The sequence below is a fragment of the Scaptodrosophila lebanonensis genome, unplaced genomic scaffold (assembly GCF_003285725.1).
Source record: "Scaptodrosophila lebanonensis strain 11010-0011.00,11010-0021.00 unplaced genomic scaffold, SlebRS2 tig00001418-arrow-arrow-pilon, whole genome shotgun sequence".
NCBI lineage: Eukaryota > Metazoa > Arthropoda > Insecta > Diptera > Drosophilidae > Scaptodrosophila > Scaptodrosophila lebanonensis.
Genome location: NW_022060744.1, coordinates 699,742 through 1,218,002, shown reverse-complemented (window position 1 = coordinate 1,218,002; position 518,261 = coordinate 699,742). Strand labels below are relative to the sequence as shown.

Genomic DNA, 518,261 nt, shown 5'->3' with positions numbered 1-518,261 from the left:
GATTTGACCCATTTTCTGAAAGCTGCGGCCAGCTATCCGGCAAAGCCATTTATTTTGATTTAGTTTGCTTACCTCTTGCCTTCCGTATCGCCTCACCTTCCCGAAATGTTGCGGCATTTACGATTTTTGCGCTTTTTTACGCACGCCGATTAGTGGATATACTAAAATAAATAGGTCTGTTTCGCACACACACACACACACACATATATACATATATATAAATAAACACACACGTAGTGTATATTGATAAACGAATGTGTGTTTAATTGTCTGTGTGTGCGATTGTTCATAAAAATAATCATTTCGTTGCGTCGTTGGCAGTAAATTCGTTTCTACATAAATACATACAGACATACAGACATACGGACATACAGACATACAGACAGACATACGGACATGGCACACATACATACATAAATGAGTATAGCCCGAGCCGAAAAGGATGAATCGCGCCGAAAACGCCTTACAAGCATGTCTGTTTGTATACCTGCTCGTATGTCCCTCTGTCTGTCTGTAAAGGTAAGACTGTGGACGCCGCCGCAGGTATACCAAGCAATACATATACTATACATATATGTATATATATACATATGTACATATATATTTGTCTGCTTGTAGGTATTTTCGCGTATACCCTTCACTATCTTTCACAAGAAATGTTTAATCACTGAAAAGGTTTCTCGTACGTTTTGTTTTTTATTCGCGTTTTTAATTTTCAACGGCTCTCTGGCTATGGTTATAGCAACTTCTTCTTCTTCGTTAATGCGAAATATGGATCCGATATCTTCTTCATATAAAAAAGAAATGAGTAGAATGCTAAAATTGCGCCAGCCCAGCGCGACTCTTGTACACCCTATTATTATACCCCCAGTCCTACAACTGAAATAAACAATATTGTAGGAATCGGTTCTATGGCAGCTATATATAAGTACGAGTACAGCATATAGTCAACCGATTTTATTGGAAGATGCTGACGCATTCTAGAACACTTACAATTACCAGCTTTGTTGACAATATCTTTATAGGCAGCAGGGATTTTGAGACTAGGAGTTATTAGATACTCCAAACTTTAGAATAATACTTGTACATTGCAGGGCTCAAGATATCTATAGAAACAATAAAGCTCAAGTTCTGCACAGATCGGTCCTACGGCAGCTATATAAATAATGGGGCTTAATATATGATGTGTTAGGAAAATCTACATGCTAAGTTAGTGGTCCCTAGCCATTAATGTTAAAAAGTTCTCGATGTTCATACAAACGGACAATTCTTCAAACGCACCGATCGTTCCTATGGCAGCTATATAACTGAGGCTAATGACAATATACGTGTATGTGGTTTGAAATAAATTTGTTCTGCGTATGGATATGTCAAGTCTACATTTCTAGTTTGGTGTTACTAGCTGTGATGGTTCATACAGTCGAACCGGGGGATGAACGTGCAGGTGGACATAAAATCTCGATCGATTTGTCTCGACCTGCTCCATCAGCTTGAAGATACTCTTCCTAAACGGCATACAAGTATTGCAATGCTTTCTCATGGTTTGCATTTTTGTTGTTGGGACTTTATTTTGTTTTGAAAATAAATGTGCGAGTTCATCGTTTTTTAACGCCGGAAGAGGCGGCTGAAGAGTTCATAAAATTCAGAATTGTAAAGGTCTTTTTTCGGGTTACAAGCACATTTTACTGAAATATAACGCCTGTTTATTGTAATTAAATGCTTTTGAAAATATCCGAATGATGTAATTAGTTGCAAGAACTCTGAGATATGCGTTTTATAATTGAATTAATTTTTGCTGATTTAAATTATGTGGATTGATGAAATAACGTATTAATTCCGCGAAATAGCATTCGAAGTATTTTTTTAAATACCATCCCAACTAGCCATGGTGGAAGTAACTTTAGAAGTCCATTTGTCCATATAAAATAACTATATCTCGAATAGCATGTAAAAAAGGTAAAAAGTTATTTCACACTTGAAAAACTCTTAAAGATGTTTGGCAGAATCTAGGGGCGAACAAATATTAGAAAACTTATATTTCTTGTTAAGAGAATTAGGATTGCTTCTTCTTCTTCTTGAAACAAAAAATTTGACTTTTCCTTATGCTTTATGTGATGGCGAAAAGTATCTTAAAAAATGATTAAACGAATAATATGACGACCAAATGCAATGTGTTGGTTAAGCAAATTAATCCTCAATACCTTTAAATTATTTACAAAGCAAATTATATAAAACTTTATGAAAAAAGGAAGGGCAGGACCTATTTGTCCATAGGGATGTTTGAGTCACGCTATATATTCAGAGACCCGTTTATTTACCAATGATTTGAAAGCCAAGCGCGCGAAGAAAAGAATTTTACAAATTGAAAGAAATTACAAAAATTGTTATAAACGGTAACCCTACTTGTAAGCTAACCCCATATTTTGGAGTTATACTATACTTGTATTTAAATTGAACAACAAAGAAATGTTGTGAAAAATTACAACAATGTGTTGTCATTCGAAATTTGCATGTTTGAACAAAAACTGAGCGAATAAAGAAGGCAGAGGGTATAATTAGATTTGGGTGTGCGATGAGCGCTACGTTCAGATCTGTTTTCTTCCACGCACACACGCGCCAGATGCGACCATGAAAAAGATATTTAAATATTCGTATTAAGCCGTAAATAATTAATTAAATAACGCGCAGACACTAGCGGAATATTCTCAAATAAAATCAATGTGACATTTTTATGGACAGGCGGACAGGCAGGCGGACAGACAGACAGACAGACATACATACAAGTAGTGAGTATATCTTTGCACGTATGTGCGAATGATTGTATTAATGTATTTATTTAAAACGAGAAAAACCGCTCTTTTGTGCGCGCTGAAGCCTCAAACATTTCGATTATTCGGATTATTACGCATAAATGCAAGATATCGACATAATCGGACACATGATATACATACATACATAGTTGGCCGACATCGGCAATTCAAATGCAACAAGAAAGGAATGCTAAAGTCGAGCAGGCTCAACTCTTAAATACCCTGTACCACCCCACAAAAAAGTAATTAAATTAATTTAATTAAATTAATTAATTAATTTAATTAAATTAATTAATTTAATTAATTAATTAAATTAATTAACTAAATTAATTTAATTAATTAACTAAAGTAATTTAATTAATTAACTAAATATTCCATGCATGCATAGATACATTTACATTTACATCAGAATCGTGCCTTATGCGTGTTTGTGTACTTGTACATATGTATGTATGTGTGCATTGGGCCTGGTTATATGGCTATAACTTTCTTTCCGATCATTCTATCATAATGAAACTTGGTATACGGATATACAATTACTAACTGGATGTGTCTACCAAATTTTAGTTCAAAATTCCAAGAATTACGGGAGTTATAGAAAATCGTTAATAGGGGGGGAGTGGGGGGGTGGATCAGAAAAAATGAACAAACTCGTCCTTTCTCGGTCTCAGGAGAATCTGTATACCAAGTTTGGTTATTCTAGCTCTTATACTTTCGGAGATCCTTGCGTTCATACAGACAGACAGACAGACAGACAGACGGACAGACGGACAGACGGACAGACGGACAGACGGACATGGCTATATCGACTCGGCTTGTCATGCTGATCAAGAATATATATACTTTGTGGGGTCTACCAAGCCTCCTTCTGTGTGTTCCATGTGCACTCGCACAAAACTAATATACCCTTGTACCCTTTGGGTACAGGGTATAAATAGTCTCTGCACATTATCGATCGTCACTATCCACGAAGTACAAGCATGCGAGTGTGGAGTATGTGTGGAAACTTATGGCAAATCATGATTTGTGATTTATCCAAGTAGCTAGGAATTTCACTTAATTTTCTCGCAAATCGAACTTCTAGCTGAACTTATATTGAGACAGCTTGTTGTACATACATACAAGTAGTATGGACGTATGTAAGTATTGCTTTAATGTGTAAATGAGAAGGCAAGAAACACAATAAGCTATACTTGTAGTGTCTGAATGCCCACAAGGTTATGCTCTTTAAAATGAGTTAAGCCCCATTCTGATGGCCTGATGACAGTACTACCTTTCTGCTTTGTATAAGACCGTGGGCTAGATAATACCTTTGAACAAATGTTTACGTACTTACAAGTATGTGTGTTTCGTCATCCAATTTAGGGCATTCAAAAAGTAAATGTACTACGTAGAAAACTTGATTGCGATTGTTTTAGAAGCAAAGGCGTTTATCCAGCTTGAGCGGCAAATCGGGAACTGCTCGTAGTTCCTAATTTGATATCAACTAAGAGCTAATACAATATATACTTGTATACATACAAGTATTATAATAACTCAGGCGTTGGTGATAAGAACAACCATTCAATTTACTTTCAAAGGTAGTAGAGTTTTGGACGCTGAACAACTTTTCCGCTATGACATATTCAAGTATGTTAATACTTTTTGCAAATCTTTGATCTTTAATTAAGATCTGTCTTAGGCTGGGCAATTTTTAAATTGTATGATAACCTTGAAATTTTGTCAATCACGCTTCTATCATGATGGTTGCGGCGTGTGCCTCTCCACTCAGGAACAAACTCACATAGCTCGTCGGGCCCCGGAGTATGTTAATATGAAATAATGTTTTCTTATAAACGATATCTGCATAAAGAAAGTTGGTTAAGTGGGTATGACACGGAGAAGGATTTTAATGAGCTCCTTCAGAATTTAAATGCCCTTTTGCTTTTAAAATTGTTTTTGTCAAAGTATAGGAGATACAAGTATATCATCATTTCATTTCGCACCAGGATGATCCAAACAAGCATTATTTCTTAAAGAGGAGAACAACTTGGGAAATACAACAAACTAACATTATACCGAAAAGGTGTGTGAACATCTGAATCTTTTAGGTATGGGAACAGGTGTGTAAGCTTAAACCTCCTAGAAGGGAGAGAGCTTCAGTATCCAAAACAGTACGAGTCTATGCGTTTCAATAATATTCCTCCCACAACAAAGCTTTTTTTCAACGCACACAAATACATGGAGTCCAGCCATGTCAGATCCCTATATCATATAGCTGTCGAACGATATGATTTGAAACTTTGCCATTTCTAATGATTAGGAAACCAAATTACATACATATTGCGAATCTTATCGGTATATCTAATGGATTTACATCGCTAGTGGCTCGTGGCTCGCGAATTGTGACCATGGATGACAAAAATGGCAAAAATAAGTCTAGAAGAGTGCTTTCTCATAAAAGATAAGATAGTGCGGAAACAGTAGAGTATGTAGTGCTTATGATTTTGCATCACTCGGTGACCATGGATGACCGAAATAAGTTACAGTTGCTTTTTAATAAAAGATAAGATAGTATGGAAACATTGTAGCTATAGGATGTAGCTATTAGTTCGCGACCCGTCACCATGGAGGTTTGCCACAGTTTGCCACAGTTTGCCACATGGAGACGATCTTGATGCCCAAGTAGTGGATTCCCGAAGCTCTGTTTTCTTCGCAGCACGCTCTGGTACCAAAATATAAGCCATAGTGGGCAGATAATACACCTTTGTATACTTAAAGGGCCATACCCTATCAAGGAAAATTTCAATTTTATTTATTTCTTAAGCTATCTTAGCGTTACAACTACAAGATTACTTTGAAGTTATTACACTAGTCATTACAAATATATTTCTAAATTAATTTAGCTTAATTTAATTTAGTTACACAAATTTCATTTTTTATATATATTTTTTATTTTTTTTTACGTTGAACATTTCAATTATTTATAATACCCTGTACCCGTAGGGTAAAAAGGGTACAAGGGTATATTAGGTTTGTGCAAAGTATGTAACATGCAGAAGGAAACATCTCCGACCCCATAAAGTATATATATTCTGAATCAGCATGACGAGAGAAATCGATCTAGACATGTCCGTCCGTCCGTCCGTCCGTCTGTCCGTCCGTCTGTCCGTCCGTCCGTCTGTCCGTCTGGATGAACACAAGGATCTCAGAAACTATAAAAGCTAGAATATCCAAAGTTGGCATCCAGATTCTCCTAGGTCCGAGAAAGGACGAGTTTATTTTATTTTTTGGAATTTTCCCCCCCTTCCCCCGCTACAGAATTTCGTCAATAGCGTCCACATTTCAAATGCTACCTAAACCAAACTTTGCACACATAATTTCTATATAATTATCTACTTTGTTTCAAATTTCATCTAAATCGGATGGTTCTGAGAAAAGTTACGAAACAACTTTACTGGGTACAGGGTATTACACTGTCGGGCTTGCTCGACTGTAGCGTTCTCTCTTGTTTTATTTCTGTCTTTGCATCATTTGGTGTGGGGATTTTGGATGAAATCACATTGTGGGGAATAGGATAGGCCTTGCTTCCTCGCTGGTCCGATCTCAGTGGGAAGCCCCATTTGTGGTAGAGAATCAGTCAGAATCAGGCCTTCACTCGCCCAAGGCGACACCGTCTTTATTCCCTTTTAATTGACCTATCAGCACATTTTACAAGAGATATGCAATTATATTTGCCTCAATTACCACTCTCGGCTGTAAGCAGCAGCGGCCTAATCATAATCCCGTTTTGGTGCGACGATTCGAACGCACACTTCGAGTTCGCCTATTACAATGGGCATGGGCATGGGTATGGGTATTGGAGTACTTAAGGCGAATTCCTCGAATAGTCGAACGCATTAATTTCGAAATGTGAATTACTGGTGACAACGGAAACAGAAACAGAAACAAAAACAAAAACAGAAACAGAAGCTGGTCGGCCCGACTATCTATCGATGCTGTTGGCTGTCAAAAGCGACTGTTTCGGCACCTGAGTGATGGTGTAATGGTCTGATGTGATGTGCTGTGCTGTGTGGTGCTGTATGGTGCGATGTGTGGTGCGGTGGTGGGATGGTGGGACGGCTCAACAATTATGTGGCATGACAGCGACAAAACGCTCGGCTCGGCCGGCCGGCCGGCCGGCTCACAGGTAATGTCGTTCCTTAAACAACTATTGTTGTCGGCCGACAAATGCGACAAATACGACGAACTATAAATTTGCTGCCGTTTCCATTTAGCCACGCACCGCACCGCACCGCACCGCACCGATAAGTGACAATTTATCAATCCGTTGAATCAGAGACAAAGTCAATACACGTGAACGATGAAAAATGCTCGGGTTGTTCTTGTTCTTGTTGTTATTGTTATTGTTATTATTATATTATATTTAATGCCTTAAATAAATTTTTCTGTGATACGACAATACGTACAGCAAATAATCAAAAGATGGGACGGGACTGGACTGGACTGGACGGACACGCTAGGCCGGTCGGGCCGGTAAGTGTTTCATTTATTTATGTTAAGTCGGACACCTTGGAGAGTGTATTTGTGTGTATAGCACTCATATGGGCAGCCCTATCGCAGCACTCTGATCCATTAATCAGTAATCGTAGAACTGACAGACAACCCATTTAACAAACGCTCTCGTAAGTGTCGCAAGTACTGCTTGCTATCTGATCCTGACTTTAAACAAATACGTTGGTCAATCGTGCTGTCTCTCTAAAATAGTACTTACATACTATACGTTTCCGAATTCGTTTCAATTAGGCCGATTTGAAAAATGTTGTCTCGGAACTCTCTACTCTCTTCAACGGAAATCCAAAGCGCTTCTAAATGTGTAACGATTTATGATTTCAACATTCCAATTCTTAGAATATCCTTTCAATTCTTGAAGCTCTACGACCGATTCATGCATACGACATTCCAAATTTAGCTATAGCCTTTCACTCTTCGGGTATAGCTTGAAATAAATGTTTCAATCTAGTAAATCTGCTCTCTTTAATGAAAATCCAAAACGCCCCCAAATTTCAACATTCCATTTCAAGATCTACAATTCTTGAAGCTCTACGATCCTTAACAGGAATCGAAACGACCGATGAATGCATATTACATTCCTATTCTAAGTATAGCCTTTCACTCTTCGGTACAGCTTGCAATAAATCTTCCATTCTAGAAGAAGCGCTCCTAAATTTTCTATCGACCACTTTAATGATTTGTTTTACTCGTCGGGTGCGGTTTATAATTAAAAATATATCTGGCCGAGAACTGTCATAACAATTGCCAACATTGTGTTTTACATTTCGTTCGTACTCGAACCACACACGGTCTTAGTGGTCTCTAGGGTTTTAGAAGGCAACGCACGACTTTGTCTTTTCGAATGCGTGGGCGGAATTCACATCGGGAGATACTTAACCACATTCAATTATACGTACATTGGCCCGCGGTCGAATTAAGCAAACGACCAAACACTAGAAGAGAATAATAAGGCCTAGATCGAACCTGCCCGGCTATAGAATACACTTTACATGCAGCCCTACATAATCGCCAAAATTCAAAATAAATCAACGAAATAAAGATAGTTTTGAACATATAGTACAGATAGTGGAGTCGGATAACAGAATTGATAAATAGAACTATGTAGTATACCCTTTTACCCTTTGAAGTATAGGCTATATATATTTTTTTTCGAAAGCAAGGATCTCTTACTTCGCTTGTTTTTCAGGTCGAGAAGACTTATTCAATATACAAGTATGTAAGAAAACAAAACCTTTCCTCTCGTTTACGACTGCGACTCAATTATGCGGTCTTGAAATATTTCAATGTTCTCTTTTTGTTCTTTTTGGGGCTATAGGAGCTTACCATGCGATCGGTGGATCGATCGGGGAAAAGCTAAGCAGCTTACAGATCTAAACAAATACATAAATGAGTGGGTAGCATGCATTCTATAATAGAATTTAAAAGCAAAGGCTTATATAATGTTTAGGTAGATGTTTTCCGTACGTCTTCTGATGAAGCTTTCTTCCCGCGGGTGTTACACACAACTGATGGAATTGATGATACCTTTAACCCGTTGCATTACAGGGCATAATCACAAATCGAATTGAGCGAAATCCCCTTAATCTTTCTAGGCATACTTGTAGTCTAGAAACATTGCCATGGCTTGTGAGGAGCGACCAAAAGGGAAGCACATCTGAATTATTTGAGGATGGGGGCAGCCTTCCCCAAGGTGGAGGCGTCAAATCACAAATCACATTTGCAGTAGCAACACACCTACCACCTACCAAGATATTGGAAGCCATATACATACGCCATACACCAACCAGCAGGGTACAGGTTGTTAAAAGACACCCTACAGTCTCGCATACAAAATAGGCGCTGGAATGCCGGCCGTCCGCCACCGCGCATACAAAGTAGGGGAATGGAATGCCGGCAGCCTAGAAGAGAGCGGTCATGCCTTCTAAATAGAAGAACAAGAACAAGAAGAAGAAGAAGAAGAAGAAGAAGAAGAAAGAAGTTGCAACTGCCAAAGGAAGGTATTGTGTGTTGGTGCTCCCTTTAACGTAATGGGTCGACGGTCAGGTGTGGAAGAACAAAAAATCGCCACTTCTGAAGAGTGAGAATTGAAGCGCAAAGTGGAGTTCTTACTGCTTTGGTGATTCTTGCTACGTCGGCGATTTCTAGAAGCGCATAAGTGTGAATGAGTGCACACACATAGCATTAAAAAAAAGGTAATCTGGTTTGGTTTACCCAGTCGGGACCCATGTAACTCAGAAGTCGGTACTTCGAGGTGATAATTCGAGCGTTCAGCACATTTGGGGCAATTTTATAGCTTGTTAATGAAATGTAAGACCTTATTGTGAACATCTTAAAGGAGAAAAGCGTTTTATTTGCTTTTATTATGGCCTTTACCCGAACCGGACAAACAAGTGTACTAAGAAGTACGAGATGTGTGTGTAATAGGCAGCAGGAGGCGTGATCAGCATGCGTAGATGAATCGCATGTATGAATGTTTTTTTTGTCCACCTATACCCCTGTTCGGGTGTATGAACGGCGAGATCTTTGAAACCATAACCGCTAGAGATACAAAACTTGGCATGTAAACTTATCTTATTCAAATACAGTACATAACAAGATCGTTTCTTATCATATATAGCCAAAATTAGTTACTACATGCCATATCATAAAGCTGCCATAGAAACTACCTAACCTACATTTTACTTTATTTCATCTCTATAGTATAATACCTATAAAGATAGTTCTTTAACTAACAAGAGTCGAACTCAAAAATATACAAAAATATGTGTTCAATGTTCTTAAAATTTGCTACGAATTTCATATTATAGGCAACTGTAAAGACCCTATATGTATCCAATGCTAAGTAATTCTGACAGAAATGTAAACCTCTGGACTGGTTTACATTTTCAGAGGGATCCCCTCATTAAAATTTTCTTTTTTGAGGCCTCGTTCGTTTGAACTCTAATAAGACAGCGAATGAAAGGCCAACCAATTGCATAATAAATTACTCGAAGTCGACAGCAATGATAATGCCATGGAAGAGTTGAAAGTGTTTGGAGTAGAGGTGTGGGCTGAGGTAGGAGCACATGAGCTGGTCAGCTGACTTGCTGGAGGTCTTCATTACACATTTATGTATATACGGTGGCGTACATGCCAGGGCTCAGAAATAGAGATGGAAATGAAAAATATAACTTAGAAACGCACGATGAACATATCTGAAGACCGGAAATGTTTCCGTGTACGAACTTAATGAATTTATGCAGAATTGAAATAGTGAAAAGGATTTTCCCTAGTTTCCATTTAAATCATAATAATTTTAGTATATTTTAAATTATGGGAACATTAGATCGAATTCGGATAAGGAAACAATGTGAATCAGAAGTTAAATGCTAACAAAAATCCACCGGTAAAAAACTGGCTCTGCATATGGATAGCACTAATCCACTTGCCAAGTTCGGTGTCCCTAGCAGTCATAATTTAAGAGTTCCGGCAGTTCATACAGTCGAACAGGAAAGCATTCAGACAGCATTCAAGTGTGCCCTTAAACCGTCCGGGTACAATGCATAATATCGTAAAGCAGAGCCATTTCGCCATCTTTATAGCACTTCCCATTGCAGCTACGCGATACGCTCACGCTGTCCATCTCTAATCGGTAATAGGAACAATTTATATGTACATTTGTGTGTGTGAATTACCATCTAATTAGATACTTGCAAGCTTCGTGACACAGCTAGAGCGCGTCGTCGGACTGCGAGAGCCTTTGGTTTCTTATTCTATCTGTTTTTAGTCACACACTCAGAAAAATGCTGTGTAATACATTTTCTGAAATGAACCTCAAGCTGAACATTGCTTTTAAATATTTAACTCCTATTTAGACAAATCTTATTTAAACATGCAAGACGTTTCTTTCTGCATTTTAAAAAATCATAGAACTCTCTGAGCTCTATAAATAAATAATAAAGTTTGATAATACTCGGTTTTCAGAAAACATTTCAAAATAAAGAAAAGTAATTCTTACACTCTTAAACTCTTAGAAAATACATTTTTATGAATGAACAAGAGACAACGCTACAGTCGAGCAAGCCCGACAGTGTAATACCCTGTACCCAGGTAAACTTCCGTCACTGAGTTATATGCGCCCATAGCAGCAGCAAAAAGAGGAAGAAGAAGAGCGAACTTGTTGCTGCAGTTTGGGGAGGTTGTACTGGCGAGAATTTGTTTCGCTAATAACTTTTCTTAGAATTCTGTCAGAATTGAATAAAATTTTGAACAACAGTAGATAATTATTTATAAATTATGTGTGCAAAGTTTGGTTAAGGTAGCATTTGAAATGTGGACGCTATTGACGAAATTCTGTAGCGGGAGAAGGGGGGGAAAATTAAAAAAAAATAAATAAACTCGTCCTTACTCGGACCTAGGAGAATCTGGATGCCAACTTTGGTTATTCTAGCTTTTATAGTTTCTGAGATCCTCGCGTTCATCCAGACGGACAGACGGATAGACGGACGGACAGACGGACGGACATGTCTAGATCGATTTCTCTCGTCATGCTGATCAAGAATATATATACTTTATGGGGTCGGAGATGCTTCCTTCTGTATGTTACATACTTTGCACAAACCTAATACGGGTACAGGGTATACAAATATGCATATTTGAATGGAGGTTACGCATTTAAGCCTATCTAATGCCCTTATCGGAAGTTAATGTAAATAAACTTGACGGCACTATCGGGCCTCTGCTCCCTGAACACTCATTATCGCCATTCTCGCTACCCAGCTTCTCCCCCCCTTTGGATAGGGCACAGAATGGGAGAAACGATCATTTTCAAAGTCCAAGTTAAGGATCCACAGAAGCCTTTCTATTTGCATGTTGTATTATATCTGATATTGAAGTCTTTAAGTGGCTTTCAATCTGCACAGAAACCTTCAGTCTCGAGTTTTTTTTTCTGAGTGTACTAACCAGACCCATCGGAACTGAGTGTGTGGAATTGAAAGAGCTGCATAAACAGACACGTAAGTCTTAATTAATTTAATGTGCATTATATTTTAAACTTAGTGGCGTTGTATTCTAATCTCTCAATGGACTAATCGGACTCCAATCGGATTCTAATCTGAGACCGCTGCAGCGGGACTGCGAAACTGTGTTCAAACACAGATTCAGGCCATAAAATACACAAACACACCTATGCTCTTTGAGCGTTGATCCCCATTGATCGTTTAGTTGTTTGCGAAATAAGAAGGATACTGACCTGAAACTGACCCCTCTGCGGCGAACAAACGCATAAAATGAATGAAGTGTGGCCGATCTGGAGCGTCCTAACTCAGCCGAGGATTCGGCAATTTTTCAATCAAATAAATTCATTGAAAGGGCTCCGCCGTTGAGAGCTTCCAACTTCACATTAAATATGAATATGCAGGGAGGAAAAAAAACAGAACCTGGTCGATTCTTTGGAAATGAAACTCGAATTAAAATTCGAGGCCAACATGCTTGCGCGCTCGCTCCAACGATTTAGACTCGACACCCAACAAATTGAATGCTCTGACAGAGTCCAATATTGAATAAATGTTTAGGAAATGTTGCCCTTTGGATTGTGACAGAGGAAAAAATAAAGCTGACAGCTTTTTAGCACTTTAAATTCTTAATGTTTGATGCACAGCCTAAGCTATTTTCTTTTAATTTGATAAACCAAACCATTACTGGACATTCCTGATTACGTTTCCAAAATAACCAGAACAGTTTTTATTATGGGACTTCTGCCTCTTACATATTTAGCAATTAGACTTTCTAGTATACCTTTTAGCCCTTCGATACAGTGTATACAAACTATTCGAATTGGATTGCATTTAGTAACTAAATAGACATCGATATTTTGAGAAATGTATATATTTAAATTGATCAGTTTGAATCTCAGATTAATTGCTAATTAATAGCTAACTATCCATTCGAGAACTACAGAAACATAAAGAAATAATCAAATTGTTAGGAAAGTTTTCATAAGAAAAACCGATCTTTACTTGGATGTACCATACATCGTCCACAAGTTAAAATGTACGTTAGGTATTGAATTAATCATTTGGAAATTTGTGGAGTGTGATTCCAAATGTTAAACTTGAACCACACTTGATAATTAAAAATCAATGTGGAAAGAACCAAACTTTGTTAGAAAGGTGGTGTGGTCCAATAAGTAGTAAGTCACCCATAAGATGGGTATTCAATTAATACATACATACATATTTAGCAATTTCAAAACTGTATCGCCGAAGTAATTTTTTATTTCGGCCAGCCTTTCTCAAATCTTGAACTGCTGCTTTCTAACCGTACAAATGTATGTATGTATGTATGTATGTATGTATAGCATGTCTGTAACTTTGTACGCCAAGAAAGTTTGTACATATTTGATTTTTTTACAGTTTCTTTTCAGAAAATCTACCATTATTGTTAAAGGTATTCAATCAAAAAGCGCCTGTAACGGCGAATTGTTATTTACATTGTTTGTGTTTGCCTTTGTTTTCTTAGTGTTGGAGAACGCTCAAATTGACAAAACCCAACAGGATGTGGAGACACTGCAGGCGATTTATCGACGGCTTTGAATTATCAATCGAAGCTTTAGCAGCAAATATGAGCGAGCCGGCTGCCTATGGGAAGAAGGATAATGGTAATACCAGGCGGCTGTAAATTGAAGTGCAGGTTAACAAGCCAATGCTAATTGTTGTTGTTTTTTGTTGTTTTTGCTTTGAAAACGTGAGCAAACTTACGTTGATTAATAGCAATGCCATACCTGTGTTTGTACGTACATATGTATGTATGTTCGTGTGTGTATTTTTTCTGTATATACACACGTACATATGTATGTACATATGTACATGCATACATAAACACTTGAAGATAGACGAAGAGCAGACGCAAGGAAGCAGATAACAACAACACGCAGAGTGGCAAACAAACGGCGCTCAAGAAGGCAGCACACAATACATATATACATACATACATATGTATATGTGTATGTATGTCTGTATGTACAGATGTATGTATGTATGTGTGTTTATACATATGAGAACTTTTCATAATAAGACATACAGCGCAAAAGCGTTTTTGCCAGAAAGGGAAAACCTGAAATGACTACAACAACAACAAAAAACAATTACAAAAGAAACACACAAAGACGCAGAAGAAAGAAGAAGAAGAAGCTAAACAGAAAGCACAGAAACAACAGCAACAACAAACAAATCACATCTTATTTTGGCCTTCAAAATTTTGGCGGGCAATGAACCAACAACAACAGCTCACACACACAAACGCACGTGCGCGCACACACAGGCACAGACACACAACACACACAGAGAGCCGCGGACGCAGCCACAGACACCGACACAGCCGCGGACACAGCGACAGACAGACGCACATTTAGCGAAAGAATGACAGACAGACAGAGCGACGGAACGACGGACAGACAGAAAGCAGCGACCCAACCACAACAACAACAACGCGAGTGTATGTGTTTGTATGTAGATATGTAATGCCGACTAGTGATGGGCATGGGCCGGCAGCGGCGGCTTATTCGGTTGGGATCGACGCATCCACGGCACGAACCAAACAAAAGCAGACACGAAATTTACAGACATAAAGAGGAAGACACATTCATACTTATGGTATGTACATACATACATACATACATACTATGTATTTTTGTATGAGTGTATGAGATGTCATTTAATAAGCATTTTATGCATTTCAAAATTTAAGACGTTTAATGAACAGAATATACATATGAACATATGTACATACGAGTACATACGCATAACCATTTATTTGATTATTCATTTAAGAGTTTCTAAATTTATGCTCGCCGTACCGATTTTTTGAGGGCTTCGAACTATTAATTGGCGTTTTAATGCGTATTTACGGCTAAAAATATTGCCTGATACAAAAAAAATTAACCATTTCTTTATGTTCAATTATTCTTATTATTATTATTAATTGGGATTTCTGCTGCTTATTATTATAATTGTAAGTAGTTAGTAATTGTTAATTAAAAGACATATTCCTACTAATGGTATGGTGTGCATAAATTTAATTTAAACCTTTCACGACTGTATTTTTTTCAAAAACTGGTATACGAAGAAATGTTTGTGTATATATACATACATACATATGAACATAACTCGCACAATTTAATATAGTGTTTAAATTCTGCATTTGTTAATATTTATATAAAATCTACTTTGTCACCCTTAAAGTAATCCCCTCCAATGCCTTTTCCACTCCTCGAAGTAGTCCGAAAAATCCTTTTCTGTAATGACTCTCAATATCTCATTCTTCAATTCAAGTTGAATCTTCTCAATCCCTCAAACGTTGTCCCCGGAATGGTATTTTCAATTCATTAATTGAGCTTAATACTAAATGAGGTTGGTTGTGGAACGATGGAACGATATGCCTCCGTTTTTTTCGCAAAATTCTACAAGAACGAATGCATGGGGAATGCTGTTGACCATGTTGTTCCATTAAAAATAACTTGTTGTTCATCAGTTGATGTATTTGTTCGTCTTCGATGTGGTTATTGGTGGTCTTTAACGCTTTATCGATCCTCTTTGAACATTTTGTACCATTCATAAACTTGTGTTCTTGACATAGCTCGATTATTAAAAGCTTTGGAAAACTTTCTGAGTTTTTTCGGCAACAGATATTCCACTCTTTACACAAAACTTTACTGAACTTCTTTGTTGAATCATTTCTGATATTGTAAAGATCGAAAAAAAAAAAACACTTTTAGACGGTGCAATTTAAAAACAACGATTTGTCCCTATCAACACAACAGCTCCAGCTTCAGGGTCATATTTTTGTACACAGGGGGGCCTCCGTGACCCTTTTACCCTTTGGGTGCAGTGTTTAATTCCTAATCATTTTTTCATATATTCAAATACATTTGAAAGAAATATTTACAGATAATTACATATTATTTTCGTATCAGTATTATCAGCCCTTTCCGAAATCCAGGCGTTCATCCGTTCAAACAAACAGGCCGACGTAACTAGATCGATTTCTCTCGTCGTGCTGAACAAGAATATCTGGGAGTTAATGGGGTAGGAGAGGCTTTCTTCACCATATTACATACATTGCGCAAACCTAATATTCTCTTTCTTCCTTTCGGAAACTGGGTATACCAATTGAAAAAGCGAGTGCAACCGGCCAAGGGCGTAGGCAGCTTTTACCAAAGGTGGGGGCCAAAAAATTAAAATTTTGATTAAATAATGCACGATGCATTTAAAAAATAACTTATGCATATGATCAATGTAAAAACTTCAACAAATCCAACTCAGTTATTTGCGTCATAATAATGAACGTGTGGTCGACTTTATATGGAACAATTTTTTCTAGGGGGGGGCAACGGCCCCCCTGCCTACGCCCTTGCAACCGGCAATTAAAATATAGTAGATATTAACATTTGAAAGGTGTTGCACAATTCAAACATATTCATAACATTTTGCTGAACATATATTTCTTGACAGCCTATTGGCTGGTTTGCTGAAGGTTTGCTTTTAATTTAAATTTAAAGTGCGTAGCAAATGAGGCAAGGGAAGGGAGTTGGTTTCATTAAACCATAACAATTATTTGAGGCCCATTCCCATTTTAGACACCACTTTCGATTGCACGAAACGATGACCATATTTAAAAGCATACCCCAAAATGTTGCCCACATACATACATAAATAAACACACACACGCACATACGGGCATACATACATACATACATACATATGTATATGAAAAAGACATTTTCGGAATTTAAAACAGGCCTGAATATTTGATTCCAATTTGAGTTGAGTTGCCATTTGCGTCGCTCATCAAAAAATTGAAACGCGTGCGGGGAAAAAAGTGACTCCATCGGCAATGAATGAAGCAATTCTGCAATTAAGAAGCGTATTAACAAAGTACTCGATTCATAAATTTGTCCAACTCAACTTTTATAATATGCATAATAAAAGTCAAGTTTAGGGTCGATTGGTTGAGAATACAGATTTTTCATACAAGCTTTAGTGCCCGTTTCCCCCACTTGGAGTTCGAAATTTCCAAAGCCTAGCTCGTTTGGGCTGTGCGTTGATCATTAATCAGTTCCTGAGTACAATTTTTTTATATACTCGTATTATATAATAAATAGTGAAAGGCAACTGAGAGGCCCATTTGAGGTTTTTTTGTGAAATCCTTTTGAATTCTCTGGGACACCACAACTGATAAAAAAAACAGACTTAATAGTCAAAATTTTTACAAGTCTATCAATCACATTATATTTTTGCTCCTTCTGAGCTAATACAAGCATGCCACAGCTAATGCAATATTCCCGAGGCTGGTATGGTCTTTTGTTCCTTCAGTGAATTACTTTTTATGGTCACAATTAGTTATTTGAGTTTCGGAAAGAGAAGGAAGTCAAATCTGGCGAATTTCGTGACCATGGTCAGACTGGAATGTGATCTTGAATTGGCGCCTCATATCCCAAACATCAACCAAAATGTGTTGAGTCGATCCATAAGAGACGTCTCTATAATGCCAACACGACGATTTTTCTTCACAATTGCCGGCACATTTCCGATATTATCGTCGTTAGCAAAGTTGGGTGGATGGACGACTTACATTTGGCAAGTTCTCTTCTTCTTTCCTTTCAAAACTGTTCTCCAACAATATTTTTCGTGATCTAATTTTTTCAATAGTAAAAATCGTCAGAGAAACTTATCAGATCGTAAACAAGTAGAATGCAAAAGAAGGTGTGTTTGTGTTTTTCGATGGTCGTCTCTAAGAAATTTGTCGGTCAAATTTAGATATAACGGCTGTGAATTAAGTCGGGAACTCAGATACTACCATGTCTATATTCCTTTGTGCTACAGAGAAATGTTTAGTTTAATTTTATTTCCATACTTATTTCCATTTTATTTGACAACATATTTAAGTTTACGTTAGTTTTGTGCTTTCTAGGACGCGTCTTAGGGAGTTCTTAGAAATATGTTATCGCAGGATTTGAGTCAGAGTAGTTGCAATATTTTAATGACTGGCAGTTAGTCATGCATATAGTAAATATACAAACGTATGTACATACTATACGTGAGATTATACTAAATAGTGCTTAAGTTAAAAGCTCTTAGGAATAAATACGATAAACGCAACACCCGCAGAATTGCGGCGTTCTGGAACACAGAACTGCGCAGTTTTGGGTATTCGTTGATGAAAATAACATTTTGCCAGAAATGCGAAATTGATGATAAAACAAATTTCATAAGCACGCGAAAATTGGTAATTTTTTTATAATTTATTAAACAAATATTTGTTTTTTCAGTGCCGCAGTCCATTCTGGTAAATACTATATCCATATACATTTATACATACATATGTACATATATGTAATAAGCTTAAACATTTTGATGTGTACGCCTAAATAAACGTGTTTAGTCGACTAAACGCAGATTGAAAAGATACTGCGAACAGTTTAATCACAATTGTCCGAGTCTATTAAGAAGCTATGACTTTTGTCCAATTTGCGCGCGCATTTGTACATAAGCAGTAGTATACTACAAGTATAATGTACATACAAGTATGTAGATTCGACGTGAAAGTAAATTGCCTCTGGCTATATACATACTTACGTATGTATGTACATACTTATGTACATAGTTCACACAAACCAGACTACAGATAGCGCCGGCAGCTGAACAGAAATGTTTCTTGTTCTCCGCACTTACGTCATAAACTTATCACAGCGGCATAAAAAGCTCAACCAACTCCTGAATGCCAATCACAAGTGTTCTAAATAGCGTTATATGTAATATTAATATACATACATACATATGTATGTATGTACAAGTATATCAAATATTCTTATTTCTGTCCAAACTTGTTTGACACTTACATGCGTACATATGTACATACATATGTGTGGAATTGAGCTCTTGAGGGTGACCTCAGAGCACCCACAACAAATCCGAAAGCACATACTTGTATACACCCCCCGCCATTACTATTAAAAAAACAAAACAATGTGTTTTAACCAATTTTATGAAACTTAAAACCTAAAATTTCCGAATTTTATGGGTCATATCTGCATTGCAACAACAAAAATGTAACTGCATGATTTTGTTTAAAATATTTGCAAATAACCAAACAGCCCAGTTACAGTGATGGAAAAAATAATAGAAACGACATTCCACTTTTCACTAAAAACTTCATTCGTTAATTTCTGGACAAGTTATAAGGGTTTCTTCTACTATCCACGATAATTGGTTAAAGGTACTTCATTGTGATTTCGGTTTAACCGGTATTTCGGCAAGGTAACCCCATTTTGGGTTGGAAGAAAAAGTAGAAACGCATATACTTATTGGGAAAATAGTGCATTGTAAACTTAAAAGGCAAACAAAAATTAAACTTATTTAGGTAATATTTTAACATTATAAGTAAAGGGTAAGCTCAAAATAAAAATTCCAGCACAATTTTCCTCTATGTACAAGGATATTGGTATAAGGCTAAAAATGGGTCGCGGATATCATTTCACAGCTACGAAAAGGGAAATCACACTTAAGCTCAAAAATAAAAGCAAACCAATGGCTGTAATTGCAATTTTATTGCATTGATAAAAAAAAGTGTTTTTTGCGGTTCATAAACAAGGTAGAAAGCTAGCCAAGTCTACAAAATTGTACAAACTTCTATTACGACAACCAAAAAAAAAATTAAAAAAAAAAAACGATTTTTGCATCAGGAAAGCAGTTAAATAACACCTGTTTCTAGTCGTACAATAATACTTGGAAATAGGCTAACAGATGCTGAAAGCACATTCTGCAAGAAAAGTACCATGTCTTATAAAAAAAAAAAAAAATCAGAGGTCGCATTACTTTTCCAAAAGGCATTTAGTGCGAGCAAATTGCAAGCCCGTGCTTTGATTACACGAGACTGTGCTAAGTTTGTTGGGATCTGATGGCAAGACGCCCCCAAAATCGGGCTCACGATCCGGAATACACTATAAAAACTATTAACTGGAAGTGTCAACATAATGCTATGGGGATGTTTTCATCGTTTGGGTGTTGGTCCAATATTTTAGGTTAAGGACGAAATCTGCGCTGTGGATTACGTTAATATACTTAACAGCATAATGCTTCCATATTCAGAGGAAGAAATGCCGGTAATGTGGAAGTTTTTTCAAGATAATGGACCCTAAACACACTTCAGTTTGCAGTTTGCAAAAGCAAGGTTTCATGAAATCGAAGGTTCTTTGATGGAACGGATTTCACAATGATCCGACCTAAGTGCCATAGAGGCACCTATGGGGGATATAAATAAAGAATATGTTTGGGCTTAAGTGCAAAAACATAGACGATTTATGTGCAGACCGTACGGCATGCCATTGATCCCCCAACATTTGGTCCATACCGGCGGAATCTATGGGTCGTCCAGGCGCAGAAGCTTTCAAAAATGATGGTGACCTTATTAAATATTAGTAATAACCCGACATTTTTTACATGGTTTATGTCTTGGAATTAAACAATTTTTTTTGTTTAGCTTAAACTATATCGTTTCTATTTTTTTTCTCCAACCCAAAAGGAAAAAAATACGTTATTTCGCAATTTAAATTTTCAAAAAGCTTTTCTTTGTTGCTGCTTTGGTTCAACTTTGTGCTGCATACATACACGCATATAAACACGCATAGACACGATGATGTAAATGTATGCTGTTAAAACTGTACATAAACATGTCTTCTGTGTATGTATTAAATAAATTTTATTTATTAATTTAATTAATTAAGAGTACAGGCTATTTTACTGTCGGGCTTACTCGACTGTAGCGTTCTCTCTTGTTTAAAATTTAAACATGTAATCTGATAAATATTAAGTACAAATAATTACATTCTGAAAGAACAATATAGTATGGGAGAAAATTCGAATAAACGAAGAAAATGTTGTCGTTTCTATTATTGTTTCCACCACTGTATATTGAAGGGTTTTTTGAAATTGTCCCCCAATATGCGTTAACTTTTAAACAGTCACATCACTACGAAACAGTGGCGCCATCTCTTGGTGAACACTGCAACACACACGCTCAACTGTTGAGCAACAGCTACCACGGCCAATGTGACCACATCAAAAACCGAAACAAGTGTTTTATTCAAATTTACATTTAAATTTGCGTTCCTTTAGAGCAAAGCTTCTTTCATTTGATATTCGCAAATAATTGTGTGCGTAATATATTTGCTAACTAAATTAATCGATGGGTAGTACTTGTCAGTTGCCTGGTTAGCTCAGCTCTCTAATTTATTTGCTTTCTAATTGACAGTCTGAAAATCGACGCCTGTCGTGCAGCTTGAAATATTGAAGCATTATTGGAATCGATTGAATACTTTCAAAATGCTTTTAGAGCCTATGGAACAAGAAACGCGTAAGCTGCAAAAAATATACATACATATATATATATATTGTAGTGCTTGTTTTAGCTATGTTTATGTATGGATATTAAAACAGTTTATTTAATGGGCGTGACACGAGAACGCCAAATGGCAAACGGCAAATTGCAAATGAACTTGTTTTAATATGGATTTATCATTCCGTTTCCTCAGTACACAACCCAAACGATCCACGCGAAGTTGAATACATACAGTTCGGTATATTGTCGCCGGAGGAAGTTAAACTGAATTCCGTAACGCCCGGTGGCATCAATTCGCGCACAATTTTAGAAAATAATGTGCCTTTGTATGGCGGTCTTATGGATCCGCGCCAGGGGCCTATCGATCGCAATGCTCATTGCGGTTCGTGCTCGAATGGAATAACAGAGTGTCCCGGACACTTCGGCCACATCGAGTTAGCTCAGCCGATCTACCACACCGGATTCCTACAGAATGTAGTAAAAGTTCTGCGCTGTGTGTGCTTTTATTGCTCTCAGCTTCTGGTGAACCGGGACTCGGATAAGGTGCTGGCCATACAGGACAAGTTTGGACATAATCCGCGCAAGCGATTATCTGAAATGCACAGCATTTGTCATGCCGTCAAATACTGTCCCAACGACTTGAAGGAGAACCGCAAGAATCCACTCAGTCTGCCGCGATTTAAGAGGAAAAAGAGGCTCGAAGACGAAGGCTCTACCGTTTGTTACGGTCCTTGTGGGCCCCTGAATGCAGACCTTTCAGCAGTCGATGTGGAGCCGGAGACACGCTGTGGCCGCCGACAGCCGAACATAACGCGCAAGGGTCTGGATGTGCACGTAGCGATGCAGGGCATGGTGGCGGGCGTACCGCCCGAAGTTATTGTCGTAACACCGTACCAACTGCGTCAGATATTGATGGGAATCTCTGACAGCGATTGCGAGCTGCTGGGCTTGAATCCGCATTTCGCTCGACCCGAATGGATGATCTTAACAATGCTGCCGGTAATGCCACCGCCAGTCCGTCCGGCCGTCCATATTGCCGGACGTGGTCCGCTGGATCGCAGCCACGACGATCTCACCCACAAGCTGGGCGACATAGTTGTGGCAAACAATGCCGTCAAGCAACTCATTCTGCGCGGCAGTCCCGACCACGAGGTCCAGGAGGCCGTCAAGATGCTGCAATACCACGTCGCCACAATGATGGACAATGATCTGCAACAGCTGCCGCAGGCCTTGCAGAAGAGCGGACGTCCCATTAAGAGCTTGAAGGATCGGCTCAAGGGCAAGGAAGGGCGGCTGCGTGGCAACCTCATGGGCAAGCGTGTCGACTTCTCGGGACGTACTGTTATCACACCCGATCCCAATCTGGGCATTAACGAGGTCGGCGTACCAAAATCGGTGGCGAAAATTCTAACCTTTCCCGAAATTGTCGCGCCATATAATTTTGATGTAAGTTATGAAAAACTATTCGTAAGCGAGGAAGTTTCCGTGGGTTTGGCTTTTCTTGTTCTTGGATATTAATAGAGTACATATTGATATATATGCGCCGATTTAAGTGAAAATTGATAAAAAATGTGGCATTATTTAAAACCCAATAATTTGAAATCTTATTAAATATATAGTGTTCGGCTCAATACATTATATATGGTACAGATTTGAATGAAAGTTTAGAATACTGCGGGGCATTATTAAAAACTCCTAACTACCCCATTTGTTCAGATCGTTCCTATGACAGCTATATGATAAAGTGAACCGATTTTGACTTCAAAATATCATAATTATTGCTTCAGAGATCTTCACAAACATACCAGTTATCCAACTAAGAGAGATTTCTGCACCTATTGTTCCTATGGCAGCTATATAAAATAATGCGTCAATATATAAATTTTAATAAACTTTGCCTGCGTATCAAATAGATTAGTCTAGAGCCAAGTTCGGTGTCCATAGCTGTTGTGCCTTAAAAGTTATCAACAGTATGTACCCAAAACATGGGGTTTACCATGCCTTCTGCTGCCTATTATAGACGTTCAACTTTCTAGTATAGTCCGTAAATTATATTTTGTATTTAAAGACGTCTTTAGGTTAAGGTCTTTTAATTTTTACAGCGCCTACAAGCCTTGGTGACACGCGGCGACAACTATCCTGGTGCGCGGGCTGTTATTCGGAATGACGGCATGCGTGTCGACCTTTATAGCCGACTGGCCAATGCTGGGGTTAAGCTAGAGCTGGGCATGAAGGTTGAGAGGCATTTGACAGACCACGACATTGTCGTCTTCAATCGCCAACCCACACTACACAAAATGTCAATGATGGGTCATCGCGTGAGGATATTGCCCTTTTCCACCTTCCGCATGAATCTGTCGTGCACCTCGCCCTACAATGCCGATTTCGATGGCGACGAAATGAATTTGCATGTTCCGCAAAGCCCCGAAGTGTGCGCTGAGATCGATCAATTGGAGCTCGTGTCTCGGCAAGCGATTACGCCGCAGTCGAGTCGGCCTGTGATGGGCATTGTGCAGGACTCGTTGCTGGGTGTCTGTCGGATGACGCGACGGGACACGTTTGTGAATATTCAACGGTTTATGCATCTGATGATGCAGATGCCCTTCTTTGGGGGATTGCTGAAGCGGCCATGCATTCTGAAGCCGGTGGAGCTGTGGAGTGGGAAGCAAATCTTCTCGCAGATTATTCCGGGCCAACTGAATATGATGCGCACCCATTCAACGCATCCGGACGAGGAGGACGACAGCGAACATCATTACATGTCGGTCGGGGATACGCGGGTGAGTGATTCGAAATAATCGCAAAGTAATGGGGACCATTTCATCAATGATTCGGTTTACAGGTGATTGTGGAAAATAGCGTCCTGCTAATGGGTATACTCTGTAAACGAACTTTGGGCGCCTCAATGGGCTCGTTGGTTCACATTGTTGTTAGGGAGCTGGGCCACGAGGTCGCTGCCGAGTTCTACACCACCATTCAGAAGGTGGTTAATGCCTGGTTGGAGGTTGATGGTCACAGCATAGGCATAGCCGATTGTATAGCCGATATAGAAACCTACTCCCACATCGAGGACAACATAGAGAGCGCAAAGAAACGGGTGCTTTCGGTAATTGCAGAGGCCAAGATAATATCCAATAGCTGCACCACCCTGAACGAGACGTTCGAGAATAGAGTCAACCAGCTGCTAAACGAGGCACGCGACAGTACCGGTAATTTGGCGAAGCGTTCGCTTAAGGTGAACAACAATCTGAAGAGCATGGTGATTGCCGGCTCCAAGGGCAGCAACATAAACGTATCTCAGGTGATAGCGTGTGTCGGCCAGCAGAACGTGGAGGGAAAACGAATACCGTGGGGCTTCAAGCGGCGCACTCTACCACATTTCCACAAGGGGGACTTCGAGCCGGAGTCCCGTGGTTTTGTTGAGAACTCTTATCTTACTGGTCTGACACCGGCAGAGTTCTACTTCCATGCGATGGGTGGACGAGAGGGTCTGATTGATACCGCAGTTAAAACCGCCGAGACGGGCTATATACAGCGACGCCTAATTAAGGCTATGGAATCAACAATGGTGCAGTACGATGGCACCGTACGCGACAGCGGTGGCAACATCATTCAGTTCTGTTATGGCGAGGATGGACTCTGCGGCGAGGCGGTTGAGTTCCAACAGTTGCCCACTCAAAAAATATCAGACGAATCAATGACAAAACAATTCAAGATGGATCTATCAGTGCGTCCGAAATTGTTTAAAGTATTCACCGAGGAAACCGTTCAGGAAATCGATCGCAATATCACGACTACCAACAAATATCTAGAAGACGAGTGGACCCAATTGTGCAACGATCGCAAACTGCTACGCGAAATCTTTCCACTCGGAGATTCGAGAGTCGCTATGCCCTGCAATTTGCAGCGCCTGATCGCCAATGTCCAGAAGACCTTCAAGATAAGTCCGCAATCGCAGTCCACACTGCTACCAGTGTATGCGATCGAACGACTTAAGGAGTTCATTGATACCCTCGTTGTTATACCCGGAAAGGGGCAACTCGCCCGAAACACCAACACCAATGCCACCCTGCTGTTTCAATGTTTGTTACGCTCCGCGCTCTGCGCTCGTATGGCCACGGAACGGTACCGCTTCACATCCGAGGCCTTCGACACACTCCTGGCACAAATTCGCATTAACTTCGAGCACGCACAGGTTTATCCCGGCGAAATGGTGGGCGCTCTAGCAGCCCAATGCATTGGCGAACCCGCTACTCAAATGACGCTCAACACCTTTCACTTTGCGGGCGTCTCGGCCAAAAATGTAACACTGGGTGTGCCTCGTCTTAAGGAGATCTTGAATGTTTCGAAATGTCCCCGTTCGCCGTCCATGACAATGTTTTTGGTCGGCGAAGCAGCAAAGAACGGACACCTAGCCAGGGATGTGATTTCCCGATTCGAGCACACAAAACTGAATGATGTTACAAGCAGTACGCGTCTCATCTACGATCCAGACCCAAGGAGGTCTGTGATCGCAGAGGACAACGAATTTCTCGACTGTTACTACGAACTGGATGATGAAGATGATGGTAAGTGGGGAATGGAAATAAAGTTAACTTTTTACAATTGTAATTACAATTTTCTCGATTAACAGTAATCTTTCGATTAAGGTGGCACTAATCCGTTCGTATGTTCGGATCGATAGATCTTTTGTAGAAATACTTTTATTGAGCAATAAGAAGAGCATTTTACTTAAAATAGTACAGCGTAGGATCTAAGAAATTTGATTTCCAATTGACATTTTGGAGAAATAAAGACGCAGCAATGACTTTTCATTTAGACTGCCGCTTAACTAAAGCAGTCTTTTATCCATAAAATTAAATGTTAAAGTTTTCTAGCTGTATTTTCAATATATCTTTGCTATTTTTTCTGCAGAGCACGTTTATAACAACCATATTTGTATACAGCTCATTATATTATATGCATATGTATGTATCTGCTGTAGAACCGAAGGGTGGAGTTGCTTTTGTATTTTTAAAGATCTCTTAAGAGATAATCTGAAGTTAAGCAGTAACTAAGCATGGAAATAGAACAGCGGACCAATGGCAGTATTAATAGTATGTCGAGATTATACCTATGCCCTAGTTTCTTGCTTGAGTATGCCAGTATAGCGCTTTTGTGCAACAATTCAATGATATTACTTCCCGTTCCCTTCCAGATAAATGCTCCCCCTGGGTATTGCGATTGTCCATGAACCGCAAACGTATGACAGACTCTGGGTTGCACATGGAATACATTGCGGAGCGCATCCATGAAACCTTCGGCGAGGATTTGCGCTGTATTTTCAGCGACGATAATGTGGAGCAGCCGGTGATACGACTTTGTACCACGAAGGTGTCACCCACTCCGGGTGAATATCTAAATGAAATGGAAGATTTCAATGATCCGGACCGACGCATCGAGGATCACACCTTTATACGGTCCCTGGAGGCCACAGTGCTGCAAGATATGTCATTGCATGGTGTACCGGAAATCAGAAAGGTTTATCTGCATCTCCCGATAGTGTCGAGCAAGAAACGCGTTTTCATCAACGAGCGCGGCGAATTCCAAGAGGTCTCCGAATGGATACTAGAGACGGAGGGTACAGCCCTCAGCTATGCCTTGAGTGATATCAGCATTTGCCGACGTCGGACCTGCACCAATGACATAAACGAAGTTAATGCTGTGCTGGGCATTGAAGCAGTGCGAAAATCCATCGAGAAAGAGATCAACAATGTGCTACAGTTCTATGGCCTGTATGTCAACTATCGGCACCTGGCGTTGTTGTGCGATGTGATGACGGCTCGCGGTCATTTGATGGCCATTACGCGTCACGGCATCAATCGACAACAGACGGGTACATTGATGCGCGCCTCTTTTGAGGAGACATTTAATGTGCTTCTGGATGCGGCCACCCATGGAGAGCGCGATAACTTGGTTGGTGTATCGGAGAAATTAGTTGTGGGCCAATTTATACCGTATGGAACCGGATGTTTTGACTTGCTCACCGACGTGGGAAAATGTAGGGAGTCGGTGAAGTCCTTTAACAAGCTGTTGCAGAGCGCTTGCGCGGCCAATGCCTGCAAACCACCACCGAATTGGCAGCCTCCAAGCCATGGAACTCCCGATTCACCATTGAGTACGCCGATCGAATGCTACTCACCGGATCCCGTGGTAAGCGGCTCGTTCTCTCCCGAGATATTCGTATCCCCGCTTTACAAATCACCCAAGTACGAGCCCGCATCGTCCGTCACGTCGGCTAGTAAATACGCAGACGATTTGGGCTACCCGAACGCCACATTACCCATGTACCGGCCCGAAACAACCTACACCACGGGCATGCCTATGTATAGTCCGGACTCACCGACATACTACGCTTTCACACCAATCTACAGTCCTGCTGCATCCGCCTACAAGTCGAGCACGCCGTTTTATAACCCCAAAACCCCGCAATATGTTCGGCAAACGCCGATGTACTCGCCAACGGTGCCGACTCTGTCACCGGCCTCGCCAGAATACTCTTCGGTACCCACAGTACCGTTATACACGCCACAAACTCCAGTCTATGTGCCAAGCTCTTCAGCACTGTATTCGCCAATGTCACAGGGGTATTTACCAGTGAAGCCAACTTACGAGCCAGCTAAGCCGAAGTTCATACCGAAATCGGACAGTTTGTACGCCACAAAATCCCATTTACTGCCGCAGTACTCGCCCACTTCGCCTACAATGGTAAACCTATCTACTCTGCTTACACCCGACTCGCCCATTAGTTACACGCCGAGCTCGCCACAAACCAAAATTGGCTACTCGCCCAGCTCGCCGGATTCGAACACTGGCTATTCGCCCACATCGCCGACATCGGTTATGGGCTACTCGCCCACATCGCCGCCTTCGAATATCAGTTATTCGCCTACTTCGCCATCTTCTGCCATTGGCTATTCGCCCACTTCGCCGACATCGAACATGACCTACTCGCCGGCCTCACCACCGCTGAATATTAGCTACTCGCCCACATCGCCACCTTCGATCAATAGCTATTCGACCCTTTCGGCACCTTTAAAGATTGGGTATTCGCCCTCCTCGCCAACGGCAAACATCAGCTACTCGCCCACTTCGCCGAGTCCTAACCTCAGCTACTCGCCCAACCCTCCCTCGAAAATTGGCTACTCGCCCACTTCGCCAAATGTTGTCGTCGGCTACTCTCCCACCTCGCCAGATTCAAATATCGGCTACTCGCCCACCTCGCCGGAATCAAGCACCAACTACTCGCCCATTTCTGTCAGCTCGAAAACAGGCTATTCGCCCGTCTCGCCAAATGCTAGCTACTCGCCAAGCATGCCATTAAGTTACTTGCCAATCGCTCCAAGCCCAGCTTCCATAGCGCCCAGTTATCAGGCAGTAAGTCCGACTTTAGACACTTGCTATTCGCCGTCATCGCCCACCACATCGATAAATGTCGGCTACTCGCCCAATATGTCCGCCTATGAGCCTTCAGTGGTGAAAGCGTATCAAGCAAACGAGAAGGAACTATCCACGAAGCCAACCTTCGAGCGCGCTTATATACCAGCGATATCAAATATCTTCACGAGCCGGTATTTAACCAGCAGCCCGGCCTACTCGCCCACCACGCCCAGCTATATACAACAGAGTCCAGCTACAAAAAGTGATTCCCCAATGTATTTTCCACCTGCCAGTAATTTGGGCGGCTATTCCCCCTCATCTCCCAGCATGCATCCGATATTCGAAAGCCTCAACAAGAGAGTAAACTCCATCCTAAAGCCAAAGTATAGCAGCACCCCAACTGAACCTAAAAACAAGGCCGAATACAGTCCGGCCAGTCCGGCTTTTAGTCAATTCTCATTGAGCACGAGAAGCACAATGTACAGCCCTCAAAGCCCCACTACCTTTAGCCCCATGTCGCCCCCTTTGCCTGGCAAGGATGTCGAGTACAGTCCGGCGAGTCCCGCGTTCAGCGATTTTTCGGTGAGCACTCCAAATTAGAAATATTGGTACCCTTCACCCATCACCCATCAAAACTTTCCAAAAGACGTCCAAGGGTGCGACTTTTAAATAAAAACAAACAAAAGCCAATGAAAAATATGAATTCTATCTGTTAACCGACATCTTTCCCACGCCACGAATCACAAAATTAATAATTAATAAAGTAAAAAAAAAATTGAATTAATAATAAGCCGATTACAAAAAAATAAACTCGTCTAATTTTCGGGGATATTATAGATATAAATTTAATCAAAAAATAAACACAAACTGAAAACTACAAGTAGAATTTAAAAACACACAACTACAATTTCACAAAATGAAATAACTTGAATGATAAAGAAGAGTCTTAAATAACTGGATAGAGTGGCTAATAAGAGCCAAGAAATTCCAAGTTACATTCGAAATCGAAACTAGGCCTATTTCAGAAATAAATGACATGTATTACTGAATTTTTCCTAACATTTTTGAAAATAAAGGGCAGACTGTCGTTGTTTTAATGAAAGTGTTTGCCAACAATGTTGTTGGATTCTTTGTTTCATTCTACTTGTAGTATTTTTGTTGAATTATTTTAAATGTGCAATGGTTTAATAGTAGTAGTTGCTTAAATTTCAAAGAGCTGGCTGCTCTGATTCCAAAGATTGCGTAATGCGGGTCAAGCTGCCCGAAAAAGGCAAAGCCTGTGATTGCCAAGAGGAGGGCCCCGAAAAAATGGACCAACCCAGTTAGCCATCGATCGCAGCTCTCGGGCGGTTAGTTGGCTGGCTGAGATAACCAATTTTTGGTTACGAAATCGCTGCTCGCTCCTCGTTTCGTCTTCCACACACTTTGCGATGCTAATGATAATTTCAAACTGTCATAAATTATAGTATACTTGTATATTATGCACAGAGCGGGGACGGGCGGGGGAAGGGAGATGTCCTTTTTACAATTCGCTCCTTTTGTTTCTGTCCCTCCTTGCTGCTGCACACAAGAACAAATAAATGTTTTATGCATTTGCATAAGTTGCTGCATATCGTGTGAAGCAACCACAACAACAACAGAATATAATTTCATCCATCTAGGACCCGGAGAATACAAGTAGGTAAAAATTCCAGGTCTGGCCACGGTCTCCAAATAACAAAGACAAAGTTGGCGCTTGTGTTCCTCTCCTTTTTTTTGTTTTTTGTTTTTTGTTTGTTTTATTTGTTGTTGCTTTTGGTCGCGTTTCTGGCAACCGCAATATTGTAAATCCTCGTTTTAAAAACACATACACTCAGAAAAAAGTGGCCCCGAAAACGCTTAAAATATGATCTTTTTGGGAAGGACAGTTCCTTTCAGCGAATACGAGTTTTTCTTTAAAACTAGCAACATACCCCATTAGTCATGCATAGAAAATAGTATTAAGTTTATAGTTTTAAGTTTAAAATATTTTTGGTACGTTCTTTGTATTTCTGCTCTGAATAGAAATGTTGACTTATCGACGCCCCTATCGACACTAGTAATTGCGATTTTTATACCCTGTACCCGTAGGGTAAAAAGGGTATATTAGGTTTGTGCAAAGTATGTAACATGCAGAAGGAAGCATCTCCGACCCCATAAAGTATATATATTCTGAATCAGCATGACGAGAGAAATCGATCCAGACATGTCCGTCCGTCCGTCCGTCTGTCCGTCTGTCCGTCTGTCCGTCTGGATGAACGCGAGGATCTCAGAAACTATAAAAGCTAGAATAACCAAAGTTGGCATCCAGATTCTCCTAGGTCCGAGAAAGGACGAGTTTATTTTATTTTTTGGAATTTTCCCCCCCTTCCCCCGCTACAGAATTTCGTCAATAGCGTCCACATTTCAAATGCTACCTAAACCAAACTTTGCACACATAATTTATATATAATTGTCTACTTATCTTAATGTACTTTTAACTTGGTTTGATGAAGGTTTCTTATTTTCAAACAAGAGAGAACGCTACAGTCGAGCAAGCCCGACAGTGTAATACCCTGTACCCAGGTAAACTTCCGTCACTGAGTTATATGCGCCCATAGCAGCAGCAAAAAGAGGAAGAAGAAGAGTGAGCTTGTTGCTGCAGTTTGGGGGTTGTACTGGCGAGAATTTGTTTTGCTAATAACTTTTCTTAGAATTGACCGAATTGAATAAAATTTTATACAACAGTAGACAATTTTATATTAATTATGTGTGCAAAGTTTGGTTTAGGTAGCATTTGAAATGTGGACGCTATTGACGAACTTCTGTAGCGGGGGAAGGGGGGGAAAATTAAAAAAAAAAACATAAACTCGTCCTTACTCGGACCTAGGAGAATCTGGATGCCAACTTTGGTTATTCTAGCTTTTATAGTTTCTGAGATCCTCGCGTTCATCCAGACGGACGGACAGACGGACGGACGGACATGTCTAGATCGATTTCTCTCGTCATGCTGATCAAGAATATATATACTTTATGGGGTCGGAGATGCTTCCTTCTGTATGTTACATACTTTGCACAAACCTAATATACCCTTTTTACCCTACGGGTACAGGGTATAAAAATGAACATGGTATTAATATTGAATATACAGTCTCTCAAAAAGGGAAGTTAGAGGCAACTCGCAAGATAAATACATATATTTTTGGCCTCGTCATTCTCTTTTCATAAAGCAATAGTTTCTGGGTTTCAGGGAATTATAATTCAACGTACTTGTAGTAACGAAAATGGTTCTGAATGTATTTGTAAAACATAATAATGCATTTTTGGTCTCAGAGCAAAAACTCTGGGTTACAGGACAACAATTTCGGACATTTTTTGTTTATAAATTCAACGGATCTAAACCAGAAAACTAGACAAATTTGTTTGTTTGCCGGTTTTTCAAATTTAAGGAAAAGTTAGGCACATTTTTTGCTTCTAGACCGATTTGATTTAAAATTGAGGCAACAATACTTGTGTGTACACATTTTTGAATGCCCTAAATGTAATAAAAAATATTTTTAAAACTTGCACAACAATTTCTGTGAGTGTATTTACTATATAAATGTGTGGACTCCTGGTGGACTCCTTGTAAAGCGGCCCCGCCACCTGCCCCCTGTCTGGCGCCATAAAAGCGAAAGCTGCCATATCTGACATGGTTGGGGACTGAGGCTTCTGTGTCAGCGCATTGCAGACGCTTTCTCTCCGCTTTCTTTCTCCCTTTCCCTGCACCTCTTCACCAGTGCCTGCCTCCTCACCGCCTCCCTACTTCCTCTGTCAGTGTCCGTCAGCATCCACCACGTCTCGGCGATTTTGCTTTTGATGTTGTCAACGTTGTTTGTCCCAACCTACCCCTATCCCCCAAAACCTGCCACCCAACCACAACCCCAATCCCAGTCCCAATCCCAACCTCAACACCAAACCAAACCGCATTCTAAGCTTTATTGTCGCCGCTCCACACTCGTCGTTCGTTTTTCGTTGCTCGTGGCTCGTGGCTCGTTGCTCGACTCGTTGGCTTGCTGTTGTTGTTTTTAGCCAAAAGTCTGTCAGCGAAATTAATAGTGAAATCCATTTTCCATTTGGCACGGCAAACTGCTGTTCCTTTCCCTGGCCCTTGCCAGCCCCTGCGGCGACCGCAGCAAAGAAAAGTCCGCGCCACTCTAAGCGGCGTCAGTTGCATTGCCTAGATATGTCCTAGTCCTCTATTCCTGCACACACACACACACACACACACACACACACACACACACACACACTCGTATATGCATGTGTATGCATGCACATGCATGCATATACTCGTAAATAGTGTGTCGTTTTACCTGTTTGATTTCAAATGTTGTCCCACTTTCGGGGCACACTAATTTGATATGAAACGGATATATCCGATATAACAGCTCGCAGCCGTAATCATAATCGCGATGCGGCCATTACCAAAGCGCCATCGAAATGTACTCACGGAATTGTTGCCCCAAAACTCTCTGGTTATGCAGCTGCGGACTTTCGCTCCATAAGCAATGCATTAACTGTACTGCCACTGTCACGTGATAGTTTTAATGGCGCAGGATAAGATACTATCAAAGTTTACTCGTATTGTTCAATTTTTAATTTTGTAGAGCTTCTTACTATAATTTTCAATAATCTTAACGTTACTGATATCCTAAAAACGAACCAAAAATGTCTTATCTTAATCACACCAATACTATGATTCCTACACACTATACACGCAGGCGACTATACAACGGATACAATTATCCCCTGGCTATTCTTAAGAATCATTCTCACTTTATTTAGTTAGCTCTTTAATAGCGTCCCAAAGCTATTATGCACCAACCTGCGTATAACTATTGGGGGGGTTATATATCTTGTTGGAATGTTCACATTAATAGCACTTTCCCATTAAATTACTATGCAATAGTAGTCCCACACCTCCATAACGGCAACCATTATTCTATTCCATTAAAGTACTTATAAATCCATTTGATTGTATAACATTTTCATTATTCATGTCAAGTCGACAAAATTAGAGTCTTGTTCTATTTCTTAAAACAATGTAACGCAATTTTCCAGCAAGCTTCGACCATAAGTCGTTTAGCAGAGTTTGGGTGGCAACTCTGGCAAGTACCGTTAAGTTGCCATGGCTTGCCATTCAATCTGCGATCATAAGTAATTATTTGGCTGGCTGCTGCACATATCGAACAATTGCAATCTAGGCTAAAAAGGACGACGCGCAACAAGGATGAGTAAAGACTTAAAGGCGTGATCATTCACGTGTAAATTCAATTATCAAAATTTCCAATGCCAGCCGGCAGTCCGACGTCCGACATGTTGGACGGACAAGGCAAGGCATTACACGGCAAGGCAAGCCGAGGCAGACAGGACACCACAAACAGCAGCCAGCAGCAGTCAGTCGAATGACCACTGGCCAGAGTACTGTATCCTCGCTGCGTGTGTGTCTGTGTACATTGGAGAGAGTGTGTGTTCGCCCATGTGGTGATTTATATTTATTTCGAACAACAATTTTGCCTGCAGTTTGGCGTTGGCGTTGAATTTCCACCGCCTGCTGCTCTGCAACGGACAGAGAGCGTAATGAAAAGTGTGTGTGCATTGGGTGCATAGGGCACACACACACACTCACAGACACACGCTCACACACACACACACAATCGCATCAACGCAAAGACACGCTCATACATACACTCTCAACAGTGCTACCAACATTCTAGGTTATTGTATTTAAAATAGAAAAACCGCTGTAAAGAAGCTAAAAATAGCCGAGTTTACGGAAAAATAGCTTTAATTTTTCATCAATTCATAAATGCTGTTGAATTGAGTAGAGCTAGTCACCCGCAGCCTGTTATACTGATTGCCTTGTGTTTATATACATTTTCGTCATACATGCTGATGCGGTTTGTTGCGCCCCAAGATGTTTCAACTGAATTGTTGCTAAGCATTGTATTTGTTGCTTAAGAGTTTGTTGCGGGACATCACAGACCCGCATCATAGTTAGCAATTTTTTTCACTGATCATATGCATAAATTATTTTTTAAATGCACCGTGCATTATTTAAACACAATTTTAATTTTTTTGCCCATGGAATGGCTTTTGCTTAAAAACATGTTAGGTTATGAAATAAATGTTTCGCAGCAAGCTGCATGGTGCGATTGGCAAGCTGTTGCAAATAAATTGTTGCGAAACATTGTCTTATACATATTTTAAAATGAATGTTTCGCAACAAGCAACAAATGCTGACAACATTTGTTGCCAAACATTGTATTTATCGATCATGAATTTGTTGCGCAGCGCCATAAGTATGTTGCAAAGTTATATGAATCGAAATTAAAGAAATGTTTGCCTAAATAAGCAAAGAATTGGTAACATATATACAGATATATACACATTAATCGAATGCCAGTGCAATGTACATAAATACACTCTAGCGTAGTACAGTAACAAAGCTTTAATTCCCAGCAGACGCAATTCTTAACCAATGGGTATTCGAACATTTGGCGATAATTTGGTAAAATGGCCAAACTGGCAACACTGAGACACACACACACACTCACGTACACACACGTACACACGTATGTATGTGCACAGCTGTATCTTTGAAATGACGTTGTTGGCCAAGGGCGGGGTGCGCCTAATAAGCAGGAAATTAAAATGTTATATGCATTGCTGCTGCCTCTGTTGTTGGTCGACTGACTTCGTTGTCGTCCCCATTGTCCCCGCCGGTCCATGCTCCATGCAACCACCCCCCAGCTTCGTCGTCGACCTCAGCGTCCTCGTTGGCCTGACGTTGTCAACTGCAACTTGGCGCTGCTTTTGTGGCACGAGCGCGACTTAAAGTATGCATTATTTTTACGTGTCAGTGCGCATTTTTGGCATAATTGAACCACAAACAAGCGAGACGCCTCTGGCAAGCCCCGCACCGCACCGCACCGCATCCCATCCCGCCCCGTCCAGACCCACTCACTCATGCAGCCTGCTTGAAGGTCGCAGCTTCCCACACAAACAAACGCACACACCCATACATACTCGTATATATATATGTATGTATGTATGTATGTACGAGTGCATGCATATTTCGTAACGCACAATGCGCACTCGGCAGCCGATTTTTACTTAATATTCGTCCTTGCTGCACATTAAGGACTCTTTAAATCTTTGACACATCACAGAACTCATCACGAAGCAAGGTGTGGAAAACAAAAGCATCACTTACCCCACTCCCCATTCGCTTCCCTTCCTCGTGCTCAGATCTGTGGAGCTGTAAAATAAAATGAATTTATTTGAAAATGTACGCGAGGCTAAAATTTCGAAAGTATATCCAACCCATTACGGGCGAAGGAATCATTTTTTGTTCAACTCGTATATTAATAATTTTATGAAAAATATTCATAAATATTTTGTGTGTCCTACTCGTATGTTCAAAAAACTCTCAACCCCTAAACATATGATTTGAACAATTTGAAAGCATTTCAAACTATTATGGCTAAAGTACTCACATATCTACAAGTAGTACGAGTAATAATATTTTTCTGCTACAGAATGAGTTCATTTGAATTTTGTTTAAAGCAATTCAACCCAATATAGAGGGAGTTATCTTTAATCTAGCAATGTTTAAATGGGGTTTGTTTATGAAACGTAACACTGTTACAAGATCTCTCGAAACTGAAAAGAAATCCTTACAAAAATACAAGTACTTGTAGTATAATAATGAGGCTTTATATGGCTTGTCAAAGGCGCAACTTTATTTATTTATTTATTTCTGACAAAGAACTGTCAATTTGAAAGCATGGATTTCAAACAAGCAAAAATAATAATAATAAATATTCATTCAAATAAAAAAGGAAATAAAACAAGTACAACTTTAAAAACAAAAAAAAAAAACAAAAAAAACACTTCAGGTGTAGTGCAGTGAATGCTTTTTTTGTCATTTAAAGTGGATTAATGTTTCGAGGAATGGTCAGGTGTAGACTTTTCAGCTATTTCCACTAAAGGAGGTATGTTTAAAGTAGTTTTCTCATGGATGCCATTGTCAGAACTGGACCGAATTCGACCATTCGGGAAGCACCAGCTTTCAACTGGCAACTGGCAACAAACACAAATAAAACGAATTAATAACCTCCTCCTCTTTCAATTCCCTCACAATATTTTAAATTTAAATTGAAATATATTGAATATTTAGAATATTTCACCAGCTCTACGAGTAATTGAGGAGTATACTCTTTCAGTCCTGGGTACAAATGGGCGATTGGCATTAAGTCCAATGAGGACCGACCCCATTTGAACTAGTATTCAAATGCTGACTGTGTTTTGTTGATTTTCTCTAAAATAAGAACAACCCATTAGAGTTCTCATGAATACTATTTTATTTTCACGCTTCAAGCAGCGCTAATCGCATTCGGAAATTAAGTAATTACTTGAACTACAATTTCGATTTCGAATGCTGCCTTTAACAGGCTTGTCCTTCAAATACGACTCATAAGTAATTCCTTGATATGTCGACGTCTGCTCAGATAAAGCCTTAATCTGCACATATAAATGTACATAAGTATAAACATATAAGGTATGCTATATATTTATGTAATTATCTTTAATGTATTCCAAAAATGAAATCATTTCAACTATTTGCTAAGAAAACAAAGAAAACTTTTCCCCCAGCCCCCACCATTTGCATCGCCAGTCAATCCGTCCATTCTTCCTTTCGTCCGTTTGTCCCTTGTTGGCAGTTTTTAAATGAGTTTTCCCAACATCTATGTGTGTGTGTGTGTGTGTGTGTGTGTGTGTATAGACTGGTGTGTGTGTGTGCGTTCGCTATCTCTGGCATTGCAGTTTCTTTACTACTTTTGAGGTTTATGCTCCGCCCCGCCCCCCCCCCCCTCCCCCACTCCCCCTCGCTCTCAAGTCTGCGACACGCTTTGCCGGACTGGTGGGTGGGTGGTTGGGTGGTTGGGTTCCACCGAATGGCAAAAATCTAATTAAAAGCGCTTTATTATGCAATTAAAGTATAATAGATATTGTGAAAGGTTTACTCTGATTTGCAGGAAATACAAGTATGCTCGCATCGAAGGTCAAAGGACATATCGGCTAATTGAAAGATGGACGCAGCAATGGCGTTTACTTTCTTTTTTCTTATGTCCTTTTCTGCACTTCCTCGCTTCAACTCCTCTCTGCTTAGTTCTGTTTCTTTGCATTCGACTTTCGCTGCCAAATTGTTAAAATGCCATTTTTTGGCTCATCGACTGAGCTTTTCCTCCACTCCCCCCGCCTTGCCTTGCCTTGCCAGTGTGTGTGTGTGTGTGTGTGTGTGTTGGGACCCTTGTCTGGCCCTCCCACCACCCCCCACCCTGATTTATGCGCAACGACTTGCCCCGAAAACAAAAAAAGGCAAATCACTGAACGCGCTAGCTGGGTGTTAGAATGTAAAACATCGTTATTTATTGTTGTTTATTTTTAATAACTTTCCAGGCGACTTCTCTCTTCACTCGAAAGGAAGCCCCAAAGGGGCTCCTATGGATAATGTTGAAATAAAATGCAGCTTCCGTTCCCTAATTTGCAGCTCTGTCGTCCGCTAAAAGCATGGGCCTAAAGCGAGAAGAGCTGGAAAGGCTCTGGACTGTCCAAGGACTGTAAATAAACTAAAATTTGCGAAGAGGTTTCTCTGCGCTCTGTGTGTGCTCTCGAGATTATCTAATACCGCCGCTAAATATGCAAATAATCTGTGTGATAAACGCCCTAGTCCGAGTAAGTAATACTGTAGTGGAGCCACTTGGCAAGGCTTCACTTTAATAAATAAATGCCGCCAAGCCGTCCCCCTCAGATAAACAGGACTAGACTTGGGTTCCAGCTTATAAAAAGCAATAAAAAGTCGTTTGATATTTTTAACTACAGAGGAGGAGTACATCTACTATGGAATTCCACAAGACTCCAATGGTATTTGTAACTCATGCAATGCCCAAAAGGCGAGCTCAACTCTAAGGCCATCCTCTCCATCGATCCGGCTTCCCTTGTTACCACCAGATACCAGATGCCTCCTCAAGCCGACTTCTCTGGCTGTACGGAAACAAGGTCCGAGGTTCGTCGACCCTTGAATAATCCCCGCCTACATACAACCCTCCAGGAGTTCGCTTGACTCTGCCAAAGCTTCGCCGTCTCTCTTCAATCCACGCCATAAATCTAGTCCAATTTTTGTCAATTTTTGAAAGCCAAAAAGAAGCCCAAAAAAGAGAGTTTTGAAAATGTTCATCAAGTTGTACTTAAATTTAGGATTCCCACCATTCAACCCTTTTCCCTGGTTTGAATAATGAACGGCCAGTCCCTTCAACAAGGAGGTGATCCAATGCTCTATTTAAGGGCTTGAGGATCCCGAAAACCAGCTGGCCGTAATCTTGATCGCCACAGCCAATACCACAGAACTTATATTTTTCTCCCGAATATATTATTAATGATGATATATCAAGCATTTTGAAATGAACTATTAATTAGCTTGAAAAAAAAACTAGTTTTCCCTTTGAACATTCACGCACAGGGCATAAGAACTGTTTTTTTATGTATTCCTAGATTTGTTATTTTTCCAATAAAGGGCAGCAATTTTTGTGCTCTACTCAAAAAATATAACGAATCGGAGGAGGAGGGCAGTTCGTTATAGCAGAGCAAGGTTTCGATCCTCGGACCTCTGGGTTATGGGCCCAGCACGCTTCCACTGCGCCACTCTGCTTGTTGCTCGGCTCTCGGCAAAACATTGTATGGCTTAAGGCTGGCGTTTAATGGGCGAACTGAATTTCTTGCGAGTATTTATCTAAGGCTTTTGAAAAAGCAACTCCACGCCAGAGATTTGTGTGTCTTTAAAGTGTTATCTTGCAAGTAATACTCCAGCCCTGGTACAGAAAATAAAGAGCTCCTCTAGGCCCCGATAGACTTAGCTTTTCTGATCTAAGGGGGTCTGGTTGAAAACACAACTCCACTCTACTTGGCTGGAAAGAATCAGCATCCCTTCTAGTGCCAGGATTATATGAGCCGCCTTTAATGACGAGCAGAATTCTAAGAATTCTATGCCATATACAAGTATAGCATACTTATATGCAGTTATAGTTTCCCTTGAAGCGCCATTCGTCAGCTGGCGATGCTAGTTAATTAGCAAGCATTGGAAAACTCATCGACTCCCCTGCGCATCACACACATCAACACTCTGTTCTGTTGTGGCTTTCGACTGTCATTGCAGGCATTCGCTATAATTACATTTATTACGATTCATTAGATGGTTAGATAGTTGTGTCTTTTTTCCTCTGCCGCTGCCCCCTTCCTCGCAATTATTGGCAGTGTCTTTAATTAGACATGGAGATGGGCACGTTGCCAAAGGCAGCCGCCTGGTGGCTGCTGGCTGCTGGCTGGTGGCTGCTGGCTATTTGCGCAAACAGCTTGCACAAATTTCCACTCACTTAAAACTTTGAGGGGCAATGCCAATATTTCTTTTCTTCTTCCTCCTCCTCTGCCATCTCCTCAGCATTTTTTTGCTCAAATAAATAAATTGTTTGCTCATAACTTAACGAACCACCAACTACTATTACCATTGATATGCCACATAATGGCAAGTGGTTGGGAGTGGTTGGGGGTGGTGCCAACTGTTCAAAACTGAATGCAACTTACTGTTTACTATTTGTGTTGCAAAACTTTGCCAGCAAACTACAACCACAAGGCCCTACAAAAATTCAATTGAATTCGAGTTAAAATAATTTGCTATTTAGCATTGTGCTCGCACAAATACATACACACACTCATACATACATGTATACACACATATATATACATGTGTATGTGTATTGTTTGCATAAATCATACATAGCATTATGTATGTATGTACTATACAAGTATATGTGTATATATCTAGATGTGTACCTATGTATTTATTTTATTTAGATTTTGCGGCACAATTTGCACAATTTATTTCCTTTGACTTCTCAACTTTCACACAACGGGCTTTGGCGAAATTACACTGCCCTGCAAGGCATTTATTCCAAGCAAATGAAATGCATTTCAAAGCTAAACAAACAAGCAATTCAGTAGACAATGATTAGCCCTCAAATTGTTTAAACGACAAGATAGTGCTGATACGTTAGGGGTATACAGCTAATTCTGTTTGTACACGGCAGATTGGTTCCAGAAAAGGTCGTGTAAAAAAACCGTGTACAAAAATGACACTAATCATACAATATTTTGAATCCTGCTAAATGGAAATGGTCGTGTAACAAAAACAAAATATATATATATATATAAATTTTTATTTTCAAACCGTGTAAAAACAGAATTAGGTGTACTAGACGTCCAATAGACAGAAGTAGGCGTGGCAGACCTCATGTTATAGCTACAGAAAACATTAGTATGACGAGACAAGTGTAGTGTAGTGTAGTGTAGTGTATACCTATTCTATCTATTCTATCCGTGTGCAAAGCAAGTTTCTGACAAACATGCGTAGCCTCATTATTTTATATAACTTTTCATTTTCTATAGTGCTTCATGATTTTATGGGTTTGATCAAAATCTGTGCTCCATATTAACATATGTCATAGAAACGAGTGATGCAGAAAGCGTCCTTAATAGGATCCTTAATAGGATTTATAAAACTAACTATAAACATTATGCAAATTATGAAAAAACGTATTGAAAATAATAATAAAAAAAAATAATTAATAAGATAAAAAACAATAATAAACTTAATTGAATCTTTTCTAGCTTTGGCAAGCTTCGGCAGTTGGCGAACGATTCTATCGGCACCTTGTAGGACAGTGCTATAAATTTATGTGTTTAGTTTTTCTTTGTTTCAAATTGCAAATTTTCGTTGCACAATTTGCGGCTGTTTTTTCTGCTCCTATTGTGTATGATACCGAGGGCCGAGCTGCGTGCCCTCAAAATGGGTTAAAGGGCGGGGAGGGCGTGGTGGCAAACACCATATTTAAATGCTAATGTGACGAATGTGCGGAATAATCAAATGGCCATCAAAGCGCACGAATGCGTCAGAGCAGCTCCATAGCTTGAATTAAAGTTTAAGGTCGAATTGCTATTACAGGCACTATTTATTTAGCTGCCAACTATGTATGTTTAATCGTTCAATATGCGAACAACTTCAATATAAACTGAAACGTTTTAAAAGTTCTCCTCAAACTTAAGACTGGCGGCAATCAAAAATGTTGCTCCCACAGGGGCGCAAGGATTGCAAAACTAATATAAAACCATTGCCAGCAATCAAAGCAGTGATTTTAATTAAGGCATAAAAGATTGTAAGCTTCCATAATGGCTTTATAAGTATATATATTATATTATTATATATATATATTATATATATATTATATAAGTATATATAATATATAATATAATTTTCGTATATTTAAATAAATGGTTTGGCATTTTATTTCGGTCAATAATTATTTGTTTTAAAGTTCTATCAGAATTTTTTATAAAACAAGAAGGGAATGCGCGATCTCACCTCTTAAATACACAAGTAAGAAATTATAGTTTTTAAAACAAATTAAATTAATTAATAATTTGCAGAATCTTTATAGCAAGTTTTCCGAGATCCTTGCGATCAAGGCTATCTCTTCTATCGTCTTGGCAAGCTGATCAAGAATATACAGAATTGGGGGTCTGTCACGCCTCCTTTTGTGTGTTACATACATTCGCACCAAACTAGTATAACCTTTTTTTAAAAGAAAACTCTGTTCATTTCCCCCCATTTTCTAGTGCTTTCAGCAATATTTTGTTTGCGTGCGCCTTTCAGGTATGCAACAGTTTTGCTTATGCGCGAAAATTGTCTCTGATTTAAATTGAAATTTCAAGAGAAGTTTTTTAATTACAAAAACTAACATTCCTTTTTTTACATTTTCTTGCATAAATAATTTGCAGCTGCAAGCTTTAATCTCTGTAATCCCAGAACTGTTAAAATTCAGTGCCCACTATGTATGTGTGTATGCAGCTGTGTATGTGTGCTAACAGCAGGATGTTGTTGTCATGCAACCCACTCAGCATCCACTGTAAAAGGGCTGTCGAACTAACATCGACAGCGCCCCAACTGTTAAGCAACATAGACCGCCACTTAACAGTGCTGCTGTAGCTTGATTAACAGAGTTCCACACAGCGACTCGCCCCCTACTGTTAAATGTTTACAGATATTCAGGCTTAGAACAGAACCGGCCCAGGACAAAGCTCATTCAGAAGCTTCCGATTGGGCCGAAAACATTTTATAGCACACTGTGTGACAATCCCAGGAAATTTGTGACGCAATTGAAGCTTAGCAGAGACACACAATTTGGTCGAATTAAAGCTAAAGCGCGGCATTAAGCATACGCCAGGTAGGCAAAAAAAGAGAGAGAGAGAGAGAGAGAAAGGATTGAGAAAAAGCTGTTGCAGCTTTTACGGCGCGCGTTTCAAGCTGCCAGAATTGGACCAAAGTTGCTGGCACTGTTGTTCTTGTTGTTGTTGATAGTTGTGCTTCCTTTTTGCGCCTTGCGCTGCGCTCTCAACAGCAGTTGGCCGCGAGATTTGGCACGGCATGGACATGGATACGGCTGTCGCGTGCAGCGCCGACCCGAAATCAGAGTCGAGTTTGTGCAAAAAACGGTTGCGCGACTGCTTCTCTTACCGTAGCTGTTGTTATTGTTGTTCTCATCATTGTTGAAACATATTGTTGTTAAGCATAGTACTTGTTAATTGGTATGTGTCAGAAATTACAAAAACAATTCTAATATTTGCAAGCAGCGAAGCGAATGTGTGTCATTATTATTTCAAAGTCCCTTCTTTTTTTCATCGCCACATTTGGTGTTCATGTTGAAGTCAACAATCAGCGGTCTGCCCAATGACTTCAACACGTTTCATGTGTGTGTGCGTTAAGTTTTGATTTTCTTCTTCTTTTACACACACACAGACACGCAGACACACAGACACACAGACACACATCAGCCAAAACATTAAAGAGTGAGTGAAGTGAAAAAAAGTGAAATTTCCAATTCTCAAAGCCAAAAGTAAAACGGAAACAGAAACAAAAACGAAAAACTATAAACATGAACAGCTTGTTGTTGTCTATATGTATGTATGTATTTGTGTCTGTTTGTGTGTATGTAATTTGTGGGCTAAGCCTGCGAAAGCGCAATAATTACACTTTCGCTAAAAGACTGCAGCGGTTTTTGTCACTATTTTGTTAGCTGCTTCTACGTTTTCTCGAGGCGGTCATTTGGCTCTCTATTTATCTGTGCGATTGCTGTGTGTGAATGTTTGTGTGCATGTGTGTGTGTGTGTGTTCTAACCTATATAGAGAAGACTGTACACACACACATACACAGGCACACACATCGACACACGTTGAAACCGACTCGAACCAAAAAGAGGTCACTAGCCCCGTTCACGTTTATTGGCTTATGTGACGGCACTTGTAGGCCCATGTACCACACACATACTCTATATACAACACACACACACATACACACACACACCGCATGCCATAACTGCATATTGTCGCAGCCTGAAGAACAATAAAAGGCATCTCTCAGTGGAATGAACTCTGAGTAGGTTAATGAAAAGTGCTGCAACAAAATTTGTTTGAAGAACTTTGTCGCTCTGTCGCTGGCAGATATATATTTACACAAACATTTACATACACATGTATATCTATATACATATACATACATAGTGTGTGTGTACATATGTATGTATGTTGTGAATGGCATAAGCACAACCAACAGCAGCAGCAACAGCAGCAGCACCAGCAGCAACCACTGCAGACAACAAGCAGCGCTTGAGCGGGTGTGTGGCCGCAACTAATTAACTGTTTATTTAATATAAATCCATTTATGCGACTCCTGCACCCTCATGTGTGTGTGTGTCTGGGTGTGCGCATAATTAAAATAAATTTAGCGTCGCATAATTATTAATTACAATGCTGATGCGAGCAAAGCAATTGATCTGCATGGGAGGACCAAGCTGCAAAACAATCGATAGTAACTATCGACTGTTTGGGGCATGTGGGGCGAGTTGTGACAACTATCGATAGTGCGAGCAACAAAGCAAATGATCTGCTTGAATGAACAGAGTTGCGAGCCAATTGATGGCACTATCAATATTAACAATAGTAACTATCGATCGATCGATCAACCAGCATTGTAAAACAACCGATGACATTTTTGCTAAAAAGCAAACAATTTATCAATTTAGAAAAGTTAAAGAGCTGGTGACTCTCACCAAACTTGGTGTGCAGGGTTTTGTTTGATTCCAAGAGTCGCACCTGTTTCCATCTCTGGAATATCTCTATTTAATAAAGAGGTTCCAGTTGTGGAACACTATTTGATGTGCTTTTAAAGCGAGTCCGTACAAATAACTCAAACAGAAAATAAAACCTCATTCTAAAACTTGTTTCCTAACTTTTACATGATCTCATGCGACTTCGAGTCAAAAAACATACTTTGAACTCACAAAAGCTTTTCTATTAGCTATATACAATTTTTTAAAGCAAATTAAAGCAGCTTCCATATATGCTTCTCTGCGAAACCCTAAATATGTCACTACTTATGAACAATGCCCTCCTGATGTGCTGGGCAACAAGTTTCCTACGAAAATGATAAAGGGATATAAAACATAAAGTAAATTAAAAGCCAGATATATCACAAAACAGAGAAGACAAAGCCACATACACTCAGAAAAAACATTACAGTGCAGACACGATAGTGTGCACAATGTGTTAGTCGTGATATGTTTTTTGTTCTCTGTGCTAACTCTGTAGGGAAGACATTAGTTTTTTGTCTTGTCACCTCAGATATCCGGCCAATTCATTTGTTTTTCTTGTATCCATTTGGGAAGCCTTAAAAATGTAATTTGTGATTAGAAATCTTTATCAATAAAATAAAATATCGGACATAAAGCCTGCTTTCTTAAATTAAAATGGTCGCAAGAAGAGTCGAAGAGTCGTACGGGAATCTGCCGATTGCGAGGGAAATGTCAAGTAACTCAACTGATTTTGTTGACATTTTTGTCAAAATTTGAATTTATATCTTTTGTAAGCCTGTTTCCAATTGAAAACATTGGAAATTCATTTATAAAAAGTGGTGAATTCTTCGGCTTAGTGGAATATGCTCTACATATGGATAAGACAAGTCTAGATAGCAAGTTTGGTGTACCTAGCTGTTATGGTTTAGAAGATCTCGATGTTCATACAGTCGAACAGCGTCTAGCTTTCACTTTTCCCCTTTCGGGTATAATGACACGAAATATTGAGAGAATAGAAATAAGTAAATTCTCTCAAAACTATTAACACTTTGTTAATTTAGGAACATTTTAGAAAGGAGCTAATGACTTAAACATAACCAAAGGTATAACATTGTTTCAATGTTTTCGTATCCCGTAATTTTTGGTATTTCGGACTCTAATCATCCGGACTCTTGAGACCATACTGTAATAGTAAAGTCGGCAAGTGAGCTGACAATGTCAACGTCAGAGTCGGCATCCATTGATGTGACAATGCTTTGTCTTTGGTTACAAATTCAATCAGAGGAGCTGTCATCTGGGAACTGGCAACTAAAATGGGCCGTTGGACCAAACACCTGATGGCATGGATAGGGAAATACGTGGGTGAGAGAGAGGGAGAGAGGGGGAGAGAGGGGCTGTAAGGCGATGCGAGATGAAAGTGTTGAGTTTTCCAACGAAGCACATTACGTTGCCATTTTCACCAAAAGACAAAATAAAATACATTTCGGTTTTATTTTCGTCTCTCGCACAAAAAAGAAACTGTGCCAAGTGAAATTGTGTGTCTGTGTGTGTGAGTGTGTTGTGCTTGTGTGTGTGTGTGTTTGGGGAAGGCGGCAGGGCAATGACTGTGCTAAAAATGTGGCATGACAATGACCATTGACTCACTTCCTTTTCTTTTCCTTCTGCTTTATATTATTTTCTTTTCTTTTCTTCTCATCTGGCAGGCAGCTGAGAACTGAAAATACTGAAAATTGGAATAGCAAAGCGAAGCCTTAGGGTCCTGGCGAACATGGACAGCACGCCGATGACGTTCACCAGCCTGGCACTGCTGCTGCTCCTCCTCATCATGTGCGTCATGTTCGCCTGCCACTGCCTGGGACCGCGTGCCGCCAGCTGGATGCGCATTCGTTCCAACAAGGAGGAGAAAATCGGACTCTCCAAGCACAAACTATTCCATGCCAATGGCTATATGGCCAGTGTAAGTTACAAGTCCCGTGAAATAATGCCTATTCAGAACCCTAGCTTTTAATCGTATAATTCCCGTTAGTTTCAATTAAAATGCCTTTAAATTTATGGCATACCCGTGGTTTGTGTGCAAATCATTTGCCCGTCTGACCGCAGTTTTATGCTACCATCTTTTTAAGCCCGCAAATTAGTTCGACTGCTGGTTTTAGGTCCCTCCCATTCGTAGGAGGAATTTGGTTGAATTTGATTCCACCAGCTATTTCCCCTTTCCCAGGCGTTGTTGGTAGAATTGAATGTTTAGCTTAAGAGTAGTTTGAGGAAAGATATTATATGAAAATTATACGTACGATGGGTATGTAAATAACGAAATCATCAATTCATCATTTTATTTGAACTGTGAAGAACATATAAAGAGTAAGCGGGCAGAAGGTCTTATCTTGCTGCGATATGGAAAGCTAGGAGTAAATTAGGTTTAACGATTCCGAATTTTTTAAAAGCAAAAATATAGAAAAAGCAAAAGTGTTTAAACGCACTTGAAACTTTGCCTTATTTTTAAGCTTTCTATATAACTTGCTAGTGTTATGAATGCACGGTGTAGAGTAAATAGAGAAAATAACTCTAGATAAGATAATCTGCAGCAAACAAATAAGGGCACAATGGTCAAATAAACGAGCTCTCTATCTGCGAAAAGCGCTCTCAGAGTACTCCCCAAATAGTTGTCCTAAGCACCTAGGTTCTTAGATTGCTTTATTGATATTCAAGCTCAATTCTCCTCCCACTCTGCACACACAATCTGGCTCTCTACGATTATTCTAAGGATATCTATGTATCTATCTATATACAAGTACATATGTATAATGTAATCTTTATCAGCTCATACTCGAATATCAAACGTTGCTTTTTCTACATTTTGTTTTATTTTCCCCACTCTGCAGATACAATCGGGCTCTGAGTTTTTGCTCAGCACCAGCGGCAGTTTCAAACGCTTCGACACCATCGATCGCGAGGATCACAATCGAGCCCAAGCAGCGCAGCAGACGCTGACGGAGGCGCCACAGCAGACGACGACGCCATTGTGGAACCTACCACAAGCCGATGTCAACATACCCCCCCAGCCACTGCGTCCCGCACCGGCACCCAACAGTGCCGGGCCCAGCAGCAAGACTGTGACCTTCTCCTTCAGCCAAATCAATGAGCTCGGCTCGCCGACGACAGCAACGATCGCCAGCGAGAGTGTGGAGCGTACGGAGCGGCGTTCCTGTTTGCGCTCGCCCTTGAAGAGTGGAGTGGTGCCGCAGCCGCTGGAGGCTCCACCGCCACCACGGCTGACCACATCGGCATCGGTGACACTCTCCTCCACCGCCATACCGCGGCCCATTGCCAAGCGACAGTCGCTGCAGCAGGGCATCAATCGAAGCTCGGAGTTGGTGTTGACCGAGAATGAAGCTCAGGTGGTGGCAACAACGACGACTACGACTTCGAATTCGGAAAGACGTGCTCCCGTTTTGACGCGCCGCAACTCGAGCACAAATCCGTTTCTATGCGAGTCCACTGAGAGCCTGCAGTCCCAGTCCCAACCACAACTGCAACCAAAAGCACAACCACAATCTCAGTCGCAAGCACAGCACAATGGCAATCCTTTCGTAGAGCCACCCACACCTGCAACCACTGCCACAGACCTCTCCAGCCGTCTGTTGAAGCTTCAAGGCACCACAAACCCCTTTACGGGTCTCTCGCAACGCGTCAAGGGGCCCCACATGCTGCAGAAGACCATTTCCGAGGACTTTCTCTTCCGCAAACTCGGAGTTAACGGTCACATGAATGGCTTCCTGAACGGCACTACAAATGGCAATACGAATGGCAATAGCACCTGGTGCTTTGGTCGCTCTCTGCTGCGTCAGGACTCGACGAACAGCCTCGGCCTGGGACGACGCAACAGCTCGCAACTCTCTCTGGATTCGACGGCCAGTGGTTTAGGATCCATGGAGAGCATCAATCGGGCCATCTCTTGCGAGTCAGTCAACTCGGACTCGTCCGTATTTCAATGCGAGCTGGATCAGCCCTATACACAAATTACAGGATATCTCTGCATTGGCCTGCAGTACGACAAGTAAGTGAACGACGGGGAACGGGGGACTGAGGACGGGAGAGGGTTGCGACCTGAAGACTCGTCTCTTCTAAATTTGTATGCATGCGTGCGATTTCCGCATGAGATAACCAAACGCACGCATTCTGAGCAATTACGGTCCACAGTGGGCTCCAAGCCGAATTCAGTCTCTCAGGCACCTTTCGAATTGACTTGGGTGAAGGACCCAATCTAACTTCACCCAGGAGAATAATAAATAAATAGTCAGTGCAGAATAATCGACAAAACAGTTTGGCAGCGATAACTAACTCGCACCCATCGGAGAACTGGTTTAAAGGTCCAAGAAAATATGTCTAGAAAAAGTTTATTTGGTTACAAGTTATCGTCAGCTTTCCATTATTCCTACAATGTAGAATATTTATAAAAGAGAAGATAAAAGATCCTTCCTTCAACTTGAGAATGTGAATTAACCAACTTAGCTACTGGCTCTAAATATTCCCACAATTTAAAGAAGACTTCATAAAGTTGAGATTGATTCAGGTCGGGTTATCCATTTAAACGCTTAAGCTAGTCCAACTCTTTTAGCAATACTAAGCAATTATGAACTGTATTCTTTGAGGGAATGGAAATCCCGCTCCGATCATATCAGTACGTAGTATTACATATTTTAACAGAACATTCAAACCTATGGAGGGAGAAATGCATACAATTTATTTTTCGAGAGACTTGGAACCACTGTGCGACCTCGGTTTAGTTGCAAGCTGAGTGCACTTAAAGGCGTTGGACCGCATCAATTGACACCGTCCCCTCCCTACAGCCCTTCCGCCCTTCCGCCCCCTCAGCACCACTCAATTCATAATGTGCATCCGCATTTTTTTGCGCAGGAACAGCATCACCAACGAGGGCATGGAGCTTACTGTCAGCGTGCTGGAGGCCAAAGGCCTAATTTGTCCCTTCAGTGTAGAGTCCTTGGACACATTTGTGCGCATTTATTTGGTGCCCGATCATGCTGGGGCTATGCAAACAAAGGTAAGCGCTCCACTGAGGCCGTCTATAATGTCCGCATGTCAGCTAACAATTGGATTCTTATGAACTTATGAATTCAGGTGGTGAAGTGCTCGCTCACGCCCAGCTACAATGAGAACTTCAACTTCTGGCTGAAGAAGCAGCAGGGTCGGCACTCGCTCTGGTTCCACCTCTACCACAATGGACCGGCCCACACCCTAATCGGCGAGGCCGAAATGGAAATTGGTGAAATGCCGCGCCCCATCACCACCTGGATACCCCTGACGGACTCACGCAAATGCAATGCACGCTGGGGCGAGCTTATGTTCTCCCTCAGCTATCTGCCCACGGCGGAGCGCCTAACCATAGTGGTGGTCAAGGCACGGAACCTCAAACTGGACGTGGAACAGACGCCAGTGCAGCACGTTTTCGTCAAGGTGAGTCGTCAGCACCAAGAGAAGAGAAGAGCTCAGCACACTTGTGCGATGAGAAAAGAAAGCCTCAGCTCTGCCCCCTTTCGACGCGCATTCTGATATCCTGGATGAAAGTGTGTTCTAAATAGTGGAGTTGTAGTCAGAAAGAGACATCGCAGAAAGAAGAAGAAGCTTTATCAACAAACAGAGAGTTTGCCTAAACCAACACGGGTAGCACAAGTACTTTTCAAATATAGCTGTGAAATTTCGAATTTTAAACCCTCTAAAAGATCTTCTAGTGGTTCCTACTTGTAGATGACTATGAAAAGCCTTGGTGTGGCTTTAAGCATCTCTGTCTTCTTGCAGTTTCTCACAATCAGAGTGCATCTATTCATCTTTTGCCCGGTCTTTCGCTTTCTCGGCAAGGATCCTATTTATTGGCGAGTCTCTGATTTTTTTTAGATCTGATGAAGCGCTCTAAAGCTCACGAAATGTATCATCCTCTAGCTACAGAGAACCATAAGTTCTAGGCATATTTCGCAAGCAATGCCTAATCATCTGCACAACCTTTTCCAATTTTATTTATCCCACAATATTAGAGGTGCATTCATATATATATATATATATATATATATATATATATATATATATATATATATATATATATATATATATATATATATATATATGTACGATTTCCATGACGATTAAGACATGCCTGTCTGCCCGGTCGTTCGCTCGAACCACAAACTTGGTGCATGGACTGGTCTTATCCATATGCAGACTAAGTTTGTCACAACTTATATATCTCAGTATTGTATATAGCTGCCATAGGAACATTGGTGGAAAAACGACTCTTAGTACTAAGCACTTGTCTGATTGATGGGTTTTGAAAATACATATATGTAACTTTTAGCTTCATCTACTATAAATCGGCGCATACAAGTATAGCTACCATAGAATAAAATGGGTGCCAAAACTATTAAGAACTTATTTGTGTACAAATATCTCTTAAGCAAATACAATATTTCTTTGAGAGAAAGAAGGATAGGGCGCACTACTTGTACTACAAGTATTTTCTAGAGCGCGGCATTAATGTGGTTGTGGTTCCCATCTAATCCATTCGAACAGGTCTATCTGATGAACAACGAGAAGAAGGTGCTGAAGAAGCGGACGTCGCTGAAGCGTAAGGACCGCTGTCCCATCTTCAATGAGTCGATGATCTTCAGCATACCGCCGCACAGTCTGACTACCGTGCAGCTCCGCCTCACCATTTTCGGCGTCATGGACAGCAATCTGATTGTGCCACTCGGCCATGTCATTGCCGGCAGCTGTGCCGTGGGAAAGGGTCTTCGTCACTGGCACCAAATGCTTTCATCTTTGCGCAAGCCCGTGGCCATGTGGCATGTTCTGCGGCGTGCGGTTAATCAGCCGATATTCACGGGCGGTGCCGAGGCGGTGGTTGCGGCTATGCAGAGCACTTTGCAGCGGGCGGGCGCGAAACGCAACAGCATTGTCTAGGATCTGAGGAAGGTCCTAGCTGCATGCTCCCAATGCTCGTCCTCTTTTTTGAAGAACAAAATTTCGAATTTAGTTGGCATTTCTAACTGCCCTCCCCCCCCCCCATATACTATAGACGTAGTATTCTTTATTCTTCCCCTAATTGAATAGAGAGACCCTCTAAATTGCATTTATTACACTTAGCAATCGATTTTTTATACTTTTCTACTCTTGTTTCGTACTTCCGTGAACCAACTAAGCTAAAACCGAATCGAAATCTATGCACTATCTATATACACGATGTTCAATACACATACTACATACTATATACTATATGCCTACGGGAAGCCAGCACCAATTGACAATTACTTATAGCCTTATGACACTGCACTAAAAACTAGACTGGACTAGAATTGCTGCTTGACTGTGCTGTAGGAGATCTGTTTTCATCTGTGCCATAAAGTCAAGTTTTTAGTCCGGTCTCATGGGGTGGGTCTATTACGCCTATTAACTAGTTCTACAAGCGTACCAGTGTTTGATAATCTACGAATGCCACATCAAGGTATTTCCAAGCACTGCTACCTCAAAAGTTGTGTGAATGCTTACCTACTATATGGAATCATTCGCTTATTGTTACGTACCTAAGATATATCTCATAAAATGACATTTTGAACACAAATTAACTACTAAAGAGGAGGATTATTTATCAAAACTACAAGTAAAACGCCCTTGTGAATTGTTCAAATTGTTTAGCGAATAAAATAGAAAATCTATAAATCGTAATACTCATCCATGCAGTCTAACTTGCCAACTAAGAACTTCCAAACAACGAAACTCTCCTTCTAATCTATATCATTAACCATATATTCTTACCTATCGCTCCACTCTTTATTACGAGTATTAATGAGTGTGTGAGTGCTCCGAAGAGACTTGTGTCATACGATGCTGGAATACCTGTTCCCTAACATATTAAAAATCGTTTTTAATTCGCGATAGTTGGCTTGAAAATGCTGAAATAGTTCCAGGTCTTTAATTTCGGTTAGCCACTATTAGAGGGGTCTGCAAGGTCTTTATTTAACTTGGGAAATCGATTTTTTAATTTTGTCACACAAATATTTATTAGAAGAAATATCTTTTGGTCGACTGCCCTCAAAGTTTAATCGAGATTTATCGTGGGGTTTCAAGCGATTCTAGCTATTAAGTATGATTCTATGAATATGCAAAATTGGATCTTATTAAACAATTTTGAGGGCCAGCAAATGGGTAGAAAGCACAACAAAAAAGGTCTGGCTGTATAGTGTAAGCTAAAAACCTGTTTTTAGCAACAAAATCACTCCTTCAGACCTTCTCCCTCAAGAGGATGAACATTCCAGAAAGCGATATTTGTAGATTCAAGAAACATTGGAGGCTTTCGTAAATACCCCGCATGTACGAGTAGGTTTCTACGGTTCGGCGGCAGAACCCAACTATGGTTGTTCTTGATCCTCTTTTTGGGAAAATTAATTTCTGCTTTAATCAGTTCTGTCAGAGTGCTCTTATCGATCCTCAAGAAGTCCCAATCCCCAGACCAGCAGAATAGGTAAGCCTCTTTCTCGCACATTAATAATGAAAGTGGAGAGGTCGTTTAGCGGTTCAAGCTTATTTACATATCACCTAAAACTAGTTGGAGATTATACTCATTTTTTAAAGCAAAACAAACCGAGTGGCAACTGTAGAGATTGAATCTTCCAATATGTATGACACAAATTTCTGCGTGGGTTCTTCCATAAAACGAGGTCAATCCAAGTTTTTTTTGGAATCAGATTTATATTACGCTCTAATTTTATTTTGCTATGAATAGTTATACTCGTATAATCGCTGAACATTTACATATAAAGTAGTTATTGTTTGTGACAAAATGGTAAACCCTTTAAGAAATGTGATATTTCAAATGCGTATTATTTTAAACTAGATTGTATTAACGATGATATTAATGCAAATGTTATATATACTATATATAGACATTCGAACATACAAGCATACACACTATATACAGACGTATAGGTGACAGAATTTTGAATATGTTTGATACTAGAGTTGTGTTTAGGACTTTGTAGACCCAGTTTGTTTTTGTATTAAGGGTTCTACAATAACAATAAATCAAAATTGTTTACCAATTCCAACACAAAATCAACATAAACCAGCGCACCAGTTGATGGTATTATGATATAACTCCTCATTTGTTAAACAGCAAACGACAATAACAATAACTTTGAACTTCATTTATCAAATATCTAACACTCTGTCGCAGTCAATTTACAGATTACTCTACACTTTTGAATCACACGCTAATTGCGAATACTCTGCACTCACCTACATATACTTGTAAACCAGGTTCGCGCCAATAAAAACCAGACTGACAACTATCTGAGAAATATTTAATATTTAACAAGTCGTCAAATTAAAAAACAACTTAGTGTGAATTCAATGAGCGGCTGAAACTGAAGGCTCTATCTTCACATTTTCAGATATATTTTACAGCCCGCTCCATACTTTCTCAACGAAAATATTATATCGAAAATGTCGCCTTTGAGATTTTTCCAACATTTTCAAATCCGTTGCCCATTCTGCTCATTTCGCTAACTAAATACACAAAGCTTTAAAATATATACAAAACGGGCATCTGAGAATTATAAAAGACGGATTTATAGTATAGTATACCTTCTCAGATAATGCTTTATGTAACTAAAGTGTTTTTCAGAATTCTCTTTAAAAATGTTCAAGCTTTATTTTTCCCATTTCGATCACTAGGTGCTTAATTTTTCGATTTATTATGGGATCTATTTTAAGTCTAAAAACGAATTATCAGAGGACTTATTTGCTCTCAACTATAATACTCGTTTTATATCGAGAAAGTTGCTTTTCAGAATTCCCTTCAAGCCTTATTTTCCCGTTTCGCTGACTAAATATCCTACGCTTTAGCTGCAGCTTTATATCGAGAAAGACGCTTTTCAGAAGTTATGTTTTTATTGGCGACGGCATTGCAATGCACCCACATACATATACATACAAGTATATAATACAATACATATATAAAGCGCTATATAAATACATTATATACACGCACTACACAGCATGCGCATAAATAAGTGACCAAGAAGGAGATGAAAATTAAATATTTGCATTTAAAATATTAGCAGAAGCTTTAAGCCTACAGTTATGCGAAAGGCTTAATATTTAACGAGATATAATAATAATATTTCCCTAAAGGTAAATACATTTTTTTTAAGCTATAAAAACATAATAGAAATACTAAAAGAAAAGCTCAGAAAAACGTATAACTATGTAATACAAATTTTTGTAACTTGAAAAATGTTTGAAGAATTCAAACAAAAAAGAGAAAAATAACAAATACAATCGCCTGAAATAGAAATGTGAAGGAAGTTCAGAAAACTATAAATAATAACTAAATAAAATAACTGAAAATCATTATTATTAACAATTATAGTAATTAATAATAAAAACTGCACAAGAAAACCAAAACAAAAAACGCTTTCCTGCAATGCAAAATTCGAATTAGAAGCCCCTTAACGGAAGGTGTATCTTTAGATGCATTCAACTCAAGCGATTTAAGATAAAGACAAAGACATACAGATAACAATTAATTGTTTGTTAATTACTTGATTAAATAGTTTAAAGACGCGTTGAATTTGTATTTACATTTATATGCATACTATACTCGTATATTCGAATAAAGAACATCAGTTATACAAACCTAACTAACAATAAAGGCTACAACCAGAGAGCCAAATTGTTAAACACAATTCAAAGGAAGTTATGTATAAACATATACACATATAGTATATACATACATATACATACCACAAATAAAACATATACATACATATGCGAAAAACGAACAAGAAAATGCATTTTATTTCAAAGAGAAATCTGTTTGTACCCAAAGGGTTAAAGGGTGTAAGGACCAGTATGAACGCTGGGCCCTAAAATTTAATGAAAAGACACTTGACTATGGTTTTGTTTGAACTTTAATAATAATGATTTTGTGGATAAGTAATTATTGAGAATATGTGATTAAATGACCGTTTTAAATTAAATTCAGATAAATTTCAGTAGGTTTCGGAGAGTTTCCGCGAGTTTCAATTTCGTGTTTTGTCGACGACCAGCTTCTTCATGACACTGTGTGACCATAATTCGATTACAATACAATAACAAAATATTTCATATGACTTAATCGATAACATTAGTATAAATTGGTATTTCGATCTTTACACCCCCCCTCCTGGTGAATCGCTCCGCGATTCACAATTAAGCTTCAGTATAATAAGTTTTGACACCGGACGACGTAAGCTGCTGGTTGCTGTTCTTATGTCCACATTACGAATTTGTCCATCTTTGGCAGGATATAACTTTGTAATTCGTCCTCGCTTCCATTTTTCTCGTGGGGTGGATTCATCCATTATAATGACCAGATCATCTACTTTAATTGCTTCTGGGTTGTCATGCCATTTGCTGCGACATACAAGTTGTGGTAGATATTCATTTATCCACCGTTTCCATAAGCGGTCCTTGATCGATTGCGCAATATGCCACTGTTTTCGCAAACAAGTTATATTTTCTGGTGGGTATGGCGTCTGTGTCGAATTTACGCATCCCAATAGGAAATGATTTGGCGTAAGTGGCTCATCATCCTCGTGATCGACCGGTAAGTCTGTCAATGGGCGGGAGTTCAATATGTTCTCAACTTCGATCAGCGCTGAACGTAGCGTTTCCACACGTGGGGCGACGTCCTTCAATGTTTTTCCAAGCAGTCGTTTCACTATACGTATTAGTCGTTCCCAGCAGCCACCAGCACTCGGGTTTGCAGGCGAATTGAATATCCATTTAATTCTTTTAGCAGAGGTCTCATCTATTAGTGTCTCAATATTCAGCAATCGATCAGTTGCAGTCAATTCCTTTTGCGCGCCAACAAAATTGGTACCATTATCACTTCTGAAGACTACTGGTACTCCACGACGATTAATAAAGTTCCGTAAACTAATAATAAAGGCGTCCGTCGAAAGGTTTTCAACCATTTCCAAATGGGTGGCACGTATAGTGAGACATGTAAATATAGTTACCCAGCGTTTTTCGCATCGACGTCCAATTGTGACATTTATGGGCCCAAACAGGTCTACACCACAGTATGAAAATGGGCGTACATAAGGTGTTAATCGGTCAATTGGGTGTTGACCCATAAGTGGTTGACGTGGTTGACTTCGATCAATAATGCATCTATTGCATGTCTTCTGAACTCGTTTAAGTAGACCTCGAGCATCCGGTATCCAATATTTTTGGCGGCATTCGTTAATTATGACAGCAATGTTCTGATGATGGTACTTGTTATGAAAGTGTTGCATGATTAAAGATGAAAACAAATGACTTCTTGGCAGTATTATGGGTCGTCGTGCACCAAATGGTAGATAGTAAGCTTCATCAATTCGTCCAGACAGGCGTAACAGGCTATCCTCTTCCAAGTACGGTGACAATCTGTATATACTGCTTGTCTTTGGCAGCAGTTGTTTCTGGCGTAAAGTGGAAACTTCATCAGAGTAGACTTCCTGTTGTACAATTTTGCATAACATATTTTCAGCATCTACCAACTCTGTTGATGATAATGGCGGGATCCTCTCACTCTTCTTCATGGAGGTGCGGTAGACCAGGTTGTGTTTTGCACGCAAAACCCAGGCAAAGACTCTTATTAACCTTGATAGAGAAGAAAATTTAATAAATTTTACAATGGGCTCGCTTACTTGACAGCTTAAAACGGTTTTGGTCTCGATTTCTTCCTCAAGTATTCCACTCTGCGGTTCACTAATTGTTTTTGGCCATTGGTTTGAAGACTTCTTTAAGAATTCAGGTCCAGTTAGCCACATACTATTGTGATTAATTTTCGGCACTGCAACTTGACGCGTGGCAGTGTCCGCTGGATTTTCGGCAGACGGCACCCATCTCCATTGATCAGCGTGGGAGATGGATAAAATTTCGGTTACTCTGTGAGCCACATATGGCTTAAACTTTCGATCCTTTGAATGCAGCCATTGCAAAACCGTTTTTGAGTCACTCCAAAAAACTGTCTTATGCAATTTGAATTGCTGATGCTTGACCACCAGCTTATTTAGGCGCACTCCCAGGACTGCGGCTTGCAATTCCAAACGAGGAATTGACAGAAGTTTTGTTGGTGCAAGGCGAGTTTTCCCAATGACAAAGGCAACATCAGTTTGGCTTCCATAGACAATGCGTAGGTACGCGGCGGCGGCAAAGGCGCTTTGACTGGCGTCTACAAATATGTGTAACTCTATGTAGTTACTACGGCTCAAATTCGGTGAATAACAACGTGGTTTTCGAAACTCTTGCATGTTCTGCAGTGCTGTCCACCAATGACCCCATTCGTCCTGCAATTCACCCGGTAATACCTCATCCCATTGAATGCGACGACTCCAAGTTTTTTGTGTGAGGATTTTGGCGAATATGCAGAAATCCGCTATTAGGCCAAACGGATCATAGACTGCCATTACAATACCCAGCAGCTCTCTTTTGGTAGGAATGCGTCTTCCTTGCATTACTTCAGCTGCGATTCGATGAAACTTAGTTTTAAACTCAAAACTGTCAGTTGTCGTGTTCCAGTACATTCCAAGTATTTTGTCGTCAGCACCTTTCCCTTCAACGTTAACCACACTTGTCTCAATCGGTGTTTTATTCAGAACCTCTTGTAGCAGTGTTGAATTGGAAATAAAATTACGCAGTTCAAACCCGCCACGGCGATGGACTTCGACAATGTCATGGCAAATTCTTATGGCTGCTTCCTCTTGGTCAAAACTAATGACTAAATCATCCACGTAGTGTCGTTCCAATATAGCTGCTACAGCTTCTGGCTTCTGTTCTTGGTAGATTTCGGCGTTCTTGTTTTTTATGTATTCAGCACAGTAGGGTGAGCAGACTGCTCCAAAAATTAATGACGTCATGGCGTAATGTTGTATTGGCTGCGATGTAAGTCCGTCGCGCCAAAGGAACCGTTGTGCTTGTTGATCTTCAGGTTGGATTCGAATTTGTGAGAACATCTCTTTAATGTCGGCTGCCACTCCAATGGCACCATTCCTGAACTGTAACAGAATAGCAATGAGTGGATTAGTTACTTCTGGACCTTTTAGCAATGAAGTATTTAAAGATACTCCATCCACTGTTGCAGCGGCGTCGAAAACTATCCGCAACTTTTCTGGTTTGTGCACGGTTTGTACTGAAAAGTGCGGCAAGTACCATACTCTTTTTGACTCGTTCTCTATTTCTTCTGGCATTAATTTTCGAGCATATCCTTTCTCCAAATATTTGTTCATTTCATTTCTGTATTTTTCAGCATAAATTTCATCACGTTGCATTTTCTTCTCAATTCCCAAAAGTCGTCTTTCTGCCATCTTATAGCTGTTTGGCAACTGTACGTTCTCTTTCCAGAGTAATCCTATCTGAAATCGGTTGTCAACTTGAATAGTGGTGTCGCATAAAATTTCTCGAGCGCGAATATTATCTTTAGATTCCAGCAATTGCAAATCGTTAGTTCCAAAATGTTCGGTTGAAAAGTACTGTTTAACCAATTCGTGAAGGCTGTCTGTTTTAATGTGCATAACAAATGACGTGTCTGTCTTATGATTGGTCGGCCCATAAGCCAACCACCCAAGTTTTGTGTAAAGTCCTATTGGCTGTGTCGCACCATTAACAATACATGTTCGTGACAATCCCAAATGTGCGTTATCTAGCCCAATAAGCAGGCTTGGCTTAGCATCTTTGTAATCAACTATTGGCAAATTTCTCAAGTGTTTATATTGATGTCTTTGGAACGATTGTCGCGGCAGGTTCAACTTATGCACTGTCTGTGCTCCCTTTATTGTGTATCTTACTTTGTCCTTACTATCAGCAATCTCAAAACTAGTTTTTACAGACATTTCTGTGATTATATTTTGATCGTACCACTGCAGATTTAAAGCTTGACGTTGACCAGTCAAACCTAAAGTTTTTGCCATATTTTCTTCCAATAATGTAACAGCGCTACCCTCATCAAACATTGCAAATGTTTCGTACCTGCCATTTGGGCCATAAAGTACTACAGGAATAATTTTGAAATATTGGCTAAGCAATCCTGATGTAGTACTGCAAGTGAACATTGGTGTTGTTTTCTCTGTGACTGGACTTGACGTCTTGTTAAAAGTTGGCTGGCTTTTTACCAAAGCACTATGTAGTGTCTTGTGATGTACGCGTGTACATCCTCCAATATCGCATTTCATCTTTGAATCACAGTCTCTCATACTGTGTCCTTTTGACAGACATGAGAAACACAAATGGTTTGCTTTGGCTATGTCCCATCGGGCGGTGATATCGGTGTCATCACACCATGATTTACAATCACTTAATGTGTGATTTTCGTTGCATAACAAACACTTCTTTTCGATGTAATTGGTGTGAAGGATAGTCTTCACGTTTTTCTGTTTAATGGCATTCTCTGCTATGGGCAATCGGCTTATAATTCTAGCAAAGCTGCTTAACCATGTTGAAAACTCCGCAACTGAAGGATTTACAGACAACGAATCCGCATGTCGTATCCAATCTATTTGAGCATCCATTGGGAGCTTGCTGATCAGCTCGTCCAGTAGTATTGGATTTTCCAAGTGCTTAGTACAATTGGCAGATGACAAAAAGGCAACGACCCCACGTACCTTTGTAGACAAGACTATTACTTGATCCAATTTATTAATGGAGATTTTTGGGAACTCCCTTATCATGGCGATCTGGGATCTAACAAGTATTTCCGGGCGTCCAAATCGAAATTTAAGCTCTTCAATGACAGTTGGCACATCGTCGGGATATATTAGCATGGCTGCTACTGTTTCTTTTGCTTCGCCGGTAAGGCATTTCTGAAGTCGGATCAAATTTTGTCGATTGGTGTAATTGAATTCCTCTGTTGTGTCGTTAAAGTTGGCTATGAACAACGGCCATTGTTCAGCGGAACCAGAAAACATCGGTAAATCATATATTTTGACTGTAGATACTGCAGGCATCGCTGTTGTGTTTGTCACTGTATGGGAGACTGAAAGATTAGGATTAGCATTATTACTCCCAACATTTACACATTCTGGATTAAATTGGTTGATACTTAGCGGTGTCAAGTTCTTTTGTTTATCTTCTAAACGGTTCTCTGTGAATCGGTGGTTCATGTTCACAATGTCTTGTTGACCTTGTTTTACCATCGTAGTTAGCTCCTTCAGGCTAACTATAACAGCTGCAAGATCGTCACTTATTTCGTCTCTCTTTTGGACCACTGCCTTACTTGTTGAAGGCTTTTCATTGTCTTCTTTCACATTAGAGTTGTCACGCATTGTAGCGTCTAAAATATCGTCTTCACTTGAACTCATTTTGTTTGGCTTATTTCGCAAATTATATCGGTTCATCAGTACTACAAAGTCACAGTTCACTAATATTACACACCGGCAACCCTGGAGAATTTTATTTGCCTTAGGCGCGCTATGCTCCAACTCACAGCCTTTTTTGGTTCGCTCAGTGTATTCACTATTAGTGATCTAGTTCGGTACCTCAGAATTTAAGTCTAACAACTTTGTCTTTATGTATTTGTCACTCACACATATCACTCGGTATTTTTCTACATACATGCATACATGCACATATTTTAGGTATGTGGCAGATACCGTACGATTTTACCGTTACCGGCGTCACTTAACTCGGCGTCTCGACTAGATTTCAGGGTCACTGTACATTTGGCGATATGTACGTAAATTTTCGTGTGAATCTTGGCTCGTGTATACCAGTTGACATCTGCATAACACTTCGATTCCACACTATATATTCCACTGATCGTCGACTTTAAATTGAAAACACGCTCAACAACAAACGAAATTGAAAGATGTAAGGACCAGTATGAACGCTGGGCCCTAAAATTTAATGAAAAGACACTTGACTATGGTTTTGTTTGAACTTTAATAATAATGATTTTGTGGATAAGTAATTATTGAGAATATGTGATTAAATGACCGTTTTAAATTAAATTCAGATAAATTTCAGTAGGTTTCGGAGAGTTTCCGCGAGTTTCAATTTCGTGTTTTGTCGACGACCAGCTTCTTCATGACACTGTGTGACCATAATTCGATTACAATACAATAACAAAATATTTCATATGACTTAATCGATAACATTAGTATAAATTGGTATTTCGATCTTTACAAAGGGTAAGCCATAAAGTATATACATATGTATATACAAGTATACTATATTCTTGATCAGCATAGCATTTTGAAGTTTCATCAAAATCGGCTCACTACCACCAAAAATCTAACATATATATGTACCATATCTGCAATATCTTTGAATCTATTGAATTTTGAAAATTGGAATTAGCGATCAAAACAAATTGTTATTTAAATAAAAGCCTCAAATAGTTCGCAGAAAACCAAAGACCCGCAATGTCATTTATAGTATGTTGGTTGACAAGAACAAATTGATTTTTGGGCGATTTTCAGTAATTGTGCGATTTCAGAACTGATTAAAACAATACGAGTGTTAAAACAGTCAATGAGTAACGATTCAATATTCTTCCCAATACATGTGTCATTGATGGTAAAAATACAACAATAACAAGAAGAAGAAGAAGAAGAAGAGGAAGAAGAGACATACATATCTGGTATCGATTTCAATTGAATTTTAATTACATTTCGATGTCATATGTGGTGGTTTTCGGTTTTCCCGTCACACCGATCCGCTTCAATGATATACACCAGCTGTGCGTGAGGGAATCGGAATCGGAATGGGAATGGAAATGGGAATCGACACAGACGGGGCCTGCCATTGGACCATCTATTTTTAGACCAAGCGATTAGCAGCCAATGGCAGGCAGAGGCTCTGCAGGCACTTGGAAAACGCCAGATTGTCTAGTCGGTTGGGCCACCACGAATGTAACAATATTTTCAAGTATTTCATTCTCGAGTTCTGGGCGCGCTCGGCCTTTTGTCAGCTCTCAGTTACATTCGCGCATCCTTCAGTTGATAGCAGCAAGTGTTGCTGATAAGACGTGCACCGTGAAACTTTTAAAAATACTCGTAATCGTATTCATATTCAAATATTTGTGGAAGCGTGCCAAATAATAATAATAATAATAATAGTCTCAAATATGCATATAACGCACTGTGAGGAGCCCAGCCATGCCGTCGGCGATACAGTGACGATGAAGGAGCGCCGTTTGCTTCGCACCCCAAAGTGTGCGCGTTGCCGCAATCATGGCGTCATTTCCTGCGTCAAAGGACACAAGAAGCTGTGCCGTTGGCGCGAGTGCTGCTGTCCCAACTGCCAGCTGGTGGTCGATCGCCAGCGTGTGATGGCCGCCCAAGTGGCATTGAGGCGTCAGCAGACAATGGAGGCCCTGGAGGCCACAACGTCCCCTACATCCCAGCGCAGTAGTGATGAGGAGGGTGTCGAAATAATGGATACATCGCCATCAATGCTGGTCACTACTCTGGCCAGCAAATGCAGCACACTGGCGACCAATTCGATGCGCACACGTCAGGCTCTGATTGCCCAGAAACGTATCTACAAACAGCGCCTCCGAACCCTCCAGCAATCCACCCTCCACATAACAGCGGCCATGGAAGGTGAGTCTAACTTCAATTCCTCCACACTGTACCTTCGAGAGAGATCTTTTACTCTCAAAACGGCAAGAATTGATCGCCTTTCAGTTGAAACCCTAATTTAAAACAATAATAGTGCTATCTACAATTTTCGATCTATAAAACTCCATGTACGTTCGCTTTGGGGCCGGAGCTATGCGAATATCCTGATTCTCTTTAACATAAAGTATATTATAATTCGGTTGTTATATAGATGCCATTTGTACTATCTTTTAGTACACCAGGAAAGACCTTTTTTTTGTAATTTCTTTATAAACCAACAAGTTTACGGAAACCTAATCATTCCTACAAGTATATCCGAATAAATACTATAGTAGGCTGACAAAGCTTTGCCGCATTATTCACTTTAATAACCTGCTTTGATTTAATTATTTTTATAAGCAAACAAGTTTTTTAAACAACGCATATTTTGATCGTTCCTATGGCAGCTTTATGCTACACTGATCCGACCTTGCAACTATTTTGTATATCAACAAACTTTCCAATACCCAAATTGTCATATTTTTAAAAACAAGAACGTTTTCCATTAACCCCCTATGGTTCCTTTCAAACTTTGTCATATCCTTGGATATGCCAACAAAATTATCCGTGTCTAATTTGAATGTGATTTCTGTGCACAATATATTATACAACTTTTATACAACAACTTTTTTGCTGCTGATCATTCCTATGACTACTATATGTTATGGTATTTCGTATATATTGTTATTTCGTTTATAATGCCTTAAAAACAAGGAAGCTATTGCAAAATCAGCTATTAGTTCATATGGTAGCTATAGATATGTGTAGTAGCCTGAACTCGAACTCTCCACAATTATCCATTATAATACCCAGCTCTGCAATTTTCTATTTTATTCGGATACCATTACAAACACGAAAGTTGTGCACATAACGATTTTTTCTCTGATCGTTCTATGGCAGCTACTTATGGTTAAAATTTAGGTAAAATGTTTTCAAATTTTATAGAACAACCCGATATCAAATTTGATTCAGGTTTCTTGAAAAATCAAGAATATTCCAGTAGAAAAGGGGACATTATAAAATCTTAAAAGTAGGTAAAAGCCCTATTCAAAGAGAAGCATACAGGTGGACAAAAGGAATGTCATGCGAATAATTTGCTTACCGCACCGTTTTCGGGGTATATAATCTTAAATTCCATCATATCGGACAATATATCTTGCCTAATATAAAAAGCAACAGCTTTCGTATGTACATATACTTATTGGTAGAAAACTGTCTACTTTAAGATTTTCTTATACGAATATATTTTCGAGTGTAGTATTATTTGGCATAGGATATTAGGCCTTGCTTTCAATACTATGATAGAAAAATGATCTTAAAGCTCAATATTGAAGTCAATAGCCAACTAAGTCCACAATATGCAGTTTTAACAAGGACGTCCTCCTTCAAAACACACTATCCTTATTGGTTACAAGATATTGTGTATAAACATTTGGGCTAAAAACAAACTCTTTTGCTACCCGTTTGGCGTCTTGAACTCAACGCTGAAGCGAACAGCATGCGGTGCCAGACTGTCTGGCCTCGACGCAGACAGCATGTCTGGAAAACGTGATAGAGGGCCAGCCCAGCAGGCACTTGAAATGCGAGATTCTGTATATGGCTGGTCGAGCAGATCGGGCAACCAACGAGCCGGGCAGGGCAGCCAGTCAGCCAGTCAGGCAGGCAGGCAGGAAATGTCTGATTCATTGCAATAACAACAACAGCGAACAAATTGTTACAGTCGTCCGAAATTTTAATTTGGAAGGATCGACATCATATGCCCGCACATTTTAAGTGCGCTGCTGAAAGCTGATCCCCGAAAACGGAAAAACCACTTCAGACAATTGGAACGAAATGTGGCAAAAGTAACAAAAACACAATGCTGGCTTATACAAATAATAAACCAAGAGAGGAGAACTCAAACACTCCATCTGGTTTCCATGTAAATCTGATCATTGCCACAGACAATTCGGAGCCATGCTGTCTGAACGATCGGTCAGTCCGGCTCAGGTTACGCCCAAAACTGTGCGACAAGCTGATAAATGCGCTGAACAAATTGAAACAATTGCCAGGCAATTTGTAAAAGAATTTTACGCCGACTTGGCAATAACATCAAAGTCCTGTCATGCTTATGTAACATCCTTACTCTTTCTTTTCGTCCACTTGCAGAGTACAAGCAACGATTTCCCACGTTCAACTCACCAATGCTGGAACGCCTACGCAAGCGTCGCGCCTTTGCCGATCCTGAATTGAATTATGCCATGGATGCTACGCTCCTCGGAGGCGGCGGCAATGGGCCGACCGCGCCCACCACCACGCCGACATCAGCGACGGGCGCGACAATGCTCAGCATTAGCAACGCCTACTTTAATGTCGCCGTGGCTTCCTTGGCCGCTGCCACGCCCACTGCGCAACAACAACAGCAACAACCGCAATATCAATCAATGCCGCGCTTTTCACACACGCCCACGCAATTGACAACAACTACAGTGAAGAAGCCGAAGCTGAGTTTTTCGATCGAGTCGATAATTGGCGTTAGCACGTAATGAATATGTACGACAAAGCGTTTCTGTACATAATACTCTCTATTAATATAAATACGTTTTTTTTTAAACTTAAACGCGCCAAGAAAAACGGTCTATGAGTGTCGCCATTCACTGTCAACTAAACAATCGGCGCGCGATACATCAGCCTATCGAATATTAAACGACTATTTTAATGTTTTACCTCAAAGCCGCCCCTCCTATCATTCTGTAAATATTACATTAAGCCAATTTTCTTTTTGTTGCTTCAACAATATACATATATGTTTTTTTTTTTAATAAAACGTAAGATTATATTTTAAATCAAGATCTGGTATTAATTTATAGTATTGCTCTGCAAGCAACTATTGGGCTTCTCTGTAGAAAATCTTAAGGTGAAATGCGATTTCAATGTACATATAGTACATGCATACATATATTACTTGAGAGAAGACAATTTTAAATTAAACTTGAATGAAATGCTAGAGCCGAGTGCGCTCAACTAACACGCCTCCTCCTGGTGTTATACATTCGCAAAATAAAATTCTCCATTATTTCCAGTACTCAAATTTTTAATCTGTAGCTTAGGAAAAAAGTCTTATTGGCAGATTTGAATTTACCACCCAAAAATAAAAACGTACAAATTAAACTTCACGACATTAGAACAACACTGACTATGTGCTAGTCGGTGTGAACTAAATAATTAACCTGTTGGCACCGATGGCAGCCTATCGATAATTTGCTCTTGCCGGTCTATTCGATGACGACGGTTCATTGATAGGAATTTTTGTAAAACATGGTTACAATATTTTACGCCGAACCCGAATTAGTCATTGGACTTAATCGCAAGATCTTGTTTTTAAATCCAAATGATTTGCAAATTTTCAAGGAAATCGAGCTGTCCAAGGACTTGACTACATGTGGTCTGAAATCAGCCGACGAACCACCGCCTGCCGCCAATGACACAAATGAGACGACCATCACCAGCGATGAGAAAGCAGCAGCTGCTGCTTCTGGTAATGCAGGGGGTGCGGTAGTGGAAGTGAGCATACAGCAAGTGTGTTACTCACCGGACCGACAGTTTCTGGCTTTGACAACAGCCGGACAAAAGGCATTATTACTCTACAAAAGCCGACCAGAACATGCGAAACTGCTCTCGGTGCGATCCTTGGCGCGTGCGTCTAGCGCTCTTGCCTTTGCCAGCGACAGCAGCTCTGTGTTGGTCGCTGACAAGACTGGGGATTGCTATCAGTATGACTGCTGCGATGTAGAGGCAACGCCACGAATGCTATTCGGGCACTTAAGCATTGTGTATGACATTTTGTGGACACCGGATCAAGGACACATCATTACATGCGATCGCGATGATAAGATACGTGTTACTAATTACCCTGCCACCTACGACATACACAGCTATTGCTTGGGCCACAAGGAGTTCGTGTCGAGCCTAGGCCTACTACAAGAGAGGGACCTGATCTCCGTTTCGGGTGACAAGACGCTGCGTGTGTGGAACTACATTGAGGGCAAGCAGCTTCTGGAGCATGAGCTGCCGGCGCCGGCAGTGCGTTTGCAAATGGATGCGCTGGAAGGGGGCAAGCGATACCAATTGGCCATACTCTTCTATGACCATAGCGATGCCTTGGGACTGTACGATCTGGAGCGGTCTGCGGATCAGAGCTGGTCAGTAGTTAGTGAACGATTCGTGCGTGCCGATGCTGGTTCATGGAACTTCAGCAATTTCGCCATCGCCGATAATCGCATTTATGTTGCGGGAGCGACGGATGAACGTCTCTCGCTGCGCGTCTACAACAGAAATGATGGCGAGGCGGCGACCTCTGTGCCCGCTGGCTGGCTGGATATGGTGCATGAACAGTTTTCCGAAGATGTTTGCATTCCCGAGGACCTGTCTGTGTGGTTCAAGAAGCGGTACGACAACATCAGCGAATACATGGAGCGCAAAAAACGCCGTATTGAAGACAAGCAGCAGAAATGTTGACAGAAACACAATTTTCTATCTCTTTCTATTTAGCAACATTTATTTTTATACGATGAAGATATTAAATGTAATTATGTTTGTGTGATTTAACACTTATGTGTCTTAAAACTTAGACTGGTTTGTAATCCAATTTGCTCTCGAGTTTCTTATTATCCGATACCTTGCGCACTGCCTTCATAAAGTCCTCCTGTATCACGTATTCACGTTCGGCTCTGTAAGGAGATTAACGATCAGTTGGCGATAGTGTGGCGATGGGTGTGTGTGTGATTTGGGTGTATCATCCAGTGCAAGCACTATCAGGCATCAACAGAATTGCGTATGTTCTTAAACCTTTCTACAAGAATACTCCCTGAAGCGGTACTCCGAAAGAATGCTCCAAAAATGTATAATTTTGAGTTCCGTTTAGTTCAAAATATAATTGCATTCACAATTCTTAAGAGTTTTTTCAATAATAGTGACTGAGTGTTATTTGGATTGTTCCAATTTTTTGTTTTGTTTGAAACCTAATTATGTGCGTTTCCAATAAACTCCAGAAGAATGCCGTGGGCATGTCGAAAGAATATTCCAAATTATTAACATTTATGAGAATTCTTAAATAAATTATGCCTTAGCTGTTCCATAAGAATGTTCCGACATGCTACAATTTCTACAAGTTTAAATTAAACTTGTTTTAAATTCGCATAAATTTAACATGGATACTGCATGAATCGTTCCGAAATATTGTTCCACTCGTATTGTTACACATTTGAGTTCCGCTTCATTCGAAATCTAATATATTCTGACTTCCGCACAATCTTTGTTTTTAAAAGCGTAACCTCTGAACAGAAACCGAATCAAACAATTGTGCACTGATCGAACAAAAAGTAATTGGGGCATTCGCAAAATATATATACATATATATATATAGCTAAGTATGCTTAAGGTGGGTATTTTTGAAAACATATTGAACATGATTGAACTTTTGATTAAAAACAGCCAAATATACATAATAATTCTTCAAAATAACACAACAAAAAGGTGAAGAGCTTACCTTATGGCAAAGAGGCCCGCCTCTGTGCAGACATTTCGCAAATCCGCCCCATTGAAGTTGTCCGACAGCTTGACAATGGCTTCGTAATCGATTTCTCCGTGCTTCGCAATCTTCAGCGCATGGATTTTTAGAATCTCCAAGCTGCAGAGAGAGTGAGTCCGATATAGAAGGCATTAGTGCTGGGCTATTAGTTGGACGACTGAATAATCAACTTACCGTGCTTGTTCGTTGGGCAGCGGAATCTCAATCTTACGATCCAAGCGACCAGGACGTAGCAATGCAGGATCCAATGTATCTGGGCGATTCGTTGCCATAATCATTTTAACTTGACCCAATGAATCAAAGCCGTCCATTTGATTGAGTAACTCCATCAATGTTCGCTGGATTTCACGATCGGCACTTGTGCCTTCTGAAAATCGCCGGCCACCAATTGCGTCGATTTCATCCATGAATATAATGCAGGGCTGATGATCACGCGCATAATTAAACATTTCACGTATTAAACGCGCACTTTCGCCAATATATTTGTCGACAATGGCCGATGATACAACTTTCAGGAAGTTGGCATCCAGCTGGGAGGCAACGGCGCGTGCCAAGAGCGTTTTTCCCGTGCCTGGTGGACCATAGAGCAGGCAACCCTTTGGCGGTGTTATACCAACGCGCAGGAATAGCTCTGGATTGAGCAACGGCAGCTCAATTACTTCGCGCAATTCGCGAATTTGCTCGGTCAGGCCACCAATGGCCGAATATGTTACATCTCCAGGATCCTCGTGCGACATATTGTACACCAAGGGATCGACTTCTCGCGGCAGATATCGCATTATTGTCAGAGTGGTCATGTCCAAAGCGACACGAGTGCCCGATTTCAACTTTGCCTTGTCCAATTGACGGCGGCAACCAACCACATAGCGTGGGCCGTTGGTAGCCTTCACAATAACTGCATGGAAAAAATAGGGATATAGATGGCAATCTAAAGATGATAGAGAAGCCACTTACACTTATCTTCGGTCAATTGTTTCAGCACTTCTCCCACTATTTGGCCAACACTCTGCAGTGCCTTTAAATCGTTTTCCGACTTGTCATATAGCTTGGTAAGCTCCTTGATTTCCTCGCGTTCTACAACATTCAGAAGAAATTCCGTAATTAGACATACTATGTACACAGACGGCTTTACATACTTTCTTTGAGTCGACCCTCAACTTCTTTGTGTTCCAGGAGTTTCTTTCTGTAATCGGTCAGCGCTTTCTCGCGCACACTCTCGGGGACTGCGGTTACGGTCATTTTAACTCGCTAAATAAGATAAATTTAATTTTTATTAACAACTTGATACTTTTTATTGAGAACGTTGTAGTAATGAGTTTGCAATTTCCTTCTCGCTTATGTTCACTTCTTCTTCTTCGCTAGCGCAAGTCACAGCCGACCGATAGCGATAACGATCAGAGCTGTCGCGCTTCTATGTTATCGGACGTTGCGTAAATGTTTTTAAAACTTTTTCCATATATATATGTACTATACGTTGCAGATTTTTATATTGGGAACACTTCATAATGTAAGACGCAACCTATTCGATTAGTTCCGCGCTCTAATTATTCGATAAGCGCGCCTCCTATTGCTAGTGCATAGTTCTCGGATTCGTCACAATGCCATTGTCTGCACAATTTATCCGCAATTTGCAGCGCTTCCGCTTGGTAACATTCGATGTCACAGACACATTGCTGCAGCTGAAGGATCCGCCCGCCCAATACGTGAGCACGGCGACAGCCTGTGGCGTGCCAAACATAGACAGTAAGAAGCTGCAGCTTTGCTTTCGGCAACACTTCAAGATCATGAGCCAAAATCATCCAAACTTTGGACGCAGCACACCAGACATGGGTTGGCGATCCTGGTGGCTACAGCTGGTGGACAATGTGTTTCGCTGTGGCCATCCAGGCATCGAGGAGGCGAAACTTAAGCAGATTGCCGAGCAATTGTTGCTGGTTTTTCGTACGCGAGCCTGTTGGACACACATTGAATGTGCCGGGAATTTGGTTCAACGAATGCGTGATGCTGGCAAATGTGTGGGCGTCATATCCAATTTTGATCCCTCGCTGACGCAAGTGCTCGAGGAAATGGAGCTTTTGCATAAATTCGACTTTGTTCTCACGTCCTATGAGGCCGGTGTTATGAAACCAGATGTGGGCATTTTCGAAATACCGCTGAAACGCCTCAATATTGCACCAACCGAAGCCCTCCATATTGGCAATAAGTACGACATGGACTATACAGGTGCCCGCAATAGCGGCTGGAGCAGCTTGCTGGTCCAAACTGGCCCCGAGGGTGAAGTTTCAGGCTCAAATTTGGATGCTGAAGCAGTCGGACACACGTTCGCCAGCTTGCGTGAAATGCTTCAGACGCTGGAGACTAAGCAGATTGTCTGGTGACAGGATAATATATGCATAGTTATGTTGCCAAAGATTTCATACTTTTGACGTGATTTTTATAAGCTTTTGTGAATATTATAAGTAGATTTGTTCTTGAGCATAGAACTAAACATTGTACATAGGTGTATAAAATGCAATAATTTAAAATAACACTGTTTTAAACATTAAACTATACCTGAATGTCTTAACCTATGGAGCTACGAATAGTCTATAACTATATACAATGTAATGAAGCGATTCCGTTCGTGGAATCGCAAATGCAATACAAAATACTACATAAAAACATTCCACGCCTATGTTTGGCCCTAAAAATTGCAAAACAAGCTCAATAGTATATGTACGTCTCAGCTATCTCGCTTTTTTGAGCTTTGCATAAACGTAGAAACAGATTAAAAGCGAGAAATAATATTCGGGCGGTCACCTACAATTACGTTGCATTGACTTTCTCCCCCCTCCTTGAGGGACTTACACGATTTTTACGTGGACTTTGTGTTCTTTGTCGTTGTTTTGGCGGGCATTTGTGCCTTTGCTGCCTTCAGTTGCTCCAAATTAAACTGCTTGCGTATTTCGGTCGACACCTGTTGTATCACAGCATCCGTATTGGCCTTTAGATCGCGTTCCAATACATCGATATCCACGTCCTTGCTCTCTAGTCGCATCTGCATGTCCGAGTAAAAATCACAGAACAGTACCGGCTCATCAGAGCCGTTGGGCGTCCGTGTGCTGCAATACTGGCCCCGGCGATGTAGGTCATCGTTGTTGGCTTTTGTGTCGAGAAAACGACGCGCTCCCAATGGCAACTGTTGCTGTATGAGGCGCTCGTGGTTCTGTGATATTTGGTATTTGAGTTTTTTGAACTCCTTCACCTCGTTTTTCATGTACTTCACATAACTATACATTTTCGATGTTTCCATGGTCAGTTTTTCGAGGCAGTTGATGAAGTGGCGCACTTGGCGTGTTCGCGGCAAGGTGCTGGGATCCAGCCGTTCAGCTTCATCGAAGTGTTGGAGAGAACGATTGAATTCATGCTTCATGGCCAGCGCAGAGGCCAGAACAATATGATTTTCAGCAACTGTAGGCGCATGCTCGACAGCTGCTTTGAGTATAATCTCTGCATCGGCGCGTCCCATCCGAAACAGAATCGTGCCGAGGCTGAGTAGCGGTATATCCTTGAAGGGGGGCGGTGCCAGCATTGTGGCCAGACGGGCGCAGGGTAAAGCCTGCAGTGCATTGCCACGCATGCGCCAATAATAGGAGCTAAGCGTGTGAAACTTCCACGACTCTGGCTGACGTTGCAATCCATTGACAGCAAAGCGCCGAATCAGCTCAACTGTGGATGCGCCAATGTTGGTATCCTGTTCTCGCTCCACATACGCAGACTCTGTGACCTCAGGCTGAAAGCTCTCCAGATGATCATAAGTGGCCGGACCCACACTCAGCTCATAGTAATTTTTACAGATGGGCTCAACCATGCGATCAGAAGCGGTTAGACTGCCAGCCGTGCCTGGGCTCGCTCCCGTTTCACCCTGTTCCGGCAAATTGATGCGCTTCAGTTGCTCGGGCGTTATTTTCAAATACGACATGCGTTTCTCAAGCATATAGTAGTCCATGGCGCACTTGGCCTGTTCGACCAAATCCTCGCCAAACCGCATAGAGAAGCGCAAATGATCGACGATTTGCTCACGTTTCCGCAACAAATCCAAATACGAACGCTCCACATACTCATTGTAGCGTATCTGAGCCAGGAAGGCGATCAGATTCTTCGGATCCCGCATGTGAAATGGAGAGTCAAGCTTCTGAACGATCCGAGCATCCTTCAATACCCAATGATTGCTCGCCGACGTCAGGCTAAGCACGTGGAGCGTCGCTAAGCAGCAGGCAACAATGACAAGTTTCCACGGACGCATTACCATCGTTGGAAGCTGTCTTTGTCTGCTAAATGCCACGAACCACAATGACTGACATATCCGACATACCGTTTTCGGTAAAAACAAAACCAAAGCCTCGAACGTAAATCAACTTTTGGTTTGTAAATAAATACCGCCGGCCGCTGCCTAAAAGTATCGATGCTGCGATGCTATAATAGTTTATTATCGATAAAAGCTCACTGGTATTTTCATTACCAGATATTCAGATATTCAATCCAGTTCCGGTGTCAATTTTATAGGAATAAAAGTAGAAATACTAGCAACTAGCTAGTTCCGTGGGTTCTTACATTTTTTTCTTTTACTCTGGAATATAAAATATTGTAATATAGCAAGTAAATACGTTGGCAGAATGTTCGATAGCATCGAAGCACATTGTACCATTTTATTAAAAAAAAGTTTGTAATAGTTAGGAAGGCTGGCAAATGACAAAAAAAACACACTGCTAAGTGAGATTGTGACTATTTGTCATGATATTGATATCGGTAGCCCTGGTGCGCAATGAACAGTGTTGCAAGCCCCGATAACATGTGCCATTTGGTTTGACAGCTGCCACAGCCTGTGTGCAAAAATACATGCAGAAAAGTACACAGCACATACAAATGCTAGGCAAACACACTTTTACAATTTATTAAAACGGGAAGCACTCGCACTCGCAGTGCCGAGCAAAATTAATCAGACGTGATTGAGTTATAATTTAGCGCAAGGCACAGCAGTCAAAACAAAAAGTAATAACATATGTATGTTTTTTCGGTCAATATTCTCCCAGCACACAAAGATACGTGCAAACACAAACACACCAAAAGAGAATACGCCATAGTTTAAAGTGTAGGTTGGAAAGAAAAACATATATTTAAAATACTTAAAGTTTCAAGTAATTAGTGGATATTCGTGAATTTCGATGTCGATATCGTGTTCGTGTTTCGGGTTCCTTAATGATTTAGTTGTTGTTGTCATCCAATAAGCGGTGCACGCGTCGGTGTCGGTCTCGAGTGCAATTAAAAATTTTATCCCTCCTGAAGACGACGAGGTAAGTTATGGGAAGAAAGGCGGTGCGGTGCGTCTGCCCTCTACCTCTTTCACATACAAATGCACATACGCATACACAAACAAACAAAGCACAAAATGCGTAAAAGCGCAAGTAGTTCCTCTCTATGTATGCATGTTACATATGCATACACATACATACATATATATGTGTATAGCTCAAAAAAAAAACTATCATAACTGGCAGAAGAAAAATAAGAAGAAGCGTTCGGTTGTTAATATGTATGTTCGGTGTATTCCGGTACGAAGTGCCGAAGTTTGTTCTGCAAAATGAGGCAACACCATGGACTAAAGACAAATATATGCATAAATGTATATACATACATAGATATATGAAAAGGAAAAGCATAAAAATAAGATGTGCGATGATATAAAACGCGAGTCATTCCAGCAGAAGTAAATGCATACATACATATGCAATACGTACTATATATACATATATATGTATGTATATGTACATATGTATAAATTTGCGAGCTTGTGACCGACCAACACACATTATACATGCATGCTAAATATACATACATACAACATACATACATACATACAGGCAGCAGCTATACATAATAAATAATTGTAGTAAGCGTATGTGTTTTTGTCACAGTCAGTCGGTTCGCCAGTTTGATATTAATGTAAGACATTAAAAATGTTCAGAAACATTCTGTACAGTGCATACATAATCCATATCGATATTTCATTATTTTTAAATCAATTTTGTTTTCCAGCGGATACAGACGCACTCTCACACGCACACGCGCACACAACAAAAACAAATTGTGGCGGCCACGGCAGCAGCAGATACCAGAAAAGCAGCGAAGCAACAACTAATAATAAAGCAGATATAAATTGTACGTAAAAAAATAGCGCTAGGAAAACCAACAACAACAATCAACAAAAGTGGACAAGAATTTGCCACTCTAAGCAGTTTTGTTGGATGAGTAGTGGTGCGGAGAGGAAAGTTTTGTGAAACGAACGAGGAATCACAACAAAAGAGGCTCTTGGTAAATAGTGGCAGTAGTGGCAGCGCTGGAGTGGAGCAGGATTTGGACAGAGCACAGAGAGAACACTGCGCCCGGATTCCAATGAATAGCAAACGGCCAAATAAGATGGAAATTGAAACAGATCAATCAATCGAAGCAATGGACACCCAAGAGGTCGAGATAATTACAAGCGACCTACAGCAACAACCACAACAGCAGCAGCAACAACAGCAACAACAACAGACTAATTCGCCACCACAACTGCCCAAATTTAAGAATCTAATGCATCCACAGTTGCACGCTGTCGGTGGCGTTACCCAACTTCCCAGTGAAAACGGCAATGTGCCGCCACAACAACTTTTAGCCGATAGCAGCTCTTCTTCGTTCATAAACGAGCAAGAGATGCCGATGGATGATGAGACGAAGGAGGATCAGTTCCGTTCCGAAACAACGTTCTCCTATACGGTGGAGAACATTGGCCAGCTGAAGAACCAGCACTTATCACCAGCCGTCTATGTGCGCATGTTGCCATGGAAGATAATGGTTATACCGAATGATCGGGCCCTCGGCTTCTTCCTGCAGTGTAATGGTGAAAATGATTCGCCCACCTGGTCGTGTAATGCAATTGCTGAGCTGCGTCTGAAATGCCACAAACCGGACGCACAGCCGTTTACCCGGGCACGCATCAAACACTTGTTCTACAGCAAGGAGAACGACTACGGATATTCGAATTTCATCACCTGGCAGGAGTTGCAGGATCCGGACAAGTGCTATGTACTAAACAATAGCATTACGTTGGAGGTGCATGTCATAGCGGATGCACCGCACGGCGTACTCTGGGACTCAAAGAAACACACTGGCTATGTGGGCCTGAAGAATCAGGGAGCCACCTGCTATATGAATTCGCTGCTACAGACCTTATATTTTACGAACTCGTTGCGTCTCGCGGTCTATCGCATACCCACTGAGGCCGATGATAGCACCAAATCCGTGGGTCTTTCGCTGCAACGCGTCTTCCATGAGCTGCAGTTTGGCGATCGCCCGGTGGGCACCAAAAAGCTGACCAAATCATTCGGCTGGGAAACCCTCGACTCGTTCATGCAACACGATGTTCAGGAATTTCTGCGCGTCCTTCTCGACAAGCTGGAGTCCAAGATGAAGGGCACCTGCCTGGAGGGCACAATTCCCGGACTCTTCGAAGGAAAGATGTCCTCGTACATTAAATGCAAGAATGTCGACTATAATAGCACACGCTATGAGACTTTTTACGATATTCAGCTAAATATCAAAGACAAGAAGAACATATACGAGTCGTTTCAGGATTATGTCGCATCCGAGACTTTGGAGGGGGACAACAAATACGACGCCGGCGTCCATGGCTTGCAGGTAAGTCAACAACAATTGCTGTTACGTCTATGCTAGGCCCAAAAATCGCCCCAAATTGTAAAATACAACCACCTTTACAGTCCCAGATAAAGTAAGAGACGCTCTATCGGTAACAGTACTTGAAATGATGTTAAATCTTAAATAATATTAGTATTACTCGAGCCTTACATATGTACATGCCATTATATTGAAAGACTATCAATCATTTGAAAAGTTCAAAGGTGGAACTTATGAAAAAGATAACTCAATCAATTAGAAAAATTATAGGTTATAATCAGAGATGAAAAATAGTGAAAAGATTATTGAATTATTAGAAAGGTTTTAATAACCCAAGATGAAAATAAGTAATATTCATTTGAATAAAAAAACTTTCATTTTTACGAGATGAAACGTATTTGAAAATATACTTTAAAAAAATCAAAGGTGACTAATTTTATAAAGATTATTCAATCATTTGACGAAATCATGAATAATTGAAGAATCGTACTACTTTCTTGGATATTACATATATTTAAACACAATTTATGGATTTTTAAGCTTTCCATAGCGTATGAATTATTCGTAATCCTATTTTGTTGTATTTTGTAGGAAGCCAGCAAGGGTGTCATCTTTACCTCATTCCCGCCAGTCTTGCACTTACATTTGATGCGTTTCCAGTACGATCCGATCACAGACAGCTCCATCAAATATAACGATCGGTTTGAGTTCTATGAGCAAATCAATTTGGATCGCTATCTGGCCGAGCGTGAGAAGACGCCAGCGGACTATTTTTTGCATGCCGTACTCGTCCACTCTGGCGATAATCATGGCGGTCATTATGTGGTATTCATAAACCCTAAGGCCGATGGACGTTGGTTTAAATTCGACGATGATGTGGTTTCCAGTTGTCGGAAACAAGAGGCGATTGAACAGAATTACGGCGGCATGGACGATGAAATATCCTTTCATGCCAAATGCAGCAACGCTTACATGCTTGTCTATATACGTCAATCGGAACTGGATCGAGTGCTCAGCGATATACCGGAGAATGAGATCTCGAGCGATCTGGTGGAGCGCTTGGATCTGGAGAAACGGATCGAATTGGTGCGTCGCAAGGAGCGCAACGAGGCCAATCTATATGTCTCGATTCACGTCATACTCGAGGAATATTTCGAGGGCCAACAGAAGCGGCGACTGTTCGACTTGGAGAAGACACATCAGCGACCATTCAAGCTAAAGCAAACCCAAACTGTGGACGAATTGGTCGATATGCTGGTCAAGGCATTCGGCGTGTCACGCGATCGCATGCGCATGTGGAATATGTGCACAGCCCAGAATCAAAAGTTTATCTATTTCGACTTTGAGGCCGAGGCGATGCGCACCATCGAACAGATCCCACCATCGCAAAAGCCCTGGGTAATCTTTTTGGAGCTAGCGTCGGCAGAGAACACCGGTCCGCTGCCGCCCTTTAATCCTAAAACAGACGCATTGCTCTTCTTAAAGTATTACGATGCGCGCAACAAACGCTTGAATTATATTGGTTGCACCCATCAGCCACTGAATCGTCGCATCTCAGAGCTCGTGCCTGAGGTGAATCGGAAGCTAGGCTTTGAACCCGACACTGAACTAACCGTCTTCGATGAATGTGGTGATAAGAAGGTGCCGAACATAAATGACACCATCGACAATGTTCTCTACATATCGCAGGATCATCTGCAGGGTCAGATATTGATCTTTGAACGCGAAAATGTTGACATGAAACTCGATTTGCCCACAGTCGAAGACTACTTTATGGATCTGGTCTATCGAATTGAAATCATATTCAGTGATAAATGTAATCCCAATGAACCAGACTTTACGCTCGAGCTCTCCAATCGCTACAATTATGAACAGCTGACAAATGCAGTCGCCGAGCGTCTAAACACAGATCCACAAAAGTTACAGTTCTTCATGTGCATCAACAACTACAAAGAGACAGCGGGAAATGCTGTGCCCTACACATTTAAGGTACGTAACTTTACTTTAAAAAAGGCAACAATTCTGCAACACAAAGCAAGTTTAAAGAATACCCGACGAAGTTACTCAAAATTGGGCGTTAAATCGAGCTCTTGTAAAAATTTCCGTTATTTTTCAATTTTTTCAATGGTTACGACCAAACAATCTTTTATTAATTTTATTTCTGTGAAATTTTCTATCGTAACAGTTTCATTCAACATGAGAGTGAAGAGAAATTGGGGTAAAAATTAAAATGGAATTTAAGTTCTCAAGAATTCCATACATAGGATCTAATACCCCACAGAACACTCCAGTACAAGTGCAAGTTACTGTAGACAAACGAAGGCTTAGAATAGTATAGGATGCTTATCGGTTTTTCTGACTTGCGGAATTTTTAAGCTAGTTCTACAATCCCTTTAAACAATGGTTTTACAGTTAATTCGAGGAAGTTTCTTATTTGCAACGAATTGAAAAATAAAGTTGAATCGATTTCGGAAATATAAACATTACTACTACGGAAACTTTTCAGCTTCAAATAGCCACACATTGGATTTAATAGAAACCTTTGCTTCTTTTTTTAGGGCACCATCAAGGATCTGGTCTCCTACAACAATAAGAGCACACCGAAGAGAATTTTCTATCAAAGACTGTCGCTGAGCATCCATGAATTGGACAATAAGAAACAATTCAAATGCATTTGGGTTTCGAACGACCTCAAGGAGGAGAAGGAGCTGGTGCTCTATCCCAACAAAAATGACACCGTCAAGGGGCTGTTAGACGAGGCGGTCAAGAAGATACCGCTACCCGAGAATAGTCGCAAGAAATTGCGTCTGATGAAGGTCGGAAATCATAAAATAGTCACCGTTTGCAAGGACGAAGTCCCTCTGGAGACGCTACTTAAGTCGAGCGAATCAATAACCACCACACAGGGTGCACAGAAGACCTATCGGATCGAGGAAATATCCATCGAGGAGGCCCAGCTGGCCGAGAACGAGATGCTCATACCGGTCGCGCATTTCAGCAAGGAGCTATACAATTCATTTGGGGTGCCCTTCCTGACCAAGGCGCGGCATGGCGAGCCCTACAGTGCGCTGAAGCAGCGCATACAGAAGCGCCTAAATGTGCCGGACAAAGAGTGGGAGAACTACAAGTTTGCTGTCATCACGATGGGGCATACTGTGGACGTGAATGACAACACTCCCGTGGATTTGGAGGTCTATCGCACCTGGACTGGCGGCCAGCTGCCATTCTTCGGACTCGATCACATTAACAAGTCTCGCAAACGCAGCTCGCTCAATTTCTCGGAGAAGGCAATCAAGATCTACAACTAATCTGAATTAAACATCCATCTGCGGATCCTATGGTTTGGCTGGCGGCCCCTGGCATTGGCATAATCGCAGAAAAACTCTACAAAAAAAACATACATATATAGTTATTATATGTGAGGTCGAAAGGTCGGGTTGCGCGTGCCATACAGACGACGAAAACTATGGACTTTTGCGGACTTGTGAGCTGTTTTTCTCTTTTTTTTTTTGTAAGGGGGGGGGGGGGGGGGGCGTCATTGAAAACAGGGAGACATTTTTTTTGAGTCCTGCAGAGGTAAAACCTCAGTGATGACGTCCTTTGGGGGAATGAGGGAGGTGGTCGACATGTAAAAGCCAAATGTGTTGCATTCCCCCCGTCCCATAATTTATACATTATATTATTTTATTATGATTATGCGTTTTCTTTTGTTCTATTTGCAAATTTTTAGCATAGGCTAGACATACATATATATATATATATATATATATATATGTTTATTACGTATACATATATATATATATACAAATATATTTCTTTATTTGAGGAATTGCCAAAATTTACAGTTAATAGTTCTACACGCTTAGATTTGCATTAGATGGCAATCTTTCTATTCTTTAGTCCCAACATAAACGATTTATCTCAACAACTATCTCTCAGCGTCTACAAATCCGAGTTCGTCCAAACTACACCCACAGCAGCAACAGTAATTGGGAAGGGCAGGGAACCACACTTCAGTAGGATTGACGAAAAAGGAGGAGCAACAAAACACACGCGCAACCCAACAAAAGAAAGAATGAAAAATTGAAAGTGTATAACGAGAGAGAGAGAGAGAGAAAGAGAGAGTCCTCATTAATAATTTCTAAATTAAAAGTATATAACTTCAATCTAGGCTTAGTCTTTTACATGTGAGTGTGTGTGTGTTTTCTATGCTATTACTACTACTATTATTATTAATTTTATTTTGTTTAAAGAAGAGCTAAAGTGCGACAAATTGTAAATAAGCGTTGTTGTATCATTTGGTTCGCCCGCATCGTCCCTCTAGCCACGCAGCAGAGCATGAGAGTTTAAGAAACCAGCAGAGGAGAAGGAAAGGAGCAGTAAAAGTTGTTTGCCAAAAAAAGAGGAAAAAACAAGAAACTACAAAATATAAGTCAACAATAATTATAATAATAATAACAATATGGTAAAAAGTAAACTTTGTTTCTCAAATAAAACAAAAAATTAACAAAAAACACTACTTATTTCGCTGAGAAACATGAACAGAGGCAGCGAACGAAGGGAATAGAACGACTAAAGAGAGAGAGATGGAGAAAGTCGAGCTATAAATACATATATATATACATATATATGCATATAAAAGTAATAATAAATCGGAAGAGCAAACAGCGTTAAAATAAAGGAAAACATTTGTTTCAAACAACAATTATTTGTGATTTTAAAACATGAAATGATAAATCGACGATGCGATGTAGTAGGACAGCATAATATTAATAATAATGATATAAATCTACTATAATAATACGAATAAAGTTTCATTTAAACACTAAAAGTTAGTGCTTTTTCTTTGTTAATTATAGCAACAACAAAGAGGATATATTTTACAAATTGCTACTCTATATGTACGCTATATTTAGTTATGCAGAAAATAATAATTACAATTATTTATGTGCATTATGTGCAAACAAAACAAAAACCAATAAAATACCAGCAATTACAAACAAAATCAACAAACTCGAATCCATTATTCAAATTTCCCCATCGTTGCTGGGACCGATTTAGATTCAGAATATAGTAAGAGATTAGTAAATGTGTTTAGTTTTTCTTCTACTATATGATATAGCACACCGATGTCAATGAAACTTCGCAATATAGTGTGTAATATTAAAAACGTGTAATTACAAAGTTTATTTATGATACCAAAGTGTTTTCTGTACGAAGACTGATTTTTTCACCAATCGTTCCTATGGCAGCCATAAGAAATAGAAAACCTTTGATGAAACTTCAGAAAATGGAGGCTATTTAAAACCCATGTATACCAATTTAGTTGTGATACGAATATAAACACACAAGTGTTGACTAATTTCTCACCGTTCGTTTCCATATAACATGATATAGCTATATACATATGTATGATTTGAAATAAATTTCATCTGCATATGGATATCTTGTTGCTAAAAAAAATCAATCGCGCCTGGAACATCCCTATCTATATTAATAACTTTTTCTTCCATAGAGAACTTGTTTAATAATTTGTATGTTTGTATATTTATTGGAAATACCTTAAGAAGACTTGGGCGTAGACTTAGAATTTGCGCCTCTTAAGCAGCTCTGGGCGCCAGTTAACGGGATTTGTCTCCTCACTAGCCTCCTCGTCCTCCTTGTAGACCTTGATGGTCTTATCCGCCTCGGCAGTGATCAAACGCGTGCCCGACTGATCGAAACACATGGCAAATATTCCGGCCTCGCTGTCCATGGAGCCGGGCTGCACGGGTGCTTGGAAGCGCTGGAAATTGTATCCCGTGCGCCAGTCCCAGAAGAACATGGTGCCATTGTCTCCGCCCGAGACTAGAACACCATCGGCATTGGCCGCCATGCAGTTGACAATTGCAGTGTGTCCCGAAATGTTTTGGATGAAATTACCCTCCGGACAACGCCACTGTTTGATATTGTCCGGCGAGGCAGAGGCGAACATATATAGTGTGGGGTGGAGGACAATGCTGCGCACGGATTTCTTGTGATTGGTGAGCGTGCAGACGCTCTTGCCGGCAGCCAAGTCCCACAGACGTACTGTTGAGTCGTGGGAACCGGTGATGATTTGTGGATTAGTGGCCTGTGCCACCACACTGGCCACCGTATTGGTGTGCCCCGTCAAGGTATGGACATTGGCTTTGGTGCGCATGTCCCAAATGCGCGCGGTTGAGTCACGACCCGACGTGGCTAACACATCGATGGTCGGATGCAGTGCTAATGAATAGACGGCCGATAAATGGCCATGATAGTGTCTGATGACCTTGTTGTATTCCAAGTCCCAGCATTTAACCTGACGATCCTCACCACAGCTGAACAAATACGGATGCTTTGCACTGACTGCTAGGCCACGCACTGTACTGACATGCCCGGTGAGCGACAGCTTTAGCTTGCCACTGGCCAAATCCCAAATCTTGATGACACGATCGCCGGCGCCGGTGGCAAACCATTCGTTGCCCGGCTCAACGGCAATGCAACGTACCCAGCCCAAATGGCCGGAGATGACACGTGAAAGCTTCCAGGGTGCATGCCACATCGGCTTTGGTATTGTCGGTGCTTTCTTTGGTATCAACTGCAAATTTGTGGCACCGAGGCCACTTGTATTATTGCCACCGCTATTCGGTAACGAGGCACGCACCAATGATGTGTTGGTATTGAATGACATTTTGTCGGCACCGCGGCGCGCATCCCCAGCATTGTGTTTAACCACTGCCCCCGCACCACCCGTCCCCGTTGATGTTGAAGATAAAATTGTTGTTGTGGTGCTGCCGTCTGTGATAGCAAGCGGTTTGTCAGCGGCATGCGCCTTGTCGGACTTCTTCCCATCCAGCGTTTTGACCACGCGATGTGCTACCAGCCCATAACTATCTCGCGTCTTTATTGACCGTCTCAGTTTTTCGCTGTAAACAAAACAAAAGAGTCAAAGGCTGCCGTGAGACACAATCCACTCTTTACTCACAGTTTCTCGTCGATTTCAGGCAAGTTGCCTTGATTGGACACAAATAAATCGTGCGTGCGTTTTAATGAACGAAAAATTAGCGTATGGACGCTATGCTTTTGTACATCTTCCATATTTAATTGGCCAAATAATGCATTAAACTAACACAAAATGCGGCTTTCGACAAGCCGGGAGACATTCACAATAGATACCGATAAGCGCTAACCCCACGCTGTTATCGGCTTATCGTTATCGTTTAATCGTAGCCTGTGTGATGCAAGTAATGTGTATTTTTAAAATGAAAAGCGGAACTGATCTTGCAAAGAGCTAGAAAAATGAAGACCCCATCCACTTATTTCCTCCCCAAACTATCAACTGAAAAAAGTCATATACACAGTTGTCGTTCTTTTCTCAAGCAAATCGTTTTTTGTTTTTTTTTATTAGTTAGCTGGTACCGGCGAACCAGAAGCAGCATTACTCGATGATAAAGATGAGGACGTTGGCGACACAGATGTTGATGACGTGCTAGCCGCAGCGTGCGTATTTTCCGGTACCGGCGACGGCCTCGTGTTGAAGAACTGTTTGATCTACATACGTACACACACACAAGCATGCACGCACACACACAGAGAGAGGGATACATAATCGTAAAGATAATGTCAGATAGGGGCCTATGAGAACAATCGATTTGTATTCTTACAATTCGTTTGATGTAGTTGCACGAGGTTTCGTTGTTCGAACTGGATACAACATTGTCCACACGGTACGGCGGTGAGATGGTTACTTCATTTAAAATCTGTATGTTCGGTCCCTGCCAGGACACCTCATTATACTGCAAAAGATAGTTCGTTTACTAGAGATACGTAAGATACATCGATTACGAACCCCGTATTGTTTAGCTATCGCTCTATAGAGTTCTTGTGCTTCTGGACTGACATCTGCGTTTTTCGACTTCAGAAAGTCCTGTCTTCTCTCAACTGTTTTCCGTAGACGCATTTTCACCTGCAAACCAACAGAGATATATGGCATGAATAGAAACTAGAAAGCTACAGTATTTTTGCGGCTGGCACCTGCTCCAGATTAAGCTTTTGCGGATCATCGATGCAATTTCCATTGCACTCTTTGATTAGTTGAACGTTGCTGCATAGAGAGAGGTTCAGCACATAGACATCACTCAATTCTTCCGCAGATTTCGAGTGGCATTCTAATAAGAGGCAGGGAAAGAAAAAGAAAACGCAAGAAAAGAGACGCAAGTCGATGTAGGGAAACCACTACTAAATGGCTGATTATAGAGTTAAACCAAAAAATATATACATATACATATGAATGTATGTATTTAACCAAATGCTTATCAACACTTTCACTTTGCAAGCTACCGTTACAACGTTACACAAGTAACGGCGTTTTAGGGTTGTATTTGATTTTCGTTTATTATTATTATTGTTATTGTGAAAGTGAGTGGTGAGAGGAATAAAAAGGATACTCAGTATTAGCATTTTTGTATATTGATCGAATGCGAGCACTTCGCCCTCCACTTCCTCATTAAAACAGGTCGTGCACAGAACTGTGGAGCCGATAGTAAAGCAGTCGTTTACTACATTAACAACGGCAGTGCCGACAGCGGCCATTTTTAATTGGTATTACTGCAAATAACTTTATCTTGATCGGTGATGGCTATAGCTAATGTGAGTGCGATCTCTGGCCGATATGGACGTTTATGCTTCAGTATTATGATTGCGATCGTTGTTCAGCCCCCTTTTCCTTGTCTCTGACAAATTGTTTACACAACATGCACACGTATGCGATTGCAATTTTTAAAATGTTTTTTGTGTTTGCTTGTTTGTTTGTTGTTAATGTAATTGAGCGCGCTGCGTTCTTATTGTTTATAACATCTGTTGCTGTTGCTTTTGTTGTTGTATCGGTTGTATGGTACGTTCACTTGCAACGCCAATTCGCTTTCACATTCACACGCTCTTGCCTCTTCTATCGTTTTTGCTGGCTAGCTAGCTGGCTCGCTGACTGGCTGGCTGATGGTCTGTTCGGTCGGCAACCAGGCAGAGGCAGGCAATGGCAGCAGATAGTACACACAATCACAAGCTGATTGCGCTCCGTGTTTTTTTGCTCAAATTGTGATGCGTTTGCTAAATATTTGGGCTCTGGCGGCTGCCGAAGTCGATTGCGCGTCTCGGAGGCGAATTGGATGATTTTGTAATTGAACAGTGGACAATATATAAGTGCTGCGTATGAAAAATTTATTGGTCAACACACGGAACAGCAGCCAAAAAGGAGGCAGAAAAAAACGCAGTGTTGCGTTTTATGCTGCAAGGGCTACACAGTTATGTTTTTATATGCGGCGATAGCGATAGTTATGCAATGTCTCTGATTGGAGTTCGACAATCGGCCAGTCGATTGCGCACATAAATCGATAGATTTACTATCGCACGCACCACACGCATCTGTACTATTTTACAGCATTTTACTGTTTTCATTATGCAGCCACACTTAAATATTCACAGCTTGTGTTTACCCAAAATTTAGAGTTAGCGCCAAAAATCCATTTCTATTTGCAAAGATGGTCGAGCCGAAGACACCGAAAACGCCGACACAGCAGAAACCAGCCCAACGAAAGCCCAGTGCTGACACATTCCTGCCCCTCAGCCGTGTCCGGACAATCATGAAGAGCTCCATGGATACTGGCCTAATAACCAACGAGGTGCTCTTCCTCATGACCAAGTGCACGGAACTGTTTGTACAGCATTTGGCCCATGAGGCGCATGCATTGACAGCCAAACAGAAAACCGGCACCGGGACCAGCGATACCGTCAAATACGAGCATCTGTCGCAGCTGGTAAATAGAAACAAAAACCTGGAATTCCTCCTGCAAATTGTGCCCGAAAAGATTCGCGTGCACGAATTCCAGGAAATGTTGCGGATGAATCGTTCCGGTGTCAGTGATGACGACGATGAGTCCGGCTCGGGCTCCGATTCGGATGAATAGGCCAAAGCGCCCTCTAATCTTCCGCTCTTCTCTCAAACACAAAGTTAGATGCATTTGGCAAACGGTGCACACAGAATGGGGGACAGAGTGAGGAAATGCAACTTTATGGAAATGGTATATTATTCCCGCTATAGCTAATTGTAATTATATTTATGTATGTATATCTCTCTTAAAATATTTTAATAAATTTACACATAACTTATGTATATCCAATAAAAGAGGTCTTTAGCTCTACGATGTCAGAACGGCTGCTCTCCTTTAAAAAGTCTTTTCCCGTTCGAAATCGGTTTGCAAGACTTAGTCTCTTCTGAATGCTAGGAAGTACGATCATAATTCATATTCTTTCTTTTTTGTTCGTATAAGTTAAGTTTCTCTGAGTGTATGTTGTTATCCAGCTGATCTGCCATTTGAATCATTGTCATATAATATCTATTCAAATGGCTATCACATGCATATGTATGTATAAGTTTTTATGTAATAATGTGGAACTACATACGGAACTCTATCTCCTTGAATTGCCTTTCAAATTATTGCCATCAATTCCCATCCATCAGATTCTCTTTAATCAATCCCCACTCGAGTGCTTTGCAAACTAAATTCAAATAGTCGTGATTTCAAGAGTACTTGATCATTTATCAAATATAACGATCAGATAAACATACACATATAATTGCACTTGAAATCTATTACAAATACAGATTTAAAAAAAGAAAAGAAATATAATTGGTCTGCCGATTCAGTTAGATCTTGAGATTAACTCCTGGATAGCCCTTGGCATTGAGTCCGGTCACCTTGTAGGTGGTGCCAGCGGGCGCGGGCTGATCGAATTTGGCCGCTGTTGTCACATAAAGTATATCCAAATCGGGACCACCGAAGGTAGCCGAAGTGATCTGCTTGGTGGGGAACTTGATCTCGAGCAGCACTTTTCCGGTGCTGCAAATAAAAACAAAAAAGTAGATTTATGAACACACATATGAACTAATCAACCGATTTCTGCACATTTTTAAAGATTGTCCTCGGCAGTTGCAATCCTATAACCTTGAAGAGAGTCTATATGATTTCGATCTATAATTCTATAATTATGAAGACAGCTTCTAATCGCCTACTACAGTAATTTCTTAGAATGAACATACATAATTGAAATAGAATGGCATGTCTGATATTTCCTACACAGACCAGCGCTGATACTTTCTGTAGTGTGACTATATCGGATGCTAAAAAGGCGCACGTAAAGCTGAATTGTGGATGTGGGACGTGAGACACTAGGCATAAAGAACCATCACAAATGCGTCAGAAATATCAGAAGGACTTCATCCAATTGAGTTGGCTTTTGAATCATTGTTGGCAATTCATCTTCATCAGTCCCCATTCGAAGGTATTTTTATGGGAAACTTGTTGTTAATAACCAATTCACTCATTCGTCAAACAGTATAATTAATAACCGCACGATTTCTCTACTTCACAAGAATATAGACCTACCGTGGATCCAGCTTGTAAATGGTGTGACCATTAAAGGTGGCCACATAGATGTTGCCGTCAGTATCGATGGTCATGCCGTCGGGCAGGAGATGGTCCTTGGGACTGGTTTTGCGCAAATCATAAATAACTTTGGGATTGCCTGTTGAGAAGTGTGAGAAGGGAATGTTGTAAATACATAGGTAACGATTTTGAGATATCACTACTTACTAGCTACGCCGGTCTCGATGTCGTAATCATAGGACTTCACCTCATAATCGGTGGTATCGATGTAGTAGAACTTCTTGTTCTTCTCATCCCAGGCTAGGCCGTTGGAGATGCCGACATCGGTCTTTACCACCGCCAGCTGCTTGCCCTGCTCCCAGCGATATAGCTCGCCATGGCGATGCTCGAACTCGTCCCCAATGTAGCGCATAGTGCCAGCAAAGAGACGACCTCGGGGATCGGTTTTGGCATCGTTGAAACGATTTGCCTCGAAGGCGGCCTGAACCTCGAAAAGCGTGCGCTCCACTTTCGCCACCGGAGCCACACCATCCCAGTTAACAATAACGACGCGACGGCCACAGCCCACTGCGAACTCCTGGGGCTTACCCTCGATGGGCAGCACAAAGCCGGCCAATTGCTCGCCCTCGATCTGGGCCCGATATGTCTTATTCTGTTTGTAATCGTATCGCAACAGGGCGGGCGCCTCAATGTCCACAAAATACAGACTCTGTCGGGCCGCATCCCAATGGGGACCCTCGCCTAAGCCGGCATAGGAATCGGGCAGCGGTTCGATCTTGTAAGACATCTGTGGGTAATGATACAATGATATATAGGTTAAATATTGACTTGAAGTCTTTTTTAAAATCTTTATTCCTTATTTAAGATAATAATTAATGTAAATTGCAACGAATAGTCCAATTCAAAAAATTTAAAAGCTTTTGTTTGCGAATAAAACTAAAAAAAATATCAAATTATTCGATAACAAATACTCGTATATAGTGAATATATTAGGGTATTCCTGCAACAGACTTTTCAGTCTGCGTTTTTAAAAATCTTTACATATTGAAGTCAAACTTTAGGAGGATGGTTTTGTTCACCAATTAAAGATAACCCTTTTATAAAACCTGCTTAGAATGCAATATTTAGTCGATGTTCATCAATTACGTAATCTTACATAACACTTTTTTACATTAGTTATGATTGATTAATAAAATGATGATTTAGATTTTTTAAGTTTTTCGGAAATTAACAAATAGTTTTAAAAATTTTAAAGCAGCATGCTTAAGAAATAATGTGAACTAAAGACTTTGAAATTTTGATGTGAAGTTTTTTAATCATTTTTGAAACTCTCTAGTTGGTTTATTTCCAAGATTTCTAAAGTTATTAAAAAAAATGGTTAACTCAATTTCCATAAGTTTATTAAATAATAGAAGCATTACATTGTAATGCATTTCTTAAAGTTAAGCAAAGTCATGATAAATCGAATTTCCTAGAAATAACACTTTTCATGTCAGAATGTCTTTCTATTGCCTATCAAAAGTATGCGTGAAGAGGCAAGAGCAACATTTTTGAGAAATTTTCTAAAACTCGAAAGCTGGTACAAATTTGTCATGATTGATTTTAAAATTCATAAACGATTTTTTCTTTCGTTTTTGCTTTCTAGCGCACTCATTTACGGGCTTTAAATGTATGTACATACATACATATGTATGTACATTTGTAAAGGCTAAGAAATAGTGCGCACAACAGTAACATCACACACACACTGACACCACATTACCGTTAGACACAGCGTGCCAATAAACGCGAGTATTCTGAGCACTGTCTGCATTTTACAGTTACTGCTGTTGCTGTTGTTGTTTTTACTAAGTAATGCTGACACGGCGCTCGTCTGATTGAATCTTAAGCTGCGACTGAAGTTGCAGCTCACGGCGCTGGAAGCTTTTATTTGAGGAACAACAACGACGAAGCAACAGCCAAGTTCATGCATCTGTATATGTATGTATGTGTGTGTGTGTGTGTGTGTGTGTGTGTGTGTGTGTGTGTGTGTGTGTTTGTGTGAAGATGTATGTATGTGTGCTTGTTTGTTTATTACAAGCCGCACAGCTGGCCAGCTGCTGTTGTGACGTCATGCCCTTCACTTACTCACTGCCTGCCTGAGCCGCTAATTGTGTGTAAATTGAAACTCTTTGATTTGCATTGTTGTCGCTGTTGTTATTATTATTGTCGCTGTTGAGCGCGTTTAAATATAATTGATATTTGTTATTGAAATGAAATTGCAAACTTGTAACTTCTCGCTTGAATTATGTTCAGTTACCAACTCTTTTAAAGCGGCCCTCAAAGACAAGGGGACTGAAGAATTGTAATTAAGTGCAATTTAGAAAAAAAAAAACTTCAGCAAAACGTCTTCGTCAAAAGTATCTTCCTATAATTTCCTTCACAAAATTTCCTTTCCAAAACCTTCAAAGTCGAACATATTTAACAACAATTACCATCATGTTAGATTTGACTTCTAAAGTTATAATAATCTTCAAGCAAGGGCGTTTGAAAGACTTTCAATATCATGTATGTATGTATGTACGTATGAGGGTATATTGTTCACAAAATATGAAACTTAAAGAAAAAAAAAAAAAAAAAATTCAGTATTGATAATTGAAAAAGATACGAGCATAGCTCAACAGCTAGTTATAAATTTTGTTGAAATACATTTTAAAATTAGCAACTGTGATCGGATCTCCTATTTGATTTGCAGATCCTACTATTCCGAGATAATGCAAGCACATTGAAGTTTATCTTTTCGATTTCGTTAACACATCCTTTTGCGTAGAACATACCTTTGGTATTATTAAGTTTTGGAGATCTCTCACAGAAAACACAGCGCGGACAAGCAACGAGTTAAGACTGAAGCTGAAGCGGGTAGCCAAGAATCTTTATATAGCCGATTCTGGCAGCAGCCGGGCCTATACTTCAATAAAGTCAAATGAATACGAATATATACTTGGGGCCCCACAGTCTCTGTATGTGATAAGCGCTCGTGATAAGGCCTGTTGACATAATACATACAGATATGTATACTCATGTATTCATATGTACATACGTACGTATGTATCCACTCATTGCGGAATATAAAACCAGGCTGGGGATCGCTCGTCTACCATTTTAATCAGTTCAAGTGCTAGTTTGCCCGATGGTGGAATGACAATACATTTATTTTATATTCATTCTTTTTTTGATTGGAGGGTGCGAATTCTCTGCCCAACCAAAAAGCGCGGCGATTATAGACATACAAGTAATGGGAAACTAATGAATACTGAAATCGGAATTGTATTAGCTTTGTCAAGCTGGTGCATTTTGAGAAGGTTTGTTTATTTGTACATAGATCAGAGAAAAAGTTTACAAATGAGTTAGGAGTATTAAATATTTTATTTAGTTATGATAGACACGTGGCGGGGGGATCTATAGAGTCCTCTTCTTATGCTAAGCACTAGATTGAATTTGACTGATTGCTTAGGTAATTAAAATGCCTTAGTTCCAGTTTCAGAACAGTAAGCTCCAACTAAATGCCAGTCGACTCCTACACAATTAACCGAAATGCGGACCCATAAAATATGTTTTACTTTTGAAACAAATTCGATCATTAGTACTTTAATTACCATTATTTACTCAACCTGGTTGTGGTTTGCTATTACTTTTCCGATCAAATTAAATTTATTTATTTTGTTTATTAAGCTAGCTAGTGAGTTATAACCCCAAGTAATATGTTCAACTTATAGTAAAAGCGAAGAAAGCCTACGCATTTTTCTACACTTCTCTGATTTTGCACAACAATTTTGAAGCCCCTATTCCTCCTAAGTGGTTGAAAAGGCTCTAAGAGAAAACGATTGCAAAATTTAAGTTTGAAATTTAAGAATATTTCGCAAATGGTGCATTAAAACTGCGTAGTGTGAAATATGTATCATCATTATACAAACATTATTTTTAATTAATCTTTTTTAATGTCATGGAATTTGTTCCAGGAGGTTAAACTGTCAATGGAGAATACTATTTACAAGTTTATGGTCGAGAGTTGTTTGCTTAAAACCCGAATATTGCACGACAAATTTTAGATGAATTAATAAATTTAAGCCCCCTGATCTATCTTTGTGTGAACGTTTTTTGTTCCCAAAACTAAAAACTGCAATAAAACGGCCTTTTTTAGATGACGTTGCAGCCATTGCAGCAGCAGTATTAAAACTCTATGGATAAATTTGTTGATCGTTCCAAACGTTATATTCAGTTAAATGGATTATATTTTGAATAAATTTTGTATTTTATAACCAAAAATGTCGGTTATTTTTGGAGCATACAAAAAAAGCATTTGATTTTAAGCAACAAGTTTTTGCCGGCAAGTTTTCATATAGGTTTAGATTTCCGGTCTAAAGGGGGTGATAAGTCGCTGTTTGCAAACACTGGGATAAATAATAAGTATTATTTATATTATATTAATTTAATTGCGCTCTTATCTCTCATTTGCATTCCACTGTGGAGGCGGCTAAAGGATGCTGGAATCAGTGGCTCGTGCTTATACTTGTATACATAATCATATGTGTTTATGTACTTTAAGATGCACGAGTATGCGTGTCTGCTCTTTTAGCTCTGCACTTTAAGCTGCTGATAGGCCCAAGAAGAGGGCGTCGAGATCAGCCCCTGACAATAAGCTATTTATATATAGTACAAATCTGTACATACATGTATAATTTGCTTCCTTTGTAAATTATGCGACGGGGCCCATTCTTATCGCGATATTCCACCTTCTGACTTGCAAGACAAATACGACACACAAACATACAAGCCTCGAATAAATAAAATAAATGGTCTTTTAATTAATTTGTCACAAGATTTATGGCCGAATTTGTGTTTGTTAATATTTTATTAGACATGCAAATCTTAATAAATAGCAAGTCATTCAATCGGACTATATTGAAAACAAATCGCTATTATATGTACTGGATGACGGTATAATCCGGCCATCCCGATCGCTTTACAATTCGTCAGTGTGGATTGTTCCACAAAAAGGCAGATGCCTCTGGACAACAGAAGTTCAGAATGGTAATAGATTATAGGAAGCTGAACACAGTAACAATACCAGATTCCATATTCCATATCTGAAATTAATGAAGTTCTAGCCCAACTCGGGAATAACAAGATATTCTCTGTTCTAGATCAAAAGAGTGGATTTCACCCAATCCCTCTGACACCCTCCGATTTCTCCGTTAATAACGGAAAATACGAGCTTACACGATTCCCATTTGGTCTAGAGAATGCTCCAGCAATATTTCGGCTACGCTCAATGCGATCACATCGGAAAAATATGCTACATTACATCGATGAGATTATCATATTCAGTAAAGATAATGAATCGCATATTAAAATCTTGGATATAATTTTTCGAACCTTGAGTTTTTTCAAGATAGAGTAGAATTCCTTGGGTTTGTTATTTCCGACAAAGGCGGGAAAACGAATCCAAAGAAAGTGGTGGCTATTGCCAACTATCCGCGACCTAAAATATTGAAAGACCTGAGAGCATTCCTTGGTTTAGCCGGATCTCATAGACGGTTTATTAGAGATTTCGCTAAGATTCCAAAGCCACTTAACTCTCTTTTAAGGGGGGAAGATGGACGAATGTCCAAAAGTGAATCTTCAATTAGACTCGTTAGAATGTTTAGTTATTCGTGGATAGACTGTTGTCAATTTTCAATGCGCCCAACCCAAGGTGGAAGACAAAGGTAACTCCCATTACTGTTATGACGAATTATGCAGTATAGATGTCGATTTCGGAGAAATATGAACAGAACCAATCAATCAGCATGACGAGAGAAATCGATCTAGACATGTCCGTCCCTCCGTCTGGATGAACGCAAGGATCTCAGAAACTATGAAAGCTAGAATAACCAAAGTTGGCATCCAGATTCTCCTAGGTCCGAGAAAGGACGATTTTTTTTTTTTAATTTTCCCCTCTCTCCCCCGCTACAGAATTTCAATACCGTCCACATTTCAAATGCTACCTAAACCAAACTTTGCACACATAATTTATATATAATTATCTACTGTTATTTAAAATTTAATTCAATTTGTGATTGCGTGATTTGCTCGCTCATGCAACAACAAAGAGGTACAATGTTTTATCAAAAAAAAAAAATAATAATAATAATAAAAAAAAAAATACTGTCAATTTACCTGCTAAAACAATGCTTCTTTGACTACCAAGCTTAGATCAGACAGAGGCCAGGTATCACTGTTTGTTAGTAGTTGGAAAAATTGCAGCTGTATTGTATTCAGAGTGCAACATAAGTGTATTTTTAGGCTTCAAAGAAGTTTATTTCATTAAGCATATGGTTTATTACAGTGTTCACTTGGAATATTTCATTTATGACTGGGACATAGTCCTTGGTTTAATACAACCAGCTTATATAACTTTGCCGTATAGGCCAGAGCGCACAAGCGGTTTAGGTGTATTGGTGTGAGGGAAATAAGGCAGAAAAGGATTAATACAATCAGATTGAGTATCTTTGCCGTATATATGGTTGTTAATACAACTTCTACAGGCCAGAGTTGCTCAAAAAGATCTTTAAGTATTAGTGTAACTGCTAAGGCTCCTTTGCCTCTTTTGTGGTTGTTTAAACTTAAGGGTTAGGGAGCATTAGCAGACGATTTGCACGTGGTAGCACAGGATTTGATTAAAGGTAGCAGGGGGTCTCTATATTGAGCTCTATTATTTATACTGAGAGGATTTTCAGTTGCGGAATAGCTTGGTATTATTGGAGTATGGAGAGGTTAATTATCTGGAGTTTAGTTTTACATGCATGCAACATTCGTGCAATTTTACGCAGACATACACTTACATATTTACACATGCGTGCTTTTACTCTTAATTATATTGTCTGTAAAAGTCAGATTTGACATTTGAAAGGATTGTACTGATAGTTTTGTACTTAGACCTTAAAGCTATTGACAATTTTTGAATAAAAGCGCTGCGTCTCAAAGTGTTCCATATTATGATAAGTCTTGGCTTTAACGTAGGTAGAATGGCGGCGATGAGTTCACGATTCAATACTGCTCATTCTTTTTTCCATGCCACTTCTGCCAGGCTGGTAGTCAGGTATGTACATCTTCTGTTGGCATTGCTAAGGAATAGGAGCATAAGTATAGTTTCAAAATGTCGTTAAGTCTGTGAATAGCATACCATTATAGCGAGTGCAACGGCCGTTACTGTAGCGCAGGCGACCGCATACAAATTACTATGCAGACCTGGCAGGATTCGTGAAAAGAATCTGTTTACTTTTGCGTTCAGCAGTCATCCGCTTTGGTTTGCTTTTTATGGGAACGTTTCAGCCTCTTATGAACGGAATTTGTTTATCCGGGATACTGACATGATCCAACACACAATTAAACGCGGTTGTTAACACACAATTCATTTTATTTACACAATTATTTGTATTGTCCTCTGAAGCAAGCAGAAAGACTTTTGGGATATTTGCCATCTCTGGCGAATGTCTATCGATAGCTTCACATCTGCCAGTGTGCACACAAAGCAAAAATCGTTCATACAAATACGCACGTTACAATACTTTTGAAGTTAAAGTACTTCAATCACACAAATTATGACCTTGCGAAATTTGTCAACCAACAACGTTAGCAAATCCCGTGTCGTTTTAATGCGAACACAGCATTAGTTTTGTAGACGTATTGAATTTGTGTTGACAAAACAATTTTTCAAATTTTTTTTATCAAAAACAAAAAAATTTTTTTACCGCAATTTAAAAGAGTCGCGAATTTTAGTTGCACTATGACAATAAAGTCCAGTTTTAACTCACTACTCATTGCAATCGTACCTAACTGCGAACTCGAAAGTTTATACATTATACTAGTTATTATAGCATTCTTTCATGCCTTTTCAAAGAATGGCATACGCGGCCTGAATAAGTACAGACTGATCACTCGCTTCGGGATTCAAGTGGTTGACAAGTTGGTCCTGCTTTACTTGCATCAGTGGAGTCTTCAAGCGGTGCTTCTCAGCATGCTTCTATTATTCTTGCATCCCACACATTGGATTATACGTCAGCGTTTGATCAGGTACTCCCATTCTCCAGATAAGACATTCTTTTATAATCTGAAGGTTGCAATTGTACTGCTGATGTTGATTGCATGCGATATTTTTGTGACTGTTGGCCCTTTGCTGTTCTGGCCCCTAAATGAGCTGCACTGGATCTTCATGATTGAGGCGGTTATGCTTTTCGCGAATGTGCAACAAACTGTGATGCTATACATCATATCCTGGGGCTCTTGGGACATGTTGAAGGTCCCCGCCGTCTTTCTCGATCTACGCATGCCCGTCTATATGCCACTCGCAATGGACTTCTGCGAGCTTTTGTGCTCGCTAATGATATGTTTCCTCAGTTGGCCAGCTGTGTGCTTGGGAAATTTTCTGGGAAGTTTGAAACGGCTCTGTCTTAGTTGCACACGCGCCAAAAAACTTCACGATCAGCGCCATCGCATCGTCATCTCCTGCCTTAATGTGCAAAAGTTTGAATTGGTGTGCGTTGTCGACAATTGTACAATGTGCTTAGAGAGTGTGAATGACGAACGTTCGAAAGTACTTCGTCTACCATGTGGCCACTTCTTTCACGAGAAATGCATAGTGCCCTGGCTGATGCAGGACCTCTGGTGCCCGAATTGTCGGGATGAAGTGCCTCTAAAGATTAAGCTGAACGAAAATCATGGTTGGAAATGGGAAATATTGCATGCAGTCACTTCGACAGACATTGAAGATTATATGGTTATGGTCAATTATCCGCACCATCCATATGAACGTGATCCACTACCATCCTATTTGCGACGCATGGCGGAGCTAAAACGCAAGAAACTCAATAGCAACATAATTGTAATCGTGTTACGTATTATTTGGCACACAACTCAAAACGTATTTAAGTACTTTTAATGTTTTATAAATTGTTTTATAATTGTTTTTTATTATTATTTTATTATATTTATTACAAGTTCAGTGTTTAAATTAAAAATACGCGCAAGCGCTGGTAGTCTCGATACATATCGATAGCTCGCCACGCCAAAAGCAGTGTTGTGCATGCGTATTATTGTGGATGTTGTGGATTGCTTGTTTCGAGTCAGCTGCGCCTATTGTGGATGTTGTGGTCTGCATTTACGGCTGCTGATTTGTGTCTCCGCTAAGCGCTAACATTGAACTTTTTTTTTTAAATAAAAGCCTACAAATGTAGGAATGAGTCTATTGTGTTTGCCACCAATGCGCTCAAGCCACTACAATTCCAAGGAAAATGACTCAATCGAAATAGGCGAATGCAATGCATCAACATAGCCATTATCATTATCACAAACAGCGACAGCGGCATCGGCATCGGCATTGCCGGCAACAAATCTGTTAACAGTTGGCAATAATTGTGCAGCAAAGCCAGCAGCCCCTCATCGTTGTCGTCATCGTCGTCATAATTTTAGTGGCTGCTTTGTCCCTTTTATGTTGTGGCAGAGCATAATGTTTGTTGCTATTTTTGGCACGCTGCCGTTTTATTGTTTCAGGCCATGTGTATGCTGCGAAGATCGAGACGGACTCTGCGACTGCGACTGCAATGCATCGCATCGCATCGCAGCGCATCGATGTCATCAATAGCATTAATTTTGGTAAGTGCGTGCAGGGCTAGTTGTGGAGGAGGAGGAGAGGAGAGGGGCGAGACTGGGCTTTCAACACACACACTCAGAATCAGACACTGTGTGCCAAACGATTTTTATGGCACGACATTTCCTTGTGGGCACAGTGTACAAGTAGGATACGTACATATGTATGTACATACATGTATGTGTGTATATTTTTTTGAATTACGCGCTCAATTTCCGTTGAATCAACACAAGACCCATTGGCGACGGATGTTCAAACTCTGGCTGCTGCCAGGGTTCATAATTGATGGCCTGTCTCTGTGTGTGTGTGTTGTATAATATTAATTAGACGGGCCCGGCACATCAAAATCAAATTTGTAGCAACAAGTCCTTGAAGACAACTGCTCCTCCTCCTCCTCCCCTTCCTCCTTTGAAGTTATTGCTTATCATTTTTTTTTATTGTTGTTCACGCTTCATAAAGGCAACAACTTTGTTGTGCAGAAAATACTTCAGCTGTCAACGCGTGCCTTTTGCATTTGGTGTTTTATTCCTTTTATTCCTTTCTGCGAGTATACCCTGCAACCGGGAAAGATCGCAAATGAATGCATATTTTCATTACGAATTTGTTATGAACATCAATCTTAAGATTATTATGTAACTTGAATGTTACTTGGCTATGGAAACAAGACGAAGAAGAAAGCTTTTCAGTTCGATTAATTGCTTAAGTCAGCTTACGGCTTTGTTGCAAGATCGAAAAGATCGATGTGCAAAAGCCAGAATCTTATTCAGCTCAGTAGAGTATGTTAAAATCAGATACACGCGACTTTAGGAACAGAATGTTATGTATCTTAAAAGAAACATACTCGGGCAGCACGTGTAGACTTTTGTTTGGGGCGTGTCGCCAATATGTCAATATGTACTTGAGATGCCACGCAGGCGCGCGCTCTCCCCCACAAAAAACAAAAGAAGGGAGGGGGAAGAAACGAACTCAAGGTAGAGAGGAAGGGTTGACAGACTGCCACTTGAACTTGAAAAGGATTCGAATCGAATCAAACGAACCAAACGAAATTGTTAACTGTAACTCACACACACACACACTGACACCAACAGACACACACACACACACGTACGCATGCGCATAAACAAAGGTTCAAGTGTCAGCGAAGAAACGGGCCGGAAAATGGAAAGGAAAGTAAGGGAAAAAAGGCAAAACATAAACATGGTTTCACTTTCAAAGCGATTAGCTATGGACGCGCCCTGAACTTGTGCGGAAAACAAAAAGCAAACAAACAGCGACAACTGAAACAGCAACAGCAACAACGACAACAACAACAACAACAGACGCTGCCTCAAGTGTGATAAGAATAATAACAACAACAACAGCAACAACAATGACAAGAACAGAGACGCGAGCTGCGACAGCGCCACTTGAAAAACCTTCAACTTGGCAGCCATTTGACACCATTAGGCGCGCGAGGATCGGCATTCGGATCGGGCGGGATTGACAATTGAATAGCCAGGCGACACACCACACACCTACACACGCACACTCACACACGCACACGCACACAATTGTCGGGCAGCCAACCTACCGCAGTGCTTATGTCTGCAATAAATATTAAAATTGTTGGTTCACTATTCATTTTACAGTGGCATCCTCATCCTCATCGTCATACGAACATATTTCAATGATCGCCCTACAAATGTGTGTACGTAGATGGATGCACAGATAGGTTATGTTTCTAGCTAGGCATTAGCCTTTCAAGTGGGCCAAACACTATCAGTGGCAGACGGAGCGAGTAGAAACTACTTAGTCATTGATACTCGTTCAATGCATTTATCAGAGCTAAACATTTGAATGCCGTCACATACCAGAAGCAATAAAAAGATTGGGGAAGCACTCACTTATTGCTAATCTATACTTTGTACAACATTGTTTCATATTTTTTCAACATTTTTACATATTTTTATACCATTTTATATAAGTGTTTGTATATCCTTTTCATGTAAATGTATATTTTTAGACAGTTTTACATATTTTACACACAAGGTAGCGATAAAACAACATCGATCTTTTAATCCGAGCCTTAATCCAAACGAGAGCTTGTGGTATCAAGTGTATGTATGTATGTAGCTTTGAAGGGTAAAAGAACAATAAGCAGACACAGTGTACATACACTCTAGTCAATTCCACGGCCTATGCCAAAAATTGTTCGATTCTATGGCACGCCAATGTCTTTCTGCTATTAAAAAAAAACTTTTTTTCTTACCACTGGTTTCATTATTTTCGACCTATTGCCAAAAAGTATAAATATAAGCGCATACTTTCAAAAGTAAACATCAATTTGAAAGCAGAATGATAAGCTAATGGAATGGAATGGAAGTTACAAGTGATAGTGAATGTTTTATAAAGTACGTTTTCAGACAGACAACACATTAGTAAGCTGATCAAGTAAATTGTTTCGTTTAATTACCATTCATACAGTATTTAAGCATTGTGGACAACAAATGTTATTAGAATGGTTGATCAAAAAACGTCTATTAAAGTTATTAATTGCTGGCTAGTTCCATGGTGGGCCTTTGGAAAAGATAAGATACCTTTCATTTAGATATTCCTTAAGTATGAAGTATAAATAAACATGCGGCTGCCTTTGGGTGTTGCTAGGTATGGGTGGATATACTCGTTTGTATGTACGTATAAGTATGTAGTATGTATACATACATAATATATGTACATACGTTTATGTTTGTATGTATGACTGGTTGGACGACCGCACCCAAATGCTTCGCTGGTGCGTATGACATGTGGTGTTATCATTAGTTACGGCACTTTGGCTAATATGACGTACCTGAAGCAGAGTGTGGCTTCTTGGGAAGGGCACTGGATTGGATGGGGATGGGGGTGGGGTAGGGGAGACTAGAATCAATGGCATGGGCAGCAATTTCACACGTTTGTCAAAAAACATAATCTATATACGAGTATTGCAGGAACTGACAAGAAGACATCAAAGCTGCGACATTCATTAGTCACAAAGAAAAAAAAAAAAGAAAAAATGGAAAAATAAAACGAAACAAAATCACAAGAAATGAATGACGTGTAGTCAGTCCGTAATCGCACTCGAGATTAATAGTATCGCCATTGAACTTTGCTCGTGTTTGTCATAGAAAGCGAGAACTCACACCCAACTAGATTTCAGAACGCTATCTATTGGCAATTTCCAATAAGTGAAGTAAAGAAAAGATGAACTGAAGCTGAAGAACTGGACTGAAGAGTTCGAATATAGTACATGTGTTTTTTGTATGCCAAATTAATTATGTATTTCTAACAAACATTGTTAGCTAAAGAGAAGAAATAAAAACTCTTTCTTCTCAGAAATTCTTATAAGGGCCCTTTTTCTACTCAGCAGACTATTTCTCGAACCCTGCGAAGTAAGCAGAGAAGAACTACAGCTAAAGAACTAGGCTGAAGAATTCGAAAAACAAGTGTCACAAATAAGCGTTTTTGTATTCATACTTAAGTATTTTTAACAAAGATATCGCATCATAATAATTTCGAATCAAGATTTTGAATCGAGGAGAATTCTAGTTGTCTAGAATTCTGTAAGAACTTAAGACGTGAATTAAAGTAGATGAAAATAAACGTTGATTTATAAATTTATAAAACAGATAAACTATATTTTTGTTTTTTTCTTCTGTAGCTTGCGGTGCTGCTATTGCTATTGTTTTTGCTGTTGTTGTTGCTGCTGCTGATTCCATAAATAACAACAAATTGGCATTTGCATTGACTCGAGTTGGATGTGCATCTGAGCGAGGATCGCGGCACATAAATTTCTCAACACTTGCATAAAATTTACAAAAACAATAAAAGCGACAGAAACAACAACAACACATGTGTCGCCGACGACCACGACCACGACCCCAGCCCCAACCTCAGGCCGCAGTCAACAAACCATAAAAGTGTTGCATGACACAGTAGAGGGAGTGGAGTGAGCGTGAGTCGAAGCTGGGAGGTGGGGTGAGAAGCCAGAAGGGGTTATGTTGTCAAGCTGTAAGAGTGGTGGAGAACTACGAATGTAGCAATTGGGGCAGGACGGCCAGCTGATCTTGAAATATGGTTTCTGATACAAATTCAAAGTTATAGAACTGTTTTATAACACCAATATGTCCTATTTTCTAATACCGTTCTATAACTAATATTATGATTGCAAAAGTGATTTGTATTTTGGAGCAAAAAATTTTCTATAATTATAATAAATGTAGGAACAACTGCGTTTTGGTTTCGGTGCAAAATTAATGTATTTTTGAAACCGTTTCATTCACTGCCTTACATATGTAACTCGATTGTGGTCTTAGAAATTTCAATTCAATTTCCATCCAAAATCTCTAAATATCTTGGAGTCAAGTATGACTTTTAAAGATAGGCGTTTTCCAAATTTTGAGCAAATGCAAGTAATGTTTAGTAATAGAAAATGTTCCAAAAATCTATGCATTTTCCCATAAAACTAGGTCTGCCACGCCCTATACACTCAAACCTTTGGCATATGTACATTTCAACCATCGGTTGCCAATTGTTTGCCTTGTCTATAGAGAATATATACTCGTACGTATGTATGTAGTTGCCGGCATGCTATCATCGTGTGCTGATTGTATTACCTTTATATTATATACGTGTAGCTTCATATAGCTTTCACAAACACACATTATACACATTATATACAAATATGTGTACATATATAGTCCAACTGATAAGCAATTGATAAGCATGAGCTATAAATGAGAATCGTTTGTGGTGCAAAGACAAACTGTATTATACTTGTCCACCAGTATTTGGTGACTTTGAAGCCTTTGCTCTTTAGATAGTAGTGTTTGTAATGGGGCGCCACTATTCGAATTCTTCCAACACTTAGATGTGAATTACAAATAACTTAACGTTTGTTTTGGGGTAGATATACGTTTTATTAGCCCGTCTGTGAAACAAAACAAACATAGATTATTTAAAGCCCCAATGATTCATTAACGATCTCAGATAAACAGAATTGCATGTTTCTTGAAAATGGAAATCGATCGATGTGAATAAAACTTTTTAAAATACTATATGAGTATCCAGTTCTTAAAGACACTTTTTTCCTTAACTTTCAAAAGAACGAGTTTGTTTAAATATGGAAATGTTAAAAACTTGTTAAATAATCGATTATACTAAAAAAGATAAGATGGTTCTATATATTCCATTCAACCAATTTCAAAGTCGATCGGATGAAAAATTTATTTGGAGTCTCTGTTCCTCCTTTCGAGTTCAAATTTTCCAATTCAATTTCTTAGCTCTTACCATTTGGGCTGTGCATTGATTAGCAATTAGTCAGTCGCGCTTAGAGTCTTCAAGAGACGGGCTCATCAACTTTTAGTTAAACAGCAAAATGTTAAATTTACTTTCCGAGAGTCTGTACTCAAATGAACACCAAGGAACGGCTCGTTAAATGCTATTATTTATGATGTATGATCATTGACCTTTATGGAAACACAGTATAATTTGCTTACTTACCTCCAATACTTTGCAGACTTTTGGGGCAGCTACATAACTTTAATTGTTAAGTAATGTTTATATCCTTCGCGGTTTGTCGACAATATATGAAGTTATTAAATTAATTAATTAATTTTCAATGCTGTTTCAGTAATTAAATTGATATTACATTCAACATGCTTCAACTTGCATTGAAATAGTCTGTAATTTTACCTCCAAACCCAAGATCAATAGCGACCAGTTGCGATATGCATCTAAACTCTATATATATATGTATATGTGTATACTTTGTGGGGTCTGCCACGCCTCCTTCTGTCTGTTACATTTTTCAGCTCGCGCCAACCTAATATGCTCTGGTACATTTCATGTACCTCTGTATCCGAAAAGCGTACATTTATGTATATGCAAGCGTCTATGGGTGTGTATCTGCATAGTATGACTATAACTATTAATCGTAATTTCTTTAATTGTGCAAAAACCGGACAAAAGGAATCGTCTCGAATTGCCAATTATTTATTAAGTATAATTGTGTCTTCCATGCTTACTTCATTACCTTACATTTTTGAAGAGAATTCGTACGCTCTCTTGCGTCTCTGATTAATCTAACTGCGCCCTCTCGGTGCGACAAGTTGGGGCGCTCGACCACCCAAAATTCCAAATCGTTGGTATGTCTTCATACAACAGATTCAACACACAAATGTAGGCCAGTTAGCAATCTGTTATACAACACCTTCGGCAAGTTCTGTAAATTGAGTTTTTTCTTTCTCTTTTTGTGCATCTGTTATGTTATGGTGACGTTTTGTCTGCTAATATAATGGCCACTGAGAGTGCAACCTATTCATACGTGTGTATACATACATACATACATCAAAAAAAAAAATCATTAAAAAAACATACAGATTAATTGCGATCGCCTTGATTAAAAATTATTTTCAAATTGAACCCACATATTAAGAACACTTCACACACATCTTAATACGTACTAATGCTTTTACATAATATTTATAATATTTAAACTATTAATTAAAATTTTATCACACTTTTCGGCCACTCGAAATACAAAGGGCGCGACGCGTTCAGCAGTTCGAGAAACACTAAGCCGTGCTCTGCAGACTGCAGCTGCAAGCAGAATGCTCTCTCTTTAAGAATGTAAAAGTGAAGGCAAGGAATCAAAAATCATAACTGTAAATTCGCTCACGCGCCTGCCATACGTATTTCGTTTCATGCAAATTGTCTCACATGAAATTGTTGGTTGACCATTTGTAATTTTACAAAATGTTTATATAAATCAACAATTAATTAAATTCAAATTATTAAAGGACCAAGCGAAATTCCAAGAATTCCACGAATTACAGGGATTATAGAAAATCGCTAATTGCGTTGGAGAGGGGGAAGGAAGGGAGTATAAGAACATTTCATAGATGGCGCAGCCTTGTTAGTATTCATAGAAAATGGCAAAAAATGAATGCCGATATGAGGCGCTTAAGTGCAAAAGGCTATTAAATAGGATGCACCAAACGTAATTATTTTCATACGAAATCCCGTCTTAATGCTGCCAAAAGCAAATTTCATGCAGCTAAGCAAATTATATTGTAACTGGATTTTCCAACAAGACAACAATGTTTCTTTCGTCCAGATATGTATATTCCAGTTTCCGATTGTAGACCTCTGCGGCCTATAAGACAGTCAAACAACTCAAAGAAGGTTTGGTTGTCGAGTGGTATCAAAACAAATCATTCCATATATGATTTACATAATCAGCTAATCATAAATTTGATACAAATTTACAAATCAAAACCTTTCATGAACAATCTCTAATAACCAATTTGGCATTGATGGACCAATTTGTCAATTTATGTCATCATGCGTTATTTTGGACCATTGGATCGATTTCAGCCATTTTCATTTAATATAATATTATACAGGCGGATCCCACGTTCCAGCAAATCCCAAAGATGTTAAACAATAAAATTGAAAACTTTTCTACTACTCTCTCGAGGAACTGCTTTGTCTTCGAAGTTGCGAAAAAACCATTTAATAGCTCTAATAGCTGGGGGTGTATACATATATGTACATATATAGGAGCATAGTATGTATGTATGTTCATATTTGTTTGCTTAGAATGTGCTCTTTCGTTGGTTTGTCTCAATTAAATGAACGGCACTTTTTGTTTACAGTGAGCAGACAGCCAAATAAAGTGTGCGAGCGAGAGAATAAAACAAACAAACAAACCAAGGAATTCTATAAACAAAAAAAACAGTATAAAGAGTATTTGACTTACCGTTGGCGTTGGTTTGCCGCCGCCAATTGCAATCGATGTGCTGCCCACGCGGCGGCCATTTTGTAGCCAAGAATGGAACGAAGAAGAAGAGCACTCGTAATAAATACCGAAACACACATGCCTTGGATTGTTAATTTATGCGTTTATTGTTTGAACTTAAAGCGCATCTAAGAAGAAAAAAAAGTATGTATATATAATTGGCCGCTGCTCTTATATATACATATATACACGCACAAGTACATAGATAGATACAAATAATTGTAGATCTAAGAGGCTAAAAATAGTTTAAAATTAGTTTAAATAACAAATTAAAAGACAATTGAAACACACACTCAGAGACGAGATATGGATAGAGAGAGAGAGAGAGAGAGAGAGAGAGAAAACACTATGCAGAGTACACACAATATAGGGTATTTACAGTTATCCGATTAGCGATTAGCTGCCTCAATGGTGGAGTTGCAGCGCAATCAGCAATTTGTCAGCATTGTTAGCTTCTCGCCTTTCTAGCTCATTGGCTTTACATGTATGTATGTTATGTGGTATAAATAACTAAGTACAAACATTTGTTTATTACGTATTTAAAATTATATTTTGGTATATTTGACTAAACACAAAAATTGCGCTTAAACCTAAACAAAAATTTAAAAAAAAACTTCCTTTCAAGGGCAGAAAAAAATACTTTTAATACTTCAGTGTAATTGCAATATCTCACAGGCCCTACATTCGAGCAAAAAAAAAAGCGAAGAGAGTCCTGCAGGTGCGGCGAAAGGACATGAATGGCACGCGAATAGGCATGGCGTGTTTTAATGAAAGGCTTTCAAAAGCTTTCCTAATTTAATGAGCTAGTGCTGGCTTTCAATCTAATCTAACTCGAGCTAAACAAAAAATGTTATCGAGACCTGTTCTATTTGAGAAATTATCTCGGGACTACGCGGCAGTTCGTTAAATAGCTTGCCTAGCATTAATGAGTCTAAATTTCGCTTCTTTAATCTTTCAAAAATCAATGGTCTTGTATTGACATTCTATTCAATCTTGTATAATTATGATCCAGACATACTTATCGGACATACGCTATGGTCCAGACATATGTACTTGTCCACACATACACACCGGAGCACTCGAAAGATCTTTATTCTTCTTTAAGCTTTCATAAATGAATATTTTTATATTGTCCTTTGTTTGATCGCACTGCAGATATTAAAATGTGATCGAATAACGTTTCATTCGGGATGACTAGCTATATATATATATGTGAACTTCCCTCTTTTTAGTTCAGTTTCGGTTCAGGGATTTAAACTTGCTCTATATCCGATCATATCATCTACTCCAGATCACTTGGGCACTAGGCAAGCAGTATACTGTTTCATTTATTTGCTCATGCAGGGCTCTACTTCGGACCTCCACTCTAATTCCACACTAATACTTTGCATATTTTCTCAAATTAGGGGAGCAACTCACACCACCCCACCATCCTACTCCTCACCTCCCCATCGGCCATTCAACGGGGCACCAGATCAATGTAGCTGTTTGGGCGCATCATTTGATGTGCCGCCGCAGCCGCTGCAGATCCGTAGAAGCTCTGATAGCTGCTCATCCCATAGGCGGCCGCCGCTGCCTGACGCATATGACCAGTCGATACTTTGAGCTTATCGTAGGGACTGGCATATCCGTGGCCGTGATAGTGGGCCGTGTTGTGGTGATAGATGGCTCCGAAGTTGCTCTGCTCGGCCGCATAGGGTTGGCCGATGCTCGAGTATATGTTGGCTGCGGCCATTACCTGTGAGCTGGCGGCGGCAGTTGCGGGCGGAGAGGTGGAGTTGTGGGAGCCGGAACTGTTTGAGAGGGGCGTGAGTGTGCCGAGCGATGTCGCCGGTCCACTCTGCTGGTAATGGTAGCTCCCATAGCTAGGCGGCATTTGATGAGCTTGCAATGATTGCTGCTGTTGAGGATGTTGTTGGGGATGTAGTTGCTGTGTTTGTTGCTGCTGTTGTTGTTGCTGCTGTTGTTGCTGTTGTATTTGCAACTGCTGCTGAGTTTGTTGCTGTGGCGCTGTTGCTGTTGCTGTCGCATCCAATTTGGGTGACAAGACGCTGCCCAAACATTGATAATTTCCCGCACCCAACAAGTCCGGTGAATTACCGGATGTGGTGCTACTGGAGGGCGTGACCGGCAGATGTGCGCCGCCCAAAAGCGATGCGGTATGCTGCTCCAGTTCGGTGTGTCCTGCCAATCCATAACTACTGCTGCTTCTATCTTTTGCCTTGTGCTGTTGTTGTTGTTGTTGTTGCTGCTGCTGGTGTTGCTGCTGTTGCAGTTGTTGCTGTTGTTGCTGCTGCGCATTGTGTTGCTTCATACGGGCCTGGCTCTCATGACTCATACTGGACATGCCTAAACTGCCACCGGTGCTGACAATGGGAGAGAGAGAGAGAGAAATGAACATGTTGCTGTTTGGATTACTGAAGCAGTGGCTTGGAAAATTCGACCCAAAAATGGGCTAAAATTGTGATGTTTGCTTGTCCTTTACAGATTTCTAAAACGCTTATTCGAACTCGAATTTTGAATTGTAAAATGAAATATGATCAGACTGACTATCTTCAATCAAAATCATGCTCAACCCATTAATCTTGCCTTCTACACTTCCACAATTCCTAAAGCGCATTTATAAATCTCTCCAACAAAAATTTAAGTAAATGAATAACAACAGAAATTTAAAAACTTTCCCTAGAAGCTCGCAACTTTTTGGGAATGAATCGTAAATATTCTGTAAGCTAAAAAAATGTGGCAACGACTTTTAACTTCTAACAACAATCACTGTGATTGACGTAATGATGGAATTGTACGCATGTTGGATTGAAAATAAAAATGTTACTCAAGTCATAAACATTTTGAGTGGCAAAAGGGCGGGCTGGAAACTTTTGATAAAACATTTCTCACAGTCCTTCAGATCGTCATCTTGTAACATAAACAGCAAATACTAGATCTTTTGCGATTGAGATTTGTTTACAACAATTCGAAACAAAAGCCACCGAATGAGAAACTGAAGCAGAAGCCGAAGCAGAAGCAGAAACAGTGCCAAAGCCCCAAGTGGCCCAAAAATTATGAAAAGTTGTTTATGCCGTCTCCGACGGCCTCCACATCTGTCAGCTCCTCCATCAGCGAGCCCGCTACTATATACGCACACATACTTGTACACATACATATGTACATCTACATTTACATATATTTATCAAATATACATTTCGAGCTCTTGTATTTTGAGTTATTGTTGCTGATGTTTTATTTTTGTAGACGCGACGCGTCGGCAATTCCCGGAATGTCTGTTGCCGATAGCCGATCTTTCGCCCCCACCTACACCTACACCTCCCCTTTCCCATTCCCATATCCAATCCGACGTCTTGTCTAGTGGGCCACTTGGTCCGTCGTTTGGCGCTTTGTGTTATAGTTTCTGGTGGCGGTTGTTCCCCCCAATAATTGGGTCAACTTCATAACAATTTGGCAGCCAGCTTTGATTACAATCTTTCCATTGGCGTGCCCTAAACTTGCACTCACAAATTGGATATAGTCGAACAAATATAGTTTGAGGCGAACTTGAATTAAACAGACATTAATTGTAATTAATTAACTGACATAACTGGCATTGGTATCAATATATCTTCGTTTCTAAAAAGGACCTGGGGAGATGCAGACGAGCTATTAATGCCCTGCAACATGCATCAACATTGCTCGTAACTGCATAGCCTCAAAAACAGAGAGATAACTCGAAATCAAATAATATTGCCTGAAAGCGTTCTTAACAACATCTTCCCCTCTGGGATCATCCGAGATGTGGCAGATCTATAGTCGGTGTAGAAGGATTCAGCCACGCCTGCTTCACCTATTTATAGACATCTGGCGTTTGGACTTTCCGGCATACCCTTTCGACTTTCAGGTTTAGGGTATAATCATGTTGAAAATACTTAAGACATACTTGTACTTATTCAATGATCAACAAAATACTTACACATCGTTGGTGCCATCGTCCCGGAAGCCTTTGGCGAAGGGATTACTCGATATTTTCAGCTGTGTCACCTGCAAGAAATCGGACGAGAGATATTTATTTGTCATTCAGTGATTAAAGCTAGGAGTATGCCAAAAATGTTGACCCCAAAAATTCCGAAAATTTATTCATTTTTTCATATTCTATTTTCTGAGCAACTTTTTTTTGTTGAGATTTCATTTTTATTTCTCGATTTGATAAATGCAGCAAATTAGAAAATGTTTACAAAGCATTAGACAAAACAACAACAACAGCGGCAGCAGCAACAAGTAAATTATTTGCAATAAATTGTGGCAACGGAAAGTGTTAACACCCACGTTCGGGGCATAAATAATTTAAATACTTTCGAAAAAATGCCGCCATAAATAAAATGCCAGAAGATTTTCTTGTGCTGCGCTGTGACTGCTCTTTATTCCTCCTCTCAATTCTTCATTCGTTTGTTTTCCTTTTCTGTTTGTGGCTGTTGTGAAAAATAATTATTTATTTTTTATGCCATTGTTTTTATTTAAAGATGCACACATATTTTTGGAGCACTGACTGTGTAAGTTATGGATGGAAACAGAAATAAGGCAAAATAAACATAAACAACAATAACAACACTAACAACAAAAGAGGCTAAAATGGAACAAAATGGCAGCAGTCAGGCGCTCCACAGTTTTCTCCGTTAAAAATATTGAATACATTTATTTCGAATTTCTTGTTATAATGTTTTGTTAAATTAATTTTTAAAATTATTTTTTCTTAATTTTATATAATTTTTCTACAGCGACTTTAACTTTTCCATTTCTTTGTACTGTAGGAATGCCCTAACTGGGTAATAGTGGGAACACCCCCAATCACTAAGAATAATTAAGCAGTGACCAAATAGTGATTGAATAGTTAAGTAGTGATAATGATCAATAACCAATAGTAACCGATAACAGAGAAGTAATCGATTAATTATTAATATTAATATTAATATTGACCACGAAAGGAGGACGCTAAGTGAAATTTGAATTAAATGGAATATATATATATATATATATATATATATATATATATATATATATATATATATATATATATATATATATATATATATATATATATCTATATATATATATATATATATATATATATATATATATATATATATATATATATATATTATAAATAATTATATATAATTATAATAAGTTTACTTAAAAGTCATGCCAAAGGGTATATAATTATTGATCAACAGTCGATATATTCAAATTGTCTATGATGATGTAAATCGACAATGATGTTTACACAAAAGTGGGTCAAGTAAACGACTTCAGACTACGAATATTTCTAGGGACACTTACCCGCTGATTCTGATAGGCAGTCACGGCCGTAAAACTCGTCTCCGGGAAAATGAATGTGCGAAAGTGACTCGAATGATCGTTCTCGTCCAATGACGCATTCTTTGCTGGCAAGTAGACCAAATGGAAGCGTGGCTGGTAGCGATGCATGGAGTTCAGTATTATCTGTGGCAGGAAGGGAGAAAAAGTGATCTTTAGAGTCAGACGACGGCGACGACGACGACGACTGCTACCAGCCGGCTTTGTAAACAAACTTTGGCCAAATGGTTTTCAATAAACAAAAGAGCTTAGAAAGCAATTCGATTGCTTTTCTAATTGCGTGCCATACAAATGGATGGCGCTGGATTATTCATAATTTCCAAAATAAAGTGACCGATCGATCCATCACCCCCCACACATACATATTTATAGAATTTCAATTAATTATTATTCGTTTGAATAAAATCTGTCTGAAAATTTGAGAAACTAGGGATTTAAAATGGTTTCAAATTTAATAATAATGCTTAATTATTTTTGAAGCATTTTTTTAAAGTTATAATCTCTCTATACTTCGAAGTTTCTAAAAAGTATTACCTCATTTTTGGATTAGGCTGCATTTTATTTGCTTCTCCAAACAGATACCATCAAAAAGAATAACATTTCAATTCTAATAATATAATAACATGCTATATTTTTGAACATTTATAATATATTTATATTTTAATATATTTACAAACTTATGTGATCCCCAGCAGTGCTTCATTCCGGTTTTAAAACAACAAATAATTTCTTTCGAAAAGGGCGAGTTGGCTAAAGGCTTAGAACAGTTTCCCGAAAAAAGCAAAGACTCAGAAGTCCGCTGGCAAGATAATTGCTGGTACTATCTTTATAAACAAGAAGGAATCTTACATTGTAGGACTCATTGAATCGTAGTTCATCACAGTGAAATAAAATTAAAAATTAAAAGTAGAAACATTTTTGGCACTCACATGACCATTCTCGTCCAGTTGGTTGTTGGTAAGCTTTAGTTTATCGAAGGAAACGATCTGCTTCATGAAATTGGCGCCGGTGGCTGGCGAATCTGGATGGACGTGAATGCGGGGTGGGGAAATGGCATCGGCCTTGCCGGCGACCACCCAACAGGAGCTGCAAAAGAATTATTTTAAATATATTTCTCTATCATTCTGACGATTTAAGATTTTGATTTTAATAAAAGAGGATGCACAAATATTTTAATCAGCTTAAGTCTTTTTAATCACGGAACTCGATCACGAATCGAGCAATATAATTCAGAATTCTACGCTGTATCTAAGACATCGCGTTTCATAAAATTATCGAGCTTATCTTAAAATATTTTTCAATTTATTTAAAGTTGAGAGTACATTTTCGTTGCTCCAAAAATTAAAAATCTATTTAAGTTTGCTGTAATTTTAGTTTCGATAATTCCTGGATGTCAATATGTATCTTTTTTTTTATAGATATATAGTAGTAATAGCAGCAAACATCTGTTTCTTAAATCCATTAAATTTGTTGCAAATTATTAAATTGATTGGAAGAAATTTGTGATATTTTGATTGAAATGGCAGCCGGAAGGCAGAGAGTACTCACTTGTGGAACGCATAACGGTATCGCTTGTCATCCATGGGCACGAAGTCCATCATGGCGATGTAGGTGGCATGGGGGTCGAGACCGCCGATGCGCACCTGAAATGTGGGGAACATGCGGCGCCCTGTTTTTGTGATTATCATTTCAGTGCCCTGGGCATGGAACTGATCCCAGAGTGCCTTCGTCTCCAGCACCACAATTGCCTGAGCCAGCGAGGGATGGACAGGCTCCGGTTCCTGCAGTGAGCGGCATTGTTAACAATCAGCCGTAGTTGAGAGAGAATTGGTGAGGGAAAGAGAGGAATTGAGAGTGTGAGCACGAGTAGGAAGAATCTTGTTGTTGGTTTATTTGTTGTTTTTTTTTTGAATACTTACGCCTCTGCCGCTGCTGTTATTGTTGTTGTTGTTACTGGCGCTGCTGCTGTTGCTGGCATTATTATTGTTGCTGCTGTTGTTGTTGCCGCTGCTGCTGCTACTAGACACATTACTTGTTGTTATGTTGTTGTCTTTTTTGTGACTGTGTTTGTATTTCTTGGCTGTCGCTGCAGCGCCTGTTACCGATCCCGATCCCGTTGCGGCTCCCGCTACATTGCATGTTAGTTCATTACTGCTGCTGTTGGCGTTGTTGTTATTGTTACTGCCACTCGTGTAATTGGAAGCATCATGGACGCCATTGCTGTTATTGTTGTTGCCGCCTTCCTGGCAGCTTCCGGCACTGCTGCTTTGACTACTGCTGCCACTACCCGTGCTCTGCCTATCGATATCCGCCAGCTTCGCATCGATCTGTTCGAGGGGCTTATAGGAGGTTCGATCTTTGCCCGCCGTCTGTATGCAAGCTGTGTGGAATAATATTTGATAAATACTTGGGCTATACTTGTAGGAAGGAGAAAATTGTGGTATTTAATGTAATTGCTTTTATATTTCCTATTAAATTTCCTATAAAATCTATTGATATAGAAATTGTGATTTTTATCAACAACCTTGCGTGGAAAGAAATAAATGTATGTCCCTATTTATACACATCCTTTAATTAACGAAAAGTTGCACAAAGTACTAGTAAATACTATTATTTTGTAATAACTTACAATAGTTTTTAATCAAAAATGTAGTCAGTTTTTTCTGCTATGGAGTCAAGCACTAAACTCATTCAGAAGTTTATATTTGAGGGAAAAGCTTGCAATAACGTTCAAAATATAGCAAGTTCTTCTCCCTCAATGGTGCGTAATGTTATAAAATTCATTCCGGCGCCTAAAGCACCCTAAATATGTCAGATAAATTGGTTACTAGTGTAATGAGATACTCAAGGCAGAACCCACTTCCGAGCAATACAAATATAAGAGATGAATTAAACTTCTTCTAACAAAAAAATGTCTGATGAAACGAATTGCATTAATTGGCCAGTGCAGAAATGGAGAAGCATTTTATCAGGATCCAAAATGTCAAAGCAGGGGTTTTAGGCCAACATAATAAATGCACTAGAATGGCCGGCATTGTCTCCAGATCTCAACCCAGTTGAGATTTGTGGTACGCTGTTAAGAGGGAAATAATGTTGCACAACTTTCGGAAGCAGTCAGGCATGCTTGGAGCTCTATTTCTCCCAAACGGTGTCCAAATCTTGTTATTGGCCTAATAGTTTTTATTTTTCAGTTTCTACTGACAAGTGACTTACAAATGAAACACTAATAATATTTTGAGCGGCCAAATTAATGAATATTTAGAAAAGAATTTATTTTTTTCAATTGTTATATGACCTGAATTTTTGTTGTTATTTCTTTATGATTTTCTTGCCAAGATAATTACACAAAATAATTACAAGTGCATTAAAAGGCCGATGCAATCTACTGTATATACTCTAGCTTTTCGTAACTAGCAAAATAATTTACAGCTGGGTGTGAGCATAATTGTGAACAAAAATACTTGGGCCAGCAAAGACCTGCTAGTACTAGAATTGTATGTTGTACTTGTATGTATGTATATGTATGTGAGCACTATTGACAATTCATCTATGTATTTAGTTCCATTTCTACATTATATCGGAATAATAGAACATTTTTGCGCCCTAAATTCATATTTTTTGTTACAAATATACATACTCGTATATTCAGAAATCATATACATAAATACGGATAGATAATCATAAGTATAAACTACGGCGTAGTCATTGACATTTTAGGAGTAACATAAACACTTAGTATAAGGATAGATGTTCAATAGAAGAAGCAGAAATTAAGGCCGTACTAATGGCATTTTACCAAGTAAAAGACTTTATATTTTGATGATCCAAAGCACCTAAATAAAGCTGAGGCTTAAATTCAAACTAAATTCAAACGCTTCCAAATATGTATTCATAGTTTTTGAGTTTCATTTTTTAAGGCAAGTGACCCTTTTTACGATTGCACCTATAGTTTATTCTTATCATCGAAAAATATGAAATGCAATTCAAGAATTCCATTCACACATTTTAGCGTTGAACTCGAATCGCATTTTATTTGTTGAGTTCTTAATGAGCCTCCAAACAGGCGACTTTCAAAGTCGAATTGCAATTAATTGTAGGTGAGATATACACATATTCGTACTTATTAGATTGCTCTGAAAAATAAATGCCGACTAGTGTGCATATTTTTGATTTATTTGGTTTTAAGAGAGGCCCTCATCGGGCGACTAACGAAGACATCAAAAGGCAGTGACGACAAAGTCGCGCAGACGCAGTGCGACAAATTGGACACACGGCCCATACTGACATAATTGGCAGTCCGCGATGCACCCAACAAGTGCTGTCGGATTGTGAACAGTAGGCGACGAAAGTATGTGGACAACTTCCGCTATTTCTCACAGGCGCAGTTTTTTAAATTGAAAATACCTCGAAATGGGATGTAAACAATGAAAATGTTATTCTATGCTTTTATGAATAGTCGCTTCTTCCTTTAGCATCCTCTATGTTGTCCCAATTATATAATATTCCAACTGCAAATTCATTTCTTTCTCCATTCTAGTAAAAAATCTTCCCGCACAGTCACTTAATAATTTATTTTTCCTCTTACTTAGCTACTGAAATTTTCCTTGTTATGGATTTGAGGACAATATAAAACTCCTGCACCGCCAGGATCAAAACTGTATAAGCACGAGACCGAGCGTTTTGTAAAGTATTTAACAGCACGACCTATCGAGTTTATCTGATTTGATCCTTCTGTGGGTTTGTCTGTCTGTACGAACGCCTAGATTTCTAAAACGATTTGACCCACAAGCACCAGAAGTGGTACTTAATGGGTAATACGAATTTATGTTATATTCAATGGCGAATAATTTTTAAAATAAACTTTAAAAGATTTCATATTATACTTTTTTTTAGCACAACATATCAACCGCCAATTGTAATTTATAATTAAGAACTTTACAAGCTTTGACTGATAGCTTAGCTGGAGCTATATGAATAGAAGCCAACGAAAGGAGTTGTACAATTTAAGAACTCTTCACACTCTTACAGTCTGGATTTCTGAAATGGTTCGACGCTGCTAAATCAAATAAAAATAATCTTTTATATGATTGGCCTCTTTTTTGAAGCGGGAATTTTCATCAACACGAAAGAACACGTTGTTAAGTTGCTTGAGAAAATATGTATTTAAAAACTTTTCTATATTTAATTAAATCGATTAAATTAGGAACCCTTTTTAAGTATTTAAAACTCTTTCAGACACGAATGTTATTTTTGTATCCGCCTGTGTGGATGAAAACGGTTCGAAACATCAAGATTAAACTATTTAAGTAGACTCTGCTACTTAATAATAAGTTTGATTTTAACTTAAATCTTCAACAACAAATTCAATGACACTTAACTCGAAGCGAACAATTCTTTCAACACAAAGGATTAAAGTAATATTAGATTATATTACCAATAGCCCATATAATTATATTAACAAAAATCTCTCAACTCTATTAGTTACCACACTTTAACTTCAACTATCAGATCACATGGTGAGATCTTATGTCTGATCTTTCTTCAAACTCTTTCAGGCAGTAAAATAAGACTTGTTTTAGATTCAAACTTTAATTTTCAGATTAGAAGCTAATTTCATCTGCGAGGCACTCAATTAAGGTAAGATGTAATTAGTTTTGGATCTTGTGTGTGCCTATATTTTTGCCGACTCCTGTGCCTTTATATATGGACGTATGTATATATGGTTGTGTGGCATCTGTTGGTACATGCATGCAATTATAAAAAGGCGTCAGCGCATCGGTTGCTGATTGAGTTGCCGTTGCGATCTAAATTTAGGGCCCCATTGGAGTTGCCGGCGCTTCGACGGTCCCGGGGGCCCCAGAAATTTTGCAATTAATTGCCGCTTGTAGCGCGTGGCTGCCGCCTGCCGGTTGCCAGCAGTTGCAGTTGCAGTCTCAGTTGCCACCAATGACCCTTGACAGGTCACCGCACGCCGCTCAGCCATCAATTGTGTTTTAATGAGACAACTTTTTGGTGTCTCTCCTCTGGCTGGGCTGGATGGTTAAATGGTTAAATGTTTAAATGGTTGAGTTGCCGACTCAGTGGCTGCTGTGATTTGCGTTTTCCGCTGCCACTTGGCACCCTCTGCCTCTGCCACTGCTTCTGTCTCTGCCACTGCCACTGCCACAAATGAATTCGAAAATCAATTAGCGTTTGGCACAAATAATCGTTTTTCTGTCACGCCAACCACCGAAACAAAAAGGCAAACTACTCTCTGGTACTTGAGAAATGTTTAAAATTGTCGCTAATTACTCGGCCGGCCTCTTCATGCTCTTTTGGCACTGCCTCGGAGTACTCGACGCAGTGCTGGTCGACTAAATGGAGATCAGGGCCAGATTTAGGGCGATCTCTAAGTTTAATTTGGAAAGATCGCTCAAGCGAGCGAATACTATTAATAAGTCGGAAGTATGTAGGACAAACGATGTTATTTGTAAACATTTGAAATATTTTATTGATTTCAGCATTGTTTTCAATAAAAGATTCCAGCATGTTTGCGTTACCGAATCCGATTGGATGGTGCAGTATTGAATTATGGGGTCCAGAACTAGTGGAGTACAAGATCCAATTCACTAATCAGAGAACATTCGACCAATCGAGTTTCCAAAGTACGGGAATACTAGATCCAGTAAACAGTTTTGTAACCAAATCACTTAATAGTTATACTAAATTGAAATCGATGGCATGTAATCGGTTTTATCCAATAATGGTTTACCACTAAGCTTAATTTTTCTCTCTCTGTTATGCCTTTCCTAAGATTAATCCTCTAGCGATCATTGCACACATTTCACACTAGTTTTTGTTTGCTATTCTAGCTCATACACTTTATGGGGTCCGCCTTAACTCCTGTGCATGGACCCTCACCGTTTGAGTACAATATACAAATTTACAAAAGAGATTTCTCGTATTCTTCATGAATCTCTAAATCTCTAAATGAAAGCTAAAACTTATACTAGAATCGTTTTTGAGAAAGTACAAAAATTTCATTTGCCGACAAATATGTAGATATTCTGATCTGGTTTGGATTTAAATTATAGTACTTGAATTCCTACGCTTTAAAAGCATCATCAAACACCTGGAAAAAGCATTCACATTTTTGTAAGGACAACTTTTGTACATTAAATGCTTGTGAACAAAAAATAGCCTTCAAGAAGTTCTCAAAAAACAGGGCCACTAAACATTTTTGGGTTTCACGATCGGATCCATTGACTGGTTTCGAAAAGAAAATTATAGTCTGATGTTTGAACTGATCTAAGGATTCCAAAATAAATGTAACCGTGTTTATACCTACTTGTTCTATAATTTAAGAGATCCGATAATGAACTTTGTAAGAAAGATCATTTTTATATTAATTATAAGAAGAGGGAAATGATATTAGAAATATATTCCAACGTAAATATACTTGTATTTAGAATGGGAATTATTGCTTTTATTGCAATATCATAGGAAAATGATATTAGAAATATATTCCAATCATTACTGATGGAGTTTAAATGTCATATAAAATATCATTTGAAGGATCTTTTTATTTACTCCTATATAGGAGAATGATTGATTTAGCTTCAATACAAAGTCATTATTTTTAAAGAACTTTTTTTCCTATCTAGAGGAACACTATAGTATTTAAGCATTTGAATATATGTATATATTCGTATATATCCAAGTACCTATGATGGCGATATCGCTTCAAAGGAATATGCTTCACTCTGTTTTGAAAGATCTCTTTATTGTTTCGATATAGAGGGTAATTGTGGAAGTCGTGCTTACCTTCGATCTGTTTCATGGGGCTGAGGCCGCCTGTGGAGTAGGGCGTGGCCCAATAATCGCTCGCATAGCAACCGTAATCCGCTAGATTGGCGCAACCGTTATCCAGGAAGGGCATTGTGGCGACCATCGCGCACTCTGTGGGACCCATCATGTGAGTCATTTGGCACAAATTGCGGGGGATTTACTGTCTGGCAGTTTTGTTTTATGGTTTCTGTTGTGCTGCCTTTGATCGATTCAGAATTGTTTTCGATGCAAATGAGCTCAGCACTCAATCAAAAAAAAATAGATCCACAGACACAAAAATGCACTGAATAAAAGAGGAACAGCAACAACAACAATTAGAATGATCCATAAATAAGCTAAAATTGAGAAAATGTATAACTTTGGCACATTTGACTGCTTTGGCCTGCTTTGGCTTCGGATCGATTTGTTTTGATTTCAAACGTTTTTCGCGCAGTTGTCAAATTAAATTATTGCACTTCACTCGCACACATGAGAATATATAGTACACTGCAAAAAAAGCATATATGTATACATATATTTAAAGGATGAAAGCAGCCGGTCGCAGTTTTTTTGTGTATTTTTATAAACAAAACTCAATCGAAAATGTGTTGAAAGGTTGAAAGTCGTACGCGCATCGTTCCGTCTGTCAGTTCCGATCCGATCCCATCAGATCCGATCGGCTCGCAAAAAAAAAAGAAAAAAAAGTTTAGAAAACTTCAACACCTCTCAGTCACGTTTTGAATTTTTCGTATTTTTATTTCCCATTGGCGATCTTTATGGGCCCCGTGCGTTGACGCGCGTTGAAAATTCTTTTGACACTTTTAAGCGATTAAACAGCAACAACAACAAAAGTAGCTTGATTGACCGATTGATGGATTGATTGCTATAATTTTTGTTGTTGTTGCGAATCGTTGTGACGTTAGAAGTCGCCGACGACAACACACCATCTATAACAATGTATATATACATATATATCTGTATCGATCCGATCTGTTTAAATCGTGCGGGAGACGCACCTCTCCGTTTCCGCGTCCGAACCGTTAGCCGTTTGACTGCAGAATGAGCCGATCAGCGATCGCACCATGGTTGTCTGGCACGCCACTGCCACGCTGCACAATCATATGCTGCCTTGCAACGGCCTCAGAAGATCGACATCGAGAGCCAATCGCTGGCGCGCACAGCATCCAAAATTAGCATTCCCTCGTAGCACATGTGTGTGTGCGTGTGTGTGTGGGTGACAGGGGCGTGTGTAGCGCCATCCACCAATCGCAGCATACACACAGCTCTCCTCAGCATACCCTTTGAGGAATGGCTGCAAGGCATTTGAGGCGACACGCTGCTACCCTACAGCAGCAATCTATAGAAGCTATCCGCAGAAAAATTATAAATAAAATAATATAAAATAAAGTAACCAGACTCTTATGCTATATATCAAGATACAATCTTCCCTCCACAAAGTCCATCAAATAAATCATTGTTGCACAAATACATATATGTATGTGTATACATATATGTATGTTATAGCGCACCGATTTTTATAAAACTTTACAGTATAAGCTGTAAACTACATACTTATGTATGTACCAGTGTTGATTATCATATCGTTTGTACTACTTTTATATTCTCCTAGCGAGTGGGCAGCTGGATTTTATTTTATTTTTATTTTACTTTATTTTCATTTTATTTTATTTTTGTTTTACTTTTATTTGATTTTTATTTTAATTTTATTATAATTTTATTTCAATGTCGACAAACACAAGCTGTCGGCAAACTTTATAATGAAGCCTTAAAAACCTAACAGGAAAAATCGAATCCAAGTGCAGTCGACTCTCGTTAATTCAAATCTCGAGGGACTCTTAAAATATTACGAATCATCGAGTGTTTGAAATATCAAATGGTTCGAAATTTGTGCGAGAAAATAAATAAAACTTCGAATTATTAAGTGTTGATCAATAATTATTTATTAACTGCTATTCTATAACAATGTCAATAGAGTAACAGTAACTGAATGATAACTAAGTAATGTGTGTGTCAAATAACCAATCTAATCAAAGACTCGTGTACAGTTACCGGGTCGGATCTTTAGCGGTGACCGTAAGATGCGCAGAAGTCGATTTTTGGGTCTACTTGGCGGTATGAACAATTATGTCTAATAAAAGCCTCCGCCTATATGGGAATTTTATTTGCCAATCGGCTTCACACACACACAATCGCGATTCACATCCAATTGTTTCACACACCCCCTTCCCCCACCACCCCCTTCACCAATCTTCCTCAGCTACAAAATTTGGCCAATACTGTTCACAGTTTCAAAGCTTATAGTATAAACTAAATACACTTAATTTATACGTAGTTCACTACCTCTATATCAAGTTTCGTGCAAATCGGTCAATCCCGAGACAAGTTATTAATGAACAAATTTTACATCCTGAATTGCGCAACAGTTTCGCTCTTCTTCTTCTTATTCTTGCGTGTGCTTCTGCTATAGCAGCAGCTGCTATGGGCGCAGGGCATTTCACAGTTGCTTAACTGTAACATTCTTGTTTTCTGTTGCGAGTGTATAAGAGAGCTCTAGGGTCTAGACAATTGGAAAAATGAGTGAGTATGGCATACAGCTACATACATATCAAGAGTTTGTTTATAGAATTGGTTTTTGAAGATATTCAGAGGCTGTGTGCACTGTCTGATGCATCTGCTCTTTATCTGCTATCTGTGTATGTGCGTGTGTGTGTGTGTGACCCCGCCCCCGCCAATTCGCTCGATTGAACGCTCGCTCGCGCGTTCTCGCTTGATCTCCCAGCCATTGAGCGCTCGTTGAGGTCGTAGTGTGGGCGTTCTGGCCACTGCCTGCTGCTACTGATGCTGCCGCGGACTTCTGGCTTCTGGCTGCGCTACTGACTCATACTCGCAGTTGGCATTTAATTGGACTGGCTGTGGCCAACAACACATGGCAGCATTGGCGGTGGTTATAAAAAACAAATTGCGCCATAACTTTGCCACTAAATAAGCCGTAAAAAGTCAATGACTACGTTTTTTGAGTCTCTCGCTCTCTGGTTTGCCACATGGGGCGGGCAGGCATCTGAAGATCTTTTTATTTTCCTCTCTAAAATGGCGTCTGCCTGGCCAGGCCGGGCAGGACCGGTCGTTCGATCAAAGCGAAACGCTTGAATTTGAATTTAAATTTGAATTTTTCTTGCCGCCGCCGCCGCTACCGCATGTTGCTTTTATTAGGGGCTTGTTGTTGGTATCTGGTTTTCATCACCCACACGCATTCAATTAACAGTTATGCAGCAGCAGCAGCGCAGCCATTGCTATTGCTTCTTCTGCTTTACCTGCTTGGCAAGCATCTTACCTGATCTCGCCATTACCCTCCTCTCCTCCCACTCGTATATTTTCCCCTCTCAAGTCTGTCTGCCTCTACTCCTCTCCTGCGCTCTCGACTCGTTTCATCTGCTCTCCAAGCCCCACTCGTCTCCCCACCTCTCCACTACTCTCCGATCCCCTTCTCGCCACTAGCGCTATTCCGTTGTTTGGCTGTCATTATAATGTACTCGCATTTGTTTATCGGACAGAAACAGAAAAATTCGTCTAGAATAGTCGTTTCTGCGCTTCTGTTTGGTATTTTGGCTTCTGAAAATTTTTGTTATAAATCTTTGCATCCAGTCGCGCCCAGGATCGGTTGTTCTGTTATTTCTCTTCGGACTGTTTACAATTATTTTGAGTTAATTGGTTTGGTTTTGCGCTGCAATTTGTTTGGTCGACCCGGGCAGCTGGCAGTAAATAATTAATAATTCTTTTCCTCATCTTGTATGCTTCATAATTTCACTTTGTTTACTAATTTCATTTTAAATTGCAAATTTCGTTTCATTTCCTATTCAATTCGATCCCACAAATAGTGTAAACGAAACTGTTCAAAGCCCTAGTATAATAACAACAAATCCATAACCGAAACTGCTTCCATTTTTGAATAAAACCGAATTTCGGCGTAAATTCGGGTATAAGTAGTATGCTAATTCGATTGATCTAGGGGGTGCTTCAAAGAGTCTTTACAACAAAATAAATTATTTTTAACATTTATTTTGTTATTTCTTCAAAAGATATGAATATTTCTTATGGTGGAAAAAAAGTGCGACCTTAATTCTTTTATTTCTGCTTTAACTTTTTTTCAAGAACCGAGTAAGTACTACGGTCTTAGACCTTCTGCCCCACTCGAACACAATACGATCTAATACGAGTATCTTTATAAGGAAGAATATTTTCATATACAAAAATCCAGAGTGAAAAAAGACTGGCATATAGAAGGACATGGGATTCATGACATAATAACATACAGTCTTCCATCCCTCTCATTCTTCAGATTCTTTAGCTAACTTTGTCTGTCTTTCATATCAGAACCAGATTACAGGGGATTCAAAGGAAAAATATCTTTGTTCCCTTTCAGTGGTGTTTATAGAGGATAAGCTAAAGAAAAAGTTATACGGCAATTTCGTTATGGTAGTATGGCCTTAAACAAATAATTTTATTTATCTACGAAAATATGGGGGTTAAATTTTCTCAATTTCCTGTTTCCGAAATGCAACAAAATCATTAAATTTAGTTCCTCAAACATTAGTCGTTAAATCGTGGGGTCTGCATCAGATCGTGTCGAGTGCCTTACTTCTTCTTGCGATTCTTCTTAATCTTCTTATTGTTCATCCTCTTGTTGGGGTTCAACTTTTGCTGTCCCTGGCCTGCTGCACTGCCTGGCAGAGGCTGAGTGGTGCTCGAACCGGCTCCATGATACGATCCTGAGAGGGAGCTCGATTGGGAGCACTTGATGGTTGGAAAACTTGGGTCTGAGACGCAGACGGCACCGAAACCTGGAGGCATAGCTGTCACTCTTGGTAGGGACTGACGAAGACACAAATTTTCGGCGCTGTAACGTTTCAGGTCCTGCAATGCCTTCACTCTACGCTCCATCAGCTTCTTAAAGTCCACTTCGTCCTCGGCGCTTAGTTTCGGTTTCATAGCCTCCGGCATGAGTTTGGTTTCTTTCGATATCTCTACATCAGTCTTAGCTCCTGGCAAATCCACTGCCACCTCCATAGCAGGATCTCCTTCCTTGACATCGCTGGACGGACCGCACTGACACACAGATGAGTGCTGCTCCGCGATCAGATTGCTGATATCCGTCTGTTTGCTTTGCTGTGCGCTGCGGGCGCAGCGCCGGTAGGCGGCCAGAAACTCCAGCTCATCGGACGATATGGAGCTGATGTCCTCCTCGACCGGCTCTTCATCCTCCAAGTCCTCGTTCAGCTTGCCGTTGCTAAGCTGCAGCAAATGCTGCAAGCTGCCAGTGGGCCGACCATCGGGGGAACCATTTAAGAGGTCGCCGCCCTCATTCTCTTCACAAACGGTGTCGCAGCTCGGCTCGTCTTCAGCTTCAGTTTCGGTTTCGCAGTCCTCGTCCAGTTGCTCGCCAGCGCGCTCCTTCTCCTCTAGCTTCTCCAGGTGCAGCTCCTTCTCGCGGTACTGCTTCGGCGACCACACCAGTGGCTGCCAATAGAGTTCCAGCGTGGACAAGCGCTTGATGCCGATGTCCTCCAGGATACTGTCATTGGACAGCATGCGACCCTTGTAGGTCAACCGACTGAAGCCCATTGGCACGCACATCTGCCGTCCGATCCGGGCCTTCAGCTCTCCCACAGTGGCGAACCGCTCCGCCTCATAGATGCTCTTCTTACCGTCACGCGTGAGCACGAAAATCTGCATTTTGTGCATACCCTATCGTAGATAACACCGACGATGAAAAACCACTGAATCTGATCCGAAATGTAGCTCTACTTTTGGGCTATTTCGAAATCCTATTTTTATAAAAACAAAATATATATTAATGTCTCTCTCCCTTACTCACTCCCCTCGTTCTTTGCCTTCCAAGTGAGTTTCGGAAATGTTCTGTTTCGCAACACTTTTTGAATTCGCTTTATTTGAGAACTCGAGCTCAACACATCGTGTGTGTGTGTGCGTGTAGAAATAAAACTGATCCAATAAGCACAGATATCTATGTTCTATGTCCTGCTCGACGAACTAAAACATTTCCATCCACTCAGACAAGATTTTCTAAATTTGGAATAATTGGAATAACTGAGCTGACTTCTGAAATATATGTGTACATAATTATTTTGAAAATGTACTTTATTCGATCGAAAAGAGTTTCTAAATTTATAATAATAAATCCCTTTAAAGAGGTGACTTATAAAACCAATTATATACTCGTATATCAACATTTGTATTTGATTCGATCTGCATCATAAGACATTAAAATTAAAACTTAACTTATAGTATCAAATTGTAAGCAGTAGTTCCTTTCCAAGCGGATGGATTATACTCGGTTCCGGTTTCTATCACTAGCATCCATTCTATTCAAATTTGGTTCCTACATAAAACTACATTTGAGCTCAGAAAAACCGATATCGAGATCGAATTCATTTTTGGAAGATTCTCGTGCATTTTCCGACCACATTTTGGAATATGGCACTTGAAAAAATATTATAAAAAAATGTAATTCCTTGAATACAAAAAGTGGTTGTTTTTGGTTCTAAAGGAGATTAAAATCGAATATATTTAACAAATGATTTTTATATTTTACATATATCGTATAATATCGTGTGTATCGATATTTTCTGTTAAAACCAATCAGTTTCTTTAAATACACAATTTTGGGTTTCAATAGAAGATTCTTGATTGCTAACAGAGTACATTTATTTATCAAAACTATGAGACTATGAGAGAAATTATTATTGGAAAAATTATTTTCAATTATGTTATTGTTTGTTCAAAGATTGGAATATAAAGTTCAATTGAAATGAAGAAAATACTTTACTTGAATATACAAATAATTGAAAAATATATATTTTTTTCAATTGTTGCTTAATTAAAGATCTGTCCTAACAAGATTAAGACTAGGCACAAGAAAAAATAAATTGAAATTAATATTTGGGATTATTCTAATGAATATATTGGCTACTTCGTGAAGGCGTGCTTTCTATAGAAATTTTAAATGGTTTTATATGATTCTACCTTGACTAAAAACCCGCCTTAACGAGCTTAGTTTTGAATTCTAAAAAAAACGAAAAAAATATTATTTAAATATTATTTGCTAAAATATGATGGGGAAAACGCCTCTAGACACTATACTTGTATATGTACGAGTATGTATTAATTTCTAATTATTTTTTTAATATAAGTACATCACTCCACAAAGTCTTTTAATATGTTTTTAATTTATTTTCACAACTCGTTCCCCTCTCATGCAGTTTGCCATCAATGGAAGTTCAATTAAAAACTCGCGCACGCAAAATTGACAGCCGATTTTCGGAGGTGTTGAACAATTTATACACTACATTTGCCCAACTTCCGGTTTCAGGCGTAAGCTGCAAGTGTATGAGTGTGTGTGTCAACTCTGCTGCCGCATAAGAAGTAAGGAGACTCCAGCTCCCTCAAGCGAGCTGCGAGAGCGCGTCTGGATGGAGCAAAGAAAATTTAGTCGCACTTCATAAAATCGTTGTTGTTGTTGTTGTTTCTCCAACTGCAGTATCGCTGCATTTCCCAACTAAATTGTTGCATTTTGTTCAGATCAAAGCAGCAGGCAAAGAAATTGTATTTTTACGACCAACCAACCAATGAGGAAATAGGAAATCTTTGTTGTTTCTTGAGATACGAAAAAAAACGCTGTTAGTGTTTAAGCGGCGCAATACGACTTTTGTATACCCTATCCTGCAACATAAACACCTTTTATTGTACTAATCGTTGCTATGGCAGCTATATAATATAGTCCCCCGGTTTATTTACAACTTATAGCATGAATACTGAGCTTTGTTGTGATATTGTAATAAACAAACACCGATCGTTCCTACACAAGATTTGTAATAACTTGATCTGCACATGGATAAGACACGTCGACAAGCCGAGCTTGGTGTACCTAGCGATTATGGTTCAAAAGTATTCGAAGGTCATACAGTCGAACAGTAAACGGACGAACGAGTTGGCGGACGTTCCCATAGTGTTTCGTCTCGTCATGCTAATCATATAACTGTCTGCTTGCTAAGACAGCTATTTGATATAATCCACCGACTTCGATGGAAATTTACAATACATTCAGGCAGTGTATAAAACTTGTAAATGCCAAAATAAGTTGTGATATTGACATATAACTAAAAAGATTGAGGTTCATACATACAGATAGATCTATTGGCTAACGAATCTTGGCTAAACGAATCTTGTCCTGTCTTGCCAACCACATGCACCTTTGGGTTGCAGGGTATAACAATATAGAACCATCATGAATTCACAGCCATTTAGAATATGTTGCCGTTGTTCACTTAAATATGAATAGAGATAGAATTGTAAGTGCTTCGATTTTGAAGCGAAAATACCATTTTTCAATAGGAAGCCCCCCAAATATTAAAAAAAACAATGCGGGGACATTATTAACAATATCATGAAGGATACAAATTTATTAGTTTTCTTGCACAATTTTATTAAAAAATATTCATTCTATAGCCTAGAGCGATGATGGATAGCTTCGATATATTCTAGTAAAAAAATTATTATTATGTTTAAAATAAAAAAAATGTCTTTTATGTGCTCCTTTCCCCATCAACTCGACTCCTAAAATGCCCGACCGAAGAGCATGCAGGCGAGGAGTAGAGCCATGGATGAAACAATGGAGAAGGCACCATCGCGGGCCAGTGGGATTTGGGTGTCGTTCGCTCTCAGGAAATTGCAGCCAGCACCCTCGCAGAGATAGCAGTTCTCCTCCTTGAGACACAGCTTTTGGGCCTTGGCCGAGGACAGACAGCCACGCTGGAAGGAGCCGTCCACGTTAGTCTTGTTGGTGTTTCGGATGAAGCACTTGTCCCCCAATTGATATAGCGGGCATATTGTGGGTTGGGTGAGGACGTAACGGGCACAGGTGGAGCTGGTCGAGTTTCCAGAGCATTGTAAGCACGAGGGACGGTGGGTGGGGAATACCTGATTGTTGCAGTATTCCGTGAAAGTGCACTTCAGGCACTCCATCTCGTTGGTGCACTTCGCTTGGGTGGCATTATCGAGCTCGTTGAGGCAGCCCCGAATCGTGACGCCATCTAAAGAGAGTAATCCTTTATAGTAATGCGGGAGAGCAAAGCTCTTTGGCCGACTTACTTAGCACTCTCATATAGCAGCCTGTGGTATTTCCGGTACATTCCTTGGCCAGATATTTCGTGGGATCGGTGGCGCAACGTTCGTCCGACGAGGAATTGCATTGCACGCAGGAACCTGACAGCCAAACAAACAATCAATATCTTACAATGTATGTACTATATGTACCATATAGTGTATCGATGTATGTGTGTGTGTGTGTGTGTGTGCCGATATGATAAGATTAATATTCGGGTCGTGCGGATGGTTAGATAAGAAGCTACGAGTTATACGAGAATATTTGTAGAGTGACGTCCTAACAATTTGCTTCTACATTTGTGTACGAAGAACTTATTCTCGAAGTGGACTGATTATTCGTTTATTTAGCAACGGCTTTTTTAACTAAAATATCCCTCATTAATCATTAAGCAACTCCGTTTCGAAAGTTCGCAATACTTGTAGTTAAGTAGTTAAGTAGCATTTGAATTGGCCTTTTGTAAATATTCAGGTTTAATATTTATTTAAGTATCGTATTTCTTTTTTTTTTTTTTTAATTCGGGTGTTGTCGGTGGCTGATTAAAGTTTTATGATCATTTCGATCAGCTTTTTGTGGGGAGTATACTTTTGTATATCTGGCAAATATATATATATATATGTTCCAAATTGTTTTCAATAATCCTAGCAATGTACTACTTGTATATGTACAAATATATGCATTTGTCAACGATTCATAAAATTGCTGATTAAAATCCTATACTTAAGCAGTCAGGCATTTTTAAACAGCTCTAACTTTTTCAGGATTCAATCAAGACAGCGCGTCATAACACTAAGTATATAATAGTATTTATTTGTCATCTAATCATATCTTTATCAGATTGTTGTTGATTCTCAGAAGCTGATAAATTTACAATTTAAAAAATGAAACTAATACAATGCATTGTTAGATTAAATAAGCCATTAATCATAGAAAATGATTAATTGCCACTCGTTACAAAAACTAGCAAAAACTAGTCTGAGTTTCAAAAATGTATTTTCGAAAGCTCTCCATTAAATAGGGTTTGTCGTATGTAGCCCTCATTTTGGATTGAAATCCTGAGTTTGAAGAAACTAATTCTTTAAGAAAATGTCTCTCTGTGCCTCCGTTTTTTTAAGTGAGTTTCTAGAAAAAGGGGAAGTTCTTCTTCTTCAGGAATTCTTTTTTTTGAGTATGCGTCTAAAAAAAATAGTTTCCAAATATTTAACAAATTGATTGCAGAGGTATTTTTTTAAACAACTTTAAAAATGAAGAAATCTGCGGAAATTGTTAAAATAGATGTACTTTATATAACATATATATATATATATATATATATATATATATATATATATATATATATATATATATATATATATATATATATATATTCAAAGCCAAAAAAAAAGCCTCGCTTTCAATTGTTGGATAACGTTTCTAATTTCACAGCTGCTCTAGGAATTATTGGCGGATCGATCACTTGACAAATGGAACGCCATTTCCCATGTACATATGTATCTGCATATGTAATGTTCCGAGAAATTCGCTTCGAATATGAGTAATAGATTCCAAATGTTGAATGTAGGCTGCATGCAATCTTTCGAAATACGAGTACACTCACGATTTTACGAACTCGATAGGCGCACAAAACTATTGCATGTATGTGTAATCGGCCCATTGATAAGATAAAGCCACTGGCCGTAAATTTAGGTAATGCCAAGACCCACAAGAAAACTACAAGTTACATAATGCGGGGCACTGGCTCTCAATAAAAATCAAGTATTAACTTATTATTTTCACTCGCAAAAAAAAGTTCGACGATTATGAAAGGGGGAAACATGTCAAATGGACTTTCTATATACTTGTATTTTCTAAAAAAAAATATTTTACCACAACTGACGTAAGCCACACAGGCCACGGCAAAAACAACCAGCACATATAATACTTTCATTCTGAGTATCTGACTTTAATAAACCGTTGGCTTTTGAGGAACGAACCCGAACTACACACGTTGACGGCTAAACTAAAACTGAAATTGTAAAGCTCGGAAACGAAGTTACCGACTTTAGGGGGCGATAACGAGTGCGACGTCGCTGATTAGGTTCCAGGCAGGTGTATGAATACAAATAGCAGCTATGCGTAATAGTCTGCCGAATGGGGATTATTCATAATGCATGATAAAGGTTTTGTTAGGGACAGACGCTACTTACTATACGTACTCGTATATCTTAAAGCAATCTCTATTTCCTTTTAAAAATATTGATGGTTTGCAAATAACCCCAGCATTTCTCTATATTTCAACTAACAGAAAAGCAGGAAATTATTTCACGAATTCTATAGAGACATATATCTAGTACTAGTGGCCCGCCCCTGATTCGCACCGGTATACGTAACATGTTAGTTTTGAGTTCGCATTTAAGTCACTTGAGTGTTCGCTGGAAAATGTCGTGATCCAGGCGATTCTCCACCGAACTTCCATGCAAACGAAAGGATACGAGCTGTAGTGAATTGTGCAATCGTATTGTTAGCTCTGCGATTTCTCCTTTCCAATCTATCCATTTCACGGGCTGCCTCTCTTTGCTCTTGTGTTTTCCATCAGTTAATTGGTTCGCAATGATCCGTAGCCTAACTGCATTGCGGCTCCGTGGGGAGAGATTAGATCTTCTTGGTCGCGGCATTATTAATAATAATATTCACACATCAAAACAAATCACAGAAAACACTTAATTTTTTATATTACACTTTCGCGGCGTAAATATGTTTGTAATATACTAACTTTAACTGGATTGGCAAAATAATCTGGAACGATTCAGTGAGACCAATCATTTGTTCATTTGTCATGGAAATGACGATTTTTTATGCCAACTTTGGAGCCCGTTTTCCCCTCTTTTGAGCTCAAATTCCAATGTTATTCTGCCAAAAAATCAAAAATCATGAAAATTGGTCCAACTCTTAAATTCTATACTTAATCATAGTTTTCTGCTGCAGATTTGGAATTTACTTTTACAAATTTATTACTTCATTGTAATATGAGTTTAATACAAATTTGTCTGCAGACTATTTGCATGTCTGACCATAGCTATACAAACGATAGTAGCGTAGCTGCCAACTTATATTTCATTTGAAGGGTCAGCAAAACGAACTCGTTTTATTTGATTGATTTGCGTTTGAAGACAACAAATAAACGCTACAAATGAATCGGAGAGTAAGCGACAAAGGTTGCTGTACACACTCAATAGGCTTAGCATTGACACAAACCCAGCGCCACCGCAATGCGTTCCACACAATCGATTTACTTATAAGTAGACTATCGATTATTTAAATAAATACCATTCAATGATCAAATCAACTATCTTTTTAAACAAAAAATTTATCCAACAATGCTGATTTTTTTCACGAATCGGTGCTATGGCCAAATAATTAAATAATAACTTAATCTGCGTATGGATTGAACAAGTCTAGAAACCAAGTATGGTGTCCGTTGCTGTTATGGTTCAAGGGTTCTCAGTGTTCATACGGACGGACACATGGACTGATGGACAGCTCGACATGTCTATAACGATTGAACGCCTCGCCCTCCTTTGACTTTCCAGTACTATACCCTTCAATCTTTCTAAATACTTATTACAATTGAACTCTTTAAAGCCGAGAGTCTTCTTGTTTCGGAATATAGATGTATATATCATGATGTGTAGAAGAACATTTGTAAAATGCAATCAATTTGTCATTTCTAACTATGTATAAAAAAGGATCAAAGTCGAATCCGATCGAATGTCTATTAGTCCGCGTCCGAAAAATGCAATCATAGTACCAAAAACTTTACGAGTTATTTCGATTGTTAAATTGTCTGACCATAATCTGAAGTTTAATCAAAATATATGATAATTGGTAGACCAAAAAGATTATTTCAGTTGATTGGTGGGTTTTATTTCCACTTCCGCTTTGCGTCGTCATCAGGTTTTTCCGAGATTGCAACATAACTTCGCAGCAGTTCCAATACTTTAAGTAGTTTTATGGAGTTACCCGTGCACATTTATATTTAATTTGAGTTGTGCCTTTGGGACACAAATAAATGATAATTATTACAGAAATATATAAATATGTATTTATGTTGATATTGTATAAATATGTAATATCAAAGGATGTCTCAACATGATTTGGCTTTGTGTGTGGAGCCCACAATAACAAAGAACTATTTCTTCCTGGAACTCGAACTGACCGGTTGGTCCTCATTGCTGCCTGCTTGGCGGCGTTTGAGCTCCGCACGTGTATCCTGTACCTGAGCGATGACATTACTCATGCTGGCCTGATATATGCAGTAGTCGTAGACATTCAGACGGGTTTTGTTCTTCTCCATGGCACCGTAAAGGAAGGAATACACAATATTTCCGACGGGTATATAAAACTTGAACCAGTTATGTAGGCGGCCGCTGCAGAAAACAACATTAAAAGGGGCAGTCGAAACACATCGAAAAGTGTGGAACTAAAGTAGCGCGCCTCACGCATAATCACGAAACACTCGCTTTTTTGTCACATTCACAAAATTCACAAAATTTGCAAGAACTTCTTCCGTTTTCACATAGCACGCGATATCGGACAAACGATTTTGGAGAGGAAAACTTTCGATGATGGTCTTTTTTTCGTAACATTGAACAATATCGCTAGGTCGCGAATTCTATTAGAGTTCACGACATTCATGGCCTCTTTTGGCACAACTCTAATTTGGAAAAAATATTTGCTTACTTACACCATTTCCGATTTGTCATGCAGAAAGTTAACAAAGCGCGCCAAGTTCTCCACATCCTTGCGCAGGCTGTCGATGGAAAGTTGTTTGTTAAGCGGATTGTGTCAACAAAAAAAAAAAAAAAAAAAAAACGCATTCAATCACAACTCACTTGGCCTCAGACTCTTGAACGGTGGCACCATCGCGGATTAAACGCACCTCCAGATAGAAGCCATGACTGTACTTATAACGCAAGTATTGCATGCTTCCAATCGCCAGCATCTCGCTGTCCTGAAAGAGCAGAATGAAATCGGCCAATATCTTGCACTCGAGCTCATCGCAGCTGGCAAAGATAATCGTCTTGCCACAGTAGCGTATGTAACGCAATATGTTCCAAATTTCGCGCCTCGTCGTCGACGGCATGCCCCGGGTGGGTTCGTCAAGGACCAGAATTTTATTGTAGGCCACCAGGGCGAGGGCCACGTTGAGTTTGCGACGCTTTTCTGGCGTCAAAACGCCAACCTTGCGATGCATCCAGCCGGTCATGTTGAGCATCAGACAGAGATCGTGCATCTTCTCCCCAATCTTCTGTTCGGGCACTCCCCGTATCATGCACAGCAGACGGATGTGCTCCCGAGGGGTCAGCTCGTTCAGCAAACCACTCTCTTGGGGACAATAGCCGACGTACGCCTGAATTTTGGCCAAATCGTATTTGAAGTCTAGACCACGGACATAGATCTCTCCAAAGGCAAAGCCATCGACACCCACCAGTTGGCGCAACAAGTGGCTTTTGCCCGAATTCCGAGGTCCAAAAATTCCCATGCTCATGTATCTAAAAAGAAGGTGAATTCACACTTTATTGTAAGAGTATAAGCTATCCGAATTATATTATATTATAAAGCTGCAATAGAAACATTTCGTATTAGTACCAAAATCAATTTTGTGCACTACGATACCGTAGCCTAAAACCGCCTTACTATATTCTGAAGTTTCATTGAAATCGATGGAATTTATCATATAGCTGTCTTACAAAGGATGGGTGCCATAAAGTTTAGTTAGGGACGTTAAGAGGGGTCGCTTCCACTCACTTGTTTAGCGCGAACGAGACCGTATTTATTTTGGTGCCCTTCTCCGGTATCTTGGCCTCAACCTGATCGACTAGAAAGACCGATTGCTTGCACTTGCTCATATCGGCCTCGGCGATTTTCATCTTAACATCGGCCACATCGGCATCATCGTAGGGATAGCAGGCGGTGCGCATTTTATGCAGACTGTAGTTAAAATGTGAAGTGGAGAATTTGAAAGACTCGACGACTCACTTACTCCTTGGATGAATGAAACATTTTCTCCTTGCGATGCAATTCGATCCAGAATATCAGAATCAGAGCTGTGAGCGCCGCCAGTATCATGAAGGTAAGGGCGGGCAGTACACCCGGATCGGCCCACTTGAAATATGTATCGACTGTAAGTATTTTCTGTCTATTAAGCAGAGGACAACAGCATCAATTCATTTATCGCTACTCACACTGACAATGTGGCACCACTTCGTTCATATTTTCCGGCGTACAAAACTCCTGAGCCGCACACTTAGCCTTACACAGAGCCTCCTCCATGCACTGTGTGTAGATGTTGCTGATGCCGTCGAGAAGTGAGAAGCCCGGCGACATGGAGGCACCATAGAAAAATATTACATTGCTATTGGCCACATCCCAATAGATAATATACAGCACCAGACCTACAGAATGGCGAGCTATTATTACTAGTTTTCAAAAGTCATTATATTCCAGCCTGTGGCTTCATTTATAGAAATGAGCAGGAGGTACAATGTTCATGGCCCTTTTAAATGCAAATCATTTAAAGATTTTTTACCAGCAGAATCAAAGAAATAAAATAAACTCGTGTTTCCTGGATATTAGGAGAGCCTACACACCGAGTTTGATTAATGTGGACTGAACGCTCTCCGAAATCCAGGCGTTCATCCAGACAGACGGACGGCTCTATCAATTCGTCATGCTGATTAAAAAAATAGTATATACTTTAAGGGGTCGGAGATGCTTCCTTCTGCCTATTACCTACTTTGCAAAAACCTAATATACCCGTTTTACCCTACGGGAAAAACGAATAAATAAGTTATCTACATAAACTACATATTATAAAGAAAACTTAAAATCGGACCAGACGATCGTTGATGTATTCGCTGGCTACATTATCAGTAGGAGATAGTGGTAAATAGTATTAAATACCTATCCACAAATTGTGGTTAAGCGTACCTGTCAGTCCCTGCACCAGCACAGAGGAGAGGAAGGCGCGTACCACTGATGTATTAACATACATGGACAGCAAATAGGTCATTGGCAGTGCGGCGAGACCAAACACAGTCATCAACAGCAAAAGTACTGCAAAGATGAACGTAATATATACATTATTTGTTGTGGATTTAAATAAGAGATTAAACAGATCATACAGAAATTTTCGTAGGCCCCAAAACCGCCAATTCCCGCAAAGGCGACAATCATCACAATGATCACCGAATAGATAAAGAACGTAAACAGATCCCAGAACAGGTTGATGCCCCAATAGATTTCCAAACCGATGCCGGCAATCACTTGCAAAATACGCAGCTGATAGATTTGCTCCTCGACCAGCGGAATGATGAACACAGACACGGCCAGAGGCAGGATACAGCCAATGGCCAGTGGGGCATTAATGTGTGCTATCTCGTTGTCCAGCAGGTTGATTTTCATGGAAAGGGGGGTGGGCATCGGATGGTTTTCCACCAAGTAGACAATATCCGTATTATTCGGATACGAAATCCTGTTAGGAGTGAAAGGTAATGACAGCATTAAAAGCATTCAAAGATTAAAAGCTACTGACCTGAGAATTATGTTGTGCAGGAGATTTAAAGTCATCGGTGCTGAATGGAAAGTATCCTGGGATATATACCCGTTGAGCTTCTGATCACCGCTGGGTTCCACAGCACCTAGACTATTCGCCTTGTGTGCATCCTTTAAGTTGTCCCTGTAGCTGCCCTTTTCGCACACAAACGAGTCCTTCTCGAAGGTGCGCGAAACCGCATTCGATTTTTTAAACGACAGCGTCTTCGTCATCGATCGTATATCAATATAGCCGCAATCGTTCAAATTCGGTATGTTGTCCACCGTCTCCTCGGCTGAGGTAAAACCTATCTTAATGGTATTTGAGCGCACATTCGGCACATCGAGCACGATCGCCAAACGCGCTATAATTACGATCAGTAAGAAACTAGTGAAAATCATAATGATTGGCCACACATTGGGGGCCGTATGTATCATTTTCTTATAGAACATCGCCCGCATTTGTTGTTTGCGCAGCTCCTTCTTGGACACCACCGAATACTTGAAAGTTTGCGCTATTTGAAAAGGTAAAGGCAGTTATAGCGATCGCTCTAAGTTTATTTTGAAACGTCAAAAACTTTTAGGCCCTAACATCTAGGCCCATACGCAGATCAAGTTTATCACAAATCATATATACTTAGTATATGTTTTAGCCAATTTTGTACCCAAAGAGTAGAAGGGTATATTAGTGTGGCGAGAATGTATGTAACATACACAAAATTATAAATATTCTTGATTAGTATGACAAGACAAGTCGATATGGCAATGTCTGTCCGTATCAGAGGGATCTCAGAGACTATAATACCTAGGAACACCAAATTTTGCTCCCAAATGCCTTATGTGACTACGCAGTTTAAGTATATTTCAAAATTTTCTTCCTTTCCCCACTCTCCCTCTATAAAGAATTTTTCATAACTCCCGTTATTCTTGGAATTTTTTTATCGCACCTTTACGGGGTACTGAGAAGTTCAAATAATGTCTTAATATATTCTGAAGAGATTTATCGAAATCGGTAGACTATATCTCATAGAACAATCGCTTTAAAAATAGCTTTTAGTACCAACAACTTTTTTGTTTGGCGCGATTCGCAACCAATTTTTGTGTTCATGTCAGTTTTTAATAACGTTCCACTATATTCTGAAGTCACATAGAAATCCGTGCACTAGCATTATATAGGAGAGATTGGTACAATACAGTTTTTTAAAGCCTAGTATGAGACGGGTGCAGTGTATGCCAGAGTCTAATACTCGTTATCATGGTTGGGAAAGAGTACTCACTGACATCCGGAATGATTTGCTGTTGTAGTCGAAACGAGGTGACTAGTTTCATATAAATGTCGGACATTTCGGAGCCGACAACGCGTACATTCTCGATGCCCAACATCTTGCGATCGTTCTCTAAATGTATGAGCATGCGCTGTAGTCGAGGCCGATTTTCCAAATCAATTTTGTAGGTCAGTGTATCGCCGATCTCATTTTCTGGCTCAATATCCGATATGAAGCTCTGTAGAAAATCTGTAATCGGCTGATCGGGCACATGGGGTTTCTTGATTAGAACCAGCTCAATGGTGCTGCTAAATTTAGCGCGCAAAAAAAAGGGTGTTCCACTGGCCTCCAGGACTCCCATGCTTAAAATGGCAATGCGATCGGCAATGCGTTCAGCCTCATCCACACTGTGGGTGGCCACAACAATGGCGCGTTCCTCCTTCTCGTTCATTACGATCGTCCAGAAGGCCTGAGCCTCGCGACCCGTCAAACGCGTTGCCGGCTCTTCGAGCAGCAGCACTTTTGTTTCACCAGCCAGGGCGCAACAGAGGGAGACCAAACGACGTACCCCGTATTTAAGATCGCCAATCGGCGTCGATCGGCTTTCGATGTGCGGATCCAAATAGTCCATCCACTTGCGCACCTCAATGTCGAAACGATCCGCCGATTTGGGACTCAACTTAACCCGCACAAAATACTCAATAATCTGCTCGACGGTGAGAAACGGTGGGAGGCCATTCTCCTTGCAGCGGAAGTCCACCAAATTACGTTTACCACCCATGTGGCTGTGCAGGTCCTCGCCCATGAGAAAAACACTGCCACGTATCGGAAACTTGAGGCCAGCCATCACCCTCAGCAATGTAATCTTTCCGGAGCCAATGTGTCCGAGCAGAACCAGCACCTCACCCTTATAGATGCGCAACGATACGTTCTTCAATATCTTGCGCTCTGATTCGCGATGTGTGGTGCTAACGTGACGAAGTCGCATCATCTCCTGACTGCCCACATCTCCAAACTCAAAATTATGCCAACTGGGCGTGCGCCCAAAATGCAGATAATGTGAATCGATCTCTCGCTCTTTGCGCGGCTTGTTGGACAACACCCGGCGACTAAGCAGGCGTCCCGGCGAACGCCACTGAATTATTATCAACAGCACCAAATAAATTAAAACGCTCGCGAGCACGGATATGTAAAGTATGAGATAGTCAGAGGTTCGCAACTCTTCGGGTACCTCCATCACACGGTGAAAGAGATGCATACTGAATTCTAGTTGATTGTTAAAGAACCACAGCAGTATGAAGATTACATAGAAACCGCGAATATCCCAATAGCGCTGTAGGATGATCCCAAAAACGGCATAATTGAAGACCCAAATCACAATCGAAAAGAGCACAGCGTTTACAGGTGATGGAAACAATTTGGCAAACACCATCGCAGTCAGAATGAGGCCGATGGTGAAAAATGGTATAAAAATTATCATAAGTCCAAGTGCCTTTAAAGAAAGCCCAGCTTCCATGCACCAAAATATCTTGGAAATAAATCAAGTTAAGCTGATTGATAAATACAAAAAGAATTTGCAGAAACCACTCACGAATATAAATAAAATAATGACTAGTCCCAGCAACAAGAGACGCAGAAATAGAACCAGAAATATAGCCAGCCACTGTTTACAGAATGTGTAACCATATTGCCACTGGTGCACCATTGTGTTGTCCTCCAGCTGCCTGGCAATGTTCTGCAGTTAAAGAGAATAACATTATTAGTTAGATTGAGATGCGTTGAGTTGCTTTTTCTTTAGTTTTCGGTAGACTTCTCCTAAATACTAATTATAGTCCATACTCTCTCTAAACGTTTAATTAAACTAAAACAACGGAAAACTGTATAATAGTTGTAGATTCTCTACAAATAAATATTTTTCGATAGAATCCACCCATCTTAAAATTGGCCACTTTCTTTCATCTTCAATATCCCATAATCAAAAGCTTAAATTCAATTTCACAGGATAACTTTTAAGCGTCTGTAGAGACTCCACCCAGCTGAAATTGTTGACACACTTTCTTTTATCATCCACCTTCAATACCACACACTTACTTAAAAGGAAATTGAATTTTCTTTTTGAGGGAAACGTAAAGCATTCCCAAATTCTACTCACCTGTACGATATTCAAAAAGGGCAGCAGGTATAAGAAGTTGATCAAAAATTCCGGCATGCTAGATACCCCAACTTGTGAGCAGGTATCTTCGGTGGCCTTTAGACGTACATTATGGACCTCAACATGTGGCTCAGGATACGATGTGGGGAAATCGGTAATTATTTTGTGAAACCATTGCACAAAGATCTGATGTTGTAGCTGTAGGAATCCCTCTCGTATATAAATGTCCTGATTCACATTATCATCTTTGGCATTGTCGCGCTTGGGATTTACAACTCCCGTACAGCGCGTGACCCACAGACGGTCTTCGGTCAGAAACGAACTGATTGTACGAAACTCACTTGGAAACCGTATGGCGACCGAAAGGGTTTTGGGTGCCTTTTCACCGTTTTCTATATCATAGAAAACGATGCCGGCCAGAGTGGTCCGTTCATCAAATTGATTTTGGAGGGCCTCGGCATTATCGAATCCAATGGTGTCATTTAATTGAAGCTTTGTGGCCACTGCTTCGACCACTTCTTTCACAAATGGAGTCTTTGGTGAGTAGGCTAAATAAAATTTAGTTTTCTCGCGCTTCGAGTCGACAAGGCTCCTAATTTGAAACGGTCATTTTAAAGATTTTATTAGCCTGTTGATTTCTTGAACTTACGTTAATATATTAATGTCCCCCAAACTGTGGGAGACGATGCCCATGTCGCTGGAGAGCTCATTGCGAGCATAAAGCATACGTTTTGAATGTGTTATCGGATTTACTAATATTACAATCAGCATTATAATTATGATGATAGACTCGAATAAGATGCGGCGCCAGAGAGATATCTCCATTTTCCAATTGCGCTTAAACAGCACTCCGAACTCTGCAGGCATTTTGACGTGATATTGTGTTCGAACTGAAGCACCCACTCAGCATAAAGTGTTTTTTTGTGTACAATAAGAAAAAACAATGTTAAAACAGCCGGCTAGACATTTGTATAGTTTCGAAAAGAAACTCCATGTTAATAGTGTTTATAAAATAGAGGCCGCCTTTAATATACAAACATTCTGTATGTGTGTAAATAAATAAGTGGCGCCTTTACAGGTCCCTTGGAAAAATTGTATCATTTGGCGCATTGTAACCAACAAGTATGAATTAGAAAATGCCAACCTACAGAAGTGTAACATTGCAGTACCATTTTTACAAAACGGTCACACGTATTTATTTAAACTATTCATTTCAAAATTATACTTATTTCAGTGCTTCTTGAATTTCCGCAACGAACAAAAATGGGCGCTCGACCAGTGTTGTCCCTTCGATAGTTTTTCGATATAATATCTGTCGCCGGGTAGCTTACCATCGCAAGCGAATTCAAGAATGCCGAGTCATAAGCATAAGTAAAAAGCAATAGTGAGGGAGAAACAAAGTTGTACGTATTTTCAAGCAAATAACTTAATTGCCATTTTCGAAAAGCTATTAACTAGGAACAGGCCACAAGATGACTGTGACCAACAGGGTGAGTGGTTAGCTTGACAATAAAACATGAATAGCTGAAAATAAGTCCATACGTATGTACATATACATATGTATGTATGCACACTTTGCAGATGGAGATTGAGACAGCCTACCAAAAGGGCGAAGGCTTTCGATCGTATTACATTCAAAAGATTGAGGAGCTGCAGCTGATTGTGGCCGAAAAAAGTCAAAACTTACGACGCCTGCAGGCGCAGCGTAACGAACTAAATGCTAAGGGTAAGACCCATACGCGCATATGTACGTATAGATGTTTGTTAATTAACAAAAAATGCACTTTCAGTTCGCATGTTGCGCGAAGAGCTGCAGTTGCTGCAGGAGCAGGGCAGCTATGTTGGCGAAGTAGTCAAACCCATGGATAAGAAGAAGGTATTGGTTAAGGTACACCCCGAAGGAAAATTTGTTGTCGACCTGGACAAGAATATTGACATTAATGATGTGACTCCCAACTGCCGCGTCGCTCTACGCAATGAAAGCTACACTTTGCATAAGATCCTGCCCAACAAAGTCGATCCATTGGTCTCACTTATGATGGTCGAGAAAGTGCCGGATTCGACATATGAAATGGTCGGTGGTCTGGACAAACAAATCAAGGAAATCAAAGAGGTCATCGAATTGCCTGTTAAACATCCGGAGCTCTTCGATGCTCTGGGCATTGCCCAGCCGAAAGGTGTGCTGCTGTATGGTCCTCCCGGAACGGGCAAAACTCTATTGGCGCGTGCCGTCGCTCATCACACCGAATGCACATTCATCCGTGTGTCCGGCTCCGAATTGGTGCAGAAGTTCATTGGCGAAGGGTCACGTATGGTGCGTGAGCTGTTTGTAATGGCTCGTGAGCACGCACCGTCTATTATATTCATGGATGAAATCGACTCTATTGGCTCGTCACGAATTGAGTCCGGATCCGGTGGCGATTCCGAGGTGCAGCGCACCATGTTGGAGTTGCTAAATCAGCTCGATGGCTTTGAGGCCACTAAAAATATCAAAGTGATTATGGCCACAAATCGTATTGATATTCTTGATCCAGCTTTGTTGCGTCCCGGTCGCATTGATCGCAAAATCGAGTTCCCACCACCAAACGAGGAAGCTCGTCTCGACATCCTGAAGATTCATTCGCGCAAAATGAACTTAACGCGTGGCATTAATTTACGCAAAATCGCCGAACTGATGCCTGGCGCATCAGGTGCCGAGGTAAAAGGCGTCTGCACCGAAGCGGGAATGTATGCATTACGCGAGCGTCGCGTCCATGTCACCCAGGAAGACTTCGAGATGGCTGTGGCAAAGGTGATGCAGAAAGACTCGGAGAAGAACATGTCGATTAAGAAACTCTGGAAGTAAGGCACTCTACCTATCTGCCTTGCAGTTGATAATTACTATAACCATTACACTTATATTTTATATTTGCATAAGTTCTGTGAAAATAAAAGCTGAGCATGCCTCATAAGTCGCTGTAGATTTTTGAAATGAATGCAGACTGAGTTTGTCGAATAAGACATTTTAATTTACACCAAACAAAAGCACATAGTATGCAAGTATTAAACGAAAGATTTAGATAAACCAAAGAGTAACTGTAAAGAGTATATCGTACACTAAGTAGAACGGAGCTTGTTGGTGGCCTGTTGCTGCTGGCGCTCCCCCTGCAGCATTCTGCGTATTTCCTCATCATCAGCAACATCGATGCACGTCTGCTCATCGACATCACGCAATTCCATGTCCGCTTCCAGGGAGAGCAACAAACGTACAGCCTCTACATGCCCACAACTGGCTGCATAATGTAATGGTGTCTGCTGCTCGGCATCCCGTTGATTGACACTGACGCCTCGCGCCACCAAATACTCAATGATGGAAATGGCATTGCGATCGGTGGCCCAATGGATTAGACCCATGCCTTGCTCATCGAGTGCTACCAGATCTGACGGCTGCAGTACCTCCTGTAGACGCACCAAATTGTTATCCTTGACATGATCGAAAGCGGTCTTTTCGTGATCCGCCTTCTGATCCTCTAAGGGCTTCGACTCAATGGAATGCACCACCCAGCTGCCAAGACCAAGCTCACCACCGATTCCCTTGATTTTGTTGCTGTTGTTGTTGCCGCTGCTGCCGCCGTTAAACTCGGCCCTCCAATTGGGCTGCAGCTTTTGCAATTTATCGACATAGGCACGTTGCGCCTCCTCATTGGTCATGTCACCCAATTCATGCCAAGCTCCCCATTTACTGCGGGCCCTCATCTGTAACAGTGGTGGACGGGGGGCCCGACAAGGACCCTCCAAAGCCTGTTTGTAAAAGGCATAGAACTGCAACAAATCGGTTGAAGAAAACACTTGCGTTTTGCGTGTCACATGAGCAACGGCCATTGCAAAGTGGTCCTCGAACTCCTCGTACTCGCCGGCCAAGCTTCCTAAATCTGCATCACTGTCTGACATTGTTGTATATGGATTTGTATGTATATATGTAAATATATATATATATATATGTATGTATGTATATGTTTACTTGTCTTGCTTACGTGTGTGTTGTGTATGAATGACTGATTGACTAACTGATTGCCTTAATAATAAACTACAGACTAAACGTTCCAAATGCTATATTTGATGTATTACGTCCGGCGCCTACGATTTTTGTATATTCAAGTAGTTACCCTCCAGTATGTGTTTTTGCTCGTTTTCAATCTTCTCGAGCGCGCCGATACCGTTGAAGCTTACAAATCCGTACCCTTTGGAGCAGCCAGTCTTTTTGTCAAATATAACATTGGCTGACACAACACGTCCGAACTCTTTGAAATAGCCCCGCAATTCCTGATGCCCCACCGTCCAAGGCAAGTTGCCCACGAATATGCGGTGAACTGTTTTTCCGACTTTTGCTACTGCGGTGGCGGCCATGTGGACGAAAATTGTATTATGCACTGTCACACACGTTCTCACTGGCTGAAATTTGAATGATATGCCGAAAGATTGACATTATGTGTTAATATGAAAAGTTTTGTCATAATAAATGCGTCTCCCACCTGCTATTTGTTGCGTAAATAAGTATCTGATTCCAATTTTGCCATGAAACTAACCTCAACTAACTCTGAAAAGTGTGCACACATCTACGATGCGAACAGTTATCTCAAGAACACCTTCAAGTTTTCACTGGTGTGTACACATTTATTGTCAAAGCCCGCGTAATCACATTGAAAAATTTGAAATAGACAATAAAAACAAAGTTTTTTATTTTATGTACTGTGGCATTTTATTTGTTTTGCTTTTTTTCCATTTAAATACAAATTTGTTGCTTGCTCGTTTCTTTCTACACATGTAGCAAATTGTTTTTTGCTTCTCACACAGTCAACAACAACAACATGTACATATATACTATTATATGCATATGTATATTTTACATGCTTGATTGATAGATTCCTCTCTCCTCATTAATTAATTTCCATTAAATCTTTTGGTAAATTGTGTCTTAAAGTACATACGTGTTGCATTTGCGCCTATTTATTTGTATGTAGCATGCTTGATTGTTGTTACTGCTTTATTTTGCTTGTTTTGTTTCTTTGATTTTATTAAGTATTTGTATGGATTTATTTGCAATGTGAAGTTATTGTTTTTTACGTGCTATGATGTCTCAACAAATTTTCTTTAAGCTACAGACTACTTAAGATTAACAACATCGCACACAAACAACAAACAAATTAGTATATATATGTATAATTAAACAAGTAGTTTCATTCTTTTACGTTGTTTGTTTCATGTTTCTTGTTTTTGTTTTATAAAAATACAATATAAATAAATTAGTTGGCGTGAGCTTGGGCTAAAGACATGATTGTTGTTGTTCATAATTTTTGATAAGCATTTGAATAACTAACTATGGAAGCAGTTTTCGTTTAACTCGCAATAATTATAATTACAATAGTAATAATAATAATAATAATAGTTTACAAAATCATACACAATAGTCATTAGGATTGCTGCCAATTTTCTTTGTGTGATGATGTACGTTTGTGTATGTGTGAATAGAAGTTTGTATTTTCTAGGAACGGCGGCATTTACACACATCTATTTATTGATTTATTTGCTTTTATTAAGATACAGATGTGTGTGTCAAGAATTGTTAAATTATGAATTAATTGCTGCGGCTCAGCCGCAGTTTTCGGTCTGATTGGCTTTACTTATAAATCAAATATACCCCTTTTTAAGTTTTTTTTTTTTTTGTTTTGTTTGGTTTAAATAGTTTTTTGTGGTTTTTGTTACATTTAATGCCAGCTTATAAATTTAAATACATATGTACGGGTTTCACTCCTCCTCCTGCATGCAGGACGGACTTAAACAAATAGATTTGAATTTAAATAAAGGTAAGTGTAAATGAATGTGTTTTAGAAATGGTTGACTATTTAGTTGAACGCTTCTTCAACAACGCAAAATTGAAAAAGTTAAAAAACATTAATAAATTATAATAAACATACAGATTTGATTTTAGTGTCCAATGTTAAGTTTTTCTTTTTACAAAATATACAATTCATTAAGGTTGATAGCTGTCTATATTTTACTAATAGTTGGCTGAAAAAGCGTTTCATTGTCTCTCCTACTTTCTGATGTTTGCAAAACGGTTCAAATCAATTGTTTAATAACTCTATAGCTATATAAATATGCATAATGGTGAAAACAGAGTAAATTTAAAGTAATATTACAACAAACTATGCTTAGACATTAGCGTATATAAATATACATATATTTATATATGTATATATATATACATATATATTTATACATATGTATTAATGATTCAATATCTTAATTGTAAACTATATTTCTATATAGATGATATAACTTGTCAGCTAATTGTTTTGCTTTTCTCTTTAAGACTGGCTCTTACTTATGCGAAAACTTGCAGAAAACCTTCTAACATACTCTCGACTTAATCGCATATCTATATATGTATAATTCATATAGAATCCCTAAAACGTACACAACAACTAATCGGAAAAAGGCGTACAAAAAGTATCATAATAATAATTAATATATTTAATTTAAAAAAAAAAAATAGATAAATATACACATACATATATATTTATATTAATAGCGAATTGAAAATATAATTACAACATTTTTATGCACTAAACGTAATAAGAATAGATTTAAGGTGATAAAGAAAAAATTCGTTTATGTGTCACAGCACCAGCATTTTTGTTGTTTGTTTGTTTGTTGTTGTTGTAGTTGTTGTGGTTTGTTGTTGTTGTTGCAGTAGCAGTTTCAATTTGTAAACTGTAAGTTGAAAACGCATTCGCCCATTACGACAAATATACGATAATAGATACGATAAATGGAACCGCACCCGTCCAAGCATCTGGCGAGCATACCGATACGGTGCGGATACGGAGGCGACGAACCTGCTACCATAAACGATGCAAGTGCAGGTTTCGGGATAACACCGAGCGCACATCGTTCGTGAAACGTAGTGCGTCCAGCATAGGCAGAAGCGATAACAGAGCTGTGTCCATCGGATCGGAGAACCAGCTTTTGATGGGTATTGCATTATTGGGAAAACAACGATATGCACCGGGCGAATTGTCAATTATAAATATCTGTATAAAGAATAATTCAAAGTCAATTAGTTAGCACTACTTTTCTTCTTAAGCACAATATATGTATGTATAAACTTGCCAGCACACACAAACACAAACAATATCACAATCGCTATCTTCGATATGCCGAAGTTTCTATAACTTTGCAAAGATGTTGGGATTTTCCATTTGTGTGATCATACTGAAGAATTTCAGAAAACAAATATCATTATATTGCAAACATACCGGCTACACCCTTTCAACTAAAATAGACTTTATAGTACCTATGATTCCTATAGCAGCTCCATATACATATGTATATGTATGATATAGTGCACCCATTTTGATGAAACTTCAGATTATAGTGAGACATTATACAAAACTAATAAATACAAATTTTGGGTACAGCAGCGTAATAAACAAAAAACTGTTCGGTACCAATCGCTATTTCTGCACCGATTGCAGCTATATTATATAGAAACCCGACTTTAATCAAATTTCGGATAATGGTGAGGTACTATCCAATCCACATAAGTATATTTATTCAGATACCTCTATAAACAAAGAAGTTATCCTACATGACTGATTTTTGCACCAATTGGAATCAAATACAACAATAACCATATTATATGTTGTTGGCACATAAGTTATCTGACTTAATATGTAAATTTGAAAAAGAATGGCAATTTAAAGAGCTAAAGGTAAAACTGATCGTTTCAAGTCTATAGTATATGAACATAACATATAATATTAAATATCTGGTTTACAACTTCATATATGAATTAAGCTGATGGTTTGAAATTTAAATAAATTTATATAGTAAATCCATCCATCCATCCAATATAATATCATTTGCAAGGCTATGATAATATCAACTTCAAAACTATTTCACATCACTTGTATGCACTTTGTTTTATATAACCCCTGGATCTTTGACTCACTTCGCAGGGGTTACGAACAAATTTTTTAGCTTTTAAAGAAGCAACTAAAAAAAAAGCAACCAAATAAAATAGCCAACTCGAAAATAAAACAAGAATAAATCGAATGAGTGCCCACAAAAAAAAAATTAAAGTTGAAAAAACTTTAAAAATGAATCAATAAAATTAATAAAATTAAATAAATAAATCACACATATGTACATAAATGTAGACATATGTTTATGTGCGTTTATGTGGGCAGTACAGAATTAAGTCAAAGAACATGGTATAATGGTCAAGAAGAGGAAGACTGTTTGGTTGTAAATATTGGAATATGGAAGAAAATTTGTAACAAAAGAAAGCTTTATTCGGATAAAGAAGTGTTTTATAAACTTGCATACATTGCATTCACCATATGGGTCGTTTCCTGTCTGAAAATTATCTGAGCCACTCACTCTATTCAAATCACTGCATATGGCAGACAAGTCTTTGGTATACGATCCGTAATCGGGCGTACAATGTTGCCGATAATAGCGGCGCCGCAGTATGTTGCGGCCGTTGTCCAGTTTGTCGGCAACCGCTGCTCCATAGATCTCCATACTAGCGGTAAACACAACCAGATCGTACCACTGTGATACCTGTGGAAGATAAGTGTAATGCGTATGAGCAAATTCAGAGTGTTAATCATTGCTATCGGTATGGAACTGGGTCTTTAGTATTAAGATTGATTTTTTGCTTCGAGATCTCCTATCCGATTTTAATACAATATTAGATTACGTTGATCTACGTATTGATTATATAAGTATGTATACCAAGTTTGGCGGCCCTAACTATTAAAGTTCAATTGTTTTCGGGGTTCATACAGACGGACAGTCGGAAGAACTCATGATCATATATGTGATCCTTTTGCCTCTTACATATATTTGGCGTTCAGAACCATTCTAACTCAATCTCTAAATAAGAAGACTTAAGCAAGCTCTTAAAATAGACGATCGATTGATCAAATTTCTCTCAAATTTCCATACCCTTTCCACAACAGCAAAAAACTATTTTAATATAGATACTGAATATCTAAATACTTACCACATTCAGAAAGTAATCGACATGCGGCCTTTTGTGGACAAAAAATCGCACAGGATGTCGATCGATTGTCACTTTTACAGTGAAATCGTGCGGCGTACCAGGTTTCACTGTATTCCTGGGCATCGCATTGTGATGTGAATGTATGAGCGTCTCGTCGAGATCGAGCACCAGCGTTTTACGTGGCACCAGGCTTAGGCGATGCCGCGAGACCGGCGACAGTGGAGATAGTTCATATTTAACCGGCTGATACTGGATAAACTATAGAGTTAATATAGCAGATTTGTATTTTCGCGCACGTATCAACAATTAAAACGCATTTGGAAACAAACAAATAAAAACAACAAAACTGTATACATATGTGTGCATAATATTTAAGGTTTCAAATTCTAACAAACAATAGAAGGTGAGATATGGAATGCGACATTAGGAATGAAATGAATTGAAAGATCGAGTTGGAAGTTGCAAGCTCGATCGGCAATGTACCGTTAATTGGCCTGATCTACCACTCTTAATACTAGATTGGATTATGCTTAAGAGACCCCTATGAAAGCAATGCAATCACGATAGGTAGCATATATGCAAATATTATTATAACAAGGCTATTATTAAAAATATGTAGTACTACTCTACAAATATACGCAAATTAGAAACCCATATCAAATCTCATATCCATGGTTTATAACAGATAAGCCGTTCTATTGTAGTGGAATACAATTGACGGATTTCCGAGTGCATGCGCCTTTTATACAGTCACCATGAAAGACTAAAATACAGCACACACACATAGACCTTGTCCGATCGCTGCGGTTTATTGTTTAATCACATTTCAAAGTTAAAATTGTATTGATAAATGAAAGGTTATGTGCCACTTTTGATAACAGAACACAAGCAAGTGTTTTGTTGATAGATATGAAATAGTTATCTAGCTATTAATAAATAATGGCAAGTATATTGAAAGATGGAAGAGATGCCAAATATATTTTAGAAATCGTTTGATTATTATTCATAGATTTCTCTGTGCTTCCCTTTAAATGATTATATGAGCCTAATGAGTTATATGTGTGTATGTAAGTGTGAGAATTAGTTTATGCCAGGCGTTATAATACGAATGTATGTGTATATATGTATATGATTGTGAGTGTAATACGATTAGTGAAAATAGTATAAGTACACATGTATGTATGTAAGTTATGTAAAATTGTGAGCGTTTTGAGAGAAAATACTACGTGCGCTGGAGGTGTCACAGATATTTCGATACTTTTTCCTTTCTTATGACCGTTAAAGTAAAGCAAAATCAAAACCTAAACATAACACGAAACGATCACTTTTCATTGGATTGAAATGCTCAAAATATTTGTGTATACCTGATATTTAATGAAGCTTAATACAAATTTAATAATTTAAGTTCAAAGATAGCGATGACTGAATTATTAACTGCTAAGAAAATGGTCACCCACTTATGCTGTCACATTTCAACCGACCAACAAAATCAAACATTCAACAGAAATTAGGAATCATGTTTTTTTATAACATTAACGCTAATTAAGGTTACATAACATTTAACACATTGATGCATCGTTTAATATTTTTTAAAACAAATGATGTATGAACTATAACATGAATGTCGCATATACAGATGTATAGTATGTTCATATATTTAGGGCATTTGATGGTTTTAATATTTAAAGGCATCGTTTGAGCCGTGATTCGCATGACAACATACTCATAATTGGATTGTCACGTGCCCATCTCTATTATAGAGTTATGTATTATGAACATACATCCATACATATGTACATAAATATGTGCACAGATACAGAGGCAGAGACAGAGACTATTTGTGATATTAATGCTTAAATATGTTTCTTTACTTACAGCTCGCACTTGGCGATTGAACATGAAACAGATGCATGTCCAAACTTTTGAGAGCAGCACCAGCAACGCATGAAATTTCATTTGCAACACCGAAATCATTGGTAAGAAGTTTTCTTCTTACCAATGCAACAAAAAGCAGCGGCGCTGAACAGCTCTATTTGATATTGTTTCGCAATTATATGAAGTTCGCCCTATACCGGTAACGACTATTGAAAAAAAAAATAATAATAATAATACTGCGACGAAACACACCGATAGCGACACCGACCGTTGCGATTTTGATTTGTATTTGTTTTAAAGAGCTAAACTCACACACACATGTGTATTTTTAAAATACACATACAGTCGCAAACACACAGTCGCAAAAAGTGATCGCAATCTTTTCGGCGCTCCAACAACAAAGCCGGCTGTCAGGCGCTGGTTGGTTGGTTGTTCTTGGCTGGCGGCGACGGTTGGCTTTTGGAGCTTTGATAACGGACAAACACACAGAAGGCACAAAATCGATATTAGCGACTGTGACTAAGCTATGCTTGTTAAACTGTTGCTAACAACCGTTTAGTTTGGCCAAATTATAAAAGAATAAATTAAAAATTTAAGACAATGCCGCGCGCGCTTTTATTTTTTACACATTCGGCGCCTTTTTCTTTCACCTGGCAATGGCAATGTGTGTGATTGCTGCAGTTGTTCGTTTTGGTTGCTGTTGTTTTTATTGGCACGACCACGACGGGCTGCTGTTAATAATTATGCGATGAGAACCGTCCGTCTATTATTTAACATGTACTACGTACATGTAGTTATGTACCTATTAATGTATGTATATACTTTTGCACCTTTTTAATATTATGCTGGCCTTTCGGTTGCGGTTTGGATTTTGTTTTATCTTGCTCTTGTTTTTGTATACTCTTGTTGTTGTTATTATTTTATAGTTAGAGCGCGTCTCTTGGCCTTCTGCAGGGTTGGGGTTGAAGTTTTGCGGCGTGTTCTCGTTGTGGTTGCGCTAATTGTATCGAAAATTGTAAGCACTACAAAGCAGCCGCACAAAAAAAGAAAAAATGCAAAAAAATGAAAATAGAGAACGCTCGCGCTCGCTCTGTATAAAGTACGGGTACGGTAGGTGATATTATACGTTGCGTATGCGGTAAATTGTTATTGCACTTTGATATTCAACACGTAAAACTATGCTATCGACTTGTTGTTTTTGCTTAGCATCATATGTATGTACACACAACCACATACACCGTATTTATATACGCATATATATACCACAGAGTTAGTAAATGCGTGCAATAAATTGTCACTAGAGTTGGCAAAATATCGATGACACTTTCGATAGCTTAGATTACCGCAATTCCAAATATCGATAGGACACTATTGCTTGCTCACCCTATTCACCAACCGTTTTCACCACGACTTTCATCTTACTAAGATAGAGTTTGATTAGTTATGTGCTGACGATTCGATAACACTATCGGCTCAAGATGGTAACAGGGCGAATATGTGTTTATTTAAAAATGCTTTACCAGCCTATCCCTATTACCAAACACGGAAGTAATAATTTAACTGACAAAGAATCGTGAATCTAATCGGTTTTTGATTCCGGCATGATATTAATCACCAATTCAGCAGAAGCTTGGTACTTGAATCTTGTTTGCCGATTCCCGCTGATCGATGTTAACACCGAATGCCATTCCTGTTTCTAGGATCATTAATAAGCATAACAATGAGCTTACTTAAAGCTGCTTACTCCTATTACTTATTCACAATGACTAGCAACTTTGCAGAGATGTCACAACTGCAACTCAAATAATTTAAATTGATTAACATTTAGTATGTTCAATAGCGATTTCCGTTATAGATGCAACACTGGACAACAAGTTATAATTGCATAAACGAGAAGACCTGCATGATGGCACAGATAGTTAACATTTGTTCAATATATATGTACAGAAATGTGCCCGGTTTTGTATTTTAAATAAACGTATTGCGAAATTGCAATGGCAGTGTCCGCACAGAGATCACAACCATATACAATTTAATTGAACAATACGACAATCCAGACGGTTTGCACGAGGGTCAGAGACGGTCTTACCGTGGCGCGCCCACCACTATAATTTTTGCACCGATTACTCGTTTGCCGCTGTAATCGTTTAAGCGTCGTTCTTTTGCAATTTGCAATTGTATTACAATGTTAACTACAATTGTTCAATTGTGGGCTAATTGAACTGCGAGTAGAAATGAGTTCTTGGCATGTGTTGGCTACTATTATGTTATAATTGAAAGTAGTGGACAACAACTTTTAACACTTTGGCCAAACTTTCGTGTACGCGCGTTTGTGTGTGCGTGTGTGTGTACGTGCGGCTGCTGCGGCGCATGTGAAAAAAAGCCGCACAGCTAAGCCTGAGGCGTAGACTTTGCCTGTGTGTTGTTGTAGTAGTAATTGTTGGTGGAATCTCCTCACTTTTTGTGATTTGTGAAAGAGACCACACATCAGTGAAATCTGCGTGTGGAAAACACGAAACAGCGCGCAAAACATTAAATTGCATCCTATTTTTTTTCACCCACGTCGTAATAATAACCGCTAAAATTGTGGAAAAACAGGAGAAAACTCCCAAGCGGAAGAAGAAGGCTGCAGCCAGTAAAATGTCTGCAGTTTATTCGCCGCAAGGGCCGCCGCAGCAGCAGCAGTCGGCGCAGGGTCCACCGGGCTCTGTGCAGCAGCAGCTGCCGCCGCCCCAGGGGCCACCAAATGCAGTTGCCATGCAGCAGCAACAGCAGCAGCAACAACAGCAGCCGCCCGGTCCAGGACCAGGCGGGGTGGGTGTGGTGCATGGTGTCGTCGGCGTCCCACCAGGCGGTGTTGTTCCCATGGGTGCGATGCAACGCGTTGGCCCACCCATGGGCGCTGGCCCGCCAGGCAACGCAGTTGTTGGCGTCGGCGGCATGATGGGCGCTGGACAACCGAATGCGCCACAACGCGGTGGCGCTGGCGGCGGCGGAGGTGGCGTCCCACCCCAAGTCAACTCCGCACAAATCCAAAAGATGCTGGACGAAAATTGTGGCCTCATACAGACCATACAGGACTTTCAGAACATGGGCAAGTCGCAGGAGTGTATGAGCTATCATGTGGCATTGCACAGAAATCTCGTCTATTTGGCACAGTTGGCCGATCCTGCTATGAATATATCCCAAATATTGCCGGTGAGTATTTAAAGAGAAAAATGAGGTAGAAACAGTTTGTAGTGCGACTAATTTTATAAAATTTTCCATTTTATGGCCGAAATTGTGATATTTTTCTTGCATTGCAGCCGCCGCACGTTTTACAAACGCAGGCCATGCAGCAGGGTCAGCCGCCACCTGGGCTGATGGGCGTGCCGCCGCCTCAACCGCAGCAGCAACAACAGCAGCAGCAACAGCCGCCACAGCAGGTGGCACCCCCGCCCGGTGGTGTCATTCAAGCTCAAATGGCGGCTGGTATGCCACCCATGCAACATGGGGGCGATTCTGGCGGTGGCGGCACCGTTGTCCAAATGCCCCCCTATGCCAATCAACAGCAGCAGCAGCAGCAACCGACGCATCCCGGCATGCCGCCCAATGCCCAGCAACAGCAACAACAGCAATCTCAACAACAGCAGCAGCAGCAGCAACAACAACAACAGCAGGCGGCAGCTCAGGTCCAACAGGCGCCGCAGGTCAATCAGGCGGGCAATCAACAGCAACAACAACAGCAGCAGCAGCAACAACAACAGCACCAACAGGGTCCGTATCGCACACAGGGCCAGGGTGGACTTCCCAATGCCCAGCAACCCACAGCGGTCACAAATGCAGCGTCCAGTAAGTGTAATGTATTACCAACTTTACAAGATCAAGATGTTTGCCCCATTGAGATTTTCAAGCCCGGAGATGGTGGCGGTGGCACCATTGATAATGCCGATGCTGGAGATTTCAACTTCATTGAATATTTTGATCAAGAATTTTGCATATCATTTCCCTACATTCCCAATTAGTATCAAACCACACCTACACTAATGGTTTCCCTTTATGTAAACAAAACCACCCAACCCCGCACTTGTAAAAAAAATAATCACCCTTCAATAAACATAATATATTAGTTTTAATTTGAACGGTTCACCCCACTAATCCCTCATAACAAACGTATGTATGTATTCGTAGCTTTACTTTTATTTTGTAGTTAGAAGTAAATCCATAAAGTATTGCAGAAAAAGTTGTCTGCTTAGCAGTAAGTTGCAACGGTTTCTGCACCAACCATTTTACTAATATTGCTTATTCACTAATTTACACTATTGAATCATATAATCGGTCTTAAGATTTATTTATTTAATTACATTTTTGTAGTCATGCAATGCACTGCACTTGCTAAATCGTTTAACATAACTTTTTTTTTAGTTCTGCACCTCCCCATCCTATTTTTTTTTTTTTTTTAATTTAAATAACATTTGTAATTTATTTTTTAACAATTTGAATCGTGAAGTCTAGTGTTGGAATTGCTGCACCACCCAATAACATGCATTGTGCCCACAGTTAATTTTCATAAATTTGGTATAAAAATTTGTTATCTATATATATAAAAATGGAAGTATGTATGTATATATGTATGTATATTCCCTAGAAAGTCAGAAACCGCTCGTTCTGCTTATTTCTGCTCCTTTTTATTTGTTTGGCAGTTTTTTTACTTTTTACTCGGTTTGTCAGTGTTTCATTTGTAAATAAATAAGATTGTAAAATCCAATACAAAAAAAGGCTACCAAAAAAGCTCATCTTTTGAGCTCCAAAAAATGCCGATGAACGCGAATCAGGCTTGCAAGATTTTCACGAAAGGGCATCTACGTCTAGAGCCATAGAAGCGGAACAAGAATGGGACTCGCGGCTTCGGCAAATGCGCAAAAGGGCATCCACATCTGATCCAAGAAACACAAGAAGGCGATGGATATCCTTTGTACAGACGAAGAAAGGTTGACGGCGGTGCGTCTCAACTATAACCAAGGATCTAATCGAAGCTATAAAAAACGAAGGAGGTATTCGGAGAGGTGTGACGTCGGAATACTTAAAAGCACTACAATTCAGTGGCGCAGCAACGCAAGCCGGATACTCTAGTTTTTTTTTTTTAATTTGTTTATTTACTTTATAAAATGTATATATGTATGTGCACGAGTTTCTTAAATTCTCCTCCACCTACTACCATTCAAGATCTTTTTAATGATAATGTGTCTATTCTATAATTTGTGCCTTTTTTAATTATTCACAGATCAGCAGCGTCCCAACAATGGTCCATTGCCGCCTGGCCAGAATCAACCGCAGCAACAACAACAGCAGCCACCACCACCACAGCAGCAACAACAGGCACCCAACCAACAGCAACAACAACAGACGGTGGTGCCACCACCACAGACACAATATCGAGTCAGCTACCAACAACAACAGCACGGTCACTATCCTGGCTATCCGCCGCAGTCACAACCACAATATCAGCCACAGGGCGCTTACCCGTATGGTCCGCCCACTCAGGGATACGGCCCGCCACCGCCGCCTAATGCTCAAACTGGGTACCACCATGCAGGCATGCCACCCACCTCGTCGGCAAGTGGTGCACATGCCTATCAACCGAATGCGGCGGGTGGACAGCAAGCGCCGCCACCTGGTGCGTATGCACCACCGCCGCCCAGTGGTCAGCAGGTGCCGCCTGGTGGCCAGCAGCCGCCGCCACCACCACCGGGACAAATGTACGGTCCACCGCCAACTGGTGCTGGACAAGCGCCACCGCCTGGTGCGCCGCAAAATGTTCTAGCTAATCAGTATGGGCCGCCGCCGCCACCAAATGCGGGTGGTGCACCACCACCACCACCCATGGGCTATGCCAGCTATGCGCCCAACCAGTATGGTCAAGGAGCCGGTGGCGCTGCACCACCCGGCAACTATGGACCACCTCCGCCGCCACCCACAAGCAATGCACAGTCGCCGTATCAGGCATATCAACAGGGTGGTGCAACTGGTGGTTATCCGGGTCAGCCACCACCACCACCAAATGCTCAGCAAGCGACCAGCGTAGCTGGAAACGCAGTTGCTCCACCACCTCCGAGCAGCTACAGCACAGCACCGAGTCAAACGCCACCGCCAGCACAACAGCAGGGTAATCAACAACAACAACAACAACAGCAGCAGCCAGGTGCCAATAATCCGAATGGGCCACAAACACCGCAATCGACACCGCCGCCACCGCCTACATCGGTGGCCAACCAACAGCCACCCAGCGCACAACAGACGCAATATGCACCACCGCCACAACAGCAGCAAGCACAACAATTGGGCGCCGTCGTTTCTGGTGTGGCACCATTGCCGACACAACAACAGCCCACATACTCAACACCGCCGACCACTTTGTCAGGCGGACCATATGGTGCACCACAACCCACACCACAGCAGCAGCAACAAGGAGGACCACCACCAACTGGACCACCGCAGCAACAGCAGCAACAACAACAGCAGCAGCCACCGCCAAGCGGTGGTCCACCCAACACAACAGCACCACCACCACCGCCGAATGGTGCTGCACCGCCGCCCATGCCGCCAAATCAATATCAACCAGCGCCGGGTGGACAACCCTATGGTGCACCACCGCCACCACCACAAGGCTATGGACCGCCGCCACCGGGCAGTACGTACCCGGGCCACGCCTACCATCAGCCACCGCAGGCGGCTGGTTATGCACAATACCCTCCGTCGCAGGGCTATCAGGGCTATAGACCAACTGGAGCACAAATGCCACCACCGGGGGCACCACAGGGCCCACCGCCAGCTGGCGCCTATGCCTATTATAGTAATCAGCCGCCGCAGTGAGACGCGGGTGGCGCCGGCGTACGCAAACCACCGGTGGCTCTGATGGACAACATAACGTACGCCTGGCGTGAAACCACTCCCAAGTAGAAGAATATTTAAAAAAGAGCAAAGGGTATATAAGAGGCGGGTGGGTGTGTTCTCTGTACCCCCCACACTTTTTAATTTTATTTTATTCTGTTTTACATTTTGGCTTCTCATGTTACAGTGCATCCTGAGCCGATCGATGTGGATGTTGCCTCCAAGAACGGTCTTGGGGGGGGCACTTTCCAAGCCTCTAGCACTAGACATGCAATGGGCGAAAGCCTAGCTTAGACGCGTCAGTGTGCTGCTGTCCCTAACACCAAATCCATGGTCTGAATTCTCTTTGTTTTTAAACACACATATAGTATATACATATATATATATATATATATATTCAGCATGTATCGACGCATTAGCTAGTTTTGGTAATATTAGGTATTCCCTATTACTCTAAACTAGGCTTTTTCCCTACCATACTGGGTATATAACTCTAGAAAAAAATATGTGATATTTCCCCATACAAAAATGATTTTGAGACTTCATTTTTGTAAATGGGAAATTTTACAAATTTTTAATTTTATTTAATTCCATATTTTTTATACAACTATTTTTCTGCGTTTTATACCCAGCTTTATATATTTAGCTGTAGTTTGTAAGCGCATAGAGAAACGAGGAAAGTAATAGTAGTAGATGATGAAAGAAACTGCAGGGACAACAAATTTTAACTGTGGGGAAGAGAAAGCAGCTGAAGATGAAGAATTATTGTATTGCATAATGTTTAGGGATATTTTTGATTTTTTTTTATATGCAAACAAAAACGTACTATATATGTTATGTATGTAAATGTAATCTAAGTTAAAAGCACACCTAATGTTCGTATTTTGTTTATACTTTATAATATAATTTAAATGAAATTTATTTTTGTCTTTAGCATTAAAGAACAAATTGTAATTGTCCATGTCCTCCCTCTATTCCCATCCACCCCCTCCTTCTATGTGTTCCCTCCTCCCGTTGACAATGAAAATGTTTTATGTATATATATATATATATATATATATATGTATGTATATTTGTATACATATAAATATATATATATATATATAAATATGTAGTGATTAGCAAGGAGCTGTAATTTTACGCTCAATGTCACATATTTATGCCTAGATCTAGTATACATGCATACGAATTATCAATTACGTCTAACTATAAAGGCGACTCTCTAAAGCTTACTTAAACGCATTACAATTAAATAAAGTAAATGCATATGCTGACTAATAAATTTCACTTAGCGAGCGGCATTATTTCAATAATTAATAAATTAAATAAATCAAGAAAGCAAAACTAAAAACGCATCAGAAATAAGGCAGCAGAGAAAAAGAGAGAGCATCTGCCGCACTCGCTCTCATCATCATCAGACTGTCTCTGCCTGTCTCGCAGCCGACACGCGTTCGCTCTCACATGCATTTTATGTATGTAGTGGTATGTAGTTGTTTAAGTCGAAGGGGGATAGCGATAGCGTCTAGCATTTAAAACGATCTTTAAATAAACTGTATGTTATTGTATTTTAAAAGCGAACTCCATAAACTATTATTAAAATTATTATCTATCTATACGGAAACAAAAATATATTGAACAAAATAGGAGAGCAGCGAGAGCGCAACTCATTGCAAAAGGCATGAAGAAATTAATAAAAATGCAAGCACTAGACTTACTTTAAGCAAAAACTGTTACTTCAATTATAGGTGGGAACTACATGTGTACATATGTATGTGAAGTCTTTAAAAATACAACTTCAGGCCTACAATTAAATCAGTGCTATCTTTGAGAAACTGGACAAATGGCAGATAACAGGCTCTTTCTGATCGGGAGCATCGATTTGGGTAAACTTTTCCGCCATAGTGCAGAATAACGTGTGAAAAATTATTAACAAACGACATCGCCGGGAGTGCCTTCGTCTATTCACTGATTGGAACACAATGTTATAAAACTCTTCACTTCTTCTATTTGACACGATTTATTTGAGTTTGAGAAAAAATTCATCCTTAATGGGGCCCCAATTTGAGTTAAAGTTTTGTGAAAAGAACATCTTTAATTTCTAAATGCAATTTTGATGGCACCTTGATAAACTCAACTGTGGGATGTTTTTACGCCGAAAGCTACATTGGTGAAGAAATGGCCACATAATAGCCATTTGAGTAAACCTGCCAGATATCGGTGAGGTGGTTTTATACTATGTTTTAACGTGTATACATTAGTGTCTGGCTCAAATCGGACTACTATATTGTATCATAGGAACTATCAGCCGATATAGCACGAACTTTTTTGTTTTTGAAGTTGTCTCAACGAAACTTCATATACAATGGTTCTATTCTATGTTTTCACATATGTATATTAAACCAAATTGGACTAAGTATTGTGAATAGTATCGGACTACTATATTATATAGCTACCATGCTTTTTTAAAAGGTACTATATTTGTATAACAAACTCTTATATCGGAACCAATTGAATATTGGAAAGGTTGTTATTATAACAAATGCTCCAAAACTCAATTCGGTTCGGTACATAGTTCCTTTATAAATAATAGCAATATCTTATTTGCTTATGATGCTATATGAACTGCAGTCAATAATGAGATATATTATATAGCTACCATATGAATGATATCGTTATACACATGTATGTTATTTTAAATGAAGAAGAGAAAAATGCGTACAAGTCGCTGTAATTTAAGCAGAGAAGGAACCCCAGGATTCTTTCTGGTAACGCCAAATTCATTCATTAAAGCGTTTAATTTGAATGACAATTCTCGCTTATTATTTTGAATCACATTCAAGGAATTAACATAAAAACTTTACATTAGTGATATCTTTATCTTATTAAATGGCCATTGATGATAATGATGTTGACGATTAGGGGAGGGAAGCTTTGGAACTTGTTGCGGTGACTTTGACTGACTGGAGTTGTTGGTGTTAGTGTTATTGTTGTTGCTATCACATGCTAGCTCGCTGGACACACGCGTCGTCATAATCTGTCGCCGTCCGATCATCATCGTCATTCCTCTCATTAAGATCGGCCACTCGCTGGTGCTCCCTCTCAGGCTCCTCCTGCTCCGTTGGTTCGTTCTTGGAACCAGCACGTCTCTTAATTTTGTGCCAAATCTTGCGCAGAAAATTCCTTGGTATGGTCGTGTTGCGCTCAACAATGATCAGCTTGGTGGCCACACTATGAATGGGTCCGAAGGCCAAGGCGACGACGGTGCAGGCCAAGCAGATGACATTGTAGGGCATACTGAAGTCGGGCGTGGGCAGTCCCACAATCAGAGCCTCGGTACGCAGAGTGAGGACGTAGCCGGGACGGGTGGCATTGAAGGAATGCTTAAAGAGATGCCCCTCCACCGGCAGGGCCGTATAGTTGCGACCCATGGGCAGTTGGCTGCTGATGACAGCAGCTCCAATATAATGCCCGTGATTCGCATCTGGCGGGTATTCAAGCCACTTGAGCAGCAAGTAATCCACTTCGATTGAAATCGACGCTGTGCTCTGTGGTGGCAGCTGAAAACCAATTTCCAGGTGGGTGGGCAGCTCGCGTTGCTTCCCGGGCGCATAGTGGAGCAGCTTGAATGGCAGCACCTGCTCCCGTCTATGTCCGTGTCCGTTCGTCTTGCTGCGTATGCGTAGGGTGTGCAAATAGGTATGCACATACCACGGCACCAGCTCCATAAGCAGTACTGGCAACGGCTCCCAATGGGTGTTGGTAACTTCAGTGACAATGCGGCCACGTTCCTGTCCAGCGCCCAACAGATAGCGATGGGCATAGAGCGGTGGAGCAGAGGTACTTGGTTGCCGGCGTTCCCCTTTGGGTGCCAGCCAGGCAATGTTAAAAAGACGATCACCCAGCTCCGACAATTTCTGCATATCGTAGACGGCATAGACGCTGCCGAAGCCGCCCCTAGTACTGGAAACCTCTTCGAGCGGCGACGGCACCAACTGATAACGCTGGCCTTGCTCGTTGCGCTGCACGTAGATCTTGCTGCTGTCGGCGAGCTCGCAGAAGCCATTGAGACCCATGCCGAATAGGCGACGCAGCGAGAAGTCACGGCTGCTGCTCTGCTCCAGCAATTTCAAATCATAGACGAGGTTAGCTGTTTGGGTCAGCTCCACAACGCAGTTGTCGGGCTGGGCGCATAGAGTCCGCACTTTCAGACTCAACGAATGGTATTTGGTGTTGTGCACATGACCCGAGTTAAGCAAAGAGGCAAATCCCGATGCACTGCCACATGGTAATAATTTCTTCCAGGGTGTCAAATTCTCGGTGCAGACAATTTCCCGGGGCAAGGAGGCGTAACGGACATGTCTAGTCCGACTACTAGCATCCATAAACTGTGGACGGAATGTGTGTTTGGGCGCAATGCTATTGGTGTTGTCCACGAAATTTAATGACGCGCAGAGCACGCCTGAGAAAACATTTGCCAATTTATTCCATTGCGAATTCACCGACGAACTGGTCAAATTTGCACCACTAAACCAGGCCCAGACCTCGGCGCCACCCGTGGCCTCTACAATGGGATACCCCCAGGATTCATAACGCCAAAGACCTTGGGTGAGACTAATGTGCAGCTCCTTGACATCATAAGTTTGCAATATTTCGGCAATGACGCGCGGCGTCAGCTGTGTGTGAAATACTACAAAACGGAAATTGCTTATCTAAGTGATAGATTCTACACACATTGTATCTGCGTACTTACAATTATCGCGAGCACCGTAATGCCAACGGGTGGTGAATTGAAAATATGTGTTGACATGATCGCCGGCAAGCGGTCGGACGACAATCTCCTCATGAAATTTCTCATCGCTGTTGCCGCTGCGGCTGTGTGCGTGTATTTGCAGCCCGCAGAGGCAGAGCAACAACAACAAGGCGGCTGCATGGCGCATCTTTAATGCCAATTTAGAAGATGCCAACGCCAATTGTTGTGCAATAAATATTAATGCTCATTAATTTATAGCTGCCACTTAAATGTAACTACGCCGGAATGAACACAGCTGCTTTGGAGTTGAAGTTTGACAACACTGGCAATAATATCAACAGTGCTGCACATTGGTAGTGTGCTAAAGTATAACAAAGGAAGAAATGCAATGCAAATACAATTACGCAGTTTTTTTGTAGTCAAAGCTTTATTGAGTTCAATTATTAATTTATTTAGCTTAAGTCTACTTGAAACACCAACTTAATATATATCTATATATGTAGTGCCTTAAAAACGTGTTGTTGCGGTTGCGGACAGGGCTGTCGTCATTCTAGAGTCTACTTGAGCACTAATTTTTATTACAGATAAATTTCCATTCCTGTGCCAGTCACTGTATGCATAAATATTTTTCCCACCAAAAATATGTAAATTATTCATTTCGCGCATTACTTATAGTTAAAGTAGGTTGCAATTTGAGCAAGTCGTTAGTCAAATTAATTGAGTACCGAGTACCAGTACCAACACTAGTGCTATTATCAGTATTGCTATACTTGTGGCAACCCAGCTGGGGCTGTGCTATCCGCCAACACTACGTGCAGTGGCAGTGGCAATCAACACTGGCCCAAATGCTCATGTTAGTTGTCAGAGAGCCGAGCGACAGTGAAGACGTACGTGTGTGCTCAGACTGTGCTCTCAGAATACATTTTGGTCATTTTCCTGCTGGTATAAATTAATATAAAATTTCAAAACAACAAATCACGAAAATAAATCAAATTAACGCCGCCATAATTATTGAAAAACAAACATACGATAACGTACAATGCTTGCAAATACAATTTATGCAAATTTCAGGCAGGTTTTTCTCAACTAGCAGAGCAGCAGCGACTCGAGAATTTAAAAAAATGGTTTAAATAAACACACAAAAGGAAAATGGTTATTTTTTGTTTGTACCCCCAGTTTATGTACAAATGGAGAATAATGTGTGTGTGAATTTTTTTTGTTTCATTAGTTAAGGAACACATTTGTTTTGAATTCCAATTCCCCTCTATTAAACATTTTTGCATATAACTAGCAACTGCAGAAATGTTTAATATTTGTAACTGAGAAATGTCAATTTTTCTACACACAACAAACACTGAAAGTCGAAGCCATTAATTTTTCCCACCCGGAAAGAATAAAATATTTAAACGTTTATAACGAGTCATCATACAGCAAGCTCTACGTCTTTTCTAAAAAAAAAAATTCCAAAGAAATTCGCGTGAAGAAAGATTTTTACTCGCGTCGCGGTATATACTTCAACTGTTTTTGAACTTTTATTGCGTTGCTGCAGAGCAAGAGCGGCGAAAATACAACAAGACGGATTCGAAAAAACGTGTGTGGAGTGCAAAGTGCTGCTCTCTCTCTCTCTCTCTCCCCGATGGCGATGATGGTGGAGGGAGAGCACGATTCTCTGTGTGTGTGTGTATTTATGTGTCGCGTCGCCTTGCGATTGCTGTGCGCGTTTTTCGTTCATTCGCCGTCGCCGCAAACTCACACACTGACGGCCATTGTTGCTTGCTCAGTAGCAGCAGGCAGCGGCTGCAGTCATGGTGCAAAGAAGCTACAAGGTATGGCATTGTGCAGGTCCGTTATTTGATCTCTCCGTGTGACGTCGTAATAAACATCATATTGTGATTATTGTCGTCACGTGTAATTTAATGCGCAGTTAAATTATATAAAGTCACTTTGTGTAGCAAAAACTGCTATAAGAGGCCTCAGAAATGAAATGCCAGCCACACAAAGGGGCAAATAGTTTCTTGCGCTATCACTCCATTGTCTACGTGGAGCATATTATGACGTATCGCACAGTGAGAGTAAGCAAGTTGAAGTCGTAAATGCCATACCTTTTCTCTTTTTACCGTGGGCTGCACCAGCACTGCCGACACACATATTTTGTCGCTTCTGCCGCCGTTGTTGTTGCCGTTGTCGTTGTGTAGTCGCAGCCGTCCCGTCTCGTGTGTCGTCGTTGTCGGTTTTCGCCGCCGTAGTTTGCTTGCTGCTGCCCTGCCTGTTACTCCCGACTGCCTGATTGCATTTCTTGAGATCATCATTTCGCTATTAATAACGATTGTTGTTTATATTTTGTTTACTATGCAAATTTTTTTTAGCAAGAACATCTAAAAGTTCTAGCAAAAAAAGAACCCCTATAAAAAATAAGCACATTGACAACCAACCACAACGTCGTACATACACACATACAAGCATACATAGTTAAAATCATTTGTTCAAAAAAAAAATTAAAACTGCGTAAATGTTATTTACAAATAAAAAACAAGAAACAACATAGTAACAAAGAACATCATATTAAACAGCAACAACAACCATACGAAGCAAAGAAAAAGAATAAAAGTAAGAAAAGTGCAAAGCAAAAGTAGCGGAAAGGTGAAGACAAAAGCAGAGCGCGCCTTGCTGTGCTGCTGAGAGACGAGACGACGCAGCGCAGGCAGACCAGCAAGAGAGCGTAAGCAGTAAGCACATTACGACGCGAACGCGACCTACTAAAAAGGTGATTTTTTTCCTAATTTTATTATTTACATTTTATTTGTTTTAGTTTACGCATAGATGTAACTCAATAGGCTAATGATTTTGTAATTTAATTTGTAAGCGTAGTACCAACAAGAACAACTACTATTCGACAACAACAATAAAACGGGCACAAGTGCTTGAGAACATGAATGACTCAATTTACCGTAAGCAAATAGTAAGCCAAAAAAAATACAGAGATGACAAATTTTTGCGCGTTAAGTAAAAATTTAAAAATTGAATTAAGTAAAAATAAACGTAATTTGCATTGCCTATACAACAAAAAACAAGTACACTTTTTCTTCGCTTTTGGACTCGTAACAGACATCTCGCTCTCCGCCGTCGTCGTTGTTCCGAATTTCATAACCACTACATACATACGATGTACTTTAATATACATATGTATGTATGTAAGTGCTACGCGATTGATAAATCATCCGTCGACTCCCTCGCCCCACATACATATGTTATGCATTTAATTATGTATGTACCTCAGCGCTGTTCATGTTTCAACTATATTTATTTCTTTATTTGCCCATCTCCATTAGAAATTATATTTGCGAAAAGTAAAATCTTACTCATGCGATGTTTCACACATGCGCACACCTCATTCTGCTCAATTGTGGCTTTGTCGCGCGCTCTCCTATCTCTTTTTGCCCGTCAGTGTTGCCACACCAACGCCAACGACTTTGCCTTGAACTGTGCGTGTGTGTGTGTGTGCGCGCTGTCATTGGCTGACAAAAACAGCACATTTTTTATATTCATTTTATTTTATCATCTGCTACCTCCTCAACCCTTAAGCACGGGCACAGGAAGCGAAAAATATTCGCCTTCGACAATTTCGACATTCAAAATATACATATGTAAATCTGTATGTATGTAGGCTTTTACGAGTAGTAATACTTCTAAATACCCAATTGTGAGTATCTACAGAGTATGTAATTAAAAAATATTAATCAGTCTTATGCGATTAACTTGCATGTATCTATGTATTTACATATGTATGTATGTACATATGTATGTATGTGCATTGTACGTGTGTGTTTGTGGATGTAAATAATGGTACATAGAAATTTTGTTGCTATTCTGTTTTTGATCAGTTGAGAGGGGGGATGCAAGTATGTATCTAATGCTGTGTAGATGCATATGCATATGTATACATACACATACATACATGTGTATGGTGCACGTAAATAATTGTATATCTTTGTCCTCTTTTTCGATAGGTCTTGAAAGGGGGACATTTGAGGTTTTGGGCATGGACCTGTAACGCAGCTGATGATCCGCTACTTTGATTTTCGTTGTTAATTATCCTTTTGAAAATGACGTCACATTTGCATAACTGCTGTTGACATGTCCGCAAGTTGGCTATTTATAAGAAATTGAAAATAAAAAGTCAAATAAAAGTATGCATGTGTATGTGAGTTGTCGTCGTCGTTGTCGTCGCATTCCTCAAATAATTTCGTATTTTATAATGGGTGGAAAAATAGCCAAACAAGCATTGTCACACACACATGTGTACATGCATGCGCGCATACACAAATGAGCACGCGGCAGACGTTCGCATGGCAACGCCGTTGTCGTCCCTCCCCCCTCTAATCCGTGTCGTCTGTCCCACAGTTGCTTCTGTGGCCTCGCTGTCGCGTTTTCGAGCCAAACGGCTCGGGCCGTGCTGGCGGCAGCGGCAGACTGAACGTTTCCATACATTCGAATTTTCAACGAACTTCGTTGTGTGGCTGTCGTTGTTGCTTTGTAGCGCGCGCGCTCTTTCTCTCTCTCTCTTTATTTCTCTGAGCTACACGGCTACAAATTATTTTCACGACACAAAAAAGTCGCTCGCCGGTATGTCTGCTAGCTTTTGTTCTTGTTGTTGAATGTTGCTGCTGCCATTAGATGTTCTTCGTAGAATTTACTTGGATTATTATATACACACTTACATATATTTTTTTAATTTTAAACAATTTTGCTAAAATTTAACAACATCTTGATTAAAACGTTGCAGGTAGTCAATAGTGAAATTTGCATATGATGAGCATGTTTGTGCGTTTGCATTCTTCCGCTTCCACTCACACATACATGTCTACATTATACATACATATATGTGTGTACATATACCTACACACATACATATGCATATGTATTTTAGTGTGAATGTGTTATTAATGTGTGTCCGATTTTCGTAGTGATGTAATATAGTTTTTTAGGTGCGGTTGCGTTTTTAATTCAATATACTATGTATGTATTTACATACATACATACATACGAGTATGTGTGTATGTGTGTGTATATACATATGATTGTATTTTACTTACTCATCGTTGACGCCAAATGAGGTCGTATACATAATATGTACATATGTATGAAGATAATTCATATGTATGTACATAGTGTCTTACAGCCACCCTCTAAATGGAGAGACTGATTTAAATATCATAACCTCAATTAATGCCGTTATCGGTCCTGTTTTTTCAATTATACACTAATGAGTCTCCTCTGTCTTTAAATTATTACATTAAAAAATTCAATTTGTCAAGCTTGCGATAAGTACTTGGCCTCACCGCCCGATAGAGCCACTATCGCAAGTTTACTATCGTGTAGTACATTCTCCTAGACGGCTATTGTTAAAATTTCAGTTGAATCGAAATTTAAGTTTTACTCCACCCCGGGGGTGTATTTGCGGATTTAAGAAAAATGGAAGAAGAGGAATATCGGTCGGTAATTCGATTGAATCTTCTACATATGGCGACCGTTTAATCACGCCCAGATATGAATATATTAAGCCCCCCTGTTCTATTGCTGACTCGGTTTGTTATATCTATGAACATACATATGTATGTATGTATGCATGTATATAAAACGCGATTGCACTGAATTTACATATGTGTTAATTCAAAAAATATCTTAATTATTTTGTTTATTACGTCACTCAAATAATCAGCATCGAATGATCTAAGAAATGTGTTGTTCTTTAAAATGACAACAAAAACAGCATCATATTCTAAAAGAGTGCTTTTGATGTTCTTGTCGCCTCAAGTGGACTGTGCTTGGATTCTTATACATACATATGTACACACATAAATATGTATGTATGTATGTATTTATATTTGGTTATTTCAACATATTTGCTTATACTAGAATATATAAAAATGACTTCCGTTCGAAAATGTATGCTCACACATACATGTAAATGCGTACATGTACATAAATTGTTGTTTGAGTCGGAATTATCACCACTTCGTTGCACATGTTCGTATCTACATTGTACATTATTATGTATGTATGTATGTACGTACAAACACGAGTCTCGTTTAAGGCAATGTCAATTCAGCATACATATGGATGTATGTTCTTATGTACATATGTAGGTATACATATTAAGATACATACATATGTATGTATGTACACAATTGCACACATGTATGTATGTGTTTATGTACATGCATGCAGGGTTGATGCAGGTGCACTGCCTTCATATGTATGTTAGTTCCGTATTTGTATGTATTGTAGCTTTAATAAATTAAGCACCATTAAAATTATTAAAGATATTGACCTGGTTTATGCGGCGGCCTGAGCAATAAATACATAAATATGTACATATTTACAATAATCGCCAGAAGAACAACAACGGAAAAAATGCGTGTGCGCGTTTTTTACTCTCAGATTGCTTGCAACTGCATTTAACAGTTAATATTAGTGATACGTCATATGAGCAGATAAGCGCAATAGAAAAGAGAATAGGAGGGCGGTAGAGAGAGAGAGAGAGAGCGAGAGAGAGAGAGAGAGAGGGAGATATTAAATGAGAGAAACAACTAAGCAACTGACCGAAGTAGTTTGTTGCTGTCTTAGTGCCATGCTGTTACCTGCCTTCTTGTGGCAACAATAAAAGCAGTAACAACATTATAGCGGTTTCCACCCAATTGATTGCCAAGTTTATTAACTTAAGCTGAAGCTGCTCTACAGCTGTTTTTTCAGCTGCGCCTAACATCATTCAAGAGAGAGTTAGCGGGAGAGAAAGAGAGCAAGTCTGGTGTTCTCTCATTCAGTTAACTTTAATTGCCGATGCCTTTGAACAAACTGATTTATCAGCTCAACAATTTTTATGCCATTTAGAGCTACAAAACTATCGATAGTGGAGCCATTACATGTTTTAATGGGAATACAGTCGATGGTATAGTTCTTGTTTAATTAAATTGTGTATGTAAATTAAGCTTTGACCTGTACTGCTTAGTCAGTATTTAAAAGGGGATGTGCAGATCTTGACTCTGATCCAACGAAAGATTGCTTTTGTAGAAATTCGCATACTTTAACCACTGAATTGTGAAAGTGACAAATAAATGCGTACTGTATCGATAGTGGAAAAATATTCGATGATATCAACAATATTATGACTTCTAATGGCCAACATGAATACAAAAAGAAATAACTATGAATGCCTTAACGAAATCAAGTGCGTTAATTTTAATAAATTGATGCGAAGAATCAGTTGCCGAGTGACCGTGAGAGTCGAGCTGTCATCTCTTATAAATGTATGTGTTAAACATACATACATATGTACATATGTATGTATATGTATGTATTTATTTATATGTATTTATGTACACACTTTTATGTCTAGCAGAGCGTCTTCGTCACTGACAGGGCGGACAGAGCTATTAAAATCGCGAATGCGAAACGATTTCGAATTTTACTACTTATTTCTGCCCTCTTCATTTTTTTATTTGTTTATTTATTTCAATTTCTTCGCGAGACCAGCAAACGGTAAATGGCATATAATTTTGTATGTAAATACATATGTATTGAATAGATTATATATTCGCTGAAAAGGGAAGGGCTCAGTAGGAGTAAAGTAAAAGACAATAGTCGCGGACCGCCGTGCGTCTGTTCGCTTTAGAGTTTTATTGGAGACTGACACTTTTGCTATACATATTCTTTATGCTTACATTCGTATGCAACAGTGACAGATAACTTGTAGATAACATAAGATTATTATCTGCTTATATTAACATGCGTGCATTGGTACTTATGTTTGTATTGATTTTCAACACCCTTCCTCAATGCAAACATGTTTTACAAAAATTTTCAAATCAAATTTAACAGCTTTGTAAAATGAACATGCTTCGCTTTAGGGAGATTTTTCGTTAAAATATCAGCTATCATTTCATTGGTTGATGTATACTGTAAAACAATTTGTTCTTCGTTTACAACCTGTCTTGCAAAATGATATCTAATATCAATATGCTTTGTTCTTTCATGGTGTACAGGATTCTTAGCTAATTGTTGAGCACTTAAATTATCGCCATGAAGAATAGTTGGAGTACTCGAGTCACCGCAGCCAATCTCCACTATAAGACGCCGTAGGTATATGGCCTCCTTACACGCAGTTGAAAGAGCCATATACTCCGCCTCCGTGCTGCTAAGTGCCACGCTGCGTTGCTTTTCAGATCGCCAGGATATGGGTCCTCCAGCCAAGTAGTATACATAGCCAGTATACGACTTGCGATCGATGCGGTCGCCACCCCAGTCTGCATCCACATAGCCGGTAAGGGGTTGTCCACACTCTTTGTAGTGCAACTTCAGGTCCACAGTTGACGCCAGGTATCGAAGCACATGTTTTACACCCACTAGGTGCTCTGCATGCGGATCTTGATTCCGTTGAGCTAACTTGGCAACGGAATGCAATATGTCTGGCCTTGTTGTAAGCGCCAGCCACATTAACTCGCCAATTGAAGACTGGTAGGATGCAATGTCAACCTTTTGACAATGCTCGCTGGTACATATCACTTGGAAACCAGCATCCAGTGGGGTCGCTGTAGGTCTACAGGTCTCGCATCCATGTTCACGCAATATGTCTTTGATGTATTGCGAATTGCTTAGCGAAATTTCGCCAAGCTCACCGTCGCGCTGCACTTCCATGCCAAGGAACAAATGCAGCTCTCCCTTGTCAACACATTCAAACGATGTTGTAATGGCTGACTTGATGTTGGCCAAGTCCTCTTTTGATCGGCATGCTATAATTATATCATCAACATAAACAAGGATTAATGATAAGTCACCTCTTCCGTTCCTTTTGTAAAGACACGGTTCATTTTCACATGCTACAAAATCTATGCCTTGTAGTACACAATCGAGCTTGGAGTTCCACTCGCGCCCCGACTGCTTCAATCCATATATTGCCTTTTTAAGCAATAAAGCCTTACTTGGATTATTGGGATCTGTGTATCCCTGTGGCTGCTTCATATAAACAGTTTCATGCAGGTCGCTATTCAAATAGGCGGTACACACATCTATCTGGTGAAGGTACAGCTTCAATTCCGCTGCTAACGCCAAAATAAACCGCACGGTTTCCAATCTGCAAACGGGTGAGAACGTCTCTACATAGTTCACGCCATACTTCTGGGAGCACCCTTTAGCAACGAGTCGTGCCTTGAAACGTTCGACTTTTCCATCAGAGTCACGTTTCAGGCTGTATACCCACTTGCAACCAACTGCTCGCTGATCTTTTGGTAAATCAGCCATCTGCCAGGTTTCGTTTGATTGTAGTGCCTGATATTCCTTTTGCATCGCCTCTTGCCAGAATACTGCATGTGTGCTACCAACGGCCTGATCATAGGATGTCGGAACCATTACGTCACTAGCAACCAATGCTCCAAGCACATTGTATTGCTTTCTTGGACGACCAGGTTTACCATTTCGAACAATTTTAGGCCGGCCTGGCCCAATCTTCACAGTATCCTCGTCAGAGTCTTCTTTTTCGACTGCACTCTCATATGCGTTGGAGCTGCTGTCGTCAGAACTGTGCTCACTGTCATCGTCGTCGATGCTTCTGTCACCATCCGTGTGAGTGACATGCTCTTGAACCTCGCATGCAGGAAAATCTACCGTAACGGTATCTTCATTGGTATGACCACCACAACGCTCATCAAATAGAATGTCTCGTTTTTCGACAATCGTCCTCGTCTCTGGGTCGTATAACCGATAGCCTTTGGCTGCTACCGAATACCCAACCATACGGTACTCATGCCCTTTGGGTTTGAATTTGCCTTTACGGGGACCCTTTGCAAGTGCAACTGCAATGGAACCAAAAACTTTTAGATGGCTAACACAGGGTTTCTTACCTGTCCACGCTTCCATTGGAGTCAGGTTGTTCAGTGCACTGGTAGGTGATCTGTTTCTTATGTATACTGCTGTGTTGACTGCTTCGGCCCACAAAGACTCGCCTAGGCCCGACTGCACCAATAAGCATCTGGACATCTCCGTTAATGTCCGGTTTGCTCTTTCCGCCACGCCGTTCTGCTGCGGAGTATAAGCCACGGTCAATTGCCTTGCAATACCATGGTGTTTCAGGAAACCGTTGAATGTTGTGTTGACAAACTCGCCTCCATTGTCGGTTCGAATACATTTGAGCTTTTTATCTGTTTGCCGTTCAACCAAGTTTTTAAATTCGACGAACTTACTGAACACTTCATCTTTCTTCCGCAAAAAATAAACAAATATACGCCTGGACTTGTCATCGATGAAGGTCAGAAAGTATTTGGATCCAGCAAGTGACTTCGTGTCGAATGGGCCGCATACATCAGCATGAACCAGTTCCAACAGCTCTTCGGCACGGTTAGTGCTTACCTTTGGGAATGGCTGTACATGTATTTTGCTTAGCATACACGTTTTGCAATTCAAGTTGTCTGGGAAAACAACCTTTCCAATACCACGCACTAGCTCTTTGCTGATCACTTCCTTCAGACTGGTAAAATTTAAATGGCCATAACGCTTATGCCACAATGTACCATCTGATTCAGTTGCGGAATAACACCTATTTTGTTTGCCTTGAAACATATAAAGGTTCCCAACTTTATTCGCTTTCAGTATACACTCGCCGTTTTGTATAACTTTAGCAAAATGTGGCCCAAAATGTATAACATTGTTCTTTTGCACTGACCGGCTGACGGACATAAAGTTGCCATTCATTTTCGGTACATACAGTACATCTGACAACACCAAGGTACAAAGTTCTGTCTGTAACTTCACCTCTCCTCTGCCTTCGGCCTTCAGGAAACCAGCGTCAGCTAAACCGATCATTTCAGTGTGCGCAATAAATTTTGAAAATAACGTCTTATCGCAACACATATGGCTTGTTGCTCCGCTGTCCAGACACCACATGTTGTTCTCTATCTTTCCAACGTCCAACGCATTTAACAAGCTGCTCTGCTTTTCCATCTCTTTCTTTGTCGATTGCTTTTTCCCTTCACCGCGAATTTTCTCACGCTTGCACTGTGCCTTGTAGTGCCCTTTTTCGCCGCAGTTGTAGCAAACGACGATTTTTGAATTCCTTTTTGAATTCGCTTTGGAATGCGCGACGATCTGCTGCGTAGCTATAAATGCTCTTGCATTCTCGCTCTCTCCATCTGCATTGCCTCTGCGCTCTCCCTCTTCCATCAGCTTGATACATAACACATCAAATGACGGTAAATTGTCACGCGTCTCAATGGCGACGACAAAATTTTCGTATGGTTCGGGCAAGCTTGACAACAACACGATTGTTTTTAACTCATCATTTAATTCGATGCCAACTGTACACAAACCATCCAGAATTTCGTTAAATTCGTGTATGTAACTTGAAATGCTTTGGCCTTGAAACATGCGTTTGCCTAGCAATTTCTTGTACAGCGACACTTTCCGTACAGGTCCACTCGGCTGATGAACGTCCTTTAACTTTTTCCATGCCTCGTACGAAGTGTTGCAATTTTTAATGAAGCCCAATTGTGAAGCTTTTACACTTAGCGTTATAATTGCTAATGCCTTTTCATCTTTTGGCCTTGAACTCTCAGTATTACTAGGTTCAGCACCTGATGCCACACTCCACAATTCCGCGTGCACTAAGACAGATCGCATCTGTATGCTCCATGAGTCATAGTTATGCTCTTCCAATTTGTCTATTTGATATAGCGCACTCATTTTTTAAATGTTATATTTCTTGAGTCACCAAACGATTACTATTTCACAATACTTTGAACTTCTCCTATGAGCCTATATGCCCTGGGCCCATAACCTATTGAATAGATTATATATTCGCTGAAAAGGGAAGGGCTCAGTAGGAGTAAAGTAAAAGACAATAGTCGCGGACCGCCGTGCGTCTGTTCGCTTTAGAGTTTTATTGGAGACTGACACTTTTGCTATACATATTCTTTATGCTTACATTCGTATGCAACAGTGACAGATAACTTGTAGATAACATAAGATTATTATCTGCTTATATTAACATGCGTGCATTGGTACTTATGTTTGTATTGATTTTCAACAATATGTATGTGTATGAGTATTTGTTGACCAAAACTGCGTACTTTTTGGGGTTGTAGAGATACAGATGCCCCCATAAAGCTCCCCCTAACATATTATATTACAAAATTTTTGCTTGCTTCGTCAGTGTTATCTTCTAAGTTATAACAATATGCATACATACATACATATGTAGATTTAACTCAACTTTTGTTGATAACCTTTAACTTTTCATATCAAACATTTTACCTTTTAATTAGAATGAGAAATGTATTCCAAAAGGTATGTACATATGTACATACATACATAGATTATTTATAACTGCCACATACATTTTTATTTTTTGTCAGTGTATTAATTAAAACATTTTACAAGATAAACCTTACATTTAATGAGGAAATGAAAAAAGCAGTGCCTGATAATAAAAATAAGTATATACATACATACGCATACATACTTGTATGTATGTATGTATATATATAATTATTTAAAATAATGAAAATAACGGAAAATAACAACATCCTTGCATTTCCTATTAAGAGTCCTATAAAAAAGAATTATTTAAAAAAAAGTTATTTAGTTTAACAAGAAGAGCATATATAGTACATATGTACATACATACTTAACTAGTAGTATATATGTACATACATACTTAACTAGTAGTATATATGTACATAGTTTTGTTTGACTTTTAAAAAAATAGGTATTTTCATTTTATATGCCATGCACAAATGGATCACACACATACATACATATGTACACACACCCATACCTAGTACAATTTCATTGATTTCGACTTTTACTTTCTGCTGAAGCTCGCCATAACTGTTTATTTCCCGTCTTTACTGTTGTTGTTGGTGCTGTTATTATTGTTGGACTTCTTCAGTTGCCTTTTTCTGTTTCTGTTTGCTCGCTTTCTTTGTTGTTATTTTAATTCTCTTCTTTATACATTCATGCGTATGTACATACATACATACATAATATTTGTTGTTTATGCCGTTTGGAATTTTATTTTGCCAAGTTGCCCGTTTTTTTGTCTACCTTCTTTATTTAAGCAGAATTCGCTTACACGCCTTTTTACTACAAAGCTCTCTTTTTACATTTGGCTTGTTTGTGGTTGTTGTTGCTAGAGTGTAGTTGCTTTGTTGTTGCTTGCGCGGAAGTGTGTCATACATTATTCCAATGAGTGAGAGAGTGACGCCGACAGCGCAACGATGACAACAGTTCTCTACCAAATAATGAACGGCACATTTTAAAAATGTGTCAGCTAAGCCAAAGGGCGTCGAAATTTAGGGCAATGAGCGTGGGTGGTGGTAGGCGGGGGGGTTCAACGGAGAGATCTGCAGTGATGAAGAAGAGGAGGAAAGGTTGAAGCACCTGCTCTGTCACTGTCCAGCTCTCAGCAGACTCAGGTTAACTGCCTTCTTGCAACGCTTCCCAAACGATCTCACTGATTCAACAAATCTGGATATTGTAAAATTAACTAAATTCAATAGCGATTTCGGGTGGTCGAGACATAAACTAGAAATCAAAAAAGTATGAATCTAATATAATTTTCAGTATATAAATTTCTAATAATATTAAAAATCAAACGCGCAATGAATATAATAAAATACAAACCTTATTGTATGATGCCCGGAATCGCAGAAAGCCAAATATCAGCAAGCCAAGATCTTCAATACAAAGTAAGAGAGAGAGAAAGAGAAAAAAGGAGAGGTTGAGAGAGGCAAAAACATAGAGATAACATAATCTTATAGGAAAACAAATGAAACATCAATCAGCATTTACATTAATGTTAATTAACAGCAGCTAACTGTTCTGATCCCAATAATAAGTGTGAAATGAAATGTGTTTTTAAAAAAAAAAAAAAAAAAAACTGCAAGCAATGCGGTATTTTTAGGAGTGGCCAGCTGGGTTATTTGTTGCGTAGTCACTCAATACGGGCTATGAAATGTCTTAATTACAAATTTTGTTAATTTTAAAAAAGTTTGTGTTGTATGTTTGGAATTCGCTCGTCACGTGCGCGTGCTTGTGTGTGTGCAGTTTTACTTTTGCAACCATCATCATCATCGAATCATTTAATTGCAGTCTATAATACATACTTGTTTTTCCTGCTGACGTCAACGCAAACACGCGCACTTCAAATTGGCGTTGTTATTGTTGTATTTATGTCTTTTATGTACATATGTACATATATACTATTAACAGATTACTTATGTATGTACATATGTATGTATGCATATGAATTTAGTGAATAATGTCATGTGTATGTAAATATTAGCTTAGTTGATTAGCGCGCTCAAATATGTACATATGTATGTGTATAAATATGTATACATATGTACATGCATATGTACAGATGTTTGTATGAGTGTGTGTGTTCGTGTGTGGAAAACTATTGATAAGAAATTGAAACGTATTGAAGGTTACAAGACATCGCCAACCACAACAGCAGCAACACCCAACGACAATGACTCTCACATTTACATACATACATGTATTTACATACATGAGCAGCCATCACATGGCTATGTTTTTGTGCCTGCGTGTCACATGGCAGTGATGTCGTGTCACGCGCTCATAAACATAATTTGCATCTGCATATGTACACATATGTACATACATATGTATGTACAAGTATACATACATATATGGAATGCTTAAAAGATCGCTCCTACAAGTATAGTACATAGTGCACCGATATTTATGACATTTATCGAGTGTTCTTTCTTCGGGTACAGGTACAAATCACTATGTCTAAAATTTCATATATGTACAAGTATACATAACTATACTATACTTTTAGGAAACAAACCACTTGTATTATTTATTTTTAGTTGAAAAAGTTAAACTCATTTGTGATAATTTGTCTTATTCATTTGAATTGCTGTATCAAGCAAACCAAAGTACTTCGTTGGCAGTCTAAACATACTAGCCATGTTATCGATCAAGTGTGTACTATAAGTATCGAATGGACCTGTTATCGACTACTTTGCAGTTCTATTATAGGCATATCTTTACAAGTAAAGCTGCTAATTTTTTTTGGCCAAACATTGTTTCTATATTTTTTGGCTCTGCTATTGTTGTTGTCCATTCGCGTTAATTAGCAGGTGTTGTTGTTCCTGTTGTTAGGTAGGTTTGTTGAAGAAACACAATCAATTAACGGGTGACATTTTGCAACAAAACGAAACACAGCGATCGCAAATCGAAACACCATAAATATTAAAAAAATATAATTTTAGAATTCGTTTCAAGACAGACACACAGGCATACATACCTATAGTATAAGTATGTATTAGAGTGTGAATTGATTGATCGATGGAAGGAACCGCACAAATTGTAGGACAGTTTTGAAACCCCAAAAGGCAGTTGTGTACATATTTATTGTGACGATATTCCATAATGACAAAGGTGTTTACGACATTGAGGGATATTTTCCGAAGGACACAAATAAGCCAAAAGTTAAAAATGCGTTCCATCTACCAGCCACCCACCCACCTCCTACAACGGCGAACGGTCAAGGTCACAGTCTCTGTCGCAGTCAAGTCTGTTGACCGACCGATGTTTCATTCCATCAGGTAGTTGACAACACATCTCTGCTCTGTGCTCTCTCCTCCTCTCTTTGCTGTCTGTCCGCCAGCCTAAATGTATTTTTGTGTGTATGTATGTATGTATCTGTTTGGTCAGACAGTGTCTGCAGTCGCCAGAGTTGTTGTTGTGGCTGCTTCGTATATTGATTTCATTATCCTGCCAGACATTTGAAGCGCATGAAAATGTTAGCAACCGAATCAAGGATACTCTGACTCTTGAGTCGAAGTTTGAAACTCATCAACTTTTTGTTTACAGTCTTTGGCAATATTGTTTGTTAGATAACATATCTGTGAGATAAAATTCTAACAGATAAGCACTAATATATTAAAATGAGTGTAAATGTGTATAAAAGATGTTAAATAGTATAAATTCATAATATATAAAATATGTTATCCTTTGAGTAGAGTGTATAAAAGTTGATGTCCCCTCTTCATTATTAATTTGAATTCTTGACTGGGTCTGTCTGGGATTTGGCCTCTCTTCGTCCCTTTATAAATATATAACGGTTAATCAAAACAAATGGCAGATGTGTGTTTGTGTATGTGTGTGGGACAGCGACCCGTTGAAATGTCAACGACATGGGCCTCTTGTTAATTTTTTTTTTGGGTTGTTGTACTTAATGATGACGCCGATGCCGACAGAGCAGCTTCAGTGCTTCAGCGCCTCAGTTTCTTTTGTGCGGTTCATTGACATTTGGGAACTACCCGAAGTGCTGACGACGTTGATGATGATGGCAGGCAGCCGCATATTTGGGGTTGTCTTTTATAAACACACAATTATTTTTTTCTTGGGGCATGTATCGGCAGCCTTCCTAGCTGGCATTTCACAACACTGCTCTGCCAGGCACGTTCGAACGTGCCACAATAATTCCAAAATATTTGAATATTTGCGTGCGTCGCACAGAAATTGACTCATGAATGCATTTCTACTTATATACAAAGGAACATTAAAATCGTTGTCTGCTTCTTGCTGGCATGACAAAGCATTTCCACTTCAGAGAATGAACGCTGAAATGCTAGTGTGAGAAAATTAAAGTTGAATTAACAAACTTAAAAGAACGAATTATTTAATGTACATAATCAACGCTTACAAAACATTTGTATAATTTGTACATATAATTTTATATCCAAATACATTTATATATTTATGAGTGCATATATAATTTTTCTTATTCTATCGTTCTTGATTTACTTTCAGACTCCTTTGTCGAGATTTCCAGCAAAAAAAAAAACTAATTAAGGACTATTAAGAGGTGAGTAAACATCTGTTATCGATGAACCTAGGATCAACTGCTATTGCAAAATTGTTGTTGTATTGATAATGGCGATGTTAACTGCTTACTCACTGCTGTTAACTTGATGACGCACTGTAAACGATTGCCGCCGGCTGCAGTTGCCGGTCTCTTGCTCTCCCCTCTGTCTCTCTTTCTGTGTTCTCTTTAGATCGTTACATTGAATTTAGTCATGGTTTGTAAGCAAACCGGTTAACAGTGGTCCCAAATTCCATTCATTGCCAATCAAATGAATGAAATTCTAATTCAAGCTCTATTGAGGATTGAAATTCGCAATTCAAAAACAAATACAACCACATATGTATCTGTAAAATCCAAAAATTTCTTAATTATGTTTTGGGGTAGTCGAATCATTTAACTTGTATCTCAATGCTTATAGTAAACAATAAACAATGAAACATTAAATATGATACCGATAATTTGAATGTAGCCAAACTACAAACCAATATACAATTTGAAACGTGTTTATAAATGTATGTATGTAGAAAAAAATGTGGCTTGAGAACCACTGTCTTGCGGTCTTACAGCTGGATTACTTGATGACGTATGTACATTAAATGTCTCTGCTTACGCTTTACTCTTTCACGCTTACTACTCACCGTATTGCGTTTGCACTTTTTTAGTTGAAGAAACGGACGATGAAGAAGAAATTCTAGTTAGCATTTTGCAACTGACAGCTGACAAAAGTTTGACAGGCTGCTTGCTTGCATACATACATAGATACATACATATATTCGTACATTCTTATACTTATATATAGAGTGTATGTATGGGTGTAGTTATGGCACAGCCGCGTCTCTCGCTGGATAGAAGTGGAACTAAGGTATGAGTGTTGTGGTGCCTTGGAGGGTGTTAGTGGTGTAATAACTGCAGCTGATGTCATCGTCATCGTCTCATCCTGCTTTGTTTTTTTTTTATTATTCTTGTGTGTGTGTGTGCGCGCATGTTGCTGACACATGTTCCTGCCTGTCTGTTGCAGTGCCAAAATGTTGCTCAACTGTGGCGAGCGAGCGGCCCACGCTTCACAAAATACGTAACGTTTAATGGCCATTAAAATCAATAAGTTTAAAACATGTATAGTATACATACATACATACATACAAAAATATGTACAATGTAAATGCAAAATATATATTTAAGTGCTTGCCACGCATCTGACTGATATTGTTGCGCGGACACCTTTTTGGGGCTTATTTTTTTAACAAATCGTGCTCATGCCTATGCCTATTCGGGTGTTAGTGTGGGTACAGGGTCAGTCCGCCGTTACTGTTGTTGCTACCAACCCAATGACCGACCAGCTGTGTGCTTAGTCATAAAAGCAACAAAATTTGGGTCATGTTGTTTGCGCTTTGACAAGGACACTCGCACACGCACACAAATGCATATACACAGCTAAATGTCTACTGTTTAGTTTAGCAGTAAAGCTGTTAACTGACTAAAGGAAACACAAACTAAAACGCTAACACAATGTTGCCACATTTAAGCAAATGTTTAATAGCCACGGCGCATATTTTTAGAACCAATAAAGACTTTCCTCATTCAAAGCTGCAAACAAACTTACGAGTTAACTCGTGAGAAAAAAACCGATAAATATACTTAAAAATCCAAAACATCCAAATTTTCTTAGTGCTGTCATACGCGATGTTCGAACATTTTGTTTTCTGTATGTTTTCCCTTTGTACCGTTATCTACATACGAATTTATGTACATACATATATAGTATGTATTGTGGCATTGGCACGCACTTTGCTCAATGCATGCACCTGTTGTTGTTGTTCTTCTTCTTCTGCTTCACGCTCAATCTAACTGGTTTTTACACGCGTGAATGCATAAAGTTGTGTTTCATTTCCAAAGCGTTCCCCTCTCACGTCGCTCTCCCCAAACTAAACGCGTTATCATCTTTCCTACATATGTATGTACAATATGCACGAGAGAGTGTATGTATTTATGTATGCGTATTAACGATTTACTGTTACACATTTTAAGGGCAATCCCCAATTTCGCAGCTCTGCTGACGTCATCGTTCGTAATAAACTTCAACAATATAAATATGTATGTATGTACGTATGTGTTTGTAGTCTGCTGCTTGCTTATTCTTGATCGCTTAAGTTTGCTTGCCCCTTGTGGCGAAATTAGTGAATGATTCATTTCGTTAACTTGTTTATTTCAATCGGTCCATCGTCGCAGCGGATACTTTGATTATCAGCAATAAATGGAATTGGTGCCATGGGGTGGGTGGGATGTGCAGCCAAGTTTTTTTTAATCGCAAAAGAAGCACTTCCATCGTCTTGGGCTTACTCAAGATATGGTATGGTCCGACAGTCAATGAAGTGGCGTATATACATATGTATGTACATATGCACATATGTATGTACATATGCACATATGTATGTACATATGCACATATGTATGTACAAATGCACATATGTATGTACATATGCACATAAAAATTCGTCAAACAGATTTGAAGTAGGAGGACACTTTTTTATTGCTTGTAATCTGAAAATAACATACACATCATTGTAAAGTTGAAACAATTTATCTACAAACTATTCACACGTCTGGCAATAGCTCTAAGAAGAGTTCTCTTCATAATACCTTCTTATTGTTAATCAATTACAAAATAATAGTTCAAAAATGGAGTCTTCTAATACAAACATATGTATGTACATAGTTCATATGCCGGTATGTGTGTACGCCCAACCCATGCGATATGTTTCCTGTGGTTGTTGCTGTTGCCTTTCAAATCACTTTTCTATGCTTTGCTAATTAATCATGCAGCAATTGTGCTGCGGCCCGGCCTCTGCTGCATTTCCGCCGGATGATGATTATGAAGCTGCTGCTTCACACGTACATACATACTTGTACATACATACTACATGCATACACACTTGTCATACCTACACAAAAAGCTTTTATCACTATTTTAAATACAAATACTCACAACATTCGCGTTTCAGCTGAGCGCGTGCATTAAGCTCAGATGGTAGAAGTTGTTGCGCTCTGTATATTTGAATTGATAACAGAGCTGTTAATGATACCAGGACTGTAAGTATATTTGAATTGATAATAGAGCTGTTACTGATAACAGCAATGATAGGTCACAATGTAATTCTTAACTGATCGCAAGACGGCTTTGAAAAACAAATGCAGATGAAGAGATGGTATTCTAGATTGATCGCATTTTCTCAGAAAATGTCTTTGTGTTTATTAATTCGCGTGAAGTCGCCCTAATCAACGGGAGGGGGTGTGGTGCTTAAAAAAGCATTTCAGAGAACGAAGCAATAATTTAAGGTCTGCCTTTTTTTATATTTTTGTAATCAAATAACACACTTGAATAACAACTGAAAATTTGGAGCGGAAATATGCAAGCACGTCTACATTACCAAACACACTCACACACTTAGAATATTATATAAAGCACAAAACTGAATGCTCGTATTTCTTCAGGCTTCGTTAAGCCCTTCCCTCTGGTCATGAGCATAGAGTGAGGCACACATTTCCACATAAATGTCTATCAGTGGCAAATTCTTAAATCTCCGAATTACAATGCTTACAAATATTACACTTCCTACGGGTACAAACATAATTTGAACTAACAGTTCCATTTTTTTCAAAAACAATCTTTTATTTAAAAAGCAAGATTTAAAACAAAAACAAAAACGAAACCGTACTAAGCGGTACTAAATATTTCGCGATAGAACAAATCGCTTCAAATTTGCTTCTTAAGCGTACTCAAAGTTCTGCTCGTCAGGGCTAGCGTTCTCCTCAACCCAGTATACTACAGATAGTATGTGTTTTTATCCTATATATGTGTGTATATGTAAATGATCTTCAGTTAAAGGCGGGATAAATAAACTGTGGAGCAGTAGCTTATCGCTCGTTACGATGTCGGAGTCGTTTTTATGGCACCGCCGTGCTGCATAAAAATGATTAATAATACCTCGTCATATTTATGTACTATAAGTGTGTACTATGTGTGTGTATTTATTCATTCGAATACATTGTTCATGGTGTTTGTGTGTTTGTTTGTATGTCGAAACGCCAAAATGCTGGCAAACAGTTGCCATTTGGCCTTGAACCTGAATTTTGCAGTTCATTTATTTGTGCGCGGTTTTTTTTTTTTAACTCTTGTTTTCTTGTTGTTGTTGCTGTTGCTGCTATTGTTGCTATTGGTGTTAACGCTGCCGCGTCTTTTTTTTAAATATATGTTCATAAATAAATATACAAATATAGTATATAAAATTTGATCCGATTACGCGTTTTGCGCCACAATGCGACCGTTGATTGGCTTTCTACGGCCATCCGACAAATTGGAAATACTTTTCACAATTTATTCCTTTACCTCTCAGAATATTGGCCACCCTATCAAGTTAATCTATGGCCAGAATTCAATTCAATTAAAATTTAAGCAGTGTCTGAATAGTATAGAAGAGTGTTTGAAAGTATCAATAAGACTTTCGTAAACCAATCACATTGAAATTTCTTAAATTTAAAAGACGGGTTCTGTTATAACAGAATAACAGTGTTGCAAAGTATACAAAATGTTGAAAGCGCAGCGTATAGTTGCTATGAGAATGGTTCATTAAGTTTTTAAGCAATTAAGAAAATTTCGATTTATACCCTGTACCCTAAGGGTAAAAGGGTATACTAGGAAATGTATGTAACACACACAAGTCTTCATACCAAGTTAAGTGTGCCTTGCTATTATAAATAAAGTGCTCTCGCAGTTCATACAGTCGAACGGGACGATGAATGAACGAACGGATAGGTGGACATGTCTACGAGTATATTCCTATATTATCCTATTCTTACTGATGATATACATATGTATGTACCTTTAACATAACCAGGGTTAATTCTCCCATTTGACGTTTGTACCTTTTAGTATGCCTTTTTATCCTCCGGGTAGACGATCTATAAGAATATCATTTTTATAGGTTTCCTTTACTAAAAGTTAGCCTTTCAAAGGTTATTTGATAATTTCCAACACTGTTATTGCATCCATGCTGTAACTTTTTTCTCCCTCTCCTTTTGAACGCATCGACCATAGGTGGCATTAATGTGATTGCACCTGTCGCTATTGTTGTTGTTTGGTTTTTGGGTTAACGAACCTGCACACATGTACGCACATATCTATAAATGTACATATACATATATGTGTATTATCTAGGGGTCGTTAGCGCTACATTTTCGACTTTTTGTTTGTATTGTTTTTTTGCGCGTTTTTGTTAAATTTCAATTCAATTTCAGCTTATATACTTTAGCTTTTATTTATAATTTTTACTCAGATATACCTATCTATGTATGTACATACATACGTATGTATATGCATACTTCTTTTCATAAGAACCTACGCCAGTGCTGCCAATCGCAGTTGCAGTCTGCAGTGCATGGGTTGCACTTTGTGCCATTTGCGCAACTTCTCTATATTCTATAAGTACATATGTATGTATGTATATGACAAATAGGTGTGTGTGCATATTTCGCCAACAAAGTCAAATTCTGACGCACGTATACATACATGCATATATATTTTTCGATATGCTTTGAAATTCAAACAATGAGCCCCACATTCGATTTACATTTATTGTGCATTCGTTTTCGTTTTATTGCTTCCCCCTTTTATTTTATTCTAACTTGACGCTCTGCCCCTGCCTGTCTGCCTGCCTGCCTGCCTGTTGCCGAGCTGGCTAAAAATAGTTGGCCCGCAAGCCAAATCCATACACACATACATACATAGATGTACTATTTACGTCATCCAAGAAGCAGCTCCCAGTACGGAAACGTCACAAATTCGCGCTGGATTAGAAATGAATGGTAATTGCGAGCATTAAATACACAATCGATTCAATCAACAATTTCGAATGTCTTTCCAAAATCCACTAACCCAAAAATTATGGATTAGAGATCTCCAAATGCCTCCGAATCGTATTCAAAACTGATTCACAATCAGAAATCAGTCAGAAATAATTTATAAATAAAGCTTAACTAAACCAACATGGCTTATTTCACTTGATTCCAAAAGTCCTTAATTTCGAACCGGGCAACGTTACTAGCTGTATATAGCATTAAGACAAATCCATATAAATGTTCAAAAAGTTAAAAAAAAAAAAAATGAAGCTCTTTATTGGTTTGGCCTTAAAAAATATTAAAGAGCCCAATATTATGTGGCAAATTGGAAGGAATATACTAACTAATGTATGCAGAAATCAGAAATTTACACTGAAATCGTAATAGCGCCAACAAAGCGTGATATGAAGTGATGAGACGGCATTTCGCGAATCAGCAACGGTTAGAGATCCAAAACCAAACAAACACCAAATCACTTTCGATATAATTCGGCACAAATCGATAGGTTATCGTTCAATATTACACAACACTGGTCGCTTTGATTTCCGTGTGGAAACTGATTGTGAAGTATGAGGTGATTTTCTGATGTTGGTTCATGAAAACAGATTATTTCCGGTATGGTAAGTCTGTCGAAACAGATGGTTGCTACTAAATATTTCTACAGCATTTCTCAAAAGTGTTCAAAGCAGCGAACCAAATTATTTGATTAAATATGTATTTTCTGCAATACTATGCTGTTCATACTATGCTCCTCCTACGAAATTTATGTTAAATAATTATATTAAATATAAAATATAAATTTTAAGGATATCAGGAAATCCCAGCCAATTTAAAGTCTATCTTTATCTTCCACTTTATTTCCCTCCCTCCAACCACTTCCTCTCTGCAACTGCTCACAGCTTCGCTGTTAATGTTAAACGACGATCGTAATGTATGTTATGTGTCTGTTACATACTAGATATGTTAAATACATAACATACACATACATATATATGTATAGTGTTCATACATTTCCATCTCTATATTTAGTTAGGGCATTTGTGCTTGGCTTTGATTTTCTTCTTATACCAATTCCACACCAACAATAACAACTGCAACAGCTGCAAATTAGCGTGAAAAACTATTGCTCTCAAAAAATATCGAAAGAATAATAATACAAATATGTACTTGTATGTATGTAGGCAAGTAGTAATGTGAACGAGTAAGAGAAAAAGGTAGTAATAAGCACATCGCTTTTCAATTCTTCTTCGTTTTCACGCTTATACTCGTATGTGCACTTGATTGTATATATGTACATATGTATCTATACATAGTATATGTGCTTTACTCACAAGCAGGCAATGGTTTGACTTTAAATTTAGGGTGTTCTGCAATCCGCTCTTCTTGATAGAGCAATTCAAGTACCAAATTAAATTTATGAAACGAGAAAAAGATAAAAATTTACATTTATAACAGTCATTCGAAATATTAATTAATAACATTTGTAAAGCAGCTCTCAGATACCATATAAAACGAAATTATATTTGGAAAAGTTGCATTTGAATCATTAACATTATTTAAAAAGAATACTTTAAGTATCTTTAATTCTTGAGTTCTTTTGCTTAACAAATCGCTTTAAAAATAATTCAGAAGTTTAAAGAAACAGCGATTTGCGGAATATCTGATGAAAGCATAGGTTCGTTGTGAAAATGCAGAACACCCCTGAATGTTGTTGTTGTATTTTGGGTTTTCATTTTTTAGGTCAGCACTTGGCAAACTCGCCTACACACACATGCATACAAACGTCATATATTTTCACTTTTTCTTGCGGCGCTATTATGGGGACGGTAGTTGTTTTGTTGTTGTTGCTGCTGCTCTGCTGGTATCGCCCTCTGCTGCGCAATTTTGGACAACTATCAGCTGATTGCAAGTGATTCGTGATAATTTGTAGGCGTATGTATGAACGCCCACAATTTTATATTCGTGTATAATGTGTCTATATACATATGTATGTACATACATTACAGTTCTTAGTTTTATTTCTGTATAAGCATCTCGTAAAATGTTACTGTGCATCTGCTTGCTTCTTTGTTTCAAACCATTTTGCCATACATACATACATACATTCATATGTATGTATGTACATGATGCATTCATTTCGCAGCTCCCATTATATGGCAATTTACTAATTTACAATTACAGCCTTACATTTGCACTTGCTGCGTCAAAAATAGAACAGCTGCTGTAATCAGTGGCAGAGGCAGCGACGTACAATTTCGTTGATGCTAAATGACGTTGCGCTGCTGCTGGTGGTGCGACGTCGACGCTGTGCTCAATTGAAAGCATCGTTGCAAATTGTTGCCGTGTGCTACATTTTTTATTTTTTGGCATGCGTCCTTGACCCAAAAGTTGCCAACCCATACACAACTTATGTACACGAACATATACATATATGTATGTTACTTAACAGCGCACCTACCTCCTTACTTCCCTCTCATAACTGCCATCTTAATAGCAAAATGTCAAGGTCAACTTTACAACTCCTGCCCTATCTACATTTAGCTGTTAATGTTAATTGACGATCCTTATGTACTATGTTATGTGTCTGTTAAATACAAAGTTGTACTGTGCATGTTTCTATAATTTCTTCCTGAGCTGCCGCTGCTCTCAGCTGTTTGTAATTTCGGTTCCCGCATTGACGTTCTTGAATTTTATTTGTGTAATATTTTTCATACGAATTCATGTGTGTGTGGGTACCGACATTTCGCTATATTGCATGTACATATGTGTACATATGCATGTATATACATATGTATATATCTATCTATATACATATGTATGTATGTATATGTATAAAAATGGAAGTATGTATGTATGTATATACATATGTATGTACATATATTCCCTTGACACTCCGGAAGCGCTCAACCGATTTTGATCAAATTTTGTGGCAATATTAAAAATAGTCCAGTCAGTGCAATTGTAAAGTTTCCTGCCGATTGTTCAAAGCGATCATCCGTCGTTTTCAGGCTTTTTTCTGCTCATTTTCATTTGTTTGACAGTGACTTTGTACTTTGTTTGTCAATGTTGTTTGTTAGAAACGGAACAATAATGGCACTCTTCTTGGCTTCCGCAAATCCACATCTCAATACATGAAACACAAACAGACGATGGATATCCTTTGTCCAGACGAAGAAAGGTGGACGACGGTGGGTCTCAACTATAATCAAGGATCTAATCGATATGTACATGTAGAGAAGTAATAATTTGAATAGTGGCCGGTGCTTTCAGTGTATTTCAATTTTCCGTATGTTGTTATAGCACACTGAAGGACATAATCAGAAAATGTGAACAAACAAAAATAAATCGAATTATTTTCTTTAAAAGCAGCAAGTATTTTCATTTTTACACCTTACAAATTTTAATTCCCTGAAGTCCATAGGGTGTCCCAAAATATTTCAAATCAGTCAGATATAAACAGTTGACTGAAGAATACATATACATATGTATGTATGTATGTATGTCAATACACATACATATATGTACATACATATGTATGTATACACACTTAAATACATAGTAGCGAATTAATCGCAGCAGGCATTGCATTTGGAATCGTCCAGAAATTATTTCTTCTTCTGTCAACATAGTTTGTAAATTTTTTAGTGTACTACCTGCCATTGGAACGTAGTGTGCTGAGCTAGCGAGTCTAACAATTTAGAAAACCTTGTCGCGTGTGATTTACTTTTAAGTCGTTCTTTGGCGCTCGCAATTCATATGTTTGTATATTAAATAACGGAAAAGGACAACGGTAAATTCAGCTGTAATTTATTCTTCCATTTCATTTCTGCGCCGTTTCACTCGTCTTGCCTTGCTCTCCTGTCCTTTTAATCTTGTCAGCTGATTGCATTACATTGATTGGTTTTTAAATGCGCCGACGTCGACGTTATCGCTGACGTCGACGTCGACGTCAACAGCAATGCATCGCTACCTGTTGTGCGGGTGCTGCAGTGGCAGCAACGCCGGCAGCGGCAGCAGCTGTTGTCGCTACTGCTGTTTTTCCTCATGCTGTGCTGTTGTTGTAGTTCCTTGCAGCCCACAATATAATTTTGCTCACAACCTAGCTTCCTTTTAACCTTGCCTTTAATGCCAACGAAGTATTTATGTATATGTGTGTATGTGTGTACTTCCATACTATACATACAACACATCCCACGTCCACTTTTCTTGCCTGTTGTCTGTCACTGTCAGTGGAAGGGAATAAAAGTAGAAGTGAAAAATAAGTGCAACGGTAGTCAGGTATAAGGGATTAAAGAGGAGAAGAGAAAATCAGTAAAGGAAAAACAGAATGCAAATAAACGGAACTGAAACTAATCAGCTGTTTTCTTCTTTTATTTCATTTCTTTTGCAGACTGCTTCAAAGGAACAACAACAAAATCTAAAAGCCACAAGGAAAAAATTTATTTTTCATAAAAATAAAAGGAGAAAGGAACGGAAGACTAAAAAGCAATTACAAATAACACAAAATATTTATTATAAACTCAACAAAAATTTAATTAAAAAAGTATTTTTGGCGTAAAACACAAAAATATATTACACCAACATTAACAACAACAAACACACACAACAGTTACAACCAAACTCACTTTAAAGCCTTATATACAAAAAAATCAACAACCACACTAGCGAATAATTTACACAAACAACAAATTGCATAGGAAAGCCAGACGAAAAAGAAGGAGTACATAATAGCAAGTTGACAAGTAAGATCAAGCAAACAAATAGCAAGAAAATTAGAAATAAGAAGAACATGGCCGAGGAACAGTAAGTTTGCTTTTATTAACAACAACACCAACAACAACAGAAAACTTGCAACGCAACACGAACAACACAGCAATTACACACACACCATTTTAGTAGTCAGCTTTTTAAAATACTATATAACTTAATAAGCCTACATATAACACCTACAGTAGTGACCTGCCTAGTGACTTCGAGTTGCAGCAGCTGTTGAAGAAATCGCTGGCCGAATACACCATTAATAACATCGTCACCCGAGACGGGCTCAGTTCGGACTCTGAAAACGACAACGACGACGTCGACGTTGACGCCCTTGCAGAAGCATATTTCCAGTCACATTCGCGGCAGCAGCATCAGACAGAGCAGCGGCAGCAACCACAACCGCAGCAGGCGCAACCACAGTTAACATTTACTGTTAACGACGAAGACATTGAAAATTTGAATCCAAATTTCGCTGTTAGGGCCGAAGACGACCAAAATTTACAGCCAGCATTCACAGTTAAGGCCAACAACGAGAACAGTGACAGCGACAACAACAATAACAATAACAAGAACAACAACAACGCAAAAACTGCAACTGAGTTGGTCGTCGATCAGGACACCACCAACAACAACAACTACACTCAGCCCAAAGATCAAGCTCAACGCAGAGTTGAGGATTTGCAATTTAAGGTTTCCGGATCTATCGTTACCAACGCTACTAAGCATCAACGTAAGAATCCGATAACAATTAATACACTACATCGTCCGCAAATTAAGGGTAATCGTGGCATGGCAACATTGCTGCAACAGCAGCAGGAACAAATACAAAGACAAATAACAGCTGCAGCTAAGAGCGAACCAGAAGTGCCGGCATCGTCAACATATGTCTCACCAAGTGCTCGACTACTTGCCCATATAACCCGTGCTGAGGCAGCCCAATTAGCTTTAAAAGCATCGGCACCGAAACCGCCATCAACTATCCTTACAGTCTCGCCGACAATATTCACCAAAGCTCGTCCCGGATACCCAAATCTGCCGCCGGAACGTATACAGCTCGAGGAGCATCAGCTGAAGCAGCTGCAGCCGTATATTGTGGTTAGACCACCGCTCCGTACCGTCGCTAGCAATCCGCCGGTAGCCAAACCCAATGCCAATGCATCCGCTGCCAACAGTGGCCGCGTTCTCACATTCAGCCAGTATCAGGCCTTAATACAACAGCAGCAACAACTTAAGGTAATATAATCCGATCCGCACGAATATGTGTTTGGGGAAGAGGCAGCTAAACTCGAATTTCCCATTTTGTGGAAATGTTCAAATTTAACCACACAGGAATAGACCTACAATTTTGAAGTCACTTATAAGGATTCTTGAGTTTCAAAACACTATTTCACAGTCAAAAAAAAAAAACACTGTTTGAATATTATAAAGTATAATTGAATTGAATTAAAATTGAAAACATGAACAGACCTATAAGATGTCGGTAATCATTAAGATTTTAGAGTTCCTCAACAATATCGCAGAGTTGAACAGCAAGGCAACAGAAAAGGCATGTTAATTTATTTAACATTTCTCTGTAGTTAACAACAATGCACATACATATATAGATACAAATGCTTATGTGAAAAAAAAAAAAAAACAAACTTAAATGCAAGAGTTATAATATTAATTGACTATAGAGTATTCGAATATGTGGGAATAATTAATAATAATTTATCTTATCTGAAAATTCCTTAATATACTTAAGTTTATCGCATTACCTACTGAAAGAGATATTCCAATGTTGAATAACTAATTCGATTCTTCTTCTTTGTCTTTTATATAAAAATAAATACTTAAATCGCATCTTCCATCTTTTAAAACATATGATCAGCTGTAGGGAGCTGTGAGCTGAGAGTACAGACAATTGTAGAGAAGTTTTTTATCAATCAATTTTTAGAATCAAAAGGAATCGCATAAGCTATTAAGACAGATCTTGCAATGTTGGTTAACTAATTAGTATATTCTTCTTTTCAACAGCAACTACAACAGCAACAACAGCAGCAGCATCATCAAGCAGGATCAGGAAACATAATCAGTACCAGTGGCCTGGCCAGGGCTGGCAATCCGCCGCCTCAATCAACCAGTCTGCTCATGCAAAACGAAATGGTCAGCATTCCAAAGGGAAATTTGAATGGCAGCCTTAAGACGACGACGTCCCAAAGCAGCGCAGTTTTGGCGAATGCGCCGCGAGTCTATTTGGCCCCTTCCTCCAGTTTTATAGCAGCTAAGGGCCTGGGCAATACAGCCGTTGGTGGTACAGCTGGTGGCACCACAGGCGGCATCACCACAGTGACAACGCCAGTACGGCACTTCTCGCAAATAGGCAAACCACAGACCTTGCCGCCGCCCATCCAGCCATTGGGTGGCGGCGGTGGTAGTGGTGGTGCTACTGCTGGAGGTGGTGTTGGAGGAACAGGCGCGACATTTCAATTATTCGCTGCCGGTCAGCGCAAGCTGCTCAATGGCGATGCCATGATGCTATTGAATGGCAACAAGCCGCTGATATTCGCGTCGCATGGCGGGATCGGCGGCATCGGCAATGACAAGACGACAGTTCCTAATGGCAACAAAGCAACAACGTTGGCTGGCGTGGGCTCTAATCTGTTCATGGGCGTGTCAATGCCCGCCGCTCTTCCACGTCCATCCACATCAAAATCTGATTTGTACATCAATGCAGCATCAGTAACAAACCAAAAGCAAGAACAACAGCTGGAGACTGTGATCATAAGTGAGATGTCTGGCGACGCGCCAACAGAAGAAGCAATAAAAAGCCCCACAGATGCTGCTACTCTTGATCCCACAGAGGCAACCACAATAAAGCTGCAAGAGCAACAGGAGCCAATATCCCTTGCTAAGGGCGACGATGAGGCCGAGCCCGAACTGGACATTGTCATCAACAATGTGGTCTGTTCCTTCAGCGTGCGCTGCCACCTCAAGCTGCGCGAGATCGCTCTCCACGGCTCCAATGTCGAATATAGGCGCGAGAACGGCATGGTTACCATGAAGCTCCGTCGCCCCTATACCACGGCCTCCATTTGGTCATCGGGCCGCATTACGTGCACGGGCGCCACCTCAGAGGCGCAGGTAAGCAGCAAACCCCCCTGCACTGGCAGCCCCTAATACCCAGCAGAGAATCATCAGATACAGAAGTTGAAAAAAAAAAAAACGCTATTGTAGTAGGTGGATGGTAAATTTGACGAATTTGCGTGCAAATAATCTGCCTGCGTGACCATACCAGTTACTTTTAGAAAGTTCATTAACAAAACAACTTTAGGATTCACTTACCATAAAAAAGTAACGAATTTTTATGCAAACTATTTGCCTGTCTGACCTTTATTGAACAAACTTTGTAAACTCTGGGGCAACATTATGAGAGTACTCCACTTTCTAAAACGGTATATAACTCAAATGTCTCCGAAAATAATCTGTGTGGCCATAGCTGAGATCTAGATATCAATATTACTTCTGGAATGTTTATTATATACACTTAATGATTACAATTGTAGGAGGTGTATGAACATAATCTCTCTGTGTGACCATAACTGTAGACTAGTCTGACAAAAGCATTTAAGGATTGACTTATCTATTACAATTGAACAAGTTTGTGCGCAAACTATTTGCCGATCTGACCATTAATTATCAAACTTGTAACGACTTACAAAATTTATTTCTAAAACGTATTCTTGTTGTTGTTGTTTTTCAGGCAAAAATTGCAGCTCGTCGGTATGCCCGGTGTCTGGGGAAACTGGGCTTCCCGGTTCGTTTCCAGAACTTCCGGATTGTGAATGTTTTGGGGACCTGCAGCATGCCATGGGCCATAAAAATAGTCAATTTTTCGGAGCGGCATCGCGAGAATGCCAGCTACGAACCAGAACTGCATCCAGGCGTTACCTATAAGATGCGTACGCCCAAAGCGACGCTCAAAATATTCTCCACAGGCAGCATTACAGTGACTGGTGAGTGGCACTTTGAAGCACTTCTTAGAGGGAATCTGTCTCTAATAATTCTAATAATTCCAAATATTGCAGCCGCCAGCGTCAATGATGTGGAATCGGCCATACAGCACATATATCCGTTGGTGCACGAGTTCCGCAAGCAAAGATCGGCGGAGGAGCTGCTTCATTTGCGTCAAAAGCAGGGAAAGTTGGGACTGGCGGGTCCTTCGGTCGCTGACATTGAGGCGGCACTCGCCGACAAGGCCAAGACAGCGGCCGAGAACGATTTGTTTGTCAACATGACCCCTGCCCACACCACTCTGAACAACAACAACAGCAATAGCAACAACAATATTAATAATAACAACAACAATAGTCTGAGCACCTGCGGTTTAACGAACGCGACAATCGCCTCCCCGCAACTATTGGAGCAGTATAAGCAGTATCGCCACCTGGAGGAGCAGACAAATTTGGAGCGTCGCCACATCCCTTTCAACGAGGCCAATGGGCCGAGCACCTCAAGCGGCATCATCAGCGGCGCCACCACCACAACCACCGGTAGCAGCAGCAGCAGCAGCAGTAGCTCCAATATCTGTGCCAATGCGCGTCGTCGCGCCACAGAATGTTGGGCCAGCAAGCTGCAGAATAAGCGACCCCGCTATAACGATCCCAGCTCCACAGCTACGGCGAATGCCAGCGCTTTGGCAAATCGCATGTCGGGTCCCGGTGGTGGTAGTGTTAGTGGTGGTGGTGGAGGAGGAGGAGGAGCAGGCGGAGTAGCAGGAGGCGGAGGCTACGGTGGGTTTAACAGCGGCGGAGTTCGAGGAAATGGGGGCATCGGAATTGCCGGCAATCGTAGACGTCCGCCCGTGGAGTCTGTGCTGAAGCAAAGCAGCTCCCGAGGCCGGAATGCGCCCAATGCAAGACGCCGTTCCTCGTCGCCGCACGGCTTCAAGGTGGACGATCTGATCGAGGAGGACGACGATCTGGGTTGTCAGTATTGAGGAAATCAGCCAGCAAACCAAATCAATTGTCTGAGAATTGTGTTTTGTTGATACGAACGAGTTGCCTATGCCAAATTTTTAGATTTTTAGGAAACACCTAACACTCACACTCAAAAACACCCAACACACACCCAAACACACACACACAAACACGCCAAAAAGAAGAAGGAAAACATGATTTGGGACTTTAAAAATATGTAAATTATGGATGACGGATGGATTATGGTGGCAGTTTTGTGAGCGAAGAAAGCACAGATTATGTTTGCAGTGGGCGCGCATTTATAATTTAAACAAAAGCAGCAGAGGACCCAACAACGACCAACAACACAACACAACACACACAAATCCAGTCCCCTTTGTTTAAAATTATTTTTTTGGACCAAAACCAAGAATCAAAAAAATAACATAAACGGCAGAGTCGCGAAATCTTTTGCTTTCCAAAATCGCATAAAAAGCAAATCAAAAAACCAAACAGAACACAACAAAAACTAATGGAAAGAAGCGGAGAAAACAGACAGCAAACAGCAAAACGGATGCAACAACAAAAATATTAAAATAGTAAAAACGAGAACCAAATATTTACATTTAAGGTAAGAGTTAAGAGTTAAATTGATTTGCACTTGTATTCCAACATTTAAATATTGGAAAGAACGTTAGCTTGTTTTCCATTTGGTTCTCCAAATTTATATTGAAAATGTCAAATTTTTTACTTATTTTCCACCACTCCTATCGTCAAAGCGTTTAAAAATGTTTTCTTAGTTCCAATTTAAATCCATATTGGTTTGAAATTCATTTAAACTTTGAACTTAAAGAAGATGTTTTATAAATTGTGAATTTAAATTTATTTTCTAAGAATGCAAAGTTTTTAAAATTGTTTTCATCAGCTCTATCTATATTCTGACTTAAAAATGTCCAAACAATAAGAAAAGAAAAATACAAAAGAAATAACTATAAGTATTATATTATCTGTTTCTTCATCGTTTCAGGTTACATTTAGAGACAGTTATTTTAAGAAGAAGAAAAAACAAAACAAAAAAATCGCAATAACAATAACGTCGTCGATTTGATGTGAACTGCGGATATAATCAACCGACATATATAACATATATATATATATATGTACATATACGTATGCATCAGTTACGTATTTGGAAGCCGAGAATAGCAACAACAGCAACTACAGCAACAACCACAAGCAAGGAAGAGACGGAAAGCAGCGATTGAATAAAGAAAAAGAAGATGAAGAAAAGATCGATCACGACAGATTACAACAATGCCCCGAGGTTTTTTTTGTTTTTTTTTTTTATTTAGATGTAGATCTATGTGAGCAAACCACCGCCTATGAATACTGTAATCTATAAATAAACTAACTATTACTACTACTACATGCCTAAATACATACATACATAGATACATTCATGCATATGTGTATGAATATGTGGAACACACACACACACGCAATAGGGTTTAGTGTTATTTTCTCGTTTAAACTTAGTTGCTATCGATTAGGATATGAAGTACGTTTAGTTTATTATCGTAACTATCGATCTATCGGTCTATCTTAACTTTGTCAGTTAAATGGTTCGTAAATAAGCTTAATGGTAATGTAATTAATATTTTGTATTGCTAGTTAATTGCAAAAGAAAAACAAAAAACAAAAACATTTCATAGTAACGAATTAGTTGTATAATTAATTATACACACATATATATATATATATATATATGATTAAACTTTTTTTCTTTTTTTTTCTAACGACCTGGAACCAAAAACTAATATGAACATTTTGCTAGACAGCGCAATTAATTAATTAACTAATTTATAAAGCCAGATACATATGTCATACATATAAAGATGATGATTATGATAATTAGCGTACAAGATAGAAACAAAGTGTGTTCTAAATGCTGGAGAGGATGTAAGGAAGATCAAGGTGATCAAACAGCAGCAGCAGCGCGCATTAGTCGTAATAGTTTATTTATATATTATATTCGTTTAAAATGCTATTATTATTATTATGTGAGTCGCTTCTTAAAACATTCAAAACGCATGCCCATATATAGTATGTTTTTTAAATATACATATATTCGCAAATTAATACACTCTCTGGTCATAAACCAATAATAAGCCGGCTAGCCAGCAAGCAACGGCAAACGAAATGCTAAACAAATTAACTTTAATTTATAAATTTGGTCAACCCACACACTTTAACTGTAAGCATATTGCAATAGTTGTATGAACGGAGCAGAATATATACATAAAAGATAACGGGATTTTTTTGTCGCCTTACTTCTAAGCATACGTACATACAACCATACAACATACATACTATGTACATACATACATTATGTATTTTAATTAAGACCTAAAAAAGGTGTGTTTCGATAATAATTACGTCGTGTGTAGCCTGCTATTGGGTATAAGTTGAAAAAGCAAAGTATGTTTTTTTTTTTTTTTTGCCTCACCCATTGCATATTATTATGAAGCTAAGTAGCGATAAAAAAAACTGTTCCTGTGTTGTTAAAATAAAAAGAGAAACTTTATTTTAAGTATAATTACACACACACACATACATACGAACATTTATATACATGTGTTTTAAATTATCCATACATATGCATACAAAAAATCGTATAGCTACAAAGAGCATAAGCAATAAAAAGTTTTTATTTCAATGAAACATTTCACAACAACATAGAAGAATGCAAAAATTAAATTAAATGTACGTACATATGTTCATACAACAACACGAAAAAGGCGGGCTAAATTTTGCGAGAGCGTAAATAGAGAGAGAGAGAGAGAGAGAGAGAGAGGAAAGTCAGCAAAGTCAGCCAAGTCAGCCAAAATAACGCCGTTAATTAAATTATTCCTATATTAAAAATAATAAACGAACCGTTTGTCGTGAATATACACTGGAGAGCAAGTGTGTATTGTATTTGAATTTCTTTGACAATTTTATCTTAGAAAAGTTTCAATTTTATATTTGTTTTTATATTATTACAGTTATTTAATTTTTTTATCATGAAACAATTTGAAATAGTTTTTTCAATAAATTGACATTTTTATCTTTTATAAACTGTTGAATTCTCTTTACAAGAGTGCAGTTGCTCATAGCCAATTTTATTTTATCAGAAAAAGAAAAGTAACCACATATATGTATTACCAGATACTCAACAAAATCAAGTTAAAAACTGTCAGCCAAGCTAAAAAAAATTTTTTTTTTTTTTAAATAATGCCTGCAAATAATGCACATGTTGTGCAAAAAGTTTTATAATAACTTCCATATGTTTGTTACCTCCTTTGCATACATAACTCTGTACTACTTATCTACTAAAGAACAGGATATCTCGCTTCCAGGCCAGGCCCAACAATGATCTGCAGCACATTTGTATACATAACACACATTAAAACACACACACACTACTAACATAATCACACCTTGAGAGACCTTAAACATATGATTAAAAGAAGAACAAAAAAAAAAAAAACGAAAAAAAAGGAAAAATTGAAAAACAACTGTAAAATGTCTTTCATGTCCAATGCTGACTTGCGTTTCTGCTTAAATCGCTTATTATCCACATATCTATATGTATGTAATGCACAAATACAGCTACATATAGAGAGGGAGTCGGAGGAAAGGGAAAGTTGGAGAGAGTGGATGAGAGAGGGAGAGCGTTCGTTCATATCGTTAAATTTATGCATAATCAAAATAACAACAAAATCACGAAACCAAAATATCAACAAAACATTTTCGTTTTATTTTTTTAATCGTATTTATTTTCCTCTGTTCCACAACACCACAATATAATACATAAAAAAACAAAACAAAATTTAATTATTAATAAAATTAAATTTGAAATGCCTTTAGGGAACAAATAAAAGCGTAAATGTAAAGCAACAACATGTGAAGAAGAAAAAAGAAGCATAAGAAAAAATTTAAATCTGTATACATACATGTATTGTATTTTTTATGTGTATGTTGGAAAAGAAAAACAAATAAACGTGAAAAAATGTAAAACTTCTAACGTAATTGCAACTCTAGCTGTTTAGTCTGTAAGTGGAGAGCGGAAGGAGAGACAGAAACAAATATGAATACTAATCTTAAGCCAAACGCAAATAGCAATCTGAATAAAAACCAACCAACAAATTGAACTACGACTAAAATGATAAAAATATAATTAAGCCACATATTTAGCAGCAAACATCCATATTTATATATAAATAAAAATCAATTAAATTGTATTTATGTACAGAGCTGCTAAACAATTAATTGCAATTAAACAACAACCAGAAAAGGGAGAAGAGAGAAAACAAAAACAAGGCCACTTAATTTTAACTAAAATAATGCAAATAAAAACAAGTTGAGATTTTTTCTTGAAAGTGAAATTCACTTCTAACTGCCTTCGAAAAAAACTAAAATTACACACAAAATATAAACGTAAAGACAAAAACAAAGAGAAACACATTAAATGAGCACACACACACACACACATACACACTAAACAACAAAAGCAACAATAACAATTTTGCATTAGTAATATCTAAATTTGTTAAAAACTGATTTCATTTCGAAAGAAACTTTTTTGTTCAATGTAAAAAGCAACAACAAAAACAACAATAACAGCAGAAAGAAAGGCCTAAATAAGTGTATTTGGTTTCATAAACATTTAAAACACACCTAATATATATAATAATATATATACATATATATATTTTTTATTATTATTATTGAAAGAGAAACAAACAAACAAACAAAATGAAAATGAAATAGTATAATTCTGTTTTTGTTTTGCCGTAAAGACTGCATTATACCAACAATTAATTATATATATTTACACGCTATATATATATGTATCTATATGAATGTACATATCTATATATAAATATATATATAAATGAATATATATATATATTCATTTATATATGTATATGTACATTCATATATGTATGTATAACAAAATGATAATGACGAGACGATGAACAGATAATTATGAATTATGACCGAAAATGATTTGTAAAAACTTAAGCGTTACTTTAATAATAAACTTTGAATAAACGACAAAATTATAAAAATATATACTTATATATATATATACTTATATATACATATATTGTATATGAAAAAACATCAACAAAACATTTATTTATTAGCAATTCAGCTGTAAGATATTTTATTTAACGAAAGCTACCGCAATTCGCATTCGCATGCAGGAAATTGCAGGAATTGCTGCGAGTGTGAACGCGCGAAGAGTCTCCTCTTGAGAGTTGAATAAAATGGGGGGTGGGGTGGTGAGTTTCATAGGAGGAAACAAAAAAGGAATAACGCCAAGCCAGCCGGAAAGGCCTGCAATATTGAAATACGAAAAGCAAGATAAAATTACCTTAGCAACAAAATGCAAACAAAAACAGAAACTCTAAAGTGTAAAATAAACAATAAGTGAGCAAGTAACCTACATACGACTATATGGCAAATTTCAAGTTACAAATAATTGCAAAACTGTTCAAACAATATTATTTATAGATTTTGTGTACCTACATAAAAGGCCATTATTCATACATATGGTCCAATCCTTTCTGTTCTATTTATTATTTTCAAATTATTTAACTTTTTTCAAGGGAATCCCCCAAACTAGACTTTAGCAATAAAAAACTATAATATACATATGCATAATGTATCTGATTTATGTATTATACAATTTGATTAGTTAGTTGCCTGCCAGTTGCATTAAACTACATTGGTAAACCATACAATTATCTATATAAACAATATACATACTTACATATATGGAATATATATATATATATAAAAAAAAAAAAACAAACCAAGCAAATATGTTGTAGTCTAAGGTTAGTATATAGTTTCAAGAAAACAAACACACACTATGCAAACTGTTTTGAAAATACAGTGAAAACTCAAAGAAAATACAAACGACAAGGCAAAAGCAAAAACAAAGCGAAATTGTTTGAATAAAAATCAAATTACATAAAAAATACAAATTTCGTCAAAGAGTTTTCTGGGGGGATCGTTTATTTTACAATGCAGAAGTGGATTGTATCCTCATTGACTCTTGAAGCCTTTCTGTTTCTGCTTCAGGACGCGGCGTATTCATGCTCTGAAAGACGGCACAGTTTCTCTAGCCATCAGCTAGGCGATCAGCATTGGTAATCTAATTTTTTACATTTGTTGTGACTTTTTATGTCGAAGCACCTAATATGATAAAAGTTATTTTAAAAAATAATGAAAGCACTGCAAGTGGTAAATTGGCGACAAGGATATGATAACTGACTTACTCAAAACATTTTCATATATATTTCGCAGATTGGCATCACTCTTTGCTAGTTGTCAAGTATCGATATGTCGATTTTAAGTTGCTTGGCATCCCTAGCTTCCTATCGGCAGCAGCTGTAGCAGCTCTGTTAACTGCTAACAGTGTGAAATGACAATCATATTCACAATATAGCCACAATGCTGCTGAACAGTCGAATTGGAAGAGCGCTTTCGACGCCGCTCTCACAACGCAGCAGTGAATAATTTTTTTGGCCATAAAATAACTTGCGAATCGCCAAAGAATATAACATTTTTTGTGTTGTTTTTTTAGTTACTAGCTACTGCCCTACTTTAACTGTTGCACTTGTTTTGTGAAAACTGCAGAAAAACGGTGCATGAAATTGTTTAAAGTGCTAACAGCAAAATGTAAATAACAGCGTAGTGAAAGCCAGCAGAGCAGCAAACAAGCTTGCAAAAGAGCCACAAAAAAAAATCAATTGCAAAAAATAACACACTAAGCAAAAAGCCAACAAAACGCATAGAAGCAGAAAAGACTATCGACATCATCAAGAAAAAAGAAAACCAAAATTCAGTGTCTAGTGCATTTGCGCATAGTTTTGCGAGCGAACAAGTGAATCAGAGTCCAGCTCAGCAGCATTCGTGACAGTTGTATGCAAACCCACTTACGCACACACACGTACGCACGTACACGCGGACAAGAACTCGCATTGTTGGAGACACGCTGCCGGTGCTAATTATTAAACAAAAAAAGAAAAGGAAAATATTTAGCAAGAAACACTTGTCGTATTGTGCGTATCATAGCAAAAGTAATTATTTTTTGCTGTGTGTGTGTCGTGTGTTTTTTGTTTTGTTTGTTTTTGTGTTTTCTGCCAAACATATTGTTGCAACGGCAGCCGCTGCCGCGCGTGTTGACATGGCGTTAAAAAAGGTGAAGGGGAACTTTGAACGTATGTTTGACAAAAATTTAACAGATTTGGTGCGTGGCATACGAAACAACAAGGATAATGAGGTGAGTCTGGTGGACACTGCTTTCCTTTTCATCGACGTTTTTATTTTGTTTTGAGTACGTCTCTCTGCCCAACCTCTGCTCTTCTGTTTCTAATTAGCTGCCAAAATTTAATTTACATTAGCTTAGCAGCCCTGCTGGTGTCAGCATCTGTTACATGTATGCATGTGTGCGTGTGTATGTGTATGCAAAAAGTGTAAGCAATGGGCCTGCTTGAAGGAGACTCAATTAGCGGCATTTCTCGCTGCTCTCTTAATGTCTTTATGTCAATTGGGGAGCCCTAGTCTCCCTCCATGCCTTCCCACTCTTTCTAGCTGTTCTGCCTGCACTGAGAAAAATGTTTCCAATTGGTTTTTAGGAATATTTTAACATATTTAAAAACCGATCTTAACTTAAAAAAAGTCTTTTATCGGATTAAAAAAAGAAAGAAAAACATGAATATTAAATCTTGAAAATAATGTTTATACTAAACATGAAAATGCGTTTCTCTAAATTTTTGCGAGTGTACACTTCGACTTATGAGTTCTCCCTGGTGTTTGTGTGTGTGTGTGTATGAGTTATTTGCTTACTGCGCGCGCAAACACATGACAACAACAACAAACCCAACACCTACTAGAACAAAAAAAAAAGAAAACAATAACAAGAACATCATAAACTTAGGACCAACCCATGCTGCCAATTAAAGGCGCACGTTTTTGCCAAATATTTGCCCAAAGGAGGATCTCCGAAGCACTCACCCACAGAGTTTATACTAGCGGCCTCTGGGGCCCACATTCTCTCATTGAGAATTTGTGCCACATTGCGTGTTGGCTGTTAGCTTCCTTCTAGGATTGGCAACAACAAATAGTAATGCTCGGCTGCGCTGAAACTAAACATCGTAAATTTTTTCATATAAAATGGCCCATGTTATTCTTACAAGGTTGATAATATAATAAGCGGATTAAATTACGCTTGGAAAGAATTAATCCAAAAACTTACTCCCAACTGCGCAAAAATTATAGGTCCTTCATACTCTTTTATGGAACTGGTTTACTCTCGACGACTTATTCCCCGGAGTCTGACAACATTCTTCTCAATAAACAATTCCAATTCGCGTTCAATAAAATTAAAGAGAGTCTTTATGAAAACAAATAGAATAAATGGATTAGAAAAGAAGAAGTGATCTTAAAAGCTATAAAATACTCATACATATATCCAACATTGTGTTTTATAGACTTTCTTAATTTTAATTCTTTCCTGACAATACACATTTCCCAAAAAACACTTCAATTCGCTTTTAAGAAATTAGTCGTTTCGTTGAAAATAATATAGAGGCTTTAACCTGTTCAGATGGAGTGGAGTGCTTTCGGATTATGTGAGCTTTTGGAATCTGTTTTTGAATGTGTAACAAACATGCAAAGCCCATATAGTTGTATTATACCTTGAACAGCATAAAATTAACATCGGACTACTATTTTTCAAGTTAATTTGCATTTTTGGGCATCAATTGTTTTTGCAGTTTCCAATCGCAGACTGCTTTCAGTTCCAAGTCGACGGCAGGCAGCATCATCATCGTCATTATCATCATCATCATCATCATCAATCGTATTTTCTGGGCTGCCTTCAATTTCTATGTAATGCAAGCGTTGATTTATATTTTGTTATTTGTATTCATTTATTTTCTTCTACTGGTGTGCGCGTCTTACGCCTCATAAAACTGATAGCGACAGGCAAATGACGGTCAGCCCCAGCCCTCGGCACCTCCGCCTCTCCGCCCCTCCCTTCTCCCCTATCTTGTTTCGAACACACACACACACACATACAATGCCAGCTCAATTTTGTTTTTAAGGCAAATTTCTGTGCTCTGCTTTGATGTTCATACAAACAAAGATATGTCTGTATATAGTATTTTCAGTGCAGATACATACATATATACGAACGTACAGAGAGCCCCCCATGTGACGAACACGCTATGTAGGGTGTTACTAATAGAGCTGTTTCGGTTCGCCAACTACTTCCAATGACCGGCTTTTTTAAAGGACGGTCTCTGGCTTCCGATTGTTCTTCTGATTATACCATAGAAGTAATGGGTTTTTCTTGAATATTGTACAATACCCAAGCTAAGAGGAGCCAAGGTATTTGAAAAGCTCTTTAAATCTTTTAAACAAGTGGTCGATACACAAAAAAAAAGCTTAACATTTTCACCATCGGAGCCTTGAAATATAGTATGTATGTATAAAATAAGTATATATATATATAACAAGGTATAGTTGGTATATATGGTTGTTTATCTAATAACATGCATGTCTCAGTTTCTACTTTTGATTGAAATAAGCAGCATCGAAATTGTTAAATATTTTCTTATAAAAAAAAAACAACTTTTGAGTTATGGGGCTTCGAAAGTGGCTAATGGGGACTAGATTATAAAAAAGGCTTTTTGTCAATTCATCCTCCACATCAACAAATCGAATTTGTGTGTGGATATCACAGATGTGAAAGCATTTCCGCATTTCCCCCTGGTATTTCACATTTTGGTGTTTATGTGGGGCACAGATTATTCAGGGTCGTCATGGCACGACTTTAACGTTCTGCCCGTTGACTTCTCGTTCTTCTTGAACAATGCTTTCGTTTTATGGAATCCCGAAACCGTATTCTGGTTTGTTTATTTCTGTTCACACTAACGGTTCGCAACTGTATACATTTGTTTTAACATTAATGGGATCATATATTCAATACATATATATTTATTCACGTACATATGTATATCTGCATTGTTTGAGTGGGCGTACAAGTTGGGTAGACACTTGGCAATATTAAATATCACTCCCCACAACCATTCCTTGTGACTTAATTTTGCAGCTGTTGTTCTGTTCTTGTGGTTGTTGTGGCTATTGTTGTTGTGGTTGTTGCATTTGGCGAGCATTAAATCTGTTTTCGATTAGACACGCGTCCCATGAACTATCCAATTGATGAAAGGGTTACTAATTAATCTCCCTTCTCCTCCCTCTCCCGCAGGCCAAATACATATCGCAGTGCATTGAGGAAATCAAACAGGAGCTGCGGCAGGACAATATCAACGTCAAGTGCAATGCGGTGGCAAAGCTGACCTATGTAAGTGCTATGATTTGGTGGGAGCCACCTAAAGATAATACACAAATGTATAACATAAGGTGGAATCGGGCTTTGAGCAATAATTAAATTCACTTCATAGATTCGAGGCAGTCATTAAAACGCCGACATGTGTAGGGCCTTGAGAGAATTTGTAAAAGGTGTGGTCCGACTGGCTAACAATTTGCACACCAATTGATTGAACCCAGATCAAGAATCGAGAATGCTATGTTATTTCAACCAAAACCAAAACATGAATTCTTGCTTGCTATGTAAACAAAGAAGCTCATGCCACAAAAAACCTAATTGCAATTGACTTTAAAGCCTAGCTAGAGTATTACATATGTACATATATAGTACATATATAGATTTCGAGTTGAAAAGCACATGAATTTACAAGAGCTTTGCTTTTGTATGCATATACTAGAATCTATAGATTTAATCGGAACGCTTATTCGTTTCAAAGATGAACTAAATCGCTTCATTTGCGCAAAAGTTTCTCGAAAGGTCTTAGATCTTGGTTGGATTATATAAAACTAGAAATTGTTTTTAGTATAACAAATAGTCAATTACTTCAAAAACAATTACCCGTATAGACCAGGATGGTCCTTAGTGTTTTTGGGGGTGTGGAGATCAGTTGGGAGAGCGATTGATCCATTAGCATCTTGATGTGATGTATGTATTTCATTTATAGCTGGTGTTCCAGCGTTTCTATCACATCCTCGCATTATCTACTGTTGTAGGAGGAATTAGGTAAGCTTAGGGATGTCAGCAGGGATTTCATAGCTTCTGTCTACGTAGGTGTATATGCGCTCTTTTGTGGTGTATAGCTCTAATACACAACAGTCTTTGGACAGCTTGGACGACTGTTTGAGCACAGGATCACGGTGCAGTATATTTTTTATACCCCACTTCCTGTCTCCATCTTCGAGCTTCTGATGAAGTACTTATAGGCAGAGGCGCCTACGTAAGCCCAATCGTAGGGATCATGAAGCTCTAAGCCCGTTTGCTTTGGTAATACTTAGAAGACTCTATGTGTAAATAGAAGGTAATTTTCTGATACCAATAAAATTTTTATTGGACAGAAAAAAAAGTGGGAGAATGTGAGGACCTTTTCCATAAGAGGTAACGCCGCATCCATCATGACAGAACGCATGATTGAACGAATTTCAAGGTAATCATAAAATTTAAGAATTGTCCTACCTAGAATAGGTCTTAAATAAAGATTAAAGAGCGCACAAATTAATAGCGGTTAAGTCTCTAGAAAGAGATGTCGGAGTAGTTCCCGGCTGTTTATGAAGTCGTTAGACAGGCCTTCATGCCATTTTTTGAAGCTTAAAGCCTTCGCACAGCTATGCAGTATAGGCTTTAAGCCGCGTAACACCTGAGGACACACCCACACAATTTATCACACACACCTACACACCTACAGACATATTAGGCCGTGTCACGCCCAGTGCTGCACTTAATGTTAATAGCTGGAGGCGAATGCGTGCCTAAAAGCCTGCCGTATACCATATCCTGCACAGGACCAGACATGTACATACAGATGTGTGTATGTGTGTGTGCGTGCTGCTGACAATAAAAAGCGGCAACAACCATTGCCCCCAGTTAGGTGCCGCTAACAAGCAAAAAAGCCAAAGACGATCCCACAATGGCAAAAACAAAAAAAAAACAAAAAACAAAACGAAAACAACTACTCGCTGGCAACATTAAAAATATACATATGTGTCTATATACACATACACATACATTATGTATACAACATACTTGTATATACATATAAAGACGCTTAGCTGCAGGATGTTGCAACATTGCAAGCGACGGCAGCGTCGAGTCCTTGAAGCCCGCTAACAAAACTTATTATAGAACGAGGCACACACACACACACACACACACACACCCACACATCCATAGACATGCCTGCACCCATAAATATCTATGCACATCTATGTAGAATAATGTGCAAAGAAAAAAGGATATAAAAAATGACTAGCCAGTTGAAATGTGCTGCATAAGCAGGAATATGAAATACCCTACGATTGCAAATATCGGAGTTTATTTATCAACAGCCTTTGTCCATTTTTGGGCCAAGTTTGTCAATAAAATCATTATTCAGTGATACGCCAGAAAGCCTTACCTCATATTAGGGCTTAGTTTATCAAAATAAAAGAATACAAGTACAACATCGTTCAATCACTTATATACAAGAAAGCCTAACCCTATTTATGGGACCAGTATATCAATAAAAGAATAAAAGATCATTTAAACAGTGATATGCCGAAAAGCTTTATCCCATATCGGGACTGAGTTTGTCAATAATAATAATGATAATGATCTGAAATAAAAAAGTGAATGAAATGATCTACAGAAAATTTCAGATATTATGTTGCTTCATAGCCCGTTCATTTGCTATTCATCAACAACTTAATCGTGTCACGTTTTCGGATGTTTGCTGGAGACACTTCGGGATGTGGAAGGAACATCCGAGAAATGTGACGAAATTAGAACACGATCGGATATACATGAGATAAAGTACACTACGAACTTATACAAATAGTCGAGCCTTCCACATATCTAGATATGTTGGATAGTCGATTGAATAAATTATTTTCTAGAAAGCTCAACCTCTGGCTTGACTGCTGAACAAACTGTTTTATGAAACAAATAGGCCTGTACATGCCATACACATATATGGGTGTAGGGCATTAAATATTTTTAAAAGTCTTATTGATTTCTCTCTCATGGCAGATTCAAATGCTTGGCTACGACATTTCCTGGGCCGGATTTAACATCATCGAGGTCATGAGTTCCTCGAGATTCACATGCAAACGGATTGGTTATCTGGCCGCCAGTCAATGCTTTCATCCGGACAGTGAGGTACTTATATATAGACACACTCTCAATAAGTATATAGTATACAGGGATGTCTCTCAACTTGCAGCTGCTTATGCTGACCACGAATATGATACGCAAAGACTTGAACTCACAAAACCAGTACGATGCCGGAGTGGCGTTGAGCGGTCTCAGCTGTTTTATATCGCCCGATTTGTCGCGCGACTTAGCCAATGATATTATGACTTTGGTAAGTATATCATCGAATGCCATATTCCCAGACTCAATAATCATCCATTTTCTGCAGATGAGCTCCACAAAACCGTATTTGCGCATGAAAGCCGTCCTTATGATGTATAAAGTATTTTTACGCTATCCAGAAGCATTGCGACCTGCATTTCCAAAACTCAAAGAGAAACTGGAAGATCCCGATCCAGGTATGAATATCTTTCAATGATTTTTTAATTCTGTTGGGAACTTAGAAATGATAAGAGTGTAAAGATTACTGAAAAGATTAGCCCTTGACTGGCCCAACTGGGAGAAGAATTGGCACCGCCATTATCAACTCTCCATCAACCATCAACCATCATCTCATCATTATTATCTATCATCTCATCACTTATCATCTTACCATCATAATCTATAATCTTTTTATCATCATCGCCATAATCGGTCTTTTAAATCTCTAACAATTCGATTACTGTCCGTTGCTCTCATTTTCCAAATCCAGGTGTACAATCCGCTGCCGTAAATGTTATTTGTGAACTAGCACGTAAGAATCCGAAAAACTATTTACCACTGGCTCCCATATTCTTCAAGTTGATGACCACATCGACCAATAACTGGATGCTGATCAAGATCATAAAGCTGGTGAGTGTTTTGTGCCGATGTTGCTTTTTTGGTTCTCATCCAAATTACAGCACAGACAGCCACAATTGTTTAAAGAAAAATAATGAGCACACACACACAACATAATTCATGCTGTACATGCTTACTATATATATATATTTATAATACAAATCGGAATATCTATATATATATATATATATATATATATATATATATATATAGTACATAGCTATGTGCGAACTCAATTTATGTACTATTTAAGTCCTAGAAAGTAAGAACTAAGAAATGTAAAACAAAGCAGAGACGTTGAATTTAATTAACACGATTCCCCCTCCCTCCTCCAAACTGCCAAATGTTCCAAATGTTTTGAAAAACAGTTCGCGAGCCTCACAACTATCGAACCAGCGTTGGGACGAAAATTGACTCAGCCCCTAATTGAAATTATTTCCAGGTTTTTATCGGCGCGCTTTTATTTAATCAGACACAACAAACACACATACACACACATGCGTACAAATATACGAACAAAAATGAAGAAAATTATTGTTAAAAAAAAAGCACGCGCTTTTCTTCAGTTCGAGCAACTTATTTAGTTTTTTAGTTAGTTTTAAACTTATTTAAATAATTATTAAGAAGCCCCCGATTCAGTTGATTCTTTTATCATTTCCCCACAAAGCTCTCACTTCAAGGCACCGAAGCTAAATACAAAAACAAACCCACACACATAACCATCCACCCACTCTCATTGGATATTTTGTATTGAAAGTGTTCTTGAAAGAAGAAATAACTTATAACCGAAATTTCAATACCGATTTCGTTGTCACACAATCCTCATCACACTTATTTGGCCAACTTGCTTATTTTATTGAAAACGTTTCTGATATTCTATATTCCTGCTCAACAATTTATGTTCGTAACCCTTATGTTGCCAGTGTAAAATGTGCCTTGGAAAGCGGGCGCAAAATAATCAAAGCATTCATACTACAAACTAGAGTTGCAATTTAAAATATCGAAACTATCGACAGTATTGCAAGAGAAAAATGGACCTTACATTATTTAATTATCCAGTACTAAAAGAGATAAATCAGCGCCAAAATAGCCTAGCATGATGAGAAGAATCGACAGAAAAATATCCGTCTGTCCACATGCTCGTTTGCACTCCTGTTCGACTGTATGAACCACGAGAACTCTTTAATTATAACAGCTAGGCACACGAAACTCTTATAACAAGTTAATATTTATAGGTTTTTAATAATTATGTAAAATATTATTGAATCGGCTAACTTTATCATATGGCTGCCATAGGAACGATAGATCTTTCTACTAAAATCTTTTCTGCTTACATATTTCGGTATCGTAACTGAACCTGGTACATAGTTTTGCAAGTGCCTCACCACAACCATAGTACTGTCAAAATCGGTGCACTATATCATATATCTGTGGTAGGAATGACTGCCAAAACAAAGTTTATTTCAGTTATATGGCTGACTGATTTTGGTCTATTTGTTTATTAAATTAGATTAAAAACAATCGTAAGATGTTAAGATCTTCTTTTCTACTTAATTCTGGTGTTACTAATGCCATCTATACTATCGATAGTATCAACAGACTTGCAGCTCTAAATACAGACAGACTCGTACATACATATATAGCGTATAAATCCACCGAAGATGAGCAGACTCGGCCAACTAGCCGGCGTCCAAATGGCCTTGCAAAGATGATTAGATATCCCCCCAATTGAGTATCGTCGTAAAAAGTGAAAATTTCTAAAAATACTACAAGAAAAGATTACCTACCTTCCCAATAGACACTTTATTGTCTGTTTGACTGACTGACTGTCTGTCTGACTAACAATCAAAAAGTGACAATGCCTCGAGGTCATCAGAAATGTGTGAATCGGGTGGAAAAGTTCTTTGCAAGGCCATTTAAAATCCCAACAGTCTACAGTTCTAGCATAAGAGTGTAAGCTACAGGGTAGCGCAGTGAACCCTAAATATCTACATACTATATACAGACGTGTATGTGTCTCCCCATTCCAATATACTCGTACTCTTCCACACTTTATTGTTTAATTTAATTTATTTTCAATTAGAGTTAATTTTTATGTTGTTGTTTGTGTAAATATTTCGTTGTTAGTGGAGTTTTGAGTTTCGATGAGACGTTTCTATGATTATATTGTATAATTTGTTGCTTGTTTCTTTTTCTCTTTGCATTTGCAGTTTGGCGCTTTAACTCCCTTAGAACCCCGGCTAGGAAAGAAATTAATAGAACCACTCACAAATCTAATTCATAGGCAAGTTTTATAATTTTTGAAACTGAAACTGAACTGAATTTGTGCTAAAAACGAAAACAAAACGAGTTGGAAAAACTGCAAAACTGCAACTGAAGCGAATGTTGAAGCTGATCTCTAAGCGCCGGCAACTGCAGCTGCAACTGCAACTGCGATTGATTGATCAATTGATTGATTGACAGGCTGCTGATGGGCTGATCGATTAATTCTATTATTGTTCGATAAGCAATTAAGCGATGGCCTGACGACGAATCACAACATATGTATAATTTCGGTGCCATTGCAATTTGATCTGCCGATCGCTGTTGCGCAATCAATATTGTGCGCTTGAGAGACATTTTGATTGACGTTTTTAAAATGCTGTTTATGCCAATTTCTTCATTTTATGTTGTTCTTATATTTTAGTTTTTGTACAAAGTTTAGGAATTTTTAATAAGTTGCGTTTATTTGTTTGATTGATTGATTGGTTGATTGATGTATCATTTCATTGCCGCTCTCTTGCATCCGCTTCCTTCTCTTCTCTGCTCTCTTCTTTATTTCTCGCTTACTTCTGGCACTTTCTGTTCTCTCTTCTCTACTTTTCTGTTTTCAAATCAATTTTAACGCTAAATGCAAACTTTGCATAGTTGTAGACTTTGTTTTTGTCGTTGTTGCTGTTGTTGCTGTTGTTGTTGCTGCTGCTGCTACTACTGCTGCTGGTGCTGCTACTGTCGTACGGCTCCATTTATTATTATTATTATTTGTATTTTGGTTCTTGTTGTTGTGATTGTTGTTGTTTTTTCACACTATTTGTTTTCGCTTTTGGCAAAAAAAAAAAAAAAAAAAAAAAATTCAAACAGAAAAAAATGAAAAACTTTATTGAATTAAAGTGAAATACAAATACGCGCCTTCAATTCAATTATAATCACATATGCCCCAAACGCTTCCAACCCCCCTGCCCCGCCCCCAACCCCTTCGAACCACCAACAGCACATCAGCGATGAGTCTCCTCTACGAGTGCATCAACACCGTGATCGCCGTCCTCATCAGCATCAGCAGCGGCATGCCGAACCACAGTGCCTCCATCCAGCTGTGCGTCCAGAAGCTGCGCATCCTCATCGAGGACTCGGATCAGAATCGTAAGTAAATCTGCAATGCGCTCAGGAACGGTGCAAAGGTATACTAAATAGCTAGAATATATGTACATATCTATCTAGGTAGCAGGCAGCATGAGGCTGTTGTAGTCAGGCAGATGATCAGCACGAATCTACGTATGTCCGTCTGTCCATCTTAGGCAGACCAAGTTTTTCTTTTTATATACACAGCTGCGATAGAAACGATCCGTGCGAAATTCCATCGTAGTACTAACAGAGTACCTAGCAGAAGCAAAAAGAAGAAGAGCGAAATTGATGCTGCAGTTTGTGGGCGTAGTACTGGAGTGAAATCGTTTCGCTAATAACTTTTCTTAAAATTGACCGATTTGGATGAAACCAAAAGGAGATCATTGTATATAGATTGTATGTGCAAAGTTCGTTTATAAGCTTTTGAAATGAGGGCAGTAATGGGGAGATGACGAGGAAAATCCAAAAATAAATTAAACTCGTGTAGCCTAGGGACTAGGAGCGTGCACATACCATAGTTTGGTTAATGTGCGCTCAGCCGTTTCGGAAATCCAGGCGTTCATTCAGACGAACAGACAGGCGAACATGTCTAGACTAGATCGATTCGTCTTGTCATGCTTGTTACGAATTTATATATTTTATGGGGTCGGAGATGCCACCTTCTGCCTGTTACATACAAGTACTTTGCACAAACCTAATATACTCTTTATACCCTACGGGTACAGGGTATGAAAACCAAACAGTTTTTAATAGTGTCTACCCCTATTCTAAACTTGTATGAAAGTAGATTTCAAAACCTCCTTTAACCACCTCCTTTTCCACCTCTTTTGTATTCGCAGTGAAGTATTTGGGTCTGCTGGCCATGTCAAAGATACTGAAGACGCATCCGAAGAGCGTACAGTCGCACAAGGATCTCATACTAGCCTGTCTGGACGACAAGGATGAGTCGATACGACTGCGTGCTCTCGATCTGCTCTATGGCATGGTATCGAAGAAGAATCTCATGGAGATTGTGAAGCGTCTGCTGGGCCACATGGAGCGCGCCGAGGGCTCGGCCTATCGCGACGAGCTGCTCTACAAAGTCATTGAGATCTGCTCCCAGAGTTCCTATTTGTATGTCACCAATTTCGAATGGTATCTGACCGTGTTAGTCGAGCTGATTCAATTGGAGGCGGGCTCCAAGCATGGTATGTGCTCCTGCAAAATCCGAGCATCAGCTATAATGCACCTCCCATAATTCCATCATCTCATTCTCATTTGTACAGGACGCCTAATTGCTGAACAGCTGCTGGACGTGGCCATTCGTGTGCCTGTCGTGCGTCAATTTGCAGTCAACGAGATGACCAACTTGCTGGACACCTTCGTAGTGTCCGCACAAAGCAATTCCATGTATGAGGTCCTCTATGCGGCTGCCTGGATTGTGGGCGAGTTCTCCAGGTCGGTAGCAAACTTCTTTAAGAGGCATTTAAAAGCGCGACAAATTTGTGTGCAGATTATTTGTCTGTTTGAATGCAGCTTAAAACAATATCAGCTACGACTGACGCAAGCGTTCTTGTGATCCTCTTTTTAGTGAGCTGGAGGATGCTGAAAAGACTTTAAATATCCTGTTGCGTCCGCGACAGCTGCCCGGCCACATACAGGGTGTCTATGTGCAGAATGTCATCAAATTGTTTGCCCGTCTGGCCACCACTTGCTTGGAACTGCAGGATGTGCCCGGCATTTTGCGGGTAAGTTACTTAAGCACAGACCCAGTGAGTCCTTTGATTTGTATATTGGGTGTTCCTTGGCTTGGCTTCCGTGTGGTGTGCAGGTGTGCGACCATGTCCTGGACAAACTGCAGCACTTCAATGGCTCTAGCGACATTGAAGTGCAGGAGCGTGCCAATTCCGCTTGCATTCTGATTGAGATGCTGAGAGCACAGTTCACCTCAGCGAACTCAACGACGACGACGCTGGCGGAGACACTGGAGGCTAATGTGGATATGCTGCATGTCGAGGATGAGAACAAGGGGGAGCAGGAACAGTCCACAGTGGATGGCATTCACACGGCGAACATACCAACGCTGGCCATTGAGATTGTGCAGGAAATGACGCTGCTTTTCGCCGGCGAGCTCATTCCGGTGGCTCCCAAGGCGCAGCGCAAAGTGCCACTGCCCGATGGTCTGGACCTGGATGAGTGGATCAATCCGCCGCCGCCTGAGGATGCGAGCAGCTCATCGTCGGAGCACGACAAGGACGAGCTTTTCGTCAGCTCCACCTACGGACATGTGGATGGCGAAGGAAATGGAAGCGGCACTGGCGCAGGGAAGCGGCGTCAGAGCTTGGAACTGACGCCCGAGCAGCTGGAACGGCAGCGGATGGCGCGTCTCATCGAGCAATCCAATAATCCGCACTATCTGAAGTCTTCGCCAGCCGCCACCGCTGCGGGCAGCAGCAACAACTCCAATGCGGATCAGTATGACAATATCGATGACATCCCCATTACCGAGCTGCCACTAGACATGGAGGGCGTGGCCGCATTACGTGTGGGCGGTGAGTAAATCCTCCCTCACAGATATAGTTATACTTATAATGTATACTTTATAATGTAAATTATTGCAGTCACGAAGCGATCGGACAAGTATCTGCTGCAGGAGCAGGAACATCAGCAGCAGCTGAAGGCGGCTCACAGCAGTCGAGGCAGCAAGGATTCCAAGAAGAAGCATAAAAAGACCAAGAAGAGCAAGAAATCAAAAAATAAAGTAGCCTACAACAGCAGCTCCGAATCGGAGGAAGGTGAGTGGAAATAAGGTTCGCGAGGCCATAAATAAATGGAGAAATTTCCAGACCTTTATTTTTCCATCATCTAATAGATGATAGATTAATCTTTTCAATTCATTTCAACGCTTCAATCTTTTCATCCAAATTATAGAGCCCAAGCCCTTGCATATTGTAAATACAACGCTGGACATGCCTGAAGGTGTAACGATGTCTGACAGCGAGGATAAGGATGGAAAATATGATCCAAATGATCCGCATCGAGCGCTCGATATTGAACTAGATATGTAAGTATAAGCTCTTCCTCTCTCTCTCTCTCGCTCACTCTCCCCCTCTCTTTTGCACCTTTAGTGCCGATTTCGATGGACCAACGACAAAATCAAAAGAGACGTCAAGAAAGAATCTCAAAGCAGCCGAAGACACAGCTACAGCGGCAACAACAACAACAACGGCAGCAGTGACGACGACATCGTCGTCTGGTAAAAAGGAAAAGAAAAAGGATAAGGGCAAGGGGAGGGAAAGGGAGAAGACACGCGAGCATAGAACGCGCAAAGCGCACAAAACGCACGATCTAATCGATACGAATAGTCCCAATAAAACAATAGAAACCACAACAACAACTGCAACAACACCACAGCAAGGCGTCAACAACAACAATAACAACAGTACGAACAACACGTCCACGAATCAACACAAAAAGAAGAAGAAGGAGAAGAGCGAGAAGGGCGATAAGGGGCGAGAAAAAAGCGCGCACAAATCCACAATTGTCGAACCACTGATGGATGTTGATGTGGATATGGATATGCTGCAACAATTGACAGATAATGCCATCGAGTTGCCCGCAACAAAGAAGAAGCATAAAAAGGACAAATCGCAGCACAAGGAGAAGAAGCATGCGAGCAAGAGCCAGCAGCCGAAAGGCGAGAGCTCCTTACTCGACGATTATGAGCAACCGTTGGGCATTTCGACACCCAGCAAAGAGATTTTCTAGGCTTTAATTTCAAAATTGTTTTCCCACCACCACACCACCACCACCACCCACACACTATTATTGAGAAAACGAGATTCGAAAAATTGATTTGAAAAATGTGTTTTGCCGCCAGGGAAAGAAGATCAAGGTGGGCAAAATTTTCCATTTTCTTTTCATTTATAAACGAGCAACAGCAACAAACTAAATGTACCGTTCATTGTTTCCAAATCAATGATTTTAAAAGCAAGCTAGAGACCATAAACACATACATACATATGTCGTTGCTCATACACTAATTCTGAACGGAGGGGACATACATACACACACATATATATATATATATATACAACTATTGTAACTCTATATATATATGTATGTATATATATATAAATACATGTGTATAAAAAGGAACAAGTCTAAAGTAGAAAAAAGAGCTAAGAGAAAGTATACATACTATATTATATATAAACGTTGAATAAACATAAATAACATACATATATGTATATGTATATGCGTAAAGTTTCTACTTACCAACAACAGCAACAACAATCAATAATAATTACACAACAGCATCAACAACACAATTATTGCATAAAATAACTATTTATTTAGAATTTGCTTAGCGTAACTGAGTTTTTTCCATTTGTAAAACGCATGTGTGCTTCTCAAACATTAACAACATTAAAATTGTTCCTTTTGGCTTTTCTTTTTAAAATCGAGCATTCTATATATATTCCGTTTTCCTTTCTACTCGCTCCTCACTTATTTTTATAATAAAATATTATTTTTTAAATATAAGTTCACATGTCATGGCGTTTTAATTCCATTTAATTCCTCTCTTTTTTTGTGCGTGCAATATTGCGTTTTAAATTTAAATAGATTCTACTTTGCGTTAAGAGTATTTAAAAAAAAAAACAGTTAGTGGATAATGGACATGGAACATAATATTAAGTTGAGAAATGCATTTGTGCAATACTTTTTTTTTGTTTTTTGTTAGACGTGGCACATTTGACTGGGGCCGTTGAAGAACTAAAGCTTAGAAGGACGTGACGTGATAGATTAATTCGTGCTCTCATTTTTTAATTCAATATTTTGTGCAACATTTGTAATATACTTCACTGCAATTCTTTGCGTTTGTTTGCTCGTTTGTAAATACTCTTGATTTAATATCTTACACATGTGAAAAAACTTAACAATGTAGCTTGTTGGTTATTTAAGTGCATGCTTACAATCTTTTCTCTGCTTTTCTTATGCTGGAAGCCTTAACAACAACAGCGACTTCGCGACTCAAACTACAAAATCTGACAACAAGCCGAAGTTATGAGTTCCAATTGCTGGTAATGTTGCAAATCCAGCCTTTGTTTCATAATACCATCGCTGCAATTGTGGTTGTTATTTATTAGAGCCTGAAATTTGGTTTGCTGCAGCAACTGTTAGTCGACGATGAGATGTTTGTTCGATTGGGATTGGGTTTCGGATTGAGCTTGGGCCGATTTCGGTGGCAGTGTCTTGTACCCCCGCGTGGTAGAGGCGACGCTCATGCGCATGTGCTCGAAGGTCAGAGGCACGCTGAGGCTGGTGTCCCGCTTCTTGTAATACTCATTGAAGTCCAGACGAGTGCCGAACAACTGCAAGTTTGGATCGTTGCTGGAATTGAGGGCCAGCAGAAAGCCCCGGACTGCCTTCTCGTACGAGGAGGCGATAGTCTCCAGATTGCGACAGGCCGAGTTTACTTTCTGCTGGAAGTTTTTGTATCCCTGGTCTCGATCCATTTGCTGTTCCGCCGTTACACCGAACCGTCCGGCGCGCTCCGAATCGGCAATACGTTTCGCATGCACTTCCCGGGCGTGTAATTCTTTGAAGCACTCCTCATAGAAATGGGACTGCCAATTTTCGAGGCTAATGATGTTGCCATAGACCATCTCCAGATTACGCTCCATATCTGTCATTGTCTTTATGAAGCAACCGACAGTGATGGTGCGCAAAAATTTCTCGTGTGCGTCAAGTATGTCATCCAGTGCGGTGGCTTTCTGCATTTGCTTCTGCAGGTCCACCCAATTACACTCGATGACCTCAAAGAGTACGTAGTATTGCATCTGATGGACAAAGTGCATTATTTCCGATGTAAACAAGTGCAGTCCATAAGAGGCTTTGGCGATTTCACCTTTCATGCTGCGCAGCGCCTGTAACGGGAATAACAATAACGGTTCTGTTAGTTTAAATCATTTGGTATCGCCACCGAAACATATCGAGACTAGAGCTATCGATATCACAAAGCAGATTGGCAGCACTGGACGGAAACATACATCGGACCACTGTTTACATTCGTGATATTGCAGCTTCCTTATCGGCCGTCAGCCGCCTACCGCTTATCAGCAATAAGTCGACGTTATTATAAATTACACAATGTCCCTCTCAATTTTTAAGGATCTACCTGCGGAGCATCCGCGCCATTTGATACCAGAGCTCTGCAGACAATTCTATCACCTTGGCTGGGTCACCGGCACTGGCGGTGGCATGAGCATTAAATACAAGTGCGAAAGCAGTGGATTCTCTACACCGCAAACAATAATATGCATTCATTTCGTAATTCTAGCAATGAAATCTACATAGCGCCGTCGGGAGTTCAAAAGGAACGCATGCAGCCGGAGGACCTATTTGTGCAGGACATGGAGGGCAAGGATCTGCAGTTGCCGCCCGAAATCAAGGGTCTGACCAAAAGCCAATGTACACCACTCTTTATGCTCTCCTACAGACATCGCAATGCCGGCGCCGTCATCCACACACACTCCCAGCACGCTGTAATGGCGACGCTACTCTGGCCCGGTAAAACCTTTCGCTGTACGCATCTGGAGATGATCAAAGGCGTTTACGATGCGGTCAAAGGGCGCTATTTGCGCTATGATGAGGAACTGGTTGTGCCTATCATCGAGAATACACCATTCGAGCGAGACTTAGCTGATAGCATGTATGCAGCTATGATGGAGCATCCAGGATGCAGTGCAGTCCTAGTTCGTCGTCATGGTGTCTATGTGTGGGGTCAGACTTGGGAAAAGGCCAAGACCATGTGAGTAGAATACGCCTAACTAAAGTGGATTCGGACAGATGACCTCCAGAAACATATTTGTTGCTTACAGGTCGGAATGCTATGATTACTTATTCTCCATCGCTGTTGAGATGAAGAAAGCTGGATTGGATCCCGAAAAATTTGAGGCATCGAATTAAGCATTTGTGAAGTACAGAAATAATAAAAAATACTTCGTCCTCGAGACGTGCATCAATTGTTTATACACTATATATTAAGTGATAAATCTATCCCTATAAGGGGGATAGCTTCATTTAAATATGTAGAATATATTTACTAATTTAGTATAATATACTAAATAGCCAGTTTTTTAATACCCCATAATTTAGATTAAGCTCAATAGTTTCATATTTTAATTTACAATGGTCACCCTAAACTATCGCACTTTGCATGTTTAACAGAACACGTTAACAGTTACAGTAACAGCTGTCAACTCAACAGCGCGAGAGTGCGTGAGTGGGAGAGCGTGAGTGACGCATGAAAGCGAAATAAAATCGACGATTTCACGCTATCGGCTCATTATTTGCTGTTATTCCCTCCGAGAGTAAGCAACTTGCGTTCTTTTTTCTTTTGCAAACAATTAAATATACATAAATATATATTAGTTGCGGCATTTAAAACTTACACTATTCCAGTTGACGAACTACAAACAAACAACAACAATATGTCCCTACAATCCGATGCTGTGTTTCAAAAAATTATCGATGGCCTGCAAGACAATCAGGCAAAGGCGAAAGCCGTGAATGGCGTGTTCCTTTACAAGATTACTAAGGATGGCAAGGTGGTAAAGGAGTGGAGTAAGTGAAAAGCAATAATGAACTCAATATGCGCACACTCATACAAAGACAGAACTTATGAGTTCTTTATTTGAACGTGTGTATTTGTGTGGGTGTGCAAAGTTCAAAGTGCGGGCCACAATGTGTGTACTTCGCCCAATAATTTGTCCCTATTACTTACATGGTTTCCCCTTTCCTCCCAGCTCTCGATTGCAAAAACGCCAAGGCCTATGAGGGCCCGGCGCAGGGCATTAAGGTAGACACCACCCTAACCGTTTCGGACGAGGATATGGTTGATATCGCCCTCGGAAAGCTCAATCCCCAGGCTGCCTTCATGAAGGGAAAATTGAAGATTGCCGGCAACATAATGCTGACGCAGAAGTTGGCGCCGCTCCTCAAAACGGACGCCAAGCTTTAAATGGATACAAAATCAGTTTTTAACGCATTCCCGCACCCACAACAACAAAAGCAGCTACAACAAATTCAACTGCAGAACCTTTCCTTATAAATGAGTTTAGATGGAGGCTACTAACAGCTTTTCATAAGTAATGTATGTTTTTCTTTTTTTTTTCTTTTGTACGGGTTACGGCAGTCAAAATGAGAATGTGTGTTTGTATTTTGCATTTTGTACGTACGTATACAAATGTATGTTTATATGTATATGATGAGCACATAACTAGACGATAATACATACATACATATATGTAAAACAATTGCTGTCTTTGCAATGCACAAATCAAAAACGAAAATGGAATCGAGAACGAATAACCAAGCGTCTGTTAAAGGGTTCTATCAAACAACCCATGTATGTACATACATATGCATATATTTATATATGTATGTATGTATGTACATAGGAAGTATCTGAAGTGTGTGCACTTTGAAACGCGAACGGGCTTATCAATTGGCAAAGGGAATTGAAAATATGGGTAACGAGCAGATTGCCCGTTGACCGGTAATCTTCAGGTGGATTAGATTACGCCTTCCCTAATCTTATCCAGATCGTCAGCTTTGCGGAGCAAAAGCTGTATGCTACATGCAAAAGGGTTCAATCTCTTCTCAACATGATTTCCCTTTCATAATTAAACTACACAGCTATGAGGCAATAGAATTGTGTTTTGGAAATAATGTTCGTCTATTTCTGGTCCAATCCCTTCTCTATATGCTTTTCTATTCTGACAAAACTATTTTAATTGTAGGCCCAACTCTGTCTGACTACACATAAGCAGTTTGTCTTTCAATACACACAGACAGACCAATAAAACAAATAGCTTTATCTAATTGTTCAGCATGGATTGGCCCGTAATTCAATTACTTGAGATAAGCAGCCCATTGATTGCCTAACAACTAAAGCCCTCACACAAAGTGCAAGGTCGGATATTAGACTCACCTTGGCATTGCCCATTTGCTCCTTCCATATCTTCATGGAGAGTAAGAACTCCATGTGCTTCATGCGCCAGAGCGGTTTGAAGAGGATCTTGTATGTGGACATTGTGGGCTCCAGCATGGTGGCCAATGGACCCTGGACCGTGTATTGCAATGAGATGACGTCCCAGCCACAATCACCGGGGTACGGTGTTTTGACCACAATATCCAGATGATTTAGTACCTCGGGATCATCGTATTGGGCGTTGGTGCAACGCAAAGCGGCGTCCAACATAGCGGATAGATCGTGTGAGTAAATTTCGCTGCCCTTTTTCTCCAGCTCCTCTCTGTAAAGCAACATAAAATGCATAAGTTAGAGGATAAGCCTTTGAGAGGATAAGTGATGAAAAGACGCACTTCATGTTCTCGATTAGTATGCCAACAAAATCGCCTTGGCCAAGAAGCAAATAGCGTCGCATGCCGTGCAGATGATCAAGCAGTTTGTGTGGTCCCACCATCATGTCTAGAACATGCTTGGAGGTTTGCTGATAGCAGGTCTCCATGGCTGCATGCCATCTGGTGTCTTGAGCGTATGAAAAAATGTCAGCAGCTGTTAGAAAGAAAAGCTTTGGTTAGAGATGCAGGCCCAATAGTTTCTTATTCTTATAGTGCCCACCATTGTTTTCCATAATTTCCTTCAGCTTTTCACGCCCCTTGACCAACTCCTGCATCTCACATATCTCGCGCAAAAAGTTAATACTTTTGCCCGTCTTTAGTATCTTGTCGGCTATGTCGAGTGAGAAAAATTTGGGCAGCATGTTGTGGCGCAGCCGGAATTTGTCATGCCACAAACGATCGGCGCCAACCTCGGGTAATGACTCGACAAAAAACTCGCCATAAGTATCGTCAATATTGCCCTCGAGCATCCAATTGGAGATCATTCGTACCAGTGGTTTACAAATGGCGGCCAGTACCTCTACGGCCACCACATCGACCTCATCTCCACCATGTCCCAAGAAATCATACACCACCGACGCCAGCTCGCCACCTTTTCGCATCTGACAAGCGTCAGCAATCTTGCTTAGCCATTGCATCCGCTTCAGATGTACTCCGTACCAGCCCATCAATCGGACCAGCGTTATATCGTCACGCCTTCGGTTTAGCCAGGTTTTGTCGCGGCTGATATAGTCGCGCATCTGCACAGCACGAAACTGATTCATTTCGTCCTGGAGGCGTGCAACTTTGCCATGAAATAAGGTCAGTTCATCGTTCAGTTTTGAGATGAGAGACTGGCCCATACAGCCCATGGCATTGTAACCGGTGGCTGTGTTGGCGAATTGGACCACCCGATCATAATAATAGCCCAGTTCTGCGAGACGCAACAACATGCTAGACTGGGAAGCTGTCAACGCCTTTTGGTGTAATGGGTTCAACTTGAAACGTCCTGAGATGACATCTTTCTTTAAATATCGTCCCTGTATGCCAATGAAGGCGAACACCGCGTTTTGTGCCAAATCGTGCTCAGCCTCAAAGTCTTTTTGCTTCTTCAGAACCTCCATGTAATTGGGCACACCTTGTTTGCTCAATCCCATGCCAGCCTGAGACGCATCGTAGCTATAGATTTGACCACCAGGGCCTTTTCCATTTATCTCCGGCGGCATATTGCCATTCGTCGTGAATGTGCTAAGTTGGCTATTATTGGTGTTAATGCTCGTATTGCTATTGGCGTTTAGAATCAGGTTGTTGTTCAGGCCATTCGATTTAAGTGCCAGCTTAGCCAATTGTGTTTGAACCAATATGCCGGGCACATTGCAGCTGCTCAATGAATGATATCGTGTGTTAAATTCCTTTTGCAGTGACTCGGTGGAGGGACGTTCTTCCGTAACCGCACCACGTACTGAGCACGTACCAGCAGGAGCTCTGCTCGATGATAGCACGGGCGCTGAGTCACCATCCGCTATACATAGCAAGAAGTTAAGCAAATTTTGGCGCTTTCTCGTATCGATTTGCTATATTATAGATGGAACGACGTAAGCTTAATTAAAAGAATTACACAGTGAATATTTTACTTACCTCATCGGATAATCTCTTGTAGACCTTATAAAACAAATCTCCTGGTTTCTGCGCATCCTGTGTATGTGCTTTGGAATTGAGAGTATCCATTATTTTTTGCAAACACTCCTGCTCGGAGAGTACCGGAAGGTTTTCAAAGGCATTTGGGCTCTTCGATATATACTGTGCAGCATGTGCCACGTACTGAACTGTGGAGGGAACCAGAGGAGACGGAGTGTATAAATTGGGGGATGCGAATTTATGATGCAACTTCAAAATGTCCTTACTTCTCCGCAGCTCGTCTTGGCCGCTGCCCTTGATATGTTCGCATAATTCGCGCAGCAGGTTCATAATCTTTTTGGATATAATCTTAGCCCCAGTTTCGTCATCGTTAGAGCAAACGGCGGCGGCGGCAGCGATAGCAGAGCCTTCGACACCACCTCGGAATTGCCTGCGATGCTGTGACATCTTGATGAATTCTCAATTGACTAAAACTTGGAACTGAGACTGAGTTAATGGTTACCATTAGTGTTAAGTAATTAACATTAATACTATGGGCTGATGGCACACATATATTATTTAGCGCGCGCGCAAATCAAACAATAAACCTAACGGAACATAAATTTGGCTCGAATGCAAACAACTGTGCGTCTATGTAGGGCTATTTCATTCTCACATGCAGCACTTCTTGTTTCCATCAATAGGGCTTACCTTCACATGCATAAACTATGCATTGGCATATAGATATTTTTATTTTATGGATCTATTCCGCGCAATTTCGAGCAAATAAATGTGTACAATTGGCCTCTCCAAAATATATTAGGTACAAAGAATAAAACAAAAAGTGGCAGTGCTGCCAACGTTTTGTTAAAAGTGGCATCGATAAAAGAGCAAAATCGTTTCCTCGTTATCGCTATGGTGATTTAGTGCTGCACACTGCAAAAATATATGTTGATTGAAAGCCAACAATGCAAATAAGCATAATACCGAACAAACAGGGAAATAAACTAAATCGCAACTCCATAGTTGGTCGGTGGTAAATAATTAAGAGTGCAGGTAATGTCAGTAATGGACATTTGTTGGGAGTCAAAACTTTTCAAAGCTACGTGTGCATATTAAAGCAGCCGATAAACAACCATCAGCGTGTGCCGCACCGGCATATTCTTTAGCCAAGACTATGAGCGTAGATGTAGGAAGCGCTGGCGGCGCAACAGCAAAAGCGAAAAGCGTCTTAACATGGGAAAAACAGGAGCATCTTGTCAAATTGGCCATACTTATTTTGGCAGCCGTTCTGTGTGAGTATTTATGTATATTTACATATTTATATAAATTTGTTTGTAACTTGCCGGGGTCTGGCTGACGCGGCGCATATGTATGTGGGCGTGTTTATATACATGTATATGCATATACATATGTACGTATGTTTGTGTGAGTGTGCTTTCATGTGGGAGGAAATATTTGCAAGGTTCAACGTCAACATATGTACATAAGGACATAAAAGGACTTAAACGGCTTGTTGGTTTCATTGTGCATTTCCTAACTTTTATACTTGACACAATAAATTACTATGGTCGATTTTTTAAAACAAGTCATAGAGCAAACCGTCCCTGGATTGTTATCGCATCGAAATTTGTTAGTAATCGTGTCATCGCGCTTAGCTCTCGCGCGCTTCACCATGCTTCACCATCTGACTATCGGTGATCGTCCACTTTCGTTCTGCTTTCAGCATTCGCCACACGTTTATTTTCGGTGCTTCGATTTGAGAGCGTTATCCATGAGTTCGATCCATATTTCAATTACCGCACTACGCGGTTTTTGGCAGAACAAGGCTTTTATAAGTTCCACAATTGGTTCGATGATCGGGCCTGGTATCCGCTGGGCCGCATTATTGGCGGTACCATTTATCCTGGTTTAATGGTAACGTCGGCGGCACTGTATAGAATCATGTGGTTGCTCAACATAACCGTGGATATACGAAATGTGTGTGTATTTCTGGCGCCGTTCTTTTCATCACTCACCACACTAGTCACCTATGCGCTGACCAAGGAGATACACGTGAGTATGCAATCTTGGTGTTCTAGGTTATGGCGAGCACGTGGCGGTCGTTACTAATCAATACCAATTCTTTTAATTTACTTTATTCAGAGCACGGGAGCTGGTCTGGTGGCTGCGGCGCTTATCTCCATTGTGCCCGGCTATATATCCCGCTCCGTGGCCGGTTCCTATGACAATGAAGGCATTGCTATATTCTGCATGCTCTTCACGTACTATTTGTGGATCAAGGCGGTGAAGTCGGGCACTATATTCTGGTCGGCCATGTCGGCGTTGGCCTATTTTTACATGGTGTCTTCGTGGGGCGGCTACGTGTTCCTAATCAATCTTATTCCGTTGCATGTATTAGCATTGATGTTCACGGGGCGTTTCTCGCATCGCATTTACATTGCGTACAGTACGTTATATTGCGTTGGCACCATACTCTCCATGCAAATATCGTTCGTGGGCTTTCAGCCGATACAAAGTTCGGAGCACATGCTGGTGAGTTTGAATGCGACCAAATGGAATTTTCGTTCCTCCAATGATGATTACTTAATGTAATTCTTGATAGGAAGAGTATGATACATAATGAGTACTATACACCTAGCTGATTCTACGTCTATGTTTAACTACCTTGTTGTCGGTTAAGTATCAGTAGATTAATATATTGTCTTTTTTATGTGCACTTTTAGGCCCTGGGCGTCTTTGGACTGTGCCAGATACACGCTTTCGTCGACTATCTGCGCTCCCGCATGCCGAAGGAGCACTTTGATGTGCTCTTTAAGACGCTGGTCTCCAGCGTGCTCACTGTGGTGTTACTTTTGGGCACGGTGCTTACCATTACTGGCAAGGTGTCACCATGGACGGGAAGGTTTTACTCCTTGCTGGATCCCTCATATGCCAAGAATCACATTCCAATAATTGCATCAGTTTCTGAGCATCAACCCACATCTTGGTCGTCCTTCTACTTTGATCTGCAGGTATGTGTCGACAGTCTTTGTCAAATCTATATTGTTTTGTTGCTGATGACGCACTTAAAATGTAATGAGTGCGCCTTAATGTTCGTGGATTGCTTCTGTTGTCCATCACCCAGTGATTACATGCACTTTGATCGCTGAGACAGTTAACAGCGTTAGATCTGATTTGCCGCTAGTTGTATGCTAATTCCAAATTTGTTTTCAGATCTTGGTCTTTCTCTTTCCGGCGGGCTTGTATTTCTGTTTCTCCAAACTAACTGATGCCAATATATTTATCATATTATATGGTGTGACAAGTATTTACTTTGCGGTATGTCTATCGATACTAACATTGAACTCCATTTTATTTTAAGTAATGTGATCATTCTCTTTTGGTGCAGGGCGTGATGGTGCGTCTGATGCTGGTGCTGGCGCCTGTTATGTGCGTGCTTTCGGGCATTGCCATCTCACATCTGTTGGCAAAGTATATCAAGAGTGTGGATGCAGTGGCGCCAAAGCCGACAGAGAGTAAGCGACAGCACAAGAAACTAGAGCTACAGAGTGGTGGGGTGAAGAGTGAAGTGGCCATTGGTTTTGTGACGACCATAACGTTAATGTTGGTGGTTTACACCTTCCACTGCACTTGGGTGACCTCAGAAGCGTATTCCTCGCCAAGCATCGTACTGAGCGCGCGTTCCCATGATGGTGGACGCATTATATTTGATGATTTCCGAGAAGCATATTATTGGCTACAGATGAACACGCCTGAGGTACGTTAATCCTTAACATCGTCCCACCCGATTTATCATTTTGTGATGAATGCAATTTGTAATTCTTGATAGGAAGAGTATGAACATAATGAGTACTAACAATAGAAGCTGACTCGTCTATGTCAGACAATAAGAACAATTGGTTGAACCAAATGCCTTAATTTTGTGCTATTCTCTTTTTTCAGGATGCTCGTATCATGTCCTGGTGGGATTATGGCTATCAGATAACAGCGATGGCCAATCGCACGATATTGGTTGATAATAATACATGGAACAATACTCATATATCACGCGTTGGTCAGGCCATGGCCTCATCAGAGGAGAAGGCATATGAGATAATGCGCGAACTGGACGTGGACTATGTGTTGGTTATTTTTGGTGGTCTCACCGGCTACTCGTCAGATGATATTAACAAGTTCCTTTGGATGGTGCGCATTGGCGGCAGCACCGATCGTGGAGCCCACATCAAGGAGAAGGACTATTATGCGGCCAATGGCGAGTTCCGTGTGGACAAGGAAGGCTCTCCTACTTTGCTTAATTGCTTGATGTACAAAATGTGTTACTATCGCTTTGGACAGATGTACACGGAGGGTGGCAAGGCGCCTGGCTACGATCGGGTGCGTGCTGCAGAGATTGGCAACAAGGACTTCGAGCTGGATGTGCTCGAGGAGGCCTACACCACTGAGCATTGGCTCGTCCGTATTTATAAGGTCAAGGATTTACCAAATCGTGGTGGTTAAATGCAGTTCTAAACTTGCAGACAGAGCTCTCTACTTTCCTAAAATCTAACACACTCAGCCTGCGTTTGCCTGTCGGTTTCGCTTTATTCTTCTCTGTTTAGCTTATTTGTTGACCGCTTTGGGTATTCAATTGTAAATCTCATCGTGTCTCCTTAGCGAACGAATCGTTAAATGTATGTATTTAGATCGTAAAACAACAATAGTATCGTCGCATTTAAAAATCTCCCAAGTCGGCATTTATCGAGGATTTATTACGATTTTGTATTTTATGCTCGCTGACTGCTTGCAAAAATCTCTGCCTCAGTTGAGTGTTTTTTTTTAGTTTGGTGTAAAAAAAAAATCACAACAAAAAAACCATAATCCTAAAATAAGCAACAAAGTGAATCATACGAATAAAAATCTGATTAAAAATTGTAACCGCGACTTCACCGGCTCTTAATCGAAGCAATTGATCGCGCGTTGCTGCCAGTTCTGGAGTGGCGAACAAGTCTAGAGATAGCTGAACTTATTATAATGCTGATAAAAAGTTGACGCTTCATTGTTTTCATTCCCATGAAGAAGGTAAGTGCTTCAACTCCGTAAACTCGTTCGTTTCATTGATCCAAGATAAGTCCGCTCCAATCAGTCTTTGCTGTTCACCGATTCCTATTAAGTATTGCAACAGATTGATGTGGCACGTTATGAAATTTAATATCAATTTTCAGACCACTCTTTAACCCATATATTATTGCAATTACTGTTGTAGTGGTCTGATCTGGTTGGTCCTAAGCCCTCCTGCTTTTCCGTTTCTGTGGTGTGAAAGAAGTCTGTTCCAATAAGCTTCACCTATACTTGACGTACTTGAAAGAAATGTTTTCTACTACTATATCATATCATTCCGATCACTGTTAAATGATATAGACCTGGTCGGTCTTGTTGGGTTTTTGCAATAGGCTACAAATTCAATATGCGGGTATGAAGAAACAATTTTATAAATGAAATCTTATATTAGAAACACTGTACAGGGGTTTGGATATAAAAACCACCACATATTCCACGATGTCTAAAGATTTACTTTTTATTTTTTGCGATACTTATTAAGAAAAAAATACTTCATATAAAAAATTGCATGCAAATATCGTTAAACATAAATCGGTAGGCTTTAAAATTACTGCACTTAGCGGGCATCTATACGATATTACTGGTATGTTTGGGTCACGGAGATATTTGGAAGATTTGGAGAGGGGGCGGCAACTAGTGTACGCCGTTTGTGCCATTTGTGCCGGCAGTAGGACCGGCAGCGATATAAGAAGTCACATCAAGCTTGGTGGCTAACGACTTGATCTCATCCTTGCCGGCGGCGCTCTTGCCAATGATGAGGACACTGGGATCCACCTCCAGAATGCGCGCTAACTTTCCCATAATTTCAGTTTCTGGAAGACGAATAATGCGCTTATTCAACGCCTTTGATGCTGGTTCGTGTTGCTGGCGATTCATGCTAACGATCTGATTGAGGAGCGTCTCCTGGCCGACCACTCCCAAAACGGATCTGCAACGAGATATACATAGATTGCATAATTTCAATAATACTAAGTATATAGAAGGGGCGAGGTACCCACCCATTATCAGCATCGACCATGGGCAGTTGATCGACACGATGTTTCTTCATCAGAGCAATGGCCTCGGAAAAGGTGGCGTTCGACTTGAGCAAAGCTAATGGAGCAGGCAGCTTGACATCCTTCAGCTGGGTATTCCACCACCAGTGCTTGTGCTCGTTGACGATCTCTTTGAAGCCGCGGGCCTCCATCCAGTTGTCCGAGACGAACTTTGTCATGTAATTGCGTATGCCATCCGGCAGGATAATCACACATCGCTGACCTTCCTTTAGCTTGCGAGCATGCTCCAAGGCGCCAAAAACTGCGCCGCCACTGGAGCCGCCACAAAGGAGGCCCTCATCGGCATTCAAGCGACGGCTCATCGGAAAGCAATCGGCGTCCTTAATTTTGATCCAATCATCGACCACAGACGGATCAAATACCGTCGGATTGAAATCATAGCCGATGCCCTCCACCTCATAGAACTGTATGTCGGTCTTGTTGAGTGAGTCGGGACGGGCCAGGACCGAGCCATAGGGATCGACGCCAACCACCTTACAACTGGGCACCTCCTCCTTGATTTTGCGTCCTATTCCACTGATCGTACCCGCCGTCCCTGCCGTGACCACCACCAGGTCGACACGATTGTCCAGTTGCCACAGAATCTCGGCTCCAGTGCCATCGTAATGGGCCAGGGGATTGCCCGCATTACGATACTGATCCAGCACTATGGAATTGGGAATTTCGCGTTGCAGCTGCTGGGCCACATAGATGAGACCTTCGGGCGAGTCGTACGCAGCCTCTGTGGGCGTGCGTATAATCTTGGCACCGAGAGTACGCAAGGCGTAGACCTTCTCATTGGACATCTTCTCGGGCATGACGATGACGCACTTGTAACCCCTCACCGCACAGGCCATGGCCAAGCCAATGCCCGTGTTACCCGATGTCGGCTCTATAATCGTATAACCCGGTTTCAGCAGACCCTGCTCTTCGGCATCCAACACCATGCGATAGCCAATGCGATCCTTGACCGAACCACCGGGATTCAGGAACTCGCACTTGGCATCTGCAAAGGGTAAGATTTAAAAAGTTCACATATCTGTATAAAATAGTTTTGTGTTCAGGGAATGTTCCATTTGATTTGTCCGTCCTGCACCCCATTAAACAAATTCTATATAACTTTTTTGATATACATATGTATGTAAATATATTTATATGCATTTCTAAGTATATGCTTCATCAGCATGACTAGACAGTTTATATGAGTGTTCGGATCAGAACAGGTGGGGCCTGCTCTTATCGGTTCGCAGACCAGGCTATTAATAGACCCCATGCAAGCTGTAAAACACATAGACTGACTTTTTGGGCTTAGAAGATCAATTTTGAACATTAAATCTCTCGATCGTGACTAAATATAAATTGGATGCTTGCTAAAAAATGATTGATAAGAGAAACAAGTCTTAATGCTTTCCGATCTCATAAATGATCCTCTCATATGACTTTATTAACGAGTCTTTTGTAGGAGAACGCGATTCCTTGAACAGTTTTTTCAGAGATATTCGGTTGTGATCATAAAGACTCCCAAACTTCAACATGTATTCCTTGTTTAAATTGTTTTGTAGTGCAAAGAAAAGCAGAATATTTATAATATCCTATAATTGGTTGAACTGATATTTGCAATTCTTTAAATATTGGTTTGAGGAATGGAAAGGTTTGCGTTTTCGAATGCCGAATTTTCGAGTAGCAGGGACAGTTTTCATTTATTGGATTGGTTCCACACTTATAAACATCACATTTGATATTTTGAAGAATATTTTGTGTAGTCCGAACACTTAAAGGATTCTGTAAGAGATCTCTGATAGAAGGGAACAATTCTTAAATCCCTCGAAGCTTTTAATATAGTTGGCACTTTGTTAAACACTTGTGATGTTTGACTTTTGAATTGGTTCATACTTACAAACTTCACATTTGATGCCCTCCTGAAGGGGTATTTTGTTGAGGCGAACGAGGGGCGTACATCCAATGACTTCCAGTATGTTGGGAGTGATCTTCTGGCGATGTGCAATGCCGCGTGGCGTGTGCGGGGACTTCTCCTGGCTATCCAGATGCCATGTGCACTTCGATGGCTTGCCGGGGTCGATGAAGTCGGCGGGTCTCTGATACGTCTTGTTGGCCGACATTTCTGGATGCGTAGACTGTGGGGCTGTAATAAAAAAAGTACAAGGCGGTCACTTAGGCTTGTAATCCGGTCGAGCACGTTCTTCCGGCTCCACTTTCGACAGTAAACTAAACGATCTCCGAGATACTCTCGGCATTATTCGCTGTACGTAGTTGGGGTTGACGTTTACGGGTTCGATGGGGTCAGCTGGCACTAAGCCCGCGCTATCAACAATTTAATTTTTTTTACACAGGCACACTTCGATTGTCTTGGGGTTTTGTTAAATTCGGTTCTAAGATAAGCGTTGGGAGGCATGTGCGCTCGAGGCGCCTCTCTATATATACTGAAGGTTAAGGCAGATGACGTTGTTATAGGTATTATTATTATTCTTACTGTTGTTATTGTCACATGTCATTTCCTCAAGCCTAGGTTATTATTTTCGTTTTCAAGGCCCCACCAACACTTCAAACAGATGTTGCAGCTTCGCACCATCGACCTAAACACCCTAATAATCGGTCGATAGATACTGTAAGCAGCGAATAAACTCTATACTTTGTTCAGCCACAAACTAAAGAGTGAGTTTTCGAAAGGTTCCATTAGTTAGTAAGCCAAAAATCATAATGGAACCATTCTTTTAACTGGCATTTGGAGAACATATTCACTTTTGTGTAAATAGCTTGACAATGTTAAAGCAATATTGGTTAATATACTTGTATTGTACTACTGAGTTTACTTTCTTAAAAGACATCCCCAGAACGAGCATTTCAGAGTTTATTTTAGGATCACTAAGCTTTTCTTTAGATGTTCTTCAGAACATAGTTTTTTCTCTTAATAGGATCTTGAGAGGTCTCATGCTTTTTTTTTTTGGAAGTGCCTTCAAGTTTATAGATTTCTTCTGTTCTAACTATTAATATTTGTATTTTGTATTAGGCCTTTAGTTATTTTCTTCAAAAGAGTTCTATTCAAGACAAACATATACTTTATAATGTGCGAGTATTATATTCTATTACTTAATTCGTTTTTGTGTAGCTATTATAGGTTTTTTATAGTTATCATCAAACCCTCGGGAACTGCTCGTTGACTAGGCCAACACAAAAAATTGCCAAGTCAGCAGTTTTGCAAATAAATATAATTAAGCCGAGCATGTTGGTATGTGCATGTTAAGTCCGATGGGGAGCAACATAATAATATTAATAATAATAATATTAATAGGAGGATGGTGAGAACTTACTGGTTACGTCATAATCTACGTGAACTCTGATGTGAGCATAAGAGGGCTGTGTAAGAGATTCTGTCAAATAGATGCAAACGCAAACTTGGAAGAAATATTTGTAAAATACCGTCAAACTATTCGTTATAGGAATTCAAATCGATGGACGATTTGAATTTTATGATTAGGATAGCCGTTCTACATGCACATTATATTAGAATATTTCCATTTAACAACAAAAGTCTTGTTCAGTATAACTTTTTTTTCGGAGTTCCCTTTTATTGAAGCACTTTTTCGAAAAAGTTCTGCAAGCAAACTTGGTCGTCGGTTATTCCCTCAACTGATTTACATAATAATTAATTAATTAATGTAATAGATGCTTACAGGTGTGTCATAAGTTCTGTAATAGAGAAATTGATCCAACGCTTGACTTAAGTTTTGTTATTACAATGGCCGTCCGTCCTCCCTGAAGGAAACAAAATTGCGGCCTGCTTATTAGTTGGATACTATTTAATAACCGAAGTGTATTTAAAGTTGAAACTTCTATCGAAATTCAATATATATTCTACAATAAAAATAATAAAATATTTTGCCAAAGTGCTGGAAACAAACTTTTCAAGATACGGTCCCATTATTCGTAAGAAGGGAAGTCAGACCGATGCCTGACCTAAATGGTATTATTAGGATCGCTGTTGGCCCTGCAGTAAATAATATTCCGGTTAGAGCAACAAGATATGTATGTTTAATACGAGTATTGATGTCATCTATTACAATTAAAATCAGTTGCTTTGGTAGAGAGACATGCGTCTTTTTAGCAGACACACTCACACTTACACACGCCAATCTATGCAGATTGACAGTTTCGTGAAGTAGTTGCCGTCTATATTGGCATCTAATATGTAGTTGTTTGCACTCGTATATTCAAATACATAGGCACGTGTTATGTATTCGTACTTTTTAAGGTTGTGAGCATCTGGTGGAGTGCGCTATTCACACAGACGGCGACTGGGGCAGGTTCGGACTGAGGTTGAATGCGGACGATGAACCTAATGGCGAATACTCTATTTCGATGCTTTCCTTTCCATATTACTTACGTGGCAAAATGTTCGCGTATTTTAAATCCTTGAATCAAAACACAAAATCCGAAAACATATGTGAGTTTAATTTTCTTTTTTCCACTGTTTTTTTTTAGTTTCGAACAACAACCGCCACGATGCTGCCAACGACAACTAAAATGTGGCGCTGTTGAAGCAAAGCCGGTGATGTCTCGTCGTCCCTGCAGTTCAGGGGCTATCTCTTATCTACTCAGTGCACTGGAGCCAAGGTAAAGAAACTAGTTCCGGTACCTTGAAAAGATTCGCAATGGATTACCACAGTTACTAGTGCTTGTCTGTAGCTAGTGAATGCATCGTTACTAGAATTTAAAACGGATTTATTGCGATTATGTGCTTAAACATTTGGTAAGTTCGTTTGGTTTTTAATATTTATTTGATAAATCCCTTTTGAGAAATTATTCAGAACTATTTAAGTCAATTTTATTCCTGATCTCTTAGTTTGTTACACTCCCATCATCTCTCAAAGTCAATACCCAACTCTCTCTAAAAAATATGTAGGTGGTTTTTGGAGTTTTAAATACAATTGTACAGCAATTGGGACAGACAGGCAGTCATTGCTAAATCGACTCGCCTTGTCGGGCCAGTGAAGTATATACCTTGTGAGGCCTGCCACGCCTCCTTTTGCCTGTTACATTTTTTACTTTGTACAAACAAGTCCTGCAGAGGGTATAAATAGTACATACAATATGTACATATAATCGTCGTAAGCTAAAAAATGTAGCTAGGTTAGGAACCAGTGTAACGAGCAAGCCACCAGTTTATGGCTGCAGGGCGGGCCCGCTTACGTCGTTTTATGGGTGTGCGAGTGGGACATCAATAAGAATGGCAAGTAAGAACCGGTTGTGTGTGAACCGGCAGCAGTCACTCTAAAACTGTACACATCGCATGTTAACATCAAACTGTAGCACCAGATTTAATAAGCCAACAAATATGAAAATATAAATGTTTACCTCTACATAGAAACGTATGTATGTACGTGTATAAAGAGAGTACTAATTGTAAATCTAGAATGCAGCTGCCACCACCTGTAAGGCCATGTAGGCGGTGCTTCCGAGAGCCACAAAGAAAGCGAGGGCGCGAGCCGGCTGTGGCACCACAACAACGGCATAGACCAGAGTGTGGACAATGCGAGAGATGCCCACGGCACGGAATAGATTGACGGCCAGAAAGGTGCTCGGGTTGGTCAGTGTGTAGAGGAGTCCAATGATGAAGAAGGGCAGAATGTTCTCCAGATCGTTGCGATGGGCGCGACGCACACGCTCCACATCGGGATCATCGAATTTGACTTTGAGTTTGGGCGACATCAAGTCCTCGGGGTTGGCGAAGGTCTGCAAATGAATGACATTCCGTTAATCTATTTTCACCTGTACAGTTAACTTTCACCGCACAACTAGCCGGCAGACTTTGACCCGTGCAGTCCCCTCCCTTTTGCCCAAATTGTCACCTTTGTTTTAAAGCGCTTTACTGCGGTCAAGGCGCTCATGGCAAACATTTTCAGCACCAGAACTCCTGTCCAGAACACGTAGGTCCTGAAGACCACATTATTAAGGTTCAATAGTTCCACAACAGCCATGTTTTCTGATTCTATTATGCGGACTTCCAAATGTCAACTATGTGTTCTTCTCTGCTGCGTCGCGCGAGTTCAACTGACGTGAGCGAACACACGATTTTTATACGCCATGCCGCATGTTTATGCTGTGCTCTCTTTCCCGCTCATTGATAAGGCGGCAAGGCAAGGCGGCCCTCTGCAAAGCTTTGGCGCACTCAAAAGCTCAGCCGGCAACCGAACGCCGTGAAACACGGCTTTTTGAACACTCTTCACTAAACGCGTGCATGCGATACGGGAACAGGAAAGTGTGGGCAAATGTTTTATAGCTGATCAGCATGACGGAGCAATTTTTTGAATGCAAAATAACGGGTATTTGCTTAAACGCAGACGTTTTTTTGCGTCTAACATTGGTAGCTAACTCTATTCCGGTATTTGATTAAAAATCGCCTTCTCAAATAGTTAATTCCGCTGCCAAATTCTCACAAAATTCACAAAAATTACTCTTCGAAATTTTAAGAATACTTGTAGTACACCCATAAATGGGTATATTTGAGTGTAGGGCATCCCCTAGTCTTGCGCACGCTGTGTTGTTAGCAGTTAAAAAACTGCCTGGTCAGAATGACTGCGACCTAACGATAATAATTGAAAAGCTTACCGCTTTTATGAAACGCCACAGACCAGTCAAAATGCTCATCGCGAACATTTTTAGGGTCAGCACCCCGCACCACCAAATGTAAGAGCGGAACACTACGTTCTCCATCGAAATGAGTTCTCCGTCTAACATCTCTAGCAGTGGATTGGATTGTCGTCGTACTTGTACTTGTTCTCTGGCGCTTTGTTGTTCGCGGACTGGGAGCTGCAGTCGCTGCACTTTTCTATATGTACTGACTATTCGCTATTATTAAGCTTCCAGACAGGGGGTTGTCAGACCTGATAACCCCCCGACAGCCACAACTAACCCATAACATCTAGTTTTCAAATGCGTTAACAACAGCCAGTTGTTTGATTATATACATACATACATAATATGTATGTATTTATACCCATTAGAGCCATTTATTTTTTACGAGCATATGTATATTGAGAAAGAGAAATACGAGGTTGGAGCTAGAAGTTGTTAGCCCTATTTAATTGGTTTTGTCTTTGAACTAAAACTCCACATGACGTCATTATACACATTGATATTTTTATTTTATTTCCACTACTTATACACAAACTAAGGCAACGTATAATTGTGGAGAATTGGCGAACAATTTATTTCCTTAACGAAATTATCGATTCCGACTTTGCTAATTATTCCAAAAACGTTTAAGCCAGCCCTAGACATCCAAGTTTAAAATTAGATCTGCTGACGGCATTTCTCACTGGGATCGGAAATCTAAACTCCGCTCGATGCAGAAGGCGCGAATAAATTATAAATAACTTTCAAAAAAGCTTTGCCGATCATAAAAAGTAGAATGGAATGCCAGTTACTTTGCTTGAAAGATCAAAGTTTCAATTTGTTATTTATATTACGAGTACGTGCCATGTGGAAAATAATTAAATACAAGTATGTCTTGAAACAACGTGAGAAAAGATGAATATAATCAAGCTTAAAAATCTAGTTATCATTTCGCTCATATACGAGTAATATGTATGGAGATACGTCAGAGATAATGCATATGTCAGAGCCGCTGTTTCCGGCAGACACATTACGACATCTTTAACTTGGCCTGTCGCAAATAGGTAAGACCAGGTTGTTTCAATTCAATTGGATTTAGTTGGTGTTCCATACCCTCCACTCCGTCACTCTCTCCTTGATTCCTTTTTGTTGTTGTTCCAACTTGATTCGCGATTGATACAGAATTTGATCCTTAACGCTTCCTTATTGCCATACCCAAACAATTATAGTTATACTATTGTCACCTACTTTTACCATATTGGGGTCCCGTTTTGTCAGGCGATGAGGAAATTGCACTCTTCTAAGTACATCTAACATAAAGTTATTCCCTAATGGTTTCTTTTCGTTTGACACCACGACAGATATACTAGTTATAGATTGTCTTATCCGTGCTCCTGCCACTGCTTTGAGGCCTAAAGTCTCAACAACTATTCCCAGTGGTTGCGTCTAATTTTCGTAACATTGTTACTATTTTACGATATTGTGGGTCGATTTGGGCAGTTTTGTCATCTCAACTGTGCACTTAAATATAAACAAGAAAGGAATGCTAAAGTCGAGCAGGCTCAACTCTTAAATACCCTGTACCACCCCACAAAAAAGTAATTAAATTAATTAATTAATTAAATTAAATTAATTAACTAAATTAATTTAATTAATTAACTAAATATTAACTAATTATATATAAAATATTCCATGCATGCATACATACATTTACATCAGAATCGTGCCTTATGCGTGTTTGTGTACTTGTACATATGTATGCATGTGTGCATTGGGCCTGGTTATATGGCTATAACTTTCTTTCCGATCATTCTATCATAATGATCAAAATTCCAAGAATTACGGGAGTTATAGAAAATCATTAATAGGGGGGGAGTGGGGGGGTGGATCAGAAAAAATGAACAAACTCGTCCTTTCTCGGTCTCAGGAGAATCTGTATACCAAGTTTGGTTATTCTAGCTCTTATACTTTCGGAGATCCTTGCGTTCATACAGACAGACGGACAGACAGACGACGGACATGGCTATATCGACTCGGCTTGTCATGCTGATCAAGAATATATATACTTTGTGGGGTCTACCAAGCCTCCTTCTGTGTGTTCCATGTGCACTCGCACAAAACTAATATACCCTTGTACCCTTTGGGTACAGGGTATAAAAATAATTTTGATAACTTTAAGGCTTTTCCAGTATCAAATACAGTTTTAATTCCGTTTAGCTGTTTCCGAAATGCAGGCGTTCATCCAGACAGACGGATTCGAATTGCCTGGGTATTAGGAGTCTACTAACCAAGTTTCGTCGAACTGGGCTTAGCCGTTTCGTTTATCCGGACAAACGGAATAAATATGAGCACTTTATGGGGTCGGAGATGCTTTTTTCTGCCAGCTTTTCATTTGCATTTGAATTTTGTGACGAGCAGTTGTTTGTTGTTTACTTGTAAAAACAAGCAATATATGTAGACATTTTTTGTGAAAATGGATAATTGCTTAAGATAAGAAATAATGTCAGTCATTCATTTTCTTTAATCGAATAAAAAATACTTTACATATATACGAATTTAGGAAGTAATGTTATTATTTTTATTCTAATGGATATAGTAAGTATGCATTATCAATTTAAGGAACTTGCCATATATGCAACAATTAAAAGTATTGGGTGCCCTCCTCCGCGTGAGGTACATGCAAAAATTAATTCCAACCGAGTTGGCGGCGGCCATTTCTCGATGCTGAAACCAGCGTTGTCTACCAGGTAACCATAAATGAGGAGTAGGCAAGTGCATTGATTGTTTATTTAATACTGAGCAGCTGATTTTTGTTTACATTTCGGGATGCACCGTAGAGATCGCTTTGTTTACAATTGAAATATAACCAATAGGAGAACTCCAGTTTGTTTACTTTTCAAACTCCAGCTGATTTTTGCTTGTGTTTACAATGCAGCTTGTTTACATTTCGCAATGCACCGCAAGGAATGCTTTGTTTACATTTGAAGTGCGACCAATAGGAGAGCCCCAGTTTGTTTACTTTTCCAAAGGCACCGTTAGGATCGTGCAGCCATTGTGAACTAAAGCTTTTTGCGTTCATTCACAATGTAACTTCCACCCAGCTTTTTTACTTGCTGCTCATTTATGTTCGCCTGGTGTATGAGTACATTTCGTGCACGGAAATTTAATAGAAAAACAGAAATGAAATGAAATTCAACTAAGTCGGTCGGGCCTTTAACGACTCGAATCCAGCCATATCTACCAGGTGAGCATAAATGAGCAGAAGGCAAATGCATTGTTTGCTTATTAAATGTTGAGCAGCTGATTTTTGTTGACATTTCGCAAAGCGCCGTTTCAATAGCTTTTGTTTACACTTGAAATGCAAGTCCATTTTGTTTACATTCACAATTTAAATCCCAGCTAGCTTGTTTACTTGCTGTTCACTTATGCTTGCCTGGTGAATGATTACATCAAATGTGTGGAAATTAATAGAAAAAAAAACGAAAAAGGTGGCCGGACCGGGCCGGCAGTCGTTAAAAATATTGCCATCCAGATGATCTGCCTTCGATATATAACTTTTTATTTAAAAAAAAATTTATTTGGCTCACAAAATAAAGCCAAAATAAGTTGTTTGTTGTGGTTTAAGAAACATTTATTTTAAATCAAATATATTTTTAATGCAATAATATGTATAAGTTATATGTAATGGCTTGTTATAAAAATACACATATCAAATATTTGTGACTTAACATAATAAAAAAAATAATGTTTATGAACTAAAACAAGTCATTACTCGATCCTCGAAAAATATTGACAGAAGCGAACCAACAGATGGACACACTTTAATATCCGAATATTTAACACACTACATATAGCGGTCAAGAATTCAGAATGAGTTACAATTACAATTACGCCCTTGTGGTATACAATTTTTTATATAGACTACCATATAAAAAGCATGCCACATTCAATAAATTATTAACGATAAAAAAAATTAATTCATATCGCTGTCTATATACGATTTTTGAATATTATTTGCACATTTAATTTACATTCTCACAATTATTTTCCATATGCGTAGAAAATAAATGAAATTCAAAATAGAACAAAGGTTATTGATTTTGGGTGCTACAACTTGTAGGTTCTTGGATTTCTTCTGATTCGCATAACCTATTTATACACATATGTATACATACTCAGGAAAAAAAAAAACAAAACAAAAAAAAGAGCACGCGCTTGCTCTTTTAATCGAAAAAATGGCCACTGCTTCGGAAGTAGAAGAAAATTCTTAAACTAAGGGGGCTGCCACTCAAATCTCAGAATATTTTTGCCAAGCTTGGAGTGCGTCTGAAGGGATTCCACGAGCTGGACGAGACGCTGCCCACAAACCGTGTCTTCGTGGAGGTCTTCAGGCGCAGCTTCGGTTTGGTGGTGGTGCCGGTGGGGCTGGAGGAGCCCGACGAAACGCCCGAGGAGCTCGCTGCGGATAGCGTCGAAATAGAGCCCTTTGAGGAGAGTGGCTGTAATAGAATTGAAGGGATAGTTAGATTGTCCTTCTCATTACTCTCTCAAAGCCACTTGAACTTTATCTCACCTTCAAATAATTCCGATCCATAGGAGTTATGACTTTCAGCTCAAGGGCAGTGCCGCAAGATTGAATGAGTCGCACCACCTGTTGATGTGAATACCATTTGACATCCATGCCCGCAATTTCGACAATAAAGTCGCCCTCTTTAATGCCGCCCAGCTACAAAAGAATCACGAATAAGTGATATACGTAATGAGGATATTATGATATACTATAGTATGACTACTCACATCGGCCAATGAATTTATTTCGACATGGGCTATAATCACAGGCGCATCGCCGCGTACATGAAAACCGAAATTTTCCAACTCCTCCTTGTAGAGACTGCAGCCGGCCTCGTGACCCTCATCGGCTGTGGGGCAGTGGCAATGATAGCTGGTGCCATCGTGATACATCGCTGATCCCTTCTGAAGCCGCACGCAGCGCGGTGCGGTCCAGTGGCGACGTGCCGAGAATATAGCAATGGGGCCTAGACGCTTAAAGGGATCCTCCACTTTGTAAGACGTGAAATCGGGTCCAGTCAACGAGAGCGTGAACTTGGAACAGGCTACAAGAGTTTTTGTAATATTAGTTCAAGAGATTGAGACCCTTTTTTCACTCAAAGTTACCTTCGACTGTGCGTTCCACCAGATCGTAACATTCCTCAATATCCTTTGCCGGCGCTTCCATACAAAACTTTTCGTGCTCCTCTTGGGTTTTGAGATGTGCCTCCTTAATGACTTGGGTGAGCGATGTTTTGTTCTGCAACAAAAGTTTATTTCAATTTTAAATTGTCCTTAGTTCGAAGAAAGTCCGAAAGTGTGGTTACTTCGTTATTAGATCTACTTTTATTATTTTTACGTCTCCGTTAGTTGAGTATTCAACACACCCGCACTGTCACAAAATACTCACCTTCAGGTAACGGCACATGCGCTGCAGTCGCTGCGCCTCTTCGTGACTAGCCAATGCCTCTTTCAAATGGGTTCGCTTCACGACAACGATGCTGACGCTCTCCTCCTCGCACTCGCTGTTGGCCGCAGAGGCGCGCAGAGCCTCCCGCGCATTGCCAATGAAAGACTCGTTCGATGACGTGGCCTGACTCTTCTTGGTGCTCAGCGAGATGTTGTCGCCCGCATTGGCATCGATGCTGCGCGCCTCATAGTGATGAGCCAGAGCTGCAACGAGAGTGGGCTGTCAGTAACAGCAGCAACAACAACAACAACAACATCCATCCAAGCTACCAAAAGCGGCAAGCTGCGAGGTCAGTCGCTCAGTCAGTCGGCTGTCAACTCACCTTTGTAGAACTCGGCTTTAAGCGGCACCAGCCCAGCCCAGCATTCCGGCAGATAGGTGTGTGTGTCGTTCGCTTGAATATTTTTGTGCATCTCATTGTATTCGTGCGACAGCTGAGCAGCCTCGCCGGCCAAATCTCTGAAGAGCTATAACAGATACATGAAATGAATTTATGTAACTCATACATACTTGCATAATAACAATCATTGAAAGGGCAAAGGATAACACTAAACAATATTGTAATCTAGTGTACACATACGTATATGACCCGCACCCCTTAACTCTTTTAAAATCTTCATTTAATCATTAAAATTTGTAATCCCCTCTGGATGCAATGCATTTTCGGACTCTAGAGGTGATTTTAAACTGTATTTTTTTAAATTTTAAATCGCATTGCATTTGTCGCCTACACGAGAATTTAAGATAAAATAGGTTCTCACAATCAACTTACATGACTCGACTCCGTCAGCCCCAAGGCCTCGATCTGTAATTGCAGCTTCTCGAATAGACATTCCCGGGCTTGGGACAGCATCAGGGAGACCAAAACATCGAGCACCTGCGGCTTCAGATCCATTGATGGGGCATTGGTGAACGTATCATAGATGTGACGAAAGATTCCCGCAGCCCGTAGAAAACTGTCGACGGCCGCGTCCAGACCCCGCTCCGTGCTGCGATCGTGTCTAGCACCGATCTGTGTATATATGGCGCCCAGATTAAAGAGCGTGCAGGCCTTTTCGAAGGCGATGGTCCGCTGACACGAAGGTACTCCCGTCAACGAATCATACCACTCGAAGTAGACGCCCAGATTGCGATCGGGCGGAAAGAAACGTCGTTCCACGTAGTACAATAGATTGTAATAGCGGAAGAGCAGTGCAACGCCCTGCGCATCGCGCGAGGGTGTTTTCGAGGCCTACATTTGTAAATAATATTGCAGAACATAATAAGTATATTGAAGTTCGAATTCCAAATAACGCCGTCTTACCTGTCTTGTGTCTGTCATATCGGCAATAGCATCCATATATATCGAAGGCTCCTCACTGTAATGTTCCAGAATGAAGTCTGAAAACGGTTCCATGAAATTGATTTCCTTTGTCTCTTTTAGACCCAATGGTATCATTGGCATAACTCCATCGTGACTAGAATTATTGTCAAAAATTAAATCAAATTATTCGAGGAACTCAATTAGTTTATCTTCTATCGATCTATTCTATTCTATATCAATAAAATATAATGGTCGTTTGTCCCAGATGTAAAAATCCAATTCGATTATCAAGGCTAAAAAATCTATGTGTAAATAGAATACTTTGAATAAATATTAGAATTGAAAATTAATACTAGCTTGATTTATTTTAAAACTTGGAGGTTCTGTTATTTTCAGATCACAGATATCTTGACTATGCAATATGATGAATAAACCTTGGCCTTAAATCCATATATACTTTTGTTAGTTGTAGTAGATCTGAAAATAAGTTAACAGCCGAGTTATGGACAATATTGCAACTCGATTTTTTGAAAATATCCATCGAAGTTGTTCAAAAAGCTACCACGAAAATGTGAGCCCGTTCAGAACATTCCAACCTACCAGTATGCGAATGCAAGCTTTTAAAAGATGTTTTGTAATCCTGACATAGGCACATAGGCACCTAAATATATGAGCGTACATATACTATATATGTATAGATCATCGCATAGCTGCGGCTATCGGCAATTTTCGTGTCCGGCGAAGCTTGGACGCACCTTTTATGCGCCCGTCCAGAGTCGCGTAAAGCAAAACAAAGCTCTTTTCATAATTTTTGCTGTTGTTGTTGCTGTTGTTGTATTATAATTATTTTTCTGCTTTTTCAGTTTTTTCAGTTTTTAATTTAATGACTTTTTTCACTTTCTTTTTGTTGGGCGCGCTGTGATTTGCGTTCCACTTGATGGCGGAAAAAGGCGCTTGACCAGAAACTGATGCGCAAAAGTGGGGGTCCGCCCAAAACGTTCGGTTCGGTTCGTTTCCAGTACACGTGTGCACAGCAATGTATGTAAGTGCTTATAAAAAGATAGGTGCTACTACATATTTTTATATTTGCATGAATAAAAAGAAACTAATTTTGTACACGTTGCGAACGTAAAAAAATAACAAAATTAAATTGCCGCTACGGGTGGTCGTAACTCGACTGGCAAATAGTTCCTACTACAATAATATAACTTCGGCCAGCCAGTCAAGCAAAACTTACCTCTCGCTCTGATATATCTCCACTGAAGAATTCAGTTCGGCCAATTGCTCCTTCAGCAGCTGCAGATTTGAGTTTACAAAGCTCAGCTCCAGAGCGACAGTGTCGCGCAATTTTCGATTTGTGGTTGCCTGAAAAGAGGGGTTGATTGGGAGGCGGAAGGGGAGGAGTAATTTAAGGGTTTTGTTGAGATATATGTATTGCTGCTTTGGATAGCTGCTACATACCTTGTATAGATTCTCAGCTCCAGCGCGCAGGCGCAGCTCTTTGTTTATTTCCTGATTTAGTTTGCAACGTCGACTTTGCAGTTTTCCGCGGCAAGTGGCTGCCCTGGGATCGGAGCCCTGCAACGAAATTGGAGAGAAGTATTATGTTGAGTAAAAATTAATTCGATTTCATTAGTTTCAATGCTTCAGAAGAATACGTTGCAGATGAATTGTATTTAAAGTTCCTTCAGCCCTACCATCTACTATATGGGAACTTAACCTACAAATATGTGAGTTTTAAAAACTTATCATTTAAAGAAATACGCATACAAGTACATATACATACATACTCGTATATGTATATAAATAGTATAGGTATGAGCAAGATAACTGAAAATATGGTGGGGCGCTTTTCGCTGGAATTTCTCAAATGGCGGCCAATGCATCTTTTCGACTGCTATAATTAATTTCTTCTTCTTATATGCTAACGTCACATGTTAAAAAGGGCTGACTTAGCCTAGAACTAGTTAACATAGGGAGGGCGGGATGCTAGTACGAGCAGCGCTCTGCCAGTTAACATTACTCGCTAACAGCTATTGGCTTCAGCTGTGCGTTGCCAGATCAACAATAACAGAGTGAGGGAGTTCGGTGTTTCGTCTACGAGACGAAGGAAATGACATATGCATTGTGTTTTGCGAGTAATTGGATTAATAATGATTGGCTAACTGATCAACAAAGCAGCAGTCCGTCATCCTTAGACAAGATAGATAGGGGGGTAAAGAAGACCGATAGAGGACTGGTTTAGTGCGTTTAAATATGATCGATTTAACAATCAACTAAACAAAAATATAGATATAGGGGACGAAAATAAGTCACTTTTCCCAATAAATAAATCGTTTGATATAATTTATTCATTATTAAATATCCTTCTGCATTAACTGCTGCTTATAGGCGTTTCTTTGTGGACGACAGATCCCTAGAAGCTATGATGACCGCAGAGCTTCTGCACAAAAAGTTTATTGACTTTTTGATTTGAAAGAACGAACAAAAAATACAATATACGAGTAAAAAGTAATGTACACACTATGCGGCATACAAATATGTAACTTTGTTTATTTAAATATTATTGTAAGGCAACGAATGGATGCATTACATGATGGGGGCATCAAATGCTTAGAATGCAGCACAGCGTTTCAGGCGCCCGCAAGTTACAAAGTTGTTGCAACTCGAGACTTGCGCAAACAACAGCAGCAGCAACAACAGTACCTGAGGCCAATGTGCCAGACCCGGGCTCATTTAGTGAGCCGTCATCTAGCCGTCTAGTTCGCTTGAACCATCATAGGCATGGCGGGCTTAGCTGTTGGGTCATTATTATGCATCCAACGCCAACGCCAACGCAGCGTGAAAAGAACATAAAAAACGGAAGTAGGAAGTCATTGTACATTTTGTTGTTTTCGTAGCTGTGCTGTTGGTGTTGTTGTTGCTACTTTGTTTCCAACGTCTTGTCACGCCGAACACATCCAGCCAAAGTCAACTTGAAACTGCATTACGATCCAAAGTTCTCGTGCCGTGCTACGACGAACGAACGATACTCGTTCCTACTCGCGCCAAGGGGGTACTTCAAAAATATTGTTTTGTATGCTTCGCTGCTAATTTGCCATTGCAGTCACATGGCATAAGCGAACGATGAAGCCGCATGCGATGGAGACAGACAAACAGACAGACAGCGAGACAGACACACCGTGAAGTGCACAGTGGAACCCGTAATCATGTCATGTAACCCGAAATGGGCCCCACCGACACGAAGGGATGCTTGCAAGAGTCCAGATTTGGGGGAAATTTATATTAAAAAGGTGCTGCAAAATGTATGCGAACATTGTAAAACCATTTACCGAAAAGTTTCAGGGTATATGGTTTGCGGGTGTGCAAGTTTGTACCAATCAGAAAAAAGAATGGTAATGGAGTCGTGATGGCTACAAAGATGATCGGCATGATGAGATGATTTCGATTTAATACCAAACCACATAGTGTTCCTTTTTTACCCCACTTTTAAGCCGAATTTTGCAAAGCTACTAGTTCTATTATTCAGTGTGTAAACAGTTTAGGGATCTATAAAGGTTTATTTAAAAAAATATATAATTAGATATTATAATTTTTGGTTTTTAAGATTATAATCAGAAGGAAAAAGAAAATTCACAGAACACCTGAAATTCGTACAGTTCGATATGAAATTCGGGCCACGGTGTGAAGGCGACGACGACGACGACGGCGCTTATCGGAGTACACTTAACCTTAGCTGGAATTGCGTCGGTTCTATGGCCTTAGGCGGTGGCAATGGGTGCCCAGCCAATGACAGACAGCGTTGGAGCAGAAGCAGTAAAAACAGTCAAGGAGTACACCAGCGACAACTCCAGCTCTAGCTCTAGCACCACCACAAGCAACAACAACAACAACAGAATGATGTCTTAAAGACCACCTAGAAATGATTGCTGGTTGACTGTCTTGGTTAGGTTTTTGCATCAAACACGGCTCAAAGTCCAGAGCCAATGTGAAGAAAAATAAGGCTGAATAAAAAGTTCTCCAATGTTTAGTTCGGCTGCTTCCCACCAACATACCCTTTACTGTCAGAAATAGAAATAATACATATTCCATCATAAACGATTCATCCTATTTGGTTATCTCTAATCTAAAAACTTTTTTAATGAAATTAGAACTGTTTCAAAATCCGTCATTTATGGTCTTAAAGTTATTTTTGAACCAGTTATCCTTAATAGTATTCTGTTGTCAAAAATACATTTATCAATAAAATACAGACAACATATGACTCAAAATCTCAACATCCTTCAACTATAGTCTTATATTGTCTATAAGAACTTTTTCATTTTAATATAAAAAAAAAAAAAAAAAAAACACGGAGTTCATCTGTTCAGATCAAAAACATTATCTGCCTGAGAAGATTTAGCAAAAAGTTTATGGGTTCGACAACTCCTCCTAATAATGCAATTGCTTGGAAAGAAAGTAGCATAATATCTGGCATTCTATGTTTTGCATACTCGCATGGCCAACTCTATGTACCCTCTGACTTGGAAGGAAGGGTATTAAGAAGAGAAGAGCAGTGCAGTCAGTTAAAGGCGTCTTGACTTGACTGGCGTCGCCAGACAGAAATAACCCAGTTTACATGGGCATGGCCAGAGAGCGAGAATCAGACGAGGACGGAGATGGAGTTGGAGACAGAGGCCCAGTCCAAGCCAAAGGCAGAATCATAGCAGGGGAGTTGAGGCTGAGGCCGGGGCCGGGGCTGGATGCAGGCTGATGTTGCCATTAAATTCAGTCTGACATGTGCAAATCATAAATGTGGGCACTGTGCGGTTTGGATGGAACTTAACCTTGAATCGGAAGGTTAGACCAATCATGAGGCTTACACTCTTAATGTTGAGTGGACCGGGCAGGCGGCAGCGATGTGCTGCATAGACAGACTTTTATGTATATATTGATATACTTGTATGTATGTATGCACATAAAGGTAGATACTGTCGTGCTAATTTGTCTTCAACAATCTCTCTAGTTTTCATTGCAGTTTTTGAAATATCTAAGCAACTCAGTGTTATTTTCAGATCAATTGCTTGCTCACAACGTATCCGATTTTCTGCTCATAGCTATGGCAGTTGGAGAAGGAGTGTTGTCCATTATTGGAGCGTACATAGGCTTTGGCTCGCTGCTGCTGCTGCTGCTGTTGTGCTTTGTTTTGTTTTGTTTTGTTTGGAGCGTCGTAGTTGCGTGTTTTGCATAATTAAAAGCGCCACATGACAGACACGGAGTCGGAGTCAGTGGCAGTGGCAGAGGCAGGGCCGTGATCGCGACCACTGCCGAGGGTCGGGGGCAGGAACTTGGCAGCATGTAGCGTGGGTTTGCGGCCAACTATCGTTGGATTGGCAAGGCTTGGCGTTGAATTTAAACATTGGGAATGCCTAATGGCTGAGAAGCAGCTTATTTTTAACCACATACTTATATACTATTTACTCGTACATACTTGTATGTATTCCAACAAATACAAAAAGCTTTTAATATTTTATATATATGACACGCAAGTTGTATTGCTGCGTGTCTATTTTCCTTTAAGAGACACAGCTTAGAATTATTAAATATGTACATATGTATGTCAATCAATAAAATACAAAACCGGAATCAACATTAAAACTTCTGGGTGATATAAAATTAGATCCCCCTCCTCTAGTGACTAGAATAAAATGATGGACCCGCCAGTAACTAAATGTGCGCTCACAGCTCATAAGGAAATTTGTCCGAATCCTGGCATTATCTAAAAAGTGAACATAAATATTGCTAACAAATTACATCCTATTCTTCTATTGAAGTATTTAAACTAAGATAACATTGAATTATAATCCAGATGAAAATGTTAACCGGCAAGTGGCCAAAAGAGCTCAAAGAGCTAATTTGAATGAGGCGATAATTATTGCATAATTGATGAAATTGATGATTGATGTTTCTTCTTATTAACAATGTAATTTTCAAGATGAAGAATATCTTAAAACAAGTGTATGATGTTTCAATTAGGAAATTAGAAAAAGACAGTATGCTCTTGTATCCAAGGAAACTTCCGGCACTGTGCCCATAGCAGAAGCCAAAAGAAGGAGTAGAAAAGGGAACCCCTCTCCTGCACTTTGTGGGGGAAGTATTAGAGTAAAATTGATTCCCTAATAACTATTCTTGCCGATTGGCCGATTTGGATGACATTTGAAATAAAGGTAGAGAAGAATAGATGTGCAGTATTGTCGAAATTGTATCGATTTCTCTTCTCGTGCTGATTAGCTACTATTACAATTCTTTCATATGTATCATATGCTTGTAAAGTGTTAATTCGATCAAGTTTGAATGAATTATATGGTCACTGAGACAATAATAATTAGGGAGAACTTCATTTTATTGGAGGAGGATTAACTAATGTCTTGTTATTAGTTTATTCATACCAAGGGCCTTGCGTACTGGATGGAGTTCATAAATTAGATACCACCTGAGTGTTATTGTTTTTGTTCGTGCCGACAATAATGGACGGCCAATGAACTTGCCCAGGCATTGGACATGGCACAAACAAAATCTTGTTATTACAATTTTTACAATTTTCACTTGTGGCTGCTCATTCGTAGGCACAAAACAATTTGTTGCAGCTATTTCAAATATACAGTGCCAGCTCGGTTGCTGGGACATCCATTCCATTTTAATTACAGCACCCTTTCTTTGTCTTTAAAACAAAAATTCCAATTTTTCTTTGAATACTGAATACCTTCATAATTGGAAATGAAATTTGTAGGAGTCTTCAATCAAGTAAAGGCAGGATGATGCTTTTCTTGCTTCAATCAAACTTTAGATAAAGAAACCCCCAGTAACTGAAGGAATGAAAAGTCACTTTGTGATTTGCAATTGGAATACAATGAACGAGCGTACATATAGAGATGCTTTCCTAGCTCCAAATGCCTCAATCAATCAGATTATAAAATATTTCTCACTTTCTTTCAGTTCTCTTTCTCTCCACTAAATACCTATAAACGGTGAAATCTCTGACCACCTATGTCGGGGCACAGTTTTCCCAACTGGTAAGTAACTCCATGTCTCCGAATAAAGAAGTGCTTTAAAGAAGATTCTAGTTTTTGTTACTGAAAGAACATTTCAAAATTAAGATAGTTTCTGTTTATGGATATTTTGGTTGAACACTATTTGTTCGTGTTATCAAAGTAGTACTGTATGTATCTTTCTTCTTTCCAGCTGCAACTGCACGTGCTTCGAAAGTCTTTAAGTTGCCTATGCACATAGACATAAAGTCGAGGCAAATTGGATGCCTCTGGCGACCAGACCAGTCAAGTGTGGAAAATTGCTGCACATACAAAATGCATTTGCCAAATGCCAACCAAGTGAAAATTATGGGCTATACATAGTTGGGCAGGTAGCTACAAAAAACGAAAAAAAAAAAAGCCAAATAGCTAAGTCCGTGTTTGTCATGCAGCATTAGCGTTCAGCCATGGGATTTGGCACTGCATACAAAAAAATGAAATAAAAAATAAAATCACATCAGCAATGAGGCTAGTCTCGCAATTCGGAATCGGAATCGGTTTCGCTTTCAATGAAACGCTCGTCGTACCCTCCACGCATTACAAATGGGGCACGGCCGATGAGTCGTGCATGCCAAACAATTGTCGAAATTGTCAAAAATGATCGCCTAATTATGCAAGTGACTAAATATCTGGGGACACTATATACGACTACATACCTATGTATGCACCGAAAGAAAAAATGACAGAATATGCCATTAAGGGCAAGTTTTAAATTTAAATCCTTAAGGGACTGTAAAGTGTGAAGGGCAATAAACAATTTGGATAATTTTAAAGAACTGTTAAGAATGTTGCAGAAGACATAAAATGTTCAAAGAGGGCCAAGAACGAACCACCTTCATGACGAAAGGACGAGCACCGAATAACAACAAATCAAACAAATGGTTGCCCCAAACCGTCAATTGGAAACTGGAGACATTGCTGATGCAGTTGGCATTTCTAATGAATCAGTAAACTCCATTTTACGAGAGCTTTTGTGCCTCGTAAATGTGCAGGGCTTTCAGAGGGATTTAAAAAATGTATTTAAAGTCGATAAAAAAAATGTTTATTAAATAGATTAAAGATTGTAAACTGACCTCCCACTCCAGAGATACACTTGTGTTTATAAATCAAAGCCAAAACAAATAGGAGTGTTGTTGAATTTTCTCGATTGCCCAACTGCTTCAAATTCAAATGTCAAATTAAATTTCTTCAGACGCTTTATATTATAGAACTGTTTTCTGATATATTTAAATATTAAAGCAATATTGAAACTGACTCTCACTCAATATAGCATACATTTATAGTTGGAAAACAAAGCTAAACAAATGAAAGTGTTGACCCCAATGGTTTGTCACTCATTGTATTGCAAAATTCGAATGGAACAGCTGAATATTTATTGATCTACACACATACTATACGAGTACTTGTGTATGAGTGTGGCGTGTGTGTGTGTGTGTGTATAACATCTACAAATATGTTGCAAATACAAGCCTACACCCTCTGCCCGCCCCAGCGTGCCCCTCGTACCGCTGCTATGTAACACTTTCTAGAGATGTGTGGCGACTGTGTCGCATTCCACAAAATAAAATAAAAATAAAAACCTGTTGTCGAATCAGTTGCCTGCACCTGCTTGGCCCCTATGGAGCCGCAGGCGAAGCCAGAGAGGGAATGCGTGTGAGCGTTTTGGGTAGTGGGGGCTTTCACCCAATTTAGGTATTTTTTGCGCTTCGTTTAGGTGTTGTTTGTTTGGGTTTATTTTGTTTTACAAATGGGCTTAGAGTCATTAATTAAAATACAGCAGCAGACACTGAGTGGCTGGCTGGCATCTAATTTTTGTTTTGGACTGGCAGGTCGCCTATTGTTAGTCACAGTTGGTCGCAGCAGCGCAACAACAACAAATGGAAACAAAGCATCTCTTTTGTCTCAGCCATGCCATCGGCCGGCCGGCTGACCGTAGCTCGGGCGACCTACTGGCTTAGTTAATCGACCCAAAAGGCAATGAAAACAAAACTTACAAAAAAAAAAAAAAAAGAAACACACAGACAAACAATCCAGCAAAGCGAAGAAACTACACACAGCATAGGCTTCGAGCTTCTTGTGGTGCGTCTCCATTCTTCGAAAGACAATCGTTTATTAGCCACAGCTGCAGATTCTGCCCAAAGCAAGCTCTGTGCCACTAAAACCAACACACAAGACACACTGAAGCAAACCCAGAATTAAGATGGCCAGCATAAACGTTAATCAACAATAATATTATAAAATTGTTGACTTATTTTTACGGGGCAGTCGCTCACCATCCTTTCAATTCTCGGAGATTTATGTCATTAACAACTTCTGTCTTCAGTCAGCCAAACTAACGAGTAGTTCGGTTATCAATTATGTATAGCTATGCGCTTTTTTGTAATTGAAAGACTGCGTGAATGGGTAGATGCATTAGTAGAGCATCTGCCATCTCATAGAATAACACGAAGAAAGGCAAATGTCATCACATTTTTTATTGGCATAATTTGCATTTGGTTTTAATTACATTATGTGATAAGTTTACTTTGAAGTAGACTTAAGCCATTATCTTCAACCAGCTGCGTACAATTGCACGTTAAGCTGGAGATGACAAAATCTATCAACTTGCTTGCTGCTTCCTATAATTAAACTCCAAACGAGAGAGTCATAATAATATTTATGACGTGCACAGCAACCGTTGGTTCACAATTGATTAATAATTTATTTCGCAGCACTTAAGTTCAATTTAGAAAACATTAACCAACACTATTCAGCTCTCCAATGAAAGCCAACACTAGTTTCTCAATATACATAATATGTGATAAGTTTGATTTGAAATTGATTTGAGCCATCATCTTTACACAAGTTGTAAAGGTTGACAATGAAGATTGAAAGAGAGAAAAGAAAAATGTTAATCTACAAGTAATACTATCATTAATTTATAAAGATTACAAAATAAATGCAAAATCAAGAAAAAAAAAAAACGATTAAACAACCATAATAACACTTGATTATTAGTTCAGTAAAATAAACAACTACAAAGTCTGTAAATTTAGCGTAATGTAATAATTTGAAGTTGACTTAAGCCGTCATCTGCACAGAATGGAGGTTAATTTGCAGACGAAAAATTCTACTTAGCTGCAGGATCACTTGAAGCCGTTAATTCTCGTCTAACTTATTGGATGAACTCTTCCTTGTTATCAATGCAATTATATTTATTCATTATTGGTTTACCGGTCAACTGTTTGGATAGGATGGCCGCTCATTTAGCGGGAAACTGGTCGTAGCCGTACCCATCTATTTATAGTCTAGAATATTACTGACACATTGGCCCAGTGTGCTTCGCTGACGCGATTTGGCGCATGCGCAGCTGCCTGAAAGCTACTGGCAAGCTCAACTAGTATTCTAATGAAGACGCCAACTTCAACTTGCACATGCTATATGCAAATACTACAACAACTACAACAACCACAACAACAACCTGTTGTCACACTGGCTAAGTGACCCACATGCTGGTTGGCAGCCACAGCTACAGCTTCAGGCTCAAAACTTGTTCACATTTAATAATGAAAATCGGCTGAGAGAAAGAAAAATGTGCGATAAAATGTAAAACGACGACCACAAAAATGCATTGCTCGCAAATATGCGTGTTAGCGACTTACATACTATATGCAAACAATAATAACAACAACAACAACAACAACAACTACACATCTGATTAACCACACACACACATATTCAACACACCTGCCTGCTTGGCACTTGGCTAGAAGAATGCTGAACACTTGACAAACAAAAACAACAGGGAAATACTCGTATGTGTATGTTAAAGCTGGCATCGAAGTATTGGGCAAAGGCGAAGCTTAAATACCCTTCAGAATCTATCTGAATTCCATTTGAAGTTGTCCATTGAAGACCTAGTTCTATTTCTCAATATATATTTTGTAAAAGGTTTAATTTGAAATTGACTTAAGTCATCATCTTCCCAGAAGCTGTGAAGCTGAAGCTGCCATTTCAATAATGGAGGTTGAAATAGGAATGAACAATTTTACTAGACTGATGTAGATTCTTGGAAATCTTTCTAGATTTAACAAAATTCCAAAGCTTTGAAAACTTTTAATGCTCTCAATGATATACTTGGAATAATTTGCTACAAAAACTTGATCAGACTTTTTCTAAGCTTTAAAGCAATAATAGTTTAATTACAACAATTTAGAAAATGTAAGAGTTATTTAAATTTTTGTGAACTTTAAAGCAATAAAGAAATAACAATTGGGAAACATACATGTTTTGGCACAAGAAATCCAAGATATATAAGATGCTGGTAATTTTTTACTTTAGAAAATATTTTCCAACGTATTAAAAATGTCTGCATATATCTGGTCTGCTTTAACAGAGTTTAATGGACAAGTGATCTGAAAATAATATGAACTTAAAATTCGCGTATATTTATGGCTCAAGAAGAACGCAATAAAAGGTGGTGCCTTTTCAAATATTTTCATCTTGGTTGTAACAGTAAAATATGATTCGGGTAGACGCTCGTGTAGTAATAATAAAACGCTCTAAAATGTGTGGACGTTGACATAAAAAACTGTGTCAAGCTTAGAGGGCGAGCTTGTAATGCCTATTTAGTGTGTTCGTTTTTGCAGGGTACACAAAGCCGCAGCCGCAACAACATCAATAAGAATAATACAAGTGTTGCTGCCGCCACAGGCAACCGCCTAACCACTGAGCCATTGAGCCACCTAGCCGTCTTATTTTAGCCGCCACTCAACTGGGCTCTCTCAACTCGTTTTTTGAGGTCGTTAGGCAGCTAGAAGCGAGCGCACATGTGGAAGCAGCTAACAGAGTCCGTTAGTTTGGTCGGAATGGATCGGAGCGAGCCGGACCAGAGCGAGCGGACAGACTCATTGGCTGCCAACCAACAGGTTGTTGCTGTTGCTTAATTTTTTTTTTTTTTTTTGATAACTGTAAGTGGCCGCACGAACACGGTGCCAAGAAATTAGAACACACATTAAATTCTTATTGATTTCGGCGAGAATAACAAAATTATTTGGTACGACCATTTGGAGGCTGGTCGAGGTCTGGTCTTTGCAGAACTTGCGACAGCCATTAACGGCTTCGAAATGCCACAAAAATGGTGGCAGCCAGCAATGAGGCAATGAACGAACAAATTTGTTAACCGTTGCACACTTGGCTGCTCAAAAATTGTTAACATGCCCACCTGACTGGGTCGGCGGCTTCGCCGCCATCGTCGACTTTGTCGCTTCTCGTTTATTGCTTGTCGTCGCCGTAATAATGATCATCATTACAATCATCAGCAGTATCGTAACTTTCCGTGCATTCGCGAATGCGTTGTTGTTGTTGTACTCGTACTTGGGCGTATTGGCATTGTATCGAAAAAGCAGAAGATAATGCCAATTGTGGGTAAGTAGGTGGGCCATGTGGGTGAGTTGGACAATAAAGCACAGATGCTCCAAATACTTGTACAAAAGGAGATTAAAAAGTGCTGCTGCGAGCGAGCTAGAAAATGAAAACACTCTTCTCATGCCAGCGGCAATATTTATAGAGTAGGTAATGGATACGAGCATTACACATCTAAGTCTCATTTTGTCAGTAATTAACATCTTTCAGAGGGTTTCTTAATATGTTAGAGTTCCTAATTAAAACCCATTTTATTTTGCCGAACTAACGACTTCAGCTTTTTCGAAAGGAAATCGGGAATATGGTTAGCGCTTAATTGGAAAAGGCATAACAGGAAAAATGAAAAACAGTCGAGATTGAGAGCAAAGAGTAAGAACTTCAAAATGTCACGACTAAAAAATAATGGCCATTCTTTACTTCAAAATAAAAGAAGAACTTAAGAAGCTCAATTACAATTAAAAAACGACTCAAGCAGAAGCAGACAAAAGTAGACATTTAAATACACATACAATTTATATACTTGTACATACATATACTTGTATGAGAAAAATATTTGAATAGAAATCATAACAATAGGTGCAAAGGTATTTAAGCATAGAGCTTCCTATTTAGTCTTGGGTTCTAAGAAAAAGAACGATTGGGTCAATAGTTTTTAAAAAATCTCCGAACACTTTACGTCGCTTTAAGAACAGGTTTTTCAATCTCTAACACAATGAAGAGAGACAGTCCTGGCCAACTTTTAACATCAACATACAAGGGCGTAGGCAGGTGGGGGGGGGGGGGGGGGGGGGGGTCGTTTTCCCCTCCTAGAATAAATTTTGCCATATAAAGTCGACCACACTTTCATCATTATTATTTCACCTTAAAATAGATCTGAGTTGGATTTGTTGAAGATTTTTCATTGATCATATGCATAAGTTATTTTTTAAATGCACCGTGCATTATTTAATCTGCCCCCCTGCCTACGCCCTTGTCAAGATAATCATTACATTCCCAAAACTAAAAAGGATTGTAAATTCCACAGTGGTGGAAAGGAGTTGGGCAGACTTATAATCTATTTAATGAATCCTGCAGGAGCATCTGCGCTGCCTGTTTAGCATCTTCTCATTCCTCATTGCTCAAGGATAACCCTTCCTTAATGCTCCCTAGGATACATCGAGATTATTAAACTGCCACAATTCATATGTGGAGATTTAAGAGAGCTTAATGCGCAGCTGCTGCATTATGTTTGGGTCAAAGCTCTCTCAGCTATTTCTTGTGTATGTTTATACAAATGAGTTCGTTGCCTAAGTCTTTCGTTTTATCTCACATGCCTCAATGCCATTCACATCCCTATGGATGAGTTAATAAACAAACTACACATACATACTCGTACATCTGTATGTATGTAATACATATGTATGTGCATATGTGCAATTCCAGTGCGGCAATGAATGCATTAAATAACCATTAAATAATTATCGTGACTGCTAATGGCATGACGTGTTCAAAAATCGGTATTGAATGCAAATCCAAATGGCGCGTTGATGATGGGCAACAATAACAATAATTATAATAACGGAAAATTGGCGAGAACGTGGACAATGACAAATCGGAGTTAGGTACATGACTATATTCAATAATCTGCATACATACATACATACATACACATACTATATGCTTTGGCCTTTCAGAAATCATTCGACAACAACAAAACAAATCATTTCTATGGGTCATGAAAATGCGAACACATGCGACTGCCAATTCAAATTATCTATTGTTGTTGGTATTGTGGTTATTTTTGATTTTTACTGAGCTCGCATGCTAGATAAACACCACCACCAACGACAACAACAACAACAACAAAAAACCAATTTGTGAAGAAAATTTACTGGAAAATTGCGACGAAAGAGACGTACTACATAGACGATTGCTGCGGCATGTTTTCCTGCCGATTATTTTCCCACATAGATATATAAATTGTTTTGACCCCACATTTCGTGTGTTGTCTAATTTTGTTGTTGGTGTTGTTGTTGCTGCTGTGCTATGGTGGGTGCAGCAGACGAACGACCGACCCTGCCAGCAATTTGAGGGTCGCGCATACAGGAACAAAAGAAACAAAGAAAAATTGCTTGGATTCGCTAAAAAAAAAGTAATAACAAATATACGTATGTTAACTTTGAAGTCTCTTCTCTCTCTCTCTCTCTCTTCTCTGCTTTTTAATAACAGAAACAAATATTTTTCCCATGGCTGCGATATGATATTGTTGTCTGATTCGACTGTAAAATACTTAGCATACTTCAATATTCTAATTTGGTTACCAACTCTTTAAAAACAAGAAAAGCTATGCACCTCCAAGACTTACTTTAAAAAATAAAAATAAAATCTGCACGTTCTAAACAGTTTTATATAGTAGTCCCGTTTGTATTCAAATTAAATAGTAGTAGTATGTATATAACCGCCACATAAGAAATTTTGTTGCTATCGCTTTAGAATCGAATCATATATTGCCTTTTAGCCATTAAGTGGGTTATCTGTATAGGCGTTCTATATACATATGTACGACAATATTTATTATAATAAGTAACAATTAGATCACAGTAATTATATATCATGATTTGTTTAGTATGAAAAGTTCTTCATCTACGAAATGGCTACAACATCTTCATAAACATCAACCATTTCCCCACTAAGAGTTGTTTCAAATGGGATCCTACCCATGGCCAGTCATCTGATCTTACCTAAGCTACATTTAACCAATCATTTCTCAATCTACATTTTGCTTGCAATGATGTTATAAGCCAAACAATTGTACATACCAAGACTAATTTCAAACCTAATTAATATTAATAATTCACTGCTTTAATATTCCACTGCTTTAAGATCAAAGCAATGTACTTTTTGTAAGGGTATGATAAGCATTTTGCCTCTGTAGGAAATAAAATTCCATCGCTTAGCTGAGAAGATATGGAATTTAAGTCGTAGCTTCCCAAAATCAATCATTTATCCAATGTTCAGCTTAATGCTACACACCCCATACTTTATAACTATGGGAAACATTTTGTGATGAATCATGCCCCCCATAACCATAACTAATAGTGGATGTGTGTGTGTGTGTCGGAGTGGTGTGCGTAAATATGTGGGCGCGTTCCGCATGCAAAACAAACCGTGAACGTTAACGTTGATCTTAACACAGGCTACAATATATGTATACATACGTATGTATATAATGCTCTATGTAGCTAACTATTCAATTCATAAATCAGCTCGAGCATGTCTACATAATTTGTCGAGACTCTTGGGCATGCCTTAAAGCGCACGTGTTTATCTTTTGCGATGCGTATATATATATATATATTTATGTGTGTATGTGTGTGTTAGCTGTGGGCAGAGTAGAGACATATGTAGATATGTATAGTATATGGCGATATTACAGTATGTTAGACACAGACGCTTACCATTTGCTCCAATTTCAGCAAATAAGACATCGACGCTTTGCAAGTCATTTTGGTCGATGCTCGCAAACAGCAAATGGAACCACTTTGCTTTTGATATTGTTAACCAAACAATAAAATAAATTTCGATAGGGCAGGTAGATAAAGCCGTATTCAAGTATGTGTGTGCTGCGCTCGAAGTGACAGTACGAGATGATGGCATTTGGTGTGCAGAAGAATCGATCGCGTTCAAACGGTCATTAATTGCAATACATCTTCAAGCTATTATCAGGGTATACAGCAACCACTTACTATACGAGTACGTCCATTTGGGTCCGAAACTTAATTGCCTTCACGCGTATTATACACCAATACACACACTTGGCAATTCAAAACCAATAAAACTCAAATCTTGCACTGCGAACAATCGATTTTCTGTGCTCAACAGTTGTTGGTTTTTATTTTTTATTTATTTTACGACCTTCAAGGCCAGCATACGAGTACAGTAAAATCTTTGAAGCATGGCTTGGACACAACAACGTATAACCTTTTCTGAGATATTACTGCACGCTTCAGTTTATTCAAATTTTGATCTTGTAGCCAGATAATCGGCAGAAAGAACTCATCAACTAGCAAGGCATAAGCATTGTTCTATGTTGAGCCAACGGGGTCAGCATTTAATTGGACTTTAAGAAGCGATTTTTCCGTTTAGTTGCCTCATTAATTCAAATAGTTCCGAGTGCTTCTCGATTGATTCTTCATACTTTATTCCCTGCCAACAGCTCTGCAGTTCAATTGTGGAGTGTTGGTTTGCCGCATTCTTGATGCTACTTGCCGCTCAAGAACCCATTTCTGACGAATTCCGAGTGGCCAATGGCTCAACTTCATTTGCTTTTGGGCAAGTCACGCCTTTTCTTTTCGACTGTAGCAGTACGAGTACATGAAATGCTTATTTTTTAGAATGGCACTAATTTGCATATTAGCTTAACACGAAGCACAAATTTGGGGAACGCACTGTCCAGCACAGCTCACAATACGGCTCACAATTGGGCAAACATTTTTCACATGAACAACGAAAAAATAAAGAAAAAAATGAAAAAACAATGGAGTAGGAGTAGGAGAGGGACTGCGACCGACAATTCTTGCCACACGACGACGACGCAGTGACGGCGAACACGTCTGCAGTGCTCGAGAGCTAGAACTGTTCTTTCCGCTAGCGGAGTGCAAAAAGTCGCAGTCCACAGTCCAGTGGACAGCAGTGGAAGATACTAACTAACAATAGTAGCTGGAAGAAACAAGTGGAAGCTAAGAGTTTTAGAACTCTGTGCGCATGCAAGCGTGGCCAGCAGCAGAAGCAGCAACAGCAACCGGGAATCCGAATGCGAATACGAATGCGACAGAGAAATACAGAAGCAATCAGGTGAGTGCGCGAGAGGCAGAGACTGGGACTGGGACTGTGACTGGGAGCGAGAGGAGAAAGGAGTTAGACACAGTTCTAAGCGCGCTCTAAGCGCTCACTTCTTCGTTATACTGCTTCTTTTCTGACTGCTTTTAACTAATCACTTATGCTAATTAAGTAATGTGAAAGCTGCCGAAAATGACCACAAAGCCGGGCGGTTGTGTGAGATACAAAATCTGATGATTAATGCACACTGAGAGGCCCTGCAAACATGTCAAACATATCGCGGCCGCTACCTAATTAACAGGTCTGTGCTGTTTGCCCCAAAAAAAAAAAAAAAAAAACAAAACCCAACATCTTTCGTTCATCGATTAACCGGGAGTTGAACTCAACTGCAGTTAGGAATGCTTGAAGAATAGATTATGCATACAAGTATATTATTTTAAATTAACTTTGTGTCGCATCTATTGTATTTGCCATAGTTCCATTGCTATCCAAACTATCTCAGCATTGAAAGTGAATTTTAATATTTAAAAATTTCGTACAATTATGGCAGGACATGGCGCTTAATTCTTCATACTCTACTTGTATTGCCTTATTTTGTTAGGGCTCAGTAGATTTGTTTATGGCTTTAATATTACGACCACTTTACACAACATTTGAGGTCGTATCGGAAGTCATCGCTGACTAACAATTACGACCTCCCACATATGGTTGTAATTCCTTTGATCATTTTAAGAATAGCACACTCAGTTGGTCGAGTATGTGAACCGCGTAATTGACAGTTGGTAATAAATTTGCAGAACAATTTGCCAAACAATTATATAACTAAGTAAGCAACCTGTTTTTCGATAAACAATAAACCTCCAAAGAAACACCATTTGAAGCTGCACTCCCCAATCGACTTTACAAATGAAGACTATCTTAAAGCTTTGTCTTGGTTTTTCTTGCCACTATTTTTGGGGCGCCACAGTACCTTAAACCTTCTCCGAAGCGAATGAAAAGCGGTCGCTGGCTGCGATGACGATGATCGTAATGGTGGATGCGATAGCGACAGCTGCGATTGCAACGACGGAAGTTGTAAAACATTTGCCATGCCACATGGGTCTTCAGATGGCTAATGCCTGCTGCCTCAATGCTGCCTGTTGCATTGTGGCACATTTATTCGCTCGACTCTGTGCAATAATTCTTTGAGAGCTGTCAGTTTTACAGTTAAACGCTCCTCACGTTCACGACAAAGCCGCCATTTCAAGAAGAGCTTAAACAAAATTGGATTTGAAACCCGAACGAATGTCTTGTCACTTGGCGGGCAGCTGTCGGTTGCAGAGCAGTTGCGAGTGGGTGGCAAGTTCGTTGCCTAAGTCATTTGCATTAGCAAACACAAATGACAGCAACAATGCCAACAACAATGGCAAAAGCAATTGATGGCAATCAAATTCAATTCATTTAATTGAACTCAAACCAAAATTGTTGCACAGCACGCAGGCACGCACGCCCATCCACAAGCTGGGAGGAGATCGCTATAAAAGCGACAGCCTCTCTAGCTATGGTCAGCACAAGAGAGCCCAACGAGCTGCAATAATGTCAGGTCTGGCCATTGCTTTGCTAATGCTGTGCACCATCTGCCAGGGACTGCCGCATCCGCCGCCAACGCCGGCTGGCGCCTACGACAACAAGTTCGACAATGTGGACCTGGACGAGATATTGGCGCAGGAGCGCCTCCTAAACAACTACATCAAGTGCCTGGAGGGCAATGGACCCTGTACACCCGATGCCAAAATGCTGAAGGGTGAGCCAAAGCCAAAACAGTAGTAGAAATTCTACTTATTCGAATCGAATCATCCATTTTCCCAGACATACTGCCCGATGCTATACAAACCGATTGCGTTAAGTGCACGGAGAAGCAAAAGTATGGCGCTGAGAAGGTCACTCGCCATCTGATCGACCACCGGCCCGCGGATTGGGAGCGCTTGGAGAAAATCTACGATCCCCAAGGCACCTATCGCATCAAATATGAGAACTCCAAGAGCAGCAGCAATGGCAAGGACGAGCAGAAAGTTGAATTCGAAGCCGCTGAAGCCCAGGGTGACTCTTAAGGCTCCTATTATAGCTCCTATTTGCATATGAATTATTAATTATGAGCCTTTATAGCTATTCGCATATTAATTATTAATTATGAATCAATAAAGGAAACTAGGTTAGCAGTTTGCCATTTGCAATAATAATGCCGGCCTTTCTCACTTCTTGCGAAGGCAGAGGGTGTTTCTCACTAATGAGAAAACGGCACCTGACTAGCCATATCAGTAAGCGAAGACTAATGGTCAACAGCATTGCTGGCTCGCAACTTGCCTTGCTATTCGAACGATACCCGGTTACCTACTCCAACTTCCCAAGTTGCTAAGTTGCCAGGCCGTCCAGTTGTCGAGTTGGCCAGGAACGGGTTCTGACTATTCAAGTGTTCACATCACCTGCCAGCAGGCTCGACATTAACAACAAAAGCAAAAACAACCACAATAACAACATATATGTCTTCAGAAAGCCATCAAACGCATAGAAAATACCTCTGACCTTATAAGGATTTTGTTTTTTATTTACGTAAACGGAATTCTTTGTGTGCAGATACAAAATTGTTCAGTTCCTGCAGTTTTTAGTGAGGTCTACACAAATTCCAGGCTGGATTTCTTCTACCTGCTCCCTAGGTAGATTGAGAGCTGGACTAGTATTTTGCTAGAAGCAGAAACATTTTGAATCGAGAGCTGAAATATCTATGGAATGGATATTTACTATATATATATATATAGAAGAAAACAAATCAGTGCAACGTTATTTAAAAAAAAAAAGCGATAAATCATCTGAAATTTGCTCCAATTCGACAATCGAAATCAACTTTAAATGGCTTTTTTTGTGATCCAACAATTCATAGATTTTAAATTCGAATTTAGATTTCCAAAACTTTCGATTCAGTAATATGATGTTCACAGACTCAAATGCGTATTAGCCCAATTGAAGTGAAGAATGAAAATTGATTTGAAATCGATGTTTCTAAACGAGACCTTATTTGAAATGCCCATTTGGGGATTAAAGCGACCACAATTTACAATTTGGCTTATTTTTTTTACATTTTGTGCATTCTGTATTAAAAATTCCTATGGCTCCCAATGTCTAACAATCAATCTATGAATTTCCACAATTTATAATTTATATTGATTTTCACAATTCCAAAACTCATTGCATCCTGTTTTCAAATATTCATGACGTCTAAATCTATCATTTGAACTAAATTAACGAATAACAATAACGTTCTAATTCATACAACTGGTGATGCATTTTAGAAACGATATTTTCTAAGTTTCCACAATTTCCCAAATTTAATGAGTTTTAAACTTTCCAAAACCTTTTAGATTCAAAATGAAACTTTCTATAGATTTAAGCTTCATAAAAAGGAAATTTAATCCAAGGACTAAATTGCACACAATTTCAATGCATTTTTATAACGATAACTCATTTTAGATTCTAACTAACAAAAAAAAAAAAAAAACTTTTCAAATTTCATAAGGGAATTAACTTCAAGACTGAGCATTTTTTTCAACTCATTCAATTCGTTTTTTAAACAAGCAAATACGGAGAATTTTAAAGTACTATTCGATTTGCAAATCTCGCTAATTTTAACAGCAATCAATGGCAATGAATTGTGGGGATTGCCAGTTTTCTCCATTTCTTTTTAGCTTGTATTGTTCCATTCAAGGGTATATTGGTTCTTCTCATCAATTATGGACTTACGCATGCCATACCAATAAGCTTCTAAAATATATTATCCATTCAATGAAACCAGAGCTGCTTTAAATCCATATCTACTGCCTGGCTGCTGGCTGCTGGCTGTGGGAGTGGTGTCTTGGAAACTTACCTGAAATTCAAGAATAAATAATTTGGTTTTAGTAAAGTGTTATGTGTAGTTTTTATTTTTTGCAAACAAAGAGTGTTAGGTATCTACATAAGGTATATACGATATTTTTAACGAGCCATGTCCATGCAAAGTTTTCAGTGAAGAATTACGTCACCAAGTCGTAAACGGCCTATCGCCGTCAGATTGGGCAACAAATTCTTTGTGCGGCATTGAAGCTCAAATAAAAAACGAATGCCACACACCAAGCTGCGGATGATGAAGATGAGGAGGGTTCGGTTGGGGTCAGTTGGTGTGCTGTGGTGTGTTGTGCTGTTGTGGTGTGGCCCGAGCTGAAGGGACAGTTGTGGAACTAAGGTATGCACGGACCGGCGAACTTGGGCAGCTGCTGTAAATTCATTCGATGTGACAGCGTGCAAGGTGTGGCAAGAATGCCAAACATGGCCCGACACAAGCCGCCAAGATCAGAGGCCCGCGATGGCAATGGCGATGCTGATGGCGATACTGATGGCGATGTCGATGGCACATATGGAAATTTTCTTGGTGCTTTTTTATTCTTGTATTTTGCAGACATTGAACCAAGCTCCACAAGCTCTGCCTTAGAGTATATCTGTACATTCGGAGAAAATAGTTTACATTATTCCTGTACCCGAAGGGTGAAAGGGTCACAAGAAATTTAAGCCACCATTATAGGTATATATGTATATGATCAACATCGTCATGCGGATCAATACGTCTATCTGTCTGTTCGTCCGAGTGTTTGTCTGTATGAGCTTCGAAAACTTAAGAACCATACACGCTAGTTACAAGATACACAGAGCAAGTTTGTCATAAAACAAATGTAGCCTCATTATTTTAGATAGCTGCCGTATGACTCTTGCAGTACTAATGTGTTGCTGTATCACAAGCAAATAAAATATTGCTGCAGGGCATTCAAGAGTTTGTCTGCCACAAGTTTGCTATTCGTTACTTATTTGTGTGGTCCAATTTTTTTGCTGAGTGTACGCCATATCGGTCTGTGGTAATGTCTATGCACCCTACTTTTAATAAGGTTGCGCCTCTATAAAAGTAATGGTCAGCTACTGAAATGGCCAACAACCAGCTAGATGATGGCGGCGGTGGCGACAATGGCGGTGGCGTTGGCGGCAACGCCAGCATGGCAAATCAATTCAAACGAGTTGAACGCACTCGGGTAGCCCGGGTGCGGGCTTCAGCCTTTTCAGACTGCACAGCTCAGACCTCAGACCTCGGGGGTTCGGGGTTCGGGCCTCGAGTCACAGTGATGGCAACAAAACTTCCGGTTTCATTCGATTTAACCACACACAGACTTGACGAACTGTACATTTTCTGTTGCTATTGTTGTTTGTATTTTCACAGTAAAAAACCACTACAAAATCAGGCACATATTGTAAAAATTCGATTGTAATATAATTTATAGAAATATCGATAAGCAACGCAAAAAAAGTTGACTTTTCGATTTTTAAAAGAGACTGTAATTTGCTTGAAAATTTAATAATATTATTTATCCGACATTCTGAGCGCGTGGAGTTCAGAAACTCTCCCCATTAGATCCACAAACTAGCATATAATTCCTTTTAATTGATAGGCAGATCAAAATTATTTAACGTTCATTTGTCAACCAGCATCAAACAAAATCGAGAAGAAATATTTTTAGCAGTTGGATATATCCAACGCTTGCGACCATTTAAAGCCTTTCAAATCAGAGGTGGTGTTCGTAAAATAAAATAATTAGTCTGTAAGATTCCTCAACAGTTGTATCTTTGGCTTTCATTTCGGTTTACTGGTGCTGCCCTTATTTATCGGCTTTAAGATAAAGGATGCACTTCCAAATGTTTCGTAGTCTTTCCGACGCAATCTCTACTGTTCGTAATTCATTTGGCTTTGGCTCATTTGCTCTGACAGCTTGCGGCTGCGTGGCTTTGATTGTCAATCAAATTTGTAGCTCGTTGTCGCAGCAGCACGGCCATTGTCGGTTGGCTGGTTGGCTGCGCTCTCGCTCCCATGGATGCGACTATGGTTGCGGCAAATACCAGATTGGCAGCGACTGCAACAACAGCAGCACTACTCGTAGCAGCAATAATAACAGCCCAGGGCAACAACAATGGCAAATGAAACAATTAAGTGGCTAAAAGACTTTCCGTTGTTGGCAGAGTAAGTGGACTGTTCGGTGGCTGGATGCTGCATGTACGAGTATTTATGTATTGATGGGACTGTGATTGCGATGTGGAAGCAAAATGTGTTTACAGCTGATAAACAAATTAATTTCCAACACTCACACATAAGTACATTTAATGAGAGCCTTTATCGCTTTAATCGAATTTCTAAAATGGATTTTGAAATGATTCATTATCAAATTTTAAATATAAATACAACTAACATTTTTCCAAATGCCTTCCCCCATTTGAGTGTCAAACTCTCTTTTTGAATACGGCGAATTTATTAAGCGCCTAAGATATTAGTATTCTAATTTTTAATAAGACTTATTTTTCTCGTTTCCTAGTCTCCAATTGGGTTTTGGTGAGGTTCACTGAAAATGCAGTACTGGCCTTTAACCGTCGCATGATGTTGTGCTGACAACGGATCTCACAGAATTTATAATGATAATGCAATTGGCTGTTACTACATCTATAGTATAAAACATCTGCTATTTCAGTAGCTGTTAAACAATAAACATGACGTCGCGACATTCTAATGGCCAAGGCTTTGGGGTTAACATACGGTATCATGTACATAGACATGAATAGTATGTACGAGTATGGTGTTCGTAGCATCGGTCGGTTACCCGCTGGCAAGTGGGTTTTGTAATTTTCATGCCAACTTGCCACAACTTTAATTCAAATAATCATAATTACGCGCTCATAATGTGCCGGCAAGTGCAAATGTCAAAACCATAGCCCCCTTCCTGTTCCCCGCCAGAGCCATAAACTGTTACGAATAGCACCGAAAAAGAAAATGTCATTGTCAGCGAGCTTGCAACAACAATAACACGAGCAACAACAAACAACGGTCGTTTAATAAATAAATTACATAATTGCATTTTCAAAGTGTTTACAAGACATCGCCCGGCCTTTGGTCGCCTGTTGACTGCCACGGCCGAGTGATTCCCTCCCCTTCCAGTCCTCTGCAGTCTTAAAACGCAGCGCTTAGTTCGCTAACCTACAGTAAACACTACATAAGAAGAATTCAATAATTGAAGCGATACAATAGCAACAACTTTACAAACAAATAAGGTGTTCTTAAACAACAAACCCACGATAATAAAGTATCTTTACAAAACAGAATAGTAATTCCACTAAGAGTGCTGTTAACACCGATCGCTCCTATGGCAGCTATATAAAATAATGAAGCTATATATGGATTGCAATAAACTTGCTCTGCGTAGGGATACGACAAGTTAATTTATGGACCAATTTTGGTGTCCCCAACTATTATAAGTTCATACAGTCGAATAGAGGAGCGAATGAATGAGCGGACTGCCGGATATATCTATATCGACTTGCCTCATTATGCTGATCATATACTATATATCCTACTTCCCTGGCGATTAATCTTTTTAAAATGCCCTTTCATCCCATCGAGTACACACTGTGCTTGTGCATATGTGAGCGGGCAATTAAAACAAAAGCTCGACACTGAGCAATTATGTCATTTTACTCCAATTGCCATAAATGTCAAGTTTACGAGCCGCAGCCTCTTCTCTCCTCTTGGGAACTGTTTGGCATCAACGGAATTGCACCAAACTGATTTTAAAATCAGCTGCATTTACTCTGGCAACTACAACAAAAGATATTAACACGGTTTTATGGCGCATTCAGATTTATGAGTGGTTGGCATGAAAGATGTCATCGCCATCCTCCTTGCTTTGTGCTGCCATTGTCACATCGCTTGCTAAATAGCCCACTAAACGATTTTTATTCATGCAGCATAGTTTCGCTCAATAACTTGACCTTCGAACTCAGACTCAGCAACAAGATAAGCGGCCAAAGGTTGGCTGAGAAAACGCTGCAGGAGCTTTAAAGCTGAACAGCGTAATTCATTGAAGATGATGAATAGCAATGAGTAGTAATCTAAGCCTTGATGGTGTGACGGAATTTGTTAATTAAAAATAATAATTATAATAAACTTTGTACTTATATTCCAGCTGAGAAAATAAACCGATTTTGATGAAACTTCAAAAAAGTTATTATACAAGTAAATAGTAATTAAGAGTGATTCCACCGATTGGTCATAGACCCAATGAGGCCATAGGGCGGCCATATAAATAATCTATGTACATAGTATAGTTTGAAACAAACTTGCTATACGTATGGATAATACAAGTTACTACATTACATATCATGTTCTAGGTCCCCTAACTGTTATAATTGAAAAGTTTCTGAAGTTCATACAGTCGAACAGGATGACAAACGAACTGATTGAAAATAAATTAAGCGATAATTATTATCTGATCTCTACACGTGTAACTTGCCTCAAAGAACTGTTTCATAATATTGTTGTTCTATGATTTAACCATAATTAGAGACTCATATCCGCCTCGTCTCGGGCAGCATGATATGCGTATTTACAGATGTATTTACTCAATTATAATGTTGCTAATTGTAAATAGGTTTTTTTTTTGCTCATTCCCATTCATAGCCCTCCAACGCCACTTAGCATCCAATTAATTTGCAAAGAAGAAACATTTGGATTTGTTTAATAAGAGTCGCTTATTTAATTATCTATAATTAATTATTCTCGATGTTGGTTAGTCAGCCAAAAGTTTCGGTTCAGCTCAGCTCGGTTCAGAGAAGGCGTTTGCCGCACTTGTTGTCGCCTTTTTCAATTTATTGCGTATCTTTGGCTCATAATCAATTCTATTTGCATGGAATGTTTGTACTCATATGCGATTATTTTGGAATAACACGATAACCGGTTTTTGGGGAACGCACTTTGTGTCGTGCCAACAACAACAACAATAACAACACTTCAGTGTACAATTTATGGACACAGCGCCCAAATTTGTATGCCACTTGACGTGCAATTGAATGGCAACAAAAAAAAAACAAGTAAGAAGAGAACTTGAAATGTGGCCAAAATGGCAAATATTACGCATTAATTGTGTGGCCAATGTGGGCTGTTTCTGCTACTGTAGTTGTTGTTGTAGCTACTGCTACTGATTGGTTGATTGGCTGGCATTTCTGGCTCTTTTTTTTCTTATTTTCTTCATCTCATTTCATAGATGCAGCGTTTCGATTTCCTGCGAAACGCGCGTCAAACCGATCATTTGTGCCATTGCCATCAAAATTGTTGACTTCCTTCGAAGCGTCCGTTGTTGTTGTTGTTGTTGTTGTTGCTGTTGCTGTTGCTGTTGCTGTTGCTGTTGTCTATGACTTTGTCGCCAGTGGCCATTGGAAAAAGAAACCTTGTAAAGGAAGCTGGCGAAAGCATAAATACTCTGCGAATTCAATCATTCAACTCAATGAATGCTCGCGGAATGAGGGAATATAGTATGTACATATGTATATCCTATACCAGATGAGTCAGAGAGCAGCATAAAACCGTTATCTTGACTTCACTTAGTAACACAAGTCTTAAAAATATACATAGGTCCACAAATTCAAAGCAACAAACTCTGAAACTCTCTCCTTGAATGGGTAAGTTTTTAAATTAAAAAGGCGCATTTTAAAGGTTTTGGTTTTACCAATTAATACCCTTATTGGGTAAAAATGTCTTTTAATAAAAGTACAAAATTTCAAGGTAAAACTTCTTCATATTCTCATCTAAAATTCAGACAATGATAAATTTTTTTTGTGTTTTTCAACTTCTTAATACTTATAAGGGAACTAAGATTTGTAATGATTATAATGACAAATACGGTGGTTGTCTGTCGGATTTGGATTTTCAAAAATCAAACATTTTGCTAATTATTTTTAGGAAGATTATTCAGCTTTATTATTGAAAACTAATTCTTATGCATTTAAGCAAGCAAAAGCATCTTGATTATTAAATGCTTTGATTCGGAAGCTCATTTTGAATTTTATTTGGCAAAAATAGTTGCAAATGCATTTTCCTTGTACTCCACAACAAATCTTCATATACTTTCCTTTTTCGTCTAATTTTTTACCATTTTTTTTTTAGAGTATGCATAAAAAGAAAGCAAAAGCCGCAAGTTTATCGCATTTGCTCGTTCGTCGATTAGGGGCCCATAAAATTGCATGCAATTTGCATGAGAGCTCTAGAAAATGAGCCATCAGCCAGCCACCAGCCATCATCGCGAGCCCAATAAGAGCAGCTCCGATGCACTAGTTAGACGTACCGGTTTTTGTGCAAACACCAATAACAACAGCACCAACAAAGGCAAGCGTAAAAGACAACTCGAAAATTAGCCTAGAATGTGCGTACGGCACTAATCAGAGAGTCGGAGTCGCAGTCGTGGTCGTATTTATGGTGATGACTGCAGGCAACCTGGTTTTTAGTTTCTTTTTGTTTGCTTTGCTGATTGTTTAGTCCACATAGTTTGCATTGGAAACCAGAGTTGCCATTGCACCACAAGACTTTAACAAAAATAAATGAGTAGAACGTTTAGGAATTTAATAAAACTTCAGAGTAAATTGAGGCACTATAGAAAACTTATAAATACCACAAATTATACATTTGATTACTATATAGAAATAAAGAAAAAATTTATTTCTAAGTTTAATATATATCATCGATTATTCCAATGGCACCGATTTGAGAAAACTTTAGATCAAGTTTGGTGCCTCTAGCTGTTATAGTTTACAAGTTTTCGACGTTCATACAGACGAACAAACATACGTGTACATGCATGTCTCGTCATGCCTATTTTTGGGTGTTGCAAACAACAAACCAAGCAGAATACACCCTTTACAAGGGTATACAAAGAGCAAGTACTTTTGCGAAAGCGTGGATTGCATTTGGGCATCGAATCGTATCGCTATCGGCATTCGCAGCATCCGGCGCTGATTTGTCAACTACCGTCGTGTTCAATCATGCACGTAGAAACAAAATTTCAACAATAATAATAACAACAGAAGCGGCAGCAGCAGCATTATGGAGAAGTTCTCTTGCCACAGAGCGGAAGATGAAACACAGTGCCATACAGGAAAGCGCCCATTGAAGCATATAGCAATCAAACTCTACAGGTGATTCCCAGCAACAGATTGATCGCAGTAAATGGCCCATAAAATGGCAGCAGTTGAAAGCAAAGCGTTTAGATTAGGGTTTTGCAAAACAAAATTCAAGGCTTATTAGGCCCGCTATCCTACTTGATTGGCGGTACTCGGAGGCTAAGCAAGGAACAACAAAAAATCAGGAATGTGGAAACGTGGAAACCAAAACTAAATTATACAATTAAATTACAATTAAAGATGATTTTGTTTTAAAAATAAATTCATTGGAAAATTATAAACAAATTAAAATATGGAGATAGTACTGAAGAAGCTTTACAACCCTCGACTCTTTTCTTCTCTTTTTTTGATCAGATGATTAAAAGAGAAAAATAGCTTTCAACTTCCAAATGGGAATATTCTACTGCAGTTAAATTTTTTTTGTGTATACAGTAACTAACAATAAACAATGTGTAGAAAACTTTGATAACGATTGTTAATCAACAAATGCATGAATCTTAGTCGCCAATAATAACCTTCTATAAAAAACGACACCAAGGACGGTTAATGATCGATTTAAAAGCATAAAACTAGGAGACTAGAGAGTTCTAATTGCTTCTGGAGCGACTTATGAAAGAAATTAAATTCTTATTAAGCCTCGTTTCCCAGCTGTGTATTCTATTGGAAGGGTCTTGGCTTATAAAAAAGGTTTCAGTCTGTCATCAACGAGGGTCGACCCTTTGTATTGGATAACAACATTAAATTAAAGCTCAGATGCAAAGATAAAACTTAAATTTGAAATCAAGATCTGCGACTATACTACAGATATACGTTGTAATCATATCAGTGGCTAAATGGGGCAGAGCTCGACAAAAGGTCCATGAACTTACATTTAGAGCAATTGAAAAGTTTCACAGTATCAGCACATAGTTCATAGGTATATAATAATGCGATAGCTATCCTGTAATCGTGTCAGCTAGGCCCGAGGCGCTCGTAAGGCCGATGGACATAGTTCAGCAATTCATCAAAATAATATTCTTTACGTATTTTATCCAAACATTGGCAATTGAGTTTGAAAGGCCAATGGCCAACATTTTGGAGATCAACTGCAATTAAGCGATGTGAGTGAAAAGCGAGGGGAATCCCCCTTCCAGTTTCGTCGCTGTATGTGGCTTCTACTAAGTACATCTCTGTATTTGCTGCTGTTGCTGTTGTTGCTGCTCCCAACAGCTTTTCTTTTGTTTAAAAAACATTTTTTAATGCTTAAATGCTTTATGCTTTTGTTGCTTAAATGTTTTTTTTAAACATTTTTTGCATTACTGTTGTCGGTGCTTTTGCTTGCTGTTGTAGCATAATTGAATGTTTTGTTGTTGTTGCTTTGTTGCGTTGCTTTGTTTTTTGGAATTTTTGACTATTTGCCGCCGCCTGTCACCCCCGCCGGAGACACGTTTAAAAACAATTTCGGCTCTTTTTTCGTTGTTTTTTTTTGTGTGTGTGTCAACTTTTTAATGGAATTGCGTAAATTGCAGTAAGAGTCGCAACAGTCGCAGCATTTTGTTCATTTTTCTCATTTTTTTAGCCTGAACATTATGTAATTGCCTTTGAATGTAATTTCATGTTCAGTGGCCAGCCAGCCAGCCAGCCAGCCAGTCAGGCAGCCCAAGACAATTACGTTTAACTTGACTTTAAGTGAACCAAGGCTAGTCTAATGCTCAGACTCAGACTTTAATGAATTTTAATCTTTAGAATAAACTATGTATATATGAGATTTTCATTAATTTGGAAATTGGAGCGCCTCCATGTATTTACTCATGAATAGTTAAAGTGTATTGTCAATTTAAGATTTATATTTATAATTATATAGTACTTCAATGAGTTGGGATTCATTATTTGTATATGATTAGGGCAATGCAAGGGTAATGAATTGTCTGCTGTTCTGAGAGATTTTATAATTTATAATAAACGTTGTCGCGGATGGCTCTTAGCACGAAGGGAGAGCGCTCTCCCTGTCGTTCCCGCATCATTGCAGCATATGTATCAGAAGGAAGTTGCAGCGATGCAGAAGGCCTCTCAACACCTATCCCCAACCATTCCAAAGTAGACAACTCAGGAATCACCGCTGACTGGCGTTAATCTCTTAACAATATAGCCCAGCGGACCAGTTTAATCCACGTATGGGTTTAGGTACACTGGAGCATTGAGGAGAACTGCTTAAGTGTTTGATCCGTCAACGGGCATATTATCCCCACCTTGTTCCCTGAAGTATTCCAAAGCGGAATCCACAGAAACATCAGTGCAGGTAATGTAGCTATGTTTATAAAATTTTGGCTCGCTATTTCTTATCAATTTTAATTTCGTGCTTACAGACAAATGCTTCACCCAGCTTACGCATTTTTAGTTGCATTTTTAGTTGCATGTATATACATACATACATACATACATATGTATATTAAATATTACAACACTCTCCTTTTTTCTGCTGTTGTTTCTGTTACTCATTATCAGCCTAAAAAAAAAGAAGTTAAGTACATGGCAGACAGTGTTTTGGGAGCCTTAACCTTATCGCAATGCAACCCAAAACGAAAACTGAACATCGTTACGCAACCGATTTGTAACAATAACCCAAATTACCTACCCCAAAAGCAACAACAGCAACAACAGAAGTTACAATAACAAAAGTGCTCAAGAAATGCGGCAAGAAGACGAATAAGAAGAAGAAACTGTACGAGTATACGCCCATCAAGCGAGCAGCAGCAAGTCAATAAAATTTTGTGAATTGGTTAAACAAAAACAACAACAACAACAACAGCTGAAATGAAAAGCACATTTCACATTGACATGAGCTGCCGTTGTTGTTGTTTTGGTTGTTTTTGTTGTTGCATTATTTAACAACGTTTACGGCAGCAAGCAGCCACAGTCGCAGGCTTTAAAAGGTCTAGCAGTGGAAACCTGATAAACCCGTAGACTCGCGTACAATAAAAATGCATTTAAATGAAACAAAACCGAACGAGCCACGTTGACAAAAGAAAATACCTGCACATACAAAAAGTTGTAATAATAATAAAACCCCGAAAAGTCAAAAAAGAGCCGACAAGCAACAAGTTCGGGGGCCCAAACGCTCAACTGATTAGAGTCATGGATTGATTTACAAAAGATGTCAAGCTATATGGCATTCCTTCGGCTCTCCAATTCACCCTCCTCCAGTCTTCTTTCTTATCAGAGCAGAGCGCTGATGAGCAAATGTCGCAATGACTGACTGCCTGACTGCCTGACTGAATAAATGACAGAACCTTGAGCGTGGTCAGTTACGAGTATGTTCAGGCATTTGTCTTTGCCTTACTCGTACTTCGAGTGCTTCGACTTGATGACTCGACTCAATGATATACCTATATATAGATATAGATATGTATGCAGATAAGTCAGTACGTACTGAGTCAGTCAGCCGAAATCAGAGCGGCGCTGATAATGTGCAGAAATGCGTGAGAGATAAGCATATAGCTGAGGTGCAAGAAGTTACGAGTGGCTACGAGTGGGTCACGTTATCTACGGTCAATATTTACGACAATGTACAATACGAGTTGTTATTAAAGACCGATCTCGATCACCATATGGCCAACGTGTGCAAAGGTAGCGTTTTCAGCAGCCAAGTTGCAGTCATCAGAAGTGATGATACTTATAAGAAACTCAAAGACAAAGCTTCTGGCTTCAATTAAACATTATCTTCTTATTACTCAAAATATTTAAATATAGCTCGAACAAACTATAAATGAACTACATCCGAATACAAAGTAAACATTTTCATTGAATTAATTATCTTCAGTTAAGATGATCTGCATTCATGAGATCTTTATAAGAAGATTACAAGAACGATCTGATCTACTTATAAGAAAGCATTTCTTTGGAAACTTAATCAAAGAAACTTTATGTTTGCATAGTTATGTTAACAAAGTTTTGGATATCGCTTTAATAAAACTTAAATATTGTTTTGACTTAATTTTTTGGAATCGATCTATCTGATAAAACTAAAACCTTATATTTCTAGCGCTTACTTGTCAGCCTCAAGTTATATTTTTTGGATTTGAGAGCATCAAAAACCAACACAAGTTAAGAAGAGCCCTTCGAGGTATAGTGAGGCATGAAAGATATAAACTACATCCGCAAACAAAATACATACATATATGTCAAGCACTTAAACTCTTCAGTTAAGGTGATCTTCGTTACAAGGATAGAAGAATCTGATCTATAAAAAACATTTCGTAGGTAACACAACCAATGGGAGTTTAATTTAATTAACAAACTTGTCAAAAGTCATTATGATGAAAAAACGATCTGATCTACAGAATTCGTGTTTACTCCCCAACACAATTATTTATAAAACATAAATTAAACTTGCCCGACTAATATACAAGTAGAGTAAAGTCTTAAATTAAATGCATACTCATATTCCATCCATCGATCCATCGAAATTCAATAAAAACAAAGGTAAAAACTTGGAATTACCCAAATACCTACTTTTTTGTATTTTCTACAAATTTGTGCCTTTAGAAATTTTGCGAGCTCTCATCTCCATTACTCTTTTTTCCCACAGAAAACCAACAACTAAAGTGGCAATCAATAAACAATTTTTCAAAAACAACAACATTACTCTAAAGCCATTTAGTTATAGGCGCTCCATCTCAAGCATTTCACTTGCACTTTTTTGCTTCGTCATTTTTGGCGTAATTACTGCTTTTGTCGCTGTTTTTGTTTTTCTTTCAGTTGTTGTTGTTGTTGTTATGCCAAAGATAAGGCTTGCCGCAATGCTTGTTGAGCTGAAAAAACAAAGCGGCGGCCCGCTTATCAACTAAACGCATGAACAAGTGTCCATATGCGTGTGTATCTATGTGTGTGTGTGTGTGTGTGTGTGTATGTGTGTATGTGTGTATGTGTACACCTGTTGAACAAGTTTCACAAAATGCAAGATCGAACTAATAAATACACTGACAGTAAACGTTGTCCCACTAATTTTGTGAAGAATTGATCAACTTTTTCCCTCCCTACTTGGAAAAAAACAAAATTGGAGAGTCTATCACATCGCTAGGCACAATTTTTGGGATTCTTTTAAATGGGGCATTCAAATATTGCACAGGTGTCCAGAAATTATCTCTTGTAGTATTTAATGCTGAAATCTGATGGTATATTTTTAAGTTAACAATTTCCTAAAACCTACGGACAACATATGCCGATAATTACTAATTTTCCATCTAACTTTTGAATTGAAGAGTACCCCTCCAATTCTTTTTTCGAGTGTACAGAGAGACAGTAACAGAGACTCTCCTCTTCGCATGTGGCATGCGTTTTGTGTGGCCATCGAGCCACGAGGGGTGCATTTAGCTTCCAACTGCTTTCGAAAGCTTCCCGCAAATTGGAATCTGTTTGTGAATGAATGAATGGATGTGTGTATGTGTGTGTGTGCGTGTGTGTTTGTAAAAACCAGAGTGAAATTCCTTGACCAGACCCAGACGTTACCATGGATTTGATTTTGGTTGCTTTGATTGCTTTTGGCAGCGGGAAGTTTTATCTGCCACCCAAAAAAAGCAAGTAACGAACCAAATAATCGTCGGGGCGATGCGGACACAAAATGCGTCGAAAATGGGAGGAAAACAAAATGGCAATGTCGACTTTGTCGCCGCGACATCTAGAAACTGGTTCAGGTTTTAGCTATTCATCACCAGATTGGGGAAATGCGTGCGAAGCAGTCGCAGCACTTCCTCAACATGGCCAACAAAGTAGGCTAACCGGCTCAACACAGCACAGCACCGCACCATGCGAGATTTGCCATTAATGAAAATATTTGCAGTGTCCTTCCGATTCGTTATCCCCCAACATATCTATTTATGGCAGTTGGATGCCATGATGAGGTATTTCGTTGGAAGGTCGGTTACATAATACACATAGAAATACTAGCAGAATTTCACTTTTATTTAGCAGTTTTCGTTGTATACAAGTATTGCTTGTCTTTTTTAATATTTTCATGGGACCAGATGTCTGGCGCAGACTCGAAGATGGAGACAGGAACTGAGCCGGACGAGTATCACAACGGATGGAAGATGTAGGAAAGACCCTGCAAAATGCTTCCCTAAAGCACTGCTGGCGGAGACAGAAGTAACACTTAGCAACACTTAGGACCAACCTAGTTCACCAGATAAACCCAACTTAATGATTTTTATCGATTTTTATCGAATCGGTCTAAAGCCCGCAAAACACCCAGAAGAGCCACAAAATTGTTTAATAGAAAATCAAACAGAACGTTTACCGTAATTTTTTCGAAGATAATATTTGCTAATTAGATCCGAAACTTATTAGTTCTATGTATCTACGACTAAATAGGTATGTACAATTTTTTTATAGCGCGTACCCAAAAGGTCGAAGCGCATATTAGCTCCAAATAAAGTCTATGTTTGCCTTGAAATTAATCTGCAAGCATTGTTTGGTAAAAATATTTAGAGGGAAATATTAAACAAAGTTCAAATAAAGTTTGTTAGCAGCAATATTTTCTTACAAAGTGGTCGAAAAACAACTTTATTTGGTAGCGTCGTGTGGTCTGCTTGGTGTGGGGTCTCAATTATGGTTCCCGTTTATTAAAAAACAATATACAACATGTTCTTTTAAGACTAAAGTGGCTGTCTCTTGAACTCTAATTGGTGTTAGCCCTGGATTTCCGATGTTTGGGCCGGGCTTAGACGCAGTCAAAGACACAGTTACGCACAACATGCGTTGCGTAATCGTAACAGTCCCCGTAACTAAATCGATGACATGTCAAGCCTTTCGCTAACCCCAACCCAGACCCTAGCCAGCGTCAGCGTCATCTTTAAGCAGCTGTCTCGATTTGCATAACCATTTGTATTTGTTGTTATTGTATGGTTATTGTTGTTGTTGCTGCTGTTGTTGTGAATCGTTTATGGTACAATAGGAAAAACTTGTCGAAATTTGTATGCGCGACAAGAGACTAGACAAGATTTTGGCTTTTTACACGTTTCAAAACAAAACAACAAGCCAGCCAGCCAGCCAGCAATTTGCATTTCTCAGCTATTTTGAGTTATGTCTGGCAACCAGAAATGTTGCGTGCAAGCAACCTTTCTCATTCTCCAGCTCTAGCTCAAGCTCTAGCTGTAGCTATAGCTCTCACTTTCCGCATAAGTTGCACGCCAAATACCAACCATTTACTGCATCGAAGCTACATACGCGCACATAGATACTCTTCACTGGTGTTTATTTGCTCGGCCTTAAGCTATTGATAATTGCTTAAGCACATAAACATACATACTTATAGTATTATATACAGCCAGCTAGTATGTTCGAATAGCATATAGAAAAAATATTCCTAAGAATGAACACTTTCTGATGGGAATCTTTGCAAAAATGTTAATATGGCATACAAATATCAGACTTGGCGGCTTGTGTTTCTTAAACAGAACATTCATCCCTTTCCAATTCTGCTACAAGTATTTATCAATAATTGCTAATTAAATAACAATACTTTTTTGGCTCTCAACTCAACAAATCAACATCTACTATTTACGAATGAAACCGATTGATTTTTTTTTTATATATTTATTTATTTGAATACCCTGTACCCATCATCCTGTGCCTTTTCCTAATACAACCTTTCACCTAAAATAAACCTTGTTGTACCAACTATTTTGTTGAAAGCTATTCGCCAATTTTGAGATTATGGTGGAGCTATACAAATAACTCCTAAATACCAATTATGGTTATAATATCGAAAAGAACAGACTGTCATTCCTATGACAGTTTATACACAAATTTTTATGGGATTTCAGAATATTATGAGGCATTAAAAAAATTACTTAATTTAATTGATTAAGCTTATGATTAAGAAGATAGTAATGGGTGCGTGGTTTCGACCCAGCTTAAGGCAAAAAAAAAGTCAAAACTGGCGCTTTGACTTCTGTTTCAATAATGCTGTACTTCATTAATTTGTTTTTATATTTTTCGGGCACATCAGTTTAAGAAGAAACCAATTTACCAGCACATCGTGCTCAGCTGATTTACAATACGTGCATAGATATGTTAAACTGAACGATAAGTGTTCAGTGTGTTAACAAGTTTCGTTTTGCATGCATCCACAAATTGTTATTATTATAATGGTCTATCATCTATCGCAGACTGTGCCCATAGCTTAAACTTGTCGCCAATTGCCGCCACCGACATTTATCAACTGTTTATATACGAGTATATATATATATATATATTCAGTTACTTATTTTTGTTGTTTTCAATTTTCTCCACTGCCTGCATAAACTTTCTCCCATACGCAACGAACCAAGTTTTCTCCGAACTGCAGCAGGAGTTGCTGCAGATGATGATGCAGATGATGCTGCACAGTTGATGCCGCCAATTGGCCAGACAGTTGGTTTAGCTGCGAGCCAAGGACTTTGTGCCTTCGCTGACAGCTCAGACAAAGGGGTCGCCGCCTTTTCTTGACATCAACATTTTTCTCTTTGTCAGTGCTTTTTTTTTTGGCTTGTTTTTAAAGATGCATTTGTATCTATTTGGAATCTCATGCGATAATAATTGTGTAAAGATCGTTGGAAAAAGCCGCAGTCATTGCCGTTGGGAAAGTGAAAAATCTCACACATTTAACATCACTTGCTATGTACTTTGCAGTTTGTTTCTTCTTCTCTGTTTTTTTTTTGCACTTTATTTGCAGATACAGCTTAAGCCCAAATGCATAAGAAATGCAAAGCATGACAAGACCATTGTTATTTGGGCCTCAACAATGACCAGCAGGAATAAACCATGAGATATAAAATAGTAATCGGCGCATACATATGTATATGGTGAGAGAATGCCCTTACCAGACTATCGAAAGATGTAGAGATGTTCATAATGGTTATGCAGATCTGCTGATGTCACCGCAAATCAAGTTCAACGTCTAAGCCAGATTCGTAACTGCTTGAAGTTAATTTTTTTTAACAAGGTGTGATCGATTGAGGGTCAATAATGATCTGATAGCCTTCATGAATTTATATTTTAATATCTCAGTATTCTGATGTTAACTTAATCGCCTTTGACATTTTACTTTAAATGCATGTCTTTTACAATCAAGAGTTTAAGAGTTCTCTCAGACAAATAGACGCCTTAAGGGCCCGATGGACAGACGTACAACGTTATATCGACTCGATGCCTCATACTGATCATATACGACTACGTACTTAAAGGAAGGGGTGCCCTTAAACCGTTCGGATACAGGGTATGCAAATTATAGCTGAAGAGTGTTTCTCAAGAGCTCTGAATAGTCGCTCAAGTTTGTGTTATTTGGCTGTTATGTATGTACTTGTTCATATTAACTAATATTTAATTTCCGCAGCAATAACGTGGCCAAAACAAACAACCTACACACACACACATACACACAAAGAGAGACAGGCACTGAGTGCCCACACACTCATTATACGACAAATATCCACATTATAAAAGCGAAAATATTTGATATCTTGGCATACCTACGCGGTCACACAAACAAAACAAGAAATGCAAACAATCCAACAAACAGCGAGTGTTTTTTTTTCTTTTTTTTTTTGTTGATTAATAAACTCTTTTTTTTGGGGTGTGGTCAGCATCAGCGTTACGAAGCAAGGACGAGCGCTTCACGTTTATAATTTCTTTCCCTCTCTCTCACTCTTTCTTTGTACTTATCGCTTAATACCCACAAGTTCGGGCACTTTGATCGATTGGCACTTAAGACGCTCCAAAATGAAAAATGAAAGTGGCCCAAAGCCGTAGTTTCGTTAGATAGCCGAATTAAGTTGTCGACTGAGTAGGCTAATGACAAATTTTCTTAAGTCGTCCATCATCAGCCGACAAAAAACATGAGCCCACGTGTCAGCTCACATATTGCAAAAACAAAAAAAATATCCAATCAACTAAATAAATAAAGATATGCATATAGAAATATTCATATACATATGTAGATATTGTGATATGTATAGTGTATAGGTCTGAGGGGAATTGGGCGACGACATTACCATAAAAGCCGCGCTAATCTTCTGGCAAATGCATTTTTAATGATCGTCGCACATTCGTTTTCGCCTTTTCGCCATTTATTTATTTAGCACGACTTGGCTGACTTAGCTCAGAGACTAGACTCCGATTCCGACTCTGGGCGTTGGCTCGTAAAAATCAAAGTATCTGAATGGGGCAAACTATGTTGCTTTCCAAGACGACTCAATTCGATGCAAGTCGGTAAAGTTGTTTGTTCATTTGAATTTTTTCCCTCTGTCCATAAAACGCCGCTCGTTATTAGGAGGCCGACGCCGGCCTGGGCTACTAATGAAATTTAGCTAGAACCACGCTCTCAAATAGAACGACACCAATCATACTACATAATTTGCGCCTTTTATACACATTATCGACTAACTGACTCACAGATACCCTCTACACAGATCAAAAATTGGTAACTAGCTCTACTTAAATCAAACCCACCGAGATTGATACAAAAAACAAAAATGGCCAAAGTCGCCTTTCCAGAACAAAATAGTCATTTAGAAATAGTTATTTGAATTAAGTATTCAAGAGAGGCTACAGCTAGACTCGGCTACCTTGCTCTCAGTAACTTTAATAATTGACTTTGCGGTTTTTCTTAACTTTCGACTGTAATTCCCAACTTGCTTTATTGCGTACTTATTTGTATCTTATTAGTGACTATTCATTACTTCATAAAAAATCGTATTCAATTTATTCCTAGGAAATTGAATGGCTTTCGGCGTAGTGAGCGGGGGAAATTGCGTAGTATCATGTGTGAATAAGGTTCAATCACAAGTCTAATGTCAAATTAAATTGGAGTTCTCACTTGAGACCAATATTTTTATTTTGTAGTAATTTCTATAATTTATCCTATATATTTATGCATTGTCTGGTCAAAGTTAAATAAACACATTAATGATCAGGCGTGTTTCTCATCGAATTTGAATTGCAAAATGGGAGAATTTATGGAAATAATTTCACTTCCATCGATTCATTGAATTCAACGAATTCACTGATTTGTGAAACTTGATTTCAACAGATTTGATGGAGCTCGGTACAGGCCTGATGCACAAAGTGATATTGTTCAGCAGTCTGCGCATTAACCCGTGCAACTTAACTCAAGATATCTATCGTACTGAATAAATATCTTAGCATAACATTTTGATTCACATTGAATAGTTTATATTTTATACAAATATATGTGTACGAAATTTAAAAGAAAACATTAAACAAGTTCACCTAATTTATAACTATATGTCTTATATAAACTCGTACGTATATATTAAAGTAGTATATTAAAGTCTCCCCTCATTTGTTTTCGCAAGAGCTCATGTTACCCTTCCAGAGTTTGAATGCGATACGCAATAAGAAAGAAAGAAGGAGAATTACAGCAGAAGAATTGCAGTGCCTGTCATTGATATCCACAAAGAACTGGTGTCTAGGGAGAGGGACTGCGACTCCGACTCCGACTGTGACTGGAACTGAAACTGAAACACTGTGCGTGTGCATTCCACTTGACTTGGCATTCAATTAATATAGACACATAGTTATATACATACACACACATATACTCTTATGTGGTGGTTCTTGGCTCGTAAAGTGGAATAAAGAAAATCAAATTGCAGAACACGAACAATTATCTTTACAAATTATGGCCACAAAGAAAGCCAAAGAGGCCAACCGGGGCTAAGCCAAAGAACCGAAAAAGAAAATGAAATAATAATAAACAGAATATTCATATACATACATACATGTACATGTACATACATATATACATATGTATGTATATTAATGAACGAAAATTGTGTGAGTAAAGGTAAGAACCGTAACGCGCAATTGCTTGGAATTTAATAAGGTGCTCGTAGTTTGTAGATTGGTGGCTAATTACACGCCTGCCTACGGCGGGGGCGTGACATGCCACCGAACGGAAGTAGGCGATGGCGACAATGACCCCAGAGTTCAGAGTTTCGGTTCCATAAGAACACAGCATAAATTAACACTTGAAGAATCTGAATCTGAATTTCAAGAACCTGGTCTCGGCCCAAAAAACTGAAGTCAATAACCGTGTCAAGCGACCTGCCATTTCCCTCACTCCCTCCTGCTCCCGTCTCTGCCCATCACTCTTTCTATTATTGTTTTGTGGTACATATTCGTATATACAAGTAAATACGAGTACGTATGCCGCCGTCGTTGTGTTTTACACATTTCGTCTCTACACCTTTTCTCTGTCGCTGACACACTGTTTCGAAGCACTTGTTGCTTGCCGGGCCCCCCAAAACAATACACTTGCAAATACAACAACAACAATTACAACTATAACGCACCCTCCCGGTGCAGAGATTTGGAGTCAGTTGTTTTTTTTTTTTTTCGGTGAGTGTCACGGCTGGTTGAAGCCGACGCGACGCGACGCGACTGTCACAGGGAGCGGCAGACAGTGAGCGCTCAACTATGACCCCTCCTCGTAGTACACCAATAGAGCTGTAGAACACAAATGGGATCGCTGCAGGTTGTTGCATAATTAGAGTTTGGTTACAATTTTTGAGGCTCAGTTATATTTTAGAGCAATTGCATTTGTAGCCTACAAATGTGGGTCTGTGAAGAAGGGTCTAAAGAAGAGTTCTGATTCTTGAAGCCGACATTTTTTTGTTTACACAGAAGTCATAGCAATAGAGTTGTAGAGCCCAGAAGTTCCCACTGCAGGTTGTTGCGCAATTAGAGTTTGGTTAGAGCAAGTACATTTGCAGGCCTTGTGGGTCTGTGGAAAATTTAGAGTCTAAAGAACAGTTCTGCTTCATATAGCCCCATTATTCTGTTCACATACTTAGTAGCCGTAGCAATACAGTTGAAGAAATCAAAGAGGATTGCAATTTTTGAGGCTTAGTTATATTTTAGAGCAATTGCATTTGCATGCCTTGTAGGTCTAAAGAAGAGTTCTAGTTCTTGAGGCCCAAAAGGACCATTTTACTTGTACATTGTTCTGTTATAATACAAGTACTTATACAAGTTGTTGCAATAGATTTGTAGATCTGTACATTTTAATGTTAATTCTCAATAGCTTGAATTAGAGGTTATGTTGTCAGCGTACAAATGCGCACTTTTTAATGAGACTCTTAAGTTTGTACTCACCCGAACAAAGCAAAAGGAGAGAGCCTGTGGTTCGTCCTCTTCGTTTTCCATACTGCTATTGTTGTTACTGTTATCGGTACTGTTGTTGTTACTGCTGTTGATGGTGATGCTGTTGATGTGCATTTCACTGTTATCTTCTACGGCTGCTGCTGCTGATGCGGCTGTTTCTGCGGCTGAAGATGCAACCCTAACGGCGTTTACTTTTGCGTCCATTTTGTTTGTTTGTTTTTTTAGAACTTGGCGTGTTGCCAATAATTTAAGTTATTTATTAATTTTTTTGTATTACCGCACAAAGGCTGGGGCAATTTCAACTGCCATTAAATATAATATAATTAATTTAATTAGCTTTGGTTTTCATAAAAAGCGATAACGGGAAAATTAATCATTTTTTGTCTCTTCCCCTCTTCTCACTGTGTTTGTTAGCTCTTGCAGTGTTGCAAAGCTGTGGCAGTTTTCAATTTTGCCAAGCGGCGGTCGCGGAAGCTGCAGCAAGAGTTTTCATTGAATTTTAATTTGTAATTATGTATGTATGTATGGGTGTGCATGTGATCCACGCATACTCACTCACATTAGGTAGACACTTATATTAATTTCTGCGTGCTTTTCTTTTACGTTTGCTGCATTCAACTGCCACAGTAAAGGAAAAATGTGTATAATTTTGTAGCAGAAATATAACAACAAAATAAATAAAACAAAACAAAAAAAATTATTGCACACACAAATTGCACTGCGTTCGTTGTTGGTGTTGTTATTGCTGTTGTTGTTGCTACTGTTATTGTTGGAATATAGGAGAAAGAGAAAAAAAATACCAATTGGTCACACTTAAAATGGCTTAAAGCAGCAGCCAGTTGGTAGTTGGGTGTGGGGTCTTAGTCTTTCTTGTTTTAATTTTTCTCGTTTCTGTTTCTTGAAATGGGAAAGTTTATCTCAATGACTGCAGCACTGCACAACACACAAACACCTTTACTTCTCAGCCTGTTGTTGTTGTTGTCACCGTTTCTTTCTTCTTTCTTCAGCTCTTGCTGGTCGCTTGACTGCTGATAGTGCAACAAAATTTCACTGAAGCGTTCCGCTTTTGATTTATATATATAATCATGTTTGCATATACATATGTATATCTTTACATGATATGCATGTATGAGTGTATATTTTTATGATATAACTCTGAAATGGAAACTGCATTAAGCTTGTTCGCGATATAATTGCAAGTTGCATTAAATTTCGATTCTATCAATTGTTAGTATTTAATGCGGCAGTGACTAACAAAGCGCCACCACTAAACATCCAAAATTCAATCCCTAACTGGGAAAAAATGTTATACACATATTTTTAAATTCGATTCCTGTATGCTTATCCTGACAAAGCGCAGGACACTGGAGACCAAAAATTGGGACACAGGTTCAAGATAAGGCCCTGTTCGCGAAAAATTTATGTGCATATAAATGAAACCTTTTAGATCCATTTTCCTTCCAGGCTGAGGCTTTAGATAATTGAGGACAAGTGTATTTAAGATTAGTTTTAAAATTTGTTGTAATACATAAATACAATTCAGTTGGTTTTCTATTTATTTTAAAAATGTTGCCCCAATAGAGTAATCTAAAAAGTTTAGCACTGAAAAACATTCTTATGCTTTATGTGTATACTCGTATACGGTTTTTGCTGTGAACGTTAATTTGTCACATGATTTTACTTGTTTTGCTACAATGTCTCGTGTTTAATCAGATAAGACTATTGAGAATCTTAACAACTGTTTAGTTGTTAGCTTGCAAACTCATTTAGTTAGCAAACTAATATATTGTTGTATAAGCGGCCAAGGTGAAAAGTATAAAAAAAGACAAAAAAAGTGCCTAGTTTGATGCCAATCGGCATGCTGGAATCAAAGCAATTAAAGCAATAACAATTCAACATGTATGTTCCATTTAAAGGAAGATAAAGTTTACATACAAACTAGCATTGCAAGAGTAAATTCGGTTAGTTCTGTGGCAATTATAGGATAGTCTCAGTCAACTATAAATTGCTTTTAATATAACCTTCGTAATCATAAATCGTTTTTAGGATTTTATAATTTTATATTTTATGAGCCCTACCATCCCAATTAAGCAGAAATAACGCTAATATGCAGTAAAATATTTTGATAATTCTAAGCCCTTGCCAGCCCGAAAATTAACTTTTTGGCACCGATCTCTACTATGGCAGCTATATCGAACGGCGATTTTATCCAGACTAACCCTATAGCCAAGTTTCATGTCCCCAGCTGAAAGGGTTCTTGGAGCTCGTATAGCCCAACAGGACGGCGAACGAACGAACGGACAGGCAGATATGTCTATATCAATTAGTCTCGTCATGCTGATCGTATATTATATGTAGCTATAATATGGGTCTTCCAAGCCTCCGGCTTTAAGCCTATTCTGCGTGAATAAGAGGAGTCTATAACCCCGTTCTTCTGATGTAAGCTAATATCGTATTTAAGATAAAACGGACAGATATGACTCAGGTACCTTGTTTTAAATAGCTCTGTTATACATCATTCAGGCATTTTTGTTGTCATTCTCTGCTCTTATCTCAGCTAAGACAATGATGATAACGCTTATGGTTAACGCATCCCACCACAGATCTCAAAAAAGCAAAACAGAACAGATCCATTTAAATTTGAGTTGATTTACCCTTTTTTATGTTTTACCGTAATTTATTTTAAGGTGACATGGAATTTCGCAAAATAAATAAACAAAATTGCATTAATTTGTTTAAACATCTGCTCATTAACATTTCTTTTGTGTGGCAATTTCGTATAAACACTGCATTGGGGTTCAAGGTTGAGTCCCGGACTGGAATTCTTATCTAAATACTTGTAATAAATGTGAGATTCGCATTTGTAGGTAAACGGCAATTCCTGCATTAGTCATAACTGGGGTTATTACACTATGATGTACATATATAGGCTCATATGTGTATATCTGCCAAGAACTCTGGTTATTCTGGGCCATCCACTGATAAGCCTTAGACTTGTAATGAAAGGGAGATGCGCTTTTACCTACAAACGGCAATATTTTGATTAGTCATTATAACCTGATAAACCCAAGAATTGAGTCATAACTCGTTTCATCAATTAAATAGACGAAATTAAATAAATCTAATGCTATATTGTAGATTTCAACGAATATGTATTGATCTTTTCACTCTCTTAGAGTCCACAAAGAAGTAAGATTTGAAAAGTGTCTTTCTAAGAAAATTGGTTTGGCAGAAAGCTACATAGTACTTATATAGCAAATAGAATTCCTATTGGTTTTAACTTAAATATACTTTATTCATGACATACCTGTAAAATTCAAAAATGTTTTGTACAAATTATTGAGTAACGTTTTTGAAATTTAAATTCAATTAAAAAACAAAAGAAAACATTTTGCAGCTGGGAAATACAAAAATGCTACTAATTGGGATTTGAATTTTTGGCAGTTTCGGCAACTTTTATAAAGCTATTTTTTTTCTTATCAAAGCATCTATAGTGTAAAGTTATTTTCTATTGGAACAAGAATTGAGCCAGCTTCCTATTAGAATTTTCTCTTTCGCCGCCAACGACGGCGAACGAGAACGGGACGGGCGGTTCTGATTCTGCTGTTGATGCTGAGGCCTGACCCTCTAACCCATTCCACTTATTGTGTGTGTGTGTGTGTGTGCGCGCGCGTCTTTAGATGGGAACAACAAAAAACAAACACGTTTTTGTTGTCGCTTTCTACGCTGGCATTTAACAAAAGCTACGCGCTCTATAGAATTAATGCAGGGGTTTCATTTCGTTTATGGAAATATTCCCCTAAAACAATAAATTCTGTCCGATAGCGGAACACGTGTGTCTTTAAATGTAAATAACAGTGTGTGTGTGCATACATACATATCTGACATGTTCGCAAAATTTACAAACCAGCTATGATTCGTCGGCATTGGCATTTTCTAATTGGTTTTCGTGCCACAAAAATGTAAAACGCGCAGCAAAATGTCATCAGTTGTAATAGCAGTAACAATAATAACAACAATAGCAATCACAGCTTTTGTTCATTTGGCTGGGTGTGTGTTTGTGTTGTTTAAGTTTTTGCGCTTTGTTGGCAACAATTTTAACGTTCATTAACTTTTCCAGAGCCACGACGATAACAATAATAACAAAATTTTAAAACAACAACACAACACCCACAAATATGCATTTGCGTTTGTGTTTAGCTTCTATGCATGTATGTACTCTTTTGTACCGTTAGTTTGTTCACTAGCTTGCATTTGCATTTACATACATACATAATAAAGTTATGTGCATAGAAATGTGTGGGTGTACCTACATACATATGTACATACATACATATGTATATGCTCGTATGTTGGCATTATTTACCTTCCGGTGCACACAAAACACAACTACGACAATAGCACACAAGAAGTGCGTGTTTCTACTGTTACCGTTACCGTTAGTCGTTTTTCGCCATATTTATTTGATAAACAATAGATTTCCAATTAATATTGCACTCACACGTTCGACGTTTCAATGTTCGTTCATACAGACTTATATAAATATATGTTTGTATGTTTAGCAGCAAGTTGGTGTTTTAGCCTGATTTTATTTTACACGTTATTATTGCACTTTGGTTAAAAAGCAAAACACAAAAAAAAACAGTAACGCAACAAGTAGTTTTGCTTTTTGACGCTGTCCCGTTTTTTACCCGTGCTTACAACCACTCGTCACGAAATTCAAGGCGCGACTGATTGATATTATTTGTTTTTGTCGTGACTTCCGAGTGACTTTACTGTGACTTTGTCGCCACTATTTGAATGGCGCAGGTGACAATACATTCAAAGTAACAGGTAAGCACAATGAAACACGCTGATTTTGCCAACAAATCATTTCTATAATTAAGTAAAGTAGTTTACTTACCAAGCATTTTTTAAAATCGAAGACAGTTCGGCTGGGATTTTCATTTAGCTTTTCGAATGCAAATGCAATTGCTTTAAATAAATAGTATTAAATAAATAACTGCATGCAAAAATCAATATGATGATTAGCTATAATTAAAAGGAATTTTACTTACAATAACAATTATTTGCTTAAGTTTCCAATTCTATTCGTATAAAAGTCGCAGTTGTAACTTAATATTTAAATGTAACAGTAACAGCTGCACTTTTTGACCCATCTCTGTGGTAGAGGTAAGTAGCTGAGTGGTGAGTTCGGTGAATTTAAATGATATCGATGATACACCGATATCTGCCGCTGCCAGCTGATAGCTAGTTGTGGAAGATAAAAATAAATATGTTGTTGCAAGAGTGAGAGTTTTTACAGATGTGCGCAAACAATTAAAATACAAAGTAACGGTACGTTCGCATAGTTATTGCAAAAACAGCACAATCGAGAGAAATAAAATCAACGTATTTCCTGCTATCTCTGCGCCTTCAAAAACTTCTCAGTGTGGCTTAAAATCAAGAATTTTATTACTGGTGATTTAGTAAATAATTGTGTGTTTATTTTTTATATAATTTTAGCCATAGCCAACCCACACAACGACACAAACACGAACGCTCTATAATCTATTGCAGGCACTTTTTTCGCGCTATTGTTTTTGATTTTTGTGCGTCGCAAATTAATGCCTTCCGTTTTTTCCCAAACAAGAAAAATGTACATGCATATGTTTTGTGTAAATTCTCTCTCTTAAGTTGAATTGTTTGTTTGGTTCATTTTTTTTCAGTTGACAACAAAACAGAGAGCAATGGACGATGCAAAGCTGCGTCGGAGTGTCTACAAAAGCATTGACAGCTTTTCCCATTTACCAGCTGGCCAGGCCCAGGGCTATCTGCAGGCTAGCCTGAAGAACTCCCTCGACTATGTGCAGCGTTTGGCGCTAATGGACACCTTAAAAATACACAACGGGTGTGTTAATACGGTTAATTGGAATGCCAGTGGCACGTATTTGGTGTCCGGTGCCGATGACAACCACTTGGTAATCACCGATGCCAAGAACTATCGAGTGGCACTCAAGAGTCCAACAAAGCATAAGCGGCACATCTTCAGTGCCCGCTTTATGCCAAATACCAATGATCAGGCGGTTATCTCGTGCTCTGGCGAGGGCCTCGTCATTCATACTGAGTTCTTGACACTCTATGGAGCTGGAAAGGCCAATGTGGAGGAGGCACTTATCAAAGATCAGGATCGCCACAGCAGCCACTTTAGTTGCCAAAAATATGGCACCACTTACGATGTGTTGCCGCTGACCGACAATCCCCGCACCTTCATCAGCTGCGGCGAGGACTGCACCGTCCGCTGTTTCGACTTGCGTATCAGCAGCAAGTAAGTAGTTCGTGGTCCAACTGATGCACAGAATTCAATGCCCAAGTCTCTCGCAGATGCGCCTCTCGTGTGTGCACCAAACACGCTTATATTGTGGCGCCCACTTCCATTACCGCCATGGATGTTTCGCCTGTCCATTATAATCTTTTGGCCGCCGGCTGTACCGACTCCATCATACGCATCTACGATCGTCGCATGCTCGGCACACCCAATACCACGAATGGAGCGAATGGGGTGAATGGCCCCGAGGCCACATCGCGCGTTCTGAAGGCCTATCCCATTCCCATGGAGTATACGCATCGCCACTACCGTCCGACTTGCGTCAAATTCAGTCCAAACGAATCAGAACTGCTTATCAGCTACTCGATGGACCACATATATCTATATGATTTGAAGCATCCAGGCTATTCGGATGCCAAGCTCTTAAAGAGCGATTGCTATACGGATAAGGTGCGTCGCGAGGACGCCTTTTCTGATCCAAATCAGGAAATGCCGCGGCTTCGCTTTCGCGGAGATTGGTCCGACACCGGTCCCAATTCCATGCCCCCCACCGAGGGCATCGAACGACCGAACATAGGCCAAGCCCGACCCTCTCTCACGCCGAACGTGCTAAGTCGCCTCAGCGACGAGATCATTCGTATGATTAATTCCCACTCACGTCTTGGACGCACCCTTGCTCTGCGCGGGCCCAGAGCCGTTGAGGCTTTCATTAGTAATTTGGAAAACAGGGCAGCGGCTGCCAATCGAGGACCGCCGGTACGGGAAGTTGTGGCTTCACCTGAACTGGAGTTGGCAGAGCGGCCAGCAGGGCTAGCGCCATTAAGGAACGGTCAGGGCACAGAGAAGGAAGCAGAATCCTGTAATTACGCCTCAGCTAGTGCCCTATTTATATATTTAAGTTTAAGCTTTTTATGCTCCACAGTTGGCCTGATCCGCGCAGCTAAAAAAGATGACAATGGCGAAGGCGCAGACGAAGGCGATGGCAACAACGATGAGCCAAACGATAACGAGGAAGGGGAGGATGGCCAAAAGTATCCAATTACGGAATTCAATTACGTCATAAAGAAGTTCACCGGCCACCGAAATTCCCGCACCATGGTGAAGGGTGCCTCCTTCTGGGGCGACGATTTCATAATGTCCGGCTCGGATTGCGGTCACATTTTCATCTGGAATCGCCATACGGCCAAAGTGGTGAAGATTCTGGTTGCCGATAATCGTGTCGTCAATCGCGTGCAGCCACATCCGACCTTGCCGTATCTGGCCAGTTCGGGCATTGATTACAATGTCAAATTGTGGGCCCCTATTGAGCCGACACCCAGAAACGACGATAAGGCCATCGTTACAGTATGTATAGCAAAATTATTTACCAACTTATGCAACTTATTAAAGTATTATCAAAAAGAAATCAGCGTAAGATCACGAAATATAGTTTCCTAATGCTAATTTTGGGTCTTACTCTAAAGTTTTTAGAAGCTTTCTTCCACACCTTACGACTCATCTGTTGTGGCTCTTTTCCATTTTCCAGCTGATGAAAAGCAATGAGATTATGCTAGAGGAGGCGCGTTCTACCATTACCGTGCCGGCTCCGGTTATGATACGCGTGCTGGCCAATATGCATCAGTCCCGTCAAAGGGCGAACAGTGATAATGCTCCGCCAAATGAGGCCCAACCCGCTCCAACTCCCGAGGAGGCTGTTGCCAGAGAAGAAGAGACTGCTATGGCAGGATCGGCAGCTACTGCTGGCCAGCAAAACGTTGCCAACGACGACGAAGACGACAACAATGGCGCTCAGAACTTTCATTAAAAATCTAGTCATAGCTTCTAAGAACGGGCTGTCAGCTCCACACACACACGCACAACATCTACAAACCTGGATCGAACCTACACATACAACGAATTAGAAAAAAAATACAAAATTACATACATTCCCATCAACCATTACACTTATGCCTCCCTTCGTTGCTTTCTCCTCCAAACGACTCAAAAATCAAGGGACAACACATGAATGATTACTAAAAGTTACAAATTGTCAAATACAAAAGCATTTTTAAGGCATCTAAAACGACAATTAAGTGTTATTAAATTGTTTATTAAGGCATCTTAAACAATTGCATATTTCTTAAGATATAAATTGAGAGATGACAAAATTCAATAAGTGCTTTTAAAATACAATTGATTTTTTTTTTTAATTTCTTTTAAGTTATAAAATATGAATTAACAAGATCTAAGACGACAAAGTTTGAAAATTGTTGTTTAAGCAAAATTATTAATGGATTTAAAACGATAATTGAAGATCTCTAAGATTTAAGACTATCAAATATTTTCAAATTGCTTTCTAAAAAAGAAATATTGAAGAATTTGAATTTCAAAGACCGAAATTGTTAAGAATACTATAAATACTCACACAGGCTTGCATATAGGAAACACATATTTTATTTCGCAAACATTTGCTATTCTATTTAAGCTTTTGTTTGTTAGTTTTAATTTTTTTTTTGCAATTTGCATTCTTGGCTGACAGCCCCATTAACAAATACATAAAAACAAAAACAACCAACAATCTAGACATTTAAGCGAGATAAGTGGCTCCTATATGCATTGCAATACCAAATAGCCCCGTTTATACAAACAAACATGCATACAGACTTATTTAGATCCCAAAATTTTGATGTGAATATTTGTCGGTGCGCACCTATTTAGTATTTATTGCATAACTAATATACATTTATTATAGAAATTCAAACAGTTGTTCCTTCTTAAACTAAATCCCAATGTGATACATCATTAAAGAATGTATAATCATTGTAAGCTTTTCAACTGCTTGTTTCTTTTCTGACATTTGGAAGTAGTGCTGCCCAATAAACTTGTTTTACTACATTTTAGTCGTTCCCCGAGGAGCGTTTGACTCCACATGTTGGTCTTTAAATCGACGAATCGATAAGCGTCTGTATGAACAGTTTAAGTGGACTTACCCTATCCATACGCAGATCATAAGTATATAACTTCATTCCTTTGTATAGCTGCCACAGAATCGATCGGTGGAATAACTTTTAGTGAATTAATTTTGTTTGTCTATGAAGATATCCTTTTAAAAAAAATGGTATTTATGAGTATTGTATTGTATCTCATAATATATAGTTTTCATAGCAACGATCGGTGCAAACCCAATTTCCAAGTTATGCATAATGTTAATTCTAATATTTTTACATAGTTATTTAATCATGAATCTTGCATAATGCTTAGCCAAGTATGTTCTGATGTTTCAACAAAATCGGTGTACTATGTCACATAACTATCATAGGGATGATCGGTGTTTGAGCTTTCACTAATGTCTGTATATACATATATTTTGAAGGTTCCTAAAGTTTATGCGGAACTGTGGAATAAGGGAAGTTTGGAGGGCAATTTAAATTCCGTCGATGATGTCAAAGGTTTAATGCATTTTATTTAAATTTTTCTTCGAAGCTACCAGACTATTGACCCTAGGCCGGACTGGGAGTTTTTCCGACAATCACATGAGTCAAATTTGAAAATCCAAATTGAAATTTGGGTGTACAACCCTTGTTCATCCATTTATATTTTTCACCGGAAATACTGCTCAACCCACAAGTTAGTTTGATTTTTGCAGAAGATGTTTAATTACGTATTTATACGAACTTGTAAATTATAAACTGTTGTAAACAAAAATAAAAATACGACTCGATAATTTGTACATTTTATATAAACATCTTATGTACATACATACTCGTATATGTATGGTTTGAAAGCATTTTTATTTGTTATGCACAGTTTGGAGTAAAATTTAAAACTATTTTAGTGGGCGCTAGAAACTATATATAATTAAAGGTACGAATATCCGCACACTAGGCTTTGAACAGTTTATTGGGGAGTTAAACACACAGACTACTAATACTCTACAGCTACTTAAATTACTGATTATCTCCATCAGTTGCGGCGCAGTCCAAGACTTTCGATTGTCTCCTTCATAGCCACTTCGTTCAATCCCTCCGAGTCCTGCTCGATGTTGTTTATATTATTGTTATTAGTTAAACTATTAATGCTGTTTGTGGCAGTTCTACTGGAATCATTCAATTGCATATTTGCTGAATAGATGTGCATGTGCGCCAGCGCTACATAATGCCCGTTCTCAGGTCCAGCACTGCCGGCAGTACGTTCCAACTCCAGCTGTTGTAGTTGTATTGGGGGTGGTGGTGGTGCGGGTGGTAGTGGTGATGGCAGCTGCAAACGTTGGCGTCGCACAGGTGGTGAACACATATCCATGTCCTGCTCAGCATTGGATTCTGATGCCTCTGTATTGGGGTTCCCGTTGCCGTTGCTGTTACCATTCCTTGTATATAGTCCGTGACGGGCTATGGCCGCATCGATAGCAATATCGAAGACGGGAAAACGGGGCAGGGCTGCAGCTCTGCGGTAATGTCGAACTATTTCCAAATTTATATAATTTTCGCGCTGGGCCTCCCATAGAATTTCCTCATACCTCATGTTATTAACTGTTGTCGTTGGCGAAAAAACGAAATAAAATAAACATATGTACATACATACATGCATATCGATATACCCACTCTTCAAAATGTATGTGGAAACTTACAATTGCGATTTGCGCGTCTAAGCGCAGTATTCTCCATGTTGAGTTCTGTCTTTTTGCAAATATATTAATATTCTTCCAACCATTCGGTAAATACGATAAACTAGCCAAAATCTCAGTCCCAATTCCAACTATTGGTTTTGTAGTTTGGCATTGACAGGCGCCTAGTTAGGCACTTACACATATGTGTACTTGCACATGTATGTATGAATATCTATACATGCGAGTGCATGTGTTGGACAGCATATTTATATTATATTTTTATTTGGTATTTTGTATTGTCTAACACTGGTATGGGATGTATGAGTCTCGCGAGTCGCGACAGAGCCACATGCACAATCGAAATCGTTTAAACATCAGTTCGGCACGACGGCTCGTCGGGTTCAGTAAAAGAAAAAGAGAGAAACAAAATTAACGCTGAAAATTTTGTCATAAAGAAATTGTAATGCAGTCAATAAATAAAATTGGCGCAATTTATACGCGAACTTAGTGACGTAGGTTGTCTGTGTAAGAGACACGCGCCGCAAATAATTTTTAAATAATTTGAACCGCACAAAAAAGCAAGCAACAAACATAAGAAAAATTACAATAATAAAAGCAATGTAGAAAAAATTAAGCATTTCCAGCATTCGCTCAAAATTTCGATAGAAAATTATTTTTCTTGCGACTGCACGACTACTCGCTGAGTTATCTCGTTATAATACTGACAAGCGAGATGACTTAACAGTAGCTAGCTCGCTCTCACGCACACCCATATACCTAAATATGTGGTGTGGGCCATGCAAGTTATTTGCCATCTCTCTCGTTTCCGTGTCGTCTGCGGATCTGTTGTGTCGCGTGTGTGTGTGTGTTTGTCGGAGTGTTTGCATAAATGTGTGCGTGTTTCAATCCGGCGGCTGCAACAAACAACAGAAACCGCTTTAACAAAAAAATTGTAAATAAATAGTCGCGGCGATCGCATTTTATTTGCGAATGGGTTGCTGTCCACGAATTTAATACACCTCATGCAACGTTAAATGGCACATTTACAGATTTTATTTGCCATTATTATGACCATGTAGCAAATATTATAATTCTATTAAATTTATTAAATCGTATAATAGTTTGTTGTGACCGCCGGTTGGCTGTCACCAGACAGAGATAGCTTTAGCAATGTGTCCCTTTTGGGATGTTTCAATTGTATTCTATTCTATATTCAATAGTGCCGTAGGTAGTCGAAGTCGCACAGACGGCCACGGCATAAACATGCCCATTTACACTATACAACACTAGTCAGTCTGAGAAGCTCGTTGGTTTGTTATCTAGCTCTCGCTTGCTTGCGCCCGCCATATGTATGCGCGCTCTCTCGCACACACACACACACACAAGCAAGCCGCCTATTAGTAAAACGATTTTTTCTACACTTGCTTGTTCATATATTCGTCACTCGTTCAAGACTCTGGTTAAGTGCGCACGCGCTCTCTTTTTACTCGCTCGCTCTCGCATTGGCACGCACTACACTGATGAGAGCGCTAAGAGCATGAGAGTAAGCACTCGTTCCTTTATGGTGCTGCTACTCGATGGCTACAACACATACACTACAGCCGTTTCAGCTTCAGTCTTTCTTTCTAGTTCTGTTGCTACTCGTTCGCGAAATCAGTTGACTTTCTGCCTACTGCAACACAAGCGGACGAAAATTTTTTGTTTTAGTGTTGCAAAAAGTTTGTAAAAATTATTATAAATCGTGCAAAAATGTGAAAAATATATGGTATAAATGCGAAATTCGAGAAAATTCCGCAGAATAATACAAAATTTTGTGCAATGGGAAAATAAAATTTTTTAAAAATAAATTGAAATAATAAAATCGCCTGAATTTTTTTTATAATTTTCTACGTATTTTTAGTGAATTTCGTATTTTGTGCAAACAATTTTAGGATTTTTTTAAAAGCCGCTAAAAAATCAAAACGTTCATTGAACACAAAAAATTTCTGCAATAGAAAACTTTGATACGACGTGAAGAAGAAAACGACGAGCAGCGACACCAAAAAAAATGGAATATATTTCTGTCGTCTGTTTTTCTTTCTTTTTCCAATGCTGCTCGCACTCGTTGTGAGTGCCATGCCTGTGCCAGTGTGGTTGTGTGTATTCACACCAATACCAATACAACATTTTATGGCGTTCGCTCTCAACTCGTTGCTTTTGCCGCCGCTGTATGCGTGCGTGTTTATGTGTGTGTAGTGAAAACGTTGCCGCGTCCCGCTACGCACAGAATATCTCTATGAGTGTGTGTGTTCCTTTGGGCAGCTCACTTTTATGCGCTGTACTCGTCGCTTCAATCGGCCTTTGTGAGTGTGCGAGCGTATGGCCAACCAACCAACCAGCTCCGTTGTCACATCACCATACGGTGAAAAGCTTCAAAAAGTAAAGCTGCTACTCGTCACTTTGGCCGTCTGGACGGCAACGAGAAGACTCGCAACGTAGAAACTACGTTTGTAGTCAGAGCCAAGAGCTCAATTCAGCACGGTAGCATCAAGACAGAGCAATAGTTTAGAAATGCGGAAGCAAAATATTGTAAATAAATGCAATGATTTAGATCCGGTAGTCCACCCGTTTCAATAATAACAAAGGACCTATTATGCCCATGCTACTCTCCTATTTGCTCTTCTGTTCAATTTATATTGATTGTTTACAACATTTTGCGCGCAATTTTCATGCAGGCGGCAAATGTACTTGTAATGTTGGCAAATACAAAGTGCAACAACAAAAACAACACTTTCCACAACAGCCTCTAGTATTGGCCAAAAAATTGAGAGCGAGTGTAGAATATACCAGGCAGATAGGTTGACCTTTATTTTTTTAATTTTTATTAAAAGTGCAAATTTAATTTATTTTATTATATTTCGTTTGTGATGTCCAAAAATCGTTCTAGTGGCGGGCGCTCTCTCAATTTTATTGTAGCGCCCATGTTATCATGTTTCTCTTACAGCTATGTGCAATGTTATATACAAACGAATATAAACACGATAGCAACGGAATAGAACAGAAGCAGAAACAACAAGAGCAACCATAAATATATAATAATAACGTACTTGTTAATAAATATATTTAATGCATAATTTACCTTCAGAAATAGTGCTACGAAATTCGCTTATAAATTTATTTAAAAAAGAAGAAAAGAAATGTTAACGCGGCGTGCAACACAAAAACAAAGTAAGCAAGCAAAACAGAACGAAAAACGCAACGCCAAGTAAAATGAACAGTGGGAGCAATAGCATCAGCAACAAAAACAACAAACACAAGCAACAAGAACAATAACAATTACAACAATATTAATATGAACAAGAGCAATGCAAAATGTTAACGCAATAAAAAAGAAATCGAAACAAATCCGGCAGCAGCCGCGCCGCTAACAGCATCTGTTAAATGCAACATCGCGCGCGCTCGCTTGCTGCTTCTTCTTCTGTTTCTTTCACAACAATATATTTACTACACAATACAGCAACAACAAAAACATAAACGCATTTTCAAAAATAAAACAATGTGCGTGCGTAAAAGCTAGTAGTATCAGAGGCGGCAGCAACAACAAGAACAGCAAAGGCAGGAACGTCAACCCAGAAAAATATCCACAATTTTTTAAACCAAATTACGACCGATTTTTGTAAATTCGGTCGATTTGGTGAATTTTTGGCGCCTACCACAAAATGCACTCGAGCGTATGCTGCGGTTCAATCAACAACACAAAAAATACCATCAACAACAGCAACAACAACAACAAACACAACGAGCAAGTAGAACGCAGCAACGAAGCAAAACAACAATATAAGAAATTACTGGGAATAGTGAAGCAGCAAAAGCACAAACGGTCACAAGAATTGACTGTTAAAAAAGAAGGAGTAGCTGCCAGAACCGGCAACCACAACCACAACGATCTCAGAAGGAAAGTTGCAGCAACAAAGTTGAGAAGAAGGAGGACAGCAACACGGACTTTCAGAAGGCGCAAGTGTAAAGTAATTAATGCGCGAAGAATAGCATCAGCAGGAGCCACAATAGCTACTACAGCAGCAGCAGAAATAACAGCAGCAGCGGCAGCAGCAACGACAGCAAAAACAATAACAAAGGAGTTGCAATATCCACCAACTCCCGCAACTTTATGCAAATCATCATCGTTTCGAAAACTTAAAGTACTACTCAAAAAAAAATTGTGCGCGTTGTGTTTTCTTCTTCATCATCATCTACGACTTTATCATCGTTGTGTTCTATCTACTCCTCTACGCTAATTTGAGAAGAAGAAATGGAATGAAAAGAAAGTGATGTTGTGTTTGTTAATAAATAAACCAACTAAATGAACCAAAAATTTTTAAAAAAGTGTATCGAGCAGCCTGTGCGTAAAACTTTTAGATTGATTGACAAAACAGAGAGCAAAGAAAACATATTCGACGACTTTACATGACGAGCTCTGAGAATTCATATTGCTAAAAAATAAAACATCAAAAGATCACAACACAAAAACAAAACACACACACATACATATTTTTTTATCGTGTGCACACCGGCCAGTAGTCATTTCTCCGATAACTATTTTCGTGAGTGGTTGCGAGCACGCATTTGTTGTGCCCAGCACCCTTCTTCAACAATATAGACCAAGAAGAAGAAGACGAAGAAGACGGCGACGAAGAAGATTTGCGACTGCTGAGAGGCAAGTAGCAAGAGCAAGAATAGGAACAACGATAACAGCAGCTACATGATGGCCGATCATTTGGACGAACCGCCACAGAAGCGGGTCAAAATGGATCCCAGTGAGTATTCCATTCAATAATATACGAGTATAACAGTCAGGAAGGCCGGTTTTATAAACTTTAAATGAATGAAATTCAAGATAAATTTTAAATTTGTGTGACATATTTCCTGAATTATATAAAATGCTGCTACATCCAGCGGTAGTCCATAAGATAAACGGGGAAAAAGTTGACAGTAAATTAAGAGAAATAAAGTTGAAATGAACGTTAAAGCGAAAATCTTTCTTATTGGCAGTTTGTTTTGAACAACAACAAAATCAACAGGTCTGGTTCCAAAATATACAAATTGCTGGCGATAATTTGAAAGCTGTTAAATATTTGAGATTTCTAGTTTTATTAGTCCTTAAACTCTACCATACTATAAATTAGCATTATTAGTAAAATATTTAGTTATTTTCTAGACCAACCTATACTATATATCAATATGCTTGGTTTTCGGGGGGTCCTTGCGCCAAATGACGTGATTTATCCGTTAAAAATTGGGCACAATTGAATTAAAACGCAAACTTTTAGGATTGTGCTTTCGATTTAGCTAATTATGCCAGGTGTAAAAATATTGCTCTCTAATTTCAAACTTTAAATTACTTTTGATTTAACTTTTGCCTTTAATGCTCCTTAAACATTGTTAACAATAAATTGTGGCTAGCTTTTGTGATTCGAAGAGCTTCTCATTGTAATATTGTAAGAACGAAACGTATTTTTGGACCATACATAGGTGAACCATTATTTTTGGATATTTTTCTGCTTATATAGGTATTAGTTAAATTATATTTAATTAAAATAGATGATTAGGCAGTTTTTAGGCGGATTGTGGCATTGCATTTAAATTATGGAACAATATTTAATTTCCTTTTGCTTCTGTTGTTCCCACAGCTACGGATTTCCTTTTCCTGGAGGACAACCTGCCCGACGAACTTGTATCGTCGAATAGCGGTTGGACAGATCAACTCAGCGGCACTACCGGTGGCGGTGCCGGTGCTGGTGGTGCTCCAGTTGTTGGAACGGGTGGCGGTAACGGTCCCGGAGTTGGCGGTCCCGTGGGTGGAACCGTTGTGACGGGCGCTCTTGGCGTAGTCGGTGGTGGACCAAATAAACCGCCCGCCCAGGGTCCCGGTCCCGGAGTTGTGCCACAAGTGAATGGCGCAGGTGGCGGTGGTGATGATGGCAGTGGAGGTAATGCGGGTCCAGCTGGCAATCAATTGCGCCAGATGCAGCATCACCAACTGCAGCAATTGCTACAACAGCAACAACAACAGCAGCAACAGGGCAACAAAAATACATCCGCTGGCGGTGGTGGCGGCATGGTGGTACCTGGCATGGGTGGCGCCGCAGCTGCCGCAATGAACCAATTGGGCAGCAAGTCACCAAATCTGCAATCACCAAACACAGGCGGCATGCAGGTCCCACAAATGAGCATGGTTAATTCCATGCCTATGTCCATATCGAATAATGGCAACAACGGCATGAATGCCATACCAGGTGGGCATCTAGTCTGGCAATTAATTTCCATTCATCCAGTTATGTAACATCAACTCTTCTGCTCTTTCTCTTCCCATCACTTTATCACAGGTATGAACACCATTGCACAGGGTAATCTCGGCAACATGGTGCTGACCAATAGCGGCGGCATGGGCAGCATTGGTGGAGCCGCCGGAATGGTGAATACCTTGAAACAGCAAATAGGCAGTGGCGGGGGTCCACCCATAGCTGGTGGCGGAAACATGATGGCCGGTGGTGGTCCCGTTGGCGGCATGGTTGCTGGCGGGGGTGCACCCAACCAGGGCATGCATATGGGTGGTGCCGGTGGTCCAGGAATTCAGAATGGGCCCATGATGGGTCGCATGGTTGGACAACAGCATATGTTACGGGGACCACATATAATGGGCAATGGTGGCGGCGGTGGTGCTGGCGGCGGTGTCGGTGGCAATGGTCCCGGAGGCGTTGTCGGCGCTGGCGGTGGACCACGCATGCAGAATCCGAACATGCAAATGGGTAAGTAATGCGCATTAGCAGCAGCCTCAACCACCAGAACCATCAATTATATTTCTTTGTCTTCCCCTCTCCACTAATCCTTCAAAAGGTCAACTTAATAGCATGGTGGCTGCTGGAGTACCCTACGGCGTGGGAAGCTATGGTCCGGCCGGTGGTGGCAACAATGCGGCACAGCAGCAGCTACTCGTCCAACAGATGGCGCAGCGCGGTGGTGTCGTTCCACCTAACATGAGTGCCGGTATGCCACAGGGCAATCGACCAGTGGGCACTGTGGTGCCAATGTCGAATTTAGGCGGCGGCAACGATGGCGCACCACCTGGTTCAGGACTGGTGGGTGGACCACAACAGCAATTGGGTGGCCCAAACTCACAAATGAACCCCCAACAGCAACCGTCGCTTGGTGGTGTCGGTCTCGGTGGTCAGCCCATGGGAGCTCGTGCACCACAGCCGGGCGGAGGCCCACAACAACAGCAAGGCAATCAGCAGATGTTGCTGCCCCAGCAACAGCAGCAACAACAGCCAGGAACATCACAGCAGACAAGCGCGGTCCCAGGCGGTCCACCAGCACCGCCGCAACAGGCGGGCATGTCCGATGATCGCAAAAAGCAAATACAACAGCAATTAATGTTGCTGTTGCACGCGCACAAATGCAATCGCCGCGAAAACCAGAATCCCAATCGCGAAGTCTGCAATGTGAATTATTGCAAGGCCATGAAGACGGTGCTAGCGCATATGGCCACCTGCAAGCAGAGTAAAGACTGCACCATGCAGCATTGCACCTCATCTCGTCAGATATTGCTGCACTACAAGACCTGCCAACGACCGGATTGCATAATTTGTTTTCCATTTCGTCCCAACAACATATTTCAGCCTGCGGGTGGAGGTGGCAATGCGGGTGGCGCAGGTGCCGGTGGAGCTGGCAATGGCGGTGCTAACGGCGGCGGCGGCAACAATAACACTAATGCGAGCGGCAATAGCGTTCCCAACCAACCACCTCCGATGATACAACAGCTACATCAGCAAACGGTGGCGCATATGCAACAACAGCAGCAACAATCACAACAAGCGCTTCAGCAGCAGCAACAACAACAACCCGGAGGTGGTGTGGTGGATAACAAACAGCAGCAACAGCAGCAGCAGGTGCCTGTTGGCGGTAGTGCTGGCGGAGTTGGTGGAGGCAATGGAGCGCCGAATACGGCAATTGTATTGCCCCAGCAGCTACAACAGATGCCCGGAGGCGGTGGTGGTGGTGGTCCCAATGTGGTGACCACAGGTCAGGCTGGCCAGCAACAACTGGGTATGAAGAGTAATGCGGACTTGAGCCAACAGCTTACGCAGCAGCAGGATATGCGCCGCTTTGACGGCGGTGGCAACATGTTACCGCAGGTGGCATCTGGTCAACAGGGACCAACGACCTTGCTGCCTAATCAGGGCATGCCGCATGGCATACGAATGCAGGGAGCGCCTTCGGTGCGCGTGCTAGGCGTACCACAAGGCGGTGGGGCGGCAGGCGGTCCGCTTGCCGGTGGTGGTGGCAATAACATGTTGCTTAATGCGGCCGGCGCCACCGGCAATAACAATGATGTGGTAGTTGGTGGTATGCAGCAGCCAAATACTGTGGCGCAACAGCAACTTCTGCTACAGGGCTGTAATGCTGGCGGTGGTGGTAACGCCAACCGTCGGCGACCCGCTATCGCCAACATGGTGGATAACACCAATGCCATGCAGCAACAGCAATCTAACACAAATTCTCAGCAAGCGAACATTCCACTATCAGTCAATGTGCACAATTTTAATAATTCCAATTTTGGCGGTGCATCCGGTGGTGACAACAAACAGCAGCAACAACAGCAGCAGCAACAACAACAGCTGGTTAATCAGTCGGAGCAGCTGGCCAAAATGAAGCTTCAGGCGCATGGCGGCAATGTGGTGGCGCCCAATGCTCTAACCACGGGCGCGCCCGGTAATAATGTAGTACCCGGCGGTGGTGGTGCTGGTGGCTCTAGCGTCCTTATGCCAGCTGATACCACAGGTGGGAATGCAGCCACCGGGAATGCGCAGAACATCGGTGGCAATTCTGGTGGCGGTGGTGCCAGTGGCAGTTCAGGCGGAACTGTCGGTGCAGGCGATGAAAAGGACTGGCGTGAATCTGTCACTGCAGATCTTCGCAATCATTTAGTGCACAAACTGGTGCAGGCCATTTTCCCCACCTCGGATCCCACAACCATGCAGGACAAGCGCATGCACAATCTCGTCTCATACGCGGAGAAAGTCGAGAAAGACATGTACGAAATGGCCAAGTCACGTTCCGAGTATTATCATTTGCTGGCCGAGAAGATATACAAGATACAAAAGGAACTGGAGGAAAAACGGCTCAAACGCAAAGAACAGCATCAGCAACAGCAACAGATGCTCCAAATGCATCAGCAAGGGGCGGGTGGTGCTGCAAATTCCATGCCCAACAACAATGGTGGTGGCAATGTGACCGCCCAGCAGCAACAGCAACTGGTTGTGTGTGGTCTCTCGTCTGGGGGCGGTGGTGCAGGTACCGGCATCAGACCTATCATCAGTCCCATGGGAAATGCGACGGCTATGATGCAACCACAATTGCGAGCACAGGCACCCACTGGCATGATGGGTCAGCAACAGCCCAATATGGTGGTGACAAACATGCGTAGTCACTCACCCGGTGGCAATATGTTAACCATACAGCAGCAGCAGCAACAGCAGCGCATGCAATTTCCGCAGCAGCAGCAACAGCCCGGTCAGGGCAACATGCTCGTTGGACCACCAGGACCCAGTCCCAACAACAATGGCGGCGGCAGCAATCTCAACATGGTAGCCAATCCTGTACTTTCCCCATTCACGGCGCAGGCAATTCAGGCGTCTGGTGGTTCTGGTGTGCTTACAAGTCCCGTACCGGGACAATCGCAGCAGCAGCAGTTCCTTAATGCCAATGGCGGTGGCGGCGGTGGCTCACAGACAGTACAACAGCTTAATGAGATTATAATGAAGCAACGACTGCAGCAGCAACAACAACAACAGCAAGCCACTGGTGGCATGTTAATGCCACAATCGCCCTTCAATAATGCCACACCCATGCAAAATGCCTTCACCTCGCCAATGCAGCAGACGGCGGTGACGCAGCAACAACAGCAGCAGCAACAACAACAGCAGCAGCAGCAGCAACAACAGCAGCAGCAGCAGCAACAGAAGCCTCCCTCCGTTTTGAATAATATGCCTCCCACGCCTACAAGCTTGGATGCATTGACTGGAGCGGGTGGCGGTGGTAGTACGAGTGGCACCAACTTAGTTGCCGCGCCCAGTCCCTCGCCCAGCTTCATGTCCAATGGACCGATTGGCACACCCTCAAACAATCCGCCCTCGGTGTCTTCAATAATGCAACCAATGAGCAATCGTGCGGCAACGCCGCCTTTCCTGCCAACATCACCAGTACCAGCGACCAGTGCGACGGGTCTAACTGCAAGCACCACACCGGCATCGGCAGCAGCCACAAGCTCGTGTGGTTCGAGCAGCAGCAACGGCTCCACAAGCACAACAGCAACAACAACTGTGGTGGCTTCCAATACACCACTGAGTGCCTGCGCCTCCTCGTCCTCCTCAGTGGCAACACCTACGTCAGCAACCACTGGAACCACCGCCACTGCCTCGACAACGGGTCCGGCATCTTCAACGCTATTGCTTATGGCACGAAACAACAACAGCAACAGTGATGGCCAACGCATGATGAGTAGTTCTTCATCCTGCCTGTCCTCACAAATGGCAGCGCTGGAGGCAGCGGCACGCGACAATGACGATGAGACGCCTTCACCCGGTGGTGCCAACGATACCAATAGCAACAGTGGCAACGGCGGCGGCATGGCCTCCAAGGGTAAACTGGATTTCATAAAGCAGGAAGATGACATCAAGAAGAAATTTATGGACGACAGCTGCGGCGGCACGGGCGATAACTCACAAATGGAATGCTCCACAGCAGGTGTTGGCAAGAATGTTAACAACGATGGCACCAGTGTGGTCAAAACTGAAGACGGGGCCGATTGCGATGAAAAAATCAAAATTAAAACGGAGCCCATGGATGTCGATGAGACGGCTGGCGGTACAGATGGGAAGAATGATGTTAACGGTAGTGGCATCGATGGAGTGGCCACCGGCAGTGTTTCCGATATCAAAATTAAAACAGAACTGAAGCCAGTGGTGCCTCAACCTATAGCGCCTAATGCGGGCGACAAAAAGAAGAAATGCCGTAAGTAGAAAAAAACTGACGCCAGTTATGGCTACAAAATTATAAAGTAATATGGGGCTCTTTATAGAAATATAATTAAAACAAGATCCTAATGCCATTTGAAGCATATCTTAAAGTATTGGAGAAAACATTACACCACAAATAAATATATATTTAACACACACATACATATATTCCTTCAGAATTTAATCCAGATGAGTTGCGCAGTGCTCTGATGCCTACATTGAAGAAACTCATGGATCAGCAGCCTGAATCCGTGCCATTCCTCGCGCCCGTAGATCCGACGACATTAGGCATCCCCGACTATTTTGAGATTGTGAAGAAGCCCATGGATCTGAGCACAATCAAAAATAATATACTCAATGGCAAGTATAGTGATCCATGGGAGTACGTGGATGATGTCTGGCTAATGTTTGACAATGCCTGGCTTTATAACCGTAAGACATCCCGTGTCTATCGCTACTGCTCCAAGGTAAGTGGAAATGTTCATGCAACTCCTTCCTCCTAGCTTATAAGTAATACTCTTTGAAACGAAGTAAGGAGATTTAAATTCAACTAAATACTCGATCTTAATAGAGGAAGAAAATTACCATGTAATCTCGCTCTATCTTTCATTTTCTCATTAATAAAATTATGGGCAAAAAGATTTTCATTTCATTTCCATTTCCCTTGATCTGCTGAAGATAATCTGCTATAACAAAACTATTCAAAACAAAGAAATTACATGAAAATTAAAACTCTAACTTAATAAAGAAAGAAAGGAACCGTCTCTCTCCGTCTGTCCAAGAATCCACACCAAATCTCTATTATTTCTTTATTTTTTTTTTATTACTTTTTTTTTTTATACCATTCCTTTTGAACTGCTAAGATAATCAATTTGGCTTTGTAAAGCTATAATTTTGCTATTAGTAGCTATAGTATTATATTTATTAACATCCATACATTCTATTTCGTTGCAGTTGTCGGAGGTATTTGAGGCTGAAATTGATCCTGTGATGCATGCTCTCGGCTATTGCTGCGGTCGCAAGTACACCTTTAATCCACAAGTGATCTGCTGCTATGGCAAACAGCTGTGCACAATACCCCGCGATGCCAAGTACTATAGCTACCAGAACAGGTATGGGTCTTACCCCCTCTTATGAATATGTATATCCCTCCACACATATACATACATATATTAATTTTCTAAAAAATCAAGCCTAAAAACAAAAAGGATATTTGCCTTGTGCATTGTCGCTAGTAGTGCTGTTAGATGAAGCTTACTCTAATTGCTGTACATGTATTAATTATATACATACATTCGATATATACATATGTACATGCATTACATACATACATACATACTTACATAAATGTACTGTAATTGTTCCACGAATTCCCAACTCCAGGTGTAATCGATCACCAAAAATTGCTCTCGATTGCATGCTCGTTCGATCCGTCGACTAATCTGGCAGCACTACTTGCGATGCCGAGCTTTTCGTGTTTCTTTTTTTTTCAAATCATGTTTAATTTCTTTTTGATGTTAAATGCACAGATTATGCACTTTTTTGTATGCTTGTACTTATTATGTTTCAAAAGCAGGAGCACTTACATATGTATAAATGATTTTCAATTAAATCAATTCAACGAAATTTATTTTAAAGCCACACTTTTATTTCAAAATGCGATTTTAAATTTATATTTCATTGAACCAAAAAAAAAAAAACGGTTTTGAAAAGCTTTGAGAAATATCTACAAAAAAGATATACTTGCAACTATAAAAGTAAAGTTTCGGACAAAGAAAAAGAATACCAAAAGATTACCTTTACAGCAAAATGAAGATAGGAAATGCACCATCGAAGATATAATAATTGAGCTTTAATTAAATTTCGCTGAGTGTATTACCAAACTAGTAAACTACAATATATCTATGTATACATGCATGTATGTATGTAGTTTGTAAGTCTAACAACACACAACACAATTACGATGAGCTGAAAGGTAGAGAATAGCACATACTTATGTGCTGCATATCCTTAAAAGGTTCCTTAATTTTTTATTATTTTTTCAATACTACCTACCTACATATATGTATGTATGTATATATGTATTTGTGTAATGTAAAATTCTAATGCCCTATTCTTTCTTTTCTTTATTTCTTTGTACGATCCTTCCACACAACTTGTTTGTTTGTGCAAACCCATAAACGAAAAAAAATATTGAAAAAATCATTGTTGGGAAAATTTGTGTTTTTCGTGTCTGTTATTCGTGTGTGTGTGTCACTCCTAATTATACAACAACAAATATGTGAACATAAACATCAATTATTACGACAACAACAATCACCGTATTGCTTGACCATACACTCACACGCGCACTTAATTTCGCACAAATACACAAATGACGAACGATTACCGATCTACAATAAAAACAAAAACAACAACGAATACACTCGTATAACTGTCTCGCTCACACACACACACAAACACGCCTACGCACACATACACAACAATAACTGTTAATGCGCTGCATTGAATGAACTGTCAATTAATTGCACACTCGATATAAAACATATCTAATAAATATAAATAATAAATTGATTCACTCAAAATCGGTACAAAAAACAAAACAAAACTAAAACAAAATTGTCATACAAAATGCAAATGAAACAACACATGAAAAAACAGTCTAAAGGAATACGGTGTCGCCTCAAATAGATACACGTTCTGCCAAAAGTGCTTTAACGATATTCAAGGAGATACCGTCACGTTGGGCGATGATCCGCTGCAGTCACAAACGTAAGTAGAATTTTAAATAAAGTGCTATAATACCCTGTACCTCAGTTATCTTTAAGTACGTTTCTCTGAAAGGCTAGAATTCAAATTGCAACAGTTTTTCAATAAAAAATGAGCAAAAAAAAAACGATCGAAATTCAGCGATATTCCATAAACTTTAAGTTCCAGCTTAAAGCCTACTTCTTACTTAATTCATTTTTACCCAAAACTCAATTTGGAGAAAAGAGAGTTAAGCAAAGTCCTAGCAGGTGGTTGTAATATCAGAGTACTACTCTGAAAGTGGGGGCTATTATTAGAAGTTCACTTCTATAGTAGTTGTTTTTTTTCAACATGATAAGCTAGGAAGATGATTTTTGAACTCGACAAGCTGCAAAATCTTTAGAATAAATAAATGTATATTCTTACATTTGAAAGGACATTCTTCTTATAACATTAAAATGTTTTAATTCCTTTAGGATAAGTGCTTGACTAATTTTTGAACCGAATGTGTCTGAGTTGAGGAAAGACCTAAGTTGAAAATATAGCCATTCAATGAACATATAGGGTACATAAAGAATAAGAAGAATAGCAGCACGCCTAATTATATAATATAATTGATTCCCTAGCCAAATAAAAAAGGACCAATTTAAGGAGATGAAAAACGATCATCTCGAGCTGGAACCCTTTGTCGATTGTCAGGAGTGTGGACGGAAGCAGCATCAGATTTGTGTGCTCTGGTTGGATTCAATCTGGCCCGGTGGCTTTGTGTGCGATAATTGCCTTAAGAAGAAGAACAGTAAACGGAAGGAGAACAAGTTCAATGCTAAACGATTGCCAACAACCAAATTGGGGGTTTACATTGAGACGCGTGTGAATAACTTCTTGAAAAAGAAGGAGGCCGAAGCGGGTGTGGTGCACATTCGTGTGGTTTCCTCCTCCGACAAGTGCGTTGAGGTTAAGCCTGGCATGCGACGTCGTTTTGTAGAAGGCGGTGAAATGACGCAAGAGTTCCCATACCGGGCCAAGGCCCTGTTCGCATTCGAGGAAGTGGATGGCATCGATGTATGCTTCTTTGGTATGCATGTGCAAGAGTATGGATCCGAATGTCCGGCGCCGAATACGCGACGCGTCTACATCGCCTATCTAGATTCCGTGCACTTCTTTCGGCCCCGCCAATATCGTACAGCCGTCTATCATGAGATACTGCTGGGTTATATGGACTATGTGAAGCAATTGGGCTATACCATGGCACACATCTGGGCCTGTCCACCCTCTGAGGGAGACGATTATATATTCCACTGCCATCCGACTGATCAAAAAATACCCAAGCCGAAACGCTTGCAGGAATGGTATAAAAAGATGCTGGACAAGGGCATGATCGAGCGCATCATACAAGACTACAAAGACATACTCAAGCAGGCCTCAGAGGATAGGCTGTCATCGGCTGCTGAGCTGCCCTATTTCGAGGGTGATTTCTGGCCGAATGTGCTCGAGGAGAGCATCAAGGAGCTCGATCAGGAGGAGGAGGAGAAGCGCAAGCAGGCCGAGGCGGCTGAGGCAGCTGCTGCTGCAAATGTAAGCACGCTCTATAACAATAAACAAAAATATTTTCAAACTATAATTTAATCAAACATTTACTTGCAGCTCTTTTCCATTGAGGACAACGAGGTGAGCGGCGATGGTAAAAAGAAGGGCCAAAAGAAAGCGAAAAAGTCCAACAAGTCAAAAGCCGCTCAGCGCAAGAATAGCAAAAAGTCAAATGAACATCAATCGGGCAATGATCTCTCGACCAAAATCTATGCAACCATGGAGAAGCACAAGGAGGTCTTCTTTGTTATTCGTCTGCATTCAGCACAATCGGCAGCCAGTCTGGCGGTAAGTATTTAAAGTATATTGTTTTATAGAGTAAGGGTCAGTTAAAGTGACTCCCTACGAAGAAATAAGGAAACATTTTCATATTTCTTTTCCCCAAACAACGCCTTAACAACGCCTTCGTTTGTTCTTTTTATTAACAGCCGATACAAGATCCCGATCCACTGCTCACCTGTGATCTCATGGATGGTCGCGATGCGTTCCTAACGCTGGCACGAGACAAGCACTACGAATTTTCGTCGCTGCGTCGTGCTCAGTTCTCCACGCTCTCCATGCTTTATGAGCTGCACAATCAAGGTCAGGACAAGTTTGTCTACACGTGCAACAACTGCAAGACTGCTGTGGAGACGCGATACCACTGCACCGTTTGTGAGGTAAGTGCACGAGGAGGAGGACTCTCGATTCAATGAACATATATCGAATGATTTTTTTTAGGACTTCGATCTGTGCACGATGTGCAAGGAGAAGGTCGGCCATCAGCATAAGATGGAGAAGCTTGGCTTCGATCTAGACGATGGCTCTGCGCCTGCAGATCCCAAACAGGCCAACCCGCAAGAGGCACGAAAGCAGTCCATCCAGCGTTGTATCCAATCTTTGGTCCATGCTTGCCAATGTCGCGATGCCAATTGCCGACTCCCGTCGTGTCAGAAAATGAAGCGCGTTGTCCAGCACACAAAGAATTGCAAACGCAAGACAAACGGAGGTTGTCCCATTTGCAAACAGCTCATCGCCCTCTGCTGCTACCACGCCAAGCACTGTCAGGAGCAAAAGTGTCCGGTGCCGTTCTGTCCCAACATCAAGCACAAGCTCAAACAGCAGCAGCTGCAACAAAAGTAAGTACAGTAAGACGCTGTTAGTGGGAATAGGAAGAGGGGCTGGAGTTGAGGGTGTATAAGAGGCGGAATATTCTAATATTCCATTCGTTTTTTGTAACTCATTTCTAATTAAAATTTTCTTTTTCCATTACCCTTCAGATTGCAGCAACAACAATTGCTGCGACGTCGTGTGGCGCTTATGTCACGTACCGCTGCGCCCAGTTCCCTACCCGGACCGACAGTCACTGGTGGTCCGGCGGTGGTCGGCCCTGGAGGTGTTGGCGTGCCCGTTGTTGGTATGCCAGGCGTAGCCGTCAGCCAACAGGTGATGCCCGGCCAGGCGGCCATAATGCCACCGGGAGCCGGTGGTATGAGTCCCTCCACAGTGACAGTGCCTTCGCCGGTATCTGGTGGCGGCATGGGCGGCATGACCTCACCACATCCTCACCAGCCAGGCATGGGCATGAAGCCCGGTGGTCATTCGCCGTCGCCAAATGTGCTGCAAGTTGTTAAGCAGGTGCAGGAGGAGGCGGCTCGCCAACAGGTGCCACATGGTGGTGGCTTTGGCAAGGGTGGTCAGATGGCGCCGCCTGTAATGCAACGCCCACTGAATGTGGTGTCCAATCAGGGCCAGCTAGGTGGCATGGTTGGCAATGTGGTTGGTGGTGTCGGTGTGGGTGGTGTTGGCGTTGGAGGCGTCGGTGTGGGCGGCGTTAATCAATTAGGCGTGCCTGGTGGCAATGCTGGAGGTGGCGGTGTCATGGGTAACAATCTGCTCGACCAGTGGAACAGTGGCGGCGGTGCACAACGGTATCCTAACAACCAGCCAGGCATGCGCCAACCCAACCAAGTGATGCAGCAGAATCCTATGCAGCAGCAACAACAACAACAAAACATGATGGGCATGGTGGGACCAAATCCAATGAGTGGTGGCAACATGTCTGTGGTCGGTGCTGGCGGCATGGGTGGTGGTGGTGGCGGAGGTGCGCCACACGTCATGGGCATGGGCGGTCAAATAGGCGCCGCTGGTGTCCGTCCGCCCGGAGCTCAAGGTGTCGGAGGCACCGGCGCCGCTGGCAACAATCCAAATATGACCAATGGTCCACCCCTAAACACCCAACAGCTGGCACAGATAATGCAAAAGATCAAAAATAATCCGACCAATGAGAGCAATCAGCACATATTAACCATCCTGAAGCAGAATCCCCAGATAATGGCGGCCATCATCAAACAACGGCAGCAAAGCCAAAACAATGCCGGAGCTGGTGGCGGTGGTGGTGGTGCCGGTGGTCCGGGTGCGCTTCAAGCTGGCAACGGGCCCCAAACACCACAGCAGCAGCAGCAACAACAGCAACAGCAACAACAGCAGCAGCAACAACAGGTCATGCAACAACAACAAATGCAGCACATGATGAATCAACAACAGCAACAAGCAGGACCCCAGCAGATGGGTCAACAGCAAGTCAATCTCATGCAGCCACAGCAACAGCAACAACAACAGGGATCCGGTTCGCACCAGCGCATGCCCAATATCCAGGGCGGGACGGGAGCAATGATGCTACAGAATCTACCCCCCGGTGTTACAAACCAAGGTGGCATGGTAAGTCGACAAAGCTCCTCCCTCTCTCACAAATATACATACATATATATAATAAGGATTCGAAATCATTATCGCTTATTAGCTTATGTTTGAATTCAACGATTAGTTGTGGGATATCGAGATTGAAAAGTGTTTCGAGATCTACAGAACGATCGTTTCGAATAGATATAGAATTACTTTTCACTTTGTGAACGGAAGTACAGTATTTCAAAACACTATTTTTGAAGATCACTGTGGTCCTGAACTTTGATCATCTACCAGGATAAAAGTTGGAACTTGCTTTCTCTCTGTTTTAACAGACAGATAAAAGCTAATTTTATTAGCTACAGTTTTTCAAAATACTATTTTTAAAGATCAGTGTAGTCTTGAACTTTCATCCATCTACTAACTAGGATGAGATTTAACAAAAAAAAAAGCTTTAAAAGGCTCCAGCAATTAACAAATTATAAATAATCAGGGGAGCCACAGAAAACTCCGGTGGTTTCGGCTACAGTTGTTTTTGAAAACTCCCCAAAAATACATCGGTGCCACAGAACTTCGAAAGATTTCAACTTCCCCTCCAAGCCAGCTAAGTTAAATAAAAAACAAGAGAGAACGCTACAGTCGAGCAAGCCCGACAGTGTAATACCCTGTACCCAGGTAAACTTCCGTCACTGAGTTATATGCGCCCAAAGCAGCAGCAAACAGAGGAAGAAGAAGAGCGAACTTGTTGCTGCCGTTTGGGGGGGTTGTACTGGCGAGAATTTGTTTCGCTAATAACTTTTCTAAGAATTGACCGAATTGAATAAAATTAAATTAAACAACAGTAGATAATTATATATAAATTATGTGTGCAAAGTTTGATTTAGGTAGCATTTGAAATGTGGACGCTATTGACGAAACTCCGTAGCGGGGGAAAGGGGGGAAAATGAAAAAAAAAATAAACTCGTCCTTTCTCGGACCTAGGAGAATCTGGATGCCAATGATGTTGAAAAAGTACAACGCAAATGTTTGAGAAGTGCATCTGATTCCAATTTGGCGAAATGAAGAATTCCACTTATGTTCCTTAATAAATATTAAATTTATTTGTAAAATTTTTTATAACATCATATGGAATTTTGCGCAATCTTGGGTTATGCTTCCATAAATTGGACGAAAATTGCGTCCTGTTGTGGCGATCTATCTTTCCCCCCTGCAAAAAACTAGCATTTGAAATTGAATTCATAAATTATAAAAATGTACTTGCTAAGGTTTATATTCCAATGATTTTTTTATGAGAAAAAATATCTGTTTGTGTTTTTAAACAAAACACCTTGCAAAAAGAACAAGATTTGGCCCCGAGAACTGGTTTTGAGGCGAAACTAGGGCGGAAGAGATTTCTGTGGCACCCCTGAATATACTAATTTTAAATTAATTATAATATTGCATGTTGAAGCTGTTGTAGTGCTTGATTAATCAAAACTTTTTAGTTGCTGTTGGATTACAATTAATATTAAATAAATTGTAAATTTTTTACCTATAAAAGGGAACACTAGTTATAACATACATTTGTTCTGTTAGAAATCAATTCGGGAGCACTGTCATGCGTTTTAAAATATCGTTAAAATATGTTTTGATTTCAATGTATATAGTAGTATTCAAAATTTCAACTGCAATTTAAATTACGTTCGTTTTAGAATTGGGGAAAATATCGGCTATTTATCGTGATTCGAGTTCGGTTCGGTGCTATAGCACTAGACACTTTCTTTTACACATACTCGTACACATACCATAAGCCACCCATCGCACATATGGACCCAGATCAGATGTGAGATCATAACTCAACCTTTCATTAGATACGCATTGACAATATGTCGTTATTTGAGTTTTGCAATGGCCTGGACTACTGCATACGAACTGGTGGCCAAATAAAAGGATTTAATTCGACGCAGAGAAGTTACATAATGAATTACTTGGGGTCTCCGTCAACAAAGTCGGCGGCCTCCTTCTGAATTCTCCAGTTGTCAAGAATCATTCACAGTTACAATTCAAGTTCAAAATGACAATCTTTCATCATTGAATTCGGATGATGCTCCTCACAAAATGAAGATACTGTCCATTATTCAATAGAAATCAAGATGATGAAGAAGCGCAAGAACATGAAGAGAAACGAATTGGATAATGGCGAATTAATCTTATTTGTTGAGCATTCAGACTTTTTAAATATTTCGACCAAATCGATCCTTCTGCTCTCTGTTCTTTTACATAGAGCTCACTTATAAGTCTTCTTGAGCATAAATAAACATACATTTCATACAAAGCATGAGCCAAGATTTGTTAGGTCTCTGTAGACAGAGACTTTAAAGATTCTACAGTGATGGAAAGTAATTTTTATACCCTGTACATGAAATGTACAAGGTTTGTGCGAGCTAAATAATGTAACGGGCAGAAGAAGACGCAAAGAAGTGTATATATTCTTGATCAGCATGACAAGTCGTCTGTCTGTCCGTCCGTCCGTATGAACACCTGGATCTCAGAGACTATAAGAGATAGAGACACCAAATTTTGCACAATTGTTTTATTTTTTTGATCCCCCCTACTTTCCCGATAATGGGGATTTTCAGGAGATATATCGGAGACACTAGGAACACAACATTTTGAAATTTCCCTCCCTCCCCCTATCCCACGTATTAAGTGATTTTCCAGAACTACCGTTATTACTGGAATTTTAGACTCAAATTGATCCAGTTAGTGAATTTATGTCCGTATGCTAAGTTTAATCATTAAAGGCAGATTTTAAAGGAAGTTATAGCCATATATTTTCCCTCTGCTCAGGCGCTGCCCGCAGCTGTTGTTGTTGCTGCTTTAGTTCAACATTGTACTGCATACATGTTCCCACAGACACGCATAGACATGCATACACTCACATAGCAACACTCACAAGCGTTATTTTTCAGGTACTAGCTGAAAAGGTGTATTGTTTGTTCAGCACGATTAGTACGATTAATCTTTGAGTAAAGTTGATAGTTCGTAAATATTTAAATATCTGAATGCTGCTCTACATAAAGTCCAAATAGATATATGTATATATATTTTGTACTTAAATAAAATGCAGGTGTTTGATGATTAACCCTTGATTTGACTTCTTCATTACATTTGCAAAGTGGGATGGACGAAGTGGGGCAATGGGCTGATTGTGTAAATAAAAAATCATATGTACCTCTTGTTTACCCAAAGTGGTTCTTGTGTAAACGATTCGAATTAAAGAAAGAACAATTATTTGGGGACATCCCCATTTATTTTTTTTCATTTTCATTTTTCTCAAACAATTCGGTTTAAAATATTTTTATTTGTTACCTATTTGCTTGTTTATTTGTTAGCATGCATTTCTAAAATCTTATATAATCTTTGATGGTCTTGGGAAAAACTTCGATGATAATGCGAGAGCATGCTTTTTTTTTTTTTTAACAGCTCTTTGGTTAACATTAACATCTCTAAAAAGATGATAGTTGACTTTATTTGCTGTAATTTGTTCCTAAATGTTTTTTATTTTGAAGTGTTTATTTAATAATTTTGTTATTGTAAAAATTAATTTGTTCACTTGCTTACATATTAACAATAAAATATTAAGTTTTGTTGAACCAGTGACTTAAAAAAAAAAAATCAGTTTTAAGTGCCATTACACAAATCACACTAATGTCTTTTTTCGATTTTTAAAAGGTAAATATTTAAGTAGTTATGCCTTTTATCTAATATTTATTAAATAACTAACGATTTGTATTTAACAGCTCATATTAATGACTATAAAAAGCTTTTAAAAAACTAAAAACTTGAAGAGGTAAACATTAACCGCTGAATAATGAAGAGAGCTATTAAATTAATGAACAAAATCATTGAAATGGTCTATTTTATACGATTTATAAGTGACACTGATTGCAATAAACCCGCATACAACGCTAGCGGGTGGTATTAAGTTACATATGTAGATTGTATTCAGCATCAATCATACTCATCAATCAAAGCCAATCCAATGCGTTCTAGTTCTTCTAAATCGGGTTTGAATGATACTCAAAATATCATCCCAAATAGCAGAACTAAAGCGCTCCTCCAAAACATATTGTTGATATTATTGATAACTAATGCAGAATCTTCAACTTTAGGTACAAAACCAGAATTGGTATAAAATGCGTATGCCGATGAACCAGTATCCTCCGCCGTATCCACAACGCCAGCGCGGACCGCCAATGGGCGGTGGTGCGGGACAGCAACAATTTCCGGGCGGTGCTTCTGGTAATTTTAATGCCGGTGGTGCCGGTGGTCCCGTTGGTAATGCTGTTGGCGTTGGGGTCGGTGTTGGAGTTGGCCTTGTTCCCGCTGGTGGACCTGTACAGGATCAGTACTCGATGGGAAATACAGCGGTGACTTCCAATTTACTGCAGCAAGGCGGTGGCGTTGGTGTGGGGGTCAAGCCCAATCCCCAACAGCAGCAGCAGCAACAGCAGCAACAACAAATGGGCGTCATGCCGCCGGGCATGCAACAGCAGCAACAACAACAACAGCAGCAACCATTGCAGCAGCAGCAACAACAAATGATGCAGGTGGTTGCAGGGGGCGGCGGTGGCCTAGGCGGCATGCCCAATGTCCAAAACGCCCAAAATTCTGTCACGGGTGGTGGCAATGGTGGCGGCGGTGGAGGTGGCGGTGGCTCCCAAGTCATGGGTCCGCCGACGCCGCACACACTGCAACAACAATTGATGCAATCAACACGCTCCTCCCCACCCATACGCTCGCCTCAGCCCACGCCCTCACCTCGCTCTGCGCCCTCACCAAGAGCGGCGCCCTCCGCCTCGCCGCGCGCCCAACCATCGCCACATCACGTAATGAGCCACTCACCGGCGCCGCAGGGACCACCACACGATGGCATGCATAACCACGGCATGCATCATCAATCTCCGTTGCCGGGTGTCTCGCAGGATGTGGGCGTGGGCGGTGTCGGCGGTGTTGGTGGTGTCGCCGGTGGTGCCCTGCCCGATGCATCCGATCAGCTCACAAAATTCGTGGAGCGGCTCTAGTGTAATTAGCTGTCAATGACAAACAACAGCAACCAGTTCGGAGATAAGCATAAAAAGGAGGTGGTGGAGGAGGAGGTGGAGGACGACGAGGATGACGAGGACTATCATCAGGGACATGCCCAATCATACAGTGGTGATAGGCATGCTGCCCATTACTTTTAAAAGGTTAAAAGAAGTTTTTACTTTTTGTAGACTTTTGATAATGTTTCAAAACTTTGCCAGGGAAATTGTGTGTTAATCGTTACGTACTTTCTCTTATCTATAGAATTATTTAAACGAAACGAAATCAACCTATTCTGTAAACTAAGTTAAGTAATTTGATAAACATGCACATATACAACAACAACAACAATAACTTTTACACATGCATACATACATATATACCTACATACATATGTATATGCAACTACATACATACATATGTATTTATATATAGAAAATGTGTGTATAATCAGATCTTAACAACAACAACAACACAATACTCTCACATGTCCTCTTGATGTATTACCATACATGCAGATTTTTATGCTTTAAATACAGGATTCTAATTTATATATATATACACACACACGCAGAAATTAGTTATTCGTTTTTAATAAGAGAGTCCGGATCTTCATTGTAAATAAAATTGGTTTTTAAACAACAAACTATACAGATTTTAACAATATACGCCGATCAAACGACTCTGTAACTTTAAACGTCAAACGTTACCCGCACCCCCTCCCCACATCCTCTTTCTATGTATTCAATATTTTAAGAACCCTTTGCAATTCCTGCCCCCTTTCAAAAACCTGTATACATATCATATGTATGTAGGTCCTTGGATGGGAGCAGGAATGTATGTATTACATACATGTATAGCTGAAATTTTTTTTAATAAAACTTTAATAAAATTATGTTTAACATATTTTCACAATTTAAATTGCTAAGTTGATATAATCTATGCATATATAAATATGTATATATTAACCTGTGTACGTGTGTATATGTGTGTGTAGCAGTTGCCAATTTTTTGTTGTAATTTATCATTCGTATTGTGTTTTTAAAGAATTTATTGATAGCAATTATGTTTAGATCGAAAGTGTAAACAAAAGAACAAAAACAAACAATCTGCACATAAAAAATAACAAAGAAAACACTTCAGATATTGGGACTAACAAATTTATAAATTAATATATATATATATATATATATATTTATATGTATGTATGTATGTGTGTGCGTTCGTGTGTGTTGTTGCTCCTTATAGGAGTCCTCCTTCCTCTCCACTCCACTCAACTCCACTCACTACTCCCAACCCTAAAAAAATTGGGAAAATGTATGTAACTAAATATTTTTATACAAAGCGAAATCTGAAAGTAATACAATGTTTGTTACTTTAAACAAAAATTAAAAACAACAAGAACAAGAAAAACGACGACGACAGCAACAACAACTTCCAATTGACGTACAACAATAAGAAGAACCACAAAATGTAACAAACAGCAATAGGCAAAGGCCAAGAACTGCGAATGTGGCCTTAAGGGGCCTCTCATGCATAAAGCATACTCCTACATACACACACACACACATATACAGCCAGACAGACACACACGCATATATATGCATGCATACATGTGTATAAGAATATACAGCTTTACAACTACAACTACTATCATAGGCTTTATAAACACACACACACATACACATGTATATACACACACTCAAAGACAAATCCAGGCTTTACATACATACATACATACATACATACATACGCATACGCATGTATGTCAAACTTAGTTGACCCTTGCAATACACGTTTCATTTCGCTAGAGAAGAAAGCCTCAAGTTGTGTTTATGACAAACATACACACACATGCATACTTACGTACATACATACATAAACACACGCAATCATGCAGACATATACATACGAGAACATGCATACATATTTAAATTACATAATTATTTATCGCGTGTAGAGCGTAGCAAAGCATTAGAGTGTAGGATCTTTGATAAGCATTTGAGAGTTAAGAACGACGAAGCTCATCAACGTTTTTATTTTCATATTTTTTTCTTTGCTGTCTTTTTTTTTAGTTTTTTATTTACAAGATGCCGCCGCCCAAAATTTTCATGTTATTGTAAAGAGAAGAGGTAGAGAGAGAGCAGAAAGAAAGAGCATGTAAAATACATATACATACATACATACAGCATAATTAGATGATAAGAATATACAAACATCAACAACCACACAACAAAAACAACAGCAACAACAAAAATGAAACTTGTAAACTGCGCATAAATGCCTTCTTAAATTGCGATTCAACAATTCGTACAGATCGTGTATTAAGCTAAGACAAAAAAAAAGAAAAAACAAAAGCATTAATTGTACATACATAGATACGGATATGCATAGTTCTAATTTATTACATATAAGGACAACACAACAATTACAATTAAGCTCGCATGATATACATACATATATAATTTTAAGGGTATATAATATTTTAGATAATCATGTGCACACACACGCACGCACAATCACACACACACACTAGCTTGCTGTGTCTGTGCGTGTGTATTTTAAACCTAAACGCAATGATTTTTAAAAATTAAGGCAAAGACACGGTAGTTTTCAATTGTAAAATAGAACAAAATTTGTAAACAAACAAAAAAAAAACAAAAAAAAAAACGTCTGTGTGTCCGCAGCGCCTGCGCGGCTGCTGAGCAGCAGGCGTCATTGTCGCGCTTCACTCATTTTCGTACAAAACGTACGAAAGAGAGAGAAAACACAAAGCTTTGGCTGCGCTGCCGCCGCCGTCGCCACAGCTTTTGTGCTGTTCATAACATTGTCTAACGGCCAAATGTTAATATGGCCGTTTGTTAGCATGAACAACAAATGTAATGTTTAATATTTAAAACTGTATAAAGAAAAGCAAATTGTATTTATTTATAGCAAACCGCTGCCTTTTAATTGCTGCGCAGGCAAAATGGCCACAACGAAAAAAATATATAAATTTGCATATGACAGAGACAGAGAGAGAGAGAGAGGTAGAGAGAGAAAGAGAGAGAGAGAGAGAGAGAGATCGATGCAAACCAAAAACAAGAAAGAAAAAAATCAGCATGTATTGTATAGGAAAAGTAAACAAAGTTACTGTGTGTCAGATGCATTATTATTATTATTAATATTATTCTTTTTTTTTTTTTTGAAATTGCAATCTGGCCGCAGTTTTGTTTACCATAAGTCAGCAGCAACAATGAACAAAGTTTGCAATGTTATGTCGTGTGTGTTGGAATTGTGTGACTACATGATTTTTTGTCTATCGTTTTTTTTTTGTACTTTTAAATGTAGGATATGTACTATTTTTTATGTTGTTTTGTGTAATGAACGCAATTTATGGCAAGAATGGCAGAACGAGGGCAAGAGGAAGAGAGTGTGTGTGTGAAAATGGAAAAGAAGTAAGAGAGCGAGAGAGAAAGAAAGAGCATATTCCAAAACTATTTGTGATTACAATTATATATGAGAGAAAAGCAAAACAAACCCGCTTGTTTGCGAGCATTAATTTATAAAATATACATATTTGTATAAATGAGTTCGAAGTGTAATCTTAAGCCTTAGGACTATAAATTATGGCAAGCGCGGGCCACAGCTATACATATACGCCTAATAAATAGATATATGTGCATATATATATATCTATATGTATACATATATATATATGTATTAAATATATGTATGCATACAGCATATGTACATATTCGTATGTATATTCTATGTTAGTTAAGTGAGAATTGTAAAATAAAAAATAAAGATGAGAAGAAAACAGTAATTCTAAATGATGCGAACTGCGAGGAGTTTATTATTATGCGTACATGTGTAATTTTCTTAAAACAACAACAACCACAACAACAACAACAAAACCTAGTTATATAAGTCACATGTAAACCAAGCCTTAGTAAAACTAGTTCTAACAAACAACAACAAACAAATGATTGATACTAATGTATAACACTAATGAAATAATGGTAATGACAAACAAACAAACAACAACCGTTATATATAATATTTAATTGTAAAATAGCGCTAAATTGAAATTATGAACACACAAGCAACTTTTTCTACCAATTTCTTTAATTATTTTGTTTACCTTTTTTTTTAATAAAAAAATTATTGATTAATTGTATTTTATAACTTAAAATATGCAAATTTATTCAAATTATTAAACAAATGGAGAAAAAACACAAAAACAAAAATCCTTAAAAACCACAACAACCACACACTGTAATTAACTATTTTGCTTGAGAGTGTAAAATAAATTTATTTAAAAAAAACCTCGTTCGCCGAATTTTCTTCTTTGCTTGATGTTTCATTTTTGTTTTGTGAGCCTCCGGTAAAATATTTTCCTCTCTTTTATGCTTTCTTCATTTCTATTTCTTTAAGACATTCATTTTGCCGCTCAAACTTTTGATTGATGATCTCTTTATGCTGTTTCTTCATGAAGTTCGGAGCGAGGTTCTACGCTCCCAATTCCTAGTCAGGTCTGGCGAGCATAACAACCATCAGAAAGCCGCATGTCCCTATGCAGCCTCTCTTGTGCATTAAACATATTGAAAGGGACGACTAAAGAATGCTCCTTGTAGCCTCCTCATAGACGATATCTTTGAAAAACTAAAAGAGATATTTCCATCGGGAACTAAAAGTGACAATTCCATGTTCGGAAAGAGGTAACCTCAACGTTCATATTCAGAAGGTTATATGTGTTTGGTTGTCAGCAAAGTTCGGTCCCGTTCCTCCAGATCATATCAACTCTCCCGCTCAAAGATCGCTTTGAAATGATTGAAACGAATTCTTAATATTTATGAAAATCCATTTAATACCGGGGGAAACCTAGACTGAATCTGTACTAGTGTAACATTCAAATCCCAACTACGCTCTTAAAATTCCAAAATAAGGAAATCTTTTGGATATGGCACTCGATCGACTCTCGAAACCAGCCTATTTTAAGACCGCATTTGAGTGGAAATCTTCACCATCCCATGCAATGGGGGACCGATTTGAAAACCGTTTTCACTTTTGTGAGTTCGTAAAAAAAGAAGAAAGAAAGTAAAGTAGTGTCGAAATACAAATTTTAGATTGCGTAACATCAGTTTTTTGTTAATCATCTCTCATCTCAAGACGTTGTTATTTGAATTCAATCGCTTTACCTGTGCTATTTTTCCTCTTTTTGTTGTCCGATGCCTTTTTTATGATCGTTTAACCACCAGAATTGCTCTCGGTGTCAGTCTACCTTATCGCTGGAATGGGCCCCAAGTTAGGCAAAAACTTAATTTGTGAAATACAGGCACTACACGACTATTCTATAGACTATATGCTATACTATATAGTAAATTGTAAATGCACAAAAGCGCTTGCTAACTAATTTTTAAATGAATATTTTAGACAATTTTTGTAATACAATAAAAAACAAATAAATTAAAAGACGAATTTCTTTGGTGTTCTCAATAAAAGGGCTTGGTTGGTGAAATTTTTCGAAAGTCCACAATCACGGCATCGTATAAGTTCAAAGTTCAGCTCTTAAGTGGCAATCGTCTTATCTAACTGGCCAACCATGCGGCGATTGCGACTCTTTCCGTTATACGGACTCCGATTCAAACTTTGAACGCTGACTATTTTTTCGGGTGCGGCAAAACTTCAGGCCCCCTTAAAGCTGCTCGCATATGACGTGAGCCTTTTCAGTATAGCCATAAATTTTGACTCTTTATTGTGCCGGATAAGCTGATCAATACACAGCTGGATGTCCAGCATAGTTCATAAACAGTTTTATAACCGAAATGTGGAAGAGTATACAAAAAAGTTCAAATGCCTGGAAGAGCTAGAAGGAGGCGGGGTTCAACCGTTCAACTGTTTTTCTGTTCGTCCGTATAAACGTTCATAGCTTTTGTACCAAAACAGCCAATTATATACTAGCTACTGATTTGTCCAAAATTCATCAACTCTTGGGCATTTAAAAGTCGCATATTTATTAAAATTTCATGAAGATTGGTGCACTACGTCCTCCAAAAATGTGTTCTTTAATAAGATAGCTTAACCAGAGTGTTCTACAGTTTTATTAAAATCGGCGCACTACATCATATACATATGTAGCTGTCATAGGAATGATCAGCTGACAACTCTATTTTGCTGCCAAACACTTTTTTTTTATAAAAATATCTTAACGAAATTTGATAAAAAAGTTTCATCAAAATTGTTGGGAGATAGCACGGAATCGATCGGATGACAAATCTCTGCTTTTACAAAATCAAATAATAAAGCTTATGAAATTATATAGCTAACAATTGGTGCAGAAAAGTGGGGGGCAGGTGCGACCCATTGAAAAAAAATCAAAAATGATGATGTAAATTTTATTGTGTTTTGTTTTTGTTTATTTTTGGTATTGGAAAGCTCTCAGGCGATTGAGGTAATAGTATAACACAAGCCATGCGGGAGCAATCTATTACTTATGAATTGGCCATCGATAAGATTAGGCGTTCAAGTGCAATAGGTATTTCTGTGTGGGCTAAAAAATGTACGATTGTGTATGAATGTAATTATAATGATGTCACGAAGAAAAAAAAAAAAAAAAAAAAAAAAAAAATCCGATATTGCAGTTCCATAAATATTCAAGTGGTTGGGGAGCATCGTGATAGTAGTGAGGAGTTCTTAATAATATTAGTATAATTAACTGCAACCACCTATGAAGATTTGTGGGAGAGCTTTATAAATGGGTAGCAGATAAGGTGCTTCCGGCTTGAAGTACCCACTTAGTAGGCCGATTAGAATTGAATGAGTGTTTATTTTATTTGATAAAGGCCTGTTTTCCTTAGGCCTATTATTCTCACAGCCATACTATATTTAAATTTAACACTTTAATATTTTCAAACAATGCTTTCTCAGTCCTAAACAATGTTTCTTGACATCTCACAGCATCAAGATATACATGAATTGTATGATCTTAGTCGCTAAAAGCAGAGTCAAAATAATTTCCAGCTATTCCATTCATAAGAAAAGAAAGATTGAAAAAGTGGGCGTCAGCCCCCAAATAAGATTAAACTTAAAACTCAGTTCCTTTCAATTATGTTAAAATCCTCGAAAACAACTCTGTAATTGTTTAATATTTCATTCCCTTCCGATTAAATTAAGTTGTTTTTAAGATACAGATACAAATTCAAATTTTTCGAAATTACGGAAATGTTTAAAAAAAATCATGATTTTTTAAGCGAAATTGTGAAGACAGTTGAAGGGAATGCGATATGAAAACACCTCTTTATTTGTTAAATTCAAATTTCTATTATTACATTATACTTGTAGTATTTTTATTTAGACACCTGTTTCGTTTTCTTTGAGCGGGGTATTTCGATTTTTTTCTTAAGTGAATATTTTTTAAATAATTGGCACTTGCACTGTTTTAAAAATATTAAGTCAAGTGCATAATTCTCTGTGGAGGGGTTTTAAAGTACTTTGCACTTGTGTTAAGGTACAATTCAATATGTTTATATTTAAACAAAAATATTCTGTGACTTTGAATTGGAAAATAGTATTCGTGAAGGTTCAAAAGCATTTTTATAAAAAACCATGACTGTAAGTCTTTCTTCCTGCTTTTGATTTTACTATAATTTCCAAAAAGGGTGGCTAGGCGAAATCGAAAATAGACGAAGATTCTTCTGGATTATCAATTTTGTGAAAGGATTTGAAAAAAAAAGGTATGTAATTTTTAATTGATACTTTTGCCTTAAAAGATTTGCTGTTTGATTTGGAATATTGCAAATTTTAAGTGAATCGGCAATAGAAGAAGAGTCTTCTGTACCTATAAATCCGATAATAATAATGCTAAAACAATTTTTTCCAGATGATTCTCAAAACAGCCTTTGATGAATGAATGAATTTATATTTAAGATTTCATTTGTTAGTTACTTTTAATTTCAGTTTCTGAAAAAGCTAAGCTGTCGATAAATATTGTTTTTGTTGATTTGGGATCTCTCAACATTTAAGCGAAAGTGGAAATAATTTTTACTTATTGCTTCGAAGCTTGCGAAAAAGATAATCTTTTTGAATTGGAGTCCAAGAGAAGTCATCTGTGTGTTGAGTTGTCTGGAAGAATTCGAAAAGATTTCTATGAGGCGGAACGAATTGGTATATATTTATATTTGTATATTTGACATTTAATATTTGATTCCAGTTCGCTATACTTTTAAAAAGTATTTTTTCGCATAATGCAAGCGAATTGGGTAGCTCTCTGAGATTATGTCAGAGTCTGGAATGCTTAAGACCCGTGTTCGTTACGTAGCCGCATGACTCGGGGAGACTGGTGAGTGGATTGGTGTTATCAAAGTTCAAATTAGTGCGCCTGGAAATTCCGCATAATTTAATTAAAAAGTTGGTATCATATTTCGTATTTATCAGCGATATGCTTATGACTTTGACATCATTTAGAGGCAGGTTAGGAGGCAACTCCAAGCACACACCTCGGACCAAATCCAAATCCAAACCCAACGCAACGCAACGCAACGCAAATCCAATCCAAATCAAGTCAAGCCAATAGATAAGGATATGGCAGAGAGATAAAGCAATGCAATGCAGCAATTGGTAGCAATTGATTAGCCTCAATGGTCGGTGGTCGCTCGTTTATTATCGCCAACTGAAAATCTTTGCCGTTTCGATTCGCCTCATACGTTCTTCGTTCTATCTAACGCATATTTTTAGATTTCAGGGGCGCACATCCAACGGTCGGTTTGGTCATAGTTTTGTATCGACTCGAGTGGACGACCACTTAGCCTATAAAAGCAACCCTGGACAGTGGGCTAGCAATTAGTTTGTAAACGCGCTCGAATCGCACGCGTCTAAACGCACTCTGTAAGAGGCTTCGTAAAAAACAGACCCACCCGATAGTGGATGATAATGGCGCGAAGTCATATCCTGGCCCTGTTGGCCCTGCTGCTGGCCACAACAGCCAGTGCTCATCTCTCCTTGCCCCAATCCCACGCCCACGCCCACTCGCAAGCAAATAGGAATGATTTGCTAACCGGTTACTCAAGCCCCATGCAGAGCAGCTTGGCCTACCAGTTCTTTGCTGTGGGAGCGGACGAAGCGCCCCTCGGGAATGTCACGAACGCGTTGCAGTTGACCGGAAATCGGGTGTACGACAAGGAGCGTTGCGACCAAGATTTGAGGCGCATACGCGATGCCATCGACAATATAGAGGAATGGGCTTTGGAGTGTAAGCAAAAGTGAAATTGAAAACAAGTTTGTGTGATTGCGAATTCCGAAACCGCTTCGATCTCGTCTCAATTACCGCTGAAGCTGACAACTTTTGGAAATGTTTTCGAAACAGTTCTTAAGCTTGATTCAAAGCAGATTTTCAGCTCAAACTCAAATCACTTTCTTTGCGAATTCCGAAACCGCTTCGATCTCGTCTCAATTACCGCTCGAGTTGTGAACTTTTGGAAATGTTTTCGAAACAGTTCTTAAGCTTGATTCAAAGCAGATTTTCAGCTCAAACTCAAATCACTTTCTTTGCGAATTCCGATACCGCTTCGATCTCGTCTCAATTACCGCTGAAGCTGACAACTTTTGGAAATGTTTTCGAAACTGTTCTTAAGCTTGATTCAAAGCACATTTTCAGCTCAAACTGAAATCACTTTCTTTGCGAATTCCGAAACCGCTTCGGTCTCGTCTCAATTACCGCTCGAGTTGTGAACTTTTGGAAATGTTTTCGAAACAGTTCTTAAGCTTGATTCAAAGCAGATTTTCAGCTCAAACTCAAATCACTTTCAATAAATGAGCGGACGAAAACGGAATTCGGAACAAGGCTATATATTTGATCGATTGTGTTCTTGTGCAAGTGCTTCTTCAAATTGTTATTCATTGATAAATCGGCAAACGGTTCATTTTATAATCCATCATAAATCAAAACTGTTTTGTTCAAATCAATATTCCATTCAACAGCCGTAGCTCGATTGTAAATTATGAATGAGTGAGCGATAGGGATAAGCCGTACCGTGTAGTATATGGTGTACATATCTGGCATATAAGTATATATGGTGCAATACTTTTACTGCCGGTAATTAATGAAAAAAAAATGCGATTTCGAAGCTACGTTTTCGATGAGAGAGAAATGAGTGAGAGATTCTAGATTCCCTTGTCACCATCTAGTTGATTCAGTTGAGTTTTGGACTCAATCTAATTGATTACAGTATTATGCCTTGAGCTAAAATACAAAGTTAGTAATATCTATTATTCGGGCAATATTCGAATTCACCTAAGATCTTGTTCACTTTTAATTTGTATAACCTGTACTCAAAGGAACCCACAGCATATCTAACTATTCCTGATCGAGCTTTTCAATATATAGTATATATAGCATAGAATAATTGTAAAGTTCGAAGATTAGTTTATTACAAGTCCAAATGTAGGTAATGGGGAGAGACAATTTTCAGTTACATACTTGTATATGGCACTTTGTCCGCCTGTCTGTATGAACATCAATTACTTTTGAAATATTACAGCTGGGGACTCAAGACTTGGCATGTTGACTTGTTTTATCCCATTGCAGATAAAGTTTATCACAAACTCATTATTTTATATAGTAGTCATGGGAGTGATAGGTGGAAAATATACTTTAAGTACAAAAATGTAAATCAACTTTTGTCTTAACAAGTTTCTTAACATACAACTATCTCACTAGAATTGGAAGTTTTATTGAAATCCGTGTACTATATCATGTAGATAATCGGCTTAAAAATCAGTCTTAGTATCAAAAAATTATTTTTTATAACAATATTATACCCAAATATGGTATTCCGCACCATAAGTCATAGCAACCATCAGTACAAAGATCTCTTAAGGTGACAAAAACTTTTTTAAATATAAAAATGTTTTTATAAATTCCGATATTTAACTATATTTTTATGAAATTTTGTTAAAATCGAGATCGTTTTAGCTGTAGGAATGTCAAGAGTCGGGCCCTCGCAATTTTGGCGTTCGCTATCAAACTGATCGAGTAGGGAGAGTTACGAGTTCGTATCAATATACTCGTATATTAATTGAGTGGGGGTCTGAAAATAAGTATTGCTAAGTGAGCGGTCAATAAATCACATCTTGTAATCCAATTCGGTTCATATATTTGAAAACTGTTATCGGATCAACACATTTTGATGCTTTCGGTTTCCATTGATATATAGTTATAGTTAGATTTGACGAGAGGGCCGATTATCAAACGCTGACGCTGACGCTGACTACAAACTGCACTTTGTCACCACATTGGCACTTCAGGCAGTAGTTATCAATTCCTTCATTTAATTATACATATTATTTAATCAGCAATGAGCGTAACAATAATACTAGCTCTTGATTTCTGTGACAGTTCCCGATACATGGGGTCGTCTGCCCGTCGGTCTATTCTGGGGCCACACGATTAGCATGGGACAGTATGAGGAGTGCATAGCGGCGACGAATACCTATGGGGATGAGATACGCGGCCAGTACTGTCTGGCCCGCCTGAACATAACACAGTTCTACAGCCAGGTGAAGAAACGCCATCACGAATTCGAGCGCATCAGCTATAAGCAGGTCGATCCCGAGATATTCGAGTTGGGCGTCTGCGTTCCCAGCTCCTGCAGTCCCGAGAAGACCGACGAGCTGCTCAAGCAGGTCATTAGGAAGTTCTACGGCGAGGATGTTATAGATCTCGAACAGACCATGATTCTGGAGAAGTACTGCAAATACGAAGCCCCCGTCGAGCTGCGCGGTGTCGACATTTTTGCCATGTAAGTGATAACGCCCCAATTCTATTAATTAATTCATTGGGTGGACTTTACCCAGAAGAGAAGAAAAATATTTACTGAATCCATACTTACTTCAAGGATGTTTTTCACAGCCATTCACCAAGAGAAAACCGCCCTAAAATTGGGAACATTTTTTCGTGAAATCAGAACATATATTCTGATAAATATGCTCTGCTTCAAAACATTTCCTAAGCTCATCCCATACTTTTTAACCGCTCTTTACAGTATTTTTTTTCCACGCAATGCTTTCTGTTTCAAGATTTTCTCTTTCGACTTATCAATCCAATATTTTTCCAGCATCTTTTTCGCGGCCATCATATTCTTCATGATAACGAGCAGTATTTACGATTATGTGCAGACCCGCAAGGGAGGTGAGTACTTTAACAAGATCTTTACAGTGAGATACAGATGCAGTCATAGCCAATAATCAATGGGTAAGGCAGCTGGAAATTTCCGGTACAAACGTCGATCGATAGACGAACAGGTGGAGAATTACAAATAGAGATTATTTAAACTTTATGGTGCTTAAAGAGCCATACCCTTTAAATATTGGTACATACAACATTTAAAATGAAGCTTTACGTACATTTTGACCCATAATGTGGGTAACAATTTCTGAAAGGCAGAAATGCCCTTAAAATAAAACATTTGAGATAAAGTTTTGAGAATATAAACAAGTGTTCAAATATTATGCACATGTAGACTCATAAATGAGGTAAATATTTCAAAATAAAATTATACATTGTTTTCTTTCTGTGTCTTCGCAGAGCCGAAGAAACCACTGCTTTAAAAATGTAGTTTTTGAGAATTTTTCGTGCTAAAAGAAAAAGCATGTTTCTTGCTAAAAACTGGGTTATTTTTTTTAATATTAGGCACATTTCGACCCACAAATGAGGTAAATGAGTCAAAATAGAATTATAAATTATATCCATCTGCGTCTTTTCAGCCCCGAAGAAACCACTGTTGATCGCCTTTTCGGTGCTGAACAATGCACCCAAGATCTTTACGGTGAAGAAGATAAACAGCCCGAACGTAATTCATTGTCTGAATGGACTGCGCTGCTTCAGCATGATGTGGGTGGTGTTTGGTCATGGGTATATGACCTTCTACGATCTGCCGCATATCAATAAGAATAGGTTCTACACGTGGGTGCAGACACCGTACTCGATGCTGGTGCAGAACGGTTCGCTCTGCGTGGACACGTTCTTCTTTATGTCCGGGCTGCTGATGTGTTGGGGCGCCTTCCGGGAAATGGATCGCACCAAAGGCAAGCTGAACATACCGATGATGTATTTCCATCGATATATTCGTCTCACGCCCGTCGTCGCCGTCGTCGTACTCTACATAATGTCGCTCTATCGCTACTCTGGTGCGGGTCCCATGTGGTTCAAGCTGGGCACTCAGGATCAGCGTTGTGCGGACACCTGGTGGGCCACACTGCTCTACGTCCAGAACTACGCCTTCCCCTATAGCATTGTAAGTACATGTAGTATTCCGACGGAGTTGGGTAAAAAAAATAAAACGATTTCTTGCTCTCTCTCTCTCTCTCTCTCTCTCTTCAGTGCATTTCGCAATCCTGGTATCTGGCTGTGGACACTCAGCTGTACTTCCTGTCGCCGCTCTTCCTCATACCCCTGTATAAGTATGGCAAGAAGGCTCTGATACCGATTGTGATCTTTGGACTGCTCTGCTTGGGCTGCACCTTCGCCACCTTTATTGCGAACGACTTCACGCTGTTCCGCGTCCAGGACGACCATGTCGATCTGCGCCAGCGTCTGACTTACTATCCAACCCATACCCGCATACCCACTTGGCTGATTGGCGTCATCTTCGGCTACTTCCTGTTCACGCGCAATCGCGGTCGTCAGATCCCCTTGGCCAAGCACTGGGTCATCACTGGATGGGTTGTTGCGTTCGGCACCATGCTGACGGATTTGTGGGGTCCCTACTGGCGTATTCTGCCCGACACTCCAGACTCGCCGCTCATTGAGGGTGCCTTCTTCGAACCGTTGAGTCGCACCTCGTGGGCTCTCTCCATTGGCTGGATCGTTTGGGCCTGCTACAATGGACACGGTGGCATCATCAACGACTTCCTCTCCTGGAGCTTCTTTACCGGCTTCAGTCGCTTAACCTACTGCATGTATGTCATCCACAGAATTGTTCAGTTGGTTAATGCTGCGCGTCTGCAGCATGACACACACTTTTCCGATTACGATGCGGTAAGTCTCGAGCACATTCCTTATACTTGTATTCCCTACACATTTACAACTAATCCTTGCGTTGAATTCCAGATCCTGCGCTGGTGGCACGATTTCGGCATCACACTAACCGCTTCCATATTTGCGACGCTCGCCTTTGAGTCACCCATTCTTGGCATAGAGAAGGCCATTTTCGGACGTGGCGACCCCAAGCCGAAAAAGCAGCCCGCAGTGGCCGAGGTAGCCAAGGTGGCTCCCGCTGTGGTTGCGGCTGCCACTGTTATCACCGAAGTGGCCGCTGCCAAGCCCACATCTGAAACAGCTGAGCCCGTCGCTGCCGACGAAATTGTGCCCGATTTACCCAAGCAGGCGGAGAATCCATCGCATGCCTAAGCCGTAGCTGCCGAGTGCGTTCTGAGTTCATCGATTTTGTTAACGACCCAAAATTATGTTTTGTCGCTGTTTTGTTTTTTTTTTCTTAACATTAGTTAGTTATTTATTAAAGTAGGTAAACACACACGTATTAAATACATGCTGGTAGTTTTATTTTCTTTTAAAAGTGAGGTTTGAGGAAACAGTGAAGCTTTCCTTCCTTTTGAAAAGTGTACGATTGGCGGCAAAGTGGTGAGTACAACGCAGCATCGATACTTGTAAGCTGTTGGCGGTGCGATAAGTTCGACTGAATTTGTCCCATCGATATTGGCGATAGCTCGACGGACTGTGCTGAGTTGGCAGTGCCAACAACAACAGCTGATGCTTCGCATAGCACTCGTTCTGAAATTTTATTACTTGCAAGAGCAATTTAGTTTAACATAAGGAGAATTTTCCTTATTCACAATATTATCATTCTACTCTACACTGTGTGTGTGTGTACAGTAGAGAATGCATTAAGAAACTCAACAAATTGTACCTGCACACAAGTACCTGTTGCTTGATGCGACTATTGTCAGTGCGCTGTAAGCTGCGACTTGTCAATGTCCGTGACAGAAACCACTGGCCACCCATCCCTAGTAAAAAGTGTAATTTATCGAAAGTTTTCGATCGAAATTCTTGCAGTACGGACGGGTGCGGGCTGTTGTTGTTTTGTGTAAGCGTCGCGCAGAAAGATATAGCCGAAAATTATTAGTGAATATACTTATTATTGGTAGTGACAGTGAAGAGAACAACAACGACGCAGTCAGCGTTCAATGAAAATGCATTTGTGAATTTTTTCACACACACAAACACATATTTAACGCAGCAACAACAACAACAAACGTTCCAGGCGTGCAACAACAGGAAGGATAGGGCGCTGAGTGTAAGCAGAACGAACCACAACAACAACCACAGCATCAAGTTGCAGTGACGGCAACGGCAACAAGAACAACAACAGCAACAAGAGCAGATAACATGGCGATGGAGCAATGCTCAGATTCTTCGGTAAGTGAAGAAACAATGAACATTTTGGGCCATGTGGCCGAGAAAAGCGTAAAAAAACATTTTCTTGTTTCGGTGCGAGTGTGAGGTCAGTGCGGAGCGCAATTATGTGTCTGTGTGTGTGTCTTGTATTAAAAGCAGCAACAATTATGAATACAATATGCTTACAACAAAGGCACGCCAACGCAACATCAACATAAGCAATGCGTGTCTCTGTGTGTGTGTATGTGTGTTTTGGTCTTAACAATACTGGTTGGGAAAAATTTGGCAATTGCATTTAAAGAGCGCAACTACCACAAAAATACCAAAAACTACCACCAACAAAAACAACAACAGCAGCAACAACAAATAACAACATGCAAGTGTGTGTTTATGTACATATGTGTGTGTGTGTGTGTCAAAACAAATGCAGGTTACCCAGCAGAAACCGATTATTGCATGAAAATATGTACCTCCCTTTATATTTACTCCAAGAATATTACTGGTTCTTGATTGTTGTAATTGTGGCGTTACCGTCTTGATTAGAGAAGCATTATATGTATATCTATTTAGATACATACTATATAATTTTGCATAAAACGGTAAATAGGTATGCTAGATTGATGCGAATGTAAAAGGAGCCATGACTGACCATACAATGTCTACATGTTCATAGTATGAAGAGTCTGAACGTCTAATACCGATCACGTTTGGGTTGTTTCCAATTTGTGCTTTCATAATTTTTGGAATTTATTTTCAATAAATGTAACAGTTACTATCTTAATTTTTAGATAAATAATAAAGTGTTATGTTTTTTTTTGTGGTTTGCATGACTCTAACTTCACTTTTATGTGTTTCTTATAAAACAACTATTTCTGCTGATTTTTAAATTCCTACTGGGGCCAAATGAAGTTTGAAGCTAAGTGCAACTGCTTTTATTTTTTTGCTCTTTTCTTCTACTGCTCTGCGCTTCATTAGGGAAAGTGATTTCCGTTACACACACACGCATGTTATATTTTTTATGCACATGTGCTTAAAGTTCTTTGCATTTTTTCTTTATACATACAACATACATATTTAAATACTTGGTTGGTTGTTGTTGTTTGGTGCAACAGAACATTGAGCAAAGAAAAGAAAAAACCTGTTTACAATTAGAAAAGGAAAAAGCTTTCCCCTTCCTGCTGCACACACACACACACACACAAACACTCCAAATCTTGTGTGTTCTGTTCATTTGTTGTTGGTTTCGAAACCTCCACGGGTCATTGGCTGCCCTCGTTTGTCGCTCCTCTCGCCGTTCTGCGCGCCCTCTCTATTGCTCCTTTTTTTTCGCTTCCTCTCCGGCCAGCAAACTTGTGTTGTTGTTGCTGTGCTGTTGTTATGCTTTTGGCAGCTTTGCCAAATTACTTGCCGGCTGGCGCTGCGCCGAGGGACAACAACAAAACTATGCACATATATTAGGCATTTTTTGTATTGCATAAAAAATTGCAGGCTAGTTCATTGCTTGCTTAATCTCTAACTGTAAAGGAAGAGTAGTGGGTGGGTAAAGGCGGGTGAAGAGTAACGGTCCCTTCATTCAACACTTCCCAGGCAGTTCCTGCTGCGTTGACCTTGCGAGTCAACAAAAACAAATGCGTTCGTAGGTGTGGGTGTCTGTTGCCAACTTCCAAAAATACATTCTGGCTACCTACACACAAACTTACATACAAATACATAAGTACTTTGTTTACACCTGCGTGTGTGCAACATCTGTGTTAAGCTGACGCCTCATTTGCTAAGCGTTTTTCCAGCTTTTTCACTTGACTGGCTGGCTGGCTGGCTGCCTGGCTGCCTGCCGCCGCCTTCACTTTCCAGCAGATTGTGTGCGCCGTTTGAGTAATGGGTGCTCGAAAAGTACTTCATAATTACCTTCTGTTTTGTATTGCTTTGTTTTTATCGATAAACAACTTGAAAAAATTGTACAATTACCCACTTTTATGGGGCGATTTCTTGTTTTTAATGCAGTCAGGTGATTCGGCCTCACTAGCATTTACAAGTATTTCGATATCAGCATAAAAATCTCTTGGCGAGCTGTAAATCCTAGTGGTGATTGTAAGATTGTAACTCTCCCTGAAAATCTCTAATATCACTTTTTGTGCCGAAAGAATCATGCCTTGTTCATTCTATTACTAAGAGTCTAGCAATCAACCAGTTTGAAAAACGTTCTTATAAATGAGTAGAGTAATTTTGCATCGCGTGCATTTCAATATTTTTCAAACATCTCGATCATATTGAAGGGTGCAGCCCTAAAAAGCTTAATAGTACCCTCCTCGAACGAAATATGTGCTGCTTAAATACACAGATTTTTCATTAAAAATCAAACATACTTTTTACTATATAAAGAAATCAGCATTACCAAAAACAATTATCTACCAACTTCAATATGATTTCTGATAAGTTTGCCCTTTGAGCTCTACTTATACTATATTCTAATAGCCTCCAATAAAAACGCGTTCTACATTCTAAATGGCGATCCATTTACCTTTCTTTATTTTCTTGATGTAAAGAGATCTAAAGTAAATTCGTTCGACTCCTTGTTAAACTGTATGAACTTCGTGAGCTCGTAAATGATAACAACTAGGGAGGCGAAACTTGGTATGCACACTTGCCTTATCCATACGCAAAGCAAGTTTATTATAAACTATAGGTAGCCTCAATATTTTATATAGCTTCCATAAGAGCGATCGGTGGAAAAGGCACACTTTCCTGCTTTTAAAGTTATATGAAGCGCGAATATTACAAGCCCTTAGTACTTTATAAAACTGCCGCCGGACCGGTGGGGTCGGTGCAAAAATCTTTCCTCCAGTGCGCGTCAGTAATCCGAACTGATCCTGTACCCTGTAGTTGGGAAAGAGCACCCTTTTAGCTTACCCTCGTGTGTAATGCGCATTTTGTTAAATTTTTACAAAAGGCTCCCACAAACGCACACACACACACACACACACAGATAGGCGCTTTGTTTTGTAGATGCCACAGCATCCAATAGGCGCCCTGTTGTTGTTGTTGCTGTTATTATTCTTGGTATACTCGTACGTGGAGATGGAGTGCCCACACATTTTTAGTGGCAGTGAGGCAGTGAGGTAGGCGCTTTTTCATTTGAATTTATTTCTCACCTATGTGGCATAAATTAATTTTTATTTTTACCTTTTCCCCAATTTAAATTTTTCCTATTTCCGAGAAAAGCGTTAATGCGCAAAAAGAGGCGCCCCTCCACTACTGTATAGAGAATATAATACTTACAAATATGTATTTGTTGAATGTGAATGTAAATATCAATATCAATATCATTCATTCATTTGCGCACTTTCATTGATGCATGTTGCTATTTTGCACGTGTGGGGCCGATCCGCCACATCGAGAATCGAGTTGTTTAAATAATTTATGCATTTTGACCGTCTGGGTATGTGCATTCAGTGTTATTTACGACCAACCATCGCGTGGCATTCCGATAATTGTAGATTCTTTTGTTATTACGACACAATTCTCGTACAACACAATTTTTGCCGTATACTGTTACTTCTACACCGGCTGGTTTGTTTTTTTTTTTTGAAAATAAATAAATATGTAGTTTGTTATTAAATTGGTATTGTAACTGAAGAAATAGGCATTTGATTTGCACACAATCTACAACGCACCTCTTTCATTGATCAACATTTTGAACTTTAAAGGCAGAAGGTGTATATTGCCATTTGGTCGTTTGTTTGTCTGTATGAACATGGAGAACTTTTGAACGACAGTCGCTGGAAAAACTAAACTTGGTATGCAGATTTATAGCAGACTTATACGCAGATTAAATGAACAGAAATCATTAAACATTTTTATATACGGTGATCGGCTTGTTATGTAACGGTCTAGAAATCAATATTTATACCAAAAACTTTTTTGTTTATTATTCATTAATTTCAGATGTTTATTTTTCCAGGGAAGTTTATTTCGATTCGTTGACTGAGGGAGGAGGGGGAGAGGACGCCTCTAAAAATTGTTCGATCGCCTCAAGTAGGATTTTGTTATGTAGGGCTAAGAATAGAGACTTCTTACCAAGTTTTATGAATAGAAAATGCAAGCTGTGTTTATAACTTAATTAACTGATTTATATTTAGACACAAAACCTCAGCAGTTTCTCCAACCCCACTCCCTGCAGTTTTTCCATTTGTTTTTGGTTTTCGACTGTCAGCCTCATGACACATAGCCACTTCAGCTGGCAGTTGGTGTTGCTTTTGCAGCCTGCCTGTTATCCTTCTGCACGGACTACGAACTCGAAAGAGGTGTATAATGCAACAACAACAACAACAGCACCGTGAGTACAACAACCTTTTGACAGCCATCAAGTTGCTGATGACTCTGGCTGGCCGGAGCGGTGTACGATGGGCGTGGCTGCTCGTTGTACGATTGTTCCTACTGTTCTTGTTGTTGTTGTTATTGTTTTTGGTCGATTTCGCTCGCTTCCTTATTTGCGCTGATTAAATGTCGGCGATCCGATAGCAACAACAATAACTTTCATTAAAAGCGAATATACAAGTATATTATAAAAAAAGAAAGAAAAGGAGACCAGCAAAATTGAAATGAAAATGAAACGCAATCCAGTGCAGGAGCAGTCAACTAAAAATATATACAAGTCAGAGGGCTGTTTCCAAAGTTGGAGAGAACAAAAATTTGTCCAGCTTTTGGGAGGACTTATATGTATTTTGAATAATCTGATATCAAATAAATCAATACAACTTTGCAGTTAAAAGCTTCATAAAATTAGTTCCAAACTAACTCAATTGGATTTGATATCCAATTAGATTTATCTAGTTTAATAGTGTTTCCTAAATAAACCTTAGGCTTACATTCTTCTTCCTACATAGTGTCTTTCGATAGTATTACGGCTCTAATAATAAACTCCTCCACACTATCGATTGTAATGAGAAACTCTGGGGAAAGCCTTTGCTTCATATCCTCAATTTGCATCGTTGCTTCGGCTTAAACTGTTTGAGATCTGTATGGAGGTGAAAACGGTTTGATTTCAAATTTATTTTATAGATTCCGTAAGAACTATATACTCTTCTGGATCATTATTAAAGAGAGTGGAATTCGTTATTTCATAAGCTGATGGGACCCAAAATTTAAATTCCGCAGCAGAATCACTTTGAGAATTGTCGAAAATAAATCTTGTGGAATTTCGACTAAATCATTTATTGTTTTTTAAAAAAAGCTCAATCTCCGAAGAGATAATATTAACTTCAACTCCACTTCTACAAACATACGTATGTGTGACACATTTTCTTATCAAAAAAAATCCTTTTAACTTAGGGTGAAGAAAATAAAAACGATTTCCTACGACACATTTCGCTATGAATTCTGTGAAGTATTTTTGTAAATCCAACATTTTGCCAGTCTTGCCATAAGCATAGTTAAGTCCTAGCTTTAAAGCATTAATAAGTAGCCACAGACCCCAAAAACAGTTCTCTCTACAAACACACACACACATACTTAGCGTCTGTATAATCTCGTCGGGGAGCCCTCGTACGTATATGTTTGCTCATATCGAAGAAATAGGTCACCACGCTGGCTGCTATCAGGCAGTCACATAGAAAATGTACCCTCATTTCCCCCTCCACTACAGTCCCCACCCTTGCTGCCCCACACTGATGGGCCCAAATGCAAATGCAAAATAGAAACGCCACAAAGCAGCAACAAAAGGCAGCCAAATGGAACGTAGACCCTAGACGTCGGAACTCTGTGGGGTCTTGTGAAGTTGCCTAAAGGCTGTTGCAAAACATTTCACTCCCCCCGCTTCTGTTTCCCCATCGCCCTAACAGAGTGTTATGCCGAAACTGTTTTTCTCTACTAATGCACATTTCTCAATTACCAAACATTCAGATATAAAAGTGTTTTCGGTGGCAATCCAGAAAGACTTCTTCGATTAGTTTTGCTGCAGCTCTAACAATTTTTGATAACTCTTTAATATTTTATGAATTGGTTTTTTTTGTGGTCGTATAAAACACAAAAGAGAAAAAACACATGAGAGAAATATACTTGTAATAATAAAAAATAAATATAAGTTTTCAAGAATTTTCTCAAATTTGTATCTAAAGCAAAACAATATTCTAACAACTTCGCTCCTTAATCAAATGATTCGTTTACCAATCTACACATTGCGAAACCATCAGAAATCAAAGTCCAGAAGTTTTTATACGTTTCCATTATTGTTTCTTTTCAATTATTATTATTATAAATTTTTCTGTTTGGTGTTAGTTACACAAAGCGAGCTCTCCATGTAGATGATGGGGGGTATATTGATAACCACTCTGTATGAATACCCATGTGGGTGTTTGTGGGTCTACGATTTGTTTTTTTTTTTTTAAATAAAGTACTCTGAAGGACAGACATTTCGTTCATGTTATTAATATATTTATTTTTTGTGCTTTTGCGCCGCTAAATTCTATTCCTATGGGAGTGCAAATATTTTCATTTGCCCAGATTTATTTCTCTAAAATCATGCATGTGCACACTATATGGGTATTTATATTACGCTTTAGAAATTGCGATGCATAGCGGATGGGATGGGGATTACGTGACAACAAAAACGTGCTATTGTTAATAATCCTAAATGAGTTTTAGCCACGATTTCACGCCTCTATTTACATAAGTACTGGAAATGCTGCGACAGTGTTCAGAAGAAATGATAGAACTTAAGGCAATAAAATGTACAAACAGGCCTACGAAGTTATAAATACAGGCTACAATTCTAGAAAATTATTTTGCCAAAGTGATTATGAGTTTTCACTTATGTGTCATTATATTCTGAAATTTGATGGTAGTCGTTGCACTATACACCTAATTCTGTTTTTACACGGTATAAAAAAAAACTGTGTAAAAAAGACTGTGATCATATGTGATTGTAAATCGTGCTAAATGGAATAACATGCCATGAACAAAGTTTGTTTCTCAAGAAGTGTTATTGCCAAATAAGGTATTTTGTATTTGTGTTGTAAAGAAATTTGGGGATTATCAGAGCACTAGAATTTATTGGAGGCATTGGGACCGTGCTGGTAAACATCACTTTTAGTGGAACTACTGTTTTGTTTAGTACAATGTTGTGGCCAAATTTTGCATTTATAGATGTTAATAATAAGGTATTCATCAAAATTGGTGCACTACATATATCAACCATTTCTCTCAATATGTGTACCTTAAATGTTTCAAATGCTGAGCTTCATTTGCTTCAAGTTCTGTTGCAAAATATGCACTCATTAGATCCTTTGTTGAGCTATCAAGTGTTTGAATGGCTGTCCATCCCGCTCCTCTCCTTTCCTCTATTAAAGCATAATTGCACACAATTTGGTGTCGTTTTGAAAACTCCCTTCACGCTCCACTTTGCTTTTTATTCCAATTGCGCTTTATTGGTTGAACGACAATGGATTTGGCTTTCTTTTCGCTCCCGCGATAACAATTGCACAGTCTTTGCCTTGAACAAATATTCATATACGAACTACATACATACATATGTATGTACATACATCCATACTCGTATACAAGTATAATGAAAACGCACCGTACATATTTCATAGCTATTTGACAATAACTGGGTCAACGCACAAATGAAGATGAAAGAAAGAAGCGAAACAACAAAGAGGTATGAGGTATGTGCGAACAAAGCAACGAATGCAACAAACTACTAGATGCAGAGCATCGATGTGGGCCAACTCGGGTCATATTCAAGCCCCGGGCCTTGGGCTTTCAGAGCTGCAGTCGGTCCCTCCGTCCATGCATCCTTCTCAATCGAGTGGCCTGGCCAGCCAGCTCTTTCACTGGCTCTTTCAGTGGCTTGGCCGAGCAGTATAAAGCCGATCCGAAAATATTCTCTACCGAGAGCGCAAAGCCATAATAAATTAAGAATTATTATTAAATAACAAAAATGTCCAGAAAGAGTGAGAAATATACTCACATATATGTGCAGTCTTGTAAACAAAGCTACCGATATAAGTGAGGGATTTGGATCAGGAATCAGTCAGTCAATGAGAAGAAACTGTTTTATAGCGATCGATAACACAAAATGGAAAAACATTAATACTAATAGAATGAGATTGCAACTACTTCTGGCAACTTGCTAAGTGTGGCCGTATATTTGAAGGCAACCACACCACAAAACATAGTTGTGCTCATATAACTCTAATTAAATCGATTACGAAATTTCTTAAAGCCAAATTAATCAAACAAGTGTTTGAACAAAAATAAAGAACTAATTTGCCTAACATATATATGAAGTTACGAAATATATCTGCCTTTCTCTCTGACAAACTATTTGAACTTATTCTTGCTGTGTTTCTAAAACCTGTGGAGTTAATTATATTTGGCAAAAATTATGAGTTACTTTTTAAGTATTGTTGATAATTTGATTTCCCCCTATTCCTGACCGTAAAGAATGTTTCAAAATCAAATGAAATCGAAAGAGTGTTTCAAAATCAAATGAAATCGAAGCCATTGAAATATAACTCATACGTCGCGTAGGGCGCATTTTTCACTTTGGCACCAACTTTTTATTTAGCGGATTGGTGTTAGGGAAGCATGTATTTATAATTTATTTCTTATCAAACGTAATAAAAACGCGTGCGTCGTACTTGCTTTTCTATTTTGGTTGGCTTTAATCAACGATTTAGAAGTCGACGCCGACGCAGCTGTCGTCGCTCTTGCTGTCGACGTCGGCGTCGCAGCAGCGAGCTTTAAGCAGTTGCAGGTTGTTGAACCTGCTGGTAAGCCACACACACACGCGCACATATGAGGGCCCAAGTGGCAGTCTTTGCTAGAATGCCTGACTGACTGAGTGACTGGCTGACTGGTTGACTGGTTGACTAGTTGACTGACTGAAGGCAGCCGCAATATACACTGGAAACGAAATTTGTTTGGTTCGAATTCGAATCGAATTAGAATTCATCAGTTAAAAATCGGACTAGGTCGATATTATTTTTCTCGATTTGTTATTACTCATTTCTATAGCTACATTTCTGAGTCGAATTTTAATATATCAGCTGAAGAATAGTCTAATTTTGAAGATCGATCCTTTTTTTTTTCAAAATAGATAACTCTTTTAAGGAAATTACAATTATTATTATTATGATATCGAAACTGTCTCTCTTTGAAAAATTTGAGCCCCAAATGGGTCCAAGTTTCTATGTAAGACTACATTTTTAACTGAAAGTTAAAAGAATATTTGCGTTTTAATTTTTCTTGGAGTCTAGATTTTTGGGTTTGTTTTTAAAGGATAATAGAATAAGATAGTAAAAATGTGGTCTATCCGTCTCTTCTTATGTAGTTTTTATCTCAATAAATCAAATGCATTTGAATGTCGCTCTTTAAAATAAACAATCCTCAACATTGATGTATCGATGCTCGACCTCCAAAGAGAATGTCCTTTCTTTTTCTTGACGTTCTCACTCTATTCATCTACTTGTATGACTTCTTCAGTTTTCTTGCGTTTTCTCTCTATGCTCTAACAACATTGTTTTTTTCCAGTGCCTTTTTTGCTTCCGCAACGCTTTCTACGGCATTTTATCAATGATTTTTGTTGCCTGCTGCTGCTGCTGCCGTCTTTGAGAGCTTTTGCGTCGTTCTAGCTTTAGCCTCAGCTCAGCTGCTTTCTTTTGGTGGGCTGTTGTTTGTTGTTGGTGTTGTTGTTCTTCTTCTGCTTCTTTTTGTTATTGCCATTGTTGTATGCTATGCGTTCAACGCTACGTTTGTTTGCCTATTTTTTTATATTTTTTTTAACAGCCACAACATTGTCTGACTTCATTTCCGCTGTTGCTGCTGTTGCCTTCTTTGTTCATGTTGTTGTTGTTGTGCAGTATTGTAACATATTGGAGTCGTTGCAACATTGCCTGCCCCACTGGGCCTTTCATCATCTGCAATGGTTTATTCCTATACATGTTCATTGTATGTTTGTATTCGCAATTGGATTATCTTAAGGTATTCAAAATTAAAAAAAAAAAAAAAAGAAAGTATTTTTTTCATTTTGTTGACGTCCGCTAACTTCTAGGCTTATGACTTTGTAAATTTATTCCAAACAGACGAAACTTGTTACTATTCCACGGAAGATTATACGAATAAGTTCATTACTCATCGGTATCGCTTTGTAGAGATCTCTATCAACCGGAAGTAAGTAATTTTGTAATAAGAAACGGCGTCTTCGTAATTATAGCGTTGAAGCAAAAAGGCGTGTCTTTCAATATTTCTTAAATTATCGATAACATCAGCCGAATCGATATTCTCATTTTTAATGGATTATATGGCCGTGACGCAATTAGAATAACTAACTTACAAATTCGAAGAAAATGACAGAATTTATTCTTTGTCACGGACTTTGCTTAAAGCTGGAAATCAATTCATTTTTATTATAAAAAGTTTTATTTGTCTGCTGCTGAGCATAGCTAAAGGAACTTAAAAAAATACGAAAGATTTCAGGTGCAAGCCAAGTCTCTACAAATAAGACATGAATAGTTATACATTCGTTAATAGAGATAATGTAGATAATGTAGACCTGATAGAAGGACCTGCGTCTGATTTGTATTTGTATTTCACACTATGTACAATAGAATAACTTTGTGGTTTGTGGAGATATCTCAATTAAATTAATCAAAATTAGTGCGCTTTATTCTATAGCTGCCAAATAGTTAAAAGGTTTATCAAAATTGATGCACTCTAAAATACAGCTGCCATAGGAACAATTGGTTTGGATTAGTTGAAGGACTGTGGGGGATAGAGAGAATGCCTTGAGCAACTTTAATTTTGTACTCGTCTGCTTCCTCTTTGTCTTTTTTACCTGCCTTTTAGGTCTATTTACCTAAAACGGCCCACAAAAAATATTATTCAAAGGGAATTTTTGTGCTCACCGCTGCTGTTCTGTTCAGAAATGTGGGGGCTGTAAGAGTTGAAAGAACTTTGTGCTCAGCTGTAATGGTAGAGAGGGAGAGAGTAAAAGAGGTTGTGGGAGAGAAGGAGAGATGGGGAGAGATTAAAAACATGATAATATCGCGCGCTGAGCAGCAACAGCAGCCATTTACTTGTATTGTTACTGTTGTTGTTGTTGTTGGAGTTGGTTGTGGCTGTTGAGCTTTTATTTTGCTTTTTTGATTGGTTTGACCGATTTTCATTGTGAAAAGAAATGAGTTTTTGACTCTTCAGCTCGGTTGCAGCCGAAGCAGCAGCAGCAGCCACACACAAAAAACTTTCACACACACAAAGAAACACCTATGCAGAGAGCTGTTTGTCTTTTGACCCAGTAGTTCATACATAAACCTACATTTTATTTGATGTGTATATGTATGTATGTATGTATGGCTTTTGTTCGAGTATGACCAAATTCTGATAATTAAAAAGTACATGTAGTTTGTATATTATTCATTTGTTATACATATATGTATAGCTTTATCTTTATCTTCAGGCTTTCTTTCTAACTTGGTCGAGTGCCCACAGGGATGGGGCTTGACTGAGGTCTTCTTTCCTCCGCTGCTCTTGATAATTCCTATGCAACTTGTTAAGTCCTTACACAATTAGCATTGCTAGTGATTGTTGGGCGGTTTAAGCTCTAACGCAAGCTCTAATGGAGGGTGACAGCTTGCTAGAAGATATTCAAAAAAAGAACTAAATACCTAAGGTTGCACTTTGCCCTGAGATGCTCTTAATTTCGAACCCTTATCTGCAAAAACTGAACATTATTAGATAAAGAAAAATTGTTAGAACGCTGCCAGTCGTTCTTAACTAACTAAAGAAAAATTGTATGCATATCACTTGTTATCTCTTTAAAGCAAAATATTCGTTTATTAAACTAAAATATGTATGTTTAAAGAAATATATTTTTCACAGTAAACGAATTATGTATTTTAAATTCCCAAGATCCTAAAAAAACAAGTTCAGTACGGCTCGTCACAGTAGGGCCGTTTTTGGTACATTTTATACACTTTGATATATGTATTTCTTTATACATACTATAGTTGAAATATATACTTGTAGAAATATACATAGGAATAAAATGGAAATAGCATGGAACCATCAGATTTATAACAAACACATGTTTGTTCGATTAGGGAAAAAAGTCACGTTCAGTGGCAGCGACAGTGGTGGTAGCAGTGTCAGTGGCGTCTTGACAAAGTGCCCCATCATGCTGATCAGCGGCTGATCATGTAACCAGCAGAGAGTCCGGCATCACGCTGTCACGTAACATCGTCTCCATACGGAGCGAGACGAGGAAGACAGCCCCTAATCCCATTTCGATCACTTTCTATGTGGGCTGGCCATCAGTGGTCGGATCGCCCCCCTTCCCTCTTACTCTGATGGTGCACCAATTTGTTGTTATTTGTTGTGTTTGTATCTGCATCTGTGACGGCCTTAGGAAAAACACGTTTGACTGACTCCCTTAGTAACTGCACAAAACTTTAATTCGAGCTTAACATTTTTATAACATAAATTATATGATTTCTTTTTGGTTCGGATTTTGTTTATTTTCTTTGTGCAAGCATTGAAGAAGAAATAAAAAATGCGTTAAAATTATAAAAAATTGAAAAGAAAGTTTTTGAGTTGCCATAATAATACATTCATACACACATACGTATGTATGTATATTTGTAGCATCAGACGTGTGCAACAGCAACAACAATAACAACAATAATGAAAATAATAACAATAATAAAGACAACGACGCGTGAAGCTGTTTTTGCTGCCCATTTTGCCGTTGTTGTTGTTGTTGTTAATGTTATTGTGTATCGCTGTGCTTCTTTCTTGGCTTGTCTCTCAATGTCACGCCCCGCACGTAACAAAAGACTTAACGTCGACGTTTTGTTTAAATAATAGCCTGCCATAAGAAGAAACAACATAATGATAATAAGCAAGTCTGTAGAAATTAAAGATCTAAAATGTTATCTCTGGCCGCACCGAAAATATATACTCTTCAGACCCCCTTTTCTCTATCAACTTTCTCACACTGAACTACCACTTTTCCTCCTCATTTAACCATATTTAGTCCATTTCTACTGCTGTCCTAAACAATGGAAAATTTACAACTGTTATCCCCAACTGCATCCCTTAGTTACCGGTTCAGCCTTTCTGGGCTCGTCTCCGTTCGCAGCCCACACATTCCTTAACGCTCAATGATAGGTCATCCAATGAGGTCTGATCGCCACCACAACCACTCTTTTGTTTTTATTCGAGCTATAATATCGACATATGAGTGTAGTTCTGAACCTACTACTTGGAATCTAAAATGACTCCATTATACGTGACTTTGTCACACTTTCATTCCAAACTGAGTATACTCTTTCACTTCAATAGAAAGGGTATAAAAATCCATATGTGCGCACTCCAAATAAAAAGAAATGTTATTAACAGAAACTACAAATGTCTATAAAAAGTTAGTGAAATTTCTTTGTTTTCTTTGATGGCAACACTCCAAGTATAGCGAAATTTCTTAACACTCTTGTCAGAAGTCATAAAACTTCAGCCAGCAAGCTGCAAAGAAACGAGGGGAGAGGGGCACTGAAAGAGAGAAAGAAGGTAAAGCAACAACATAAATAAAATCAGACGTAAAAAGCTGCGACGCGTGCGCCCCAACTACATACTTTTTTCAAACAAGCAGAGCGCAGATTTATTCAAATATGCATAATGTGAGATAAAAGTTTGAAATTGTAGAATAGCTACGGCTATTACTGAGCCGCTTGCTTATTTTCTTTAACTAAACGAAGGTTTTGCTATTTAACAGCACATGCTCTGTTATTTTAAACCATATTTTGTTTAATGCATTTACATTTTTCTTTAAAAACATAAAATAAGATACTTTGTTTCTTCTATTTCTTGTATATTTGTTTGTTGTGCTTGTAGTGCGATACTAGTATTAATATACAAATGAGGTTGGTGTGTTTGTCAAATGCGGCCCGGTAGGCTGCAGGAGACAATCGACATCGGTAACCATCGATATCGACGATTAGACAGATAGTATGATAGTTTCCACTTAGAATACTGCAATAAAATGTTATTTGTGGGTATCGAGCTAATCAGAAGAAAAGAAATGATAAATAATGTTTATTTGTAAGTCAATTTACATTTCTGAAAGAGTTTTCATAACGACCAGTGTGCCTACCACTAGCCATAGAACCAGAAACAGCAATGCAACACTTTAACAACAAAAATTCGTTGTAATGGTCCCCATTGCCAGCCATCCACTGTTAGCTGCGCTCTTTCTCTGGCTCGCAGCCAGTTGCGCACATTTTACACATTGTTATTGTTGGTTTTCCTGCTGCTCACACTCTGGCAGAGAACAGACGTAGAGTCGCGCAGTCGCAGCCGCAGTCGTCGGCAACGTTACCGCCACCATTGCTGTCAGTATTGTGAAAACAGCGCCGCGTCGCGTTCATCTTTTTTTCGCTCTCTGCTGCGGAAGCTGCGCGTGCGTGTTTGTTTTTTATTTTTTGTTTCGTTTGTTTGCATTTAAAAGTTGAAAATACCCAAAATATTTATTTTTTTAATTTATTATTTGCTTATGGCCAAATGGTGTATTAGCGATAACAACTACCGTTAAGTAGCTTTAGGCAGCAAAAGTCAGCCTCACACAGGCGCACCCACAACAAAATATCGATAAGTTTATATTTCGGTTGTTGTTATTGTTTTGTGTTCTCGTTTTCGTTGTGTGTATGTGTTTCTTCTCCCCTCTACACTTCGTGTAACGTGTGCAAAAAAAAATTAGTTAAATGAAAGTTGTAAAGGACAAATAAACAATAACAACAACAAAATGCTTCAGGATAAACAAAAAGAAGCAGACGATAATGCGGATTATGATAATAATGGATGTCATTGCAGACTCTTTCTTTACATTGCCAAGGTGGGATTAAAATACATATGAATACACTTAAAAAAAAAACACAAAGTAAAACATTATTTAAGTCATATTAATTTTATAAACTAAGAATATATCATTGCTTCAAAAGAACTCTTGATTTTAATTTAAAGGTTATGCTTTGTTCGAAAAAAAACATATACCGTTTCCAAATTCGATCAAATTTGTCGAAACCGATATGGAGAAAGCACAAATTTTCAGATATTATGTGAATTTTTCATATTGAATTCTAGTTCCCAAACTTATATTCAATCAAACTGCAATTTATTCAAGAAAATAAAAAGTTTTGTACACATCGAAAAAAGAACCCCAATCCATGTGGAACCGGGAACAAGCCTGAATGAATATGAGTATGTAGGCATGATGTTGTATCATATCGCGATACTTCCACATATTTTAAATTTTAAATATTTCTTTTAAAACCTGAGCAGGACAGTGAAAAGGAAAGCTATTTTCAAATGTTGGTAAATTTTTTGCTCAGTATATTTAAAAATAATGTTGTTATTACTATCCAGGTTATGCAGCATTGCTGACAGTTTCGCTTTTTATTTCATTTCCATTCCATTTCTTTTTCTCCACTTTTGTTTTATATTCAATTGAGTTTTGCTTTTGTTTGTGGTGCCATTTGCAGCATCCTGTTCTTTGTTTTCTCTCTACCTTACCTCCCATTCCCTGCACCATACGCTGCGGTTTATGCACATCATTTGCTTTGTAAACGTACGAATGGACAGACAGTTTAAGCTTCAGCCGCAGCCACAGACACAGACACTTCCTCATCAGAAGCAACAAATAAAAAAAAGAAGCAATGCTGTCGTTTCGCATCATTTGCAGTCACCTCCGTGGCAGCGAAATCTACCCCCTTTCCCCACTGCCTAACCACCCAACCGCCCTTCGATGCCTGTCAGCTTAAACGTATTTCTAGTTTACTTTGCCTTGTCCATGTCCATGCCGTATTTCTTATTTCATCATTTTCTCATACTATGCGCCGCTGTCAGTTTCTAGCTTTCGGACATCTTTTGTTCTTCTATTTATAGACACTGCAATTGCAGCTTGCAGTTTCCCCCCGCTGACACCCCTTCAAGGGGAGTGCACTGTCAAGTTTATCACTAGTTTTTATACGCATCTAGCCACGACCTATACGCACATACAAACAAACATGCTATCTACACAGAAGGGCCTACACGCTCGTTTAGTATGTGTCTGATTTCTTCTTCTGTCTGATATTGTAACGAAATCAAAACCATTCAGTGAACGAAAAGCTTAGCGAGATGGATGATTAACGGGAACAACAAAGATTAAGAAACTAGTTTGATTCCCCAAAACTCTAAGCTGCATTCTAGAGAAGACGAAAGCAGACAAAGCAACTATCATAAAACAAGAGAACCGCTACGAGAATGGTAGAAAAGAAAGACGACTTCATTGTTTTAATGTTTTCATTAAAAATTTTGATAGAAACCTTAATTGGACGTCAAAAAAGCACCTGCCCTAATAATTTTTAAGCTTTTGAAATGGAGCCGTGCCATTTGCCAGTACTCTGCTGATGTGCGACAAACATATACATATGTACATACATATGAACATAGTATGTACATAGTGAGATTTCAATTGCATTACGGTTTTTTTTTTTTTTATAGCCTGTACCCAAAGGGTGAAAGGCTATACTAGTTTTGTGCGCATGTATGTAACACACAGAAGGAGGCGTGGCAGACCCCACAAAGTATATATATTCTTGATCAGGATGAGAAGACGAGTCGATATAGCCATGTCCGTCTGTCCGTCTGTCCGTCTGTCCGTCTGACCGTCTGTCCGTCTGTCTGTATGAGCGCAAGGATCTCAGTAAGTACAAGAGCTAGGATAACCAAAATTGGTATCAAGGTTCCTATAAGCCCTAGGCAGAACGAGTTTGTTTATTTTTTCTGATACACCCCCCCACTCCCCCGCAATTCGTATTTTTTCTTATAACTTCCGTAATTCTCGGAATTTAAAAATCAATTTTGGTAGGTACATCCAGTTAGTACTAATGTGTCCGTGTGCCAAATTTCATCATGATAGGTCAATTCTGAAGAAAGTTATAGCCATAAGTAAAATCGCTGCTCATGCGCTGCCTGCAGCTCTGTCGGCAGCGCTGCCCGCAGCTGTTGTTGTTGTTGCTGCTTTTGTTCAACTTTGTGCTGCATACATACACGCATATGAACACGCATAGGTACGTGATGTAAATGTATGCTGTTTAAACTGAACATAAACATGTATTCTAATTTAATTAAATTAATTATTTTAATTAATTAATTCATTCATTTTTTTTTAATAATTTAATTTTTTTTTAATTTTTTTTTTCTTTTAATTTTTCCTTTTTGTGGAGAGTACAGGCTATTTTACTGTCGGGCTTGCTCGACTGTAGCGTTCTATCTTGTTTTTTTTTGAATGAAACAAGGAATATTTTCAAAGCATCAATAAACGAATTCACAGCTAAGTTAGATTAAGATCAGGGCATATCGTTCAATTGTTGCCAAATCCATTATGTTTACAAGATTACGCCGCCAGTGTTCTATTCCTGTCCCCCAACATAAGGCAGTGGCTATCTGGACAGAGAAGATTATTTCTGAAATAATTGCCTGTTTTAAACAATGTTGCTACATTTTCTTCTGTAAATATATACATATGTATGTACATATAAAGATTTTAAGCAGATTCAAATCAGTTGATTAGCTTATATAAAGCTTAAATTTATTAGATTCAAATGAATTTAGGACTTAGTTTTTAGAGGACTTAGTTGGTGGAGAAACATTGAGAGGAGCCTATTAAAAAGAGACTCTGGTGAACAATAAAAATCAATTTAAAGAATTTATGTTCCTTTCTTTTATATTTCATTATAAAACCTGTAAGTTTATTGAATTACAGAGCTTATCGGTCATACTTGTATTATCAGCATACATACATAGCATATGCATATTCGGCATTATACTCTTCCGTATTGTCATCGATTCGCATGTAAATTTGTAAAACCACTTTCAACATGAATCACATTTTTTGTCCAAATATTGACATGGGTTATGCCAAAAATTTGTCATATTATTGCATTGTACTCTATTGATTGATAAAAGCAAATGTGTACATACATACAAAACATACAAAGGCACAGAGATATGTATATGTATAGTACATAAACATATACATATGTACATATATATTGTACATTTGTATGTACATATATAGTTAACGAGTCGCATCTATGAAATATCGCATTTGAAAAAGTCGTTGACAACAAAGTGTTGTGGTTTTGTAAAGTTTTTCCATCTGTACTGCCATTATGAGGCTTAGTTCCGTTTGGTTTGTTGGGTGAACAAACAAACGCAATAAACCCCCTAATGTATGGGTATTAAGACAGCGTATGTACATATGTATTTGAGTGTGTGGTTGAGTGGTTCTGATAAACTGCCAACATGATTTTACATGTAAATTGAATTTCTTAAAACTGCTCTCTCGTATGCAATACAGTGGAAATTCAAAGACAGCGGAAATTATATCTGTTCCCAATTCTACACACACTGACATACATACTTTTACTCGTTAATTTACATTTATTGGCCTACTCGTGTGCAAATTATTTGCCGTTTGACCAGAGCATAAAACTATTGCCTTGGTAGAGTGTCGCAATACTCTCAGAAATGCACCATAGAGAAGCTTCACTGTTACTGAAGTGAATAAAGCGTAGACAAAACCGTTTCTGTGCTAAAATCGCAACATGCAAATGTTACACGCTTCTGCTTTCGCACTCCTCCTCCCCATCCCTCTCCCTCTCGGTGTGTGTGTGGCTTGAAATCATAAAGCGGGGCACCAACAACCAGAGAGAGGGAGAGAAACTCAAAACGTTTCGAAGCGGAAGCGTATTAAACTGTTAAAGAGAGCAATTGAAAAACTGTGCGAAAGTATTGCGTTCCTCATTCCCTTCCTGCATTCCTCCCCCCCTCTTCGTTGTCTATCTACGAGTATACCCACCGTTTTCATCTCGGCACGCTTTGCTCATGCATATCAGGCCATTGTCGCCGGCGCTCTGTCCATTTCCTGCGCGGCTTTGCTGCTAGTGTAGATGCTGTTGTTTCTGTTGCAGCAGATTCTACAACTATGGCCGACTCCACACTTACGAGCGGAAGTGCCATTGAACTGAAATTATGTTTTAGAACGATGTGTGAACGCAACCATATCCTGCGTGCATCCTGTAATGTGTGTAAAGTTTTTAGTTAACAAATTGTATGGCGGCCAATAAAAACCGATTATCATAAATGGGAGAACGACTAGCGCATAAAATAAATAGAGGAAAAACATCCATAATTCTGTTTTGTTTCGGAATTTGAGCTCGAAAACGAAATTTATTAATTTATTAGGTTAGATTAGGGTGAAAGCGAACTAATATAGTACTATATAGTAATTTTTTAATAAAAATATACATACCTTATGGGCTGTATTTTTAACACTGCAGCTGCATTTGCAGATAAGCCGCTGCAATGAGAACAAGAGCGGTGCCAAATTACAATGTTAATTAATAATGTTAATGTTAATTAATAATATGCAATGTTGCAGCGATGTTTGATGTGAAGGGCAAACAATAACGTCAAAAAACTTGAGGCAAAACATATAGACATTTTAAGCTTTGGTGCACTCTTAAAACAATCAGTATTGATTTGAATACCAATTAATGTAAAGTAAGGATTAAACAGAATAAAATAATAACAGAATACAAATTATCGCCATGTTAAAACTGTCTACAAAATATTTTCACACAAACTAATAGGAATTGCACTAAAAAGTAGATTGCTTGAAAACCCCTATTCATGCAATTAAGCCAATTGAGCTGGGTCTTTCCATATAAGTCGGTTCGTTCATCGAGCTCAGTGCCCACAAAATAGAGAACCAATATGTATCTTCAGAACTCTATTCTTTTTAAGCAAACTTTCGATGAAATAAAATCCTAATTACCCGCCCATTTAATGGCAATTGGGTATGGACTTCATCGTAGAGTTAAACACATAGGCCCAGTTATGTTCGACGCATTTAGAACTCGATGCTGCGATAACGAAGAAAAACACCATAATTTACTCATGCTAAGCAGTTTCACAGTTTACGGCTTACAGTTGTGGAACGTTGGCTTTTTCTTGGCATCTCCATATACTATACTGTAGGCCGGTGGTACTTACGTTCATCATAGTCTTAAGTATGAACAGTTATGAGAAGCTGAGAGGCAGATGCAAAAACGTTTCACTTGTTGCTCTATTAACTCGTTCAAGTTAATGGTCTGAGGTTTACGGCTACTCTGAGTAGTATTCGCCCCGATCCCCCCTGCTGGCCAGTTCCATGTGAACCGAACTGATGCTGCACGATGGCGTTTCATTTTTATTCCGATGAAGCCGGAAGCGCTTCTCTATTTTTATTTTATTTTTTCAATTATTTGAACATCTGTCTATTTACGTATGCGGCTAATTAACAAACAAAAATCTATAACAGAGCCACTGCTGTTTTTGCAACTAAGCGAAAATATTCAAAATCAAATAACTCGGCAACAACAACAACAACAGACTCATCTCATTAACAGCAGCAGTCGATTCGATCCAATCGAGCCCCTAAGTTGTTTGTTTATAAACGAAGGAGTAGTCAACAACCACAACCGCAAAGACTGCAACAAACTGTTGAAGCCTATTTGTTTATATTTCTGCTCGTCTTCTTACTAATTTCTGCGAGCAAATTGAGCGTGAATTCGGTTCGTGTTAATATGTTGGGTATGTTATCTGTTTGCCGTTCATTTCCTTTATTTACTTTGGGAATTCGCTTTAAAATTGCAGTCAAGACTCAAAATATACTTTTCGAATGAGGGGGAAGGCATAGACCGACCAAAGAAGGTAAACGTATGAGGGAGAGTTGTACGTAGAATTGATTGATATAATTATAAGCAAATATTTAGCAGAACATACAAATGATATAAACTTAGGAATTCTAGAGCTTGCTTATTTAATAATAGAAATGATATTACTTAGAATTGCCAAACCAGTATACCTTTGAAAACCTATAATAAAAATAGGCTGAAAGTATAAAGATATCTTACGAGTTCTCCAAATCTGTTTTGTGTTACGATACTATGGAACTACGTTTTTTCAAAAGTTTTTTTGCATTAAATGATAGATAATATGTAATGGAAAAGCCGTCGGTTGAAGCTTTTACATTCATACGAGTTGTAAATTCAGAAGTTAGTGATAATGCTGAACCGTTTAAGCTAAGTACATCTTTGCACAAAACAGGCTTCGTATCCAACATGAGTCCTCTTAGGCCCAACAGTATATGACCAAAGAAGGCTTCCGCATAAATCAGTTAACCATCCTTTCAAACAAACACTTTTTTGGCAGTGTTATGGAACTAAGCCTAAAGAAACAGGCTGGTACGGGTGGTTCCGTTCAAGTCGCCCTCTAAACCCTTAGGTTGATTCTTTTCACGGTAGGGAACCCTACATGACTTCTGTGGGGCTGCGAAGACCCAAAGAAACCAAAATCAGTTCAATATGCTCCTAAAGCAACAGTCTTGAAAGAAAACAAGTCATCTCTTTAGGCATACGACTGATCATTTAAACTAACCACACCTTACCATACTTGTTCATCTTTTTTAATAAGAATCTAGTTGTTTTTTTTTTTTTTTTTTTTCAAAATGCCTGAGCATACCCTACTTAGCAACATCCCCATATTCCCCAGAAATTGCTTTTTGCGGCCTGTTTCAAAATCCCACGCTTCTAAAAGTGAAAGTGTCAAATCAGAAGCGGTGTCAGAGACGTCGACTGCGACTGCAATTATGACGTCGACGTCGGCGTTGTCGACACACCCACCAAATATAGAAATGCTCACACAATTACCTACATTTAAAAGTCAATTGCACAATTGTACGCGTCATCATAAGCAAGTGTGTCTAAAATTAGTCACATTAAACAACCATTTGCAACAGCGTTGGCAACAGCAGTCAGTCAGTCAGTCGTGCAGTTAGTCAGTCAGCCAGGTCAGTTGGCTTTTGTCTTTGTTTGCTTGATGATGTCAGCGCAAAGTTACGAAGTCAAATATTGATCATCGTATGTTTATAAGTACACTCCAAAAACACTCCCAGAAACCGAAATATATAGTTAGTCACAGTTCGTAGCTTAACAGTCGCTAAAACTAATTATGAATATAAGTTAATTGCAAAAAAACAAAATGAATTTAAGTAGAAGAAACTAAATACATAATATTGTAATTAGTTGTTGATTAGTAAAATCAACCAATTGCTTGTGGAATAGTTTCATAACTTAAGTTTGATCTTCTAATATTATTTAACTTATGTTTTCATTTGAAGTAAGTTTAAATGGGGAATCCCATTTTCCCCCTTTGGAGATCAAATTTTCCATAAATCGTGCTTACCTAAACTTTAGTCCACATTTCAGCTTCCTAGCTCTTATCGTTTGGGTTGTGCTTTGTTCGTCAATCAGTCTGTTATTTAGGAAAAACTTTTTTATACATCTGATATCTGATAAACCAAATTCAAAATACATGAATGGTCTCTTCCCTAAGGTCTATGCCGAAGGACCTATGGCACATCAGAATTTCAAGGGAAGATTCGAAGTTGGTTTCAAATGTGGTGTTCAAGTAAAAAGTATCACGTAAAGTAACTTAGATAATTAAGATATTAAGATTTCCTCCTATATCGGAATATAGAAGTGCACGTCTCGACTGACATTGAAGTGTACATGCTCCATTACTTGTAACACAAAAGTCATTATCCGCTTGCCTGATAATAACATGATAATTGTGGGTAATGATTTCAGTTTGTCAAATAGTTTTTGCCAGCTCCTTAATGATTTGAATCAAAGCATTATTATACTCTGTACATGAAATGTACAGAAGTATATTAGGTTTGCGGGAGCTGAAAATGTAACAGGCTGAAGGAGGCGTGGCAGACCCAACAAAGTATTTATATTCTTGATCATCATGACGAGACGAGTCGATCTAGCCCTGTTTGTCCGTCTGTCCGTCCGTATGAACACCTGGATCTCAGAGACTATAAGAGATAGAGACACCAAATGCACAAAGATGCCTTATGTGTGTATTTTTTGATTTTCCCCCCTATGTGGGTTTTCCCGACTTTCCATTCGTATAATCTCCTATATCTCGCAGACTCTAAGACCTAGGAACACCAAATTTTAGTCCAAGATGCCTTGTGTGAATACGCAGAAAATGTATATTTTGGAATTTCCCTCCTTTCCCCTTCTCCTCCGCAAATTGCGATTTTCTCTAACTCCCGTAATTCTTGGAATTTCGAACTAAAATTTTGCAAATTAGTTATGTGTCCGTATGCCAAGTTTCACTATAATAGACCGATTTAACAAGAAGTTATACCCATAAATATATTTGCTGCTGCAGCACTGCTCAAGCGCTGCCCGCGGCTGTTGTTGACGTTGTTTTTTTTTTTATTTTCTTAATTTTTTTTTTTCTATAATTATTGTACAGAGAATTTTAAAGTCGGGACACCCGACTTTAGCTTTTTTACTTGTTTTATAGATTATCTGCTTGATCTTTCTTTTCTTGAAATTAACCCAATATATAATTTATATGGTCTTCAATTTTATTACATTTCCATTGAACTAATTAGTCAATAAAGCCAAAAAGTTTATATCATGAGCGGTGATTACTCATGCTAATATATTGTCCAGACTAAGTTTTTGTTCTTCTGATTGCTTTTATAATAATTGTTATGGTCGAGAAAGAGTTTTAACTATAGATGTAGGTGGTTTAAACAAAATCTGGAGTGCTTCAAAAAATTTGTTTTCAAAACAAAACAACTAGTCCATCCTAATTATAAAGCTGACTGATTTTCAATGGTGGGTTTAGTTCTTGATCTTTAAAAAAGAATCGATGAAATATTGATTTCAGAATTCGTTCTGATCGAATAGCTTCCACGCCTTCCTTCCTTCATCTAAAAATTAATTTAAATGATTAGAAAAGCACTTTAAAACGAGAATACTTTCAATGAAAATTACTATGATATTTCTTAGCAAGATCTGGAAAAGATCCAGACACAGATATACTATATGTCATAAGATATGGACAATATTTATTTTGGTAGCTGCTGCTGCAGCAGAAATTTGATAAAGCCACGCAATAAGTGGAGAAGTTCTGGATGATGATGTTAATGACTTCGTGGAATCACGCGACTGTGAAAAGCTGACGCACCACACCATCAGCTATAGCTGATGTGGACCTCGACGCCGACGCCGACGCCAGCGTCAACAGCGACAGCGACGCGTGTCGTAAGATCGACTTCAAAGGAATGGCAACTCTGCGACTGCTATCTTCTTACCTGCATCAAATCATTTGCTGTGTCTGTCCATCTGTCTGTCCCTCTGTCTGCGTGTATGTTAGTATGGGTGTTGCTGGCGGTGTTACCAACGATGACGGCACAAACCTGTGCGCTAACCTCAGCGGTGACATATGGCAGTCGCCACCATCATCGACATCGCGTGGTGACTCAAAAAATTGGTATGCCAGAATGCGCCACAGCGACTACATTATAATTGAGTTTATGCCGGTCTCAGAAATCGTCAGTTCGATTTATTCTATAGCGTTATATACGCACTTTGGGGAAAAGCATTTAATGGCGACATGGATTAGACATACAAAAATTATTATGCTTTTTAAAATGATACATAACAATTAAAGGTACTTTTTAAAGTGTTTCTACTACGAATGACTAATCAGCATTTAATGGGAAACCCGTTCCATCATTTCACAGACATCTTTTACTAAAAAGGAATCACAATCTCGGAAATTTCAAATGGTATTCGGTATGACTTGAAATATAATTTCTTCGAACAAAGTTAATTCGAGCAAAATTTCTTAGAAATTTCAATTGAAAGCTGATACAATATGCTAAATTGTAAAACATTCATGATTTAGAATGGATTGTTGTGTTTCAGATTTCGCACAATCAAATTTCTCAGAATCCCTCAAAATCTTTCATACAAAAAAGGAAAATTTTTAGTTTTTTGAACATTCACAAAACATAACAATTTTGTACATTACTATATTTTACTAGAAAAACTATTTTACATTTCTGTAAAACGTGAAACATGAACAATTTATTGAATTAAAAGTATTGATTCATTTGCATACATTACTCGAAATAATTTTAGATTTACATGTTGGTCAGTTGGTCTTGGGTAGAATATTATCAAAGTATCCTTAAATCCAACCGCATTAATTAATTACAATATTAATATTCGTGAAATTCACGGATTTCTTTTACCTTACGCGGATTTCTTTCAACTCTTTGCTTAGCTGACGATTTCAATCTAATTCCCCAAATTATAGATATCAATGAGAGTTTAATATTTAATACTAGAGTCACGAAATTAAAACAAAATAATATAATACAACAATAAGTATTTGCATTTGAAGAACCATTTTGCAATTGCAGTTCTCTTTGAGTTTTTCAAATTTGTAGTATTGGTTGTAACGTCATTAAAAATTTAAGTGTTTATCTGATTTTTAACTCTATTAACGATGTAGTTTATGTTTCAAAGTATTTCCATTTATCAATATTTCGATGATTTATTTTCGAAATTGTAAACTTTAAGATTTTGTTAATTTTTATGGAATTGTTAACGTTGTCTTCTTCACAAAATTCGTGAGCTGTTTAGCCCCTAGAGCACAGCTCTAGATTAAAGTTAAGCTTGTAAACTTGTACTCTCCCCGACTTTGTTGCATGAAGCGTCTTAGGCAGCACAATGATTATGAAAAACTCTTAAGTAGCAAAGTCATAGTAGGAGTGCACCATCCGGTCGTATGACAGTTATATTAAATAATGAGGCTATATTTATATAATTGGAATTACCATGATGTGCGTATGCATAAGACAAGTCTTCATATTAAGTGTGGCCTCCTTAGTTGTTCTAATTAAAAAGTTCTCGCAGTTCATACAGTCGAACAGGGAGACAAACGGACAAGCGGACATAATACAAGTATAATATATCGACTCCACTATTGGAGCAGATGGAGTATGCCGCGCGGTTAGACTCTTCAGAAAAGACTTGCAACCTTAAGGTACAGGGTAGGATAAAACCTCCATGCAAAGCTGTGCTGAGAACAAATAAGGCATAACATATGTAGATATATTCAGTTGCATAGCCTTTCCTTTACCCTAGTTTTTCGAATATAGTTTGATGTGAATATGTAAATATCTCCGGATAAGCGATTAGGTGCACGAATATTCCTATACACACACACATACATACTCGTATGTGTTACCTTTGACCAGATTCGATAGCGCGCAGGCCGTAGTCGGTTCGGTTGGTTAGATATTGCTTTTGCTTCTTGGAATTGTCTCTTAGTTTGCCGGTCAGTCTGTCGTTGTTGTTGTTGTCTGTTTTCTCGCTCCCTTCGGCAGTTCAATACAGTTCATTTGCCTGGGCCAACATGCTGCCAACATTGGCTTGGCTTGGCTTGGCTTGACTTGGCTTGGCTCAAATCAAATGAAAACCAACTACTGCTGCCTCTGTGCTGCCGTCTGTCAGTCATCAAAGTGGCAATAACAACAACCACAATAAGAACAACGCCAACACCAGCAACGAAGTCGGCGATGGCGATGGCGACGACGTCGACTGCTATCAGTAATGAACTGCTGTTGTTCTTGCTGCTGCCACCATCGTCGTCATCGACTGCGCCGTTGACGCCGGCAGCGACTCCAACGACTTCGCTGCTCGATCGCCGTTCGGTGTTTGCAGTTTTATTTTTTTTTTTTAGTAATTCAGTAATAAAACACACTTTGAACGCACCGTATCGCGAAAATTCCATGCGCTTGCCTGCCTGCTTGCGCCCAATATCGTGTTATTTTCCCCCACAAAGCCGTGCCGTGACACACACACACATACATACATACATACGTACATACTATAGTATGTGCATACAAGTATATGTATATGCAAAGCTATAGTATATAAATACACACATGCATATTGGATTAGATTTTTGTTATATTTTTTATTAGTGTTGATTGTGTGCCGCAAGTGTCGTTTCAAATTAGTTCCATAGGACCTACAATTGTGCTTCAAAGTGTGTGTGCAAATCATAGTACTCGTATATACATGCATACATATGTACATATGCATATATACTCTATGCATTAAATTACTTTACATACAAGCTATACGTTAAAGAGTTGTGAAAATGGTGCAGCTTTGGCAACGACGTCGTAATCGGGAGCAGGTGGGTGTGCATTATAAGCATTATTTTCATGGCTTCACATAGCTCAAACAAACATTCAGACAAATGTACATACATATGTGTATAAACACTATATGTATGTACTTGTATAACATAACGTTATGGGAAATCAAAAGTTACGTGCTTCAATCTAATAAGAATTTGTACAAATACAACTACACGCCTTGGAATAACAGCTATGTATATACATGTACATATATACATACATACGAGTACGTGCGTAACGTCCAAACAATACCTATGTATGTACATACATATGTATATTATATTGCAATCCGGCTTCAACTTGACAATACATGTACTTATTTTGAACTCACTTATACTTATTTAATCTTCCGATATCTTTATAAATCAAAATGATTTGTTATACAAGCTGTTGCTTTCTTTTATATGTTACTTCCAACTGAACCGAAACTTTGTAACATCAATCATTATATATACATATACATTAGATAACGTGGTTGAGATCACTATAATATATGCTATGTTATCATTCATTAAAAAACTCCAAAATTTCTAAAAACCAATTCTGTTAACTTCAAAATGAACAATATTTTCTTAAGTCTAATCGTTCCTATGACAGATACTATATGATATATTATATACATACATAATTCGATCCGTCTTAGATTGAGCAACATAATTCACTATAGCAACGAACTTCCTTATATTCCGTTTGTATCTGATTAATGAAGACATCAAATAATTTCGTTAAAGAATGAATTTAGTATTCTCAAAGGTTCATATTATATGGGACTCTTCCATATATTCATAAATTTTTCAGAAAACCTGATTATATCCGATCCGTCTCAAACACAGCAGCATGGTTATAATTTTAAGAACGAAATTCGCAATATTTATATTGGTTCTAAATCGCTGCATGATATGGAAGATGAACCGACTTAAGACTTACAATATCATACGAGTACACCGTGATCTATGTAAATCCACAAACATTTGAATAATCAATTTGAATCGATGTCCATTAGTTCTTAAATTAGGAAAGTCCCCTTTTCAATTTGCTGTTCTCAGATTAAAACATATCTTTTAAAGTAATTTTTATAATACTTAGTTATCAGTTAAGATAACTTATGTTTGCCAATAGAAGCAATTACTTATTGGCTTTATTTGTGAACAGTTAATTGTACATATTGGCTTTATTTGAGAACAGTTATTGTCGTAGTTCTATGCTTGCCGCAACAGCCTTCCAATTCGCTCCAAACTAAGTGGCAGAATTGGAAGCACATGCATATATGTATGTCTGTACATACTATATACGAGTATACAAATATGTGTAGCATGGTATGTACATACGGGTAGCTCTATTTTTGGTGACATTGAAAATGGTCAGCCGACATAAAAGCTTTTGAAGACCGACAGTCGACCGCCGACCACCGACTGCCGCTGCCCTTTTTACTGAGTCGTGCCTTGAATCTCAAGTGTCTCATTAGTTTTTAAGTGAAAATGAATGAGCGGGCATGAATGGCTACACGAATGACTGTTGACAAACTGCCTCACTGAGAAATCGAAGAAATGAATGAATGAATGATTGCCCGTGAATTGTTAAACAAATATTGCACGACTACATACATATACAAAAGTATGTATATACATTGGAAGAATCATTTTCAGCGAACCTTGATGGGAAGCGTTGCTGATTTTTTGTTCCTTTTTCTTCGACTTCTTCTTTTTTCCTTCATTGCTCGTTTCCACAAGTTTCTAGACCCACACACCCACAACCACACCTCCACACAATGGCTCTAACAATTTTTCAACGGAAGTATTGCTAGAAAATTTAACGTGACTTCCCATTACATTTCAAATTTCAATGAATTGCGATTCCTAGAAAGGTGTTTACTTACAGTTGCTATTCGACAGTGCCAATTAGAATTTGTTCCATTGTTGCTGAAACTGGGTTTACTGCAAACCGTCACACACGTGTGCACATGCAGTCGAAGGGTCGACTTACATACACAGCATTGAGCACACACTTCGATTTACATATAGTACTTATGTATATAAAACTCTGTCCTCACTGCTTCAGTCGGAATAAGCACATATCCTTCAATTGTGCAAAAATATAGGGAATTTGTGGATCGAACTCTTCCATTGGTGGTAAATGTACACCAATATGGGTTTTTACTGATTCTTACCCCGATTTTGGGTCAAATTGTATGTGCATACGATTTATTTTTTGCGGAAATAATGAAAGTCTTTAATTCTATATCTTCCTCATTGTATAAAAAAATAGTTGTATGCAGAAATTGTAGAGTGCATTCCATCACGGAAGGATTAAAGCGTTAATATACCTTGTTGCCCCCTCACTAATATGCACTAGATATAAGGCTGAAATTCCACGGCCAGTGCGCCAAAAAATAAAGAATATTAAATAAACAAAAAATTCGATCTTATCCCAAAGGAAGGCGATTTTGGGTCAAATATTGCGGAAATAGTGATAGAGATTTTCTAGATTTCTGCAATTCCTCATTTTATTTTGGCAAAAATTGTGTTTATGCAGAAATTGTGGTCGACCTTCTCTCATCGCACTTGCCAATAGCTTACCCCCAACCGAGTACATCCCCTAAAGACACAAATTTTAGTTAGCACGTTCGGCTTCATCTTCCCACTGAGATCATCTTCAAACTCTTTGTTGTTTCTTATGAATACCATCAATTGTCAGATTTCCGTAAATGATCTTAATTAATGCACTGTTCACAAACATATCAGTTTAAAATATAAACACATATGTATGTAAGTATATCCACTATTCTTATATTACATATATATGTATGCTTTTACCAATTGCTTTCAGCCCGAAAGACAATAAGTGGTGACTATGAAAGTTTCCATTTAATTAGCCAGTCATGTGTGAGTTTTGCATTCATTTGCATATTTAATTCTGCCGAACACTCATCATGATGACTGTAAATCAGGCTTATTTACATACATGCATATATTTGTATTCTTAGCCCGATTTCTGCCTCTCATTTGGGTCAGCAGTCAGCGGCGCTACTTTGATATTTTATGGGTTAATGGGCTAACGACAGTAAGCTTTCAATCTATGATGATGATAAGGAAAGCAAAAGCAACATTATACAATTATTAACTTTATCAATTATTACAGATATATGTTACTTACATAAATAGTTGTTGTCGTAATTGCTGGGGAAAATATTAGAGGGTAGGAGAAAGACAAATACTTCCAATACATTCAATTTTAGTAGACACAAGCAAAACTACAATTAAGAGAGGGTTTTAATATTTTCCTAACTGAGAGAACTTCCATCTCCTTATGATTTTTATATCCCTATATCATTGTGTGCCTATTTTTTTAAATGAAATAAACTCTCCTTCTTTCAAATCTAATTTATTCCTTGTTAGTTCTCTGGCTATGATTGGCGATGTATTTTAAACAAAGTCAGCTAATAATAATAATTTTCTTATTAAATTTATTGCAAAACTTCGTCTCTACATGTCGCGGTTTCGTCACTGCATAGTCGGTCAGCCGTCAACGACAATATTGATTTAGTTTTTATTGACGCCTAATGACCGTCATTTCAAGTTGAGATCTTATCATTTTTCCATTGAAAAATATGCCATTAATCGCATTGACATTTGTGGCACATGCATCAATTAAATTATTTTAAACGACTCAAAGAAATGAAAAAAAAAACTAACAGAATCTCTGGAAAAATTAGCGGAAAATTTGTAATTCCTAAAAACACGAGTTCATAGAATCAAAACCAATACTGATTAGGAATAAAAAAAAATCATTTCTAAGAACTTTTAATGGAAAAGGAACTTATATTTCAGTGCAGAAGTGAAGAACTGTTTATGTTTTTTTACAAAGCCGAAGTAAAAAAAAACAATACAATAGAGTCATTGAACTAAATAAATCAAGAATAAAAGAGCCTATAAATATTACAAAATTTTCTAATAACTAATCCGGCAATTCCTGAAATAAAAGTGAGAAAACCCAATCATTATCTTAAAATAGCATTTGTTGCTACGAGCAGGGGCCATGACATAAGCGTTAAATAAACATTGAGCATAATTTGTGTTCGCAATTTTAGTGCCACTCGTACTAATAGCAAATACATTTGCAGTAGTACTCGTACATAGCAGCCATAATCTACAAATAAACCTCAACATGGCTTATCTATCTGGTCTGGTCAAGTGCTTCATTTGGAGCGAACGACCGCTATCACCAACGCTTTCATATTTTCTTGACGTCGGTGGGAATTCGCATTTGGTGCGACGTGCGAAAAATGTCATTGGCACTTGAGGCGGAAATGCAATTTCAGATTAGCGGGCGATTGCACTTTATATGGCGCCAACAAAGCGAACGATATCGAAAGTACAAACGCACACTATACTCGGATATCAATAAAAGGAAATAAGTGATGGCCAAATGAATCATATGCAATTGCATAAAAGTACTATAAAAAAAACCCATCAACTTGATTAGTATATACTAATTAAAAGTTACAACAATATTTAAGCAAATGCCAGACTTAAGAAAAGCTAATTCCAAAAATATTTTTAAAGTGGAGAAATTCAGTTCTTACAAAGCTTTTTTAAATTTCCGATTCCACGTTCTCTAGCTCATAATCTTCAGCGCAACACGCCTCCAGATCCAGCGCAGCGGGAACTTACAACGCGTTTCAGCGCAGTTTCGCGAAGCCCATGTTGCTGCCACTCATTTGTGGTCGCTTTGAGACAGCTGGCAACAAACCACAACTGAGGTGACACCCGCAAAAATGCACACACTTTTAATCAATGACTAAAACCAAAGGCCTTGTCCAGTGGCTTAATTGAAGGACACATCCTCCTAACTTTGCTTCTCTTCAGTGGCCGGATGCCTGTATTCTCTTTACATTCAAAAACGATATTAGCAGATCCTGCTCTATAATACCGCTAAGGCAAACAACTAAGTATTTTTGCTCACTTGAGATTGTTTTCATGAGTGGGAATGGCTTACAGATAAGCCTAGTCGATTACCAGACATTGAGTCTAAAACGAATACTAGGGGCTTAATGCACTTCAATGCAGCTCTGCAGGTGTTTTATTTGCTTAATACAGCCCCAATTATTATTTAAAACTATTATTAAAGTCTTTCTCACCATTCACATTTTCTCTTCCCTCGTTGCAGGCTGTGAAACAATTTATTGATCTCTGCAACAATCTGGGCACAACATGGACCTCCACACCAACTGCAACAACAACAGCGGCCGCAGCAGGACCTTCCTCGAACAACACACAGTTTGCAACAACAACAACACAAGCAGCAGCAGCAGCAACAACAACAGTCGCTGCCGGAAGTCCAAATTCTCCGCCCATTAGGCGAAACATTTCACACAGCACGGCTGTTAAGTTCTTGTATGCCCGAAAATTTGATGTTGAGCGGGCGGTTTCGCTTTATGAGCAACATGAACAGATACGCCAAAAGGAATATCTATTTAATATTAACCCGGATGTGGAACCGTTGCGTTCTGAGCTTCAAACTGGCAAATTTACAATACTGGTACGTCTATAATTGCGAATACACAGAAGTGGTGTTTATAAATCTCAAATTTAAATTGCTTCAATTGAAGAGCGGGTTATCTATTTAGGGAATTAAACTTTGTATCTCCAGACACAGGCAGAAGCAAAACGATAAATTTTAGACCGATTAAGCTTATTTTTAAGCCATTTTGTACTCAATGTGAATGTGAATCAATCGCAGAAGTAAAATAGAGACAAAATTTGTCCAGAATTCCCTAATAATAAAGGGGAAAACATTCTACAAGTCTGTTCGCTTTGGGCCGCAGATTATGAGTAGGTTATTTAGATTAGTCAGTGGGTTTATTATTTGTCGTTATTCACAATTGATAATATCATAAAAAGTAACTGGATCAAGCAATAGTCTTGAGGGTCTCTGAGGGCTAAGCGAATGCAGGTAAGCAAGAGGGATAGCCAGCAGGGACGGCTTTTAAGGCTAAGCAAGCAAGAAACCACAGCGAGATAAGCATGACCGCTCCAGCTGCAAGCTGCCTACTAGAGTCGGTGCGTATCTTTCACGAATAGAAAGATTGGATAGTTTTAGGAGTTTTTCCAATTTTTTAAACTATATAGTATTTGTTGGTCAGATTTCTTCGTGCTTTTTTAAGTACGAGCACAACAAGGACCACCTCTTTACAAATTATTATTGTTCAATAATAACGCACCATGCTTTATTTTTAACTATATTGGCATTTTTATTGTTCTTATATATCCCAGGATATATAGGATTGGATAGTTTCAAGGGTTTCCCAATTTTTAAGTATAATTGTTGGTCGGGTTTTTTGTGCCTTTTTGATTAAACCCGATCACGAATTTAGAGTTCCAAGAAGCGAAACAATAATTTATTTATCATTGTTAAAAGATAACGCAATATTCAACTTTTAAATCCATATATATTACTTTTTTTCTTGTTTTGTATTATATCTTTTACAGCCTGCGCGCACATTAAGTGGCGCCGCTATTGCGCTCTTCACAGCCAATCGTCACAGTCCATTGAGCGTATCGCATACGACCACATTGCAGGGTATTGTCTATCAGTTGGACTGCGCCCTGCAAAATCCGGAGACGCAGAAGGCTGGACTGGTCTTTATATACGATATGAGTGGCTCAAAGTATTCAAATTTCGATTACGATTTGTCGCAGAAGATTCTGACTTTATTGAAGGTGAGTGTGAAATTCCATTGCATACCTTTAGGCCGCTCAGAAAAGTTCAAATGTATTGTAAATTAACGATTAAAGTGCATATCTGTATATTTAGGAAAATATGAATTATGCTGAACAAAAATTAATTTTAGTTATTGTTTTAAAACAAGGGACTGAAACTAATTAAAGCATTCATGTGGGGCGCTCATCATTGCAGTTGTTTAAAAGGAATATACTTTGCTGCAATCTCTAGATCTATTCATTATCCTTTCCATAAAGAAGTTACGTACAATGAAGTTTTTAAAATCTACATGCCATCCTTCCCACAAGAAGGCAGCCTCTCAACTTGCCTACACAAAACACGCGCCGCAACTTAACACCTTCTACTTCAAAGTGTCGTGTCAGTTGAGATACTTCCTGGCTGAGTTGGGTGTGTCTGTGTGTATCTGTGTGTGTGAGTTCATTGTCAGCAGCTACTGAGGCTATTTAATATTACTTACAATGGATACAGTCGCACTTCTGTAAAACGAATTGCAAACAACGGAGTTCATTATCAATTACAAGTATAATTCAAAACAATTTTATTCATGCCCCACAATTTGCCACTAATGTTGGCAAGGGAGAAGGAAAATCTTTAATAAATGCACAGATCTGTGTTTATTTTTGACTGAGCGTGTGTGTGCATGTTTTGTGTGTCAAGTGGGCTTTGGGCGTTTTCAGCAATGTGGAAACCATTTCTTGTTTCCCTTGTAGTCTGCTCCCTCTCTTTTTCTTCGTGCTCTTCTAGTCGTTGCACAAAATTATGTTTCATTTCGTTGCGTTTTCATGTCATGCGTCAAATTTGGCATTCCTCCATTGTGGGCCATATTTAGGCCATGTACAGGTTCAGCTCGATGTACTAGAGAGCTGCATGAGTGCAGCACCTTTGAGTCATTTGAAGAAATTTGAATGAATGAACGCATAGTTTCATTCTTATGGTTAAATGGCTTTATTAGTTAATTCCATGTGAGCATTGTAATTTCCAATTGTTGAACAACAAACCCAATATTAGCATTTCATGGGCGGCTAGAAACATTTCGTATTGCCCTCGTAATATAATGTGCTCCCCTTCTGCCGTAGCATATGAGTGCATCCATGCAGACCTCTAATACATACTATAAAACAGTACTATAGTATGTGTGACCCATTTCAATTTGTTAGATATTTTTATTAGACATGCGTCGCTGGGACGCAGCTCCATAAATGAACGCACACTCTGCCTGCCATTCGTTCGTTCGTTCCCTCGCCCATAACGCAGTTACTTTCTTGATTTCTCACTGATAATACACCAATTGAGTTGTTACCAAATCCATGCACTTACTACCTATGTATATTCGTATGTATATTTGTGGACATAACCAGGTCGAGACAAATTGACATGTCTGGGTTATATTGTACCTACAGATGCGTTTTAGTTCTATCAAAAATGTATGAATTGGTCCTTTACTATGTTTCAATTATTTTGTTTCATTATGTTCTTAATGAACTAAGGTGTAAACCATAAAGATATAGCGATAACTTCAGTCCATAAAAACATGTTTGAAATTGTCTAACCAAAGTTTCATTATTTTGGGCATTAGCGGTGTTTCATCTGTAGGTCTCGTAACGCATCTAAAGACCGACAATTAGTATTGTACATGATTTTGAATCTTTTGCTCAATACTTTGCAAAAACCCAAATCAGTGGAATTTTTTCGCTGGCATGTGGCAGCAAATCCTTATTAGCACATACTTATAGCTGTCGATCCACGGTATCCTTAAACCAAAATACATCCGTATACATCAAAAAAATGTATATACATTATGCAAATTTAGATGATCAAACTACTACTACGTATTATTTTGAATTGAACCGTACTATACTCGGCGATTGTGGGTTGTAATAATTTTTTAATTCGTCAGCATTTGTGTTTGGTCAGCCTAGGGCTTGGGTACACTGAATTAAAAATATATTTTGATTGATGCCTTTTGAGCGGGAAACTAAGCCGCGACGCTTAACCGCAATAGATTCATAAACCCATACTGCAAACAAAAAACGACGATTTTCTTAACGATATTTTATAGACAGCTCATCAGAATCGAATGTTGTTTAAATATTTGAGGAACATATGGAATAGAAATAATTCTCCATCAGCTTGACGTGTCCAGTGTTCGTGTTTTGTGGGCCTTTAGAGCAACCCCTTGCGTCACATTAAGTGGCAGCAAGTGGGTCAGGTTTTGGAACGCGAACGCGATATCAATGCACCACCTGCCGTATTGTTGAGTCCCATATGTGGACACAACAGTCACGTGCCTTGTATATATGCATGTATGTGTGTGTATGCACATGTATGTGGTATGAAACGCGCTCAAATTTATGACAAACACGCAAAGTCTGAACAAAACATAGCTCGGATATCCTTACTGCAGCGTGGAGCGCGTGGGGGCTGGCCAAGGACTCTGAGCCATGCGCCCACGCCAGGAAGTAGTTGAGCATAATCAGCTGCTGCTGCCTGTAAGGGAAGTACAATGGTCAACGAGCCAAGTCGAGTCGAGCCTAGCCTAAATATAAACAGCCCACATTTGTCTGCGTAACAATTGCGCCCACACACACACATACATATGTGTGTGTACACATTTTTTCAATGCGGCCTTTATCGCCGCAACTCCTCAGATTTGTTTGTGATTGTTGCGTGACTATGCCGCAAATACAGTGTACATTCCATAAGACGAAACTCACAATGTTACTAATGTTACTAAAAAATACTCAACTTTTAGGCTTCAATTCCCATTTTCCACTTCACATTTTCAAGCATTTCTTTGAGTTGAATCAAATCAATCAAATTTTTCAAATTCACACATAAACTGCATTCTACTATAGAGTTCCCAAGTGTTTCTGTTTCAAAATGATCTAATTAGTTAATCACTCATGATACTATCGATATAACTTCCTTTCCATTAAAGTCCCTCCCTAAGCTCGCACAATTGGACCGATTTTGCCGTTCCACAAAAGTCCTGTAAAATCCATCGCAAGATAATAAAAAAATCGATTTTCAGAAGTCAAGTTTCCTAAAAATTTGTGCTTTAATACCTTTCGACTGACCAGATTAAAAGGTAAAATTTAATGTGAACTGCTTATGGAATCTACTTATGAATTACTACGTGCCTTTTAGGTTCGAAATTAAACTTTAAGTTCGAACAGGGGCTCAATTGCAGACTCTACAGCAGCGGTGGGCACGAAATTTTAGTTTGGGAGTCCTACAACAACATCTACAACAAAAACTACCGTTTGGGTTATGAGAACATCATAAACTGTGAGCAAAAAATTAGGAAAAAAAAGTACACCGAAAAAAATTTTGATCACATTTATGAACATTCATTTAATAATTTTTCGAAGTTTATTTCCTCTTCACTTAAAGCAATTCGTAATAAATCTGATAAATTTATGTCACTTAATTTATTCCTATAAACATTTTTAATATATCTCAATCTCGGAAATATTAATTTCATTAGCCATTGTTCAGTTTTAAATCAAATATAAGTAAGATTATAAGTAAATAACTTGACGAAAATCATAAAAGTTTTACTGAAACACTATAATTTATAATTTGTCAATACACTTTTAATGTCAGTGCATAAGTGACCGTCAGTGGGTATCGCAAATCGATCATCAGTACACACACTGTGTGTATTTTGTTATTGCATCGATCTACTTGTGCGTCTGGCTGGCGACAACACTGCGTGTATTTTGTTATTGTAAGTTTGCTCGAGATCGGTACTTTGCTTGTGCGTCTGGCTGTCGCCAGTTACCAAAACATAACGGAAAGAACCCTGGGAGCCCAAAGAGCCACTATGTGCCCACCGCTGCTCTACAGCTCTAGTATTTGAAATGCAGCTTGAAATGCGGTTCCAAATCAGCACCTTACGAATCTGATTCTAAGGATATGCATGATATGTATGTACATACATACATACATATATACATACTTATTGAAGGTGTAGAGTACATAGGGGCGTGAGCGTAGGCGTCAGAGTTATCTTCTGCTCAACTATGCATACGCTATAAGTATTAACTAAAACGTATATTTGAATATGCCACGCTTACAACCAGCAGCTACAGCAACACAACAACAACACCAACAACAGGTAGCTGCCTCATCCGCTTGTTTTACATTTTATTACGTTTTTACGTTATAAACGCTTTCGCCTCTGCGGCAGCGCAGCAACAATGACAAAACAAATACAAATTGTACGTATACTCTTAAATATGTCTGTATTGAAGGTGTATGTACATACATACATACATATATACATGTATGGCGCTTAGTTATATAGCTGTTGCTGTTGTTCTTGTTGCTGTTGCTGCTGTTCTAAAAACGAATTGCGTCTTAGTAAGTTTGATTTGCGCCAGCTTCTTAAAATTCGTGGAATTACTTTGCCACTCACACAGACACACACTAATGCGCACATAGTATGTAAATGGATTGTATGTATGTGTGTGTGTGTACTCGTATGCGTCCGTGTTGTGATGCTACTGTTATTTCTTTATGTTGCTATTGTTGTTGCCTTATGTTGACACAATTTCTATGCCTGCTGCGGCAATAAACCAAATGTGTGGGTAGTAATTATGCACAAACACACACACACACACACACACAAATACATACATACACACATTATGTACACAAGTATGTGAGCTTGTAAATATACATACATATAATATTTATATAAGTACATATGTGCCGGCCACTCATAATTTGTTCTTTCAAACCCTTGCAGAAAATGCTCCAACGTTAAGTACACCCACAGTCCAGTTTAGTATCTACAGTATAACCTCAATAGTCCACACAATAAGTGTTCGGGCATAGAAAATACTACAAAACTAAAAATAACAAACATTATGCAGACACATTTTTTATTACAAATGTATTTGAACTTGCAATCATCCGTCAAGTGATTTTCAACAAATTTTGTATCATGTAGCACTTCTAGATTGTGCTTCAGCGAGTCCAACCAATATCTTATTGACTAACAGCTAAGATAAGTGCAGATTATACAAATCAGTGTGCTAGGTCCGGAATATGAGATCTCTTCAGACGAACTTTATTCTCAAGGCTCAATTGTGGAACTAAAAACCGATGCATACATATTTTTGAAAGAATGGCACAGCCATATGTACGAGTATGTGTTAATTGCAGATATAGCTTTAGATTGGAAAATTTTTGATTTAAAAAAAAACTAGCAAAGTTTCCGAAATACTATAAATGCAATGAAAATAAACAAACTATTCGATAAAGCTACTGTTCGACATACAGAGTCTCCAATAAGAATGGAATGGATGTCCGAACTATCGAGATTATACTTTATATACATTTATATATATACATATATATACATATATTTATTAAAGCTTGTGTGTAAAAATCTGTATTTTTATACTCTGTACATGAAATGTACAAGAGTATATTAGGTTTGCGGGAGCTGAAAAATGTAACAGGCAGAAGGAGGCGTGGCAGACCCCACAAAGTATATATATTATTGATCAGCGTGACAAGACGAGTCGATCTAGCCCTGTCTGTCTGTCTGTCCGTCTGTCCGTCTGTCCGTCCGTATGAACACCTGGATCTCAGAGACTATAAGAGATAGAGACACCAAATTTTGCACGAAGATGCGTTATGTGTATATTCTATACGAGTTTGTTTTATTTTTTTGATTTTCCCCCCCACTTCCCCCCTATGGGGGATTTCCCGATTTTCAATTCGTATAATCGCCTATATCTCGGAGACTATAAAACCTAGGCACACCAAATTTTAGTCCAAGATGCCTTGTGTGAATACGCAGAAAATGTATATTTTGGAATTTCCCTCCCTCCCCCCTCTCCCCCGCAAATGCGATTTTCTCTAACTCCCGTAATTCTTGGAATTTCGAACTAAAATTTTGCAAATACCCCCAGTTAGTAATTATGTGTCCGTATGCCAAGTTTCACTATGATAGACCGATTTACCAAGAAGTTATAGCCATAAATATATTTGCTGCTGCAGCGCTGCTGCAGCGCTGCTCAAGCGCTGCCCGCGGCTGTTGTTGATGTTGCTGTTTGGTTGACTGCGAAAATGCTTACACAGACACGAATTGATGCGCATAGGCATACATACACTCACACAGACGCAATTGCTATGTAAATGTGCAATTATACACCCTTTACGTGAGTTCGAATACCGAGAGAGGTAAAATCGATCCAATTTTTTTTTTATTTATTTTTTTTTTTATTTTTTATAATTATTGTAAACATATGTACAGAGTATTTCAAAGTCGGGACACCCGACTTTAGCTTTTTTACTTGTTTTTAATCCACGTATGTACTTACAACATTTCAAAATCAAAACCCCAAAAAAGTCAACAATAAATTGAGGTACGTCGCAAGAGTCGCTGCTGCTTCCGCCGTCGCTCCATTGTTTTTGCGTGGGCGCTCGCTGCTAGTTCGAGAGCATGCGTGTGTGTTTGTGTGCGTGTGTGTGTGTGGAAACGAATCGGAGAGCGAAAGCAACAAAGTGTGCTCGGAAGCAGGCAGTGAAATTCCGCTGTTGTTGGTGCTGCTTTTGCTGCTGTCATTATTCATATTTGCTTGTGCTGCTTGTATGGACACACTGGTTGTAAGTGGTTGAAAAATAAATTGAATATATTTTACTCGTGACTAGTTATAAAGTGGTAGATTTACCACTATTGGCATAATAGCGCACCTAGTCAACTTTTCTTACTTATAATTTCAATTATTTTTAATATGCAACAAAAATTTCAGGAAAACCCGACCACACAATACCACCGACCACACACATCCAAAAATAAATGATTTGAATTGGTTTTATAAATTATTCATAGCTCAAAGCTGCCATAGGCCTTTCTTACAACTATGTACATATATGAATGTACGGATTACAAGATAAATATTTAAAAAAAAGCACTATTCAAAACCAAAACCAGCCACATTTTTTCAATAAATATATATTAATTATAATATACATACTGAAAATAATTTGGCAGATCAAAAAAGATCTAATCGCTTAGAGTCAAAAAAAGGTCCACTTATGACATCTTTGTTTTGCCGGGATTCAATTGAAAGAGCTAGTAAGCTCTAGTACATATTCCACTCCAAATATATATCATCTAAAAAAATTAAAATTTATTGATGTATAAACAGTCCTTAAAAACAAGATAACAATAATAATATTCATTGAAATTCATGACACTTTTATTTGATAAAGAAAACTCATCTATAATTTGTTGCGCTGCAAATGTAAAAAATGATAAAGATGTTAAATAATCTATTTTCCGTTTGACTAACATAACTTCACAACTAATTCAAGACATCGTTTTGTTCAGAAATACACAATGTTAATTTCATCTCTTTCCACTGAGGGTTAAATTGGATCACCATGAAATGCAATCATGTACCACTGTGCCGCTCTCTTTTTGTTTGTGCCATGTGCATCGCTACAGGGTGACTCGACGTATGCGCAACTGCGTAGCATTACGCATACGCAGCGTTGCACATCTCGGCTGTTTAACCAAATGCATAATTTAAAGAGAAGAAGAAGCATAATAAAAAGAAATACACGAGGCCATCCAATTGTAATGCAACTGCGTTGCTTAAATCAACTGTTTGTAAAATATTTACATACGCAGACACACACACACATACATACATATATGTATGTACATATACTTGTATACATGTATTTATATTGTTTGCACTTCACACATTTTAGTGACAGCGGCTGCGATCAGAACAGCTGCCGTTGCTGACACACACAGGTAGAGAGAGAGACAGAGAGATAAAAATAGAGAGACGAAGACATGAGCTCCCCTGTAGTACTGAGTGGGTCAGTTGGCTCGGTCATTAGAGGTCGATACGGGCGAACTCAAAAATGATACATTTGTTAACAAAAGGACGATTCTAAAGCGGTCGAATATAAATAAGAACTTTAAACTAAACTAAGCAAACAAAAATGCACAATTAGAACGCAGCTTGACGATACAAAAAAAAATGATCATGCCGTTGGCTCCAATTCCTAAATAGAAATATTAAACATATGAAATAAATTATCCTTATGTTGTAGTTTTGAGCTCTTAAGACCGTAAATTTTTCGTAGAATAATTGAAACCAATAATTTACTGAACTTTTCCTTCTAAGCGTTTTGGCACGAATCGTTATATTATTATATAAAATAAAATTTCACATGTGGAAAATTATAATGAATAAAGCAAAGGCAACAAATAATAATAATATTTCAGGTATTAATTTCAATATCAATGTATAGGAACTGATATTGGGGTTCCATAAATTTACTAAATTTATGAAAAACTATTCGCCAAATCAAGTTCAAACAATTTATGTGAACAGACCTGAATACGTATTCTACACTTGCAAACAGTCGTCGCTTTGGTATCAAAAACTGACCGGCGAAAAACAATAGCAAGCCTATAACAAGTATTTACTGGGCTTGCGGCTTACAGAGGGTCGACTAGCCGACATTGTGCAGTCGCCTGCTACTACAGAGTCACTCTCACTTTTTGGCTTAGTTTGTTGCGCCGCGCGCTCTCTCAGCAGCGGCTCTCACGTACGCGCGCGCAAATGCCAACAACAGTGGCCTATTGTTGTTGCTGTTGTTTGCTTGCTCACTGACTGGCTGGCTTGTGGCTATCTTTCACTTTATTAACTAATTCAGTTGACGAGTTCTAGTCGAACGTAATAGATTGATTATAAAGACGACGTGCGTGAGTGCGTGCGTCTTTTTATTTGTTGTTTTTTATTGCCTACCGCCTACCCAAAGCATTATTCTTGCTGATACCGAATGTGAATAAAAAAGTTCGTAGTTAAAACTAATTTAAGAAAGCAAAGAAGAAAAACGAATAATAATAATAAAAAAAACGTGCGTTTCCGCTGCCTTTATCTGAACCGCGTGTGTATTTATATTTTGTTGTTACATACTTTGTTATTTGTTAACCCTCGTAACGCAAAATATCTTATTATTAGGAATGCAAGTTAAACGTTATGGCTCGCTGCGTTTTGGGCTATCTTTATGTTAAAAATATTGTTATTTTTAGTGCACAAGCAGCAAACACACACACGCATTGATTGAGGAGGCAAAAAAAATTCAGTTGACTTAAATATTTAAAATATTTTTTTTGATTTCTCGTGATATTTTTGAACAACTTTCGTATGCATCTGCCACTGACATTGACGCAAATGTTTAGTCATAAAAATGTTGTGTTGCTTTTGTAGCAATTGTGTTTGACCTTAAATCAAAATCAACATAAAAAATGAAATGTAAATGCCGGCGCAGTTTTCTGTGTCAGAGCCGCCAGGTCGCTCAGTGGTTATAGGTGGCTGTTGTTGATGACGTTCGTCAAACAAATTATGCACCATTATTTACAACATTGTTTATTAAATACAAACAACAACAGCAACAAACAAACAAACAGCACAATTTGTTCGACACGAAAACGGAAAACGTGTTCAATTATTTTCAAACATGTTTGTGTTTCCGCATTACAAGATTCTAAAAACGTGCGCCAAATGCATACATGCATATACCTATACATATGTACATATTGCATGCTTGTATGTAAATACACCCGCTGTGATTTACAAGTGGTTCTAATGAAAAACAGCTGTGTTGATTCATTTAATGCAGCACAGAACAAACCTCACTCATTCAATATTGATCAATGATAGATAACTGTATGTGCCGATTGAATGGAAACGACTGAAATCAATGAAAACCGTTTTAGCGGGGAAAATATCTATTGCTAAAACGTCTTGTCAGCAATATGCTATATTATCTCAACTTAAATGATTTATCTACATTGCAAGAGTTTTCAATTTTGTTGACATTGTGTTATCTCGCAAAATATTAGAAAATCCCTACCTCATTTCTATAATGGGACCAATTTGAAATCAATTCAAATTAAATTGGCAATTTAAGCAGCCGTGGCAACACTGTTCACTTTTTGTACACTCCAGGAAAGCCAGCCACCCACCCATCCATCCACCACACATTAGAGAGGAACTCTATTTCAGCTGCTTACGGCATTTGACAGTCCGAATGTCAACAAAAGCCGATCAAATGCAACCGTGGGTTGCCAATGCGGCCAATCAACAAACCACCCTCTAGTGCAGTTTCGTTCTGCTTCTAGCGTTACCTGTAAGGACGACTTGCAACAAAAACAAAAACAATACCATCACAACCTCAATGCGAAGCGACATTTGTGAAATCTGTTGCGGACTCTCTCGCTAATACTCTCTCGCCGTGTGCGCGAGTTTAGCATAGTTTTGTATCAGAAGCAACCCTGTCCTGTCCGTCAACAGGGAACAGGGAATTGTTGCTGTTGTTGTTGGCAACAAGCGCTGTTTACTTCTGGCCAAAGGGTGAAGCAGTCGCCAACTGTGATGCCAAACACTCGCAAAAATAAATTCATTGAAAGGCTCGGAAATAGCTAATATTATTAAGGATGCTCAAATGGGACTTGCGTGCAAAAAATGCATTTTCATTTCATTTATATTTCATAACATTATTAAAATGAAAACAAAGAAACTTCAATTTTATTAGCTTGAGGGTTAATTTATGGGCGTTTGTTTTGAAATTAATTATTATTTAGATTTGTGATAACATTTGTTTACAAATTCATTGCGCAAGAATTGAAAAGTTTTTTAAATGGAACCCATACTCTACGAGTTTGAAAAATCGCAGCAGTGATTTTTCGATCTATACAAAACAAACAGTTAAATTTGGCTATTAAAGGCTTGAAAGAAGGACAGATCTGTCATTTAAAAAAGGCCACATTGGCATTCCTGAGACCGTGTGTTAGGTCTGTTAGAATGGGAGAGTGTGAGAGAGCGCGAGAATGATTGTGCCTTGATAGCCATGGTGGTGGTGGAGATGGTGGTGGTGGTACCTATTGGTGGTGGTGGCTCCGGCGCTGAGAGCGCGACTGCGCAGATCGTCCGGCTGAAAACGCAACGCTCAGCGTTCAAAGGCGAGCGTCGCCAAAAACACAGAAAGAAGTCCCGACAGACGCAGACGTAGTTCAGCTTTCAGCTTTTGACGACGCGCAAAGCAAAGTAAATCAACAAAAAAAAAGATATATATATATATGTACCCACATACATATATATATGTATGGATAGAAAATATAAATCTGTCGGGGAAAATTTCAACAAAATATAACATTAAACAAAAATTGCTAAAAGCGTCAACACTGAACGTTTGAACGGTTTGTCACATTTATTTTTTGTGTTTTGCGTTGCATCTTTAACGGTTGTTTTTTCTATTTTTTTATGTGTTCATGTGCCGCAATTGCTCACCAGCGGGCGGAAAAGTGGAAAGTGAAATTGCATGGGTGAAAATTTTGTAAAGCTCATTTTTTCACGCCTGCCATTGCAAGTGTGTGGCCTGAAAAGTATCTATGGGATGCACAAAAACAGCTGCAAGCCCTTCACATTTGTAACTGACTTCGTCAATGAGCCATATTTGAGTGACTTTTTTTTATCATATTTGTTGAATCTTATATTTTTTTATAGTTCTCCTTTGAAGTATCTACAAGTGATCCAACTGATCCAACCGCCTGTCTATGTACATACATGTACTATACGATATATGTAGATATGCGTGTTTATTTGCCATTTCATTTGCATTGTGTAATGTGACAAACTGCTTTAAATTACCGCTCACACAGTGTACCTAGGTGTAATTATATTTATACAGGCAGCAGCAGCAGTAGCAACAAAAACAACAACAACAACTTCCATAACTAACAACATTGAAAACGGCCAAAAGTTATATAAAACAACAAGCAACAGCAACGAAATAATGCCAATTGAAATTGCACAAAATTAGCGTAAAGTCGCAGTCGTAGTCGTTGTCGATCCAATCTGATCCGATCCGATCCATTCGTGGGTGTCGTCGTCGTCGTCGTCGTAGTCGTAGTCGCCATCGCCCCCCTACGTTGCCCTCAATTGTTGCCAATACGGTGTGTGTTTGTGTGTGCCTCGCATTTAGCATTTAATTGTGCGAAATTCAGCAAATCAACATCAAAAACAACGTCAATACAACAATATCAACAATTTAAATAATTACTCAACAAAATTAGTGAAATACAAAAAACAGTTGCTGCACTTTTATCATCGCCATCATTAACAGGTACAACACCACTAATTCCAGACAATTCCCATTATATAGAATACATAGTACATACTTGTATGTATGCAAGTAATACCAAATTGCCAAATCATTCAACACCCAAACATGACAGAAACATTTCAGACTCGTTATACCTACATAGTTGTATAGTACACACAAGTACATGGAAAAAACAACTTATAGAAGAGATGTGAATAGAAGTTAAAACTACAGATGACCAGAAAAATCAATATGCTGGAATTAAACACTCAATTAGTTATGCATTTCACTTAGAAGAATTCCCGTTCCAATTATGTTCTTAATAGAGCTCAAAACTAAACGGCATCAGAAATTGTGGCGACATATGTACACGTAGGGCTGATTATTTAATTAACTTGCACACAAAAGTACTATCCTCGCACTCTCAGATTCAATTTAGATTTTTATTGGTTATTATGCGAAATCGTCATCTCATTGAGTTCTCTTCATACTGGAGAAATCAATGAAAACCCGACATTTGTGCACCAAAAACGAGGGTCGATCGAATAGTACCAATCACGCATCTTGTAACTTGTACAGCTGGTACCCATAGATAAAAAGATGTTAATTTTACATTTGTTAAAAAATTACTTAAATCATAATTAAAAATGAAAACCACTCCTTGGTTTCTATGCAATAAATTTATGTAGAATGGCGATTTGAGATTTGATTCTTGAAATTAAAGTCGAATCACTGCTGCCTCTGCTAAAATGATTAAATGTGGGCATTCGACCGTCTGTCCGTCCATCCGTCTGTATGAACATCGAGAACTTTTCAACCATAACAGCTTGGGACACCAAATTTGGCATGCATACTTGTCTTATTCATAGGCACAGCAAGTTTATTAAAAGCCATTTGTAGCCTCATTATTTTATGTAGCATAGGAACGATCGGTTGAGAAATCATTCTCAATCGGATAATTTTTTTTAAGTATCTTAAAAAGATTTGTTATTTGACAGTTTTTTACGCAAAATCGCTGGACTATGTCTTATAGCTACCATTGGAAAATGTAAAAATCTGTTTCAATACCAAAAAAGAATTTTCCGTACACTCACTACATTCTGAAAATCACAAATGGTTTTCTAGAGAGTTTATTGCTTTTACGTAACTTTTTTGAAGCGATTCCATAGGGAAGTAGAAACTAAAACAACTATTTAGCTTCTCTTCGGAGAGTCACGCGTACTTCTTCATGGACCCTCGTAGTTGTGGATGTATGTATTATGTATTTATTCTGTGTCAGCACTCTCCAACAACAAAAGCAAGAGGGCTATCTTAAAGCAGTGTTCCCTCTGTTTACTTGCAGCCAAAAATAATTTTGCCATGACAAATTGCCTTTTTGGCTTTCTATTTGAATTTGTTGCTTTTGCTGCTGCTGCTGCTGTTGTTGTTGTTGTTGGCTGCTTGTTTATTTAACGTTTAAGCTTGTCTATATGCGAGTGTCCATTTGTGTGTATAAAAGTTTTCTATGCTTTGTTTGTATGGCCTGACTAAATTATACATATGTACATATATATGTATGTATGTATAGACATAAATCAAAAACTAAAAACGTTCGCGCCACAATTCAATGACCAACAGCTGTAGTGGATTTGTTGTTAGTGTTGTTGTTATTATTATTTTAGTGGGTAGAGCTTTGCCAAACACTTCGTATGTGGATGTTGTTGTTCCTTGATCGCAAACGCACCTTTTAATTTTGGGCTTCCGTTAATAGAATAACTCTCTAAACCTATATAGAGACAGAGAGTTACATATATAATGTGTGTGCAAAGTGTGTAGATTGCAGCTTAGGACCTGAAATTAATGAAATTCTGTGCGTGAGGAGGGGAGAAAAAAAAACAAGCTCGAGAGTCTACAGAGCGAGTTGGATCCATGTGGACCCAGCCGTTTTCGGAATCCAGGCGTTCATACAGACGAACAGACTTGATCTATATCGATTTGTCTCGCATATATACTTATGATGTCAGCGATGCTTCCTTCTGGCTATTACACAATTTTTACCGCTCGGGCACAGGGTATAAACAGTATATGGATATTACGACTATAAACGAAAAACAATTTCGATGAACACACCCCTGGATTCTCGGTGGCTTGCTGTTGGTCCGCTGTCGTTGCTAGGCAGTGATTAAATCTTGAACATTCATTGAGAAAAGCGCCGCCGTAGTCGTCATCAATTTGTCTATTGGCCTGTCCATCCGTCCATCCGTTTGTCTGTCCGCCCGACTTGCGTTGACCGTTTTTGGTTAGCCACGTTACGACGAATTCGTTCCATGCCCAAAGATGGCGACAGCTAAAAGGCATAACCAATTTTGGCGATGCCTGCGTACATTTATTGCTAATTTCAAATATTTTTTTGTTGCTGCTTTGTTGCTCCCCACTTTATTGTTAGCCAAAAGATGCCACATTGGGTGTTCGTACACTTTTATTTTGGCCAAAAAATTTACTTCTATGCAAAAACAAAACAAACAAAAAACAACAACAAACAGCAGTGACGACGACCGCGACGACTGAATGAATTGGATATTGCTTGTTGAAATTATGGCCCGTTTCTGGGTGGGTGTGCGAGATGGTTTCGTGCTCGAATTGGCACTCCAATTTGTGCTTTTCGCTCACAATCACGCACGCATGTCCATCTCTAGTTAATGCCAATTGAAACCCCATTCAAATAGAGGCATTTTTCTTATGTTTTTTGTTGCCAACGTGTTTGTTTGCCGGCCTGAAAATTTGCATAGCGTATCTGTAGCTTTCAGTTTGTGTCTGAAGCTGTATCTGGCATCAAGCATCAGGCACACAGTCGCAGTGGTGTAAACAATGTACCGGTCGCTGTGATAACGCATCTTAGAGTTTATCGACCCACCTAACGACCTGGCAACTCAAGATCCCCCCTCCCCCCCTTTCTGCTATCTATTCTGGCTACTCTAGTATAATTTAAATGACTAGACTGCTGTCATAAACAGACACGACTTACCGATGACTATGAGTACTATTTGGGGTTCCTCGACCAACTAAAGATCCCCCCAATTTACTGCCCTCATGGCCATGGAAAAAATCTAGATTACTGGATTGCTGTCGTAAACTCTTAATTTTTGTCACAATCATGCGCTTCTCAAACGACGGCGCTGACTGAACTTAATCGCCTTTGTACTTGTATACGAGTATGTTTTGGATTATTGGATTTTTATCACCTTCTCGCGCCCATCTAGGATTATTTGAATGCAAACATTCTCTGGGCGAGCGACGACTTCACATCTCCACCTCCACCTTCACCTCCATCTGGAGGGTGCAGACCCACTTCGAAGCCAGGATGACGCATTCCAAGGCACGTCGTCATCAAGTGTTTCTCTACTTGAGCTTCAGCTCCGGGGCAAACCCACTTTGGAGTCTACTCTGCGACTCCTCCAGTGTGTGGTTGTGTTGGTGGTGTATATACAAGTATATATACTATATACTCTCTCAGAAGTGGGTGGACGTGCGTTGCTGGTTAGCTGCTTGCCACCATCGCCCACATTCTTCTGGCATTTGAATGTCAACTCAGCAGCGAGACTTGCAGACTTCAATGTGTTCGTTTGTTATTGAAAAAGTATTTGAAAACGCGTTTGTTTTATCCGTTCAATGTAATAGAATTAATTTCCATTTTCCATATGGAGGGACAAAATTGCAAGCCATATGAAAATGGCATTTTGTGAATACACTCGGGTTTCTGCAGAATATCCATACAACACGACCATATCGTTCATTTTGTAAGTTGTTGCTTTATTTAAGATCTGTCATCTGTCTGGCATCTTACAAGGTTAAATGGGGCTTCGAAGAATAACGTTGAAAGACTATTATTGAGCCGGAATTGCAGGTCTAGCGGGTGGAGTTTTTGAGACGTTTGTGATGCTCGCTGTTATCGGATGATTATGATTAAGATTAAACTTAAATCGGATGATTAAGATTAAACTTAAATTTTTGTAAGGGGAATGCGTTCCCAAAGCACGAGCAAAATAGGAACCTGTTGCTCGCCAACTAACCGGATTTACTCCATTAGCCCACTATTTGGACTGAAAGGTCTTAAGAAATAAAGACAAGTTAGATTGAGCATTAGGTAATTAAGCAGAATTCTATTAGAGTAGAAACTGAAATTGAAACTGCATCGCGCTCTAATTTCCAGTTCTTTGCTAACCAAACAAATCCACAAATAAGTATTATAATGTTGCTGATCAGTCAGTCAGTCAGTCAGTTAGTTGGTCTTATATTTTGTTACATGCTGGTTCCATTTAACAATTACGACAAGTTAATAGATTTAGCTTGAAAGAAATGCTATTCCTATTCAGTCGACCCACCTACATGTTATATGTACATATGTACACCAAAGCATATTTATATGCACATATAAGTATGTATATGTATTTGTATCTACAAGTATGTACAGCTATTTATGATGTGAGGTGTATTTGATATTTTCACCTTTTTTCTAGGTATTTTTACCTGTGTGGGTTGCTGGTTGGGTTGTTGTGTATCAAATGTACGACTATTGCTGCGATTATGTCGTTTCTTTGTTAGTTTTATCGCCCATGTACATGTATGTACTAAGCATATTAAATGTACATACATACACATGTACTTTTTTATGTGCAGTTTGTGCGCTATAATTATTTTTCGTTGCTGCTTGATTGGAGAGCTCGCCCACGAAATTTCGGCTTACCCAATTCACAGACCAACCAGCCGACCGACCGACTGCCCTGGCCTGGCCTAGCCTGGCCTGGTACGACCGCATTTTGACCCTGAAATCACAAACCAAAGCGTTCGATTGAAACCCAATAACAAATGTTAGCTACGCACCCACATATCTATCTTTAAGTGTGTGTAACGAGTATATATATAAAATAATGATAATCAATCGGTGAAAAGTGTGTTAACTAGGTGTGAGTAATGCTGGTAATTGGGCACCTAAAGGGTCACTGAAATGAGAATAGTATTGTGTACATTTATTATGTCACAACTAATATTAATTACAAATCGAATGTTTATTAAAAGACATGCGATCGTAAAAGTGAAAAACAAGCTTTCACTTCTAAAAAATGCTCAGCAAGCAAGTAACGCCAATACATGAGAAAAGTAGACATCATTAATGTGTACATTCCAGTAAATCCGGTAAAGGAATCTGATTCGATCTGTGAACCAATCTTTGTGCAGACAACAAGGAAATATTGAAGTTAAACGGTCACCCGAAATTATTTCATATACTATAGAACAAGCTATGTTTGTAGTTGCTTTTGTCTGCAGACTTGCTGAAATATACATATATAGGGGGCGAATAAAAGAACATTCTTGCAAAGCGATAGTAAAACAAGAGAGAACGCTACAGTCGAGCAAGCCCGACAGTGAAATACCCTGTACCCAGACAAACCTTCGTCACTGAGTTATATGCGTCCCTAGCGAAAGCAAAAAGAAGAAGAAGAGCCAACTTCATGCTGGAGTTTGTGGGCCTAGTACTGGAGTGAAATTGTTTCGCTAATTTCTTTTCTGAGAATTTACCGATTTAGTTAAAATTGAAAAAAAAAGTAAATAGTTGTGCATGCGCAAAGTTTAGTTTATGTAGCTTTCGAAATATGGACAGTATTGACAAAATTCTGTAGCGGGAGTAAGGGGGACGAAATCCAACAAAAAAATACAAAAAAAACTCGTATAGCCCGGGAAGTTTGCCAAGTTTGGCTAATGTGCGCTCAGCCGTTTCCGAAATCCAGGCGTTCATCCAAACGGGCAGACGGACAGACATGTCTAGATCGATTTCTCTTGCCATGCTGATTTAGGGTACAGGATATAAAAGAAATAGGCCATCACACATTTATTTTGTTGGGGCTTGTGCCGGACTGTTGGACTCGTGGGAGTTTAAACGAGAGTTAAACGAATCGTATTTTTCAATGTCAGCGACAGCGACAACCTAATGACAGCGAAAGCGACAGCAACTAAATTAAATTATTCTTGTTATGTCCAAAAGCCACACTCGAGGAGTGTAAGCGACAACCTTGTAGGCCCTACAATTTCAAATTTAATCCCTTATTGATTTGTGTGTCTATTTTGTTGTTATTACTCGCTTGAGCATTTCCTTAGTAGATAGTAGATATTAAATTTTCGAAACAAAGCGCTAGCAAGTAAAAATAAAATGGACTTACAGGAATGCTTTGCTGGTGAGAAAAGTTAGGAAACATCAATACTGTCGCCATTGATTGTGGCACCGCTATACTTGCCTTGGTGGCGATAGATGGTGCATCGATTCCATTCCACATATTCCACTGTGCGTACAGCAATAATAACAACAATCTGCAATTTTTGGCTTGGCTTCTATCGATAGTATGTAGCATCGATTGTGCCACCGATTGTTTGCCAACTCAGGTCCACTGTGCCGTCAGCAGCAACAACAGCAACAACCTGTAGTTACTTGACTTGGATACTGACTGTGTATGTGTTTGTATGCGTATGAATGTGTGTGTATTTGTGCGCGCACAAAAAGGAGTAAATAGCAGGCTGAAGCTGTGCTGATGATGATGCAATCGTTGTAGCATGCTGCCGTTTCTTCTTCTGCTGCTTTTGCGTGAGCCCACATGGCGTATGCGTCATTTACCCAACGCTGTCCCTCTTCGGTTCGTTCGCATCAAGCAAACAAAAGCCTGTAATGAAACAACAAAAGACAAAGGAGCACAAACAAACAATGAAATACATACATATGTACATCTACATACATATGTATAAGTTATATAAGTACATAACACAGAATATTGAGGTAGGCCGGTCACCCTTTTGTTTCGCAGTTTTAAATAACAACTGCAAAAAGGACCTTTGAGAACTTTAAAAAACGAAAAAACAAAACTTGTGTACTACATGTTGCTAATTAAAATGTAACTGTCAACCGGTTGCTCTGGTTGTTGTTTTTTGTTGTTATTGAGCCTTGCTGTGCCACCTTAACTCCAATTATAATTTATGCTATAATTGCTTCGTTTCGTGGAATTTCATGAAATCCGAAATCTGCCGAGGAGGTGATAGAAACTTGCAGAAAACAAAGAAGACTAAGAAAAACTGCTTGTCAAATTCTAAGAAATTAAGCCAATTGGAAAATTGAATACTCACATACACACAACTTACTCGCACAGCAGCATGTCAAATATACACGTTTTTGTTTTGAAAATTTGTGGAAAAATTGACACATTTTGGGATTTGTTTTTGTTTTGGAAATTCATAGAAACCATCCCTCTTATTAATTTCTAATGAGGATGAGATAATTCAAAGAATTTTTTATTATTACAAAACTCACACTCTCGAAAGCGCAATATAAAGTGCAAAAATTTAAAAAGTCGCATGCTTATTTCTTTTCAAAAATTAAAAAAAAAAATTATGAAATTTTGTAATTCTTTTCCAAAATCATAAACAAATAGGTACAAATATATAAACAATTTGAAAATATATTATAATAAAAAAATTCCCTCCGAAATCGTGTAAAATAATAATACAGTTTGATTGCACTAGATTACTATCAAAGAAAAATTCAAAATAATTCAATTCAATAATTCAAAATTGCAATTGTCTCTAAGATAAAAAAAACTTTGTAGATAGATGAAAAAACTGCCATCCTGTTGTTTATAAAGAAAATATTTTTGCATAACAAACTCTGATAATTCCAAAAATTGGGATCGAAAAATTGTCTTCTTCTTGCAAATATCGATAGCAAGTGATGATGAAATGTCGCTAAAAATATTGACGATTGCTTGACAGTCAGTATGGCAAGGATTATTCATAAAGGGAGCGGCGCTATTTGAAAAAGATACCAATTGAGTAGTTGTCGAGATCTTCAATTATTTTAGTGTGGCTAAATGCTACAAAAGATGAAATACCCCTAAGGATGTTGTGAGTCAGGCGTGAGAGAAACACAGAAATGTAGAATGAGAGGCGCGTAGCTTTTAATTAAAAGCAAGCAACAAATGCTGACAGTGTGGGCGACGCTGACACCGACGATGGCGTCGACGCAGCAGGCACTCGCTTTGGTTTGTCAATTGTGACCTTAATCTCTTGCTTACCTATGGCGCGCTCCACATGCCGCTGGCTGGCCGGAAAGCTCGGGCAGTGGGGTAAAGAGATAGTGAGCGAAAGCAGTGCAAGCCATTACACAAACTAAATGATGATTATGACGATGATGATGATGACGATAAGGCAAGGCATGGTTGGGTTGCAGACAACTGAAGAGAAGAGAGCAACTGAAAATGGTAACGGCAATAATTTTGCTGGTGCTAGTGTTGTTGCTCTTCCAGTGTGCTACTGCCAGCGACTGAGTGTAGCGGGCGGGGGGGAGAGACAACCAGGGTAATTGCTTGCGCTATGTGCAATCGAAAATGCCGCAATGAAATTTTTAACATTTCCTCCAACTGGGTGAAGGTTGTGCCGCGAAGCCCAAGCGCTGTACTTTTGGTCCCCGGCACAGCAGCAGTAACAACAATAACACAAGCAAGAGCTAGCAAAGAGCGCAGAAATTTAATTTGTTGTGCTTGGCTACATTATAAATTTGACTTCATTTCAAGAACAGAAGTGGAAACACACAAGCACTTGCATACTTTCGCATGCAGTAAGAATAATCAAATGCATATTAATACATACATACATATGTACACATACCTACCTACGTATGTACATACGAACGAGTACATATGTATGTATATGTGTGCATGCAACAGCTGATGAAAGAAAAGAACTACCCATTCACCGACAGCTCCCCCACACTCTCCTGTGGGGCCAGCCAGCCCACCACTCTCGCATGCACACCCGTGAATTGAGCCATAAAAGTAGGCGCTTATTGCGCAATTTATGGTAAAATTACGTGTGTATGTGTGCGCGACAATTGTGACTCGCTAATATATGTATATGTAGGTATATATGTAAGTACATTTGAACCTGCTAATGTGGGAACTTTTTTGTAGCAACAGATTGTAGACACGCATATGCATGTATAAATGATCAAAATCGATTATCAAGCAACATCGAGAATGATTTGTCAGGGTGATTAGCTTTCGAAATCTGCGGCAGAACGATTTGCAAACCCTGTAATTTAAAGGTACATATACTTACATACAGTGCAGTATAGAGTTGAGCCAATGCAGCAACAACAACAACAACAACAGCTGCGTGCAGAAATTACATTTATAGCTATAATTTTCTTTCAAATTAAAAAATAATGGCAGATGAAATGATCGGCTAAGAGCAAGTCGGACAGAACTTTAAATTGTAATCAGCAGCAAACGATTGTGCATCCACGACAAATAAGGGCTTCCCCTTTTCCAAAACCACACCAAGAACTTTCTTTTAGTTAGCCATCGACGAAAAAAGTGATAAATGTACATAGATCTGTAACTAATGCGATGTGTTTTATGTTGTTGTTATATGGCAATATTCTAATATATACATATGTATTTTCTATTGTACTAGGAAAATTTACAAAAACTCAATTCAACAGTAAATGGTTACAAAAATGGTTTGATCGCTTTTAGATCAAACAATTTTTTGAATAGCACACGAATTATTTCAAAGCATAATACGGAATTAAAATCTATTTTATAAAGTATGTATTTCCTTGAATGGAGCACATACTATGTGTATATACATATAGATTTACGTACAAATGCGTACATGCATATATGTATGTATGTACATATGTATTACGCATACGGGTATTATTTGAATTCCTTGGCTCGTGTACATGCCATGAGCTAATATTAAATTATTTTAATCTAGTTTCCTGCTAATGATCATTTCATGGAATTGTATTTTGCAAAAGGAAAATTCCAAACCCATTCCAAAACATGATTTGAGTGCCACTTAATTAAAATTGCATTTAATTGGAAATGCACCGAGCTTGTGCTTGAATTTAACAACCTTCCCACACAATAACGCTGTTCAACACTGCCACCCACTTGGTACACGTGCAGGCGGAAGTGGGAGCACTAAGCGCTTGGCCGCACTTTCCAACTGACGACAACTGCAAATTCAGCGTAGGTTTGAACATGATTCTCAGAATTTGTGGAGAGTTTACCATAAAAATAGGGATTGGGTGTTTGCCACTTTGACGTAGAAGATGAATTCTTGTTAACTCTCTTATAGTGCTATATGCATTGCCATTGTCATTGACGTTGCCGTTGTCAATGGCAATGGCAATGCCAATACCAAGGCCAATGCCAATTTGTCGTTATCCACCTGCTGGCTGACGTTATCGTGTGGCTTAGAAAATGGCAGCGCTAGCTATGCTCTTAAGTATGTATGTATGTATATTTATTTAGCTAGAATTTAATAATTTTCACCTGCAAACAATTTCTTTTGCTGAGCTTTGATAAAATTATTTGCTGATTAATACTCCTATATATACACAATGATCTTGCTAAAAAGAAGAAGAAATACGATTATCATTTTAACAGTAACTGAAATCACATATACATACTATCTTTCTCAATCATCCTGCATCTCATTAAAAAGCTTGTTCCCGGCCTACTTTAGGTACCAAGTGCCTTAAAATGGATCTGAGTTGGATTTGTTGAAGTTTTTTCATTTATCATATGCATAAGTTATTTTTTAAATGCATCGTGCATTATTGGTAAAAGCTGCCTACGCCCTTGCTGTTATCTATAGTTATCTATTGGACTGATCCTTATATGTACATCATTTGAAAAAGGTGGTCATAACCCCCTCTTCTTCTTTAAATACAAAATAAACTTTGAAAATTAGGAACGATAGTGGGCATAGAAATTAATTGTGTTTGTTTTTGTACTGAAAACAAGTCGATACTATAATACTAATCGTGCAATTTTTGATCCTCTGTCCATTCTTGTGTTGCAGGGTGGCTATCCGGCACGTCTGAAGAAAGTGTTAATTGTGACGGCGCCGCTGTGGTTTAAGGCGCCGTTCAAAATACTGCGCCTCTTTGTACGGGAAAAGCTGCGCGAACGCGTTTTTACCGTTTCGGTGCCGCAGCTCGTTTGGCACGTGCCTCACAAGGCGCTCCCTTTGCATTTGGGTGGCACACTGGAAATCGATCACGCCACATGGTTGCTAACTTGCCGCCAATCGATGACGAATCGTGAAGACGAACTGCTTGCCAATATTGTGGGTGTCGGTGTCGGTGGTGCGGTGGCGCCCGCAACGACGTCGACAGTAAGCAACGGCAGTGCTGCCAATGCTAGTGCAGCCTCAGCGGCAACAACAACAACAGGGACGACGGCAACAGCAACGACAATAATTAGTGCAGTCCATCAACTGACTGATAACAACACGACCGTCGTTACGGTCAGCGACAATTCGACGGCAGTGGTTGGTGGTGCAGCAGCGACAACGACAGCAACGAGTGGTGGCAACAAACAAACAAACGGTACGGCCGAAGAAACAAACGAGAACATCACAATTAACGGACTGAGTCCGAGTCATCATCGTGCCACAACCAATACGCTCAGATTAAATACCAGCGGCATACCACAGAGCAACGGGACCGGGGGCGACACTGTGTCTGCCATAGCAGTGGCAGCGGCGGCGCAAACAAGTGGAACTGTTGGTGCAACTGTGGCGCTTAACGGTGGCAGTGGTGGTGCCAACAATGGCAGCGGTGGCGGTGAATTCTGGTCTGAGAATCCACCAAGTAGTGCTTCCTCTGGCTTCAGTGATGACGACAGTCTGGCCGGCCAAGAGGGTGATCCAAAAACAATTAATCAAATCGCTGAAATGGTCAAGGAGCGCGGTCGTGCGGGTTTATGTAGAGAGTATGGCGATATAAGGAATCGTGCTCCCGATGGCACATTCTCGCATGCGCGGTAAGTGTGTAAATTGTCATATAGTTTCGAAGTTTCGAATTTAAAACCAAACTTTCATTTCGCACAGCATGCGCAGCAATGTAACCAAAAATCGATATACAGATGTCCTTTGCTATGATCATAGTCGCGTGGTCCTGGCGAACGAAGGCGATGACCCATCCGATTACATAAATGCGAATTTTGTCGATGGTTACAAACAGAAGAATGCATATATTTCAACTCAAGGTGAGTCCTCCCACCAAACAAAATTTCTCTATGCACAAAAAACGAATGTCCGGTTTGAATAGAAAAAATAATAGAGATTGTGCGCAATTTTACCCATAAATGGGGTAAAATGCGCACTGAATTCGGGTTCAAAGCCGATGGAACAGCACAATAACTGAATAGCTCGCCTGCTAGCCACCCTAGATAGGTGAATATGAATAGCTGGACGGGCTATCTGGCCCACTATGGCTTCGTTTTAACGCAAACACAACGATGACAACAATAAAACGATGTAAGTCGTACAAAAATGCGGACATGCAATGAAGCCTAACAAAAGCTTACAAGGACATTCATTAGCATCAGGGTGGGGGCCACCCTTTATTTCAGTTTTCCCTTTCTAAATTAATCCAGAAAACAAATGCTACTCAACTGGTAGTTTACGGATTACCTAATAATTTGAAAACTTGTATCATTTCTCATTTTAGGTCCACTACCAAAGACATCCCTGGACTTTTGGCGCATGATCTGGGAACAACAGTGCTTAGTTATAGTTATGACAACGCGCGTTATGGAACGTGGGCGTGTTAAGTGCGGCCAATACTGGGAGCCGACTGAAGATAGTTCCTTAGAGTTTGGAAATTACCATGTGCGAACAATTAGCGTCGAGTGCAATGAAGATTATACGGTTGCCTCGTTAGAATTGAGAAACATAAAGGTAGGGGGGTAGCATAAAAATTGTATCTTTCACATCACCATCTGTAAATTCTCTTTCTCGCAGACTGACGAAATCCGCAATGTCTCACATTGGCAATTCACCAGCTGGCCGGATTACGGCGTTCCCAGCTCGGCAATGGCAATGCTGAACTTTTTGCAAAAGGTGCGCGATAAGCAAGCGCAAATGGTTCGCGCCCTTGGCGATACCTGGGCGGGTCATGCGCGTGGTCCGCCCATTGTGGTGCACTGCAGTGCGGGCATTGGACGCACAGGTGAGTGTTGGTGGTTGGGCCTCACTTTCTCAGAGCCAAAGTTGAAAATCGCCACTTCCTGAACTTCATTCGATTATTTGTAGATATATTTTTGATAGACTTTAAACAATCGAATAACAACTTTTTAATTCCAACGAAATACAGATATTATAACGACAACCGTTTTTGACGGACATCCAATAAGTTTTCTTCTTCAAGCGAGTTACACAAGTTCCACCTATTCCGTATTTAAATATATATTTCTATATGTTTTAACCTGTAGTCAATTATATTCTTGATAGATTGAACGAACGAATATCAAATAATCCAAAAATTTGGTTGATATACCGTTTCTGACGGACACCCAATAAGTTTTCGTCTTAAAGCGACTTACACAAGTTCGATCTACTCAGTATTTATCAAATATGTTTTTCTATATGTCCTAGTCTATCGACAATTATATTCTTAATAGATTGAACGATTGAATACCAATTTTGTTGATAAACCCTTTCGGACGGACATCCAATAAGTTCTATGTACGTGTATAGTTTTTTACATAGTCGACTTTACCCCATATTTTTCCTGATTCTGGTGCTTTACTTCCTGTGATATTTCAAACTTATAGGCCACCAATATCTTCCCCTAATTCGCCAAATTAAAGTGTCGTGCAGGAGAAAAAATCGATTGGTTTGGTTCTTCAGGCACACTTTCAGGAAGATCAGCAATATTCTTCCTTACTAGGAAAGCTCCGAACAGCTGAGCACGATTGAAAATTTCGTTAATTCGTAATACTTTCGTTGTTCGCGAAAAGTTTAGTGAATAGAACATGAAAAAATAGACTACAAGTAAAAGTCAAAATGTTGAATTGTTTCCACAATTCGGACATAAGTACATAGGCATTGAAGAGCAGTTGAAGTGCAGTTGTGCAAAATTTTCTGGAAAAATGAAAAGAAAGGACCAGCGCAAGCTCGGATTATCCTCAGGAAATGGCGACTTAAATGGTATCATTTACTTATGGTGTATCTCTTCAATCCTAAATGCAGGCACTTTCATCACGCTGGACATTTGCATATCGCGGCTGGAGGATGTGGGCACGGCTGACATTCGGGGTACCGTTGAGAAGATTCGATCCCAGCGCGCCTATTCAATACAAATGCCCGATCAGTATGTTTTCTGCCATCTGGCCCTCATCGAGTACGCCCTTTCACGGGGCATGCTTCAGTCGGTGGATTTGGCAGGCTTTGATGACCGGGAACAGGACTCGGAGTAAGGAAGAACTGTTGGAGTCGTTGCTGCTTCGGCTTCTGCCACAATGTACAGTTATTGGCGGCACCACTGACCACCACCACAACAGCAACAACAACAACAGCAACAAAAACCAACCAACCAACAATAACAAATTGTATACACATACATGCGTCTTATGTATTTGCTTTTAAATTCGTTTTTTTTTTTCTTACTAAATGTTCGCCTGTCTGTTTTTATATTTTAAATATTTAAATATTATAATTTGCTGTAGAAACTTTAATAAAATCTTGTGTAACTGTGAATGTTTAAAAACTTGTTTAAGCAAATTGTAATTGTAAATTTTTCAACTACTTATGTCGTCTATTTGTTTAAACACTCACACACACACGCATACAAAAACACAAATGTTTTATTTTTAGAAATGTAATGGAATGTGTAAAGTGTAATGTTCTGTATTTGGCATATATGTACATACATACATGCATACACTTTTGCTAAACAATTTCTACAAATATGTGTAAATGTAAAAATGTGTCTAGTGCTAATTTTTTGCTCCTTTCAAATTCATATACTTACATATGTATGTACGCGCATATGAGAAAGAACAAATCAATGAATATGTAAACCCGAATAACTATTAAAATTTAAAAACCACAAAAAACAAAACAGAAGCAAACAACGTGAATATACACATGCATATACATATACATACATACATAAAAACCTATACATACACATAAAATATACATATACTTATATATATATATTTATACAAATTTTTTTTGTAATGTACGTAATGTTTAATCTTTTATTTTATATATATAAAGAGATATATGTATATATGTATATACATATATATATATATATGTATAACGATATGTGTGCGAAAATAATTTCAATTGTCTATGTTTTAATTACTATTATTACAAATTTTTGTTCGCATAATCAAAGAAGAAACACTGTAAATTTATGTATTTAAATTTTATTTAAAAAATTGAAAAAAACGTATTTAAACAACTAATGAAACAACTAGCTAAAAACAAATAAATGCTGCGCAATAGAAAAACAAAAACAAGATAAAAACAAGAAAAGTGTAACAATGTTAAAATGCAGAAAAAAGTTAACTAAAAAAAAGAAAGTGTTGCAACACTCTTTTCAAGTGTGTGCAAGGTACAACGAAAAAAAGCGTCTGAGAGCGGGGGTGAGAGAACGCTGAATGAGGGTGGGCAGGTGAAAGAGCAACCCACAGAAGGCGCAACGAACAAACACAAATTTAAGTTAAAACCGTCCGTGCAACGGCAATGGAAACAGCAAGGGAGAAATCGGTGAGGGAGGTGTAGAGCCAGAAAGAGACAATATCTGTCAATAATTGAATAATAACGAGGGGGAGAACGAACGAAGAAAGCTGTCAATGTGAATGTCGGACATTATCATCATTGTTGTTCTTCGAATTTTATTAATGTGCTGTTTTTTTTAAGTGAAATATTAACATTAAATAAATGCAATTATTGAGAAATATTTATGCAAATTGTTGCAACTTTCCTACAATCAACTACAAAATACAAAAGAAGCAAAAACAAAACAAACAAAATCAGAGCTGACAGCAACTATAAACTAGTTTACAAACATAATTATTCAGAGATCATATACATGCATACATACATAAATATATATGTATATAGAGTATAGAAAATGTAAGCAGCATGCATTCTTCTTTAAACGCATCCCCCGGCGGGGGAGAGCAAAAGAAAGAGCACGACGAATAGAAAAATAATCTACCCCAGTCAAAGGTACAGTGGTACGTACCTTCAACTGCATTTATTTCAGTTTAATGAATGAACAAACTATACATATGTACATACATATGTTCGTACATATATGTATGTATTTATTTCGTAAGTAGCACAAAGAAATCCCTTATTTGCAATATAATTTAACATTAATTGACATTTAGTTTAGGAGGTACAATAGTACCTCCAAGTACTTTAAATAATTTATAAAGAAAATTGATTTTCCTTAAATAATAATCTATTGGAAATATTGAAAGATGAAATCGAGGCTTTTTAGATGGCTTATATTTAAAATTTAAAATACCTAGAATACTCTAGGAAGTGTCTATATACATACATACATATGTATATAAAATGATTATATTTTCAGTCATGGAAATTGTTGGAAATGCAATTGATTGTATTCTTTAATATACATCCATATATTGAACTGTGTGGTCTTGCATTAATAGCCAATACTTAAGAAACAGAATAAAAAATAGGTAGTTAACTGCGTTTCCCTATCATTTGTTTCCGGCCCGCCCTACCTGCATTTCGCCGTGCGATCGCCCCACCAGTAACAATTCTCCAGCAGTCCAAAGCAAAAGATTAATATGAAGTACCGTCACAGTCACAACACAAGTCCAAAACTCAGCCCACTATTCTGTCGATTCGCCATTAGAGTATTAGAGTGTAATCCACTAAGAGAAAGAGGAAATGGGAGAACGTAAAACGTAGCAACAAAAACCGTCGTACAACACTTAAGAGTTTATTCGTATTTGTTTGTTCTCCGTTCCCTATGTTTTTATTTTTTTAATAGAACAAATCGATATAACTATGAGAAAATTTAGTAAAATTTAACAAGCATTTTACTAAGCCATCAACTACTAAGTATATACATACATATACTAAATTAAACGTAACGTTTTCTATGAACAAATAGTTTATAGAAATGAAAGACAAACGATGAGAAATGCCTTCTTTTCCATAATTTTCACACGCGATCAAAATAATAAGTAATTAAATAAAGAACAAAAGGAAACAAAAATGATGAAAAGGAGAAAAACTTTGCAAGTCGCTCGAATGACAACTAAAAACAACAATATTTTGTATTACTTTTTTAAATAAATTGAAAGGCTTACCAGACCTAAAAAATCAATGTACATATAGTATGTACGTACATTCGCATATATATGTATTTAGTTGTTGTGTCTAGAAGAAGCTCTCCAGTTAGAAGGAAGTGAAACACCCAGAGAATTAGGAAAAAAAGAAAATCTAGAACAGATTTTATACTCTTGCAAACATATTTCAGATTATCGATCGTTTTCTGTATAATGTATTCAGAGATATGCTGAGATATCAAGTTATAAAAATAGGGAAATACCCAGACAACTAGGAAAAAGGAAGAGCCAGACATGATTTAAAAAAGACGATCGATCGGCTTCTGAAAACAAAAATTTGTATTCAAATAAACGGACAATATTTGATACCCTTGCAGACCATTTTAGGATGATCGATCGTTAGTATATTTAGGGATATTGTTGGAAAAATTCTTCAGTGATTTTAAGAGACTCTTGAATAGATTCTTGGCTGCTTTTTTTTTTCTATTTGCGCTCCTTATTCCCATTGCAAGGGTATATAAATCTACATACATCTACTTAGATAACATGTTTGTAAAGTTTGTCATAAGTAGGATCGTAGAGCGTACTAGGAACCGCCTTGATCCAAGAAAAGAGAAGGCGCGGTTTATAAGAAACACAGACATACTTGTATTTATGCGAGATCTGCGAAACTTATGATAAGTACTTTGTTGGCCCCGATTCATGCACACACATACATATATCTATACACAGACACACACTGACACCCATTTGTATATCATTAGAATTGTAAAAGCTGTGATCAATATATACAAAATAATTAAAAGTCTAACATTCGCATTGCTTCCACCAAATTTCCACTCACTTTAACACAAGGATGAAGGACGCTATAGCTATCTCTATAGTTAAATATCGGTCACAATACACACACATACAGACACACACAGGCACACACGCACTCCGAAACGCGAACATTTTTCAATTTTTGTCAAGGCCTTTGGAATCAGCATTTGCTAAATAAGAAAAAAGAGAGAAGGGAGAAAGAAAGAAACAGAAGAGAGAAAACATGAAACTAAAGATGAAATAGCTATTCTATTCAAAATTTAAAAATGATGCTCTATTTTTGTAATGCATGAATAAAAGAAAAAAAGAAAACAAAACGAATCGAAACAAATATACATAAATCATACCAATATCGAAAGGAAATTAGCGATAAAGCAAGTAAAATGTGCGTATTTTTTGTAGTTTTAAAATTTTAGACAAAACTCATAGCCAAAACAAAAAACGAAACAAAGAAAATGCAGTTGGCATCAATTGAACAAAGAATTTATTTAACTGTAAATGAAATTATTTAACCATATAACGAACGAATGAATGTATTATACCATGTGTACTAACCACCAGGCATTACGAAATGAGGACCGGATCCAAAATCCAGAAGGGTCTACATTATAAAAAGCAAATTAAATAACGCAGCTAAATTGCTTGGGATGCCGCACTTTAAAGATTACAAGTTGTAAGAACCCTCCATATATAAATAGTACATTTATAACATTTTTATTTCCATTTCTATTCTCATCATTGATTTGTTGTATGTGCCTTGGTAGCGCAGCTAACATAACACAAGTCAATGTGCAAAGACGAACTCTGAAAACTTTTGATTCAAACAAACTCTATAGATATCTTCTATTCAATATCAAATATCAGTCAGTCGCAGCATTCATTTATCATAGTGTTACCTGTTTGGTGGACTTTAGCTTATCTTGTAGTCCTCAACCGTCTTTTTTTTCGTCTTTCTCGAATACATAACCCACCCAATGTGTGCAAACATATACATACTAGTGTAAACATACTTTTGTTTATAACTGAAGCAACACAACACAGTATTATAAATGTATAAATGTAATAGCTTTAAGAGAAACTATATCGCAAACTCGCGCACCTCAAGTCTAAACACTCAACGCTTCTCAAAGTCCTCTTAATAAATATTTAACTCTGATGTACATACACTCACACACACAAATATACACAGAATCTGTCGCAAGAACAGCAAGAACCTACTTTCAATAGAGTACCAGCAGCAATGGAGTTAGAAAATAGATTTAACTACTCCTTTGATTCAGAAGAAGTTGCAATAGCTTCTAATCAAAAAGAATATACATAGAACTAGATCTCCAGCTCGTTCTCTGAGGTCAAAAGTGATCTGCGGAACTTCTCAAACTCAATCGTTCCAATGAAGAAAGCTTCTGGCATTATCAAAAGGAGTGAAAAGTTCAGAACTAGGAAATGAATACCAAGGCCTACAAAGAAAACAGATCGTCAGAACTTAATGTCCCCATAGCAGTATTTAACAAATTCCAGTGTATGAAGCTTTTGGTATATTCAAAAGGAGCTTAAAGTTCCTAAAGAGCAACCGAGCAAACCAGATTTTCACATGCATATACGACTAATACATCTCATTTTCGAAGCAATATTTCACAAATTTGCTGGCAAACACAATGTTTGGTATATTCAAGAGGCACTGGAAGTTCAGAACTAGGAACCGAATCAAACACATCTCCAATACCCACAATCTAAACGAACTGAAATCTCCCAGATAGCAACCCAATTGAACTCAAGATCATTAGAATACCAAGGCCTACAAACAAATCATATATTCAGAACTTGTATGGATCTTAACATTGATTTTTGTGATGAAATTGGACGATGTTTTTCAAAAATGTTTTTTAATGCGATCATTGCGGACAGATTGTTTCTGGCTCATTGCCTTACTAATACTATTGAATTGAACTACAGATCTCTAGGAAGCCAGCAAATATAACGAACACATTTGAATGACGGCGATTCCTCCTTGAAACGTGTCTTCAAATCGTTATTCGATTATCAATTAATGAGACAGATTTTGCACAGAATATAAAAACACAAACAGACACATATATAAGTATATGTATACAAGATACATACTCTTCCATTTGTCAGCTCAATACAATGTTTGGGACACTGTATATAAAATCAAGGACCCAGATCGTCACAAAGCAAAATTAAATTAAACGAACTAACAGCCGCCTTTCTTGAATGTCAACTTGAAATTTAAGGCGCATAGCTTAGCATGAAGGCCTAAAACACGAAACATATGTATGTGTTCTCCAATCCCAGATCAGATGAAATCAATGTAAAGCAAATGATATATTGCAGAGGAAAAACCAAAACAATGAGAATGAAAATAAATTAACAAATGAACAAAATATATTAAAAAATATACAAATAACTTATTGGACTTATTTCTGTAATATAGTACTTGTAGCATACACGGATATTGTATGTCTGTGCTTTATCTTTGTCTTTGACTGCGTATTGCTGTATTCTTTTGGCAGGTTGTTTTTAAAATTTATTATTATAATCATCATTATCATTAACCTTATGTTCATTGTCAAAGTCATTACAATTGCAAGTAAATAACCAAGTTGCTTAAAACGAATCCAAAACAAAACATTCTACAATAGCTTTTGCAGCAGCTCTGCCTATTCACCTGCTTAGCTGAAAAAGCGTGCACTTGTACTCCATTTGGTATGTCTAAGGATAGTGTGTGTGTGTTCGAGTGGGTGTGGGTGTAAGTGTAATGTTTGTTGCATTTGTGTTCGATTTATGGCCATGCCTTTAACTAAATTAAAGAATTAGCTTTGACATTTACTACTCAACGGTTGCCTACATTACTGGGACATTATTATTCTCTGGAAATTATAAAATGGCGACTGATTGGGGACAAGCGCTAGATGGATGGATACCAATGCCTATTAGCGGCCCAGGATATTGCGAGACCATTGCTTGACAATTGGCTTTGTTTTCGTCTGCTCCATACGCTCTTTCTCCTCCAGCTGCTCAGCCAACTTGCGCTGATTGTCCCTGAATTGGCCAATGGGGTCATCGAATTGCCGATAATAATGCAACACTTCACGCACATCGTCCACCTCGTTCTGAACAATTACTAAACAAGTGAAAAAAGAGTAGACGAAATTAGTCCAAACTATCCTCAAAGTACAAAGCAAATCGTGGTCTTACTCTTTAGGAAGGCAATCAAGTCTAAAAGCTGAGCATCATCATCATTGCCGTGCCAGCGGGCAATGCCAAACGTGTTGTCCGGATGCATTTTCGTGGCATTGGAGTCCCAGTCCACAACGATGACCTTCAATGTGGGAACGGATAATAAATTCAATAAGAGTATAAAAAAAGACGTAAATTTCAACGCACCCGCTTCAAATCCCGATTCAAGTTGTCCAAATTCTTAACATGGTGTCCGTCAACGAAATGGGTGGCGTCGCGCACGAGTCGATACATGATATATCCATTGGGATCGAGCGCATCTAAAATGGGGAAAACAGTCATGCCCTGTTCGGCAGTGAAGACAACGATTTCAAAGTCTTTGGCGCACTCCTGAAGAAAGTGATCGACGCCGGGTCGCTTCTTGAAGCGCCAGCCCGTCTGGTATGTCCAATCGGGATGCACCAGCACATCCTTCATCTCCAGCACCAGCGTGTATCGTGGATGCACATACGGATGCTTGAACGGATCTGGCAGCAGTTTAGCACGCGATGGCTCCTGTATCATTTTTTGATAATAGTGCAATGATTTCCACATGCGTTGCAAATATTGTTGCACCACTGGCTTATTTGAGAACTCGTCCTCGATGGTCTGACCTTCAGGATCGACTTCCGGCTTACCAAACTCATAAACGGCCCATAAGGCACAGGCTATGCCTCCGCCACCAAAAATGCTAAAGCTGTTGAATGATTTGGGGAAAAATTAGTACTGTACATAAATATAAATATCTATCTATGTATGCATGGATATAAGTATATATTTACCCTAATTTCATGCGTTTCCAGGCGCGCTCGTTCTCCTTAGCCTCTTCCTCCTCACGCTTCTGACGCTCATTTTCGGCAGTAGTGTCCACTTCGGGCGCTGTTTGTGGAAACAGTTTAGCGAGCAACGGGGTGCTGCCTTCTGGCGCCCCTGCAGCCGTTGCCGGTTGTTCCTCTATGGAGAAACGAGTTGCGTTCAGTTCATTCCATCCCTTGCCATATATAGTATTACTTACTGGTATTAGTGGGACTGCTGCTATAGGATCTGCTGCTCATCCAGTGCGCCACCCGGGCCTTATCCCTTTTGTTTGTTTGTGCGGTAACAGAACCCGTTGACAACGCACGACAGCTCCGCAGCAGCAGGGGCAACTGATTATTCAATGGGAATTTGCGGCGCAATCGGCTGGCGATTATGAGAACGGGCGCACGTGGCGTAGTGAGGGCGCGCAGCATATGGATAAAGGAACTGGGTGCCATGCTTATGCCACCGCTTTAATTGATATCGTTGCCTTCAAAACTTTCGATGCTCTACCAATTGATATCGTCGTTTTATAAATCAACCTCAAACCCAAGACAGCCGGCGGCATGGAAAAGGAAAAAATCTTCATGAATTTTTGCACACTGGCGGCCACTTGTCAGCTGACAGTGTACGCACTGCTGATTGGTAGCACTAATGTTGCCACTCTTCGCTTACACTTCGTCAAACAAATAACAAGAAACACAAAATTTGGACGCCAAATAAAATTTAGTAAAAAAAACGTATGTTTTGTGTTAATCAGAAAACTGAATGTTAACAAAAAGCGTACGAAAGAGTGAGAAGGTTGTCACAAAAATAGCACCAGTGTAGCCAAAAAAAAAAGAAAATGTACTGTTTTTATCTTTTTTATCTGGGTAGCATTAATTGTTGGAAGCATGTCGATTGCTGATGGACCTGGAAACAGAGTAGGAATGGATCCGACATCATGCACGGAAGAAGTGCAGCGCCTTCCCCTATGTCGAGTGTGCAACAAAAAGTCGCCAAAATGCTATTCCCTCTTCGCACCGCATTTAATGTCTGGTGAGCTGACGACGCTGGCCACGGTCTTGAGTTTTTGCGCCAACATGGAGGTTCTCGAGGAGGATCACTTCCTTCCTTCGCAAATATGCAGCAAATGCGCTCAGTGCTTGTCGCAAGTGTACGACTTCAAGCGCACTGTACTCCGTACTGATCACATGCTACGCAAGGAGTACTCAGATCGGTGCCAACGGCAGCGCGAGACTGCCTTGAAAGCGCTGTCAGTTGTGGCAGCTAATGCCACAAAATCGCCACTCTCATCCCCTGCCTTGGAGGAACCAGAAAATATAGAAGCAGAGGAGCCAGAAGATATTGAATTCATTGAGGAGGCTACTAAATTGGATCTGGTCGAGCAAGAGAGCTGCCAATATATATATGTGTATGAAACTGGGTACGAGAATACGGACAGCGTTATAGACGTTTCCAATGCGGAGAGCGTCATCGAGGAATCGGCCGAAGATGATGAGGTGGCCTTCGAATGTGATGAACAGCAGTTCGAAAGCGATGAACAGTCAACTGTTGTTGAGATGATCGATCAGGAGGAGATCGAAAGTGACTATGAGCTGGAAAAAGAAGTTCTCGATGTGGTCTTGCATCAGGAGGATGACGGAGACTTGCTAAAACAGTCTATGGAAACTGAAAAAAACAATGCGTTGAGTGTAAAGCCGCGTAAAAGTCGAGAACGAAAGTCCCAGCCAGAATTCCAGTGCTCGGTGCGTATCATATATCTATATTCAATAGGAATTTATTTCGTTTGTTTTCTAACTCTTGAACACACTGATCCCGCAGATTTGTGGTAAAAAGCTAAGCACCACCAACTCCTTTAAATACCACATGCAACTGCACAGCGATGAGACGCCATTTGTGTGTAAAATATGCGGCGAATCCTTTAAGACGCGAAACGCCTACGACGGTCATATCACCCTTCACAATCCCAACAATCCGAACAAATGCGACCATTGTGGCAAAACCTATCGTCAAGCCTCCTCTCTACGAAATCATATGCTCACACACACTGGTATCAAACCGTTCCGTTGCGACATTTGTGGTAAAGGACTGACCCAGAAGTCTGGCTATAAAAAGCACATGCTGACCCACACCGGCGAGAAGCCACACACCTGCGATATTTGCCAACGCGAGTTCCGCTACTCGAGCAATCTTATAGCCCACAAACGGTCCCACAGTCAGGAGAAACCCTACCAATGCGACATATGCCACAAAAAGTCCTTTGTGAGCAGTTCGGAACTCAATCGCCATAAGCTTGTGCACAGTAATGAGAAGCCCTTCCTCTGTCCCGAATGCGGCAAAACCTTCAAACGTCACGTTTCCTTTGCTATGCATCAGCAGACGCATGCAGCGTTCAGAACTCGCATGCAGGAGGTCGAGCCAAATACACTAATTGTGGACGATTTGTCACCGCCGCCGGACAGCGATGACAATCCCAATGGCGATCCTGCGTAGACCAAACTCATACATACGTTTGTGTGTATGTAGAACAATCATGCGAACTTTATCAAATATGCATACATATGCATATGTGAGTTGCCACAGAAGGACACTTCTATGGGATAATGATCAGAGTAGATTGAATTATCATTTCATACGATATAGTTTTATTGTTATAGATAGCTTATATGATATTTTGCTTTTAATTACATCATCACAAACAGAAAAAGTTCAGCATACACACATTCAATTGTGTTACATGCGGAAGAAAAAAAAATTAAATGAAATCTTAAAGAACTAATTCGTCCCGTCATTCAATAAAAGGCTTCTTATTGATATACATACATACATAAAAAAGTTATATTACTCTAAATGACTGTTAACTGTAAATTAAAACCATTCAGTTAGCAAATTCGATTGCAGAACATGGAGAAGGATGGTGGGTAAGAAAAAAATAAACTAAAATAACTCGTCTTTTTGTTTAATGCATGTTTTTTGCATTTTGGTATACTCGTATAAGTATAACTTATTTTCTCTAAACTCCCTTTTTACAGAAATTTCGCTCTAACATTCGGTTGTGTGACAAAAAATAAGAAAAAAGTATTTTCTAGGCCTGGCAGGCGAATTCCAACTCTAGCTATAAAATGAGCCTCGAATCGGGCATATCAGGCGGTATATCCGCAATTAATATTATATTTAGTGTTTAGTCGGTTGATGGCGATGCCAACACTCAGAGCACCACAATCACCTTTGAGGTCGACACTTGCTGATCAGGTACGTCGGGCATTTGGCCAGTACGATAGGTTTCCTTCGGTACAGCTGGGCGAGGGGCAGAGACGCCAACTGGGGTTGGGGTTACGGTGACAGTTACGGGCGCCTCCTTGTTGTGGACACGCATATGACTGAGGAGTCGCTTCTTTGTGGGAAATGCCTTTGAACAGTGCTCACATTTGAACGGTTTCTCGCCCGAATGCAGACGCACGTGAGCATTCAGATTGCTGGTAAAAGTGAAGGCACGTCCACAGATGTGGCATTTGTGGGGCTTTTCTCCGGAATGCACCAGCATGTGTTTCTTATAGCCGGACTTCTGTGACAGCCCCAGGCCGCATATCTCACAGGTGAACGCTTTGGCGCCGGTATGACTGATTTTGTGCTGGCGCAGCGATGAGGAATCATAGTAGGCCTTGTCGCACAGATCGCACGCAAAAGGACGCTCCCCGGTGTGGGTGAGCTTGTGTCGACGCATGTGATCAAGTGCGGCAAATCCGCGGCCACAGGTATCACATTTGTGTGGCTTATCTTCGGTGTGTGTGCGCTTATGTGCCGCCAGGCTGGATGTGGTGCGATAGAAGCGTTCACAAATGTTGCATTGATGTGGCTTTATATTTGTGTGTGTCAGCATGTGTTCTCTGTAGTTGCGGAGATGTTTCAGTTTCTTATCGCACACCTCGCACGAATAGAGCTTCTCATCGGTGTGGACGCGCATGTGCTGATTGAGGCGACATTGCTGGCGGAAGGACTTGCCGCAAATATTGCAAATATACGGTTGCACCTCATCCAGAAACTCCTCGTCGTCTATATTCTCGCCGTCCGTCGTCAGCTATAGAATTTGAAAGCTATTTAGATCTATGGATCATTGGATGATGTGTTTATATTCGCTTACCAGGTGCTCCGCCCGCTCGATATCAATGTTTTCATCTATAATGTCATCCTCGATCGGACTATGTATAACAACTATTTCCTCTCCAAGTATTTGGTCAGAGCTCTCGGGGCAATCCATTACCTCGATTTCATCCTCATCTTCGACTAGGGAGTCGTACTCGCTTTTGATGGTTACAAACTCAACATCCGCCGCATTCAATTCGCGTAGGTTGGCCATTTCTAGCCCCTCTGGGCCATCCTCCAAGCTCGTATCCGCAATGGTCTCGATAACATATTCCGCCTCAGGCGGATCGCTTAACGTTTCCACTAGGGCCGCAACATCATCAGGAGTAGGTGTTGGCGTTGGTCTGGGTGTGGACGTAGGCGTGGGCGTTGAACGTTCCTGCTCCTCGTTCAGCATTTCAAACATTACGTACTCCTCGGTAATACCCTGCCCTTGAAGGAGGCTCAGTCGCAACAATTCATCGGAATCGAGTACCATTCGCTTAAAACTAAATGCCTGCTCTAGCAAATGCAGGCAACTCAGGCAAATGTGCTGCGGCAATCCAGCACTGTCATCGAGCTCAAACGACAAACTCGAACAGAAGCTCAGCATACCGGCTAGAGTTGTCGTATCACTAGGGCCAAGCTCGATCTCGTCGTGCAGTGCTTTGTACGATTTGCACGCACGGGTGCATGTGCGGCAATTTAGGACGACGCTTTCCTTCGAACTCATCATATCGACCACTCGTCCCGAGCTCGTCAACTGTTATTTGAATGCAGCCACGCTCTCGATTACTACAGTTTTGTTTACAATTAACCCGTAAAGCGCCGATTTTAATGATCAACTTCTTTTCCTTTTGCCATTCGAAAAACGCACGAATTATTTTATTCTCGCACGCACTCACTCGCTTATAATGGCGTCGTGAACACAAGTGAAGAAGAAGAAATGACAAACAGTGTTGGAAAACTCCAATTGTCACAACTAAAATAACAGCGACATTAAAACGAATGCATATATACGTATGTACATACAGACAGACATACATACATACGTTTGTTGTATGAATTTATGTTTAAGCCTTTAAACAGAAAATTATTGTTATTTGTGAAAGCGATTTTCGTTACATGTATATAAAAGTCAAATAGATTTAGAATATGAGATTAAATGATATAATAAATGATTATGCGAAAATTATCAACAATATTTCTTATATATGTATGTAACTACTACTTTCATTATGGTTGAACAATATACATATGTATACGTATTTGTCTTTATGTACCTTCTGTACAAGTAAATGTTTAAGCGAAATTTTTCAACAATATTTCTTATATGTAAGTGAAACTTATTTGAAATATTTCATGATGTGTTAAAACAATTCAGCAACTGAAATGCTCTGAAATAATTTAATTGTAGTTTATAAAAGCAAAAAAATTAAAGTTCAAATGTATGATTGGGCTGGTGCTGAAAACTAGTAATGCCTGGGTTCTTTCGTTGACATTTTTGTGGTTTTGAAATTTGTGGTTCCGAATTAGCACGTGCGTCTAGCCGAACTCTCTTTTGAATAACGGGACCATTTGATGAGGTACAAGTACTTCCGGATGTGACTGAGACACTAAGAGACAAAAAGAAAAACAATTTAACCATTTTTGTACATAATTGTGTATGCAGATTTTGCTTAAAGACCTATTGTTCTTGATTTGCTGTTTAATTTGCTGCGCTCGGTTCTCTAGTTGCCTGCGTATTTGTCGCGCTTGTTCGAGCTCTAGGTACAATTTTTGGCAAGCCGTAAGAGCCAAGGTCATGTCACTGTCTACCTTCTGAACCTCTTTCTCCTAGGAAAAATAATGAAAAACTTTTATTCGTAGTACATTTGTTACTACAACAATAACACTTGCCAACCTTTTCTTGACAATACTTCAAAAAGCGGTTCATGTGCTTGCGTTGAAAACCTGCTATAGCTTCATTGCGCAGCTCATCCAACCACGGTTCCGGATGAAAAAGGGACTTCAAATGGTACGGCATTGCATTGTTAATCTGTCGACCACGAACTTTGCACCTGCATATGGGACAGATGTAAATGGGGGCATCGCTGGGCGATCGTCCTGGCGCCGCTTCTACACACTTATCGCATGCGATGTCCTGGCACGCTAAAAGAAAGAACCTACTACCACTGGTTTCCTTATGGTGCACATATTGTTTATAGCAGCGATTGCAATGTATCCACAGCTTCTTCACGTCGTTTTCATCCATTTTTTAAAATAAACTGTCTGATTACAAGTTTCCTTACAAAATAACGGAATTCAGTTATTGCTTGTGAATGGATTTGTAGATTTTTTTTTTGCAAGTCACAATAACGCATTCACATTTCATTTTCTGTTACTACCAGCTGATGATGTTGCCCTCATTGCCATAGCAGCTTGACAAAAACAACAATAAACGTATAAATAGCAATAAAAAATGCTGGAGTTTTTTAAAAAGAGTTTCAAAGTGCAATTATCATTAGTTTTTTTGGCTGTGATTGCTGGCATTTATCGGACGGAAATTGTGCTTCTGTTAAAAAATATAGTGGGGCAGTATTTGCCAACAACAACAAGTGCAGCACATGAAGGTGAAAGTGTTGCAGTTGAATTCACTCAATCGGATCAACTCTTTACGCCTGCGCAGCTGGCAAAATTCAATGGTGAGAATGGGGCGCCCATTTATTTGGCGCTCCTTGGTGCTGTCTTTGACGTGACCCGTGGCGTTAAACACTACGGTCCCGGCTGTTCATACAATTATTTCGTTGGACGCGATGCCTCCGTATCGTTTATAAGTGGCGAATTCGACCACTACGACCCAACAACGGCTGACGATGTGCTCAGCTTGAAGCCTGAGGATTTACTGGGTCTGGACAATTGGAAGCAGTTCTATGTCAAGGACTATGTCTACAAGGGTAAGGTAATTGGACGATTCTATGACGAACACGGAGCCAAGACGTCCTATCATCACAAGTATTTGGCGCTACTTGACCAGGCTCAGATTGCCAAGGCTCAAGTCGAACAATTGCGCACAAAATATCCGGACTGTAACATTGAGTGGTCTGAGGAGAAGGGCACGCGCGTATGGTGCACGCCCACAAGTGGTGGCGGTCAAGCGCGGGATTGGACGGGCTATCCACGCAAGCTCTACAGTCGTGGAAACAAGAAGTACCACTGTGCCTGCGTGCCCGAGGACGAGCTCCGTGACTTGGATGCGGCGACTACAAAAGCTGCCCATGGCGATGCCATGTTTAAGCCTTATAATAACTGCGAACCTCGGGCCCATGAATGCTTCTATCGGGTTTAAAAAAAAAGTCCACTCGGGGAGCTAATGATGTTCTTACTATTCATTCCATTATGTGTATGTAATAAATAGTTCTAATATCCTTATAATGTGCTAAATTTAAATTGTCGAACTGTGGATCGTGGTACCGGGCCACAGTCAGTGTGCGAAAGCTTCGCGTCTTTGCTGCGGCTGGCAACTCTGGCCAGATTTGTTAGTCAGCTGTTAAATTTGCTACGCAAAATCTAAACACGTAGAAAAACGTCAAAACATAGGGAAAAAGCAGCACTCGAAAATTTTAGACTCTTTTTCACGGAATAAACAAAATTTTTTGTGAAATTAGAAATTCCTTTTCAGACCTGTTCCTTTTTGTTACTAAAAAGCGCGTAAGTAAGCAACTTTACCAAATCATTGGGCCTTCGCTAATTAACTTGATATTGAATTCAATTGCCTTTCCACCGCAGAAGCTTATGATATAATAATGTCGCGTACGTTAACTCGTTTTCTCGGCCACTTTGGTCGCACAAGTTTAGTGGCCGGTGCACACATGAAAACATTGAACAGTCACAATAGCAGCCAGGGTGTGAGGCTGCTCTGCATCGAGCCAATGCAGGTAATGGCTGTTGTCTGCTATTCAAAACGCAATGGCCCGCCCTCGGATGCGGGCCAGCCTTTCAAGACTGTGAACAAGTCCCGTGGCGTCGATGATGGTAAGGAGAATGTGTTGGTCCTCAATGCGGTTTCAATAGGCTTTCGCGTTTTCAGACGATCTCAACAGTCTCGAGGCCGAACTCAATTGGGAGCTGACGTCTAAGCACAATCGCTTCTATTTGCCCAATTCTACTGGTCCGGCCTGGCAGGGAGATACCTCCACAGTGGGACTGATGGAGCCGCTCTCAAAACTAGTTAATTTCTTTCAAGAGTCCAACGAGGACAAGACAAGACTTGAATTTAGCTGCTGCCAATGTCCTATGCTGATTCGGGAATCGCTCCTTGAACTGTTTCCGGTGCGTGCGGTCAACCAGAGGGACGCGAACATTACACTGATCACCCTGAGCTATGAGGGCGACATTGAGCTTGGAGCGACTAAGGTAAGCAACTATTGCTTGTGGTCGCACACCCTGGAATTGTAGAAGTATCCTCTCTCAGTTTGTGTTGGCCGCTCGTGACATAAGCGATCGATTGTTATCGCTGGGGTACTGGTCGGACTTCATAAACCCCTTCAGTGGACGTCCCTACTATGTGCCCAGGGATGGGTCAAAGCTTTACAAACAGGACTACCGCTTCCGCGGCATCAACATGCGCTTGTCAATGCACAACGATTGCCTTGTCATTGCCGCCGAGGACGATGTAAATACCTGCTTCTCAGGCACTGTCTACACCACGGCGCCAGGTAATCGGGATTTACTTTTGGAGCTTCTCCTGCCCAGCGAGTTGCAAATCGATATTGACAAAGTGTTCGAATGATGACTGGCAAAAATTTGCGACAACATAGTGAAAATTGCAATAAACTGGATTGGAATGTCGGACATTGCCGTAGCCTTTAAGCTGTTTAATAATAACCGTGTTCAAGCTCTGAGGTCCTCGGCTGAATCTGTATATACGTATGTACATACATATATATATGTATATACACCTATTATTGAAAACTTGAAGCGGGCGCGCTTCAGACACAAAACACACGCGTACATAAAACTGTTAAATATAATTCTACGAAATACATATATGTAAAACATTTGTTCCTATTCGTCTAAGGCTTATGGATGTACATACATATGTGGAAGCGGGAGCACAGTTTTTGATGATCTCATCGAAAACCAAAATGAAACGAAATTTCCCCTTCTCCGAGAGCAGCACATTTCTGTCTTTTCTAAACGACGGCTACTTGATGGCAGTGTCGCTCGATTTCTTTCAGTTTGTTGATCAGCGATTGCAGTTCTTCGGCATTACACATGAACTCGACAATTGTGATACGCTCTCCGCTGCCTTGGCGGTAGCTACCCAAATTTATGTAGAAATGGGCTTCACCCGAACTGTTGTCGGATGTGGATGACATCACGTCGCAGGCAATGCGCCACTGCACGTCCGTGATGTGTGGAAAGTTCTCCCCAACCTGTAGCTGACGTAGTACTAAATCCTTGCGATGTTCGTCGTACACACGCGTCAGCTCCTCCACAGCACTGCTGTGCAGCGAAAGTCCCTCCAGCTGCTGACGCAATGTCATGCTGTCCCAGGCATGCTTGGTGGCCACTGCGTAGAGAGTGACGACGGCGTACTCGCTCTGTTTGGCGCTGGCGGCATTTGTGGCATAGATTTCAGGAACCGGCGCAATAACTATTAAAGTCGATGAGCCTTTAAATAACAGGCGATAACTTCATTAATGAATGTACGTACTCGCGTCTGGATGCAGGGTCAACTTCAGAGCATTGGCCACGAGTGTTTTGGTGACCTGCGGTGTCAGCACAGTGCCCAAGTTCTTGAGACCAGCGACAACTGTGGCCGATAGCAGCCCACTTGTGTCAGTGGAAGGAGATTGTGCTCCAGTGGCCATCTAAATCCGCGCCAGCCGCAACCCAACAGTTAACAACAAAATGAAAATAAATTGTGAATGGCAAGTGCAGCACACATGAAGCTCGTTGATATAAAAGTGTCAGTTCCTTCATCAAATAACGGACCCTGAAAAATATCGAAAAATATTTGGCATAGTTATACCTTATCGATAACAACGATTAGTTGTATGTGTGCCAGTTTGTTCCTCTCTAGACAACATTCGTTTGCTCTTGTTGTGTAACTTTAACGCAAATAAATTTGTAAATATACCAGTTCTTAAACACATCATCTGGTCATCTAACTCTTTATTCTCACAGACAGATGTCAGCACCAGCGGCTCGTGGCTCAACGTCGCTCCTGAAACGTGCGTGGAACGAAATCCCAGACATTGTCGGCGGATCTGCGCTGGCCATTGCTGGCATAGTTATGGCTGGTATCGGACTAGCCAATTACTACGCCAAGGACGGCGATAACCGCCGCTACAAAATGGGATATGTAGTCTTCCGTCACGACGATCCGCGCGCCGAGAAAGTGCATGCTGATGAAGACGAGTAAAATGAAACTGCCGTCGGAGGAAAAGCTTTAGGAAATTATCAAACACAACAGATTCATTTTTTTTGTTTTAAAGCTAAGTAAAACGAAACATTTAAAACTACTTACTTTATTATATAGTCGTTGAGTGGGTTGGCCAGATGGCTCGAACTAATATCTACTTAAATGTTTATATACATATATAAATATGGTAAGAAAAAATAGTTCTAATGAACAGCACTCAGCTTGCCTTCTCCACAGGAAAGCATTACTTGAACTAAAACTTATTTCACATGCAACCAGGTTTCGGTTTCTTCAACGAACCATGATACGAGCTATTATTATAACATAGAACTACGAACACAATGGCTTACAAACTGCAGCAGAATATGGTACGATGGACCGATTGTGCACTGTTAAGTATTGAATATGTATTCGACATCGCGGTGCGCAAATTTCAGATGCAGCTCGAAGGCTTTCATTGTGTGGTAGGACTCGGGACAGAAAATGCAATTGAATGTCTTATCAGGAAGATCGCTTGTTTGAGGCAATTGTGACATTACTATATTCATTATGGACTCCGACGGAATCTCGACCATGGGCATGGGCACACTGAAGTCGTTGTTCTCTTCATTTAGCATTGTGAATTCGTTGTTGATTTCTAAAAATGGAGTGCAGAAAAGATATTTAACTCTGTGTGGAATTGGAGAAGCAGCACTTACCGCCATTGGGCTCTATCTTGAATAGGAACGTGCCTTTCGTCTCATCCACGTTTTCGTTGATGACGACATTTTCGTTGGAAGCCTGACCGGTTTCATCCATGGCCTGCACTGAATACTCATAGGGAATCTCTACGACTGTTTGTGTTGGCCGAGCCGACGTACGCTCCTGTTTGGGTTGAATTGGTGGGCTTACTGGAGCACTATCAATTGGTTGGGCTGGCTTAACCGCCTCAGTAGCCGTAGCTGGTGATTTTTTTTTACTTTGGTTAGCATTGGTGCTGGTAACACTAGAAATGGGGTTGCGCTTGCGTCGTGGCTGGAATTTGAGCGCCACGTTGAACTCGTAGTGTGTTTCCTCCCACTTTTTGACAAACTCATACATCAGCAGCAGCTTCTTGAGGCAGATTCGACAGATCTGCTTGGGATAGTCATCATCGCGTTCTATGGAAGGCAAAGAGGCGGGCAAGCATTTGGCAAGCACCGACAAAAGGGATTCGTTGATGCCTGGCCATGGAGCCGCCGAGTTTTCATTGAATATGTTTAAAGCTTCCTCGCAAGCGTTTCCGCAGGTGCGGCAGAAATTTTCAAATAAGTCCATATATCACGTATTACTTAAATATATAGAACTAACAAAATTGTGTTTACAGCACAAGCCACCAACAAATACGATGTGACTGTTTCGATATAATTTAGCTAGCCAAGCGCTATGCAGAGTTGCTACAGCTTCGATAACAAAGCGCAACAATTTTAGTGGTGCCTTTCTTCTGTGACCGACAATAACAAATCTTGGCCATCTCTAACTAAAACCAAGCACTTCGTCGAAATGCGAAACAAAATGTTTGAATACGTGATATTAATATTGTTATTAAGCATATGTCAAGCAGCTTATGCTATTCAGGCACGTAGCGACAAGGAGCAACCACAGACAGTCGTTTCCGGAACGGCTGTTCAGTCCGTTGTTCCTCTACAGGCGGCAGCTCCACAAGCTCAAGCAAGTGCTCATTCAGACTTCAATCCTTTGGGACCGCTTGTGATGTGCTCGTTTCTGCCACGCGACTTTCTGGACTGCAAGGAACCCATCGATTATCGTAATAACAAAACTGCAAAGGCGGAAAAGGGTTATGGATGTTTACGTTTTGGTGGATCCACCTACGAGGAAGTGGAACACACAAAAGTGCAGTGCACCGTTTTTCCGGACATTGAATGCTATGGCCCGCGCACATTCGATCGAGATGGTGTGCCCTGCGTGCGCTATACGGACCACTACTTTGTGACTACCCTTATCTACAGCATGCTTCTTGGCTTTCTGGGCATGGACCGTTTCTGTCTTGGACAAACGGGGACGGCTGTGGGCAAGTTGCTGACGATGGGCGGTGTCGGTGTCTGGTGGATCATTGATGTCATATTGCTAATTACAAATAATTTGCTGCCTGAAGATGGCAGCAATTGGAATCCGTATGTTTAAATGTATTCTTCCAGTGATATTAGCAAGTAAATAAACAATAAAAAATGTACATATAAGGTGTTATTGGACTTGGTTTGTGTCACCGCTTAGCATTGCCCAGTGCCGCGCTTATGTGGCAGCACTGGTACACTATTTGTACTTATATATGTGTGTGCACACACTTTTCCCGCTCTCATGATTGTCATATTCGCGTATTAAACAGTTCATTTTCGTAAGCTGCCGTTGTTGGAGGGCGTTAATAACTGCACTTGGTCGCTGGACTGCAATTGCGAGAATAGCACTTTAGTTTGCATTAATAAATAAAGGCAGCCGCGTGATTGCCGCGCCATTATTGTGCATTGTGCGTCATTTTGGTGACGTTTGCAGTAAAATGAAAAATTTTCTACCCACAGTGGCTTTGGTAGCCGCCGTGGCTCTGGCGACTGTCGCCGCAGATCCCCATTTCCTATCTGATGAATTTATAGAGCTGGTGAACAGTAAGAGTACCACATGGAAGGCTGACCGCCAATTTGACTCAAGATCGGAGGAGCACATCCGTCGTTTAATGGGTGTGCATCCTGATGCGCCGAAATTTACGCTGCCCGACAAACGCGAGGTACTGGGCTTGGATGACCTGGTTGGTGGCGATGGACCCGATCTGCCTGTCGAGTTCGATTCGCGCAAAGCCTGGCCCAATTGCCCCACCATTGGAGAAATTCGGGATCAGGGATCCTGCGGATCCTGTTGGGCATTCGGAGCTGTGGAAGCAATGTCCGATCGTGTAAGTCCCATTTTGTAGATAGAAGGGGCTGGCAGGGTTTATCTGCTGACCGCTTATCGATTTTATAGCCAATTGCTTGCTATATGTACAAACATACATATGTACATGTGTGTGTGTTCCGCTAGCTGCGCAATTTCCACTACCATTGTGTGTGTGTCTTTGTTGTTCATGACTTAGCTGTAATTTATTATTTTAGGTGTGCATACATTCCAATGGAAGCGTCAATTTTCACTTCTCGGCCGATGATCTCGTCTCCTGTTGCCACACCTGCGGCTTTGGCTGCAATGGTGGCTTCCCAGGTGCCGCTTGGAGGTACTGGACACATAAGGGCATCGTCAGTGGTGGCCCCTATGGCACCAATACGGTAAGTCTGATGCAAAGGCAGCTACTGCTTCGCCATAATGCGCAACTTCCACCCTTAACCTTTTAGGGCTGTCGTCCTTACGAGATCGAACCCTGTGAGCATCATGTGAATGGCACTCGCCCACCATGCTCCAATGGCAAGACACCACGCTGCCAGCACAAGTGCGAGACGGGCTATAACGTGGACTATAACGCTGATAAACATTATGGGTCGAAGGCCTACTCTGTCAGTCGCAACGTACGCGATATTCAGCGCGAGATCATGACCAATGGACCCGTCGAGGGCGCGTTCACCGTCTACGAGGACTTGATACAGTACAAGACCGGCGTCTATCAGCATGTGACCGGCAAAGAGTTGGGCGGCCACGCCATTCGCATCCTAGGCTGGGGCGTCTGGGAGCAGGGGAACGAGAAAGTCCCCTACTGGCTAATTGCTAATTCCTGGAACACCGACTGGGGTGAGAATGGCTACTTCCGCATTCTTCGCGGTGAGGATCATTGCGGTATTGAAAGCGCTATATCGGCGGGTCTGCCGAAATTGTAAAAAGATGTAAAAGGAGAAGCCGTTAAATGTAAACAAAAGCTTTCCGTGGCAAACTGATGTCCACACAATTCCACGTTTGTGACAAACAAACAACAACCGCATACAAAATGTATGAAAACACTTCTAAACATTTAGCAAATAAACGTGAATATACTTACCATACCATTTATGATACTGTCCCACCAAAAAGTAAGGAATTCCGACCTATCGCACAATTTGACAAGTCTGTGCTAATATTTAAGTAAGTTTTATGAGTCTGTTCTGAATCACTATTTAACGAAAATTCTTCATTTTCTCATAGTTGATGTACGAAAGTCCATTGAAACACATCCAATTATACGCTACAAGGCATACCATAATGGCCATACTCGGGAGTAATCCCCCAGACCAAAGGTCTATCGTATAATCGGTTTAAAACCTATACCCGAGGCCGAAAAGAGTTTGTTAGTTTTGTGCAAAGTATGTAAAATGCAGAAGAAAACATCTCCGATGGCATAAAGTACTCGAAATATTCCGAAATACACCTCAATTTTGAAGACCGCTTTACCTCACGGATTACAAAATTTCAATTCATTGAATGTTTAAAATCGAAACTCTTAAGTTCTGCCAATTGGTTCTGTAAGTATACAAAATTCTCTAAATCCTTTTCAAAATTTGTCTCTTGTTTCAATCGATTGAAATTTGTTTTCCAATTTGTATAAAATGGAAACTTCCTCAAACTAATTTCAGTACCAATTGTATGCAGAAATTCTCCCTTGGTTATAGGAAATATAGTTGAATTCCGAAAGTGTTTCCGAAGGATTAATGTGAAAAAAAGGCAAAGCTTACCTTTGTATACATATTTTTTTACAACTTTTTTTTTTAATTTTATCTAATTCTACGCCCCAAATTATTCATTTAATTACCCAGGATACCCGGATGTTGAAATGACTCCCCCTTTAATGAAAAATAATTTGTTTGATTTTTTTTTCATTTATTTCTTTTTGCTTGTAACATCAAATAGAACATTTGGTTTCATATTTCGTATTTTCAAACAGCTTAGATCGAAAAATATGTTTTGACGCCCCCTTTGAGGCAATCTCGTGGGCATTTTCTCATATACATACATATGTATGTATGTATATGCAAGTATGCAAGCATGTGTGTATGGTTTAAACAATTTTTCTACATATGTATATATGCATATGTACATATGCTTTGGGGGTCCTCTGGGCTCTTCAAAAAGTTGCCTTTGGGAAAATATATACCTCTGTCTCTCCTTCTATATCTGTATTATGCTCGTAGCTTTCTCTGTTCAAATGCTCTCTCGGTTTTGTCTCCTAACGGTTCGTTCAACTGCTACATATGTATGTACGTACATTGCCGTTTATTTTTGTAAATAGATTGACTTACTATGATTTGTACAATATTTTAACACATCTCTTTTTTTGCTTGTTTCTTTGTTTGTATGCATGCATGTACGTATGTATGTATGTATGTGTATCAATAAATATTTTTTTGCTCTAATTCAACAATTTGTTAATGCTGTTTTTGCAATGCCTATAATCTCTAACAATTTATTGATAGCTGAATGCTGGACTTTTGACCTTAATTACGCTATTTATGTATATGTAAATACATACATACATATGTACATAATTATTAAAGATTAGCGCGTATGTACATATGTATGTATGCATTTGTTTTTAATATCGCTCTTTAGTTGTTTATTTCGTTTTCACTGCCGCTAAACTTGCATATAGTAACTACGTACATGTTTACATACATACACATGTATGTACATATGTTTGTTTACGTACTTACATACGTACATATGCCACTATGTACACGTATGTATGTATTCTTCTGTAGCTGAAATGCCGGGCTAAATGGTGGGCTAAAATATCAATACGCTGCATTTCCTTTGTTGTTGAATTACTCATTTCATTGTTTATTTATTTAGTTTATGAGTTGTCAGTGAGTGTTTGAACAATTTTTATTAGCTAGTAGCTACATATCTATATACATGCACAACTTTGATATTTTGTTTTTGAATTACAAAAAGTAGAGAGAAGAGAATTCAAATCTAACAACTGCCACTCGCACTGTTCAGGAACCAATTATGCTAACTATATATGTATTTAAATCTTTCTAACCAAATATCTTCTTAACAAAATTGAGCGGATTTATCCACATGTGTACATACATATGTATGTATATATTTAAGACTATGAAAAGAATGTGTTCAAGCAGAAGCCAGAGAAAAATGGGTCCATATTTCTAAAATCTCTATAGAATCCTACAAGACAGGCAGCCAGCAGCTGACAAATTTGGAAATTCGTAAACATTTCTACATACACGTACATATAGTTGGCAGATCGATGCAAAGTATGTATGTATATTTATTACACACATATGAACGATGTATGTGGCTTAGAAGTGGAAAAAGCAGTGATCCACATGAAAGGCTTACGTAACACCCACCGAATATAACAATATGTTTACATATATTTGTTTAGTATAGGTTAGTTATTACTTCAAAAGAGGAACGTATGCACAGGGCAAGACTTTTCGGAACACCTCACTCGCCTAATATCAATATCAATAATTTCTCTTTGGAGGAGGTTCTTAACTTACAGTTTCTCTAGTTAATATATGTATGTACGTATGTATAAATATAATATGTATATATTTATATATGTATATATGCACGTTTGTATGTATGCCTATATTTAAATGTGTGTGTTGTGTGTTTTCTTTGTTTCTTCATTTTAAACTCTTCAATTTGCTTTTAGGATTTCTCAGTATAGCAAGTCTTAACTACAACACGAGTAGTAAACGAACGCAATCTTTAAATATTTAATTTAATTTTTTATGTGTATATAAATATTTATCTGCGGGTCCATTTTTTGTTTCTTTTTTCCTTTTGTACCGTTATTTATGTTATTTTGAAAGGGACATTTTATGTAGATTTCAGTTAACTGGCCTGGCGTAGAGACTTAATCCTCGTTTGCTTTTTGCTTAATTTGTAATGCATTTACTTCAGATTGTTCATGGAGGTACCAAAAAGTGCTTGAACTTCGCTATTTACTTAAAGATAGATAGTCTTCCCATGGGGAAAGTCTTTGTAGGATTGGATTGAGAATAATGAGAAGTTGTGGACGTGCCGTTGCAATGCCTAAGCAGCGTTTTATATAGTGCTGGAAACTGCGTGCCCAGGAACAGGTACCAAAGCATTTTCGAACACTGGCTATTTAAAATAATAGTTTAAGCTTAAGGCGTTAGAGGTCGCTCGGAAATGAGTTCTGTTCTTTGCTTCGCTAAATGTGGGTTACTTCTCTTTTTGGTTCTGTTGATCTGGGGCAATATATATATGTATGTATAAGACTAGCTTGTGCATATCTGAATAGTGTCTCTGTATTTTCATTTGACATTTCTGCTGCCACAATTTCGTGTATCACAAATGAGCCGCTCCTCAGGTCTGTTCTGGCTAGTTGATATTCATATTTTCGGTACTTTTGTTTCTCAGCACATAAATATATTCTCTTTTTTTGCATATTGATAGTTTAATACTCGTACTCGATTGCTGTCATCACCTTACACTAAATGCTACGATTTAACAAACAAAACTTGAATTTTATTACACGATGACAGATTCCAAAGGTAATAACGAATGTTTGCAGCGCTCTGTTCTCTTAATTGAACCCCAATATGCATGCATATAACAATTTGATTGGCCTATTATTATAGTTTGTTCTTTTTTCGTTTCATTTGTATCTTTAGTAGCGAAAGACTATCACATTTATAAAATTTTTTAGAGTTTTCTTTTTTGAATAATTTAGTTTCTTCATTGATGTCGTGAAGTTTGTTTTGTTAGGAAAAGTTTTGAACTTTATAATACTTATAAACGCACACACTGAAATAGAGCTCTAATTTATGTTTATGTTTCGGAAGCCGTTTAGGTTTTTTTAATTCCACTCGCTTCACTATTATGTTTAGTTTACGTTTTAATTTATTTATTCATTAAATTGGTTTCAGAAATGCATTTAATTTGCCTTTGATTTTGCAACGCATGCGCGGCACTCAGGTACAGTTGCGCATAAAGGATAAGATAATCACTTCAGTTCATCATTCGTTTCACAAATCAATGCAACGTTTTACCATCATTTTTTATGTTATACAGATATTAAGCTTGTTCTTTAGTTGTACCTTCTTTGTGGTTACACTTTTTATTGAACTTTGTTCGTTTTCATATGCTGAACGGTTTTAGATGTTTATGGTTTGTATATAGATAGAATTCTGTTAGACATTTTACGCTTTATATACTTTCTGTTTACATACATATATAGATATACACTTTTTTGTTTTTGTTTGTTTTGTTTTGTTTAGTTTTGTTTCTTTATGTGGTTTGGAAAACCATCAAACAACAGGAGGAAACAGTCTTTCTTTCCAGGTACCTGTGAAGCAGAAAATTGCAATATATGCTTTAATACATTATAATATATTTTACAAGTATATATTAGGTATTCAAATATGTTGGCACTTTTCTCATTTTTAGAGGGTGAATAGATTTCACCTCAGTGAGGTGTAGAATATATCTAAATCCGAATACCCAATGGATGTTCGTGAATTTTTGATTATACTAAGTATATCGTGATTTCTACTCACCGCGTGACACATTTGACTTTGCTTATATGTTGTACAAGTTTGTCTGTCTGTTTGTTTTTATTATTATATGTATATGTACATATATAGTTTTCTATATATCGCGCATAATATATTTGTATATACAGATGTAGTATGTGGCATCATCAATGCTGTTGATGTTGGACTGCACTAATGCTGATGCTGATCCACTCACTAGATATATGTAAATAGTTGGGGTTTTTATTTGGTTTGCATTTTTATATGTATGTGTGAGACGTTTGTGTATCATCTACATACATGTACATAACAGATACATTATATACTTATGTGGGTCTGCTTTATCTATATATCTATGCATGTACATATGAATATCGAACGGAACGGTTGCTGTTATAACGGAGATTCGCAGCACATGTTGATTCAACGCAACATATAGTAGAGTAGGTATATAGCATATACATACATAAGTATGTACTAATCATACATATGTACATACGTATGTTAGTATGTATGTGGTGTTTCATATGCATGTATAGTTGCTTTTGTTGCTGCAGCTTCCTTTTTCATTATTTTTATTCGCATTTTCATTTGATTCCTCCATTTGTCCATTATTTCCTTCTTTTGTTCATTTTTTGAGGGTTGGCTTGCACGCACTTCCACACAATTGTTCCATTTTGTTTTTCAGGAGATGAAAGACCCCGATCTCTTCTTATCTTTTTAGTGGTGGCTCAGATAGGTCTTACGCTTCAAATAGCCGCTGCGTATCGGAGATGACAGTCCCGTCTCATTGCTGCGCATGTCGATTGCAAGCGTGTGTAGATTAATGTGTGTGTGTGTGTAAGTGATTGATTGATTGAATGTGTGTGTGTGTTTAATGTTTTTTTGTTTGTTTATAGAAAAGTTCGGGTTTATGTTTAGAAAAAGAGAGACAGAGTTAAAGTTGAGACAGAGTTGATTTGAGAATTGAGTAATGAACTTTTTGTTGTAGAATAATCTCAATTGGTTTTTATGCACTAGTTTGGTTTTGGTTTTGCAGATTTGGTCGAACATACAACACCGATCAATAAAAATAATTTGCTAAAACGTAACGGCAATGCAGTAAATGAAAAAATTTAACTTAACAATAAACACCAATTCTTTGCGTCTATCTTTCTTCATATAAATACGAGTATCATTGCTCATAACGGCAACGCAGGCATCAAAGTGAGTGAGACGGCAATAGAGTGTGTGTGTGTGACTCGTGAGTATCGTGTGAGAGATTGTTGTTGTGAACAGTTTTTCAGCTTTTCTTTTTAAACTTAATTCGCCGTTTGTTCATGCAGCCTGCAGAGGAGGGAGTTTCAATGTAGAAGATGAGAGTTGTGCGGTGATTGTTTTCAGGGTGTGTGTGTGTGTACGAATGTGAGAGTGAGGGCGGCGTGTGTGGGAGAAAGCATTAAGCGTCGTTTCAAAAACGTTGCCGAAATAAAAAAAGGAAAAAAGATACAAAATAGAACATTAAAATCTAATTGCATAAATAACTAAACTTTACGTACTTCTCTATTTTAGTCGAAAGCATAAATAAATATCTAGCAGAGGTGCTCAGGCACCCCCTAATGAGGGACATACCAAAGATGCGTTGCTTTAGCTTCTTAATTGTGTTAACCAAAATAAAGAAGCTCACTCTCTCTTTTTCTCTCTAAGAGTGTAATTTCGAATAAACATATGTATACTATTATTGAGAGCTTGAATTCATTTCCCATTAATCAGTTTTAATTGAATGATATTTTCAAGAGAGCTCCCGAAAACTATAATTATTATTATCTCAATACAAGTATACTGGCTCGTTTATATAAAGCCCTAGGTCGATAAAAACGATAACGGTGCATACATTTCTATTAGTTTTATTGCATATATACTTAGTTATATATATAGATATATAGTTGTTGTTGTTGTTTTTGGCTTTGTTCGCAGTACATAATAATATCAATCAATACATTAATTATACGAATAATGAATTAAGGCGCTACAAATAAATAAAATAATACAATTTTTATGACTTACAAGCATAAAATGTTGCCAAATTAAATAGAAACTAAAACAGTGATAAGCCTTTTTTGGTAGACTCTGGGGGCGAAAGAAATACTCTCAGACCCATAGGATCTCGTCGCTGGTCAATTCTTTGCCCTCGGTCAGTAGGCCTAGGCTGCCAGGCGTGGACGGGGGCGTGTTAATCAAGTGCTGTTCGAAGGCGTTGCTGTGCGCAGAAAATTGGAGTTTGGTATTTTGAGTGCAAGGACTTACATACATCATAGAGAGGTACACATTATTTATGTAAGAGGACAGACAGACAGGGTTTAGAATTACGTGTACATTCAGATCATTAGGGAGTACAGAGTCACAGTCACAGACACCTGAAACCGGAAACCTGACACGACTGCGGCGCAACAAAACTAAATAGATTATAAAAAGTGATATCCAACGCCAACATATACAGGAGTATTACATAATTCGTCTATCGTCTACCACAGAATGGGGATGCATCGGGCAGACGACACAAACAGAAAACAAACACAAACAGAAACAGAAACTTAAGCGTCAACATAAACAGAAATGTGAACATAAGGAACAAACACCAGACGACGTTTATGTATGTATGTATATTCTATATACGCACTTATGTATGTATATATGCAAATATTTGCCTATTTACACTAACACATATGTATGTATGTTTGTTTGTTTGCTGGTTGGTTGGTACTTGTTAATAGGACGAGCGTGCGGGCGAGCACAAGGCCATAGATACACAACACACATAGACACAGATACATATAGATATGGACTAGACATTGACATGGACATGCAGTCGGATGACCTACCTTCGGCGCCTAGGATTGGCCGACTGGCCGGGCAAATTGAAGCACGTGCGTGGTATCACCATGCGAGCGTTCCCCTTGGCCGGCCGAGAGCCGCCCACGACCTGCAGACCGGCCAGGTGAGCGGCATAGCCCTCGCTTAGGACAGTGGCATTGGACTGCAGCTTCTTGCTGACCTGCAAATTATAATTTACGGTTAAATCTAGTTTCGAACTGCTTGCTTTGAGTGCAGCTATGGTCCGACTGGCAAACAATTTGCACGCACAATTATCCAACGAGCTATGAATAACAAATATGTGACTTCTATTAAAACCAATAAGCTTTTGATATTAGTTACCATATTTGTGTGCATATTATTTGCATGTGTGCCCAGACAATAGTCAGACAAGCAAACAAATTGTACACATTTCGATCGATTCACACAAGATTGTCATGAATATTAGAGAACACTAAAGATAACTATTCAGAGCGCATTTTTAAATGAACAAATATTTGTGTGCAAATTATTTGCACGTCTGACCGTAGCTTTAGAGTTGTTAGTCCTGCTCTCACCTTGCCCACAATGAAGATCTGCTCTGGCCGCATGCCCACATTAGTGTAGACGCTAATATCCTTGCTGCTGCCATAGGCAGCGGTAATTGAGATTCCATGATTCTGGACAAGATTGTTGAGATAAGCCGTTTTGTGGCCTAGCGGATCGGTGGAAAGGCCATCGGCAAAAGAGATTAGACCGTGTGGGAAGTTGTGCTGACTCAGCCAAGAGACGACGCGCTGTTGTTGCATATCGGGTCGGCCGGTTATATAGATGAGCAGATAGCCAAGTTCCTGCCAGTGACGGCAGACATCCACAGCGCCGGCACGCACCTTCGGATCACGACCGGTCACCGACATGGAGGCAGTAAACGAACCATCTATGCTGAACACCACACATTCTGTGAGTGGTGGCACAACGGCCATGTAACAATCGACCGAGGTGTGATCGCCACGCACCACCATCTTTACAGGATAGATGCCATAGCCCAGCGATAGATGATCGGGTATGCTGTAGCTGATGCGTCCATTCTTGTCTGTTACTTCGGTGCTAAGGAAAGTCCATTCGCCCGCCGGCGGATCCTTCATAATATGCACGTCCACCTTCTCGCCATGCAGCGTGATCATATCGAGGGGGCCATACATGAAGCGAGCATTAAGACGCTGTTCACGTCCCTCCTGTACGATCACATCGTTTGCACGATGATTGGCCGCTACATTCTTTAACTTGACCGAAGTTCGCTTCTTAATCCATTTCTCACGCGGCTGTCCCGGATGGAACGAGGCGGCGTCCTTGTCGTCGTTGGAGCCCACAAATGGTATGCCCTCGAATTTGCCAATTTGGCGCAATATGAAGGCGATAACATCGGGACTCTCCCAGTAGCTGGCATGAAACAGATGCGGCAGGGCATGGGCGGGAAAATTGCTCAGACCTTCGGGGCAATAGAGCGCATAGTCGAGTCGTTTGGTGCCCCACCACTTGCTTTGGACTATAAAGGAGAGGGAGAGAGAGAGAGAGATATTATTAACGAAGCTATGAAAGAATTGAAATCTAGGGAGTTGGAAAGGATATGACTAGCAACTTACGGGACTGTATAGTACTTAGCGACACATTCTCAATGAGGCCAGAGATTGTACTTTGCATGGATGCGTCCGAAAGGCGACGGCCAGCGAGCAGATTGTTGCCATCGTTGAAATGCTGCGGATGCGACTGTATGACCTCCACTGTAAGTCAAATAAATTACTCAGATGGATCCAATATAGGCAGATGGGATTGTGGGGTGGACTCACATAAATGCAGTGGCTGGCCATTGCCCAGCGGATATTTTGCATAGCGCGGCACATTGACCGGCGCCAAGATTGAGAACCGTGCACTGAGCAGCGGCTCCAGACGCGAAGCAATCGGATCGGTAGGATGGAACAGATTGTAAACCTGATGGCAGTTGGGACGAGCCAACGCCGCCTTTGCATCGTGCAGCTTACGCGCAGCCAACACCACCGAGAGCGGGGAGCCAAACATAAAGAAATCGCACACCTCAAAGTCCAACTTGATGGCCCGTGAATCGCTGGATGATGAAGAGCGACGGCGACGTGGTGATGGGGCCACCAATAGACGCTTCGCATCCAGATCTGAGTCAATGAAGCGTTCATCATCGTCAGCACGTGACGAGCGACTGTTGACATCACCGCCACCGCTGGCTGAGGAGCCGACACCGCCAGCGAAATGCGACTGACCACCACTACTGCCGGCCGTGGTGCCATTGGCCCGACATAGCGCCTCATAGGCCAGCAGCGAGCCCATGGAATCGCCAAGCATAACAATCTGGCCGGAGAAGCCGTGACCCTCCTCCGACTTAAGGAACTCATGGTACACAATATTGGCCGCCGCCACCGTCTTGTTCACCGTCTCCTGAAACTCGGGCGAGGCCACGGACAACAATGGTATGGCCCCAATGGGCACATCAGCAATATTGGGTATATCCGCCGAGGGCGATGCATCGAATGAATAGGGACTCAGACTGGACAGTATGCCCAAGGCGTCGGTGCATATGGAGGGGCATGGCACCATTTTGATGGTGACATGGGTTAACAGGCTGGGATAGTGCTGACGCATAACACCCTCAAAGGAGCCCCGAAAGGTGGTAACATCTGACTTTTTGGCGGTCAATTCGCTGGCAGCATCAAGCACGCTGCCTGCGTGCACGACTAGTACCAGAATTGTGGTGGGACAGGAGGGGGTACTTGGCGAGCCCGGCGGCGAGGAGTCGTGACTGCGATCAACGCTGGCCGAGGAGCGCAACTGACGCTTATTGCCACGCTCGGAGGCCACACGCATTAGGAAGTCCTGATTGAAAATGCTATCATCTTGTTTGGCGCGCCCACCACTGGAAGGGCCGCCATGCGGTGGTGGACTGTCATCCCCTTCGCCCAGTAGCTCCAGTGAGCTCCACTTGGCTAGAGAGTTCGTCTCGTTGGTGTCTAGAAGGAGAGGTTTAAGGACTTCAAACTCTCCAAGAAAGTTGTCGCTCTCTAACACTTACCCAGGCAATCAAAGAACTCCTCATCAGAATTGGACTTGGAGTCCACCTCAAGACGCTCCATTCGCCAATTGGCCACCTGCGAAAGCACAGCAAAGCAAAGTGTCTGTGAGTGTGTGGGTGTGAGGATGGATCCCAAATCGGAAACTGGATAATTCTGTCTACGTCTGGCGACCTACGCTATATGGGGGTGAACGGAACTTACATTTAGGCGCGGTGCATTCTTGGCATGCGGCTTTTTTTGCTGGGTGGTTCATGGTTCGTTCATTGGTCGGTGGTGGTGGTTGTTGTTGTTGGTTGGTGTGTGTCGAGTGTTTTAGTGGGTGTTGCAAAAGGAAATCAAACATTATTGTAAGACGCGAGAGAGTACGACAAGAACGTACAACAAAATTGAATAGCGAACATTTTTTCGCTCATTTCAAAAATTCACAGACAGGTAAACAACAAGAGTCCTACAGTGGACGACACATTTGACAGAACAGCTAACAGACAGACCGACACAAAGACAACAATAATACATATAAACACGATAAGTGAGCGAAGCTTACTTGCAGATCAAAACTGTGGGCCGAACCCACGGGCGAGTGGAGTGCACCCTTGGAGCCAAACTTGGCCTTGTTGGCCATTTGTATGCTCTGCGAACGGGAGCGCTGGGCATTGCTTTGGGCGCCCAACTCATCGCCATGTTCGTCTTCGTCTTCTTCCTCTTCGTCAGAGCTGCCTTCGGCACTGGGCGGCTGTTGGGTAACAATGGGTGGAACGGCCGCTGCCGATTTTTTACGCTCCGACATTGTCGTCGATGCTGGTGTCGCGGCAGCCGTACTTACATACGGTTCCGAGTTGCTGTCCGCTGTGGCAGAAGAGTCAGAAGAAATATTTAATGTGGACTCCCGTGAAGTCCAGCCAAAGGGCTTACCATCGCTTCCCTCCTCACCACTACCCATCTTTTTGGCCAACGCCAATTGGGTCTGACGCTCCAGCTCGCGTATATCTTCGATGGTCAGGCCATGCCATTCGTCCTGCCAGGCCCATGCTTGTCTATGGGCGCGCAACATCGTCTTGCGTAACGCCACATCGTGTATGAACTTCTCCAGTTTCGTTTGCATGCCCCAATACCGGAATTCAACACGACAGATTTTGTAGGCCGTCATCAGAGACATATTGCGGGCAGTCGGTTGCTTCTTGCCCTTGACCTCACGCCAATATTCCTCGATCCAATCATCGACCAGCGGGCCACGGCCTGTTTTATCGGAGACGAATAGTTTCGGATCCTCCTCCTTGACGTAGTCGCCGCCCCACAACTGATCCTTGACAATATCAATTACGTCTGTGAAACGCGAATGTTATGATTGGGCAGAGACTTATTTATTTGGTCGACTCACCCACAACACGATTGCGCAAATCACTGCCCGATAACTGGAACACATTATCCTGGTAGCCATTGTCTGGGTAGTAATAGGTCTCTATGTCTAGTGAGAATTTCTCCACAAAGGGGCAAGTGTAGCGTGTGCGTGTGTATGGATAGGCATTCCAGGCTTCCTCCTCCACAGTCAACGCACTCTTTGGCAACAGACCTGCATTGCATAGGGAAACGGATCGTATACCTCCTTATCATACCACTCAAGCTACATACTCTTTATCCAGCCTGGCAAATGGCTGCCCACATGATAAATCTTTTTTGTGTATTGTCCGTTGCCGCCGGGTCCATCCTTATATGGCTCGTTAATAATGATCTCGACGCCGCTGCCCTCGCCATGGCTCTCCTCACGGCTCTTTTTCTGTGTTAGTGATAAGTGTGCGTGATAAGAATTTATCTTCGCTCAAGTCCTTTCTTATCGCTTACCGCTATCATATACAACTGTGCTATTCGATACTCCTCTACGGTGAGCGGCAATGGAATGCGATACTCCTTGATCAACATTTTGAGTGCCCCAGAATATCCCAGAAAATCCCTTGGCTGCGTCTTTGGTGTCCTGGCTTCCTCGGCACGGCTCTTCTGTTGGTGCTGCTGCTGCTGCTCTCACTGATGCTTAGGCATTCATCGATTGCTGCTGGAGATCATGGCTATGGCGTCGCTGGCGTTCGCAACGCACGTCTATGACCTGCAATTAGAGACGAACGTGTTAATAGCTGCTAAAAAATTGCCAACGTCATTTAGGTTGCAAATTTTCCGAAAATATCGTGAGTCGGCTGAAAGCTAATACTTTGTATATACTTGTATACTATGACATGCATACATACAAGTATGTCTAATGAAGGCAATAAACAAATACAGGTTCTACGAATACGTTAATTGCATAAAGAATTTGTTTGAACACTTCTTTTATCAAAAGTAGTTGAGCACTTTATTGGAATCACACGCAGATTCCCACACACTGCCAACAGTTTGCTAAAAATAGAGCTTAGATATAGATGTACTATAAAGCTTCAATCTGGCTTTGTTGAAATTTGTCTCAACTTTCTGCCATATAAGCAACCTTGCTGAATGATTTGTTATATTTCAACCTGAAAGTATGCTTTGTTTTTTTTTGTTAATTTCACAACTTTATTAAAAGATAAATGCGCGCAATTGAAGAATTTAATTCGGACGGAAATACTGGGCCACCGAAACGCCTACAAAAATCCTCGCAAGGGGGCATTAATGGGGATTTTATTCAGAAACAACTGTACATAAATTGTACAACAAATTACTGCTTAATAACTTATACTTATGTAAGAGCTTCCACTAATACATACTTGTATTTAATCTCTTTTCAATGGGTACAGGTATAAAAAAAATGAATCCCATTACAATTAAGGACGAATCAAGAGCAATTAAGTTTAAAGAGACGATTTATTTCAAATTCCGTTGAGTTCACATATTAAGCATCATATTAGTAGTATCTTAATACTTCATCATAATAATACTACTACTACAATAATAATATTGAAATTGGTTTAGAAATTCAATTGATTGAAGACTTCAGCTTTATTCGATTTATTTCAAATTCCGTAGAGTTCGCATATTAAGAAAAATATTGGTATCTCAGCACTTCAGTTGGTTAAATAATAATTATATTAGAATTGGTTTAGAAATTCCAGTGATTGAAGGCTTTGGCTTGACTCGATTTATTTAAAATTCTGTAGAGGTATCATATTTGTAATCATTTTAGCATTTAAATACTTCAGCTGGTTAAGCAATAATTATATTAGAAAATGGAGAATGACTGCGAATTGGTTTAGAAATTGGAGTGATTTAAGCTTGATAGAGTTCGCATATTTAGGATAGTGGAGTTATCTAGAATGGTTCTCTCATATGAAATGACTTGAAACGCCTTTTCGATTTTGTGATTCATGATACTGCATATTTGTTAGCCACAATTGTGCTGACACCGCTGCTTCCGCTTTGGTCACCTGTTTTTTGTTGTCGCTTCCCTAGCTGGCCTGCTATGGCTTCCGTGTGATTCATGGCCCACACGACGCCACACCACACCACACCACACCATTTTGGAAAACGAGATTGAAATTGAAATATATATCCCCAATTGGCAGTGCGCTCAATGCAAACGTAAATCGGTATGTCATTTATTGATTCGTGCGTTCGGAGTCGATTTAATTTACTTAAGGGGCCTCTTGGCTGTCCTCCTGGCCTGGCCTGGCCTGCATGCTCGCTTTTGTCAATTAGACGACAGAGCAACAACAAAGGCCAACAAATGCAATCACTCAAAACGATACGGCTAGGGCGGGCTATCCAAGACCACAACAACAACAACCACAACGAAACAACGACGACGACGGACAACGGACAAGCGAGCGAGCGAGCGACCGACAACAACAACACCAACAACAATGATGGCAGCGCGAAACAACGGAACAAACGAAACGAATTTGGTTTATCGTGCATAATTTTTTGCTGTTACCTTGAACCGTTTTGCTAATTGGATTTATTGTTGACTGCTGACAACAATGCAACAACAACAAGAAAGACGATTAAAGACTGAGCATGAGAGTGCGAAGCGGCAGACGGGAACGGGAGCGGGAACGGAGGCGGGGCCGCGGGGAGAGAGCGAGTGGTAAGAGAGAGCCGGCGCGATTGTGGGTGGGCTGGTGATGGCGCTAACGCATATTTTTTTTATTTCTTAGGTTTATTAATATGACCTTTGCACACACAGACACCCACATACAAGTATGTACATACATACATATGTATAGTATATGTGTTTCTTAAGTACAGGCATGTGTATGTATCGATGAGTGTACTTTAGATTAAGTTTGTTCGCACAAATATTTTCTGTTTGATTGGCTGCTAAGAGGATTTATCGCGCTTTGAACGACCGTTTTGATCCTGGGAACGATCCTTTGGAAGCCCTTGAAGTTGTTGTATAAACATAAAACTATAATACACATATTTATAATTCTGCAATGAATGTAAAAGGCAGATGCTCCGTAGAAGCCCCAAATTCCCAGCATTCTTTAAAGGAATATACTGGCTTAAAATATTATCATTTGTAATTTTCTGGAGCAACATTAATTTCCGACTTGCATTTAAACATATTCAGAAATGTGAACAAAAGTAGAGGTGACAAAAAATATAAAATACAATTTGTAGCTCCGTAAAGCGAAATTTGTTTAGCTCCGTAGAATAATTTGTCGTATTACGTCCATTCATTTTGGCAGTTCTATATTTTATCTCGCAATCGAGATAAGCTGCCAGCTCTTTAAAGCAAATTTCAATGTCTTGTTCCAAGTTCAGTCGCATTACCTATCCTATTGATTTTCACCAGCTTAATATTACAGTTAGTGCCTATGTATAAGTATAAGAAAACAACTGTTGGATGATTATAAAAGAGTCTGTTTCCTAAAGAATAAGTACTAGGAGTTCTTTTCTGAGTTCAGAAACGCCGTCAGGTCTTTAATGTGAGAGCACTTAAATTTATGTTACGTATAATGTTGAATCAAAACCTTTTTATATCCTGTTCCCCGCAAAGGTTAAAAGCGTATAGTTTGGGGCTATTAGGTGCATCATAAGTATTCTTTATCTTTATATATTATTGATCAGTATGACAAGGTAAGTTGATTCAGAAATGGTCGCTTGTCTGTTTGTATGAAAGCAAGGATCTCAGAAAGTATCTGAGCTATAATACCCCAACTTTGTATCCAGATGCTCCTAAGTCTGAGAAGGGACAAGCAGATGTTGTTGTGGTTGCTGCTTTCGCTCAACTCTGTACTGCCTATACACAGATACGCACATCATTCTATTCTTGTTTTTAAATAACCTTTTATAAATAAACTCTATGTTTCTGGCGGAGGATGTCGCTAAGTTGTATAATCCGTTAGTAATTTTAGCACCTTTGTGTAAAAATAGCATTAAAGTATTACACGGTACGATTATAATAGAAATATAAATAGAATATCCCTTTTTGTATTGTTTTAAATATAGAAGTAAATGCGTATATACTCTATAGAGCTCTATTAATATTTTTAGCTATTTCTAACATCCTAGCCACCAAAGGGGCTGCTTCGAATGTTGCATCGGAACCTTTTCAAATAACATTTTGACGGTTGAACTTTATCTGGCATATCTATCGAACAATAATGCCAAGCTGTATAAACTGCACGCATCGGCCATTTGATAAATGTCGGTTGTATTGCCTAACGAGATAATGGTTGAAAGGGGGACTTGGGGCAAATGGTGCCCCTAATGTCAGCGGGTCACTGTCAATTCACCTGCGTGTGACACTTTAATCAGAACTACGCACACAAGCCCCACAAAGGTCAACTCGTGACTCGGGAGAGTTTCCGGCACCAACTCTGCCTATACAGTTTATAGCTATATATAGTACTATATACGAGTATGTAGCTGCTGTTGTTGTTTTTGCACTGATATGCGTGTAGGCGTATTTCAATTGTCGGCCGCGTCGGCGTGTCGTGTTAGCTTTTTTAATCTTATCATCTTTATCTTTGATAAATTACTTATGCGTCCGTCCGTCCGGTTGACGAAACCTGCTTCTATGCACATACTCGGCATTATATTATTTTTAAGTGTTTAGCTCTCGCCCTTTTATAGCCTTCGTCTGCCAAGGCATACAGATAGAGGCATGCTGGCCCCACTATACCATGGCGAGGGGCTTTGGAGTGTCGCGTGCTTGGCAAAATTGTTCGTAGAACCGAGACAAAGACGGATATAGATAAGTAGGATAGCCGACAGTCGAGTGAACTTATGTAATTAATGGCATTCAAAGCAGCCAACAACGTCGCTTTGAGCTCCTCTGCACGTCTACCACTCCACCACCCCACCACACCTCCCCTAAACCATACACATATGTGTATGTATGTATACGCACTTGCCTGTGGGTGTAAATACGAGCATGTGTACAATTGTGTATGTGCCGCATAATAAGCAACAGCCAGAGCAGAAATCAATAATTATTGAGGACAGAGCAGTGGAATGAAGAAAAAAATTGACAAGCTGCCACAAGTGCCACACACGAGTCGGGGCACTAAAGCAGGCCTCAGTGTGTGTATATTTATGGGCATTAGTGTGGTATGCATGCATAGGTAGTATGCCATGCATATCCACATAAGCCACAAACATAATTACGTTTTTGACACAAATTTCAGTTAAGTAAGCCAGCCAGCCAGGCAAGCAAGCAGAGGCAGGCAGAGTGATTCAAAGGCCATTGAAACGTCCGGGCTAAGGTTGCTGACAGGATTTGTGTCGCACAAATTATGAGTAGATGAGTAGCACTTGTGCGAGGATACACACATGCATAAATATGCATACAAGTATATGGGTTTAATTTTCGAGTAACTGTGTTCTTCTATGTAGATACATACGAGTATGTTCCCGATTGCGAATTTTAATTGGGTTGAAAAGCTTTCGGATATAGAAACGCTTACAAATCGCACATACCCACAATTTAATCGAATATGGAAAAGGCGACACGTTTTCTCTTAATCCAACGCCTTTTATTCATGGATATACTGTTATACCTAAACAAAAAACAATTAGTTTATCTGTTTATAAAAATGTTAGGTATTGATAACAATCCGTCAGATGAATGATAATAGATAAGTTCTAATTTATTATAATGATGGCAATAATATTTGCAGTTGTTTGTTGGCATACTCGAAAATGTAATTGTTTTAAGTTCCAGTTCCCATTTCCGAATTGAATTGTGCGGAATCGAAATTACTAAAAATTCAAAAGTAAATAGCGGAATCGAAATTACTAAAAGTTTAAAAGTGTTCCTTAAAACACTTAGTAGTGGAATAGCAGATGAAAGTAAAAACTTTTCAAACGACATACATAACTCAATAGTCTTTCGGAGTTTCACACCTTGTCCTAGATTTCACCTTTTGCTAACATTGTCATCATCTACAAAAGTCTTTACACCAGAGTTCCCGCTTCCAGATTTGATCGATTTGTGCGTTGGAATCGATATTGCTAAAAGTTTCTCTATTTACATTTGAGCACTTGAATAGATTGCTTGACCCCGTGTCTCTTCAGCTGCGCTATTAGCGAGATCGAAGATTATTTTCATCCAATATGGAACTATCGAAATTTCGCTTTCTATTTATAATGTTCATCTTAAAATCATGACGATTTAACTTGACCGATTAATCTTAGTAACTGATTAAGCATTTGTGATATATGTAAGTCGGTTGATATTGAAATTGCGTACGATATTATAATTCCCCTTTTCGATGTCTATATTAGCCCAAAAGCGTCGCATTATCTTCCTCACTTAAACCCCCTTGGCTTACACAAACACTTTCAAATTTCAAAACAATTACTAGTAAAATCTATGTGTGATCAGCTTTTTCCCGTACTACACTAAGGGTCTTGAGCGTTTCGTAGGCAGTTTCTTAAATCTTCTTCTTTATGTTCTGGAAGCAATGATTCGACTATTGCTAATTTATTCGCCAACTTACTCTTTCCACTGCTTTCAATGGCAATACGTTTAATATGATTTATTGTCTTCTTCTTACATATGCGCACATACATATGTACATACGTATAATAGGTATGCACATACATACATAGCTAAGTAGTATATGGGTCGTCAATTAGTCAGCGTAATCGATGTTCGCGTGCCCATTATTCTGTCATTCAACTGACTGACTGACAGACACCTCCCGCCCCTCGCTACTTAACGAGAGCAACAAAGCAGCAAACCAATAACAATAACCCCAATAGGTAACCTCCAGCCCCAGTAACAGCCCACTGTGCAAAGTGCACATCAGCAACAACCAGCCCAACAACAATGTGGCGTTGACGTTTTTAATTTTGTCTCTTTTTATGATAGACAGGCACTGTATAAAACCTTTATTGAATGTGGTTATGCGAGCGGCAAACTTTGCATAGCTCGCAGCTACAACAACAACAACAGCAACTAGAAGAAGAAGAACCGCCATGAAATGCACTTGTATAATGCGATTATAAAGCAAATAAAAGAAAAAGCACGCAAATGAAAAAGCTGGAGAGAGGGGGCGAGAGAGAGGCAGACAGGTGGGGAGGAGGCGCATAACGGACAATTTGCAGAAAAAAAACACAAAAGAATGTTACAGTCGAGCAAGCCCTACAGTGAAATACTCTAACAATGCAATGAGTAGAAGTTTCGCTTATAGCTGTTCTTAGAATTTACTACAGCGCATGCAATTTAAAGTAGAGATAGAGAATTACGTAAGATGCGAGATGTTTCCTTCCGCCTGTTGCATATTTTACACAAACTTTATTATTACCGGGAATTAAAATGAGTAGCACGTTAAAGTCGCGCGAGTTCGACTCTTGTATACCTTGGATCAGAGATACATAAGTCAGTAGTCTTTTAATTTAATCCGACTTGTTAGCGTCTCCGAAATCAATTTGGCTCAGTATTTTGTGTATTTTTTCCAATTTATTTCAATACTATTGAATGAAGAAATTGTGCCTAGAACATAGGAAATAGAATTCCTTTCGAAGTCGATTACATATCTGGCTAAAAAATTTTTTTGGAGTTGAGTTGTAAATCTGTCAAAATCTGGTATTGAGATCGAAATGGCACGAAATATCGGAGGTATGTATATAGTAATAGAGGTCTTTAGCGAAGGGGGAGTGAAAGGGTGCATCGAAAATATGACGTTAACTCGTCTTAGAAGAACCTGCATACAAAGTTTCTTATGCTATTCTTTTTACTATTATGGGGTCTGCCACGCCTCCTTCGATTTTACAATACACTTTCACCCTTCGGGTGTAGGGCATAAAAAGCAATTTACAACCTGAACTGAACTGCAGGAGCGGGAGCGGCTGCGACGTCAGCGCATGTCATTTTGCTGGACAGCAACGACGGCAAAACCAACAACAACAACATCTATAAAACAGCTGGCACTTTGGTTTGTTTGCTTGATGAATAAATTGGAACGGTAATTGGCAAAACGCAAATGGTTATAAATGCTGCTGCCGACGTCAATGTGAAAAGTGCTGTGAGGCAGGCATTCGAGTGGAAACAAATGAAAATATTGTCTCGACTCGACTCGCTTCGCGTCGCCGCCCAGCAGCTGCGTGGAGAAAGAGAAAAGAAGGTTCTGGTGAGGGTAAGGGGAGGTGGAGAAGAGGTAGTCAGAGAATCACTGAGAAGGGCCGTAAACGGACAGAGCTCTCGTGTGCTCTCTGGCACAGGCACACCTGTGGAACGCGTTATGTTTATTAATAATTTATAAATGTATGTATGAGATGGCAGCATGTGTGAAACAAAACAACAACAAAAGAGGCAAAGCAGCTGGCCGGTCCATCTGCACACCCAAACACCATATGTACACAAACGCGCATAACATACATACATATATACATATGTACATACATCAATATGGACATCGGACTAAAAGCTTGAGAGCTAATGGCCTCCGCGCAATTCACAATAATTACAAATGCTAACAACAACAACAACACAAACAGCAACAATAAAACGTGTTAAAAATCAGCGCTATTCACTCACATAACACAAGTGTACGTACATACATATGTAATAGCGTTTCAATGTTACACCTGGGGGCCACAGCGAATCTTTTTAACTGTATTTTGGGCTTTAATCCGCGCACGAACAACAGCAACACCAAAGCGCCAAATCAAGTACGCTCTCAAACACGCAACCATGTTTGTGTATGTGTGTGGTCTAGGCTGGTGGTCGGTCATCCGGACGAAGACAAAAAAATGAGTAAGACTTTAAGTCGCGCCAGTCCGACTCTCGCATACCCTAGACCCGCCCGTCTCTTTCTCCGACACAGCCTGTCAGCAGATATAGTACATATATTTTTTCACTGGCAATCAGTCACAAAATAGCTTTATGATCTAGCGAGCCAATTTAAGATTATGGCGGAACATTAAAATAATCACAATATTCCTCTGGCGGAGCAGTTTTAAAAACTATGTTTCTAAATATATCTTTAAAGTTATTCTGCTCTGCTATTTCCACCGATCGGCCTTATGGCTGCGTCATAAACAGTTGGGACTATTTTATGATTGACAATAAAATGGCCCAGACCCAGAGATAGGAGAAGCGTCTACACGCCGAGTTTGGTTTAAAAGTTCTCGCTGACATACGGACGGAGGCACCTGTCTACAACATGTGTTCTGCCACGCCTCCTTCTGTCACATATGTATGTAAGTACATTTGGCGCTAAGACGTTCTAGTAAGTCTCTTTAACCCTTCGGGTACAGAGTATAACAAAATTTAGAAGCTGTTTAGCCGTGACTATAAAAAACGACGTCGACGTCAGCGTCGACGCTGCAGCCCAAAAATTCTTATCAGCACGCACACATACATATCCACACTAATGCATAAACCTTCCGTTTGTTGTTGTGGTTGTTGTTTTATAAAAACCTTGGGAGCATCAGCGCAGTCTACGCATTTACGCACACACACACACACACATGCCCACACACGCATACATAGACACTCTTCCATTATCCTTACTAATTTGCGCAGCTCGAGTTTTTCGCTGGGGGAAGAAGATGAACACAGCAACAATTTTTTAAACTCACATTTTGTTCAATAGCCAGAGCTTGGGCCGAATGCTGTTGTTTTTTGTTTTGTTTATTACACACACACACATACATATATGTACATACATAGGCAGACGCTGCACGCACAATTAAAAAAATTAACTAAGTGAAACGCTTCATTCACGGCTGCTTATTGTTAGCCCGCTATTCCTCCTTAATTTTGAGATTTATATCTCAAATTTTTCGTGTGAAGAATGTTATTTTATTATTTCTTCTGCTTGCTAGTTTTTTTTTGCAATCGCAGAGCAAAACACTAGACTTTGGCGCAAGCGAGCGACGCTGCGACCCTATCGCGGCCAATTTTTATACAAAACTGAACGAAATGAAACGACGCCACAAGCTGGCGTCGCTGCCGTTCCCGACGCAACACCAACAGCCCGAGGCGCCAAACAGCGACAGCTCACAGAGAGACAAACAGGGAGAGAGAACGATAAAAGCTCTCAGATTGGGCAGCGATGTAGTTTGTGCAACAGGAAAGGGGATTCATTGTTGTTTGCAAAAACAGACATTCCTAGCTTAAAATTAAATTTTAATTTTTTTAAATATAACAAACCTGTATAAAAACGACAGGTAAATTTGTTTAAATTAATTAAACATTTAAGCACATAGCAAATTTATAATAAAGGTGGAAGCAAAGTGGAAAATAATAAATATACCCTATATTAGTAACAAGGAGTATAGATATAAATGGTCTAAATCAGCTTGATGAGAGTACGATATTTATTCCAAGGCAACACGAGGTTATTTTATTTGTTTTTGTTTTCAATCAGTACTGCAAACTCCAAAGCTACATAAGCCGAACTTTACACACGGAATAATGCTCTGATTTTGTTTCATTAGAATCTGTCAATTCTAAGAAACACTTTCACTCCATTACTACAAGTATGCCCACAAACTGCAGGAGGGGGGTTCGCTCTTTTTGTTCTTATTGCTGCTGCTACTCGGCGACCTATACAGGGTATTTCACTGACGGCTTGCTCGACTGTAGCATTCTCTCTTGTCTAAGTTTTAAGATGTGGAAGCACAAAATAATGAATAATTACATACATACTATGTACATATAGTCGACGGACACTATACCTAAATCATGTATAAATACATCTCAAGGTTAATGGACATACATACATTAAATAAACAAAAAACAAACAAGAATTTATATTTTCGACCTTTTTATGGCACTTGTACGCTATAGTAACCCCATTTTAGTTAGCTTTTGGTCTATATAATAATTTGAGCTTTGATATAATGGTGAAAATCCAAATAAAATATTTATTATAATTTTTTATAGCCTGTACCCAAAGGGTGAAAGGCTATACCAGTTTTGTGCGAATGTATGTAACAGGGAGAAGGAGGCGTGACAGACGCCACAAAGTAAATATATTCTGGATCAGGGTGACAAGCTACGGACATGGCTATATCGACTCATAGCCATGTCCGTCTGTATGAGCGCAAGGATCTCAGAAGATACAAGAGCTGGAATGACCAAACTTGGTATCCAGGTTCCCCTGAGCTCTAGGCAAGTCAAGTTTGTTTTTTTATTTTGATACACCCCCACTCCCCCGCAATTCGTGTTTTTTTCATAACTTCCGTAATTCTTGGAATTTTGAAATCAATTTTGGTAGTTACATCCAGTTAGTGCTTATGTGTCCGTGTGCAATTTTTTTTTGTTTTTTTTTTATTCTTTTTTTTTTCTTTTTGTGGAGAGTACAGGCTATTTTACTGTCGGGCTTGCTCGACTGTAGCGTTCTCTCTTGTTTCATATAAAATGTGACAAACATGGAAATGAGCTTTGACATGCCTTAGTACTTATGTGAGGTTTATTACGATTATGCCCCCTAACGCCGCCTCTGTGTAACGTGAGAGCAAATGGGGTCCTATGCTCCTGACTCCATCTACTGCTGATGCTGTTGATGCTGATTGACGTAAAGGCCGTCACTGTGGACCATCAGGCAGGAGGCTCAGACAGAGCCATCTGCCTAGAAGTGAGTGCAGCGTTTATGCAAAACGTAAGTGGCACACGAGAAAAAAATTAAAATAAACCGAATTATACCGATGTCGCCAAATCACTGGAGCGAAACTAAAAGCTTATTAAAATGTTAACCAAGCTAACTAGAATGGGGGAGGGATGCTTTCCCGCCATTTACCCACAAGTTTTTGCCTTTGAGTGTTCATGAACTATATACATACATATGTACAAGTATGTATGTATATATGTATGTATGTATGTATGTAACAGCAACAAAATTAAACATTGAGTTTGTTTAGTTTTGCAGTTCGTTGTTAGTTTTTGTTGTAAAGAGGCAGGAGAGGATGTTATCGGTATCCGCCAGAGTAAAGGTAAAGGAAGCAGTAGGAGCCTAAGTTCAACTTTGACATTTACAGAAGGCGAACGAATAGCGCGCATGCTCCACTCCAATTGAAATTGTATTGTGAGAGCGGATGGGAAGGGAGGAGAGGGGAGGGGGTGCGAGCGAACATCAACAGTAGCAGCAGAAACGACGCCAATCAAACTCGCAACAACAAGTCCATTATAAACACTTTTACTTTTCTTTAGCACTCAACACACACACAATGACAAAAATACACCGAAAATAGTGCGCAAAACATGAGAAAAATGAAAACAAACACATTTATTTACTTTTGCTGGCATCTAACTCTGTGTTATTGTTTTCTTCTTGTTGTATATTTCCTATCAGCCGAGTGGTGGAAATTCACGTTGCCAAAAGCTCGACACAAGAATCAACAAACACCTTTGTATGTACATACATATGTTACAACTGCACCTGCGGATTTACGTTTGTGCAGCTTGACAACTTACGTTCAACTAAATGAATTGAAACTGAACTGTTACCTTTGCACTTGGACATGCTTACGCACACAGATGCAGACGTACATACATATGTATGTATGTACACACAGATACACGCGTTCAGATTTGTTACGATCGACCTTGCCCCACTAAGGCAGTCAGAGTGTGATGCAGGCTGTCAAAATATGCGCGTTTTTGTGCAATTAATTGCAATTTCACTATCAAACGAATAATTAATTTTGCGAACCACATTTTAAAATCTACAAAAGTTGAATTGAAATTCGCGCCGATTAGAATGTAGCGAGCTATCATCATACGCACTCGCAACGATAAGAACAGCGAGGCCACATGAAGGCAAGTATAGTATTTTTCGGCACTGCATTTGATTATATTTTCTATAAAGTAGCGCTGGGTTTCAGTCCAAATGCAAAAAAGATTGCGAAACTTGTAAGCAAGTTTTTTTGTGCAATAAATTGGAGTGTAAAATCAGCTGATTGCTCAATTAAAACTGACAAATGCCGATTTGAAATTTGCGTCGATTAGAGTGTGGCGAGCTATGATGATATCGATACGCATTTAAATCGATAAGTGTAACAATGCCCTACAAAGGCAATTCTGGTATTTTTTCTTCTTACCATAACACTGAATTTCACCGCTTTCTTTCTAAGCGGTCACACTAGGGGGAAAGTAAGAAGAAGACCACCTATATTTCTATGGTGCTTTAGACATATTTGGGAAAACGTAAATAATACATATGAAAAGCCGATTTTAGTTAATTGACATCCCCATTCCGCACTACAACAAGTCCGGTGCTTGGGCATAAATAAAAACGCACCAACGTCGAACCGGAGTGAAAGCGTATCAGTGAAAAACGAATATCGAGAAGCAGGAAAAAACACCGAAACTGAAACGGAATAAGCGAATAGAGATAAGAAACAAAATACAAAACTCGCAGTCAGCGGAAGCGGCGACAGCAGCTCTCATTGTTCCATTAAATGGATTAGAGGGTATCGGTCGTTCAGAGCGGGCTTATAGCAAATAGCGACAACGACGACGACGTGGACTGAACGAAGATTAGGAGAGACAGTTATCAGTCATGTCATCGGCGGTGAACATACAAATCGTGTCAATGCCCAATCTGGCCAAGATCGAGAGCTTCTTCAAGGATGTTAGTTACAGGGAGACTATCGAATATAGCGCCAATTTCAACACTCGGCTCTGCATTGAGCGACGGCTCCGACTTCCGTTTCTCGATCCCCAAACAGGTGTAGCCCAAAGCCACTCACAGTTGTTCATGGATAAGCGACAACGAATGCCGGGCTTTCGTCAGGGCCAAATCTACACTTATCCCGCGGCGCGTTGGCGCAAGAGTCGTCGACAGTACTTGACTAAAATGTACAGGTGAGCTTTTCTTGGTTACGTGGTCGTAATATAGAAATCCCAATTGACATATCGAATCAATCGCAGCAGGTTTCCCGAGCGCCCCTTTCAGGCGCTTCGTAAGGAGCACGAGGCTCTGGTAGCCAGTGGCATAGGCGGCAGCAATTTGGGGCTGCCCATGGCCAGTAATACAACGGCCATAGGCCACAGCATGCTTACTGGTGGAGGGACTGCATCGCCTGTGGTGCTGCACAATGATGCGACACATGACTTCAATGGCGCCTTCTCATTGGAAGAGTCCTCGTCCTTGGGCGCTGCTGGTGGTGATACATCAGATAGCAAAGATAGTCAATTGCAAACTCAACAGCAACAACAACAGCAGCAACCACACCAGCAGCAACAACAACCACACCAGTCTAAGGATGAACTGCCTAAGGAATGGTTTTATGATGATATGGACATGAACGATGTGGACTCGCTGGAGGATCCGAAATCGCCAGCGGACGATGAATACGACTATGATCCGCGTTACGGCAATAAGAAACGACGCAAGCGTCGACCGGGCAAGAGAGCGACAACCCTAACAGGCGGTGACTCCTGCGGTGGCTCCAGCAGCACTAGTGGGCGACGTCGGAGCGGAGTTCCACGCACACGAGTGACCACCACCGATGCAGCGCTCGATGCCTCACTGGAGGCCATCGAATCCGGTGACATAACGGGCACGCCGACCTCGAGTGGGGGTCGACGCTCGCGCGGCGCTGGAACTCGTGGTCGACGGCGGGCCAAAGGCGCTTCAAGTTCCTGCGTGGCTGGTGGAATTGGCGGCAGTGGCGGTGGCAGCGGTAGTGGTGGCGGGACAACGACTGCCACATGTGGACCGCACAGTCCCGGACTTGTTAATGAACCGCCCTCCTTTGAGAGTGCTGCCGCAGCAGTGGGGGTCAATGTGGGCGTCGAGGATGGCAATGCGCATCTGCGTAATTATCGGAAATATCTGTAACGCAAGGCGATGGCAACGGCTGCAAAGGAACGTCGTGTACTTCAGATGTAGATGAATATTTCCGCACAGAACATAAATGGCGGATAGTGAAGATGATGAATGGATGACGCAGGCGGCGGCGCCTTTTTTTATTATCACCTACTTTCACTCGACACGTAAATGTTAGTTACATTGTTTCAATGGTGATTTTCTTTGGCAAAACGTAATCTTAGTTAGTTAGTGATTAAGACTTAGTTTATTTGTTCCTTAACTGCGCAGGAACGCGCTAGAAAAAGGCTACAACGAAAGCTCTCACAACAATCCCATACAACCAAACCAGAACCATCCCATAATGTTGTTGATTGATAAATTTGGAAACGAATTACCTTAAACTTTTGATTTCAATTTAAATACCCCAACGAATGATCAAAAATTTGATGAATATCCTGAACATTGTCAACTTCAACAATCCCACACATATTTTGGCCTCAAATTCTATTGAGAATTTGTTTGCCATGCTACGCAAACGTAAAACAGAGTTCTCTAATTGTATGTTCCCGATCCCATAGCCAATTGATTGTTGATAAAAAATATTATAATGCTGAATGTATTTCTTTATATACATATAAGAGTGTGTGTGCGTGCGTGCGTGTGCCTGAGAGAGTGCCTGATTTGATGAGTGTCTGAAATATGCAATACATTGATTTAACTTTCTACTTAAATCAAATAAAACAGGAAGGCCCATCGCCCATTTCTGCTGATTTGGAGTCAATCGGAAATCTCTACGATAACACAAAAATACACAAAATGTACAGAATTGCATCTGTTATCTGTTTTGTTTCGAATTATCCCTACACTTGTACTCTGTTTGGCTCCAGGCAGCAGATTTTGACTGGCGTGTAATAATTTCAACAATATCAACTTTTGTTCGAGCAAACTGTGTAAATTTTTTGAAATCAAATCAAAGACAAACACAATTTAGATAAAAACGTCGTTTATATCTTATACTTAGTCTGGCAATTTTACTTTGGTAAGGTTTATGTTTAAGGGTCGAAACACTTATGAGGCTACTAGTTTTTCTTTTTCTATCTTTTTTTTTGAAAAAGCAGCAGAGTATCCATGTTTTGGATATAAAAAGAAACAAATACCAACTTATATATAAAATACAAACATGTTTGTATTTGTGTACATATAGTATATACTTAGACATGACGATGAGAATCTATCAATAAGAATGAATGAGCTGCCTTCATTGATACCCCGAAAAAGCGTACGAAGTACGAACTGTGGTCCTATATTCGAAGTCCGATTGCCGCAAGAAAAGGTTGTAGTTTAAGAACTAGTCAGTATAGATAGCCTAACTCTTTTGCAAATTAATCACATGTCGGGTGGTCATATCATATACGAGTATATGTAAATATGTATATCCATCAATGAATTTTAAAATGAATTAATCTTAACGTGCACTTTTCATTTCTTAAGATAGTTCCATTAAATGTAACATTTTGAGGTTTTAAGCCACTTTTAATAAAAGATTTTAACATACTCAATGCATGCAAAGTGTACATAGCCAATAGGATCAATCGGTCTGATTGCACACAAATCATAATGGGGATAGAACTAATATATGTATGTACATATATATATATATATATATATATATATATATATATATATATATATATATATATATATATATATATATATTTTCTTTTTTTATTAAATTATGTAGGTATTTTGTCGTTTAGTTTATCCAGAAAATTTAAATCAGCTCGCTCATTATATCAATAGCTGTCATAGGCGATCGGTGTGAGAAATATTGGCCGTGGGACCACCACAATATTAAATTCAGATAAATATTGGTATTGAATCGTTTCTTCAGCATTGTATTCGGTATGTTTTTCTGTTTGATTTTTCATCAGCTTAGTTCTAGTCGAAACAGTTTTACAGTTGTAAGGCATACATACATACATATGTTATATTTTAAATAATATTTGAAAAACAATTGTGTGTGCTTGATATTTGGATATGAAACAAAACAAATTTAAGAAAATAGATATAGCCAATGGCTTTCAAGTGCCGGCATAGGCAAAAAGTTCATCACAATGAGCAGGTCCTTGTGGGGCTTGGCTACTCACTGTTCATCAGGCGCTACTTCGGCATTTTTGGGACATGGCATCTGATATACTTGTATTTTCTATTTATTTGTCGGCCGCATCCAAACGACGGCGCTTGGTCGGCTTGGAAGGGGGGGAGGACGTGCTTGAGGTTGAGGATGTGTTTGAGGCAGCCTGCTCCACATTTGTCGTGGAGGATTTTTCGGTTGCTGCAAGTACCTCGACAATCTGCTCATAAATCGCATCGACTGACGGGAATTTTTGTGCACGCGGCGTGCGCTTCAAGCCGGACCAAAGAGCACGACGATCTTTAGCATCAATTGTGGGTTGTGTGGAAATGGATATTTCGAAGGCGCCACGTTTTGGTGTTCCGTCGCCATTAAGCAGCAACTGCAGCTGCACTGGATGCTCGCCATCGAGATTGAGGCGAGTTTGCAAAGCAGCGTGCAGCTCCTCGGCACGGCGACGAAAAACGCGTCAGGATCGGCAATGTTCTATGTAAAGCACTGGCTTACCCTGGTTAAGCTCAACTGGCTGTGGCGTCGCAACCTATAATACATGACATAACAAATAATTTCCGTCATCAGTTATTGCTATAGCATGACGATTTACCGGCTTGGAAGCCGCTTTCCTGGCGCGCTTGGGAGGCATTTTCTCATTCACAACGGCGACAGCTACAAACTGCGCGCCAGTAATCGATATACACTCACACCAGCGATTTATATTCGGAACGAAAACATGTGATTTCGAAATACTGGAAAATACCAACAATATATAGTGCAGCATTGCCAGCTTGGGTTTTAATTATTATTGTGCATATTTGGCTTATACATAAGCCATTTATACGTGCATACTTATGTAGCTAATTAAAACATGGATGGAAGTGCATAAACAAATTGCAAGATTTATGTAAGGATGTGTATGTGTGTGTTGGGGAGAGTCAGATTACAGTTATTTAGGCTATGGCTAACTGTTAGTGAAAATGTGAGTTTGCCTGTGATATGCCGAAACTTTATTTTATTAAATCAACTCAGCCTTGATTATTTCAGTTATTTAGCATCAATGCGGCGGGTTGTTTTTAATAGTGCAGGATTGATTTGACAGATGGTGAGCTTAGCCAATTGATTGGTAAGTCAAACAGTATTGAATTTTCAAAGAGTCAGTCATACATACATTTGTATGTAATCGTTTTGTCAAACAGTCAATGTCACTGCCATGGACGATTCTCCAATATCAAACTTGAATGCTGCGGTTGTGGCAGTGGTACCGCGTAAGCGAGTCGGCCGACCACGCAAGACCAGCGCACAGTCCCAGCCGGCTGAGGCACCGGTAGCAACAACAAGTAAGGCAGCCTTAACTACGGATGATGCTAGTGGGGGTAGTTGCAGCGTCGGCGCCGATTTGGATATTACACGCACTCTAGATCCCTCGCCAACGCTGAGCGAATGTCGGCGAAGTTCCCGTAAAAAGATCATCAAGTTCGATGTACGTGATTTGCTTAACAAAAATCGCAAGCAACATAAAATACAAATAGAAGCCCGCATAGATTCCAATGCGCCGCCGGCAATAGCGAAGACGGCAACAGCAACAACACCCGCAGCAATACCAGCAACAACGCCGGCAACAGGAGCAGCAACTGGGAATCGCCGCTTCTCCATGTTCGAAACTGGAAAGAAACCGACACCTCTGGTGCCAGTCACGCCTCCAATGCCAGTGCATGCGCTGGAATTATTTGCGAAGCCTAAAGCAACACAAAGCCTAATTGTGGCGCAGGTGAGCAGCACAGAGGAGAAGGAAAAGCAAGTGCATTCCACCACTTTCTTGAACTTATTAAGTCCCCATTTGATGGCGCCGATAGCATTTGCGGCTTCAGGGATCCCACTAGGAGCACGCAAACGCGGACGTCCGCGCAAGAAGCTGTCTGCCAACATTCAGACGGAACCCAAGAAGAGGGCAACAGAATCACCCTCGACCCCATTAGTAGAGGTAGCAGTAGCAGCAGCAGCGTCGATTAAATCTGAAACTATAGGGTCTCCAGAAGCACGAAGTTTTAGTTACTCAGACTCCGATACTACCTCGACATGCACTTCCAACGGAAGCTCCGAGTTCTCTGAAGGCCAGCCGAACAGCAGACACAAATTGCGCGTGAAGGTGAAAAGAATAAAGGATATGAGTGCGCATACCTCCTCCTCCGACTCGGACTCTATAAGTCTATCTCCCTCGGTAACTGTTGTAGATGTATCCAATTCGTCATCGTCCTTGTCAGGGCCGAGAAATCGGCGAACAAAATCAGCGGCTGCCGGCGAGAATGCAAAGAAAGAGCAGCTGCTGTTGGCCGTGCAGGATGAAAACGCTTTGGATGTTAATTTGGCGCAAGAGACGCCCCAGGCGACGACGGAAATAAAAACGGGGACAGGGGATTTGGATGTGGATGTGCTGCCGGAGAGCAACTCAGACTCTCAGATAATATTTGTGGAGATCGAGCCAACCCGAGAGAAACAAGCACCAAAGGAGAAGGTTCGGGAAACTGACCAGTCATCGGATGCATCGGAAGATTTGACAGACTTTCAGGAATTTTTAGAGCAGAGATCCGATAAACTAAGACCAGAGGCTCAAGCAATAAAGTATTTAATGGATAAGTTCCTTGATCGGGGGCCGAGGCAGGAGAGCGGAAGTACTCAACATTCGTCACCAGGTGCCAAACGACGTAGTCAGCGAGCAGGTGGACGACCCAGCGACAATGCTGTCGCCAGCCAAGGAACACTCAAAAAAATGACGCTGGAGGAGACATTTGCTGAGATAGCCGCAAAGAGTAGCGAGCAAATAAAGCTGGAAGCGACTGAAATACTCAGCAATAGCCGACCAGAAATGGGAGATTTTGGAGTGCTTACAAAAGTAGAAAATCAAACAATATATCTCTCCAAAGAGCAACAATATGTGGTGAAACTGTCAAAGCAGATACCAAACCAAGTAGAGAAGACAGACCAACTTTCGAGTAATTCGACGCAGCACAAGAACAAGGAGGTTAACAAAGAGGAAGATTTTATTGCGTGGCTGACATCAACTATCTCAGAAGACATGAGTGAGCAGCAACGACAACAGCAGCCGACGCCAGCACTAAGCGAGACTCCCAGTACTTCTACACCCTCTTCAAAAGTAAAAGAATTCTGCGAGAGTCCTGTGCAAAGTGAAGAGATAAATCCAACCGAAGTAATTCAGCCACCAACATCAGATATTCCGATTGATGCTCCGCTGCAGCAGCAGAAAATGGCACAAAAGACGGCTGCCAGTGAGTGTGGTTTCTTATTAAAGTCTACTGAAAGCAATGCTGCCGAAGCCACTCCGCCAAAGGTGGTTGATAATGTAGAAAAGAAAGGGTCTCAAGTCCCAGGCGAATCCTCCAGTGACGATAAGAACCCTCAAAAAAATATAGGAAGCACTCCAGGCATGAAGAGCGTCCAACCACCTGCAGTTTCCTGCGAAAGCCAACCGTTTAAGAAAATTATTAATAAAAATGAAATTACTCCAATTGCGTCACAGCTTATAATAGCCAACATTTTGGGAACACCAACATCAGATATTCGTGCCGACAGTTCTCAGCAAATGAATCAGCCCCAAGCACATAAAGATGCTCTGAGCGGCAGTGAAAATTCAAAATCTACAGATAAAAACATTACAGTCTCAAAACACGTCTACGAAAAAGAAGATTCCCTTACCACCGCTACAAAGCCGGAGCAAACCAAGACAGTGCAGACACCTACACAAGATATCCCCCATAGTTCTCCGTATCGACAGCAAAAGGAAGTGTTCCATGCACAAAAAGAATGCCATATTGGAAGTGGATCTCTTTCAAGTGCTAGAGAAAAAATAGGACTTTCAGCTGCAACAGTCACCTGTGTTCCAAAGGGAGAAAATATAAAGAAATCAACTACAGATGTATTAACTGAGTCTCCTCCGCAACAAAATAAAAATCAGCCTGAACAACAAAAAGAAGCTTCCACCGAGAAATATTCTTCAAACGTTACGGAAAGCAATAATGTACTGCCAGCCTCAACGGCTTCCTACGAAATTAGTCTGCCAAAGCAAGATTCTAATGCTGAGAGCTCGCCGAATGCTCATACAGAGCTAAAGCGACCCGAGGCAATGCAGAAAACAGCACTGGATACTCCCATTGATTCTCTCCATCAGCAGGAAAAGACAGAAACGCAAGCACAGAAAGATGAAGCATCTTCAAAGGTTAAAGAAATTGTCGTTTCGGATGTGATGAGCCTTTCATCCACCAGTGACTTCAACGATACCTGCGTGACAAATAATGAGCTGCAAGAAATTAAACCACTTCAGGAAACATCTGCAGGTGTTCCGACTGATTCCACACTGCAGCAGAAGCAGCAGGGGAAAAAACACCTTGCCGGATCAAAATATGATCCCAGTACGAGTGATTCCCCTACGGTTTCTAACGAAGGCATTTTACAGAGCGAATTGTCTTTCGACTTTCCTTCCGTTTCTACCGGGATGCAAAGCGAAGTGCTGCAGACACAAGCATTAGATGTTATCACTGATCTTCCGGTGCAGCAGCAAACGAAGCAGCTCCCAACACAAAAAGAATCGCCCCCGGGGAGTGGAGCCAAACAGCAGCGGCCTGTGACCTTTTTTGAATGCGATGCACTTTTTAAAGCCATGGACAAGGCTTCGGCTCAGATTCGTCTCGGAGAGAAGAGCAAAAAGAAACTGAAGCAGGAGGCCAAAAAGCCGGATAGCAAAGTACCAGGCAGTGGAGTCAAATCTACAGATATTGGGAGTTGTGCCGATATTATCGATGGCAATTCTAAGGCTGATTTTCAATTGGATAAGATAAGCGGAAGTCCACCGCCATCGCGCGGAGCCAGTTCCGACTCGAGTCGCGTGTCCACGCCTTGTCCCTCCGAAACCGGAGTAGCCAAGCGTCCTGGTGGTCGGAGCAATAACAAAAAGCCGATCAAGCTCATGGCAACATCGCGAAGAAATACCATGTTTGAGGAGCGCATAGCAATGGAAAACGCCGGCAGCAATGCGTTAATGAAGCGTCGGAATTCTGTGCATCCCAAGGTCAGTCCATCGCCAACATCCACTCCTCGATCTTCAACATCCTCGCCAATGCCCTCTGAACAAGTTGTTGATAGTACTGAGACTCACAAGCAAAAAACAGTTGACGAACCCCAAAAATTGGATAAGACCAACAAAAGCAGCCTTGGTGTTTCCAAGAAGAAGAGAAAGAAGGCACCTAATTACCTGCTTCGACAGGACTCTTTAGATTCAACCTCCTCGGCCTCGCAATCTGCCTTCAAGCAGCAAAGCAAGCCAATGCGCAAGCGAAAAGCGAATGATGCACTCCAACTAGCGCTAATAGAGACCGAATCCTCGGAATCCACATCATCCTCTAGTAAAATGCCACGCTTCCTGGACACCAGCGCCATACATACACCGGCACCCTCTTCCCCGGCTACTACAGGCACTTCACCCGAGCTGGAGGCACCCGACCCTCTCAAGGATATTGCCAAATTTATAGAGGACGGTGTGAATCTGTTGAAACGCGATTACAAGCTGGACGATGATGATGATGTTAATAATGTGGTGTCCACAATATCTGCTTCGTCATCGCCCAAGACAGATGTTAATAATTCCGACTCCATGACTTTGGAGTTCGAGAAGCGTGTGGCCCAGATGGAGACGCCCGCCATTACACCAGAACCGACGCCAGCACCTTCGCCCTCACCCTCACCAATGCCTAGCAATTCGGAGGACTTGCCTGTAGGCAATAGTGGGGTCCGTCGCTCCCATCGCATCAAGCAGAAGCCTCAGGGTCCAAAGGCGAGTGTCGGTCGCGGTGTTGTACGAGATACAGATCGTATATGCACTGGTGATGATGGAGAAGCAGTGCAGCCAGCGATATCCATGGAGGATCAGCTAACAGAGTTGGCCCACATCGAAGCCATCAACGAAGCCTTTTTGCGCAATGAAGGTCTCAATACGTTCAAGATGATTCGGGAAAACTTTTATCAGTGTGCTCGTCAGGTGAGTCAGGAGAATGCTGAGATGCAGTGTGACTGCTTTCTCACCGGAGATGAGGAAGCTCAGGGCCATCTTTGCTGTGGAGCGGGCTGCATTAATCGTATGCTCATGATCGAGTGCGGGCCGCTGTGCACCAATGGGGATCGATGCACAAATAAGCGCTTCCAGAAACGTCAATGCTGGCCCTGTCGCGTCTTTCGCACCGAAAAGAAAGGTTGCGGCATTACGGCGGAGCTGCAAATACCACCTGGGGAGTTTGTCATGGAGTATGTGGGGGAGGTGATCGATAGCGAGGAGTTTGAGCGTCGCCAATACCGCTATTCAAAGGACAAAAACCGCCACTACTACTTCATGGCATTGCGTGGCGAGGCGATCATCGATGCGACAGCCAAAGGGAATATCTCTCGTTACATCAATCACTCCTGTGATCCAAACGCTGAGACCCAGAAATGGACTGTAAATGGGGAGCTGCGTATCGGCTTTTTCAGTCGCAAGACCATTATGCCTGGCGAAGAGATTACCTTTGACTATCAGTATCAGCGCTATGGACGAGATGCTCAACGTTGCTATTGCGAGGCAGCCAATTGCCGAGGCTGGATTGGTGGTGAACCCGACTCCGATGAGGGCGAGCAATTAGGTGAGAGCGAGAGCGAAGAGGAATACGAGGAGGGAGCCGAGGCGGTTGAGCTAGAGAGCAATGATGATTCAAGTGCGCGCCGTAAATCGCTCAGCGGACGTAAGCAGCTCAAGGATACAGCTAAGTCCAAGGCTAGATTAAGTGGTAAACTGGCTACACGTAAACAGCGCAAGGAACAGCAGCCGAAGGTCAAGGATCGTGAATACAAGGCGGGACGCTGGTTGCGCCCCAGCGGCGAGAAGTCCGCTCGCAAACCTTCCAAAGTCAAGTTCCGCGCCACACTTGAAGATCCCGATGTTCTGGAGGAACTTTCAGTTCTCAGTCGCTGCGGCTTAAAGAATCAAGTTGACACATTACGTTTCTCGCGTTGCATGGTGCGCGCCAAGCTGCCACGGACCCGCATCCAACTGCTGGGTATACTGACTCGCGGTGAAATGCCCTGTCGACGTCTCTTCCTGGACTATCACGGCTTGCGATTGCTGCATGCCTGGATGAATGAAAACGGCAACGAGCAAGAGATGCTCCAGGCCCTGCTGGATGCCCTAGAGAGTCTGCCCATACCAAATAAAACCATGTTGAACGAGAGTCGAGTGTATCAGAGCGTTAAAACGTGGAGCACCTTGTTGGAAAAACCGACTGAAGCCTCCGCCGACGCCGCTCTTACACCGTCATCACAGCCCTCCACTGCCGCTTCGTCACCCACATCGACCGCGTCACCCTCCTGCATACACATTTTATCTATGGAATTGGTGCAGCTCCGCTCGCTAACGCTTCTGCAAAAGTGGGACGCTCTTCCTGAAATCTTCCGCATACCCAAACGGGAGCGTTTCGAACAAATGAAGGAGCATGAACGTGAAGCTGACCGCCAATACGCAGCTACAGCCCTGGAGGAGAGCAGCAATGCTTCGGCGTTGAGTAGCAGCGATCGTTATCGGCAGGATCGCTTCAGGCGGGACACCTCCAGCCGTTATGTGAAGCCCAAGACTACCCTGATGAGCGGCAATAACACCATCTGCACCATTACTACGCAGTCCAAAGATGGACGCAATACGCCCAATAGCTCGAATTTGTCCGGCAATGGAAATGGTGGCAGTGCCTACAAAGGCGAAGCACGTCGCCGCTCTGAAATCAGCTCATCCGAACGACCCAAAACTATATCCAAGGAACTGCGGCGTGAGATGTTTGAGCGCAAGGTAAGTTAAACGAACTAGAAAACCGACAAAAAAGTTGAATAATATAGACGAAAAATCCGAATTGAATTCTTCAATATTAATTAAATATCAGATTTAGATATTAAGGCATATTTTCGGGATCAATATTTCTTCGGTTCTCAAAATCTTTCAAATCTAAAGACTAGTTTATAATGTGACTGACTTATCTTAATTTTATAAATTTCTACTTAAAAGCTAATAATTCCTACGATCACTGCAATGCGATAAACAATTATACGCTTAGAACTGAGAGAGTTATACAAGTAGATGGTTTTGTTTCAGCGTCGTTATTGTTTTGTATTCATGTACAAGTATGTCCCTCTACGACAGGGTTTTGAAGCTTTCCATGCTGTTAGTAATGAGATATTCTTCCTGCAATAGGGAATACGAGTTGGGAATTACGATCTTTAAAGTTTCAGGAGCTCTATTAAATGGAGTTAATTAATATTTGATTATCAATGATTTTTCTCATTTGATATTTGCGATCGGAATGAATGGCTACTTTTTACAAAACACGAAAACCCATACACTATATCCATACAATTATTTGCTTCGTTTCGCTACAGGTTGCCCAAGATGAGGCCGAAAAACGTGTCTCGAGCGAGGATTGGCGTGAGCACGAAGTGCGTTGTGAATACTTTGGTGCCGAGCTGACCACAGATCCAAAGCTGTTGCCATTTTATCACATCACTTCGACGGACGAGTGGTTCAACAGCGACGACGTCCAAGTACCGGCACCGTCGCGCTGTGGCACAGGCGTTGAGAAAGATGTGGCCTATGACGAGCCATCGGGCTCAACGGATGTTGCCGACTATAAGTTGCCTGCTTCAGTGGAACCGCTGCCCCCATCTTGGCACTGGAGCGTTACTGCCGAGGGGAACATCTATTATTATAATTTGCGTGAGCGCATCTCTCAGTGGGAGCCGCCGAGTGTTCAGCAAAGGATGCAGACGTTGGCGCCAAGTCCAACGAATGAAGCCTCTGCCGATTATCTGCCTTGGGATGTGGAGAAACTGCTGGTGAATATAGACTTGGAACATGTGGGTAGTCTCAGTCCCAAATCGCTGACAGAGTATATAGAGGGCAAGATTCGGGAGCGTCGCGAAATACGGCGGAGCCGCCTCGTCTCTGTCTGCGTCATAAGCCCACGTCGCGATGAGGATCGCATTTATAACCAGATCGAATCACGAAAGTATAAAGAGAATAAGGAAAAGATACGTCGCCGTAAGGAAGTGTACCGACGTCGTCGCACTGAAGCGGCGACAGCTCAGACAGATGCTCCAGCCCCAGACTCAACCGGTGCTCGTGGCCCACTGCCAATTCAGGGGTATCTGTTCTCCTCCGACGAAGAAACGGAGGTGGCAGACGCGGATACTTGCGGTGCAAATATCTCAACATTGCCACTCATCGATGTAATTGTCGAGGGCGACAAGATCGTTGATGAGTTGGATGCATTGAATAGTCGACGCCATGGACGCCTTGCTCTACCGATGCCCCCGTTGAGCCTGGAACCCAGCACCAGCAAATCAGCTTTGGCCGCTCTAGCTAGCCTGGCCAAGAAACCACCAACAATGTCAACTACGGAGGTGAAGAGTGTCCTTGATGCGAATTATGCTCTGGCTGCCACGATCTCAAGCACCACCACTCCAGCAAAACGCAAACTCTTGCTGCCCATGCCCCCGTTGCCGGAATACAAACGACATCGTTTGGAAAAACGGCGCAAGAAGTAAGTCCTTATCCTCATCTGCGAAAACTCAAATTAAAACACCAATCCGTCTCCTTGCTTTCTTTAGCATTTCGACTACCGCCATTACTCGCGGAGTGAGTGACAAGTTCCGAAGTGAGATTAGCGCCCATGTGGCGGAATTTTTACGTCCCTATCGCAAAGAGAGCTGCCATGTTGGACGCATAACCTGCGAAGAGGATTACAAATTCCTAATTAAACGCGTAAGTCCATTATTATTATTTATTTATTTATGTTTGTAAATAATTTTCAAAAAGAGTTATGGGAATTGCAAATTATTGAGAGAAGCATAAACATTATTTACTTTTCATCAAAACCTATTTAATTTGGCCAATTTTGTGGAAAAAATGTTCTAAATTCACAAAAGTTTTTATATTGCGGAAATAGTTACCCTTTTGTTTATAAGCTAAGATTTTTTCAAGAGCTTTAATCACAAGTTGATTTAGAAAATATCACCAAAGTGATTTCGTTAAATGGACGACACTCTAGCGTTTTACATTATTTCTTTCGTATCCCAAAGCTAAGCCATCATATTACCACAAAAGAGATGCGGTATTGCGATGTCACAGGCAATAATCTGGCCTGTACGGAATCTGTGAAGCATAAGTCCTACGATTTTATCAACCAATATATGCACAAGAAGGGCCGTGTCTACAAGCGGCCCGTTGACGAACCTGATTATTAAAGCCCGCTGCCCTTGCACATAAAACAATATGTGCGCCATCCTCTTAACTGGGCTCAACAAAAACGACCGCTGGCCATGCATAGCTGGAGAAGATTTTAGTTTAGTTACCGATTATGAATTATTTTAGAGCCAACGCGCGCTCGAAGGTCTTGAAATTGTAAACAAAATTATATTTTACGCCCATCATTATTGTTTTTACATTTATACCTTCATGGAGAAAACTTGAATGAATTGTAATTATATATTTTTATTCCTTATCGAGGAATCCTTATCGCATTTTTTTTTTATCAAGCAGTTTAGTTATTACTATATCAGTTGTTGGATAAATGTATTAAATATATCAACACTAGAGGTTAAGTGGAAAATGTACACGAGTATAATCATGCTAGACTATTTAAGTTTATTACTCCAACTAACTAGAAAGGTATATATCACATATGCATGTGTGTGTAAATGAATATAAATTGTGAATTGTCCTCCTTGCAAGAAATTCAGTTATTGATTTGTTAAATACTTTAAATTAAGTTCAAGATTTAGTATATATTTTCATTTATTATTTTGTTGATCTGCAGAGAATTATTATTATGGAAACATTTGTGTCTAATTCTCGGCTCTCTATCTACAGACGGTGAGGACAAATAGTTAATAATATGTAGTATACGCATATACAAAGATACATTTGTAATTGCTTGCATGCATCAGGTTTCATTTTCGCAAGTTACCTTTTAATTTCCTTTTTATATTCGCATATCACCCGGGAGTTTCTAACCAATCATGCTTTGTATAATTTATTGAATAAATCAATAATAGAATTAAGCGCAATTTTTAATAGAGGAAATAAGTACAACCATATGTATAAGCAAGAACTTGGATACATACATATTATGCAGTGAATAATTTAATTGAGTTTTTCATTTCGTAATGTTTTGTTTTGGGTTTGCAACATGGTGTGTCAAAATTAAACGACTTCACATTTATAAACTAGGCATAAAGTAAGTCGGCATGGTCCACTAAATGCCGCATGTCATAAATACCATCTAATTTGTGGCCTGCGTCGTCTCGGCTGGATTGCTACGGTTGGCTTCCTCGGGCTTCATGGCAGGAAACAGTAAGACTTCCTGCAAAGTAAAATGTGGAAAAAAGGATTTAAAGTTCATATTTGGGACAAATGGAGTGACGCGGCTCAGCAGATCTTACCTTAATGTTATTAGAGTCTGTAAGGAACATGGTTAACCTATCGATACCCATGCCCCAGCCACCAGTTGGCGGCAGTCCGTACTCCAGTGCCGTACAGAAATTCTCATCCACCATTTGAGCCTCATCATCCCCGGCAGCCTTATCGCTGGCCTGCTGCTCAAAACGTTCGCGCTGCACAACGGGATCATTCAATTCGGTGTAGGCATTGCAGATCTCTTTCTTAGCCACAAACAGCTCGAACCGCTCCGTCAGGCCCGGCACACTGCGATGATACTTGGCCAGAGGCGACATAATTTGTGGATGCTCACAAATGAATGTAGGATTAATGCACGTCTCCTCAATGAACTCGCCCACCAATTTGTCCAATAGACGTGCAGTTGTACGCGGAGCTGGGCATTCAACTTGGTGCTTGGCGCACAGCTGGGAGAGGAACTCATTGGTCTCGCGGCTATTGAAGGTATCTGCTGGAGGGAATTTCACATTAAGTTTCTGCTCTAGGGTCTCAACCATCGAGACACGTTTAAAGGGCGGCGTAAAGTCCAGCTCGTGCTCAACACCCTCGGGGCCATCAGGATGATATTTGATTTTATAGGAGCCATGTATGGTCTTCACCATACCCGAAACCAATTGCTCGGTTATTTCAATTATGTCATGATAATCCGCATACGCCATATAGAATTCACAAGTCGTAAACTCCGGGTTATGCGTCAGATCAATGCCTTCATTGCGGAATTGGCGACCAATCTCATAAACACGATCCAGACCACCAACCACGAGCATTTTGTGATACAACTCGGGTGCAATGCGCATATATAAGTCCATCTTAAGCTCGTTGTGATGCGTAACAAAGGGCTTGGCTGTTGCTCCGCCAGCTATCATATTCATCATAGGCGTTTCGATTTCCAAAAAGCCCAAACGATCGAAGAACTGACGTATATACGAAATAATCTGTAGAACGATACATACAAACAAGAGAGTTAGAAGGAGATAGAAAGAGAGAAAGGGAGGGAGAAGACAGAATGACAAAATAAATATTCACAGTAAATGATGAGTTGACCCGATAAATAAAAGCCATGACATACCTTAGCGCGTATCTGGAAGGTCTCGCGGACCTTGTTGTTGAGTATCAAATCAAGATAGCGTTGGCGATAGCGCGTTTCCTTGTCTTTGAGCCCGAAGTGCAAATGCGGCAGCATGTGAAGACATGGCGACAAGAGCTTGATTTCTTTTGGCATAATGGACAGCTCGCCTTTTTTAGTCTTGCCGGGACTTCCACTGACGCCAATGATGTCTCCGCGGCGCAACTTTGCTGTGTCCACCTCAAAGGCAGCCTCACTTTTATACGACTTGGCACTGGCCATGACCTGCAGCTTGACGCCCTCGCCACGCAGATCGTAAAATATCAATTTGGCGCCGGATTCACGAATGGCATGCACACGACCCGCTAGACTAAGATTGACATTCTCCAGAGTCTCTCCATCCTTCAGGTCCGTGTATTGAGCTATGAAGTTCTCCAGTGAGATGCTAACATGGAATTTATGTGGATACGGATGTGTTTCTGGTGTTTTCTTTAACTCTGCCACAGCAGCAGAACGCAACTTGAAGTACTCATTTGGTGAGATTTCTTCTTCCTCGGCTGCAGAGGATTTCTTCTTGCCGCCGCCAGCGGCATCGCCTGCTACAATTGCGTTGGCGGTGCGTGTTGCCTCTTTTTCCGCCTTCTCCTTGGCCTTTTGTTCGGCTTTCAAGCGGCGCTTGAGTTCACTGGAAAGTACAACAAAATTGAACATCAACTTGGCATGAATATCAAATGAGAGACACACACAGCTTGGTTCTTTTGCTAGGCGCCTGCTGCACGACACCCACATGGTGGCTTCTCATGTGGAAACTCGGAGCAGTCGCTTGCAGTTGCATCATGATCAGGCGTGCGGACACATGTTGTAGTCGCTGCAACATGCTCCATTTGCAACGTGACAACATTTTGCAACTTATATTTGTGCGTGTGGCTGCAATTATCTTTATAATTTCGTCAGTCCCAAGTAGAATTGCAGTGTGTCGTCAGCACACATTCTTTTGTTTTATCAGTTTTTAGATTTATACGCGTTATTCCCCAACTTGCGTTTCAACTTAACCTCACACGTGCGCCTGGTTGGCCAAATTGCATTGCCAGTTGGATATGTGGCAATTACTCACTTTTTGGACAGTTCACCAGTTGCTGCGGCCATGCTTTAATTTAATAAATATTACTATTGTTGTTGAAATGATACACAGTGCCAATACGTTGCTTGGAATTTGAGAGTGTGAGCCTGAGTGCTCCAACGCGGCGGTAGCGGTTCTAACAGCGCGATAATTCGATTGCAAACAGAACGAATAAAAATAATTATAATGAAATCGGACTCACATGCACAATCGATAACTACAATCGTTGTCAGCTGTTGTGCTACAACAAATACAACAAAATAGCTGAGGCAGCGCAGCTAGCAGCAGCAGCAACGCCAGCGTTAGCGTCATAATTATACGCATCGCGTTTATATTTCTTTAATTTGACTGAATTACTAATTAACTCAATGCGAATACAGATGTGCAAAATGAAGAGAAAAAAGTAGCAAGCTCCAAAAAGTCAAAGACTAGCATTAGCTAGAGTCGAATCCCAGCAAAAGTAACGGTTCAAAATTATGCGAAAAACAAAAAATCTATAAATCAAAAGTAGAGCAGTCAGTAGCCATCGTTGTTGGTGTAACAAAAGTGTGTGCGGGGTGGTGGTGGTGCGGTGCCAGAGCAGGTATGGAAACTTCGGCAGCAGTTGCGATCACGGGCGTCGGCTGTTTTGGTACTGAGACTGCAAATACGGATTTGGAGCACAACAACCAAATAGCGGTGACAAAGACTGCGATGCGTCGCGTCGGCGGTGCCGATGCGGATAACGATGATGGAGACGACGACGATGAAGATGACGATGATGACAATGATGGCAAGGAAGCTTTTTATGAGGCTAGAAATGGAACGGAGGGCGATGAACTGGAATTGGCATTCCAAAGTGCGCTGACATTGGCGAATGACGTCAGAGTCAATGTCAACATTGAGCCAGAGCTGAGCAGCATGGTTGAACAGCATCAGCATAAGAGCACGGAGGATTTGCAAGAGCTGGACGCCATGGGTGCCTGCGCACTGCCACCAAATGTGACACCAAACGAATTCGCCCAATTAGCTGTAGAAACTAAGGCAAATGACCATGGTAATGGGGATGGGGAAGAAGATGGTGATGCGAGTGCATCCGTCGTGATGCGTAGGAAACGCAACAAAAGTGAGTAACAAACTAGAACATCCAATGCCAACACATCACTTACGTAAATCTATTGCAGCTCTAAAAGACTTGAATAAAATCAACGAAACGCCTTTACTTGCCTCTGACAGTGCTGCCCAGAACACGCAGCAACCTCAATCTCAACCTCAAACGCAGCTGGAGCAGCAGCAACAGTTGCAGTTGGAGACAAAGCAGCGTCACCAAACGCTGCTCTCGACCAAATCGTGTGAGACGCCTGCAACGTCGACACTCTCGCCTACAAATTCCTACAATGGCAGCATCGGCAGCGATGGGAGCAGCAGTGTGGGCGGCGGCGCTCGTCGAAAATCATGGACATTGTCGCCACAGAGTGGTGGTTCAACGCCGTTGAGCGGTGCCAAGAAGAAAATCAAAACCATACAGCCTGTGGCCACAACGAATCTAAAATCGCCCACAACCAATGCCGCATTTTCTGCCAGTGGAAGTAGCTCTGGCACTGTGATGGGAACTGGGACTGGCAGTGGACCAGATACCTTTAATTTATGGGTAGCACGTGAATGCTTTGAAACAGTACCCGCTGAAATGGTGTACGAAGTGCCGCTCACAGATACGCTTACCGTTGAGGAAGAGGATGAGGAGGCGGCTGCCGTTGAAAGTTTGCTCGGTGCAGCAGTAGCCCTGCAAGCTGGTCATGTGCTGGCCACCAATTCAACACCTCAACACGCCGCCGGCGTCCAGCGTCGCCAAAAGCATTTGCGCCAACCACAGCATCGTCCATTGGAACGCTCGTGGCCGCCGCGAGCAATGGGCCGTGACTTCAAGCTGCAGGGCGATGTCTTCAAGTTCGACATTTTGGATACGGATGAGCGTCTGGATGACTACAGTTACAGTGGCAGTGCCAGCTGTACCAGCAGCAATAATAACTCGCCATTGCGTCTGGTCAGCAATGAGGCTAGTCCGCCGATGTCTGCGGGAACGCCGCCGCCCATGCGTTTTAAGCCTCTGATCAAAAAGAAAATCGGACCGGATAGCTACATTAATACGATTAGTACGAAGAAGGTGCCTGCCACGGAGAGCTATGAGTTTCCCACGTTTCCGCTGAAGGAAACTATTAGTGGTGGTGGCCATGAAGCGTGTGCTTCGAATGGCATTGCGTCAGCAGTTGTCTCAGGAGGCTCTGGAAACTCCCACCAGTTTCCGTATTTGCGACAACATCGACCGTTAACGCGTGCACTTTCCAATGGTAAAGGAGGAGCAGGCGGGGTGGCGGTAGCTTCCGAGGAGACAATAGCGGCCAGCTCTTCGCCACGGCTTCTGCTCTCACCGAAGCGGCAACGCAGTCCACCGTCCGGTTGCTCGACGCGCAGTGCCTCACCTCTAGATTTAAATCTCAGTCCGGACCAGCATTCACCCACGCGAGGCCGTGGCGTGGGCGGTGGTGGTGCTCCTGGAGCTGCTTCTTCTGATGCAGTGGCTGTGCCACCTGGGACGCCCACTTACCATGCTGCGCGACCACAGCAACGACTGCTGAAGCGCGTTGGCGGCGGTATCGGCGCTAGCGCGATGGGCGGGGCTGGTCTTATCTGCCCGCCCACACCCACACATCATGCCCGACGCCATGCGCGTCTCCAAGCCGTCACTGCCAACTCTGCCGAGAACTTTATGCGCGGCCCATCAGCTGAGCCGCACTCTAGTCAATTCGAGTACAACTATCTGCAGCAGCCGTGCGCTGGTGCGTCAGCTGTCGCTACCGGCGCGACAGCAGAGCAACATATACGCACTGCCGACATTGTGCAGCTCGGTGGTGCAGGAGGTGCCGAGCCGGGCGACCATGTGGCTGAGGATAACGATATGGTTCATATAACAAGTACACGATTGCCCTCGATACCCGAACGTAGTGCCGCAGCAGCGGCGGCGGCTGCTGCTGCAGCTGCTGGCGCAGATCTGTCTCTGATGAGCACCACAAATGCTGAGCCACCGTTGCCGCCTGCGTGGGAAGCACGCATGGATAGCCATGGACGTATTTTCTACATCGATCATACTACACGCACCACTTCATGGCAGCGGCCGGGCAGTAATGGTGCGACCCAAATTTCAGGACCCGCGGGACGCGAACAGCACCATAGACAGCAGCTGGATCGACGCTATCAGTCCATACGTCGCACCATTACCAATGAAAATCGGTTGTCCTTGCCAACTGGTGCGGGTGGTGCAGCCAGCGGTGCTACCGGTGAGGTGTCAAGCAATGGGCACACAGCCATTAGCGCTGTGGCCAATCCACAGAGATACAATATGCCACATGCGTTGAGTGGTGGTGGTGGTGGCGGCTCGCCGGCTCGTGTATCCGGCACCCAATCCTCGCAGACAACGCTAGCCATACATCCGGCGGTGCTAATGCTGTGCCGTCCGGACTTCTATTCGCTTCTGCACACCAATGAGGCGGCACTGGCCATTTATAATCGCAATGCGGCACTCAAACACATGGTTATTCGAATACGTCGCGATCCGCAGTGCTTTCAACGCTATCAATATAACAAGGATCTGGTGGCGCTGGTCAATACCTTTGCTCAGTTGGGCCGAGAACTGCCCTCGTGCTGGGAGACGAAGTTGGACCAGTCGGGAAAGCAGTTCTTCATCGATCATCAGCATCGCAAGACATCGTTCATGGATCCGCGACTGCCTGTAGATTGTCCGCGGGTGGTGCGTCATCGTCAGCAGCAACAATACTTCCAGCAGCAACAGCAGCCAATGCAACATCCAGGATCATCCGGTCATCCGGATCTAGTCGATGGCAATTGCTTGTCAGCAACGGCCGGGCACATCAATTCCTCAGCCTCGTCGTCGTCGGGGGCGTCGTCCACGTTGGGTTCACTGTCGGGTGTGCCGCCGTTGCCACCACCGCGACCAACGAGCAGTGGTGTGAGCAGTCGCAGCAGTGTTGCCGGTCAGGCTGCACACAACTGTACCACTGCAGCGGCCATTGCGTGCGCATTAAGCCTAAGTGCAGGGGCGGTGGGCGGAGCCACTGCTGCGGGTTACGAGGAAGTACCCGTGGCCTACAACGAGAAGGTAAACTATACAATCTTTATCTAATTAGAAGCGATCAGTGGAAAGGTATGATGTCTGCTGGGGAGGCGTGGTTTCGCTCTGTAGTTAGCTATTTAGTTACCTCTTGTCCGCAAACCCCTGGAACTTAGATTGAGTTCGAGTTATATATTCGGCTATTATAGTAATAGTATAAGCATTTAGAAGTTGTAGCTGCCAGCTAGCCTTATATCATATATTTTTTTCTAAATGAGAAACACATGGCTTTTCTCCCTAAATAGTTTTCTATTATCTTCCTCGTTACAAATCCTTGAAGCTAGATTCCTTTTAATACAGCTTTAGTTCTTTGAAATCATTCTATTACTGCTGTTTTTTTTTTATTTGCAGATGAAAAGACTTCTAAACTTCTCCTTTCTTCCCTTTTTATAAAGTATTAGTTCCTTAAAATGCAATCCAGATGAGAAGCCATGTAGACGTGTTCTCCCTCTATTTAGAAACTTCTCCTTTCATCACAAATCCATATATAGTTGATGCTATGCTTTCGAAATGCCTTTAACGAGCTTTCTTTCGTTTCTTGTTTACAGCCTATTATAGCTAATCACTACTGTAGGTAAATAATGTTGGTTCTTATATCATCCTAGTCTGCCGACTCAGTTTGTCTTTATACTACTACCTCCCTGCTAGGCCTATTGCATCGCCACTATTTATAATCTTATCACATCTTTGCAATTTAATGTTTAATCACTTGGTTTCTCTTGCAGGTTATTGCATTTCTACGTCAACCAAATATTCTGGAGATATTGCGCGAACGCCAGGGCCAGAATACAGTGTCCCGTTCGCTGCGAGAGAAAATCAATATTCTGCGTGTTGAGGGCGTGCCCGCCTTAGAGCGTCTGGGTCATGACCTACAATTGACCATTTTGCTGAGGTGAGTAGAACAGAAACAATCCACCGTGTCACATAAACGGTTGCATGCATGCATCGAAGGCTTAGCGAGCGACCCACTTGACCTAAATTGTATTACTTGGAGTCGAGCACTTAACACGTCATCCACGTCATCGCAGCCATATAGCCATCGTCCTGCTTCAGTGCACCGTCACTGCATGTGTGTTAATTGCTTTTGAAAATCGTATTAAATGTGGGGGCCTCAAGGTTGTCCGTTAATTTTCCACCACCAGCACCAGCACCACCACCAAAAGCAATGGCACATGCAACGGCAACGGCAACAGAAACAATAACAACAACAGCAACAATAATAATAACAAAATAAGCAACCGACTAGTCGCAAGGTTAACAAATATTTCAAACAGCAAATTGCGCGTTTTACGTGCTACCCTCTCTTCCACATCTTGGCCATAATCCCACCTCTCTATCCGCACTATCCATGCTCGTACCTAGTGGCTGGCTAATTGCGATATTTCTTCGAAAAATTGACTCAACCACAGCTATTGAGGAAATTCATACGAGTATGCATTTCTGACCTTAATCTCAAGACTTGTTAAAAGATAAACGACATCATGGCTAAGTCAGATTAGTAGTTGGCCGGCCGACTGTCTAGGCTTTCCGCTTGGCCACAGCTGCGGTCACTGGCTCACTGTTTTGGATGTTATTGCCAATTGACGATTGCGCTCCTTAATTGCATTCAATTAGACAAATTTTCGCGCTTCATTGCATCCTAAGCTGACAGCTTGCCAGCTGATTCGGTCTGAAATCGTGGCTATTACTCATCAATATAATTCGTCTGCTAGCAAATAATTGCGTTTAATCGATGAGGAAATTCTTTTGGTTTGCCATAAATCGGAACTGAACTTTTTTTTTTTTTTAAATACGTATTTACAAGTACTATAGAGAAATTAAAAGCCACTACGATGGACCGCCAACGTATTGTGTGCCATCCCACCAGCCCCAATGAAGTTATAGCCAATTAATATCTTAAGTGAATATGTTTCATAGATAAATTGTTTAATGGTATTTTAAAACCGGATAGCTTAGATAAGTTATGGTACGGCACACTTCTCTCTTGCTTTTTCTTCTGGTATATCAATAATAAATGGGTGTTCGCATAATGTTACGTATATTAAGTATATATAATAATAATATATTTTAATATAGAGTAGACATGTGAAGAACAGTTTTCTCTCTAAAGAAATCTCGTCCCGCTCAATTCAGTGCATTTGGAAGTGAAGCTTTTATGATAATTTGCCTTGAAATGATCTTTTTATTCTACCCCTCTTACCAACTTTCTTTTTTTTCGAGGGAATAATAAATTGTGGTTTCTCAATATTTGAGACTTCCGCTACGTTTTTCATCAAGAACGAAACTCCTTCAACTTAGAATTAATTTATTGAAATAAATTATAAAATTTTGTGCAGCTTATTCTTTCGGTTATTTGTCGGATTTGGCGAGGTCTGGAAGTAAGAACGATAACATGTTGATAGCTAAATGGGTGTAGCTGTGCAATAATATTGCGTTCATATTTTTTGTAGCTTCTCCCTCCACTCAATCGGGGCTGGGTTACGCCAATTTTGGCTGCCTTGAAAACATGCGCCGAATTTAGTATTATTCTGTGGCTGGTATTTAGGAATTAGGGACACAGAGTTAGAAATATGTTGGCCGATCAACGCAAACGAACATTCCCCCCATTAAACATTTTTATTGACCGTTTCGGCTTCTGATTCGGTTTCATCTTCTCCTCTGGTTCGGGGCTGGGCGCATGCGCCGCAGCTGGTCGACCAACTGTCGCTAAGCCCCTCTGTTTTTGGGGGTCGACATTGGGGGTGTGGTACTTAAAGCGTCGTCACTACTGAGGCGTTGAAATACGGCGATGAGTTCAGCTCAGTTTTTATTAACGTTGCTGTTGTGTTGTGTTTTGTTTTTGTTATCTGACCCATTGACAAAAAGTCTCTCGAACTTCATGGGCGAATTTGTTCGGAGCTTGATTTCCAGTTCATTGGGCAGCTGAAGCAGCAGCTGAAGCCGCAGCAGCGGAGCCGTCGACGAACAGTGGGAGCGTTTTGTATTTGATTTGAACTTCGTTGTCTGCGTTGTCTGTTCTAAATTGTTGTTGTTGTGGTTGCTGGTTTTGCCGGCTTCCGTTTTGGGGCGTGCTAATTGCGGGCGTGGCAGAAGTATAAAGCTATCATGTAGTGTACTACTCAAGCCCGCAGAGCATGCAGGCATGTTTTATGAGTACTGTGAACACTCCGCGTAATTAACACCATTTTAGGAAGATGAAAGCAAAAGAAATTGCTGTAAAAGTCCCCCCTATTTGCCGATATAGAAATGGCACTCAATTCTCTCACACAGGTTTTGAAACGTACATAAGTAGAGTGGGTTTCTTTTTGGCAATTTTGTTTGACGGAACTTTACCCAAAGTCTAGAAAGCTCTGCAAATTGTGGACATTTATAACTAAAGCAGTACTTAGTATGAAATGTACAGAGATCAATGCTTCATTTTCATTATAAGAGTGGAGAATAATTGGACCTCCAGAATATAGTTGCTGAGATGACGAAAATCTGCTATCGTTATAGAAATAGCACACTATTTATATCTATTGGTATATTTGAAAACCCCATTTTTTGTAATATTTTAAGAACTTGATTTAATTCAAAATCTACAATTATAGACAAAACTTTGCTATTTTCTAAAAATAGCTCAAAAAATTTATTCTGCGCCTCTTTGAAGAATGTTGTTTCCACATTACTACTTGTATTTGATTTGTATAAATGGGTTCTTTAAACTAATATATTTGATCGAATTTCGCATTTTGTTGGAAAAGAAACTAATCTTAAAGTAGAAGCAATTGGCTATGTTGTGGATAGTATTCAGTCTTCACTTTTTTGTTAGCCATATAGATAAATTGACTCGCATTTATTTGTGAACATGCTTTTGCAAGTTGCCGGCTCGATTTAGTTAAAAATACTTTCGTATTTGTTTGCCATGCAAATGAGACAGCTGCCACCTGTCGCGCAATTAGCCGGCCAATGGGCCAGGCGGCTTATTATGATGACCGCATGACACTTTACCGAGCAAGTGTCGATAGAAACCATGACCAACCACATGCACGAACATGCACACACATACATACATGTACATGCTCGTACATAGACCCTCAGATGGTTTGTTTTTTTTTATCGCTTGCACCACTCAAAGCCTAATCAAAATGCAGCCCCAATTGCTATATGCATGACCATATATGTATATATGTATGTACTGTACATATACTCTCAGTGACTCAGAGAATCAGCAATAGCTTATAGTGCCAGTGTCCAATATTCCATGCAGACAAGCGTGCGCCTCAAGCTCGTTGACAGCTGCGCCGCTTCTTGAGTAGTGCTGCGAAGTAGGCTTTACTCTCCCGCCAGATCTGGTTCTTTTGCTACCGGAATTGAAAAATGTAATGAAAATACATATGGAGATGTACGTTTGCAAGCCCGTCACAAATCGTTAAAGGGTATTCTCAGTAGAAAGTGTTGAGATACAAGACTTATATATTATCCATATTCAGAGCAAATTTTTTACAAACCATTTAAAGTCTGACGAACACTGGAGAAATCAAGTTTAGTACCAAAAACTTGATTGTTTATAAAGATAATGTACTAGAATTTGGGATCAATAATATGTTTTTCTTTTTCTTCACAATAATTTGCTGTATTATCAAAATCGCTCCACTTTATCATATATAGAGCTGTCATAGGCATAATTACATTATTGTTGAAGTAGTGTCGTGGGGAGAACGGTGGGCTCAGGGTATTCAAGAGTCGGGCTTCTTAATAGAGGTCGCAGATCACAAAATGCTGTGAAGAAGTTGGGAAATGTTGCAAGACATATTTCTAAAATATTCGCGATTATAGAAAGAAATGGTCTTAAAAAGGGCCTAACAATGGAAAATATTTTTTAAACAGTATTTGAATAGCATATTAATAAGCTTAATAATGTTATATTTTGTGTTTATTTCTATACCAAAAAAAAGGAAAGCAAAATATAAGTAAAGCTTACTTTATTTTTAAAATTTGTTCCTATTTTTTTTAACATCTTGTACGCCGAGAAAAGATGTTTACATGCTAAACTACAAGTATTTACAATTTTAATTTAATTAAATTCAAGAGGTTCCCTCCCATGTAAGCATATAACTCATAATATTTAAAAAAAATGAGTTGAAATAAATGAGGGTAAAGGAATGTTAATACCAAATTATTTGTAAACAAGTGTGCTTCAATTATTAAGTAAATAATATGTGTATCTATAATATTTTATAGGGTTGAGCTAAGCTAGGCATTGAAAATGCAGGCAATTCTTGTCACCAAAATTTTACATAACCTTAAAAAGAATCCTTCCCACACTTTTGTAGTTTACATGTGAATTAAAATTATATGCATGTACTGGATATTAGATGTGTTGGTTGCCACAGTTAAACGTAGGGGTTCAGAGGCTACCACCCGTCTTTTTAGGACAGACATTTACTCTCATCTTATGCGGGCATAGGGTAGTTACTAAATCCCTAAACTATGTTGTTATCTAGGGGTGGGTTTGGTGGTCTTTTGAGGGACACACCCATAATTGCAGGGGTGCTGATTAGCCGAAATATCTAAAAAGGGTTTGGGCGCGCGCCTTTAGCTTTTTTCTCTGCTTCCCCAATGATGGCAACACTGGGCCGCACAGCGACTCCCGCACAATAGAACTTCAATTGAAGCTCTCGCCTGCGCACTCGGCTTGCTTCTATCGATCAGTCATCGTGTCTCGTCGTCATCGCTCGTTGTCGTCGGTCGCCGGTCGTTGGTCGGCGGTCGGCGTCGTTCGTCGTCATCGCTTGCTCAATGCACAAAAATTATAATTAAATAATTTGCTTTTCTAGCCGCGGCAGCGGCATTAGCAGCGGACGCCGCCGACTCGCCGACTGGCATTGTTTTTCATTTTCGGTTAATTTCATTTCATATTTATCGGCCGGGTGTTCCATAAACGCGTCCATTCTACGCTCGGCACTCGCAAGCGCCATTAGCAGCCAACACACCATACACCACCACACACACATAACATATAGAACACAACAACTTAAGCGACACATCGTCGTTGTTGTCGCCCGCTAATCTCAATGTAACTCGCCGGTCGTTCGGACCATTCGACTCAGCTCGACTCCATTCGGTGCGGTTCGGTTTCAGTTTCAGTTTCAGTTCCAGTTTTGGGGGTTTACGCATCTCTTTCGGTTTTTTGCGAAACATTGGAGCAGCAATGGTTGGACATTGAAACATTCGTACCATCCTATCCGATCCTAACTGATGTGGAAGTGACCGCTAACCGAAAACAAAGACTCATATGTGCTACCTACCGGTTTTTTTGTTATTGTTTATTTGTGTGTGTGTGTTTTTTTTTTTTAATTTTTTGATTGAGTGGCGGTGCATCAAAGGATAAGAGAGAATCCCACTCGGCATGCCTGAACATTTGGCGCTGAAGGCTTGGGGCGCACTTCAAAATGGGCTTCCTATCGAAAGCCGCCTATATTGTCTGGGCTGTGTGAGTAATGCAAACACTTTTTATTGCAATTCGCAAATTGGTTATTGTTGGGGCAGGCTTAAGTTAAGAAGTGTCGATTTCAACTAAAACTGTAATTACTTTCGCCTCGACAATGCATACTACAAGTAGTATTTGCCAAGAAGCCAATCGACCGTGCTTGTAAATACTTCGGTGACGAAAGCTTAACGAGCGCCATTCCAACGCAAATTTATCACATATTGTGAAATCGCTAGAACAGAGCCGAACAGAACAGAACGGAACAAAACTCTGAGCAAAGCCAAACAATTTTCCGGTGATTTATGCATTTCGAAAGGGCTATGTTTTCTCTGTGAAGCCCCCGAAGGCAAAACTGTGTACGGTCGTAATAGCGTGTTTTTAGTTCTAAGGAGCTGACGCATATGGAAAAAATCCACCTACATTTCTAATTTGACGGCACGCCTTAGTGCATTAAGTTAACAACAAATAGGTGTGGTTGTGGAAAGATTTTTGGATACATTGCATCCCATATAAGGACTTTGCTTTTAAGCTAAACATTTCTATACCTTTGTTTTTAAGAGTTTGTTTTAAATTGTTACAGTATTATACTTTGCAGGCTTTAATTGTCAATTCTTCTGCGGCTCTCATATAAAGATTGCCTTAGATGTTTATTAATTTTCAATTGATTATAATCTTGATTTGAATACATTTTATGCCCAAGAGGATTATGATAGTGTTCATCAAAAAGAGGAGCTTTAAATATTTTTGATAGAAGACGAGTCATTATTAAAAAGAGTTGTAAGATTATCATGAACTCTATCCCCAAATGTATGTCTGCAGCATATCTTAAAATTTTCATTTTTTGTGGATGAAAAAATGCTGCTTAATCTGACAATCATTAAGTTATAGTTTGTTTTCTAATATTTCTACGTCAAACTATCTACCAAAAAACATTCTCAGCTTATACACTACTAGAGTCTAGTTGACCCGGAATGGATGGCCAAGCGGGTGGAGTCTCTACGACGTCGGAGAGATTTATGGCAAGAAGAGCCAATAGGAATGCGTAATACCCAATAAGAATGCGTCTCTATAATATAGGTTGCTCAGACAAAGAAACTTGTCAATTCCCACAGTTTTAGGCACACAGTGATATGATATTTGTATATTTGTGAAAAGTTGTTTGCATTTTGCGTTGCAGAAATCGACATTTCGTATATGAAAAGAATTAACGATGAGTTCGTAAAAAGTTCTTCAATTGAGAATGTGAGGAAAACTTATAAATATTATGTTGTGCTTTTACATATCACTTTTATTACTCTTGATTAGTATAACTCAAGATTTGAGCTAGATTGGTTAGTCAATAAATTGTAGCCACTTATTAGCTTACAAAGCCACACATAATACAAAATCATAATGCCAATGTTCCTCCAGTATAATTTGCTGATTGTCCGTTTGCAAATTTAAATCAACTGTTACTCAAAAAAAAAACTTATTAGCTGAATCATCATCACCGTCTCTTAAATAAATTGGGAATAGCGAGAGTCCTAACAAAAATGTGTTTAATGCTTGGTATAGATGCAATTTTCATAATAGATGGTAACACTGATGGCCCTCTGATCCTAGCTAACTGGATTTCTACGGAAGGGAGCAAGTCAATAGCTTTCTCGATTGGCCTTTTTATACTTGGTACATGAAATGTACAAGAGTATATTAGGTTTGCGGGAGATGATAATACGAGTCGATCTAGCCCTGTCTGTCCGTCCGTCCGTATCTGGATCTCAGAGATTATAAGAGATAGCGACACCAACTTTTGCACAAAGATGCCTTAAGTGTGTTCGCTATACTAGTTTGTTTTATTCGTTGTTGTTGTTGCACTGCACACGCACACGAGACACACCCAGACACACAAACATGCATAGACACGCATAGACGCACTTCCTATATATGTTGGTGTACAGTTATACACGCCTTACGTGAGTTCGAATACCACAGGTATTCGGGTAAAATCAAATCATATGTAATCAGCAACACTACTATAATAATTAAACGAAGAAATGAAAAAAAAAAGTTTTTAAAATTAATATTTATAGTTATTGCATAAACGAACTATTTGTCGTTTATTTACTAAAAACGTTGTCTATTGTTGGTAATCGGTATTAATATAAAGAAGTGGAGAAGCTGAAGTCGAATTTAAAACACTCTGTACATATGTTTAGAATAATTATAGAAATTAAAAAAATGAAGACCAATAATTCACTTTCTCTTGGAATTCTTCTGAGAGTATACAAACTAAGTTTCAAGTTAATCAGATGAAAATTTTAGATTTTTATACAAACTTTGCAGCCTGTTTTTCTCCCTTTGGAGCTCGAATTTTCCAAAACCCCTTTTTAGTGGGCTCCTACACTATGAAAGGATAGTTGAGTCCAAAATTCAGCTTCCTCGCTTTTACCGTTTGCGCTGTGCGTTGATCACAAATCAGTCAGTCAGGAGAAACTGCTTTGTATATATTGAGATTTGAATGCCTAAATAGAGACCAGGAGTTACAAACGATAATACAATTTCTAAATAATGTTTCAAGCATATATGTAAATCGGTTGTGGCATTGCTCCTTTTTACGACCATTCTGAATTTATCCATCCTCCAATGCTTTTAGAGACGCTTGAGTGTGTCTCACATTGAATGGCAATCTGCTCTGATGTTCTCACGCTAAGTGCGGGAATAGGTATGGGAATAGGAATGCATCAATGTAAGGCATATCTCCAAGTTTATTGTTTCATGCTGTGGCTTTTGGAATGCTACGCCAACAGATCGTAAATCTAATGCTGTGGGAACTTCACAACTTCCCGACTTCAGCACAATTTCTTGATCATTGCAGAGCACATATCTGGTTACAATTTTTGTAAACATTACGATTACGATTTGAAGTCATCGCCCAAGCAGCGGCGAAGACAGGAAGTGCTCGCCAGAATAAAACAAAACCAAACACGCAAAAATATTTAAACAATGAATCCGAGCCATGCACAACTCATATTCCCTTTGACATCTACATGAATCAAGTGGAGTGGCTATCTAATGGCCTGTGCCGGGGATCGCCCACAAGTCCACAAGCCACAAGCCACATGTCAAGTGGCTGTTTAAACTGCCACAAGCAGCAAGTGAGAAAATGGATGGATAAGATTTCTCAACTTTAGTTCGTGTGCGATATTGTAAAGGCAAGGCAGTATGGTAAGGTTTCGATATAACGAGCAGGGTCTTGACTATAACTTCTTCACGCACTCGCTGACCAGTCGTTTGCATGTCCTTTGAAAGAATAAAAACGTAAAACTCGGGTGATTATGAAAACTTGATGCTTTTCAAATGCTTTTGTTCTCTGCCTAGTAGCCTCTATTATTATTATATTTTTGTAATAATTCAGTCTATTGCCTAGATAAACGTTGAGCACATTTCAAAAAAATTACTCGAAGTAATGCCATTAGATATTGAAATTACAAAGCAAGTTGGATATTGGAAATGTTTAGTACATTCGGGTTTTAATAAAAAGAGGATATACATAGCGGGTCCTACTCGTATATGGAAATGAACTGTTTCAAAGAATTGTCGTATCACTTGAAGGGTTGGGATGATTATAACATCTCCCTACTCATCTAAAAATATATAAAATGTTAAAGAGTATTTTTCAACAAATAGATAGGACTTCTAATGATTCAAGTGTAAGTTAGAATTGTTGCTTGGTTGGAATGGTTAGTTGAGGCTTCGAGCCATCATTGTTACAAATATATTCACTCACTGCTCATTGCAGTCATTTCTGTGGTCCCGTTCAGGGAACTGTTTTGAATAGCTTTCTGTGATAAGAAGCACTCGAATGATTGAAAAAACTTGATTTCTATATCTATAGAGAAGAAGACTGCCTTCGTTTTTCGTAATGTATACTAACTAATATAGTTCAGTGTATTATTGATCTGAGAGCTCGCTTCATTTCGAGAGCTGAGGTGCCTCACTGGTCGCACTTGAAAGAAATGGGGCATACAGTAGGCACGCACACCCACTTATTGCTGACAATCAATCAGTCAGTCGATCGGTCCGTCGGTCCGTCGGTCGGTCGGTCGGTCGGTCGGCCAATCGTTCAGTTTGTTGAGCGCCGTTGTTGTAGCAGCTGCTGATTGGCGCACGGATTACCTAAAATGCGCCATAAAAGTTGCAACATCGACAAATTCATGCAATGATTAAAATTTGTTCTCTTGCTCATATATATTTGTTGATATCGCTTTATCGTGCTGCCACCTGCCAGCTAGTCTTATCACCTATGAGGAGTGGGGGTGTGTGGCGCAAGTGGTGTTGGGCCACCCACGACCCTCACCGAGCTCTACGCGATGTTAGTATTCAACATTCTCCCATTGATTGTCCAAGACGAAAGTCAGTTTGTTTTTTTGACGCGCCGTCGTTAGATGAAGTTTCCATTATACGAAAATTATATTATTGTCTAGATCGTAAATGTCGCGATTGTGCGCTAATTGAATCCATTAGGGCTCTAAAACACAGCACAACTCGGATATTTTTGTGAGACGCGCGCCCTCCAGCCGCCGCCACATCTCATTTTTTATGCTCATCCACATCTCCAATGGGCCTCTTTTCAAAATTCAGCTACACCTATAACACCATGTGGGCCAAGTGAGTCAATTGTTGTTGTTGTTTTTGCTGTTGTTCTTATGTGAGTGTCTATGTGTGCGTGTGAGCGGAAAATTGCAGTATTCGAGGCACCAGCATACATTTTGGATCATATTCCAATGTTGCCAAACAAATTATGTAAACAATGTGTCATGCCAACCCACAATTAGATGATAGTAACAATTAGCATGTGACTACTTACCGACTCTGGCGTGGCGAGCATTTGAATTGAAAGTTGGGGAAGTACGAAGGCTTCTTAAAAAAGTGATGCAGATGTGGAAAATTCGTCAATCAAGTCTACTCTCATAGTAGGAGAAAATAATATTGGAATAAAAACAAAACTCTTTCCAAGCACCACATCTCAGCGAGAAAGCCTCCACATTACTATAGCCTGCTATAGCTTTTTCAGCTCCGGCCAAGAAACTCTATAATCTAAAGAGGACACGAAACATTGAGAACAATTCTGCGCATGCTTTCAAAGTTTTAACTCACGTTATCATCCGAAACAGGCTAAACTCACTTATGCTCTTAGATGAGAATTCAAAGTCCAAAAAAGTAAAAGAATAGTTCTTTGGTTGTCGAACAGCTATTCATACTTAGCTTTAAAATTTGTCCACTGAAGAAATCAACCAAAAGTCTGATATTAGGGTGTTCTTTTCCTCTGCAGAAAATTTGATTTCATTTAGCCGCGGTATTTTATTTGTTCACTGTTTAAAAATGTCGGTCGGTTAGATGTGTAGATTAATAACTTAAGCGCTTTTGAAAAACGGTTGGCTTCTTTTACATCATATATGCCATAATTCTATTACTAAAAACGTTCCTGCTTATAAATGGTTGAGAGTGCAGTGCCTTACCATAATCTGAGAAGTTTGATCAGAATAGGTTGAATTAACGCTTAATATACTCAGGAGTTGAACGCTGAGGCTCCATGATAATACAACATAAGTACTATATACTTGTAGATTTGCTTTCATGATAAAAATGAGGTATTCTTTTTTTAAAGCGGCTTAGTGTTTTATCAAGTGATTTTGCTTTCCTTTATGGTGTGGGGTTATGGGTTTATGTTCTGTAGACTTTGTAAATCGTTGCAATAAGGCATGTCTTGAAACTCTATAACGGGCTATCGGGCATTGCTCCAGAAACTGAGCCGAACAATGGGCGCTGGCGTGTTTTGTGTTGTGTGCTGCGATGATGGCATGTTTAGAAGCCACCAAAACCGCCGAACCACCCATTCGAGGCACTTGTTAACCCATAGACTAAGTGTTCGTTGAATCACATTGAAGAGTGTATTATTTTTGCCGATTCTAATTTGTATTAATTGCTATTTCCTGTGGTTTAGTCATTTCTAGTTGTTGTTGTTGCCATCTCGCATTGCAAAATGGTCAATAATTTGTAAATTTCATTTAATTTAAAAGCAATTTGACACGGCTGCTGCTGTGTGTGGTTGTGTGGCTCTGTGGTTGTGTGGTTGTGTGTGGTGCTCTGTTCTGATCAATTTCAAACTCGGCCAAAGCGCCCCAAAAATCGCAAAAACTTATTAACGGCACATTTTTCGAACAAATTGTGGAAATTAGTCATTTCCGTGGCCGCGGAAAGAGGCGTTAATTGCACCCAAACCGTTGTCACTGTTGCAATGCCTCTCCACGTCCACGTCCACCTCTACCTCTACCCGATCCGCCGCTGCCCTGCCCTGCCACACCCCCTTGCGCTCGCTCTATAATTTGCGTTATTAATTAAGCCAAAGTTGTAGACCAATTTTCAAGTTGAAGGTCAAAAGTAAGCAGCGGTAAGCGCGCAAAAAGCTTACACAAAAACAACAACATAATACTACTATAATATTATAAAACGTAGCATAAATTATTAATTAGCAATTAGAATATTCGCTAAAATTGGTCATAGTTTCTGACAACGCATTAGAAATTGTTACGCCAAGGTTTGTGTTACTCTTCCGGTCAGTTTTTCTTCTATAACTTCAAGTTGATTTGTTTGTTAGAGTGTTGCAAAGTTTTCCGCGTATGCCTTGGCAGTTACTGATCAAAAACAAAAATAAATTGCGAAACTATAATAGTGACTTCAAAACTCTATTGTAATCGTTTACAATTAAATTTAATCTGCAGCCAAATAGCGAACAAAATCGCACACCTGTTGAACAGAGAACCTTTGGAACTACTTGTACTTATGTTGACAAGAGTATAGAATCTTCGGCGCTCTGAACAAGGTTTAATTGATGTTGTCGCTGTTCTTGTGTGGCTTATTAGTTTCGTGTCAGCTTAGTGACAAGAATCAATGGAATTATGTGGATATATCATTTGGGGTCAACTAGAGCCACAACTGACATCACCGCATCTTCTTTTTACATTTTTACTTTTTAATCGATGAGTAATTCGAACAATCTCATTTCCCATGTTAACGGTTTTCATCGGCCAGAGCGAGTTCTTGGTATCCTTTTATCAGTCACATTATATCCTTTTAACCTATGTAGTATAAACACGCCAAATCAGCTGTCACTTTATTTAAATCCGATCATATTTTCCTCAACCACTACATCCAATCAACTTGTAGTTGGTAGTCCGATTGGTTTCGCTTAAGAGATCTATAGTCTGCTCCATATTAATTTGATTTTTCTGGAGGTGTTGAAACCCTATCTCGCTTCGAATTGGACATGCACAAAAGTGTAGAAAAGGTAATAGAGAAAAACATGAATTTTAAATAATTCCTAGATAAATCCAATTTAAACAAATCTATAATGAAATATTTTTGTAAACGCAGGAAAAGAAAGACAAAAATCCAGATAGCAACCCCATCGTTTTCACCATCCAGACTAGAGCTATTAAATGGCTCTGAATGGCACGCTCAACAAATATCCGCATTCGCATACGCGCGCACTTTGACGAAATGGATATCAGTCCATACTCGTACATATGTTGTTTTCGCTGTCGAAATTAATCTACAGCATAGAATCTACTAAGTGAATGGTATTCGAACCATTTGACTGTGATGCCATTTAGTCGACTTATGGACTTAAGTCCGCAGAGTGCAGGCAGAGTGGGTTGAACTTGTTCGCCAGGCTGCGTTGCGCACGGGGCGTATGCGCAACACCTTCGCTCTCCACCGACAGGCCTGTCTTGTAGCTATTATTTCCAGTCCTCAAATTTGCGAGCACATACATAATAAGTATTTTGAATATGTTTTCCAGCTCATTAAATACATCTAAATGACGATTGAGTAGCTCACTGGATAGTGAGGAGAGGTTTTCATAGGAGATCTAGATGTTTATTTTTAAATATGATTGGAACATTAACATTAATGCATATACCATGTATTGGTCTCGTTTCTTCCGCAGCCTGTTCGAGCAGGAGATTATGAGCTATGTTCCTATTGAAGAGCGCAGTCCGCAGGGCTCTCCGGTGCTCAGTTCGCGAATGCCACAGCGTGCTCCGCCGCCATTCCGGCGTGACTTCGAGGCCAAGCTGCGCTGTTTCTACCGCAAGTTGGAATCCAAAGGCTATGGACAAGGACCTCACAAGCTAAAGTGCGTAGAGCTAAGCTGCTTTTTAAATCAATTAACTAAATGTTCCCTCTTCTCCTCTACACATCGGCAGGCTTCATATACGTCGCAGCCATTTGTTGGAGGATGCCTTTCGCCGCATTATGTCGGCAAATAAGAAAGACTTGCAGCGTGGACGATTGGCCGTGCTTTGGGACACGGAAGAGGGTCTGGACTATGGCGGCCCCTCGCGCGAATTCTTCTTCCTGTTGTCCCGCGAGCTGTTCAATCCGTATTACGGACTGTTCGAGTACTCGGCCAATGACACGTACACCGTTCAGGTGTCGCCGCTGTCTGCCTTTGTGGATAACTGCCACGACTGGTTCCGGTTCAGTGGCCGGGTACTGGGGCTGGCACTGGTCCACCAGTATTTGCTGGACGCGTTCTTCACACGACCCTTTTACAAGGCCCTGTTGCGTCTGCCTGTGGCGCTCAGTGATCTCGAGTCGCTCGACAATGAGTTTCATCAGTCGCTGCAATGGATACGCGACAATGATATTGGCACGGGCATTGATTTGGGTCTAACGTTCTGCGTCACTGAGGAGCTGCTCGGCCGTGTGGTGGAGCGGGAGCTGAAGCCGGGTGGCAAGAATGTCATTGTGAATGAGAAGAACAAGAAGGAGTATTTGGAGCGCATGATCAAGTGGCGGCTAGAGCGTGGTGTGCAGGAGCAGACGGAATCTCTGGTGCGTGGTTTCTACGAGGTGGTCGATTCGCGCCTGGTCTCCGTTTTCGACGCCCGCGAGTTGGAGTTGGTGATAGCGGGTACGGCCGAAATTGATACGAACGACTGGCGCCTGAACACCGAATATCGTTCCGGCTACCACGACAACCATCAGGTGATCATTTGGTTCTGGCAGGTGATCGAGAAGTTTACCAATGAGCAGCGGCTGCGACTGCTGCAATTCGTCACCGGAACCTCAAGTATTCCGTATGAGGGCTTCTCGGCTCTGCGTGGCTCAACGGGCCCGCGTCGCTTCTGCATTGAGAAGTGGGGGAAGCCCAATGCCCTGCCTCGCGCACACACCTGCTTCAATCGCTTAGACCTGCCGCCCTATCCCACACCCGAACTGCTCTACGAGAAGTTGCTGCTCGCCGTCGAGGAAACCAACACGTTTGGCATTGAGTAGAGCGGAGGACTGAAAGCCGTTTGGGGAATCCCTGACTAGCGCCACCTAGTGTACGTATTCGATTCGTGATATTTATAGTTTTTTTTCTTTTTTGTTTGTTGCTGATGTTGCATTTGCAGCAATGTTGTTTCCATGCGCTTAATTTTTACAAGCATGCGTGTGCATGTCTATGATCCACAAATATACAGGCATAGACACGTGCATATGTATGCATTTTACATACATAGATAATTACCTACAATTATGCCTGTTAGTACTTCAATGCGTAATGCTTACAAAACCTTCTAATCTAAGCATTCATACTATGCCTACCTATGTACGTACATACTCCTATGTATGTATGTATGTATGTATGTATATGTAGTTAGTCGACATTTGCCGCTTTGGTTTGCCGTTAAACGTTAATTACCGTTACCTCAGAACAATGCAGTCATTAGTCTTAAGTTCAAATACACCATCACTAGCACTCGCACTATCCCAGCCACCCAGCTCCCGAAACTGACAAACTGAATGAGCTTTCAGCCAAACTAACTCATCAATGACATACTACACACTATATATGTATGTATGTAGTAGTCTGTATTGCTACCCTAACTTAATAGTTTAATAATAATAATAATAATAATAATAATAATAAAGAAAAACGATGCCAATTGTTGTTTATGGTACAACTGCCTAAAAGACGAATGGGGAGCACCATAACTTAACCTTAAAATCAAACGAACATACATACATACATATGTATGTATGCATGTATGTACATACATACCTTTATGTATTCTATTGTGTGTATGTACGAGTAGTATGCTGAAAAGGAAAAACTAAACTCAAATCAAATCAAAAGCAACAAGAAAACAAAATTTACAAACTTTTGCCACAAAGCTGACTGCTATGACACGCCACTTTGAGCGCCCGTAGTTTACTGATCTGAAACTCTCTTAGCATTCCAAAATAGTGCATAAAAGATAAGCAAAAAGCAGACCCTTAACTCTCCTCTACGCTGATACTTAAAATAGCAAGTAATTATATTATTATATTAGCATTAAACGCGATTAATAACGAATCCATTATATACGTATGTATGTACGTACGTTCATATGAGTGTATGTAAGTATTTACATATGTATATTAGATGTGTGCGATTCGCGGAGCATAGATTTATATTTATACATAATGTATTTCCAAAAGCATATGTACATGCATATATATACATATATAATTTATACAAATACTATATGTACTTACACATGAGTGTACTTATACACTCAAGAAAATAAATTCGATTTAGCCCAGCAATTTGCTGCAGAACGAATTTTGGTTAAGTGCGTTGCTTTGGCTTTAATTTGTTGGCGCATTCAAGCTTTGGATTAAGCATTTAAAGAATAAATGACAAATTTTAATGATTAGTGAAAACGACAACTAAGCAAATATAAGAAACCCCCCCAAAAAAGGTGATTTGTTTACATGTATTTTGAAATTAGTTAATGGAGTTATGCAGACGAACAAAGGAAAGAACGAAATGCTTTTTGAACTATTGTATGTATGTGTTTTAATAATAAAGATGATGAGACGTTTTATCGAATTATAAATGTGCGTGTGTGTGTTTATATTAACTGAACAAGTTAACGATACATTATTATTGAATAAATAAATGTGAGCCTTTTACTTCAAAAGCTACAGCGATTCATGTGTCATTCATTCAATATCAATAATGCCGGAAACAGTGATGATATTCAAAGAAATGGCCAAAAGAAAATGTTATGCTGCTATATGCCCGATGCTAGTATCAGAAGCTAGAAAAGTCGGAAAACCAAGGCTATGAAAATTAATAGCACTGTCGCTGCAGATGTTTCCTGCAGTAAGGAGCAAGCCGTTAAGTTCGTGAACAATTTGTGTTACCTTGAAAGTATGGTATCCACAAATGGAGCAGGGGAAGATGCGCAGAACAAGCTGCGCGAAGCCAGCAGCATTTGGAGAAGCTGAGAATCTTGAACGCATGTGTTAAGAAACTGTGTTAGAAACTCTTGTAAACAAATGCCTCTACATCATATTATGCATTTTCTGCCCGAACACCATAATCAACGAGGGACAATGGTGGCTGACCAAAGAAGAGGGTCTTCTAAAACAGATGAGATGTAGAAAGTGGCGGTGGATTGGAGTCCGCAGGAACATGGCCGGACATGACTTTCCATAGTTTTTGTCGAAGAAGGCGTATTTAAATAAAATTCAGATTTTAGGGTTTATGCACAAGGAAATTCTGTTGTTTATTTGTATTACGACTATTCATGTAAATAACTAACAACTACCAGCTACTCTTACAATCTAAAACCAGAACGAATTTATCCATACCATGGTCGACAAAAAAATAATGTTTATAAATGTAGTCACAACTAAGGATCGTTATCTTATGTGACAGATAAGACTAATCCACTCACATGGTATGCTGCCAAAACAATTGGTATTGGAAAAAGGATTTCGAGGTCTCCAGTACGCTGGTTCGAGAGTTTTATATGTAGTACCGTTTAGCCAATGGTTCAGTTTGGAATGAAAATGTTTGGGACTTTTTTAGGCGAAAAAATGCATGGTTGGAGGTTGGATCCATATTGTAGATGCAGGTGATTAATTTAGCTGTCACATGAGGAAATTCGCCTTAGAGTTACGTGTATCGTTAATGCGTAAATAAATAATATATTTGTGATCCTTAATCAATACAAACAGTTCATGTATATGTTTATGTGTATGCATATGAGCGTCCTTAGCACTAAGCAATGTTTTGAATTGAGCAAATAATACATTCAACGCAATTAAAATTGATATAGTAGAAAATAACAATAATATTAAAAAAAATATACAAAAATGTCACAAATGAGTATGAAAAAAAAATTGAATGAAAATTCAACATCACAAGCGGCAATCAAACTTAAAAAGAAGCAAGCACTTCAGGCCATTCAAATGAGTACATTTTCAGTTTAGTAATATCAATTAAGAAAATTTCTTCTTTCGTTCTTGATTCTAAATATTTTGAGTAACAACGCGCGGAATCAAATCATTATTATTTCTATAAATACTTTGACAATGTATGACGAGATTTTCATTCCCTAACCATTCATGAATACAAATCGAGTGGCTGCTGTTTGAAAAGGTTGCCCGTTTCCTCGACTGGTCAGACAAATAAACTGAGGCACACACTGAGGGGAAAATCGGAGGAGGGGAGCAGATGCAGCGGATGTGATGCGTCGCTAATCTTTCTCCTGGTTCTGCAGCAGCGCCGTAAACTCTTGGAATTTATGACGATAGTCTACGCTGCTCTCACTAATCACCGACAAATTGGAAGAAGGATCCTGCAAAGAAATGATAATACAAATTTATTGCGAATCGTAATAGGTAACCCTAATACCCAATTAGAATTGATTTCGTGAACGTCAACAACGATTAATTACTTCATTGCTGCGTTGATTGCTTAGAATATGATGAGACACTATAAAACAAACTTCTAAATATCAAGTTTGATTCAGATATCTTTATAAAGGCAAACAAATTATACCTTTATTATACCTAAAGTAATGAAACTAAATTAATTAAATAATTAACTTGCTATGCCTATGGATAAGGCAAGCCTACATTTCAAGTGTTATCGAGGATAAACAGACAGATGGACAACAATATATCGATCATATATGCACCTACAAATGGGTCTGCCACGTCTCCCTGTGTCTGTTACATAAATTTGTCGTTTGGACTTTCTAGTATACCCGCTTTGAGCCGAAGGGCAATGGGAACGGTTATATTTTTATGAATCTTACAACAAGCCAGCTGTTTAGCAACGCTGCTGTTCGTATTCGTGTATTTTCTTTGATTTTAAGAAGTTGTTCTATCTGGAAAGTTTGCTAAACCTACCAGTATATCGCGTGTGGCATCAATCTCATCCAGATGTCCCAACAAACTGGTCAACGAGAAGTCGTTAATGTTCTCCTCCAGCCAGCGTGCGTTCGACGTGGAGTCGCGCAGCAAATGCATGGGACTGACGCTGCCGGCATTGAAAAAGTTATGCGCTGCACCGAGAGGAAAAGAGATGGAAGAAAAGTCATAAGACGCTTTCAGTTTTCACTGCATTTGTGGTTTCATCTCACTTGTGGTCTCATCTTGTGAGCCTTCCGGAAACGAAGTGGCTTCCACACAAAAATCCAGGAGCGGCATATCCATCCTTTCTGAGTTGACATAAGTGCTTTTCTCCAGCTCCGATTTTGGCAAGCACCCGTGACTGGTAGCCGTCGAGCTGCTGCTGGTCGAGGTAGTTGTGGAAGACATGCTGCTGAGGGAGATGGGGCTAGTGGTACTAGTGGTTATGGTCGCACTGGCCTGTTCGATGGGCTCGAAGAAGCCATTCTGTAGATTGCCCACATTGAGCAGGTCGTAGGGCTGGGTGTCTGAGGCGGGTGGCAGGATGCGACGCTGCACGAGCACCTGGCGTGACATTTTCTGGCGAGTGAGCTGGGTGAGAGAAATTATTAAATTAAAGTGGCTTCATTTGTAATGAATTTTTAGATGCTATTAACATTATACTTTATGTCTCTAAAGTGCCCACAATAAAGAACTGTGGATATTTCTGACTTTTGTGTTATATATGTTACTTTAATCTGGGATCTGTGCTGTATAAAATCAAATATGTATATGAGAGGATTTGCGATGACTCACATAAACATAAACTGAATAGAAAGCTTCTTCTTGTGTGGTTTCCATTTTCCAATGATAGATTTGCTAACTTTTCTGTTGCCTACACATGTACATATTGAATTGCTTTGTACTCACCGAAGACAGTTGTCGCACTGGATCGATGCTGACAAAAGGTCGACGCATGGGTGGCATGGGTGTGCGAAAAACTGGGGATTCGATGCTTCCAACTTCGTGGGCACCCCCACCACTGGCGGCCAGCACTTTGGTGACCAGCTCCCGCTTCGATTTGGCCGCAATTCGTTCACAAGTGTGCCCACAGATGCACTGACGTTTGCGTACACGCTCGCTGAGATTGGCCACAAGCAGGAGGTGCTTCAGCTTGTTGCTCACCGTTGAGGTGGTCACAGCCTTAACGCGTTCCACGCTATCACAGTCGTGAAGATTATATGGCAGACCACTGCTGCTGCTTACACTAGTTGTCGACGTTGTGGTAGTGGTCATCACATCGCCCCAGTAATACTCGAGTTCCAGCTTGGAATCTTGGCCCAACACCACGTACAAGTCGCCGATGGTTATGTCCGCCGCATTGGACACGGTCCAGCCTTTTCGTATGCGTTTGATGACACCATCGCTTAGAAGAGGCTTGAAATTGTTGTGGGCGTTGCGTGCAGCCATGTTGGATCTCGACCCTTTACCACTGGCTGGTAGCTTCTGGCGTGGATGAGCGACAGTTGTGGTGGTACTGGTGCTACTGGCAGCGGTCGCTGTGGTGGTGGTTGTTGTCGCTGCCATTGCTGAGATTGTCACATTGGCTGCTAATCGATCAGCGGATTCGCCGATGGTGGAGTTTAGAAAATCGTTAATTTCCTCGCTGAGCTCATCGCCGCTACTGTTTTCTAGTTTTGTTGTGGTGGTGGTTGTATTGTTGTGGTTATTAGATATAACTGTTGCGGTGTCGGCGTTTTCGCTGTGTGGCTCCTCCTTAAGGTTGCTTATATCCTCGACAGACTTCTCAAAAGCGGGGCTACTGAGCGGTTTTAATTTTTTGGTGTCTGGCGAACGTTTCTCCGAGCCACTTTCCGTGCGTGGACGCTTGTTGTTGGCCGCATTGTTGGTGCGGTCCTGCGTTAGTGTTTCACTGCGCACCTTAACGCCCAAACGCTCCTCATAGGCTGTGAGGCAAATGTTCACACTGCTCAGATAGGCGGTAATGCTCAAGAGTGGGCGATGAATGGGTACGCCTGGCTTTGGCAGAAAGCACAGCTCAGGCTCGGGAAAGCTGTTGTTGGGCTCGGCATCTGCAGTGGGAAAGAGCTTTTCTTCCGATAATTTGGCGGCAGAGCTGCGCCATTTGTACTGAAAAGTTTTTATGAATGTGACAAGTTTCTTGTGGAGCGGCACAATGGCGCGTCCACGTGGATTTTGGGCCAGCGTTTGCACGCGACCAAAGGCCTCCATGTTATACGGAGTGACAAGAACTTCGATTTTCGCAGGCAGGCGTATGTCCTCCAAAGAATCTGCATGAGAAATATATGGAAAAAATAGTATAATTGCTAATGATTCGGTGGCGGCGGCTGTGTCTTACCATCGAGCTGATTGAGTCGTCGTAAGGCCTTGCACGATGGCGTCTTAATGCGTATGTTCTTGCCCTTGCAACGCACTGTTATTTGGCCTTGGTAGACCAGCTGCTTAAGCTTCATAAAATGCTTTTCGGTCAGAAACTGAAGCTTGCGTCGCATCTCTCCATAATTTATGAGTGTGTACAGCTCCTGCACAGGCTTCTTCAGCTCTGTAATTCGGTAAATAAATGAGTGTATTAGATGAAATACTTGTGGTGTTTGTGTCGCTGCCCTACCATCCGAATATCTAACATATTTGCAGATCTTGTGATATGTCTGATAATAGTGTTGACGCACTTGATCCTTGGTCTTGAAAGAGTAATCATTGGCAGCATTGCGGCGCTTCAACTTGGAATTGATGCAATTTGAGACGGCCTCGAAATCCTTTCCAAATTCGTTGAGTGCATCAAAAAAACAATTCCGCTCCAGATTTGTCCATATTGTTTTGTTGGTAGCACGCGGCTGTGAGGGCGTCTTTTGGGCTTGCTTCTCGTCCTTCTTGTTGTGGGCGTGCTCAGTTGGCGGCGGCGTCATGGGACGCGTCTGGTCCTGCTTCATTTTCTGAATAACGCGTGCGCTGGCCCTTGTGCCCGGACAATTGTGGGTGGTCACAGAGCCGAGCAGTTCCTCTGGCTCTTTAGATGCAGCCGCAGTCGCAGCCGATGCCGCTGCAGCCTGTGATGACATTACCGTGCTCGGCTTCGACTGGACGCCTTTGCTATTTGGTGTGTCTCCAGTATTCTGCGACTGCGATGCCACATCGGTTATCGCCACCGATGTCGCCGCTGCATTACCCAACTTTACGCTTTTACACATGCTGCTGGTGCTACTGCTGTTTTCATCCATTTCTGCCACGGCAAGGCACACAATGTCCTCCTAGAAACGGATAACAACATAAATAACAATTACAATTACAGGCTAATTAATAATTCCGTCTGGTTATCGATAGCTTGTAAATTGTGTGTGTGATGGCAATAGCAATTTTTTCTGCGACGCAAATGAAACTATTATAGTTACGGATTCAACATTTGCCTTGACTGTATAGTCCGCTAAATTAGCCGCCACCAGCAACTATCTAATGAATAATAACGAACCATCAACACACGCACACACAAAACTCATAAAAATTGCACATAAATTCTAGCAAAGATGGCGCTCGAAAACGGGTCAAGTTCCTTGTGTTCCTTGGCGGCAGCGCCGTCGCTGAATTATGCATTGGCAACACAGTTCTTAGAAGATTTGTTGGCGTGTGCTGCACTTACCTTAAATTGAAGGCATGGATATTGGCCAGCACATGCAATATATTCTGGGAAATATGTACTTTCGCTGTTCAGCTAGTTTTGTTGTGATCTGTAATTTGTTTCCCTTGGAGGAGCAATATTTGCCATTCTGTGCGAATGGCAAGTGTTGTTTTTATGAAGCCATTCGATAGTCACCGATAGGTTTTTCTCGATTGCCATTCGACGATTGTCATTCGACACTATGGTGAGTTTCGTTGCAGCAGTTAACGGCTTTTCAAATTGAGATAAAATGGACAAATTCAACGAAAAAAAATAAAACAGACACGTGGAATTTTATTGACTTGTCTTAAAAGTAGGCAAAAAAAAAAAAAATAGATTATTGCGTAGGTGCGCAGAGTCACATATCACAAATAAAGACCGACTAATACTAGGACTACCAATACGACTATGAGTATTGCAATGAGCATTATCTTTTTCTGCAATTAAATGGTAAAGTTAGTTGCGTTTGAGTGAGTTATTATTCCAGCAATTGCTCACCTTGCGCGCTTTTTTCTGATACTTTTCGGCCTGGTCGAGCTCCACGGCACCTTTATCCACATACAGTGTAGCTTGCTGTGCATGGAACTCCACACGTTGTATCGTCTCGCTCTGCTCCATAACGAGGGTTTGAATGCGCATGAACAATGCATGTACATCCTCTATGGATTTTTCCAGTTTTTTCAGCTCATTGAAACGATCCATGAGGTCGCGCAAAGTCTGACGCTCTTTTTCCGTCTCTTGCAGTATCTAAAGCCATTATAATTGCATTGTATTGTATTGCAGTTCAATGACCGATCGCTAAATGTAAGGAATATACTCACATTGTCCACAAAGAGCTTTGTTGTCTTGTTCTCAAGCAGTTGCTCAATTTCTTGTTCTGTAGCCTCGGCATTAACTGCAATAATAATAATCGGCAGAAGAAAAATACTTAAAATTTAACAACTTTCTCAACAGGCTTTATTGTTGTTGAACGATTTTGGAGCTGCACAATAAGCTGCACTTGAAATGTGCGGGCATTAACTTCGATTCGTAATGTCAAATGTAAAAGGCATCATTCTTTCCAATTTAAAGTTTTCTTTTCGTCTAAACAAATGTCTCTTTACAGTCCAATATTGTCCAATATCAAGTGAACAAAAACTTAAATGTTGATTTAAGAAAGCAGAAAACATTAGTTATGAACAACAGATATAATCGACCTATATGTGTATGTATACCCATTTCGATTTAGCGGCTAAAAGTTTTTTAACAAAAACGCGATAACTCTAAAAGGTCGTTGAACTCGATGCTCCGTAAATTTCAGTTTTTTTTTTCGAATAAGCTGATCGTTCGGCTAACTCTAGTTATTCAGATGAAACAAAAAGGTTAATCAGCTTACTTATTTTGGTATGCATGCGCAGATTCTTTTTCATCTTGAGTTCGTAGTGTTGCAAAAACTCCTCGTTCCTTTGCCACAGATTTATATAGGTCTGATAGAGGCCATAGAAGAGTGTGCGTTTCATGCGGGCCTCCAAACTGTAGTCGTTCTCGGGCGGCAGATTGGCCTTAAACTCTTTAAATCGATTCATTAGTATGTTGCCCAGTCGCAGGTTCTTATTATGCAGATCATCCATTTCGTTATCTGTAGAGAAAAGAGGACGCTTGTAAGTAATGGTGCTTATAGACGAAATAATACCTTGACTTGCCATTGAAAGTGCGCAGATTTATGGTTTGTGCCATCCGATTCATGGCCTCTAAATTGGCATCAATTTGTGACAGATGCAAACGAATTTCCGAGTACTGCAATGATTCATTGGAGTTAATAAAAATAAATTAAATGAAGAGTATATGATGGTGATTGGTGATGTTGATGAAAGTCTGAAGATACTCTTGGAGTTATTGGAATTATTTTCAACTTATTTTGAATGCGAGTGTTAGCCATACATTCCATTTCTGCTCTATACGGTCCCCTCCTTCTACTAACAAATGAACTCAATCTCTTCCCTAACTTCTAAATAGTCGCTTCTTCCCTTTCTACTGCATTTGTGTGGGCGTTGAAGGGGAAGAACCAGGCCTATGTGAAAGAAATCAATTTCATTGCAGTTCTACGACACTATCATATCACAAGACCCCACATGTATGCACATAGGAGTATATATGTATGTATATTGAACTGAACACGACTATTGTGTAATACTCCCCTCCCCCACTAGCGCTATTCGATCAAGCGGACGTCGAGTATGAATGTTGCTATTTGCCGGTTGATTCATGTGCGAAGCCAATGGGCTGATAAGCGAGCAAAACTTGTTATTAATTGTTTGTTCTGGAAAGCAACAAATTAAAGACAAAGAAAGAATGAGAAAAACATGTAGTTTAGATAATTCAAAAGGCAAAAATCTATTAAAATAGAAAGGAAAACCAGAAAACTACCGAAAATATCATTAAAAGCTATAATGCTTAGTCAGTGCTGTGGAGCGAATCAATATCTTTTAAACATTTTTTTGATTGTTTCTCTTCGAGATATCGAGCTTTTGATAGACATATGACTATTTCTCTAGCTGCTTTATTTGTGCATTCAAAATAGTTTTTTTTTTACTTTATAAACGTACTTTGTCCCAACAAATGTTGTTAAAAGCGTTTCACTTAAAATGTGCCCAAAGAAATATATAAGTGTCTAAAATATTTCGAGGAAGCCATGCTTGGAAATATTCATAAGGAGGAACTAAGAACTTGTCAGCTGTCGAAACTGCAGAATATTATGAGGCAGTGCCTAAAACTCCTACATAAATGCAAAATTTGCTTAAGACATCTGGATACGCCAAAAAGTTGATTTCTGCACCCATTGGTCCTCTGATATACGGGTAGTATAATAATTTTGACGAATTTCAGAATATTAAGAGGCACTACACAAAACTCATGGGTGCAACATTTTTAAAGTTGTCTTTATAAACAAAAATGTTATCTTTCATTTCTGCACCAGCCGGTTATATTATAAAACAATGATAATAAGCTTGCTGTGTATATATGTATAAAGATAGGACAAGTCTGCCTATCAAGTATGCAGTTCCTAGCTGTTATGGCTCAAAAGTTCTCGGTGTTCATACGGACAAACATGTTTTTATAAAAAGTTGAGCTTTATTTGACTGATAGAGTGGAAGAGACTTGGCAATACTGCCACTAACTGGTTGCCATATAAAGCGCTAAGTATAAACAAACCAATTAGCAATAAACAGCATAGAGAGCTTGGAAGGGTAGGTAGGAATAGTAAATCGTATTTGCATTGATCCGAACTCTTACCGGATTTAAGATGGCATCCACATTCGCGCCATGTTGTGTCATCTTGCTGCTCTCTTTTTCTTTATCCTTGCTCTTGTCCTCCGCCTTGCCGCCTTGATGGCTTGTGTGGTTGTTGTTGTTGTTGCCACTGTTGCTGGTATTGCTGTTGTTGTTGTTGTTGTACTCGACTGTAGAGTTATAAACGGACACCAAGAGCGAACCGTTCGACGAGGAGGATGTGGAATTGGCACTCAGCGATCGCTGCAATAGAAAAAGTGAGAAGATACGGATATATATTATATATACATATATGTATGTACGTAGCTCTGAGCTAGCATCCAAAATTGTGTAGCTCTGACATACTGTAGCTGCTAGATAGAAATCAGTGCAAGTCGTAGGCGAAAATTGGAGCATTCGCTAATGGTTCTTCAGCTCGTTTCATTGCGTGCGCGGCCTATTTTCTTGCACTCTTCCTCTCTCTCTCTGTCTCTCTCAATCAAAATCACGTATCGGAATGCGTCAATTCAGAATGTGTGAAAAGGTTCAGGTGATCGAGGCCCGAAGCTCGCGGCTAGCGCCCCCAGCAGATAAATGCGTTGTTGTGGAAGGTGTAACGAACAATAAAAAAGTAGCCTCAAAATGAGATTCACAGCCCACTGGACTGACTGGCCAGACGCACGCACACACATACACACAAACATATATACATAAATGCAGGCACACTCAGCACCCACACACACACACCCACGCCTTACCATTATCGGCGTTATCTGTGAAAATCTAGCTGTTGGCCAGCTCTGTGATAAAGCACAAACAAATTTGTGTGTGTTACCTCGTTAGCGCGCGGGCCTTGGCCCGGTAGAAATGATAATACATAATAATGGTAATAATGGTTCTCGTAACCGCGCACTGTGCTTCAAAACCGTTCCAATAGCCAATGAAAATCCATATTTATCTGAGGACAACTGTCTGATCATAACTAATTAATTACAATTGTACTTTAAGACTTTTCTATTTCCCAGAATGGTAAGATATTATTGCCAAAAGAAATATCTTTAAATAGAAAACTGTCGTATCTGAAAGCAGCCAAAATAATAATAAAATAATAAAAACGCTATAAGGAATCTTAAATTTCTGACAGTGAGAATTGGCTGGCATTTACTGTTAGCCTCCTATAATGGAAAGACATTGCGAAAAGAAATATCTTTAAAAAGAGAAATTAGCTGAAATAATGAAATAATAACAATACTTAGCCATTAATCTTAAATCGAGATCAGCTGCATATTTCTAAATCTCAAATTTCTAATAATCCTTAACCAGAATTTAAGACCTATGTCCCTAACTGGAGGGGCGTCTGATTTTAATCCTGTAAAATGGGCCCAACGGGATTTCCTGTGAAGCGACAAGAATATCAGCAGTATTTAATTGAGATCAGCAGCTGATTATACAAGTATAGAAATAAGTGGTGCTTTGCTGTACTCACAGTGTAGGAAGTTATGGCCATTTTTATGAACATGAACCTATTGTGTTGTGGTCCATATTCCGACGATCAGAGAACGGAGCAACATTTGCGTGAATTTTGTATGCCAGAATTGAAATCTAAGTTTTTTTTTTTTGCCATATTAGCCGAGTCAACATTTGATAATAAATAATCCCTTAGCTTTAATTGATATTTTCCTAGATAAATTATTTGGAAAATTTCTTGTAATATTCGTTCGGATATATATACTTGTATATATTTTATATAGAAACAGTAAGTCTATGCAGGTGCAGTTTTTATTTCCTAAGGCAACAGAGTGAAGAAGGAAATTTGCTAAAAAGAATTGGTCAAGGGTGAGTCTTGGTCCGGCCAAGAGAGTCTTCACTGCATCTGGCATTAGAAGGACCAGCTATTATTTGTTTATTTTTAACATCATTATTTTATTTCAAGCTTGGAGACCGACGCGATGTGGGCTTTTTTGCGATTTGAATTATTAATGGGACTTACCTGCAAGAGCTCGGGCAGTCTGTCTTTGGCCATTTCGTATGTTTGTGGCTTACGTTTTCTCTATTCAAGAAACTACGGTTATTTTGTTGTTGTTGTTGTTGTAGTGTAGCGGTAATGATTTGGCAGTGTGTTGTGGTTGTTATTGTTGCTGGTCAACGATTTGGTAACAATATTTAGCACTTTTTGTTGTCGCTGCTGTTGTTTTGCTCGTCGCTTGGCACACTTTACATTGTTTTTAATTCGAGAAATATTTTTAAACTCACACACACAGATACACATGCACACACAATACGTGCGACCGTTGTTTTGTTTTGTGTGCTTTTCTCTCCTTGCAGTGCCTGCGAATTTTGGTTTTTTTTTCTCTGTTACTCTCTTTGTTTTTGTATTTGTTTTGCCTGCAACTGAAACTGTGTGTTTTGTGTTTTCTTTCGATCCAATATATTTTTTTTGTAGTAATTTTTCTGCCCTTACTATTCCACAAGACAGCTGGTCGGTCTGAGCCACTGGCAGCGCAAAGTAGGAGCGACGTCAACGTCAACGTCGACGTCAGCGTTGGCGTTGACGTCGCGCCTACTTTTGATTGTGTGGGAAGATATGCCGCTGATAAGCGAGTGTGTTATCAATTATTGCTGCGCCCGTTGTGGCTGTGAATTATTTCCCCCAATGCGTTTGCGTGTGTGTGTGTGTGTGCGTATGTGTGCGAGAGACGCGTCTTATCTATTTTATTTGCACTTGGCTTTAGTGCGCGTCGTCGGCGTTGGCGTCGTCGTCAAACGGCGAGTTGAGTTCGAAAGCTTTGAGAGTTCAGTTCCATTTAATCATAATACTGGCCACTAAAATAACAAAGGCGGCGGTCATTCCTACACACACACCCATCTACATACATACATACATATGTGTATGTATGTATTTATTCAAGTATAGATTTTTGTTATATCATTCGCTCGACACCTCTGCCCGCTTGCGCGTCTGCTCAGAACTTTGATGTTTGACTAAATGCGGCGACTGTGGCAAAATAAATTCACTGAGCGCGCGAGGCAGGCCCAGATTTCTTTCAATTTAAAGATTAAGCACAAATACACACACACATCCACCCCTGTATGTACTTATACACAAATGTAGCGTATCTGTCGCGTATTTTTTTTTTAATTTTTAATTTCGCGCTTTTCGTGCTAGAAAAAAAAATGGAATGAGAAGAAAAAATTATTCAACCGGTTACGCGCGCTCTTTCTTAAAAATGTGTTAATTGTTTTTTACAAACTTTTCGCTCAGCTAAAAAACGTCTCGAGCTTATTGCAAGTCGCTGTTCAATTGAAAAAAAAGTGTAGAGCAGCAGCAAAAGCAGCGCAGTCGCTGCAGCCACTGTCGACGGCGACGGTGCCGCTGCCATCAGCAGGTCGTGCGTCGTCCGTCGTCATCGTCGACGTCTGCCTGCCTGCACGGTTATTGTTATTGTTGTTGCTGTTGCCGTTCCAAAAGTCACTGTGCTAATTAGTCGAACTCGTTATGCTCTCTTCTGCCCAGCGGGCATATTCGTGCAGTGCAGGTTTTTGAGAACGAGATTTGCAATTTTAGATAAATGCACCATATTCAAAAGTTCTAACAAAACAAGTGCTCCAGTTTCTGATTTCCAAAACCTATGTACCTGATTAATTGTTCGACTGAGTTAGTTATAGTTAGGGTTTTTTTTTTGGATTAGGTTTAAAAAGGGCCTACCACTTAATCAATAAATATGTGAATACAAAATATGTTTTTATCATAAACCACATATGCAAATTTGATCAAAATAATTATATATTTTTCTAACTATTTAACTAAACCAAACTATATAAATAAAAATCTTCTTAATTACCTACCTACTTATTAACCTATCTATCTTTCTATATAACTATCTATTATCTATATGCCTCTCTATGTATCTATCTATTCAAATCTGGCTATATATCTATCTATCTATTTATCTATATATCTATATATCTATATATCTATATATCTATATATCTATATATCTATATATCTATATATCTATATATCTATATATCTATATATCTATATATCTATATATCTATATATCTATATATCTATATATCTATATATCTATATATCTATGTATCTGTATATCTGTATATCTATATATCTATATATCTATATATCTATATATCTATATATCTATATATCTATATATCTATATATCTATATATCTATATATCTATATATCTATATATCTATATATCTATATATCTATATATCTATATATCTATATATCTATATATCTATATATCTATATATCTATGTATCTGTATATCTGTATATCTATATATCTATGTATCTTTATATCTATATATCTATATATCTATATATATATATATCTATATATCTATATATCTGTATATCTATATATCTATATATATATATATCTATATATCTATATATCTATATATCTATATTTATATATCCATATATACATTTACCTATCCATCTTTCCATTTAAATATGAGACGTACTTATAGTCTAAGCAATAGTTAGAAGCTCGAAATTCTAATCCATAGCTGATTAGAAAGTCCCCAACCCGAATAGCGGGTCCCGGCAGCTGTCATCCAAACATCATATGGCCGCTATTGAAACCAGAAAATTACATTTTCTCGTAATTTTTTCCCCCGCCTGATGCTAAAAACATAATGTGAAATTTTTTTAAAAAATAAATTTGTATTTTTTCAATTTTATTTTGCAAATGGTAGAGAGTATTTCACGGTCGTGTGCGTTTGCCATAAAAGAAAAGCTCGGTTCTATTGCTTTCTTGCCTCACTTATATTGTATGTATATTTGTAGCACGTATGTACACACATATATATAAATGCACTATAGGGGTTTGTGTTGCTGTTTCTTGCGGTTGCAAAACGACACTCGCCGGCCCGATTTCATTTGACATGTGGAATTGTAGAGAAACGGCAGTTAGAATTTCATACTCGAATTGCTGGCAAAAGTTGGCGCATTTCAATGCTTCGATTCCATGGTCAATAGGGTGATATATGTATGTATGTGTGCATGAGTGGGGTCATCATAAATACAGAGACTCGGGGTCGGAATGTGTATGATACTCGAAAACAATTTAAAGCTTCAAATACTCGTAAAAAGAGAGAATAAACAATTTTATTACAGCGTTAAATATTTTATTAAATATATCAAATGAAGGGGCCGCCTTTGTTGGCTACAAAAATAAAAATATGCCTATCTTGGTGCTCAGAAAATCAATTTCCATCACACTCCAGTCATCATTGCTGCAAATTGTTGGACTGGGCAAAGATTGTTGTGAGACGTTTTCTTTCTTTCTTTTTTTTTTACTAAAGTCGTCTCTAGCTCAGCTGCTTCGTCAGCTAGCTTTCAGTGAATTCTGAATAATGCGGGCCATATATATGATATCATCTGAGAGTAATAAATAATTAGTAATAAATAAAGTTTTTTGCAGCAATCATTCCTAGTATATGGTAATATATAAATATATATATATATATATATATATATATATATATATATATATATATATATGTTATATATATATATATGTTATATCATGAGATATTTCAGTCCTCGGGACAGGGTATGAAAAGAATAAACATACATTGTCGCGATGCAGGCTGAAACGTGTTCGAGAAAAACTAAACAAATTTTGAAGAATAAATATATAAGTCATAAATTAAATAATAAATATTTGAAGCACCCGCTGCGCGTGAATGTGAAGCACTCCAACGATTGTACATATATATTTATACATGTGTATGTGCTATGTGTGGATATGGATAGAGTACTTGTATGTATGTGTGATAATTGTTAATGCCGGGTCAGTGGGTAATAAAATTCGCAGCATAATTGTAAATAAATCTCTGAGGCGTGAGTGCGCGATCAAAATAAAAGGCGAAAAATGCAATTGCTGCTGATTTATGCGTTGTTGGTCACTTTGTGCCAAGCTCAGTATAAACATAGATATCTATGCATATGCTTGTATATGTGTGCTACAGTATTAGCTAGCGACATGGCACAGTGGCTCAGCATCAGTTTGCAGCGTTTTCAATTCTTCTGCACCCTTCCAAATAGGTAAAGTGCACAAAAAAAAAAAAAAAAAAAATGCAAGTGGTTTTGAAATATTTGCAATTTCTCCTGCAACTTAAACCACAACTGACCTAATCACAGATAATTTCTTGCCAGAAATTACAGGAATTCATTGCAGTCTCAGCGAATCTTTGTTGTTTTGTCAAGAAAGATCTTGCAACAAATAAATCAAGTATCTCAGCAGAAGAAAGTCTCTTTGTATAGTCCTTTGTCTACGATCTGACCAAGTTTACGTTTAACAGGTTTGCGCAACCTGCCATTCGAATCGTAAATGGCTTGTTGAACATGTGTTCGAGTCCATTCGGCAATTATTGACTGTCATTATAGTAATTGTTTATTACTTCCAAATGTTATCTGACAAACATTTTGCATTTTACAGACCAAGCTGTCCAAACTATTTACATTCTGGGCTAACGCTGACCCGCCACGATTTGCATTTCTACAACGCTGTATATAATTATACAAATAACCGTTTACATACAGCTCTCCACTGAAGAAAAGGTAAGTTCGTTTTCAACTTAAACACTGTTGGCATAATAGTTGAGAGGGCTCGACTGTTCAAGAATTTGCTTCTTTTAAGTACAAAATCCAAATTGAAGTACGTTTTTTACGCCAAAGGAAAGATCGGTTTCCAGCGATATCTAAATATTATAATACTTATATTGAAAATTCGGTGTCGTAGCAGAATTTCGTATTTGGAAGTCTTTTATAGTGCTCCACCATATAAAGATAGAAAAGATTTGTACAATGAAGTATTTATTTATTTATTCTCTCAAAAATAAATAAATGTAAATACACGTTTTTCTCCTAAGCTTTAGTACCAATAATAACAATAATACTTGTATAATTATATTCCATACAAACAAAACCGCTTTAATGCCACTTGGGTTGAATGTTGATTACAAAACAACGTGAGTTGACACTTTTCGCTGAGTGTAGCCCTCCTTCCGAACATCCAATTATCATTGCTAATTGGTTTAATAAAAACAAAAGCAACGCACTCAACTCCTTTATTAATATGCACACGGTGCTGGCATGATTTTTTGTTAAAAATTGTTTATTACTTTATTTTATAATTTTCATGTCCTGCGCCTTCCTCCACAATCTGCCATTTTTAGTTGCAAAATAATGCAACTATCGCAAAAAATAGGATTAAAACGAAGTTGTCATCTGGGCTTTACAAAATGGAATATAAAAATGCAGGCTTTCCAATCTATCGCGAGAATTGGAATATTAGACCGTTAGGAATCAATTTTTATGTTAGTTCTTAAAAATACACTTCTGCTTATGTAAGAAGTTGATTTTTATATCCTAATTGCTGAGATGTTTGCGAATACACAATAATTTGACTTCAAACTTGTAGATTTTGTTTGAGAATGCGTTTTTTTTAGTAGTTTTTATTAAAAACAAAACAAAAGGTACAAAACATTGTGCGTAGCTACCTAATGTGGAAGCTTAATCCAGTTGTACATTAAAGAGGAATACAACAATTGTCTGTAGGATACATTTATACAAGTAGGATTGCACTTAAATAGCTGCACAAAATACAAATTAGTTAACTCTAGAATATGAAAGACTTGAAGATTTCATGATTTAATTTAAACCTGGAATCTTGTGGGGAGATCGTGTGGGTGATACTTTTTCAAACCTCTCTTTCTTGGCCTAGAAAGCAGTTGTCTTCAAGGCGTTTCTCCATTTACTAGTATGGCATTATTTATCGTTTGAATGTATGGGCAACTCAATTAGTTTATATAAACAAATAAACGAATATAAAGAAATGTAATTCGTGCTTTATTTGGCGAAGTGAAAATCCTTTATAATATGCTTTAAGTTTGAAATGGAATGAAATCGTTCGAATAAGACTGTATAATTCTTTGAGACAACTACAGCACACATATCTGCTGACAAGAAAGGAATCGATATGCTGCTGGTTTCCTTCAGGGACAGATCAGAAATGCTGGGAGAACCCAGAATTTAGGCCTAACAAAATCTTTATACTTGGAAGCTATTCCTATGATTATAATTCACAAGGCTAATAGCCTTCGTGTGTTTTAAAATACTATTTTTATTCATATTTTAGAGCAATAAAGAACTATAGCATAATGAACATGGTGTTTATCCGCATCCTGCATATTTTGAAGACTACAAGTATAACTCAAAAAGAAATTGTGCAAATTTGTTGGTATTTTAAGCCACGCTCGCTTTATATAACTAACTATCTGAGAGCAAAAAAAAAAAAAAACTTTGTACATAACAACGTCAGAGCCAAATTGTCCGGATTGGGACTAATCAGTTTAGATGCCTGGATGTAGCAATATATACTATACACGTGTATATTGGCCAAGTTTGTTGCTAAAACCGATGCATAGCAATTTTCGGAATGAAAATGAATTTCAATTTTGAATGAAAAGCAGCAGGAGGAACAAGAACAACAAAAATTGAAAACTTGCAAGTTTAACGCGATGTGCAAATTTGACTTTGACCCGAAACTTTGGCGCTGCGACTTTGTTGTTGTTGCTGTCGTTGAAACTGTTGCTGTTGTTGCTGTTATTGTTTTTGTTTCTGTTTCTGTTTCATCGCCAACGCTTAGCCAATTTTATGCCCAATTCCACGCATCCTAAATCTAACCAAATGCCATTGGCGCGTGCTGGCTCGATGAAGTTGATGCTGTCAACGCTAAGCTGATGCTCTTGCTTGTTGCTGTTGTTGTTGCTGTTGTTGTTGCTGTTGTTGTTGCTGTTGTTGTTGTTGTTGCTGTTGTTGCTGCTGCTGTTGGTGTGCTTGTTGTGCGATGGCGGCTTTGTCGACACCGGGCGATGCTTAAAAAATATTTTCATACGCCATGTGGGCTGCGAGTCGCATGTCAGCTGCTGTTGCTCTTGTTGCCATTGGTGTTGTTGTTGCTGCTGTTTCTGCTGCTGTTACCGCTCGTGGTGCTTGTGATGTTGGCTTTTACGCGACGAACGGCACAGCGCGCAGCTTTGTTTACAATTTATTTTGTCATGTGTCGAAAATTGGAAATTTATGAGTTTTTGATGAGTCTTTTTGTGCTCGCACTGTTCCTGCTGCTTTTCATTGTTGTTGTTGCTGCTTCCGCTGTTGTTATTATTGTTGCTGTTGTTGTTGTTGCTGCTGCTGCTCGTAGTTTGGCTCACAGTTATTTGCTGTTTGCTTTTATTTGGGTCAGCACAGTGGGTCGTCATGTTTGTAAACTAAAAAATTTCGCTGCGCAAAAAAAATCCCAAAAAGCACGCAACGCACACACACACCCACACCCACAGGCACGTCCGCACGCGCTCACAAACACCTACAAGCTATTACGCATCATAACAAAATGTTTCCGAAAATATTTTTGCACTTCGAGCGCAGCCCAAAATTTATACAAATTGCTTTTAAAGCCTTTAAGGCAGCGCGGAATGTGCCGCCATTTTTTGTTGTCCCATTTATGCCCGTGTTGTTGGTGACTTTTATTTACTACACTTGATGCAATGATTCGGCCGGACATAACATGCTCGGGCTAACTGCAATGGCGGCGCAACAAAGGTTACAAAAAACGAAAAACTTGACACAGCAATTTAAATGCGCGCCCAAAACTATGCAACTCTTTTTTATGTTTATTCGGCCACCGCGGACGCGACTGAAACTCCAGAGCCATAGCCAGAGCTGGCAAAAAGTCCTTGCCAGTCACTTGCCACGGGCGCCGTTCCCTTGTTTTCGCCCTTTCTTTTTTTTTTTTGAAACCAAGCCAGCAGCTTAGCCCGTTTCTACCCACAAGAGTTGCTCTCTGCTGGAATTAGCCTGCGATGAGAAGCGATTTGATGAACACCCTGAAACCAGAAAATCATTAACTGTCGTATACAAATAAACTTTATATGGAACATACAAGTATATAGGCATTAAAACATTTAGAATTTATGTATACTAGGTATTTAATCATCAGAACGATGAGAAAAAAATTGATATTTCGCATCATAGGCTCCTGTGTGCTGTAAAGGCTGTTGGGTTAACAGAGAATAGAAGTTTGATTAAAATTGCATATTGCTTTTTCTTTTACTTAACAATGTTTAATAAAGTAACAAAGATGTACTTATTAAGTTACAGCTGAACAATAGGTAAGCTATCATATGGAAAGAAAGTCTTCCATAACCATGAGCTACTTGTATATATTGAACAATTATAAGAAATTTCAAGCCGATGTTGATAACAGGAGGATGAAATTCGGCTCCTAAATCACTTTAATATTTTGTAATATTCGGAATATTAATTTCAAATTGAAACTTTCAATTTTCTAATGGCTACTCAGACTTAAAAAAAATATCCAAGAAACAAACAAGTATATTACTTTTAAATACAATTTAATGATTAATAATACAATTTTCCTTAAAACACAAATAAGGGCAGCTAGTTCTGCTTTTTAGAATGTTTATTTGATTCTTGAGAGTCTTATAGTATTTATTTAAACCATAGTTATATTTTTGTGGGCCATCCTTGGTTGATTAAAGGCCAACTATTAAAGGTTTCTCAACTTTATAATTTATTTTACAAGTAGGTCCCCATATTACCAAGACTTTAGTCTACAGTGTCTGCACTGTAGAGTATTCATTTGCAATTCGGTTTGAAGCTGCCTCTGAACGCGTGGTTGTGTTTTTTGTCATTTGCATAAAAGTCGAGGTGGCGACTGCAAGAAATTGCAAAAACTAGTGGCAAATTTTAATGCAAAACTTGTTGGCGCCAACTTGTAGACCCACACACACACACACACACACATACACATATACTACATAAAAGCTTGCACACACTCACACAGATATACATATGAGTGTAGGTGCTGATGTCGCTGTCGTTGTCGTTGTTCGTCGTCAACGTCATAATGATGTGAATTATTCATTGTTTATGGTTTACTTCATGTTTTAATTAAACAGTGGAAGCAGCAACGGACGCCCTACAAAAAAGAGAGAGAATGCGAGAGAGAAAGAGAGAGAGAGAGAGAGAATCCAACACATTGCTGGGAAGTGTGTCCTGAGGACTGGCTGGGGGGTTCCTGGCTTTGCTCATACATACGAAATTGGCCGGCAGACAGGACAAGCATTAGGCACTGGGCTGGACAGACAGACCATGTGGCGGATGAGTTATGCAGTGAACTAATTTTGTGTGTAGGAACAGGCGGATGTTAGTGGGCGTGGCCACTGTGTGTGGTGGGGGGCTATGAATATGGAAAAAGTAAGTGGCCAGGAAAGTGTTAAAGTGACTAAAGTGACGGTGTAAGAGAGAGGGAGAGCGAGGGAGAGCGAGAGAGAGCAGACAGTAAAATAACAAACGCGAGATGGGATAAGAGGCGAAGAGGACAAAATAATGAAGGGATTTACAGGGAATTCGGAAAGGTAAAAACAGCTGCTATTGCTGCACAAAAAAGTGAAGAAGATTACGTTTTACATGCATGCAAGAATAATGTGGAGGAAGCACAGAGAGAACGCTTTATTAGCAGCATACTTACTTGTGGATGGGAATTAGCGGAGAACGTGTAAATAGGTGTCCGCGCACAGAAAGCCTGAAAATAAAGAAGTACTGTGAAGAGGATATTTAAGGGGTGTACTAATTAGAAGGATACGAAGCAAAGTTTCGCAAAACACTTATATTGATACGAGAACCTACTTGTATTAGAACCTTCAGTAGCTTCGGCTAAGAGGTTTGTTTGAGATGCGCGAAGGAAAGCTGGGGGGTTTTTTTTATTCATGTAAATGAAACAGTTATTGGTGTATGATGTATTTTTAATTCAATCAACAATTACAGCTTACATTATTGGAAAAATAAGTGCATCGTAAGAGAGTCACGGAGGAGAATCTTTCTATTGCTCTTTGAGCGCAGATCTCCGCCTAAGCTAAAAGCCCAATCTTAGAGCAAATGCCACTGTCGAGCATTTTTGATGATTTTTTCGATTAAGCTGTTAGGCATCCAGTGTTGACAAATATCGGGCATTAGTATACGCCGGAACATGCTTAGTTAAAGCGATTAAAGATAAGATTTCCAAAGAACGACAAAGTTGTAAACAAAACACACGACGAAACATTACATCCTGCTGCTGGAGGTTATACTAGAAGAAGGCATGACAGATGCCATGTTAAGGGTACACATACCTTCCTTATCTATACGCAGATCGAGATCATAAAAGTCGATGAAGACTTTAAGACCAAGGAGAAATGCTAGTTTGAAAAGTCTCTGTAAAATGCGAGTGCGTTCTTAAATTTTCGTCATGTGTTCGATTTAAGATGAAGCTGTCCCACTCCTCCTCTCCTCACGCCCCTCATCGTGCAAAGAAACCAATGCAAAAATAATACTCGGTAAAAAAGGACAGCAACAACAAATAGAATTGCCAAGCCGCATTATTTATATGCGAGCGGGCAACCGCTGCGGGAATCACGACGCCAAACAAAACAAAATGGCGCTGCTGCATAATGGCGGTTGCCACTTCCCCCAGCTGTGGGTCTGGCCCTGGCTCTGGCTCTGGCTCTGCATTGGGCTTGGGCTCCGGCTCCGGCCATGGCTATGGATGTGCTTTCGCTTGCCGCGTCGCGCCGCGTCGGTGGCGCAACGGAAGTTTGGCATTTATTGCAAGCGGCAATATTTCGCTGGCTCCGTTGCTTGCGATGCCGATGCCAATGCAGGCGCATCCGTTGCCACTGCCTCTGTCACTGGCGTCCTGCATGGCGTCCTGGTGCATAGATGCACCTGCTCTGCCTGCTTGTCTGCCTGCCTGCCTGCCCGACCCGGCCCTGCCTGCACTCTCTGCCGGGCATGATGGCGGTAAGCGTGTCATTGTCACGCCGCACTGCTGTGCACATTTCTCTTATTTGTTTATAATAAAGAGCGACAATTTTTCACTATGCATCGCCACAATGGCAGCTAGGCAGGCAGAGTTCCTTATCCGGCCGCTTCCTTCCTGCGGCGTGTACAGAAGTGGATTGGATGGGTGGGTGAAGAAGCAGAATGCAGAAAATAGTGACGGCTGTCGTGGTGGCTTAGGACGCTCGGACAAGAGCTCGTCAAAGTCATTTCTTGTTTCTGGCAAGCAAACAAATTATTTTATATCTGTAATTATTATATTTGCATTTGCTGCTATACTATACTAAAGATCCGGGAAACTTCGATACATATTTAATATATCCATACTGTCAATATTATCGATCGATCGTTCAATACAATCAGTATTTTGAAAAAGTGACCTGGACTCCCTCTCTTTATTCAGAGCATCGTTTGCTTATTATGTTACTGAACCATTTCGCTCGCAAGTTGCAGTCTGAGTCGAGTAAGAGAATAAGGAAAGAGTGCTTTTGTAATTCTGCCCCTGGTTAAATATTTATGTAGCAAAAAAAAAATAAATTGATTAGATGAAACTTTGCACATGGCTCCTTTTTGTGCCTTCGACACAAACAATTCTTTTTCGATTTAAAGATTTATTTTACTTTTTATTTTTGGCCATAACACGACAGTTTGACATTTGTGTATAAGTCAGCTCTCTTACAGAATTTAAAGCCTGCCAGTAATTTAAACAAGAGAGAACGCTACAGTCGAGCAAGCCCGACAGTGTAATACCCTGTACCCAGGTAAACTTCCGTCACTGAGTTATATGCGCCCATAGCAGCAGCAAAAAGAGGAAGAAGAAGAGCGAACTTGTTGCTGCAGTTTGTGGGGGTTGTACTGGCGAGAATTTGTTTCGCTAATAACTTTTCTTAGAATTGACAGAATTGAATAAAATTTTGAACAACAGTAGATAATTATTTATAAGTTATGTGTGCAAAGTTTGGTTTAGGTAGCATTTGAAATGTGGACGCTATTGACGAAATTCTGAAGCGGGGGAAGGGGGGGAAATTAAAAAAAAAAAATAAACTCGTCCTTACTCGGATCTAGGAGAATCTGGATGCCAACTTTGGTTATTCTAGCTTTTATAGTTTCTGAGATCCTCGCGTTCATCCAGACGGACAGACGGACGGACAGACGGACGGACAGACGGACAGACGGACGGACAGACGGACGGACATGTCTTGATCGATTTCTCTCGTCATGCTGATCAAGAATATATATACTTTATGGGGTCGGAGATGCTTCCTTCTGTATGTTACATACTTTGCACAAACCTAATATACCCTTTTTACCCTACGGGTACAGGGTATAAAAATACAAGTAATTTTAAAAATGTTTAAAATCACAATTTTTTTTTCGTTTGCCTTCTGGCTATTTTGCTTTTGAATTTTTCGCCCAGCAATGGACACCGCTTAGCATCGTTAAAGAAGGCTGTTTGTTGGCAATTGTATGGAAATCTTGTACTTACCAGAGACAACGGGGTGTGTACGACGATTTAGATTATTATTATTTTTATTAGTCTTGCGTTCGAGCCTTGCAATCAAAGAGAAGTGTCCACGTTGCTGTTGGCTTAACGGCTCGCCCGACAGCCTCTAGTTGATTGTATAAAGCAAACTAAGCGCGTTGCGCTCTAAACGACTTACTTTGTAATCAGGCTGCTAGTGCGCAACAACAACAAGTGACAAGAAGGAGAAAGAGGAAAATGAAAAGACAAGGGCTGTGAGCAGGCAGCAGGCAGCAGGCAGGATGCAGGAGGGAGGGCTGGCCAGCCAGGAGGCAAGGACACGCGTGCCAAGGCTCTGCCAGCTCCTGCTGGTTGCGCTCTCTCGCCGCTTACTTGTGACACAAATTGAGCGTGCTGGAGTGTTTGAGATAGAAAGATAGATAGATAGCCCACACAGCAAACAAGTGCTGAAGATATATTGTACAATAAATAAATGCAATGGCAGCCGTTAATGGGGCAAGGCTTTAAAGAGCTGCTGCTTAAGAGGCTGCAGCAAGTTAGCACTAAGCTGCAGCACATGCAATCGATTTGTATTCTAAACAAGGGCTTTATATACGAATATATGGACTAGAAAGCTATTGGCATTTCGACAGACTATTGTCATATCCCTTTGTCAGACCTGTGTCCAAATTTAAGCTCTCTGTGGGCTCTGCTTGGGTTCGCTTTAATTGAGCACCACTTTTAACAACAACTTTTTAAAACAAAATGTATTCTATTCCATATTCTATGGGTATTATTGTCAAAGTAAATGTTTGTAGGTTGCAAAAATATTCAATTCAGAAAAGCTCGAGGCGGTGGCTTAGATGCAACAGATGAAGTTGTGCGTGATGCTTTGGCACACGATTTAAATTATGAATTAGCGCATTCCTCGGAATAAAATATAATAATATAAAATATTTTCAAAAGAATAAGCAGGCATCTGAATTAGCTGAAATTTTGAACTGAACTTTTGAACAATAATTATATGCTCGTAGAGAACAAAATATAGCTCAGGAGTGGAACAGGATAAAAGGTCAACCTGGCTTCTCAAGGTCGTTGCTTCTCTCAATAAAACCTAAACTTCGTATTGCAAACACTTGCTTTAAATCTTCGTGTTTTCAGCTTACAACACGAACCTTCATTCACCAGATTGTTACATGGAATGAACCATTTTATCTATAGGAAAACATTTTTCTAAAGCTTGCTTAGAAAGTAAAACTACTTGTAGTGCAGTTAGGGTTTAAAAATAAACAACGTAAATAAAAGTTTTAAAAGCAAAGCCAAACAAATGAGAAGTCAAGTGCAGCATTGCATAGTGATGGTGATTATTTTTCTCATATTTATTAGCCTTTTTCAATGCACTCTCCGGCTGAAGGACTGAAAAGCTAGGGCAAAGCATTCTAAATTGCAAATTGTGCGACTAATGCCGTGGAATACAAGTACAAGTATTATGTATGTGCTGGAAAATGTCCACAACGAACAAGCAAATAAATATGGAAGATGTGCCCAACACGTTACCCAATCCCATTACGTATACGCAATACACCAGTATTCCATTGTATCGGGCATTCTATTAGATTCGAGCAATTCGAGTAATGTATCGCCGTTTTATGCTGCAGTTGTAAATCATGCTAAGCGCTAAATGCACACAAATCGTTTAAAGCAGCTACACAATGGCAATGGCAATAGCAATGGCAATGGCGATGGCGATGCCGATGGGAATGGCGAAATGAATGACTGAGTAAGTGAATGAGTGAGTGAATGACTTAATAAGCAATACACTCTGCTTTATGCATTTGTAAATAAACCGTTAATCAGCATAATAACTTGGCCGGACAGCGACCACAACCAGCACCAACGGTGGCGCCCGATTATCGCTCGTATCGACGCCCTGGTGGTACGGCGGTGCAGGTGCAGGTGCAGATCGGGGTGGAGGTGGATGTGGATGTGGAGGTGGAGCTGGAGCTGGAGGGACGTGCGACTACTTTGCGGTAATTGAAGTTTTTGAATAGTAAATAACATGGCCTGTTTTATTATGCGCCTCTCGGTGGGCGTGCCAGAGGCCCATGGGCGAGGAAGCTTTGTTAAGCTGCTTGTAATATATCAGATGTTGGCCGGGCCGGGCCGGGCCGTCCGGTCCGTCCGGTTCGGTCCGGTTCGGTTTGGTTCTGTCCTGCCCTGTCCAGCCGGTCCTATGCTGTCCGGTCGACCAAGCAAACAATAACACAAATAAAAATATTTGCACAAATGTCGAGTGGTGGCCGAGTTTGGCCCTGATTCTTCTACTTGTATATGTATATAAATATAAATATATATGCATGCATGCGAATGTGTGTGTGTGTGTGTGTGTTTGTGTGTGTGTGCTGTATGGGTCTCACGTACTCGGACCGCAATAAATATTGATGAGCACACAAACACAACATTAAAACGCTGTGCGTAAAGCGTCGGGCCCCCATCTCGAAGCACAGACACAGACTTGGTTTGGGGCACAAGATCAGGTTGGCACACTCAAAGAAAATCGGGCAGTTTTGTTTCAATAATTTGAATTCAAATGTACACTGAGCAAGAAAAATAAACTCTTTGATTGAAGCCAAAAACCTAAATTTGGAAAATAAGCAGCCATTTCAGGTACTCCTTTTAACTCAAAACAAACTTGGCTGAGAAACTTATAAGAGCTTCCAGGGCCAATACACTTCAATGAAGTTCCACCAAAAGAATTTACAGTCTAAAAATATTATATTCTTTCTTGACGATATTGAGGACATTAAAAGGACTGGTTAACCATTTTATTATAATATGATATGATATATAAGTGTGTGCCTAATCGTATAACTGAAGAGTTAATTGAACAAAGGTGGTGGAGTACTAAATACCAAGGACTGATATTAATCATTATTTTGAATGAATCACTTAATTATAGTAAGATATATTATTCCTAAAGGATATTCTGATTTAAGAATTATTAGTTTGTATTGATTTGCTCAGAATATAGTAATTTCATGTTATAATTTACAGTATTATTATTATAAAGCGCAAACAAAATATTCTCATAAAATAATGATTATTTTGAGTTTCATTTTATATAAAAAAATAAATGTTTATGAATTTTCGCAGTCAGTGAGCCAAGACGAACTTCTGTTATACACTGACTAAGAATATATATGAATAGAAAATACGAATAATTTGGAAAATAAATTCAAAGGGGGTTCGATTGTTTTGTTTTTAAAGGAATGCATATTTGAAAAGTGCTTACCATCTAGGTAGCTTTTGTCGCTGAGTGTACGGTGCGTTGCAACACGGAAGGCTCTGTTTGTGTGCGGTGCGTACGAGTATGTAGTTGCTTTCCAATTTGTCTAAGGCTAGGCAGCCATGTATGCCCATGCAACAGTTAGAGCTAGGGAAATGGCAACAGCAACAGCAACAGCAAAAGTAACCGTGACGGTGACGGTGGCAGTAAAATTTAATAACCGTAATAACGCACATAGAACAAGGGGAATCGGTCGTCGGACAGGCCGACTGGTTGGTTGCTTGTTCACTTGGTTGGTTGGTTGGTTGGTTGGTTGGATGGCTGGCACCGGCACATGGCACAGGTTATTTTTACGCCCGTTTAGAGACTGAGAGCGATGTTGTAAGCAAGACTAAGACCAAGACCACGACCAGGACTAAGACCGAGAGCAAGACCAAGACCGAGGCGAAGGCGTAGGCGTAGGCGGAGGTTGACCGTTGTCGTTTTTATGGAGTTTATGAAAATGACCGAGCCTGCGGGGGCCCACAGGCGAAAGGCATTAAATATTTACAGCCAAGGAATATGTCTTAAATTACAGGCACACATACACATATACACATGTGTGTGTACTAAGTATATACGGCATATAGTAATTGAATTGACCTGCGTATTGCCAACAATTTAGGCAGCGAGTCGACCGCTCAACCGCTCAAACGCTCGTCTATTCAGGTGCGTTGTGTTCATTTAGTTGGCAATTTCTCTAATAGGTTTACACTCAATCTACTGCACGTACTGTTACGCCCCTTACACACACACTCGCACACACACACTCACACACACACACTCACACACACACACAAACGCATACACACTAACACAACAAAGCCTCAGCCATGCGCAACGTCAACAAATAAAACGGCCGTACGGACGCTGTTTGCTTTTAGTCGTGCCGCGCAAAAGTAGGCAATGGTTTTTTTCCAGCGGCAAGTCGTGTTCATTTCGTTCGTCGAACTGGTTCGTCGTTTAATAAAATGCATGCTTAGTGTTAGTTCAAGAAACCCTGATAGTAATTAGAAATAGTTAATGTAATTAGTTAATACAATTAACTTCGTCTCCTGCCTGCCCAAGCGACGAAGAGTCCGTGTCTGGCTCCCATCCTATCAACAAAAGGTATTGTTGTATTGCAAAATGATAGTTTAAAGCTTAGTCCAATCAAACGTATAGCAGTCGCGTATTTTTTCAAGCATTTTAAATTGAGTTAACTTATTATAGCCAGTACCTGTATGGTAAAAATTCGAATGTTTATGCTGCATCTTTTATTTCCACACATTTGTTTCTGTTTCTGTTTTAAGAGAATTGTCGCATTATCAGTCCAATAGTTCTAGAAGCAAGTGAATACTACCTTCAATTTTTATTGGTGAATTTCTGAGGCATTGATGATTAAAAGTTACAAAATAGATGTCCATCCTTACCAGCAACTAATTGGCACTTTTTGACTGAATAAACAACTGAAAAGGACAGTAGAATTACTAAAATTGTTTTGTGACTGACCTAAATGTCTCTCTTATTGGATGCGTTTAGGAACTAGTTCCCAGGCTAAGCTAAGCCGCACACAGCTGCCCAGTAGAAGTATTTTTATGATTGTCCATATTTCTATACATTTGTTCCCTCTTGCCCCCGTTTTCTTGTTGTTTATCGTCTATGTGTGTGTGTGTCTGTATGTATTTGTTTTGCTTATTTTGCGCACATATATTTTTTTTATATTTTCTTAGGTTGTGTTTATTTTGGTTGCCTGCCCGCATGTCCCACTAATTTGTTCCCGTATTTGTGCGTTTTATTTGTTTATTTATTTATGAAATATTTGCTCAACTGCGCTTGCCGTTTGCCATTTGCCACTTGCCGCTTGCCACTTCCCCACATTCCACAATCTGCAATCCACATTCTATCCACTAATTGTGCGTGCATTTCAATTGACAACTAGGCGGCACTGTTGTTGTTGTTGTTGTAGTTGCTGCCACTCACTGCATTTCTGTCTCAAGTTGAATGCAGAGAGCAACTTGTGGGATTTAATTTAATAAAATCAATTAGACAAATGCTATGCGACAATTAGACACACGTTTGGCCAGAATATGCAGGACTGCAATGCTAATTACGTGTGCATGCCAAATCACTGCAGCAGCAGCGCCAGCAATAGCAACAACAACAACAACAACCACAACAACAATTGCAACAACAACAATTGCAACAACATTATTAGCAACGGCAATGGGGCACAAATAATTTAAGTAATTGGTCGCGTTGACAAAACGGAATGCACGAGCGCACAAACAACCTCATACACATATGCACACACACACACACACACACTTATGTGCGCGCACACACACTCTTATACACACATGTACGCAGTAGAACAATGCAACAGGATAAGCCTAATTATGTTGAAAGCCAAAGCAGCGACAGCAGTCGCAGTTGTTCAATGCAAGTTGGCTTAATTGCCAACCTCAGCCTCAAACTGGGCCCCAACCTCAGCACCAACCTCCGCATCAGCCCCCACATGAGCCTCAGCCTGTCTGTGCAATGCAGTTGTCGTAGAAATGTTGCTTTTGTTGTTTTTAGCTCACACCGGAGCGATGCGACTTGTGGTTGAGGTTAGTTCGAGTGAAATAAGTTGAAACGTGTGGCAGATAGCTGGTTTGTTACCCGTAATTTCTCCGGATGGCTGCTCCCAGAGATTTGAGCAGTTCAACATATATACTTACATACACACAACTGAATCGTCCATTACATAGCAGTGGAACTCATTAACAGCTACCTATTATAATAAATTGTGATTATAAAACTATTGTGCAAACATTCAATTCATAATTAGCGATAGAACAGTATTTTTTACTATTTTGGGTTGCAAACAAAACGCGTTCACCACTGTTCCCGTTTTGCAATTTGCAAACATTTGGCCAAATCGATACGTTAGTTAACCTCTGCGTTTGCGAGTTGGAAAAGACGAATCAAATTTCACGCCAAATGGATTCAGCACAACATTTATTGCATTTTTATGTTTTTTGTTTTATTTTCCCAATGAGGAGGATTTCTGAGCACCTAGTTTTTACTTTTCTGAGTTAGTTGTACAACTAAAGACGCAATTTCAACATCATTTTCAGGGATAGCTAATGAAACATTTTTACACATCTTCCAACCAATGATAGAAAACGCAACTAATCAATAATTAAATTAACAATGCATTCTAATCGTAGCATTTTTGTTGCACAGCACTTTTTGGAAAGCCCCGTCATTCAGAGCCATTTGGAGGATTTAACTGACCATTTCTGGCGTTGTCGTCTTAGCAACTCTTCTGGCAATGTTTAGGCTTCGGCAACAATAGTCTAAGAATGTAAACTTAGAGGCTGAGTGAATCTAACTCGTCTGTGATGTTTAAATGTTATGTTCTAAAAAAATGTTGATAGTAGTTCAATAGTGAAATGAATGCAAGAATGCTGTAATGAAAGAAATGTCACTTCCATTCCATTTATAAATGCTAGTCAATCAGCAAGCTTACCTGCAGTTGCTGCAAAAACCGGGGACCGCAAATAATGATTATTTTGTTTTTTTTTTTTAACGAAAAAATCATTTACTTGTATCAACTTTGAGAAAGCGAGGAAGTTACAGATGATTTTTATACTACTCTGTACATGAAATGTATATTCGGTTTGCGGGAGGTGAAAAATGTAACAGGCAGAAGGCAGGAGGCAGGAGGCGTGGCAGACCCCACAAAGTATATAAGTATATAAATATGTATAGACAAATGTGGCGCATTAAATGCAAATTTCGCAGATGCCGTCTGAGGCTGCTTGGTTGCAAGGGCCAAGCTAATTAAAGGCAAATCGCCAGAGTTGCCAGCATATTAGGTACTTGGGTTCATTGTGAAGTAGCCGGACAGTGGGGGAGTGTTGGAGTGAGGGAGGGAGGAGGAGGGGGGGGGGCGGTACAAATATGGTGCAATTGATTTGGGCAAAGCGGTGAGCGGTGAGGACAACGTGAACCTGACGATGACGCAAGCGACAGAAACAGCAACAGCAACAGCGACAGCGACGATGCACATTACAGCTAATTAGATAATTAATTAGTGGCAAGTGTCGGTCAGCTGTGTTCGGTTGCAGTTAATGAAAAGCGCTGCTGTGCACTTGTTGTTGTGGTCGTAGTTGCCAATTTGTCGTCTGTTGATCGCTGCTTGCTGCGCGGTGCTCTCTGCTCGCCAAAAGCGGCAACATAATTCAATAAACACACAAGTGCGAGGGCGCGCACGCAATTTGTCAAATGGGCCCAAAAGAGTGGAAAGAGTGGGCGAGCGTTGTCTGAGCTGAGCTGAGCTGCCTTGTTCATTTGCAGCCACTGGTCATAAATCGCTAAGCAACGCGTGCGTTGACGATGGCGTTAGCCATGGCCAACTGCTGCCATTGCTGGCATTGCCGGCATTGCTTCTTCATTCATCAGCTTCAGCTTCGGTGCAAGTGCAGCTGCGTGCATCGTGGCATATGAGTTATGGCCCGAACGTACCAGAGAAGAGTGCGTGACCAAATTCTCAATTCCAAATTACGCCTCTCCACATGATTCATAAGCATTTGAAGATTGTAGAGCGATATTCGAATATGTCCCACTTTCTGGCATGCCACCTCCAAATGCATTTATAATCTAACATCTCTACAATCCCATACCATATGACCAACCCATAGGAACATCTCAGCGGGAACACTGCTCCTTTTTCAACCTTTCTTGATAAACTTACTAGCAGACTAGTGTTAGAAAGTTTCCTTGGTTTGTCTTTCTTCACAACTTTCTTAGTGGACCGTTCAATAGGACAGCGAGCAGGTCCTTTTAGCAATGAAGGGGTGTGCTTTTCTCCGGCATAATTGCATTAAAAAAACTGTTAGAGCCACACGCAATAGAAATGAAATCTAATGGTTGTATTGGAATGATTTCATTTGAGTTGAATTTTTTTGTAGATCGGTGAGGGGAGCTGGCTTAAAAAGAATGGCTAGAAAATGGTTATTTCTTTCGGCTATCGAGCTAGAAAACTCGCTGAAAAATGTCAAGAAAAGCAATTTGAAGTAGCTAGAGAAAGGGTAGATAATCCGCTGGTTTCGTCACAGAAAAGGTTGCCGATTCAGCATTCAAGAAGTGTCACTTCAAAACTCTTCAAATAAATAACAGTTGTTGATGAGCCTTTGCCTTTTTTTAGGTTTTTTGTGTATTTCCAATCAAGAATGAACTCGGTTTTTCTTCACACGATTTCTGCTCTCAACTGGCGATCACTTGCTCATCTCTAACACAGTCCTACTCCCGCACACCCGCACACCCACACATTCACCTGGACGGTCTTTTGTGGTTACCAGCCGCCTGTAGCCGCCTTCAGCAGCCGTTGATGAGCGGCACTCCGTTGCCATTGGCCGTGTCAGCAATTTTTCATGCATTTAACAAAAGAGGCTATGGCTATGGCGATGGTGACGACGACAACGACAGTGGCTCCAGTTCCACGAGGGCATCCATCTATGCCTTGTTGTTTTGTTTTGTTTTTTTTTTTCTCCTACTGCATTGCAATTTGCAATTCCAATAGCGGCCGACAGGCAAATCTGGACGGAAGGACAAGCCGATAGAAAGACGAAGGCGGGTATGGCTGCTTTGGCATTTGCCTGTGTTGTTATTTATGCGCCTACCTCTGTCCCTCCCCCTGTCCCTGCTTCGCCCACTGGCCACTGGCATGGCCATCGTGTTAGGCGCCAATCTTCTCTGCCCACGCCTGTTACGTTCATTGTTTTGCACTTGTCGGTGCGCCTGAAAAAAAGTAGAGCCCAGAGAAAAAGTTATAGCTTAATTAAGTTGGCTGCACTAATTGAAACTTTGCCTCGATGGTGACGACAACGACGATGACGACGACGACGACTACGAGGACGAGAGCTACAAGGACAATGTGAGTGTTCCCTGATCGGGCAGCCACGTCTCCGAGCACTTCATCTTCAAACATCTCTGCACTGCTGGCCATTTCTCGTCTTGCAGCTTTTCACGCTTTTCACACACAACCTTTTGCCCATTTGTATGGCATTGTTTTTTAATATTGTTGCGTATTATTGTCAGCAGTTTTGTATTTTAATTTGCCAGCCAGCGAATGGGGGGAGCGCAGCCATAAACAGGGTGACCTGAATCCCGTGAAGCGACATTCTTAGAAGGGGCGGTCGATCGATCTCCCTTGTTGGGATGCCTGAGATTATAAATGAATTATCTTACGATGCCATAGAACATTAAGTCCCATTGAGCAAAGCAGGTGAATAAATAAATAAATAGATAAGGAAATAAATAAAATAAATAAATAAATGTCAAAAGTTAAGTTCAATCCCATAAATATGGCTACATAAATGATTCACATGAGAAGAAGAATAGTTCCTACAATTCTAGGAATGTTGAACTGAAAACTTTATATTGCTCCATCCACAAAACCTACGCCGTTTGAAGTTTTACTCCAAAAAGGAAAATATAAAAAACGAAAAATGTGTAAATATTAAGTACAAGCTGAAATGAAAAGCTGGCATGGAAATGAGAAGCGAAAGGAAATCACTTGAGCTAATATTCGTTTTAAATAAGTAGTTTCAAGACAAGTTCAATTGTTGAAATTGAAAAAAATTAAATTTAAAAAATATAAAATTAAATCTATGTCGCCTTTTTTCTATAAATTCATTGCAGCCAACTTACCAAGAGGCCATCTCATAAGCTATTTTAGCAGCAATAAAATATTGAATGGAGTTTTAAACTTATTGCCAGCTGCATTGACAAATCTGAGTATTCGAGTACTGCTTGTGCCTGTGCCGAAAAAATAAAGGAACCCTCTTTTCGTGAACAACTAAAAAAGTTGTTTGTTTCATTTTCTAATTTCAAGACAACACAGCCATAGTTATTTTTTTTGTGCGACACCAGTATGTTTTCAAAAGGTAACGAATGCAAATTGTTTGCTGTGTGTGAAGACAGGAATTGCATAACAAAAAGGATGCTGTGGTCTGAAGAAACAATGTTCCCAAATTTCAGTAGAATTTTCTTTTGTGCACTTCTCTGTGCTCGTCCGCCGTCAGTCATTCTTGTTTAGTTTTTTAAATACAAGTAGAAGTTCTGGGTAATCGGACCACCCTGTTTCTACACGCGATGTTTTGTCATGGACGGAACAGAATAGTGCTGCCTTGGTATTTCTTGTTTTTTGCCTGGTGCTGTCATACATATGCCCCGGCCAGCAGCATTCTGTAGCTTTTTGATTTCAACAAATGCTTTTCTAATCTTGGCTCTGCCTCTCGTTGTCTATCTCCCCCCCCGACTCCCCCTTTTCCCATTCGATGGCTCACCATGTGCTTGCGTATTTCTCATTTCGTTTTGTCGCCTTTTTTTCATTGCATTGCTTCGGGCTGGACATGCATACACACGCACAAACATGCACATTCATACTCGTGTGCGAGTGTGCTACGCACATGTCAACAGCAGGCCTTGTCATCGTGGGTGCGTTTCGCTTCGTTCCACTGGATGGTAGGGCTAGGGCTAGGGGTAGGGGTAAAGGTGGGGGTGGGGGCGGAGGTCAGGCAGTGAGCAAATAGCTGGAAGGCGTTTTCAATAGTTGTTGAAATACTGCAACTTTTTGCAAGCGAAGGCGCTGCGAGCAAATTTTCCTCACATTCACATAATGGAAAGGTCCGACGAAGTTGCTGCCCTGCATCTGGCCTGCATCTCGTGCTGAGCCCCAGCTAGGGTTGCGGCTCCCTGCTGCTGCTTCTGAATGCATCCGAATGGCAACAGTTGGTGCAACATGCAGCTTGAAATGCATTCGAGTTATAGTATTTACCATTTTACACAGTCTTTAGGAAACAAATTGGGTCTGCACGGTTGCTAGCAATTTCCAAATAAAAATATCTCTTCCGTTGGCAAACAAACAAAAAAGGACCGTACCATCGGGAATAATCTGGTGATTGCGCATTCATCTTTTGTCCTCTCTTCAGCTTGAAGGACAATTTACATTTCAATTGTGGCACTTAAAGTGTATGTAAAGCCTTCTAAATATTTCAAATATAAAAGTTCAATGGAATTGTTTTATTGAAAATTTCCAAGTTTTCTCTGCCAGAGTTATGTTGTGCAAAAAGATTTTAAAAAGTGTTGCCTACTTAGGAGCGCAGCCCACAACAAAGGCATCACAAAATACTCGTACAAGTACATATACAAAGAGGTAAAGTATGTATATAAATGTGTGCCAAAGAACTCAATCCATTTTGGCAAAATAGGCCTTTCTGTTGACTGCCGCCTTCAACCAGTCACTTATTCATGCCACTCTTAATAATTCAATAAAAACGTCGGCCAGCCAGCCAGCCCTGTTGCTCAGTTATGCAAAGGGGGCGCTAAATTTTCAATCGTGCATATTTAAAGAGCCAGAAAAACTGTCAACGAATATCCTCTAGGGTCCTGCCCAAAAGCAAAATGCACAAAACAAAAAGAAACAAAAACAAACCACGCGACACACACTTGCTCGACTTTTTGTTTAGTTTATAAGCAGAGCTATCCTGTACCCTGTATCCTGTACCTGCCTAGTAAGAAGCCTCTGCAGAGTGAAAGTCGCCAGTCGTGGCTGTGGTTGTTGTTGTTGCTGTTGCTGCTGCTGCTACTGCGGCTGTAAAGGCTGTTGTTGTATCGTTGCTGCCTCCGGCTGCTGGAAAGGTCACGCGACCACACAGACGGCCACAAAATATCACCAGGCTGTATGGTGGCCGGTCGTCTGACTTCAGAGGCTCGAAGGCCTCTGGGAGCTGGCTGGCTGGCTCGCTGGCTGGATGGGATGGCCAGCGGCCAGTGGCCGAATCAGGACAAAAGTTATGCCTCTTAGTACGTGCCGTCGGGTGGCGGCTGTTCGGCTGTTTGCCTGCTCGATTGGCTGGTTGTCTGACCAAACTGCACGCCAACATATTTTATTTGGTTTTATTGATTTTGTAAAAAGGATACCTTTATGGCTGCCGCTTGGCTCATCGACGACTTGTCTGCTCGCCTGCTAGTCGGTCGCCCGGCCACATTTTTGCGAGCTCATGTGAAGCATTCGACTTTTAATTTCAATTTGACAAGCAAAACATTTGGCACTCTTACAGCAGGGCGGGCGACTGAACGCTACCTAAAAGCGCACTGACTACGTGCACTCGAGTCGAGGTCCCGGATCAGCCCCCAAAGGCCCCAGACGGTCGCATTTTACAATAACTCACGCCATTTGATGACGACTTTTGGTTTTTCACTCTCTTCCTGCCCTGGCTCTGCTGTCTATCGATGTGTGTCTGCATATATACCCGCCCATATATAAATATATATATATATAGGTATATATTTGTGTGTGTGTGTGTGTGCCCGTTTCTTGGCAGGAAGCGAAATCATGTACGTGCGTTTAAATCTTCGATAACTTTCCTGTCTGTACGTGACTAAAATGCAATGCACCACCAGCCAGGCCGCTGTCAAATGCCTCGTCCTCTCATTCACGTAGAAAATTTCAGTGAAAAACTTCAAGTCAAGTGGAAGTCGCTTGTCTGCCGCCTTGGCATGGCCATAGACAGGGGCATGGGCATGGGCACGGGAATGGGCATGGGTATGGGCCTTTTGTTAAAGCCATCTGAAGTCTGATGCCGACTTTAAAAGCAATCCATTGCATTAAGTGCCAAAGGCTGTCTAGTCATCAAACATTCATTTTTATCGTATACTCGTATTTGTCGCAGCACTCTGTCGAGCCTAATAAAGTTCCATGTCGCATTGAGAAATTTGGACCAAGGCAATTATTACTTGTATAAAGCTGTGGAAGGTCGTTCAGATATGCAGCAAAGATGTGCTTTCTATTATTAGAGTGTGTAGACTTAAAATCAAATGGAAATATACAAAGAATTGTATTTTGCTGCCCATGTCTCATTGTTCTAAAAACTCCAGTCAGAATGTTGTGAAAGGTTTCTTAGAAAAATAATCGTTGCTCACGATGTACCGGATCGTCACAGCTTAATCCTGGGGCGATCACACAAATGCCTCGATCGAGATAGGTAATAATATAAAATAACCCGATCGGATAGATTGAATAGATGCAATTGGACATGCTTATTTTGAAACAATCCTGGGCCCAGCAGAACTTTTAAGTTTTTCAAACTGACAAATGCACGTTAAATTTTAATATAAATAAATATATATTTGATTTCTTTTCATGTTTTCCTCTTTGTTTTTGATAATATTAACAAGACTTTATTAAAATAATCAAAGCCTTAAAATCCTTCAAGAATTATTTCGTTGTCAAAGTTTCAAAAATAAACAAAATATAAATCGGCTTTATTAAAAATTAGAGGCTTATGTTAATTACTCGTATCTCTAATACTTAAAGCTGAAACAAAGCGATATTACTTTCAGCCTTGTAGTGGACAAAGGCTACAAAATAAAATAATGAAATATGAGAGAAGAATAAATAATTATTGTTGTAGTTTAAGTTGAATTTATTCATATCTAGCATTAAATACTCACTTATGCCCATTTATCATGCTATCAACTGTAAGTAAGGAACAATGTTCAACAAATGCTTATCGAAATACCGCAAACACCAGTCTGTGGTGGCATATACAAGTATGAATCACTAATTACATACTTGTACATATAGCAAGAAAGCAAAGATAAAACTTCATCTTAAGGAGAGAATTACTTTGAAAATAATTCTGCCCTTCTAGAGGGAAGAAGAATAAATGGCTTACATTCGAATTTTTGCACAAAATAAGAGCTGTACTACTTCTGAAATGTCGAAGCTCACAAACACAAAAAATTTGTTGATTAGATCTAAAACAATGTTGAAGCTCTTACGAACCTTTAAATATCGTTTACCCATAAACATCTGATTTGTATCTGAGTTTCAGTTTACTTATAAAATCTTAGATCTAAAATAATGCTGATGTTCTTACGAACCTTTAGAATATAGTTTGACTATAAACGCATCAGTTATAGTATATTATCTGATTTGTATCTGAGTTTCAGATGGGAGGGAAGAAAGTATGAGCTGCAGTACAAGTATGTTACGAATATATTTTGGATATGCCTGAT

The 518,261-nt window shown here is 39.7% G+C and overlaps 58 protein-coding genes, 3 long non-coding RNA genes and 3 other non-coding genes across 93 annotated transcripts; 34 read left to right on the top strand and 30 right to left on the bottom strand.

Annotated features, from left to right (window-relative positions):
• Positions 1-21,721: 21,721 nt before the first annotated feature.
• LOC115633384 (DNA-directed RNA polymerase II subunit RPB1-like) lies at positions 21,722-29,756 on the top strand. Its single transcript, XM_030530828.1, has 7 exons — positions 21,722-21,752; positions 21,931-22,389; positions 22,498-23,183; positions 23,840-24,517; positions 24,580-26,305; positions 26,935-28,771; positions 29,363-29,756. Exons 1-7 carry the CDS (start codon positions 21,722-21,724, stop codon positions 29,754-29,756), a joined length of 5,811 nt encoding a protein of 1,936 aa, XP_030386688.1.
• Positions 29,757-39,837: 10,081 nt separating this feature from the next.
• On the bottom strand, positions 39,838-39,909 carry Trnam-cau. The gene has a single exon. It is a non-coding gene; the product is annotated as a tRNA-Met (tRNA).
• A 3,924-nt stretch (positions 39,910-43,833) lies between these two features.
• On the top strand, positions 43,834-52,451 carry LOC115633335. The gene is made up of 6 exons (XM_030530768.1): positions 43,834-43,895; positions 47,141-47,394; positions 48,317-49,491; positions 50,352-50,496; positions 50,574-50,909; positions 52,017-52,451. Exons 2-6 carry the CDS (start codon positions 47,206-47,208, stop codon positions 52,404-52,406), a joined length of 2,235 nt encoding a protein of 744 aa, XP_030386628.1. The 5' UTR covers positions 43,834-43,895; positions 47,141-47,205; the 3' UTR covers positions 52,407-52,451.
• Positions 52,452-56,653: 4,202 nt separating this feature from the next.
• On the bottom strand, positions 56,654-62,659 carry LOC115633383. Its single transcript, XM_030530827.1, has 2 exons — positions 62,460-62,659; positions 56,654-62,385 (listed from the first exon to the last, which is right to left on the bottom strand). The coding sequence occupies exon 2, from the start codon at positions 61,859-61,861 to the stop codon at positions 56,654-56,656; it is 5,208 nt and encodes a 1,735-aa protein (XP_030386687.1). The 5' UTR covers positions 61,862-62,385; positions 62,460-62,659.
• Positions 62,660-63,591: 932 nt separating this feature from the next.
• On the top strand, positions 63,592-66,651 carry LOC115633382 (doublesex- and mab-3-related transcription factor 1). Its single transcript, XM_030530826.1, has 2 exons — positions 63,592-64,069; positions 66,275-66,651. Exons 1-2 carry the CDS (start codon positions 63,592-63,594, stop codon positions 66,649-66,651), a joined length of 855 nt encoding a protein of 284 aa, XP_030386686.1.
• Positions 66,652-67,414: 763 nt separating this feature from the next.
• On the top strand, positions 67,415-68,713 carry LOC115633211 (tRNA (guanine-N(7)-)-methyltransferase non-catalytic subunit wuho). Its single transcript, XM_030530598.1, has one exon. It carries the CDS (start codon positions 67,424-67,426, stop codon positions 68,621-68,623), a length of 1,200 nt encoding a protein of 399 aa, XP_030386458.1. The 5' UTR covers positions 67,415-67,423; the 3' UTR covers positions 68,624-68,713.
• Positions 68,640-71,018, bottom strand: LOC115633212 (26S proteasome regulatory subunit 10B). Its single transcript, XM_030530599.1, has 5 exons — positions 70,832-71,018; positions 70,650-70,769; positions 69,870-70,590; positions 69,654-69,794; positions 68,640-68,835 (listed from the first exon to the last, which is right to left on the bottom strand). Exons 1-5 carry the CDS (start codon positions 70,932-70,934, stop codon positions 68,733-68,735), a joined length of 1,188 nt encoding a protein of 395 aa, XP_030386459.1. The 5' UTR covers positions 70,935-71,018; the 3' UTR covers positions 68,640-68,732.
• Positions 71,019-71,193: 175 nt separating this feature from the next.
• LOC115633261 (rhythmically expressed gene 2 protein) lies at positions 71,194-72,261 on the top strand. The gene has a single exon (XM_030530666.1). It carries the CDS (start codon positions 71,294-71,296, stop codon positions 72,071-72,073), a length of 780 nt encoding a protein of 259 aa, XP_030386526.1. The 5' UTR covers positions 71,194-71,293; the 3' UTR covers positions 72,074-72,261.
• Positions 72,113-74,046, bottom strand: LOC115633260. The gene has a single exon (XM_030530665.1). The coding sequence runs from the start codon at positions 73,984-73,986 to the stop codon at positions 72,550-72,552; it is 1,437 nt and encodes a 478-aa protein (XP_030386525.1). The 5' UTR covers positions 73,987-74,046; the 3' UTR covers positions 72,113-72,549.
• A 486-nt stretch (positions 74,047-74,532) lies between these two features.
• LOC115633256 (ubiquitin carboxyl-terminal hydrolase 7) lies at positions 74,533-80,915 on the top strand. 2 transcript variants are annotated; one of them, XM_030530659.1, is made up of 4 exons: positions 74,533-75,028; positions 75,771-77,411; positions 78,000-79,397; positions 79,967-80,915. In XM_030530659.1, the coding sequence occupies exons 2-4, from the start codon at positions 76,128-76,130 to the stop codon at positions 80,714-80,716; spliced, it is 3,432 nt and encodes a 1,143-aa protein (XP_030386519.1). In that variant the 5' UTR covers positions 74,533-75,028; positions 75,771-76,127; the 3' UTR covers positions 80,717-80,915. The 2 variants fall into 2 exon arrangements, with proteins under 2 accessions (XP_030386519.1, XP_030386520.1); XM_030530660.1 differs by lacking the exon at positions 74,533-75,028 and adding an exon at positions 75,657-75,677.
• A 47-nt stretch (positions 80,916-80,962) lies between these two features.
• On the top strand, positions 80,963-82,239 carry LOC115633215. 2 transcript variants are annotated; one of them, XR_003996329.1, is made up of 2 exons: positions 80,963-81,595; positions 81,665-82,239. It is a non-coding gene; the product is annotated as an uncharacterized LOC115633215 (long non-coding RNA). The 2 variants fall into 2 exon arrangements; XR_003996328.1 differs by having other exon boundaries at positions 81,662-82,239.
• A 689-nt stretch (positions 82,240-82,928) lies between these two features.
• Positions 82,929-84,549, bottom strand: LOC115633214 (pleiotropic regulator 1). Its single transcript, XM_030530600.1, has 2 exons — positions 84,397-84,549; positions 82,929-84,337 (listed from the first exon to the last, which is right to left on the bottom strand). The coding sequence occupies exons 1-2, from the start codon at positions 84,507-84,509 to the stop codon at positions 82,993-82,995; spliced, it is 1,458 nt and encodes a 485-aa protein (XP_030386460.1). The 5' UTR covers positions 84,510-84,549; the 3' UTR covers positions 82,929-82,992.
• A 229-nt stretch (positions 84,550-84,778) lies between these two features.
• Positions 84,779-86,618, bottom strand: LOC115633269 (LSM12 homolog A). The gene is made up of 5 exons (XM_030530678.1): positions 85,859-86,618; positions 85,446-85,579; positions 85,261-85,377; positions 85,076-85,207; positions 84,779-84,962 (listed from the first exon to the last, which is right to left on the bottom strand). Exons 1-5 carry the CDS (start codon positions 86,001-86,003, stop codon positions 84,816-84,818), a joined length of 675 nt encoding a protein of 224 aa, XP_030386538.1. The 5' UTR covers positions 86,004-86,618; the 3' UTR covers positions 84,779-84,815.
• Positions 86,619-86,740: 122 nt separating this feature from the next.
• On the top strand, positions 86,741-87,607 carry LOC115633271 (chromatin accessibility complex protein 1). The gene has a single exon (XM_030530679.1). The coding sequence runs from the start codon at positions 86,948-86,950 to the stop codon at positions 87,371-87,373; it is 426 nt and encodes a 141-aa protein (XP_030386539.1). The 5' UTR covers positions 86,741-86,947; the 3' UTR covers positions 87,374-87,607.
• Positions 87,608-87,984: 377 nt separating this feature from the next.
• On the bottom strand, positions 87,985-91,763 carry LOC115633207 (regucalcin). 2 transcript variants are annotated; one of them, XM_030530591.1, is made up of 4 exons: positions 91,669-91,763; positions 89,060-89,639; positions 88,853-88,991; positions 87,985-88,306 (listed from the first exon to the last, which is right to left on the bottom strand). In XM_030530591.1, exons 2-4 carry the CDS (start codon positions 89,637-89,639, stop codon positions 88,114-88,116), a joined length of 912 nt encoding a protein of 303 aa, XP_030386451.1. In that variant the 5' UTR covers positions 91,669-91,763; the 3' UTR covers positions 87,985-88,113. The 2 variants fall into 2 exon arrangements, with proteins under 2 accessions (XP_030386451.1, XP_030386450.1); XM_030530590.1 differs by lacking the exon at positions 91,669-91,763 and adding an exon at positions 90,615-90,735.
• Positions 91,764-96,659: 4,896 nt separating this feature from the next.
• Positions 96,660-97,811, top strand: LOC115633381 (E3 ubiquitin-protein ligase hrd-1-like). Its single transcript, XM_030530825.1, has one exon. It carries the CDS (start codon positions 96,660-96,662, stop codon positions 97,809-97,811), a length of 1,152 nt encoding a protein of 383 aa, XP_030386685.1.
• Positions 97,812-107,052: 9,241 nt separating this feature from the next.
• LOC115633380 (T-box transcription factor TBX1) lies at positions 107,053-119,659 on the bottom strand. The gene is made up of 9 exons (XM_030530824.1): positions 119,500-119,659; positions 113,745-114,076; positions 113,245-113,477; positions 112,626-112,782; positions 111,661-111,822; positions 110,297-110,364; positions 108,413-108,701; positions 108,263-108,337; positions 107,053-108,232 (listed from the first exon to the last, which is right to left on the bottom strand). Exons 1-9 carry the CDS (start codon positions 119,657-119,659, stop codon positions 107,795-107,797), a joined length of 1,914 nt encoding a protein of 637 aa, XP_030386684.1. The 3' UTR covers positions 107,053-107,794.
• Positions 119,660-123,986: 4,327 nt separating this feature from the next.
• On the bottom strand, positions 123,987-125,507 carry LOC115633278. Its single transcript, XM_030530689.1, has 2 exons — positions 125,392-125,507; positions 123,987-125,332 (listed from the first exon to the last, which is right to left on the bottom strand). Exon 2 carries the CDS (start codon positions 125,260-125,262, stop codon positions 124,156-124,158), a length of 1,107 nt encoding a protein of 368 aa, XP_030386549.1. The 5' UTR covers positions 125,263-125,332; positions 125,392-125,507; the 3' UTR covers positions 123,987-124,155.
• Positions 125,508-127,999: 2,492 nt separating this feature from the next.
• Positions 128,000-130,692, bottom strand: LOC115633279. Its single transcript, XM_030530690.1, has 3 exons — positions 130,565-130,692; positions 128,686-128,799; positions 128,000-128,627 (listed from the first exon to the last, which is right to left on the bottom strand). Exons 1-3 carry the CDS (start codon positions 130,623-130,625, stop codon positions 128,152-128,154), a joined length of 651 nt encoding a protein of 216 aa, XP_030386550.1. The 5' UTR covers positions 130,626-130,692; the 3' UTR covers positions 128,000-128,151.
• Positions 130,693-132,680: 1,988 nt separating this feature from the next.
• Positions 132,681-140,577, bottom strand: LOC115633428 (ATP-binding cassette sub-family A member 3). The gene is made up of 13 exons (XM_030530888.1): positions 140,337-140,577; positions 139,688-140,279; positions 139,127-139,270; positions 137,548-139,063; positions 136,272-136,785; positions 135,862-136,211; positions 135,668-135,793; positions 134,923-135,132; positions 134,721-134,859; positions 134,486-134,668; positions 133,570-134,229; positions 133,422-133,487; positions 132,681-133,104 (listed from the first exon to the last, which is right to left on the bottom strand). The coding sequence occupies exons 1-13, from the start codon at positions 140,552-140,554 to the stop codon at positions 132,867-132,869; spliced, it is 4,956 nt and encodes a 1,651-aa protein (XP_030386748.1). The 5' UTR covers positions 140,555-140,577; the 3' UTR covers positions 132,681-132,866.
• Positions 140,578-141,022: 445 nt separating this feature from the next.
• Positions 141,023-142,662, top strand: LOC115633429 (26S proteasome regulatory subunit 8). The gene is made up of 3 exons (XM_030530889.1): positions 141,023-141,177; positions 141,269-141,413; positions 141,478-142,662. The coding sequence occupies exons 1-3, from the start codon at positions 141,160-141,162 to the stop codon at positions 142,530-142,532; spliced, it is 1,218 nt and encodes a 405-aa protein (XP_030386749.1). The 5' UTR covers positions 141,023-141,159; the 3' UTR covers positions 142,533-142,662.
• An 11-nt stretch (positions 142,663-142,673) lies between these two features.
• LOC115633430 (acyl-CoA-binding domain-containing protein 6) lies at positions 142,674-143,824 on the bottom strand. 2 transcript variants are annotated; one of them, XM_030530891.1, is made up of 2 exons: positions 143,701-143,824; positions 142,674-143,610 (listed from the first exon to the last, which is right to left on the bottom strand). In XM_030530891.1, the coding sequence occupies exon 2, from the start codon at positions 143,546-143,548 to the stop codon at positions 142,784-142,786; it is 765 nt and encodes a 254-aa protein (XP_030386751.1). In that variant the 5' UTR covers positions 143,549-143,610; positions 143,701-143,824; the 3' UTR covers positions 142,674-142,783. The 2 variants fall into 2 exon arrangements, with proteins under 2 accessions (XP_030386751.1, XP_030386750.1); XM_030530890.1 differs by having other exon boundaries at positions 142,674-143,755.
• Positions 143,559-144,276, bottom strand: LOC115633432 (SRA stem-loop-interacting RNA-binding protein, mitochondrial). Its single transcript, XM_030530892.1, has 3 exons — positions 144,199-144,276; positions 143,701-144,118; positions 143,559-143,606 (listed from the first exon to the last, which is right to left on the bottom strand). Exon 2 carries the CDS (start codon positions 144,071-144,073, stop codon positions 143,804-143,806), a length of 270 nt encoding a protein of 89 aa, XP_030386752.1. The 5' UTR covers positions 144,074-144,118; positions 144,199-144,276; the 3' UTR covers positions 143,559-143,606; positions 143,701-143,803.
• A 170-nt stretch (positions 144,277-144,446) lies between these two features.
• On the bottom strand, positions 144,447-151,865 carry LOC115633250 (CTD nuclear envelope phosphatase 1 homolog). Of its 2 annotated transcripts, none has more exons than XM_030530650.1 (4): positions 150,615-151,865; positions 148,740-148,997; positions 148,112-148,294; positions 144,447-146,760 (listed from the first exon to the last, which is right to left on the bottom strand). In XM_030530650.1, the coding sequence occupies exons 1-4, from the start codon at positions 150,711-150,713 to the stop codon at positions 146,569-146,571; spliced, it is 732 nt and encodes a 243-aa protein (XP_030386510.1). In that variant the 5' UTR covers positions 150,714-151,865; the 3' UTR covers positions 144,447-146,568. The 2 variants fall into 2 exon arrangements, with proteins under 2 accessions (XP_030386510.1, XP_030386511.1); XM_030530651.1 differs by having other exon boundaries at positions 148,740-148,988.
• A 1,614-nt stretch (positions 151,866-153,479) lies between these two features.
• LOC115633379 (extensin) lies at positions 153,480-158,405 on the top strand. Its single transcript, XM_030530822.1, has 3 exons — positions 153,480-153,812; positions 153,920-154,445; positions 155,878-158,405. Exons 1-3 carry the CDS (start codon positions 153,480-153,482, stop codon positions 157,464-157,466), a joined length of 2,448 nt encoding a protein of 815 aa, XP_030386682.1. The 3' UTR covers positions 157,467-158,405.
• A 1,801-nt stretch (positions 158,406-160,206) lies between these two features.
• LOC115633266 (GPI transamidase component PIG-T) lies at positions 160,207-162,511 on the bottom strand. The gene is made up of 2 exons (XM_030530671.1): positions 162,235-162,511; positions 160,207-162,171 (listed from the first exon to the last, which is right to left on the bottom strand). Exons 1-2 carry the CDS (start codon positions 162,419-162,421, stop codon positions 160,481-160,483), a joined length of 1,878 nt encoding a protein of 625 aa, XP_030386531.1. The 5' UTR covers positions 162,422-162,511; the 3' UTR covers positions 160,207-160,480.
• A 1,102-nt stretch (positions 162,512-163,613) lies between these two features.
• Positions 163,614-189,540, top strand: LOC115633281. Its single transcript, XR_003996332.1, has 3 exons — positions 163,614-164,998; positions 179,074-179,128; positions 189,411-189,540. It is a non-coding gene; the product is annotated as an uncharacterized LOC115633281 (long non-coding RNA).
• On the top strand, positions 165,782-166,424 carry LOC115633282. Its single transcript, XR_003996333.1, has 2 exons — positions 165,782-165,934; positions 166,242-166,424. It is a non-coding gene; the product is annotated as an uncharacterized LOC115633282 (long non-coding RNA).
• Positions 189,541-189,608: 68 nt separating the features above from the next.
• LOC115633296 (probable serine/threonine-protein kinase nek3) lies at positions 189,609-196,141 on the top strand. The gene is made up of 6 exons (XM_030530708.1): positions 189,609-189,823; positions 189,973-191,014; positions 191,798-192,904; positions 193,524-193,776; positions 193,849-195,349; positions 195,746-196,141. Exons 1-5 carry the CDS (start codon positions 189,810-189,812, stop codon positions 194,757-194,759), a joined length of 3,327 nt encoding a protein of 1,108 aa, XP_030386568.1. The 5' UTR covers positions 189,609-189,809; the 3' UTR covers positions 194,760-195,349; positions 195,746-196,141.
• Positions 196,142-201,243: 5,102 nt separating this feature from the next.
• On the top strand, positions 201,244-216,636 carry LOC115633347 (AP-3 complex subunit delta). Of its 2 annotated transcripts, none has more exons than XM_030530780.1 (15): positions 201,244-202,057; positions 205,049-205,144; positions 207,893-208,021; positions 208,086-208,226; positions 208,284-208,413; positions 208,707-208,846; positions 211,045-211,118; positions 212,085-212,233; positions 213,055-213,402; positions 213,481-213,652; positions 213,786-213,942; positions 214,026-214,746; positions 214,816-214,989; positions 215,126-215,258; positions 215,323-216,633. In XM_030530780.1, the coding sequence occupies exons 1-15, from the start codon at positions 201,962-201,964 to the stop codon at positions 215,960-215,962; spliced, it is 3,300 nt and encodes a 1,099-aa protein (XP_030386640.1). In that variant the 5' UTR covers positions 201,244-201,961; the 3' UTR covers positions 215,963-216,633. The 2 variants fall into 2 exon arrangements, with proteins under 2 accessions (XP_030386640.1, XP_030386641.1); XM_030530781.1 differs by lacking the exon at positions 211,045-211,118 and adding an exon at positions 209,203-209,276 and having other exon boundaries at positions 201,962-202,057; positions 215,323-216,636.
• On the bottom strand, positions 216,566-224,024 carry LOC115633348 (gamma-tubulin complex component 3). 2 transcript variants are annotated; one of them, XM_030530783.1, is made up of 7 exons: positions 223,931-224,024; positions 223,507-223,726; positions 223,241-223,428; positions 221,844-223,176; positions 221,585-221,777; positions 221,193-221,514; positions 216,566-218,124 (listed from the first exon to the last, which is right to left on the bottom strand). In XM_030530783.1, the coding sequence occupies exons 2-7, from the start codon at positions 223,685-223,687 to the stop codon at positions 217,375-217,377; spliced, it is 2,967 nt and encodes a 988-aa protein (XP_030386643.1). In that variant the 5' UTR covers positions 223,688-223,726; positions 223,931-224,024; the 3' UTR covers positions 216,566-217,374. The 2 variants fall into 2 exon arrangements, with proteins under 2 accessions (XP_030386643.1, XP_030386642.1); XM_030530782.1 differs by having other exon boundaries at positions 223,241-223,726.
• LOC115633349 (probable methylthioribulose-1-phosphate dehydratase) lies at positions 218,261-219,222 on the top strand. Its single transcript, XM_030530784.1, has 3 exons — positions 218,261-218,475; positions 218,538-219,008; positions 219,079-219,222. Exons 1-3 carry the CDS (start codon positions 218,348-218,350, stop codon positions 219,164-219,166), a joined length of 687 nt encoding a protein of 228 aa, XP_030386644.1. The 5' UTR covers positions 218,261-218,347; the 3' UTR covers positions 219,167-219,222.
• LOC115633351 (peroxisomal multifunctional enzyme type 2) lies at positions 219,555-220,355 on the top strand. The gene is made up of 3 exons (XM_030530785.1): positions 219,555-219,570; positions 219,662-219,823; positions 220,006-220,355. Exons 2-3 carry the CDS (start codon positions 219,691-219,693, stop codon positions 220,218-220,220), a joined length of 348 nt encoding a protein of 115 aa, XP_030386645.1. The 5' UTR covers positions 219,555-219,570; positions 219,662-219,690; the 3' UTR covers positions 220,221-220,355.
• Positions 224,025-224,172: 148 nt separating the features above from the next.
• LOC115633249 (dolichyl-diphosphooligosaccharide--protein glycosyltransferase subunit STT3A) lies at positions 224,173-228,136 on the top strand. 3 transcript variants are annotated; one of them, XM_030530648.1, is made up of 8 exons: positions 224,173-224,275; positions 224,341-224,514; positions 224,946-225,274; positions 225,365-225,754; positions 225,946-226,233; positions 226,436-226,540; positions 226,611-226,979; positions 227,165-228,136. In XM_030530648.1, the coding sequence occupies exons 2-8, from the start codon at positions 224,397-224,399 to the stop codon at positions 227,717-227,719; spliced, it is 2,154 nt and encodes a 717-aa protein (XP_030386508.1). In that variant the 5' UTR covers positions 224,173-224,275; positions 224,341-224,396; the 3' UTR covers positions 227,720-228,136. The 3 variants fall into 3 exon arrangements, with proteins under 3 accessions (XP_030386508.1, XP_030386507.1, XP_030386509.1); XM_030530649.1 differs by having other exon boundaries at positions 224,232-224,275; positions 224,344-224,514; XM_030530647.1 differs by having other exon boundaries at positions 224,190-224,514.
• Positions 225,787-225,873, top strand: LOC115633433. Its single transcript, XR_003996341.1, has one exon. It is a non-coding gene; the product is annotated as a small nucleolar RNA Me28S-U3344 (small nucleolar RNA).
• Positions 227,014-227,097, top strand: LOC115633434. Its single transcript, XR_003996342.1, has one exon. It is a non-coding gene; the product is annotated as a small nucleolar RNA Me28S-U3344 (small nucleolar RNA).
• Positions 228,137-228,750: 614 nt separating the features above from the next.
• On the bottom strand, positions 228,751-233,897 carry LOC115633355 (cystathionine beta-synthase). 2 transcript variants are annotated; one of them, XM_030530794.1, is made up of 4 exons: positions 233,756-233,897; positions 231,251-231,496; positions 229,318-230,359; positions 228,751-229,247 (listed from the first exon to the last, which is right to left on the bottom strand). In XM_030530794.1, the coding sequence occupies exons 2-4, from the start codon at positions 231,471-231,473 to the stop codon at positions 228,953-228,955; spliced, it is 1,560 nt and encodes a 519-aa protein (XP_030386654.1). In that variant the 5' UTR covers positions 231,474-231,496; positions 233,756-233,897; the 3' UTR covers positions 228,751-228,952. The 2 variants fall into 2 exon arrangements, with proteins under 2 accessions (XP_030386654.1, XP_030386655.1); XM_030530795.1 differs by lacking the exon at positions 233,756-233,897 and adding an exon at positions 232,683-232,798.
• A 767-nt stretch (positions 233,898-234,664) lies between these two features.
• On the bottom strand, positions 234,665-236,163 carry LOC115633358 (microsomal glutathione S-transferase 1). 2 transcript variants are annotated; one of them, XM_030530798.1, is made up of 2 exons: positions 235,981-236,163; positions 234,665-235,104 (listed from the first exon to the last, which is right to left on the bottom strand). In XM_030530798.1, exons 1-2 carry the CDS (start codon positions 236,107-236,109, stop codon positions 234,781-234,783), a joined length of 453 nt encoding a protein of 150 aa, XP_030386658.1. In that variant the 5' UTR covers positions 236,110-236,163; the 3' UTR covers positions 234,665-234,780. The 2 variants fall into 2 exon arrangements, with proteins under 2 accessions (XP_030386658.1, XP_030386657.1); XM_030530797.1 differs by lacking the exon at positions 235,981-236,163 and adding an exon at positions 235,221-235,406.
• A 3,504-nt stretch (positions 236,164-239,667) lies between these two features.
• On the bottom strand, positions 239,668-288,983 carry LOC115633354 (rhophilin-2). Of its 3 annotated transcripts, none has more exons than XM_030530791.1 (12): positions 288,648-288,983; positions 284,273-284,583; positions 244,269-244,385; positions 244,045-244,172; positions 242,808-242,961; positions 242,277-242,735; positions 241,827-241,971; positions 241,445-241,707; positions 241,162-241,294; positions 240,784-241,100; positions 240,560-240,712; positions 239,668-240,485 (listed from the first exon to the last, which is right to left on the bottom strand). In XM_030530791.1, the coding sequence occupies exons 2-12, from the start codon at positions 284,483-284,485 to the stop codon at positions 240,282-240,284; spliced, it is 2,286 nt and encodes a 761-aa protein (XP_030386651.1). In that variant the 5' UTR covers positions 284,486-284,583; positions 288,648-288,983; the 3' UTR covers positions 239,668-240,281. The 3 variants fall into 3 exon arrangements, with proteins under 3 accessions (XP_030386651.1, XP_030386652.1, XP_030386653.1); XM_030530792.1 differs by having other exon boundaries at positions 288,719-288,983; XM_030530793.1 differs by lacking the exon at positions 288,648-288,983 and having other exon boundaries at positions 284,273-284,741.
• On the top strand, positions 261,002-262,314 carry LOC115633356 (putative odorant-binding protein A10). The gene is made up of 3 exons (XM_030530796.1): positions 261,002-261,023; positions 261,663-261,878; positions 261,944-262,314. The coding sequence occupies exons 1-3, from the start codon at positions 261,002-261,004 to the stop codon at positions 262,183-262,185; spliced, it is 480 nt and encodes a 159-aa protein (XP_030386656.1). The 3' UTR covers positions 262,186-262,314.
• A 572-nt stretch (positions 288,984-289,555) lies between the features above and the next one.
• LOC115633273 (DDB1- and CUL4-associated factor 6-like) lies at positions 289,556-292,656 on the top strand. Of its 2 annotated transcripts, none has more exons than XM_030530683.1 (5): positions 289,556-289,618; positions 289,990-290,588; positions 290,645-291,447; positions 291,511-291,932; positions 292,114-292,656. In XM_030530683.1, exons 2-5 carry the CDS (start codon positions 290,011-290,013, stop codon positions 292,390-292,392), a joined length of 2,082 nt encoding a protein of 693 aa, XP_030386543.1. In that variant the 5' UTR covers positions 289,556-289,618; positions 289,990-290,010; the 3' UTR covers positions 292,393-292,656. The 2 variants fall into 2 exon arrangements, with proteins under 2 accessions (XP_030386543.1, XP_030386544.1); XM_030530684.1 differs by lacking the exon at positions 289,556-289,618 and adding an exon at positions 289,632-289,741.
• Positions 292,657-294,449: 1,793 nt separating this feature from the next.
• Positions 294,450-295,334, bottom strand: LOC115633328. Its single transcript, XM_030530761.1, has 2 exons — positions 295,195-295,334; positions 294,450-295,096 (listed from the first exon to the last, which is right to left on the bottom strand). Exons 1-2 carry the CDS (start codon positions 295,229-295,231, stop codon positions 294,531-294,533), a joined length of 603 nt encoding a protein of 200 aa, XP_030386621.1. The 5' UTR covers positions 295,232-295,334; the 3' UTR covers positions 294,450-294,530.
• A 269-nt stretch (positions 295,335-295,603) lies between these two features.
• Positions 295,604-319,227, top strand: LOC115633325 (CREB-binding protein). Of its 3 annotated transcripts, none has more exons than XM_030530755.1 (14): positions 295,604-295,685; positions 298,298-299,966; positions 300,840-301,445; positions 301,536-301,958; positions 302,047-306,222; positions 306,405-306,694; positions 307,182-307,339; positions 308,889-308,999; positions 309,602-310,550; positions 310,620-310,850; positions 310,991-311,221; positions 311,283-311,680; positions 311,822-313,262; positions 317,381-319,227. In XM_030530755.1, exons 2-14 carry the CDS (start codon positions 299,912-299,914, stop codon positions 318,290-318,292), a joined length of 9,981 nt encoding a protein of 3,326 aa, XP_030386615.1. In that variant the 5' UTR covers positions 295,604-295,685; positions 298,298-299,911; the 3' UTR covers positions 318,293-319,227. The 3 variants fall into 3 exon arrangements, with proteins under 3 accessions (XP_030386615.1, XP_030386616.1, XP_030386617.1); XM_030530756.1 differs by having other exon boundaries at positions 295,612-295,685; positions 298,670-299,966; XM_030530757.1 differs by lacking the exons at positions 295,604-295,685; positions 317,381-319,227 and adding an exon at positions 314,918-315,065 and having other exon boundaries at positions 298,198-299,966.
• Positions 319,228-327,206: 7,979 nt separating this feature from the next.
• Positions 327,207-332,682, top strand: LOC115633378 (nose resistant to fluoxetine protein 6). Its single transcript, XM_030530821.1, has 6 exons — positions 327,207-327,525; positions 329,671-330,073; positions 330,389-330,462; positions 331,038-331,567; positions 331,654-332,310; positions 332,383-332,682. The coding sequence occupies exons 1-6, from the start codon at positions 327,207-327,209 to the stop codon at positions 332,680-332,682; spliced, it is 2,283 nt and encodes a 760-aa protein (XP_030386681.1).
• Positions 332,683-333,351: 669 nt separating this feature from the next.
• LOC115633289 (tyrosine-protein phosphatase non-receptor type 9) lies at positions 333,352-394,313 on the top strand. 3 transcript variants are annotated; one of them, XM_030530700.1, is made up of 8 exons: positions 333,352-333,708; positions 366,017-366,388; positions 367,339-367,569; positions 390,632-391,596; positions 391,664-391,821; positions 392,286-392,515; positions 392,579-392,786; positions 393,809-394,313. In XM_030530700.1, exons 1-8 carry the CDS (start codon positions 333,679-333,681, stop codon positions 394,033-394,035), a joined length of 2,421 nt encoding a protein of 806 aa, XP_030386560.1. In that variant the 5' UTR covers positions 333,352-333,678; the 3' UTR covers positions 394,036-394,313. The 3 variants fall into 3 exon arrangements, with proteins under 3 accessions (XP_030386560.1, XP_030386558.1, XP_030386559.1); XM_030530698.1 differs by lacking the exon at positions 333,352-333,708 and adding an exon at positions 348,206-348,568; XM_030530699.1 differs by lacking the exon at positions 333,352-333,708 and adding an exon at positions 360,743-360,846.
• A 5,944-nt stretch (positions 394,314-400,257) lies between these two features.
• On the bottom strand, positions 400,258-402,256 carry LOC115633248 (mitochondrial import inner membrane translocase subunit TIM50-C). Its single transcript, XM_030530645.1, has 5 exons — positions 401,978-402,256; positions 401,745-401,916; positions 401,131-401,659; positions 400,942-401,065; positions 400,258-400,867 (listed from the first exon to the last, which is right to left on the bottom strand). Exons 1-5 carry the CDS (start codon positions 402,216-402,218, stop codon positions 400,677-400,679), a joined length of 1,257 nt encoding a protein of 418 aa, XP_030386505.1. The 5' UTR covers positions 402,219-402,256; the 3' UTR covers positions 400,258-400,676.
• Positions 402,257-402,447: 191 nt separating this feature from the next.
• On the top strand, positions 402,448-404,502 carry LOC115633247 (zinc finger protein 23). Of its 2 annotated transcripts, XM_030530643.1 has the most exons (3): positions 402,448-402,561; positions 402,637-403,508; positions 403,585-404,501. In XM_030530643.1, the coding sequence occupies exons 2-3, from the start codon at positions 402,654-402,656 to the stop codon at positions 404,254-404,256; spliced, it is 1,527 nt and encodes a 508-aa protein (XP_030386503.1). In that variant the 5' UTR covers positions 402,448-402,561; positions 402,637-402,653; the 3' UTR covers positions 404,257-404,501. The 2 variants fall into 2 exon arrangements, with proteins under 2 accessions (XP_030386503.1, XP_030386504.1); XM_030530644.1 differs by having other exon boundaries at positions 402,488-403,508; positions 403,585-404,502.
• A 44-nt stretch (positions 404,503-404,546) lies between these two features.
• Positions 404,547-406,750, bottom strand: LOC115633246 (zinc finger protein 2). The gene is made up of 2 exons (XM_030530642.1): positions 405,905-406,750; positions 404,547-405,841 (listed from the first exon to the last, which is right to left on the bottom strand). The coding sequence occupies exons 1-2, from the start codon at positions 406,619-406,621 to the stop codon at positions 404,972-404,974; spliced, it is 1,587 nt and encodes a 528-aa protein (XP_030386502.1). The 5' UTR covers positions 406,622-406,750; the 3' UTR covers positions 404,547-404,971.
• Positions 406,751-407,417: 667 nt separating this feature from the next.
• Positions 407,418-408,139, bottom strand: LOC115633377 (RING finger protein vilya). The gene is made up of 3 exons (XM_030530820.1): positions 407,789-408,139; positions 407,573-407,721; positions 407,418-407,493 (listed from the first exon to the last, which is right to left on the bottom strand). Exons 1-3 carry the CDS (start codon positions 408,137-408,139, stop codon positions 407,418-407,420), a joined length of 576 nt encoding a protein of 191 aa, XP_030386680.1.
• Positions 408,140-408,316: 177 nt separating this feature from the next.
• Positions 408,317-409,308, top strand: LOC115633233 (neuferricin homolog). The gene has a single exon (XM_030530627.1). It carries the CDS (start codon positions 408,347-408,349, stop codon positions 409,211-409,213), a length of 867 nt encoding a protein of 288 aa, XP_030386487.1. The 5' UTR covers positions 408,317-408,346; the 3' UTR covers positions 409,214-409,308.
• Positions 409,309-409,415: 107 nt separating this feature from the next.
• Positions 409,416-410,924, top strand: LOC115633232 (methylmalonic aciduria and homocystinuria type D homolog, mitochondrial). Its single transcript, XM_030530626.1, has 4 exons — positions 409,416-409,575; positions 409,654-409,899; positions 409,955-410,280; positions 410,339-410,924. The coding sequence occupies exons 2-4, from the start codon at positions 409,671-409,673 to the stop codon at positions 410,654-410,656; spliced, it is 873 nt and encodes a 290-aa protein (XP_030386486.1). The 5' UTR covers positions 409,416-409,575; positions 409,654-409,670; the 3' UTR covers positions 410,657-410,924.
• On the bottom strand, positions 410,876-411,829 carry LOC115633234 (COMM domain-containing protein 3). Its single transcript, XM_030530628.1, has 2 exons — positions 411,584-411,829; positions 410,876-411,523 (listed from the first exon to the last, which is right to left on the bottom strand). Exons 1-2 carry the CDS (start codon positions 411,738-411,740, stop codon positions 411,060-411,062), a joined length of 621 nt encoding a protein of 206 aa, XP_030386488.1. The 5' UTR covers positions 411,741-411,829; the 3' UTR covers positions 410,876-411,059.
• Positions 411,830-411,936: 107 nt separating this feature from the next.
• Positions 411,937-412,394, top strand: LOC115633299. The gene is made up of 2 exons (XM_030530710.1): positions 411,937-411,999; positions 412,057-412,394. Exon 2 carries the CDS (start codon positions 412,061-412,063, stop codon positions 412,292-412,294), a length of 234 nt encoding a protein of 77 aa, XP_030386570.1. The 5' UTR covers positions 411,937-411,999; positions 412,057-412,060; the 3' UTR covers positions 412,295-412,394.
• Positions 412,395-412,403: 9 nt separating this feature from the next.
• On the bottom strand, positions 412,404-413,590 carry LOC115633298. Its single transcript, XM_030530709.1, has 2 exons — positions 412,993-413,590; positions 412,404-412,931 (listed from the first exon to the last, which is right to left on the bottom strand). The coding sequence occupies exons 1-2, from the start codon at positions 413,588-413,590 to the stop codon at positions 412,687-412,689; spliced, it is 843 nt and encodes a 280-aa protein (XP_030386569.1). The 3' UTR covers positions 412,404-412,686.
• Positions 413,591-413,810: 220 nt separating this feature from the next.
• On the top strand, positions 413,811-414,476 carry LOC115633327 (TM2 domain-containing protein CG11103). The gene has a single exon (XM_030530760.1). The coding sequence runs from the start codon at positions 413,816-413,818 to the stop codon at positions 414,455-414,457; it is 642 nt and encodes a 213-aa protein (XP_030386620.1). The 5' UTR covers positions 413,811-413,815; the 3' UTR covers positions 414,458-414,476.
• Positions 414,477-414,681: 205 nt separating this feature from the next.
• Positions 414,682-416,289, top strand: LOC115633364 (cathepsin B). Its single transcript, XM_030530809.1, has 3 exons — positions 414,682-415,217; positions 415,414-415,581; positions 415,648-416,289. Exons 1-3 carry the CDS (start codon positions 414,828-414,830, stop codon positions 416,122-416,124), a joined length of 1,035 nt encoding a protein of 344 aa, XP_030386669.1. The 5' UTR covers positions 414,682-414,827; the 3' UTR covers positions 416,125-416,289.
• A 1,414-nt stretch (positions 416,290-417,703) lies between these two features.
• Positions 417,704-437,977, bottom strand: LOC115633339 (protein retinal degeneration B). Of its 5 annotated transcripts, none has more exons than XR_003996338.1 (14): positions 437,676-437,977; positions 428,517-428,775; positions 428,307-428,451; positions 428,056-428,247; positions 427,590-428,000; positions 427,222-427,523; positions 426,879-426,917; positions 426,677-426,779; positions 425,427-426,614; positions 425,223-425,360; positions 424,158-425,125; positions 423,609-423,781; positions 420,772-422,073; positions 417,704-420,560 (listed from the first exon to the last, which is right to left on the bottom strand). XR_003996338.1 is itself a non-coding variant. In XM_030530771.1 (13 exons), the coding sequence occupies exons 2-13, from the start codon at positions 428,592-428,594 to the stop codon at positions 422,878-422,880; spliced, it is 3,819 nt and encodes a 1,272-aa protein (XP_030386631.1). In that variant the 5' UTR covers positions 428,595-428,775; positions 437,676-437,977; the 3' UTR covers positions 422,618-422,877. The 5 variants fall into 5 exon arrangements, 2 of the variants coding, with proteins under 2 accessions (XP_030386631.1, XP_030386632.1); XR_003996336.1 differs by having other exon boundaries at positions 420,772-421,540; XR_003996337.1 differs by having other exon boundaries at positions 420,772-421,540; positions 426,677-426,752.
• LOC115633341 (developmental regulatory protein wetA) lies at positions 435,650-443,871 on the top strand. Of its 2 annotated transcripts, XM_030530773.1 has the most exons (3): positions 435,650-435,711; positions 441,174-441,906; positions 441,973-443,871. In XM_030530773.1, exons 2-3 carry the CDS (start codon positions 441,602-441,604, stop codon positions 442,883-442,885), a joined length of 1,218 nt encoding a protein of 405 aa, XP_030386633.1. In that variant the 5' UTR covers positions 435,650-435,711; positions 441,174-441,601; the 3' UTR covers positions 442,886-443,871. The 2 variants fall into 2 exon arrangements, with proteins under 2 accessions (XP_030386633.1, XP_030386634.1); XM_030530774.1 differs by lacking the exon at positions 435,650-435,711 and having other exon boundaries at positions 441,090-441,906.
• Positions 443,872-444,800: 929 nt separating this feature from the next.
• On the bottom strand, positions 444,801-445,680 carry LOC115633326 (selenoprotein BthD). Its single transcript, XM_030530758.1, has 2 exons — positions 445,594-445,680; positions 444,801-445,530 (listed from the first exon to the last, which is right to left on the bottom strand). The coding sequence occupies exons 1-2, from the start codon at positions 445,630-445,632 to the stop codon at positions 445,066-445,068; spliced, it is 504 nt and encodes a 167-aa protein (XP_030386618.1). The 5' UTR covers positions 445,633-445,680; the 3' UTR covers positions 444,801-445,065.
• A 154-nt stretch (positions 445,681-445,834) lies between these two features.
• On the top strand, positions 445,835-456,122 carry LOC115633352 (probable histone-lysine N-methyltransferase CG1716). 2 transcript variants are annotated; one of them, XM_030530786.1, is made up of 6 exons: positions 445,835-445,965; positions 446,031-446,109; positions 446,183-452,859; positions 453,444-454,603; positions 454,671-454,824; positions 455,142-456,122. In XM_030530786.1, the coding sequence occupies exons 3-6, from the start codon at positions 446,197-446,199 to the stop codon at positions 455,304-455,306; spliced, it is 8,142 nt and encodes a 2,713-aa protein (XP_030386646.1). In that variant the 5' UTR covers positions 445,835-445,965; positions 446,031-446,109; positions 446,183-446,196; the 3' UTR covers positions 455,307-456,122. The 2 variants fall into 2 exon arrangements, with proteins under 2 accessions (XP_030386646.1, XP_030386647.1); XM_030530787.1 differs by having other exon boundaries at positions 445,878-445,965; positions 446,016-446,109.
• A 38-nt stretch (positions 456,123-456,160) lies between these two features.
• On the bottom strand, positions 456,161-458,845 carry LOC115633353 (lysine--tRNA ligase). Of its 2 annotated transcripts, none has more exons than XM_030530790.1 (4): positions 458,697-458,845; positions 457,586-458,267; positions 456,504-457,451; positions 456,161-456,424 (listed from the first exon to the last, which is right to left on the bottom strand). In XM_030530790.1, exons 1-4 carry the CDS (start codon positions 458,726-458,728, stop codon positions 456,344-456,346), a joined length of 1,743 nt encoding a protein of 580 aa, XP_030386650.1. In that variant the 5' UTR covers positions 458,729-458,845; the 3' UTR covers positions 456,161-456,343. The 2 variants fall into 2 exon arrangements, with proteins under 2 accessions (XP_030386650.1, XP_030386649.1); XM_030530789.1 differs by lacking the exon at positions 458,697-458,845 and adding an exon at positions 458,329-458,665.
• A 226-nt stretch (positions 458,846-459,071) lies between these two features.
• On the top strand, positions 459,072-496,021 carry LOC115633414 (E3 ubiquitin-protein ligase HECW2). Of its 3 annotated transcripts, XR_003996340.1 has the most exons (6): positions 459,072-459,807; positions 459,866-462,855; positions 463,593-463,759; positions 477,327-477,515; positions 477,586-478,710; positions 495,959-496,021. XR_003996340.1 is itself a non-coding variant. In XM_030530858.1 (5 exons), the coding sequence occupies exons 1-5, from the start codon at positions 459,288-459,290 to the stop codon at positions 478,658-478,660; spliced, it is 4,941 nt and encodes a 1,646-aa protein (XP_030386718.1). In that variant the 5' UTR covers positions 459,072-459,287; the 3' UTR covers positions 478,661-479,806. The 3 variants fall into 3 exon arrangements, 2 of the variants coding, with proteins under 2 accessions (XP_030386718.1, XP_030386719.1); XM_030530858.1 differs by lacking the exon at positions 495,959-496,021 and having other exon boundaries at positions 477,586-479,806; XM_030530859.1 differs by lacking the exons at positions 459,072-459,807; positions 459,866-462,855; positions 463,593-463,759; positions 495,959-496,021 and adding an exon at positions 469,262-469,342 and having other exon boundaries at positions 477,586-479,806.
• LOC115633415 (protein cramped) lies at positions 480,915-486,312 on the bottom strand. The gene is made up of 7 exons (XM_030530861.1): positions 486,216-486,312; positions 485,190-485,829; positions 484,920-485,123; positions 483,470-484,851; positions 482,791-483,151; positions 482,558-482,712; positions 480,915-482,001 (listed from the first exon to the last, which is right to left on the bottom strand). The coding sequence occupies exons 2-7, from the start codon at positions 485,797-485,799 to the stop codon at positions 481,900-481,902; spliced, it is 2,814 nt and encodes a 937-aa protein (XP_030386721.1). The 5' UTR covers positions 485,800-485,829; positions 486,216-486,312; the 3' UTR covers positions 480,915-481,899.
• Positions 486,508-491,837, bottom strand: LOC115633416 (syntaxin-4). Of its 2 annotated transcripts, none has more exons than XM_030530863.1 (7): positions 491,473-491,837; positions 489,507-489,746; positions 487,916-488,009; positions 487,609-487,851; positions 487,055-487,128; positions 486,732-486,980; positions 486,508-486,670 (listed from the first exon to the last, which is right to left on the bottom strand). In XM_030530863.1, the coding sequence occupies exons 1-7, from the start codon at positions 491,503-491,505 to the stop codon at positions 486,599-486,601; spliced, it is 1,005 nt and encodes a 334-aa protein (XP_030386723.1). In that variant the 5' UTR covers positions 491,506-491,837; the 3' UTR covers positions 486,508-486,598. The 2 variants fall into 2 exon arrangements, with proteins under 2 accessions (XP_030386723.1, XP_030386722.1); XM_030530862.1 differs by lacking the exon at positions 491,473-491,837 and adding an exon at positions 489,849-489,987.
• Positions 496,022-518,261: the final 22,240 nt, after the last annotated feature.

Bases quoted from the DNA above. Each gene is read 5' to 3' on its own strand.
- LOC115633355 (XM_030530794.1), bottom strand. From the start codon at position 231,473: ATGTCGGCCAACAAGACGTATCAGAGACCCGCCGACTTCATCGACCCC. The intron at 230,360-231,250 runs GTAAGTATGAAC...TACCCTTTGCAG, and splicing joins GGGCATCAAATGTGAAGTTT to ATGCCAAGTGCGAGTTCCTG. The intron at 229,248-229,317 runs GTGGGTACCTCG...ATCTCGTTGCAG, and splicing joins ATGGTCGATGCTGATAATGG to ATCCGTTTTGGGAGTGGTCG.
- LOC115633351 (XM_030530785.1), top strand. From the start codon at position 219,691: ATGTCCCTACAATCCGATGCTGTGTTTCAAAAAATTATCGATGGCCTG. The intron at 219,824-220,005 runs GTAAGTGAAAAG...CTTTCCTCCCAG, and splicing joins CAAGGTGGTAAAGGAGTGGA to CTCTCGATTGCAAAAACGCC.
- LOC115633416 (XM_030530862.1), bottom strand. From the start codon at position 489,899: ATGCTCCAATTTTCGCCTACGACTTGCACTGATTTCTATCTAGCAGCT. The intron at 489,747-489,848 runs GTATGTCAGAGC...TTTCTATTGCAG, and splicing joins ATTTCTATCTAGCAGCTACA to CGATCGCTGAGTGCCAATTC. The intron at 487,852-487,915 runs GCAAGTCAAGGT...TTTTCTCTACAG, and splicing joins AAATCTGCGCACTTTCAATG to ATAACGAAATGGATGATCTG.
- LOC115633211 (XM_030530598.1), top strand. From the start codon at position 67,424: ATGGTTACAATATTTTACGCCGAACCCGAATTAGTCATTGGACTTAAT.
- LOC115633384 (XM_030530828.1), top strand. From the start codon at position 21,722: ATGCTTTTAGAGCCTATGGAACAAGAAACGC. The intron at 21,753-21,930 runs GTAAGCTGCAAA...CCGTTTCCTCAG, and splicing joins GCCTATGGAACAAGAAACGC to TACACAACCCAAACGATCCA. The intron at 28,772-29,362 runs GCCACCTTCGAT...TTTAACCAGCAG, and splicing joins ATTAGCTACTCGCCCACATC to CCCGGCCTACTCGCCCACCA.
- LOC115633261 (XM_030530666.1), top strand. From the start codon at position 71,294: ATGCCATTGTCTGCACAATTTATCCGCAATTTGCAGCGCTTCCGCTTG.
- LOC115633415 (XM_030530861.1), bottom strand. From the start codon at position 485,799: ATGGATGAAAACAGCAGTAGCACCAGCAGCATGTGTAAAAGCGTAAAG. The intron at 484,852-484,919 runs GTAAGACACAGC...TTTCTCATGCAG, and splicing joins ACGACTCAATCAGCTCGATG to ATTCTTTGGAGGACATACGC. The intron at 482,002-482,557 runs GTAGGTTTAGCA...ATTTCTTTGCAG, and splicing joins ATGCCACACGCGATATACTG to GATCCTTCTTCCAATTTGTC.
- LOC115633353 (XM_030530789.1), bottom strand. From the start codon at position 458,483: ATGTTGTCACGTTGCAAATGGAGCATGTTGCAGCGACTACAACATGTG. The intron at 458,268-458,328 runs GTGTGTGTCTCT...TGTACTTTCCAG, and splicing joins CCTAGCAAAAGAACCAAGCT to TGAACTCAAGCGCCGCTTGA. The intron at 456,425-456,503 runs GTAAGATCTGCT...TTTACTTTGCAG, and splicing joins CAGACTCTAATAACATTAAG to GAAGTCTTACTGTTTCCTGC.
- LOC115633232 (XM_030530626.1), top strand. From the start codon at position 409,671: ATGTCGCGTACGTTAACTCGTTTTCTCGGCCACTTTGGTCGCACAAGT. The intron at 409,900-409,954 runs GTAAGGAGAATG...TCGCGTTTTCAG, and splicing joins GTCCCGTGGCGTCGATGATG to ACGATCTCAACAGTCTCGAG. The intron at 410,281-410,338 runs GTAAGCAACTAT...ATCCTCTCTCAG, and splicing joins TTGAGCTTGGAGCGACTAAG to TTTGTGTTGGCCGCTCGTGA.
- LOC115633335 (XM_030530768.1), top strand. From the start codon at position 47,206: ATGGACAGCACGCCGATGACGTTCACCAGCCTGGCACTGCTGCTGCTC. The intron at 49,492-50,351 runs GTAAGTGAACGA...TTTTTTGCGCAG, and splicing joins ATTGGCCTGCAGTACGACAA to GAACAGCATCACCAACGAGG. The intron at 50,910-52,016 runs GTGAGTCGTCAG...CCATTCGAACAG, and splicing joins TGCAGCACGTTTTCGTCAAG to GTCTATCTGATGAACAACGA.
- LOC115633298 (XM_030530709.1), bottom strand. From the start codon at position 413,590: ATGGACTTATTTGAAAATTTCTGCCGCACCTGCGGAAACGCTTGCGAG. The intron at 412,932-412,992 runs GTAAGTGCTGCT...CTCCATTTTTAG, and splicing joins CAAGATAGAGCCCAATGGCG to AAATCAACAACGAATTCACA.
- LOC115633379 (XM_030530822.1), top strand. From the start codon at position 153,480: ATGGGTGCGATGCAACGCGTTGGCCCACCCATGGGCGCTGGCCCGCCA. The intron at 153,813-153,919 runs GTGAGTATTTAA...CTTGCATTGCAG, and splicing joins ATATATCCCAAATATTGCCG to CCGCCGCACGTTTTACAAAC. The intron at 154,446-155,877 runs GTAAGTGTAATG...AATTATTCACAG, and splicing joins GGTCACAAATGCAGCGTCCA to ATCAGCAGCGTCCCAACAAT.
- LOC115633383 (XM_030530827.1), bottom strand. From the start codon at position 61,861: ATGAACCGATATAATTTGCGAAATAAGCCAAACAAAATGAGTTCAAGT.
- LOC115633278 (XM_030530689.1), bottom strand. From the start codon at position 125,262: ATGCACAAAATGCAGATTTTCGTGCTCACGCGTGACGGTAAGAAGAGC.
- LOC115633248 (XM_030530645.1), bottom strand. From the start codon at position 402,218: ATGGCACCCAGTTCCTTTATCCATATGCTGCGCGCCCTCACTACGCCA. The intron at 401,917-401,977 runs GTAAGTAATACT...GTTTCTCCATAG, and splicing joins CAGCAGTCCCACTAATACCA to AGGAACAACCGGCAACGGCT. The intron at 401,066-401,130 runs GTGCGTTGAAAT...CCCACATTGAAG, and splicing joins TGAATCGGGATTTGAAGCGG to GTCATCGTTGTGGACTGGGA.
- LOC115633249 (XM_030530648.1), top strand. From the start codon at position 224,397: ATGAGCGTAGATGTAGGAAGCGCTGGCGGCGCAACAGCAAAAGCGAAA. The intron at 225,755-225,945 runs GTGAGTTTGAAT...GTGCACTTTTAG, and splicing joins AAAGTTCGGAGCACATGCTG to GCCCTGGGCGTCTTTGGACT. The intron at 226,234-226,435 runs GTATGTGTCGAC...ATTTGTTTTCAG, and splicing joins CCTTCTACTTTGATCTGCAG to ATCTTGGTCTTTCTCTTTCC.
- LOC115633354 (XM_030530791.1), bottom strand. From the start codon at position 284,485: ATGGACGCAAAAGTAAACGCCGTTAGGGTTGCATCTTCAGCCGCAGAA. The intron at 244,173-244,268 runs GTATGTAGCAGC...CCCTCTTTTCAG, and splicing joins GAGCTGAGAATCTATACAAG to GCAACCACAAATCGAAAATT. The intron at 242,736-242,807 runs GTAAGACGGCGT...TTACAAATGTAG, and splicing joins ATATGACAGACACAAGACAG to GCCTCGAAAACACCCTCGCG.
- LOC115633234 (XM_030530628.1), bottom strand. From the start codon at position 411,740: ATGGCCACTGGAGCACAATCTCCTTCCACTGACACAAGTGGGCTGCTA. The intron at 411,524-411,583 runs GTACGTACATTC...CGACTTTAATAG, and splicing joins GACCCTGCATCCAGACGCGA to TTATTGCGCCGGTTCCTGAA.
- LOC115633352 (XM_030530786.1), top strand. From the start codon at position 446,197: ATGGACGATTCTCCAATATCAAACTTGAATGCTGCGGTTGTGGCAGTG. The intron at 452,860-453,443 runs GTAAGTTAAACG...GTTTCGCTACAG, and splicing joins GTGAGATGTTTGAGCGCAAG to GTTGCCCAAGATGAGGCCGA. The intron at 454,825-455,141 runs GTAAGTCCATTA...CGTATCCCAAAG, and splicing joins ACAAATTCCTAATTAAACGC to CTAAGCCATCATATTACCAC.
- LOC115633349 (XM_030530784.1), top strand. From the start codon at position 218,348: ATGTCCCTCTCAATTTTTAAGGATCTACCTGCGGAGCATCCGCGCCAT. The intron at 218,476-218,537 runs GTGCGAAAGCAG...TCGTAATTCTAG, and splicing joins GGCATGAGCATTAAATACAA to CAATGAAATCTACATAGCGC. The intron at 219,009-219,078 runs GTGAGTAGAATA...TGTTGCTTACAG, and splicing joins TGGGAAAAGGCCAAGACCAT to GTCGGAATGCTATGATTACT.
- LOC115633382 (XM_030530826.1), top strand. From the start codon at position 63,592: ATGCATATAACGCACTGTGAGGAGCCCAGCCATGCCGTCGGCGATACA. The intron at 64,070-66,274 runs GTGAGTCTAACT...GTCCACTTGCAG, and splicing joins CATAACAGCGGCCATGGAAG to AGTACAAGCAACGATTTCCC.
- LOC115633289 (XM_030530698.1), top strand. From the start codon at position 348,479: ATGCTTCAGGATAAACAAAAAGAAGCAGACGATAATGCGGATTATGAT. The intron at 392,516-392,578 runs GTAGGGGGGTAG...TCTTTCTCGCAG, and splicing joins TAGAATTGAGAAACATAAAG to ACTGACGAAATCCGCAATGT. The intron at 392,787-393,808 runs GTGAGTGTTGGT...TCCTAAATGCAG, and splicing joins TGCGGGCATTGGACGCACAG to GCACTTTCATCACGCTGGAC.
- LOC115633414 (XM_030530858.1), top strand. From the start codon at position 459,288: ATGGAAACTTCGGCAGCAGTTGCGATCACGGGCGTCGGCTGTTTTGGT. The intron at 462,856-463,592 runs GTAAACTATACA...TTTCTCTTGCAG, and splicing joins CCGTGGCCTACAACGAGAAG to GTTATTGCATTTCTACGTCA. The intron at 463,760-477,326 runs GTGAGTAGAACA...TTTCTTCCGCAG, and splicing joins CAATTGACCATTTTGCTGAG to CCTGTTCGAGCAGGAGATTA.
- LOC115633377 (XM_030530820.1), bottom strand. From the start codon at position 408,139: ATGGATGAAAACGACGTGAAGAAGCTGTGGATACATTGCAATCGCTGC. The intron at 407,722-407,788 runs GTTGGCAAGTGT...TATTTTTCCTAG, and splicing joins TGAAGTATTGTCAAGAAAAG to GAGAAAGAGGTTCAGAAGGT. The intron at 407,494-407,572 runs GTCTTTAAGCAA...TTAGTGTCTCAG, and splicing joins CAGCAAATCAAGAACAATAG to TCACATCCGGAAGTACTTGT.
- LOC115633328 (XM_030530761.1), bottom strand. From the start codon at position 295,231: ATGGAGAATACTGCGCTTAGACGCGCAAATCGCAATT. The intron at 295,097-295,194 runs GTAAGTTTCCAC...CAACGACAACAG, and splicing joins TAGACGCGCAAATCGCAATT to TTAATAACATGAGGTATGAG.
- LOC115633214 (XM_030530600.1), bottom strand. From the start codon at position 84,509: ATGGAAGATGTACAAAAGCATAGCGTCCATACGCTAATTTTTCGTTCA. The intron at 84,338-84,396 runs GTGAGTAAAGAG...TTTTGTTTACAG, and splicing joins CCTGAAATCGACGAGAAACT to CGAAAAACTGAGACGGTCAA.
- LOC115633356 (XM_030530796.1), top strand. From the start codon at position 261,002: ATGAAGACTATCTTAAAGCTTT. The intron at 261,024-261,662 runs GTCTTGGTTTTT...GAGCCCAACGAG, and splicing joins GAAGACTATCTTAAAGCTTT to CTGCAATAATGTCAGGTCTG. The intron at 261,879-261,943 runs GTGAGCCAAAGC...CCATTTTCCCAG, and splicing joins CGATGCCAAAATGCTGAAGG to ACATACTGCCCGATGCTATA.
- LOC115633432 (XM_030530892.1), bottom strand. From the start codon at position 144,073: ATGGCCGCCACCGCAGTAGCAAAAGTCGGAAAAACAGTTCACCGCATA.
- LOC115633233 (XM_030530627.1), top strand. From the start codon at position 408,347: ATGCTGGAGTTTTTTAAAAAGAGTTTCAAAGTGCAATTATCATTAGTT.
- LOC115633378 (XM_030530821.1), top strand. From the start codon at position 327,207: ATGGCGCGAAGTCATATCCTGGCCCTGTTGGCCCTGCTGCTGGCCACA. The intron at 327,526-329,670 runs GTAAGCAAAAGT...TTTCTGTGACAG, and splicing joins AGAGGAATGGGCTTTGGAGT to TTCCCGATACATGGGGTCGT. The intron at 332,311-332,382 runs GTAAGTCTCGAG...GTTGAATTCCAG, and splicing joins ACTTTTCCGATTACGATGCG to ATCCTGCGCTGGTGGCACGA.
- LOC115633212 (XM_030530599.1), bottom strand. From the start codon at position 70,934: ATGACCGTAACCGCAGTCCCCGAGAGTGTGCGCGAGAAAGCGCTGACC. The intron at 70,770-70,831 runs GTATGTAAAGCC...TGAATGTTGTAG, and splicing joins TGAGGGTCGACTCAAAGAAA to AACGCGAGGAAATCAAGGAG. The intron at 68,836-69,653 runs GTAAGCTCTTCA...ATCTCCTTACAG, and splicing joins GCGGGCCTCTTTGCCATAAG to AGCCGAACGTGAATACGTGA.
- LOC115633246 (XM_030530642.1), bottom strand. From the start codon at position 406,621: ATGATGAGTTCGAAGGAAAGCGTCGTCCTAAATTGCCGCACATGCACC. The intron at 405,842-405,904 runs GTAAGCGAATAT...CAAATTCTATAG, and splicing joins TCGAGCGGGCGGAGCACCTG to CTGACGACGGACGGCGAGAA.
- LOC115633430 (XM_030530890.1), bottom strand. From the start codon at position 143,617: ATGTCAGACAGTGATGCAGATTTAGGAAGCTTGGCCGGCGAGTACGAG.
- LOC115633250 (XM_030530650.1), bottom strand. From the start codon at position 150,713: ATGATTTCGGTGTTGCAAATGAAATTTCATGCGTTGCTGGTGCTGCTC. The intron at 148,295-148,739 runs GTAAGTATTTAG...TATCTTCCACAG, and splicing joins TCGATTACTTTCTGAATGTG to GTATCACAGTGGTACGATCT. The intron at 146,761-148,111 runs GTGAGTGGCTCA...TTCTTTATACAG, and splicing joins TATGCAGTGATTTGAATAGA to ATATTTATAATTGACAATTC.
- LOC115633381 (XM_030530825.1), top strand. From the start codon at position 96,660: ATGACAATAAAGTCCAGTTTTAACTCACTACTCATTGCAATCGTACCT.
- LOC115633269 (XM_030530678.1), bottom strand. From the start codon at position 86,003: ATGGCCGCTGTCGGCACTGCCGTTGTTAATGTAGTAAACGACTGCTTT. The intron at 85,378-85,445 runs GTGCCAGCCGCA...GTTGGTTTGCAG, and splicing joins AAAAGCTTAATCTGGAGCAG to GTGAAAATGCGTCTACGGAA. The intron at 85,208-85,260 runs GTTCGTAATCGA...TATCTTTTGCAG, and splicing joins CGATAGCTAAACAATACGGG to TATAATGAGGTGTCCTGGCA.
- LOC115633273 (XM_030530683.1), top strand. From the start codon at position 290,011: ATGGACGATGCAAAGCTGCGTCGGAGTGTCTACAAAAGCATTGACAGC. The intron at 290,589-290,644 runs GTAAGTAGTTCG...AGTCTCTCGCAG, and splicing joins GACTTGCGTATCAGCAGCAA to ATGCGCCTCTCGTGTGTGCA. The intron at 291,933-292,113 runs GTATGTATAGCA...TCCATTTTCCAG, and splicing joins ACGATAAGGCCATCGTTACA to CTGATGAAAAGCAATGAGAT.
- LOC115633358 (XM_030530798.1), bottom strand. From the start codon at position 236,109: ATGTTAGACGGAGAACTCATTTCGATGGAGAACGTAGTGTTCCGCTCT. The intron at 235,105-235,980 runs GTAAGCTTTTCA...ATTCATTTGCAG, and splicing joins TGTGGCGTTTCATAAAAGCG to ACCTTCGCCAACCCCGAGGA.
- LOC115633247 (XM_030530644.1), top strand. From the start codon at position 402,654: ATGTCGATTGCTGATGGACCTGGAAACAGAGTAGGAATGGATCCGACA. The intron at 403,509-403,584 runs GTGCGTATCATA...CTGATCCCGCAG, and splicing joins AGCCAGAATTCCAGTGCTCG to ATTTGTGGTAAAAAGCTAAG.
- LOC115633271 (XM_030530679.1), top strand. From the start codon at position 86,948: ATGGTCGAGCCGAAGACACCGAAAACGCCGACACAGCAGAAACCAGCC.
- LOC115633207 (XM_030530590.1), bottom strand. From the start codon at position 90,665: ATGCAGACAGTGCTCAGAATACTCGCGTTTATTGGCACGCTGTGTCTA. The intron at 89,640-90,614 runs GTAATGTGGTGT...CATTACCCACAG, and splicing joins TTGGCACGCTGTGTCTAACG to ATGTCTTACAAGATCGAACC. The intron at 88,307-88,852 runs GTAGGTCTATAT...TTTTATTTGCAG, and splicing joins ATTTACAAGCTGGATCCACG to CACCGGAAAAGTGCTGCTCG.
- LOC115633325 (XM_030530755.1), top strand. From the start codon at position 299,912: ATGATGGCCGATCATTTGGACGAACCGCCACAGAAGCGGGTCAAAATG. The intron at 306,223-306,404 runs GTAAGTAGAAAA...ATATTCCTTCAG, and splicing joins CGACAAAAAGAAGAAATGCC to AATTTAATCCAGATGAGTTG. The intron at 310,851-310,990 runs GTAAGTATTTAA...TTTTATTAACAG, and splicing joins AATCGGCAGCCAGTCTGGCG to CCGATACAAGATCCCGATCC.
- LOC115633380 (XM_030530824.1), bottom strand. From the start codon at position 119,659: ATGACTCACATGATGGGTCCCACAGAGTGCGCGATGGTCGCCACAATG. The intron at 110,365-111,660 runs GTAAGTGTCCCT...GATTTCTTGCAG, and splicing joins CTGCCTATCAGAATCAGCGG to GTGACACAGCTGAAAATATC. The intron at 108,702-110,296 runs GTAAGTATTTTG...TCCCATTGTCAG, and splicing joins GACGATGGCACCAACGATGT to CACCGGTGGCAGTTTAGGCA.
- LOC115633266 (XM_030530671.1), bottom strand. From the start codon at position 162,421: ATGCGCCATGCAGCCGCCTTGTTGTTGTTGCTCTGCCTCTGCGGGCTG. The intron at 162,172-162,234 runs GTAAGTACGCAG...TCCGTTTTGTAG, and splicing joins TTACGGTGCTCGCGATAATT to TATTTCACACACAGCTGACG.
- LOC115633429 (XM_030530889.1), top strand. The intron at 141,414-141,477 runs GTAAGACCCATA...ATGCACTTTCAG, and splicing joins TAACGAACTAAATGCTAAGG to TTCGCATGTTGCGCGAAGAG.
- LOC115633299 (XM_030530710.1), top strand. From the start codon at position 412,061: ATGTCAGCACCAGCGGCTCGTGGCTCAACGTCGCTCCTGAAACGTGCG.
- LOC115633260 (XM_030530665.1), bottom strand. From the start codon at position 73,986: ATGGTAATGCGTCCGTGGAAACTTGTCATTGTTGCCTGCTGCTTAGCG.
- LOC115633279 (XM_030530690.1), bottom strand. From the start codon at position 130,625: ATGAAAGTATTATATGTGCTGGTTGTTTTTGCCGTGGCCTGTGTGGCT. The intron at 128,800-130,564 runs GTAAAATATTTT...TTTGGCTGTCAG, and splicing joins TGTGGCTTACGTCAGTTGTG to GTTCCTGCGTGCAATGCAAT. The intron at 128,628-128,685 runs GTAAGTCGGCCA...TACTCTCTTTAG, and splicing joins CTGCTATATGAGAGTGCTAA to ATGGCGTCACGATTCGGGGC.
- LOC115633428 (XM_030530888.1), bottom strand. From the start codon at position 140,554: ATGCCTGCAGAGTTCGGAGTGCTGTTTAAGCGCAATTGGAAAATGGAG. The intron at 139,271-139,687 runs GTGAGTAGAATT...CTTTAACTGCAG, and splicing joins CCTTTTTGAATATCGTACAG to AACATTGCCAGGCAGCTGGA. The intron at 135,133-135,667 runs GTACGCTTAACC...GCCATTCTGTAG, and splicing joins GCTGGTGCAGGGACTGACAG to GTCTGGTGCTGTATATTATC.
- LOC115633364 (XM_030530809.1), top strand. From the start codon at position 414,828: ATGAAAAATTTTCTACCCACAGTGGCTTTGGTAGCCGCCGTGGCTCTG. The intron at 415,218-415,413 runs GTAAGTCCCATT...TTATTATTTTAG, and splicing joins TGGAAGCAATGTCCGATCGT to GTGTGCATACATTCCAATGG. The intron at 415,582-415,647 runs GTAAGTCTGATG...TTAACCTTTTAG, and splicing joins GCCCCTATGGCACCAATACG to GGCTGTCGTCCTTACGAGAT.
- LOC115633296 (XM_030530708.1), top strand. The intron at 192,905-193,523 runs GTAAGCAGCAAA...GTTGTTTTTCAG, and splicing joins GCGCCACCTCAGAGGCGCAG to GCAAAAATTGCAGCTCGTCG. The intron at 193,777-193,848 runs GTGAGTGGCACT...CAAATATTGCAG, and splicing joins AGGCAGCATTACAGTGACTG to CCGCCAGCGTCAATGATGTG.
- LOC115633339 (XM_030530771.1), bottom strand. From the start codon at position 428,594: ATGTTGATCAAGGAGTATCGCATTCCATTGCCGCTCACCGTAGAGGAG. The intron at 426,753-426,878 runs GTAAGTTCCGTT...GTGCTTTCGCAG, and splicing joins AGAATGCACCGCGCCTAAAT to GTGGCCAATTGGCGAATGGA. The intron at 423,782-424,157 runs GTGAGAGCAGGA...TATAATTTGCAG, and splicing joins AGATCTTCATTGTGGGCAAG to GTCAGCAAGAAGCTGCAGTC.
- LOC115633348 (XM_030530782.1), bottom strand. From the start codon at position 223,687: ATGTCACAGCATCGCAGGCAATTCCGAGGTGGTGTCGAAGGCTCTGCT. The intron at 223,177-223,240 runs GTAAGTAAAATA...TCTATAATATAG, and splicing joins ACAAGAGATTATCCGATGAG to CAAATCGATACGAGAAAGCG. The intron at 221,515-221,584 runs GTGCGTCTTTTC...GTTGCTTTACAG, and splicing joins ATACTAATCGAGAACATGAA to AGAGGAGCTGGAGAAAAAGG.
- LOC115633327 (XM_030530760.1), top strand. From the start codon at position 413,816: ATGCGAAACAAAATGTTTGAATACGTGATATTAATATTGTTATTAAGC.
- LOC115633256 (XM_030530659.1), top strand. From the start codon at position 76,128: ATGAATAGCAAACGGCCAAATAAGATGGAAATTGAAACAGATCAATCA. The intron at 77,412-77,999 runs GTAAGTCAACAA...TGTATTTTGTAG, and splicing joins CCGGCGTCCATGGCTTGCAG to GAAGCCAGCAAGGGTGTCAT. The intron at 79,398-79,966 runs GTACGTAACTTT...TTCTTTTTTTAG, and splicing joins CTGTGCCCTACACATTTAAG to GGCACCATCAAGGATCTGGT.
- LOC115633341 (XM_030530773.1), top strand. From the start codon at position 441,602: ATGTCATCGGCGGTGAACATACAAATCGTGTCAATGCCCAATCTGGCC. The intron at 441,907-441,972 runs GTGAGCTTTTCT...AATCAATCGCAG, and splicing joins TACTTGACTAAAATGTACAG to CAGGTTTCCCGAGCGCCCCT.
- LOC115633347 (XM_030530781.1), top strand. From the start codon at position 201,962: ATGGCGTTAAAAAAGGTGAAGGGGAACTTTGAACGTATGTTTGACAAA. The intron at 212,234-213,054 runs GTAAGTAAATCT...TTGTATTCGCAG, and splicing joins CGAGGACTCGGATCAGAATC to TGAAGTATTTGGGTCTGCTG. The intron at 213,943-214,025 runs GTAAGTTACTTA...TGTGGTGTGCAG, and splicing joins ATGTGCCCGGCATTTTGCGG to GTGTGCGACCATGTCCTGGA.